At 45.6% G+C, this 434425-nt stretch overlaps 6 protein-coding genes, 3 long non-coding RNA genes and 9 pseudogenes across 38 annotated transcripts, besides 48 other annotated features; 10 read left to right on the top strand and 8 right to left on the bottom strand.

Annotated features, from left to right (window-relative positions):
• ALPK3 (alpha kinase 3) lies at nt 1417-57540 on the bottom strand. The gene is made up of 14 exons (NM_020778.5): nt 57301-57540; nt 51528-51566; nt 47291-47412; nt 35799-35916; nt 33964-35194; nt 16341-18504; nt 15506-15653; nt 14993-15120; nt 14824-14859; nt 11981-12261; nt 11256-11344; nt 10231-10454; nt 7531-7579; nt 1417-6785 (listed from the first exon to the last, which is right to left on the bottom strand). Exons 1-14 carry the CDS (start codon nt 57441-57443, stop codon nt 6440-6442), a joined length of 5118 nt encoding a protein of 1705 aa, NP_065829.4. The 5' UTR covers nt 57444-57540; the 3' UTR covers nt 1417-6439.
• Nucleotides 10707-11206: an enhancer, noted in NCBI's record as "H3K4me1 hESC enhancer chr15:85406921-85407420 (GRCh37/hg19 assembly coordinates)". NCBI's record gives its function as "activates a minimal SCP1, AML or CMV promoter by ChIP-STARR-seq in naive H9 embryonic stem cells {active_cell/tissue: H9 hESC(naive)}" and the evidence as "EXISTENCE:reporter gene assay evidence [ECO:0000049][PMID:30033119]".
• Nucleotides 11207-11708: an enhancer, noted in NCBI's record as "H3K4me1 hESC enhancer chr15:85406419-85406920 (GRCh37/hg19 assembly coordinates)". NCBI's record gives its function as "activates a minimal SCP1, AML or CMV promoter by ChIP-STARR-seq in naive H9 embryonic stem cells {active_cell/tissue: H9 hESC(naive)}" and the evidence as "EXISTENCE:reporter gene assay evidence [ECO:0000049][PMID:30033119]".
• Nucleotides 12277-12778: an enhancer, noted in NCBI's record as "H3K27ac hESC enhancer chr15:85405349-85405850 (GRCh37/hg19 assembly coordinates)". NCBI's record gives its function as "activates a minimal SCP1, AML or CMV promoter by ChIP-STARR-seq in primed H9 embryonic stem cells {active_cell/tissue: H9 hESC(primed)}" and the evidence as "EXISTENCE:reporter gene assay evidence [ECO:0000049][PMID:30033119]".
• Nucleotides 22281-22398, top strand: LOC124900361 (uncharacterized; annotated as a pseudogene).
• Nucleotides 33640-34133: an enhancer, noted in NCBI's record as "ENSG00000136383_15:83184998-83185491 (NCBI36/hg18 genome assembly) insert fragment". NCBI's record gives its function as "drives selective reporter gene expression in differentiated C2C12 myotubes {active_cell/tissue: C2C12}" and the evidence as "EXISTENCE:reporter gene assay evidence [ECO:0000049][PMID:22144875]".
• Nucleotides 47435-47935: an enhancer, noted in NCBI's record as "H3K4me1 hESC enhancer chr15:85370192-85370692 (GRCh37/hg19 assembly coordinates)". NCBI's record gives its function as "activates a minimal SCP1, AML or CMV promoter by ChIP-STARR-seq in naive H9 embryonic stem cells {active_cell/tissue: H9 hESC(naive)}" and the evidence as "EXISTENCE:reporter gene assay evidence [ECO:0000049][PMID:30033119]".
• Nucleotides 54723-55252: an enhancer, noted in NCBI's record as "H3K27ac hESC enhancer chr15:85362875-85363404 (GRCh37/hg19 assembly coordinates)". NCBI's record gives its function as "activates a minimal SCP1, AML or CMV promoter by ChIP-STARR-seq in naive and primed H9 embryonic stem cells {active_cell/tissue: H9 hESC(naive and primed)}" and the evidence as "EXISTENCE:reporter gene assay evidence [ECO:0000049][PMID:30033119]".
• Nucleotides 55253-55784: an enhancer, noted in NCBI's record as "H3K27ac hESC enhancer chr15:85362343-85362874 (GRCh37/hg19 assembly coordinates)". NCBI's record gives its function as "activates a minimal SCP1, AML or CMV promoter by ChIP-STARR-seq in primed H9 embryonic stem cells {active_cell/tissue: H9 hESC(primed)}" and the evidence as "EXISTENCE:reporter gene assay evidence [ECO:0000049][PMID:30033119]".
• Nucleotides 57912-58442: an enhancer, noted in NCBI's record as "H3K27ac-H3K4me1 hESC enhancer chr15:85359685-85360215 (GRCh37/hg19 assembly coordinates)". NCBI's record gives its function as "activates a minimal SCP1, AML or CMV promoter by ChIP-STARR-seq in primed H9 embryonic stem cells {active_cell/tissue: H9 hESC(primed)}" and the evidence as "EXISTENCE:reporter gene assay evidence [ECO:0000049][PMID:30033119]".
• On the bottom strand, nt 68451-126304 carry ZNF592 (zinc finger protein 592). Of its 4 annotated transcripts, none has more exons than NM_014630.3 (11): nt 126232-126304; nt 110081-110189; nt 96584-96713; nt 90001-92239; nt 84013-84191; nt 76851-77027; nt 76422-76581; nt 76021-76308; nt 75686-75798; nt 74919-75054; nt 68451-73033 (listed from the first exon to the last, which is right to left on the bottom strand). In NM_014630.3, the coding sequence occupies exons 4-11, from the start codon at nt 92218-92220 to the stop codon at nt 72503-72505; spliced, it is 3804 nt and encodes a 1267-aa protein (NP_055445.2). In that variant the 5' UTR covers nt 92221-92239; nt 96584-96713; nt 110081-110189; nt 126232-126304; the 3' UTR covers nt 68451-72502. The 4 variants fall into 4 exon arrangements, with proteins under 4 accessions (NP_055445.2, XP_011520548.1, XP_005255053.1 ...); XM_011522246.3 differs by lacking the exon at nt 126232-126304 and adding an exon at nt 125696-125993; XM_005254996.4 differs by lacking the exon at nt 96584-96713.
• Nucleotides 70253-70752: an enhancer, noted in NCBI's record as "H3K27ac hESC enhancer chr15:85347375-85347874 (GRCh37/hg19 assembly coordinates)". NCBI's record gives its function as "activates a minimal SCP1, AML or CMV promoter by ChIP-STARR-seq in primed H9 embryonic stem cells {active_cell/tissue: H9 hESC(primed)}" and the evidence as "EXISTENCE:reporter gene assay evidence [ECO:0000049][PMID:30033119]".
• Nucleotides 70753-71254: an enhancer, noted in NCBI's record as "H3K27ac hESC enhancer chr15:85346873-85347374 (GRCh37/hg19 assembly coordinates)". NCBI's record gives its function as "activates a minimal SCP1, AML or CMV promoter by ChIP-STARR-seq in primed H9 embryonic stem cells {active_cell/tissue: H9 hESC(primed)}" and the evidence as "EXISTENCE:reporter gene assay evidence [ECO:0000049][PMID:30033119]".
• Nucleotides 86550-86719: an enhancer, noted in NCBI's record as "experimental_41909 CRE fragment used in MPRA reporter constructs". NCBI's record gives its function as "activates a minimal promoter by MPRAs in K562 erythroleukemia cells, with activity observed for both the introgressed and non-introgressed 15:85331493 variant alleles {active_cell/tissue: K562}" and the evidence as "EXISTENCE:reporter gene assay evidence [ECO:0000049][PMID:34662402]".
• Nucleotides 91221-91808: an enhancer, noted in NCBI's record as "H3K27ac-H3K4me1 hESC enhancer chr15:85326319-85326906 (GRCh37/hg19 assembly coordinates)". NCBI's record gives its function as "activates a minimal SCP1, AML or CMV promoter by ChIP-STARR-seq in primed H9 embryonic stem cells {active_cell/tissue: H9 hESC(primed)}" and the evidence as "EXISTENCE:reporter gene assay evidence [ECO:0000049][PMID:30033119]".
• Nucleotides 91809-92396: an enhancer, noted in NCBI's record as "H3K27ac hESC enhancer chr15:85325731-85326318 (GRCh37/hg19 assembly coordinates)". NCBI's record gives its function as "activates a minimal SCP1, AML or CMV promoter by ChIP-STARR-seq in primed H9 embryonic stem cells {active_cell/tissue: H9 hESC(primed)}" and the evidence as "EXISTENCE:reporter gene assay evidence [ECO:0000049][PMID:30033119]".
• Nucleotides 100846-100925: an enhancer, noted in NCBI's record as "active region_9993". NCBI's record gives its function as "activates an Ori minimal core promoter by ATAC-STARR-seq in GM12878 lymphoblastoid cells {active_cell/tissue: GM12878}" and the evidence as "EXISTENCE:reporter gene assay evidence [ECO:0000049][PMID:35858748]".
• Nucleotides 107807-108306: an enhancer, noted in NCBI's record as "H3K27ac hESC enhancer chr15:85309821-85310320 (GRCh37/hg19 assembly coordinates)". NCBI's record gives its function as "activates a minimal SCP1, AML or CMV promoter by ChIP-STARR-seq in primed H9 embryonic stem cells {active_cell/tissue: H9 hESC(primed)}" and the evidence as "EXISTENCE:reporter gene assay evidence [ECO:0000049][PMID:30033119]".
• Nucleotides 108307-108808: an enhancer, noted in NCBI's record as "H3K27ac hESC enhancer chr15:85309319-85309820 (GRCh37/hg19 assembly coordinates)". NCBI's record gives its function as "activates a minimal SCP1, AML or CMV promoter by ChIP-STARR-seq in primed H9 embryonic stem cells {active_cell/tissue: H9 hESC(primed)}" and the evidence as "EXISTENCE:reporter gene assay evidence [ECO:0000049][PMID:30033119]".
• Nucleotides 113781-114282: an enhancer, noted in NCBI's record as "H3K27ac hESC enhancer chr15:85303845-85304346 (GRCh37/hg19 assembly coordinates)". NCBI's record gives its function as "activates a minimal SCP1, AML or CMV promoter by ChIP-STARR-seq in primed H9 embryonic stem cells {active_cell/tissue: H9 hESC(primed)}" and the evidence as "EXISTENCE:reporter gene assay evidence [ECO:0000049][PMID:30033119]".
• Nucleotides 119381-119550: an enhancer, noted in NCBI's record as "experimental_41887 CRE fragment used in MPRA reporter constructs". NCBI's record gives its function as "activates a minimal promoter by MPRAs in K562 erythroleukemia cells, with activity observed for the introgressed 15:85298662 variant allele {active_cell/tissue: K562}" and the evidence as "EXISTENCE:reporter gene assay evidence [ECO:0000049][PMID:34662402]".
• Nucleotides 125333-125412: an enhancer, noted in NCBI's record as "active region_9992". NCBI's record gives its function as "activates an Ori minimal core promoter by ATAC-STARR-seq in GM12878 lymphoblastoid cells {active_cell/tissue: GM12878}" and the evidence as "EXISTENCE:reporter gene assay evidence [ECO:0000049][PMID:35858748]".
• Nucleotides 125813-126302: a silencer, noted in NCBI's record as "silent region_6773". NCBI's record gives its function as "represses an Ori minimal core promoter by ATAC-STARR-seq in GM12878 lymphoblastoid cells {active_cell/tissue: GM12878}" and the evidence as "EXISTENCE:reporter gene assay evidence [ECO:0000049][PMID:35858748]".
• Nucleotides 125813-126782: a biological region, named in NCBI's record as "H3K27ac hESC enhancer GRCh37_chr15:85291347-85292186".
• Nucleotides 125941-126780: an enhancer, noted in NCBI's record as "H3K27ac hESC enhancer chr15:85291347-85292186 (GRCh37/hg19 assembly coordinates)". NCBI's record gives its function as "activates a minimal SCP1, AML or CMV promoter by ChIP-STARR-seq in naive H9 embryonic stem cells {active_cell/tissue: H9 hESC(naive)}" and the evidence as "EXISTENCE:reporter gene assay evidence [ECO:0000049][PMID:30033119]".
• Nucleotides 126363-126782: a silencer, noted in NCBI's record as "silent region_6772". NCBI's record gives its function as "represses an Ori minimal core promoter by ATAC-STARR-seq in GM12878 lymphoblastoid cells {active_cell/tissue: GM12878}" and the evidence as "EXISTENCE:reporter gene assay evidence [ECO:0000049][PMID:35858748]".
• Nucleotides 126853-127152: an enhancer, noted in NCBI's record as "active region_9991". NCBI's record gives its function as "activates an Ori minimal core promoter by ATAC-STARR-seq in GM12878 lymphoblastoid cells {active_cell/tissue: GM12878}" and the evidence as "EXISTENCE:reporter gene assay evidence [ECO:0000049][PMID:35858748]".
• Nucleotides 138351-138410: an enhancer, noted in NCBI's record as "active region_9990". NCBI's record gives its function as "activates an Ori minimal core promoter by ATAC-STARR-seq in GM12878 lymphoblastoid cells {active_cell/tissue: GM12878}" and the evidence as "EXISTENCE:reporter gene assay evidence [ECO:0000049][PMID:35858748]".
• Nucleotides 139691-139780: an enhancer, noted in NCBI's record as "active region_9989". NCBI's record gives its function as "activates an Ori minimal core promoter by ATAC-STARR-seq in GM12878 lymphoblastoid cells {active_cell/tissue: GM12878}" and the evidence as "EXISTENCE:reporter gene assay evidence [ECO:0000049][PMID:35858748]".
• Nucleotides 139801-139860: an enhancer, noted in NCBI's record as "active region_9988". NCBI's record gives its function as "activates an Ori minimal core promoter by ATAC-STARR-seq in GM12878 lymphoblastoid cells {active_cell/tissue: GM12878}" and the evidence as "EXISTENCE:reporter gene assay evidence [ECO:0000049][PMID:35858748]".
• Nucleotides 140367-141270: an enhancer, noted in NCBI's record as "NANOG-H3K27ac hESC enhancer chr15:85276857-85277760 (GRCh37/hg19 assembly coordinates)". NCBI's record gives its function as "activates a minimal SCP1, AML or CMV promoter by ChIP-STARR-seq in naive H9 embryonic stem cells {active_cell/tissue: H9 hESC(naive)}" and the evidence as "EXISTENCE:reporter gene assay evidence [ECO:0000049][PMID:30033119]".
• Nucleotides 157409-157972: an enhancer, noted in NCBI's record as "H3K27ac-H3K4me1 hESC enhancer chr15:85260155-85260718 (GRCh37/hg19 assembly coordinates)". NCBI's record gives its function as "activates a minimal SCP1, AML or CMV promoter by ChIP-STARR-seq in naive and primed H9 embryonic stem cells {active_cell/tissue: H9 hESC(naive and primed)}" and the evidence as "EXISTENCE:reporter gene assay evidence [ECO:0000049][PMID:30033119]".
• Nucleotides 157973-158538: an enhancer, noted in NCBI's record as "H3K27ac-H3K4me1 hESC enhancer chr15:85259589-85260154 (GRCh37/hg19 assembly coordinates)". NCBI's record gives its function as "activates a minimal SCP1, AML or CMV promoter by ChIP-STARR-seq in primed H9 embryonic stem cells {active_cell/tissue: H9 hESC(primed)}" and the evidence as "EXISTENCE:reporter gene assay evidence [ECO:0000049][PMID:30033119]".
• Nucleotides 158094-158203: an enhancer, noted in NCBI's record as "active region_9987". NCBI's record gives its function as "activates an Ori minimal core promoter by ATAC-STARR-seq in GM12878 lymphoblastoid cells {active_cell/tissue: GM12878}" and the evidence as "EXISTENCE:reporter gene assay evidence [ECO:0000049][PMID:35858748]".
• Nucleotides 158224-158343: an enhancer, noted in NCBI's record as "active region_9986". NCBI's record gives its function as "activates an Ori minimal core promoter by ATAC-STARR-seq in GM12878 lymphoblastoid cells {active_cell/tissue: GM12878}" and the evidence as "EXISTENCE:reporter gene assay evidence [ECO:0000049][PMID:35858748]".
• Nucleotides 158539-159104: an enhancer, noted in NCBI's record as "H3K27ac hESC enhancer chr15:85259023-85259588 (GRCh37/hg19 assembly coordinates)". NCBI's record gives its function as "activates a minimal SCP1, AML or CMV promoter by ChIP-STARR-seq in primed H9 embryonic stem cells {active_cell/tissue: H9 hESC(primed)}" and the evidence as "EXISTENCE:reporter gene assay evidence [ECO:0000049][PMID:30033119]".
• Nucleotides 158757-205352, top strand: SEC11A (SEC11 homolog A, signal peptidase complex subunit). 7 transcript variants are annotated; one of them, NR_073518.2, is made up of 7 exons: nt 158757-158871; nt 183252-183361; nt 187122-187271; nt 194064-194183; nt 195609-195670; nt 204114-204171; nt 204827-205352. NR_073518.2 is itself a non-coding variant. In NM_001271920.2 (7 exons), exons 1-6 carry the CDS (start codon nt 158821-158823, stop codon nt 204137-204139), a joined length of 495 nt encoding a protein of 164 aa, NP_001258849.1. In that variant the 5' UTR covers nt 158757-158820; the 3' UTR covers nt 204140-204171; nt 204827-205352. The 7 variants fall into 7 exon arrangements, 6 of the variants coding, with proteins under 6 accessions (NP_001258849.1, NP_001258847.1, NP_055115.1 ...); NM_001271920.2 differs by lacking the exon at nt 195609-195670 and adding an exon at nt 194927-194964; NM_001271918.2 differs by lacking the exon at nt 195609-195670 and adding an exon at nt 160030-160165.
• Nucleotides 159014-159083: an enhancer, noted in NCBI's record as "active region_9985". NCBI's record gives its function as "activates an Ori minimal core promoter by ATAC-STARR-seq in GM12878 lymphoblastoid cells {active_cell/tissue: GM12878}" and the evidence as "EXISTENCE:reporter gene assay evidence [ECO:0000049][PMID:35858748]".
• Nucleotides 187909-188408: an enhancer, noted in NCBI's record as "H3K27ac hESC enhancer chr15:85229719-85230218 (GRCh37/hg19 assembly coordinates)". NCBI's record gives its function as "activates a minimal SCP1, AML or CMV promoter by ChIP-STARR-seq in primed H9 embryonic stem cells {active_cell/tissue: H9 hESC(primed)}" and the evidence as "EXISTENCE:reporter gene assay evidence [ECO:0000049][PMID:30033119]".
• Nucleotides 216582-216741: a silencer, noted in NCBI's record as "silent region_6771". NCBI's record gives its function as "represses an Ori minimal core promoter by ATAC-STARR-seq in GM12878 lymphoblastoid cells {active_cell/tissue: GM12878}" and the evidence as "EXISTENCE:reporter gene assay evidence [ECO:0000049][PMID:35858748]".
• On the top strand, nt 216697-219764 carry NMB (neuromedin B). Of its 3 annotated transcripts, none has more exons than NM_205858.2 (3): nt 216697-216900; nt 217548-217720; nt 219492-219764. In NM_205858.2, exons 1-3 carry the CDS (start codon nt 216744-216746, stop codon nt 219624-219626), a joined length of 465 nt encoding a protein of 154 aa, NP_995580.1. In that variant the 5' UTR covers nt 216697-216743; the 3' UTR covers nt 219627-219764. The 3 variants fall into 3 exon arrangements, with proteins under 3 accessions (NP_995580.1, NP_066563.2, XP_016877728.1); NM_021077.4 differs by having other exon boundaries at nt 219487-219764; XM_017022239.2 differs by lacking the exons at nt 217548-217720; nt 219492-219764 and adding an exon at nt 217216-217496.
• Nucleotides 220293-221260: an enhancer, noted in NCBI's record as "H3K27ac-H3K4me1 hESC enhancer chr15:85196867-85197834 (GRCh37/hg19 assembly coordinates)". NCBI's record gives its function as "activates a minimal SCP1, AML or CMV promoter by ChIP-STARR-seq in naive H9 embryonic stem cells {active_cell/tissue: H9 hESC(naive)}" and the evidence as "EXISTENCE:reporter gene assay evidence [ECO:0000049][PMID:30033119]".
• WDR73 (WD repeat domain 73) lies at nt 220613-235611 on the top strand. 5 transcript variants are annotated; one of them, NR_130945.2, is made up of 9 exons: nt 220613-220662; nt 221197-221264; nt 222094-222182; nt 226271-226359; nt 226942-227006; nt 228548-228712; nt 228811-228923; nt 229060-229425; nt 231173-235611. NR_130945.2 is itself a non-coding variant. In NM_032856.5 (8 exons), the coding sequence occupies exons 1-8, from the start codon at nt 220622-220624 to the stop codon at nt 231424-231426; spliced, it is 1137 nt and encodes a 378-aa protein (NP_116245.2). In that variant the 5' UTR covers nt 220613-220621; the 3' UTR covers nt 231427-235611. The 5 variants fall into 5 exon arrangements, 1 of the variants encoding a protein (NP_116245.2); NR_130946.2 differs by lacking the exon at nt 228811-228923 and having other exon boundaries at nt 220613-220669; NM_032856.5 differs by lacking the exon at nt 228811-228923.
• Nucleotides 220627-220866: an enhancer, noted in NCBI's record as "active region_9984". NCBI's record gives its function as "activates an Ori minimal core promoter by ATAC-STARR-seq in GM12878 lymphoblastoid cells {active_cell/tissue: GM12878}" and the evidence as "EXISTENCE:reporter gene assay evidence [ECO:0000049][PMID:35858748]".
• Nucleotides 232433-243436, bottom strand: SCAND2P (SCAN domain containing 2 pseudogene; annotated as a pseudogene). Of its 2 annotated transcripts, NR_004859.1 has the most exons (5): nt 242598-243436; nt 240515-241072; nt 237476-237549; nt 236419-236500; nt 232433-235388 (listed from the first exon to the last, which is right to left on the bottom strand). The product of NR_004859.1 is annotated as an SCAN domain containing 2 pseudogene, transcript variant 1 (transcript). The 2 variants fall into 2 exon arrangements; NR_003654.2 differs by lacking the exon at nt 240515-241072.
• EGLN1P1 (egl-9 family hypoxia inducible factor 1 pseudogene 1) lies at nt 238851-241396 on the bottom strand (annotated as a pseudogene).
• Nucleotides 240609-240688: a silencer, noted in NCBI's record as "silent region_6770". NCBI's record gives its function as "represses an Ori minimal core promoter by ATAC-STARR-seq in GM12878 lymphoblastoid cells {active_cell/tissue: GM12878}" and the evidence as "EXISTENCE:reporter gene assay evidence [ECO:0000049][PMID:35858748]".
• Nucleotides 241159-241508: a silencer, noted in NCBI's record as "silent region_6769". NCBI's record gives its function as "represses an Ori minimal core promoter by ATAC-STARR-seq in GM12878 lymphoblastoid cells {active_cell/tissue: GM12878}" and the evidence as "EXISTENCE:reporter gene assay evidence [ECO:0000049][PMID:35858748]".
• Nucleotides 243003-243052: an enhancer, noted in NCBI's record as "active region_9983". NCBI's record gives its function as "activates an Ori minimal core promoter by ATAC-STARR-seq in GM12878 lymphoblastoid cells {active_cell/tissue: GM12878}" and the evidence as "EXISTENCE:reporter gene assay evidence [ECO:0000049][PMID:35858748]".
• On the bottom strand, nt 251180-273887 carry ZSCAN2 (zinc finger and SCAN domain containing 2). Of its 9 annotated transcripts, none has more exons than XM_024449978.2 (4): nt 273761-273887; nt 270563-271076; nt 270336-270428; nt 251180-254294 (listed from the first exon to the last, which is right to left on the bottom strand). In XM_024449978.2, the coding sequence occupies exons 2-4, from the start codon at nt 270966-270968 to the stop codon at nt 252856-252858; spliced, it is 1938 nt and encodes a 645-aa protein (XP_024305746.1). In that variant the 5' UTR covers nt 270969-271076; nt 273761-273887; the 3' UTR covers nt 251180-252855. The 9 variants fall into 9 exon arrangements, with proteins under 9 accessions (XP_024305746.1, XP_047288737.1, XP_024305743.1 ...); XM_017022393.3 differs by lacking the exon at nt 251180-254294 and adding an exon at nt 258285-258587; XM_047432782.1 differs by lacking the exon at nt 251180-254294 and adding an exon at nt 268011-268367.
• LOC105370947 (uncharacterized) lies at nt 258484-275462 on the top strand. The gene is made up of 4 exons (NR_186225.1): nt 258484-258637; nt 268433-268534; nt 270911-271036; nt 275093-275462. It is a non-coding gene; the product is annotated as an uncharacterized LOC105370947 (long non-coding RNA).
• Nucleotides 264880-265405: an enhancer, noted in NCBI's record as "H3K4me1 hESC enhancer chr15:85152722-85153247 (GRCh37/hg19 assembly coordinates)". NCBI's record gives its function as "activates a minimal SCP1, AML or CMV promoter by ChIP-STARR-seq in primed H9 embryonic stem cells {active_cell/tissue: H9 hESC(primed)}" and the evidence as "EXISTENCE:reporter gene assay evidence [ECO:0000049][PMID:30033119]".
• Nucleotides 270844-271472: an enhancer, noted in NCBI's record as "OCT4-NANOG-H3K27ac-H3K4me1 hESC enhancer chr15:85146655-85147283 (GRCh37/hg19 assembly coordinates)". NCBI's record gives its function as "activates a minimal SCP1, AML or CMV promoter by ChIP-STARR-seq in naive and primed H9 embryonic stem cells {active_cell/tissue: H9 hESC(naive and primed)}" and the evidence as "EXISTENCE:reporter gene assay evidence [ECO:0000049][PMID:30033119]".
• Nucleotides 273520-273669: a silencer, noted in NCBI's record as "silent region_6768". NCBI's record gives its function as "represses an Ori minimal core promoter by ATAC-STARR-seq in GM12878 lymphoblastoid cells {active_cell/tissue: GM12878}" and the evidence as "EXISTENCE:reporter gene assay evidence [ECO:0000049][PMID:35858748]".
• Nucleotides 273990-274039: an enhancer, noted in NCBI's record as "active region_9982". NCBI's record gives its function as "activates an Ori minimal core promoter by ATAC-STARR-seq in GM12878 lymphoblastoid cells {active_cell/tissue: GM12878}" and the evidence as "EXISTENCE:reporter gene assay evidence [ECO:0000049][PMID:35858748]".
• Nucleotides 286725-286774: a silencer, noted in NCBI's record as "silent region_6767". NCBI's record gives its function as "represses an Ori minimal core promoter by ATAC-STARR-seq in GM12878 lymphoblastoid cells {active_cell/tissue: GM12878}" and the evidence as "EXISTENCE:reporter gene assay evidence [ECO:0000049][PMID:35858748]".
• Nucleotides 286805-286874: a silencer, noted in NCBI's record as "silent region_6766". NCBI's record gives its function as "represses an Ori minimal core promoter by ATAC-STARR-seq in GM12878 lymphoblastoid cells {active_cell/tissue: GM12878}" and the evidence as "EXISTENCE:reporter gene assay evidence [ECO:0000049][PMID:35858748]".
• On the bottom strand, nt 294715-304247 carry LINC00933 (long intergenic non-protein coding RNA 933). 2 transcript variants are annotated; one of them, NR_038274.1, is made up of 4 exons: nt 304162-304247; nt 302552-302681; nt 301645-301874; nt 294715-296948 (listed from the first exon to the last, which is right to left on the bottom strand). It is a non-coding gene; the product is annotated as a long intergenic non-protein coding RNA 933 (long non-coding RNA). The 2 variants fall into 2 exon arrangements; NR_038273.1 differs by lacking the exon at nt 304162-304247 and adding an exon at nt 303668-303762.
• Nucleotides 304101-347700, top strand: UBE2Q2P1 (UBE2Q2 pseudogene 1; annotated as a pseudogene). Its single transcript, NR_003661.2, has 6 exons — nt 304101-305391; nt 319826-319930; nt 328619-328675; nt 332612-332751; nt 336280-336364; nt 347229-347700. The product of NR_003661.2 is annotated as a UBE2Q2 pseudogene 1 (transcript).
• A 10348-nt stretch (nt 347701-358048) lies between these two features.
• GOLGA6L5P (golgin A6 family like 5, pseudogene) lies at nt 358049-368728 on the top strand (annotated as a pseudogene). The gene is made up of 10 exons (NR_003246.4): nt 358049-358194; nt 359862-359981; nt 360604-360663; nt 360849-360929; nt 361594-361681; nt 362063-362796; nt 362974-363162; nt 363429-363489; nt 364527-364629; nt 364840-368728. The product of NR_003246.4 is annotated as a golgin A6 family like 5, pseudogene (transcript).
• DNM1P40 (dynamin 1 pseudogene 40) lies at nt 369309-370576 on the bottom strand (annotated as a pseudogene).
• Nucleotides 374233-375099: an enhancer, noted in NCBI's record as "H3K4me1 hESC enhancer chr15:85043028-85043894 (GRCh37/hg19 assembly coordinates)". NCBI's record gives its function as "activates a minimal SCP1, AML or CMV promoter by ChIP-STARR-seq in naive H9 embryonic stem cells {active_cell/tissue: H9 hESC(naive)}" and the evidence as "EXISTENCE:reporter gene assay evidence [ECO:0000049][PMID:30033119]".
• UBE2Q2P12 (UBE2Q2 pseudogene 12) lies at nt 375359-383422 on the top strand (annotated as a pseudogene).
• LOC102724191 (chondroitin sulfate proteoglycan 4-like) lies at nt 387782-398418 on the top strand (annotated as a pseudogene).
• Nucleotides 398419-400650: 2232 nt separating this feature from the next.
• Nucleotides 400651-431450, bottom strand: LOC102724135 (uncharacterized; annotated as a pseudogene). Its single transcript, NR_158192.1, has 6 exons — nt 431166-431450; nt 406526-406614; nt 406119-406270; nt 405509-405848; nt 404202-404352; nt 400651-402208 (listed from the first exon to the last, which is right to left on the bottom strand). The product of NR_158192.1 is annotated as an uncharacterized LOC102724135 (transcript).
• On the top strand, nt 416406-422202 carry LOC105370946 (uncharacterized). Its single transcript, XR_932551.2, has 2 exons — nt 416406-416711; nt 421917-422202. It is a non-coding gene; the product is annotated as an uncharacterized LOC105370946 (long non-coding RNA).
• Nucleotides 431451-434425: the final 2975 nt, after the last annotated feature.

The raw sequence follows: 434425 nt of genomic DNA, 5'->3' as shown, positions 1-434425 counted from the left end.
TCAGGGATGGGAAAGTAGCAGCCTTTGTACATCACTGGATACTTTTTAAAGCTAGACGATGGGGTGGGCACAGTGGCTCACGCCTGTAATCCCAGGACTTTGGGAGGCTGAGGCAAGCGGATCATTTGAGGCCAGGAGTTTGAGACCAGCCTGGCCAACATAGCGAAGCCCTGTCTCTACTAAAAATACAAAAAAAAATTTAGCAGGGCGTGGTGGTGGATGCCTGTAGTCCCAGCTACTCAGAGGCTGAGGCATGAGAATCACTTGAACGCAGAGGCAGAGGTTGCAGTGAGCCCAAGAGTGCGCTACTGCACTCCAGCCTGGGTGACACCCTGTCACACATGCAAAAAACGAAGCTAGAGGATGATCATTAAAATCCTCCCACCTCAAGGCATGGAACGAAATTCAGGACCTTTCTATTACTGGGTAGAAATTCCCTTATGGCTTGGAGCCATTGAGTTTGTTTAAAAACAAACCCAGAGTCTGATTCTGCAAAACTGCTAGATTCACCACCAATCGAATTCATAACCTCATTCGGTTTCAAAAAAAGGTGGCATCCTGTCAGCTGGATTAATGACATCTGGGAGTATTCAAAGGACATAAAAAGGACAACCCTCCAGAAATATTTCCTTCCTACCTCCACTACCAGGAAAGGTGTACCTCTCTCTTGCAGAAGAAAGCAAACACTTTCCCCATCATTCTCAGCAAAATATCACAAGGACAGAAAACCAAACACCGCGTGTTCTCACTCATAAGAGAGAGTTGAGCAATGAGAACACATGGACACAGGGAGGGGAACATCACACACCGGGGCCCGTCAGGGGGTGGGGGGCTGGGGGAGGGAGAGCATTAGGAGAAATATCTAATGTAGATGACGGGTTGGTGGGTGCAGCAAACCACCATGGCACATGTATACCTATGTAACAAACCTGCACGTTGTGCACATGTATCCCAGAACTTAAAGTATAATGATAATAATAAAAGAAAGCAAACAGTTTCCCTCCTGCCCCACACCACATGTTATACCACTAACCAGAACCCACACTTAGCATAAGCCAGGGGATGAGAGTCTTAATCAGATCAGGAAAGAGAAGAGTGATATTCTGAAGAAACTGCATGAACTGGCAAATATATTGTCAAAAAATATAGGGTACATTGGTGGACTTTTTTTGTTTTTTGAGACAGGGTCTCACTGTGTTGCCCAGGCGGGAGTGCAGTGGCGTGATCTCAGCTCACTGCAGCCTCCGTCTCCTGGCCCAAACAGTCCTCCCACCTCAGCCCCCTAAATAGCTGAGACCACAGGCATGAACCCCCACGCCTGGTTAATTTTTTTTTTTTTAATTTTGTAGAGATGGAGTCTCCCTATGTTGCGCAGTCTGTGGTGGACCTTTTAAAGGCTGTATGACCAAGATATAATTTTGGTTCAGGTTGTCTTTATTGATATGTTCACTCACCAGAGATTCTACATTCTACGTAAAAGCTCAAATCGCCAGATACTGTTATTACTATTTTAGGAGGGCTTGGCTAATACAAATCTGGACCAAATGTTGGCCCATGCTAAATTATATCAAAAGACCAAACATCCAAGAAAGGCAGGAATTCAAAGATTTCAGAAGATAAAAATGCTTGATTGGGTCCCTGGCATGCACCCAGCCCATCAACCCCCTCACTGCCCTCTGGCAGGACCCAGAAGATGAGCTCCCTTCTTGCCACGAGAAATACATTCACGAGGCTCTGCTGATTTTCCTCTCTAGGCCTGGGAGGCTGCTTGAAAGAGCTGCTGTGAACGTGGGCTCCCTGATCTCAGCAACAGAGATAGACAGAAGGAACAAAATAGGGCGCTCATCGTAAGGGATAGGGCATGGAAACCAGACCTCGAGCTGTGGGTCCCAGGAATGAAAAAGGCCAGACGCCCCTAAGATATGGCCTAGTAATGACCTTAACTAAAGACTTCTGGGCCAACAGTTCTGTCTCAAGTGCCAAGGTAAAGTCAAGATCTCCCACTTGATTTCCAGACCTTAAATGGAGAGGAAGTCAAATGTATTTTTGAAGGAAAAACTTATTTTAACACTTAGATGCATGTTGTGAACCTTCCTTGCAGCCTTCCCCAAAGAGGTCTGTATCCATTCATCTGGGACTACAGAAGGGACGGGAAATTGGCAGCTGCCCAGTGCCTTGGTCAAACATATGTGAATCAGAGTGGGAGATAAATCATGTGAAAATGCCAAGGTCTGCCCCTTCTATAAAGTTCTGGGGTTGAGGGATCTGTTTGAGGTCAGAATGTTTCCTTCACAATGTAGGACAAATGACTGTATGTCGAATCCCTCGCCACTAAGGCCTAATTCCATGCAATTTATGCCACTTTGGGGCATCTTGTTCTAACCCATTTACCAACTGACCTAGAAGACTGCCAGCTTTGGGGTGGGCCTAGAGCAGGCGAAGGCATTGCAGCTGGGAAAGTCTTTTGTGCAGCCGACGCTGCCATCAGGCCACGTGACCTGGCAGGTCAATGGTGCATGAGGTGTCTTTCCATGGGTGGCATACCGCGGAGCCATACATAGCTTGCGGTAAGTCCTGACAAGAAAATATGATACGGGAACCCAGGATTTGGAGCCAAGTGATGCTCTGGCCAAAAAGTAACCATTATCCTTGTACAAAATGCCCTTCTGGCTCACCACTGGGCTCTGGGAGAGCCTGAACACTTGGCCCTGGCACACTTGGTGGCCATGCTGCCCCTCGTAGTGTTATCTGACCGCCTAGCCATAAAGTCTGGCATGGCCAGTGCGTTCCATTATCAACGGTACACTGTCGCTCCAGGCTAAGGCTCTGAAGGCACCAGTGGGTCGTGTGTGGGTAGCTCACTCACTGTCCAGTGTTTTCACCTGTCTACACCTGTGGCTCTGAGAGGGGCAGTAATTTGTCTTGGCCCTTTTGGGCCCTTGTTCTGGATTTGGATTTGCTTTTCTAACCCATCATGCCTCTCCTGCCATCAATATCCATGGAATTCTCAAATGCCATAAACATCATGTGACCTCCTCACATACTGCACCCAACCAGAGAATTCACTTTACAGCTAAAAGAATAGTAACGGGTTGATGGGCAGGCATTCACTCATCTTGTCAGGAACCCACAAACCAGCAGCAGCTGTCTTGAGAGGGTGGTGAAATGGTTTGTTGAAAATTCAACTATGGCACCAGAAACAACACCCCGAGAGGCTGGGTCAGGCCTGCAGGAGGCAGCATGCGCTTGGAGCCGGCAACCATACCTGGCGCTGTTTCTCCTTCAGGGATAGGACGCAGTGTGGACATGGCCCTGCTATTGCTAGATCTCAATGCTTTTCTCATACCCGAGGTTTAGGTTTGGGACTGGGCTGGCGTGGAGAGTTTAGTCCCCCAGCAAGGAGCACATCCTCAAAGACGTAGTAGCTATTCAACTGAACTGGAAGCTGAGGCAGCCACCAGGCCACTTCAGGCTCATTATAAAGAAGTCATCGGAGTATCTAGAATGATGAACCCTATCAAGGGAAAATATGATTGCTGCTACGTAAAAGAGGGCAGGAGTAGAGATGGACATGGGGGGATTCCTGGAGTTTGTCCTGGGACTGCCAGTCCAATAGTAAATGCCTGTCACACAGGTAGGACCACTAATGAGCTTCAGAACTGAAGGTTTGGGTCCCTCCACCAGATCAAAAGTCCATCATCATAAACATGAGTTCTCATGACCAGTTCTAGAAATGGACTGTAGACTTTACCCATTCTTCCATTCTTGCTGGGTTATACAATTTTGGTTGAATATGGTTAATTTTACCAGTTAATCTACAGGTTGTAGAATTTCAAAATGGAATTGTGATAAAACTGAAAGAGGGAGATTATCCCTAATGACACTGGACTTTGGAGAATAGAAGCCGTGTCATTACCCCTGGAATTCGAAGTTAGATATGATCTTGAATTCCCTAAGCAGAGAGAAATGTGGTTTTGGTTACCTGTGGGAGAGTCGTCATACGTGAGATGGGAGAACAGCACGTGTGTTAGAAGCATCTTCAGGGTTTACCTACCAAACCCTTTCCACCCTTCCGTACTCCACCATTCCATGTGGCAAGAGTCCGCATCTTTTGGAAGACTGCCCCCCTCCCACTCTATGAAGCCCTGAGCTCCAGGCCAGGTTCTTTCACTTGGAATTTGAATCTTGAGTGGAAGGGGACCCACTAGAACCAATGGCAAGTTGGTGTTGATCTGCCAACCGCAGCAGCTCCTGGGAGGCAAGCCTCGTAGTTGCCCCAGCTCCCACCCTTCCCAGGGCCAATTAATTGTTCAGCTATTCTTTTGGTTTTGTGAGCTATCCCAGCATCCTTCCCATGAACGCTTTTTCCTTGCTTAAGTTGGTCCAAGTTCATTTCTGTTGGTCAAAACTCAAGAATCCTAACAAGTAGTCTCTCCTGAGATGGCCTCATACATCTTTGCCTCCAAACAGCTGCCAGCCCAGGGTCTGGCATAAAGTAGCACTCAGTATATGTCTGCTGAATGAGTGGGTGAATGAATAAATGAATGAACAGTACTCCAGCTCTCAGTTCACCAAAGTAATCTGGGTATACAGGCTGGGAGAGGTGGGGACACACTGGGGCAGAAGATGTGGAGTCACCTGAGCACAGAGGAGGTAGAGAAGTCAGAGATGTTACCATAGAGGGGAAATGTTAGGCAAGGGGAGGTTCCGGGTGGGGGTGGGAATGAAAAGCTTCTCTGCAGCTTGAGAAGCAGGAAATGGTCAGCAAGTAGCTGAGAGGCAGGTGCTGGTGGGCTCCTGGGCTGGTCTTGCTGTAGCCAGAGACACAGGGCGTTTCCAGAGCCCCCAGCTCTGTGCTTCCTTCCTGGGTGGCTTCCTTTGTGTTCCTCTTCTGAATGAAGAGCAATTCCAAAGGCGTAAGTCCCCAGACACCCTGCTAAGGGGTACACACCAGCAGCTCAGTTGTGCAAGCAGCACAAGCTGTCTTTCTGTGGCCACAGAAGGCTGCGACTGAACTTCGGTCCAGGAACCAAAATATAGATTCATTTTTCCAGTGGGCCTGGGACTACAGAATGCCCTCAGAGAGCCTGCCTGGGAGAGGGGGACCTTGACTCCACAGACCTCCAACCACACCAGATGAGGGCAAGCAGGGCACACAATGCTGCCTTTATTGCATTCCAAAGGGAGTAGGCTAGCTGCAGACCTACCCCATCCCAGGCCTCCAGGAGGGATGCTCTGGAAGGATCCAGGCTGCTGGGTCCTTGGGAGCCCATACATGAGGACCCAGAGCTGGGGCCCCAGGATCAAGAGCGATGGTTGGAGCAGGGGTCCTAATTCCCAGGCACAGAGACTCCCCTCCACCCAAGTGCATGGATAGACTGCATCCCTCCTAGAACACCCAAGTGTACTCCCCATGGGGAAGGGACCTAGCCCTCCACTCCTGGTTGAGAGGGGATGTGAAATTCACTGTGACCCCACCTCCTTTCAGTATGGAGTGCAAGGTCTCTCAGAGTCAACACCTCTCTCTGGCTACAGCTGCTGACACAACCCTCACACCAGCTCTCACCTCATGAGCAAAGAGCCCGAGAGAAGTTGGGGAAGAGAGCACTGAAGTGGGGTGAGAGGCCAGAGGGTCTGTTCCTCACCTGGGTATTGGTGGGCAGGGAGTGGGGAGCCCTCAAGCAAAGGGCCATGTGCAGAGCCATGAAGGGCAGGCAGCAGGCTGCAGCTGGGCCCCAAGACAGGGATGTGGCGAGGGGGTACAAGGGAGCATGGGAAGCAGGCGAGTGAGTGAAGGGGGAAGAGCGTGAACACACATCAAAGGCCACTGCACAAGGACATGACAGGCTCTGGAAGGGCCCTGAGCCCCATCTGGGCTCAAGGATGGTTAGTTGCAGGATAAGCTGAGATCAGTGAGCGAAAGTAGCTGGAAGGAGAAGATACCCTGAGAGTCACCAGGCCAGACCAGCAGAGGAAGTCTGGATCCCTGAGGACAGGCGAGATCAGGGCCAGGCAAATGCAGGAGGGTAAAAGTTGGCCTGCATGTCCTCACTCAGATTGTAACATCTGCTGCTGGACTGGGCTGGGGCAAGGGCTTGGGGTGCAGAACTCATGCAGAGGACTCAGGGGAGCCTCCAGCAGTGGCAAAGTGTAAACTTCAAGGAGGGCCTAGGTTGCCAGGCACTTGGAGGTGGGGACTGCTTGAGGCCCGGGAGCCCTGGGTGACAGTGGCACCAGAAGAGGCCAGTGGGCTATGTGCCATGCACCAAAGCCATCTGATGACGAGCTGATTCACGAGAGCCTGCTCAGAGAGGTCCCCAAGTGGTGTCTCCTTCGTGCACCTTCTCCAGTTAGTTCCATATTTGGAAAGTCTCCATCCAGTTCAAGCTGCTTCCTGGTTGGTCTGCTGCTGGGTGGAGGCCCCCAGCCTCTGCGGAGGCTACCGCATGCCCTGGGCCTTGGAGCCCTCCTCTTGGGTGGGAGGCTGTCCCAACAACTGAGTGGTGACTGGCTCTGAGGCCTGAGGGGTGGCCTTGGAACTTGGAGCACTCTTCCGGGTGCCCTGAGGACTAGGGAGGCCTTTCTTCTGGGGCTGAGGACTCAGCTGGGAGCCTTTCCTGCCAGCAGATGGACTCTTAGAGCCTTTGGCTTTGGCTTGGGGGTGGGCCGCCTCCGGGCCCTTGAGAGGTGTCAGCCCCAGCAGCTCACAGTAGGCATTGCACTGGTGGGAGGAGGCGAACCGGTCCAGCAGGGCAGGGAAGCAGCTTTCCTTGAGGCCCTGGTATCTGCAGCCAGACAGGAAGAGCTGAGTGGGGGTCCCAACCAGAGACACAGTTCCTTGGGGGGCGGACTCTGGGGTGGCCATCATCAGGATGTCGTGCTCAGGGTACATCCTACCTTATCTGAGGGTGATGGGGACTCTCCCTTGGTGCTACCTCAGGTGGCAGCAGCCAAAACCTCAGTTTTTCTTTTTAAAAAAATAGAGACAGAGTCTCTCTACTTGGCCCAGGCTGGTCTCAAACTCCTGGGCTCAAGAAATCCTCCCTCCCCAGCCTCCCAAAGTGCTAGGGTTAGAGGCGTGAGCCACCATGCCTGGCCCAAGGCCTCAGTTTTAAAACTGTGGTCTCATTACACCCTGACACATGGAATCCATCACGCAGGACTTTAAATGGCATAAGAATGGCTTAGCTTCTGAACATAAATTGGAGCAGACTCGAGGTCCGCACTCTCATCACAGGACCCTTACTCATCGGCACCTTGGCAACCATCCTCAAGCGAGAGGGGAGGAGTATGTGAGAGCTCTGGATTGCAGGGGACCCCATGTGTGGCATCAGTAATAGCTGCCACACCAGGCCAGAGATAAGGGGTGGGGACCAGTAGCCCCTAGGATGTTACCACATGGCCATGGGTGTGTCTGGGACCACTTGGCCCCAGGCCCAGCACCTCAGGGATGGAGAACCAGAAGGGCTTAGGACATTTTACACCCTGAGAAGACGCCCAGAGGGCATTCTGTCCCCAAGAACCACTCACCCTCGGAGTTTGGTAGCAATCTGCACATCAGTCATCTTCCAGTCAACCCCTGAAAAGAGAGAAAGTTGGGAGTTGATGCCAGTCTGGGCTGGCTCTAAGCCCCCACATCTCCAGCAGGAAGATATACTGGGTGGCTTAGAACCATGTCTCTTCCTGCTGGAGACATGGGGGCTTAGAACCAGCCCAGGCTGGCATCAACTTCCTGGGTGTCAGTGCAGGTGTGTCTTCAAGCATCTTCTCATGGGTCATCACCACCAGCCTGTCTCACAGCATGCAGGTCTCTGGATTATTACTAGGAATAATATTCATATTTTTACAAGTGAGGAGGATAGGCTCAGAGTTAAATGGCTTGAGCAAAGTCATACTCACTCATTCAATAATTGAGCTCTGGCCATGTGCAATGGCCATTTGACTTAAAATAAGGGTTCCGTTTTTTTGGATTCCTAGAGCCAAAACTCTTCCAGCTATGCAATCCTGCCTCTACTGGATCAGACCAGGTCACAACCTGGACCAGCCTCTAGCTTTGAGCTAAAACCTTCATCCTCTGAACAGATCAGTAGTCTGTCCAGACAAAAGAGAGGGATGGGAATGAGAGGATAAATCAGGGGTAGACCAGCAGAAATGCAACACTACAGAAGACTGGCTTCTGCACTACTTACAAAGGCAGCAAGCAAGCAAGAAGCCAAGATGGTCTTCCAGGTTAAGCCTTGGAAGGGCAGAGCCAGGCAAAATGATGATAGAGAAAAAACGTTTTCACTGTGCTCAGGCCACCCAGGTATCTTAGTATTCACACATTAGGTTTAGGATGCTCTTTCCCCCATTTTCAATCTGTCCAGAGCATTTTGCTAGGAACCTGCCTTTCACTAACAGGGCTGAGTACCATCATATGATAGACAATAACAAATGTGGCCTCTGGAGTCAGACAGACCTGGATTTACATTTCAGCTCTACCACTTCTGAGCTGTGGGTACTCGACAAGTCACTTCATATCTCTAATCTTCAAGTGTAAAGGTGAGGATAGTAATGACCATCTTACAGAGTATTGAGAAAATCATAATATGTGTAGGACTCTAACTTAGTGTCTGAAACATAGGACTAATGTGATAAATATTGATTTATTTGTCATTTCTCTTTTGGCATTCATAGCATTCCATTTTGTGTAAAAATGATGATCTCTCTCATTTGCACAGAATTTTAGTTTGCAGCAGGTTTTCACAAATATGGTCTCACTTAATCCTCATGAAAAATCTGAGTGCTAGGTAGGAAAGACATTATTCCTAGAAAGGGAAAGGAAACTGAAGCTCAGAGAGATTGAATGACCTAACCAGGGTGAGCTTCAGTTTTCTTCTTTGTAAAACAGACTCAGCTAGAAGAGAATGGGGCTTTGACTTAAATCAAATTTATTTTTTTCTTTATTATTTTTTTGAGATGGAGTCTCACTCTGTTGCCCAGGCTGGAGTGCAGTAGTGCAATCTTGGCTCACTGCAACCTCTGCCTCCCGGGTTCAAGCAATTCTCAAGCCCTGCCCTCCCAAATAGCTGGAATTACAGACAGAATTTTTGTATTTTTAGCAGAGATGGGGTTTTGCTGTGTTGGCCAGGCTGGTTTCGAACTCCTGGCCTCAAGTGGTCCACCTGCCTCGGCCTCCCAAAGTGCTGGGATTACAGGCGTGAGCCTCCGCGCCCAGCCGACTTTAAAGCCTTTCTACTATGCCACGTTATCGTCTCACAGTAGAAACTGGTCTACTCATCACAGCTTCTTGAGGACGATGACATTCCTAATTCAACTTTTTATTTTTTCAATATTTAGTAATGGTTGGATGGAAAAAGGATGGAAGCATGAGTTTATAAGTTAACAAATAGGTTGACTGATAATGGCTTAATGTTACCTAGCCCGCCCTCCCCCCAGTATATGGAGCTATATATATAATAATTATCGTACAATTTAACCCCAGTGAAACACACATTTGAGTCCGTTTTATATCTCTGGTCTCTAGTTTTCTCACTTATTTACCACAGAGACAAGATTTAATGATGTGTGATATTCCCAGCAACCTCTCCTTCCCCTGAGCATTTTCTCTGTTCCTCTCCTCTGTCCAGTTCTGCTTAATGACAGTAGGCCTGCAGAGAGCTGGTTGAAGAAGGAAGGAGGGTTCATGCCTGCTGGCCTTCCTTTGTTGGGGAGTTCTGGGTAATGGGGGGCGTAGGAATAAAACTAAAAAGAAGCTAGACTAAGTTGCTTTACATAACGAAAAGCTAACAAAGATGGAGGAGGAGGAGAGACAGTAAAGCTACTGGGCTAAAATGGAAGGGAGAGTTTGGGAAGCTTGGAGAGTGAGAAAGTCTAGAGCAAAGCTGCAGGGAAGGGAAGAAGGGAGGTTTTTGAAAAGGGTGGTTGTGGGTTTTGAATTAGACCCCATGTAATGGTCTTTGAAATAAATTCCTTTTTACTTTTAATTGAGCCTGGACTGTGCTCCTTTAAATGCAGCTGCAGTGATAGACTGGGCTACATGAGGTATGTATTAGGGTTGCGAGCAAAATGTTCCGTGTCCAATCTACTTTACAAGATTATTGTGAAAAGCAAAAAAGAATAAAGACAAAGGTGCTTTGTAAACGATCAGCCAAGCACTATGGCTTTGCCTCCTCTGCATGCTTTCACATCCATGCACATGCGTACCCGTGCACCCTCACACCCTCGTACCTGCCAAGTCTGTGACAAGGAAGCTGCCATTTGTCCACTGATACAGCCAGTGTTGGAAGGTCTGGCATTTCTGCATGGCCTCAGAGCTGCCAGATGCTGTCGGAGCCTCAGCACAGCCCCATTCCCGAGAACAGTAAGACTCCAGGGGCTTGCCCAGGTCTTCCTCCAGGGTAGCATATGGGATATTGTTTGCAGGCCGGTAGATCAGATACAGTGGGATGATCCTAAACATAGTTTCACCCTGCAGTAAGCAGGAAGTATGGCCCAGAGAGCTCCTCCCTCCCACCCAATTCTGTATTCTTGGACCTAAAAGAAGGGCCCTTCCAAGAATGTAATTCTCAGCTCCGAGCCCAAAGGACAGCAAAGGAAAGCAGCTCCACCCTGAGTTTGGGAAAGGAAATGGATATTTTTGGCTTCAGAGTCCTGTCCATTCTCTTGGTCAGTGGGATTAGAACCAAACCCTGCTATGGGCATAGGCAGACTGTGTGGCTTGGGTGAGGGATTGAGGCATGTATGTGTCAAACAGAAGGAGCACCTTTAGAGAGGATTCAACCAGATTGTGGCTCTCTGCCAGTGGGACCCCAGGTATGCAAAGGTCAGAGTTCAAGTCTCAAAATGCAAACAATTGCCATTTATAGCTGACTCCTACAAAAATCCACACTGACCCTGCCTGCATACCACGGAAGTGTCCTGATCAGTCTGCCTAGCTTAACCCACCCCATCACCTTCATGGAGTCCCAGAAATTGCTGTGTCCAAACTCTGCAATCAGCAACATCTGCACTAAAGAATGAGGAACCGGGGTGGGCGGGACTCAAGTCCAGAGCAGAGGCTTTTCTCAAGTGGAGAGTAAATGAGGTCTCTATTTCTACATTTTGTGAGGCCACTGAGCTGAGCATGGGGCTGTGAGCCTATTTGCACATGGGCATAACGCAGGATGCCCCTGGGAGGCTGTGAAATCACTGTCTTTGCAGAAGCCCAAGGCAACAGTGCTGCACACTGCACGTCCTCCTCGCTGCGTACTTACTCAGGCACCTCCCCAAAGCCAGGCGCGGCCCGGGCTTCTGCTGCGAAGATTTTGCAGTACTCCCGACTCATGTTCTGGATCTTGCACCCCTGTGGATGAGGGAACCAAATGTGGTGAGCAAAGAAATTCCTCAGTCCTCCACTGTGTCTACCCCTAAGTGAGTGGGCTACCTATTCTGTTAGGGGACTGAGAGGAGGATTCCAGCCCTGGGGGAGGAAGGGCTTACTCCTCCCTGCTCCCCACTCTGCATCTCATTTTCCTCTTTTGTATAACAAGCGGCTTTGGACTTCTTTTCAAACTGAGGTTTTCGAAGTGATTTCTGAACTATTTTTGGGAGTCCTTATGGTATGTGACAGTGTCCCAGAGACCACTCTGTGTAGAGCCAGGAAGACTGCCCACCCCACCCACAGCACCCCCCTTTTATCTCACATATAAACAAGGCTTCCATGAGAGATTATGTATGGGGCAGGGGGAAGGTTTCTGCTGCAAACATAGAGTTTGAAAACTATGGCCCAAGTCGTTTTGAAGCTCTCAAGCTCTCTGAGGCCAAGCATCTGAATTCTGGGCTGCATCTCAGGCTTTCCACAAGGTCCTCCTAGGAGCCTCATAAGGTTGAGACTGAGATGCCTTCTGCCTCGATACTGGGCATCCTAACAGGACCTGGGCTGGGAAAGGGGAGGGGGTGAGAGAATAAAAGAATGGGGTGTGAAGATGGGACATAGTACCTGGATGGTGACGTCGTAGTTTCTGCCCACAAGAGAAGTCTCACTGCTGGGCCCAAACACAAGCAGGCTGGACACCTTGATGATGCACGTGCGGCCCGACTCGAAGATGGGTTCCAGCCCGTAGATGACCTTGGCCTGGGAGGCCTTCCGAAGGCCACACCCATATCCACCCCCTCGGAGCTCCTCGCTTACCAGTCGCCCAAAGAGCTTGTCCCCCCAGCAGCCAGAGTCAGCCAGACCCTTAGCAAACACCATAGGGGTCATCTCAATCTCTTCTCCAACTGAAGGGGAACAGGAGAAATGTGGGAGACCAGGAGCTCCTGTCTCACCAATGTGGGGCTCACAGGGAAGGAAAAGGCCAGAAGAGCCTCCCACCCTGCCAACCTGCTGGGCTCACTTTCCGTCCACGCCTGCTCTTTGGGCACATTAAGTCCCCACCAGACTATGAGCTCCTTGGGGCAGAAACTCTATTTGATTCAACCCCTGCCATCTAGCGGTACCCATGTGGTATCCATCACATAACCCCTGCCTTCCACAAATGCGTCCTAAGCACTGTCCAAACACAGTGCTCAGGATGTGTTTGTGGAAGGCAGGGGTTTTCTGTGGCAACAATAATCAATACAGAATACCAGAATTACTTTGTTTTGGAATTCGTTGTTTTGATCAGATGAATACATGACTCCATTTCAACCAACACGTTTGACTGAAACAAAAAGTTTGCAGGACCAATCCAGCAGCAATGAGCACCCCTAATGCTCAAATTGTGACCGCTAAATATAATTTCCCATTAAAGGGAAACCAGAGCTTTCTAAAGAAATGGTTGATTCCAGGTCTAGGCAGAAAGTGTACAGCAAGGACCTGAAATATCGTGTGAATCCAGAAAGCAAGAGAGCTAGCAAAAGCTATTAGAGACTTGGCAGAAGGACACAGGGGCCAACCTGAAGGGGCTCCCTTGGGCCAAAAAGGAAACAATCTTGGCAACAAAAATAATTACTGCAACATATTGAACATATCAAATATGTTAAAAATCCATGTATTCATAGTTGCAACAACAAAAAAAAGAATCCAATCTCCTCCCTCAAAAAATAAACCTCACTGGTCACCTATGGAAAACGGTAGGGTAGGGCACCAACTCGTTATTCTAAATTCTAGTAACTAAAGGGAAAAGAGCAAGTATTTATCCTTCATTTCCTGTTGGAACTTAACGTATTGGGATAACCAAATAATCATCCCTTTTTTACAGAAAAAAATCAGCTAATGAATGAAGAAGAAAAGACCAAATTAAACTATCTCCATGTTGCAACTGCTAATGAAATAATAGATTTAGGCAATAATCAGTGACTGCCAAAACCCCTAGATAACAATAGGGTTTGTATCAGATTGTTTTTAACTTTAAAAGGGGATGGATCACACAGATGCACCTGAATGAACCCAGTGACCAACCTTAACATTACTAAAAGTGAAACAATCTGACAGTATGTGCCTCCAGATAGGATGCAAAAGGTATACACAGCACCTGTGAGTTATTCTTGCCCCTCCTCCAAAAAAAAAAATCACACCTGAATCTGACCAAACCTCTAAATCTGATTACCAATTTGGAAGAAGCATTTAACATGTTAAATGGGAACACAATCAACAAAATCCAGAATGTTAGAAATTCTATACCAGTGACTTTAACAAACATATGGCAAAGGAAGAAAACAAATAAAGTAGGAGGAACTGTTAAATATTAAGAGAGACTTGGGAGCTGCATCAGCCAAAAGCAATGAGTGGTTCCTGATTCAAATAAACCAACGCATATGAGACAGTTGGGGAAATCTGACTGGATGTTTGATGATATTAAATAATTATTACTTAGTTTTGAGGTTGAGGTTTTATTTGATATTGATTAAATTTTATTTGATTACTAAACAAAAGTCACTAATTGGCACTTTGGGAGGCCAAGGCAGGTGGATCCCTTGAGGTCAGGAGGTCGAGACCAGACCTGCCAACATAGTGAAACCCATCTCTACTAAAAATACAAAAACGAGCTGGGCATGGTGGTGCATGCCTGTAATCCCAGGTACTGGGGAGGCTGAGGCACGAGAATTGCTTGAACCCAGGAAGCGGAGGTTGCAGTGAGCCAAGATCACACCACTGCACTCCAGCCTGGGCAACAGAGTGAGACTCCATCTCAAAACAAAGTCACTAGTTGGATGAATGAGTGATTGAAAGAGTGAGAGAATGAAGGAATTAATGCATTTGTTAGCAAATACAGCTCCAAACATCTTTTTATCACTGGCTGCCTTCACAGTCCCAAGCCTTAGCCTGTCTCTTGTAGGAGCAGTACGTGCCCATCCCTATTTGAGCCCTTCAAATGTGTATCAAACTTTGAAGGTATTTCATGATCACCAGGGGGCCTGCTGAAAACGCAATATTCCTAGGTCCCTCCTAGGTCATTAAAGATGTCTGCAGTGCAGCAGGGACCAGGAAACTGCATTTCTAGCAGGTTCCCTGTGTGAATCTAATACCAGGGTCCACAGAGCACTGTGAGAAACCCTGGGTAGGAGCTGGCAGGATAAGACATGCCCTGGTGGCCGGTTCTGCCCTGGATCAAAGACTCTGACATGGGCAAAGGGCACAAGGGTGAACTAACTCCTGTGCAGTGGCCCCCTTGGTCACTTCTTCCCCCATAATCTTCTGATACAGCAGTCCTCCTCCATCATCTCCCAAGCCATATCCTAAACTAAGAGGCAAAGAGGAGCAGTATGTGGATTGGGACCAGATTCCAAGCCCTTAAAGAGGGTCCTCCCTGCAGATGGCAGGGGTAGGACCACCCCGCCTTCCCCAGGGGGGAACCATACCTTCACCTTCTTCTCTGGAGATGAATCCTGACAACACTAGATACAGAAAAAGAAGAAAGCAGTGCCTTCAGGCTGCTGTGCCAAGAGAGTGCCTTCTCTCAAAGATGACTGCTGCCCACCCACCAGGAGCCAGGCCAGGCTGAGACCCCGGGCCGCGGGGCACACTCACCCTCAGGGCTGAGGCAGAAGTCGGTGGAGGCCGAGCCGTGCTCATTGTGGATGGTGCACCGATACACACCGCAGTCTACGGGGGAGGCCTGCACGATGGCCAAGGCCGCCGGCCCCTCATCCCCTGCGCTGCAGAGTGGAGACCCTACTCGTGAGGGCCATGGCATGGGGGCAGACTGTGGTCCTAAGCGTCCTTGGACCCCACTCTCAGAGGCTGCTGTGAACCCCAGCTCTGAGAGCTTTGGGGAAGCAGCGCGATTCCAGGGCCAAGAGCTGGTCCTGAAGCCCACAGGTCTGGTTTGCAGTCCTGACAATTACTAGCTGTGTGGCTTTGGACAAGTGGCTTAAAGAATGCTGAGCCTCCATTTTCTCATCTCTACTATGGGAATAAAAGGACCTCCCCTGGTTATTGTGAGGATTAATGAGGCGATAGGTTCAAAGCACTAGGACAGTGCCCAACGGTATTACTGCAATCAGGGAGCCAGGTCAGGTGGCAGTGGTGTCGTTGGCTTACCTCCTGCCCACCTCGCCCACTGGGCGCTGATCCTTGGCCCATGTCAAGACTGAGTCACTAAGAATGTTGAAAAACTGGCACCACAGCTTCAGGCTACCGGAGGCATCAGGAAACTGCTCCACCCGAATCTTCCGGATCACCTGTGGGGCTGAGAGCAGGGCCCAGTCAAGAGGGGAACACCACCTCTCCTCTGGCCATATCCTTGCTCTCCTGGGTGTCCTTGGTGGAAAAGGCTGGGAGAAAACAGGATTCAAGTCTCCACACAGACCTACCACTCACAGCCCCCCGGTGCCTCCTGCCTATATCTCAGGCTTCTGCCCTGACCCCCAAAGCACACATCTCAGCTAGAGAGAAGCCCCTACTCCACCTTGACCCCAGGCTGGGAGGGGCTCCCAGCTGAGGACGCAGACAGCAGTTGAGACAGGAACTTCAGTTTGCATTCTAGGTCCCTAACTCTGGAAGCCTGCATTTGAATCCTGTCCCCACCACTCTGTAATCATGCGACATCTCTGTAAAGGGGGACTGAATGGTGATGATGGAGAGCTAGAACGCTACTAAAGCCAGGCCCTGTGCTAAGCACTTCATCTATTCCATCCCATTTAAGCCTCATGCCATTGCAAAGGCGGTACTGTTATCTCCACTCTGTGGAGTGGCAGAATCAAAACAAGAACCAGGCCTTAAAGGCTGTGAGAGAAGGGTACCTTTACCAAGGTAATTTATGAATCCCGAGGAGGGATATGCTATCTGTCATGGGGTAGTGCTGTTAGCAGCAGCAGCAGTGTGCTTTCTGTGGCCCTGTCCTGTGAAGCCATCCCTCTCCCTCCCCACTGCTCACCTTTCAGCAGGTCTTTGGCTTTCCTGGGCTTGGCCAGTGTCTCCTGCTTGCCTTCATCCAGGGCCACCTCTGTGTCCAGACCGCCGGCCTTGGGGCTGGGGCCCAGGTCTCCTGCCGCCAGCTCCTCCTCTGCCCGAGGCACCTCCAGCATGCTCGCCTTTCTGCCCTGCGTAGGGGAGCGTCTCTCCCGCCCTGGAGTCCCTGGGGACCCAGGCACCAGGCTTTTCCTGGGCCCCCGGGGGGAAACCGTGGGGCTCTCCCTTTCTTCAGGTGTGGTTGCCTCCCCGTCTCCTGCTGCTCTGACCTTAGGGAGAAATCTCTTCCTCCGGGCCCCTAGAGCCAGTTCCTCAGGTGTAGCTGCCGGGAGACCTGTCAGAGCCTCCCCTGGGAACTTCTCCTCTTGGGAGGGCTCCTGGGCTATGCTCTCTGCTGAGGGCCCCTGTCCAGGGGCTGCCTGCCCACCCGCCTCCCCCAGTCGACCAGCCATGCTGCTCTCCTGAGAGGCCCCCAGGAGGCCAGGCCCCTCAGGGGAAACCTCTCCTTCACCCTCACTGGCTCCTTCTGAGGCCAGCCCAGGGTCCTCCTCGTCTACCACAATGGCAGGGACAGTGAGGGAGCTGGGACCAGGACCCCAGGAGCCTCGGGCAGCAGCAAGGGCCTGGCGGCCAGCCTGCACCTCACGGTCCAGGAGGCCGGTGAGGCGGCGGGAGGTACAGGGGCTCAGCAGCAGGGTCTGTGCACTCTGCACCAGGTGGTTGTTCTCCACACGCTCCAGGATGCGCCTCGATGTCCGGGGACTAAGCCCAGCCACTTCCACAGTGGGTGTCAGAGTGGCTGAGGGCACCAGACCTCCGGTGGCTGCCCCCACCTGGGACTCTCCCCCTGCTCCACTTGTCTCTGTGCTGGACAGCTTCAGCAGCAGAAGCAGGTAGTTCTTCAGGGAATCTATGAGGCCAGGGTCACAGCTCCGGGGACCTGGGGTCCGCCCCTCCACATCTGGTACCTGGGCGCAGGCCCCCTCACTGCTGGTGGCCATGGTTTCTGGTGGGTGACTCTGAGTGGGGGTCCCCAGCCCCAGGTGCAGTGTTGGGGCAGAACTCATCAGGACCTGATCCTCAGAGGGCAGGAAGGTGGCTGTGCTCCCGTGCTGAGAAGTCGGGGTGCTACACGGCCCCGCCTTTGGGCTAGCTGTCAGCCCAGTTCCAGGAAGAGAAGGCATCGTGGGTACCTCCTGGCTCAGGCCAGCTAGAGGACAGCCACCCTGATCCATACACGGCACTCCCCCTGGCCGCTCCTCCTTGGGGCACTGGAACGGGCTGTCCTCCTGCTTGGCCTCGACTGGGCCTGATGACTGTGGCCCTCGGCATCTCTCTCCTCCCACCTGCTCCACACTCCCCTCATGGGGCGGCTGTGCTGGGAGCATGAGGTTCCCTGACAGGGGACCCAGCACAGTTTGCTCATGGTTCCTGGAGGCTGTTACTACTGCCTCCTCAGATCTGGGCAGGCAACCAGGTTTTTTTGGGAAACAAGACCCTTCTGGGGTCTGTACAAAACATTCAATATTCAGAGGAGCTCTAGGACCCGCTGTAGGTGGGAGTTTGGGGGTTCTGGATGGTGGGCCGAGGCTGGTTGCCACCTCTTGCTCAGACTGACCTTCCATGGCTGTGGGCGCGCTCCCCTCTGACTGCGTCCCCTTCTCTCCCTGCATCCCCTTCTCTCCCTGCATCCTTCTGTCTTCCTGTGTGCCCTTATCTGCCTGGGCCTTCCTGTCTTCCTGTATCTTCTCACCTGCCTGTGTTGTTTCTAGCTGTGTCTCTGCCCTTCCCTGTGTCATCATGCCCTTCTGTGCACTCCTGTCTGACTGTGGCCTCTTGCTTTCTTGTGTCCCAGCATCCACCTGCGTCTTCCTATCTGCACGTGTCCTCTGGGCTGTCTGTGTTCCATCTCCCCTGGTCCTTCCATCCACTTGTATCTTCCCATCTGCCTGCACATTCTTCTTGCTTCCAGTTCTCTGGTTAGCAGATGTTCTCCCATCCTCCTGGGTTTCCATATCCATGGGTTCAATGATACCTTGACTTCCGGAAGTGCTAACCCCAATGGAGGCTACATCAGAGCTGCTGCTGGCCGACATGGTAGGAGCCGTGGTTGTCTGGCATTCCAGGACCTGAAAACAGAGGGACAAAAGCAAGGATTTAACTACATGGACATTCAGATCTCTTTCCAGTCTGGCATCCCAGTCTCCTCGGACCTCATCTACAACTGCTCTGATGGGAATCTTGCCTCCTGGTTTCTCAGGCCTGCTGGAAGTTGGGAGGCAAAGACATGTGACAAATGCCCAAAGCCCCATCCATGCCCACTCACCCTAATCTCTGATCTCAGAATCTGGACTGGGGAATATCTAGCACCCAGACCCAGCTCTGGCCCTTTCCACCTCTTCCTGAAGAAATCCTGCCTTTCCTGAAAGACCTTGCTCATGGGTTATTCCACCCCTCACCCCTACCATATGAAGGAGACTGTCCTCTCCCCAGGGCTCCCAGAGCAGTCCTTCTCCTGTGGCACTAATTGCCTTGGATAGAATTATGGGTGAAGTGAGAGAGTGCCAAAGGGTGTCCCAATAATGGCCTCAGTGACAGCATCCACCAGTAACATTGAGTGAGTGATAATAATGGATGCCATCCAAGCAGAGAGGATTAAAGTAATTCTGAATGGCATCTATGCCAGGAAATTAATGAAACATTATAATGTTACCCTTTTGAACATCTACTTGCAAAGCACTATGCTAGGCCCCTGTATATGATATTACCCCACTTACTCCTCATACAGTATGAATACTTAGGAGAATCAGCCCCATTCTAGAGATAACAATGACAAGAAGGCATGTGATCTGTCCACCGTCAGGTAGTCAGTAAGTGGCAGAGTTCAGATTCGCAGCCGGGTGTATCTCACTCCAAATCCCATGCTCTTTGTTGTTATACCATAACGCCACCTACTTTTAAAGGACTTCCTGTCAAACATGGTGGCGTACAACAGTGATTTCCCTTTTTTCCTCCAAGATATCATCAAAACCAACAAAGTAAACATGAAATAAACAAAGCAAACTCCTTTGTTAGTGAAACTGGAGGCAAATAAAACCTACAGTCTCAAAAAACAAACAAAAGGATAACAGCTGCCAAAAGCCAACAGATGCAGACACTGGGAAGCTGAGGAGGAGCAAAGTGATATGGGGAAATAAACAGGGCCACAGCTCAGCGGGAGGAGAGTGGAGCTGTTCAGCAGGTCTCAAGACGCCGGCAAAATCACGGCTACTGTAGACAAAGGTCACCCCAAGGTTATAAACCCGTAAGTCCACGTGCAACAAGAGCTGCAGGGTCATGGAGGCCTGGGTGGAAACTGGCCGAAGACACGGCAGATGAGCAGAGCAGACAAGGAGAGGAGATGGAATGGAGGCAGATCTCAGAAAACGCTGGCAGCTACACTCCTGAAGAAACCTCCGGAAAATTGCTAAGCCGAGAACATTGTGTTTTAGCATACAAAGACTAAAGGAATATTGTTCCCACAAGCCCTGCTTGAGGAAATCACCAGGGAACAAATGTAGTCAACCAAAAGATGATTGAGAAAACAACAGCAAAAGAGCTGACGGTAAGCACTGAACATATTTCACTTACATTAACATATATATTAATGCATATTAACATATAACTGTAGAAGCAAGACTAAAATCAAGTGGGGTTTAGAATGGCAAATCAGAATGTCAATGTTCTATGCCCTGACGATACAGAAACAACACAGCCAGCACGAAAGTGGAAAGGGGAAGAAACTTCCTTGACTGTGTCACCTGTAAGAGCCAGGCACCAAAGACATTACTCAAAGCTGAAAAACCAAGTAACAGAAATAGAGGATATTTACCTAAATAAAGATAATCACTTAGAAATCAAACTTTAGGCCAATATGAGATAGAAAATGAATGAAGGCCAGGCACAGTGGCTCAAACCTGTAATCTCAGCACTTTGGGAGGCCGAGGCAGGCAGATCATCTGAGGTCAGGAGTTTGAGACCACTCTGGCTAACATAGTAAAACCCCATTTCTACTAAAAATACAAAAAATTAGCCAGGCGTGGTGGTGCGCATCTGTAATCTTAGCTACTCTGAGGCTGAGGCAAGAGAATCGCTTGAACCCGGGGGCGGAGGTTGCAGTGAGCCAAGATCGTGCCAGTGGACTCCAGCTTGGGCAACAAGAGTGAAACTCTGGCTCAAAAAAAGATGAATGAAGAAAATGCAGAGAAGAAGTGAAAACACTGTATCATTTTTCATCATTAAAAATTAGTAGAAACTGAGTGAACAGATGAAATAATTAATGGTATTATATAAAACTGAAATTATAACATATAAATATTTTTAAATATCAGAACCACACACAAAATCAAAGGAATAAGATCACAAAATGAAAGACTTTTAAATATACATAATTAAAATATATGTAAATTAAGTGTAGAATTTAAAGTTACTTTACTAAATTAGGAATTTTCTGTTTTTCAAATTTTAAATTTTTAAATTTATTTTATATTTTAAAATTAGAGATGGGGTCTTGCCATGTTGGCCAGGGTAGTCTCAAACTCCTGGCCTCAAGCAATGCTCCCACCTCAGCCTCCTAAAGAGCTAGGATTATAGGTGTGAGCTACTGCACCCAGCCTAAATTCAGAATTTTGAATGAATGTTATCGATGTGGGAAACATTAGAGTTTGGCGAATATCAGGAATAAGTCTGACTGAAGGATTTTTTTTTTTTTTGAGACAGGTTCTTGCCATCTTGCCCAGACTGGCATGCAGTGGCTATTTATAGGCAAGATCATAGCCTCAACCTATTGGGCTCAAGTGATCCTCCCACCTCAGCCTCCCAAATAGCTGGGACTACAGGCTGACTGAAGAATCTTTTTTTTTTCTTTTGAGACGGAGTCTCGCTCTGTCACCCAGGCTGGAGCGCACTGGCATGATCTTGGCTGACTGGAACCTCTACCTCTCAGGTTCAAGCAATTCTCCTGCCTTAGCCTCCCGAGTAGCTGGGATTACAGGCATGTGCCACCACGCCCAGCTAATTTTTGTATTTTTTAGTAGAGATGGGGTTTCACTATGTTGGCCAGGCTGGTCTTGAACTCCTGGCCTCAAATGATCTACCCACCTCGGCCTCCAGAAGTGCTGGAATTATAGGCATGAGTCACTGCACCCGGCCTAACTGAAGAATCTTAATAAAAATGCTCTTCCAACTTCTCTGACAACCGGATATTAACAGACAAAACTGCCTTGGTGCCAAGAAACAGCAATTAGTAATATATTAGAGCCTCTTTTTTATCTTTTGATATTCTAGGATTAGAAAATGTTAATAAAGACATAAGATCTATAAATCTACAAAGAAGGTGCAGACTGTGCATACAAGACTGTTGCTGTTCACAAGACTCACGGAACTAGAACTTCTTGATTAAAGCTACCTTCACTCCTAACGCACTCTCAGCCAGATCAATCCCTCAGTTCTATTGAAACTACTTCTTCATTATCTCAATATCCATTTCCTTCATCTCCACTGCCAACTGCCTAATCGGATCTGCCAACAATTCTGTCTTGCCTGGACTACTGTAAAGCCTCCTAATTGGTATCCATGACTCTAGTCTTTGCCTCTGCTAAACTCTTTTCCTCACTGCAGCCCAAATGACCTTTCCAAAACACAAACCTGACTGAAACACTCCCCTCTTAAAAAACCTTTCAATGGCTTATCATCACTGACAGGATAAAGCCTAAAAGACCTAGCTTCAAAGAGCAAAAAGTTTAATCACACAGTAGCCCCTTCTTATTCACGGTTTCGCTTTCCGTGGTTTCAGTTAACTGTGGCCAATCTTGGTCTGAAAATATTAAATGAAAAATTCCAGAAATAAACAATTGATAAATTTTATAGGTCATTTCAAAGAGGCTGCAAAACCAAGAGCTCTTAACGCTGTGAGCAAAGATGGAAGTTCTCTCTAGGATGCCATGGCACTCGATGGTGGTATGTTTTCCTGGGGAGATATAAGACATAGGTGTTATATGACATAGTAATCTATGATTGTTGCCATGGGAGAGTTTTAAAGATTAACCAAAGTAAAAAGAAAAAACAAATTGTAAACTTTGCACTGTTCTGAGCAGCATGATAAAATCTCATGCCACCCCACCTGGGATGTGAAACAGCCCTTCGTGCAGCATAGCCACCAGGTATACACTAGGTTGCCCGTTACCCATTAAGTAGCTGTCTTGGTTACCAGATCAACTGTCCTGGTATCTCAGGGCTTGCGTGCAAGTAACCATTATTTTACTTAATAAATGGCCCCAAAGCACAAGAGTAGTGATACTGGCATATTACTATAGTTGTTCTATTTTATGATTATTGTTGTTAATCTCTTACGGTGCCTAATTTATAAACTAAACTTCATAATAGGTGTGTATGTATAGGACAAAACACAATATATATAGGGTTTGGTACTATCTGCAGTGTCAGGCATCCGCTGGGGATCTGGGAAAGTATCTTCTGTGGATAAGGGGGACTGCTGTACTCTCTTGGCCAGGGTTACAGGCATCGCACAGCCTCTACAGACGGCAATTTGGCATTATCTATTAAAACTAAAAATATTTATACTCTTTAACCCAAAAATTCCATTCCTAGGAATTAATCGTACAGGTATACTTTCATGTGCAGATGGACTTATATACAAGGATATATACTGCAGCACTGTTTAAATTGCAATAGACTAGAAATCACCTAAATTCCAACAATACAGGATTGATCCAATGAATTATGGTATATCCATATTCCAAATAAATAAAACAAACATCCAAATAAAAAAGCAAGGTAAAGGATAGAAAGTATAATATGCAACCTTTGTGTGGAAAATACACAGACACACACACACGTATTTTCAAATGTAAAGAAAATAGCTCTGGAAGGATGCCCAAAGAACCTGCTTTGGTAACTGCCTTCAGGGAGAGGACCTGAGCAGTGGGGATAGGGAAGTGGGGAGACTTAATATTCTCTATGTATCTTTTGTACTTTTTGAATTTTATACCTTGTGCATGTGACATACAGTTAACAAAAATACAATTAAAAATGAAAATATATAAGGAAATCAACCCTTGTGTGATCAGTGAGGCCCGTCCCTCAGCAAGAATCCCAGATCTGTTTCTCCAGGTTCATCTCTTGGGTCCCTCCGCCCAACACTAACTTAACTGTACTGACAACTGTGCTATTTAGTAACTCTTTTATGTACTTTTTTCTGTACCAGACATTCTCACCTACTCCTTGACCACCTGAAGGACTCCTTCTCATCCTTGAAGACCTCACTCAAGTTTCTTTTCTTCTTTAAAGACTTCCTGAGTTCCCTCCTCTACCCCAAAAAAGTTAGTGGCCCCCATAGCAAATTTACTAATTCCATCATTATACCCCCATTCTGTGTGGTATTTATTTCATGCATATGTCATCTGCTAATCTGTGAATTCTTCCCCTTTGAAGAGGGCCCAGTACAGGCCTGGGAGTTGGAAATCAATAAATACATGGTGGATGACTGAATATTCTCTGTACACTTCTACAAGGGCTGACCCCTCTAACTAAACATTATGACAGAGGGTGTGTGTGTGTGTGTGTGTGTGTGTGTGTGTGTGTATATCTGGAACTGTGTAAAGATATGAGAAGGAATGTCATATGTTTCTTAAAAATAAAAATGGTGTGAGCAGAATGAACCTAGTTGGCTCTATGTAAGCTTTTTTACTACAAGGGATATTAGGAGGTTTAATTTGCCATGCTGTCTTTTTCCCTCTTCCCTCATAAATTCTCAGATATTAAGGACTCAGTGTATGGCCAGATATGGTTGCTCATGTCTAGAATCCCAGTGCTTTGGGAAGCCATTGTAGGAGAATTGCTTGAGGCCCAAAGTTCAAAACCAGCCTGGCAACACAGCAAGACCCTGTCTCTACAAAAAAAAAACAAAATATTTAGCCAGGTGTGGTGGCATATGCCTGTAGTCCTAGCTACTCTGGAGGCTGAGGTGGGAGAATTGCTTGAGCCCAGGAGTTCGAGGCTGCAGTAAGCTATGATTATGACACTTGCACTCCAGCCTGGGCAATAGAGTAAGACCCTGTCTCTTAAAATAAAAACATAAAAATAAAAATAAAAAGTTTTATTCACCTTTGCATTCTTCACAGTACCAAACACATAAGGGGTTCACAGGAATGAACAACTGAATGAAAAATAGTATGGTTTATAACCCTCTAAGGGGGCATGGCCCTGGAATGCTGGTTTGGAAGAGCAAGGGACAAAACCAGGACCTTAACAGGGATGGGGCAGGGCAGTCATTTTTGCATAAGTTTTGGTAGTTTATAATTTTTAAATAACTGCTCTATTTCATCTAAGTTGTTAAATTTATGTGCAGTTTTTCATAGTAGTCTTTTTTTTTTTTCACCCTGTCAATCCTTACAGGGTCTGTAGTGATATCCCCTCTTTCATTCTTAATACTTGTATTTTGTGTCTTCTTTTTTTTTTTTTTCTAAGTCTTGCCAGAAGTTTATTGATATTATTGATCTTTTCAAATAACTAGCTTTGGGTTTATTTTCTCCATAATTTTCCTGTTTTTGGTTTCATTATTTTCTGTTCTTTTCTATCTGTTTGCTTTGGATTTATTTTTCTCTTCTTTTTCTAGTTTTCTAAGGTGGGAACTTAGGTTATTGATATTTCAGATCCTTTTTCTTTTCTAATATAAACATTTTAATGCTATACATTTTCTTCAAGGCACTGATTTAGCAGCATCCAACATTTTGGTATGTTGTATTTTCACTTTCATTCAATTTAAAATGTTTTCTAATTGGCCTTAGGACTTCTTCCTTGGCCCATAAAAGTATGTTCTTTAATTTAAAAGTGTTTAGAAATTTTTCTATTATCTTTCTGTCATTGATTTCTAGTTTAATTTCATTTTGGTCAGAGTACATACTTTGTATTATTTCAATTACTTCACATTTGTTAAGATTTATATTATGGTCCAGGATATAATCTATTTTGGTGAATATTTTATATGCACTTGAAAAGAATGAGTATTCTGTTGTTACACAGAGTATTCTATATATGTCTATTAGATAGTTGGTTGCTGGTGCTGTTCAGTTCTTTTATATCCTTACTGATTTTCTGTCTACTAGTTCTATTGATTACTGAGAGAGAGGAGTGTTAAAGTCTCCAACTATAATTATTGTTTTCTGTATATTTCTACTTTCAGTTCTGTCAGGTTTTGCTTCATGTATTTTGAAGGTATGTTGTTAGGTGCATACACATTTTTTATTGTTATGTCTTCTTGAATTGACCCTTTTATCACTAGATAGTTCACTATTTTTCTCTTAGTAATTTTTTTTTTTTGAGACAGAGTTTTACTCTTGTTGCCCAGGCTGGAGTGCAATGGCGTGATCTCGACTCAACGCAACCTCCACCTCCCGGGTTCAAGTGATTCTCCTGCTTCAGCCTCCCAAGTAGCTGGGATTACAGGCATGCACCACCATGCCTGGCTAATTTTTGTATTTTTAGTAGAGATGGGTTTTCTCCATGTTGGTCAGGCTGGTCTCGAACTCCCGACCTCAGGTGATCTGCCTGCCTTGTCCTCCCAAAGTGCTGGGATTACAGGTGTGAGCCACTGCACCCAGCCAGTAATTTTCTTTCCTCAGAAATCTACTCTGTCTGATATTAATATTGCCATTCCAGCTTTCATCTGATTAGTGTTTGCATGGTATATATTTTTCTATTATTTTACTTGTAACTGACCTATATCACTATATTTGAAATGGATTTCTTATTGACAGCATCAAGTTGGGAAAGTTTTTCTGGTCCTGTCTCACAATCTGTCATTTAATTGATATGCTCAGACCATTTATAGTTAATATAATTATTTATAGGTTTAGATTTTACTCAATAATTTTACTATTTGTTTTCTATTTGTTTCCTGTTTTTCCTTCCTGTGTTTCCCTATTCTTGCCTCCTTTTAGATTAGAACATCTTTTAGTATTCCACTTTAACTTACGTAGTGTGATTTTTACTATATCTCTTTGTATAGTATTTCTGTTGTTGCTCTAGGGCTTACAATATACATACTTAACTCTCCACAGTCTACTTAGAGTCAATATTTTACCACTTCAAGTGCCATACAGTAATCTCACCATCATATAGGTCTCTTTACCCTATGCCCCTTTATGTTGTATTTGTCTTATATATTATATTTGCATACATTAAAAAAACTCCAGCAATGTAATTTTTTTTTTTTACTTTTTACCTTCAAACATATTTTAAAGAAATCAAGATGAAATAATCTATTATATTTACCAGGATATTTACCATTTCCATTGCCCTTCTTTCATTCTTGATGTTTCAAGTTTCCTTCTGGTATTATTTCCTTTCTCTATGAAAAATTTACTTTAGCAATTCTTTTTCTTTTTATTTTTTTTTTTTTGAGATCAAGTCTGGCTTTGTCACCCAGGCTGGAGTACAGTGGTGCAATCTCAGTTCACCACAACCTCTGCCTCCTAGGTTCAAGTGATTCTCTTGCCTCAGCCTCCCCAGTAGCTGGGATTACAGGTGCCCCCCACCACCCCTGGCTAATTTTTTTTGTATTTTTAGTAGAGACAAGGTTTCACCATGTTGGTCAGGCTGGTCTCGAACTCATGACCTCAGGTGATCCACCTGCCTCAGCCTCCCACAGTGCTGGGATTACAGGCGTGAGCCACAGCTCCCAGCCTAGCAATTCTTCTAGAACAGGTCTGCTGACAATGTAGTGTCTTGTTTTTTCCATTATCTGAGAATGTCTTTATTTCACTTTCAATACTTAAAGATATTTTTGCTAAATGTAGAATTATAGGTTGAAAGTTCTTTTTTTTAGCATTAAAAAAAAATGTTGTTCCACTTCCTTTTGGCCTCCATTGTTTCTGATGAGAAATCTATAGTCATTCAAATCATTGCTTCCCTATAAATAATGTATTATGTTTCTCTGGCTACTTCCAAGAGTTTTTCATTGTCTTTACTTTCCAACAGTTTGGCTATGAGGTTTCTGGATGTGGAATTCTATGGGCTTTTCCTGTTTAGGGTTTGCTGAACTTCTTGACTTTTGCCAAATTTTGAAAGTTTTCAGCCATTATTCCTTCAGATATTTTTTTCTGCATCACTGTCTTTCTCTTTCTCCTTCTGATTATCCAGTGACACAAATGTTAGACTTTTTGATACAGCACTCCAAGTCTCTGAGGCTCTGTTCATTGATTTTTCTGATTCCTCTCTCTCTCTCTCTCTCTCTCTCTCTCTCTCTCTCTCTCCCCGTTTCTCCCTCCCTTCCTCTCTCTCTGTGCGTGTATGGGCGTATGTGTTCAGATTGAATAATTTCTATTGCTTTAACTTCAAGTTCACTGTCTTCTCCCTGTCACCTATCACTCTGTTGTTGGGCTCAACCAGTAAGTCTTTTTATTCAGTTATTGTAAATTTCAATTCTAAAATTGATATTTGGGGCTGAGGTGAGTGGATCACCTGAGGTCAGGAGTTCAAGACCAGGCTGGCCAACACAGTGAAACCCCTGTACTAAAAATACAAAATTAGCCAAGTGTAGCGGCACACGTCTGTAATCCCAGCTACTCCCTCAGGAGGCTGAGGCAGGAGAATCTCTTGAACCCAGGAGGTGAAGGTTGCAGTGAACCGAGATCATGCCACTGCAGCGTGCCAGGCAATCCAGCCTGGGCAACAAGTGCAAAACTCTGTCTCAAAAAAATAAAAAATAAAAAATGAATAAAATTGATATTTGGTTCTTCATATCTTTTACCTCTTTTTGTTTGTTTGTTTGTTTGTTTTGAGACAGGGTCTCCCTTTGTCCAGGCTGGAGTTCAGTGGCGTGATCTCAGCTCACTGCACCCTCAACATCCTGGGTTCAAGTGTTCTTCCCACCTCAGCCCTGCAAATAGCTCAGACTACAGACACACACCACTATGCCCAGCTAACTTTTTTGTATTTTTTGTAAAGACAGGGTTTTGCCATGTTCCCCAGCCTAGTCTTTTACCTCTTTGCTGAGACTTTCTATCTTTCCATTTGTTTCCAGAGTATTCACCCTTACTTGCCACATTTTTATAGTAAAGTCAGATGATTTTAAAGTCAGATGATTCTAACATCTGTGTCACTGTGGCATTGGCACTCTTTGATTGTCTTTCCATGCAAGTGGAGATTTTCATGATTTTTCATATGCCATGTAACTTTTATTGTATTTGGACATTTTAAATATTACAAGACTCTGATTCTTGTTTAAATCTTATGGAGAGTATTAACATCTTTGTCTTGGAAGGCAATCTACCTAGTTGTGTTCAGGCTACAAATTCCATTCAGGCCTCTGAGGTTATAGTTTCAATCTCGGTTCCATTTTCCAAGCATTTCCAATGCTGTTTGGGGTTTTTTTATTGTTGTTGTTTTATTTTTGAGACGAAGCTTTACTCTGTCACCCAGGCTGGAGTGCAATGGCATGATCTCAGCTCACTGCAACCTCTGCCTCCCAGGTTCCCGGGTTCAAGCAATTCTCCCACCTCAGCCTCCCGAGTAGGTGGGACTACAGGCATGTGCCACTATGCCTGGCTAATTTTTTCTATTTTTAGTAGAGAAAGTGTTTCACTATTTTGGCCACGCTGGTCTCGAACTCCTGACCTCAAGTGATCTGCCTGCTTCGGCTTCCCAAAGTGCTGGGATTACAGGCATGAGCCACCACACCCGGCCTGCAGTGCTATTTGGATCTGCCCTGTGTGTGTGCCACCCAGTGGCCAGTGTGGGACTTACATGATGGTTCATTAGTGTTTTTATTCTCGAAGTTTTTTATTCTCCCAAGTATTTCATTCTCAAAGTTTTTTATATGCTCTTCAGAATCAGATCCATGCAGGAACAATCTGGGGATGAGCCCAGAAATTTATAAAGAGTTTATAAACCCAGAGGTCATTAATGATTCTCAGAGGTCATTTTCCCAAGCTTTTCCCTTTCCACGGTTTCCCCCATAGGGCCCCCTTTTTCAGTCTTCTGGCCAAATAGCTGGAGCTTCCTTTACCCCTCTCTGCCACATTGTTTCACACATGAGCCTGTGATCTGGACCAAGGAAGAGACCCAGGAGAAAAAAAAAGGAACAGGGACTTGTCCCACTCTTAGGATCACAGCTCCTCTGAATAGAGGGGAAGATTCTCTTCTCTCAAAGTTTTAGGCACCTGTGGCCTCTGTTGCTACCACTGTCACTGCCAAGAAATCTCTTTTCCATTCCTGAAGGCTGATCTAGAGGGCTTCTGGAACTCTCTCTGCCCAAGTTAATGTTTACATCTGGGTTTCAAACAGCATTAAGACCAGGCCAGGAAATGCCAGAAGGGAAAAAAAAAAAAAGTAAACACCGTAGGTTCAGTGGTACTTTGAGTTCTGGTCTTCATCCCCAATCTGTCTGCGACTATTTGCTTTTCAAAGTTGTCAAGTAGGTGTATTATACATTTTGCCTAAATTTTAGGCTGCATTCAGTGGGAGATACAGAATCAAGTGTATTTACTCCATCTTATCCAGAAATAAAACTGCCATAACCAGAATAAATAATATTAGTTATTGTATTTTTCAGCTCTGGAATTCTAGTTGGTTCATTTTCAAGTCTTTTCCACCTTTTTTTTTTTGAGACGGAGTCTCGCTCTGTTGCCCAGGCTGGAGCGCGGTGGCGTGATCCTAGCTCACTGCAACCTCCACCTCTCGGGTTCAAGCGATTCTCCTGCCTCAGCCTACTGAGTAGCTGGGATTACAGATGTGCATCACCACACCCAGCTAAGTTTTGTATTTTTAGTAGAGATGGGGTTTCACCATGTTGGCCAGGCTAGTCTCGAACTCCTGACCTCAGGTGATCCATCTGCCTCAGCCTCCCAAAGTGCTGGGATTACAGGCGTGAACCACTGCGCTCGGCCTTTTCCACTTTTTATAGTTTCTAGGTATTTGGTGAAATTTGCAATCTTGTCTTCTTATCTCCTTCGATATATGAAGGAGGTAAACTAATTTTAATTTTATAATTCATGTCTAATAATTCCAAAAGTTGGAAACCTGTGGGCCAATTTCTTTCTTTTCTTTTGTTTTTTGAGACAGAATCTCACTCTGTCACCGAGGCTGGAGTGCAGTAGCACAATCTCAGTTCACTGCAACCTCTGCTTCCCAGGTTTAAGTGATTCTCGTGCCTCAGCCTCCCAAGTAGTTGAAATTACAGGCATGCACCACCACACCTGGCTAATTTTTGTTTTTTGTTTTTTTGGGTTTTTTTGAGATGGAGCCTCACTCTGTCACCCAGGCTGGAGTGCAGTGGTGCAATCTCAGCTCACCACAACCTCCGCCTCCCAGGTTCAAGCAATTATCTGCCTCAGCCTCCCGAATAGCTGGGATTACAGGCATCCGCCACCACGCCCAGGTAATTTTTGTATTGTTAGTAGAGACAGGGTTTCACCATCTTGGCCACGCTGGTCTTGAACTCCTGAGCTTGTTATCCACCCACCTTAGCTTCCCAAAGTGCTGGGATTACAGGCATGAGCCACCATGCCTGGCCTAATTCTTATATTTTTAGTAGAGACAGGGTTTCACCACATTGGCCAGGCTGGTCTTGAACTCCTGGCTTCAAGTGATCTGCCCACCTCAGCCTCCTAAAGTACTGCGATTACAAGCGTGAGCCACTGTGCCCGGCAACCTGTGGGCCAATTTCTATCTTCTGTGGACTTATCTTCATTTCATGCTGAATATTATATTTGAAATACTTTTTAAAAATAATTTCAGGCTTAAGATGATGCTGTCATCCTCCAGATATGATTTTTGTTTGCTTCTGCCAGGTGCCTGAGGGCACTAGGTATCTTGAACCACCTAATTCTAATTTCAGGGATTGAGATATTTCTTAGTTATCCATGTAACTTGGAGCTCGTCAGTAACTCAATACCGTGAGACTAATTTACTTGATTCCCCTTTCTCCTAGGGTACAAACCTTCAGAGTCCCAACCCAAAACCCAGGGGGCTTACAAGGGCTCCCACTCTTGAGACCATGGGCTCTAATTTTTGTCTCCTTAGTCTCATGAGACTATCTAAACTATTGCTCACTGCAACCTCCACCTCCCAGGTTCTAGCAATTCTCCTGCCTCAGCCACCCAAGTGGTCAGAATTACAGGCACGTGCCACCACACCCGGCTAATTTTTTGTATTTTTAGTAAAGATGGGGTTTCACCATGTTGGCCAAGCTGGTCTCAAACTCCTAACCTCAAGTGAGCCACCTGCTTCGGCCTTCCAAAGTGCTGGGATTACAGGCATGAGCCACTGTACCCAGCCTAACCATGAGGTTTTTGTTGGAGCAGTGGAACCAACACAGACAACTTCTCAGGTACCACACTGCCTGAGCCCCTCCTCCTACCTTTGGGAGGCAAGGAAGAGGGGGCTGGTACTTCCTCCTCTGGCCCTACCAGGAGGATGCCACCATCTGGTATTGGGTTCCTCACCATTTAGGCAGAGAAGCCAGATTTGCACACTCACTTGGCCACCAGCCTGGTCCCTTCCTAAATGAGCTATGAGGGCCTATGAGAGCCATCTCTTCCAAAAGTCCCTGCTGTCCAGCCTGTGGGCTGTCAGGCATGTGCAGCAGCCCCACAAAGCCTTCCCCGGGCCACTGTGAACTTACCATTCCAGTGGCCAAAACTACAGGAGACCAGGCATGAGGGGGACAAGAGTCAGGAACAGGTTCCAGAAAGTCTGGTTTTAGGTCCTTGAGGTTTGTTCCACTCCAAAGCCCTCTGAACTACTGTTCCTACAGTCTAACCTTAGCACCCATGAAATAAAACCATTTCCCATGGTCACCCTTAAAACTAGTCTTTCCCTCCTTCCCACCATGAAAGTTCTCTCCATGGGAAAGCCCCTCCTGTTCTCCACAAAGCATCCTTTCCCCTTTGCCCTCTGCCAGGTGCTGTATCAGCTTGTCCCTCATGTGCTTCCCTTCACTGCTCCGAGAAACCACCTGTCCTCTGTCCCTACCCCTGGGAAACACTGCTTTCCTCCTGTTCCCCCATGAAGCCATTCCCGATCTATAACTGCTTCCTCTATCCTAAGAAACAGTCTCATCTTAGTTCTCACCAAAACCAGAGGATGTCTCCACTTAAGGTTATCAGATTTAGCAAAAAGAAATACTGGGCTGGGCACGGCGGCTCACGCCTGTAATCCCAACATTTTGGGAGGCTGAGGTGGACAGATCACTTGAGGTCAAGAGTTCAAGATCAGCCTGGTCAACACAGCAAAACCCTGTCTCTACTAAAAATACAAAAATTAGCTGAGCATGGTGCCTCACACCTGTAATTCCAACTACTTTGGAGGCTGAGACACAAGAACTGCTTGAACCCGGGAGCCGGAGGCTGCAGTGAGCTGAGATCGCACCACTGTACTGCACTCCAGCCTGGGCAACTCCATCTCAAAAAACAAACAAACAAATAAACAAACCAAAGAAAGAAAGAAATACCGACACCCAGTTAAATTGGGACTTCAAATAAATAACCAGTATTTGTCTCAGTGTAAATATGTTCTATCTATTTTATCCACCCCAGCCCCACTCTTGAAATACTTTTCCTTCTGCCACTCATAAGAAACACTGTCTTCTTTCTGTCCCACTATAAAACACTCTGTCTCCCAAAACCACTGTGAAATAATGCCCCCCAAGCCCCTGAAACATAAAGAAATAACCAAAAGGGACGAATTGTTTCCTTCCTGCCCTCTCAATCCCACCCCTCAAGCTCCTTAACGCTGCCACCCATCTGCCTCTTTGGGGAGTGGACACTCCACTACCCCTGTCTCCACACAAAACATAATCTTTTCTCTGTCAGCTACCTGTTCCCTAGAAGATGATGGCACTCCTGTTACCAAGTAAAAACACTTTGCCTCTGTTTCCCACCATAGTCATATCTGATCCCAACTGCCACTTACTTAGTTCTTAGAGGGCACCAGATTCTTACAACAGCCCTACGAAGTAGGTATTGTTATGATTATTCTTCCAGTTTTACAACTTGCTCTAGATCACGCCATGTTAAGGCAGTCAGATTTGCATATAGGTATGCCTGACTCCAGAACCTTAGATAAACCCAGATTTAACCAGCATTTCCTGGACATTCAGCTTTGTTAAAAATCGAATGAGTAGCCAAGTTGCCACCTGCTGTACACTACAGCGCACACCTGCTCCTCCGTCTCCCCCATGAAACACTGTTGCCTCAGCAAAGCCCACAGAAAGCTCTCCACTGGCCCCCTTTCCCACCCCAGAGAACATTATCTTCTTCCATCTCCCTCCGGGGCACAGTCCCCTTGGCTGTGAACTCCTACACTCCCAGAAGAGGGTCACAGTCAGGCTGTGCTGCCCACATGCCTGGCATCTGGAAACTGGCTGGGGCAAAGGGCATGCCTGTGGTCCCTGTAGCTGGCACTCCAGTCCCTCCCCACCCCTTTCTATAAATAGCCCACTGCTCACTGGCTGCCCAGCAGTTGCAGCAAGAGTTTCCATGAGGTCAGCTTCCCAGAGCGGCCTCCAGGCACCCAACACCCACACTTACCTCTCCTGGAGTCCTGTGGCCTGCTTGCCCCTGCAACGTGCTGTCCCGGGTGCCATGTCTCCGCCGGGCAGGGGGCGTCGGCACCTGCACAGAGGCCTGAGGTGGGGCCTTTCCTAAGCTCTGGGCCCCGCATTCTGGAGCTTGACTCAGAGAAGAAATGGGCTTGCTGTCAGTGGTGGCCTCTCCTTTGGGCTTTGGAGGGGCAAATCTCTTTCTGTTGAAAGGCCTAGTCGGCTGGGGGGTCAAGGAGTGTGTGGGCTGGCCAGGAGCGCCAGGCACCCCCTCGCTTCTAGCCCTGAGGGGTGCCTTCCCCTTGGGACTCTCCCCAGGCGCCCGGACACTCAGGGTCTGGGGTCCCTCTTCCCCAAGAGGCCTGACTGCCTGGGTGTTCTCCAGGTACATGTCCTTCAAGGAGAAATACACTTCCTGGCCTGGGCCTGGGCCAGGGGCCTTCTGGGCCTTGTCTGGAGTGCCCACAGCAGAGGCTGGCTTCCTGGTACTATCTGTGCCAGAGGACCCAGGCCCCCGTGCAGCCCTGCCTCTGGGCTGGGTCTGAACCTGCTCCACGCCCACGGGCCCCTGAGTCCCACAGGAGTCAGGCTCGTCTGAGCTGGGGATGCAGTTTTCTGAAGAACGGCGGCTTTGGGCTGCCTTCTCTAACTCTGGCTTCCGCAGGCCTTGCTTGGATTCCTCATCTTTCTTTTTCTTCTTGGCCCCACTCTCCTCTTTGAGGGCTCTCTGAGGCCCCAGCTCCATGGCGTCACAGATGTATGTCAGCAAGCCATGCTCTCCGTCCTCTCCATTCTCGGGGGCAGCCTCCCCGTTGGTGGTCACTTCTCCAGAAGCAAAACTGTTGATCAGGCCCAAACCTGAGTGCTGAGCAGTCTCAGTCTCTCCCTCCTGCCAAGCCGCCAGGGTCCCACCCTCAGGCTCCCTGGTAGGGACCGAGGGGCCCGGCGCTTGAGCCCCGCTCAATCGCCGCTTTCGCTGGAAGCGGTCGGGGCTGAGCTTGCGCAGAGTGTCGACCTCCCCAGGCACCGCCTTCTCGTGCTTCCAGCTCTGCTCGATCTCGCGCAGCTTTGCCGCAGCCTTGCGCTTCAACTTGGCGAACCAGCGCTGGTGGATCTTGTACTCAGTCATGGTGCCCACCTCCAGGACCCCTGAGCAGGACACAATGCCCTTGCTGTTCTGGGCAGAGGCCTGGTAGATGGCGGCATCTTCTTCTCGACACCTAGAGGTAGGAGCGGGAGGTGCCACCTCTCCCCTCCTGGGAGGTGAGAGCCCCCACACCCCCCAGCCAGAGCCGTTCAGAGCCGGGCACACTTCCCCCTCCCTACAGCAAGCCCTGCCGTGTGCTACGCCCCATCTCACACGTCACAACATACAACACCCTCCATTACAGCTGAGGGAACTGAGGCTGGCAAAAAGGTGGCGGCTGACCAAGGCCATACTGTCCCAGGAGGGATTAGACTTGGGGCCCAGGAGAGCTCCCTTCAGAAGCAGGTGACCAACACAGCCCCTCGTGAAGTCATGATGATACAGTTGCTTTTTTTGGCCGCTGACCTCATGGAAAATATTTCTGTAGGTCAGGACCTCTGCTGGCTGCACCAGCTCTTTGACTGTCAGGAATACTCCCACTCTGGCCTTAGGAGCTCCCAGACACCGGAAGGCAGATGTGGTTCACCAGGTGGTTCAACCACACAGCAGAATCCTGCCCTCCATCCCCAGAGAGTGCCTGGGCATCTCCATCCAGACTGCTCCATTTCTGAGGGCAGGACCCCAGCCAGAGGGCCCTCGGGAGGGCAGAGAGAGCAAAACAGGCCCTTCTCCCTCACCTGTACAGCTGCAGTGTGTGGCGGTTGCCCTGATGAGTGATCTCATATTTTGGCAAGCCACAGTAGCGGTCCAGCTCCGTATCATCCTTGTACCAGGTCACCTCTGGCTCTGGGTATCCTGAGAAAGAAGCAGGAGACTGGGTTACAGCAAGGCCAGTTCCAAAATAATGGGAAGAGGCCGGGCACGGTGGCTCACGCCTGTAATCCCAGCACTTTGGGAGGCTGAGGCAGGCAGATCACCTGAGGTCAGGAGTTTAAGACCAGCCTGGTCAACATGGTAAAACCCAGTCTCTACTAAAACTACAAAAAAATTACCCGGACGTGGTGGCGGGCTCCTGTAATCCCAGCTGCTTGAGAGGCTGAGGCAGGAGAATCGCTTGAACCCAGGAGTCCGAGGTTGCAGTGAGCCAAGATCTTGCCACTGCACTCTAGCCTAGGCGATAGTGAGACTCCATCTCAATAATAATAATAATAATAATAATAATAATAATAATAATGGGAGGAGAGAACACGAGGCCGTGGCTTCCCAGACCACCTGAAGAGACTGGACAGGACCACCTGCCCCAGGCTTGCTGGAAGAACCGAGCCACTGTATGATAGCTCAGCTTATTTTTAGAAGCTGGTCCCTGTCAAAGCTGAAAACAATTCCCCTTCAGCAATAGGAAGGAAAATATGGAGGAGAAACTTTCTAGCTTCCTAATGGGAAGGGAGACAAGGAGTTTCCAGAAATCCTTGGCTACTGGGAATAAGCTTCCTTCTATAGTGGCCCATTCTACTTCCTCAACTGCAGTAAGGGCTCTATCCTCAGGGGTCTCCTCCCTTATGTCCCACCATGATCATCCCTTCTAAGAGCCCTCCTCCTTTCATTTCAGGTTCCTGAGCTGTTAGGATTATTTGAAAACATGGCTAAAGCATCTATCTGTCCACCCGTTCATTCATTTACCTATTATCCATCTGTCCACACATCTACACCTTCCTACCCACCCTGTCACTGCAGTGACACCGACTGAGGTGTCTGCCCAGCCCCTTCTCTGGGCACTTCCAGCCCACCCACAGGAGGAGCTCCCAGCTGTTACTGTCACGTGTCCCTTACCTCTCTGGCCATAGTGGATTGGTCCAGTAACGGACACCAGATCAGCTAATCTAGCTAATTCTTTGACCAGGTATTTGGGAATTAGGACCTAGAGACAGTCTACCATTGTATCTGAAAAATTTAGCTTCAAAAGAGTAGAGCAGCCATGTTCTGCCACATGGACTGAGAAGCAAACACTACAGTGAGAGATGGAAAAAGGAAGTTGATGTTCAGGATTGAATAAGAGGTGGAAGACAGAGAGAGTTGCAAGATGCTTCCAAGTACTAGTTCCATTCCTTGCCTGGGCACAGCTGCCCTCCTCTTGTCAATTCCATAAGAAGCCCCTCTGGACTTACCAATGAATCCTGCTTCATTTCTTAAGCTGACTGATCTGCGTTACTTGCTTGATATGAGACTGCTAACATACATTCACTCAAAGATATATATTAAGTACATATGACTGGCAAGTTAGGGTTATGAGGACACAGAAGCACATAAGACACGGTCTCTGCTCTCCAGGAGCTTACTGTGTGATAGAAAAGGTGAGACATGGCATGCACCCGCACAAGGCAGCAATGCACCTAGCATCTGCACAGGCGCTCTGCCTTTCCTACTGCCTACGGATGCACCACGCTCCTAAGTAAAGCGGCCCCTCACTGGATCCCACCTGCTCGTGCCTAATCAAGGACATTTCTCCAGCAATTATTCCTGCTCGCTCCTGCATCATCAGACTTTTCCTCTCTGTTACATCTTTCTCATCAGCGTACAAGCCTGCTCTACTGTGTCCTTCTTTAAAAAGAAATTCCTTTGACCCCACAGCCTCCTCCAGCCCCTGCTCTCATTTCTCTGCTCTCTGCTTTACAGAAAAATTCTTTGAAAGAGCTGCCTGTACTCACTATCTTCATTTTCCTTCCTCAAATCAGACTTTATAGCCTCTCTTGCACCAGAATTGCTCTTGTCAGTCACCCATGACTTGTACATTGCCAAATCCAATTCCTATGCCCATCTGCCTAACCCATCAGCATCACCAACCCCACTTCCTGAAACCTTTGCTTCACTTGCTTCTAGGACACCGCTCTTTCTGGCTGCTCCTCCTACTTCACTGGCCACTTTTCCTGAGCTCTTCATCAGTCCTCCCCTCCCACCTAGACTTGCCCCAAAGCTCAGGCCCCAGAACCATTTTCCATTCTCTATCCATACTCACAACCCAGGAGGTCCTAATTCTGTCCTGTGGCTTTCAAATATATGTATGCTCATGGACTCCCAAATTTCTATCTCCAGCCCAGTCTTCTACCCTGGACGTTATTTCTGACTGCATATCTGGCATTTCCACTTGAAGGTCCAAGAGGTATCAAGCTTACCATGTCCCATCCAAGCTCCTTAGTCCGCCCTCCAAGCCAGTTCCCACAAATCTCAGTAAATAGCAACTTCATCCCTATATTTGGCTCAGGCCAAAACCTAGAGGCAATGCTGTATTCCTTTACTTGCCTCACCTCTACTCCATCAGGCAATCTTGCTGGCCCTCCCTTAGAATATATCTAGAATCTGATCACTCCTTGCCATTCCCCACCAACAGCCTGGTCCACATTCCCATCATCTCACACCTCAATTTCTTTAATAACCTCCTCACTGATCTTGCTGCTTGGCTCTATTCAGCCCATTCTCAGCAGAAAAGACAGAGTGATCCTTTTAAAATAATGTCAGATCATGGTACCCCTTTGTTCAAAACACCCCAATTAGCTCCATTTCACGCAGCCCTCATGATCTGGGCCCTGTGACCATGCTGGCCCCACCTCCCTCCACTCTCCCCCAGCTTGATGCACCCACCCATGTGGTCCTGCTGGCTTGCCTCACACACCACAGGAGCACCAGGCTTTGACTCTTGCAGGGCTCTGTTACTTCCCTAGAGAGGCCTTCCCTTCCACCCCGTGTAAAGCAGCAATGCTGTCTCCCAGGCACTTGCTATTCCTCTTACTACATTTATTTTTCTTCATAGAACACATTGCTACCTGACATATTATACACTTAGGAGTGTGTTGGTTTACGTCCATCCTTTCCATGACAAATATCAGCTCCATGACAGCAGGGACTTATCTGTGTTATTCACTGCTGTGTCCCCAGTTCCTAGAATAGTCCCTGGTATGGAATCAACACTCATCAAATATTTATAGATGAATAAATGAAGCAATGCACTAAGTGCTTAGGGCTGCAGAGAAGGGAGCAATCACCTCTGGCTAGGGACTCAGGAAAGCTTTTGTAGTGAGTGGCACCTGAACTCAACTTGGAGGGTGGGCAGGATTTCAGGAAAGATGGGTTCAGTCCCTCTGATCTCCCGCTTCCCCTCAGCTCTAACGTCACCTGCACTTCCCCTTCACAGCACTAATCACAATACTGTCATTGACTATTTCCTTGCCTATCTCTCCTGCTAGACTTAGGTCCCATGTGGGTAGAAACTGTATCTTGTTCACTGCTATATCCCCACCACCTAAGACAGTGCCTGACACTGTGGTGTGGTAATTACTTAAAAGAAATCTGTGGGACGATAAGTAAATGAGTAAGTAGGGTGAACACACAAGGTGGATGGGAAGGGCATGCCTGACAAGGGAACCCCAACATGAGAGGGGGAGGGTGACAAGCAAAGGGCATGCTGGGGAACTGTGTACAGGAGCAGGGAGCAGGGGAGGCGAGGCTGCAGCAGCGTCGGCCAGGAACAAACTCTGGGCAGCCCTGGCTGTAAAGCGAGCCCCATGTTTCCACTGTGAGCTAAACCCCCTGGTTACATCACTGTGTGTGTGACCAGAGCCAGCACAGGTGTCCTCACCATCCTGTGAGATGATCTCATCCCTACAAGGACCCAGCTCAGAGCCTCCCTGCCCCATGACCTGCCCAGCACAGCCTCAGTCTCCAGGGCATCTGAGTCCAGTCAAATGCTTGGGCAAGAGGGCAGGGGTGGGGCAAGGAGGGAGGAGCTGAATGGACCCCACAGCCCCAGGGCTGGGGCCTCAGCCTCCATGCCACCCTCTGGTGCTGCCTCTACACAGTGGGGGCCAACCCGACAGCTTAGGGCTTCATAGCCACAATGAGCTTTGGAAGCAAATTTATTTGGGAGAACACATTGCCTTGAGCCCTGAATAATGTGAACTATATCCTAAAATGCATAAAAGCAGGAGGGCTCCGGGTCCTTCACTCCCAGCTGTGCATTTGTGCATGTCCACAGGCAGGTGTGCACACACTTCTGGCCCTGGCCAGGACAGCCCATGGCGGCACTTGAGCCTGTGGCCTTCCCTCAGCCCCTTCACACCCTGTGGCCTCTGTTTCACAGCCAGCAGACCTGACTCAAGAACCCAGCTTGGAAACTTGCAGCCTTGTCCCAACCATTCCCAGTTCACAGAAGCTCCGATTCAAAAGAATAATGAATGGAAATTTAAAGTTTTCAAAAAGCTTTCAAATACATAGAATTTCATTTGACCCTCAGAACACTCCTGTGCAAATGATTGCCAACATTAATGAAGACTTACTATGTGCCAGATACTAAGCTGAATACTTCTCATGTATTATCTCATCTAATCCTCACAAAAATCCTATGAGGAATGTACTCTGCTACTAATCTCCAATTTAAGGACGAGGAAATCCCAGCTCATGAAATTAAAGCTCTTGTCCAAAGTTATCTAGCTAGCAAGTAGAGAGCCAGAATTCAAATCTCTCTCTTTTATAACACAGGCTGGTATTTTAATTCCTATTTTATACAAAAGGAAAATGAGGCTCAAAGAAGCTAAGTAACACCCAGGGTCACACAGCTGGCAAATGGCAAAGCCCTAGGTTTCCTTTTCCTTTCTCCAGTACTCTTTCCACTGGGGTTTCTGGGACCAATATATAAGTTTTTGCTTCCAACAGTCATTATATTAGACTTACTTCTCTAAAAAAAGTTTCTTCAGGAACATGGTCCTGTTTCAGAAGACTCAATCCCTTTGTGCAACTTGCCCACTGTTGATGCTTCCTCCTTCCATCCCAATATGAACATGTGCACCCACATGCAAACACACACACACACACACACACACACACACAACACAGAATCTACAACAGAGCTGAGGAGAGTGGAGGAGGGAAGCCCCTGTGCTGGAGACAGTAGGCTGCCTCAAGGAAGACAGTAGCACTCTGGCCAGAGGGGTCCCTGGGGGAGACAGGAGCTAGCGGAGGCCCACTATCTTCCCACAAGCCTACTGTGAGTTGGAAGAACCCCAGGGCCTTGCCTGTCTTCTCTGTGACCCCAAGGGCTTCCATCACAGGTCAGCCAGCAGGAGCACTGGCGCAGATGACTCTCCCTCACCTGGACTAAGTTCTGACCACCAGGAAAGCATCACCTCTGCCTGACAGGGCCCTGGTGGGCTGACTCATCCTAGCCTTGTTTAGGAAATGCTATCAGCAGTGAGGAAGGAAGAGTGCACGTATGGTCACTCTGGAGACAAGCCAAGAGCAGAACAGCAGCCTCACAGAGAGGCCAGTCTCAGCCAGAGATCCATCCACCTTCCACCTCTCCAGACTAGAGAGCTCCCGTGTCTAACCCTGACTCTTTAGTTTGCAGAACCTTCTGCATTGCCCCTCCTCTCCTTCCTTTCCCTCTCCTACAGCCTGCATTTTCTCCTTGCTAATTAGAAAAGGCTTGTTTGAGGTGTACTATGGTGATCATAGAGACCTCTTTCCTAATGTGCTACACAAAACTCAGGTAAGCTGAGATTCTGAATGTATGTGAGGATGAGTGGGGGCAGGAAAGGAGAAGATCAACAATGGACTAAGGTATGGATATCAGAGATAGCCAGAGCCCCAGAAACCTTACAGACTCCATTGGTGGCGTTGTAGGTCTCAGCACAGTAAGTGCTATGATATACACAGTAGGTAGGTTGTGTGATATACAACCATATATCATAAAATAAATGTCTGAGCAGCCCTGCCTGGTCATCATGAGATGTGGCAGAAAAGCTTGCTCCTTTGGATTGGGCTTGAAACAGGGAACAGCTTACTTCCTTGATGACACTGGGAGTATTTGATAAAATACCCCATGATTCTATAAGCCAGACTCATGTCTGACATCTCCACATTGCTCTTAAACTCCATGGCTACAAAGAACAGAATGGAAAAGGAGAGGAGGGAGAGCCATCCCTGACACCTGCCTCTCTCAAGTGGTCCCAGGTCCCCACTGCAGCCGCTGTTACCAAGGTACCAAAGCTGTGGCTGAAATGAACAGGCAATATGGCAAGTGGAAAAGGTACTGGTTTTGTCATCAGCACAGTCAAGCTTCACTGTGGTCATTTGATATGTACTGAGCATCTTTGTGCCAGCTCTGGAGAGGCATGATGTGTCAGGTGTATGCCCTGTGCTTGTAGATGTCACGATCTTGTTGGAGAGAGAGAGATGTGTAAACAAAAAAACTATGTGGTGGAGGATGGAGCAAGAGCTCTCCTGGAAACACTGGAGATGACCTCCCAGAGGGCAAGCCCCTTGAAAGATGAGAAGGAATTTGCCAGGCAGAAAAAGAGTAGGCTTCTAGGTAAAAAGGCAGAATGAACATGCCATCTATCTTCATACCCTCCCTCAAACTCACTAAACTGCCCTGAAAAGACTTTTTAATCAACATATGTAAAAGCACAAAGATGAAGTGAACAGGCAAGGAGAGTAATAGGAGCAACAAAATTTTGAAAGTTAGAAAGCAGATGGACAAGTGGAAACTGACTTAGCAGACTCAAGACAGCTCAACCCTAAGCTAGCAGTGGAGAAAACTGAGAACTATCCTTTCGACACCAGAAAATCCCCAAAGGGCCTAAGAATTGGCAATTTGGTACCTCTGGAACTGGGAGAAAGAGGAAGGAGGAAAGGTTCAAAGATGCTTAAAAAATAAATCTTTGGAACCCTTCAACCATTCTATCTCACTGGATGACTGCTCCTTCCCCACCACAGCCAAAGATGAAGTTTATTATTTGGAAATGTAAAAATCTGCCCTGAGAGTAAGCCAGCATAACTGAGGGCATGACTATTCTATGAAAAATAGAAAAATGTAATAACCATATATCATAAAATAAATGTCTTATGCTGAGAGCCCACCCAACCCTCTGATCTGCATAACTCCCAGAAAACCTTTCGCTAGGAAACCTAGCAAGTTCAAGAGGAAGGAACTAAAGAAACTTACTTGGCAGTTCCCAACAGTGGCTACCTAGGTCACCCTACAGTAAACAGCCAAGTTTTCAGGCCCCTCCTCCTTGCTCAGAACTTCTGATCAGCTTTTAAGTCTCCTACTCTTGCTCATTATCTGACAGCCAAAGATTTCTAGATATGGGAGGAAAGCCTACAATCGAAGATTAATGACAAAATTAAATTAAACAGAGAAAAAGCAAGACAGAAGAAAAACTATGCAAGGAAAAGGAAGCTTTTAGAAAACTATCATTAATAAGCATCTCAGAGAGCTAAGAAAAGATACTACATTCATGAAAAGTGCAGGATGCTACAGAAAATGACAAAAATTAAAACCCTTGGAAATTAAAATTCAGTAGAAGAGTTGAAAGATAAAACTAAGGAAATCTCCCAGAAAGTAGAGCAAAAGACAAATAGATGAAAGGGGAATAAAGGATAAGAAAATAAAAGTCCACGACCAGGGGAACAGCTATCCAAACAGGAGTTTGTAAAGTAAGACGACAGAAAACAGGAGGATAAAATCAAATTTCCCAGAACTAAAGGCTCTCCGTTTCCAACTGAAAGCATCTAAGCATGTTCCAGGGTGAAGAGACCCATATCGAAATACATCATTATGAAATACCAGAACACTCTTACAAGCTTCCAGAGAGAAAAACTGGTCACATGCAAGGAATTAGGATCAAACTGTCTTCTCACTCTGAAAAGCAACACTGGAAGCAAAAAGATAATGGAACAATGTCTAAAATTCTGAAGGGAAATTATTTTCAGCTTATAATTCTATACCCAGCCAAATTCGCAAGAAAAAGTAAAGTAGAAAAAAAGAGGCCGGGCACAGTGACTCATGCCTACTATAATCCCAGCACTTTGGGAGGCCAAGGTGGGAGGATTGCTTGAGCCCAGGAGTTTGAGACCAGCCTGGCAACATAGTAGGACTTAGTCTCTATCACACACACACACATACACACACACACAAAATAAGTTGGGTGTGGTGGCACATGCCTGTGGTCCCAGCTACTCAGGAGGCTGAGGCAGGAGGATCACCTGAGCCGGGGCGGTTGAGGCTGCAGTGATCTGTGATCATGCCACTGCACTCCAGCCGGGGTGACAGAGGAAATCTTGCCTCAAAAAACAAACCAACCAAACCAACAAACAAACAAAAACATTTTCAGACACAAGGAATCCAACATCTACTTCCCATGTACTCTTTCTAGAAAGCTGCCAAAATAAGAATGTAAATCAAGAAAGAAAAAAATGTAGAATACAAAAAGCAGAAAGTTACCACAGAAGAGAGGTAAACCAAATCTAGAGGATGGTAACTGTGTACCAGATGCAGAGAAACGAAGGCACATTAGACCAGAGGGACTCAAGGGAGAGCAAGGTCCAGACCTTGCCATCACTATGCCCTCTGCACCATCTTCAGGACCTGATGAAACCACTGGGGCAGTATTCAATAACGCAAAAAAATAAACCAAGAAAGGAAGACATGAGATCCAGGAAGCTGAATTAAATCCACAGAAAAGCAAAGGGAAGAGCCAGGATAACAGCTGTGTATCAGGCCCTAAAAGCCTAGCAGTTCAGATAAAAGAAGAATGGAGAGCTCCAAGAGGAATATCTCCAAGGAAAGTAACTGCCAGATTACTGATGTCATTGACCTTGCAGAATATCGTATTAAGAGGCTATTAGGAGGTATAAGAAAAATTAGCAACAGATACAAAAAAAAGAAACAAATGAAAAACTATGGAAAGTACTAACCTCAGGAAAAACAAAAGAAAAAATACAAGCATAGTATGCTACAATGTTCAGTTATGAATAATATTGTATAGGCATAATAAGGTAAACAGTAAATGTTGATTAAAGCAAAAATTATGATATAACTGAAGCAGGATAGTTTTAGAAAACTATCATTAATAAGAGTCAAGGAAGTAACCATGTCCTCAGGACACAGCAACCATCCGGACTATACAGTCAACACAATAAGCCCCAGCATGAGCATTCTAAAGTTCTTTCAAGCAAAGCTATCTCCAGTAGGGAATTCCCATGTAGAGAGCAGGAGCATTTTGATTTTACCTGTCCTCAAACTCACCCTTTGCTCATTGTAATAGTAAAAAGCACACCCCTGGGTGGAGATTTAAGATGCATGTCTCATTAGCATGGGTGTGGTGGCACGCGCCTGTAGTCCCAGATACTCACGATGTATAAACAGCATGTACAGCTACTGCGCATGTGCACCCAGAGGACCACCCAGAACATGCTTAGGAGCAACACCGCTTCCTACCTCCTCATGAATAATCATGTAAGACTTACAGAAACGGAGTCGCCCTAGGTACCAGTCTTTGCTGTCTCATCCTCACGAGAAGCCCATGCTGAATCTTCTCTCTCTCAGGGTGTCCTGTCTATTCTGCACCTAACTTTTACAGTATTCTTTTTCCTTTGCAATAAATTGTTCTATCTCCTTTGCTGTGTGTCTTTTGTTTCAAGTTTTTAAAACTAAGAAGATAAGAACCAAAGTTCCACAACTGCTGTCAACATAATTATATGAAGAAGATAAGTTCAGGGAAACAGAGAAAATGATGGTATAAAAGAGCTAATTCCTTATCTACCATAACAGGAAGACAATAGAGAACATCTAAAACTGAAGAATTTCACGTAGTACTCAGCATGATGGAAATGTATACATGCCAGAAGAAACAGCTAAAAGCTGAAAACAGTTGCTTCTGGGAAGACAAATTGAGAGGGGTGAACTGCTGTATTTTGAAATATGCCTTTTAGTATAATTTGAAGTCTTAATTATGTGCATATATTTATTTGACAAAGTAAAATTTAATTTTCTTTAAAAAGAAGGATTAAGGACTTTCTAAATAGAGAAAATGAGATGTGCAAAAGCATGAAGCTGTGAAAGAACCGGGTTTTTCTAGGAAACTGTAAGTGCCACAGTAACACAGGAGATGCAGGCGGGAAGCAGCATCAGATGCCGGAGAGCAAAAGCAGTGTCTCCCTCACTAGTGCTGCGGACTTTGGCAACGCATCAGCCTCTCTCAGCTTCCTCCTTGGTAAAATTTGACTAAAAATAGCACTTACTTCATAGGGATTTGTAAGAATGCAATGACAATGGAAACAGACAACTTGCGAAATTCACCATACGCCATACAAAGGTATGGGATGCACACCTATGTCGCTCGGAGCAGAGAGTGTTCTCAGTCTGCAGCTCAGAGGGTTGAGTAAGGGTGAGAACTGCCCAAGTGAGAAGCTGTTTACTGGCTGGGGTAATCAAGTCCGCCAGAATTCACAGCTGGAAACCACGAATGACCTTGACTTACAGAAACAACAGGCTCTCCAGAGGGAGCCTGGGCCTGGGATCTAATAGCTGCACAGCTGGGAGGGGTGGGTACCCATTTGTGGGTCCTGCGGGCCCTGAGGCTGGTCAGGTTGGAGTCTCTACTGGGTGATCTGGGGGAGAGGCAATGTCTGGAACCACCCTCCCAGCACTCCCACCCATTATCTTCCCCTTCCAAGGAGTATCACTCTGCTTCCTATTCTGCCAAACGGTTGCTTCAAATTCCATCACGAAGCTCAGTGAAATGCAAGTAACAGTCAGTTTCTAACTCTTATGTGGTACTTACTGTACATAAGGTACTACTCCAAACACTTTGCATGTATTAACTCATTCAGTCTCAAATAACCCTATGAAGTGCATCCTATCATTATCCCCACTTTACAGATGAGGCAGCTGAGAGGTTATATAACGTGCTCAGTAACATCATTGGAAAGGGGATGAGCCAGGACTCCAAGCCAGGCAGTCTGCCTCCAGGGTCTGTAGTCAGAATCACCACATGCAATTCTCCTCTCAGGCTTGAGACTCCCAACCTTCAAATTACTCAACTATAACATGGGGATACTCAGGGAGATGGCCTCAAAGATCTCTTTCCATTGGAGTACTTCTTTTCTTGCAACAAATAAGGCCATTAGTCATGGATGTATCCCTGAGGGTCAGGAACCTTCACTGAGGACAGGTTCTGAAGAAGAGTAGGGTATATATGTGGCTCCAGAATGGGGGAAGCAAGGGGCACCAGCCCACACAGGGATGTTAAACTAGAGAGAAAGCTCAGAAAGTAAATGTCACCTCACGTAGTTTTGTGCACACAGCCCGCCACCCCACCATTCCTGTCCTCACAGCCTCCTTGGACCCTGCTCTGTGCAGAGGCCCTGGCATGGAGCATACAGACAGCATCCTTACCTGTGACGATGCAGGTGAACCTGACGTCGCTGTCCTCGGACACAGACCGGGACTTGAGCGTGGTCTCAAATAGCGGCTGGGTCTCCTCTGTGAGCTGAGCAATGATGGAGCAGAAGGTGCTCCTAAGAGAGGCAAAGAGCTATTCAGAGCTGGCCTTCCCCACAACAAACAGCACAGCCTGGCCTGTCCAAGGCAGCTTCCGTCTTACCATGCCTGCCCATCTTCCTGTGGCCAGAGCTGCAGCACCCCGGCAAGTCTTTCTTCAAGGCAGCTTGTGCCTCTTGGCCAGGCTGGGGCCAGGTATCAAGGGGTTGAATGGAATCCTGGCCCAGACCCATTACAATAGGCAAGCTACTGACCATGGGCCAGGCTCCTGAGCATGCCAGTCTACAAGCCCAGGTGTCCCATCCCATCATTGTTTGAGGGGCCTTACTTCACCCTGCACCTTTCATCTCCAGGGACACTGGTGCATGAGGGAGACACACAGATAAGTAGGTCAAGCCTCAGAGATGGAGCCCCCAGCATAGCAGAGCCTTCATTCATGCCAAGAGGGGAAGGCCAGCCAACCCTCAGTGATTCAAGGGTCCTAAGAGCACAGGAGCCTCTCCTAGAGCTTGGGCTCAGAAAAAAAGCTCCTACATTTGTGAGTGCAGACCCACAATGGACAAAGAATAAGCTGGCCAATGCTAGGGGTCTAGACCCAAGGGGGGACTCTAATTCATAAGGGTATCAGAAAGGAGAGACCCAGCCGAAATGGGGCTGGGAAGCAGCCTTGGAAAGCCAGCTGTGGCTCCCCTGCTCCATCCCTGGATACCACATGCTGAAGTGAAACATGGTTGGCTGCTCCAGGACCAACCAGCAGGAGTGCCAAACCACAAACGGATCCACCCCTGCAAAAGCCAGAACTTTTAGTTCCCTTCTCCAGTCCATCTCCCAGATTTCAGGGGCATCAGTAAGCACTGAGTCCAGTACAAACTCACCAACAATGCTCAGGCTTACAGTCTTCTCCTTCCTGGGCCCAGGAAGCAAACTACCATGCCAAACCCTTTCAAGGGCCAGCAGAGACACAGTGCGTTCCTAGGTGTGAAGCGCCACCTGAAGGCAGGTTGTGTGGTGCACAAGCCGTGCCCGGCCCTCCCTCCCCAGGCACACATCCCATTGTGAGCGGCAGAGAGGACTGTGAGGGGGCAAAGGGAAGAGAAGCAGGAGAAACTGTAGTGAGAAAGACACATCATTCAAAGGTGCCTTTCCCTGTGCCTTAGAGGAAGGGATGGTCACCCAAGGGCAATGTTTGTCTGTCCATGGCCTCTCTGCCAGGGGCTAAGAGAGTCTGTGGAAGCAGAAGCAAACAGGATCTAGAACCCTCCACTTTGTGGGGAGGGATTCCACATTCGATGTATCTTTTCTGTGAATATTATTCTAGACTTGAGTTTGAGGAGAAGGGTTGTACCCCAGAGAATATCTGGAATCAAGTAAGACTTCTGAACTGATGGGGTTCCTGCTGTGGTTTCACCACAGGAATGTAGATACCTGGGCATTCATGGAGTTGACAAGGGCCCTCCCCCACAAAGATCACCCATAAAGGGGATCCCAATCTCACATACCTGAACATTTGAGCTGGGTCTGCAGTTAGACATGTTCTGTAACACTCCCTACAACCTTCCCTTGCCTACAACTCATCTGTGCAATAAGCTTCTTTTCCTTTTCTTCTTAAGCCACTCAGAAATAGAGGGTCCTCAGGGCCTAGGCTATTAACTCCCTGAACACTCAGGAAGTGTTAATATCTGAAAACGTTTCTTGCTGCTATCATACTAACAGCAATTTCTGATTTGGGGAAATATCAAATCTCAATCAACACTTTCCAGAAACCACCAGGCTAAACATAATCCTACTTCCATGAGTCTGCAATTAATTCAAACCATCCCTAATTATGTCCTCCCTGCATAATTTGAATCCTATCTCATCCATGACCTTGAGCCTGGATCCAATATTCAGCTTAAGCTCCTAGGTATGAAGCCGCCTGGACAAGTCTAAGGAAATCATTTCAGCTACTGGATAAGTGAGACAACAGGGAAACTATGTTTTAAGAAAATTTGCAGAGACAAATGCTCATGCTAGATAATGAAAAACAGGCCAGGTGCAGTGGGTCACGCCTGTAATCCCAGCACTTTGGGAGGCTGAGGCTGGCGGATCACGAGGTCAAGAGATCGAGACCAGCCTGGCCAATGTGGTGAAACCCCGTCTCTACTAAAAATACAAAAATTAGCCAGGCGTGGTGGCAGGCGCCTGTAGTCCCAGCTACTCGGGAGGCTGAGGCAGGAGAATCACTTGAACCTGGCAGGCAGAGGTTGCAGTGAGCCGAGATCACGCCACTGCACTCCAGCCTGGTGACAGAGAGAGATGCCTCAAAAAAAAAATAATAATAAAATAAAAACAAGTAGTTATTTTACTTCACCATTCTTTTTGAATGGAAAAGAACATATCTTCTCAAACTTTCCACATTAGGTCCTAAGCTGTATTATAAAAAAATGTTTACATTAGAAAATAAGTAACAGCTGAAAGGGTGGCTAGCTGAAAGCCTTCTCTTTCAGGGAAGTGGGTTTGGGGTACATTTGGAGGCACAGGGAGAGTCACTGTATATACTGTCATGTTCTGCTGAATGTCATACAGCTTCTCGTTGCCACAAGCTTTCTGTCCCCGTCCTCCAAACCATTCGAATGTGGGATGGACTCTGAGTGTGCTGCACCCTATACCCTGGAAAGCCAGGAAGTCCACACATCTGGAAATGGTCTTGTCCAACCCTGACAAGTCCTTCCAACTCCATGACTTCACAAGGATATCACAGACTAATCATATGTCTCTAAAGAACACCAGAATCATTGGTTTTCATGATGTTCAGTGGAACCTAACCTCGCCCTTAGGTAAGGTTTGGTTTGCCCAGGTCGTCTCCTGTCAACGCTTACCACACTCCACTTGGAATTAGTTGTGATATCCTCAGTTCCACCCATGAGCCACACAGAACAAAGTCTCCTCAGTGTTCATCCCCATCAAGGACCATGGACATAGTAGTTGCTAATCATGTCTGTAAACATTAGCTATTTAGAAACCAGTTAGCTATTCTGAAATCTTTTTCTGTGTGAAGAAACTGTAGCTAGCTCTCCCCAAAACTATCAGAGTCTGGGATGAGGCCCAAGTGGTGGGAAGTAGCCAGGAAATGTTCCCATTTTGATTGTAACAGTCAGTTCAGCCAAGGGTAAAGAGCTGTCCTCAGTTCAGGAGGCAAGAAGACAGTCATTCACCCAGCAAACCTGGACCATGAGCCTGCCCAGACCTTGCCCTGACTCTGCAGCAGATTCAGAGAATAAGCTATGCAGGAATACATTAACGTGGTATTCTCTGATCTCACAGAGTTCACAGTCTTCAGGGATGGGGAGGAACCAAAGGAAAGGAAAATTCAGAGAAAGAGGAGGTAAAAGGAGAACTTAAATGACTGCAGAAAAAAATTTTAAAAGGCAGTTACCATGGTTAGAAGAAGATAGACAATAAGGTATCACACCTAGGTATGTGGTTACAAAAAACATGAAAACCTAGAATTGGGGCCAGGCACAGTGGCTTACGCCTGTAATCCCAGCACTTTAGGAAGCCAAGGCAGGAGGATCCCTTGGAGCCAGGAGTTCAAGACCAGGGAACACAGTGAGACTCTGTCTCTACAAGAAAATTTTTAAAAATTAGCCAGGCATCATGGTGCATGCCTGTAGTCCCCGCTACTCAGAAGGCTGAGGCAGGAGGATCCCTTGAGGCCAGGAGTTCAAGGCTACAGGGAGCCATTGCACTCCAGCCTGGGCAACATGACAGAGCAAGACCCTGTCCCTAAGAAATAAAAAACCTAGGATGGGGAAGAGGTGGGTCATGTGACATGACTCATGGCTCTCTGTTCTGTTCCCATGGTGTCTCCTAGGGACACAGAGATGTCATTGCAGGCATCTCAGAGACCCCTGCCCATATTTCTATTCCTGAGATCCTGTGCCCATCTCAAATGGCCCATGCAAGCATCAACTCTGGCCCCCTGTGAGAGCCATGTTCACCTGAGTACCTTCTTGCACTCTCCCCACCCACCCTCCAGCTCTCCCCTCACCCCATGCAGCCTGGTTAGTGCACGAGCAGACACTCAGTGGCCCCTCAATGCCCAGACCCAAGGAAAAAGCAGTCAGAGAAATGTAGTGCAATATGCATTTACCTTCCAGAGCTGGGGTGAGACAACCGGTTGCTTGATAAGCTAAGCAAAAACAGCAAATGGAATCATTAGGCCAAAAAAGCAAGAAGGAAGTAGGCGAAATCAACAGTCGCAAACTATTAATCGGCCACCATCTGGGGCCCAGAAGCCTTTCTATTAAAAGGGACCAGCTGTCTTAGTTGGCCTGCTCCATTTAGCAACTGGCCTGACCACCGGACACCAATGTATCTGAAACCAAGAGCTCATTAAATGCAGCAGAGTCCAGGAAAATGGTTAGGCAGGAAGGAGGCCCTTTGGGGCTGTGCTTTGAGAAAGGTGTGTCCCAGGCATTTGGGTCACTGCCCCCAAGAGGGAGGCTTACAGCTGCCTGGCATGTTTCCCCACCCCACAGCACACCAGCCTGGGGGCAAGCTCCTGCTTCAATTCTTGGCCTTTGGGAGAAAAGAGCCCCATTCCTGGAAATCCCCTGAGAGGCTAGGAGAGACAGGTGGCTTGGAGAACACCCATCATTAATATGTTAAAGTATGGTTAAAGAGGCCACACAAGGCAAACCAGCTGGGAGAGTGAAAAAGAGAAAAACAAGGCAGTTAATTCAGCAGGAGCTGGGAGGCACCCAGCTCCATGGTCCACACAAGGCCCATTCTGCCTGAGGCCCCAATCATCTCTCTTGCCTGGGGCAGCTAGGAAAGGCCACTGTGTAGGGCACTAGGATGAGGACCCACACAGGACCGCCCCTTAGTGGAGTCTAGCCCACTTACTATGAGCCAACTGTTCCCTCTCCCTCCTCCTTTCCTGATACAAAAATCTCCAGTGGGGACCTGGATCCCAGCTCCTTGAGAGATGTCAGAGGTCACCCCATCCACACTCCCTTCGGCTGTCCCTATCATGAGAAGAGCTCTCCCTTCCTTCCCAGCAGCCCAGCCTGTTCAATGGTGCTCACGGTCTATGTCTCTAACCATAAGAAAGCTCTATGAGGATCCCATCTCTTTATAACCACAACACCAAACCCATCCTTTTCCCTAAAACCTGGCTTCACCCCTAACCCCGGGCTCCTGGGTTGGTAGATACCTCCAGCATTCTCCCAAACTCCTAAGCTCAAAACCTGCCATCTTGGACTACTTCTTCTCCAACCCCAAATCCAGTCCGCACAATTCTTGGCCCTTGTTTCTCCCTTCCTCTCTGCTCTTGTTGTTGCACTACAGTCTAGACCCTCATGGCTCCACATTTGATGACCACCTCAGCCCCCTCTCCTTAACCCCTCATATAACCCACTTCTCTAACAAAATGCTGCAGTCCCCCAGTGTAGAGGACGCTGAGTCTCCACTCCTTAACTGGGTTGGTAGGGCCCTCCCTGATCTACTCACACTCCCGCTGCAACCAGATTCCCTCTACTTCCCAATGCTCCGGCGCCACCACAGCCAGGCCTGTCCCTTATCAGCATGAACAGTCCTTCCTGACCCCTGAGCCTTCCCTTTTGTCCTCCCTGTTTGGAAAGTCCTTCCTCCCTCCTACTGCTCAACTAAATCCTGCCCATCCAGCCTTCAAACCTAGTTCTTGTAGCTTCTGTGGCTCCTAGTGCAGTGCTGCACAGACGATGGGTATTTAACTGCTGTTCTATAGAAGGGAGAGAGAGAGAGAGGAAGAAAAAGAAAGAGGAGGAAAGTACAGTGGGGGACCTGGGGGAGGGAGAGAGGTCAGGGGAGAGAAAGGCATTTTTCAAGCAGGAAGGGTGCTGCCCCCGAGAGGGAGCTGCTGCTCCAGAAAAGATGGAAAGGAGCGTGCTAGAGTGCAGCTGCCTCTGCTCAGAGCTTTAAAAATCCTCTGGAGGCCGCGTGGGCAGAACCTCCCATGGTTCCAAGGCACTGGCCAACTCCATCCTTTCCTGACCATAAATTTCATTTGTCCCTCTCTTTCAGGATTGGGAGATTTCTTCTTCTTTGGGTCTGGACTTCTTCCCTGGGAAGGAGAGGGGGAGAGTTAGCTTTCTAATTCAGAGAGGAAAATGACAAGTTCCACCTGCATGTTGGTCAAGAAGTGAGCTGGGACAGAGGACCCCTCCCCCAGCTCTGCTGCTCCTGGACCAACCGCCCTGCCCTCTCTAGGCCTCGCCCTTACATTGTTAGTCAGGTCAGGAGAAACCCTGAACTAATGGAGGCACCTGGTCTTCAGAAGGTGGGAGACCTGCCTGTGCCCTGCTGGCTGGGCCACAGCTAGGCTCAGGGCTGTCACCCAGGCAGGGGAGCTCCCCATTTACTGCCTCTGAGGGGGAGCTGAATGAGAGGCATCAAACATTGGGGCAGAAAAGCTTTAAAGAGTTCTTCGTGCCACCTTCATCTCACAAAATGGGAATTCATACATAAGCAGAATAGAAGAAAAAAAAAGGGTTGGAGGTGGGTTGGAATTCAGGGCCCAGAAAGGAAAGGTCTCCTCATAAAGGAGTGAAGTTAGGACTGAGCACAGTGGCTCATGCCTATAATCCCAACACTTTGTGGGGCTGAGGTAAGAGGATCGCTGGAGCCCAGGAGTTCAAGATCAACCTCGGTGATATAGCAAGACCCCATCTTTATAAAAAATAAATAATTAAAATCTAAACCGGGCATGGTGGCTCATGCCTGTAATCCCAGCACTTTGGGAGGCCGAGGCAGGCAGTTCACCTGAGGTCAGGAGTTCAAGACCAGCCTGGCCAACAGGATGAAATCCCGTCTCTGCTAAAAATACAAAAATTAGCCGGGTGCGGTGGCAGGCGTCTGTAATCTCAGACTACTCGGGAGGTTGAGGCAGGAAGATCACTTGAACCTGGGAGGCGGAGGTTGCAGTGAACAGAGATCACGCCACTGCACTCCAGCCTGGGTGTCAGAGCAAGACTCCATCTCAAAAAAAAAACACACTAAAATAATAAATACATAAAAGAGTGAAGTAGGCTACGGAAAACTAGAACTGACCACGAAAGCTGGGGGCCTCCATCCCTCCTGGCTTTCATCTAGTCTGGGACATAAAAGGCCTTTGGACAGTCCTGGCCTGATACCTCAGGTTCCCTAAAAGCCCTAGACAGCCTGGCTGACCCATGCTGAACAGCAGAGCTTGTTTCAAAGCTGTCTGTAGTAACATCATAGGTTCTGTGACTTCTCTGAGCCCACCTGGACCAGGGCCTCCAAGAATCCAGGGGGCAGGGGTTTCTGGAACTTCTGAGTGTCCCATAAAAGCTAATTAATCATAACTGCTTCAAAAAAAAAATCAAAACTGCTTCTACTCAATTTTGGCCCCTTAACTTCTCTAGCCTACCCACATCTCACTGTTCTATGGGGGTGAGGTCCTAGATGCCGGGTGACCTGGGGGCTGGGCCTACAGTTTGGTGGGACTATCTGCATGTGAGACCTCTGACCCCAGTGGGCATTGGAAATATTCTTGCACCGACATGGACTGGAAACCCTTTCAGAGCTGTGGGACAGAGAGAGGTGCATAGGGAGATAGGTTCTGGGCCATCCACCAAGGCCTCTGGTGTCCATCAGCTCAGCTGTCCATCAGTTCCCAGGGGTAGCCCCTCCTCACAAGGGTCCATGAGAATGATGCCTGGAGAGCTCCATGACACATCTTTGTGAAGGTAGACCCAGAAGATGTTGGAGCCAAGAGTGAGTGGGGACAGAACTTGCCTCTCAGTCAGGACTCTGGCATAGTCAGGGCTCAGCTGGGCTGGAGCCAACATAGCTGGCAAAATTCTCGAGGGACTGTCTTTCTCCCTATCTCTAGGGAGCTCTCCCCACCCCCACAGGCAGTGAGGCTGTTCTGAGGGACAGCAGACAGTACGGTGGCTCCCTCCAACACAGGTCAGGCCTTACTAGAGAAGCAGGAACTGCCTCGCCTCCTCCACTCCCCACTGCAGCCCCAGTCACATTCTCCCCACTTTGGCCAAAGGCTTTTCCAGATGCCTGATAAATCTGGCTGTCCTTGTCTCTCAGAACCTCTAGGGGTCTGTGGCTAGCCAGCAGGAGCAGTAAAAAACTCTGCAGGGGCAAAACACAGCCCAAAGTCCAAAGCTTTCTCCCACTCCTGCTGTCCTGCCCCCTCCAGATACTTGATGAAAGAGACTCCTTTTAAGAACATTCCCATTTAGGTCCAAAGGGACTTAAGCCAGCCACTTCTATCCTGCCTCTAGCTCTCAGGCTGGCACAAGCTTTGTGCTCATGAGGTGTACAATTAACATTTATCTATCATACAACTGCTCAGCCAGGCAGCAGCACTATGTCCATTCTCCAGCCCTTTTCCTAAAAGCCCAGATCCCCTGCCCTCCCCATTCTGCCTGGTTTTCAAGGCACTCTTTCCTCCCTTCCTTCATTGCTGCTGTCTCCAAGAAGGACCCTGGTTCCGCCTCTTCTGTTTGTTCCACTGGTATTGACAAAGGCCAAACACAGGAGGCAAAGCCCAGACAAGTCACTGTGACAAATGTGAGGCTCCCACAAGGGAGTCAGCTTCTCTAAGGACTGGAATAAATGTCCAAATTTCATTCTGGTTTATCTGTAGAGCCAGGAGTAAGAAAAAGGGGTATTCTTTCCTGGCAGCCAGGGGCCTTGTTGAGTCTGACTCAGTCACTAACATCAGTCCTCAGCCCTGCCCCAGACATGTGACACCATTTGACGAGTTTTATGCAGAAACCGGTTCCGGTTACATTTGAACTTTCCCAACTCCAAGGTCAGTAGGACTCAGCCAATTCACGAGGAAGTGCCCAGGACTTTTCCTGAATGTCCTCGATGCCTGTTTTTATGCTGTTTTAGGAATGGAGAACAAGAGGTCTCTGGACAGCCTCTTGGAGGAATGGCCGTTTTCTGCATAATACACAAGTCAAGTTCTCAGGCTATGAAACAACCACTATCTCAACACATTTCCCTTTGGAAAACAGACTCCAGAAGTGAAGGGAAACTGAGCTGCCCACAGGGGGCAGGAAGTGTCTGTCTCCATGGCAATGCGCCTGTCCACGTGTGCCTGTGTGCCTTTGATTTCCTGGATGCCTGTCTATTGTCTTTGTGTCTTTATATCTGTGGGTGGCCTAGCTGCTAAAACAAAGCTTCCACACCTCTTGAACTCTTGGAAGACCAGTGAAGGGCTCATCAGTTCCACACCTCCCTTGGCATTTCACTTCCCCAAACTGGACAGGGCACTTGGCTCCCTCAGAGCTGCAAGTCCTTAATTCCCAACATCTCCAGACAGTACCTCATCCCACCCCCTATCTCACCAGCCCCCACTCAGGTCCTGGGGAGGACCCAAGTCCTCGGCCCAGTAGAGGAACCTTATTTACAAAGGTTTATTTCTTCCTGGAGAACCTCCCCACCCTGAGCTAAGCAGCTCCTACTCTGGGCAGCCCCCCAGCACCCTCTCCCTGTCCCCACCAGTGCTCTCCCCCTCCCTTCCTGCCAGGGAGGAATTTCAGCCACTCTGGCTTTCCTTATCGCTAGCTGTGGAATCCCAAGCCAGGGAGTAGCAGGGTAGGGGGCAGGGGAGATAAGGAAAGCCTTCAGACCCCATGAAATCACTCCAAAGTGGAGCCTTTGTCCTCTCTTGAGCCTCGAATTGCCAGAGGCCTGAGGCGCATGGATCAGGAGGGGTCACAAGGGGCTATGAAAGCCATTCCAGCCCGGCCATGTCCCCAGGCCCTGGGCCTTGGGGCTGAGAGGGCTCGAGGGCGCAGGCCCAGCCCAGGCCTCCAGGGGCCAGGCCGCCCTCACAGGGACTGATCCCAGGGCATCGCCGGCCCGACGCCGCCCTGCCCCTTGGTGCCACTTACCTGGTCTCGGGCCGCACGCTGAGCAGGTAGCTCCGGCTGGCTGGGCTGGGGATCCACACGGGGCCGTCGTCCTCACCGTCGCCCCCCGCCCCCGACCGCCCACCCGCGCCCCAGCCCCGGCTGGGGGCCCTCCGCGACCCCATGGCACCGCCCTCCCCGACCGCCGGCCCCGCACTCGCCGCTGCCTCGCCTGTCCTCCAGGCCCCGGCCCCCGGGCCCCTGCCCGCCGCCGCCGCTCCCGCCCGCGGCTGACGCGCGCCCCTATTTATAGCCGGTGGCCGGGCCGTCGTCACCTGCTGCTGTCCCTCCCCTGGCCTGGCCCGACCCGGGCAGCGCGGCTTGGAGACGCCGGGGGGCGCCGGGGCCCATGTGCCCGCCCCAGGGCCGGCTCCGAGTCCGCTCCCTTGGCGGCCCTGGTGTCTGCAGTAGCGCCGCGTCTGGAGAGGCCCGGGAGGCCTCGGGAGGAAGGCGCAGCGGGTGTCCTGGTCATGGAGGACAGGCCCCTTCGTGGAGCTCCCGGGACCCGGCTCCCGGCCGGCCTGCTCATGTCCCGTGTGGCATATGAGGGGTCCACGAGGCCTGGCCGGGGCCAGGGGAGCCAGGTCAACCGCTGGCCAGCTTGGGCTAGACCGCGGGAGACCAGGGAGCCAAAGAACCAGCCCTCTTCCTGGCACCAGCCGTGACTGACCCTCGCCTTGCCTCGCCAGTGGCTGTTGGCCCAGCACATAGACAAGCCAAGCCACCTCCATTAGTGACCTGAGTCCCTGGGAGGCCGGAACCCCGTGGGATCTCTCTCCTGTCTCCCCCAACACCCCCAGTAACTAGCATAGATTAGGGGCTCAATTAACACTTCTAGATCACTCCTTCGGCCTCCATTTCTCAGCACCAGAGGGGGAAATGGGCTGAGTCCTGATACCCAGAAAAATAATCAAATCATGCAACAATTTCCAAGAACTAGTGCCAAGCACTGCCGAAACCTGGTCTAAATATTGGAAGTCCCCACAGACTTTTTTTTTTTTTGAGACAGAGTCTGGCTCTGTCGCCCAGGCTGGAGTGCAGTGGCGCTATCTCGGCTCACCGCAACCTCCGCCTCCCGGGTTCATGCCATTCTCCTGCCTCAGCCTCCCGAGTAGCTGGGACTACAGGCGCCCCACACCACGCCCGGCTAATTTTTTTCTTTGTATTTTTTAGTAGAGACGGGGTTTCACCGTGTTAGCCAGGATGGTCTCGATCTCCTGACCTCGTGATTCGCCCGCCTGGGCCTCCCAAAGTGCTGGGATTACAGGCGTGAGCCACCGCGCCCGGCCGGAAGTGCCCACAGACTTTTTTATCCATCCTTCTTTCTCCTATTTTCCTGAGAGCATCCAGAAAGTACCTGAAGCTAAATGGCTGTAATTGTTAGAAAGTGGGAGCAAAGGAGTCCAACCCTTCTGTTTTCGAAGCTGCACCCATCCCTACTCCTTTTGGAAATGGCTTTCCCCTACTCCGTGTGGTTCCAATGGCAACTACCTTGTTCCCACATGATCCCACTCCTGGCCTCAGCTGACTGCCATCAAACTCAAGCCAGGCTATTCACGGTACCCAATCTCCCTGACTATAGACCCTGGCTGTGCCAATAAAGTTCTTCTCTAAAACATTTTTAACTGGAATTGGGAAAGAAAACCAGACCCTCTGTGGTGGAAAACTGAGCTGTGAGGCCACAGCTGTCAGCAGCCATGTTTCCTGCCCTGTAGAGTAAGCCAGTTTACAGTGAGGAATAAGGAAGCTAGCACAGAGAGAAGCAGAGGCAAAGGACACAGGGTCCTGGTGGCTTTCAGGTGCCCTCGTTCAGGTGTTCCTGGGTTCCAGCTTTGTCCCTGGCCTTCCTGCAGGTTGGCAGTTCAAACTTTCCTTGGAATCTGTGTACCAAAAAAGTTCTCCCTTTGCTATTTCCAATTTAGGCTTCTGTTGGTAGAAGTATCCTGACCAATACTAATGTGTTCTCTCCTAGTGATCCCAAATTCATCTCTTGATCACATGTCCCCATTCATTCTTGCTCTTGGCTCTCTGGAGGTGCACAGAATCTTCAGTCATCTACAGGGTAGTCTTTCAAATATTTGAAAACCCACTTGGAGTTCTGGTTCATTTGTTTAAATCGTGTATGCTGGTTCAAGCAGCAGAGAAAAAAAGGGGGTGGGTGGGAAAGCATGTGAACACTCATGGGTCAGGTTAGGGCACAGGTGCTAGAGGCCGGGGTCACAGGGTCTCTGCCTGCAAGAAGCTCACAGTCTAATAGGTGGGACAGGCAACATACGATGCAGGGGAAAACATACAATTCTAAAACTATGTATAGGGAAGCACCAAAGTACAGAGAAAACAGTGGTTAGTTCTGCCTGTATTAGGACAGTTTTACAAGGAAGGAAGTAAAACTTGAGAAGGATTTTGTAAATTACGTAGGTCCTCGCCAAGTAGACTGTTATGGGTGGGGAGCAGGAGGAACCGAATATTCCAGATAGAGGGAACAGTACGTATAAAGATATGGAGGACTGACACAGCCCGGTATGCACGTCACTTGAGTATGAAGTCGACAGGAAAGTAGAGAGAGGATGACGAGGCAGGGGCTAGAGCCTTGAGACCTTGCCTAGCACAATGGGGACTCTGGACTTCCCTTCCAGGCCATTTCTCATACGACAATGGATATGGTGCCACTAGTTACCCATTCCAAATTACCAATTTCCTCTGGAAAATGTGGCCCCTGCAGAGGTTAGACCATAGCAACCTACAACTAAATTCGCACCTATATTAAGGGTGGGTCTGGGCTCCAGACATTAACAACTTCCCTGACAGACAGCCAAATTATTTCACTGACTCAATTTTTCATTGAGCCTGTGAGTTTTCAACAAAAACCACTGTTCATCAAAGTCTTCCCCACTCCTAAAGTCTCTTTTATCCTAAGTATACAATCTTACCTGTTTTTGGGGTTTTTTTTTAAGTTAAATCTCATCTTCCTACTCTTATACTTCCTTTCCTTCTTGTCTGTATCTTTTTTAATTCTGCCCATCATCCAGTGCTAACCTATAGGAGAATCTATCCTTCCCATTTTTTTTTTTTATGAGACAGGGTCTCACTATATTGCCCAGGCTGGTCTTGAACTCCTGGGCTCAAGCGATCCTCCTGCCTCAGCCTCCCAAAGTGATGGGATTACAGGCATGAGCCACCACATCTGGCCAAGATTTGGAACCCAGCTTCCTGCTATCTGCAAATTTAACAAGAACACTTTCTCTGTCTTCAACCAAGTTCAAGATAGGGGTCAAGCTGAGTAAGGAATGTCAAGGAACTCAGGGATGGAGAAGTCAATAATGCCTTTCCTTTCCAAGTTTACAGTCTAACAAGAGAAAGAGGACATGGAAAGTGGTGTTGTCTAACAAGGACTAGGCTAGGAGTCCAGAGACTAATCCTACTCTTCCACTGAGCAGCTGTGTGACCTTGGCCGAGTGGCTTGCCATCCCTGAGCTTTAGCTTTCTCCTTTGTAAAATGGAGTGGGGCATTCCATTTATGATCCTGAAGGTCATAGCCATTCATTCAGCAAGTATTAACTATTACATGTGAGGCATTATGCCAGGTGCTGAGGGTACAGAAATGAATAAGTTATAGTCTCTGTCCTCAAGAACCTCTCAAGCCTGAAGAGAGAACAATTAAAACAGAATCATTACAAATCCTGTGATAGAGGTTTGTACATGGTGCTAAAAGAGCACAGAAGAGTGCATGCCTTGGTTCTGCATTAGGAAATAATACAGGCCAGGCACAGTGGCTCACATCTGTAATCCCAGCACTTTGGGAGGCCAAGGCATGAGGATTGCTTGAGTCTGGGAGTTTGAGACCAGCCTGGGCAAGAAAGTGAGATCCCATCTCTACAAAAAAATTAAAAAATTAGCTGGCCATACATCTGTAGTCCTAGCTACTCAGGAGGCTGAGGTGGGAGGACCACGTGAGCCTAGGAGTTGGAGGCTGCAGTAAGCTGTGATTGCACCACTGAACCCCAGTCTGGGTAACAGAGAGAGAACCTGTCTCAAACAAACAAAGTAAGCAACACAGTACAAGGCAGTCAGTGTTTGCCATGTACTGAGGAAGCACTGTAGGAATTTGTTATTGGTGCCAGGATCCCATCTTCCAGTTATTTTGAACTTCCTGGGGCCCCAGAATAAACTGGGTACCTATAGTAGGAAAATCTTGGGCCTGTTTTTGTGTTAGTGAACATATTCAGTGCAATAAAGGAAGCTGCTCCCTGTTAGAGAATGGCGGAATCTCCCAGGACGCTTAGATCCTACTACATCAGTCCCTCTGAACAAGGTCTGAATGAGTTTGAACATGCCTTTTATTTTAATTTAGTTCCATCCCTTCCCCTTCCTACCCAGCCCCCTCTCTTCCAATGCTAACAAAACTCAAAGGGGACAATCCATCCTCCTTTGAAGCATTGCCCATGGCATGCATTACCCAATCCTTAACCCCAATATTATTAGCCATCACATTCCTCATGACCATTCACCTGAACTGATGAAAAACAACAGTCACCTCACATTGAGTGCAACCATGGCAGGCTGTGGTCCGTTACCATCATCCTAGCCTCTCTGATGACAGCCAACACCCTGGCAGAGGTCCAGTGACCTTGTCTTCACAAAGAACTTCACCCTCACTTACCTTTCACATCTCAATCAAATGCCCACCACTTGAACCTTGTCACCAGAAATTTCTCGATTTTTTTTTTTTTTTTTTTTTGAGACGGAGTCTTGTTCTGTCGCCCAGGCTGGAGTGCAGTGGCGCAATCTCGACTCGCTGCAAGCTCCGCCTCCCGGGTTCTCGTCATTCTCCTGCCTCAGCCTCCTCAGTAGCTGGGATTACAGGTGCCCACCACCACGCCCGGCTAATTTTTTTGTATTTTTTAGTAGAGACGGGGTTTCACCTTGTTAGCCAGGATGGTCTCGATCTCCTGACCTCATGATCCACCCGCCTGCGCCTCCCAAAGTGCTGGTATTACAGGCACGAGCCACCGCGCCCGGCAGAAATTTCTCTACCTCTAAAATGTCAGCTCCCCTGTAGCCTCTATGATCTTGAGCTCCTTCCTGGGTGACTTCTCTTATCCACCCCCACCTCATCCCCATACACACAAGAACACAGTGCAAAGTGGACAATAACGTCAACTACACCTTCCTTAGGGAACTCATTGCACTTGCCCTTCACCTTCTACTAAATTTACCCAGCAGGTTCCTAACCTGGGATTAGGTTGTGGGCTTCTTCTTGCTCCAGGGTTGGCCAACATTTCTGGTTTCCAGCCTAAGTCCAATCTCAGGCAGCGTGGCAATCCTTTTACATTCTCCCAAACTGACCTTTTCCTTTCCCTACAGCAACTGTTCCAAATAAGATTACAATCTCCCCTTTGCCTTCCTCACTTGTGATGGTCAACTGTTCCTTCAAAATACAGGGGAAAGTGAGACCATTGGGCAAGAACATCAACTTTAAAGGAGGACAGGCTGTCTATATCATCCCTGTGTCACACTAACCTCTGCTTCCTATATTTGCTTCCCTTCCAAGGCTCTCAAACTTCTGGCCTTCTCAGCAGCCCTACTGTAACAGCTCTCTGCTTCCCCTGCCTGGCCTCCTTCCCTCCTTCCCCACAGCCTATGAGGACAATCAAATGTTTGCTTCTAAAGTATTTACCCATTTTTTTTTTTTTTTGAGACAGGGTCACTCTGTCACCCAGACTGGAGTGCAGTGGTGTGATCATAGCTCACTGCAGCTTTGACCTCCTGGGCTCAAGTGATCCTCCTGCCTCAGCCTCTCAAAGGGCTAGGACTACAGGCACACACCACAACACCCAGTTAATATATATATTTTTAATTTTTTGAAAAGACAGTGTCTCTCGATATTGCTCAATCTGGTCTCAAACTCCTGGGCTCAAGCGATCACACTGCCTCAGCCTCCCAAAGTGCTGGGATTACAGGTATAAGCCACCATACCCTGCCAACCCCATCTTTCAGTTCACTACCAAACTTCTCAAAAGAGCCCAAGGGGAGCCAGTCACAATATCAAGCAATAATGGGTTAACAGAATTGGGTTATGAAGTTGCAAACATTGGCCTCCTGAACAAGGTAGAAGCAACCCAATGAGTAGAGCTGAAACATAAGGTCAGAGCCAGGCCCACCCAATGACAGTGGCCAGATGCCAGTCCCTGAGGGTTAACGTGGAGCTCCTGGGGACCACAGCTGGTCCTCAGGCTTGGGACAGAGAGAGACTAAGGGGAGACACATGTGGTCCCATCTGTGTGGAGGAGAGGAAACGGGGGGCGGGGAGCAGGGACTGATCACGGTTGGCAGGAAGGGCCATCATTAAGTAATCCCTACACCTCTAGCCTCTCCCTGCCACTGCAGGGCCTCAGCACTGTCTAGACAACCCTGGTGGAGGGGCCCTAGCCTGTGCCTGCACATCTCCAGGGCGTGAGAATGTGCTACTCCTCCAAGCAGCCCATTTCATTTTCAGGCAGATTTTCCTTTTATTCTGAGTCAAATTTTGCTCTGGAGCCACACAGATGTCTAGACTCCTTTTTGATATGATAGCTCCGCAAAGACGTGAAAATACTGGTCATGAAATACCTCTTTTCTTGATGAAACATCAAATTCCTTCAACAGCTCCTTGAACAAAATGGCACTGAGAGCCTCAGGCCATGCAAGATGTTCCTCTCTGGATGCATCTACTTTGCCAATGTTCACCTCAAACTCCTGTGCCATGAATGGTCATAGTTCACACGAGCTTTTTAGAGCAAAGTACATTATAATGATCATCAACTTCATTCTGGTCAGAAGACTTTCCAGGTCTTATTTTGCTTCTTTGGCACCCATGTGGACTCATGCTGAGGTGGCCTTCTCCACAAGCTGTGGCACAGGTCTGAGGTCAGGGGTCATTGAAAACTTCCTTATGAAGCATCATTGGCTTCCACTCCAGTCCTCAACGCTCCTCAAACCACATCTCAATGCGAGTCATTAATAGCATGGTAAATTAATCAAATACCTATCCAATCCCTCCAGTTTCCTCTATTTTTCCTTCGCTTGATTCCACTCATTCTAAAGTCTCAGCTCTGAGTTCAACAAAGCCCAGTTCTTTCTGCTGATCCTGCCCTCCCGTGGGAACTTACTGCCTTGTGCTACAAGCTGCCCTTCCTGCCAGCTGGTCTGCAGGGCTCTTTGCTGCTTGTCTGACCTCCCTCCAAGAGCTGCCACAGCTCCCAGCTCAGGCAGCTGAGCCTCTATTCCAAGAGGGTGGACACTCCAGGTCCTACCGCTCTGGGATGAGCTGGCCACTCTGGCATGCTTCTATCCAGGGACTGGATAGCTGTGTGGCCACAGCTGTGCTTGGGTAAATGGACACCAATTAAAGGATTACTGGCAATGAGAAGTCAGTCCTGATTCTCATTTGATTGGAAAGGGAATTTGGGACTCAATGATAGAGCTGCCACAGCCACGTGTCTTCCCCAATCCACCTGCTCTGATTCCATCCAGGACTGCCACAAATCTAGGCATGTCCCAAAATAAAGCAATCATTAGATAAGAGGATAAGTGTGTGGTCAGGGGCCAGCAATTAGTCAGTTGGGCCCAGTATATAAACTCCCTATCTTCAACTGAACCTAGAAAAGGCTCTTCCCAGCCCAGGCTTCTCCTGGTCTTCTTGCAAGGTAAACTAGTCTTTTTCCTCCCTTTCAAGTCTTTGTCTTTTTCTAAGAAAGTCTTTGAATCTCAGCTCTCCTTTTCCTCAACAGCTATATCTTCTCATTCTTTAAAAAACTTTTAATACCGGCTGGGCGTGGTGGCTCATGCCTGTAATCCTAGCACTTTGGGAGCCTGAGGCGGGTGGATCACCTGACGTCAGGAGTTCGAGACCAGCCTGGCCAACATGGCAAAACCCCGTCTCTACTAAAAATATGAAAATTAGCCAGGCGTGGTGGTGGGTGCCTGTAATCCCAGCTACTGGGGAGGCTGAGGCAAGAGAATCGCTTGAACCTGGGGGACAAACGTTGCAGTGAGCCAAAGATAGCACCACTTCACTCCAACCTGGGTGACAGAGTGAGACTCTGTCTCAAAAAAAAAAATTAATTCCTCCCAGCAACTGCTGCCACAGTTACTGCTCACCCAAGTGCTGCCGTTGACGAATCAAGCCACTACCTCCCTTTTGAGCTCACCAGCACCATTTCTATCACTGTCTTAAAAAATGCAGTTTCCAGGTTCTAAACTCTCCATCTGTTCAAATTCTTCTGCCTGCCCCTCCACAAATTTCTATCCCTTTTCCCACCATCACCTCCCCTGACAACCCCCACTTTCCATCTTCTCCTTTTCCCCACTTTTAAATCATATCAAAACCCCTCCTCCATAGGCAAAGAGCTTCTTAGAAAGCAGCACCTACTTTCTTGTTCAGATACCAAGAATATTCAGCTCTGTTATGCACAATGGATCTTAGGGGAAAATTCTAAGCAAATTGTTCTACAGACTAAAAAACCCCACAGAAAAGGAGGGATTATGTGTGTGCCCTGTGCTATAATTGAAAGGGGAGACCTAGAATCAGTGGGGTTCCAAGTTTAATGAATGCCAGATTGAAGAGGAGCTTAATCACTCTCTCCAAATATCAAATGCATCATCTACCATCCCCATTTTCATATAGAATAGAGGCAAAGCTTACAGGATTAAGTCTGAGAAGATCTGGTAGGTCTGTACTTGATCTCAGCCAAAAGGCCAAGAAGCGAAGCGATTTAGCAGATCTGGACGAACACTCTATGTATGATCCCACGTCCTTTCATGAAACACCCTGGTGCTGCAGATCCACTGTCACTTGGGGACTCATTGTGATGGAAGCTTCTCCTAGTTAGAATGGATTTACATGTCTTTATCACATCCTTCTGCACCCCTTTTCCTTATGGTCAATTAAATATTTGTTGATTTTAGTATTCATGCACTGAAAACTCAATTTAAATCTGTAAATGGGTATATATAGATATATATATAAAATAAGAGCTTTTTTTTTTTTTGAGACGGAGTCTCGCTCTGTCGCCCAGCGTGGAGTATGATGGTGTGTTCTCAGCTCACTGCAGCCTCCACCTCCCAGGTTCAAGCAATTCTCCTGCCTCAGCCTCCTGAGTAGCCGGGACTTCAGGCACCTGCCACCACGCCGGGCTAATTTTTGTATTTTTAGTAGAGACAGGGTTTCACCATATTGGCCAGGCTGGTCTCAAACTCCTAACCACATCATCTGCCCGCCTCAGCCTCCCAAAGTGCTGGGATTACAGGCGTGGGCCAAAATAAGAGCATTATTAAAGGCCAATACATGACACAACGAACCAACTCAAGAATTCACCTGGACCTAGAACCCTAATGAAAAATGCCTGGTGACAGAAGGATTTGAAGATGCTTGGAAGTTATGAAGTAGACAAAGTTCAAACTTCAAAAGGCTTGACAAAAGCCAAAAAAAAAATTGCGAGGTACCGTGGCTCACACGTGTAATCCCAGCATTTTGGGAGGCTGAGGCAGGAGGATCCCTTGAACCCAGGAGTTCAAGACCAGCCTGGACAATACAGCCAGACCCCATCTCTAAAAAGATAATAACAAAATTAGCCAGGCATGATGGCACACACCTGTAGTCCCAGCTACTTGGGAGGCTGAGGTGGGAGGATCACTTGAGCCCAGGAGTTTGAGGTTGCAATGAGCTATGATTGTGCCATTGCACTCCAACCTGGGTGACAGGGCCAGACCCTGTCTCTAAAAAAAAAAAAAAGTAATAAAATTTAAAAAGCTGCAAAACTTAGGATGATTAACAATGAGACTTTTTTTAAAAAAAATAGGTACTCATAAAGAGCTAGAACTCTATCTGAGAAAGCATAAATCTAATGCAAACTGAAAAACAAATAAATGCAAATAAAAGTGATATTGCCTTGGAAGGGCTGAGTAAGAGGGATCTTTTCCATTTTTGTATGCATCTAGGTCAAAAGTAAACAAATAAAAAAATAAGCAAAAGAGGAAATACAAGTTCTTGCCTTTGGGAAGGTCTATTTTGACATGAACGTATACAGACTGAGAAGATAAAAATCAAGGTCCCCAGAGATATATAAACCAACCCCTTCATTTGATAGATAAGAGAACTAAGGCCAGGAAAGACCAAATGACTGTCACTTACAGAAATGAGACTGCACCCTAGGGCGTCTGATTACTATTATGACAATGAACTTCTCCATTCTATCACTCGCCAGTTTACTCAAGAAAAAAATAGGGCTAAACTCCCAAGGAAATAATTCTGCAGAAGCAAGAAGCTATATGCTCAGGACTCTTCATTGCACTGATGAAGTAGGGAATTTACATGTTAAACAGGAAATGGTCAATTGTATTGATTTGGCATGATGAACGTGATTACAATTATGGAAAATGATGATTTAGGCTGGGCATGGTGGCTCACGCCTGTAATCCCAGCATTTTGTGAGGCCCAGGCGGGCAGATCACAAGGTCAGGAGATCGAGACCATCCTGGCTAACACGGTGAAACCCCGTCTCTACTAAAAATACAAAAAAAAAAAAAGAAAGAAAATTAGCTGGGCATGGTGGCAGGCGCCTGTAGTCCCAGCTACTCAGGAGGTTGAGGCAGGAGAATGGCGTGAACCTGGGACGTGGAGCTTGCAGTGAGCCGAGATCACGCCACTGCACTCCAGCCTGGGCGACAGAGACAGACTCCGTCTCAAAAAAAAAAAAAGAAAAGAAAATGATGATTTAAAGGCTATGTAGAAACATGTACTGGACATTTTCTGCGTTAAGTGGAGAAAAGTAGAGTACAAAATCAGAGACAGTATAGTGTCAGTCACCCCTGAGTGTGAATTCCAGCTCTGCCCCTTATTAGCTCCATGGCCTTAAGGAAGTCATTCAACTACTCTGAACCTCAATTTTATTGTCTCCAAAAGAATAGTAGTAGTATGTATCTTACAGGATTGTTGTGAAGCTAAATAAAAATGAATGTGAGAATAATGTCTGCCATATAGAAATGTTCAATGTTAACCACTGCTGCTATCATAATTATACCATAAATTCAATTACAAATGTGCTGAACAAGGATTGGAAAGTGATAGGCAAAAATGAAAACAACTACAATGGTAAGAGGAAGAGATTATAAATATGTGTGCTTTTTAATTTCTCTAAAATGTTACATCATTTTCCAATAAAGAAAAAAGCATTTTAAGTAGGAACCCAAAAAAATCCCATACTTGGGACCTGCGTCCTAGTCTCAACTTTTTCCTCCAGGGGCCCAAGGCTTCCTGTGCCCAGTTCCTAAGGCTCCGGTGGCATCTGTTGGAGAAGGTGAACAGTATCCTGAACCCCTTAGTCAGGAGGACACATTCTAGAATCTAGAAGGTGCTGTCTTGGTCAGATCAGACCCTGAGAGAACAGCTGTAGCTACCAATTGAATCAGATTCATTCATTCATGCAGCATTCACTCATTCATCCATATACTTTTTGAATCACTGTTATATGCAAGGAACTTTTAAAGAATTACTCTGACCCAATGTATGAATTTGGAATAATCTCCAAAATACTATATAAGAAAGCAAGCTTCAGAACACTGTGTATAGAATTCTACTATTTGTATTAAAAATAGATATATAAATATACATATTTATAAACTTGTAAATGCATAGAATTGCTATGAAAGGATACACAACATATAGATAACAGTGATTAACTCTGGAGAGGGGACTAGAGGCTGACCTCCATGGGGAAGCTTACCATTTATTGTATACCCTTTTGTATTGTGGAATGTCTTACCATGTATATGTATTAATTTTTCAAAACAAAAAAACAAACAAACAAAAAAAGAAACTGCCTGGTGCTGAATATACAGTGGTGAACAGGACAGAGGTTCCCCAGTCTTGGGGAAGGCAAAGTGTTGAGCTTACTGGGCCACAATTATCAAATTTTTTAAAACCAGACTGTTTACATAAGTTAAGGGGAAAGTTCTTTCTACAACAATTAGCTTATAATAATTCAGCATATCATTTTACAGAGATAAAGCAGTTGGAAAATAAATACTAAGTAATTTGTCAAGTCTTAGACTGTATTAAGTTGTAGTTTCTACAAGGGAAGGGATCTTATCTGTTTAACTTGATCAGTAGAGCATTCACTGCAGCATAATGTGCAGATAAACGCTTGTTACAGCAAGCATTTTCTGATGATGACAAATGATAGCACAACCATTTAAAAAAATCTTGAAAAAGAAAAGACCAGAAGATGCTGGACTCTGAGGGAACTGTGTGTTCCCTGTGAGGGTTAGGCAACCTTTTCTAGACAGTCCTCAAAAAATGATGGTGTTCAAATGGCAAGGTAAATCCCAATGAGAATGAAAGGTTGTAGAGATACCACGTTTCGAAATGTCAACGGTGTGATGCTCGAGGCCCTCCTTGGGGTGACAAGGCACAGATGGACTCCAAAGAGAACCTGGCACTTGGCAGGGCACCCCAACTGCATGGGAAGTAGGAAAGCAAATGTCTGGGGGGCTGCAAACCACTGACAAGCTGGCAGCCTGTCAAAGCAGCCTTGGTCACTAACGAGCACAGTGGTTGACAGGCTTGACTCAGCACCATCACTACAGGTAGCCTCTGCACATCGTTTAACCTCTCGGAGCCTCGGTTTCTTCTCCGTAAAATGGAGGACAACTGTGAGATCTTTGTGAGGATTAAAGGAGAGAATCACCAGAAAGTGTTCAGTAAGATGCTAGGCACACAAGGAGGGCTTAAAATGCTATCTTCACTCTTACTAAAGAATGGCTAGGTGTCTGGGCCACTTCATAACTGCTAATCAGCATCCAAGTCCAAACAGCAGACAAAATGTGCTCCACCCTCCATGCCCTAAGGTCAAGTAAAGATTTCCCCACATTCATATAGTGTTTTATAAACTAGAAAATACTTTCACATTCATAAGCTCACAAAAGCCTGTGAAGCCAGTTGGATGGGAATTACTAACTCTATTGTGAAGGAGAGGAGACAGTGAGGTTAAGGGATTTGTTAAGAGCTGGCTAAGGACAGAATCCAGGCCAGGACCCAGGTTTTCCAGGGACTGGCTCAGCATTTTTCCAACTCACGTTCTTCCCAGGAAGGAGATGTATATCTGGGGTCACGACAGGTGGTCAAACCTGCAATTCTACCATCTCTGCCTGCTCTCCAGCTACCACTGTGTCTGAGCAGGAAGGGATCCAGCCAGTCATTTCAAACCCTTCTATCAGCCTCCTCTGGAACCCATTCCTGTGAATGGACCCAGGGTACAGGGATGGCTTCCTGTAACTAGAATTAGGCATGGGACAACAGCTACGGCAGGTCTAGGTCTGGCTTTGCAGGTAGCTGGAAACAGGCCTGGGTTGCCCCACTGCCAGCTGGGGAGGCAGGGAAGTGGCAGCCTTGCCAGGAAGAGCAATTATTAAAAGGGTGCAGACAGCGAGAGTCTCTCTGAAAGTGAGGCAACCTTTCCCACTGCCATTAGCATTTCCACTAAAAACTTGGCATTTGATAGAGGGGAAAAAATGTATTTTTTCAACTGTGAAAAGGTCAGGCATATTTATCTGACTTAATAATTTATAATTGATATTTAATGCCTCCTTGAAAGATGACCTCTAAGCACCCGGCCAGCACCCTCTTCCCTTTACTCCACTACATCCTGCTGGGCGCAACCCCATGCCACCTGGGTTAGAGGTCAGACGACACCTCCACACAGCCTGCTCCTCGTGCTTGGGTGGGCCCTGACTCCACCATCAGTGAAAAGACAGCCAGTCTCCCAAGTCTAATCCCAGTTCTGCCACATTTGAGTTCTCTGTGGCAGTAGCGATGCTGTAAGAAATAAGAAACCTCTTGAATGCTATAAGAAAATTATAAAATTCCTCTTCTCCACCCCCTTTTCCCTTTTTACCAGTAAGGGGTTCTCTTATGTTGAAAATCAACTGAAGGAAAGATGAAGGTGCCTAGAAAATTTCGATACGCCCTAAAGCCAATGTCACTAGCCTGGAGATCTTGGAGGTGACTTGACCATTGTGGAGCCGCTCCCCTCACCCCTTCAGAAGGTCTCTAGAGAACTAAGTAGTACAGGGCTCCCGGTTTCCTAACCACAAGCTCCAGAATCTAGAGAAGGCCTTCCTTAGACAGTAGGAAGTATTGTTCTCCCTCAGAGATGGGACAAACAGGGGAAGTCTGGGAAAGACCCTTGGGTGGAATAGGGTGGGGCCAGGCTCACTTGGAGAGGAATACAAGAGCCTACCTGCATGGTGAGAAGATTTTTTATTTGAAATATAGTCTGAGCAACATGAGTGTAGCCAAGAGGAGTAGGGGCTGGCCTGCCTGGGGCAGCAGCCTCTCAAATGGCACGAGAGCAGTACAAATATTCCAATGTCTGTGTGCCCCAACCCCACCTGTCAGGAAAGGCAGAACAGCAGAACAAAGACCCACCCACAGCGCCTTCTCAAGGGGTCTGGTTCTTGGTGCCTGCCTGCCTTTGCCTTACCTCCTGCTCTGCCCAGGTTCCAAACAGAGGTGTGCAGCAGAGGTTTCTCCCACCCCACCCACAGAGACATGATGAGCCAGTGTGACAATTAGTTCTCAGGACTATTTTGAGGGAAAAGAATCAGAGAAGACAGGGAGGAGGGGCAAGGTGATCAAGGGCCCTCGCCAAACCAGACTAGGCAGAGCTCTCCCAGAGGGACTGTGTCAGCACCCCTCATTTCCCTCCTTCTCAGGATCTAAAGGCAGGAAGGAGAGCTGGTGTCTGCAGGAAAATAGAGCTCTGAGGAGCGCCCTGGCTGAAGGCAGCAAGCGGGAACCTCCCAGAAGAGCACAGCCGCTGTGGGGTTCAAGCCTAGTTGACAGCAGTGGGGTTGGGCCACATAAGCAGCTTGGGGTTGGAAGGACACAGACAAGAGATGGGGCACCAAGAAGCAGCGAAAAGCCATAAATAACAGAAGCAAATTCAGAGCTGTGAGGGTCCTGGCCGACCCCACATTTCCTGGGGCTGGGGGATACCCAGCACTGGCAGCTCAGGGCAGACACTACTCCAGGGTACAACCGGTCACACTCACACTGGGGGCAGAGCCTTTTATTTTCCACGGTCCGCAGGGCAGGTGGAAGACACTTCGGCACCACCCCTGACCATGCACACTGCAAAGTCTCCGGTCACACCTGAGGGGACAGTGTGTGGCTGTCCTGGTCCTGAGAGGCCTGTGGTTGACTGTGATCATTGTGGCCACCATCGTCCTCAGGGGCCGGGCCCAGCAATCTCCTCGCCTCTGGGTCAGCTGACAAAGGCTCACCGGCACATTCTTCCAGTCCATTCTCTCTAGTCTCCATGGGCACCTCCTCCCCGGAGCCCTCCTCTGGCTCTGCCACCTCCACTGCCATCTCCGCTGCCGCCGCCTCCTCTTCCTCCTCCTCCTCCTGGTCTCTCACCTTGTGGACAATGAAGAGGTGGCGGCTGAGGGAGCTGGCAGAGGTGTAGCACAAACCACAGAGGAGACATTGGGCTGTGGAGCTGTCCACCTGGTGCTGAGGTATGTGGCTCTGAAACTCGAGCCCCGAGTCTGTGGCAAAACTACATTTCGCGCACTGAAAAAGGGACTTGTGCCTTTTGGTGGAAGAGACAGTTGCGCCATTGCTGGTGCCTGGAGCGTCCCCCACTCCACTGACTGGTCTTTTCAGATGGTTCACCTAAAAGGAGAGACAGCATGAGCAAAGTCCAGGCCAAGCCCTGGACATGAGCCCCTAGACATAACCATGAGCCCAAGGACTCAAAGAAAGCACCACCCAGGCCAGGGTCACCCCAGCCCTGAACGCTGGTTTACGTTTGGTTTGTTTCAATTCTTTGTTTTGTAATGTAACATATGCATGTGTCACAATACTCCAAAGGCACGGGAAGGGTATAGAGACTACCCCACTCCCCAGACCTGCTCTCCAAAGAACATATTACCTGGGTTTGTGGCTCCTCCAAGAGGTATCCTATGCCTATACAAAAACAAAACTATTGTCTTTTACAAAATATGGCATGCCATGCATACTTTTCTTTTTCTTTTTGAGGCAGGGTCTTACTCTGTTGCCCAGGCTGGAGTGCAGAGGCACAATCACAGCTCACTGCATCCTTGACCTACCGGGCTTAAGCGATCCTCCCACCTCAGCCTCATGAGTAGCTGGGACTACAAGTGAACATCACCAAACCCAGCTAATTATTTTATTTTATTTCATTTCATTTTTGAGACAGGGTCTCATTTTGTTACCCAGGCTGGAGTGCAGTGGCGTGATCACAGCTCACTGCAGTCTTACCTCAGAGCTTAAGCGATCCTCCCACCTCAGCCTCCTGAATAGATGGAACTATAGGTGCACACCACCACACCCAGCTAATTTATTTACTTATTTATTGTAGAGACAGAGTCTCCCAATGTTGCCTAGGCTGGTCTCAAACTCCTAGGCTCAAGTGATCCTTCCACCTTGGCCTCCCAAAGTGATGGGATTACAGGCATGAGCCACCGCACCCAGTATATGCATGCTTTTCTTCACCCTGTGTTTTTCTTGTTTTTGTTTTTGTTTTACTTAACAACATACATTGGAGCATGTTTCCATGGGAGAACATACAGAGGCTTCATTCTTCTAAAGGCAGCACACTAACCCAATGTGGGGATGAGAAGTCCCCAACGGCAGACATTTAGCTGAGTTCCGTCTTTGTTACTGCACACAGTGCTGCAGCAAACATCCTTTAGCAGACTTCTTTATGCCCAAGGCAAAAGATCTCTCTAATAGACAAATCCTAGAAGCAGAATTGCTGGATCAAAGGGTATGTGCATTTTGGGGGAAGGGAGGATGTACATTTTACAATTGGACAGGTGTTGCCAAAAACATCAATCGATACCCCCAGCTACTACGCATGAAAGGTGCTTTGCCAACTACTGACACCATCTGATTAGGCAAGAACGTTTTTAAGAATGCCTTGAAACTCCAGGCAGCTCTTAGGACTTCCCAGACACACCTGACCCTTCTGTGGAACAGCACCCCCCTACCATGGTATGGAGAGAGGCTGGAGTGAGGAGGAAAAACCAGGCTGCTCCAAAGTTCACCAGAAATCAGAATAGGGCATGGAACAGGGATGAGGTCATAGGGCAAGGGGCCAGGATAGAAGGTTCTAGGCCTGGCTCTTCCTATAACTAGTGAGAAGGTTGGGGGGTGAGTTGGCCAAACATCATTATCCTCATCTGACAAGGTAGTCCTGTGTGCTCCCGCCTCAGGACTGCTGTGAAGCAGAAAGAGAATGGTATGTGTGAAAATGCACCAATGTCCACAGAGCACAGCACACCCCTACAGAGGGGGCCGTGGTGACAGGGAAGCAACAGTAACAAAAGGCTGACAGGCCACCTTATGGGTCTTTGTCCTTATCCCCTACTTGTGTCCAGTGCCAGGCGGGTCACACAGGACTAGAGAGTGACCCACATTGAGGGAAGCTGTCACTCTGGTTGTTCCATGGCCACAACAGTAGCCTTCCTAATGCCCTTCCAGCTCCAAGCCTCACTGAGCAGCCAGCTCCAATAGGCAGGGAGCCCACACTCACCTGAGGGGAATGTCCACCCGGAGGTTTCACTTTGGACGTCTGGCTCAAATCAGGGTTTCTGATGCCATGCATAAGGCTGATGTGGCTCTCCAGAAGGGAGGGCCGAGGAAAGCTGGGGCTGTCCTCTGTGCAGTACCTGCAGAAGCACAGCGGAGAGGTCAGGTAAGTGCCCGGGCCGCAGGCTCCCTCAGTGCTATTCACACCAAGGCCAGGAAGGAGGGAGTCTGGAGCAGACTCCTGGGCTGGCTAGTGCTGGGAACCCCAGAGAGATCCAGCCAGCAGGCCAGCCAAGGTAGCAGACAATAGCACGTCAGAATACTTGCACTCTTGACACCTGGCACTCAGCCACAATCTCACTGAACACTACCTGATGTCACCGCCCAGAGACCCAAGTGCTAGGCTAGTAGTCACAGTGAAAGGGCCTGGGGCCACCCCAAGGCACAGGCAGATGGTGCAGAAGCCTCTCGGCCCCAGGGGTGCATGCTCACATCACCACCCCTCCTCTTAAACCTCAGGATGCTTCGTGACTGATGGGCTGTGCAGTCCTGGGCTAGAGAGTGACGAGAGAGGGCTCAGGAGCTACCAGGTTCTGGAAGCTGATTTTTGACCTGCCCCTGATTTCTGACTTAGCCGCAATTTCTTCCAGTTGGAAATCACTTGTCTCTTGTCTTAGACACCTGATCTTGCAGCACAGAAAAGCCCCAGTGGTGCCACGGACAGAGTCTTTTGAACCTCAGGCCTCCTCACTACTATCCCCAGGGACTCACCCGCAGGTGTAGAACTTCTTTACTGTGTCATGGTTGTTGCGGATGTGTTTGCGCAGGCTGTTGGGGGTGTGGAAGGACTGTTCACACTGCCGGCATGGGTACCGCTTCAATGTCTAAGGAAGGAGGTGGCAACACACAAAGCATCAGAACTGTAAGATAGTTCTGGGTGCATTTTTCTTCTCAGATGCCATGGGCAGAAAGGAGGATACTCCCGAAGACCTCAAGATCTGTGGTACCCACCCTGCCCTAAGCACCAGGAACCCTAGGGGTTCTGGCTTCACAGAAGGAAGTCCAGAGGACTGGGCTCTGCATTATGACTGTGTGGCTGCACTTACCCGACCGTGGCTCTTTTTCATGTGGGACACGTAGCTCTCCCGATCTGGAACCCACTCCTGGCACTCCTGGCAGGTCCAGCCAGTGTTCCTCAGCCGCGGCCTGGCTTCCACCCTGCGGTGGGCTTCAGGCCTACCCCAGCGGCCAGAAGGCAGGGAGCTGCTCCGAGCAGCCACACTAGTGGCTGGTGGCTCAGTGGGAACTCGAGAGCCAGGGCGGCTTGAGGATGTGTCCGCTGAAGACTGGAGGCTTGACAGCTCGTCCACATTTCGGGGAACACCGTGGGTGCTCTGGGGATGGGGAGAGCGATTACTGACTGGGCAAGGGGAAAGATGCACAGAGTCAGACCCCCAGCCTGAGGCATGTGCCCTCCTCCCCGGCCTCCTCCCGCAAGGCATCCCACCTTGACGTGTTGCATCAACTCCGGCTTCTGCACGAACAAGAGTGGGCACTCAGGGCACTTGAAGACGCCCACCTGCGTCTTGCTGACATTCTGGTAAAAATGCTGCTGAATGTGCCTCTTCTTGTTGAAGACCATTTCACAGGAGCACTTATAAATGAGCCTGATGAGACAAGCCCTAGGGGGTGAGGTGGCCAAGGCACCATGCAGCCCCTCCACCCATCTCTGCTCTCTCTGAACCAGGGTCAAGTTTGGGAAAGCACTACCCTGAGCCAATGTGGATGCTCCCCTGCCTCAGGACATCCTTAGTACGACCCCAGGCACCTCTGCCACTAACCCCAGCTCCCTCACCCATCCCTATGCCACCCCCTACAGCACCCAGGCTACTCCTCTCTGCTCCACAGGGCCTGCTGGCCCTGGAGCTGCACTCACTGGGAGGGTCTGTGGGGCTGGGTGGGGTGCTGGGTGGCACTGTGGTCTGCAGTGCTGCTGGCAGTCTTGAAGGCCATGGGGCAGAATGCACATTTGTGGAAAACCTGGCAGTGTCGCTCCTGGATGTGGCTTTTCAGCAAGGCCAAGGTCAGGTGGACGACACCACAGTGGATGCACCTAGACAGAAGTGGGGTAGTGTGAGTGTGGGTGGAGTATAGGGAGTACTGGACCCAGAGGTGGTGCTGCAAGAGGAGGGATGGAGAAGAGGAACAGAACTATCCAGGCACCTTCTCCCTCCCTCAATCACTTGGACTTCCACCCTTGACAAGTACGTCCTGAGGGTCTGCTTGCTACAGTCTAGCACAATGTGGCCACACAGTGGCCCCCAAGCCCAAGGCCACGCCTTGTACAGAAGGGAGAAACCCCAACCTTCCCTGCACTGGCCAGAGGATATTCTGCAAACCAAAAACCTGAGCCTACCTAAGAGAAGTTGGTGGAAGTGGAGAGGGAAGAAAATGGTTCAATAATGGCATAAACAGTATTTAAGTGTGAGGCAACTGTAGAAGTCCAAGAATTTCCGAAGGAGGCTGCACAAAGCCCATGCCTTCCCACAGGCTGGTATGAGTAAGTAGGGATGACCACTTAACAAAACATACAGTCAGGCAATGCTATGGTCACCAAAACAACAACTACATTAAAAAAACCCTTAAAGCCCAGGAAGAAATACTCTATAGTGTTGTCCAGTGGAACTTGCTGTGATGAAGGAATGGTCAATAGTTCCACTGGGGCGGGCACGATAGGTCACGCCTGTAATCCCAGCACTTGGGGAGGCCAAGGAGGGTGGATCACACGAGGCCAGGAATTCAAGATGAGACATGGCCGACATAGCAAAACCCTGTTTCTACTAAAAATACAAAAATTAGTGGGCATGGTGGCACGTGCCTGTAATCCCAGCTACTCAGGTGGCTGAGGCAGAATTGCTTGAACCCGGGAGGCAGAGGTTGCAGTAAGCCGAGTTTGTGCCACCGCATTCCAGCCTGGGTGACAGAGTGAGAACCTGTCTCTTGGGGGGGAGCGGGGGAAGCTCCACTGTTCATGTGGCCACGTGGCTATTTAAATAACAAAAAAATAAAAATAAAAATTCAGTTCCTTAGTTGCACTGGCCACATTTCAAGCACCCGGTAGCCACAAATGGCTGGTACTATACTATACTCTACTGGACCATGCAGCTCAAAAGTGCTGTGATGTCTTCCTGGTGGAACTATGGGGATAACTTTTCATTTTTTTTTCTCCCTACCAATTTGTATTTTCTGAGTTTATTTGGTGGATTTTTTTTTTACAATGCATAAATAAGATAAACAATTGTCTTAAACCATTTTTCTGAAATTGAGGCCGTATGGAACTTGTTTCAACTTCACAACATCTCTCTATAAATACTGCCTTTCCTTTTATCGATATCAGAGAATAATATGACCTTCCTCCATGCCAACCTGCATCCATAAGATTACTAGTCCCTCTCCTGTGTTCAGTCTTTCCTCCTGCCCAAGAACACACATAGGTCTCCCCTACATGACAAAACATCTTTTCCCTCTCTGCTCTTCCTTTTTATCTTCCTTTTGTTGCAATACTGTCTGCCCTCATATTATTGACATCCCCATAGGCACTAAAGAGAGGCAGGTGCTTTGCTAAAATAAAAGGCGTGCCTTCATTTAAGAATTATTTGACTCCTGAATGTTACCCTTCGTTTTTTTATATATATATATATATATATATATATAAAATATATATATATATATATATATATATTTTTTTTTTTTTTTTTTTGAGACAGAGTCTTGCTTTGTCACCCAGATTGGAGTGCAGTGGTGCAATCTTGGCTCACTGCAACCTCCACCTCCTGGGTTCAAGCGATTCTCCTGTCTCAGCCTCCCAAGTAGCTGGGATTACAGGTGCCTGCAACCACACCCGGCTTACTTTTGTATTTTTAGTAGAGACGGGGTTTCACCATGTTGGCCGCGCTGGTCTTGAACGCCTGACCTCAGGTGATCCACTGACCTCGGCCTCCCAAATTGCTGGGATTACAGGCGTGATACATTTTCACGGCCCACATAAATCCCCACAGAATCCTGAACAATCTTTTTTCTTCCTTGTGTGTATTGGAAGGGAGGGGTAGAGAATCACCTTCGAAAATTTAATTAGCAATGAAGAGCAGCCCACGGAACCAGAAAGCTTTTTGTGATAAACTCCACAGAGCATTCATTACTACATTTGTATATGCTTTAAATTAGGGTTTCTATTCAAGTTACTTACTTAATTTTCCTTTCTCTCCTGCTAAACAGAAGAGTGAAACCAACTTCTAGCACACAGAAGTATTTCCACACTACAAAGTATTATGAGGAGAAAAAAGCACATAATTCCACATTCATCCAAAGTGGCCAAGTACATCTGATATGTGTAAAGAATCTCTTAAGTGGCTTTATTTGTGCCATTTGACCAAACTCCTGCAGAAATAGTAGAAATACATTCTTTTCGAATGCTACTGAAAACTCCTTCTATGTATCTGGTAGACATTTCTTTGAGAAACCTCATTGAAAGTAAGAACACATGCAAAGTATCCTCAATGAAGGACTGAATCCAATGGTGTTTACAAGTTGATGAGAAAGTATGCAGAAAAGAGTGCCAACCATATGACACCGCACTTGACCACAGTTTTTTAAGACGAGATAGACAATTATGGAATCATATGTTGTGAAATATGTAGTTTTAGAAAAGATAATAAACAACATATTTAACTTTAATAATCACAAATAAGAAAATAACATTAAAACAGTCTAAACTTGCATCCTTATGACATCATTAGCCATTCTCCAAATTATTAATAAAGAACAGAATAATTTATGAAATTCTGAAATATATGTGTATGCATATTTTACATAAAATACATATAAATTTTATATACTTATATATTATATAAATAACCATATATAGGCTTTTTACATTATCAAGTAAAAGCAAAAATAATACAAAACATAAAATAATATTGTAAAACTCTGTAGTAGAGTTCAATAAAATGGAACATAGGTATCTTGAGAATTTACTAAAAAAATTAACATCCACAGAATGGGAGAAAATATTTGCAAATCTGACAAGTAACTTGTATTCAGAAGATATAAAAAACTCTTACAACTCAATTATAAGATGTCAAATAACCCAATTCAGAAGTGGGCAAATTATCTGAACAGACATTTCTCCAAAGAAGATGGAGTCCAGGCCGGGAGCAGTGGCTCACGTCTGTAATCCCAGCACTTTGGGAGGCTGAGGTCGGTGGATCACCTGAGGTCAGGAGTTCAAGACCAGCCTGACCAAAATGGTGAAACCCCGTCTCTACTAAAAATACAAAAATTAGCCAGGAATGGTGGTGGGCGTCTGTAATCCCAGCTATTCAGGAGGCTGAGGTGGGAGAAGTGCTTGAACCCGGGGTGGCGGAGGTTGCAGTGAGCTGAGATAGCGCCACTGCACTCCAGCCTGGTCAACAGAGTAAGACTGTCTCAAAAAAAAAAAAAAGTTGGAGTCCAATAAGCACATGATCAACACCGTTAACCATCAGGGAAACAAGATACCATTTCACACCCATAAGGATGGTTACAATCAAAAAGACAATAACAAGTGTTGGCAAGGGTGTACAGAAATCAAAACCTAGATACACTGCTGGTGGGGATGTAAAAACGCTGCAGTCACTTTGGAAAATAGTCTGACAGTTTCTCAAAAAGTTAATCAGAGTTACTACTTTTTTTCCTCTTTTAAAATTATATTTTAAGTTTGGGGATACATGTGCAGAATGTGCAGGTTTGTTACATAGGTATACACGTGCCATGGTGGTTTGCTGCACCCATCAACCCGTCTTCTACATTAGGTATTTCTCCTAATGCTATCCCTCCCCTAGCCCCCCACCCGCTGACAGGCCCCAGTGTGTGATGTTCCCCTCCCTACAGAGTTACTATTTGACCCAGCTATTCTACTCCTAGGTATCCAAAGCAACTGAAAACATGTCCACATGATAACTTGTACATGAATGTTCTTCAGCAGCATTATTCATATTATTCATTATTCATGAAGCCAAAAGGGGAAACCAACCCAAAGGTCCATCAGCTGACAAATGGATAAACAAAACATGGTGTATCCCCGCAATGGAATCTCAGCCATAATAAGGAATGAAATACTGATATATGCTACAACATGGATGAACCTTGCAAATATGCTAATAATATTACATAATTCCACTTATATGACATGTCCAGAAGAGCTATGAGACAGAAAGTAAATTAGCGATTGCCTAGGGCTAGGGGGGAAGAAAGAAGTGGTGGATATGAGGTTTCTTCTTGGATAGTAAAAATGCTCTAAAATTGTTTGTAGTGATTGCACAACTCTGTTATGAACACTGTAGTGTTGTGTATGTCTTCTGACTTCAACCGCAGATCACTGAAAATTTTAATATCGCTATCTTCAGTAATCCCTTTCGCTGAGTCACAATTCATTTGGTCTGGCATTCCTTACAAAAAGGTTTGATAAACTGAACTGCTTTTGAGACATTTCTTTTTACTTGTACATAAGAAAATATGTAATTAAAAATGAAAAGTATTAATCCATCCGTACAATTAAACATTTCTTGGGCCAGGTGCAGTGGCTCATGCCTGTAGTCCCAGCACTTTGGGAGGCCAAGCCAGGTGGATCACCTGAGGTCAGGAGTTTGAGACCAGCCTGGCCATCATGGTGAAACCCCATCTCTACTAAAAATACAAAAATTAGCCAAGCGTGGTGGCACATGCCTATAATCCCAGCTACTCAGGAAGCTGAGGCAGGAGAATTGCTTGAACTCGAGAGGTGGAGATTGCAGTAAGCCAAGATGCTGCCACTGCACTCCAGCCTGGGTGACACAGCGAGACTCCATCTTTAAAAAAAAAAAAATTTTTTTTCTTGGATTCAAGATTCAAAGATAAATATTTAAGTGTTGATTGTATTACTATTGGATTGGATTTGATCTTAGAACAAGCAGCATACACTTAAATCAAGGCTAGAAAGGTATTTTTAAGTGTTACAGGATACTGTAAAAACATATTCAGATGTTTGGTTTAAAATATAGCCTGGGATGCTGCCAAGCAATGCTCCTCAGCAACTTGGTGGTAAGTGCTTTGTATAATCCTGTCTTAGGTTTGTCTTGTTTTTAATGTACTTTAGATACTCCATCCTCCATAAGATGAAAAAGAAATCAGTCTACATTTTTAAATGTTTATAATGCCAGGCACGGTGGCTCACGCCTGTAATCCCAACACTTCGGGGAGTTGAGGTGGGAGGATCGCTTGAGCCCAGGAGTTATGTGACCAGCCTGGGCAACATGGTGAAACCCTCTCTCTACAAAAAGCACAAAAAGTTAGCCAGGCATGGCAGTGCATGCCTGTAGTCCCAGCTACCTGGGAGGCCGAGATGGGAGGATCACCTGAGCTCGGGAGGTCAAGGCTGCAGTGAGCCACGATCACACCACTGCCCTCCAGCCTGGGTGACAGTGAGACACTGTCTCAAAAAAATATACAAATAAAATGTTTACCCCAAGACAGAAATGTGGGAGTCATTGCAAAACTTTAATATACGTGTTAGCTTCCCAGAATGATCTTTCTAAAACATACTAGCCAGATTACTGCCCTGCTGCAAATCCTTCTGTAGCTCCTCAATGTCCGCTGGAAAATGTCCAAATGCCTGCCAAGAAATATAAGGTCTTGCATGGCCTAGCCTCGCCTCTGCCAAACTCCTCATCCCTCATTCCATATAAAAGCTATTGTCAAATCTTGATGCTTCTTCCTAAACCCCTGTCAAATCTACCTTCTCTCCATTCCCACGATCATGCCTTCAGTGAAGCCCTCAGCATCTCATCTGGACCATCATACTTGCCTTTCAAGAAGTCTTCAGTCTCTCTCCTCACTAATATATGTGTTCGCTTCCCAGAATGATCTTTCTAAAATATACTAGCCAAATCACTCCCCTGCTGCAAATATTTCTGTAGCTCCTCACTGTCCATTGGATAAAGTCCAAATGTCTGCCAAGAAATACAAGGTCTTGCATGGTCTGACCTCTGCCAACTCCCTAGTCTCATTTCTCCCCACTCCCACAATTCATCCTGACATTCCTCTATACAACCATACTCATCATTCCTGACACCTCTTTTGTGTATGCTGTTATTCCTGGTCAGGCCCTTGCCAGGTATGGTTTCCCCTTCTTTTGTCTGAAAATCTCCTAATATCTCCTTTAGGAAGCTTTCCTGACCATTTCTCTATTGTGGGACTTAGCACTCTGGGTTATAATTACCTATGTTCTTATGTTTGTAACCTACCAGGGCAAGGGCTGTGTCTTAATCATTTTTGTATCCTGAGTGTCTAACACAATGCCGAAGACAATAATAAGTACACACAAAAAAGTCAAATGAACTAAAACCAAAAAAAAAAATTTAATGCCAAAGAGCAGAAAACAACTTACAGATCAATGAGCTCTAGAGGGAAGTTTTTTCCCTCACTTTGATCTTTTCCCTGAAAATGACTTCTTGCTTATGTTTGACACAAAGGAGGAAATTCCATTGAAAATAAGAGTTTTCTTGGTTTTACCAAGAGGCTGATCCTTTTTTCCAGTCTCAGGTTTTGCCCATTTTGCCACAAACTGACAAAAATTAACAAAAAGAAAGATACTAAAGCCCTTTGAGTTTGGCATCTTGCAGCCCCATTTGTTAAAACCTGCAAACATTTCCAAGTACTGTAATTAGTACATTCATTATTGAAACAGCACTTTACATTTAATGTGCCAAACATAACTTGGTGAGCAAATTAAACTTACATACGTTTTAAAACCAAATAGACAAAGTATTATATGTCTAATCTCCCCAAAACTTCAAAGCTAATTTTCTAATATTTAAGTTTTTAAAACTCCTTATTCTTCTCTCTCTTGTTCTTCCTGTCTGCTACCAAATAAAAAATGTCTGTCCACATACCATCCAATGCTCTTGTCCTGTGTAGACTGGAACCCAAGCCTCTTAAGACCAAAACTATCTGAAATGAGTTCTGGCTTAGGAAAAGGACCAGCCATTGGGCAATACCAGGACAGCAAGCCAGGCAGCACCCACCTGTAGCCCACCTTGCGGGCATAGTGCAGGCAATTCTCCTTTACATGGGTCTGGAAGTAGGCAGAGCGGCAGAGGACCCCACACTCCGGGCAGCAGTAGGGGGACTTGTGTGCATGAATCCGCTGGTGGGCACAGAAACTGCACTGGTTGGGCAGCAGCATTTGGCATACCTGGCAGGTCTAGGAAAGAACACCAAGAAAGCAGATCATGCAGGGGCCATAGGCCTGTGGCTCTCCAATCAGGGCTGTCTGGTTTGCTAGTACATGGGTCAGAATAACCCCTTCCCCCAACCACTCTCTCTTCCAACTCTCCTGGACACTTCTGACACCCCTAGACCTCATTTCCAGTGCTGATACTGATACCCAAGCAAGCTTTGTCTGACACCCTATTAATCAGAGACAGACCTGACCCTATTCTCTCAAAGACCAGTTCCGCCCCAGGACTGTGTTTCTTTCCTGTGGCTTAGCAGAGGACCAGCTTTTCCTTTGCAGAGGCCTAAAGCACATCTTGAATTCTAAGACCTCACTGCACTGCTAGACCCACCAGGGTCTCTGTCACAGCTCAGTAGAGGCAGTTCTTGCCATCTACCCCCAACATTGGCCTGGTAGAGACCTGCTCAGCACCTCGAGTCAGGTGGATCAGTGACTTCCAAAGTGGATCTGAGACCACCCTGATTGGTACTCAGAAGGCTCTCAATAAAGACTGACTGAGTGGTCTTGTCAGTTTCCATTGCTCTAGCCCTGTTTGCCCACTCTGCAGGTTAGGAGAGTTGCGGGGGTGGGGGTTGGGGGGTGGGATGGGTGGCGGGGGTTCCCTGAGCCACAGCTAAGCAAACATACCCACAGACAAGGGCAGATTAGGTAGCAGCTCCTTTGTTCCCAGCCCCAGGAGAAAACCAGGGGAAGTACAAGTACTACAACCAGACTAATTACGCTCTGATGGGCAGAGCTCTGACAAGCAGCCAGCCCAGAGGGAAAAAGTAAAAGACTTCGCTGGTGCCTGCATGCTGGAGAGGCCCTTCTTAACTTCTTAGTAAAGGGGACACCTGTCCTACTCACAGAGGTGGCCACTGATGTGGGGTCAGAGGAGCTGACTAGAGGGATATAGAAGCCAGCTCGAAGGGGCTTGCCACTGACCAAAGATAGGATAACATGAGCATTAAAAAGAATGACTGAATATGTAAATATACTGAATATATAAAAATCAATGAGCCATGACAACATTTAAACTAATAGAGGAGGTCACCTCAAACCCACTAGGATGGCTACTATTTGAAAGAACAGAAAATAAGTGCTGGTGAGGATATGGAGAAACTGGAACACTTGGGCACTGTTGGTGGGAATATAAAATGGTGCATCTACTGTGGAAAATAGTACAGTGGTATCTCAGAAAATTAAACACAGAAGTACCATATGATCTAGCAATGCCACTTCTGGGTGTGTACCAAAAAGACTTAAAAGCAAGGTCTCAAAGAGATACACTTTTATGCTTATGTTCATAGCAACATTATTCACAATAGCTAAGAAGTGGAAATAACCCAAGTATCCATCAATGGATGAAAGGATAAATAAAATGTGGTATGTACACACAATGGAATATTATTCAGCCTTAAAAAAAGAAGGGACTTTTTTTTTTTTTTTGAGACAGGGTCTCTGATGCCCAGACTAGAGCGCAGTGGCATGATCTTGGCTCACCGCAGCCTCCACCTCCCAGGCTCAAGCAATTCTCCTGCCTCAGCCTCCTGAGTAGCTGGGATTATAGGCACGCACCACTACCACCTGGCTAATTTTTGTTTTTTGGTTTTCTGTTTTGTTTTTTTTGTTTTTTTTTTTTTAAATAGAGACAGGGTTTCACCATGATGGCCAGGCTGGTCTCGAACTCGTGACCTCAAATGATCCACCCACCTTAGCCACCCAAAGTGCTGGGCTTACAGGTGTGAGCCACCATGCCCGGCCAAAAAAGAAGGAGATTCTGACATATGCTACAACATAAATGAATCTTGAGGACATGCTAAATGGAAAAGCCAGTCACAAAAAGATAAATGCTGTGTGATTCCACTTGTATGAGATACCTAGAATAGTCAAACTCCTAGAGACAGAAAACATAAGGGTGGTTGCCAGGGCTTGGGAGGAGGAAGATAAATGGGAATTGTTTTTTGTTTGTTTCTTTTTTAAAACGAGTACAGGGTTTCAGTTTTGCAACATGAAGAGTTCTGGAGACTGGTTTCACAACAGTGTGAATATACTTAACATTAACACTACTGAACTGTACACATCAAAATGATTGTGATGGGAAATTTTACATTACGTGTATTTTACCACAATTTTTAAAAAATAGAAGAGGGACTCTTAGAACACCAATTGAGATTGTCAGGGTATCAACTCACAACTCTGAGAACTGTTAATTAAAAGAAACAAATTATCCCATTTTCCAACGTAAACTATATTTCAGAGTAACCAAATAGCCCTCACGGAAGCAAAAAATATACTTTATACAGAATTCTAGCTAATAAATGAGAAAGAAACAATAGAATTAGAAAAATATCCTTTGAAACTCAATAAAATTAGACTCAAGCAGTGATTACTGATGGATAATTAGGTAAAAGGTGGGGAGCTTTACAATGAAGGGATCAGAATATTATCACCTAAATTCACTCTCATTAATTCAGCATCATTAAAAGTGAAGACAATCAGGCACTTTGTGCCTCCTTAAGTTATGAAACAGGAAGAACGCAGCACCCTCCACCCCCACCCTCCATCAAAACTGACCTGAATCTAATCAAGTTTTTATTGCTTACTTCCAGTCTACAGGAAAAAATATGGGATATGGAGGAAAAAATTCCCTGCATGAGGAAGTAATCAGTAAAACTCAAAGTTCTGGAAAACTTAGGAAGCAATCAGTTAAACCCAGAATTGTTCTGGAAAATGCTCAGAACACATGACCCAATTTCTTCAACAAGTCAATGGCATGAAAAGAGGGTGCCTACTAGGATGGAGTGGGAAGAGGTACTGTTCCAGACTGAGATATTTATGAAACATAAACAAACGTGATGTATAGCCCCATGTTCAGATCCTGACTCAAAATAATCCCAACTGTAAAAAGACATTTTTTGACATAACTGGAAAAATCTGAATATGAACTTGTAGTAGGTAATACTAAGGGACTGTTATTAATTGTGTTGGGTGGAATGACAATATCCATCTGGCTGACATCCTGCCCCAACAGCGTGGCTTGGAAAGCAAGAGGAAGGATGAAAGAACTCCCTGGGTCACTGCAGAGGGAGGCATGCTCCATTCAGGGGCAGACTCCCAGGAAGAAGATGGAAATCCCAAACCGATGCTGTTCCCACAGTCCCTGCTGTGGTGTGGAGCCCAACTATCTGTCCACCCCCTGCCCTGGACACATGGGCTGAAGCTAGATACTGTCCTGTGGAAAACCCAAGCCCAGCAGCCATCAAGCCTAGTTTTTAATCCCATAGCTCAGGGCTCACCCTTTCCCTGAGACTCAGAAGCCACAATGAGTGGCATGAGATTTTGTGAGGGATTTGGAGCTGGCTGAGAGAGGCCTGATAGCCTTCTGTGCACTCCTTCCCTTCCTGTCGGCGGGTGCTCTTCTCCAGCTCCCACTAGGGCAGAATGACACAGAGAGGATGTAAGATGAGAAAGGTGCCATGCCAGCCTGGGATCCTACACCCAGACCTCTGCCTACTCAAATTTTAGAAGATGCACAAGGAGGCGGGTGTGATGGCTCATGCCTGTAATCCCAGCACTTTGGGAGGCCGAGGCAGGTGGATCACTTGAGGTCCGAAGTTCAAGACCGGCCTGGGCAAACATGGCAAAACTCCATCTCTACTAAAAATACAAAAATTAGCCAGGCATGGTGGCGCACACCTGTAGTCGCAGCTACTCAGGAAGCTGAGGCAGGAGAATCACTTGAACCCAGGAGGCAGAGGCTGCAGTGGGCCGAGATCGCACCACTGCACTCCATCCTGGGCAACAAAGCAAGACTCCGTCTCACAAAAAAAAAAAAAAAAAAAAAAAAAGATACGTAAGGACCAGTGTGAAAAAATCCCAGGCCCAGGCATCAGACCTCCACTGCCATGGGGCCTCCTCATGGCCCCTTGACTCAGATAAAGTAAACCTGGCCCAACTCAACCATGCTGGGGCAGCAAGAACACTGAAGCCCCAGGGGAAGAGACCCAGAGTGCCCACACCCCATCTGACGCATCAGAAGAAAAATGCAAACTGAAACAGAGCAGGAGGAGATGAGAGGCCACAGTGGGATCCTATAGCACCTTCTGGCCCCTTTGGGGGGCTGAGTCCTCTGCAGAAGCCCTACAGGCCCGCCAAACTCAACCTCTGACCTCTACCCTAATATTTCCAAGACCAGCCTCATGCATAACAATGTCCTCTTCTTCAAACCCACTCTGCACTCTCATATTCCTTTGCTCCCTATACTCAAAACACCCTTGCCCCTCCTACTCCTCCAAACTCATCCTTGCAAGCCCAACTTAAATTTCACCTCCACACAGCATCTTCCTTACGCATGGAGTCATCGTGAATTAGTCCCTCTGGGGCACTCTGCGCAACTAAGTTTATAACCTTGGTTTAGCCCCACTCTCAGTTGGCCATATACTGTAGCTGTTTGGGTGGTGACCACTGCCCTTGCTAGGCCACTGTAAGCTCCTGAAGGTTAGACTCCCTTCTGCCGGCATCCCCTGGTTGGCATAGACCCCCAGCCCATGCACAGTGGGCACTCAGGGAACACATGCAAAGCTCAACAGCTACCAACACATGCACAGAACCCTGGCTGAACTGAAGCAAAAAGAGCTGTTTTACTTTCCTCCCAGGCCTCTGTAGCACCAGCTTAGGGAAGCACCATGAGGGGTGGGTCTGGCTATGTCATGAAGAGAACCACCTTCTGGAGGCCTCTTTCTTCAGAGAAACCACTAACACATAACATAGACACAGAAGGTGCCAAAGGGTATTCTCAGCGCAGAAGGCTTTTTTTTTTTTTTTAAATGAATCTCATCAAGCATAACCAAGAATCAAAACAAGCAGACAAGCACAGTTGCTTTCCTGGAGTGGTGAGAACGCAGTTGAAAGAAGGAGGCTCCATAAACCTCTGCCACAGGCCCCACATGTCTGTCCACTCTCCTTCCTCCTATCCCAGCCCTGCCATTGGCCCTACTGCAGTTTCCACAAAAGGACTCTGCAAGAACAGCTGTGTCACTGCAGGGCAGAACAACAACTTATTAAAGACACAGTTCTTTGGCTGGGGACAGTGGCTCACGCCTGTAATCCCAGCACTCTGGGAGGCTGAGGTGGGCAGATCACTTGAAGCCAGGAGTTCAAGAACAGCCTGGGCAACATGGTGAAACCCTGTCTCTACTAAAAATACAAAAATTAGCTAGGCGTGGTGGCACATGCCTGGAGTCCTAGCTACTTGGGAGGCTGAGGCATAAGAATCACTTGAACCCCAGAGGCAGAGGTTGTAGTGAACTGAGATCCCACCAGTGCACTCCAGCCTGGGTGACAGAGTGAGACTCCGTCTCAAGAAAAAAAAAAAAAAGACAAAGTTCTTAGAACAGACTGAGGTGCAGGGGCAGTGACTCAGCTATCTCTGTCCCCAAGTTCCTTGGTCACATGCTAAGACTGTGCTGACACCTGCCAGAGACCAGAGGGAGATCATCCAGTAAAGACCTATCTCGGGCCTGACACTGGGCCTTGACAGACCCTTTGAGGGGAAGTTGAGTGGAACACGGGACACGTCCGTAAATACACTTGCTAAATTAGGGTCTCACCTCAGTATGGGCAGGACACCTTTTCCAACAAACACCAAACACTAAATATTCAGGCAGACATCCTCTTCTAAGACTCATAAGATTCCACCACTGCCCCCATATCAATGAGCTTTCCTCTCCATGCCCAGTCATGGAACCTGTGTGAGCCAGGGGCCCGATACCCGTAACAGTGAGGGTCTGCTTACCAGCCCCTCTGTCTCCTCTGTTGTCCTCTGGAAATGTGCAGCCAGGACCATGTAGTCCCGCATCTGCTTGTGACATTCAAGACACTTGATTGAGTACCGGATGAGCCTCACAGGGTCTGGGTAGAGTGGCAAGGCTGGAGGAGGGGGACTGGCACTGCCCGAAGTGAGGCCATGTTTGGGAGAGGATGAAGGGGCTGGGGCTGCTGGTGCCGTGGAGTTCACAGGGGCCGACACGAACATTTGGTCCGCAGAGATAGGCTTCACCAGCAGCTGGGAACACTGCATGACGAGCCCCTTGCTCTTGTGGTCACGGGCGTGCCGGAGCAGGCTGCACTTGTTGAAGAAGAGCAGCGTCTTGGAGCACAGTGTGCACAGTACCTCAATGTGGACGCTCCGCCGGCCATAGTGCTGGCTCAGGCTCTTCTCTAAGGCAAATGCGTCTCCACACTCCAGGCAGCAGTACCCACTGGCCGGCACGTGGATCCTGCTGTCCGCAGGCGGGCTGAGATTTGGCGCATAGAGGGGCACGGGGTTGGAGCTGTGAAGGACCTTGTTGAAGACCTCTACAATCAGTGGGGCAGCCTTTTTCACCTGGTGGACCAGGGGCACCGACATTTGTGTAAGCTGTGGCTGGCTCCGTCTTTGCACTGAAGACTTGGCTGTCACTGATGCAGCAACACTGTGGGGGACGAGGTTCAGGTTGGCCAAGTGCACGGCTTTGGGCAGGAGGTTGGCAGGGGCCAGGGTGGATGCCTGCAGTGCTGTGCTCTGTTGCTTCTTGCCTGTCTGTGAGCCTGGGGCAGCCCCCTTTGGGACCCGGGGCCCAGAACTGCAGCTGGGAGATGACGAGTCACTGGCCTTTGTCATGCTCTCGTCCCCTTTCCTGGCCCCCTGGGGGCTCCCTGAATTTGTGCCTGCCTCAGGAAAGTGCTCTTCCACAGGCACCTCATCCCCTGGCATCTCGCTGGGGGCCTCTGCAATGGCGCTCCCTAGAGGTGACCCAACAGGGGACTTACTTGGATCATCAGGATCTGGCAGGATCCTTGTGACAGTCCGTTTGATTTCCCCTGATGATGTCTTAATGGTTTTGATTCTCACTTTGGGAATTGCTGGTGGGGAGCTGGCAGCCACAGACGGTGAGCCTTTGCTGCTGCTGTCACTGCAGATGCTACGAGGGCTGTCCGATGGCTTGATACTTTTTCTAGTGGCCTCCAGAGGGCTCCGGGGACTCTTTGGTGACTTGGGCATTTTGGGGCTACCTTTAGAACTCTCTTTAGTGGGCCCTGAGAGATCCTTTGTGTGGCCAGGCTGATCCTCCTTAGTGACACTAGCCACTCTTTTGGCCTGCAAGGCCACCAAGGCTGCCACACAAGAGGACAGCTTGGAATGAGCTGGCTTTAGACGCTGCCTAGGGGGGACTGATGAGCAGGTACCAAGCTCCCGGGCAAGCCCCTTGGACTCTCCAATACTGTTGCTAGGATGGCTGTTGAACTCCAAAGCTTCCCCGAAGAATCGAGTGGCATCCGGATCCTTGTGAGGTTCCACTGTGTTCTGCCCACTTTGCTCGTGTTCCTGCTGGCTCCCCAAGGGCAGGGGTTCTGGCTTGGGTTCTTTCTTACAAAAATGATCAAACATATGCAGCTCTGGAACCGGAAACTTAGCCAGAGCCTCCAGGACTGGGCCTCCCACAGCCCCGCACCCAAGAGGGGGTGGGAAATAACTGTCAGAGTGTTTGGGCTTTATCCCAAATCCGTTATCTTTGATGGGATCCTCAGGTTCTGGGCTGGAGATTGGACTGAACTGGTTGAAGGTGGGTAATGGCTCTGACTTGGGAGGCTCCAGTTTGCCAGGGAAACTCCTGGCACTGTCTCCATTCATAAAAGTAGAATCAAATTTCCCACAGTTGTGGGGATCTGGAGGCAGATCTGAGCCCCGGAATCCATTGTGTAGGAGACTGGGAGTAATGTGGTCTTTCTCCGCTTCAAATGACTCCTGGCGGCTGGTGTTCTTGACAATGACACTCACGGCCGGCACATCGGGGGCTGATCCTGAGTGAGACAAGGACACACTTTCATCCATACATATGCCTGGAGGTTTGAGGGGACTCTCATTCTCCTCACTGGGTGTCTGGATGGCCTCCTTGGCATCAAGGCTGGTGGGGTCTGGGATGTCAAAGGCAGCCAGAAGGTCATCAAAATCTGGGGTTTTCATATCCCCCATGGCTGGATGCTGGCAAGGGCTGTAACAGAAACAGAAAACAGAATCAGTGACCACCAGGGTCCCACTGGACCATCTTCACTACACACCCATCAAACTAATGCACACACAGCCAGCACACCCATGCAGAACCCCACATACTATGACAGGAAGCCACACACCTCAGTTTTACCCCAACAGGTTTCTAAAATGCTGGAGAGGTGGGGGCAGAGATGGAAAGAGTAGTGAAATGTAGCAACAAGCCTGCCTGGATGATCTTAAACCTCAGTACCTGGAAATTGGTGGCTGGTTATTACAAAGCCACAGAGAGTATACTCCTACCATACTCCCTCAGCTTCTCAGGGAATATCATCCCTCCACGATCATGTGCACTAGCAAAAAGCCACTTAGCACTTCCAGCCTTTAGAAAACTACTGATTAATACATGAAACCTGGCTATAACTTCTGCTAATTTACTCTTAGTAATTACTCACTAACTTTATATAACTTTGGGGTTTCTTTCTGCATAAATTCAATCAAATCCAAAATGATTTGCTATTTGTGTTGTCTCATGAATAAACTCTAGAAAATTATATCATCCCTAGGTATTTTTTCTCTGTTCAGCAGACACACTTGATTCCTTTTCACCCTAAAACTGTTATCAGTTGGTGAATGCTCCTCCATTAAACCTGAGGAACAGGGTGACTTGCAAAGTACCAACAGTTATCAAATTGGCCAAGTGACAGTTTGGGGGAAGCCTAAATTCTATTTTGACTAATATACAAAGAATAGGATAATAATTCTATTTTAAATTAATATACTTGTCTCCTTCATGATCTGGGAAAGCAGAGCTACAGAACTACTGCAACAGAGGAAACACAAGGCCCTAGAGAGACCTTCCATTAGGAAATTCTTATAAAACTCACACTTCAGATGAAACATGAAACTGGCTGGCTCAAACCTGCTGGAGGGAGAAGAAAAACCTCACCATCTCCCTTTAAGTCCTGCATCTGCTTCAGCATTCCAGGGCCTTTACTGGCTTAAGTGTTTCTTACGTCACATTTATGTTGAAAACCTTTCTGGATGCAGATTGGCACAATTCTTTCAGAAAGCAGTATGGTAGCTTCATAGAACCAGAAAAGTGGCAAACTTTAGGTCCAGGAACCCCACTTCCAGAAATTTATCCTAAGAACAAAAATTCTCAAAAACTACATGCAAAAGTATATGTTACAGCATTATTTAAAAAGCACAAAAGGGAGACATACACACAAAAATAATTTAAATGTCTAAGACCAAAAAAAAAAAAAAATACTTGATAGACTATAACGCAGTCATTAAAAATTCTCATTAAGGGCCCGTCGCAGTGGCTCTTGCCTATAATCCCAGCACTTTGGAAGGCCAAGGTGAGTGGATAGCTTGAGGTCAGGAGTTCAAGACCAGCCTGGCCAACATGATGAAACCCCATCTCTACTAAAAATACAAAAATCAGCCAGGCGTGGTGGTGGGCGCCTTAATCCCAGCTACTCCGGAGGCTGAGGCAGGAGAATCACTTGATCCCAGGAGGTGGAGGTTGCCATGAGTAGAGATCGCACCACTGCCCCCAGCCTGGGCGACAGAGTGAGCAACTCCATCTCAAAATAAATAAATAAATAAATAAATAATAAAAATTCTCATTATGAAATCTATATAGCAACAAGGAAAATTATTTATAATGTCAAGTTTAAAAAGACTAATACAAAAATGTTGTCAGACTATAACAATGTAAAACTACGCGTGCATTTGAGCCAAGATTTTTTAAAAAATGAAAATGATTACGCAGACTAGTGGAATTACTGTTGGGTTATTTTTTCAAAACTTTTTTAGGGGGCTGATAGATTGCTTTTATAATTTTTAAAGGAAAAATAACAACAACAACAACAACAACAACAAAACCCACTCAGAACCACAAGGCAGCAGGTGGCATAGCAGAGGTATATCTCTTACCACCCCGTGGGATCAACAGGTTTCCAGGTTTGGTTTCTTGCCCCACTCCCAACTCCCAGCAAAACACATCTGCCTGCATATGAGTTCTCACAGAAAATGAAAACTCACTCCCTCCCATTGGGAAGATATCTAATTATGGTAATAATAAAGTACAATACCAATTACCTAAACATGGGTTGGCAGAATACCCCACTGGAATGAGATACAAAGTTTTGAACAGAACGAATGTTTGTCTCTTGGAACAGGAGGTGTTGGAACCCATAAACAAGGGGAACATACTGGATGTCACTGAAAACAGTGGGCACTCAATACCAAGTGACCTACTAGGCAGGGTGATCATAACTATAAGGAAACTCCTGCATGATATTTGCTTTATAAGCTTCTTTTTAATTTCTTTTTTGTTCTTTCTTTCTTCTAAATGTCTAGGAAAGGCCAAGCGCAGTGGCTCACTCCTGTAATCCCAGCACTTTGGGAGGCTGAGGTAGGTGGATCACCTGAGGTCAGGAGTTTGAGACCAGCCTGGCCAACATAGTGAAATCTCATCTCTACTAAAAATACAAAAATTAGTTGGGTGTGGTGGCACACGCCTGTAGTACCATCTACTTGGGAGGCTGAAGCAGGAGAATCACTTGAACCCAGGAGGAGGAGGTTGCAGTGAGTCGAGATCTTGCCACTGCACTCCAGCCTGGGCAATAGACCAAGACTCCAACTCAAAAAAAAAAAAAAACAAAACTGTCTAGGAAAAAAAGATTGAGGGGAAAGGGCAGAATAGATTTTCCAGCTCTCATTAAGGAGCTGGAAAAAGCATGTGGGAGAAGAGGAGGAGAAGTTGATTGTGTGTCTAAGGATTAGCTGGGAGCCTGCTATTATCTAATATGAAGTTGCAGAGGCTTGAAGCAGAGAAAGATTAGATCAGAAGTAAAGCTCTCCTCATAGAGAAATCTCAGGGATTGACTGAGAATGGTCAGAAGTAAAGTAAGTATCTTTTGCTGGAAAATCAGAGCTAGTAAATAGTGTGAGAGCTCAATATTAGCAGCAGAAAAAAAAACTTTTATAGAGATTTTAGGTCAGGCACAGTAGCTCACACCTGTAATCTTAGCACTTTGGGAGGCCAAGGGAGGAGGATCACTTGAGCCCAGGAGTTTGAGAGTAGCCTGGGAAACATAGTAAGACTCTCTCTATTTTTAAAAAGAATAAGAAACATTAATAATAATAATAAATGTTTTAAATGCCAAAGCTGAAAGCCTTTAAAAGCCAAAGATCACATCCTGTTTTCTATTTAGCCCCAGTAAGAAAAACCAAAAACAGCAGCAATCAATAACTGTGAATAAGGTACTCTACCATGTACCTACATGTTTATATTTACTTGAACCTTGCTCTAAAGCATCACATTGTTTTTAAATAGAAATTAATCAAAATGTACCGTTATAAAAGCAAAAGAAGAAACTGTAAAGAAAAAGACAACCAATAAAAAAGTTCTATTTACCGAAAACCTGCCAGCACAAAGTTAAAAGGCAAACAACAAATCAAAAGGAATATTTGCAACATATAGTTATTATCATTAATATCTTAATTAAAACATAAAAAGCCCTTATAGAGGGACCTCCTCTTTCGGCTTTGGAGCCCCCCTCCCTCTGTCTCTCTACAAGGGAGTTTCTTCCTTCTGTCTTCTCCCTTCCTTCTTGCCTATTAAATGCTCCACTCCTTAAAACCACTCCACGTGTGTCCCTGTTGTTTTCTCTAAACCGGCATGAGGACCAAGAACCCTGGTGTTCCTCCACTCATCAGAGCCGTATCATTTTGGTTCATGGGCCAGGAAAAGAAATTCAATCATCAGACTGCAATCAAACTCCAAATGATGCTATAAACTGAACCACACATGCACACGCCATTCTTCCGAGGACCCTTAGATCAACCCCAGGAAGAGCCCTAGCTGCTGTTCTCCATTTGACGCCCCTTTTCAGCAGGAAGTAGCCAGAAAGAGTCATCGCCCAAAACCCCCTAACAGCAGTTAGTGTAGCATCTCCACAGGGGGAAATGTTGTAGGAAAAGGGGTCATTGGGAAGCCTTAAAGCATCTCAGGAAAAGTTTCTTGTAAAGCCCCGGCTCTTAGAGCCAGGCCAGCAACCTTTGATATGCAAGTCGGCCATTAGAAACTGGGTCCACCCAAACATGGAGATTCCCACGGCCTTCTTGCCCTTTCCCTACATGTTCCTGGCAACATGGCCAACCCCATATAACCTCACGAGTGTAGAACGTCGTGTCAACCTGCATTTGCATATTAAAAAGCTAGGGTGGGAGGGCCAGCTTTTTCTCGGGCTACGTGAATTACATGCCTAGTCAAACCAATCCCCTGAGCCCTATGCAAATCAAACACCGCCTCCTCCAGCCTCTGCATGTGTACCTGACTGGTATCCGTGGCAGGTAGGGACCTCCTCTTTCGGCTTTGGAGCCCCCCCTCCCTCTGTCTCCGTACGGGGGAGCGTCTTCCTTCTGTCTTCTCCCTTCCTTCTTGCCTATTAAACTCTCCGCTCCTTAAAACAAAAACAAAAACAAAAAGCCCTTACAAAGCAATAAGTAAAATATAAGCAACCCATTAGAAAAATGAGTGAGGGTGATGAGCAGGCAATTAAAAGAAGAAAGACAAATGGACAGACTAGAAAAAATACTCCAGAATGGAGTTACATTACAAGAATATTCCAAATGTTAAAAGTATCTAGGCCGGGCACGGTGGCTCACGCCTGTAATCCCAGCACTTTGGGAGGCCGAGGCGGGCGGATCACCAGGTCACGAGTTGGAGACTCCTGGCTAACACGGTGAAACCCCGTCTCTACTAAAAATACAAAAAAATTAGCCGGGCGTGGTGGTGGGCGCCTATAGTCCCAGCTACTCGGGAGGCTGAAGCAGGGGAATGGCGTAAACCCGGGAGGCGGAGCGTGCAGTGAGCTGAGATCGTGCCACCGCACTCCAGCCTGGGAGACAGAGCTAGACTCCATCTCAAAAAAAAAAAAAAAAAAAAAAAGTATCTCAACAGACGAAATTATTTTCTCTTTTGTTTATCTTCATTTTAAAATTATTCAAACTATGTTTCAAATTGTATTATTTACATAACTTCATTATTTTTAGCACTTTGGTGGTTATTATTTTCCCACAAGGTGGGATGACCGCTTGAGCCTAGGAGTTCAAGACCAACATAGTGAGACCCCATGCCTTTCTTTTTTTTTTCTTTTTTTTTTTTTTTGAGACGGAGTCTTGCCCTGTCACCCAGTCTGGAATGCAGTGGCGTGATCTCGGCTCACTGCAACCTCCACTTCCCGGGTTCCAGCAACTCTCCTGCTCAGCCTCCCAAGTAGTGGGGACTACAGACATGCATCACCACGCCCGTCTAATTTTTGTATTTTTAGTAGAGACGGGGTTTTGCCATGTTGGCCAGGCAGGTCTCAAACTCCTGACCTCAACTGATCCACCCACCTCAGCCTCCCAAAGTGCTGGGATTACAGGCGTGAGCAACTGCGCCCAGCCCCTCTTTTTTTTAAATGTAAAAATTTTTTTGATTATATTTTTAATATACAAAAAGGAAAAAAAATAGAAGAAACTAGGCAGGCCAAAAAATTTAAGGAGCTTCTTACAAAAGACTCTAAAAATAATATAACATTCTTTTCTTTCTTTTTTTTTCTCGCACTGTCTCCTGGGCTGGAGTGCAATGGCGTGATCTCAGCTCACTGCAACCTCCGCCTCCCAGGTTCAAGCGACTCTTCCAACCCAGTCTCCCGAGTAGCTGGGATTATAGGCACGCACCACCACACCCAGCTAATTTTTCTGTATTTTTAATAGAGACAGGGTTTCACCATGTTAGCCAGGGTGGCCTTGATCTCCTGACCTCGTATTCCACCGGCCTTGGCCGCCCAAAGTGCTGAGATTACAGGCGTGAGCTACCAGGTGTTTTGTTTTGTTTTGTTTTGAAACAGAGTCTTGCTCTGTCACCCAGGCTGGAGTGCAGTGGCATGATCTTGGCTCACTGCAACCTCCACCTCCCGGGTTAAAGGGATTCTTGTGCCTCAGCCTCCTGAGCAGCTGGGATTACAGATGTGTGCCACCATGCCCGGCTAATTTTTGTATCTCTAATAGAGATGGGGTTTCGCCATGTTGGCCAAGATGGTCTCAAACTTCTAGCCTCATGTGATCCACCCACCTTGGCCTCCCAAAGTGCTGGGGTTACAGGCATGAGCCACTGCACCCAGCCAAAAATCATTAATGTAAAATTCTTAAAGCACATCTGACATGGATCACCAGGGAAATGCTAGTTAGAAAATCAACAGAATAACTTAGTTAAAATAAAAGGTATAGTCAAAATAAAAAGTTTCAGCATACACCAGTATCTATAACCTGTTGGAAGCAGCAAGCCAAAGTTGAGAAGAGCAAACCACAGGCAGCTGCCTACCTTGCCTGGGGGCAGTCACTCAGGGACCAGAGCCATGTCCATGAACACCAGCCCAGGAACCATGGCCTGGCCTACAGAGCCTTTGTCAGAGGCTCACCCTGAAGCATCTGAACGAGCTAGATAGATCCAGACCTGGTAAGCTCACTGAGTGATCTAGAACAGCCTAGTCAAGAGGCAAGGCAGGATCACTGGTTTGGTGGCCTAGGCTGAGAGTAAATTTCACTCAAAGGTGAGATAGTGGAATTATGTAACAATATGAACAGTCCCCTTGGGGGTAAAGAACAACTCTAAGACTGGCAGATTGACAACTATACCCTCTCTCAGAATAAGTTTCTACCTAGGGAATATCTGGAAATATTTTTTAAAGATGAATATAAATTCATATTGTTTATTACAGAGTCTACTACTTTGCCCAGAAAATTTTACCAAACATTTAAGTAAACATATCAACTAGATGTGGGTAAGGAGCATCTTAGTTTTGAAAGGGCCTCAGCATGCCGAATCACCCTATTGGAATTATTTGAGGGTATAAAAACAATATGATTCGGCCGGGCGCAGTGGCTCATGCCTGTAATCCCAGCACTTCGGGAGGCCGAGGTGGGCAGATCACTTGAGGTCAGTTTGAGACCAGACTGGCCAATATAGCAAAACCTCATCTCTACTAAAAATACAAAAATTAACCAGGCATGGTGGTGTGCACCTGCAAACCCAGCTACTCAGGAGGCCGACGCAGGAGAATCTCTTGAATTCGGGAGGTGGAGGTTGCAGTGAGCTGAGATCGCGTCACTGCACTCCAGCCTGGGCAACAGAGCGAGACTCTGTCTCAAAAAAACAAAACAGAACAACAACAACAACAACAACAACAACACCCAGTATGATTAGCTGGATGCGGTGGCTCATGACTGTAATCCCAGTACTTTGGGAGGTTGAGGTGGGCAGATCGCTTGAGGTCAGGAGTTCGACACTAGCCTGGCCAACACAGTGAAACCCTGTCTCTACCAAAAATACAAAAATTAGCCAGGTATGGTGGCAGATGTCTGTAGTCTCAGCTACTTAGGAGGCTGAGACCGGAGAATCGCTTGAACCAGGGAGGCAGAGGTTGCAGTGAGCCAAGATTGCACCACTGTACTCCAGCCCAGGTGACAGAGCGAGACCCTATCTTAGGAAAAAAAAAGAAAAAGAAAAAGAAAACAGTGGCCAGGTGCTGGGACTCATGCCTGTAATCTCAGCACTTTGGGAGGCCAAGGCAGGTGGATCACCTGAGGTCAGGAGTTCAAGACCAGCCTGACCAACATGGCAAAACCCTGTCCCTACTAAAAATACAAAAACTAGCTGGGCGTGGTGGTGTACACCTGTAATCTCAGCTACTTGGGAGGCTGGGGCAGGAGAATTGCTTGAACCTGGGAGGCAGAGGTTACAGTGAGCCGAGATCACGCCATTGTACTCCAGCCTGAGCAACAGAGTGGACTCTGTCTCAAAAAACAAACAAACAAACAAACAAAAACCAGTATGATTATATATAATTATGGCAGAACTAGTAGACTAGTAGACAGAATTTCTACAGACTTTAAATGCTAAGATCCCACCAAAAAAAAAACAGAACAAAATAACAACTGACTTCCATAAAACTTGGGTGAATGTATGTTGTCTGTGTGCATCCGTATATATGTCTTCATGTAATTCCCATTCATGGGGAAATATAAACAGAGCTTTTAACCCATTGACTAATTTTGGACTAGTGATTTATGCTTTCATAAATTACCTAGAATGGTGGTTTCCAACCCATAAGGGAACCCAGCTTCACCTCCAGATATGTGTGCTCAAGGACCAGCCATTAGACACACCACTGCTGAATAAGGACTCATGAAAAATTTATTTTAAAAAGGAAGTCTTCATAATTATATAAATGCTTTGGGACCCAATAATCTAGCAGAAGAATGTTAGGATGTAAGTTTCATGAAGGAAGAGGCTTATCTATTTCATTCATCACTGGATTCCCCATTAGGTACTCAATAAGTATTTGTAGAAGCAATAAAGTAAAACCTTCATTTGCAAATGGCCTTAAAGCTGTTCCTAATCAAAAAGCAAAATTAAAAGACAGGTTCTCATGAGGCTGCATAAATAGGCAAAATTATAGCAAGTGACCATCAGTGAAGGCAAATGTGAAGGAACATTCAGGGAAAAGCAATACCAATTATACTTTTAGAATAATGGATTTTAAGCTACACTGTTCAATCAGCTTAGACTGTTCCCTTAAGATACCACATCGCATGTTTCATCACAAAAGGCCCAGAAAATGCTAGGCATTATCAGAAAGAACACTCTAAGCAAAGCAGAACTTGTGATCCTGCCCTTATTCAAAACCACTGTGTGTCCATAGCTACGTGTGCTGTGCAGTTTTGGTTCCCCATACCTCAAGAAAAACATACCAGAGTTGGAAGAGGTCCTGCGAAATCTCAGAGATTGAAGTTGTAAAGTAAATGAAAGGGCTTTCTAATGAGACCCTAAAAATTAGAGCTCTATTTTTTTTTTTCTGGAGAGATGAAAATTTAGGAGAAAGGGGAAAGTATAACTAACTTATAGGTTTGTTCATCAAACCTCATAATACTAGAGAGAAGAGGGCAGTATTTTGAAGTTTGAAATAAAATATGTACTGGGCTTGGACATTCCCAGGGTGCTCTGTAGATCTTCTCCCCTGGATGGGGACAAGACAGGGCCCCTCTCTGAACTGGCCTTTTTACTAAGAGAATTAAACCCCTGGTGGGGGCCGGGCGCGATGGCTCACGCCTGTAATCCCAGCACTTTGGGAGGTCGAGGCGGGTGGATCACGAGGTCAGGAGATCGAGACCATCCTGGCTAAAATGGTGAAACCCCGTCTCTACTAAAAATACAAAAAATTAGCTGGGCTTGGTGGCGGGCACCTGTAATCCCAGCTACTCGGGAGGCTGAGGCAGGAGAATGGCGTGAACCCGGGAGGCGGAGCTTGCAGTGAGCCGAGATCGCATCACTGCACTCCAGCCTGGCCGACAGAGCGAGACTCCGTCTCAAAAAAAAAAAAAAACCCTGGTGGGTGGTGACTTGTTAAAAAAAGAAATAAAAGATGTAGACAAAAGATGATTTTATCTATTGTCAGAAAATATCCTGAATTATCACTTTAAAAAAATATATAAATGTAGTAACATTCACATATTCAAATCTAAAAATAAAAAAGGCTCTGAGGAACTAAGAACAAGGACTTAACACTGAACCCATGAGGTTTTCCCCCCTGCATAAAGCCTTCAAATTTCAAATAACATTAAACTTTGCCATCTGTTACCTCAGCAATGCTAAGTTCAGTAATAGTAGATTAATAAAAGTTCAGTAACAGGACATTAAGGAGGCAGAGGGACTCCAAAAAGCATTAAGAAAAATTTGATCTCTAGTTAATATATTCTGTTTAATAAGACAAGGAAGCAAATAAAAGCTTGCATATTTATAAAATGAAAGTTAAAGGCAGCATGATTTAAGGAACGCTGAACTGTGAGAGAGAAAAAAAAAAGTTTTCTTGAATTTGCCATTGTTCGTTGTATTAGGACTGGAAGGAAGGAAGGATGGATGTTTCACAACCTGTGGGTGAACTCTCAACCCTGCTCCCCCACATGACTGACTATGGCTTAAATACTGATATCATTTGTGTTGCATTATTGCTTGTAATTAAGAGTTTTTATTTATTTATTTGTTTGCTTTGAGACAGGGTCTCACTCTGTTGCCCAGGCTGGAGTGCAATGGTGTGATCATAGCTCACTTCAGCCTCCACCTCCTGGACTCAAGTGATCCTCTCGCCTCAGGCTCCTGAGTAGCTGGGGATGCAGGTGTGCACCACCACGCCTGGCCAGTTTTTTTATTTTTGTAGAGACAGGGTCTCCCTATGTTATACCAGGAATGGAAGCAGACAAGGGGAAAGTCAGAATGAGCAAACAAGTTCAAGAGTAAGCTGCTGCTCCCAAGACGTGCAGGAGCCTCGCCTGAACTCAAGCAGGAACATTAATCATCGAGACACCACTTCCATGGGTTACGGTAGTGAAGGGAACTTAGTGAAACTTCAGTAGGATCAGAGGAAACAGAAAAAAGAGGCTCATGTTCCTGGACCCAGAACAAAGCCCCAGATTGGGAATGGTATAGCTAAAAGAATAAGGAATTGTGACCACATGGAATTGGCTTTCACTCCTATGGTATCAATAGTTACTTGTGTGAAGACCTTAGGTAGGCATTGGTTTAGTATGTAAAATTAAACTAACTTTAAGGATCTCTGAGTCCTTGAACAGGTTAGGCTGCAACAGCTGGGCAAATTAATCTAGATCTTAGGGATTTCTACATAAAAATTAACTGCTAAAGTGGACAAGCAGACTCCATGGCGTATATATCTCACTGGCCTCTTGAATACACATCTGAGGCCTGCTTATAGGTCTATATCACTCCAAGTCTCAGATGTTCTGAATCAGTCAATGGCCAATGTTTCATTTCATGAGGCACCTGCTATTCAAGCCAGTGGCAAAAAAAATGGCCCAAAGAGATTCTCAGCAGTACGTAAGAAACAGCTGCCCCAGTGGGCTCAGGCAAAAACAAACAAACAAAAAAAACGTTTTTTACTTGTCTTTCCTCCACTTAGTGTAGCCCCTCTAATGCACATGTTGCCATAAAATTTGCTGTGAAACATACATCTGATCACCAAGATGTCCCTTCAGCCTCTCATGGAGGATGCATTCCAATGTGGTCTCTGCCCCTCTCCAGCCACTTGCCAGGATACCTTTCATTCTGACCCCAGTGGTGGTTCTCTCACACTTTCTCGTGCCTCTCTGCCAGGGTTTGAGCTATCCCCCTGACTAGAGAATACCTGATACCCCAACCCACCAGGGCCTCAAACACAAACCTAAGAACTCCTCATCCCCAAGTTTCAGCTCCAGGGTCCCCTTCTGATGCCTTCTCTGAGTACTGCAACTCCAGTGCTCTGCCCTCCTCCTGCTCCACTTTTCTCCTGACACCCAAGCCTCTCTTCCTCTATGGCAGCACTTCTCACAGGGGGCTGGAATCATTCGTTTTCTCATCAGTCCTTCCCATCAGTATGTGAGCCTCTCCTGTGTGGGGGTCATGTCTTTCCCCTCTATTTCCGTGACCTAACACACCTGGCTCCCCATGGCAGGTGAGTTGTCACTGCTCCCACTGCTCCCGGAGCCATTCCTGGATGTCTCTTCAACCCCCTGGCTGATGTACCTGCCCCTGCTTGCCCTGTGCAAGGTGTCCTTCACCCAAAGGCAGCTTCTCCTCTCCCCCTGCCATGCCTTTTCCACGCCAACCAAAGATTTCAAGGACAGAATTATACTGCGAACATTCTAACAAGACTCATAAGATGTTAAAGCTGAAGGGGCCCTTGGAAACTATCTGGTCCAGGGGCTTCCAAATGCCTGTCTGAAGGCCGCTGCTGGACAGACTGCAAAAGAGTAACATGGGGAATGACTTAAAAATACAGATACACAGGCTCCACCATGAAAATTCTGATTCAATATGTCTAGGATGGATTCCTGCTTTTTGGTTGTTTTTTTTTTAAAGCTTCCCAGGTGATTCCACTGCACCGGTCTAGTCCAAACTCTTCATTTTTTATACATGGAGAACTGAGGCTCAGAGAGGGGAACAGTCACCAAATGCTAAGACTTATGACTGGCACTGAGGGCACAAAGCTGAAGGCCCAGACCCTGCTCTTGAGCACCTACACATACATAATCCACTGGAAACATCTGTGGGCACCACTGAGGCTCATCAAGGGCACAGAATTCCTACAGAAGTCACCTCACTCTCCCTTTTGCTCCCTTTTGCTTTATTTATTCTTCCTCACATCATAATTTTCTACCTGTACTGTAGTTTACTGAACATTTCAGTAAAGTGTTCTCTTTCCTGCTATTTTATAAGCCCCTCAGTAGACATTCACTAAATTATTGTTATTTCTAGATTTGGATCTCTACTTGGATATCTAATAGGCACCTCAGATCTACTATGTCTAAAATCTAGCTCTTGATTTCCTCCTACAGCCTTCCGCATTTCAGTAAATGACAATGCCATTCTTCCAGCTGCTTAGGCCTAAACCTCTCTTTCTTTCACACCCTTCATCCAATCCACAAGCACATCCTGTCAACTCAACCTTCAAAATATATTCAAGTCCAGCCATTTCTCACCACCTCTACCATCATCTCTCTCCTGTGTTCCCACAAAAGCCTGCCAACTGATCTTCTTGCTTCCACCCTTGCCTCTACTAGTCATTCCCAACACAGCAGCCAGAGTATTGCTTTTGAAACATACGTTGCCACTGGGCACAGTGGCCCATGCCTGTAGTACCAGCTACTCAGGAGGCTGAGGTAGGAGGATCACTTGAGCCCAGGAATTTGAGGCTGCAGTGAGCCAGGAATGCACCTGAGGATAGCCACTGCACTCCAGCCTAGGCAACACAGTGAGACCCCATCTCAAAAAATAATAAGATAATTTAAAAATCTTAAAGCACACATCACATCATGTCCCTACTCTCTTCAAAACCCTTCAACACCATCCCATCTCCCTCAGAGTGAAATCCCATCTTTCCCACAGCCTCCACAGCCGGGATGATCTCACTGCCCCCATCTCCTATGCCTCTCTCTCACCCAGTCTGTCCAGGCACACAAAGGCCTCCTTACGTTCCTCAGGCATGCTGGTCATGCTCCATTCTGAGCCTCTGCAGTCACCACTCCCTCTGCTTGAAACATTCTCCCACCAGATCTCGGTGGGCTCACTTCCTCACTTCTTCAGGCCTTTAATCCAATGTCACTTTGTCAGGAGCCTTCCATGACCGTTCTACATGAGACACCAATCCCCAACCCAACCATCAATCTTTATCCCTTTACACTGCTTTATTTTCTTCCCAGCACTTATCACCACCTAGCATATATTATGTAATTGTTCATTACCTTCTTGTCTTTCTGTAAATTCCAGTGTGTTTACAGGAAGGTAATCCACCATTAGAAAGAAGGAACAGGCCAGGCACAGTGGCTCATGCCTATAATTCCAGCACTTTGGGAGGCAGAGGTGGGCTGATCACCTGAGGTCAGGAGTTCAAGACCAGCCTCACCAACATGGTGAAACCCTGTCTCTACTAAAAATACAAAAATTAGCCAGGCATGGTGGTGGACACCTGTAATCCCAGCTACTCAGGAGGCTGAGGCAGGAGAATTGCTTGAACTCAGGAAGTGGAGGTTGCAGTGAGCCACGATCGTGCTATTGCACTCCAGTCTGGGCAACAGATGGACACCATGTCTCAAAAAAAAATAAAAGAAAGGAGGAAGAACAATTTGACAAGCTCATTTGTCCAGAATTAAGATTGTTCAAGATAATCACAGATTCCCAAGTGGGCTTATTATGAATCAAACATTTTGCAAATATGCAAATTTTTGTTTCACTTTTTAAAATTTTAGAGAGACCTTCAGTGGTTATGGGACCTCGCCAGTGGGAAGGGGTCTACCTAAAGTACCCTTGTCTATGAATCCTGGATCCCTGTAATGGCTGATTAAATTAAATATTTTATCAGTGGGGGGTGCCTATTGGCCGATGTCCCATAAGGTCATTTGTTTTGAGGATGGGATCAGTGTGACACCAGAGGAAAGAAAAGGCTAGCTCTGAGAACCATAGGGAAGAGGTAGGTACAGGGTGGGAATGAGTCTTAAGAAAAAAAGACACAAAAGGCTGGGCACGGTGGCTCATGCCTGTAATCCCAGCACTTTGGGAAGCTGAGACAGGTGGATGACTTGAGGTCAGGAGTTCAAGACCAGCCTGGTCCACATGATGAAACCTTGTCTCTACTAAAAATACAAAAATTAGCCAGGTGTGGTGGTGCACACCTGTAATCCTAGCTACTTGGGAGGCTAAGGCAGGAGAATCGCTTGAACCCAGGAGGCAGAGGTTGTAGTGAGCTGGGATCGCGCCACTGCACTCCAGTCTCCAGCCTGGGCGACAGAGCACAACTGTCTCAAAAAAAAAAAAAAAAAAAAGAAAGAAAGAAAGAAAGAAAAGGAAAGAAGATAAGAAGATACTGGCTAGGCACTATGGCTCGTGGCTGTAATCCCAAGCGTGAGGCCAAGGCAGGTAGATCATTTGAGGCCAGGAGTTCAATACCAGCTGGGCAACATGGCAAAACCCCATCTCTACAAAAAAAAAAAATTAAAATTAAAATTAAAATTAGCTGGGCGTGGTGGCACATGTCTGTAGTCCCAGCTACTCAAAAGGCTGAGGTGGGAGGATTGCTTGAGCCTGGGAGGTTGAGGCTGCAGTGAGCTGTGATTGCACCATTGCACTCCAGGGTAGGTGACACAGCAAAACCCTGTCTCAAAAAAAAGAAAAGAAAAGAAAAGAAACAAATAAAAAAAAAGAAAATACAAGTCCGTGAACAAACTGAAATACCATTGAATTGTGCACTTTAAATGGGTAAATTGTATGGCATGTGAATTATATCTCAATAAAGCTGCTATATTTTTTAAAAGATAGAAAAAGACAGAACTGGAGGGAGCTGGGATTATACAAGACAATAAAACTGACTGGGACAAGCAGAAACTAGGCATAGGCAGCAAGCACAGTTTACACAGAGCTGACAATTTAGATACAAACTGATACTTTGTAACCCGTACCCCCTTTACCTTTCCTTCTTTGCAAACAGATCTCAGCAATAACCTAGCACCACACTTTGTTAGAAGGAAACAGGACCCAGAGATTTGAGAAAAAGGGGGACAGGACTCCTCTTGTTCACACACCATCCTGGTGTGTTCCTCCCAGTAAACTTTGTAAATGCATCATCTCTTGGTAGTGGGGACCCCTAAATTTAAGCAAGAAGCCAGCAGCCTCAGACCTGCTGGGAACCAAGCCTCAACTTCCGACGCAAAGGACCCTAGAAAACAGTGTTGGCCGGGTACGGTGGCTCACATCTGTAATTCCAGCACTTTCGGAGGCCGAGGCGGGCGGATCGCCTGAGCTCAGGAGTTCGAGACCACCCAGGCAACATGGTGAAACTAAAAATACAAAAAATCTCTACAAAAATACAAAAAAATTACTAAAAATACAAAAAAATTAACCGGGTGTGGTGGTGTACGCCTCTAGTCCCAGCTACTTGGGAGGCTGAGGCAGAAGAATCACTTGAGCCCCAGAGGCGAAGGCTGTAGTGAGCCGAGATCACGCCACTGCATTCCAGCTTGGGCTACGGAATGAGACTCCATCTCGGAAAAACAAAAAGAAAACAGAAAGTGGCCATTTCACAGGATCACTCTTTCTTTGGTGGTTTTGAGGGTGCCACCAGTCTTATCTACCACAGACAACCTACAGTTCCAAAGCTTCCTAAACTGACAGGTCTGGAGGGACACGAGGAGCATGCTATTACTCTTAGAGGCATCCCTATGGTTGCCTTAGATCACCACAGGAGTTTACGAGCTGGTGAGTCAAAGGGCTGGTAAAGTTTCTCTCCCAAGTGTTCTGTTCTTATTCCCCTTTTCTTACACACACACACACACACACACACACACACACACTCTTTCTCATCCTCTCTCCCTCTATTCCTTCCTCCACGGTACACTTTCTCTCCCTCTCTTCTCTTCCCCTGTCCTCTCTCTCTCTGTCTCTCTATCCGCCCCCCAACTCTCCAGCTCCTGCTCTCTCCCTCATGCCTCTCTTCCTCCCTCTTCTCTCCTTCCCCTCTCAACAGAGATCTGGGTGTGCTCTTTCACCATGACTGCTCAGACCTGAGGGAAGCCAGCCTTCAGCAAGAAAGTAGGGCCCCAGCCAAAGCAGCCTTTCACCAACAATCCAGCATGGCAACGGATCCAATATCCAGGTGTTCTGTATGTGCCTATTGTATGTCCCTGGTGATCCAAGGGAATGATAACCTAACATGTCCCTATGTGCCTTCCTATGATTAGACAAATGGACTATTAAGAGCCTTCACATAGTGAAATGTTTACAGATAAAATGATGTGACATTTGGAATTGGCCTCAAAATAACACAGGGCAAGAGGAAGACAGCAAGGAGGGGACACATAAATGAAACAAGATTGACCATGTAGCCAGGCACGGTGGTGTGTGCTGTAGTCCCAGCTACTCGGGAGGCTGAGGTGGGAGGACTGCTTGAACCCAGGGGGTAAAGGCTGCAGTGAGTCTTGATCACACCACTGCACTCCAGCTTGGGTGACAGAGTGAGACCCTGTCTCAAAAAAACAAAACATAAAAAAAAAAAAAGGACCATGAATTGATAACTACCGAATCTGAGTGAGTACACAGAGGTTTATCATATTTTTTTTCTATATGTGTACATTTCAACACAATAGGGACCCACCCCTTGGCTAGTAGACTTTATGGGTCCAATCACACACTCATCAGGATGGCTATTATTTAAAAACAAAACAAGTCTGGGTGCGGTGGCTCATGCCTGTAATCCCTACACTTTAGGAGGCCGAGGCAGGCAGATCACAGGTCAAGAGATGGAGACCATCCTGGCCAACATGGTGAAACCCCGTCTCTACTGAAAATATAAAATTTAGCTGGGCATGGTGGCATGCACCTGTAGTCCCAGCTACTCAGGAGGCTGAGGCAGGAGAATGGCATGAACCCGGGAGGTGGAGGTTTCAGTGAGCCAAGATCACATCACTGCACTCCAGTCTGGCAACAGAGCAAGACTCTGTCTCAAAAAAAAAAAAAAAAAAAAAACAATAATAACAAGTGCTAGTGAGGATGTGGAGAAATCAGATTCCTTGTGCATCGCTGGTAGGAATGTAAAATGGTGCAGCTGCTATAGAAAGCAGTTGGCAGTTCCTTAAAAAATTAAACAGAATTACCATATGATCCAGCAATTCCACTTCTGGGTATATACTCAAAAGAATTAAGAGCGGGAGGACACAAGATACTTGTACACCCATGTTCATAGCAGGATTATTCATAACACTCAAAGGTGGAAGTAACCCAAGTATCTATCAACAGATGAAAGGATAAACAAAATGTGGTATATACACACAATGGAATATCATTCAACTTTAAAAAGGAAGGAAATTCTGACACATGCTACAACAGACAAATACTGAATGATTCCACTTACATGAGGTCCCTAGAGTAGGCAAATTCATAGAGACAAGAAGTAGAATTGGTTGCCAGGGGTTAGCAGGAGAGAGAGAGGGAGTTACTGTTTAATAGGTACAGAGTTTTAGTATGAGATGATATCAGGTTCTGGAGATGGACAGTGGTGATGCTTGTACAACTGTGAATGTATTTAATGCCACTGAGCTGCACACTTAAAAATGGTAACTTTTGTTATATGTATTTTATCATCAAAAAAAAACAAAACAAAACAAAACAAAATCCAGGGAACAAAAAAATCTCATGTTCAAACTCTTGGCTTTTCAAGGCCAGTTCAGGTCAGCCTAGACATCATACCTTAGAGAGGATCTCAAAACAAGGGTGTGGCGAGCGTTGCTAGGGGAGCAGAGCTGCGGAGAAAGGAAAAACTTCTACCTAGGCACATGGTCTAGAGTCCAAACACCACCTAAGGAAAGAAGAAAAACAAAATTTTTTTTAAGTGGGTCTGAAGGTAAGTGTTAGAGTAAGGAAAGATAGTTTAAAAAAACTAATAATAATAATCCAAGTGTAAGTAAGACCCTGAGAAAAATCCCCAAATGTAAATTCAAGCAGGCCACAAATGTAGTCAAAGACAAAACTTTTCCCAGCTCCACGTCTGCTCCCCTCCCTCTATTACAGGCTGGTGCTTCAGAGCACAGACTCCATCCGGGTTCAAATCCTAGTTCTACTACTTACTAGCCTTGAGACCTGGGGGAAGATTCTTCATCTCTGTCTGTTTCCCCATATGTAAAATGGGCTATTATAGGGATCAAATGAGTTAATATTTATAAAGCTCTTAAAACACTGTCTTTCACATAGCAAATACATGTTTGTTAAGCATTATGCCACCAACCTCAGTGGCCACCAAGCTTTCCCTCCTAAGTTTTCAGAGTGCCCCAGAAATTGCATGCAGAGAGGACAGAAAGACAAGGGAAGTAAAGCCGGGTTTAGTTTACCCCTCCACACAACTCCTCCTCCAGTGCTCGGGATGCCCGCTGAAGCTGAAGAAGCAGAGGGCCAAGCAGGGGCCAGGGGGGCAGGTGAGCTGCAGAAATCATGGCGGGGGCAGATAGCAGTGTAGGAAGAGGTCAGCACAGAGCAGGTGATGAGAATGAGGGTCAAAAAGAGGAAAGTCGGCAGAACTCTTTTTTAAAAACTAGGTGATCCCTAACTGTAGCCAAACATGAGAATCACCTTGAGAACTTTGGAAGCTACTAATACTTGGCCACTACCCCTCTAAGATTCAGATTTAATTGACTAGCGTTGAGAAACACTGGTTAACGGCCCATCAACTACATATACCCACAAGTTACCTAATAAAAGGACTCATTCCCTGAATTTCTCGTTCTGCCCATTCTCACTCTAATCCTGCATTCCCTCGCTTGACTTCATTTTTGTCCAGTTTTGACAGACCAACATTTAGTTTGGATTCTAAATAGTAATACAGACAATATTAATGTAAAAATGTAGAAGGGAAGGGAAAGAAACTAATTATCTCAATTCTACAGAAAGAAACTAGAGAAAACTTTCCTGAAGTTTTTCCTTTTCTTATTTGGGCTTTCACATTTCAAAACATAAACTAACAAGCAGACACTGTGCTGTCCAAATGAGGACAAAAGTTAGAGATCAGGGGCCAAGGGGTGTCTTAGGTCTGCTGTCCAATAGTAAATAAATTGGGAGGTGCTCCAATGAGTATACTAGGTTATTTACTCCAGATTAACCTTGGTTCCTCTGGCCACCAGTTTCTGTTGGGTTATCCAGACAGTCTCTCTCACATGCGCAATCATGCAGTTTGGATGCAGAATGGCTAACAAACCTGAGTGTCAGGCTTCACTTCCAGGCTGGCTGCTTCTCCCAGGTCACCCTAATCACACACGCATGCTTGGATGTGTAGGAATCTTACAGTTTATAACACACTCTTCACACTGCACAAGGAACTCACCAGTGAGTGAACTAAGACTGGCACTCAGGCTCCTGCCTGCCCCCAAGGACCAAGCTGCCCCTGTACTTTGGACTCCAAACCAGCAGGTCAGTTTTCACATTTCAAGTTTCCCAACACACTCATCTTCCCAAGGTGCTACTGAATAGGGCACAAATTTTCCTTCAATTTGGTATTGAGACATTCACCACAGCCCTTGCCATAATGATGACACAACTTAGAGTGTTATAAGACCAAGATTAGACAACATTGCTCTAGAACACTGTTCTAGATTAGAGCTTCTTCCAACACTAGAAAGATTCAGGACTATCGGAGCCAAAGAGATTCTAGAAAACCATTAAATTTAAACCACTTACTCTACAAGCAAGGAAACTGAGGCCCAGAGAGGTGAGGTAATCAAATAAGAAAAGGGACATAAACTGAAGAGTTTTTATTACTGTGGAAGATTCCTGTTATTCCTGGCAAGGTCAGGGGGCCCTTGCTTGCCCTTCCCATCAGAGCAGCTGAAGTCTCCTACTCACAGTTACCCTTCAAATCTCTCCACCAAATACAGGGGATAAGGCTTATTTAACCCTCAGACCAGTGCTTCTTAGACCTGGAGCGATCCTAATGCCTAACCCCAGCTCAGACCAATTAAACCAGAAATTACAGAGGTGGAGCCACCATAGGATCCCCAAAATCCGTACCTTCCCCCATGGGTTCCTTAAACCCTCCCCAGCCTGAAGGGCTTTTGCACTTGCTCTTTTCTCCAATCTGATTGCTCTTTTCTCAGATATCTGCGTGGCTCCCTCTCTCACTTCCTTCAGACCTCCGCTCAAAGGCCATTTAATCCATGAGATTTCTCTGACTTCTCAATTTAAAATAGAAGACCTTCCTCCCCACCAAACCCCTCATCCACCAAGCCTGCTTCATTTTTCTCCATAACACTTTTCACCATCTCTTATATTTTATCTTACTTATTATCTATAAATGCATACAAACCAGAATGAGCCCTATAAGAGTAAGATTTGTGTTTATTTTGTTCCTTGTTATATTCCCAGTGCCTAGAATAGTGCCTGGCACATAGCAGACCATCACATATATACTCTAAATGAACACATCAGGAACACAAATCTCAAAATATGACTCATACCAAAAGATCATAAAGAAGCAGCCGTTTGGTTGATTATACCAAAAACACTTCTTCACTGATCTCATCTTGGCACAACCCTTATCAAAAACAGGATAGAAGCCTAATGAAACAGAAACCATTCAGAAATACTTTCAGAAATAAGTATTTCTAGACAATTAATCCAATCCAATGGGTTTGTTCGTCAAAGACAATTTGTTCTGAGAAATAAACATACGGAAACAGAAAATGAACTTGAAAGGTGATGGAACAAATGGCTTTCAGATATCATCTTAGCATATGTGCAGATTCAGAAGAAAGCCTGAGAGCACTGACAGCTGTACTCAGACAGGAAGAGTTTTCAGCAGACCAGAAAGAACAGACAGGCTCCTCTCCTGGGATTACAGCCCGTGAGGTGAAGGTGCCATCTGGGATACTATTGCCTGCTTACCCCCAGACCCCTCAACCTGATGAACACCTTCAGCAACCTGAGGATGACCCTTCCTTTTCCTTTCTCCTACTTACACCCCACCTGCTTCCAAAACTCACTTGAAACCACTGACAACACTTTAAACTCTACCACATTGGAAGCACTGGAAGCCTTTGTCAAGGCAGCCACACAGCAGTTGGGGAGCATCCCGCCATTACCAAGTCTCACTGATGTCATCTGCTCCATCCCATGTCTGCCGACCCCCTGGTCCTTGCTCTTTCCTTGCCCTCTCTGGTCTTTCCCTACTTGGTCATCCTGCAAATTTCTTTAAGACTAATCCTTCCCAAACACCATTTTTATCAGGTCACTTACTCTGCTCAAAAACTCCCTGGGCCGGGCATGGTGGTTCATGCCTGTAATCTCAGCACTTTGGGAGGCCAAGGTGGGTGGATCACCTGAGGTCAGGAGTTTGAGACTGGCCTGGCCAACATGGCGAAACCCCATCTCTACTAAAAATACAAAAAAATTAGCCAGGTGTGGTGACGCATGCCTGTAATCTCAGCTACTTAGGAGGCTGAGGCAAGAGAATTGCTTGAATCCGGGAGATGGAGGTTGCAGTGAGCCAAGATTGTGCCATTGCACCCCAATCTGGGCAACAAGAGGGAAACTCTGTCCTAAAAAAAAAAAAACTTCTTCCTGTAGCCTACCATATTAGGTCCAAGCCCTGGGCCAGGCTTTCAAAAACCTCCATAATCTAGGCCTAAGACCAGGGCTACTGTGTTTTTCAGCAGCTGCCCCTCACTGGTCTTGCAGCACCAACTCACTGCCTCCCTGCTGAACAGCACCAGTAAGAGATGGGGTATAGAGACTGGAACAGACTGGACCATGTCTCTGAACTCCGTTCCTACTGAGAGCATCCTCTTCATCCTCCTCTCTTCCACCCAACCACACTCCTTCTCTCCTACTCCAGCTGCTAGCTACACTGCCCTTTGCTACCCTATCTCTACACCACACACACACCGCAGACATGCACGCATGTACTTTCATTCATTCAATAATATTGAGCACCATTACTGTGTGCCAGGCCTTGTTCTAGTCACTGTGGATACCACAGTGGACACCACAGTGAACAGAACAAATGAAATTCCTGCCCATGTAGAGCTGATAATCCACTGGAAGGAGACAGACATACAGAGACAGATTCATAAAAGTCATACTTATTCTCTTTCTCAACCAGGGCTCCTCATATGACATCAGAAGAGTGAATATATTCTCAGTTCTGAAGTGAGAGAGCAAGCCATGAGAATATGGGGGAGAAGAGGTTTTAGGCGGAGGGATGAACAAGAAGGAAGAGAAAGGCCCTGAAGCAGAAGGAGTAGGAGATATGGCTGGGAAGCAGATGATGGCAGGCCATTGCTAGGTCTTTGACTTTGACTCTAAGACGAAAGAGTACAGGAGGATTTGGAGTAGAAGAATGATGTGCTCAGACCAATATTTTATTTGTTGTAGGTGGTTCTTTTTTTTTTTAACCACTTATCCTCAAATTCTATCAGACTGACATTTTAAAAGGATCACTCCCCTCTGCCTATCCATCTCAACTGTCTATCATTAGGAAGAATTACCAGAATTTCTTCCTGATTGTTCCCAAATTTTCTAAACTAAGCACATATTACTTTTTAAATGGCAGGGTGGGGGGGGGGGGAATCTCCCCAATCCTTAAAGACTTGGCTCAAATTCCAACTCTGCCTCAAAACCCCTGTACAAGGCAGGGCTAGCCCACGCTGTACCCTATGTCCCAGCCAGCAGGACCACCAAGGTGGGCCCAGAGTCAGCAATGAGGTGGTACAACAACATTCACTGCAGGAACTGATATGAATGAATGTTTCTTTTGCTGCCCTCACTTCTCTCCTCCCATGCAGAAGTGTGTCCCTTCAGACACTCTTGCCCCCAAGTGCCTGCCTGGGTCCCAGTCTTTCTCTCAGTTGACTTAATTAATTCCTGGTAATTAAACCTACTGTTTGGTGATGATGTACTAAAGAGTATGACCTCTCCCAGGGGGTATAAATAATTTAAAACAGGACTCTAAGATGGAAATGCAAAAGCCTTAGACTCAGAGGAATGGAGCTATAATGATGGAATGACAGACACTGGGGTTCATACTTTGTGGATAGGAGGCCAGCTTCTCCTAAAGGGCACAGCACTTAGGAAGCAGCGTCAAGGGGAGACAAGTAATGAAAGATCAGAATACTTCATGGCCACCACCTCTCTCCTCCCAAATGGCCATTCAGTACATTTTGGGTACTAGAGAATGTTCCCTAGAGGTAATCCCAGCCATCTCAGAGGGTGACCTGTGTGCCAATAACCACCACCCTCAGAAAGAAAAGCCCCCTTAAGACACTTCTGGTCTGAAAGCAAATTGTTCTCTAATTGCTTTCAGTGGGGGAAATCCTGGAGGGCGAAGTTCATCTCACATGATTCTTTTATGCTCTACAGAGCACCAACTCTGGATTGGGTCCACAGTTGCTTTTATAAGCAACTGTGGAATACTGTTCTTAATTAGAATGTTTACTTATATTTAAAATCTTGAGGTTGTTCCTTTAGCAAGGCAAAGGGCATAGGGAGACCATAAGAAGAGGCTTTAAGGTAGGTATCTACTGTAACTGAATTGGCAAAAAAGAGTAGAATGCTGTTGCAAAAAGGTTCCAGAAAATTTTACTTATTTAGTTAGTTAGAGACAAAGTCCCACTCTGTCACCTAGACTGGAGTGCAGAGGCATAATCACGGCTCACTACATCCTAGACTTCCCAGCCTTGGGTGATTCTCCCACCTCAGCCTCCCAAGTAGCTGGGACTGAATACGGGTCTGTGCCACTATGCCCAGCTTTTTTTTTTTTTTTTTTGGATTTTCAGTAGCGATGGGGTTTTGCTATGTTACCTAGGCTAGTCTCAAACTCCTGGGCTCAAGCAATCCACCCACCTCAGCCCCCAAAAGTGCTGGGATTACAGGTGTGAGCCACCTTACCTGGCCTCCCCAAGACTTTAAATACAAGTACACATGCTAATTAAGAATAATAGGCCAGGCGCCATGGCTCTCACCTGTAAGCCCAGCATTTTGGGATGCCAAGAGGGGCCGATTGCCTAGCTCAGGAGTTCAAGACCAGCCTGGGCAACATGGCAAAACCCCATCTCTACAAAAAAATACAAAAAAATTAGTTGGTGTGGTGGTGCACGCCTGTAGTCCCAGCTACTTGGGTGACTGAGGTGGGAGGATCACCTAAGCCTGGTTGGTCAAAGCTGCAGTAAGCCATGATCACGCCACTGCACTACAGTCTAGACAACAGAGCGAGACGGTCTCAAAAAAAAATTTTTTTTAAAGGATTAACGGGGCCGGGCGCTGTGGCTCATGCCTGTAATCCCAGCACTTTGGGAGGCCGAGGCGGGTGGATCACAAGGTCAGAAGTTCGAGACCAGCCTGGCCAAGATGGTGAAACCCCATCTCTACTAAAAAAAATAAAAAATTAGCCGGGTGTGGTGGCAGGCGCCTGTAGTCCCAGCTACTCGGGAGGCTGAGGCAGGAGAATTCCTTTAACCTGGGAGGCGGAGGTGGCAGTGAGCCGAGATCTTGCCACTGCACTCTAGCCTGGGCGACAGAGCAAGACTCCATTTCAAAAAAAAAGAAAAAAAAAAAGGATTAACGGCTGGGCACAGTGGCTCACGCCTGTAATCCTAGCACTTTGGGAGGCCGAGGTGGGCGGACTGCCTGAGCTCAGGAGTTTGAGACCAGCCTGGGCAACATGGTGCAACCCCATCTCTACTGAAATACAAAAAAGAAAAAGCCAGACATGGCAGCGTGTGCCTGTAGTCCCAGCTACTTGGGAGGCTGAGGCAGGAGAATTGCTTGAACCTGGGAGGTGAAGGTTGCAGTGAGCTGAGATCATGCCACTGCACTCTAGCCTGGGGGACAGAGTGAGACTCCATCTCAAAAAAAAAAAAAAGATTAATGGCAGCCAGGCACAGTGACTCACACCTGTAATCCCACATTTTGGGAGGCCGAGGTGGAAGGATCGCTTCAAGCCAGGAGTTTGAAACCAGCCTGGTCAACACAGCGAGATCCTGTCTCTACAAAATAAATAAAAAAATAAAACTAATTAACCAGGCATTGTGGCCCATGCCTGTAGTTCCCACTCTGGAGGCTGAGGTGTAAGGATTGTTTGAGCCCAGGAGGTCAAGACTGTAATGAGCTATGATTGCACCACTGCACTCCAACTCCAGCCTGGGTAACAGTGCTGGACCCTATCTCTCAAAAAAAAAAAAAAAAGGAAAGAAAGAAAGAAAAGAAAAGAAAAGAATAATGATCAGGGACAGTGGTACACCTGTAGTCCCAGATACTTGGGAAGGTGAGGGCCAGATGCTGTGGCTCATGCCTGTAATCCCAGCACTTTGTGAAGCTAAGGTGGAAGGATTATTTGAAGCCAGGAGTTTGAGACTGGCTTGGTCAATATAGCAAGACCCCATCATCACTACAAAAATAATTTTTTTTTTTAATTGAGACAGTCTCACTCTGTCACCCATGCCAGAGTACACTGGCGTAATGTCGACTCACTGCAACCTCTACCTCCCAGGTTCAAGCGATTCTCCCACCTCAGCCTCCCAAGTAGTTGGGACTACAGGCGCGCACCACCATGGCCAGCTACGTTATTGTATTTTTAGTAGAGACGGGGTTTCACCATGTTGACCAGGCTGGTCTCGAACTCCTGACCTCAAGTGATCCACCCACCTCGGCCTCCCAAAGTACTGGGATTACAGGAGTGAGCCACTGTGCCTAGCAAAAAAAAATTTTTAAAGGGAGGATCGTTTGAGCCTAGGATTTCGAATCCAGCCAGGGCAATGTAGCAAGACTCCTATCTCTTAAAAAATATATATAATATTTTTAAGGGCCTAAAGATTTATAGCCTTAATAAAGTATTAAATGGTGATAGTTTTTATAATCTCAGCCAGTTAAGTTCAAGTCTGGGGAGGATAACAGCACAAAGGCAGATAGCAGCCCAGCCACATAGACCAGAGCTTTGGCTGGGCCAAGCCCAGAAAAATCTGAACTGCTCAGTGCCCACCCCTGGGCCCCCTTCTCTGAAAATGCCAAAGCTCTGCCTCAAATGTGTCATCAGGCCCTACAATGTCCCTGAGATGGCTTGCAGTTACAATGGACACCTACCTTCAAAACCTCTCTGTGTAGTCTCACTCTGCCCTTTGGCTTGTAAAGGAATACCCTCAATTTCAGGAACTGAACTGACAAAAAAGTAGAATGTTGTAAACTACAGCAAACCAGGGGAATAAAAGCGGAGCCAGAGTCCACTCTGCTGGCTCACATTGGCTCTAGCTTGCCAAGGGCAATGTGGGTAAAATGTTCCTGTATCCAAAGACTAGCTGTAAGGAGCAGCCCTCCACCTTGCCCCTAGTATGAGCTAAACCCCTAAAAGGGGGGAAATCCCAGGAATGCATGTGAGGGTTACAAATGGGAACTCTCTCTCTTAACAGTCCCTTGATCCCCAGGTTGTAACATCAAGGCCTCTAGAATCCCCATGCTGTTGTGTGAGAGACTGAGCCCAATGGTCCATAGGAGTCAGCCCAGAGCCACACCAGAAAAGGAATGATTTCTTTAGAAACACCCCTAAAGAAAGCAACCAACTAATGAAGCTAGAAGCCAAGTCACACTCTACTCATCAGCTCCTCCCAGATAGGTGCAGCCCTGCCTCTCTGAATTCAGGGACTATCCCAATCAGAGGTGCTAGCCTAATCCACCTGTTTGAATGCATATCTAACAAAAGCATCTTACCCTGAGAGTGACAGAGGAGGCCAACTCCAACATCATACATCTCTATAGGGACATAGTTCTAGGCAGTTTTTGAGTTTTTGCTTTAGGGCATTCAATGTTTGTCTCCAAAATGAAATTCGGCTTATAGGATGCTTGTTTGTTTTTGTAAAGATGATATATGTGTCTGTATAAAATTCAAATGATAGGAAGAAAATATTAAGAATAAAGTAAAAACCACCCCAATCCCTCCACTCAGAGGTAAGATCTTACTGTAAACTCTGTCCTTACAGAGAAGCAAGTCTATTCTGAGTTAGCCCTGGGATGTAGGTCTCGTGTTCTCTGGATGAGCCTGTGGATTTATTTTTATGGAGGAAGACCCTTAACGCCACCTCTGGACTACTCAAAAAAGTTTCAAGCTGGGCACAGTGGTGCATGTCTATAGTCCCAGCTACTCAAGAGGCTAAGGCAGGAGGATTGCTTGAGCCCAGGAGTTTGAGGCTAGCCTAGGCAATATAGAGACCTCATCTCTTAAAAAAATAAAAAAAAATTAAAAAAAACTTCTTTAAAGTTTTCAAATCTCAGCCAGGTGCAGTGACTCATGCCTGTAATCCCAGCACTTTGGGAGGCAGAGGCAGGAGGATCACTTGAAGTTAACAGTTTGAGACCAGCTTGGCCAACATGGTGAAACACCAACTCTACTAAAAAAAAAAAAAAAAAAAAATTAGCTGGGTGTGGTGATGGACGCCTGTAGTCCCAGCTACTCCGGAGGCTGAGATCACCTGAACCTGGGAGGCAGAGGTTGCAGTGAGCTGAGATCGCACCACTGCACTCCAGCCTGGGCAACAGAGTGACACTCTGCCATGAAAAAAAAAAAAAAAAAAACAACTCAGGGGATTGCAATAATCCTAGACCTCTCAAAAATAAAAAGTTAAAGTCATGCAGTCCCCCTACGCCACCACACATACTGATTGGAGACCAGAAGTTAATCTGTTCAGCAGACATACTCCTTTTCTTCACTCAACACAGTGGCAGTCGTTCTACAATCTATCACACACATAGACATTATCATCCTTTTCATCCCCCAGAGTGTGTTGATGAGAGAAAGGGAGCCACCATTACCTCTCTTTTTTTTTTTTTTTTTAAGAGACGGGGTCTTTCAATGTTGCCCAGGCTGGTCTCGAACTCCTGGGATCAAGCAATTCTCCCACCTCAGCACTCCCAAAGTGCTGGGATTACAGGTGTAAACCACCATGCCGGGCCCCACCATCATCACCTTTTTTTTTTGAAATGGAATCTAGCTCTGTCGCCTAGGCTGGAGTGCAGTGGCACAATCTTGGCTCACTGCAACGTCAGCCTCCTGGGCTCAAGCAATTCTCCTGCCTCAGCCTCCCAAGTAGCTGGGACTACAGGCGTGTGCCACCACAATCAGCTTGTTTTTGTATTTTTAGTAGAGATGGGATTTTACCATATTGGCCAGGCTGGTCTCGAACTCCTGACCTCAAGTGATCCGCCCACCTCATCCTCCCAAAGTACTGCTGGGATTACAAGCACGAGCCACCGTGCCCAGCTGCCCATTATTACCTCTGGATTTAACACTTTCAGAATCTGAAATGGAAAAGGTAAGGAACTTAACCAAAGTCACGCAGTGACCAGGGGACGACAGCCCATAAGTGCTGACAGCTTTGAGGAATGACTGCCGTGGCACCAAACTCGAAAGGTATTCATTAACTTTTCTCTGAGCCATAAAAAGGATCAAATGTGTCATTTCAACAAACACACACACACACAATTCCCCTGCTGTTAAACAAAAGCAAATGGTTGGCTGAAGTAGCACTCTGATCCTCTGAAAACATTTCCCAAAAGTAATTAGCTAATGGATAACACATCCTACACCCTTGGAGCAAGCAAAGGGAGGCCGCTGGACCAGATGCCCACAAATGAAAACACACAGATTTTGGGTACATGCAATTGCTCTACCTCAAGGACATCAAACATTCAGAACTCTCTCCTATTCAGGATGTTCCTATTTTTTAAGAAAAGTTTAAACAAACTTACATGTAAAGATAGGAATAAGGCCAGGCATAGGGGCTCATGCCTGTAATCCCAGCACTTTAGGAGGCCAAGGCAGGCGGATCATTTGAGGTCAGGAGTTCAAGACCAGGCTGGCCAACATGGTGAAACCCCGTCTCTACTAAAAATACAAAAATTAGCTGGGTGTGGTGGCGCACGCCTGTAGTCCCAGCTACTCAGGAGGCTGAGGCAGGAGAATCGCTGGAATCCGGGAGGTGGAGGTTGCAGGGAGCCAAGATGGCACCATTGAACTCCAGCCTGGGCAACAGAGTGAGACTCCATCTCAAAAATAAAATAACAAAATAAATTAAATTAAATTAAAACTCACCATGATCTGGCTGAGTTGAGGGTGGGAATTGTTTTCTTTTCTGTCTCCAATGTGTAGGGAAGATAAAGATCCTAAATCAGTGTTTCCTTCACATGCAGCCAAAAGCCCCCTACCTCCTCCAAGAGTTCACAGACCTCTGTTCCCAGAACAACTTCCGACGCATCTGCCCACAACCACTGCTAGCCACAAATTTACGCACACTACTTAGAATCTGCATACCTTCTCCATTAACCTAACTCTATGGAACGCTCCTTTCTGATATTTTATTTCTATTACTCGTCCCATTCCTTAAGTTTCACAAATACAGGATCCCACATAAACAATACAGAATTATTCATTCTATCAATTAATAATCATTGTTGACTATACTAAATAGTGCTTGAGGAAAGATTATGTTAACAGAAAGGGTTCGTTTTCATGGAGCCTGAGAAAAACAAACAGGAATTGAGGAGCAAGTGTTTGTTAGTATGTCCCAGCCCTGGCCAGAAAGTGAGGAGCAATGGCCAGAGGACAGAAACATCTGTCACTCTGCAGTTTCATTTCTCATGGTCAGTTAATATCCTAAGTTTATTCAGGAGTCTCTTCCAAGTTTGGTTAGTGAGTCAGTCTCTCTGGATCCAATCAGCTCTGAGCACCCTACAAAACTAAATTTCTGGTCTACGAAGCAGAGAAACAGATCCTGAAGCACAGTGATGCCCCCCAAATAAAGCTGCCCCACGATAACATCTATCTCCACTCTCTAACTGCAACGTCTATCATGGGATGTATGTGATGTATCTAAGACTCTCTGGTAGCTCCCCATGGCTTACAGAATAAAATCCAAACTCCTTGACCTGCCTTTCACAGCCCCAACTTAGCTTTCCAGCCTCATCCCCAAACACTGGGGGCTACCATGGCTCCATGCTTTCATACCTATGATTCTATCTACCTAGAATGTTCTTTGCTCAATCTTATTTGCCTGTAAAACTCCTACTCTTCCTCCAAAGCCTAGTTCAAAAGTCACCTCCTCCCTGAAGCCTATTTACCCAGGGATTTCATTCTTACTGTTTCAAATAGCTCTTTAACCGCAACTGTGCTAGAGAACTTAAGTACACTGTAACTCATCCTTTAAAATATCTGAGCTCCACTGGATACTCTAAGCTCCAGGAAGAAACTCACTATGTATCCCACAAGTTCTTATACAGTGTCAAGCCTGAAATGGGAGCTTGATGTTGAATGACTGATCACATGGAACATGGCATTAAGTTATTAAGAGAAGATGAGAGGAAAAAAAAGTCACACGAAATTCAAGAAATAAATTATCTATACATTTAATCTCATTCAAAATGACCACAGTATGACTGAGATGCAACGTGGATATTTCAAACATTTAAATAATAAAACCAAAGGCCTGACTGGTGGCTCATGTCTGCAATCCCAGCACTTTGGGAGGTGGAGGTGGGAGGATCACTTGAGGCCAGGAGTTCAAGGCCAGCCTGGGCAGCATAGTGAGACACTGTCTCTAGTTTTTTTTGTTGTTGTTGTTTTCGTTTGTTTGTTTTTTGAGATGGAGTCTCGCTCTGTCACCCAGGCTAGAGTGCAGTGGCTCAATCTTAGCTCACTGCAACCTTCACCTCCCAGGTTAAAGCAATTCTCCTGCCTCAGCCTCCTGAGAAGCTGGGACTACAGGCGCGTGCCACCATGCCCAGCTAATTTTTATATTTTTAGTAGAGACAGGGTTTCGCCATGTTGGCCAGGATGGCCTCGAACTCCTGACCTTAGGTGATCCACCCGCCTCAGTGTCCCACAGTGCTGGGATTACAGACATGAGCCACCGCATCCAGCTTGTCTCCAGTTTAAAAAAAAAAAAAAAGTAATAAAAATTTTTAAAATAATAAAAGCAACTAATATTTGAACCCAGTGCTCAACTGTTTACATGACTTAATCTGTACAACAACTGTATGAGGGAGTTTTATCTGCACTTAAAATGTGAGCAAACTGAGGCACAAGAGAGGCTAAATAACTCAAGATCATTGGTTAGCAAGTGACAGGAGCAAAATGCAAACTTCAGTGGTCTGGCTCCAGAGCCAGTGGGCTCTGAATTCAGGCAGACGTGCTTTGAATCCAGGCTATGTTACAAATGTGGCTTTGAATAAGTCATCTATCCCCTCTGCATTTATTTCTTTGTAAAATGGGTATGATAACCTCTTTTTCTTAGGGTGTAGAGAGGACTAAGTTAAATACAATAATGTATGCAGAAGTCTTTAAAATTGGTTCTCCCACCTGGCAGGTACTCCATAAATGTTAATTCATTTTTGCCTTCCCTTCCTAAAAGCTGGATGAAGCAGACTCACAGAGGCAAAGGATCTCCCCCAGACTGCTTGAGGCTTTTCCAAACAGATCAGGTAGTTAAGCCACTCAACCCAGAAAGCCTTGCCTTACCTGCTTATCTCAAAAGTCCATTCCCTGCACAGGGGCTAGACACCTTTTAAAATGTAAATATCATGTCATTCCCTTAAACCCTTCAAAGGTTCCTAATTACACTGGAGATACAAACCAAACTAAGGAGGGAGGCATTCTGCCCCCAAGGCCCCATTGCTCTAATTTGGCCCTAGTCTCCAGACTAATCTCCCCTCTCCCTTTCCCCCTCCAGCCCCACAGGCCTCTTTCACTTCCTCCTTGCTACAGTCAGCTCCACACATGGTTAACTCTTAACCCTCCTTCAGATCTTGGCCTAAACATCACTTCCCCAGGGAAGGCTTCCCTGAGCCCCCAACTCAAATCGGTCTCTTACCCCTCTCTTCAGCTTTCTCTTCTTATATTCACTATAGTTTGAATTATTAGTTTACCACTTCCAAGTTTTACTCGAAAGACACCTTCTTAGGAAGCCTTCCCAGGCCACCGTATAATATAAATTCAACTACCACCCCTGATACCTCAGATTCTCCTTCCCTGCTTCCTTCTTCTCCTTAGCATTTCACACTTTTTAACAGACTATATTTTTGTTATATATTTTATTTATTGTCTTCTCCCCCACTCCCAGGAAAGCACCACAAGGGCAATCATTTTTGCTTTCTTTGTTCACTGCATCTAGAACAATGCCTAACACGTATTTGTTGACAAATATTTGTTGTTGAATAAATTTCCACGACTATTTATTTATTTTGAGATGGAGTCTCACTCTGTAGCCCAAGCTAGAGTGCAACGGCACGATCTCAGGTCACTGCAACCTCCGCCTCCCGGGTTCAAGCAATTATCGTGCCTCAGCCTCCCAAGTAGCTGGGATTACAGGCATGCACCACCACACCCGGCTAATTTTGTATTTTTTTAGTGGAGACGGGGTTTCACCATGTTGGTCAGGCTGGTCTCGAACTCCTGATCTCAGGCGATCCACCCGCCTCGGCCTCCCAAAGTGCTGGGATTACAGGCGCGAGCCACCGCGCCCGGCCACGACTATTAATTATTAGACTTTCCCAATGGCTAAGAACTAAAACATGGTATCTTTCTGGCTTACCAATGTACTCCCAACACCTAGCTCAGTGCCTGGCACAGAGTAAGTGCTCAGTAAAAATTTATTTAATGAATCAAAGCCACAACTAGTTGAAAAATTGGAAAATGATCAAAATGGACGCACTAGCACCACACTTCTGCCCCTTTCACTGTGTAACGTAACAGTGAGGTTGAGGAAACAGACTACTAAAATACCACCAAGCATCCACCAGGCCAGGAATCTGTCTGTCCACATCCTCCGCACTCTGCCACACTGTGCACCACACTGCACCCGCGACAGAAGCACCCTACAGGCCCTCCATGAGCACAGGCCTGAACTCAAGTGGGCAAACCATAAGCCAAATACCGTCTTACTCCCCAAGTCCCATTCTTCTACTGCCAGTCCTATTCTAGACTAGTCCTGGATGCCAAACATGCTTCCCTGGGTGGGCCTGTGGACTTATTCCAATCCAGGACCTTTAATGCCACCTTTGGCCTACTCAAAAAATGGTTTAAAATCCCTAAACAGCTTCAATAATCCTGCAGTACTCAGGAGCAGGCATACCTAAGGTCATACGGACCCCTCCCCCTCACAAACGCTGATCCAAGGCCAGGAGGCCATCTGTCCAGCAGACGCTCTCCTGTCCTCCCTCAGGTCACACTGAGCCTCCCGCCAACCCCCTCGTTGGCAGGAAGAGCCCTTGCAGAGAGACAATTTTCACCCTGATCAACAGGCCTGGTCACCCCTGAGGACCCCAACTCTGGAGCTCTAGGAATACCTGTCTGCTCCGGGAGAAACCTTCCTCAGGGTCAGAACTTGGGCTCAGGGGAGGGGAGTACTGAGGAGCGCCAAAGAGGGTCGTTCCCCGAAGTGTCTGCCCTGTGACGGCGACAGCTCTTCGGGCGGCGGGGACGGTCGGGCTGACAGGCCGTCCCAGAGGGAGAAAGTGGCACCGTTATCCGTGCCCGGGCTGGGGGCCGCCGGCTATCGCCGAGGGCGGCCGCACGTCCCGCCCAGCGCGGAGGACAGCAGCGTGCCCGGCCTGCCAAGGAGCGGCGGTCGCAGCGGCGGTCGCAGCGGCGGAAGGGGCCGGCGCCCGACGGCCGGGGGCGGGGTGGGGTGGCGGCCCGGGCCCGCCAGGCGGCGGTCGGGGGAAGTGGCTGCCGCCTCTGGCGGCGGCCAGGGTCCGCCAGGCTGCAGGGCCGGGCCCCGGCTCGGGCTCGGACTCGGTCCCGGCTGCGATCCTCCCGGGCCCAGGCTGGGGCTGCCCCGGCCCGCAGGCCCCGCTCGGCCCGGCCCGCGGGGGGCGCTTACCTGGCGGCGGCGGCGGCGACTGCAGGCCAGAGTCTCGGCCGCGCGCGTCCCCAGCGCCGGCTGCGGGAGCCACAACATGGCGACGGCGATGGCGGGCGGGGCTGCGGCTCCGGGGGCGGAGCGGGGGCGGGAGCCGGCCTGGCGGCGGGACCTGGCTGGGGCTGCCGCGGCGGGGGATTGGGGGGGGGGGGGGGCAGGCGGAAGGCGACTCGGACCTGGGCACCGGCCCAGGACGGTGCGGTGGAGGGGCTGCCCCGGCCTGGGCCCGGCCTCCCGCCTCCCGCCTCCCGCCCGAGGCGGGCTGCGCGGCGCAGGCCCGGCGACGGCGACGACGGCGGCGGCGGGTAGGGCGGGGCGGGACGCGACGGGACGGGGCGGGGCGGGGACGGCGCCGCTCAGGGCTGGACCCCCGACCCCGGCCGGCCCCCGCCCGGCTCCAGTCCCCGCCACCCGTGCTAGGCACCCTGTGCGGTCGGGCAGGCAGCCGCTGCCAGCGACCTGGGCCTCTTGTCCTCTGACGCGCCTCGGGGCAGGGGCAGGGGCCGAGGCCGCCCACTAGAGGAACAGGATCTGCCTACGCAGCTGTCTCGCCCGGCAAAGAGCGCCCAGGACCCGGGACTGCGTCCTCTTCACTGAGACCTGGCGCATAGGGGGCCTAGTCGAGGCTGTTAAGTGAAAGCAAGCAGGGGTGGCGTGGGCCTGGCGCTCAGGTGCGCCCTAAATGTTTGGTCATAGCTGGCTACAAGGACATTCGCGCAGGCTTGGAGGTGCGGGGCAGCCTGACGTGTTGCCTCTGGGGTAACCGAGGGACGCGCGGCAAACAGAGATGGAGGACTGGCAACGGGTGCCTCGAAGAGGTAGACTGGGAGATCTCTCAGGGTTACTGGGGAAACGATGACTGTGCAGGGTGAGAACTCAGTGAGTCTGGCAGAAGGCTGGGAGGGTGACCGGCAGGACCTTCCAAGAACCCGGCGTACCTGGAAACTGGGTCCGCAGCATTAGGGCGGCAGCAAGGTCAGGGTGTGGGAACACGGAGATGAGGCCCTGGTGACTAGGAGTGAGCACACACTGCTAACCATGGAGAAATTCCTTCTCCAGGAAGGAGATGCAAATGTGCAAGATGGCTGGAACTAACATGCAGCCGGAGCCTGCTGTGCACCAGGCACAGAACTGAGTTGAAGAGCTTGTCTAAAGAGTATGTTAGCCAATGAAGCAATGGAGTTAATAAAGGGTGATGATTTCAAATGTTTGGCAGTGAGAGAGAGAAAAGTAGGCCTGGAGCTCAAGAAGTACCAAGAGTAAAGGAGAAAGTTGGGTCCTACTGTGGAAGCTGAGGCAAAAGCATCCCTTAAGCCGAGAAGTTTGAGTTCAGCCTGGGCAACATAGCGAGACCCTCCCTCTCTGCAAAAGAGTAAAGGGAAAAGTTGATTGTTTTTTGTTTTTTTTTTTTGTCTTTGGAGACGGAGTTTCGGTCTCGCAGCCCAGGCTGTAGTGCAATTGCGTGGTCTCGGCTCACTGCAACCTCTACCTCCAGAGTTCCAGTGATAATCCAGCCTCAGCCTTCAAAGTAGCTGGAATTACAGGCGCACGCCACCATGCCTGGCTTTTTTTTTTTTTTTTTTTTTTTTTTTTTTTGAGAGAGAGTTTCGCTCTTGTTGCCCAGGCTGCAGTGCAATGGCACAATCTCGGCTCACTGCAACCTCTGCCTCCTGGGTTCAACCGATTCTCCTGCCTCAGCCTCCCGAGTAGCTGGGATTACAGGCATGCGCCACCATGCCTGACTAATTTTGTATTTTTAGTGGAAATGGGGTTTCAACATGTTGGTCAGGCTGGTCTCAAACTCCTGAACTCAGGTCATCCACCCGCCTCGGCCTCCGAAAGTGCTGGGATTACATGCATGAGCCACCGCACCCGGCCCTAATTTTTGTATTTTTAGTAGAGATGGGGGTTCGCCATGTTGGCCAGGCTGGTCTCGAACTCCTGACCTAAGGTGATCCACCTGCCTTAGCCTCCCAAAGTGTTGGAATTACAGGCATGAGCCACCATGCCTGGCCGGTGATTTTTTTTTTTTTTTTCCTAACTTGAGTGGGGAGACCTTAACTAAAGGAGCTGAGAGGGGAGAATGGCAGATAGATGTAGGATAATTGATGGTGCAAGAAACCAGAAAAGGAAAAGTAGATGGGAAGGGGGAAAGGGGTGAGCAAAAAGTCAGAGAAGTCCGCCTCTTCCTACAAGATTTAAAGAGTGCATAAAGATTGAAATATTTTGAGGTAGGGAGGCATGCATGCTTCCATGGATCAGCTGCCTGGATTACCCTCTACAATCATCCTTAGGGCAGCTGGGGTCACTGTCCTTTAAAATTTAAGTACAATTGACTCCAAACCTGTGTACCACTTAAGAAACCCAGCATACCTGCCAATATCTCCAGAGTTTCATTGGGAACTTACATTTCTCCTAATTATCTCAGGCCCTAATTTCTTGTTTGCAAAAAATATTGTGCTCTTTGGAAGATTTGTCACCATATCCCAGATATTAGTCCATTTATATTACCTCAAAATATTGCACCCTACCTATAAGCAGGAAAAATGCCCAATATTATATTATTATATTATAGTTATATGATTGTTAAATAAACTAGAGTTTGTGGCCATTAAAAATCATGGTAAATAAAAAGATTTAATGATGTGGGAAATCTTTATAATTAAAAGCACATTATAAGGTGATATAGCAGATGGTAATATATAAATATACATAAATAAGTATAATGCGTAGATTTTAAAATGAGACTTTTCTTCTGTGACATCTATATTTTCTTATTTTTATAGTGCATGTATATTTCTCCTGGAAGCAGGGAAATGGTATCTTTAAGTAGCTTTTAAAAGTATTTTTAAGAAAGGTGTTTTTTAAAAGATATTTATGGGGTTCGAAAGAAAAAAATATTAGGGCTGGGCATGATGGCTCATGCCTGTAATTCCAGCTACTTGGGAGGCCGAGGCTGGTGGATCACCTGAGGTCAGGAGTATGGGACCAGCCTGGCCAACATGGTGAAACCCCATCTCTACTAAAAGTACAGGCGTGGTGGCACGCCTGTAGTCCCAGCTACTTGGGTGGCTGAAGCATGAGAATCACTTGAACCCAGGAGGTGGAGGTTGCAGTGAGCTGAGATTGCACCACTGCACTCCAGTCTGGGCAACAGAGTGAGAATCTGTCTCAAAAGAAAAAGAAAAATATATTAGGACTCTGGAAAGGAATTTGGAAATGAATCTTTGAAGTGTAGATGGGACTTTAGCAAATAGAGATGGGCTGAGTAAGGAGACTGTCCCAGGCAGAAGGAACAGTACAACCAAGAACCCACAGTGGGAAATAGATGGAGTGTTCAGAGGGGAGCACCAAGAAATCCATTTGGCTGGAGCACAGGACTGGTGTAGAAGAAAAGTAGGGGAATCAATGTGGAAAGGTAAGGTAGGAAATGGGGTTTCATGGACTAAAATAAAAGGAAAAATAATGACTATATCAAAAATGGTCCTGAATGCCAAGCTGAACCCTGTGTCTTTTGCATGTCAGGAAGAACCACTGAGGCTTGAACAGTGCAGGTAATAAATTTGCAAATAAATTGTCCTGTAACTTCTTACTCAATGAGGTTTGAGGTCTCAACCCATCAGTCCTAATATTTGGACATCTAATTGACTCAGAGCAATGAGTTAGGGGCAGCAGTCTTTGCATTACAGCTGTTTACAGACTGAAAGTTGGGCCTTGCTTCTCTGGCTATTAATGACTACAATTTCTATTCACCAGCACAGTTTCAGAGCGAGAACAAATTAGCAAAGAGTAAAATGGAAAGGAAAAAGAAATGTGCACCTTAAACTAGTACTTTGAAAACTTTTTTGACTGCAATCCTCCATAAGAAATGTATTTTACACCTCAACCCAGAACATACGCATGCCTGCGCGCACACACACACACACACACACACACACACACACACACCCCGTAAGACGAAAGTTTCATGAAATACTACCCTTATTTTATGAAATGCACTCTGATATTTTCAACTGATTAATCTTATTCTTTTTAAATGCTGATCAGGACCTACTACATTGATTCCATAACCCACTGCTGGGTCACAAAGGACATTGAAAAGAGGCTCAACTATAGCCAGATAGCCTGCACCCTTAAGCTTGCCATGTTTACATGTCCCAGAAATCAACAGGACAGACGAGACTCTTCTAAGATGCTGTGGAGGGGTGGGATGGAAGGATTGACAGGAGCCATGTTTGGGTTTCTCTTCCCTTCTCAGTATATATTTCCTAATATCAATATTTCTCAGGGGCTATAAACATTTTCTTCTTTGTCCAGCTCAAGATACAGATTGAACTTCAAACAAGGTAGACCAGAGACAATTTTTTATTTGAATGAATAGAATGGTGGACTAAAATAAAAGGAAAAATAATGTCTTGATTGTAACTGTTATCTTAGTTGTGACAATACATTGAGGCCATCTTATCTAACACTGTTGGAGTATTATAAGGGCAATAAGTTTAATCTCTTCCTTATAAGTTTGGAAGCAATGGAAAGGTGAAAATATCAGCTTTATTACCAATAAAGCTGAACTGAAGAATGTGGCTTAGATGGTGGCCAATAAGCTTTTTAATATTTTTCCCTGAATTAAAATTATTTCCAGCCAGGCATGGTTGCTCACACCTGTAATTCCAGCACTTAGGGAGGCAGAGGTGGGAGGATTGCTTGAATCCAGGAGTTAAAGACCAGCCTGGGCAACATAGCAAGACCCTGTTCTCCATAAAAAGGAAAAAATAAAAAATAAAATTATTTTCCCAAAACCTCCATTCTCCCCTTTGCAGAGGCCTAACCATATTAACCGTGTCTAATTAGAGAAGATTGCACCCTCTCTTAGGTCAGGCAGGTCTGAATTCAGCAGTTAGGTAAGTCTCTGCTGGAAGAATCAGAACAACTTCACTCCTACCTGCCCTTCTATGGAAACAAAAGGATTTAGAGGATAAGGATAAGGATTTACATCCCCTTCCCTACTCCTGATGCCCAAAAAATTAGACCTGGCCCAATAGTTCATCCTTTAATTGGAAAAGAATATTTAAGCAGTGAATAACAACAAATGGCAAATATACACCCTAATATTTCATTTTAACTTCAAAACTATAAAGAACACCCACTTGCCTTGCCAATCTTTAGACCTAGGACCAAACCTTTTTTGATTATTGTTCTTGAGCTGCCTTTCTTACATCAATCATATCCACGATGCATTTTCTATGCTTTCCTATCCTTTTTTTTTTTTTTTTTTTTGTCAGTCACCTAGGCTAGAGTGTTAAGAGTACAGTGGTGTGATAATGACTCACTGCAGCCTCAACCTCCTGGGTACAAATGATCCTCCCACCTCAGCCTCCTGAGTAGCTGGGACTGCAGGCGTTCACCACCATGCTTGGCTATTTACAAATACATATATATATATAAAACCTGGCTTCCAAGTTGACTGTGTACTTAAAACTTCTTACAAAGCAGTATAAGTAGAGGCTTTAAAAAAAAACCTTTTGTAGTTCTCTTGCTCACATCTGGTTTAGTAGTAATTTCAACTGGTCTTTAGCTAATATTTTCAAAGCATGCAACTGATATGTCATAGAGACAGCTCTTTTCATGCTTATGTTTAATCTATGTAATTTTAATAAACTGATGGATAATTCATCAGTTTATTAAACTCTGGCATATAGCTACCATAAATAGGTTTAGGACCAAACACAGCAGACTGTTATTAGGCATGTAGCTCAACTGGCAGGAATGAGTATGTAGGTATTCCAGAAAGTAACCCACTAGTCCAAAGCATTTAACTGTCCTTGAGCATTAGCAATATATTTATTAGAAGGGAATGAAAAGTGTTGGTTCTGGAGAGTCCACTAGAAGGAGAGCAGTTAATGCACAGTTAATGCTCATATGCTAGGATGACCAACACTGTGCATATTTCATAACTTTCTTCTTCCATCATTTATCCATTTCATAAATGTTTATTGATATTCTGGACAGTGCCAGACACTATGCTAGGCCCTGAAGAGGCATAGCTTAATGAAGAGGAGGAAACTGATGTATAAACAAGGTGAAGAGTCTGGAAGAAAGAAGGAAGAAAGTAGGAGAGCAAATCCTTCTAACCTTCTCTCCACCCCACGCCCTCAAAATCACTGACCCTCCAGTCCCATTTAGCTAAAAACAGCTTTAAATGGCTTAGAATTGGTATGGCTATCAAAGAAGTTCAAATGTTAAGACTACTTACTACATTAGCAAAGTATACATACCTTATGTACTTTCAATGCTAAAGAGATAATGCAATTGGTACAGTCAAGAGAAAACCGTGGCAGGGTACATTGCTATCCTTTAAAAAAGCAATTTGAGGCCGGGCGCGGTGGCTCATGCCTATAATCCCAGCACTTTGGGAGGCTGAGGCGGGTGGATCACCTGAGGTCAGGAGTGCAAGACCAGCCTGGCCAACATGGTGAAATCCTGTTTCTACCAAAAAATAAAAAATAAAAAAATTAGCTGGGCATGGTGGCGCATGTCTGTAATCCCAGCTACTAGGGAGGCTGAGGCAGGAGAATCATTTGATCCTGTGAGGCAGAGGTTGCAGTGAGCTGAGATCATGCCACTGCACTCCAGCCCGGGCGACAGAGAGAGACTCCCCTCAAAAATAAAATAAAAAAAAAAGAGAAATACTACTCCCCAAAAGAAAACAGCCACACACACAACAATATTTACCATAGTACTTATTGAATGATAGTGAAAATTTAGAAACATTATGAATGGTTAAGTAACTGGTGATGTGAAACGTATAACTTATTGACACGAAGAAACATTTGATTACATATGAAATGAAAAAAGATACAGTTTGCTGGCACATGCTAAGAACCACTAAATTGTATGCTTTAAAGGGGTGAGTTTTGTGAATCAATTTTCTTAAAAAGATACTATTGTATATTTTTGCTTTTGTATCAACTAAGATCAGCAGGGAACAGATGAACCGCTCAAAATGTGTATCCGAGGAGAGTTAGTAAAGGGACAGTGTACAGAAATGTAAGCAGGGTTGAGGGAAACCAAAAAGGGACAGTGAAGCACCCCAGGTCTAGCATCTACTGGGAAGCCATTATCAACCACTGGCCCGAAGGGGCAAAGAGATGGAACAGTTACCAGTCCTTATGTAGGAGAAGGACAGCCAACAGGAGCTTGGAGGAAAGAAGAGCCATACTTCTCTTCTTTCTCTCAGGTCTCCTTCAGTACCTCCCACTGGCTGAGCCAGCAGGAAGCCTACAAGCAAGGAACCCAGATGGTGCTGCTTTCAAAGTCCACCTCTGCAGGTAAAGAGCAGAGTGCAAAAGGGTGAAGGGTGGATCGGTAGGAGCAAAGGCAAGAATACCTAGCAGGTGTGTGATCATCTGACAGTGTGGAAACTGCCAAAGCATGTAGCCAAGGGCCTTAAGGGAACCTGGAAAACCAAGGCTTCTAGAGATAAAAAGCTAAGGTAGCAAGAGGGCAAGTAAGACAGGTGGAAGGGGCAGAAAAGAGTAACTGATGAGGACGAGGGCCAGAAATGGGCCAGAAATGAGACCATTTTATTGTTTGGTTAAATACTGAGCTGGAGTCTGAGCTAGGGAAGAAATTAAGAGGACATATGTCTGAGTTGAGTTGAACTGGAGCATTAAAAATTCTTCCACAATTGGCTCTTAGCCTATATTTCTTCTTCCTAGCTAAATTACATGCATTACACAAATAAATGTTTGGTGCCTATCATGTGCCAGGAACTGTTAGGCCCTGGGGATTTAGGAGGGAACAAAATTAACCTCCTTGGCCAGGCACAGTGGCTAATGCCTGTAATCTCTGCACTTCGGGACACCGAGGCAGGAGGATTGCTGGCGGCCAGGAGTTTGAGACCAGGCTGGGCAACATAGAGACCCTGTCTCTACAAAAAACAAACAAACAAACAAACAAAAAACCTAGGCATAGGGGCACATGCCTGTGGTCCTTGGGAGGATGAAGCAGGAGGATTGCTTGAGCCCAGGAGTTCAAGGCTGCAGTGGCTGAATTGACTACTTATACATATCCCCCTACCCAGTGCCTAATCTTGTGTTTATCATTTTCTTGTTCTTAATGTATTTATACGTACGTGTGTGTGTGTGTGTGTGTGTGTGTATTTATGTATTTAGAGACAATGTCTTGCTCTGTCACCCAGGCTGGAGTGCAATGGTGCAATCATGGCTTACTGCAGCCTCAACCTCCCGGGCTCAGGTGATCCTCCCACCTCAGTCTCCTGAGTAGCTGGAACCACTGGCTTGCACCACCATGCACAGCTAATTCTTGTTTGTTTGTCTTTAAATTTATTCATTTTAAATTTTATTTTTGTAGAGACAGTTCTCTCTACAAAAATGTTGCCCAGGCTGGTCTCAAATTCCTGGCCTCAAACAATCCTCCTGCCTTGGCCTCTCAAAGTGCTGGGATTATAGGTGTGAGCTTACTGTACCCAGCAAAAATACTTTTATTTAAAAAATTTATTAAAAATTGTAAAATAGGCCAGGTGCGATGGCTCACACCTGTAATCCCAGCTCTTTGGGAGGCCAAGGCAGGCGGATCACCTGAAGTCAGGAGTTTGAGCCCAGCCTGACCAACAAGGAGAAACCCCATCTCTACTAAAAATACAAAATTAGCCGGGTGTGGTGGCACATATCTGTAATACCAGCTACTCGGTATTACAGGCTGAGGAAGGAGAATCGCTTGAGCCCGGGAGGCAGAGGTTGTGGTGAGCCGAGATCGCGCCATTGCACTTCAGCCTGGGCAACAAGAGAGAAACTCCATCTCAAAAAATAAAAAATAAAATAAATAAAATAAAAATAAAAAATTGTAAAATGGGGAATAGGCACAGTGGCTCATGCCTGTAATCCCAGCACTTTGGGAGGCCCAAGCAGGTGGATCACCTGAGGTCAGGAGTTTGAAACCAGCCTAGCCAATGTGATCTTTACTAAAAATACAAAAATTAGCTGGGCATGGTGGTGCACACCTGTAATCCCAGCTTCATGGGAGGCTGAGGCAGGAGAATTGCTTGAACCCAGGAGACGGAGGTTGCCATGAGCCGAGATCGCGCCACTGTACTCCAGCCTGGATGACAGAGCTAGACTCTGTCCCAGAAAAAAAAAAAAAAATTAAAATGGGCACAGTGGCATATGCCTATAATCTCCGTTACTTGGAAAGCTGAGACAGGAGAATCACTTGAGACCAAGAGTTCAAGTCCAGCCTGGGCAACAAAGTGTGACCCCCTCCATCTCTTAAAAAAAAATTAAAAGGCCTGTGAGCACACCATTGCATTCCAGCAGAATTTGTATACGTGTGTATATATACATACACACACATAAATTTTTGAAAACTAAAAAACCAGTTGGGTACAGTAAGTCATATATATTTGTATACATACATACACACACACACACACACACACACACACAGATACATGCATACATGTTCCCAAAACATATATCGTTAATTTTAGTTCTTGTTTTCTTTACTAAAACAGTGTCATTTCCTATGTAATATCCTGGGATTTCTTTTTCACTTTTTGTGTTATATTGTTAAAATTCATCTCAGGCTTGATGCATATAGTTGCATTTATTTCTCGCGGCTGCTATAGACAATTCTAATGTGTGACTATACTAACTTTCATTTTTCCCATGCAACAGAAACTCTTGGTGGCCTGTATTCTTATCCTTGGCCTCTTAGCCCTGAATATATGGTGGCCAGTTTCATGGGAGCCTTCGCTTACAATTTCCGCTGCAAGTGTCAGGTCTTGGGCCTCTCCAATTTCTGTTTCAAGGCCTTTTCAAAGCCATAAGAGCCTACTCAGCCCTCTCACAGGCGTAGTCTGAAAGTAAAGAGAATTAACACAACCTTCAACCAGTGGCAGGTATGAGCCAAGGAATAAATGCCCCAGTCTCCTATCCTTCAGATGGACAATTCTAGGAGGCATTTTTTACACTTTTCAGAGGACTCCAAAAATCAATCACGCCCCCTGCGCTGGCTTTCCCTCCTACCCTACCTCACTCGTTCCTCTCCGTTAGACCTGTTGTCCTCCACACACATCATCAATTCCCAAATACACAACCTGCACCCAAGTCCTTGTCTCAGGCTCTGCTTTTGGGGAACCCAAACTAATACACCCGATTTCCCAATATTGAGCATTGGGTTGTTGCAGATTTCTGTTATTGCAAAAGTGCTACCAAAAACTTTCATGTAAAACCCAACGCTGCTCAAATGCGAGAATTTCTTTTTTTTTTTTTTTTTTTTTGAGACGGAGTCTCGCTCTGTCGCCCAGGCTGGAGTGCAGTGGCGCAATCTCAGCTCACTGCAAGCTCCGCCTCCCGGGTTCACGCCATTCTCCTGCCTCAGCCTCCCGAGTAGCTGGGACTACAGGCGCCCGCCACCACGCCCAGCTAATTTTTTGTATTTTTAGTAGAGACAGGGTTTCACCATGTTAGCCAGGATGGTCTGGATCTCCTGACCTCGTGATCCGCCCGCCTCGGCCTCCCAAAGTGCTGGGATTACAGGCGTGAGCCACCGCGCCCGGCCAATGCGAGAATTTCTTTTTCTTATTTACATAGAAATAGAATTGGTGGTCACAATTCTATTGTGAATGTTCAGCTTCACAAGATAATTTCCAGTTGTTTACCAAAGTGGTTTTGGGGTTTTGTTTTGTTCTGGTTTGATTTTTTTAAACCAATTTACACTTCTAACAACATTGTATATGAGATTCTCTTGATCCACATCCTCTCCAATGCAAGCTATTGTCAGATTTCTTCATTTTTGCCACTCAAATAGACATCAAATGGAATCTCACTGTGGTTTTGACTTGTACCTCTCTGATGATTAATGAAGTTGAATATATCTTTATATGTTTATTGACCATAAATGTTTCATATTCTGAGAAATGCCTTCTCATAGCTTTGTCCACTTTTTTCTATTGGTTCATTGTCCTTTCTTCCTTAATTTTACTATGTTTTTGACAGTTATGGGCTTTTTCTTTGAACTCAAGTGTTCAGAATTGAATTAATCATAATTTTCATGTAATGTGATTTTTTTCCCCTGGTTACAAAAGTAAAGCATGCATGTTATAAAAGAAACAGGTAAAGAGTGCAGACATGTTGAACATAGAAAGAAAAGTCTCCTTTACTCTCAGCTCCACCCCACCTCCAGGCAAGAATAACTCCCATGGACAATTTGTCATTCCATGTCTTTAGATTTTTGTTTTCACATCTCTCTCCCAAATTAGATTGATAGTCTCTCGAGGGTAAAGACTGTATTGTATTCATTTGTGTATTCCCACCCCTAGCATAATGCCTGGTTCAGATCAGGAATGAAATACATTATTGTTGAATGAACTGCTGAAAGACGAGTTAGAACATAGGCTTTGAAGTTAGAAGACTTTGGTTTGCCTGGGGCAGAGAATTCAAGCAGGAGAAAAATGGGAGTACTAGTAAAGTGTGTTGGGCTTTGATTACTGAAAGCCTTGGCTATTGGGCCAGAGTGTTTGATTTTTATGTTGGAGGCAGTGGGGTGAGGGCATTCAAGACTTTTTAGGTAGAGAAAATTATTTATTCATATATGTATGAATTATTCATATTTATATATATATATATTTGTTTGTTTGTTTGTTTGTTTGTTTTAGACAGAGTCTCACTCTGTTGCCCAGGCTGGAGTGCAGTGATGTGATTTTGGCCCACTGAAACCTCTGCCTCCCAGCTTCAAGTGATCCTCCCACCCGAGCCTTCCTACCAGCTGGGATTACAAGTGAGTGCAACTGCACCTGGCTAATTTTTGTATTTTTAGTAGAGATAGGGTTTCACCATGTTGGTCAGGCTGGTCTTGAACTCCTGACTGCAGGTGATCTGCCCGCCTCAGCCTACCAAAGTGCTGGGATTACAGGCATGAGCCACTGTGCCACCTGGCCTATTCTTATGTTTTTACCAGCAACAGAATTAAAATGAGACATTGACAATCTAGTCATCTACTGGCATTGTACAGGATGTGAGGCGGAGGAGAAGGGGGAAAATGAAACTGGAGACAGAAAAATGAATGAATCAAGCAGTTGTGGCCGAATGCGGTGGCTCACACCTGTAGTCCTAGCACTTTGAGAAACCAAAACAGGCAGATCACTTGAGGCCAGGAGTTCAAGACCAGGTTGGGCAACATGGCAAAACCGCATCTCTACAAAAAAATACAAAAAAAAAAAAAAATTAGCCAGGTGTGGTGGCGCACAGCTGTAGTCCCAGCTACTTGGGAGAATCCTTTGAGCCCAGGAGGTTGACCGAGTGAGACCCTGTCTCAAAAGAAAAAAAAAAAAAGTTATTAACTTGGTATGGACACAGACTCCTATGACAAACTCATGAGAACTGTGGCTTCTTTCAGAAAAGTAGCTATAAACCTAAGCCCCTACATTTTTTGAGAATCCCTGGATTAGTGTCTTTTTTTTTTTTTTTTTTTTTTAAGACAGAGTTTTGCTCTGTCGCCAGGCTACAGTGCAGTGGCATGATAGCTCACTGCAACCTCCACTTCTTGGGTTCAAGCGATTCTCATGCCTCAGCCTCCCGAGTAGTTGGGATTACAGGCACGTGCCACCACACCCAGCTAATTTTTGCATTTTTAGTAGAGGCAGGGTTTCACCATGTTGGCCGGGAAGGTCTCAATCTCCTGACCTCATGATCCGCCCGCCTCAGCCTCCCAAAGTACTGGGATTACAGGCGTGAGCCACTGTGCCCAGCCTAGTGAGTCATTCTAAGAGTGAAAGAATAAGAACTTGCAGCATGTATTTATTTAGTCAGACATATTTATTAATCCCCTACTATGTATGTGCAAGGCACTGAGCTGAGTGCTGGGAACAGACACCATCCAGTATGAGGCATGCATTATGGTATGACATAGTGGTCAAGGGCACAGACCCTAAGCCCAGTTCTCTGCCTTCAAACCCCTGCCGGGTGACCTTGTTTAATAAAGCAACTGTACTCCACTTCTGTTTTATAGGGACAATACTGACACCATCCTCATGGGCTGCTGTGAAGATTAAATGAATGCTTCATGAGAGCTTGGGCTTGATGGCAGAAATGAGGGAGGAGAGAGAGGGCAGTAACTATGCGGAGGGCGGATGAGGGCAAGGAAGAATTTTAAAGGATGACAAGATTTTAAAGTAAAGCAGGAGAGGCTGAAGGTGCATCAGTCATGATCTGTTCTGTCCCCTAAGGGGGGCCAAATGGTGGGAGGGGAGAGATCGAGAGCAAACGCAGAGAGGCTGGCTTTAGCTAGGAAGATACTTCCGCTTGTGAGCTGGAGGGGAGGAGTCAAGTGTGGGTGCAGGTGCTGACTCTGAAGTAACCGCAGGCAAGAGGGAAGGAATGTCACCAAGGGGGGAGGGGTGAGGAAAAAGGAAAAGTTGTAACACACTGTCTCAAAGAGGGGATCTAGGAAGATGCAAATGTCAGGGATTATTCAGGACTGGTGAGCTGATAAGGGATACTGATCTGCCTGGTTGGGTAACTTCTGGTGGTCATGGGAGCTACAGGAGAAAAGCATTAAAAAAAAAAAAAAGGTGGGGTGGGGGAAGTGGTGAGTGCAGAATGTCACAGTGGTGAAATCCGGAAGAATAGAGACAGGGGAGGCTGGCCATTGTGGCTCACGCCTGTAATCCAAACACTTTGGGAGGTCAAGGCAGGTGGATTGCTGGAGCCCAGGAGTTCAAGACCAGCCTGGGCAACATGGAGAAACCCAGTCTCAATAAAAAAATTAGCTGGGCATTGTGGCACATGCCTGTAGTCCCAGCTATTTGAGAGGCTGAGGTGGGAGGATTGCTTGAGCCCAGCAGGTGAAGGCTGCAGTGAACCATAATCGTGCCACTGCACTCCTGCCTGGGCGACAAAGTGAGACCCTATCTCAAATAAAAAAAGAAAAGAAAGAGTTGGCCGGGCACGGTAGCTCACACCTGTAATCCCACTGCTTTGGGAAGCCAAGGCAGGCGATCACCTGAGGTCAGGAGTTCAAGACCAGCCTGGCCAACGTGGTGAAACCCTATCTCTACTAAAAAATACAAAAATTAGCCGGGCATGGTGGTAGGCACCTATAATCCCAGCTATTTAGGAAGCTGAGGCAGGGAGAATTGCTTGAACCTGGGAGGCAGAGGTTGCAGTGAGCCAAGATCACGCCACTGCACTCCAGACTGGGCAACAGAGTGAGACTCTCTCTCAGAAAAAAAAAAAGCGGGGGGGGGATTTGCTGGATTTGCCAACCCACTGGTCTTTACTGAAGTATCTTAAGGGTCACTAAAGTGTCACAGCAGGTGACTCATGGCAGAGAAGAAAAGGGAGAAAGAACAGTGAGGCAGTAAACCACATGCAATCTGAGAACACTGACTTTGCAATGAAAGGGAAAAGTAAGACATTAACCAGAAAGAATAACAGAGTGAAATGAGGTATATTTCTTTCTAAAGGTCAGAAAAGCTGTACTACTGCTATTTCTTCTTCTTCTTCTTCTTCTTCTTCTTCTTCTTCTTCTTCTTCTTCTTCTTCTTCTTCTTCTTCTTTTCTTCTTCTTTTTTCTCCTTCTCCTTCTCCTTCCCCTTCTCCTCCTCCTTTTCCTTCTCTTCTTCCTTCTTCCTTCTTCTAAGGTAAAGGCAGCAGTTGTAGAGCTGGCAGGAGAGGGAGGAATAGGGCTTCAAAAACTTAGCTGGAGGCCATGAGCAGTGGCTCACACCTATAATTCCAGCACTTTGGGAGGCCGAGGTGAGCTGATCACTTGAGGCCAGGAGTTCAAGACCAGCCTGGCCAACATGGCAAAACTGCATCTACTAAAAATACAAAAAACAAAACAAAACAAAACAAAAATTAGCTGGGCACTGGACTCCAGACTGGGTGACAGAGCAAGACGCTATCTCAAAAAAAAAAAAAAAAAAGTCAACTGGAGTATGATGCCAGCATAATACTATTGTAATTAGCTTCTGTGGGCCAGACATTTTCCATAAGAATATGTTATTCCCAATTTACAGAGGAGGAAACTGAGGCTCAGAGAAGCTAAGTCATTCGCCCAAGATCACACTGCTAGTCAATGGCAGAGTTAGGATTTGAGCCCAGGTCATATGACTCCAAAACACCAAAGCTTGCCTGCCTAATACCAGAGACAAGCAGAAATGTTAGCACTTTGAGGGAGAGGGGATACTTCTGTCCGCACCGAGGAAGGAAGAAAGGATTGGAAGAAACATATATACTAATGATTTATGTTCATTTATTATTTAGAATTATTCTCCTTCCCACACGAATATATAAGCATATAGATTTTTAAAAATTTCTTTTGATTTATTTGTTTTTGGTTTTGTTTTTGAGATGGAGTCTTACTCTGTTGCCCAGGCTGGAGTGCAATGGCACGATCTCAGCTCACCGCAACCTCTGCCTCCCAGGTTCAAGCGATTCTCATTCCTCAGCCTCCCGAAAAGCTGGGATTACAGACACCCGTCACCATGAGCGGCTAATTTTTTTGCATTTTTAATAGAGACGGGGTTTCACCATGTTGGCTAGGCTGGTCACGAACTCCTGACCTCAAGTGGTCCACCCACCTTGGCCTCCCAAAGTGCTGAGATTATATGGGTGAGCCACCACGCCTGGCCAATTTTTTAAATTTCTTTTGAGACAGGGTCTTGCTCTGTCACCCAGGCTGGAGTGCAGTGGTGCAAACACAGCTCACTGCCACCTCAGACTACTGGGCTCCAGTGATCCTCCTGCCTCAGCCTCCCAAGTAGCTGCGACTACCAATGTGTACCACCACACCAAGCTAATTTTTGACATTTTTAGTAGAGATGGGTTCTCACTATGTTGCTCAGGAGAGTCTTGAACTCCTGAGCTCAAAAGATCTTCCCACCTCAGCCTCCCAAAGTGCTGGGATTACAGGCGTGAGCCACCATGCTTGGCTGAAAGCATATAGATTTTTTTTAAGTTGGCATGATCGGTTTACATGACCAAGCACCTTTAAAAAAAAAAAAAAAGGCAGGCTGGGGATGATGGCTCATGCCTGTAATCCCAGCACTTTTGGAGGCTGAGGTGGATGGATCACTTTGAGGTCAAGAGTTCAAGACTAGCCTGCTCAACGTAGTGAAACCTCTGTCACTACTAAAAATAAAAAAATTTAAAAAATTAGCTGGGTGTGGTGGCAGGTGCCTGTAATCCCAGCTACTTGGGAGGCTGAGGCAGAAGAATCACTTGAACCCAGTAGGCAGAGGTTGCACTGAGCCGAGACCATGACATTGCACTCCAGCCTGGGCAACAAGAGTGAAACTCCATTTCAAGGAATATATGTATATATGTACAAAAAAATAGCCAGGCGTGGTGGCAGATGCCTGTAATCCCAGCTATGTGGGAGGCTGAGGCAGGAGAATTGCTTGAGCCCGGGAGGGAGAGGTTGCAGTGAGCTGAGATTGTGCCACTGCACTCCAGTCTGGGCAATAAAGTGAGACTCTGTCTCCAAAAAAAAAAGAAAAAAAAAAACCCAATGCAAAAAATTGGCATGATACAGGAAGTCTGACTTTACATAGAAGAAAATTCAGGCAAAGAACCAAGCTGAACTTTTGTGGTCAGAGAATGAACTGGACATGGCCAAGAATGTTAAAGCTGAGTATTTAGAACAGTGGTGTGGCTAATTGATTCACCCAGTCCTCTATCCAAATGGTTGCTTCATAGGAGAATCAATCCTCCCTTAAATACTCCCTTAATTCAAGAGAATGGAGGGGAAAATAGTTTGCATATATTGGCAAGTTGTTTATTGCAACTACAAGGATTTTTGTGATGTATGTCTCATCTATCAATATTTTCTGATGAGTGATTTCAAAATATCTGTCTAAAGAACAGACCTAGGCCAGGCGCGGTGGCTCACGCCTGTAATCCCAGCACTTTGGGAGGCCGACGCGGGCGGATCACGAGGTCAGGAGATCAAGACCATCCTGGCTAACACGGTGAAACCCCGTCTCTACTAAAAATACCAAAAATTAGCTGGGCGTGGTGGCGGGTGCCTGTAGTCCCAGCTATTCAGGAGGCTGAAGCAGGAGAATGGCGTGAACCCGGGAGGCAGAGTTTGCAGTGAGCTGAGATTGCGCCACTGCCCTCAAGCCTGGGCGACAAAGCAAGACTCCGTCTCACAAAAAAAAAAAAAAAAAAAAAAAAGAACAGACCTCATTTATATTTGCCAAACTCTCACATGCAAAAAATGCAGAAAAAACCAAAACCAAATCATAAAGCAAAGGGAACTGTACAGTTTCGTGGGCAGGTCACAGGCTAGAACCAGAGACATAAAAACTGACAGCCATGGTGAGCAAATTGGACAAACAGGACCCAAGGACTAGGACATGGTGAGGGGTCACTCCTGCTGCTATACCAATGCTCTAACCCCAGCGGTGACACCAAAAGGTGTTGAAAAAATGCCAAGGTTCAAGGGCATCTAGTAGACCAGGAAAGTACTGGAAAAGCAGATCTGAGCAAAAAGGAGGTCGCCATCTGACTCAGCTTGCAAATCAACCTCTACATGCCAAGCCCACCTATTTCTCAGGAAAATCCTGTTTATCACAACATACTTGGTATAAAAATATGATGAAAGTGAGGCCAGGTGCCGTGACTCACGCCTGTAATCCCAGCACTTTGGGAGGCCAAGGCGGGCAGATCACCTGAGGGGAGGAGTTCGAGACCAGCCTGGCCAAGATGGGAAACTCCATCTCTACCAAAAGTACAAAAAATTAGCCAGATATGGTGGGGCATGCCTGTAGTCCCAGCTACTCAAGAGGCTGAAGCAGGAGAGTTGCTTGAACCTGGGAGGCAGAGGTTGCAGTGAGCCGAGATCATATCACTGCACTCCAACCTGGGCAACAGAATGAGACTCCATCTTTAAAAAAAAAAAAAATTGGCCGGGCATGGCTCATGGCTGTAATCCCAGCACTTTGGGAGGCCAAGGCGGGTGGATCACCTGAGATCAGGAGTTCAAGAACAGCCTGACCAACATGGTGAAACCCTGTCTCTACTAAAAATACAAAAATTAGCCCATGTGGTGGCACATGTCTGTAATCCCAGCTACTCAAGAGGCTGAGCCAGAAGAATCACTTGAACCCAGGAGGCTGAGACCGCACCATTGCACTCCAGCCTGGGCAACAAGAGCAAAACTCTGTCTCAAAAAAAAAAAAATTAAATTAAATTAAATTAAAATTAAAAATTAGGTCAGGCATAATGGTTCACACCTGTAATTCCGCCACTTTTTGAGGCCAAGGCAGGTGGATTAACTGAGCTCAGGAGTTCAAAAGCAGCCTGGGCAACATGGGGAAAACCCATCTCTACAAAAAATACAAAAAATTACTTAGGTGTGGTGGTGCGCACCTGTAGTCCCAGCTACTTGGGATTTCTTGAGCCCGGGAGATTGACTGCAGTGAGCTGTGATTGCACCACTGCACTCCAGCCTATGCAATAGAGCAAGACCCTGTCTAAAAAAAAAAAAAATTTTTTTTAACTCGTTGGACCTGGTGGCATGTGCCTGTAGACCCAGCTATTTGGGAGGCTGGGCCTGAGGCTGCAATGAGCTTTAATCACATCACTGCACTTCAGCCTGGGCAACAGAGTTAGACTCTGTCTCTAAAAAATAAATAAATATGTAATATAAAAAACAAATGAAGTTAATTTTGATAATATACTTTTCTCAATATATCAAAAGTATTACCTGCACAGCAAAAGAAATAATCAACAGAGCAAACAAACAACCTACAAAATGGGAGAAAATATTTGCAAATTATTCATCTGACAAAGGACTAATATCCAGAGACTATAAGGAACTCAAACAACTCAACGACAAAAACAAATAACCTCCTTAAAAAGTAGGCAAAGAACACAAACAAACATTTCTCAAAAGAAGACACACAAGCAACCAACAACATATGAAAAAATACTCTACATCACCAATCATCAGAAAAATGCTAATTAAAACCACAATGAGATACCATCTTACACCAGTCAGAATGGATATTATTAAGCCAGGCATGGTGGCTCATGCCTGTAATCCCAGCACTTTGGGAGGCTGAGGTGAGAGGATTGCTTAAGCCCAGGAGTTTGAGATCATCCTGGGCAACACAGGGAGACCCCATCTCAACAAAAAATAAATTTAATTGGCTGGGTACAGTGGCTCACACCTGTAATCCCAGCACTTTGGGAGGATTATACTAAGTGAAATAACTCAGAAACAGAAAATCAAATAGTAAATGTTCTCATTTACAAGTGGGAACTGAACAATGGGCATACACGGATAGAAAGATGGAAATAATAGACAATGGAGCCTCTAAAAGCGGGGAGAGATGAGAAAAATGAGGAAGGGAGATGAGAGTTGAAAAACTACCTACTGGGACCATGTTTACTATTTGGGCAATGGGTACACTAGCATCCTAAACCTCTCCATTATGCAATATATCCATGTAACAAACCCATACATGTATTCCTTGAATCTATAGTAAAAGAAGAGGAACAGAGTTGTACTTGAGAATAGTAGTTAATGAGCATTGTTTTTCTAAATTGATGGTTTTAGAGCAGTCCACTAGCATAAGCCCATGTCATGTGACCAATGCCATGTGTTCTTTTTGTTTTGTATTTAAAAAACAAAAAAGTACTGCTGGGCACAGTGGCTCGCGCCTATAGTCCTTGCACTTTAGGAGGCCAGGGCAGGAGGACTGCTTGAGGCCATGAGTTCAAGACCTGCTTGGGCAACATACCAAGACCTTGTCTATAAATTAGCCAGGTGTGATGGCTAATATTGAGCGTCAACTTGATTGGATTGAAGGATGCAAAGTATCATTCCTTGGTGTGTCTGTGAGGGCGTTGCCAAAGGAGGTTAACACTTGAGTCAGTGGACTGGGAGAGGAAGACCCACCCTTAATCTGAGTGGGCACCATCACCTTGGCTGCCAGCACAGCTAGAAAAAGCAGAAGAGGGCCGGATGCAGTGGCTGACACCTGTAATCCTAGCACTTAGAGAGGCCGAGACGAGCAGATCACAAAGTCAGGAGTTTGAGACAAGCCTGGCCAATATGGTGAAACCCTCGTGTCTACTAAAAATACAAAAATCAGCCAGGCGTGGTGGTGGGCGTCTGCAGTCCCAGCTACTCTGGAGGCTGAGGCAGGAGAATCGCTTGAACCCGGGAAGCAGAGGTTGCAGTGAGCCGAGATCATGCCACTGCACTCCAGCCTGAGCAACAGAGCAAGATTCTGTCAAAAAAAGAAAGAAAGAGGAGAGGAGAAGAGAAAAGAAAAAGAAAAAGAAAAAGCGGAAGAAAGTGGAATGAACAGACTTGCTGAGTCTCCTGACCTTCATCTTTCTCCAGTGCTGAATGCTTCCTGCCCTCGGACACCTCAGCTTTTGGACTCCTGGACTTACGTCAGTGGTTTGCCAGGGGCTCTTGTGCCTTCTGCCACAGACTGAAGCTGCAGCTTTTCTACTTTTGAGGTTTTGGGACTCAGGATGGTTTTCTTGCTCCTCAGCTTGCAGGCGGCCTGTTATGGGACTTCACCTTGTGATCGTGTGAGCCAATACTCCTTTTTTTTTTTTTTTGAGCTGGAGTTTCGCTCTTGTCACCTAGGCTGGAGTGCAATGGCACAATCTCGGCTCACTGCAATCTCCACCTCCCGGGTTCAGGCAATTCTCCTACCTCAGCTTCCCAAGTAGCTGGGACTGCAGGCATGCACCACCATGTCCGACTAATCTTGTATTTTTAGTAGAGACGAGTTTTCACCATGTTGGCCAGACTGGTCTCAAACCCCTGACTTCAGGTAATCAGCCTACCTCAGTCTCCCAAACTGCTGGGATTATAGGCATGAGCCACCGCGCCTGGCCCAGTACTCCTTAATAAACTCCCTTTCATATATACATCTATGCTATTAGTACTGTCCATCTAGAGAACCCTGACTAATACACCAGGCATGATGGCATGCGCCTGTAGTCCTGGCTACTCTGCAGGCTGAGGTGGGAGGATCGCTAGAGCCCAAGAGTTGGAGTTTGAGGCTGCGGTGAGCTATGATCCAGCCACGGCACTCCAGCCTAGTCAAGAGAGATCTTGCTTCAAAAAAAAAAAAAAAAGTATGATCATCCCTTCTTGAAATCAGTGTAATTGGTAGTTTATATTCTTTTTTCATACCAAGTCTTCCATATCTAGGATGTATTTATCAATTGCAGTACATCTCAATTTGGACTAAGCCTCATTTCAAGTACTCACGAGCCCCATGTGGTGAGTGGCTATTGTGTTGGACAGTTCAGACATAGAAACCACTCTTAGCATTTCAGCATTAGAGTATTTTCTTTGTACTTTTTTTCTCTTTTCTTCCTTCCTTCTTTTTTTCTTTGAAAACATGTTTAATTGGGTAAGCTGGATTTTGAAGGAAGTGAGGAAAATTCATATTCTGAGAGTCTCTAGTTTTAAATTTTAAGTGTTTCCAGTACAGCTCTCCATTGTTTGTTTTTAAGTGTTTTTGTTTGTTTGTTTGTTTTTTGTGACAGAGTTCTGCTCTGTCACCCAGGCTGGAGTGCAGTGGCACAGTCTCATCTCACTGCAACCTCTGCCTCCCAGGTTCAGGCAATTCTCCTGCCTCCGCCTCCTGAGTAGCTGGGATTACAGGTGCACGCCACCATGTCCGGCTAATTTTTGTATTTTGTAGAGACGGGGTTTCACCATGTTGGCCAGGCTGGTCTTGAGCTCCTGACCTCAGGTGATCCGCCTGCCTCAGCCTCCCAAAGTGCTGGGATTACAGGCATGAGCCACCATGCCTGGCCCTATTTTTACTTTTTTAAGATGGGGTCGGGCTCTGTCACCCAGGCCGGAGTGCAGTGGTGCAATCTTGGCTCACTGCAGCCTTGACCTCCTGGCTCAAGCGATCCTCCCACCTCAGCCTCCCAAATATCTGGGACTACATATGTGTGCCACCACACCCGGCTAATTTTTGTATTTTTTGTAGATACGGCATTTCACTATGTTGCCCAGGCTGGTTTCAAACTCTTGAGCTCAAGTGATCTGCCCATGTTGGCCTACCAAAGTGCTGGGATTCCAGGCGTGAGCCACCGTGCCCTGCTGTTTGTTTGTTTTTAAAAACTCAGGTGTGGCCGGGTGCTGGTGGCTCACGCCTGGAATCCCAGCACTTTGGGAGGCCGAGGTGGGCGGATCATGAGGTCAAGAGATGGAGACCATCCTGGCCAACACTGTGAAACCCCTTCTCTACTAAAGATACAAAAATTAGCTGGCCGTAGTGGCACACGCCTGTACTCCCAGCTACTTGGGAGGCTGAGGCAGGAGAATCGCTTGAACTCGGGAGGCAGAAGTTGCAGTGAGCTGAGATCGCACTACTGCACTCCAGCCTGGGCAATAGTGAGAGACTCCATCTCGATAAAACAAAACAAAACAAAACTAGGTGCACAGATTCTTTTGGGAAGATAAAAAGGCAGGAGAAGCCAGACGTGGTGGCTCATGCCTGTAATCCCAGCACTTTGGGATCACAAGTTCAAGAGATCGAGACCATCCTGGCCAACATGGTAAAACCTTGCCTCTACTAAAAATACAAAACTTAACTTGGTGTGCTGGCGCGCGCCTGTAGTCCCAGCTACTCGGGAGGCTGGGGCAGGAGAATTGCTTGAACTTGGGAGGCGGATGTTGCAGTGAGCCGAGATTACACCACAGCACTCCAGCCTGGGCCGCAGAGCGAGACTCCATCTCAAAAAAAAAGAAAAAACGCAGGAGAATGTGTTGCAGGTGCTGCTGATGAACACTCATTTCCTTTTATTCATTTGTTCATTTCTTTTCTCTCTCTTTTTATTTTTTATTTTTTGAGACAGGGTCTCACTCTGTTGCCCAGGCTTTAGTACACGTAGCTATTTTTTTTCTCATTTTTTGTAGAGATGGGCCTCCCTATGTTGTCCAGGCTGGTCTTGAACTCCTGGGCTCCAGCAATCCTCCTGCCTCAGCCTCCCAAAGTGCTGGGATTACAGGCATGAGCCATTACACCTGACCCATTTTTTCTCCTAGCAGCAGTTACTGGACATCAACTATGGGCCAGGGACTGCAACTTGGGATAGCTTTACAGACATGTTGCCTGGCTTGTGAAGCCTACAATTTACCAGAAGAGCCAGACAAGTAATGACAATAAAATGTGATAAGTGTTGTGATAGGGGAAGAATGAAGGGCTCAGTGGCTGCCTGGGAGAATAATTTAAGCCATTTTGGGAGATAAGAGAAGGCTTTGGTTGTTGGGGGTGGAGGGAATGATGTCTAAGATGGAACCTAAAGATTAAGTAAAGAATGGCTAAGCAAAGGGGAGAAATAAGGGCTAGAGAATGCCAGAAAGAGTGGCTTTAAGGAATGCCCAGAGCCTTTTGGGGAACTGAAAGAAGTTATGTGTGGTTAGGGCCTCCAGGGTGAGGGGTGAGGCTGGTATTGTGCATTATTCTCTGGGCAGCCTAGTTAACAGTGGGAGTTGGGAGGCAGGATGTTGACAAATCTGGACTAGGCAGGCCCAACACAGGAAGTACTCCACCCCAAAAATATTCGTTCACCAGTTCAGTTTGAGTTCACCAGTTATAGACCCAAATGTGTTAATGAGCTTTTCTTTAGGACAGCAAGAATCTCTGGTGAGGCACTGACACCTTATTTTAGATTCAGAAGATTGAACATGATAGAAGTTCCATGTAATAAGGGACATATAAAAATACTGGCCGGGCGCGGTGGCTTATACCTGTAATCCTAGCACTTTGGGAGGCCAAGACGGGTGGATCACGAGGTCAGGAGATCGAGACCATCCTGGCTAACACGGTGAAATCCTGTCTTTACTAAAAATACAAAAAATTAGCTGGCCTGGTGGCGGGTGCCTGTAGTCCCAGCTACTGGGAAGGCTGAGGCAGGAGAATGGCGTGAACCCGGGAGGTGGAGCTTGCAGTGAGCCGAGATGGCGCCACTGCACTCCAGCCTGGGCGACAGAGCGAGACTCCGTCTAAAAAAAAAATACGTATAGGCCGGGTGCGGTGGCTCATGCCTGTAATCCCAGCACTTTGGGAGGCCGAGGCAGGCAGATCACCTGAGGTCAGGAGTTCAAGACCAGCCTGGCCAACATGGTGAAACCCCGTCTTTACTAAAAATACAAAAATTAGCCAGGCATGGTGGCAGGTGCCTGTAATCCCAGCTACTCGGGAGGCTGAGGCAGGAGAATTGCTTAGAATCCAGGGGGAGGAGGTTGCAGTGAGCCGGGATCGAGCCACTGCACCCCAGCCTAAGTGACAGAGTGAGACTCTGTCTCAAAAAAAAAAAAAAAAAAAAGTACATATAAAATATAGGTATGGGGGCCAGGCGCGGTGCCTCACGCCTGTAATCCCAGCACCTTGGGAGGTCGAAGCGGGTGGATCACCTGAGGTCAGGAGTTTGAGACCAGCCTGGCCAACATGATGAAACCCCATCTCTACTAAAAATATAAAAAATTAGCCGGATGTGGTGGCTGGCGCCTGTAATCCCAGCTCAGGAGGCTGAGGCAGGAAAATCGCTTGAACCCGGGAGGCAGAGGTTGCAGCGAGCCAAGATCAAGTCACTGCACTCTAGCCTGGGCAACAAGAGTGAAAACTCCATCTCAAAAAAAAAAAAAAATAGATAGATAGAAAGATATGGCCGGGCACAATGGCTCACACTTATAATCCCAACACCTTGGGATGCTGAGGTGGGAGGATTGCTTGAACCCAGGAGCTCAAGATCAGTCTGGGCAACATAGCAAGAACCCATCTCTACAAAAAATAAAAACATTAACCAGGTGCCGTGGCACCTGCCTCTAGTGTCAGCTATTCAGGAGGCTGAGGTGAGAGGATTGCTTGAACCCAGGAGGTAGAGGCTGCAATGAGCTGTAATCACACCACTGCACTCCAGCCTGGGTGACAGAGGGAGACCCTGTCTCAAAAAAAAAAAGAAAAAAGAAAAAAAAGAAACAGGTGAGGAACTAATGAAAAGGCAATTAACTCTGACTTGGGGCGGTCTGGACAGGCTTCACGTAGGATATGACACCTAGACAGGGTCTGGAAGAGAAGCAGGAGTTTGTCAGCCCTCTAAGTGGGAGGACATTCTGATAATAACCATGATTTACTGATTTACTAAGTGTCAGGCACTGTTCTGGTGGTATATTGTTTTGTTTTGTTTCGTTTTTTTGAGATGGAGTCTCGCTCTGTTGCCCAGGCTGGAGTGCAATGGCACGATCTCGGCTTACTTCAACCTCTGCCTCCCAAGTTCAAATGACTTTCCTGCCTCAGCCTCCCAAGTAGCTGGGATTACAGGTGCATACCACCATGCCCGACTAATTTTTTTTTTTTTTGTATTTTTAGTAGAGACGAGGTTTCACCATATTGGCCAGGCTGGTCTTGAACTCCTGACCTTGTGATCTGCTCACCTCAGCCTCCCAAAGTGCTGGGATTACAGGTGTGAGCCACCACACCCGCTGTTTGGTTTGTTTTTAGAGAGACAGGGGTCTTGTTCTGTCACCCAGGCTGGAATGCAGTGGTTGGATCATAGCTCACTGTGGCTTTGCACTCCTGGGCTTAACTGATCCTCCTGCCAGGGCCTCTCAAAGTGCTGGGATTACAGGTGTAAGACACTGCACCTGGCTCTAGTGGGTTTTATTCATTAGCTCACTTAATCCTTTTTTTTTTTTTTTTTTTTGAGACAGGGTCTTGCTCTGTCTCCCAGGCTGGAGTGCAGTAGTGCAACCATGGCTCACTGTAGCCTCAACCTCCCGGGCTCAATGGATCTTCCCACCTCAGCTTCCTGAGTAGTTGGGACTTCAGGCATGTGCCAACATGCCTAACTAATTTTTGCGTTTTTTGTAGAGACAGGGTTTCACCATGTTGCCCAGGCTGGTCTCAAACTCCTGGCCTCAGCAATCCACCTACCTTGACCTCCCAAAGTGCTAGGATTGTAGGCATCAGCCACTGCACCCAGACTAGCTCACTTAATTCTAATAATAATAATTTAAAAAACCCTGGGTGCTAAAATATCTGTTTACAGATGAAGAAATGGAGGCATATAGAGGTAAAGTAACTCATCTAGAGTCACACAGTAAGGGTTAGAGCAGTTTGGCTCCAGAGATCACTTCTTTAATTCCTATGACATATGCTGGAGTATAGATGGTTGAGTATGTCTGGACTATAGGGTAACAAGTTGGCAAGGAACGTCAGATATCAAGTTGATGAAAGAGGCAGTAGCCTGCTGGGAGCAGTGGCTCACGCCTGTAATCCCCAGCACTCTGAGAGGCCAAGACAGGTGGATCACCTGAGGTCAGGGGTTTGAGACCAGCCTTACCAACATGGTGAAACCCTATCTCTACTAAAAATACAAAAATTAGCTAGGTATGGTGGTGCACATCTGTAATCCCAGCCACTCGGGAGGCTGAGGCACAAGAATCGCTTGAACCTGGGAGGGGGAGGTTGCAGTGAGCTGAGATCATGCCACTGCCCTCCAGCCTGGGTGACTAAAAGAAAAGGAGAGGAGGCAGTAGCCAAATCACACAGATTCAGCGTGAGTACCTTGAAGAGAGGCTCTTAGGAGACTTTAGGTAAATATTTTAAAGTACTTGAATGTATATATAAATGATTGCTAATGAATGTGATTGTATTCTGGATATCCATATCCAGATTTACACAAGCCACATTTCCAGTGGTGATTAACTGCCTCAACAGATTCCTATAGGATCCCTTAACCTATCAAGAGGGATATCAAGAGCCAATTCCCTGTCATTAACTATGAGATCCAAGAGCTCAAAAGGCAACTTTTCCAAGAGGGAGGAGGTGCAGGCCCAGTTAGAGGGAAGAGGCTAAGGGTGTCCCCACTCTTGATCCTCTACCCACACGACATCCACATTCACAACAGGGATCTCTCCTCTCTAAGGACTCACAAAACAAACATCAAGGCCCCTTTCTTCTTCAGCTAAAGCAGTATAGCCAAGCAGGAAATTGATGGGTCCTCCCCAACCCCCATCACATATACGCACATACCAACCCAGAAGGCTGGTGCTTCCCTCTTACAGCTGTCCCTGCAGCTGTCTGGGACTTTTTAAAGAGAGCTTTCCAAAAATCTTCCAGGGAGACTTGGGTGACTCCAGTAATCTCTCTGCACAGAAGGTGCCTTTGATTTTTGAGAATGACATTTCTGTCATCCCATCCTATACAGAGCTGCTACATCTTTTAAAACCTTGGTCTCTGATGTCCATAGCCACTGGGTTGGTAGGCAGAAAGTTCCCATCTCTGCATCCACCTGACCTGACCTCAGGCAGCCCCCAGCAAACTGAGATAGATCCTTGTGGGAGATGGCACCAGGGAAGAGCCACATCTCCAGTGTGGCCTATGCACCAGCTTGCTGTGATATGCCTGGGCCACTTCCTTTTCTGGCAGGGTCATAGAGGACCTTCTGCTTCTACCCACCACTTCCTACATTGAGAAGGTGAAGGAGAAACTGGTAAGATTATAATTATTTTTAATAGAGTTTTAAAAACATGAAGTCAGGCCGGGTGCGGTGGCTCATGCTTGTAATTCCAGCACTTTGGGAGGCCGAGGGGGGCAGATCACCTGATGTTGGGAGTTCGAGACCAGCCTGACTAACATGCCGAAACCCTGTCTCTACTAAAAATAAAAAATAAATAAATAAATAAATAAATAGCCAGGCGTGGTTGCGCATGCCTGTAATTCCAGCTACTTGGGAGGCTGAGGCAGGAGAATCACTTGAGCCCAGGAGGCAGAAGTTGCGGTGAGCCGAGATTACACCATTGCACTCCACTCCAGCCTGGGCAACAATAACAACAACAAAAAAACCCACATGACGTCTACTTTGCTTCTGCTGGTAGAGACCCTTGATTTGTACAGAAGTGGTTAACCAGGGCTCAACCATAATGACAGACCTTCCTAGCCTAGAATTTGTGTATCAGTTTGAACCCACTTCTTGTTTTGAATAATTATTAAATTCTTTGTCCACTTACCATTTGTCATCCATTGTGACAACAGCTTTATTTATTTATTTATTTATTTTATTTATTTTTTGAGATAGAGTCTCTCTTTGTCGCCAAGACTGGAGTGCAGTAGCACAATTATGGCTCACTAAGGGATCAACTTTCAGGACTCAATCGATCCTCCTGACTCAGCCTCCCGAGTAGCTGGAACTACAGGCATGTGTCCCCACACCTGGCTAATTTTTAAAATTTTCTGTAGAGATGAGGCTTCCACTATGTTGCCCAGGTTGGTCTCGAACTCCTGGGCTCGAGTAATCTGCCCACCTTGGCCTCTCAAAGTATTGGGATTACAGGCGTCAGCCACCATGCCCAGCCCCCAACAGCCTTATTTACATGTACTATTTTGTTAAATCCTCAAATGACATAAATTCTTTTCTATTCCTACTTTACACACCAGAAAACTAGGGATTAAAAAATTGCTAACTGAGTTGGGCATGGTGGCATGCGCCTGCAGTCCCAGCTACTTGGGAGGCTGAGTGGGAGGATTGCTTGAGCAATCTAGGCTTCAGTGGTCTAGGCTTCAGTGAAGGGTGATCACATCACTGCACTCCAGCCTGGGTGACAGAGTGAGACTCTGTCTGTAGAAACATTAAATTAAATAAATTTTTTTGGAAAAAGAGTTAACTAATTGGTCCAAGATCAAACAGCTGGCAATTGATCTGTGATTCAAAGCCAAGTGGGTCTAACTTAACTTCTATACTAAGATGCTTCCTTCAGGGGGGCCAGCAGGCTCTCTGTAAAGGAAAATGCCAGACATAACACTGTGATTGACAGGGCCCAAAAGACTTATGTGTCAGAAAGATTGCCATCCCAGTCGGCAGAGAAAATAGCATGTCAGAGTCCCACATTTGGAAAATTGAATTCCTTAGGCTTTATATCAAGTCTGGGATCACCTGTCCTAAATATCTGAATTATTTTCATAAGAGACACCGAGCAGTATAAGAAACCTCATTAAGCCTTTGCAGATCCTCCTAGTTTATATCACTCTCCCCTGGTCCCGTTCCTTTCTCATGCATTCTTTTTTTTTTTAAGACAGAGTCTCACTCCATTGCTCAGGCTGGAATGCAATGGTGTGATCTTGGCTCACTGCAACCTCTGCCCCCCGGGATCAAGCGATTTTCCTGCCTCAGCCTCCGAGTAGCTGGGACTACAGGCACCTGCCACCATGCCTGGCTAAGTTTTGTATTTTTAGTAGAGACGGGGTTTCACCATGTTGGCCAGGCTGGTCTCAAACTCGACCTCAGGTGATCCATCTGCCTCGGCCTCCCAAAGTGCTGGGATTACAGACATGAGCCACCGTGCCTGGCCTAATTTTTAGTTTTAGTAGAGCAGAGGTCTCACTTTGTTGTCCAGGCTGGTCTTGAACTCCTGGGCCAAAGGGATCTTTCCCCCTTGGCTTCTCAAAGTGCTGGGATTACAGGCGTGAGCCACCGTGCCTGGCCTGACACCCTTTTTAAGCTCCCCACAAGCCTCCCCAACTGAACTGACTTTTGCCACATCTGAAACTCCACAGGACTTTACGCCTCTCTTAGGGCTCTTTTCTACACATTACAAGATTGATACTCATTTAAATAGTTGCTGGCGCTCACTTTTAGATTTGAATTCAACATTAATAGGCATAGGCCAAGGGTTCTACTAGCGAGAATTTAGACTAGAACCCATATTTAACATTTATTAACAAATACTTATTGAGTGTCTGCTACATGTCTGGTACTCTTATGGAAGCTGGAGATAAAGGGGTGGACAAGACAATGTCCCTGTCCTCATGGAGTTCACATGTATTTTCTTCCACAAGTCTTCCTAAATTGGATAAATTAGGAATTTTTTTTCAACTCAATAAGTGTGGGGTGCCTAGAGGCAGCAGTTTTTGGAGGTGACAAAAATACACACACACACACACACACACTTTTAAATTCAACAAGTATTTATTGGGTATAACATGTGCTAGGCTATGTGTTCACCACTAGGAATTTAACAGTGAGCCAGACACCAGTGGTTTCTTTTTCTTTCTCATAATAGCTTTATTGTGATATAATACACATACCATACAATTCACCAGTGTAAAGTGTACAATTTAATGGTTTTGAGTATATTCACATAGTTGTAGAACTAGCATCCCCTAAAAGAAACTCCATACCCATTAGCAGCCACTCCCCATTTTCCCCAACTCTCCCAGCCCTAGGCAACCACTGATTTCCATCTCTGTGGATTTGTCTATTCTAGATATTTCACCTAAATGGAATCATGCAATGCTTTGTCTTTTGTGACTGGATCCTTTCACTAAATCTGTTTCAAGGGTCATTCATGTTGTAGTATTTCCTTTTGTTGCCAGATTAATATTCCATTGTACCAGCGGAATTATTAGTACATTATTCCAATATACCACATTTATTTATCCCTTCATTAGTTGATAAACATTTCAGTTATTTCCACTTTTTAGCTATTATGAATAATGCTGCTGTGAACATTCATGTACAAGTTTTTGTGTGGACAAACGTTTTCAATTTTCTTGGGTATATACCTAGCAGTGGAATTGCTGGTTAATATGGTGATTCCATCTTTAACCTTTTTTTGTTTGTGTGTTTTGAGATAGGGTCTCACTTTGTCGCCCAGGTTGGAGTGCAGTGGCACGATCTCGGCTCACCGCAAACTCTGCCTCCTGGGTTCAAGCGATTCTCCTGCCTCAGCCTCCCCAGTAGCTGAGATTACAGGTGCCCACCACCACACCCGCCTAATTTTTGTATCTTTAGTAAAGACGGGTTTTCACCATGTTGGCCAGGCTAGTCTGGAACTCCTGACCTCAGGTGATCTGCCTGCCTCAGCCTCCCAAAGTGCTGGGATTACAGGCATGAGCCACTGCAGACGGCACATCTTTAACCTTTTGAGCAACTGCAGCTATTTCCCAAAGTGGCTGCACCATTTTACATTCCCACCAGCAGTATATGAGGGTTCCAATTTCTTCACATCTTCCCCTAAACTTATTATTATTTGTCTTTTTTATTACAGCCATCCTCCAATAAATTCAAGTTTTTATTTTGGAATGACTTTCCATTTAAAGAATTTCGAGGATACTACAAAGAGTTCCAGTATATCCTTCATTCATCTTTCCCTAATGGGAGAGAAGGATTATTTTGAAAAAAAAAAAAAAAAAAAAAAAAGAGAGAGAAATGATACCAAGTAATCCAGCTTTAGTCTTTGTTGACTGAAGTGCGTATTAGGAGCTTTGGCCAGTCAAAGCAAAAGGTAGCGAAAAGATAGTCACTTCAAGGTGTCCAAGTTAAGAAAACCAGGAGGTAGAATTCAAGGAGACCATGTCAAATCCTGTCAGCAAAGTCAAGGTCAGAAAGGAAGCCACTTCCTAACGACCCACACCACTGGTGGTCTCATCACGCTGTTGCACCATTTGGATGTTTTCTAATTCTCCCGGGCTGTTTTCTCTCCAATTGGACTGTAAACTCCTGGCAGGCTCAGGCAGTGCTCGGAAGGTCTCTCACACGGTCCAACCTTACGCGAAAAGCACTTATTGAAAGCACCTCGATGGCCGGGCGCGGTGGCTCACGACTGTAATCCCAGCACTTTGGGACGCCAAGGCGGGCGGATCACCTGAGCTCAAGAGTTCGAGACCAGCCTGGCCAACATAGTGAAACCCTGTCTCTACTAAAAATACAAAAATTAGCCAGGTTTGGTGGCGCGCGCCTGTAGTCCCAGCTACTTGGGAGCCTGAGGCAGGAGAATCGCCTGAACCCGCGAGGCGGAGGTTGCAGTGAGCTGAGATTGCGCCACTGCACTCCAGCCTGGGCGACACAGTGAGAAAGAAAGGAAAGAGAGAAAGAGAAAGAAAAAGAGAAAGAGACAGACAGACAGAAAGTAAGCAAGCAAGCAAGCAAGCACCTCAACAGAGACAGAGACGTAAAGAAAGAGAGACAGAGACAGAAAGAAAGAAAGCACCTCCTCAGCTTCCCATAGCGCAGGAGACTTGCTCGACCAGAGAACCTACGGTCAGACGACACATCCACTGCCACACCCATACCCAAGCCGGGACGCGGAACCGCTTCTACCCGCCCACACCGGAGAGGTTGCTCGCGATTGGCCGGGCGGGCACAGAGGCCCGCCTTCCGAAGGTGGCAGAGCAGCCTCCCCAACTAAGCCTGGGTCGCCGCCTCGGTGAAGGGCCGCGGGGCCGAGCGCGGGAAGTGGCGTCCAGTCGGTTTTTGGCAGGCGAGAGCCAGAGCGTGAGAACCCTCCCACGGCGAGGCCAAGCCCTGAGACTGGACTAGCAAGGTCGTGAGTCTCTCTGTCAGCTCTCCGCAGCGAAGGGGCGCGGGGGGCGGGGACCGTGCCCGACCGTGCCAGCTCCCGCCCCGGAAGCGGAAGTGCAAGCACTGCGGGGTCCTGTCCAGTGTGAGCCCGACCCGAGCTCCAGTAGTTCCGCCCGCTGGTCATCGCGCCCTTTCCCCTGCCGGTGTCCTGCTCGCCGTCCCCGCCATGCTGTCTCTAGACTTTTTGGACGATGTGCGGCGGATGAACAAGCGGCAGGTGAGCTTGTCCGTCCTCTTTTTCTCCTGGCTCTTCTTGTCCCTTCGAGGCTGCTGCTGCGGGGCCCGGCGGACCCCAGGGTTCTGGTGTGAGGGTCTGAGCTGGTCTGATACCCGGGTCATTCGCTTTCTTTGGAGACTGTGGCCAGAGGCCGCCTTGTCCGCCTCATTATTTTTAACCCCGAACTGATTCAGGGCCTACCGGGGGCGGGGCGGGAAGCGGTGTCTTCACGTTCCATTCCTCCCACTGAGGCAGGGGAGCAAATGGAAACCGTACGCGCTTGAAGTGGGAGTTGGGGTTGCTTATTGTTTTAGTCATTTTAAGGCGGCGGACTCTTGATTTCTCCAGTCGGAGCGACTCCAGGTGGTTTCGGGAGAGACGAGGTTTAGCCGGTTTCTGGGGCGCTCAGGAAGGCGATTGGAGGCCCCACAAAAACCGTTTTGCTGCTTTCAGCTCCTTGCAACCCTTTAGTAGAGCTGAACCGTAGCGGGCTGCACCGACTTTGACTTGGACCACTCTGGGCTCCGAGTTGGAACAGTTACACTACTTGCCCTTGCGTCCGCTTAGCACTAAGGCGGCAGCCCTCGGAATCTATGGTTTTACAGTCCAATATCAGTGCCACGGGGATCTGGAAATGTAGGTCTCCTGATTTTGTCCTTACACTTTACTTTGATCTTCTAGATCGTATGCCAAATAGTACTGAGAATATTGTTGTAATTATTTAGTCCTTAGAAAAGGTTGTTCTGTTTTATCTTTTGCGCCTAGTGTGTCTGTAGAGCCTAGTTTTGCTGCATCGGACTTTTTTTTTGTTTTAAACAGTATTTTACTGTTATGATTATCCTGATGTCACCATTAAGGATTTTTTTTCCTTGGACTTGCATTTTTTGTACTTATAACTGCCACTTAGGGAAGTAGATACACAACCTTTCCTTACTCCCCTTCAGGCCTTAGCTAGCTCAGTGTCAATTCTGTCAGTCAGAATTGAGCATTCTATAAAAATTGCGCAAACGTTACTTTATGTCTTTATGACAACACTTCAAATTTTTACTTGTATAGTGTTGTCTTTTTTTAATCCATATTTGGATTTCTAGATGCCACAGATATTTCTCTGAGGAAAGTATTTATTTTGAGTCTGATATTTATTGTACTCTATGCTAGGTACAATGAGAGAAATGCAAAGATAGTTAAGAAAGACTCGGCCTTCAAGGAGCCTAAATGTGTAGAAAAGGACTAAGGCAAAACAATAACTTTTTTGAGCTCTTGCCATGTGTGAAGCACTTTATACACCTGTAAGGTAGGTAACGTTGTTCTTATTAAACATGAAGAAAATGAGACTTTGTGAGAAGCAATACAGTATAGAAGTTAAGAATATGGACTCTAAAGCTAGATTTCAGAGGTTTGAAGTAGCTCTGCTACTTACTGGCTGTGTGACTTTGAGCAGATTACTTAACCTGTCTGTGCCTATGTTTACTTTTATTGTTGTAAAAAGATATGCAACATAAAATATTCCATTTCAACCGTTTTTACGTGTATACTTCACTGACATTAGTTGCATTCACTATGTTGTGCAAACGTAGGGTCGCTATGAAGATTAAATGAGTTAATTCATATAAAGCCCTCAGAAGAGTGTCTGGCACATGGTGAGTATTGGCTGTACTGTGGTCGATGTCATTGTTAGAGAGCTTTAGTGATTTGCTTAAGACAGAAGGTAGACTGGGTGCGGTGGCTCACGCCTGTAATCCCAGCACTTTGGGAGGCTGAGGCAGGCGGATCACAATGTCAAGAGATTGAGACCATCCTGGCCAACATGGTGAAACCCCCTCTCTACTAAAAATACAGATACTAGCTGGGCCTGTTGGCGCACGCCTGTAGTTCCAGCTACTCAGGAGGCTGAGGCAGGGGAATCGCCTGGGAGGTGGAGATTGCAGTGAGCTGAGATCGTGCCACCGCACTCCAGCCTGGTGACAGAGTGAGACTCCGTCTCAAAAAAAAAAAAAAAAAAAAAAGAAGGTATATGGCAGGATGTGGATTTGATCTCAGGTCTTACTTTAAAGCCTGAACACTTGGATAAAGAAGGATATGACCTGTTCTAGCAGTGGTAGGAAAATTTTGAGAGGTTCCAGTCAGGGCATTACGAACAGCTTCAAGGAGAAACTAGCATTTAAGTTGGATCTTGAAAGACCTTAATAGCTTCATCTTTAACCTGGGTTGGTTAGCATTCCAATAATCAAAAGGGAAGGAATTCACTCAGCACTTGCAAACCTGCTAGATAGGCTCTAAAGCATAGAGATATATAAGGTACTCTTCCTGCTCTAATAAAATGGACAGGAAGAAAGAACAGAAACATGAAGATACAATGAATAGGCTACTCTGCCCTGTGTTTCTCTAATATGGAGTGATTGTGGTTCAGAATTCATTGCATCTAGGACATTCAGGGTTAGTGGAAGTTTAAATGGTAAAATTATCCTCCCTGGCCTCCCAGAGGTTGTTAGGAATGGATAGGAGGGATTGGATAACATGGGGTGAGGGAGAGTTATGAAATGAGATCTTTATCTGTACATAATATCTAGGAGGAAGAATTGACAATACATGTAGATACTGAGAATCAGACGAAAGAGGGAAACTAGAATTTTGTTTTATTCCTCTAAAAGTTGCTATTATTTGCATAACTTCTCTGCTTATACCTAATTACATATTACATATATGTTAAATGTCTGATTGCTTTGAGTTTTTGTTTTTTTTTTCTTATCAGATCCACAGAGGAATACTTTAGTAAATGAACTCCATCCATTTAAAGTGTACCATTTGATAAGTGTTTTTTTTTTTTTTTTGAGACGGAGTCTCACTCTGTTGCCCAGGCTGGAGTGCAGTAGTGCAATCTTGACTCACTGCAAGCTCCACCTCCCAGGTTCACGCCATTCTCCTGCCTCAGCCTCCCAAGTAGCTGGGACTACAGGCACCCGCCACCACACCCGGCTAATTTTTTGTATTTTTAGTAGAGACAGGGTTTCACCATGGTCTTGATCTCCTGACCTTGTGATCCGCCTGCCTCGGCCTTCCAAAATGCTAGGATTACAGGCGTGAGCCACTGCTCCCGGCCGGCCGATAAGTTTTTATACTTACGTATACTGATCACAATCAAGATATAGAACGTATATATCACCTACAAGACCCGTTCTGTCCCACCTCTAATGTGCTTTTTGTCAGTATAGAGGGGTATGCATTTTATATAAATGGAATCATAGAGTATGTATTCTTTGGAGTTTTAATCAGTTTTTAGGCTGGACGCAGTGGCTCATGCCTGTAATCCAGCACTTTGGGAGGCCGAGCAGGTGGATTGCCTGAGCTCAGGAGTTCAAGACCAGCCTGGCCAACATGGTGAAACCCTGTCTCTACTAAAAATACAAAAATTAGCCGAGCATGGTGGTGCGCACCTGTAATCCCAGCTACTCAGGAGGCTGAGGCAGGAGAATTGCTTCAACCTGGGAGGCAGAGGTTGCAGTGAGCCCAGATCGCACCACTGCACTCCAGCCTGGGCGACAGAGCAAGGCTCTATCTCAAAAAAAAAAAAAAAAGAAAAAAAAGAAAAGAGTATGTTTCAGTTTTGTAAGAAACCATAAAACACTTTCAGAATGGCTGTACTGTTTTGCCTTTCACCAGCAATGAATGAGAGTTCCTGTTGCTCCACATCCTCCCCAGTATTTCATGTTGTCAGTGTACTGGATTCTGGGCTTTGTAATAGAGGTAGAGGTATGTTGGGTTTCTTAGAATTTTTTTTTTTTTAAGACAAGGTCTCTCTCTGTTGCCCAGGCTGGAGTGCAGTAGCATAATCACAGCTTACTGCAGCCTTGAACTCCTGGGGCTCAGGCAATCCTCCCACCTTAGCCTCCTGAGTAGTTGGGACTATGGATGTGTGCCACCATGCCTGGCTAATTTTTGTATTTTTTGTAGAGATGGAGTCTCGCTATTCTGCCCAAGCTGGTCTCAAATTCCTGGGCTCGAGTGATCCTCCCACCTCGGATCCTCAAACTGCTGGAATTACAGATGTGAGCCACCACACCCAGCCAAGTTGTTTAAATTAATTGATTTTTAACAGTGCTGCTTGTATTCTTTCTTAGTCTCTGGGTACCACCCTAGAATATTAGGTGATCTTTAAGGTCCTTTTAGCTAATAGTCATATACTATTTTATTTGTATTCTTACCTTTGTTTGGAGTACGGCTTCTTTTTTTTTTTTTTTTTTTTGAGATAGAGTCTCGCTCTATTCTGTCACCCAGGCTGGAATGCAGTGACGTGATCTCGGCTCACCGCAACCAAGTAGCTGGGATTACAGGTGTGCGCCACCACGTCTGGCTAATTTTTGTATTTTTAGTAGAGATGGGGGTTTCACCATGTTGGCCAGGCTTGTCTTGAACTCCTGACCTCAAGTGATCTGATCGCCTCAGGCTGCTAAAGTGCTGGGGTTACAGGCATGAGCCACTGTGCCTGGCCTTTAATATAATTTATTATTCTAGTTTTTTAACAGCACTGTGTTTAACAACCAGCTTGCAGAATTGCTGAAAATTTAGGAAGCTTGTTCCAGCACACCACTGATTAGTATGAGAGGTTTGTTTTTTTTTTTAATTTTTGTTTGTTTGTTTGTTTTGAGACAGGGTCTCACTCTGTTGACCAGGCTGGAGTACAGCGGCAGGATCTTGGCTCCCTGCAACCTCCTCCTTCCGGGATCAAGTGATTCTCCCACCTCAGCCTCTGGAGTAGCTGGGACTACGGGCCAGTGACACCACACCTGGCTAATTTTTGTGTTTTTTGTAGAGTCTGGGTTTCACCAGGTTGCCCAGGCTGGTTGTGAACCCCTGAGCTCAGCCATCTGCCCACCTCAGCCTCCCAAAGAGCTGGGATTGAATATAGGTGTGAGTCACTGCGCCCAGCCTTAATATGAGCATTTTTTTTTTTTTTTGAGATGGAGTCTTGCTCTGTTTTGCAGGCTAGAGTGCAATGGCTCGACCTCGGCTCACTAGAACCTCCGCCCCCCGGGTTCAAGCGATTCTCCTGCCTCAGCTTCCCAAGTAGCTGGGACTATAGGTGCGTGTGATCACACGCTAATTTTTTGTATTTTTAGTAGAGACGGGGTTTCACTGTGTTAGCCAGGATGGTCTTGATCTCCTGACCTCGTGATCTGCCCACCTCGGCCTCCCAAAGATATGTGTGTTTTTCAATGCACATTGAGGTGGTTTTTGTGTGCAGAAAAACCTATTTAGAGTTATCTTTAGTTCTAATAATTATAAAACCTAAAATTTTAAAACTAAATTCTTTCTTAAACTTGTAGAATTTGTTTACAAATCTTATCCTATTTAAAGTGTAGCAAATTTTAACAATCACTTTTTTATTTGAGACAGAATCTTGCTCTGTCGCCCAGGCTGGAGTGTGGTGGCACCATCTAGGCTCAACTGCAACCTCTGCCTCCTAGGTTCACACAATTCCCCTGCCACAGCCTCCAGAGTAGCTGGGATTATAGGCGTGCACCACCACTCCCGGCTAATTTTTGTATTTTTTTTAGTAGAGACGAGGTTTCACCATGTTGACCAGGCTGGTCTCGAACTCCTGACCTCAAGTGATCCGCCTGCCTTGGCCTCCCAAAGTGTTGGGATTACAGGTGTGAGCCACTGCACTCAGCCAACAATCACCTTTAAGAGCCTATGTTTGGTTTAATTTCAAAGTTAAACATCTTAAAATAATTAAACTTTATAAATTAAAAAAATATTTTAAAGAACTTTGATTATTCAACAAACATGGACTACTTATATAATTTTTATAGATCTGAGACTTCTTAAGTTCTCTTAAAATGTTTCAGCACTGTATATAAATAGGAAACTTTCTGATTCACATAATCTAAAACAACTGATTACACATTTTAAACTGAATTTTTAAGGCTGACTTATTACTTCACTAGGCCAAATTCTCTTAAATTTTACAAAAGTTAAAATACCAAATATAGCTGGGTGCAGTGGCTCACGCCTGTAATGGTGGAGGCCGAGATGGATGAATCGCTTGAGCCCAGGAGTTTGAGACCAGTCTGGGCAACATAGCGAAACCCCATTTCTACTAAAAATACAAAAATTAGCCAGGTGTGGTGGCACACGCCTGTAATCCCAGCTACTCAGGTGGCTGAGGCACAAGAATCACTTGAACCTGGAAGGCGGAGGTTGCAGTGAATCAAGATTGTGCCACTGCACTCCAGCCTGGGTGACAGTGTGAGACCCTGTCTCAAAAAAATGAACAGAAGAGGCCAGGTGCAGTGGCTCACGCTTGTAATCCCAGCACTTTGGGAGGCTGAGGCCGGCAGATCACTTGAGGTCAGGAGTTCGAAACCAGCCTGGCCAACGTAGTGAAGCCCCGTCTCTACTAAAAATAAAAAAATTAGTGGGGTGTGGTGGTGTGCACCTGTAATCCCAGCTACTTGGGAGGCTGAGGCAGAAGAATCGCTTGAACCCAGGAGACGGTGGTCGTAGTGAGCCAAGATCACACCACTGCACTCCAGTCTGGGTGACAGAGCGAGACTCCATCTCAAAAAACAAAACAATACCAAAAACAAAAACAAATACAAACAGAGTTCTTAACATAAGAATATTAACACTATGCACGCTTTCCCTTAAACATTCTATTTTTAATTATAAATCATTCTGGGGATAAAAATGATAGCTAGGTGCGGTGGTGCACCTGTAGTACCAGCTGCTCAGGGAGGCTGAGGCAGGATGATTGCTTGAGCCCAAGGAGTTCAAGTCTAGCCTGGTCAACATAGTGAGGCCCCATCTCTTAAAACAAAAAAAAAAGATATTTACTCACTAATAAAATAAGTATGTTATGCCAAATTATTTTTATGTTACATGTATGTCACATGTAATTTTTAGAATTGACTTCTCTGCTTGCTGAGATTTTTTTTATTGGCCAGGATGTGACTAGATCCCTGTCTGAGCCCTGAAGGGACTAAGCAGACTCCCATAAATGTGTGCTTAGCTCCCCGCAGGCCACTTATATTGCTTGATTGAATTTGCATTTCTCTGGGTTTTAATTATCTGTATGCCTTCCTGCCTAAATGTAAAGTCCTTGAGACTTAATAGGATCCTTCATTCTTTTTATATCTTCCTATCTCTTAGTATCACCCAACTCTTAACTGTTATTGCAGTGATATCTTAACGATTTCTAGATAGCTTTTTCTTTTCTTTTCATTTTTTTTTTCCTGAGATAAGGTCTCGCTCTGTCACCTAGGCTGGAGTCCAGTGATGCGATTACAGCTCACTGCAGTCTCAACCTCCTGGGTCCAAGCTATCCCCCCACCTCAGCCTCCCAAGTAGCTGGGACTACAGGTGTACACCAGGTACCATAGTGAGACTCCATTTCATACCTGGTTAATTTTTGTATTTTTTGTAGAGTTGAGATTTCGCCCTGTTGCCTAGGTATCTTTGATACTTTTTTTTTTAAACGAGTTGTCGCTCTAGTGAAACATACAGAAACCTAGGAAATTTTTCTTAGATATAGACCTAATAGGAATAAATGTGAAGCAAATAGGAGGTGTATCCAACACAGAGGATAAAGCCACTACTTTTTTTGATTATGGAAAAGTAATCTGGTCTTATTTAGGTTCAGGAAAATCTTTATTACTGGCAGGGTATCAACATTTATTAATGAATTGCCAAGTTTCAATGTAGAAATATTGATATCAGTCCCCATTACATACACAAGAACATCACAAGTAAAATTTTATTGTAAACTGCAATTAACATCAACAGGTATATTCTTTTTTTTTTTTTTTTTTTTTTTTTTGAGACAGAGCCTCACTCTGTCACCCAGGCTGAAGTGCAGTGGTGCCATCTCACTGCAACCTCTGCCTCCTGGGTTCAAGCAATTATCTTGCCTCAGTCTCCTGATTAACTGGGATTACAGGCGTGTGCCACCACGCCTGGCTAATTTTTTGTATTTTTTTAGTAAAGACGGGGTTTCACCATGTTGGCCAGGCTGGTCTTGAACTCCTGACCTCAAGTGATTCACCAGCCTTGGCCTCCCAAAGTGCTGGGATTACAGATGTGAGCCACTATGCCCGGCTGGTATATTCTTTTGAACAGCCAGAAATTATTCTTTATTCCATGTAACTGAGCAAAATCCAGAATATAGTACCATAGTAACAAAGATATTTTCTTGCTACCATTCCTTGATATTTTACATCTGTTATTTTTTTTATAACATTCTCTCCACAAATGACGTAAAGACAAGGATGATTATTCTTTTCCACAGCCAGATGGCACAAGCCTATAACAGTAAAGATGAGCTCCCCTTAGGAGAAACTGTGGTTTTAACTCTTCTTCAGAAGGGTTATCTTTTCTGCTCAAGGAAGAAAGTGAGCTGTAGAATCCAAACACTTAAGGTGTCTACTCCTTAACTGGAAAATTTTGTCCAAAAAACATGGTTTATCAGCCAGGGTTTAGTCTGGGAAGAAGAACTACTATGAATATTATTGAATAATGGATTTATTATAGTAATAAAACCTCAGCCGGGCACGGTGGTTCACGCCTATAATCCCAGCACTTTGGGAGGCCGAGGTGGGTGGATCATGAGGCCAAGAGATCGAGACCATCCTGGCCAACATGGTGAAACCCTTTCTCTACTAAAAATACAAAAATTAGCTGAGCCTGGTGGCGCATGCCTGTAGTCCCAGCTACTCGGGAGGCTGAGGCAGGAGAATTGCTTGAACCTGGGAGGCAGAGGTCACAGTGAGCCGAGATTGCGCCACTGCACTCCAGGCTGGCGACAGAGCAAGACTCCATCTCAAAAAAAAAAAAAAAAAAAAAAAGTCTCACACAATTGTAGGAGAAGCTGGATAAGTAAGAGTCTAAAAGTGGGTTAGAGACCCAGAGGAATGTCACTAAGCAGCTCTTCTGAAGCACTGGTTTGGGTGGACAGATCTAAGCTTGCCATGGAGTGTGGGACAGGATTCCACATCCAGCTGCTGGAGTGAGACTGCAAAGGAGAGCAGATGGAAGGATCCGCGGGAGGCCACTGACTGTCTGTCTAGTCTCTGAGTCAGCCAGAAGAGCTGAATTCTGCTAGCCTGTCAGTGTCTGTCTTACCATCTCTAACTACAGTGACCTTCTGCGTAATTGCAGCTACTGCACTTTCACCTTCCAAATCTTGGGCAGATTTCTTTTTGGCTAACTCTAACCCAGAACCATACAGGGAAGGGCATTTGGGGAAACCTACTTCTAGCTTAACCAAGTTGATAAAGTACAAAACTGTTAGATTCTACCCTTTGTCAACTTGGCATCTATACACACCTGTTTTTATCATGTTAGCTTTCGAATAAAGATAAAACAAAAGTTACGTTTCTGTTATAACTATCCTTTGTTTCTGTAATTGGTCACATGATCATAGCTGTTTTCTTTCTCTGCTCTCAGCAAGAACCTAAATTGGTCATAATTTCTTGCCTGATGGGGTGACCTACCCTTCTTTATTGAAGGGTTGTCATAAGAAGTCCTACCTGAATTGGGTTGTTGGAGTTTTCACTGACTTTTAGATGGGAGTACTGAGGGGCCCCAGAGATCCCCTATATTCCAGTTATATTTGCTTCCCTCATGGTGTAGTAGCAACCCTATTTCTCTCTGATGGTCAGGATCAATCACCCTAGCCAATTATAACCCTGCTGCATTTTGGTTCTCTAGAATGAGGAGCCCGAAGTGACCAAGTAGCAGTCTTAACATTCAGTTTAATGGAACCATTATGTCCCTTAATGGATGGATTAAAACCTTTGTGAATTAAAACCTTTAAATCAGGCCAGGTATGGTGGCTCATGCCTGTAATCCTAGTACTTTGGGAGGCTGAGGCAGGTGGATCACCTGAGGTCAGGAGTTCGAGACCAGCCTAGCCAACAAGGTGAAACCCCGTCTCCACTAAAAATAAAAAAATTTTTGGACATTGTGGCGGGCACCTGTATTCCCAGCTACTCAGTAGAGGCAGGAGAATCGCATGAACCCAGGAAGCAGAGGTTGCAGTGAGCTGAGATCGTGCCACTGCACTCCAGCCTGGGTGACAAGAGCAAGACTCCATCTCAAAATAAATAAATAAATAAAACCTTTAAATCAGCAGATTTAAAAGTTGTAAGGATGGGAAGCATAATTTTTTTTTTGATGGAATCTCGCTCTCTTGCCCAGGCTGGAGTGCAGTGGTGCGATCTCGGCTCACTGCAACTTCTGCCTCCTGGGTTCAAGCGGTTCTCCTGCCTCAGTCTCCTGAGTAGCTGGGACTACAGATGCACACCACCACGCCTGGCTAATTTTTGTATTTTTAGTAGAGGCGGGGTTTCACCATGTTGACCAGGCTAGTCTCGAACTCATGACCTCAGGTAATCCACCTGCCTCGGCCTCCCAAAGTGCTGGGATTACAGGTGTGAGCCACTGCGCCTGGTCTGGAAGCAGAAATTTCGCTACCAGATCATTAGGGGTAATAATGAGAGGAGTCACACCCATTCCTATCCTTTAATTCCTGGACTAGTGAATCCTAGCTATAGAAAAAACAGCACCAAATGTTGGTTGTCAGTTCAGATCATATACAACATACTGGAGAACATTAGACATTACCCCAGCCCCACAAAGTGTTGCCACCTAGCTGGTGCCATAACTGCATTCTGAAAAGGCCATTTCTGTCACGCAGAAGACAGTAACTGTAGCAGTAATTGAACAGGGAAAATCTAATATAAGTAACTGTTAACTACTAAAAGATGCTAAACTACTAAAAAGGGATAAAAGAGGACTCTTGGCTGGGCTCAGTGGCTCAGGCCTATAATCCCAGCACTTTGGGAAGCCTGGACAGGAGGATCACTTGAGGCCAGGAGTTCAAGACCAGCCTGGGCAATATAGTGAGACCCCGTCTCTACAAGAAATTAAAGTATTAGCCAGGCGTGGTGGTACTCACCTGTAGTCCTAGCTACTCGGTAGGCTGAGGTGGGAGAATCACTTGAGCCCAGAAGTTTGAGCCTGCAGTGAGCTATGATCATACTACTGTACTCCAGCCTGGGCAACAGAATGAGACCCTTTCTCTTTAAAAAGAGAAAAAAAAAAAGACTCCAGAAGTAGCATATGCAGAAAACAGCTACTATCCTCCAGGATGAGGAAGAGTGAACAAAGAAAGAACTAAGAAAGCACCTTACCCCAAACCCCTCCCAAGCCTGAGATTCAGACCTTTTGGTGAGGGTTTGGCTGCCACAGGAACATGCAACCTATCATGGCAATACCATTTGCCAGAGTACTGACCTGGAGCTGGTTTATAGTCGTGAATTACTGGAAGGTTAAGAAATTTGGCAGAGAGTGAGTGTGGGCTGGAGTCAACCTTGATGGTCCCTGAGGTGAGCACTATCAGGCTTCCAACACACAGACCCACTGGGTATCAGGTGGAATAAAATCATGTTGAAACCAGGAAGGGAAGCCCTCTGTTGCTTTGCAGTGGTCTTTCAATACCCTTTATTAATTAAACCTAACATTAAGCTAGCTGGCGGAGGATTTGTGTTTATAGGATTCAGCTTGAGTAACACAAGGAAGGAGGGTGGATTTGGAGTTGAGAGACAATAAATCGAAAACTGGCCTACTATTCTATTATTTCAGGCCAGCTACTTCAAGGTGATGAGGGACATAGTAAGACTAGTGAATTCCATGACTGCTTGTCCACTGCTGTGTTTTAGTTGCTATAAAGTAAGTCCCCCTGTCAGAAGCAATGTTGTATGGGATACCACAATGAGGAATAAGGCATTCTGTAAGATCATGGATGGTGCTTTTTGACAGAAATACTAAGGACAAGGAAGACCAATCTATATCCGGAGTTTACTCTAGCAAGAAGAAATTGCTGTTCCTTTCATGATTGAAATGATCCAGTATGATCAGCGTGCCATCAGGATTGGTGGCAGTGTTGGTTTTTTGCGGTTGGCAGGGTAGTCACTCAGTGTTGGCTAGAACCTAATAGGTCTTGGTGAGTGGAAGTCCATGTTGCTAACCTTTATCTTGGCTGCTGCAGCCACTTTGGTCATGAGTCCGTTGGGTAAGACAGGTGGCTGGGGAAATAGGCTGACTGACATCCACAGAAGAAGTCATTTTTGTTCACCTGATTATTAAGAGCTTCTGCTGAGGTAATTCTGTGATGAGCACTTATATGGCACACAATTATCTTCATATTCTATATACGTATTTGGAGTGCTCCATCCACATATCTCTTCCTCAGACTTCTTGTCTCAACTTTCCAGTGATGTCCCCTCCAAGTCGCTGTCCATCCAGCCAAACTGCTAGTCATTTTTGAATCAATGTAAATCTACATCTGTAGTCATCTCTCCATCCAGGCAAAATGAACAACTGCTGTATCGCTTGAAGCTGCCCATTGGGAGGATTTCTCTTCCTCACAATCCTTCATGATCAACCCTGCATGAGATTGTAATGCTATAGCTGTCTGCTTTCAGTTAGTGCTAGAGGGTTTATGTTGAACCATCACAAATCAGGCCTAAAGTGTTCCTTAGTCAGCTGTCAGAGGGAGCTCCTCATGAGGCAGTAAATGCAAGATGAGAGAGGAAGCAGGGTAGCATCGTTAGGAGCCATGGGTATCTGAGTCACTTGCTCATATTTACTTGTGTCTTCAAGACATGCTTGAGCCCAGTCTTCTGTATACCACTTACACTTAATGATGGAGTACTTACTGCTGTGCATGCCCTATTTTTTGGCTTGGTGAATCTGACAGCGTCCAGGCATCCGGTGCATGTCAGGGAGTTCAGGTCACATGGTAACTTGGCCCATGGTCAAGTTGTTAGTCTCTACAAGAACTCAGTAGCAAACAAAAAGCTGTTACTCAAGAGGAGAATAATTCTCCAAAGGACAGTATAGCTTTGTCCCCAATCCCAAAGGTCTTGCCTGTCATTTACTTATAAAGGACTGCTGATGGCTCCATATAGCATCCCTATCCATTACAGACACACCAGTCATCATGAAATCTTCTGAGTCACGTGGGTACTACTGTAATCCCAGGTACTAGTACAGCTTTCAAAGCTTGGACCTGTTGCGGAACCTTACTTAAAACTGGCTTAAAATGGGCTTACTAAATAAATAGAGTAAGTTGGGGAGTATTCACTTTTCTGCAATTTTCTGGAAGAGTTAGTGTGTAGAATTGTTAGAATTGTTTTCCTTAAATGTCTGGTGGAATTTGCCAGTGAATACCATCTGAGCCTGGAGTTTTCTTTGTGGGAAGATTTTAAATCCATAAATTCAAATTATATGTAGGTCTATTCAGGTTGTCTATTTCTTCTTGAGTGAATTTTGGTAGTTGGTATCAAGGAATTGACTTACTTCATCAAAGTTGTCTAATATGTAAAGTTGTGTAATATATTGGTATAAATATATTTATAAACTGGGCACTGTTGCTTGTGTCTATAATCTCAGCTGCTCAGGAGGCTGAGGCAGGACGATTGTTGAGCCCAGGAGTTTGAAACCAGCCTGGGCAACATAGCAAGACCTCATCTCTAAAATTTTTTTTTTTTTTTTTGAGACGGAGTTTCGCTTTTGCTGCCCAGGCTGGAGTGCAGTGGTGCATGCGATCTTGGCTCACTGTTGCAGTGAGCCTCCCGGGTTCAAGTGATTCTCCTGCCTCAGCCTCCCGAGTAGCTGGGATTACGGGTGCCCGCCACCACGCCCAGCTAATTTTTGTATTTTTAGTAGAGATGGGGTTTCACCATGTTGGCCAGGCTGGTCTCAAACTCCTGATCTCAGGTGATCCGCCTACCTCGGCCTCCCAAAGTGCTGGGATTACAGGTGTGAGCCACTGCGCCCAGCCAAAAATTTTTGAAAAAATTAGCCGGGTTATTAGTTGCAGAAATGTTTAGAATTTTTACATTCTCATGATGAACTTACCTCCCTATTATTATTATTATTATTATCATTGTTATTGAGACAGACTCTCGCTGTGTCTCCAGGCTGGAGTGCAGTGGCACGATCTCGGTTCACTGCCACCTCCGCCTCCCGGGTTCAAGCAATTCTCCTGCCTCAGCCTCCCAAGTAGCTGGGACTACAGCCGCACGCCACCACACCCAGCTAATTTGTGTATTTTTAGTGAAGATGGGGTTTCACCATGTTGGCCAGGATGGTCTCGATCTCTTGACCTGTGATCCGCCCACCTTGGCCTCCCAATGTGCTGGGATTACAGGTGTGAGCCACTGTGCCCGGCCAAAATCTACTTTGTATGATATTAATGCAACCACTCCAGCTTGCTTTTTTTTTCTTCAATTTTCTTTTGATTAATGTAAGCATGATATGTGTTTTTCTCTTTTTTTCTTTCACAATATTTGTGTCTTTATATTTAAAGTGCATTTTTTGTAGGCAGCATATAATTGAACGTTGTTTTATTTATCCAAGTGGACAATATTTAACTTCTAAGTATAGTATTTAGATCATTTACATTTTTTTTTCTTGAAACGGAGTCTTGCTTTGTTGCCCAGGCTGGAGTGCAGTGGCATGATCTCAATAAGTATAAAATATAAGTATCTATTATGCCTGTAATCCCAGCTACTTGGGAGGCTGAGGCAGGAGAATTGCTTGAACCCGGGAGGTGGAGGTTGCAGTGAGCTGGGATCATGCCATTGCACTCCACCCTAGGCAACAAGAGCAAAACTCCATCTCAAAAAAAAAATTATTATTATTATTGTTATTGAGATGGAGTCTTGCTATGTTGCCCAGGCTGGTCTCAAACTCATAGGCTCAAGTGATCCTCCCACTACAGCCTCTTGCTGAGTAGCTGGGACTATAAGTGCATGCCACCATGCCTGGCTCAGTCTTTTTTTTTTTTTTTTTCCTATTTGCTTTTTCATTTGAGATAATTTCTATTGTTATGACTTCAAGTTTGCTAAACTTTTCTTCTGAGGTGCCTAGTCAGCTGTTATTTTCACCTGTCTGCTGTTTATTTCAGACATTGTTATTTTTTGTCTCTAGAAGTTTGATTTAGGTCTTGGATTTTTTTTTTTTTTTTTTTTTTGATATGGAGTTTCGCTCTTGTTGCCCAGGTAGGAGTACATGCAATGGCGTGATGTCGGCTTACTGCAACCTCTGCCTTCCGGGTTCAAGTGACTCTGCTACCTCAGCCTCCCTAGTAGCTGGGATTACAGGCATGCGCCACCACGCCTGGCTAATTTTGTATTTTTAGTAGAGACAGAGTTTCTCCATGTTGGTCAGGCTGGTCTCAAATTCCCAACCTCAGGTTATCTGCCTGCCTCGGCTTCCCAAAGTGCTGGGATTACAGGTGTGAGCCACCGCGCCTGGCCTCTGGATATTTTTTCTATCATCCACATCTCTACTTAATGTGCTAACTTTTCCCCTACCTTTTTTTTTTTTTTTTTTTTTTTTTTTTTTTTTTTTTTTTTTTTTTTGAGACAGAGTCTTCCTCTGTCACCCAGGCTCGAATGCAGTGGTGTGATCTCGGCTCACTGCAACCTCCACCTCCTGGGTTCAAGCAATTCTCCTGCCTCAGCCTCCTGATTAGCTAGGACTACAGGCATGCGCCACCATGCCCGGCTAATTTTTGTATTTTTAGTAGAGATGGGATTTTACCATGTTGGCCAGGCCAGTCTAGAACTCCTGACCATGTGATCTGCCCGCCTTGGCCTCCTAAAGTTCTGGGATTACAGGCATAAGCCACCTCGCCCAGCAAATATCCCTTTCTACTAATCCTATAATTTCTGCCATTTCTGGGTCTGTTTCTGTTTATTGATTTTTCTCATTATAGGTCATATTTTCTTGCCTCTTTGCATGTCTGGTAGTTTTTTATTGGTTGCCAGACTTTGTGAATTTTACCTTTTTGGGTGCTGGATATGTTTGGATTTGCATAAATATTCTTGAGCTTTATTCTGGGTTACAGGCAAGTTAGTTGGAAACAGTTTGGTCTTCTCAAGCTCTTGTGAAGCTTTGTTAGATGGATCCAGAGCGGCCTTTAGTCTGTGGCTAATTTTGCACTACAAGTGAGTAATACCTTTCTGAGTACTCTAATCCAAAGCCCCGTGAAGATTTCCACTCTGTCTGGTGGAAACAAACTATTCTTACGCCATAAGAGCTGTGAGAATTGTTCCATCCGCTGCTTTTAGATGGTTGTTTTTCCATCCTCAGGAGTCCCCTCACATGCATGCACTGATCATTGCTTTTGCCTCCCTGAACTCCCAGTTCTTTTTTTTGTGTGTGTGTGTCTTTGTTTTTTTCTTTTTCCGTGGAGAACGGGGATCTTGCTGTATTGCCCAGGCAGGTCTTGAACTCCTGGGCTCAAGCTATCCTCCTGCCTCTGCCTCCCTAAGAGCTGGGATTACAGGCATGAGCCACCGTGCCTGGCTGAACTCCCCAGTTCTTTATCCTCAAGTCAGGGAGACTGCTAGGCTCTGTCTGCATTTCTCCTTTGCCCTGTGGTCTGGAAATTCTCCGATCTATAAGTTGAGGCAGTTGTAGGTCTCACCTTCTTTGTTTCCCCTTTCTAAGTAATCACAGTCCTTACTACCTGAACACAGTCATATAGCCAATGTCCGAAAACCCTTGTTTCATATATTTTGTCCAGTGTTTTAGTTATTTCAGGCAGGAAGGTAAATTTGGTCTCTTTAACTCATTTTGGCTAGAACAGCATATTTTGTTTTTTTTGTTTCCTGGTTTTTTTTTTTTTTTTTTTGGAGACAAGAGTCTTGCTCTGTTGCCCAGGCTGGAGTGCAGTGGTGTGATCTCAGCTCACTGCAACCTCTGCCTCCCAGGTTCAAGTCATCCTCCCACCTCAACCTCCCGAGCAGCTGGGACCACAGGCACGTGCCACCACGCCTGGCTAAATTTTGTATTTTTGGTAGAGATGGGGTTTCGCCATGTTGGCCAGGCTGGTCTCAAACTCCTGGCCTCAAGTGATCTGCCCTCCTTGGCCTCGCAAAGTGCTGGGAGTATAGGCATGAGCCACCACTCCTGGCCAGGACAGCATATTTTGGAAATTCACCTATGTTGCATGTGTCAATAGTTAATTCCTTTGTATTCCTGAGTAGTATTCCATTTTGTGGAAATACTACGATTTATGTACGGGTTGAGTATCTGTTATCTGAAATGCTTGGGGCCAGAAGTATTTTGGACTTTTTTTTTATTTTGGAATACTTCTATTTGCATTTTACCGGTTGAACATCCCAAATCTGAAATATCCAAAATCCAAAATGTTCCAGTGAGCCTGAATTCATCTGTTGATGGGCATTTGAGTTATTTCCGGTTTGAGGCTATTATGAGGGAAGCTGCTGTACATGTGTTTGTATATGTTAAATGTGTTTTCACTTGTCAGATTTTAAAAGATTTAACAGATTTTTAAAGTGAAAATTGTTTTAATGATGGTATGCTTATTTAGACTATTAGGAATTTAAAAAATTATCATTTAAGATTCATTCCAGGTCCTGCATTGATTTTATTGGGTCACAATAATAGTGTCCATTTGAAGATATTTCAATTTTTTCAGCACCGTCAATTTCACTTCTAGCTGCTATCAGTATACCTTCTGTAATATCTAGCTTCTGATTTCTCCTTTCATGAGTTAGAAAGCAGGAGAATTGTGATTATGGATTAATGAGTCCCTTAATTTGAGGTCTTAAGATAAATGGAATTTAAGACTTAGGCCAACTGCTATTTTGTAGCTCTAAGACACATTTTTGCTTCTGATTTCTATGAACATATCTTATATGTTGAACTTCAAATATCTCTTACAAGAATAGGAAGCACAATGGTGTATTTGATCATTGTGATCAGTAAATACACAGGATGTAGCTTCTAGATGGTAGCCCATTAAATTATAGTATTTAAAATTATTATCAACTTTTATCTTGCTGAATTTTCTGTGTTAGGTTTTTCTTAATTTCTTATTATATATTACTTAGAGTGGATTATAAATTGTCTTGTGGCTTATTCTAGTCACAGGAGTTTGGGGGAAGGCTCTACACAATACTTCCTAAAAAGAAAAAAAAGAATAGTAAACACAAATCCCTATATCACAGCTGCTGAGAGATATTATATAGAACTTTGATATCATTCTTTTCTAGTTTCACCTTGAGCATTGAAGAAATATTGTTCTGGTCATTTCTTAGAAAAAATAATAAGGCTATTCAATTCTGTGGTTATTATTCTACATATGTTGCAATGTCTTTATTAATAGTTAGCTTGATGTGGTCAGATATGAGGTTAGGTAGCTGCCACCTTATTTCTGCCAATACAGAAAGAGGCAACACTTTTTTTCCAATTATATACATTCCTAAGCATTCAGACATAGTGATAAAGAAAGTAGGGGCTAGGGAGGCAATATGTTTGACGTTTGAGTAAAGACTGTTGGCAGGAAAAGAGAGGGTAAAAAGAAAGGGAGAAGAGTATGACACTTTTCAATCTTTTGCTCAGATACAATGTTTGTTTTAGCAAATAGTGTGCTTCTGTCTAGGTTTTGGCTTGCAGATTGACTTAGCAGTATACAAATAGGTACCTTTTAAGGAACATACCAGTTATACATAATCAGGAACTTTAACCTCTTTCTCTAATAAAAATGAGGAAGATGATCTTGATGATTAGCTACATTTCACAATAATAATTCCATAATAAAAGTATTATATGTCTGAGAAAAAGGAGAAGGATAATTATGGCTGGGATAGTGACCTTTCTTGCAAGAACATAGGAAATTATATATTTTAACTTGTTCATTTTTATTGTATTATTATTTTTTGAGACAAGATCTCACACTGTTACCCATGCTAGAATGCAGTGGTGCTGTCACAGCTCACTACAGCCTCAACCTCCTGGGCTCAAGCAATCCTCCTACCTCAGCTTCTTAAGTAGTTGGGACTACAGGTGTGTGCCACCACACTCAGCTAATTAATTTTTTTTTTTTAAGAGACAGGGTCTTGCTATGTTGCCTTGGCTGGCACTTTTTTTTTTCTTAATTTTTAAATTTTGTTATTTTTTTTTTAGAGATAGGGATCTCACTATGTTGCCCAGGCTGAACTCGAACTCCTGGGCTCAAGCAGTCCTCCCACCTTGACCTCCCAAAGTGCTGGGATTATAGGCATAAGCCATTGCACCCGGTGGGCATTTTTCTTTTAAATAGCAGTTATCTTATTAAATGTCTAATTAGGTAACTTCTGCAACTCTATAACCGAGCCCTTTTGAAAATGGAAATTTTTTTTCCCCAACAAAATAGACGTGAACTGTGGGTTTTTGTTTTGTTTTGTTTTTAGTTTTTATTTACTTCAGTGTGAATTTTTGTTTTGCTGCCAAAATCTTAATGTGTTTGATATTGGGATATTGCCATAAACCCTGCTAAGAGTATATGTAACATAGGGTACATGCAAGTATTACCTTTTCAAAATCACACCCATTCTGAATCCTGGAACACATCTGACCCCCAAGGGTTTTGAGTAAGGGATTATGGAGCTATATACATTGTAGAATCCTACAACCCCTTCCTCAGAGGTTCTGAATTAGGGCCCAGAATCTATTGTCCTAACCAGTACTGTAGGTGATATTTTTAGTGCAGAAAGTTGGAAATTTGAGTCTTAACTGAATTCCTCACTGTTTATCTTCTGGTTGACATAATTGTGTCTTAGAAGCTAGTTTTCCTACTTCTATCATGTCCCACTCCACGTCTTCAATTCAGCCTTCAGAATAAGAAGACCCATTTTGTCTTTTAAAAAGCCACCATCTTGAAAACATAGAATTTAGGAGGCCAGAGTTCTAATAGTGCTACTCTGCCAGCCAGTAGACAAGCAGCCATGAGCATGTCGCTTAGCTTCTCTGTGCCTCAGTTTCCTTACCTGTAAATGTGAGTGTCAAAGTAGGTTTCAGATTATCCATGTGCTCACATCACTCTATTACTGAAAGAACAGCAAATATTTCTAATTGTCTCGGCGAAAATGTTCATATTTCCTTTTGTGGAAATTGATTAATTACATTGATTGAGTACACCGTGCTTCATTGGAATGCTAGAAGAATAGTGTTCTGGCCATTAGCGTGGACTTAAAAAAATAAACCAAAACAGTTTAGTTTTGAACAGGTGATACTTGCATATAGTAAAAACTGTAAAAACATGAAGTATGTATATCAGAAAATATTTTTCTTCCACCTTGACTCCTGGTTCCTTTTCTCCAGTTTCTTGTCTGTCTTTTCAGAGATTAACTGTGCATTTATAAGAATATGAAACTTGATCGCTTCTCGGCCTTTTGGCTAAGATCAAGTGTGAAGAATATGAAACTTGAAATGTTTTTAAAAAGTATGCAGGAAAAACAGGTTAATTGTAGGGAGAAAATAGAAAATGGTACAAGAGAGCTGGATTCCTCATCACAATTGTATTTATTTTTTGAGACACAGTCTTGCTCTGGCACCTGGGCTAGAATGCAGTGGGGCAATCATAGCTCACTGCAGCCTTTACGTCCTGGGTTCAAGTGATTCTCCTGCCTCAGCCTCCAAGGAGCTGGGACTACAGGCATGCACCACCACACCCAGCTAATTTTTCTTTTTTTTTTTTTGAGACGGAGTTTCGCCCTTGTTGCCCAGGCTGGAGTGCAATGGTGCGATCTCGGCCCACTGCAACCTCCGCCTCCCAGGTTCAAGCGATTCTCCCACCTCAGCCTCCCGAGTATCTGAGATTACAGGCATGTGCCACCAAGCCCAGCTAATTTTGTATTTTTAGTAGACATGGGGGTTTCTCCATGTTGGGCAGGCTAGTCTCGAACTCCCAACCTCAGGTGATCTGCTCGCCTTGGCCTCCCAAAGTGCTGGGATTACATGCGTGAGCCACCGAGCCCAGCCTCTGGATATTTTTTTTTAATCATCCGCATCTCTATTTAGTGTGCTAAATTTTCCTCTACCTTCTTTTTTTTTTTTTTTTTTTTTTTTTTTTTAGATGGAGTCTTGCTGTGTCGCCCAGGCTGGAATGCAATGGTGCGATCTCAGCTCACTGCAACCTCTACCTCCCGGGTTCAAGCAATTCTCCTGCCTCAGCCTCCCGAGTAGCTGGAATTACAGGCACACGCCACTGCGCCTGGCTAATTTTTGTATTTTTAGTAGAGATGGGGTTTCACCATGTTGGCCAGGCTGGTCTTAAACTCCTGACCTCGTGATCCGCCTGCCTCGGCCTCTCAAAGTGCTGGGATTACAGGCGTGAGCCACTGCACTCGGCCTTTTTTTGTATTTTTTTTTGTAGAGATAAAGGTCTTGCTTTCTGGTCTCGAACTCCTAGGCTCAAGTGATCCTCCCACCTCAGCCTCCCAAAGTGTTGGGATTACAGGCATGAGTCTCTGTGCCTAGCCCCTCATTGTACATTTTGAACATCATGCATTAACACCCTAGTATGAAAGTAAACAAACAGTTTTTAGAGTGGTTGGGGTAAACACCAGAATGAATAGCTAGAAGAGATGAAAATGGTTGATGTAGGTGGCCTGCCATGGCTAGGATATTGCTTTTTTTTACATATTCTTGTATGTATGTGTGTATACTGTTTTGATTAAAAATAACAATTGATTTAAAAAGGGAAGTAGAAAATGTAGATGATCAAAATGAAATAAATAAGAATTGCCTAGTATTACACCCCCAAATATAACAACTAACATTTATTTTATTTTCTTCCTTTTTTTTTTTGAGAGAGTCTTGCTCAGTTGCCCAGGCTGGAGTGCAGTGGTGCGATCTCAGCTTACTGCAACCCCCGCCTCCTGGGTTCAAGTGATTCTTGTGCTTCAGCCTTTTGAGTAGCTGGGATTACAGGCATGTCCCACCACACCCAGCTAATTTTTGTGTTTTTAGTAGAGATGGGGTTTCGCCATGTTGGCCAGGCTGGTCTCCTACTTCTGGCCTCAAGTGATCCACCCACCTCAGCCTCCCAAATTGCTGGGATTACAGATGTGAGCCACTGCACCTGGCTTCTTCCATATTTTCTATGCATTTTTTGGAATTTTTCAGAAAAAATTGAAAAAACAGTACAGGGAACACCTGTAATCTGTCACACAGATCCAACAATTATTAGCATTTTGGCCATATTTGTTCTATGTATACTTATGTGTGTGTGCATATATAGAATTTTCTTTTGCTGAATCACTTGAAAATGAGTTGCAGATATGAGAATTCACCCCTAACTACAACTACTAGCTAACTACTACTAATATGCATCTCCTGTGATAAGGATAGTATTCCACATAACCACAACACCATTATCACATAATTTAAGAAAATTAGAGGCCGGGTACAGTGGCTCACATCTGTCATCCCAGCACTTTGGGACGTCAAGGCGGGTGGATTGCTTGAGGCCAGGAGTTTGAGACCAGTCTGGCCAGCATGGTGAAACCCCGTCTCTACTAAAAATACAAAAATTGGCCGGGCGTGATGATGCATGCCCATTGTAATCCCAGCTACTTGGGAGGCTATGGCACGAGAATCACTTGAACTTGGGAGGTAGAGGTTGCAGTGAGCTGAGATCATGTCACTGCACTCCAGCCTGTGTGATAGAGCAAGACCCTGTCTCAAAAAAAAAAAAGAAGAGAAAAAAAGAAAACATGAATTTCCTAATGTCATTTAATATTCAAATCATATTTTGAGTTTCCCCAGTTCACCCCAAAATATTCAGATTTTTTCTTATGCTTTTTTTTTTTTGAACCAAGATCCAGCCAAAGTTTGTGCATTATTAGAACTGAATGAGAAGAAAAAAACAACAAAGAAACCAAAGTTTGTGCGTTACATTTGGTTGTTATATCTCTTTAGTACTTTTTAATCTAGAACAGTCTTCCACCTTTTTTTCCATGACATTGAATGACATTGGATTTTTGAAGAGACTAGGACAGTTGTGTAGAATGTCCACAAGCAAATATTAACAAAAGTGACCAGGCATGGTGGCTCATACCTGTAATCCCAGCCCTTTGGGAGGCTGAAGTAGGCGGATTGCTTGAGCCCAGGAGTTCAAGATCAGCCTGGGCAATATGGCGAAACCTCATCCCTACAAAACATACAAAAATTACCACGTCTGGCTACTCGGGAGGCTGAAGTGGGAGGATTGCTTGAGCCCAGGAGTTGGAGGCTGCAGTGAGCTGTGATTGTGCCACTGCACTCCAGCCTGGGCAACAGAGTAAGACCTTTTGAAACTTCTGTTTTTTCACTTTATATTACTAATATTTTGTTAGATCCACAGTTTCAGTCCTGTGTTTAAGTTTCTTCATAGTTGGACCTTAATATATGCTTTTTCAGATTTCTCCCAGTACTTTCCAGTACCAGCTTTTTCCTTGAACTATTTGCCATGGTGTCTAGTCATCCTCTCTATACTTTTTCCAGCCTTGGCCCAAAACAGTTAGCTCACATTATTTATCTTATCTGATTTTGTAATATTTTTTGCCTTTTTCCACGTGTTCTGAATTTTCTTTATTTGAAATTGAAATGCCGTCTGGTGTTTTATCTGTTTATTCAAGTCACAGAATTTTAGAGTTTGTTGGAGTACTGGAAATTTAGTAAGAAGGCTGACCTTCAAGTCTTGACTATGTGACTGATAAGCTTAGGACTTGGTGAAGTCTCCTCTTTTCGAGACAGTTTCCTTAACTGTAAAATGAGAAGGTAGAGTTAAATGTCATTAACTATTCCCATGATTATCAAGGGATAAGTATAGTAGAAAAGTAATAGAGGGCCGGGTGTGGTGACTCACGCCTGTAATCCCAGCCCTTTAGGAGGTGGAGGTGGGCAGATCATTTGAGGTCAAGAGTTCGAGACCAGCCTGATCAACATGGTGAAACCCAGTTTCTACTAAAAATTCAAAAAAATTAGCTGGGCGTGATGACGCATGCCTGTAGTCCCAGCGACTCGGGAGGCTGAGGCAGGAGAATTTCTTGAACCCAGGAGACAGAGGTTGCAGTGAGCTGAGATGGCACCACTGTACTCCAGCCTGGGTGACTGAGCAAGAGCGAGGCTCCATCTCAAAAAAAAAAAAAAAAAGAAAAAGAAAAAGTAATAGAGGAGTTCAGAAGCAGAGACAGATTACTCTTGGCTGGTAAGTAGCATGAGTGATAAATTTAAGCTGAATGATTATGGAGCCCAAATGAAATAACTTGTGTGAAATGTTCTTAAAATAATATGGTGTTATATAAATGTAACTGATGTTTTACCAAACAAAATGGAGCAGGGTGCTTTGGGTGAAAGAAGGGGGGCCTGTTTTGATCTGCTGATGGCATAATTATTATAATGTATTAAAGAATGTCTCAGAACTGTAGTTGTCCTAATAGTACTGCTTGAAACTTTCAAATTGTTACTGCTTTCAGTTGCTTTCCGAAGTGGGGATAATGGTGGATCTGATCTCTTCTGTTTTGTTCTTGCAGCTCTATTATCAAGTCCTAAATTTTGGAATGATTGTCTCATCGGCACTAATGATCTGGAAGGGGTTAATGGTAATAACTGGAAGTGAAAGTCCGATTGTAGTGGTGCTCAGGTAACAGTTTTTCCTTTCAAGGCATGGAATTGCATGGCATTACTTGGGAGAAAAATTGAGATATGAAATAACTGGCATATCATTCTCTTAGAAACTACTCTTTTCCAGAAAAGGGCCTGGAAGAAAATTAGTCACTACTTATCAGTTGTAAGAAATTCTCAGGCTGGGCACGGTGGCTTATGCCTGTAATCCCACCAATTTGGGATGCTGAGGCCGGTGGATTACTTGAGCTATGGAATTTGAGACTAGCTTGGGCAACGTGGTGAAACCCTGTCTCCACAAAAAATACAAAAATTAGCGGGTGTGGTGGCATGGACCTGTAGTCTCAGCTACTCGGGAGGCTGAGGTGGGAGGATCACCTAAGCCCTAGAGGTTGAGGCCTGCAGTGAGTTGTGATTGCACCACTGCACTTCAGCCTGGGTGACAGAGCGAGACCCTGTCTCCAAAAAAAAAAAAAAAAAGAGAGAAAAGAAATTCTTACTTTGTTAGGCATTTCCATTCAGAACTCCAAAGGGCTCATGACCTTTCTACAAAAAAGTTACCATGTTAAGGTTTGTTTTTGTCACATCCCTTAATAAAGTGTCTCGTTGTACTTTATTTTCCTGAAATTCTTCTGTCTTTTTATATTCCTCATTTTGATACACCAGGCCTGATATTTAGTTGTTAGTTCATTAGATGTTATAGTACTTCCACAAATTAAGAGTTTTTCTGTAGCATGTTCTCAATGTCAGGATAGAATCATCACTAATTATTTCCAAGTTTCCTGCTGACCTTTAAATATCACTTCTAAACTAGACTCCAGGAATTTTGAAGGCATTAATACCATCTCTTATGGTGACAAATAGTACTGAATTTTTTTTCTCCACTCTGCTTCCTTCCCTATCTTTGCACTCATACTCTTAGTGAATATTTTTTTTAAAGATGGGGTCTCGCTCTGTTACCCAGGATAGAGTGCAGTGGCGCCGTCATAACTCACTGCAGACTCCACCTACCGGTCTCAAGGGATCCTTCCATTTTAGCCTCCTGAGCAGGTGGGACTGCAGGCCTGCCCCACCATGCCTGGTTAATTTTTTAATTTTTTTGTAGAGACGGTGTATTAGTCCATTTTCATGCTGCTGATAAAGACGTACCCAAGACTGGGCAATTTACGAAAGAAAGAGGTTTACTGGACTTACAGTTCCACGTGACTGGGGAGGCCCCACAATCATGGCAGAAGGTGAAAGGCAGGTCTCACATGGCGGCAGACAAGAGAAGAGAGCTTTTGCAGGGGAACTCCCCTTTTTAAAACCATCAGATCTCGTGAGACTTATTCACTGTTACTAGAACAGCACAGGAAAAACCTGCCCCATGATTCAGTTACCTCCTGCTGGGTCCCTCCCAAAACACGTGGGAATTCAAGATGAGATTTGGGTGGGGACACAGCCAAACCGTAGCAGATAGGATCTCACTGTGTTGCCCAGTCTGGTCTTGAACTCCTGGGTTCAAGGATCCTCCCACCTTGGCCTCCCAACATGCTGGGATTACAAGCATGAGCCACCATGCGCAACCACTCTTAGTGATTTTAAAACCTAATTTAGTAACTCATTTTTAGAGAATTACCACTTGGTTGTTTGACTGAAACATTATAGGCTGGGTGTGGTGGCTCACACCTGTAATCCCAGCACTTTGGAAGGCCAAGGCGGGCAGATCACTTGAGGCTAGGAGTTCGAGACCAGCCTGGCCAGCATGTTGAAACCCCATCTCTACTAAAAATACAAAAATTAGCTGGGCGTGGTGGCAGGCGCCTGTAGTCCCAGCTACTCAGGAGGCTGAGGCAGGAGAATTGCTTGAACCTAGGAGGCGGAGATTGCAGTGAGCGGAGATCGCTCCATTGCACTCCAGCCTGGGTGACAATTGAAATTTTGTCTCAAAAAAAAAAAAAAAAAGAAAGAAAAGAAACATTACAGTTTTGTCATATTTTGGGCTTAATTTTGTAAGCCCAGATCTTTTCTGGAGATAATGGAGTGCATATTTAAAATAAATGGAATTATTAATATTATCTAGAATCTAAATAATAGTGCATTAACATTATCTAGAACCTAAGTAATAGTACTTAGATTACTCTTTTTTAACCAAATTATCGAGATATGATTGACATACAAAAAGCTGTACATATTTAATGTATACAACTTGATCAATTTGCAGGTAAGTATATTCCTGTGAAACCATCATCACAATCAAGCAAGTGAATATATTCATCACTTTCAAAAGTTTCTTCCCTTTCTATTTTTTTGTGATAAGAACATTTAACACAGGGCCTCCCTCCATCGCCCAGACTGGAGTGTGCCATCACACTTGGCTAATTTTTTTTTTACAGAGACTGAGTCTTGAACTCCTGATCTCAAGTGATCCTCCCCCCTCAACCTCCCAAGTGCTGGGATGATAGGCTTGAACCATCGTGCCTGGCCCCCAGTTTCTTTTCTTTTCTTTTTTTTCTTTTCTTCTTCTTCTTTTTTTTTTTTTTTTGAGACAGAGTCTCACTGTATTGCCCAGGCTGGAGTGCAATGGCGCAATCTCAGCCCATTCAACCTCCACCTCCTGGGTTCAAGTGATTCTTCTGCGTCAGCCTCCTGAGTAGCTGGGATTACAGGCGTGCGCCACCATGCTCACCTAATTTTTGTATTTTTAGTTGAGACTGGGTTTCACTGTGTTGATCAGGCTGGTCACGAACTCCTGACCTCAGGTCACCTGCCCACCTCGGCCTCCCGAAGTGCTGGAATTACAGGTGTGAGCCACCGCACCTGGCTGAGATTTTTTAAAAGTCCCTCAGGTCATTCCAATGTGCAGCAAAATTTGAGACCCACTGCCATATCCCTTTACATAGAGGGAAGAGAGTCTTTAAACAAAAGTGTTTGGAGTTTGTACTTATTCCTGCGTTGAACTTTATTTCTTGTCTTTCTATTCTTACTTAAGCTGTTGTTATAGAAAACCGGAGCTTGAGTTTCTGAAAAAGACTGATGGGCTACTTCTTTATAGATAAAAAGGGGTTCATAAATTAGTGCAAATATCTTAGGACCTTTTCAGCACTTGGCGTAGGATGGAAGAGGTAAGAGGTAAGAAGATACTCTGTAGAAGTTAGTCTTACTTGTTACCATGGAATTGAATCTTTTCCTGGCTTCGGAAATTCTTAGGCAAAAATCTCTGCTTATTCCTTGGTTTTCTTTTTTTCTCTTTTTAAAATAAGTAAATTGATAACACAAGCTTTATCTCTGTAGCTGGCTGTTCCTTGACTTGATGAGCCATTTTTCCTTCTAAATGAGTTGAACATATAAGGTCATCTTGGCTGTTATCTTTATAAATGGCAGAGGAAGATGATCCAGTTCTCATTTGCATATCTGAATATGTTTAGTGTTTTCAGATGAAGTGAGAATAAGGGCATTGTTTTAAAGTTCATTCTTTTATATTCTGTTTGTCATTTGAAATTTTAAAAGGTTAAGGAATTAGTAACACTGACCTTTTCAAGATTTAAGCTTCTTTGACTAGTGATACTTGAAATGGAACTAGTTAGTGAAGGTTAATAACTAAAAAAAAATCCTTTGGCGTAACTTTTTAGTCTGAGGAAACCATATTTTGAGAACAATACACATTTCTGTTGATATAGTTGTTAGGGTATTGAGTATACTCCCAAAGTGATATTTTTTATTTTGTTGAATATCTAATTTTGAAAGTACATTTAATCTCATACTTTCTTTTTGCTGTTATATTCTTCTTTCCCTTCCAGTGGCAGCATGGAACCTGCATTTCATAGAGGAGATCTTCTCTTTCTAACAAATCGAGTTGAAGATCCCATACGAGTGGGAGAAATTGTTGTTTTTAGGATAGAAGGAAGAGAGATTCCTATAGTTCACCGAGTCTTGAAGATTCATGAAAAGTATGTGCAAAGTATAGCATCTTTGTTTCTAAGTGCTTTTGTTTAAGTGTTTGTGGTATTTAGTTTTGATAGCCTAAAGATTGTAAAACAGTGAGGAACCTCTAGGCCTTCTTCCAGTCCATTTTTATGAATGCTGGAAAGTTTAGTGAACATTTTGAAAACTGTAAATAATTATTTATTAGTTCATTTCTTTCCCTGAAGGTTTTTCCAGAGGTTTTTCTTTGTTCCCTTTTACTTCCCAACCTGTCAGTGACTCTGTATATAATTCCAAAAAACTATGACATAAAGATAGATCCTAAATAGAATCTTCTGGTTGGGCACAGTGGCTCACGCCTACAATCCCAGTACTTTGGGAGGCCAAGGTGAGAGAATGGCTTGAGCTCAGGAGTTTGAGGTCAGCCTGGGCAACATGGTGAGACTCCTTCTCTATTAAAACAAAACAAAACCAAAAAAGGCCAGGCATGGTAGCTCACGCCTGTAATCCCAGCACTTTGGGAGGCCGAGGTGGGTGGATCACCTGAGGTCAGGAGTTCGAGACCAGCCTGGCTAACATCGTGAAACCCTGTCTCTACTAAAATATAAAAATTAGCCAGGTGTGGTGGTGGGCGCCTGTAATCCCAGCTACTTGGGAGGCTGAGGCAGGCGAATTGCATGAACCTGGGAGGTGGAGGTTGCAGTGAGCCAAGATTGCAGCACTGCACTCCAGCCTGGGCGACAGAGCCAGACTCCATCTCAAAAAATAAATAAATAAATAAATAATTAGCTGGGCGTAGTGGCATGTGCCTGTAGTCCCAGCTAATTGGAGGACTGAGGTGGGAGGATTGTGTGAGCCCAGGAGTTTGAGGCTGCAGTGAGTCGTGTTTGTGCCACTGCACTCCAGCCTGGGCGACCGAGTGAGACCCTGTCTCAAAAAAGAAAAAAGAAAGAAATGAAAGAAAAGGGAGGCATCCTGTATGACACACAGACGAGAAGTGAAAGAGTAGGCATGATTTCGGTTCTTTTTTTGTTTGTTTTTTGAGACAGTTTCCCTCTGTTACCCAGGCTGGAATGCAGTGGCGCTATCTCGGCTCACTGCAACCTCCACCTCCCAGGCTCAAGTGATTCTCATGCCTCAGCCTTCTGAGTAGCTGGGATTACAGGCATGTGCCACCATGCCCAGCTAATTTTTGTATTTTTAGTAGAGACAGGGTTTCACCTTGTTGGCTAGGCTAGTCTCGAACCCCTGGCCTCAAGTGATCCGCCTGCCTTGGCCTCCCAAAGTGCTGGGATTACAGGCATGAGCCATTGCACCTGGTGGATTTCAGTTCTTGAAAGAAGAGGAAACTGTCAACCATTGCTTTTTGAAATTCCTATAAACATTCTAGTTTAGAAGAGTTCTTTCTTCATTGGTGAAATAAAGATATGACTGCTTATTTTTTTTTAATAAAATCAGATATCAGTATGTATGTGGAAATACTATAATTTAAAGTGACATTATATTATTGACTGGGAAGGAATAACTTAAATTTTTAGAAATTGTTTGGGGCCGGGAGCAGTGGCTCATGCCTGTAATCTCAGCACTTTGGGAGGCTGAGGCGGGCAGATCACCTGAGCTCAGGAGTTCAAGACCAGCCTTGCCAACATGGCAAAACCCATCTCTACTAGAAGTATAAAAATTAGCCAGGCGTGGTGGTGGGCACCTGTAACTCCAGCTACTCAGGAGGCTAAGGCAGGAGAATCACTTGAACCTGGGAGGCTAAGGTTGCAGTGAGCTGAGATCACGCCACTGCATTCCAGCCTGAATGACAGAGTGAGACTCCATCTCAAAAAAAAAAAAAAAAAAAAAAAGAAATTTATTTTGGAATTACAGAGGTTTATTCAGCATGGATAGTGTTTTCCAGATTCTGAAAGTGGATTTGTGTTGTTCATTCTCAGCAATGCCTGTTGTGAACAAAGCTGAACCAACTTTCCCCTAAATATATCAGAGAGAATCAAATTAAGCTCAGGCCTTGTTTAAGCTGGAGGAAAATTTCTCCATTTTAATTTGTGATCCTTTGAAATTGAGTGAGTTTGGCTGGGTGTGGTGACTCATGCCTGTAATCCCAGCCCTTTGGGAGGCTGAGGCGGGTGGAGTGCTTGAGCGCAGGAGCTCTAGACCAGCCTGGGCGTCTAGACCAGATGGTGAAACCCTGTCTCTACAAATAAAAAAAAAAAAAAAAAATGAGTCAGGCACGGTGGTGTGCACTTGTAGTCCCAGCTGCTCAAGAGGCTGAGGTAGGAGGATCACTTGAGCCCAGGAGGTTGAGGCTGCAGTGAGCCGAGATCATGCCACTTTATTCTATCCTGGGCAACAGAGTGAGACTGTATCTCAAAAAAAGAAAAAAGAAAAGAAAAAGAAATTGAATGAGTCATAGACTTAAGTTTAAAACTGCTTCTGGGCAGATTCATAGACAGAGAATATATTAATTGGAAAATCCTTAAATTTTTAAAATAATTTTGTACAGAATTCTGATGATTTTAAATATGGTACTTGTAATCTGGGGTTTTTGGTGATTTATTTCAGACTCTTGAGATACCTTCAACTTGCAGGCCTGTGTAGATAACAGACCCTGTTAATATTCAGAAATTTTCAATTTTCTTTTTTTCTTTTGGGGAGACTGAAATATCTGGTCAGGATTACCATTTGGGTTTTTTTTGTTTTTTGTTTTTTCTTTTGAGACGGAGTCTCGCTCTTTCGCCCAGGCTGGAGTTCATGGTGCGAGTTTGGCTCACTGCAACCTCTGCCTTCTGGGTTCAAGCAATTCTCCTGCCTCAGCCTCCCAAGTAGCTGGGACTACAGGCGCCTGCCACCACGCCCAGCTAATTTTTGTATTTTTAGTAGAGGCAGGGTTTCACCATGTTGGCCAGACTGGTCTTGAACTCCGGACCTCAAATGATTCACCCACCTCTGCCTCCCAAAGTGCAGAGATTACAGGCATGACCCACTGCACCCAGCCCCATTTGGTTTAATAGTATTAACATTGTTCTTAAATATGGGGACAAATAATATTCAAAATGTATGTATTTAGTAGGTTCATCCTATAGGAGGTATATTAGTCTGTTCTCATGCTGCTAATAAAGACATACCTGAGACTGGGTAATTTATAAAGGAAAGAGGTTTAATGGACTCACAGTTCCACATGGCTGGGGAGGCCTCACAATCAGAAGGCAAAGAAGAAGCAAATCCATGTTGTACATGTCGGCAGGCAAGAGGTCATGTGCAGGGGATCTCCCATTTATAAAACCATTGGATCTCATGAGACTTATTCACTATCATGAGAACAGCTTGGGAAAGACCTGCCCCCATGACTCAATTACCTCCCACTGGGTACCTCCCATGACCTGTGGTAATTATGGGAACTACAGTTCAAGATGAGATTTGGGTAGGGACCACAGCCAAACCATATCAGGAGATATTATAATTGGATGATACTGAACACTGGCATGTGATTAAGTATTTGGAAAGAGAAATTTTACCATTGGGTGACTTAATCCTTAGCTTTGCTTTTCCCATGCAGATGGATACATTATTCTGTACCCATTTAGCTTTTGGGGTCTTATTTTTTTCTCATCTGTAAAGTGGTTATTTCCTTCTTCCTAATTTCACAGTATTGTGATGGGTGAATTAAATTCTAAACTCTTTGATCTCCCTAGAAGTAGATAATATTAAATATTTGGTCCTTGTTCCAGCAAGGGAAAAATCCTATGTAAATATGCCTTCACTCAGTATTTTGAGCCTATGACTTGTGAAATGCTGGAGTAGGACTTAATAGGTCTAGTAAGATCAGGTGCGGTGGCTCAGGCCTGTTATCCCAGCACTTTGGGAGGCCGAGGAGGGCGGATCACCTGAGGTCAGGAGTTCCAGACCAGCCTGACCAACATGGTGAAACCCTGTCTCTACTAATAATACAAAAATTAACTGGGCATGGTGGTGCACGCCTTTAATCCCAGCTGCTCGGGAGGCTGAGGTTGCAGTGAGCCAAGATCGCGTCATTGCACTCCAGCCTGGGTGACAAGTGCGAAACTCCGTCTCAAAAAAAAAAAATAGGTCTAATAAGAGCCGGTTGCCACCAGAGAATATTTGTTTCACTAAGTAGATGAAGAATATCTATGCTTTTTCAAAAAAACTATAGTGATAACTCCTGATTACATCCCAGAAGGGGAAATTGGGTGTGTTAGTTAGTTTGTTTGTTTGTTTGTTTGTTTGTTTGTTTGTTTGTTTTGCCAGCAAATCAAGTCTTTGGTAATAGTCCAGATCTCTCTAGCACCCTTTCCTTTTTCTGGGGAGTTCCCCTTTTCCTGGATTTTTATCTCCTCATATCTGATTTGCCTTTTCTGCATGTGTGGAGTTGATATTGTTTTCTGGGTTGAATTCAGTTTTCCTTCCTGCTGTTCCTGACTTTCACTCTTGCAGTGAGCCCCTCCTAGCACCTGTCCTCTTTTACCCTTCAGAATTTTTCCTTTTTTCACTTACTGAATTGTCAGCTACAGATTATTTTTCTCTGTATATATTTGCATTTTTTCTAACTGGCATCTTATTTTTAATGTGACTGTTTGCACTTAACCATCTTTGGTGTTTGCAACACCTCCCAATTTAGTTTCCTCTGCAGATTTAACATCTAGTGAGCCAGTTTCCGGCTTAGAATCTAAGTGGATATTAGCCCATAGAAACCTGAAGCTAATTTTCTTCTTTCTACTACAGTGGTCAATCCAAATGCACTTTGAATTAATTTTCAGCTAGTCTTTATCAACTGTAAAATATACTTTGCTTTCAATTAAATTTTAAAATTACTAGAAACTTCATGGTTCTTTAGTAGAATTAAGCTAATAATTTTCTGATCAACAAAATGCTGTTCCTGGCTGGGCACGGTGGCTCACGCCTGTAATCCTAGCACTTTGGGAGGCCGAGGTGGGCAGATCATGAGGTCAGGAGTTCCAGACCAGCCTGGCCAACATGGTGAAACCCTGTCTCTACTAAAAATACAAAAAAAATAGCTGGGTGTGGTGGCGGGCGCTTGTAATCCTAGCTACTTGGGAGGCTGAGGCAGGAGAATCGCTTGAACCCAGGAAGCAGAGGTTGCAGTGAGCCGAGATCATGCCATTGCACTCCAGCCTGGGCGACAGTGTGAGACTCTGTCTCAAAACAAAACAAAACAAAACAAAAAAACAAAATACTGTTCCTGTAAACCCTGGCATATCTGAAGAATTGAGGTATTTCTTCTTTGAAAGCTAACATTTTTTCCTAATATAAAAGTAATTCATGTTTGTTAGAGAAAAAAGAAGATAAAGGTAATCTAAAGAAAGCCATAGATAGCCACTGTTTATCCATTGGTCTGTTTATCCATTGGTCTGTATTATTTTAGATCTTGTCTAATACCTTTTTTTTGCTTTTATTTTCTGAATTTGGGGAGTTTCTGACATGTACAGAAGGGTATGAGGAACCCCCATGTATCTATCATCCCTGTCCCAGTGATGATTAATATATAGCCAATTCTGCTCCATCTCTACTCCCACCTCTTCCCCTTCCTGTTATTATTATTTGTTATTCAAGACAGTGTCTCACTCTGTCTCCAAGGCTAGAGTGCAGTGACGCAATCACAGCTCACCGCAGCCTCAATCTCCCTGGGCTTAGGTGATCCTCTTAACTCAGCTGGAACCACAGGCGCACACCATCATGCTTGGCTAATTTTTTTGTATTTTTTGCTTTGCCATGTTGCCCAGGTTGGTCTTGAACTCCTGGGCTCAAGTGATCCACCCACCCACCTTGGCCTCTTAAAATGCTAGGATTACAGGAGTGAGCCACTGCCCCTGGCCAAACAATTCTTTAGTATCATCAAGTTTTTGATATTTGTTCAAATCCCCAATTGTGTCATAACTTTCTTAAACAATTTGTTTGAATCTGGACCCAGATAAAGTTCTCAGCTGCAATTAGTTGATGTGGCTTTATACTCTCTTGTTTTTTTGTTTTTTTCGTTTTGGGATGGAGTCTCGCTCTGTCGCCCAGGCTTGAGTGCAGTGGCGTGATCTCGGCTCACTGCAACCTCCGCCTCCTGGGTTCAAGTGATTCTCCTGCCTCAGCCTCCTGAGTAGCTGGGACTACAGGCACCCACCACCATGCCCAGCTTATTTTTGTATTTTTAGTAAAGACAGGGTTTCGCCATGTTGGCCAGGCTGGTCTCGAACTTCTGACCTCAGGTGATCCGCCCACCTTGGCCTCCCAAAGTGCTGGGATTACAGGCGTGAGCCACCGCGCCTGGCCGTCTCTTGTTTAATCTGTAGGTTACTTCCCTAACTTTCTTTGTTCCTTGCAAGTCATTAGTTGGAGAAACTGGGTTATTCTGTAGTTTCCCATAGTCTGTATCTTGCCAATTATATCCTGTGAGATAGTTTATTGTGTTCCTTTGTTCTTTGTGTTTCCAGAAAATTGGTAGTGTGTATTTATTTTAATATAAAAATGAGATTGTACTGTACATGCTATTTTGTATTCTTTTCTTCACTTAATAAAATTTGTACAATCTTGTCATTCTTCTATACCATTATTTTAATGTTTACATAATATTTGAGCTCCTTAATATTGGATCTTTAGTTTGTTTTTAGTCGTTTATGAACAACACAGCTATTAACATTCTTGTAGCTCCATAAATAATTATTTCGACACTAGAATGGTGAAAAGATACCCCAGTGCCACAAACATGTTTGGTTAACAAGAACAGATTTTGTGCTTTAAATGCCATGAAGGTATTTGATGACTTGGGTTTCCTTTACTCTTTTAAGGCAAAATGGGCATATCAAGTTTTTGACCAAAGGAGATAATAATGCGGTTGATGACCGAGGCCTCTATAAACAAGGACAACATTGGCTAGAGAAAAAAGATGTTGTGGGGAGAGCCAGGGGGTAAGTATAGAGGGGAGCATCTCAAACTTTTTATATCACTTGAAGTGTGGCCCTCTCAATCATATTATTTGATCATACACAGTTGAATATAGAGATTTGGTTCTGGTTCCACCAAATCACCCTTGTGTCCTTTGAAAATTTTGCTTCTTAAAAAGTGTCTAAAATTTCAGGTATACTACTCCAAAGGTGAGGAACTGGGTGGGGTGCAATAAAAGAATAGAATACTAGTGATGAGATGGTGAATTGGATGTGACAATTTTAAAAAATGTGTTCACTTATTTGGTTCACTCAAGAAATAGTGGGCACCTTCCATGTGCTCTTACGTCCACACTATGCTAGCCTCTGGGGGTCTAGAGCACTATTAATCCTGCCTCATGAAAGTTACATTTCTTTTTTTTTTTTTCTTTTTTTTGAGATGGAGTCTTGCTCTGTCACCCAGGCTGGAGTGCAATAGCGCGATCTCAGCTCACTGCAGCCTCCGCCTCCTGAGTTCAAGCGATTCTCCTGCCTCAGCCTCCCGAGTAGCTGGGATTACAGGCGCCCGCCACCATGCCCGGCTAATTTTTTTTTTTTTTAGTAGAGATGGCGTTATATTTATATTTCTTAAGAAGTACTAAGTCAATAACTCAAAAGTGTTCATCCAAATTAGTTTTATCATGTTAATTTAATCCATAATATTTCTAGTCTTGAAATTGATGAGGTTGAATGAAATTAAAAAGTTATATTAAGCCTGTTTGTTTCAGATTTTATCAGGAGAACAGTTCAGTGGAGGACAGGAATTGTAAGTTGTTGGTATTAAGGAAGTATGGCATTGTTGCTCCCTTAATGTAATTAATAGTATTAACAATAACTCACGTTTATTAGGGCTTATTGTGTACCAGAGACTCATTCTAAGTGCTTTACAAGTATTACCACATTTTAACCTCAGAACAACCCTAATATTCCCATTCTACAGATGAGGAAACATAAATGAGTTAGGTTATGTATCTAAGATTATACTGATGGTCGTAAGTGGCTGGCTGCATAGTCCACCTTACCATCATACAAAAATTACTAGCGTAACATTTCTGAAATGGATAGTTGCTAATTCTCACTAGTTAGATGCCACATGGCACTTTTGCCACTGTCAGAACCTCTGCTCCTTTTGACCTAGAACAGACTGTATGGATACAGAGTTATTACACCAGTAAGCAGGTCTGAGATACGCAGTTCCCATAGAGAAGGAAGTATGAGTTGCTAAGTGAAAGCTTCCTCAGTTACAGCACGAGAGATGCTCAGTTTGGGGCCAAAGAGATCAGATCAGAACAGGTATCATTGTGCTTTGCCTGCTGCAGAGCTGTGGTTGTTATTGTTGTTTTAATATGTCCCCGCTTTAAGGAACTTTTCCTTTGATGGAGCTAAAAATACTTTTATAATCCAAATTAGGTCATCAGTGCTTCTGAGAAATACTAGTCCCCATCTTCCTCAGTTCCCAAGATGCTGCTAATGTGATTATTTAAACTCTCCAATCTCTTTGAGTCTTTGTTTTTCCTCAAATTATAAATGTACAGATTCATGTAGAAACATAAGAAAATATCAATAATCAAAAAGCAAAGTCACTTCTTGTCTCCTTTTTCTTGATCTCCATAAATATTTACTATTAACTTTTTGGTTTATATTAGCCTTTGTGTGTAGAGATAAAAATATTAATGAGTACTTTTTTTTGCCTTTTTTTTTTTTGGAGACAGTCTTGCTCTGTCACCCAGGCTAGAGTGTGGGTGGCATGATCTCAGCTCACTGCAACCTCTGCCTCCTGGGCTTAAAAGATTCTTGTGCCTCAGCCTCCCGAGTAGCTGGGATTACAGGTGTGTGTCACCACACCCAGCTAATTTTTTGTATTTTTAGTAGAGATGGGGTCTCGATATGTTGCCCAGGCTGGTCTCAAACTCCCAGCTTCAAATGATCCACCTGTCTTGGCCTCTCAAAGTGCTGAGATTACAGGCATGAGCCACGGCACCCAGCCCTAGTATGTACATATTTATACAAACATAAAACGCATTTTGTGTGTGAAAGGAGAATGGTCACACTATCTTATAACCCCTTTTTTACCCAAAAAATTACTAGCGTATTTACAAATCAATATATTTATCATCATATCATCATTTTCAAAGCTGTATGCTATTCCACTGTATGGAAAGACCATATACTCTATCCTATGGATAGAACATATAGATTTTATTCAGTCAGTCTCCTGTTGTTAGGTATTCTGATTGTTTCCAGCTTTTTTATTGCGAACAATGTTATGATAAATATCCTTATTATGTATATCTCAGCATTTCTGCCCAATCATTCTTCAGAGTAAATTCCTAGAAGTGGAATTACTGGGTGAAGCATACTCATATGTTAAGGCTTTTGACAAATTTTGCCAAGCCTGTTTCATTTATACTCCTGCTAGTACAACTGAGTGTTCCTTTATCTGGGCCTTCTTTTTTTTTTCTTTTCTTTTTTTTGAGGCAGAGTCTTGCTCTTTTGCCCAGGCTGGAGAGTCTTGCTCTGTTGCCCAGGCTGGAGTGCAGTGGAGCAATCTCAGCTTATTGCAACCTCTGCCTCTCAGGTTCAAATGATTCTCATGTCTCAGCCACCCAAGTAGTTGGGATTACAGGTGTGTGCCACAATTCCTGGCTAATTTTTTATATTTTTAGTAGAGATGGGTTTTCGCCATGTTGGCCAGGCTGGTCTGGAACCCCTGGCTTCAAGTGACCTGCCTACCATGGTCTCCTAAAGTGCTGGGACCACAGGCATGAGCCACCACATCTGGCCTGGGTCTTGATTCTTAAGTGTTTATTACAGCTCTGTCTGCTCACTCTGGCCCATTGGTTGGGTAAAAGATGCATCATCCTACGAAAGGTTAGGGGAGCTTTCACTCAACTTGTCTTCTGGACAATTTTTGAAAAAATTCTGGGCTGGGTGCGGTGGCTAACGCCTGCAATCCCAGCACTTTGGGCGGCTGAGGCGGGCGGATCACAAGGTCAGGAGATCGAGACCATCCTGGCTAACACAGTGAAACTCCGTCTCTACTAAAAATACAAAAAAATTAGCTGGGCGTGGTGGCGGGTGCCTGTAGTCCCAGTGACTCTGGAGGCTGAGGCAGGAGAATGGCATGAACCCGGGAGGTGGAGCTTGCAGTGAGCCGAGATCACGCCACTGCACTCCAGCCTGAGTGACAGAGCGGCACTCTGTCTAAAAAAAAAAAAAAAAGAAAAAGAAAAGAAAAAATTCCACACTATTTAATGCTATTTTTAAAATCCCAACATAGAAACTATAGACCATTTTGAGCTGTTACTTAAAAAAATGTAATAGTCTAGTACTCTCTGCATTAAGGAAGTTTCTGTAGAAAAAAAAAACCTAAGACATGAACAGCAGAAGCACAGAATCTTAACTATATAAATTTACTTTCCATTGATTGTACCTCTACTGAGCTTGACACGTAATGGAACATAACACTTTCTTTTGTGGAAATTGTGTTTATAAAACACTAAACTGGTATTTCAAAGTCAGGATGTACACAAATCTTAAGAATAGAGCTTTTCCACAGGCAAGTCTGTTACTGTAGTACATACGTCTTCATGCTTTTTTTTTTCTTGAGACAGAGTCTCACTCTATCACCCAGGCTGGAGTGCAGTGGCAGAATCATGGCTCACTGCAACCTCCACCTCCCAGGCCCAAGCAATCCTCCCACCTCAGCCTTCTCAGTAGCTAGGATCACAGGTGCATGCTATCACACCTGGCTAATTTTTTTAATTTTTGTAGAGATTGGCTCTCCTTGTGTTGCCCAGGCTGGTCTTGAACTCCTGGGCTCAAGCAGTCCTCCACCTTGGCCTCCCAAAGTCCTGGGGTTACAGGTGTGAGCCACTGTGCCTGGCTTCCTTTATGCTTTTTTTTTTTTTGAGATGGAGTTTTGCTCTTGTTGCCCAAGCTGGAGTGCAATGGTGCTATCTTAGCTCACTGCAACCTCTGCCTCCCAGGTTCAAGGGATTCTCCTGCCTCAGCTTCCTGAGTAGCTGGGATTACAGCTTCCTGAGTAGCTGGGATTAGCCATGCCCAGCTAATTTTTTGTATTTTCAGTAGAAACAGGGTTTCACCATGTTAGCCAGGCGGTCTCGAACTCCTGACATCAGGTGATCTGCCCGCCTCGGCCTCCCAAAGTGCTGGGATTACAGATGTGAGCCACTGCACTCCGCCTCCTTTATGCATTAAAAAAAAAAAAAATTTTTTTTTTTTTGAGACAGAGTTTCACTCTTGTTGCCCATGCAACAGCATGATCACGGCAACCCCCACCTCCCAGGTTCAAACAATTCTCCTGCCTCAGCCTCCCAATTAGCTGGGATTACAGGCATGTGCCACCATGCCCACCTAATTTTTTGTATTTTTAGTAGAGATGGAGTTTCACCATGTTGGCCAGGCTGGTCTCTCTCTTTTTTTTTAACAGCTGCACACTAAAAAAATTTTATGTTGAGGCCTAAGGCTCTAAATTAAAATAATTTAAAAAAACTTTTATTGAGATATAATTCACATATATTAGAATATAAAATTCACCATCTTAAAGAGTACAATTCAGTGGGTTTCAGTATATTCACAAGATTGTGCAACCATCACCACTATCTAATTCCAGAACATTTCTATCACCCCAAAAATAAAACTCAGTACTCATTAGCAGTCACTCCCCATCCTCTACTTCCTGTAGCCTCGGACAGCCACTAATCTGCTTTCTGTCTTTGTGCATTTCCCTATTCTGGACTTTTCATATAAGCAGAATCATACAATGCGTAGTCTTTTGTGTCCAGCTTCTTTCACCTAGCATAATGTTTTTAAGGCTTATTCATGTCGTAGCATGTAATAAAAACAATTTTAGAAAATGAAACTAATACTGAACCAATTAAGTATTAATAAAGGTGATTTCTTTCTAAACTCAGGAAGTTGAAAAATTCAAGAGCACCCATTAGTTAAGAAGGAATAGAAAGCAGCAGGTGAAAAGGGTGAAAGATTGGCAGAGGATCGGGGAACAGAAATGTTGAAAATGGAAAGAAGAATTAAAAATATATAAGGAAGGAGTAGAGTAATTGAGCTCTCTGTTAACTGAAATCAGTTTTATGGATAAGACTTTTTGAATGTACTTCTTACTTGAAACAAGTCATTCTAGAAACAAGATGATCCTTTTCTGGTCATCGCATATTCTCTTACTCTCTCATTTAGTTGCTGCTGGATTTCAGACTTCCCAGATATAGACCCCTTTTGATATTTGACAGAATTGTGCTGGGGTCTCTTCTTAATTTTTGTGGCATCTTTTCTTTACTGTTTGTTTGGCCTTTTGTCTAATGATCTCTATGAGCATCAGGAGACAGTGCTTTCTTCTGAGGCTACTTCCTCAGCAGTACCTTTGATCCCAAGAATTCCCACGGAAATGTATTTAACTATATGAAATGCATTTTACCTTCTAGATATTAACTTGGCACAGGCTAGTGTTGGAGTTGGCTTTGTGGATGGCATTCATTTTACTTACTTTAAACCTCCTGCTTATTAGCAACTCTGCTTTAGCACATGAGTTTATCTGAGCAAAATAGGCAAAAAGTGCAAATGGTTTGAATTTAAGATGACTGATGATAGCAGCATTATACACTTGATTATCAGCTCTTTGCTTATCTCTGTCCATGGAGGGTAACAGTGGTACAGACAATTAAATCTTTTGTTTGACTTTGAACTGCCTCGTCATATTCTGGGATCCTTAGATCTTGCTTATATTACTCCTAAAGACCAAGTTGCTTTCATTTCACTTACAGTGGGCAAAGAAAAGCCAACCTTTAAAAAAAAGTTTCAGGTTGTGTGTGGTGGCTCACGCTTGTAATCTCAGCACTTTAAGAGGCCAAGATGGGAGAACCGCTGGAGCCCAGGAGTTTGAGACCAGCCTGAGCAAGGTAGTGAGATGCTGTCTCTACAAAAAAATTTAAAAATTAGCCAGGCATGGTGGCGTGCACTTGTAGTCCCAGCTCCTTGGGAGGCTGAGGTGGGAGGATTGCTTGAGCCCAGGAGTTCAAGGCTGTAGTGAGCTATGATCACACCACTGCATTCTAGCCTGGGTGCCAGAGTAAGATCATGTATCAAAAAAAAAATTTTTTTTTTTAAATTCCATGGATTATTCACAAGCAGGCTATGTGATTGCTGGGAGCTGAGGATTGTGGTTCTTTGGGCATAGATATCATTGCATGGAGGTAACAGAGTCTCTGTGTATTAGAATGGCTGCTTATTGATCATCAGATCAGAATTAGCAGCTTAATGTTTTAGTAGAAATCACAGATGCTTTTATAGCTCTTAATCTGTACTTTACTGTGAGGCATTTGCCTTTATGTTCTTAAATTAGGTGATTTACTGAAAGCTATTGCTTTTATGGAAGTGTTAAAAATGAGACAAAAGAAATAACAGTTACTGCATTAAAAAGGAAAAATAATATATATATATAAATATATATAAAATGTAGAAAACCTCTATCCATCCTCTTAGAGCTTAGCCGTGCCATTCTTTAACGACTGTTACTTTTCAGCTCTTGGAGATCCCAGGGGTTGAGATGAAAGCATGAACCCTAAGAAGGGATATTATTTGCCATCACACACCTATATGTGCATCTCACACTAAAATTGTACTTCTTGAATTTTGATGTACAGGAGCGTTATTTGGGCCCCACCTTTCAGAAATTCCCTGGCTTAGTTGGTCTGGGAAAGATACAAGAATCTGCATTTTTATTTATTTTTTTTATTTTTTATTTTTATTTTTTGAGACAGAGTCTCACCCTGTCGCCAGGCTGGCATGTAGTGGCACAATCTCGGCTCAGTGCAACCTCCACCTCCCGGGTTCAAGCGATTCTGCTGCCACAACCTCCTGAGTAGCTGGGATTACAGGCGTGCACCACCATGCCCAGCTAATTTTTATATTTTTAGTAGTGACAGGGTTTCACCATGTTGGTCAGGATGGTCTCGATCTCCTGACCTCATGATCCACCCGCCTCAGCCTCCCAAAGTGCTGGGATTACAGGCGTGAGCCACCGTGCCCAGCCAAGAATCTGCATTTTTAACAAGCCATCAAGCGGTTGTGACAGAGGAGGTCTAGGCTTTAAGAAACACCAGTGTATGGAATGGGAGTTTGGGGATGGGGCAAGAGAGACAGGTCTCAGTGATCCTGCTAGAAGGGAGAGGACAGAGAGGGGTGAAGACAAGAGACAGGAAGTGAGGGGAGTTCTTTTTTTTTTTTTTTTCCCAAGGCAGAAGAATTTTTCTTAGTACAGAACAAAATGAAAAGTCTCCCATGTCTACTTCTTTCTACACAGACACGGCAACCATCCGATTTCTCAATCTTTTCCCCACCTTTCCGCCCTTTCTATTCCACAAAACCGCCATTGTCATCATGGCCCGTTCTCAATGAGCTGTTGGGTACTCCTCCCAGACCGGGTGGTGGCCGGGCAGAGGGGCTCCTCACTTCCCAGTAGGGGCGGCCGGGCAGAGGCGCCCCTCACCTCCCGGACGGGGCGGCTGGCCTGGCGGGGGCTGACCCCCACCTCCCTCCCGGACGGGGTGGCTGCTGGGCGGAGACGCTCCTCACTTCCCAGACGGGGTGGCTGCCGGACGGAGGGGCTCCTCACTTCTCAGATGGGGTGGCTGCCGGGCGGAGGGACTCCTCACTTCTCAGAGGGGGCGGTTGCCAGGCAGAGGGTCTCCTCACTTCTCAGACGGGGCGGCCGGGCAGAGACGCTCCTCACCTCCCAGACAGGGTCGCGGCCGGGCAGAGGCGCTCCTCACATCCCAGACGGGGCGGCGGGGCAGAGGCGCTTCCCACATCTCAGACGATGGGCGGCCAGGCAGAGACGCTCCTCATTTCCTAGATGGGATGGCGGCCGGGCAGAGACGGTCCTCACTTTCCAGACTGGGCAGCCAGGCAGAGGGGCTCCTCACATCCCAGACGATGGGCAGCCAGGCAGAGACGCTCCTCACTTCCCAGACGGGGTGGCGGCCGGGCAGAGGCTGCAATCTCGGCTCTTTGGGAGGCCAAGGCAGGCGGCTGGGAGGTGGTTGTAGCGAGCCGAGATCATGCCACTGCATTCCAGCCTGGGCACCATTGAGCACTGAGTGAACGAGACTCCGTCTGCAATCCCGGCACCTCGGGAGGCCGAGGCTGGCGGACCACTCGCGGTTAGGAGCTGGAGACCAGCCCGGCCAACACAGCGAAACCCCGTCTCCACCAAAAAAATACGAAAACCAGTCAGGCGTGGCGGCGCGCGCCTGCAATCGCAGGCACCGGGCAGGCTGAGGCAGGAGAATCAGGCAGGGAGGTTGCAGTGAGCCGAGATGGCAGCAGCACAGTCCAGCTTCGACTCGGCATCAGAGGGAGACCGTGGAAAGAGAGGGAGAGGGAGACCGTGGGGAGAGGCAGAGGCAGGGGCAGGGGCATGGTCAGGGGCAGAGGCAGAGGCAGAGGCGAGTTCTTAAAGGGAAGTGAAATGTGTCAAAAACAAAATGTGTGTTCTTCAAGTTTGCCTGAGGCTTTGATGGTGTAGATATTATGTGGGAGGTAATTTCTGTTTGTGCTGTCTTTGGCATGGTCTGGGCTGTTTTAAAGTGTGCAAAGGTCAGCCTCCACTTCAGCTCAGCGTCCCTATGACAGGCTCTAGCTTAGTACAATATTGCCAGTCCGCTCTGGAGTCCAGCGATAGAAGAGGAGGATAAAGAAGAAAGTTTTACATTTGCTAACCACCTATTCCGCCCACATCGATGGTACCCTGCTAATTTTCTCTTTCTGCCGTGAATGCTTATGATGTCAAAGTAGTCTTTTGCATGGAGAGGAATTTAAGCCCTGGGAGAAAATAGGATTTCCCCAAGAGAAAGCAAAAAGAAAAGGCCCGGACATTCAGACATTCAATCAGGCAGGATGTACTGGATATCTCCTATGTGTAAGGCACTATGTTGACCTTGAGGATACAGGGGGAACAAGATAGGCATCATTGTTGCCTTTATAGAGCTTCTAGTTTGGTAGGGGAGACACACATGTATCGAATCTGTTGTACAACTAATTATTTAAGTAAAAGTATGATAATTATTATAAAGACCTCAAAGGAAATGTATCAGGTGCTGTAAGATAATTTAACAGGTGGTTTTGCTTAGTTTGAGGGGAAAAACTTTAGGGGCATGAGGAATTAGAAAGAGCTAGTGAAAAGAAAGTGTAGCAGCCAAAGAGTTAGGTGAAGAAACAAATCTGTGGTACATTAAGAAACCAAGAAGGAGGAATTTCCAGAGCATATTTGTGGTCATGAAAGTCAAATGCTGCCAAGATGGAAAGGAAGATGGGAGTTGAGACTGGTTTGCTACATATGGTGATGAAAACTGTTCTAGAAAAGTTTCAAGTTAATAGGACCAAACACAGCTTACAGGTGATTAAAAAATGAGAAGGTGGTGAAATCCTAAGTACTATAATGAGCTCTTACACTCACTTTTTGGCCACTTAACATGAAGTACTTTGTAATATTCTGGCTGTGCTTGCTTTGTCTCCCCAGCTAGATTGACAGCTTCCTGAAGGTTATGATGATAAACCTAGCCCCTAGCACTGTATCAACATGTAGCATTAGAGTCACCACCTGGAGATCTAAGACCTTGGCTCTATCTGGTGCTGGTTCTGCCACACAGAAACCATGTACCTTGGGCATGATCATCTGTTTCCTCATCTCTAAAATGGTGATATTCCTAACTTTCCTATCACTTGGGCTTTTGCAAGGATCAAATAGGGCAGTATATAGAAATGGACTTTGTGAATTGAAAATTAGTATTCTATAGAAGATATTGATAATATTCAGTGAGTGACAACAGCTGCTTTACATCGGAAATTCTGTGATAATCAGTTTTTTGTTTGTTTTAGATTTGTTCCTTATATTGGAATTGTGACGATCCTCATGAATGACTATCCTAAATTTAAGGTAAGAGTCTGTATTATTTGTTTTATTAAAAAATGTAATCTTTTGGGCCAGGCACAGTGGCTCAAGCCTGTAATCCCAGCACTCTGGGAGGCCGAGGTGAGTGGATCGCTTGAGCCCAGGAGTTCAAGACCAGCCTGGGCAACATAGCGAAACCCCGTCTCTATTAAAAAAAAAAAAAAATTATTAGCCTGGGCGCAGTGGCTCACGCCTGTAATCCCAGCACTTTGGGAGGCTGAGGCAGGCAGATCACCTGAGGTCAGGAGTTCGAGAACAGCCTGGTCAATATGACAAAACCCTGTCTTTACTAAAAATACAAAAAAATTAGCCAGGAATGGTGGTACACACCTGTAATCCCAGCTACTGGGGAGGCTGAGGCACGAGAATTGCTTGAATATGATAGGTGGAGGTTGCTGCTGCACTCCAGCCTGGGTGACAAAGTGAGACTGTCTCAAAAAAAAAAAAAAAAGAAAATTATTTAAAGAAATGTGATATTTTGCTTAGTATTGGAAACTTTTAAATGGATTATAGTTAAAAGATGAAAGAATAATTGGGTAGTTTAGCGATATATTCACAAAGACCAATTTGTTAATTAACTCTTAGAACCTCTGAACTTTTCAACGCTTCTCTGACTTGTGGTTCTGTGTTTATTTTCTAGTATGCAGTTCTCTTTTTGCTGGGTTTATTCGTGCTGGTTCATCGTGAGTAAGAAGCCTGCCTTGCTGTTCCTGGGAAGATGCCATAGTTTTCGTTACTGGATGTTTGGAGTAGATACTGGTCTGTGATTGGTGGAATGGAGAACACACGTGTTGGTGCTTCTGGGTAGCACTGGTTTGCATTAGTTTATGTTTCCATGCCAGAGTTTGTGTGGGCGGGCGCATGTGCACCACAGAGTGCACTCGAGGGGACTTTCAGTCACAGGATTTCATAATTGTCATTGTCACACTTTCAAATTTTTGTACATCAGTGAATTTTTTTATATTAAAAGGTTGAGCCAAAGCCCCCAGTGTTTGTATTTTGAAGCCAAGCTTCACTTCTAAAGTGCCTACAGAGACTTGTAAATGAAAATGCAGCTCTGCACGAGTTTGAAACCGTCATACCTCCTTCTATTAGGAATGGCATATACTGAGGTGGTCGTAAGTCTTAACTTCTAAAATTTTAAATAAAAGACTTTGCACATTGAACCCCTTATCCCTGAATTGTGTTTGTCGGGAAAGCTTCTGAAATTTGCCTTCCTTGGCTGGTTCTTAGTACCCCTGGGGGATATAAAGGCTTGGTGTGAACAGTCCTTCAGCTAAGAAGGTTGCTCTGATACTAACAACTAGTTTTTTTGTTTGTCTGTTTTGCGTGTGTGTGTGTGTGTGTGTGTGTGTGTGTGTGTGTGAAGCAAAAGTAGCCACTGACAGTCATAGGAAATCTCTTAGTCATAAAATTGATTCTTCCCATGACTCAGATGTGTATAAAACCCAGCTAGTGTTGCTGAGAGGTTCAGAAAATCTCACTTGGTTATAAAAAGTCATAACCCTTTCTACACTTGAGACATTTCAGTCCTTTCTACACCAAGGCAGTGTGCATTAGCATCTAGAGGCAGAGGAAAGGGCTGGAGGACAAGCATTCTGCTTGGCGTCTTTAAAGTCTCATTTGTCTGAACCTGTTCTCTCAAGTGCCTGACTTTGCATTTCTCTAATGCAGACTTAAAGCAAGCAGTTTAAAGTAGTGAGTGCACAACCCAATTGTATGTTTTCTTTTAATATCAAGGCAGTGAGGGAAATAGGGAGTATAGAGTAAACCAATATCTTTTGAGCACAAAATACACTTAATTCTATCTGTTCTCTTGTTGTATTAATGTGAAATCTTAAAGTGAGTTTTCTGTGTTAGGCTACTTGAACAGTTTCTATTATTTGTTCAACTGCAGTGGAAATCAGTCTATGCCGTAATGCTAATGGCATGAGAACAGGGACAATTACTCTTCTGAAGCCCTCCCCTGTGGAGAATAGTACCTTCCTAAACCCATTAACCAGGCTTTAGCCTTCCAACTTTGGATATGGGCTCTTAATATTCTCAACAGAGTATGAAACTTGGCAAATCACTGCTAACAAATGCTTTTTTGAACCTGTCTGTGAGGCGTATATAGTACTTATATTTTCTCATGAACCAGAAGCTGAACATTCCCTGTGTGGAATAGCAGGAAATTGCCATTTATTCCATTTTTTCCCCCCTCATCACCTGTGGAAGATGCAGTTCACTGCTCAGCCTAATCAGTACACTGGTTTTTGTACCAGCCTTTCTAGGACTACTCTAGGGGAGAAGCAGTGTGCTTTGCTGGCCAAGGTTGGGATCCTAGGGTTCTCTGTGATCCTAGCTTGCCTGAATGTAAACATCCTTGTACTTGTATCTTCATCTACTCCAGATTTCTCCTTATAAATGTATTGGGAAGAAAACATTAATACTTTTTTCCCTTGCATATATTCGCAACCAGTTTTATATAAGTATTATTTTTCCTCCTTTCCTGGATGCTGTAGTTGCAAGCAACAACTAAGTTTCTCTGAAAAGGTAATCAAATCATTTAATAATATTTGAATCACTCCATTAGCCAAAAATAAAAAGATTACTTGTGGGGAGGGGTATTATATTCCCAATTTTTATCTTGTCTAGTTTAGTGCTAAACATAAGACTTAAAATGGGAGATTTTATTAGCAAATATATCCTAAAAGCTCTTTGCAAATGTAAGAAATGCCAGAGAGGTTTTATTTGCTAATTGAATGGCGTGATAAGCTCTTTGAGATTTGGCAGGGCAAGTGGAGAATTGGGAGGGCTCAACCATTGTGAGTGAAAGGAATTGAACAAGAGTATGAAAATTGATCAAACTTCAAATGAGAAATTGATAATGGGATTATCTCTTTGGCTGTTACTTGTCTGCTCTTATACCGCCTGCTAATCAATCTTTTTAAATTATTTCCAATGTCTGTCCTCAGTTCTAGTTCCATGTCTCCCTTTCCTCTGGACACTTCCACTTGATTGTCCCGTCTTTAAACTCAAGTTCCTGAAAACTTCCCCTCCATATTTCATGTTTTCTGTGAAGGAATATTCACCTAGATTTGTCATTTCCCTACCATATCTAGCCACGTACTAAGTCCTCCATTTACCCCATCATTCCATTCTCATTGCCATCACCTGAATCCAGAAATACTTATTCAGTGGCTCCCTGTTGCTTGTGTACTGGTCACCCTGCAGTGTGCCAGTCTGTGCCTGTTTTGGATAATTACCACCTGTTATTAATACTTAGTTTTAGCCTGCCTTTTACTTTCAGAAATGCTTCTTGTTTGGACCATAAATTTTGTGTTCATACTACCCTTTCCCTACATTGAATTCAAACTTTGAATTCCACCAACAGTAAGCATCCTTATGAGTGCAAACATCCTTGTACTTATGTCCTCATCTATCCAATCCCTCCTCCTTATACACTTATTGGGAGGAAGACATTAATACTTTACTCACTCGGGCTGGGCGTGGTGGGTCATGCCTGTAATCCCAGCGCTTTGGGAGGCCGAGGTGGGTGGATCACTTGATGTCAGGAGTTTGAGACCAGCCTGGCCAACATGGTGAAACCCTGTCTCTACTAAAAATACAAAAATTAGCTGGCCCTGATGGCATGTGCCTGTAATCCCAGCTACTTGGGAGGTGGAGGCAGGGGAATGGCTTGAACCTGGAAGGCAGAGGTTGCAGATTGTGCCACTGCATTCCACCCTGGGTGACAGAGACTCTATCTCAGAAAAAAAAAAAAAAAAAAATTTCATTCACAACCAGTTGTGTAAAAGTATTATTTTTCCTCCTTTGCTGAGTGTTTCCACTTGTATTATGTCATCTTATTTCTGTTTATCTGAGTCTTACCGTCTTCACAAGTTCTGCTGTCACTCAGCATTTGCACCCTCACACTGTTTGTTTAAATTTGTGGATATGGCCTCGAGGTCCTTGGCAGATTGTAAGCTCCTCCAGGACAGGAGCCCCATTTCATAGACACTGTTCTGTCTTTCCTCAGTAGCCTGAAACAGCATCTATTAAATGTTCAGTACGATCATGCATTGTAGTCAGAGGCAGTAGCTTCAGTTAGCATTGTTGTTGAGCTGTTATTTGGAGGCAGAGCATATGAATCATTAAAGTGATCTGTACTTTCCTGTTATTTAGTAAGTACATTTTCTTGGTCTTGCCAAATTTGAATCTGAAAACTTTCTCTCTCCATGGTTCCATTTAAACAGCATGTACCCTTCCCAGATTTTTAACTGTTAATCCTGCTTCCTTCTTTTTTGTGTGTGTCCTTAGGCTTAGGCTGTTGTGTCTTCTTTCTTGATGGGAGAAGTATTGGCATGTATCATTTTTCTTAAGGAATCACAGGCTTCCTTCTTAGAGACCCAGGGCTTGGAATAGAGAAATTCTCTGTTATCCTGAGTACATTTCTTAGTATTTGCATAAGCCTTTTACCAAGTCTAGCTAACCTCTCAGAACGTGGCATGGAGGCTGATTTCAGAATCTGAGGGCTGGGCCTCTTCTTATGACATTTTCCACTGTTAAACTTCAGAGATGACCCAGCTGGTTCTAGCTAGGTAAATGGATGTCTACCTTCATCAAGCAGCTCTTTCACTCAGGATGGCCTGTTCAGGTTGTTTTGTAGCCAGGTATATCTTCACCACTACTGTCTCTTGCTAGAACAGTAAGTAATACAAGGTAGGCTTTCAGAAGTAAAATAGCAAATATGACCCTTCACACACAACTATGGTGGGTGTGAAGCCACCATAGTTATTGCCATTCAATTAGCAAATAAAACCTCTCTGGATATAGAAAGAATGCTGTGTAACCAAAAAGCATTATCAAAACTAGAATGCGCAGGGCTTACCAAAAAATGGTGAAGATGTTGCCTTCCATGTGTCATTCTAGGTCCTAAGGATTTTTCCAGCTGCACTCTCACCAGACATCACATTCTTGCACCCTGGACGTTGGTCTTACGGTACAGACATTCTGTCTTTGTTTATGCTGGTCACTCTGCCTGGAGTGCCTGGTCACTTCCCTACCTACTGAAAGCTTTCTCATTCATTTAGCAGACATTTATTGAGCATCTGCTCTGTGCCAGATTTTGGGCTAGGCCCTGGGGATACCAAGATGATGGATAAGACTATGTCCCTCCTGGTCAGTACCTTAACAGGGGCAATGGACATTAACAGATTTTTCCACATAGGATCTTAAGTATAATTATATTCTTCCCACAATCACAAAAAAATAAGTAAATAAATAAAAATAAGTGCAATGATAGAGATGCTCAGGGAGCTCCAGAGAGGAGTGTTTCTTACTCCGGATGGAGCTTCTGAGCCCATGTCATGCTTCCTGCTCTGCACTGTCCCGTACTTTGTTCGTGCTCCTCTCGAACATTGCCCTCAGAGTGGTTTGCCTTATGTGTGTCTCTCTCCCCCACCAGAGGGTCGGCTCCTGGAGGGCATTAAGACAGAGTCAGTCTCTGATTCATCCTTTGATATCTGCTAGTCCCTATTGCAGTGCTTTGCATATTTTAAACTTATTTATACTCTCTTGTTCATAAAGATACCTCCAGTACTATGTGATGAAATAGAAAATAATTGAAGAATTCAGGTTGAGAGAAATGTGGGAGGAGAAAAGGATGAAATCAGAGGTGAGGAGGCCGGGCACAGTGGCTCACGCCTGTAATCCCAGCACTTTGGGAGGTTGAGGCAGGCAGAACACTTGAGGTCAGGAGTTCAAGACCATCCTGGGCAACATAGTGAAATGCCGTTTCTACTAAAAATACAAAAATTAGCCAGGCGTAGTAGCCATCACTTGTAATCCCAGCTACTTGGGAGGCTGAGGCAGGAGAATCTTTTGAACCTGGGAGGCGGAAGTTGCAGTGAGCCAAGATCGCACCACTGCACTCCAGTGTGGGCGACAGAGCAAGAGTCCATCTCAAAAAAAAAAAAGAAAAAGAAAGTAAAGAAAGAAATCAGAGGTGAGGTTAGTACCTACAGGACATATCAAAAGATTCTGTTGTCTACTGGAATAGATCCATAGCTTTGGCTCTCAGTCCTTAGCTGCTAATGCAAAGAGGTTCGGAACTAGTCATTTATGTGCTTTATGGAATGGGTATAAAATGAAATTAAAAGAAAAAACTTATAATGTATCTGAAAACCAAGAAATTTCTTAACTGTGCTGCGTGACTTTTTTTTTTTACAATAACCCCTGTACTAATTAGTCTAATGATAGAGCTATTTCAGCGAATGTTCCAGTGTAGGTATAGTTCGGCAACTTTTGCAGAAAAGGTACTTCACAAAAGACCATCTACCCATCTAAACCAGGAATCTTCAACTTTCCTGTAGAACAGCGTTCCTTAATCTTAAAACTCATGGCCTCTTTTGGGAAACAAAAATCTCATACCTCCTCTTCATTCTGAGAAACACCCTTCCACCGCGCCAGTCTATAATATCCAACCTCTTATCCTCATCAGCCAAGAGTATTTGATCTTGCGTTCTCTTAAGTTTGTATTATAGAAACGATAATAACTTCTTTCCCATATACAGTTATTATTATATTGAATATGACTTTCAAACTGTATATTCTATCCTTGTTCTACCAATCTTAGGCATTTCTGAAATTCCACCTACTCTTTTTTTTTTTTTTTGACACGGAGTTTCACTCTTGTCGCCCAGGCTGGAGTGCAATGGAGCAATCTTGGCTTACTGTAACCTCTGTCTCCTGGGTTCGAGTGATTCTCCTGCCTCAGCCTCCCAAGTAGCTGGGAATACAGGCATCTGCCACCACACCCAGCTAGGTTTTTGGTATTTTTAGTAGAGACAGGGTTTCACCATGTTGGCCACGCTGGTCTCAAACTCCTGAGCTCAGGTGATCCACCCGCCTAGGCCTCCCAAAGTGTGAGGATTACAGGTATGGGCCACTGTGCCCAAATTCCACCTACTCTTTTTTTTTTTTTTTTTTTTGTTTGTTTGTGAGACTCCGCACTTTGCCTAGGCTGGAGTGCCATGGAGCAATCTCCACTCACTGCAACCTCCGCTTCCTGGGTTAAAGCAGTTCTCCTGTCTCAGCCTCCCAAGTAGCTGGGATTCAGATGCTCACCACCATGCCCAGCTAATTTTTGTTATTTTTACTAGAGACGGGGTTTCACCATGTTGGCCAGGGTGGTCTTGAACTCCTGACCTCAGGTGATCCGCCCACCTCGGCCTCCCAAAGTGCTGGGATTACAGGCGTGAGCCACTGTGCCCGGCCCCAACCTACTCTTATTAAGAATCATTTCTCTAAAACTGTTACTTTAATTGGCCTGTCTACTTAGATTGGTAAGCTGTATTCCAGATTTAATTCAAGGAGTCTAGTTAGAAGAATTTATACTAGACTTAATGTCAGGCAAGTAAGTAAATTGGCTAGCATCAAGCTTTGATCAAAGCTCTCAGCCTGACAACTTATTTAAGCCAAAATAGAATGCTGTGTAGAATCCTTTTTCTTGGAATTGGTCAAGAGTTGAGGTAGATGGGCTGACATTTTAGTTTATCAATTTTTGATGTAATAGGCATTTTTGCCAGAGCCAGGCACTGTTGTGTCAACACCATGGCTGTTATCCAGGGAACTTTTTCCCCCTCTGAGATGGGCTTCATATTTAAAGCAGGCTTTGCTTTTCCCAGGTCGAGCTAATAATAGTGAGTATTTAGAATATGCCAGGGGCTCTTCTAAGTGCTTTATAGTTTATAACAAACTTTTACCTTCTCTATTTAATGAACCTTCTAAATGACCTTCATTTTATAAAAGAGAGAAACCAGGAGAAGTTCAGGGATTTGTCCAGAGTTTTCTGGTCCATGCATGGCAGAGCCAGATTTCAAGTCTGTTGCTTTTACCATGTCACAATGCTGGATGTCATAACCCAGTCCTTTTACCTTTGTAAAGTCTATTGAAATTATTTTATTTGCAATAAATTCCACAATTGCAAAGCCCTTGGGAATTCTTCTTTAGAGGCTCTAGGTTTTTCTTGTGCAGAATTGCTCAGATTATTAGTCTCTTAGAAATAGTGAGATTCTGTGGCAGATTTCCAAGCATTTAAACCTCTTTGGAGATTAAAGAGTATTCATTCCAGTTACAGAAATGTCCCCTAACATATGTGAATATTACTCCCAAATAATTAAGAATGCTGGGCCTGGGGCTTCTCACTTCCTTAGGTTTTCATAGCTTTCCTGAGTACTGCATCAGTTAGCTGATCAGCAGCCTTTGTTTTTTAGCCACCATTGGAGTCATGATCACGTTCTCATTAGGTGTAGGTATTTTCTTTTTTTCAAATATTGCCTTTAAGAAAACATTTTGTTAGCCGGGCGCAGTGGAAGCTGAGACAGGAGAATTGCTTGAGCCTGAGAGGTAGAGGTTGCAGTGAGCTGAAATCATGCCATTGCACTCCAGCCTGGGCAACAGAGCAAGACCTTGTCTCAAAAAAAAATAAATAAATAAAAATTAAAAAAAAAAACTTTTGTATTTTGGCAATTTTGATTTACTAAAGATTTCCTTCTTGAGGTTACTGTTCTGATTTTATAGGTAATCCCTATGCGTTCCCTCTGAGTTTAAGAAATTGTATCCAATATCCCTGATTTTCCCTTAAAGATTCTGCTGTTTTCCTGGTTCTCTGGTCCCTTCTTCACTCTGAAAGTAAAGAGTAGGGCCTGAGATATCCCAGGATGTTTCTCTTCATCTCCCCAGCCCATACAGTTGGAGATTGTGCTCAAAGATTTGCCAAAATAGAGATTTTACACCAAGCCTGTCCAACCCGCGGCCCTCGGGCCACATGCGGCCCAGTAGGTTTTTTTTTTTTTTTTTTTTTTTTTTTTTTTTTTTTTTTTTGAGACGGAGTTTCTCTCTTTTTGCCCAGGTTGGAGTGCAATGGCACGATCTCGGCTCACTGCAATCTCCGCCTCCTGGGTTCAAGAGATTCTCCTGCCTCAGCCTCCCGAGTAGCTGGGACTACAGGCACCCGCCACCACACCCGGCTAATTTTTTGTATTTTTAGTAGAGACGGGGTTTCACCATGTTAGCCAGGATGGTCTCGGTCTCCTGACCTCGTGATCCATCCGCCTCAGCCTCCCAAAGTGCTGAGATTACAGGCGTGAGCCACCACGTCCGGCCACGGCCCAGTAGCTTTGGATGTAGCCCAACACACATTCGTAAGCTTTCCTAAAGCAGTAAGAGATTATTTTGTGTGTGACTTTTTTTTTTTTTTAAGCTCATCGGCTATCATTAATGTTAGTGTATTTTATGTGTGGCCCAAGACAATTCCTCTTCCAATGTGGCCCAGGGAAGCCAAAAGATTGAACACCCCTGTTTTACACATCCTGTTGTGACAACTCTAGGTTTCCTGTCATTTATTTTCTTTTTCTTTCTTTCTTTCTTTCTTTTTTTTTTTTTTTGTGGCGGAGTTTTGCACTTGTTGCCCAGGCTGGAGTGCAGTAGTGCGATCTTGGCTCACTGCCGCCCTGACCTCCCAGGTTCAAGTGATTCTCCTTCCTCGGCCTCCTGAGTACCTGGGATTACAGGTGCGTTGCCATCACGCCCGGTTAATTTTTGTATTTTTAGTAGAGATGAGGTTTCACCATGTTGGCCAGGTTGGTCTCGAACTCCTGCCTCAGGTGATCCGCCCATCTCAGCCTCCCAAAGTGCTAAGATTATAGGTGCGAGCCCTGGCTCCCGGCTGTAATATCCATTCTTAATCGCTATTTTTGATGAAGCAATTTTTTTATTAAAAAACTTGGTGTACTTTAAATATTTTCCTGGTGTTAGCTATGATAGGATTTGCCATGTATCTTTCACCCTTTTAGTTACCCCATGGGTTGTTTTGTGAACCTGCCTCACATTTTCTGTGCATGTCCTTGAATGTTGTAGAATCCTAGGAGGGTCGAGAGTGGGTTCTGAAGAGCTTCCCCACGTACCTCCATTCAATTCAATGCTAGCCTTTCCCCATGGAGTGGAGGCCTTTGGACTTCTCTTGCCACCAGAGTGGACTTAGGGAACAGGCAGTTGGCATTTGAGGTCCTCATGCTAAACTTAGAGCCTAGCACTCCCTTGAGCAAGCCACCTTCTCCCCTGTGCCTCCCATTTTTTTCCCTAAGGTGAGTGCTCCTAAGTCTGTGGAGGTGCTCCCCTGCTGTTTTCTCCAGGGTCCTCAGAGGCCCCCCCCCTTTTTTTTCTATAGTAGGCTGACAGAGCAAATGGTTCCAAGGGTGCCTGGGGCCAGCCTCAGAGCTGTGGCTGCAGCTGTGAACCCAGGCTGTGTCAGAGGAAGCTTGGCTTAAGTATAAATAACCTTAGCAGAACTCAAGGTCCAGTCACCTGTGGAAGAGAGGTGAAACTCGAAATGCAGTGCCCACTCCCTCTCCCTCCTGAGATACATAAACACAACTTGGTGTTGAAATTTGAGATGGTACAATGGGAGTGGGTGTGGTTTAGGGAGAGTTGTATCTGCCCTGCATAGATTTGGGGGCCTGATGCAGTGGTCCAGACAGACCTGAAATCTGATTCCAGTGGGACTTCTGGGAAAGTGGCTAAACCTCTTAGCCTGTTCCCACCTATAAAAATGAGGAGACAGAAACCTACCAAATAAGATTCCTTCAAGCATTTAAGTGATGCAGCACTCAATCAATACCAGCTTCTGTGTGTTCACGCTAATTTCTATTATCCATGGACTAGAGAAGATAGGATGGGGGTTTGATGGATGCAGAGGAGAGGGAGGGGGGTCACAAAGGAATGATTACCGGAAGGTGATAAGAGCTATATCTGTACACCATGGCTAAGCTGTGACAAGAAAGCAGAGAGGTGTAAATGCCAGGGTGGGAGGTGAGAAGCAAGGAGATTGGGGGGAAAGCCAGGGCCAGAAATGAAACGTCCCTGTCCTGTGTGTCATGCTCCTGGAAGCTGGGCCTCCAGCTGGGTATGACAGCCAGTTTTTCATGTGAGCTTCCCCTTCTAGGATGAGGATCCACAGAGCTAGCAACCTTGCTGAGCTAGATACTAAGCAAGAGTCCTAGAAGCAGGTCCCATTATCAAGCCAGATGGGAGTAGGTTCTGGTACGGCCACTCTGTTCCGTGTTCCAGAGGTATCCAGAGTCCAAGGGGTGGTCTGCACCCCCGCTCCTCCATCACTCTCTCCTTTGTGTACTTGTCTCTCCAATGAGATGGTTAACTCCCTTGGGAGCAAGGAATTATCTGTCGCCCCTCTTCTTGTGTCTAGTGTAGTGCTCTGAACAATGGGTTTCAGTTAATTAAGCAAACATAAATGTATTCTTCTGGAGCACAGTGTTTTCCTCTGCTCATTATATGATACCACTTATCCAGAAGTTCTTTCCAAGAAAGTCCAGACAGCTCCTGGGGAGAACAAAGTGCCAGGTGTGAGAGGGCAGGTCCTACAGAATTGTTGCTTCCGGCCACAGAGTACTTATGCTAAAACATGTAAAAGTATTAAAATTAGGGCAGTGTGGTTATTACCATTTTACAGTTGAAGAAAGTGAGGTTCAGCCGGGTCACAGCTTGTACATGGACTCCTGGGTGCAGTGCAGTCCTGGGTGCAGTGCTCTTTCCACTTTCTTGACCCAGAGGTCTGCTTCCTGCCCATAAGCCAGGCCCTCCAGCTGGATGCCCGTTCCTCAGAAGCGGCCCTTTGTCCCACCCTCCATCATTCTGCATTCCCATTCTGAGCACCTACTGTGTGCCAGAACATTTCCAGACTGTGATGCTGGCTGTGAGAGGGCAGAGAGCAAGGTGAACACGGGTCAGATTCCCCCAAAGGGCGGAGGTGATGGGGATTAGTTTATGGAAGTCCTTTGGTGCCTAGCACTTGGCTGGACACTGTAAAAATGCCTCTGTTAGCCTGGGAAACCTAGCGACATCCAGTCTCTTGGAAAGAAAAAAAAAAAAAGCCAGGCATGAAGGCGTGTGCCTGTGGTCCCAGCTTCTGGGGAGGCTGAGGCTTGAGCCCAGCCCTGGAGGTTGAGTTTGCAGTGAGCCGTGATCGCGCCACCGCACTCCAACCTGCGCGATACTGCCAGATCCTGTCTCAGAAAAAAAAAAAAAAAAAAAAAAAAAAGCCTGTTACCCGGGAGGAGAGCTCCTCGCCCGACCTCTACCCTCATGAAGAGAGGCTCAGAGGGCTGAAGTGCCTATTTGGCCGAAAGCCGTGGCAGAGTGGCAAGGCAGGGCCAGGGGAAGCGGCTCCGCCGCCGGGGCCGGGCCCCTGTTTGGCCGGTGCCCGGTCCTTAGCCTGAAGGTGGCGGGCTTCCGCCAGAAGCCCCTGGCGGAAGCGGTGCCCGCGTGCGGGCCAGAGTGTGGGTGTGCAGGTCTCTGGGCGGCCCAAAGGGGGTGCCCCTGCCTGGTAACCTAGCGGGAGGGTGGGGACGGCGGGGAGGGCGGCGGGCGCGGGGCACGGCTCCGCTGCTCAGGGCAGGCTCCGCCCCCAGGGGCGCGGATTTAAAAGGATCGAAGGCAGCCCCGGAGCCCAGCGGCCGGGAAGCGCGCCCGAACGAAGCCGCGGCCCGGGCACAGCCATGGCCCGGCGGGCGGGGGGCGCTCGGATGTTCGGCAGCCTCCTGCTCTTCGCCCTGCTCGCTGCCGGCGTCGCCCCGCTCAGCTGGGATCTCCCGGAGCCCCGCAGCCGAGCCAGCAAGATCCGAGTGCACTCGCGAGGCAACCTCTGGGCCACCGGTAAGTCTTTGGGGACGGAGCAAGCAAGCGCCCCTCATCCAGTTCAGACCCCATTTCCTTCTCAACCCTCTGGCCGCTCCTCAGCCACGGACACTAGTGTCGGAGCAGGTGGAAAACCCTGGGGCTCATCTAATTTAATAGATATGTACTTGAGACCCGGACAGGTCAGTGACTTGGCTAAGGTCGCGCAGCCAGTTTAAGACAGGGCTGGGCTAGATCCTAAATCCCACTGCCAGCCGGTGCCCCTTACCTTAGGCGAGACTTAACCGAATCTTCTAACCGCTGGTGTGTTTTTGCTGCACCTCCACTTTCCAGGCGCCTCTTCACTCTCCACTTCCTACCCTGCCCTTTTTCGTCCCTTGTCCAAGCAGCCCACACAACTAGCAGAGTTTCTCCCTGGCCCTGGACCATCCCACCTTCCTGCCAGCTGTGCCATCCTCTCTACCTGTTCAGGAAAAGCTGAGGGAGCAGGCTTTGCCACCACCCAGACACCTTTGTGGCTCCTTGGTGAGGTGGAAGCACCAAGAGGAGGAAGGTTAAGTGTCTTCCCGCTACAAGAACGGAAACGTGGGAGAGATGAGGAACTTTTCCTCTGAGGTAGGATCCTGGCTGCTTGACTTCCTTGTGCCTGGACACCTCCTTTCCAGGTCACTTCATGGGCAAGAAGAGTCTGGAGCCTTCCAGCCCATCCCCATTGGGGACAGCTCCCCACACCTCCCTGAGGGACCAGCGACTGCAGCTGAGTCATGATCTGCTCGGAATCCTCCTGCTAAAGAAGGCTCTGGGCGTGAGCCTCAGCCGCCCCGCACCCCAAATCCAGGTGAGCCGGGCCCCTGCTCCAATGTCAGGAGGGCCCAGCTGGGGCCATCCCCGGATCCTGCATGGGAGGAATTACCACCCAGTACTGTATTAGGGTGTGACTGTCTGACTAGGACATTATGGGTGTGGACCCCAGAAAGCCAGGTTTCCAGGCTTTTCCCTCTTGAGGCAGAGCTCAAAGGAGGAACAGTCCAAAGAAAGGAAGCTGACCTTCCCAGTAGACCCCATGGGGCAAGAAGTAGGGAAAGAAGTTCCCCTGACTCATCACCCAGTCTAAAGTAACAGACTGGGATCATCAGCCTTTTGGAGCAGGACCTTTCTCCCCCAGTCTACACAGTCTTGTCCCACCCATGCTGTTCCCTGCTGCATTAGTCAAGTCCACCTTTGCTGTGTCCTGTGTATGCTTGTGGCCGGAATGGGACCCTGAGGCCCAGAGAGGGAAAGAGAAGTCAGCAGCCAAGACAGAGTCTGGACCTTGTTCACCTGGACTGGAGCTCTTCCCATTCTCTCATCTGCCTCAGTATCCAGTGGTAGGGTTTAGCAACTTCAGTACATTTGACGTTCTAGGCTGAATCACTGTTTCTTGTGAGGGCTGACGTGTGCATCATGGGATGTTTGGCAGCATCCCTGGTCTCTACATACTAGATGCCAGTAGCATCTTTCCCCCCCATCAAGTTGTGACAACTGAAAAGACCTCCAGACATCACCAGATGTCTGCTGGGGGAGAGGGCCCCAAATCATTATTGGTTGTCAGTCACTGATCTATGGGATTCAAGACTCCAAAGCTGGAGCCAAGCTAGCCTCAAGGTATAGCCCCGCTGAGTGGCAACTCCTTCATTCCCTGCTCCTGGTGCTGTCCTTACTGCACACCACCCTCCCTGGTCCTGCTGCTGTGTGCAGAAGGCAGTGTGATGTGGTAGAATGTGGGTTTTGACTACAACGTGCTGGGCTCATAACCTAGCTACTTAGTAGCTGTATGACCTTAGAAATGTCCCTTAACTTCTCTAAAGCCTCAATATTCTTCACCCATAAAATGAAGATAATAAGGCCCATCTCCCATTAAATGAGACCATTTATGTCAAATGCTCAGCATGGTGCCTGGCTCATAGACAGCCCTTAGTAGATGCGAGCTCTTATCAGTCTGTGAGCTCCCTGGCGGCACCTGTTGTAGACTCGCCTTCATATCCCCCAGTGTGCCTAGCATATAGTGTGTGCATTTTGAAGGGAGAGGCATTCCCTAGAAAAGGTCCAACCCAGCCTCAACCAACATCCCTGACTTCCTGAGGCACAGAACCAGCAGCCCCTGAGGACCTCAGATGTAAGGCCTAGGAGCTTGGGCTGGCTGAGTCTGAAGGGAAACAATGTCACCTCTAATGCCCTTGGTTTTGAAGCTCTGACACATGCAGACCAACTAGAGAATCTCAGAAGCAGCAGTGCCTACGTCTGGGGCTTCAGAGTGAGGTCTGGGGCAGAGCTGGGGTGGGGGAGTGAGGACGCTGACACTAGCCCAGCACCAAGCACTGTATTTGGATTTTCTTCCACGATCTTCTTTGACTGTCATGACCACCCTGGGTGGTTGGGGCTGTGTTCTGAGAAAACTACTGCCCCGACCCCTCCAAGGCAATTCAGGGTGCTCTGGGGCCTGCCTCAGCTGACAGCCTGCTGGTGCCCACCTCTGCAGACATCTGGCACTTAGGAATGGCAGGATGCCCCTATCTTTATCAGGAGCCCCTCCCTGGCTCAATTCTTCTGTATGTTTCTCTTCAGTACAGGAGGCTGCTGGTACAAATACTGCAGAAATGACACCAATAATGGGGCAGACACAACAGCGTGGCTTAGATTGTGCCCACCCAGGGAAGGTGCTGAATGGGACCCTGTTGATGGCCCCATCTGGATGTAAATCCTGAGCTCAAATCTCTGTTACTCCATTACTGTGATTTCTGGCTGGGTCACCAGAAATATCGCTGATGCAGACACAGATTATGTTCCTGCTGTATTTCCTGCTTCCCTGTTGAATTGGTGAATAAAACCTTGCTCTTTACATACAATGCCTGGTCCTCTCCTTTCACCCGTCTTTTAGGGGATGGGAGGAAAAGGGGGCTGGAGGGCAGAGTGTTCAGTGAGATGGGGCTGGCTCAAAAAGTCCAGAATACCCCATGCCATGGCACCAGCCTGGCACTGACTCTGGCCTCCTACCCATTCATTCAGCAAGCAAATAACGCCTGTTGCATGCCAGGCTTCGTGCCAGGCGCGGGGTTCTACTCTCATCTCTGCCACCTACTGGCGCAGGCAAGTGTCACTAGTTTCCTCGCTAGTAAAAGGGGGCTGCAGACACTACACTGCCGGGCTTTACTCAATACCCCCGCCGGACTTGGAGGGGAGCGCCGAGTTGGGATCCAGACCCTGCCGGCCGCTTCCTCTCTTCTCTGGCCGTCAGAAGGGTTGCCAGCGTTAGCAAATAAAAATACTGGACACCCAGTTAAATTCGAATTTCAGATAAACAATAATTTTATCTAATAAAATGTACCAAATATTGCATGAACATACTCGTAAGAAAGAAATTATTCACCGTTTTTCTGAAATTCGAATTTAACCGGGCGGTCCTGTATTATTTCTGGCCTTGGAGCATTCATTGCCCCTCTCTTGGGCTGCAAACACCTGGCCCTAAAACGGGCGATCATTTGGTCCTCAGGTCCTGCTTGGAGCTGACAGCGGGAAAGTCCCGATTTCAGGTCACTTTTCCCGGAGCTTTCGCGGAGAAAACCCGTAACCCACCCATGCCGGGCCGCAGCTCAGCCTGTTAACCCCGCCCCTAACGGGAGGCCCTGCCCACATCTCGCGAGAGCCGCGCGGCCCCCGAAGGCTCGCAGGCGGAAGTGAGACGCCGGAAGCGGTCGTTGCCATGGATCCTGGGGACGACTGGCTGGTGGAATCCTTGCGCTTGTAAATCGTACGGGGCTGGGACATGGGAGCTGGGCCTGGAGCTTGCCTGGCGGGCGGATGGGTGTGGGTGGAGGCACGTTGGGGATCCTGGTGCAGAGTGGGCCAGCTGTGGCCTCGGGGCTCGCCACCGTGGAGGACTCCGCCTGGGCCTAGGCCCCCATCTCTAGGAAATGGCTCCTTCCTGCGTGCGCGCGTTGTGAGATTACTAGTAAGAGCCGCGCTTGTGAAGACGCAGTGCCCAGTTAGTTTGCGCCAGCCTCTGAGTTCAGCTCAGAACACAGATGATCTCATTGATTCCTCACGTCAACCTTGGGAAATCTGGGTACCCTGGGACGTCCACACATGAGGACCGAGGCTCAGGGACATCAAGGGACTGGCCTGGTCCCAGAAACAGGGAGTAAAATGGGAAGTAAACTCAGTCCCACGTCTGCCTGACTCCAGAGTTTGGGCCACTGAACCATGCGGCTGCCATCTTGGAGTTCTTTGAGCTGTGAAGTGCTGTGCATCGTGTGATTCTGTGTCCCTTTTGTGCAGGTACCAGGATTTCTATGCATTCGACCTGTCAGGAGCCACTCGAGTCCTTGAATGGATTGATGACAAAGGTGGTATACCTTTCTAGCCCTGAAGGAGAGGGAATCTCACTCCTGAGCTGGGTTTCAGGAGCTAAGCCTAGAGGGACCCAACCCACTCTTCTGGGCACCTGAGAGTCACTTGTAGCAATTTGATGCCCCATCAGCACTAATATTCCTCTTATTAAGATCTCTGACCGGGAGCAGTGGTTCACGCCTGTAATCCCAGCACTTTGGGAGGCCGAGGCAGGCGGATCACCTGAGGTCAGGAGTTCGAGACCAGTCTGGCCAACATGGTGAAACCCCGTCTCTACTGAAAATACAAAAATTAGCCGGACGAGGTGGTGCACACCTGTGTACCAGCAGCTACTGGGGAGGCTGAGGCAGGAGAATCACTTGAACCCAGGAGGTGGAGGTTGCAGTGAGCTGAGATCACGACACTGTATTCCAGCGTGGCTAACAAAAAAAGTCTTCAGGCTGGGCACTTCAGGAGGCTGAGGCAGCGGGCAGATTGCTTGATCCCAGGAATTTGAGACTAACCTAAGCAAGGAAACCCTGTCTCTACAAAAAATACAAAAATTAGCCGAGCATGGTGGCTCACGCCTATAATCCCAGCTACTCTGAAGGCTGTGGTGGGAGGATCACTTGAGCCTGGCAGGTTGAGGCTGCAGTGAGCTGTGATCGGACCACTGCACTCCAGCCTGGCTGACACAGCGAGACCTTGTCTGAAAAAGACACAACCAGGTACTCAATTCCTCCATACAAGGCTGCACAGTGAAGGAATGTATCCTTACTTCGGGGGATTGCATGGTCTGCAATCTTTCTAACAATTTGTGACAGCTACCTCTGCTTCTTTTTCCAGGAGTCTTTGTTGCTGGCTATGAAAGCCTGAAAAAGAATGAAATTCTTCATCTGAAATTACCTCTCAGACTTTCTGTAAAGGAAAACAAGGTAACTTAAAATATAAATGCTGAGTATGTCAACTTTTATTTATTTATTAAACATTTGTGGAGCTCCTGTTATCTACCAGGTATTGTCCTGGATACTAGAAAGAGAGAAAGCGCTAGGCCTGCCCTTCTAGTCTAACAGAGGGAGGCACATATGCACAGAGATAAATGCTGTAGAATGTCTCGTGGTTTACAGAGGGCTATCAGAGGAGGAGGTCAGTTATACTTTATCAGAAATAGATTTAGGGAGCGATTAAGGATATAGAGGGCGGTCGAAATGCGTAGAGTGATTAAAGTCACCTAGTGAATGTGTGGTATATAAGGAGTGAGGAGAATATAGTGAGGACGGAACCTCAGGGAACACATTTAAGGGATGAGTACAGGAAGATGCACCCCCCCTCCCCAAAGAATACTAAGAAAGAACAGCCTCTGAGGTAAGAGGAATCTCAGAAAAGGTCAATGTTTCTGAAGCCAAGAGAAGAGAACTTCTCAAGAAAAAAAGAGTTAGTAGCTGTCTAGAGTTCCAATAAAATCATTGAGAGAAGAATTGAAGGCCAGGTGCAGTGGCTTACGCCTGTAATCCCAGCACTTTGGGAGGCCGAGTTGGGCGGATCATGAGGTCAGGAGTTCGGGACCATCCTGACCAACATGGTGAAACCCCGTCTCTACTAAAAATACAAAAATTAGCCAGGCATGGTGGCGCACACCTGTAATCCCAGCTACTCAGGAGGCTGAGGCAGGAGAATTGCTTGAACCCGGGAGGCGGAGGTTGTAGTGAGCTGAGATCGTGCCACTGCACTCCAGCCTGGGCAACAGCAAGACTGCATCTCAAAAAAAAAAATCATTCAGATGAGGAATTGAGTTCATTCATAAGACTGGCAATTGGGAAACTCTTGGTGACCTCTGCTACAGGATTTTTGCTGGTGGTGGTCAGGCCCAAAGACTAAAAATGAAGAGGAAGCAGAGTCACGAAATGTAGGGAGGGAAGAAGCTAAAGCAGCAACTAGTCGGAAACACAGATCTGAGGGAAGGTTTCCTAAACACAGAGGCTTGAGCAGAGTTAGAAGCTATGGGAAAGTAACCCTTGAAGAGGGAGAGGGTGAAAATGAGGGAATATCACAGGGAACACGCTCCTGCTTCCAGGAATAGAAGGTGAGGATAGATCAGGAGTCCAGGGGATGGTATTAGTCATCAGAGGACAAGGGAGGAGTGAGGCATGCAGGCAGATGACCTTGAAGGGCCATGTGGGGGCAGGAATTTGAGTGTTTGCTCCTGAATTCCTTTTTGTTTTGAGACAAGGGCTTGCTCTGTCACCCAGGCTGGAGTGCAGTGGCGCGATCCCTGGCTCACTACAGTCTAAACCTCCCAGGCTCAAGTGATCCTCCCGCCTCAGCCTCCCAAGTAGCTGGGACTACAGGCATGTGCCACCATGCTTGGCTAATTGTTAAATTTTTTTGTAGAGATGAGGTTTCACTGTGTTGGCCAGGCTGGTCTCGAACGCTTGGCTTCAAGTGATCCGCCTGCTTCGGCCTCCCAAAGTGCTGGGATTACTGGCATGAGCCATCACTCCTGGCCCCAAACTTCTTAAAAAAATTTTTTTTTTTTTTTGAGGTCTCACTCTGTCACCTAGGCTGGAGTGCAGTGGCGCGATCTCAGCTCACTGCAACCTCTGCCTCCTGGGCTCAAGCCATCCTCCCACTTCAGCATCCCGAGTAGTTGGGACCACAGGCATGTGCCACCACACCTGGTTAATTTTTGTATTTTTTGGTAGGGACGGGGTCTTGCCAAGCTGTTCTCAAACTCCTGAGCTCAAGCAATCCTCCTGCCTCCCAAAGTGCTGGGATTCCAGGTGTGAACCACCGCACTTGGCCTTTTTTATTTTGTTTTGTTTTAAATTATTTAATGAAATAGGAAACAATCCGAGTGCGGTGACTCATGCCTGTAATCCCAGCACCTTGGGAGCGGGAGACCAACGTGGGCAGATCACTAGAGGCCAGAAGTTCAAGACCAGCCTGGCCAACATGGTGAAACCCCATCTCTACTAAAAATAAAACAAATTTGGCCAGGCGCGTGGCTCACACCTGTAATCCCAGCACTTTGGGAGGCTGAGGTGGGCGGATCACAAGGTCAGGAGTTCGAGACCAGTCTGGCCAATATGGTGAAACCCCATCTCTACTAATAATACAAAAATTAGCCGGGTGTGGTGGCATGCGCCTGTAGTACCAGCTACTCAGGAGGCTGAGGCAGAAGAATTGCTTGAACCTGGGAGGTGGAGCTTGCAGTGAGCCAACATCAAGCCACTGCATCCAGCCTGGGTGACAGAGTGAGACTCCGTCTCAAAAAAAAGAAAAAGAAAAAGAAAATTAGCCGGGTGTGGTGGTATATGCCTTTAATCCCAGCTACTCAGGGGAGGCTGAGGCACCAGAGAATCCCTTAAACCCAGGAGGCAGAGGTTGCAGTGACCTGAGATGGCACCACTGCACTTCCAGCCTAGGTAACAGCATGACACTCCGTCTCACAAAAATAAGTAAATAAATTTATCTTAGGGCCTCACCATGTTATGGAGTTGAGTCTAATTGTTTAGAAGAGAAGAGGCTAAGAGGCTAGACAAGGACATAGAAAAACATTGTTCAGCCTGGGAGAGGCTAGATCCCATGCAGATGTGGCCCAGTTTTTATCAAAGTAGCCTGAGGACCACCCTACCAGGGCCATTAGGAGTGCTGGCTAAAATGCATATTCCTAGCATACTTCCCAAACATACTGAATTATAATCTCAAGAGGGAAAGCTTAGGAAAAATGCCAAGTTTGTAGACTGACATGGTGACTCACACCTGTAATCCCAGCACTTTTTGAAGCTGAGGCGGTGGACTGCTTGAGCCTAGGAGTTCAAGTCCAGCCTGGACAACATGGCAAGCCCATCTCTTCACAAAATTTAAAAAGTTAAAAAAGACCAGGTGTGGTGGCTTATGTCTGTAATCCCAGCACTTTGGGAGGCTGAGGCAGGCGGATCACCTGAGGTTGGGAGTTCGAGACCAGCCTGGGCAACATGGCAAAACCCTGTCTCTACTAAAAATACAAAAATTAACTGGGTGTGGTGGTGCACACCTGTAGTCCCAGCTACTCAGGAGGCTGAGGCAGGAGAATAGCTTAAACTGGGGAGACAGAGGTTGCAGTGAGCCAAGATCACGCCACTGCCCTCCAGCCTGGGCTACAGAGTGAGACTCTGTCTCAAAAAAAAGTTAAAAAAAAAAAAAAAGCCAAATTTGTACTCATAAAACCCAGAGGCTACAGAAGCTATAGGGTAGCACCTAGTGTTCTTCATCTTCCCCATCTCCAGTCAGGCTTGAGTCAGGGGTTCACCCAGACTGAGCCTAGCTGTGAGAACTGATTTAACCTCCCCGCTCACCACCAGCTTTGCCTTGTTTCTTCTATGGCCACCTCCTTTTCCCTTGCCTCTGGTTCCTTACATGGAGATAGTAGAGCCTAGTGGCTAACAGTGTGGACTTGGGTTAGACAGACTTTGGTTCAAATTCACAACTTAATACTTGTATGACCTTATATAAGTGGCTGAAGCTCCTTGTGCCTTAGTTGTGTCATTTGTAGAATAGGGATAATTATAGTACCTATATCATAGGAGGTTGTAAGAATTAAATGTGATAAAGCCCTAAACACTGCGCCTGACACAGTGAATACTGATAAGTTGTAATTGTTAATTTTTATCGTTAGAGGAACCCACCTGACTTCCAGCGGGAGAATGGAGGGAGAAATGGGGATGTGTTCATTGCTCTCTTTGATGAAGCTGTTAAGCTTCTCTGGCTTCTCTAGGAAGGCCTGGAGTATAATGCTTGTGCTGTAGTAAAAGGGGCTAGTGAAAGGCTAGGAGAAGGGTTTTGGATGTGCAAAGGAAAAAGGAAGCTGTACGTGTAGGCAGCTGAGACCAACATTGCCAAATACCAGGACACCAACGCCCTTTCACCAGCTGAGTGGCTTCCATGGCCTCCTGCCAGGCTAGGACCTGACTCCTCACTTAGAGTTCCTCTGAAATGTTCATTTGAAGAGCTGGCTCTGATTGGCTACTCCTTTGTATTTTAGGGCTTATTCCCAGAAAGAGATTTCAAAGTGCGCCATGGAGGATTTTCAGACAGGTCTATCTTTGATCTAAAGCATGTGCCACATACCAGGTATGGTCAATTTTGTGATCCAGCCATCCACACAGGATGGGATGGGATGGCTGCAAATGCCTGGGGGTATTCTGCCTCCTCATCTCCATTCCCACCCCCTCAGCACACAGGCACATGTGAGTGCACAAGTGTGTGCACACAGATACACACAGATTTAGAATACAAAGAAACCACTGCTGTGGCTTCATAGCCCCCCAGAGCCCTTGGACTAATGTAAGTAACAGTTCTACCGGAGTTGCTCCAGGGAATAGATACGGGACAGAAAGATGCTCTTCTATTGCTCTTGGGTGATAATTGCTCAGTTGGGAGAGGCCAAGAGTCTCTGGGTCAGGTTGTGTTTGGCCCCATACTTGTGTCCTCTGTAGGTGACCATCATGACACATGGAAGCTTGGGCTCAGTCTCCCTAAAGTTGATTGAGCCTGCTCCTTATCTGTGAAATGAGGGTGGTTGGCCTTGATGATCTTGCAGTAAGATGTCCTGATATGGGAAGTGGAGTCCCAAGCTAAGTGTGCTGGAAAGGGGAAGGGACCTGTGTGGATAAGCTCCCCATGGTCTGGACTGATTTTGTCTTTTCTGAATAGATTGCTGGTTACCAGTGGCCTTCCAGGTTGTTATCTGCAGGTGTGGCAGGTTGCAGAGGACAGTGGTGAGTGAATTTGACTTGATGGGGTTTGGGGTTCTAGGAAAGTGTGACTCATACACCCCTGTCCCCTAATCTGAGCCAGTTAAGAAGGAGACTCAGGCTGGGGACAGTCTCATGCCTGTAATTGTAGCACTTTGGGAGGCTGAGCTGGGTGGATCACTTGAATTCAGGAGTTGAAGACCACCTTGTACAACATGGTGAAACCTGTCTCTATTAAAAATACAAAAAATTAGCCGGGCATGGTGGTAGGCACCTGTAATCCCTGCTACTGGGGAGACTGAGGCAGGAGAATTGCTTGAACCTGGGAGGCGGAGGTTACAGTGAGCCGAGATCATGCCACTGCACTCCAGCCTGGGCAACAAGAGCAAAACTCCGTCTCCAAAAAAAAAAGTAGTAGTAGACTCAGAGCCAGGTGGGAATTAATCTACTTTAATGCAGACAAGGTGAATTAGCAACCATAGCATGGCATCCAAGCCCCAAATGGAGCTTCCTGTAACCTGCTCCTGGAATTGAGTTCATCCAGAGAACTACTCTCCCTAGGCAGGGGCAGTGGCAACAGCAGAGCTTAGGCTGCTCAGGTGAGCTCACCTCTTTGGCAGCATTAAGCATATATTAAGAGAAGCCTCAGATGTAGAATACAGAGAGGAGAACCTCCCTGCTAACCAAGCAGGTGGAGACAACCAAATAAAAACTAAAACTTGGCTGGGCGCAGTGGCTCATGCCTGTAATCCCAGCACTTTGGGAGGCCAAGGTAGGTGGGTCACCTGACCAGGAGTTTGAGCCCAGCCCGAGCAACATGGCGAAACCCCGTCTCTACTAAAAATACAAAAAAATTAGCTGGGCATGAGGGTGCACATCTGTAATTCCAGCTACTCAGGAGGCTGAGGCAGAAGAATTTCTTGAACCTGAGAGGCGGAGGCTGCAGTGAGCTGAGATTGTGCCACTGGACTCCAGCCTGGGCAACAGAGTGAGACTCTGTCTCAAAAAAACAAAAGAACCAAAACAAAACTTGACTCAAAGCCAAGGATGTTCCATTCAGTGTAAAAAAGATGTGGACTTTCTTGTCCACCTTACAAGACAATGACATCTGTAATGTGACCTGTACTTGCTAGGCTTTAGCAAGTCACTCGAGGTCATGGAACATGTTTTTGAAGAAATAATATCAGTTCATGAATTCTGTACCTGTTTCTTGTCGCTGAAGGGGTAAGTGACATCAGCAGCATGTTCATTCCTTTTCTTGTCTTCTACCTGTTCTCCACAAAAGTATAAAAAGCCAGAATTGCTTTTTGGGTTTTGAGATGGCATTGTCTTCCATTTGCAAAAAACAGTTTATAAGACAAATAATAAAGAAATTGAAATGTTTCTGATGGTTTCAAAAATGTAAACATAAGCCAGAGTAGTTATGTCTCAACATCATCTCTTGCCAGCCGGCAGCTCCTTTTCTTCCTTGATCTTCTAAATGTACAGGGGAAGACAGCTGGCAGCCTGTCATGTTTCAAACCTTCATTAAAGTTCTGGATTTTGGCCTCTTCGTTTTCCCCTAGATGTCATTAAAGCTGTCAGCACCATTGCTGTGCATGAGAAAGAGGAGAGTCTCTGGCCTAGGGTGGCCGTCTTCTCCACATTGGCACCCGGAGTCCTCCATGGGGCGAGGCTCCGAAGTCTGCAGGTCGTTGATCTGGAGTCCCGGAAGACCACGTACACCTCAGGTACCGTGGTACTTTGTCCCTTGCTTGCTGCTCCAGCCGGCATCACCCCCCAGCCCAACTCAGCCACTATAAAAACTGAGTTCAACTCTCTGTGCCAGGTGTTGGGGATACACAGTGAATAAGAGGTAAGCCCTGGCCTCTAAGGGCTCCTATGCTGGGGCAGGATTAGGCAGTCCCAGGGACCAGCACCCAACCAGCTGAGCAGACAATGGTGAGATGAGTGGGAAGGGAGATGTGATTTATTCTGCCTGGGACTGGTGGGAAGGGACCTGTGACCAGCCAGCCCTGCCAAATTGCCAGACCCATCTGCCTCCAGCCGCTTGTCTCCTTTGCTGTCGGTCTTCCAGATGTCAGTGACAGTGAGGAGCTGAGTAGCCTGCAGGTCCTAGATGCAGACACCTTTGCCTTCTGCTGTGCTTCAGGCCGGCTGGGGCTTGTTGACACCCGGCAGAAGTGGGCACCGTTGGAGAATCGCAGCCCTGGCCCTGGGTCTGGTGGAGAGAGATGGTGTGCTGAAGTTGGGAGCTGGGGCCAGGGCCCTGGGCCCAGCATTGCCAGCCTTGGCTCAGATGGGCGTCTTTGTCTTCTTGACCCCCGGGATCTCTGCCATCCTGTGAGCTCAGTCCAGTGCCCAGTATCCGTACCTAGCCCTGACCCAGAGCTGCTGCGAGTGACTTGGGCCCCAGGCCTGAAGAATTGCTTGGCCATCTCAGGTACTGCCGAGCAGGATTTCGTCTTGTTATCTGATCTCTTTCTTCCAGGAGACTGTTGGGTGCTCAGGAAGGAGCCTCCAGCACCATGATAAACCTGGCTCCAGGAGTTAAAGTTGCTCACAGAGAAATTCGAACTCTCCAGGTTCTTCAGTGGCAGGCCTTTTCCTACCCTGGCTACTAAACTTCCACACATTGGCAGCAGGCCTTTCCTAGCCTAGCAGGAATTCAGGTCTCAGGTTGGTGGAGGGGCCTGCAGACAGTAAGACACTGGGACAGACATCGGGCTGGGTCAGAAAGAAAAGGGGACAGTGGCTAACACGGTGAAACCCCGTCCCTACTAAAAATACAAAAAATTAGCCAGGCATGGTGGCAGGCGCCTGTAGTCCCAGCTACTTAGGAGGCTGAGGCAGAAGAATGGCGTGAACCTGGGAGGCGGAGCTTGCAGTGAGCTGAGATTGCACCACTGCACTCCAGCCTGGGCAACAGAGCGAGACTGTCTCAAAAAGAAAAAAAAAGAAAAAAAAAAAAAAAGCAGCAGGGACAGCACCTCAAGGGTACTTCTCAGCCTACTTGCCTTTTGAAATGTAGCAAGTTGGCCGGGTGCGGTGGCTCACACCTATAATCCCAGCACTTTGGGAGGTCGAGGCGGGTGGATCACAAGGTCAGGAGATCGAGACCATCGTGGCCAACATGGTGAAACCCCGTCTCTATGAAAATAAAAAAAATTAGCCGGGTGTTTTGGTGCACGCCTGTAGTCCCACCTACTTGGGAGGCTGAGGCAGGGGAATCGCTTGAACCCGGGAGTCAGAGGTTGCAGTGAGCTGAGATGACGCCACTGCACTCCAGACTGGCGACAGAGCAAGACTCTGTCTCAAAAAAAAAAAAAAAAAAAAAAGTAGCAAGCCAGCTAGGTCAGCAGGCCCCTGGTTCTGGTCTGGTGGTAGCTAGTTGCTTGCGGCACTTAATGTGGGTATCTAAAAGCCAACAGGAAGGATCCGTCGAGGCAGGTGGGGGTTGAAAAAAATCATTAAGAGAGCAAGAAAGGATGATTGGAAATGCCAGGATCCAGAAAGAACAGAAGAGCCAAGCTCAGGTAGAGGGGCTGGCTCTTCAGTACCAGGAAGATGGCAGGATGGAATGAGTGTGTGTGCAGCTAGATCGTGCAGGGACGTGAAGGTATTTCTCTCCAAAGGCTTCTGTTTCCCCCATCGAGTAGGAGACAAGGCCATCTGCTGAAAGGGACCCAGAGGTAGGGGACTGGACTCTGGGGCAACTTGAAAAGGTTTGAAGAAGTCTCTTAAGCCTCAGTTTCCTGGGTAAAATAACAGTATCTGTGTCATACAGTTCTGAGGATTAAAAGAGCTAATACTTGTCCAGAATTAGCCTTCGAGCCTCACGCATAACAGGTGCACAACGGATGCTCATGGTTACATGCCCCACGGAGTCATCAGCTGCCAACACTGAGGGCAGATGCTACTTGCCCGTGGTTAGCCTTTTAAGTGCCTTGATTCCTCATCCAATAGCCTGTTTTGGTACCATAGAACAAATTATAAAAAGTATTTTAGGGGCTGGGTGCCTGTAATCCCAGCATTTTGGGAGGCTGAGATGGGAGGATCGCTTGAGGCTAGGAGTTCAAGACCATCCTGGTCAACATGGTGAAACCCCATCTCTATTAAAAATAGAAAGAAAATTATTTTAAAATAAAATTAGGGACTCATTGTCAAGCCTCTCTTTTCTGTATTCTCAGGTTTTGATGGTACAGTCCAGGTCTATGATGCCACATCTTGGGATGGAACACGGAGCCAAGATGGAACACGGAGCCAAGTAGAACCTCTCTTCACTCACAGAGGTCACATCTTCCTAGATGGAAATGGGATGGACCCTGCTCCTTTGGTCACCACCCACACCTGGCATCCCTGCAGACCAAGGACTTTGTTATCAGCAACAAATGATGCCTCTCTGCATGTGTGGGACTGGGTGGACCTTTGTGCCCCCCGCTGACACCAGCATCTTTCCATCTAGGCCTCTAGAAAGGGGAGGAGCTGCTGTAGTAGCAAGGGTGCTCATGTAGGACTCAAGTGACTACCAGTCCCTGTTACCAGCTGTGTGGCCTTGGGCAAGTCTGCCAGCGTCACTTAGCCTCAGTTTCCTTATCTGTAAAATGAGGATAGTAAGAACTACCTCGTAGTGATATTGCGAAGGTTAGAAGAAACGCATGGCATAATTACTTGGTAGCTATTGTTAGATCTGGGAGTGTGAAATGGTAGCGTTTTGTCCCTGTCTTCACACTATCATAGGGAGAATCAAAAGAGCTAACAAATATAAACATGCTTTGTGAATTTTTTTAAAGAAAAAAATGTAGAGGGGCCAATAAACATGAAAAAATCCCAGCCCTAGTAGCAATTAAGGAAATAGCAAAACAGGATTTCTGCTCCTCTTGAGTGGGTCTCATGGGAACACAGGTGCACTTTCCCACACTTGTCCCCCCAGGTGACTAGGTTCAAGAGACATTTGCTTTTGGTGGCCCCACAAACATTTCCTTTTGAGGGCCCATAGTGAATATTAAAGTGTGCTGGACATGGTGGCTCATGCCTGTAATCCCAGCACTTTCAGAGGCTGAGGTGGGCAGATTGCTTGAGCTGAGGAGTTTGAGACCAGCCTGGGCAACATAGCAAGATCCCTTCCCTTAAAAAAAAAAAAAAATTTGGCTGGGCATGGTGGCTCATGCCTGTAATCCCAGCAATGTAGGCAGCCAAGACAGGTGGATCACTTGAGTCCAGGAGTTCGAGACTAGCCTGAGCAACATGGCGAAACCTTGTCTCTACTAAAAATACAAGTTAGCTGGTTGTGGTGGTATGAGCCTGCAGTCCCAGCTATTCAAGAGGCTGAGGTGGGAGGGTTGCCTGAGCCTGGCAGTTGAAGTTTGCAGTGAGCTGTGATCATGCCACTGTATTCCAGCCTGGGCAACAGAATGAGACCCTGTTACACACACACACACAAAATAGATAAGTTGTTCACTCTGTCAGCATCTATTAGCCCTTCCCATGTGCAACACTAATTACATGCTAGAAATACATAAATGAGAGGCTTCCTAAGGTGGTTGAATTTTTTTTTTTTTTTTTTTTGTAGTAGAGATGGAGTCTTGCTCTGTCACCCAGGCTTGAGTGCAGTGGCGTGATCTCGGCTCACTGCAACCTCCACCTCATGGGTTCAAGCAATGCTCCTGCCTCAGCCTGCCAAGTAGCTGGGATTACAGGCACGTACCACCATGCCCAGGTAATTTTTGTATTTTTGGTACAGACGGAGTTTCACCATGTTGGCCAGAATGGTCTTGATCTCTTGACCTTGTGATCTACCCACCTCGGCCTCCCGAAGAGCTGGGATTACAGGTGTGAGCCACCGCGCCCGGCCAGGGGATTTCTCCTGTGTGAATTCGCTGGTTAAGTGATAATTAACTGCAGTTAAAATTCAGGTCAAGCATGTGGCTCATGTCTGTAATCCCAGTACTTTGGGAGGCTGAGGTGGGAGGATAGCTTGAGTCCAGGAGGAGTTCGAGATCAGCCTGGGCACCATGGTGAACCCCTGTCTCTAAAAAAAAAGAAAGATTTTTATTTAAAAAACCTAAACAAATTCAGATAGGAATTTAAAGATAGACCAGGCACAGTGGCTCACGCCTGTAATCCCAGCACTTTGTGGGGGGCCAAGGTGGGTGGATCACTTGAGGTCAGGAGTTCAAGACCAGCCTGGCCAACATGGTGAAACCCCGTCTCTACTAAAAATATAAAAATTAGAGACGGGCATGGTGGTGGCACACCTGTAATCCCCACTACTCAGGAGGGTGAGGCAGGAGAATTGCTTGAACCTGAGAGGTAGAGGCTGCAGTGAACCGAGATTGTGCCACTGCATTCCAGCCTGGGTGACAGGGTGAGACTCCATCTCAAAAAAAATAAAATAAAGATAAAATCATAAACACTCATAATTCAGTTATACCTTTTTTCAAGTAACTAAAGTTCAAACTTACTTAGGGGAACAGGCTTTCCTGGGTGCCACCTGCTTCTCAAGTCCTGTGCTTTCCACACCACAGAATAGTAAACTGGGTGCACTGAGTGCCTGGTTCCCCTCAGCCCTTAACCAGTGCTGGCTTGTCCGAGTTTAGAATCCCAGGGCTGACTTTGTTGGTGGAATGCTAGCTCCCATTCATTTCCCACCTGCACTGGACGTTTTCTGAATCTCCTTGAAGTCCGGGAGATCTTCATTCCAAAGCTCTTCACTTTTCTGCAGCATTGTGACCCCATCTGGCTGGGGAACTGGAAGTCCTGCTCAGAGAAAAGCAGGAGGGGACATGGAGTTCTGAAATTCACTTTCTGCTCCCATGTCTGGAAGTGACAGGTGAAATGAGAATGATAGTGCCTCTCAAGAAGGTCTAGTTCCCAGAAGAGAAAGTTTAATGACTCATTTTCCCCCTTTTACTCCTTTGAGGGTACAGGATAATGCCCTTATCTATTTTCATAATAATTATAATGATGATGATAATGAAAACTAACGTTTGCCAAGTGCTAATACTGTGTCAGGATCCTCATAACAGCCCAGGGAGGTAGAAACCATCACAATGTCCACTGTCCAGATGAGAAAATGGAGGCTAAGGGTATTTAAAGAGGTTGCCCAAGAACAACAAACCTTTTAAATGGCAGACTGGTGTGTATAATCTACGCAGGGTTCACATCTATGGAACACTTTATTTTAAATTCTTTTAATAATATTATTATTTTTCAGCTGAGTCTGGGTCTCACTCTGTCGCCCAGGCTGGAATGCAGTGGCATGATCACAGCTCACTGCGGCCTCCAACTCCTGGGCTCAAGTGATTCTCCTGCCCCAGCCTCCCGAGTAGCTGGGACTACAGGCTTGCGCCACCATGCCCGGCTTATAGGGCACTTTAGATGGAAACAAATGACTGGATCTTTAACTCCTACCTTTCTCTCCTCTCTTCCTGTAATGTTGTTACTGAAGGCAGGAAGGGAGACTCCTTGGCTAAAGAGCAGAGCAAGAGCCTCAAAGTGGTCTTTGTGAGCCACCCTGGACTACTGGTTCAGTAGAGGGTTGAGTCAAGCAATATTTGAGGACGGGATATAAACAGTATTTCTTAAAGTTGTCACCAATTTTTCCCCCGATGAGGCCATTCCAGACCCAAATTAGTCATAACAGAGCCAGGACAATAATCACATCTCCTGATTCTGAGCCTGAATGCTTCCCACAGGACTGCGTCGCTCCCACTGCTCTGAGGTCCATTGTGGGGGAGAGTTGCCACTGGGATTCCACCTCAAGGCCTGGGGACCAAGCCTCCAGGATTCCTCTTGAGACTCCTCCACTATTTCATTACCATCCCGCCACATCTTCTAGTGCTATGCCCTGGTTCCCTTTGGAATCCTCTCAATCCCAAAGAAGGCCTCCTACCACCTCTAAGGCATCAAAGGTGTTAGAAAGTGCCCCAAGACTCAACAGGGCATCCATCTCATCATAGAAGACACTGGTGCCTGGTGTGTAGGTGCTCCTGGCTTTGCAGTAGTCGGTCAGGAGGTTTTTGAACCGATAGCAACATTGCTCCAGGGTCCACAGGAAGCCATGTTCTCACAGCTGCTCAGCCATAATCCGGTACACCTGGTGGTTTCGATGGCAGGTGCGGAGTTTTTCGTGGATCCAGGCCTCTGAGAATTCCCAGAAAAATCTTGGTTTCTTTGTATCCCCAGTGCACTCCTGCCACCTTCTCATCCTCCAGGGCCTGCCACTCCAGCTCGCTCCAGGTCTTGGCTTTTCTCCAGATTAGCACCTGGCCAGACTTGACTCTCACCCCAGCCACTGAGCAGTCTTTCACACTCTCTTTTTCTCCAGAATTTGAAGATCTAGATGCTGTGGGTTTTCATCCTACTCCACGTGGGAGTTCACTTTGGGCCTATGGATTGGAAAATCTGTTTGCAGGCAGACAAAAGGGAGATGTAATGGTTTGGTAAATCTAATCCCAACCATTTTATATGCCAGGGAGAGGAGATAGTAATTTTTTTTTTTTAATTCTGGGGGGATTCTTGGGAAAGCTCAGTGAAAAGAACAACTAGAAAAAAAAATTCAGGCCCAAATGCATAACTATATATCCACGTTCATCTATCTTAAATAAAATTCAGACACATACCTAAACTGACCATCTCCCTAAAATGAGCTTTCCTTTCTGGGTCAAGAAATTCATCCTTGGTGAAACTGACTATGGTATTGGATTTCCTTTGAGTAAGATTTAAGGAAGAAATAGATTTGAAATATTCAACCCAGGGGGAAAGGGTGGGAGCAGGGGGGTGAGGGATAAAAGACTACACACTGGGTACAGACTGAGGGGATAAAAGACTGCACACTGGGGCCCCGTGGTGGCTCAGGCCTGTAATCCCAGCACTTTGGGAGGCCGAGGCAGGCAGATTACTTAAGGTCAGGAGTTCAAGACCAGCCTGGCCAACATGGTGAAACCCCATCTCTGCCAAAAAAAAAAAAAAAAAATACAAAAATTAGCTGGGCGTGGTGGCACATCTCTGTAATCCCAGCGACTCAGGAGGCTGAGGCAGGAGAATCACTTGAACCCGGGAGGCAGATGTTGCAGTGAGTCAAGATCATACCACTCCACTCCAGCCTGGGTGATAGAATGAGACTCAGTCTCAAAAAAAAAAAAAAGAAAAAAACAAAGACTACACATTGGGTACAGACTTGATGGATAAAAAAGACTACCCTTGGGTGATGGGTGCACCAAAATCTCAGAAATCACCACTGAAGAACTTTTCCATGCAACCAAACACTACTTGTTCCCCAAACACTACTGAAATAAAAGTTTAAAAAAAATACGTAAGAACAGACATAGGGAAAAAGAAAAAAAATTCAACTTGAAAAAGGTCTGGAGTAGTGAATACTACAGAAACTCCATAGCTAACTTTGACTATGAAAAAAAAAAAAAGGCATTCTTACCCAGCGTGACCTCATTTTCAGAATTCTGCTGAGTTATTTCTAGGTGGTTCTTCAGTCCAGGTTCTGGATCCCTCCATGCCTCCTAGGAGATATACACAGCCGAATCACCAGGTGTCACTAGCTCCTGAGGAAACAACACCCCTTCTCAAAACACATGGCCTCAGAACAAAATGCCTCTCTAATGCCTGAGTCAGGGCAAGTGACACAACAGAAGAAATGAAACAGTGATTATTTTGGCTTTTAAATGCAATCAAGCGGGCAGGAGGAGACAGAAAAGAAACAAGCTGACATTATGCACTGAGCCAGAAGCTTCTCAGACTTGCCCAGAGTTACACAGCAAGTCCAGGGTATGGCTGGGAATTCAACTCAAGGCTGTTGGACTCTGAAGCTTTTGGTTTTTGTTTTTTTTCCTCCACTACACAGTACTGCATGCCATGTGAGCAAGATCCCGACACAGAATGAAGTAACCAGTATCTTTAAGGCAAACAAGCAGATCAGTAGAATCTGATGATTTCAGGGTCAAAGAAAAGAATAATTTTAATGCAATCCCTCATTACCACAGCCATGGCACTGGCCTCATATGGGTAAGGAGATTTGGGCAACCTTTTGCAGGCTGATGAAATTTTGGAGCCTAAATTGTAAAGTTACTGGGCCTCCCTGCTGGGTAAAATTCTTTTGGAATTTCTGAGCGGCAAGAGAGTTGGTTGCAGGAGCCCCACTTGGGTAGTAAAAGGTGACCTGAGGGGGATTGGGGGCTAGGGGAGGGAGAGCATTAGGAGAAATACCTAATGTAGACGATGGGTTGGTGGGTGCAGCAAACCACCATGGCACGTGTGTACCTATGTAACAAACCTGCATGTTCTGCACATGTACCCCAGAACTTAAAGTATAATAAAAAGAGAAAATTTAAAAAAAAAGAAATATAATCTGTAAAGACAAATGACTTAATCGTTTTCCCAAAAGGAGAAAACTGAGCTGTGCCTCAAGAGTTATATTTCTATTAAAAAAAAAAGAGAGAGAGAAAAGGTGATCTATATAAGAGAAATGGCTGACTCACCTGGGAGCTGCTCACTATCTCCTGGCCACCCCTGCTCTTCTCTGCAGGAATTCCCAGAGCCACATCAGGCAGGGCTGGGGGAAGAAAAGGGAGGCATTAGAGTACATGGCTCTCAGCTCCTCTTGGGGACTAGCCCAACTGGGTTCAGACACAGAACAGCCTTTCCTCCCCCTCTTAGTATCTGCTTTGTCCTATCAAAGGAAGGTTGGTGAAAAACCAAAATGAAACATTTCTTTTTTTTTTTTTTTTTGAGACGGAGTCTCACTCTGTCGCCCAGGCTGGAGTGCAGTGGCACAATCTCAGCTCACTGCAAGCTCCGCCTCCCAGGTTCAGGCCATTCTCCTGCCTCAGCCTCCTGAGTAGCTGGGACTACAGGTGCCCACCACCACACCCGGCTAATTTTTTGTATTTTTAGTAGAGACGGGGTTTCACTGTGTTAGCCAGGATGGTCTCGATCTCCTGACCTCATGATCCGCCCGCCTCTGCCTCCCAAAGTGCTGGGATTACAGGCGTGAGCCACCATGCCCAGCCAAAATGAAACGTTTCTAAAATGAAAGTTTTAGGTTTTCCCCTCCATATCCATCTAGGTACTGACTGTCAGGGTTTTATGATTTTGTTTTTCAGGTTTTTTGTTTGCTTTTTGTTTTTTTGAGACAGGGCCTCGATCTGTCGCCCAGGCTGGAGTGCAGTGGCGTGACCTTGGCTTACCGCAGCCTTAACCTCCTGGGCTCAGGTGATCCTCCCACCTCAGCCTTCTGAGTAGCTGGGACTACAGGTGCCTGCCACCATGCCCGGCTAATTTTTTTTTTTTTTTTTTTTGTATTTTTAGAGGAGACGGAGTTTCACCATATTGCCCAGGCTCATCTCTGAACTCCTGGGCTCAAGCAATCCACCCACCTCAGCCTCCAAAGTACTGGAATTACAGGCATGAGCCACCATAACTGGCCTTGTTTTTCAGTTTTGATAACACACCTGAGTCATCTAAATTGGTCTGGGGACACTTAACTGTTTTAAGGATTACTGCACCTTAGTTTAACCCTACCCTTTTGCCCTTCCCACCAACCAGACCTAAAATCTGTCTCCAACTGTAACCTATTGGGACCGGTAATCTCTGACTCACATAAGGAAAGGTGCTACAGGCTCCCCTATGTTGTTTTACAAAACATGCCAACCGAGGTCCTTCTTCACTTTGGAGGTGCCCATTTAGGATCCCAGAAATTCATGCGGTCAGCCTGAGGTCAACACACCAATCTTCTAAGTAGAAGGGAGCTGTACCTTCTACCCCACTTTCTGCACTCACAGAGTACTTCTATGCCCTCCCCACAGAAGGGTACTTCCTTCCTCCCCACACTGCTGCTACTTTTTTTTTTTTTAAATCTGATTTTGCACTTTTTTTTTTTTCTAAGCTAAACATCTTTCAGTACAGGTAAGAAGACTGGCATCACATCTGGGAAGTGCCTTAACAGATATCTGAGGAGTTACTGCACATTAAGTCGGTAACAACACACTTCGGTTTCAAGGCGTATGTAATCTTCCCTTGATGCTCTTCAACAGAGACAAGGTTCCTGTCTGTAGATCAAATAAATCACAGTATTAGGAAAAAAAATAACAGCAAATTTGGAAGTACAATCAACTTAAGGAGAAGCAAAGGAAAAGACTTAGAAATGGGACATTATTGTCTACATCTAGAGGATACATGTATCTGAAAGCTTAAGAAAGCCCTTATCTTAGGAACTTGAAGCTGAGGATAATCTCAAGTTCACTTAGTGCCAGTCACTTTAGTTTTTAAAAAAATTTAACTTAAACCCCAGCCTAGGCAACATGGTGAAACCCAGTCTCTACTAAAAATACAAAAATTAGCCAGGCATGGTGGTATGTGCCTGTAGTCCCAGCTAGTTGTGAGGCTGAGGCGGGAGGATTGCTTGAACCTGGGAGACAGTGGGGTTGCAGTGAGCTGAGAATGCACCACTGCACTCCAGCCTGGGTAACAGAGCAAGACTCAAAAAAAAAAAAAAAATTAAACTCTTCTTATTGTGTCTTTTTCCTTGTAAGACATTAACTAAAAGTTACTGGTAGTAAATGGTGACTGTTTTACAATTGGGTTTCATTATTGACAATATCAAAAAAAAGCAGCAATCTTTAAGAGTTCAAATTAGTGTAAGATAGGAAGGACTGCAAAACAATCTGATTTTTCAGTTGTAATTAAAGTGCTCCTTTTCTTATTTTAAGTAAAATAAAATTAATCAGTCACTGGCAACAATCATTATTAAGAGGTCTTTTAGGGCAAAATTTAATAGTATGAAGAGGTTTACAAAAATAGATTGACGTTATTTTGAGAAATACTGTAATTTTTTCTCAATTCAGTTTTGATAAATTGTACCTAATCATAGAAAAATTATTCCAATTCAAACTTGACATATATTAAAAAAGTAGAGATGAAATTAACTCAGCTACGTAACAGATCTGGCAAAATATAAGAATGAAAAAAATTCTACACAGGGCACTTATTTCATATCCAGAGGTAAAAACATTTTCTATTAGTAGCTTATCTTCTTCCTGTAAGCAATCACAGATTCTAAGTTGATCATGCGGTACAAAGTCACAGCAGTCAGAATCTTCTGTTTGATGCAACACACAAAGTTGTTTGTTTCCTTACTAAAATGCGAACTGGTTGTCTATTTTTCTTTATCCCATTTATTCGTATTCACAAATTAACAAATAGCGTCAACAATTATTGTAGGTGAAGTGGGGTATTGCTGGATCAAAGGCTCTATAAGACGTCTTTACTGACTGAATCTGAAGGTTTATTGAGTTCAATCCTCACACCTTTTTCACCTGTTAGATATTTTACTTTAGCTCGTGCTCTCTCATCTGCATCAAATACCAAACAGTTATTGCGTACTTTGTAGCATATGCTGGTTGTACTTCATGAGGGTTGCGATGGTCAGACCAGAAAAACAGCAGTCTATCAAATTTGGGTTCAATGTCAGCAAACTAGGCTTTACCTTCTAGAAAAATTCGAAGTATACCTCCACTTACCTTGGCATCCCGTTCTTTAACGTAATGTAATACATTTCACACGTCTTCCGTCTCCATTTGGATTATCAACATGACGTACATAACCCGTTCCATTGACCGGATAACAAGCAGCCATGGCTTTTGTCCGGCCCGGGGACGCGCGAGGCGGGGACGCGGCCGCCGCGGGGTCGGCCGCGGACTTGGCCTTTGCCTTGGCTGCGTCCCCGGAGGCGCTGTCCCGGCGCCTCGCTGCCTTCCTGGCCTCCAGGGCCCGGTCCCTGGACGGCGGCGCTGCAGCGGGCGGCGCGGGGCCGGAGTCCTGGTGAGGGCCCCCTCCGTGGCCGAGGGCGCCCTCGCTGCCCTGGCACACGAGCTTGTGCTTCTTCCAGTCCTGGCGCTGGCGCTCCTTGCAGCAGAAGGAGCTGCGGCTGCAGCGCAGCAGGTTCTCCATCTTCCCGCACAGCTCGCAGTACTGCCGGTCTCGCTCGCTCGAGCTCGGCTCGCCGGGCCCGCAGCTGTCATTGGCCATGGCGACCGCAGCTGAGCAGGAGGGGTGCGGCCGGACGGCCTCGCCCGAGGCTGGGGAGCGGAGAGAGAGATAGGGGCCGTCACTGCGCCATGCACCCGCTACCCTTGACTCAAGGAGGCTGGCACCCAGGGCCCTCGGCCGGGTCGCTTCCGAGTCCTAGGCTCCGGCGCAGCGCAGGCGGCCGCCTCAGCGCCTAATCGCCGCCGTGGGCTGAGAGAACGCGGCCTGTGCGGCGAACGGCAACCCGGGCTCGGGCGCGCGAGCCTGCGGAGCGCAAGACCGGCCCCCTCGGCTGCCGCCACCGCCTCAGCGTCCCGGGCGGCCCGGCCCAGGCTGCGGAGGAGCGCAGGGTAAGCGGGTGCCGCTCGCTCTGCGCATTCTGCACGTACACCACGGTACGGCGGCGACCCGGCCGTGCGGCGCGCGTGGGCCCACACTGCGATTTCTTATCACTCTTGCGGACGGGCTAGAGTTCGTTCTATTTTGGGGCTGTGCTTCAACTGTTCCTCTGGTTCTGCTGTGAACTTCACCATTGCCTGGAACAGACAGATTCTGTCTGTGCTTGCTTCGGATGGATGTTTAGAGAACTCAGTACTGATCCTGAGGGCTCCTTCTTTGAGAGCACATCCTGTCCCTCTTCAAGGACTGGAAGTGGTCAAAATTCTGTAGGGACTAAAACTTAAACATCCCAAACATAAAAAAGCAGAGGAAAGGTTGGGTGCAGTGGCTCACGCCTGTAATCCCAACACTTTGGGAGGCCGAGGTGGGTGGATCACAAGGTCAGGAGTTCGAGGCCAGCCTGGCCAATATGGTGAAACCCAGTCTCTACTAAAAATACAAAAATTAGCCGGGCGTGGTGGTGGGCGCCTGTAGTCCCAGCTACTAGGGAGGCTGAGGCAGGAGACTCGCTTGAACCCGGTTGGCGGAGGTTGCAATGACCCGAGATGGCACCACTGCACTCCAGCCTGGGTGACAGAGCGAGACTCCCTTTCCAAAAAAAAAAAAAAAAAAAAAAAAGCAGAGGAAAAAGCCAGTCTTATGCAAAAGCCTGCAACAGCAGTAAAGACGGCAGACATGTGGAAGGCTTTATGGAGATAAGGCCATGGACCACTGCATCCTGGCCACCCAGCTCTCTGGGGACTGCTCCTACCTGCCTTGCCAAACCCTAGGCAAAAAGACATAGGATAATTCAGGTGTTTTGCAATAGGCTCAATAATGTCGACAAAGACCACCGAAGCCGCTTGCCTCTGGCTGGCTGCTACAGAGTGAGAGCTGTTCTCCAAAAAGACATCCCTGTCACATGTGCTCCTCCCTGATCACAGTGAGGCTCATACCATTTTAAGCAATTTTCTTATTTAATGGCAGGGACGGACACTCAGAGCAGCCAATGTTGTGCATTCTCTGAAGAGTCAGCCTGAACTTGGAAGGAAAGTTGCAGATACCATGACCACGAAATAAGCAAATTCCAGTTTAACATCAATAGTGAAGTATGCCCACACTGCTAGTAACCCAAGGCAGCTCTGTCTCTCACATACCTCTATTTTAACTGTTCGGAACTATGTTTTTATAGCTCACCTCCAGCCTCTGTCTTCCAGGTTCTTTCTGCAAGTCTTCCACCAGGGCCACTGCCTCCTCTCCACTCTCCGGATGCTGCTGTCTGACCCAGATCTGGATCTCCTGGAGAAGGACAGTCGGGAACTGTTCTAGGACCAGCAACTCCAGGATCTGCTCTTTTGTACACTTCTCTGGCCTTAGCCACTGACAACAGAGCTTCTGGAGCTGGAGGAGGGCCTCTCGGGGTCGTGATGCTTCTTGGTAACGGAAATGCCAAAAGCTCTGGCAGGATGTCTCTGGTCCAGGGTAATTCCCTTGAAGGGAAATTTCCTGCTCCCAGTGGGAATCTTCTTCCAGTTTAACTATTTGGAGATCTTGTACTGAAGGAGTCTGGATTTGTTGGTCCACAGCTACAGCCATTGTTCAGGTCAGAGAAGAGCTTTGCAACCGCACTCTAAAGCTCAAACCTCTTCATCACCTCACTGGGAAGCCATCTTAGAACTTCCACTTAGGAGTCACTAAGTGGAACTTCTCTTGAAATTCTAGAGTCAGAGACATACATTACAAAGTTAACTCTAGTAAAAATCGCAAGTGTTAGCCCAGCAGGCTTGAGGTGAAGAAGAGAGCCTTCCTGTCCCAGCCCTGTTGCATGCCCTGGTGCCTGTGGAGTCACTGGTGGGGTGGCAGTTCCGGAAGTTTGATAAGAGGAGTCAAGGGCTAGTGACCTGGTTGAAAAGTAGAGGAGCTTGAAGCTGAGAGAATACGGACGATTCGGCCCCGTGACATGTTCTTAGCGGGGACGCAAGAAGCCCGAGCCCAGGTCCCAAACACGGCTATTCGGCTAGCCACTGAGCACCGGAAGCGGAAAACCTAGCCCCAGAAGGACTCCGTGTTCTCCGGAACTACATTTCCCAGAGGCCGCCGCCCGAAGACAGACAGCAGCGTTAGCCCATAAAATGGGAGAATATCTCAGGCGCCTATTCGTTTCAGACGAATCATTGATGACTTTTCTACCAGCTGGGTAAGTGGGGCGGGGTCGCGAACCGCAGCCACAACTCGCGCACCTGGGAGGGTGTGGGTCTTGCCTCCCAGGGGAGGTGGAGATCTCTCGCCCTGCGCGGCCCTGGTGGTATGAGCGAGAGGGGTCTTTACAAAAATTTTTTGTTTTGTTTTGTTTTTTATTTTTTATTTATTTATTTATTTTGAAGCGGAGTCTCGCTCTGTCGCCCAGGCTGGAGTGCAGTGGCGCGATCTCGGCTCACTGCAACTTCCGCCTCCCGGGTGCGAGCAGTTCTCTGCCTCAGCCTCCCGAGTAGCTGGGATTACAAGGCACCCACCACCACTCCCGGCTGATTTTTTTTTTTTTTTTTGTATTTTTAGTAGCGACGGCGTTTCACCATTTTGGCCAGGCTGGTCTTGAGCTCCTGACCTCATGATCCACCTGCCTTGGCCTCCCAAAGTGCTGGGATTACAGGCGCGAGCCACCGCGCCCGGCCTTTGTTTTGTTTTTAATAGAGACGAGGTCTAACTATGTTGCCCAGGCTGGTTTTGAACTCGTGGGCCTCTCAAAGTGCTGGGATTATAGGCATGAGCTGCCACGCCAGTTTATAAAGTATTTTCACTTAGGGCCGAGGGCAGCTGTTTAACCCTGTTAGTCCCTATTTATCCTTACTATGCAGATGAATATATCGAGACAGCTTGGGACTGAGGTCTCTGCCCTTACGAAGCTGGGACTCCAGTTAAGGTTTTCTGCCACTTAAAGTGCTTTTCTCTGGCATGGTTGGTAGCTGTGGTAATGCTTTACCACTCTGTTCCTCCCCCCCTCACTTACCACTCACACAATTCCTCATTTCCTGCTTGCACAGTCCTGGGTCATTCGAGATTAATACCATTGACTTTCATTCAACAGTTGGGGAGCAATTCGGGCCAAGCACCAGGCAGCGAGTGTGCTGTGGTGGGAGAAAAAAAAAGGAGACACTCCTTCCTCTTAAGGAATGCAATGCAGCGGAGGGTGCATTTTCTAAAACGCTGCCACGGAGTTATGTGCAACCCAAATAACTACAATGCAGTGCTATTAAATGCTTTGCGAAATGCTACGTGCTAAATGGAGGTGTGTTCAAAGGAAATGACTTGATAGAAATACCAGGGACGGACCGGTGCAGTGGCTCACGCCTGTAATCCCAGCACTTTGGGATGCCAAGGCGGGCCGGTCACTTGAGGTCAGGAGTTCGAGACCAGCCTGGCCAACATGGTGAAACCCCAAATCTAGTAAAAATACAAAAAAATTAGCTTGGTGTGGTGGTAATCCCAGCTACTCAGGAGGCTGAAGCAGGAGAATCGCTTGAACCGGGGAGGCAGAGATTGTAGTGAGCTGAAATCATGCCACTGAACTCCAGCCTGGGTGACAGAGGGAGACTGTTTCAAAAAAAAAAAAAAAAAAAAACCAAGGAAGGGCTGGGAGAGCCCAGAATCGTGCAGCCTCAGGGAAAGGACCTACTTTACACATTTTATCTGGTTTGGTTCTGAGAAGGAAACCTGGAACCCTGCATTGTAGGTTTCACTTCTTATTTAACAGATGAAAGGTTCAAATTCAATGAAGGTGGGGAGAGCTGTGCTTGCCCCCACAGTAGGAGCAGCCTGTGGTTAGGTGAGGGAAGGACAGGATAACAGAAAGGGCTTTCTAGAGAATCAGTTGCGAAGCAGGGCCATGGAAATTCCTTCTATCCCTCTTAACTTAGTGTCAACAAAAAGTCTCAGTGCAGACAAACCCACTGAACTTAATTTGGGAGAAAAAGCCATGGAGAAGACCCTTTAGAATGCACTTCCAAACTAGAAACCAAACGGGGTGCCTGCAAGGGGGTCGTTCTCCTTGTCTTTAGAAAAAGGGAATCGAGAAGAACCTTTAGAATGAACCTCCGAACTACAATTAGGATCCTAAACAACCTCTTCCTAGGAGAAAAAAAAAAAAAAGCAACAGCTCACAATAAACCAAGGACCATCAACCAAACGAGAGGTCCAGGGCTCAGGAGGACTTACTAGGAGGAGAAGCTGAAAGTCGGTGAGGCCTTTATTTATTTATTTATTTATTTATTTATTTATTTATTTATTTTTGAGACAGGGTCTCTCTCTGTTGCCCGGCTGGATTCTGGGCCTGATCATCGCTCACTGCAGCCCTGGCCTCCCTGAACTCAGGCAATCTTCCTGCCTCAACCTCCGAAGAGCTGGGACTATAGGCCCGCACCACCATGCCAGGCTAATTTTTGTACGTTTTGTAGAGATGAGGTTTGGCCATGTTGCCAAGGCTGGTCTTGAACTCCTGGGCTCAAGTAATCTGCAGGGGGGGCTTTCAAGGACCCCTACTGGTACCGTAGCTCCAAATTCAGGCAACTACTTCAGGGTTCTCAGTCCTCTCTGAGGCCCCATGTGTTCAGATGCCAAATTATTGTCAATGAAGAGAGAAGACTAAACATTGTAGCTAATATATCTTTTTTTTTTTTTTTTGAGATGGAGTCTTTGCTCTGTTGCCCGGGCTGGAGTGCAGTGGCACCATCTCAGGTCACTACAACCTCTGCCTCCCGAGTTCAAGTGATCCTCCTGCCTCAGCTTCCTGAGTAGCTGGGACTACAGGTGCACACCACCATGCTCAGCTATTTTTTTGTATTTTTAGTAGAGATGGGGTTTCCCTATGTTGGTCAGGCTGCTCTCAAACTCCTCACCTCAAGTGACCCACCCACTTTGGCCTCCCAAAGTTCTGAGATTACAGGAGTGAGCCCACCGTGCCTGGCCACTAATGTATCATTTTTATCTTAATGTTTTGTTCTTTTATCCATTTGTTCCTATTAGGTATTTCTCATGGCTTTAACAGTGGACTTCAGGAGTCATGGTTAAGTAACAGGTGTGGGGCAGGTAACTGACCAAACCTCTCCTCTGAGCCTCCATTTTCTTACCTGTAGAGTGAGGATACTTACCTCCCTCCTAGGGCTGTCAGGATTAAATGAGATGGCAGGTAAAGACCTTAGCACAGTGCCTGGCGCATGGTAACTGCTCTGTCCATTTTGTCACTATAAGCTCTTCTGGTTTATTGTAAAGTATATAATGCAACCCAAGTGAAGCAAAATTCCATGAATAAAAAAAGTCATCTCATTATAGCTTGCCTCAAATTATAAAATCTCTAATAAAAATGAAGGTATGTAGTTAGTGGCAGAAGTTTGTCTACAACTAGATCTGTCCAGTGCTCAATACTCTCTACTATGTCACAAACTTCAGGACAGGGTTAAGAGGGAGACAAGGTACTGCCTGGAAGGGGAATACCTTCTGGGGTCCTGGTAAGCGATTTTTTTTTTTTTTTTTTTTTGAGATAGAGTCTTGTTCTGTTGTCCAGGCTGGAGTACAGTGGCGCCATCTCAGCTCACTGCAAGCTCCACCTCCTGGGTTCAAGTGATTGTCTTGCCTCAGCCTCTTGAGTAGCTGAGACAACAGGTAGGCGCCACCACACCTGGCTAATTTTTTTATTTTTAGTAGAGGTGGGGTTTCACCATGTTGGCCAGGCTGGTCTTGAACTTCTGACCTCAAGTGATCCACCCACCTCGGCCTCCCAAAGAGTTAGGATTATAGGCAGGAGCGCCTGGCCCTGGTAAGTAGTTTCTTGATCTGGGTGCTGGTTACACAAGTGTGTGCAGTTTGTAAAAACTCAATGAGCTGTACATTTGTGTACACTTGTCTGCTATATATTAATAACAATTTATGTATTTATTTTTGAGACCAAGTCTTGCTCTGTCACCCAGGCTGGAGTGCAGTGGTGCGATCTTGGCTCACTGCAACCTCGACCTCCCGGATTCAAGTGATTCTCTTGCCTCAGCCTCCCAAGTATCTGGGACTACAGGTGCCCGCCACCATGCCCAGCTAATTTTTGTATTTTTAGTAGAGATGGGGTTTCACTGTGTTGGCCAGGCTGCTCTCGAACTCCCGACCTCAAATGATCTGCCCACCTTGGCCTCCTAAAGTGCTGGGTTTACAGGTGTGAGCCGCCATGCCCGGCCCAATAACAATTTAAAACAAAGGGAACTGTCTCTGGATATAGTTATATAGATTCACTGTATTAAAGGATAAGAGTAAGATAAAGTCTCTGAGGGTTCACCGCTTGTCCAAACAGAAAAAACAGAAAAAAAAAATTGTGAGCCGAGTGGTGGCTCATGCCTGTTATCCCAGCACTTTGGGAGGCCAAGGTGAGAGGATCGCTTGAGCCCAGAAGTTTGAGACAAGCCTGAGCAACACAGTAAGAGACCCTGTCTCTATTAAAAAAAAAAAAAAAAAAAAAGACCGGGTGCAGTGGCTCACACCTGTGATCTCAGCACTTTGGGAGTCTGAGGCGAGTGGATTGCCTGAGCCCAGGAGTTCAAGACCAGCCTGGGCAACATAGTGAGATCCTGTCTCTATTAAAAAAAATAAATTGTGTACTACAGATTTGGCTACAATATGCATGGTTTTCCATGGGCTTTTGATTATCTGTGACATTTCAAAACTATAAGTTGTTTCATTAGAATATTGGTGGGTTGGTTTTTACAAATGTCTTCATCTGTGTGCATAACTTACATAGGTAAATACTAAGAGGGCACTGAAGTAAAAACTAACATTTATCATCTGACCAAGGAACGCGCAGGAAACCTAATCCACTATCCAGGCCAGAATCATGGGCTTCATCTGTCTCTTGCATTTCTTTTTTTTTTAGACAGAGTTTCGCTCTTGTTGCCCAGGCTGGAGTGCAATGGCAGCGTGATCTTGGCTCACTGCAACCTCTGCCTCCTGGGTTTGAGCAATTCTCCTGCCTCAGCCTCTCGAGTAGCTGGGATTACAGGCATGTGCCACCATGCCTAGCTAATTTTGTATTTTTAGTAGAGACGGGGTTTTGTCATGTTGGCCAGGCTGGTCTTGAACTCCTGACCTCAGCTGATCCGCCTGCTTTGGCCTCCCAAAATGCTGGGATTACAGGTGTGAGCCACCACGCCCAGACTGCTTCTTGCATTTCTATGAAGAGAACCAACTGGCAAATATTTCCTGAGTTCCCATCACAAGCACTGAGCTGGGTACTAGAGCTGGAGGTTCCTGGAGCTGGGAACCTCAGGATGGGTATGAACATAAAAAATGGAAGGGAGGGAGGGGGCAGGATGAAGTAGGGAGGACGTGTAACAGATCAACGTAACGAGAGTCATGGCACTGAGCTGGAGAGTGCAAGGGCCCACAGGCAGGGTCAAGTCTGCCAGGGAAGTGCAGGGAGGAGGCCTCCTGGAGGAGGTGGTGCCCAAGCTGCATCTTCAAAAATGGGCAGGCGGGCCCCGGCAAACAGGGAGGCCCGGCGTTCCAGAAAAGGGAGCAGGGTGAACAGGGGCACTGAGGCAAGGCTCAGCTGTGCATAGTGATCGGGAGCTGGCTGGGGATAAGAATGGTCAAGGGCACAGAGGTGTGATGACCAGGGCAAGGCAAGGAATGAATGTGATGAGTTTCCACAGAGGTTCCCTATGGGAAGGCCTCATCTGCTGTTGAGCAGTATGGCCTTTCTGTAGGTGATGGGGAGCCCCTCAGGGCTTAAGCTAGGTGGTAGCCGGCTCAGTTCTGCTGTGAAAGAATGCTCACTCTAGCTGCAACATGGAGAGGCAGGCATAGGGAGGTGGAGGTTACAATGAAGCTGAAAGACAGGAGGATCGCTTGAACCCAGGAGGCGGAGGTCGCAGTGACCTGAGATGGTGCCACTACACTCCAGCCTGGGCAACAGAGCACCAGCTCAAAAAAAAAAAAAAAGAAAGATATATTAGCTACAATGTTTAGTCTTCTCTCTAGCTAGTGTCAGGACAATCCACAACTGTAACTGGTCATTCCTTACATGTGACTTGTGATTGTCCTTCCTGGCCCTTTATCCCTGAAGGGTGTCCTGTCTCATAACCAGAAAGTTCAGCAGGGGCCCCATGTCCTGGGTTTGCTGTACCCATAGTCTCCATAGTCTCTCACAGATGGCCTTGGAGATTACCAAATGGAGGGCGGTTCTAGCCTCCCTGCTCCCTGGCCCAGTTAAGCTATTTCAGATCTTTGGACAAAATCTCACTTTTGTCCTTTTTCCTTTTTCACCCTCTTGATAAAATATCCCACAGCCATATGGGAAATGGAAGTAGAATTGCCGGGAAGCAACCAGGAAGGAAGTAGTGGTGGCGCATGCCTGTAATCCCAGATACTCAAGAGGCTGAGGCAGGAAACGGAAGTAAAATTGCCGGGAAGCAACCAGGAAGGGCTGTGGCAGCTGCCAGGCAAAGGTCTGAACTCTGCCAGGGGCTTTGAGGCTGGGAATGCTGAGTAGGGAGGCAGAATGTGCACGCTGTGGTTCCCGAATGAATGGCTCTGAGGGAGGAAGGCATCTTGGATGATCCCAGGTTTTGGGATTGGGTGAGGCAGGATAGGTGGCGGTGCTACTCACAAAGAGGAAAGGCAAGGAGAGGCAGTCAGGGGACATGCTGAGTTTGAGATTCCAGGAACAACTTCAGCAGGTGAGTAGGTGGCAGGAAGAAGCCAAGAGAGACTTGAAATCAAGACAGGAAAGAGCTGATGGGGCAAGGTCCTGATCCTGGAGAAGTGGAGGGGAAGCTCCGGGTGGAGGTTACTATGAAGCTGAAAGCATAGCTCCAGGCTGAGCGTAGAGGTGAGAGGCTGAGGGAGCGCAGAGAGTTTGTTGGCCTGGAGGTGGGAAACAGCGGGAGTTCACACCTGACGGGTTCAGGGTTCTCAGATGTGAGCTGAGCCTGGGAGCTGACATTCTGAGAATGGCCAAAGGGTACACAGCCATTGTGGGGACTGGGAAAGGGAAGTGACGAAAGTCAGGTAAAAGACTTGCAGAGGTGGACCAGAGGGCCACGTTGAGGGTGAAGCAATTGTGTTTTTGGTTATGTTTTGCTTTTTTTTTTTTTCTCTTTTTCTTTTCCTTTTGAAGACAGAATCTTGCTCTCTCACCCAGGTTGGAGTGCAGCGGGGCGACCTCGGCTCACTGCAACCCCTGCCTCCCGGGTTCAAGCGATTCTCCTGTCTCAGCCTCCAGAGTAGCTGGAACTACAGGCGCCTGCCACCACGCCCAGCTACTTTTTGTATTTTTTGTAGAGATGAGGTTTTGCCATGTTGCCCAGGGAGGTCTCGAACTCCTGAGCTCAGGCAAGCCACCCACCTCGGCCTCCCAAAGTGTTGGGATTGCAGGTGTGAGCCACTGTGCCAGCTCTTTTTACCATTTATTGTAGACTTTTTTTTTTTTGAGATGGAGTCTTGCTCTGTCACCCAGGCTGCAGTGCAGTGGTGCGATCTCGGCTCACTGCAAGCTCCGCCTCCTGGGTTCATGCCATTCTCCTGCCTGAGCCTCCCAAGTAGCTGGGACTACAGGTGCCCGCCACCACACCCGGCTAATTTTTTGTATTTTTAGTAGACGGGGTTTCACCGTGTTAGCCAGGATGGTCTCGATCTCCTGACCTCGTGATCCACCCGCCTCAGCCTCCCAAAGTGTTGGGATTACAGGTGTGAGCCACCACGCCCAGCCTAGTTCAGGTTTTTAACACAGTAAAAGACAGACTCAGGAAAAGAATGGAACTCTACTTTATTAAGGAATACTGAGCATCCATCCTATAAGAACTAAGCCCATTCTGAGCACAGGCCCCATGTGTAGGAGGAGGCAGTTTCCCATTTCCTGGAAATGCCTTATCTCCTCTTCCTTCACAGCAAACCCCTTCACCTGCCGTCATGCCCGTCTTCACTCTCCAGGTGCGAGGATCCCGAGAACAAAGCCCTGGTAGCATCCTGAGATCAAGGGCGACACCTGTAGGACAAACTCCTGATTCAAGCCCAAATATCTCCAGGGAACAGATATGTCCTCAAAGTTAACACTTCTTTAAAAATAATGTTCTTGGCCGGGTGCGCTGGCTCACGCCTGTAATCCCAGCACTTCGGGAGGCCAAGGCGGGCAGATCACGAGGACAGGAGATCGAAACCATCCTGGCTAACGCGGTGAAACCCCGTCTCTACTAAAAATACAAAAAAAGAAATTAGCTGGGTGTGGTGGTGGGCACCTGTAGTCCCAGCTACTCGGGAGGCTGAGGCAGGAGAATGGCGTGAACCCGGGAGGCGGAGCTTGCAGTGAGCTGAGATGGCACCACTGCACTCCAGCCTGGGTGACAGAGTGAGACTCCGTCTCAAAAATAATAATAATAATAATGTTCTTAGTATACAAAAGCTACCCGACAGGATTCTAGCTCGGCATATATCAAATAAAAAATAAAAGAAGAGGGAAACAAGTGCATAGAATAATTCAGAAATTATGGGGCTATGTACCTGTTGGGCCAAAGGCACAAACCCACCCTGCTGTGTGCAGGACTGTTTTACTCTTGATGAGACAGAAGTTACCATCCACCATGGGTTGGCAGCTAGGGCTCTCGGACTTCACTACACTCTCCAGGACAAAACCCCACGAGAACAAATGTGTTCCCCTGGTAGCTGATCTACCACAGGACAGTAGGCAGAGACAAAAGCAAGCACTGAAATGTCCTCGGTTTACCCCTTTCCTGAAGGCCCTGTCCAACTCTTACCAATGGAAAGGACACTGGGACACTGGCTCCAGGCTGTACTTCCTCAAGTTTCTGTGCTCCTGACACTTTCTGGAAATAGAAAGGGTCTTTACCTTCACGTGGGTGACTCAGAACTGGAGAAGCCCCTCCATCTTGACCTGAAATCAAAGCCCAAGACACCAAAGCCAGAAGAGCAGATTCTAACTGACAGCTTGGGGTGCCCTGGAACACTAACAGCTTGGGGTGAAGGCACCTTAGCCCAACAACGTGGCAGCAAAACAACAAAACAACCAGAACCACACCAATGATTTCCAGTATTTCTCTGAGGACTCGGCCCACGTTGTGGGCCATGCTGTCTTCCATTCCACATGGAGAAACATTTCCCCCCATTTTACCAAAGAGGAAACTGAGGCACAGAGGAATCATGAGAGGGGGCCAATCAAGTCACCCAATGTAAGGGAAAAAGACCCAACTTTCCAGACCTTCCACGCCTATGCCCTGTTCTTGAATGTATACGGGACTTGACTCAGACCACTAAAATGACAGTGTCCTGGAAATGAGGATGAGCAAGGGGAAGACTCTGGCAAAACCCCCCAGAATGTTTAGGAAGCACAGCTCTTTGAAAGGGAATCACTGTTGGGGCAGTGTGGCAACTCCCACTCCAGGCCAGTCCCTCACTTTCACTCTTTGCCACTTCAATAAAGTTTCTCTTTCATGTGAGTTCTCTGATGTGTGATAAAGTTAGAGCTGTTGCTGAAGCCTTTGCCACACTCGGGGCATTTGTAGGGCTTCTCCCCAGTGTGGATTCGCTGATGTATAATGAGGACTGAGTTCCAGCTAAAGCCTTTCCCACACTCAGGGCACCTGTAGGGCTTGTCTCCCAAATGGGCTCTCTGGTGCATGACCAGAATGGAGCCCCGGCTGAAGCTCTTGCCGCACATGAGGCATTTGTAGGGCTTCTCGCCCGTGTGGGTCCGCTGGTGCACTACGAGCTGGGAGCGCTGGCTGAAGCATTTCCCACACTCGCTGCATTTGTAGGGTTTCTCTCCCGTGTGGATCCTCTGGTGCTTGAGGAGGTTGGAGCTCCAGCTGAAGCTCTCCCCACATGTCAGGCACTCGTAGGGTTTCTCCCCTGTGTGCATGCCCTGGTGTGCAATCAGACTGGAGCTCTGGCTGAAGCTCTTCCCACACACCCCACACTTATAGGGCTTCTCCACCATGTGGGTTCTCCGGTGTGTGGCCAGGTTAGAGCTGCGGCTGAAGCTTTTCCCACACTCGCTGCACTGGTAGGGTTTCTCTCCTGTGTGGGTTCTCCGGTGGGTGATGAGGGCTGAACTCTGGCTGAACCTCTGCCCACAGTCGGTACATTTGTAGGGTTTCTCTCCTGTGTGGATTCTCTGGTGTCTGATTAGATTGGAGTTGTAACTAAAGCTTTCGCCGCATTCTTTACATTCGTAGGGCTTTTCTCCAGTGTGGATCCCCTGATGCGTGTTAAGGCTGGATCGGTTGCCAAAGCTCTTTCCACACTCGGGGCACGAGTAGGGTTTCTCTCCTGTGTGGGTGCGCTGATGTGCAATGAGGTTGGGACTCCTGCTGAAGCTCTTGCCACACTCGGCACACTGGAAGGGCTTTTCCCCCGTGTGGATCCTCTGGTGGGTTATGAGGTTGGCACTCCGGCTAAAGCTCTTCCCACAGTCTCTGCATTTGTAGGGCTTCTCCCCGGTGTGAGTGGTTTGGTGTCTACTAAAATTTGAACCATCACTAAAGCTTTTTCCACATTCATCACATTTGTAGTATTTCTCTCCTGTGTGGGTCCTCTCGTGTGTGATGAGGTGGGATTTCCGGCTGAAGGTCTTCCCACACTGGGGACATTCGTAGGGCTTCTCCCCTAGGTAGGTGCCCTGCAGGCCTATGAGCTGGCCAACTTCCCTGTCCTGAGAAACCACCTCCCCGTGGTCCTCACCTGGGCTGTGTCCCTGGAGCCTCTGGATGCCAGCATCTCTCTCAAAGTCACTTTCCCCATCGGAGTGCTGAGCACTTTCACCTTCAGGCATTTCCGAGAATATCTTACGTGATTCATTCTCAAACATGTCTTGATTACAGTTCTCCCCATTTTCACTCTGTATCTCAAAATCTGAAACAATGAAGAAAAACATACAATGTCTACTCAACTCCCTGTCATGATGACAAAAGAAAACGAAGGGGGAAATTTATAAAAATTAAACTTCCAGTGAACACAAAGAGGCTAGAAAATCCTCAAAGCCTTTAATAATCAGGTTTAATATACCCAAAGGAATATAAATCATTCTATTATAAAGATACATGCACACACATGTTCAATGCTGCACTATTCACAATAGCAAAGACATAGAATCAACCCAAATGCCCATCAATGATAGATTGGATGAAGAAAATGTAGTACATATACACCATGGTATACTATGCAGCCAAAAAAAAGAATGAGATCATATCTTTTGCAGGGACATGAATGGAATTGGAAGCCATTATCCTCAGCAAACTAACATAGGAACAGAAAACCAAACACTGCATCTTTTCTCTTATAAGCAGGAGCTGAATGAAGAGAACACATGAGCACATGGAGGGAAATAACACACCCTGGGGCCTGTGGGGGAGGGGGAGGGAGAGCATCAGGAAGAATAGCTAATGGATGCTGGGCTTAATACCTAGGTGGTGGGATGACCTGTGCAGTAAACCACCATGGCACGCATTTACCTTTGTAGCAAACCTGCACATCCTGCACATGTACCCCTGAACCTAAAAGCTGATGGAAAAAAAAAAAAAAAAAAACCAACCCAGGCTTATTTCATTCTGACTGGTTGTCAGGCCTCATAATCTTTGTGGCAATCACCCAGAATTTCAAAGCCTTAAAGATTTGGGTTCCATGTCCCCACTACCTGTGTCTTCATCTGAAAATGAGGTCAGGTGGGAATTTTAAAGGACATAAACAGGGTACCTACCCAATTACCCCCACACTCACCATAATGCCTGGTGCTTGATTCAATGTAATGAGTGCATGAATGAGTTTTTTTATTGGTACCATAGACATTTCCCTAAAGCTCAGTCTCCTTTCAAAAGGAGCTTATATAATAATTTCTTGTATTGACATGTATCTGGTGTTTATGACCGCATTACTTTGTATTTAGACACAGGAAAGATGACAGAGCCCGTGCAATAAGGACCCTAGGTGTGTATACCAATGACTAGAAGCAAGTTAACTGGATTGTTAAAAGAGCCCTCAAATTTGTCTGCAGTGGGAGCTTATGAATAGATTTTTTTTTTTTTTTTGAGACGGAGTCTCGCTGTGTGGCCCAGGCTGGAGTGCAATGGCGCGATCTCGGCTCACTGCAAGCTCCGCCTCCCCAGTTCACGCCATTCTCTTGCCTCAGCCTCCCGAGTAGCTGGGACTACAGGCGCCCACCACCACACCCGGCTAATTTTTTGTATTTTTAGAGAGACGGGGTTTCACCATGTTAGCCAGGATGGTCTCGATCTCCTGACCTTGTGATCCGCCCGCCTCGGCCTCCCAAAGTGCTGGGATTACAGGCGTGAGCCACCGCGCCCAGCCATGAATAGATCTTTAATTGGTAATATGTCTTCCAGGAACTTGTTAAACCTTCCAGTGCCCAAATATTTGAGTAAAAGAAATCATTAGGGAGGACTGCTAGAAGAACATAGCCCCTTCCTTAGATGAGGGACTGTAAAATCTACCCGAGGATGAGGCCAAAGCAGCAGAGAGCTGAGCCTGGATCACACTGTTCTGACCCCCGGCAGAACTGTGTTTACTGAATAGTGTGTTGGCTTCATAGCCCTGGCTGACACTCTAAGAAGTGTCATTAGAAATTAATGACTGACACCGGGCATGGTGGCTCACGCCTGTAATCCTAGCACTTTGGGAGGCCAAGGTGGGTAGATTATCTGAGATCAGGAGTTTGAGACCAGCCTGACCAACATGGTGAAACCCCGTCTCTAATAAAAATACAAAAAAATTAGCTGGGCATGGTGGTAGGCACCTGTAATCCCAGCTACTTGGGAGGCTGAGGCAGGAGAATCACTAGAACCCAGGAGGTGGACGCTTTGGTGAGCCAAGATCACGCCACTGCACTCCGGCCTGGGCAACAGAGCCAAGACTCTGTCTCGAAAAAAAAAAAAAAAATTAATGGCTGTTGGGAACATTAATGCTGCCAGGAAGTTGTTGATGACATTGTTTATACCACACAATGTCCTCTTGATGAGCCTGAGGAGGAAATTTCCCTCTTGACCTCAATCCTAAAAAAAGCTGCACTTTTTTCTATTTTTTAAGACAGAGTCTCACTTGGTCACCCAGCCTGGACTGCAGTGGCGAGATCTAGGCTCACTGCAACCTCAGCCTCCCGAGTTCAAGAGATTCTCCTGCCTCAGCCTCCAGAGTAGCTGGGACTACAGGCGCACACCACCACGCCCAGCTAATTTTTGTATTTTTAGTAGAGATGGGGTTTCACTATGTTGGCCAGGCTGGTCTCAAACTCCTGACCTCAGGTGATCCGCCCGCCTGGGCCTCTTATAGTGCTGGGATTACAGGTGTGAGCTATCGCGCTCGAACTCCTAGTGACATTTCTATTATTAAAGCTAAAAAACTTTATTTAAGGTTAGATGCTCAATTAATTTTCTGTAAGTTAATATAAACTCTTACATATGAACATGATAAAATTGGACATGCCCCTCTCAGGCAGGACCTGGGCTCCACTCTTGCCTTCAGTCAATTTAAGATCACATTTATTTTTATTTTTTATTTTTTTGAGACAAGGTCTTAGTCTGTCACCGAGGCGGTAGTACAGTAGCGAGATCGCAGCTCACTGTAGCCTCAACTTCCTGGGCTCAGGTGACGCTCCCACCTTAGCCTTGCAGGTAGCTGGGATTACACAGGTGTATGCCACCACACCCAGCTAATTTTTTTGTATTTTTGTAGAGATGGGGTTTTGCTATGTTGCCCAGGCTAGTCTCAAAGTCCTGGGCTTGAGTGATCCTCCTGCCTTGGCCTCCCAAAGTGCTGGGATGATAGGCATAAGCCACCATGCCTGGCCATAAGATCACCTTTAAAGTTGAAAACAGGCATATAATTAAACTCCATGCTTACACTGACACATGCTGCTGGTAATCTGTGGGTTCACAGAATTGCCCTCCAGCCCCACCCCTCATATCACTAGGGGACAGATACAGGCACAAGGGGCACAAGGTATACTCTGACTCGGCAGAACCAGGAATTCTGTGTTTCCTCAACTTCCTGCAAGACAGTCTTTTTTTTTTTGGAGTCTCACTCTGTCACCCAGGCTGGAGTGCAGTGGCGCGATCCTGGCTCAGGGCAAGCTCCGCCTCCCAGGTTCAAGCAATTCTCCTGCCTCAGCCTCCTGAGTAGCTGGTACTACAGGCGCACGCCAACACGCCTGGCTAATTTTTGTATTTTTAGTAGAGATAGGGTTTCACCACGTTGGCCAGGCTGGTCTCAAACTCCTGACCTCAAGTGAGCCGCCCGCCTTGGCCTCCCAAAGTGCTGGGATTAGAGGCGTGAGCCACTGCGCCTGGCCATGGAAGACAGTTTTTTTTTTTTTCTTTTTTGAGACAGAGTTTCGCTCTTGTTGCCCAGGCTGGAGTGCAGTGGCGCGATCCTGGCTCCCCGCAACCTCTGTTCCCCGGGTTCAAGCAATTCTCCTGCTTCAGCCTCCCAATTAACTGGGATTACAGGCATGTGCCACCATGGCTGGCTAATTTTGTATTTTTAGTAGAGACAGGGTTTCTCCATGTTGGTCAGGCAGGTCTCGAACTTCCAACCTCAGGTGATTTGCCCACTTCCGCCTCCTAGAGTGCTGGGATTATAGGCGTGAGCTGCCATGTCTGGCCGGAAGACAGTTTTTTGGCAAGTTTTGAGCACAGAGCCCTGCCAGCATCTCTCTTCTAGAAGAACCTGCAGGCCAAGACCCTGATTAATTTTTAGCAAACTAACATGACCAAAAACATTTTTTTGGGTGATTTTAGTAATTGAATAGGTAACATTAGCTAATAAGGCTGTTTTTGCTGTTTTAAAATCAGAACTGGTTAGCTCTCCAATGAGCTCGGAAGCAACAAGGAAAACAAGTAAAATCCAATTTTATTTTCAGTGAGATCAGAAGATAAAATATGTAGGCACCAAAATACATGTCAGGGCTTCCCAAAACAGCAGACTGGGTAAAAGCAATGAGGAAGGAAATGCAATGAATAAGCATGGAGAGCCCTGGGGTGGGAGGGAACAGAACTCAGAAAGCTCAGGCAGAAAATCACTTCCTGTGTTTGGGAACTGGGGTAAGCAGGGCTGGCTTCTTTGGTTCAGAGAGGCAAAGGAGGTGAGGCTGCAACTGGAATCACACAGGGCAGCCATGTACGCAGGAAGCTGTTTCTGGAAAGCAGAGAAGGAAAGAGCCTTTGACCCACGCACATTAATCCAAGGTATTTATTTATTTATTTTTTTGAGATGAAGTCTCACTCTGTCACCCAGGCTGGAGTGCAGTGGCACTATCTTGGCTCACTGCAACCTCTGCGTCCCAGGTTCAAGCGATTCTCCTGCCTCAGCCTCCTGACAAGCTGGAATTACAGGTGCACACCACCACCCCCGGCTCATTGTTTTTGTATTTTTAATAGAGATGGGGTGTCGCCATGTTGGCCAGGCTGGTCTCGAACTCCTGACCTCAAATGATCCAACTGCCTCGGCCTCCCAAAGTGTTGGGATTATAGGCTGGAGCCCGGCCCAAGGAATTACTATTACTGAGAAAAGTGATCATTTCCATCCATAAAAATAATTAAATGAGGCAACTGCCTTTATAAAGGAATACCACAGAGAAGAGCTTGAAGAAGGGATGGTGAGACAACAGGAAGAGATTAAATGTACACTAGAAGAACTCAGGAAAGGAGGGAAAATCAGCCAGAGAAATGAAGACAACAGGAAAAGGAGCGCAATGGGAATAGGCATCTTGGAAAGCACCATTCCAAGAATGGGAAAAAGAGGACCAAAATAAGAAAGCAATGACAGGAAATGGAAACAAAGGAATAGGTTAAAAGGATTAAAAAGAATGACAGAGGGCCAGGCGCGTTGGCTCAGGTCTGTAATCCCAGCACTTTGGGAGGCCAAGACAGGTGGATTGCTTGAGCCCAGCAGTTTGGGACAACTTAGGAAACATGGCAACACCCCATCTCTACAAAAAATACAAAAATTAGCCAGGTGTGGCTGTACACACTTGTAGACCCAGCTACTTAAGAGGCCAAGGCAGGACGATTGCTTGAGGCCAGGAGGCAGAGGCTGCAGTGAGCCATATTTGCACCACTGGACTCCAGCCCGGGTGACAGAGTGAGACCCTATCTTAAACAAAAAGATAGAAACAGAAGTTAGGCAAAAGGAGAATCAGTAAACATAACTGGAGTTCTCAAAAAAACAAAGCAATAGAACTAGTACTTAAAGGCCAGGCGTGGTGGCTCACGCCTGTAATCCCAGGACTTTGGGGGGCTGAGGCAGGCGGATCACAAGGTCAGCAGTTCACGATCAGCCTGGCCAATATGGTGAAACCCCGTCTCTACTAAAAAAATACAAAAATTGGCTGGGTGTGGTGACAGATGCCTGTAGTCCCAGCTACCCAGGAGGCTGAGGCAGGAGAATCGCTTGAACCCGGGAGGCGGAGGTTACAGTGAGCTGAGATCACACCACTGCACTCCAGCCTGGGCGACACAGTGAGACTCCGTCTCAAAAAAAAAAAGAACTAATACTTAAAGATAAAACCTGTAAGGATATAAGAACATGTGAAAGTTACACCATGGGCCAACAAAAACTAACCCAGGGTGGCTAACAGTAAGACCAGTGGACAACAGCAAAAGGATCAAATCACTTACAAGGGGAAAGAAAATCAACTGGTTTCAGATTTCTCTATATTCAGGCTGGGTGTGGTGGCACGTGACTGTAATCCCAACTACTCCGGAGGCTGAGGCAGGAGAACTGCTTGAACCCAGGAGGTGGAGGTCGTGGTGAGCTGAGATCGCGCCACTGCACTCCAGCCTGGGCGACTCTATCTCAGGAAAAAAAAAAGATTTCTCTATATTCGACAAAACTGTCCTTCAAGTATAAACCTATAGGCAAACAGCTTTGAACATACACAAATTAATGGACTGCTAGAGGGGTGAACACCTAATAAATTTAACTTTAGAATGAAGACTAAAACTACCATGGCAACTGGGGTGATTAAAGAGCTTGTGAATGTTATGCGGCAGTGTAGAAATGACATTCTAACCAAAACTGGGGTTGGGAGAAATAAGGTGGTTTATAGGATATGTTCGTTGATTGCCTCATCTGTAATAACCTGGGAGTTCAAAGAATTCACATTTAAAACTGGTAAAGCATGCAGCTAAGTAGAGGTTTGCAAAAATAAACACTAAAAAAGATAAGATTATTGCTTGCAATCCCAGCACTTTGGATGGCTGAGGTGAGAGGACTGCATGAGGCCAGGAGTTCAAGACCAGCCTGAGCAACACAGCCAAGACCTCATCTCTACAAAAAAAAACAGAATTAGCCGGGTGTGTTGGCACTTGCCTGTAGTCCCAGCTACTCAGGAACCTGAGGTGGGAGGATTGCTTGAGGCCAGGAGTTTGAGATTATAGTAAACTATGATCATGCTACTGCATTCCAGCCTGGGTGACAGAGTGAGACTCTGTCTCTGAAAAAAAAAAAAAAAAAAAAAAAAAGAGGCCAAGAGCAGTGGCTCACACCTGTAATCTCAGCACTTTGGGAGGCAGAGGTGGGCGGATCGCAAGCTCAGGAGTTCAAGACCAGCCTGGCCAACATGGTGAAACCCCATCTCTACTAAAAATACAAAAATGAGCTGGGCATGGTGGTACATGCCTGTAATCCCAGCTAGTTGGGAGGCTAAGGCAGGAGAATCGTTGAATCGTTGAACCCAGGAGGTGGAGGTTGCAGTGAGCAGAGATCGTGCCACTGCACTCCAGCCTGGGTGACAGACTGAGATTCTATCTCAAAAAAAAAAAAAAGAAAGATTACTGACTAAAATTGGAGGGGAGAGGGACTATCTCTGTCAGATGTTAAAACATTATGAAATCTCGGCCGGGTGCAGTGGCTCACGCCTGTAATCCCAAAACTTTGGGAGGCCGAGGCGAGTGAATCACCTGAGGTCAGGAGTTCTAGACTACCCTGGCCAACATGGTGAAACCCCATACAAAAATTAGCTGGGTGTGGTGGCGGGCGCCTGTAATCCCACCTACTTGGGAGGCTGAGGCAGGAGAATTGCTTGAACCCAGGAGGCAGAGGTTGCAGTGTACCGAGATTGTGCCACTGCATTCCAGCCTGGGCAACAGAGCGAGACTCCGTCTCAAAAACAAAAACAAAAACATTATGAAATCTCAATAATTAAAACATTAATAGACAATCAGACCAAATAAACAAAATAAAAACTCCAGAAATAGATTCAATAGATATGTAAGTTCAGAATTTAATACAAGTGGAACAGAAATAGACAGGCCAAGAGAAGAGAAAAGATAATCTGTATAATGACTATGAAAATTTAGCATACAATACGGTTGGCCTCTTAAATCCATGGAGAAGAGACACAACATACAATAAATGATGCTGGAAGAACTAGTTACGGAAAACTGGAAAAATTCAATTCAAATGGAAAAATTCAAGCTGGACCCAGAAACGGACAAATCCCAAATGGATCTAAGATTTAAATGTTAAAACAAAAAACCCAAATAGCAGCATCAAACTATTAGATGAACATATGAAAGAATTTCTTTAAAATCTGGCAGCCTTTAAGTGCGATACTTAATTTATGGGGCTATCTTCTTTTAAATGTCAAGTCTTTGAACTCCCAGGTATTACATACAAGACAATCAAAGAACATATCCTATAAAACCACCTTATTCCTCCCAACCCCAATTTTGGTTACAATGTCATTTCCCCCTTTTTTTTTTCTTTTGAGACGCAGTCTCACTCTGTCTTCCAGGCCGGAGTACAGTGGCATGATCTCGGCTCACTGCAAGCTCCGCCTACCGGGTTCACGCCATTCTCCTGCCTCAGCCTCCCGAGTAGCTGGGACTACAGGCGCCGGACACCACGTCCGGCTAATTTTTTTGTATTTTTAGTAGAGACAGGGTTTCACCGTGTTAGCCAGGATAGTCTCGATCTCCTGACCTCGTGATCCACCTGCCTCGGCCTCCCAAAGTGCTCGGATTACAGGCATGAGCTACCGCTCCTGGCCTTTAGAAGGTCATTTCTACATTGCTGTATAACATAAATATCATAAACCTCACTAAGGAGGTCCCTCTGAGTAGAATCCAGGCCCAATAACCCCTTCACTGTACTGCTCAAAGACCAGTCCTATCTTTACAAACACCGCTGCTATCCAGCGAAGACCAAAGGAAGGTTGGCAGTTCTTCACAAGTTGCCCTCTAAGACCAGAGAGACACAGGAGTCATTCTACAGGACAGAAAAGAGTGGCCCTTCAGGTGATCTGACTGACAAGGGCCTCCAAAATGGGAAAAAGTCACTGAGCTGGGAAGAATAAGGGATCCCTGGCCCCCTCCAGGCTCCCTGAGAAAGGCTGGCCCCTATGAGATCCAGAGCACACAGCAGAGCACGTTCAAGGGCAGGTGAGTCCCTCCTTTATTTATTGGTGGCCAATTAAGAAAATGAAAACTCAGAAACTGGTTTTGGTCAGATACAAAAATAATATTCTTACCACGTTGTGAATGGAGATGAGAGGAGATGGTGGCAGCTGGGAATTAAAAAAAAATTTTTTTACTGATAGCAATGGCTTTGGCTACTCCAGGATGCCAAGAGGAGCACATTCTGTGGATATGAGTAGATGTAGGGAGGCGGCTTCTAAGGAAGCAGGCTTATGAGTAAGAGGCTGGATGGCCCAGACATCCACTTTTTTGTTGTTCTTGCTTTTCTGTTTTGTTTTGTGTTTTTTGAGACAGTCTCGCTCTGTCGCCTAGGCTGGAGTGCAGTGGCGCGATCTTGGCAACCTCTGCCTCCCAGGTTCAAGCGAATCTCCTGCCTCAGCCTCCTGAGTAGCTGGGATTACAGGCGCCTGCCATCACTCCCAGCTAATTTTTTTATTTTTAGTAGAGATGAGGTTTCACCACGTTGGCCAGGTTGGTCTCAAACTCCTGACCTCAGGTGATCCACCCACCTCAGCCTCCCAAAGTGCTGGGATGACAGTGTGAGCCACCACGACTGGCCTGTTGTTGTTTTTTGAGACAGTATATCACTGTCTCCCAGGCTGGAGTGCAGTGGTGGGATCTTGGCTCACTTAAGTCTTGACCTCCCAGGCTCAAGTGATCCTCCCACCTCAGCCCCCAAGTAGTTGGGACTATAGGTGTGTGCCACCATGCCTGGCTAATTAAAAAGAAAAAAATTTTTTTTTTGGAGACGGAGTCTTGCTCTGTCACCCAGGCTGGAGTGCAGTGGCGTGATCTCTGTCTCCTGGGTTCAAGCAATTCTCCTAACTTAGCCTCCCCAGTAGCTGGGATTACAGGTGCACACCACCACATGCCCGGCTAATTTTTTTTGTATTTTTCGTAGAGATGGGGTTTCACCATGTTGGCCAGGCTGGTCTTGAACTCCTGACCTCGTGATCCACCCACCTTGGCCTCCCAAAGTGCTGGGATAACAGGCGTGAGCCACCACACCTGGCCAGAACATATTTTCATAATTTTTAGTTCTTCATTTCTAAATTGTTTATATCTTTTACCTTTTATTCTATTTGGTTGACTTTTCTTATGAATTTGCAGAGGCTCTTGTAGATCAAGGATTTTGACTCATGATCTGCTACATTAGACTTGGATGCAAATATTTCCTCCTAATGTGTATGCTGTCTTTTGATTCACAGTATCGTTTTTTATATGAAACACTTCTGTTTTGGCTGGGTGCAGTGGCTCACGCCTGTAATCCCTGCACCTTGGGAGGCAGAGGCGGGCGAATTGCCTGAGTTCAGGAGATTGAGACCAGCCTGACCAACATGGTGAAACCCCATCTCTTCTAAAAATACAAAAATTAGCCGGGAGTGGTGGTGGGTGCCTGTAGTCCCACCTACTCGGGAGGCTGAGGCAGGAGAATCACTTGAACCCTGGAGGTGGAGGTTGCAGTGCCGAGATGGCGCCACTGCACTCCAGCCTGGGCGACAGGGTGAGACTCCATCTCAAAAAAAAAAAAAAAAAAGAAAGAAAGAAAGAAAGAAAGACTTCTGTTTTGAGTCCAATCTAGCTTTGATGACTTCTGTATTGCTTATTCACACTTCATACTTGAATTGTGAGTGCCTAGAGGTTCCTGTCAAACAAACATGAAAGTCCTTCCCGCATGCTAAGATTACAAAAATATTCTCTCACATGTCATTTCAGATCCTGTCTATTACAGATCTGTAATCCATCTGGGACCTATTTTTGTGTAACTTGTAAAGCAGGGATCTATTTCTTTGTAAGCTGCAAAGTAGGTATCCAATTTTAGTTTTTTCAAAATGATTTGACCACTGTCCAAAAATCATTCACTGGAACAGTCCCTGAAGGGCCACAGGACCTCTCCCCTTATCTGTCAGTGGACAAAAGCTGCCACCGTAGCTCAATCTCAGCCAACGGTCCTTGTATTTCTCGCACTTGCCACGTGAGCTCTGGCCTCACGTGCACAGCACAAATTCCCGTGGCCGTTCACAGGGCCCTGCGTGTCCTCGCCTGGCCACAGGCCTCCTCTTTCTCTCCCGCACCATAGAGCATACCAGAATGAACATGGGGAAGACTCATGTCAATAGGGGATAGACCTGACTTTGCTGTAACAATGAAATAAACTGGTCACAGTCTTTGGTGCTTTGGTGTGTGTTTGGCTCAAAATTCTTCTCCAGCCCCTTCCTGCCTGATTGTGTCCTACCCCTGTGTCTCAGCCACTGGTCTAAAATAGAGAAGTGGTTCTGATATAGGGTATGCCCAGCTCCATTCTCACTAGGGCTCTCCCCATTAGAGCGCTGCCCTGGCAAGCCCAGTGGGACTGGGAGCATTGTTCCCCCTGAACTCTGGCTGCTTGAAAGACTAACTGCTGATAAAAACAGCAATGGACTGTTATCAGGTGAAATACATGAATGCTAAACATTTCATAGGTATAACGTTACCGCTCCCTAAGAATTCTGTCCGGTATACTTTTCAAACATTTGAGTAAATTAAAGGTAATTTTTGGGCTGGGCACAGTGGCTCATTCCTGTTATCGCAGTGCTTTGGGTGGCTGAAACAGGAGGACCACTTGAGGCCAAGAGTTCGAGGTTATAGTGAGCTATGATCACACCAGTGCACTCCAGCCTGGGTTGACAGAGTGAGACTTTGTCTCTCTCTCATATATATATCATATGAGATATATCATATATCTCATATATCATATATGATATATATCATAGATATATATGTGTATATATATATATAAAAGTAATTTTGTTTTGAAGCTAAGAATTGTAGCTTTAAAAAGACATAAGCTGTAACACTCTCCACTCCCTTTCTGGCTGAGACAAATGAATGTATGTGTTCATTTGTGGTCATTAAGGGAGCATTTTGCTGGGGCAGCAAGCTCAAAACAAATCACCTGTTGCCTCTGATGGCTGAAAGCCAGATGATGCTGAGGATGGCTGGAGAGGTCAGCTGTGACTCTTTCACTCAACTGTTGGACAAGAGTAGGCTTGAAGTTGATAACCTCTATTCCTCTCCTGGGTAGTGCTTTTCAAACTTCAAAGAGCATAGGAATCACCTGGAGATCTTGTCAAATGCAAATTTGCTTCAGCGGGGCTTGGTGAGACTGACAGTCCTAGTCTAACAAACTCCCAGGTGAGCTGATGCTGCTGGCCCACTGACCACCCCCTGAAGAACAAAGCTCTATGGCAGTGCTCTTTACACTTTGCAGCATAATAGAACTACCTGGGCACTTTCAAAACTCCCTTGCCCAGGCCATACCCCATACCAATTAAATCAGAAAATTAGAATCCCTGGAGTAGGCTCCAGGCCCCCAGGTAATTCTAATGTGCGGCTGAGTTTGAGAACCAGAGGTCTACAGAGGTCTAGTGCAGAGGTTCTCAAATTGGAGTTTGAATCAGGATCACTTAGAATGCTGGGCATCGCCCTCAGTTTCTTTTTTTTTTTTTTTTTTTTGAGACAGAGTCTTGCTGTCACCCAGGCTGGAGTGCAATGGCGCAATCTCAGCTCACTACAACCTCCGCCTCCCAGGTTCAAGCGATTCTCCTGCCTCAGCCTCCCAAGTAGCTGGGATTACAGGCACATGCCACCATGCCTGGCTGATTTTTTTTGTATTTTTAGCAGAGACAGGGTTTCACTATGTTGGCCAGGCTGGTCTCGAACTCCTGGCCTCGAGTGATCCACCCGCCTCGGCCTCACCAAGTGCTGGGATTACAGCCGTGAGCCATTGCGCCCAGCCACCCTCAAAGTGTCTGATTCAGGAGTTCTAGGGTGGGGCTCCGAGGTTCATGATACTGAAGGGAGAGGGAAAGGAAGAGGGAGTAGGGTGGAAGAGAGGGAAGAGGGGGAATGAAAGAGAAAGGAAAAAGACAGGTTCCTTGTCTTCTAGGATTTTACAGGTTCCTAGAAGAAATAAGACAAGTATTCATATAAACAGAAAAGAAGGTGAACTATGATAAAAAGCCAAGAGAGAGAATCCAAATGTTCTGGGGGAGACGACTTCTAGCAGAGGTGATTAGAGGTGCTCCCAGGTGTGTGGAACTGGGGATGGGGAAAAGGGACAGGGTTTAAGAGCAGCTTTATGAAGAGGGTCTCCACGGGTGGGCACTCAAAGAACAACTGGGATTTTATCACAGAGATGGGACAAGGCTATTCCAAGCCAAAAATCCAGGAGCAAGGGCCAGGCGTGGTGGCTCACGCCTGTAATCCCAGCACTTTGGGAAGCCAAGGTGGGTGGATCACCTGAGGTCAGGAGTTCGAGACCAGTCTGACCAACGTGGTGAAACTCTGTCTCTACTAAAAATACAAAAATTAGCTGGGCACGGTAGCACGCACCTGTAATCCCAGCTACTTGGGAGGCTGAGGCAGGAGAATCACTTGAACCCAGGAGGTGGAGGTTGCAGTGAGCCCAGATGGCACCACTGCACTCCAGCCTGGGGAACGTAGAAAGACCGTCTCAAAAAAACAAAAACAAAAACAAAAGCACAGGCTGTGTTCAAGAAAGAGCAAGATCTGGTCTGAATGGAGTGGGGATAGAGCATGGGGGGTCAGGGGTGGGAAAAGACTGCAGGGGAGGTTTGGGCCAGGTCCCACAGAGCCACGGATTCCAAGCAGAACAAGGAGGTCATGCTTGATTTGGTAGATACTGGGAAGCTCATGAAGGTTTTTAAGCAGGAGTGCCCCATCACTCTGGTAGAAGTGGAAGAGCTGGGATGAAGGGGCAGAAGCTGAAGACAGGTTCAGTTTGGCAGCTGCTCCAAGAATTCAGGTGAGAAACTCCACGCATCTGGATTAGGGCTGGGTATGGAGAGTAAAATGTCCTCTGGAAACAGTCACAGAGAGACATAAGCTCTGCCACTTAATCTATTAATATAGGTCCGATCTTCATTAGAATTAGAAGGTACTTGAATTTTGAGTGCCCAGAGGTTCCTGTCAGAAAAACATTAAACCGCCACTGACTAACCAGGCCTGGAAATATCCTGTGCTGGGTGAATGTGTCCAAAGGTCATAAGCTGGACAAACAGAATAGAGGTCACGCGGCCTTATGTCGAGTAAATGTTTGAGAAGGGATGAAGACAAACGCAGGGACTCCTGTGAGCAATCATGAGGAAGGTCGGGGCGTTTATTAAACAAAGACCAACAAAGACAATCTCAGAGGCAGAAGTCAGGGACAGACAAACCCATGTGTCTGGGATGGTCCCCATTGGTTCCCATCTCAGGTGCCCAGTTAAAGATGAAAGGCACAAAGCCCCTGCTGCAAGGTGGATGGGAAGGGCTGTAATCACCTCTGACACCTGCTGAGACCTGAACCTCTGCTCTGTGCCTCCCCAACCAAATAACAACCTGAGGCCTCTCCTCAGCCCTCCATCACTCTCTCCTCCATAGTATCTGACTGGAGATCCAGAAGTTCATTACAAACTGGTCACCTCCACCGGAAGGGAAGCAACGACAGCTACAGCTGTAAAATAGGGAGACAGGTTTGCTTATTTTAATAGAAGGAATAAAATGCAGTTATTTTTTCAGGGCCAAAGAAAATCAAGCACTTTGCTTCAAGCAAAACTGAGATCTCCATGCAGAAAGAGACAGGTCTGGGTTTGAATCCTGGCTCCACCACTCAACAGCCATGTGAGTTTCCTGCACTTATATTTCCTATCTGTGAAATGACAATGCCAGCCACTCACAGGATTCTTAGTGAGACAAGCATGAAGGTGCCCAGGGCAGGGCTGGGTCACTGCAGACCTTCGGCGTCAGTCCCTTTCTCCAGAGGACAGCTCTACTCATTCACCCAGTCCCTGGAGTTTGTGATAGTCTCTGCCCCAAATCCCCTTCAGTTTCCTTCTCTTCTCTTCCCAGTCCTCTGAATCCTCCAGGCCAGATGCTCTGTAGTCACTGTCTTAATTCCATCTGCATCCCCAACTTCCAACACCCACTAGGAAGTGTCTCTTAGAATCATACATATGACAACGCTTAAAAACATGGGCTATGTCCTCACACACATAAGTTCAAATCTTGGTTCTGCCTGGTACAAAGGCACATGATCTTAAGGGATCTCTGGTGATGATAATCCTGCTTATCTTCCAGGGTGGTGAAGATTACATGAGTTTTCCATATTAGATGCTAAGCATATTTCCTGGCTTGCAGAAAGAGCTTGGAAAGTGCTAGCCATGGTGACTATCAGTTCTTTCTCACACGTGCCCCATCTGGGGCAGACCCCCATCACTGCACACCTGAAGACAAGGGAGCTTCCTGGCTGCTCTCCTGCCCCTAGCCTCTCACTACCCTAATCAAACCTACATCCTGTTGCCAAACTCCGCTTCCTTCCATGCCCCTTGGGGGTCTAGTTCAAGAACCCACTGAGGCAAAACATTCAGTCCAAGCCCTCACCCACCCTTCCCCCAAACTCTACTTCCTACCACTTCCTAAAAACACACTTGCCACTCCAATCTGCCAGCTCTCCTGTCACCCAAAGGTATAAACCACCGTGGCTCTGCCCTTCCAAGCCTCTGCTCAGCACAGCTCCTCTCAGCTGCCACACCCTACTCCCTTCTACAACCTCCTGCTTAGGTGTCACCTCCTCCAGGAAGCCTTCTCTGACCTGACCTTTCCTCTCCACGCTCCCTTCTCTGAACTTCCGTAGTTTTCATCAGCACAAAGGCAGCCATATCCTTCGAGCCCTGAGACAGCCCTCAAGGCACATCTGAAGTAAACATTTGGTCATCAAGTGAGTCTACTTTACAATGGAAAACCAGGAGGGAGACAGCGGTTAAACGGCAAGCCAGAATCCCAATACTTATTAGTAACACCGGAAAAAAATAGAGTAACTATTGCAAAGAGCTCAAGTTTGAAATTACGATTTTAAGAGCCCAGGATTACTTTATACCACAGAAAGTCCCTAGTTATTAGCTGGTTTACTTGTCATTTCTCTTGGTTTCATAAAAATAACCACTTTGGGGCCAGGCGTGGTGACTCACGCCTGTAATCCCAGCACTTTCGGGGGCTGAGGTGGGCGGATCACGAGGTTAGGAGCTTGAGACCAGTCTGGCGAACATGGTGAAGCCCCATCTCTACGAAAAATAAAAAAATTAGCCGGGCGTGGTGGCGCACGCCTGTAATTCCAGCTACTCAAAAGGCTGAGGCAGGAGAACTGCTTGAACCCAGAAGACGGAGGTTGCAGTGAGCCAAGATTGTGCCACTGCACCCCAGCCTGGGTGACAGAGCGAGACTCCGTTTCAAAAAAAAAAAAAAAAAGAAAAAAGAAAAAAAAGTCATGTTGAAAATATCAGATTGTTTTCTCTAATTGCAAGAACCATTTGGATGTTTCTTGCACAACCACGTGAAGGTGCCAGGGGTCTCCATCTCCTCCCGTTTAACTTCCATCACCTTCCCAACCACTCCAAATAAACACAGAAGTAAAAACTGTGCTTACAATTCAAATGTAGCTCTAAGGCCCTCCTAGCACTTCTGGAGCTGACTTTGCACACAGTGAGGACACTAAAAGGCTGATGAACACGCTGACTGCCTGCAGACAGAGCAGAGGGATGGCGCTAGCCCCCCACTCTGCCTTGGACACCACCTTCTCCTCCTCCGAAACACCACACTCCTCTACCTTGGAAGGGTGCTCCCGCCCTCTCCCTATGAGGTTCTGCGTCTCACCACTGTCCTGAAGGGTCTGGGTCAAGTCTTCCACCAGGGCCGCTGCCTCCTCACTGCTTTCAGGCCGATGCTCTTGCAGCCAAGCCTGAATTTCCTTTGGCAGCATGGTTAACATCTGCTCCTTGGTGTGTACCTCTGGTCTCAGCCAGCGCCGGCAGAGCTCTCGGAGGCGGCCGAGTGCACCCTGTGGTCCCCTGGTCACCTCCTCCTGGGGGCCGCCCTTGCCAGCACTCTGGGGAAAGGGCTCAGACTCAGGGCCATCCTCCTGCAGCACAGCTTCTTGCACCCAGGAGTCATCCTCCAGGATCATGGTGGTGACCTCCTCCTCCTGTCTATCTTCCTCTTGAGGCACCTGGACCAAGGAGCTCAGCGGAGTGGTCACTCTCGGGATGTCTGCAGCCATCATCCACAGTCCTGGGGCAATCACTTAGGCTTCAAGCCTTGGACCTCAGTCTTCTCCAGCCAGGCTCTCAGGTAAGACACTTCCCTCCTCAAATATCAACAAGTAGTCCCGCTGAGAAACAAAAAAGAGAACCATAATCCATAGGTAGACTGTCCTAAAGCAATCTAACTCACAAAAGCCCAGGTCAGACCACCAAGTGGCCCTTACATATGCAAACCAACAGACGTTTCCTGTTCTTCTTAAAGAAAAAATGGCTTATTCCTGAAAACATCTCTCTGTGGTAAAAGAAGGCTGGGTGCAGTGTCTCATGCCTGTAATCCCAGCACTTTGGGAGGCCGAGGTGGGCGGATCACCTGAGGTATGGTGAAACCCCATTTCTATTAAAAATACAAAAATTAGCCGGGCGTGGTGGCGGGGGCCTGTAGTTCCTGCTACTTGGGAGGCTGAGGCAGGAGAATCTCTTGAACCCAGGAGGCGGAGGTTGCAGTGAGCACAGATCTCGCCACTGCACTCCAGCCCAGGCAACAGAGTGAGACTCCGTCTCAAAAAAAAAAAAAAAAAAGTATCCCAAGCACAAAAAATACAGCATTGTTCCTTCCAAAACACCAAAGAATGAGTATCAGAAATGCAAAGTCCCCGGGAAAAACCCATGACTGAAATACTGAGGACTCTCCTAAGTCAGTTTCGACTTGCACTGTGTGACCTTGACCTAACATACAACTTAGTCACCAAACTCGGTGACCACCTAATAAAGATAATAACACTCATGTTTCTGTTTTTATGGGGGCATCTTAAGGATCAGCAATGGATCAGATGTCAAAGCACTCTGAGCTTCTTTGGAAGAAAGGCAATATCTCAACTGCATTATTACCATACTTTAAGTATGAAGTTTAAAACATGCATATACTCTCCAATCCAGCCTCGGCCCCTCAGTACTTTATCTTAAAAAAATAACCAAAAAATCGAGTCCTTAAAAATCCAGCAGCAGGGAATGGCTAATAAACTATGACACACCCATATAGCAGCATGTATTAGAAACTGTGCTATAGGCTTGGCGTGGTTGCCTGTAATCCCAGCACTTTGGGAGGCCTCGGCAGGCGGATCACTTGAGGTCAGGAGTTCGAGACCAGCCTGGCCAATATAGTGAAACCCCGTCTCTACCAAAAATACAAAAATTAGCCAGGCATGGTGACGGGCGCCTGTAATCCCAGCTACTCAGGAGGCTGAGGCAGGAGAATTGCCCGAACCTGGGAGGAGGAGGTTGCAGTGAGCCGAGATCGTGCCACTGCACTCCAGTCTGGGCGAAAGAGCCAGACTCTGTCTCAAAAAAAAAAAAAAAAAAAGAAAAGAAAAGGAAAAAAAAGAAAAGAAACTGTGCTATAATAATGGCTACCTTTAGGTGGTAATGACAGGAAAGGGGCTCAAAGGAGCCTTCTGGGATGATGGAAATTTTCAATATCTTCATTTGGCAATGGCGGCACAAGAGCAAACATATGAAATTTAAGATCTGCACATTACGCTGTATGTTTTTAATATTTTAAAAATTATATTGACAAAGATTAATCATTAATGATTTAAGATAATCCTTCTGATAGGAAAATAATGGATAAACACAAAATCAGCAGGGCAGAAAAACCATAGACACAGTAAGTCCTCAATTCCCTTTAAAAATGAACTCACAGCCGGGCGCGGTGGCTCAGACCTGTAATCCTAGCACTTTGGCAGGTTGAGGCGGGCGGATCACCTGAGGTCGGAAGATCGAGACCAGCCTGACCAACACGGAGAAACCTCGTCTCTACTAAAAACAAAATTAGCCAGGCGTGGTGGCGCATGCCCGTAATCCCAGCTACTCCGGAGGCTGAGGCAGGAGAATCGCTTGAACCCGGGAGGCAGAGGATGCGGTGAGCGGAGATCAGGCCATTGCACTCCAGCCTGGGCAACAAAAGCAAAACTCCGTCTCAAAAAAAAAAAAAAAAAAAAATGAACTCACAGGAAAAAAGAACGGGACGGCACCTACAAAATATTGAAAGCAGTGGAATTGCAAACGACTTAAAATATTATAAAAGCAATACAAAATTATTTTTAGCCCAAGCGCTGTAGCTCACGCCTGTAATTCCAGCACTTTGGGAGGCCGAGGAGGGAAGATGGCTTGAGGCCGGGAGTTCATGACCAACCTGGGCAACAGAGTGAGACCCAGTCTCTACAAAAATAAAAAAATTTTTTAAAAAATCATTACTACATCATAAAGACTCAACTAACAACCCTCCCTCAATGAAAAGGGGAGAAAAGCTGACAAAAGCTTAAAAAAAAAAGGACAAAAAATAAAAGCTAGTGGGAAAACCGAAGCTCTCAACGTGTATTTACTCAAATGACTAGAAGAAATACTGGCATATGGTGTAAGAGAACTCTTCCTACTTGGGAGCCTGGGAAAAGTGTGCCAGGTCAGCTAATTTGCGGTCTGACTTGGGGCACGACACGCCCCCTCTGAACCTCAGTTTCCCCATCTGTAAAACGTGTACGCTGCGCGGGATGTCGTCGAATGCCCCTTCCCGTCCAAAGCCTGCGCTTCTCGGTAGGAGAGGCAAGGAGCTCTCCGCCAGGGAGACGCGTCCGGGACGGTTCGCTGAGCGGAGCCGGCGCGTAAATCGGGGCTGCAGGGCCCGCAGGATACGGAGCGCGACCCCGACGCCCCTCCCCCAGCAGAGCTGCCGGCAGCTGGCTCCAGGCCCACTATTCCCTCACCTCGGGCTACTGCCCGGGGTCCGCGTGGCTCCAGGCCTGCCTCTCCGGCTCACCTCTCGGGAGACCAGGTCCTGCTCTAGCGGTTGCTTCGCGTGCGAAAGCGCCCCCGGGCTCGGCCCGGCCCCTCCAGATTCACCCCGGCTCAAGCCCGTGGGGCACCGAGAACAATGGACGGGAGAGGCCCGCCCACCGCCGCGCTCATTGGCTGCCGAGAACGGCCCTGGAAATTCTGCCTTTCTGTTGGTGGAGACGGCACCCAGCCGGGCGGCAGGAGGGAGGCTGGGCCCAAGGCATTGTGGGAGATGTAGTCCGCCCGGAGACGAACCTGACCGCGGTCCCCGGAGTAGGGTTTGGGGCTGACAGCCTGGGCAGTGCCTGCGGACCAGAGGCAGGAAAATCCGCAGACTGACCGTCAGAAACCCTGTGTTGGCTAGAGCTGTAACCCGAGACAAGCCGTTTCACTTATCTAAGGCCTCTGTATATTTGTCTATAAAAAGTGAAAGTTGGATGGCCGGACTTGAAGGACCTTTTCGGCTGCGAACCTTGTGGCAAGGAGTATTGTTAGGCACCCTCGACCGGCGAGAGCGGACCCTGGGCAGGAAGGGAATCCATGGGGGAACAAATCCTCATCGCCCAAGCCTGGCGCCTTTCCCCCAGTTTGCAGCTGTACACATGCACCCGGTCTTCGCACACCCCTTTGTTTTCGCACGTGGTATTCCTGTGTTTGGAGGAACGCCCTGCCCCGCCTCCTCTGCCGCGGAACTCCCATTCTTCCAGCTTCTCCTGGGTGGAGCCTGCCCTGTCATCACCACCTCCCCAGGCAGAGACACCGCCCCTAGTACACGTGTTGGACGTCCCCATTTTATTTTTTAAATATATATATGTATGTATTTGTATATATATATATATATTTATTTATACACACACACTCACAGACAGGATCTACATTTCATAGAGACAGGGTTTCCATATGTTGCCCAGGCTGACCTCGAACCCCTGGGCTCAAGCGATCCTTCCTCCTCAGCCTCCCAAAGTGCTGGAATTACAGGTGTGAGCCACCGCACCTGGCTGACGTCTCCATTTTAGTACTGATCACCGGGTTGCTTACTTGTCAATCTCAGTATGGGGGAAGGGAGGGTGCCCGGGTGTGGGAGGTTGGCCTCCATCTTTGTGTTTTACGGCTGGCGCTGTTGAAGAAACGGCTGCCCCAACCCTGCTTGAAAACAGGTGAGAAACTACCTGGAAACTCAAGCGGAAAATCTAAAAATGGAGAGAGACACCCTTAATGGTCTGTGATAGAATAGTTATGTATGTTTGCACTGAGCAATTACTGGAGGCACCTGCAATGAAATGACTGCTTTTTTTTTTCCTCCTCTGTCGCCCAGGCTGGAGTGCAGTGACACGATCTCGGATCAAGTGATTCTCCTGCCTCAGCCTCCCAAGTAGCTGGGATTACCGGCGTGCGCCACCACACCTGGCTAATTTTGCGTGTTTTTAGTAGAGACAGAGATTTCACCATGTTGATCAGGCTGGTCTTGAATTCCTGACCTCAGGTGATCCAGCCGTCTTGGCCTCCCAAAGTGCTGAGATTACAGGCATGAGCCACGTGCCCGGTCCTTTTCCCATTTTTAAATTGGATTTATTTGTAAGAGCTCTTTGTATATTAAGAAAATTATCCCTTTGTCACAGCAGTTGCTACTCTTTCTCAGTTTGCTGTTTGTTTTCTGCTGGTTTATTAAATATAGAAATTTGAAATTTTTTTGCAGTCAAATTTGTTAATCTTATCTTTTTATAGCCTGTGAGTTTTGTGTTAGAAAGTCCTCTGCACCACTCCAAAGATTATGTGAAATTCACCTGTTTTTCACTAATTAACCTCTTGAATCCAATTACAGAGATGCAAAGTGAAGTTCAGCTAGTGATTCTTATCCAATACCCTGGTAGCATCTTTATTATCCCAGACTGACCACATGCAAATAGCACCACCTCCAGGCCAGCCTGAGAAGTCTGCACTAAGCCCCTGGATGCAGAATTCTGGGCCACCACCCCTCCAAGTGATTTTTTTTGGGATGACATTGTATTAAAAAAGATGGGTTTCTCCATGTGTCCATCCTTACCAGGAATGGAAATTTACACAAAAAGGAAAAGATGCAGGGGAGGCTGGGGATGCACAGATGGAACTTTCCAGCAGCTCAAGCGTTTATTTACCTCTGTTCCTAACCCATGTCAACCCTTGACCACAGAACTGGCACTAGCTTGTCACTGGAGAGTCCTAAAGAAGCTGTCTCCTCTGTGTCTGATTCTGGGAAGCTGGTCCTTGCCAGTGTCAACTATCCTACATGAGACAGAGAGAAAGTCACATTTAAGACCAATTCATGGCATAATGATCCTACTGAGAAGGGCCCTGGTAGCCAAGCCAGTACCCTAAGACCAGCCTGCTACATCGAAGCAAGCCTGGAAACACAGCCAAGTTCAAGGTTGCTCCCCCAAGAGAGTCCTTTCTCCATTGGCCAAACCACAAGGGTGAGAGAGGCTCTGTTCCACCAGAAAGCATTCTTGGTTAAAAGCTTAAGAACTAATCTGGCTAACTTAAGTAAAAGGGACTTACTGAAAGACTGTCAGGGAACTGACAGAGTAGAAGGGAGCTGACGAATCAGGCTTGAGAACAGTTAGGAGCCAAGAGACAAAGAGGAAGTCCCCAAAAACCACAATAACAGTCTCTGAGCAGAAAAAGTTCAGCTTGCCTATCCCATGACCTCTGGTGGTACTACAGCCATCTCTGTTTCTCCGCCTTTCTCACACAAATTCTCCCATGCAAGGAAAGAGCATTTGGTTGGTTGAGTCTAAGTCACATGCACATTCCCTGGATGCAGCAGGGTGAGAGAGGATTGGATGTGGCTCCTAGATTTTCTTACTAATACCCCACACAAAGGCAGATTCTCCACTCTGGAGACTGAAGGCCTGTTAGGAAACACTGGACAGGCAGAAACAATATCACTACTTGTCTTTAGGCTCTGAGCAAGAAGGGACCTCACCCCAAGGAATGCTCAGCCTAAGGCATTTGGGGGCCCTTAGCTCATCTAGAGTTGATGAAAAATGATGTGGGTGGGAATGGGGAGAACTGCTCCATAACAGTTCTTTCCATAACAGTTTTGATTGGAGAGTTTAGTCCATTAACATTCAATGTTAGTATTGACTTATTCTTGCCATTTTGTTTTCTGGTTGCTGTGGTCTTCTCTTTCTTCTTTTCTTTCTGTCTTCCTTATTGTGAAGGTGATTTTCTCTGGTAGTATGATTTAATTTCTTGCTTTTTGTGTTTTGTGTATTTATTGCATATTTTTAAATTTGAGATTACCATGAGGCTTGGAAATACCATCTTATAACCCATTATTTAAACTGATGACAACTTTGCACTGCTTGCACAAAGGAACAAACAAATAAACAATGAAACAAATAAAAAGAAAACTAATAAAAACTCTATTTTAATTTGTCCTGCTTTTTAACTTTTTGCTATTTCTACTTACATCTTATTGCACTGTCTATGTCTTGAGAAGTTGTTGTACTTATTACTATTTTTGTTTGGTTCATCTTTTAGTCGTTCTACTTAAGAGTTGTTTGCACAATTGCCGTGTTATAATACTCTGTGTTTTTCTGTGTACTTACTATTACCAGTGAGTTTTGTAACTTCACATGATGTCTTATTGCTCATTAATGTCCTTTCGTTTCTGATTGAAGATGTCCCTTTAGCATTTCCTGTAGGATAGGTCTGGTGTTGATGAAATCCCTCAGCTTTTGTTTGTCTGGGAAAGTCTATTTCTCCTTCATGTTCAAAGGACATTTTCACTGGATATGTTATTCTAGGGTAAAAGTTTTTTCCTTCAGCTCTTAAAATATGTCATGCTGCTCTCTCCTGGCATGTAAGGTTTTCACAGAAAGTCTGCTGCCAGGCGTATTGGAGTCCCATTGTATGTTATTTGTTTCTTTTCTCTTGCTGCTTTAGGATCCTTTCTTTATCCTTGACCTTTGGGAGTTTGAGTATTAAATGTCTTCAGGTAGTCTTCTTTGGGTTAAATCTGCTTGGTGTTCTATAATCTTCTTGTACTTGAATATTTATAGCTTTCTCTAGGTTTGGAAAGTTCTCTGTTATTATCCCTTTGAATAAACTTTCTATTTCTCTGTTTCCTCTTTAAGGCCAATAACTCTTGGCTTTGCCCTTCTGAGGCTGTTTTCTAGATTTCGTGGGCATGCTTCATTAAAAAAAAATTTTTTTTGTCTTCTCTAACTGTATATTTTCAAATAGCTTGTCTTCAAGCTCACTAATTTTTTCTTCTGCTTGATCAATTCCACAATTAAGAGACTGATGCATTCTTCATTATGTCAATTGCATTTTTCAACTCCAGAATTTCTGCTTGATTCTTTTTATTTCAATCTCATTGTTAAATTTATCTTATAGAATTCTGAATCCTTTCTGTGTTATCTTTAATTTCTCTGAGTTTCCCCAAAACTGCTATTTTAAATTATCTGTCTGGAGGTCACTTATCTCTGCTTCTCTAGGATTCGCCCCTCTAGTTTGTTTGGTGAGGTCATGTTTTCCTGGATGGTCTTGATGGTTGCAGTTGTTTGTCAGTGCCTTAGCATTCAAGATTTATGTATTTATTGTAGTCTTCTCAGTCTGGGGTTGTTTGTACCCATCCTTGGGAAGGCTCTCCAGGTATTTGAAGGATGTGGGTCTTGTGATCTAAACTGTATCTGCATTAGGGGACACGCCAAACCCAGTAATGCTATGGTTCTTGCAGACTCATAGAGGTACTGCCTTGGTGGTCTTGGGTAAGATCTAGAATTCTCTGGACTACCAGGCAGAGATTCTTATCCTCTACCTGTCATTTCTCCCAAACAAACAGTCTCAGTCTCTCTCTCTCTGCTGAGCCACTTGGAGCTAGGGGTGGGCTGACACAACATCCCTATGGCCACCACCACTGGGACTGCAATGGATCAGACCTAAAGCCAGCAAAGCACTGGGTCTCACTCAAAGCCTGCTGTAAACACTACCTGGCTATCCCCTATGTTCACTCAAGGCCTAGGGCTCTACAGTCAGCAGGTGGCAAAGCCAGCCATGTTTGTGTCCTTCCCTTCAGGCCAATGAGTTCCCTCAGGCCCTGGCGGGTCCAGAGATGCTGTCTGGGAGCCAGGGACTGGAGTCAAAAACCTCAGAAATTTACCTGGTGCTTTAGTCTATGGTGGCTGAACTGGCACTGAAACCATGTGAAAAAGTCCTTCCCATTCTTCCTTCCCCTTTCCACAGGCAGAGGAGCCTCACCCTGTGGCCACCCCCACAGGCCCACAGCGAGTACTGCCAAGCTACTGGCTATGTTCACTTAGGGCCCAAGGGCTCTTCAGTTGCTTGTGGTGAATGCTTCCAGGCCTGGGACTCACCCTTCAGGGTGAGGTCAGAGCAGGTCCAGAAATGCTGTCTAAGAGCCAAGGCCTAGAATCAGTGACCACAAGAGCCCATTTGATGCTCTACCACATTGTGGCCAGGCAGGTACCTAAGCTGCAAGACAGAGTCCCTTGTGCATTTCTCTCTGCTTTTCTCAAGCAGAAGAAGTCTCTCACCACAGCCACCATAGCTGGGAATATGCTGGGTCTCACCCGAAGCCAGCATGCCTCAGAGTCTTACTCCAGGCCCATAGCATACTACCTGGGTATCACTGCAGGTTATTTGGGTCAAAAGGGCTCTAGAGTCAGCAGATGATGAATCCTGCCAGGACTGGGTTCTTTCCTTCAAGGCAGCAGGTTCCCTTCTGGCCCAGGGTGTATCTAGAAATGTAATTCAGGAGCTACGTCCTGGAATGGAGGCCTCTCAACTCTGACTAGTGCTCTATCCTACTGTGGCTGAGCTGGTATCCAAGATGTAAGATAAAGTCCTCTTTACTCTTCCCCCTCCTCTCCTCAAGCAAAAGGAAGAAGTCACTTTTGTTGCTGCAAGCTGTGCTGCCTGGGGTTGGGGGAGGGGTGGTGCAAACCCTCCCTTGGCTCCCTTGCCTGGTGTCTCTCTAGGTTGTGTGCCCCGAGTCCACTGGCTCTGAGCCCAGCATGGCATTAGGAATTGCCTAGGAGTTGAAGTCCTTATGGTCTAGACTGGCTTGAAAGTTTATTTAGGGCCCCAGAGCATGATAGCCTGCCATGCCAAGGCTTGTCAAAACCCAAGCCTCAAGCCTCCTAACTACTGGGATGGGTGAAGTCCTCTGGGTAGGGCTGGTCTAAATGCTCCCTCCATGGGCAGGTGTCATGAGAGTTCCACCTGGTTTTGCTTTCTGCTGTGACAGGGCAGCACTGAGTTCAGTGCAAAGTCCCACAGTTGCTGCATTCTCCCTCTCCCAAGTGCACAGATTCTCTCAGCACCACAGCGGCCACTGCTGAGGGATGGGGGAGGGGTGACATCAGTGTTTCAAGACTGTCTTTCCCACCCTCCTCAGTGCCTCTTTCAGCGATATGAAGTTAAAGCCAGGTACTTTGAGTCCTCACCTGATTTTTGGTTCTTATGAAGATGCTTTTTTGCTGTGGACAGTTGTTAAATTTGATTTTCCTGCAAGGAGAATCATTGGTGGAGGCTGCTATTCAGCCATCTTGATCTGCTCCTCCTCCCTCACCGAACTTTAATTATCTCCTAAGAGCTCTATTTCCAAATACAATCACATAGCAGATCAGAGCTCCAATGTATGAATTTTGGGGAGACCCAATTCAGTCTATAGCATTTGGACTGGGGGAGAGGGAGGAAGAGAACATTCAGAGGAAGGACACAGTATAAGCAACAATTTGGAGGTGGGAAAGTTCACAGCTCATGGATAGAAAAAAAATGATCCAGTTTGGCAGGGCCCACAGGGAGATGTGGTGGAGTGGTGAGAGGTGGGCCACATCAGAAAGAACCTTGAATACCAGGCTGAGGTTGGAGACATTTCCTGTTGTGTTGAAGGTGCCATGAGGTGGTAGGGAGGTAACATGATGAAAGGATATTTGGGAGGATGGATCTGGTATCAGTGATGGGCGGGGTAAGGAGTGAACTAAGCTGGAGGCCAGGAAACTGGACACACAGCCCAGAGTTTAGGCTTAGGCTGTTCAAAGGCACTGTTTCCACACTGAGTTCCAGTATGGATCAAAGCATGCAGAGGGTGGATGATTTGGAAAAGCAAAACCATTCTCTTCCCATTACCACACAGTTTCCCAGCTGAGCTCATCACCAGAGTCCTACAAATCAGACAGTCAACCTGCCCCAAACTCTGTCCCTAGAGGCTGTGACCCAGAGGGAGCCCTTGTCCAGCTGTAGCCCAGGGACACTGCAGCCTGAGCAGGACTGCACCTGTTCCCTCCCAGGAGCCTCATCTCTGTGTAGCCTGGCTTTGGCTTCAAATGCCCTCAGCTTTGGCTTCAAAATCTGTTGGGTCAGATTCATGAGAACTCTGGCCTTCTTTGGTTTAGGGATTTTAAAATAGTTTTTTCAACAAGCAGTAGATGAGCTCTGTTTGCTTACCTCTAAGAACTGGCCAGAACTCACAGAAAACTGTTATACTCACAGTTATGGTTTGATTACAGGGGAAGGATATAGACTAAAATCAGCCAGGGGAAGAAAGGTATAGGGCTGAGTCCAGGAGGGCACCAGACATGGAGTGTCCATTATCCCTTCCCCATGCAGTCAGAGTGCATTACCCTCCTGACTTTGCTATGTGCCAATACACATGGAGTATTCCCAGCCAGTGAGGCTCCCTCAAGCCTCAGTGTTCAGGGTTTTTACTGGAACTTCATCACAGAGGCATGCTTGATTGTCCACGTGGTTGCTCTTAGTTTCGAGTCTCCCATGATTCCAGGGGTGACATAAAGCCTGGACTCTAAATCACATAGTTGGTTTTCCTGGACTGGCTGGTCCCCACCCTAAATCTTTCTACTAGACTATCCATCAAGACCCGAGATCCACAGGCAAAGATATTCCTGTCAGGCATTACATGTTGGAGATTACCTCCTAGGAGTCGAGGACAAAGGCCAGAACTCTTTTGGGTCAAGATTAATTTTTTTTTAGCTATACAACATACCATCATTCTGTTATCCTTCCTTTCTGTTTTATCTTCAAAATAACCCTAATTGGTGGGTAAGGATGTTTATTATTATAAACAATATGTCGAAAGGAAAGACACTTGAGCAAAGTTGCACAGTTGATTCTTGACTCATGGTATAATGCTCTTTCCACTCTCTGAGAACCCTGAGTCTTGAGAAGAAGATGGAAGATGTGTACATATGTGTGTGCACATGTGTGTTTGTGTTTGTAAATGTATATCTAATAAGTACATGTAGATATGTGTATGTTTCTGTGTGTGTGTTTGTGTATACATGTGGATGTGTGGGTATCTATATTTATGTTTGTGTGTATGTGTACACATGCTCAGGGGGAAGGTTAAAGAGAAAATCAGCAGGGCGCAATGGTGCACACCTGTAATGCCAGCTACACGGGAGGCAGACGGGGGAGGATCACTCGAGCCTGGGAGTTTGACAGAGAAAATTTCAATAATCTTCTTGGTGTTAGAAGGAAAAACCTGGGGCTGGGCATAAAGAGACATAAAACAGCATAAAGAGGAAAAGAAATGCCTAATGAAAAACAAGTGACCAATAATTAATTAGTTCATTTATAAAGAAATACAGCACTGGCCGGGTGTGGTGGCTCATGTCTGTAATCCCAGCACTTTGGGAGGCCGAGGGAGGCAGATCACGAGGTCGGGAGATCAAGACCATCCTGGTCAACATGGTGAAACCCCATCTCTACTAAAATACAAAAAATTAGCTGGGTGTGGTGGCGCACCTGTAGTCCCAGCTACTCGGGAGGCTGAGGCAGGGGAATCACTTGAACCCGGGAGGTGGAGGTTGCAGTGAGCCAAGGTTGCTCCACAGCACTCCAGCCTGGCGACAGAGCAAGATTCTGTCAAAAAAAAAAAAAAAAAAAGAAAGGAAAAGAAAAGAAATATAGCACTTTAGCAGCAGAATAAAACTGGAAGATAATTTCCTCTAGAACCCTGATAATCTTTGTGAGAAAACTGTTGGTCACATATGTTAACTGCCAAAACTTGCAGGACCCTGTGCAACAGAACTGGCAAGTAAAACCATCTTTCTTTCTTAGACTTGCTATGCTACAAGTGGCATTCAACTAGTTCTCAATCCAGATTTCATGAACCTGTCTCCAGCTTCCAGATGGTGAGGGAAAGTGTGATGAGACTTTAGGATAAATTGTGCCTGTCTCTGAGTCCATCTCCTCCTATTGAAGAGAAGGAAAATGAGGCTAGCGCATTACAGCCCTGTGTGACAAAAGTCACAAGATAAGCAAATAATTATTATTTAAAACCAGAGAGTCCTATAACTTATTCACGAATGCCACACATTCTATATTAGATCTTCCATTTCAATTTACTCGTATTCTTTCAAGGAAATTTATAAGATTTGTATTATTCAGAAAATGCTCCCAAGCTAATAGAAGAAAATACTGTAACTACAGGAAGCATCAGGCTACACAATATGGTATGGTGGTGAAGTGTGTAGCTTCTAAAACCAGAAAACACAGGTTCAAGCCCTGGCTCTACCACCTTGGGAAAGTTACATGGTCTCTCTCTGCCTGAATTTCCCCATTTAAAATGTGGGGATGACAATAATAGTGTCTATTTCACAGAGGTGTTGTGAGGAAAATAATATATGTGAAGCCACTTTGAACAGCAGTTAGTGGTATGTAAGTGTGTGCTATTGTTATTTTAACATTTCAGGTTATAAATATCTACCCTGTTATTCAGATGACAAGTGTCTGTAAGCTGATAACATGATGAAGAGCTTCTGTGTTCCTTGGTTTTCCATCAGCTTTGTAAGGAAAAAAATACCACACAAAGAAGAGCAACTGATGCAGTCATGAGAAGGAAAGTTGGCTTAAGATTGGGGGGCTTGGGTTTATTAGGCTTTCATCTTCTAAAAATTTCCTAAGCTCCATCGATAAGAAGATTTTTAATATCAATCCAGCTAAAAAGTACCAATAGACCCCACAAGACACTGAGTTAGACATAAAAATGGAAGGGTAATAAATAGCCAGGTACGGTGGCTCATGCCTGTAATCCCAGCACTTTGGGAGGCCGAGGCGGGCAGATCACGAGGTCTGGAGTTCGAGACCAGCCTGGCCAGCATGGTGAAACCCCATCTCTACTAAAAACACAAAAATTAGCTGGGCATGCTGGTGCGTGCCTGTAATCCCAGCTATTCAGGAGGCCGAGGCAGGAGAACTGCTTGAACCCAGGAGGTGGAGGTTGCAGTGAGCCGAGATCATGCCACTGCACTCCTGCCTGGGTAACAGAGCGAGACTCTGTCTCAAAAAACAAAAAAACAAAAAAAGGAAGGGTAATAAATAAAATATGGGAAACCACACAAGCAGAAAAATAAACAACTACCAGTACCCAGAACATGGCTAAATCTCATAGGATGATGTTGAATGAAAGAAGCCAGCCACAAATGTGCACATACTGTATGATTCCATTTATATGATGTTCAAGAACAGGCAAAACTATTCCATGGTGACAGAGGTCAGTATCGTGGTTAACTTTGAGAAGAATAGCAACTGAGAAGGGGCAAGAGGGAGTCCTCTGTGGTGATGCAAGCATTCTGTATCTTGAACTGAATGATGGTCACGTGAGTGTGCACATATGTAAATAGTATGGAGTTGTAACTTAAGGTATATGCACCTCACTGTATGTAAGATACTGTCTTAGTCCATTTGTGCTGCTGTAACAAAATAGCTGAAACTGGGTAATGTATAAAAACAAAAATGTATTTCTCACAGTTCTGGTGGCTGGGAAGTCCAAGATCAAGGTACCAGCAGGTTTGTAGTCTAGTGAGGGCTGCTCTCTGCTTCGAAGAAGGCACGTTGAATGCTGAGTCCTCCAGGGATGAGGAAGGCTGTGTCTAACATGGTGGAAAGGACAGAAAAGCAAAAGACCAAAACTGAGCTGGGTAGCTCCCTCAAGCCCTTTCATAAGGTCACTAATCCCATTCATGAGGGGGCTTCTCCCTCACTACTTAGTCATCTCCTAAACACTCCACCTCTTAATACTATCACATTGGGTCTTAAATTCCAGCATGAATTTTGGAGGAGACACAATCATTCCAACCATAGCAAATATACTTTACTAAAAAAGAAGAAAAAAAGGAAAATCTTGCCTCTAAACATAATATTTTAAGAGTTTAGGCCAGGCATGGTGGCTCATGCCTGTAATCCTAGCACTCTGGGAGGCCGAGGCGGGCAGATAACTTGAGGTCAGGAGTTTAAAACCAGCCTGGCCAACATGGTGAAACCCCATCTCTACTAAAAATACAAAAAAATTTTCCGGATGTGGTGGCGGATGCCTGTAATCCCAGCTACTCAGGAGGCTGAGGCAGGAGAATTGCTTGAACCTGGGAGGCGGAGGTTGCAGTGAGCCGAGGTCGCACCACTGCACTCCAGCCTGGGTGACACAGTGAGGCTCCATTTCAAAAAAAGAGTTTATATATTTACAGCCCAATTTTCTGCTTGCTTGCATACATATTTGTGACCATGAGTGTCATTCTTAGCTGAGAAAAGTTTCAGTAAATTAAATTTTTTTTCACATTATCTATTAATATCCTATTCAGATAAAACCAAATTTCTAACCTAGATTTTAGGTTAAGACAGAAACCCACAGTCGTTGGTTGCAATGTGAGAATGACAGAGAGATTAACTAGCAGCATCCAACTATAAAAATACATTTAAGGGCACAATTCTCTACTAATGACTCCCCCAGACAAATCATTACTTGGATAAATAAAAATGGAAGTGAGCAAAGTTTGAGTCCGTTTTGCAATGGATGTTTCCGAGACTACTAAGTGAAGAGGGTTCAGAAACAAGGGGATAAATGGCATGCTAATTTGGGGTTGAATGGCGTAATGGGATGATCTTGGAAATATAAAAATCCTGCTTAATGGGGCTTGTCTACTTGCAATTCAATAAATCAATATACGTAAATTCAAAGAGACAAAGGACATGAGCACTCAGAACAAAATTACAGGAACAGGGCCAAGCGCGGTGGCTCACGCCTGTAATCCCAGCAATTTGGGAGGCTGAGGCGGGCGGACCACCGGAGGTCAGGAGTTTCTGACAAGCCTGGCCAAGGTGGTGAAACCCCGTCTCTACTAAAAATACAAAAAGTAGCTGGGCATGGGGGTGGGCGCCTATAGTACCAGCTACTTGGGAGGCTGAGGGAGGAGAATCACTTGAACCCGGGAGGCGGAGGTTACAGTGAGCTGAGATCGCGCCACTGCACTGGATCCTGGGCGAAAGAGTGAGACTCCATCTCAGAAAAAAAAAAAAAAAAAAAATTCAGGAACAAATTTAGCAAAGAGGCACCAAAGTTGAGATAAGGCCCACTGTTCCACGTCTGACATCTTTAATTCCTGAGTCATGGGGATAGTAAGCCAGGAACAGAGTCTTCTGACTGGAAGTTAAAACCAGCCTTTGGAGTGGGTTCAGAGAGACTGTTCAGACTCAAGATGCGGAAGCCGATGTTGCATGGTCGGAAATATCCTGATTGCAAGGGCATTTTAAAAGACAATGGCGCTCGGGGAAAAAGAATGCTGTGTGTTTAAGAAGAAAAAAATAAAAATAAAAAGAATGGAAACAAGGAAGAAAAAGTGACCAGAGGGTAGGGCAACCATATGTTCGTTCTGGTTTGCAAGGTACAGCTAAGGTTATGTCTGCTGTCCCGGTGCAATTATTAGTGTCCCCTTTCACTCTCCGAAGTGTCTGGATTTGGATGATAAAGCATATGATCACCCTATTAAAGAGAGGAAATTAGCCAGAAGACCTATGTGTCTATTTCAAACGGTGTGGATCCATCCGCAGCCGCGCTGGTGGCGCTGCCCAGCTGAGCGGTGTGCACCACCTCTGCCTAGCCCTACCCCGCCCTGCCCGGGTCTCCAGGAACGCTGGAGCGGAACCCTTGGCTCTTGCGCTGCTCTGGTGCCACCTACAGGTTATGTGTGGGAACTGCTTCTCCCCACCCCGCTACCCACCACCCCGCCTCCCCACCCCGACCCTGGACAGCCTTGGACTTGCCCAAAAGACATTCAGAGCACGCGAAGCTCCGGCTGGGGAGTGGGCTGGATCCGACAGTGAAGTCCACGTTACAGAATCAGACGGGCCCAGCTTAAACCAACAAAGCCCAGCTCCTCCTCTTCCTACCCACTCCTGTCCTGTCTCATTTTTTAGATGGGAAACTGAAGCCTAATTCAGATTTTTCTTCGGTAGTATTATGAAGCATACAGCTGGAGCCTCCCAGGTGCCATTCCCCACATCTCTGTCTTTCCCCTAACACACTAGGATAGTGGGGAAGCAAGATAAGCGTACTAAGCTCCTACTGTGTACTGGTCACAGAGTGGGCACTTTTCTCTCCAGCCTTGCAATTGATGGGAAATAGGTGATTATACAACTGGGATACAGGATTAGAGTGGGCTAGTGATGTGCTCACAGTCTCTCAGCTGAAACTGGAACCCAGGGGTCTTTGACTCTAAAGCTAGTGCTCTTTTTGGGTCTCCAGCTTGAGCAATAGTTGCAAAATGCAAAGAGCGCCATGAAAATCTAATATTGATCCGTATAAGATTGTATTGCAAACAGAAAGATGGAGTGTCTTCGTGGGGGTGACGGGGAGGGGGGAGATTATCTCAATTCTATGTAACCTGGGAACTCTCCAGGGAACATGAATGAAGCATGACTGAGTGCAATTTGTCTGATAAACAAAATCTGTCAGAACGTGGGGCCTTGTGGGTCCTGAGTGAAGGTAAAAAACCATGGTGCTGGACATTTCCTAAGGTGTTGTTTATGAAATTACTCAGGACCTCAGTGCCTCCACATTCTTCATGACCCTAGGCAGTTTCCCCATCTGTCTTCATTCTACTGCCTGGCATCCTATCCGTCAAACTGTTTTTAGATTTATGTCTCAATAAAATAAAAATCATGGTGGGAGCCATTTATACCCTAGTGAGAGTCATCTAAGATTCCCTTTTCTTCTCAGTCCTTTTTGCTGAAGTTGATTATGAGAGAGGATGGGGAGGGGAAAAGGGTCGGGGGAGCACTCTTGGAGTTTGCACTGTTTCCGGCTGACGCCCTGGCACAGTGTGATTATGTTAATCTAAATGGAGAACGCCATGCATGTTTCTCTCTATTCCCTTTGTCACCAATACCAATTCCCCAAGCAGAGCCCCGGGAGGGCTGGACTGAAGGAGCTGGAGGTATTAGAAAATGCTTGGCTTTGGATTTCAGGCCAAGTTCTGCCGGTGACTTGCTGTGTAAGATCAGACAAGTCAGTTCAGCTCTCTGCACTTCAGTGACCTCATCTGTAAAAGGCTGGTCTGAACTAGCTTATTAATTTTCTTTAGGTTTTGCTATTGTTTTTGTTTTAACATCATATTCAATTCTTCCCCCATCTTTATTAAAGTATATTTGGCAAATAAAAATTGTGTACATTTACAGCGTTCAGTGTGATGTTTTGATATATGCATACATTGTGAAATGATTAAATCAAGTTAATTAACATTTTAATCACCTCACATACTTTTATTATTATTTTTGTGGTAAGAACATTTAAGATCTCTTTGCTTAGAATAGTGTTTACTAGAGGTGAGGAAGAGTAAGGGGGAGGGGGTAACCAAGGGTTGGCTAACAGGTTAACAGATACATGAGTACATGGCTGAGTGCAGTGGCTCACGCCTGTAATCCTAGCACTTTGGGAGGCTCACTTGAGCCAGGAGTTTGAGACCAGGCTGGGCAACATAGGGAGATCCACTCTCTACAAAAAATTTAAAAATTAGCCAGGCATGGTGGTGCACGCCTGTGGTCCCAGCTACTTGGGCAGCTGCGGTGGAAGGATCACTTGGGTCCAAGAGGTTAAGGCTACAGTGAGTTGTGACTGCATCACTGCATTCCAGCCTTAGGGACAGAATGAGACCCTGTCTGGGGGACAAACAAAAACAAAAACAAAAACAAAGAGTACAGCTAGATAGGAAGAATAGTTCTAGTGTCTTTAGCACTATAGGGTGACTGTAATTAATGACAATTTATTATATAGTTTTGAATAGCTAGAAGAGTGGATTTTGAATGCTACCAGAACAAAGAAATGATAAATGTTTGAGGTGGTGGAGATGCTAATTACGATTTGATCATTACACATTGTATACATGTATAAAATATTATACCCCATAAATATATACAACTATGTGTTGATTAAAAATAATAAAAGCAGGCTGGGCACAGCGGCTCATTCCTGTAATCTCAGCACTTTGGGAGGCTGAGGCGGGTGGATCACAAGGTCAGGAGATGGAGACCATCCCAGCTAACATGGTGAAACCCCGTCTCTACTAAAAATACCAAAAATTAGCCAGGTGTGGTGGCATGGGCCTGTAGTCCCAGCTACTCAGGAGGCTGAGGCAGGAGAATCACTTGAACCCAGGAGGCAGAGGTTGCAGTGAGCTGAGATCGTGCCACTGCACTCTAGCCTGTGTGAAAAAGTGAGACTCCGTGTCAAAAAAAATAGTAAATAAAATAAAAATAGCCGGGCGTGGTGGCTCACACCTATAATGCCAGCACTTTGGGAGGCTGAGGCAGGTGGATCATGAGGTCAGGAATTCAGGACCAGCCTGGCCAAAATGGTGAAAACCCGTCTCTACTAAAAATACAAAAATTGGCCAGGCCTGCTGGCAGATGCCTGTAATCCCAGCTACTTGGGAGGCTGAGGCAGAGACTTGCTTGAACCCGGGAGGCGGAGGTTGCAGTGAGCCGAAATTGTACCACTGCACGCCAGCCTGGGTGACAGAGCGAGACTCCGTCTCAAAAAAAAAAAGAAAAAAATAATAATAAAAGCGAAAAATCTACTTTCTTAGCAATTTTCAAGCATACGTTATTATTAACTATAGTCATCATGCTGTACAACAGGTCTCCAGAACTAATAACATTATATTTAATTCTGATCAAAGTACTAGATACACAGAGTTAAGAACAAAATGGTATCTGGATCAAGAAATCCTCAGTAAAACAAGAAAAGAAGAAAAAAGAACAAAATGATAATAAAAGGCTTATATCAAAAACCATTTACTCTTCCCTTTCCTTTCTTGCCTTTGAGTTCTAATTCCCAGAGGCCATCTCTTTAAGCTGATTTTGCTACTTCCTCTGGTATTTATCTTTTTTTTTTTTTTTTTTTTTTTTTTTGAGATGGAGATTTGCTCTTGTTGCCCAGGCTGGAGTGCAATGGTGTGATTTCCACTCACCACAACCTCCACCTCCCAGGTTCAAGCGATTCTCCTGCCTCAGTCTCCTGAGTAGCTGGGATTACAGGCATGCACCACTACACCTGGCTAATTTTGTATTTTTAGTAGAGATGGGTTTTTTCCATGGTCAGGCTGGCCTTGAACTCCCGACCTCAGGTGATCCGCCCACCTTGGCCTCCCAAAATGCTGGGATTACAGGTGTGAGCCAAAATGCCCGGACTATCATTGTATTTCTAAAGAATGTTTATGTTGCTATTTCTTGATTTGTTTTCTTCAGTATCTGTCAATTCCTGGCATAGCACAGTATAGGGCTTACCTTCCTTATGAGGTCTTACTTTCCTTGCCTCCATTACACCAATTTGACTGGATCACAATTTTATGAAATCAAAAGCATTTACATTCTTATAGCTATGTAAATATTGTTCCCTAACCCAAGTTCCACACTGAAATTGTTTCATTTCTTTCCTTTATTCCCCCAGAGTTAATAATTGCTGTAGACTTTTTCCCTTCATTTGTTTATGTTTTTCTTTATTTTTATTTTTATTTTTTACCAATTACCTACCAATTTTTTCAGATGCTTCAACCAATCTATCAAATGCCTAGTGATAATTATCCAAAAACTAAGATACACTGGATACTCTATCAGCCCCATTATTTTCCTGGAGGCTTCTCTCTCTCCCTTGAACTCCATCCTTCTGCTCCAAACTGGACTCGGCTCTCAGCCCATGGCACAGCTGGCATCCTGGCATGTCTCTGCACCATCGTGTGAATTTCCTGCTGCCTCTTCTGTGTGCATCTCCTGTTCCCTGGCCCCAGATCTTCTTTTTCCTTGGTTTATCCTCTCACCGTGTTGCAGCACATCTTCCAGTGGCTTCCTGAGACAGAGTGAATGGAAGCCAAGTTTCCGACCCCACATATTTTAAAATGTCATTGTTCTACTCCAACTCCTGATTAATAGTTTGGCTGGAAATAATGCTCTAATTTAAACATAACTTCTCCTCACATTGGGAAATATTGCTCTATTATTTTCTAGTTCCCAGTGTTGTTGGGAAGAAGTCAGTGTCATGCTGAGTCTTGGCTCTTTATATATGACCTCTTTTCTCTCTATAAGATTTTAGGATTTTCTCTCTATCCTTGCTTTTCTGGAATTTCCCAATGATGTGCCTTGTTGTAGGTCTTTCTTCATTCACTATGCTAGTCACTCGGTAGACTCTTTGAACTGGAAAATTATATCCTTCTATTGTGGAAAGCCACCAGCAGGTTCATGTGAGCTGGGTAATCTCATTCTTTTCTTCCAAGGACAGAGGTATCAAGGCCCTGGGTACCTTATAAGTGGATGGGGAAAGGGCGCCTGAGGTGAATCCAACAAAGCTGCAGCACCCACTGAGCTCATGTCCCAGGGCTAGGCTCTGCCTGAGGACAGGAGACATGGGTAAGACCCACTTCCTGCCCAGTCCCATGGTGGGGCTCAGGACACACATGGTCCAGGAGGCCCCCAGTTCCGGGCTGCATTTACATGCACCTACCTGCATGCAGCATTCAGTGAGCCACAGGACAACTTAGGGGAAGGGGCAGCTCCAGAGAGCAGGACAGGAGGGAGGTAAATAATCACGGGGTGGGGAGTGGCCTTGTGGGGAAGGGGCAAAGGCAGGGGTGTGTGTGTGTGTGTATTGTGTATTGGGGGAAATGGGGAGACCATCTGTAGTTTTGTCTCCCCTTTTCTGGCTACTGCACCCGTTTTTTCATGAATAGTTTTTCTTTCCATCATGGACTGAATGTCTCTGTCTCTTCCAAATCCAGCCCTAACCCTCTCTGTGGCTGCATTTGGAGATGAGGCATCTCAGGAAGTCATTAAGGTTAAATGAGGTCCTAAGGGTGGGGCCCTGATTCAGTAGGATTAGTGTCCTTATAAGATGAGACACCAGAGAGTTCACTCACTCTCTCTCTCCTCACAAATACAAAGAAGAGGTCATGTAAGCATACAATATGGCAGCCACCTACAGGTCAAGAGGAGAGGCCACAGAATGAAACCTACCTTGCTGGCACTTTGGTCTTGGATTTCCCAGCCTCTAGAACTGTGAGAAATAAATGTTTGTGGCTTAAGCCACCCAGTCTGTGGTATTGTGGCATGGCACCCTGAACTGACTAATACATCTCCCCGCCCTACTTCAACCACATGACACTAGAGGGCTTGGCAGTTCTAGTGTCCCAGCTACCCAGCCAATCCAGACCAGACCAAGCAGTAACTTTCTTCTGGAATTTTCTGAATAGGAACTAATGGAGAGGAGCCCCATCCTTTCTTAGGGGCAAAGCCAGGAAGATGGAAGCCTCATGCTGCCAACAGCCTGATTCCAACCTTGTGAAGAAAGTTGCTCTGAGAGCACAAAACTGATCTGCGGACTGAGGTGGAGACAGAGACAAGGGAAGGAGCCTGCAAATCTTGACAGTGCTGGTGACTCTGAGTCCAGGTATTCCTGAGGCCCAGCTGTTCCCTGCCCTGCCCGTGGCTAACTTACTGAGCAATGAACTTCCCTTCTTGCCTAAGCCAACTCGAGTGAATTTTCTGTCACTCACACCCAAAGAGCCCTGACTGCAATGGCAGGGCATGGCAGGGCTGGGCTGGCCAGGGCAGAGGACAGTGTGGGTGGAATCAGCTGTAACAGGCACACGGGAAGTGCAGTTATCACATAAACTCCATGAGGTCTTCCTTCAGCCCTGACTGTGAGCAGGGCTGGGTCCATATGCTCAGTAGGTCAGAGTAAGGGATTTGGTCAGAGGTGCCATGCTCAAGGCCATCTTTCTATGGGCCAGACTCTTCAGCATCAAAGGCTTTGCCATCAGAGAGTTTTAGTCATATCTTGGGTTCACTTGATCAATTGCTGTTCTCCTACTTTCAGGATCTTTACACTAGGCTGCCCCACATGGGTGTTAGGAAGCCATAGACATCCTGGCCAGAAGCCCAGACCACAAAAAGCGTTCCTGCCCGCCTGCCCGGGGTTCCAGAGGGCAGGACCGATGGGTGGTGGGAGGAGCCCAGCCTGGGCAGTTGTGACATGTACACCACTCTTGATCTGTCTCCTGGAACTTTTCACCCCTCAAGTTTGGGCCCCAGTGGGGCACACATGGGAAAGACAATGAATGCCCATGTCTCCAACTAGTTTCCCCATCAGAAGTGGTTATTGCACCAAGCTCCCCACTCTATTAAAATTGCACAGACCAAGGGCCACTTTCCTAATGGATGGGTCTTCTTGGTCCATCTCTTGCTCCCAACAGAGCTCCCTCCCTGGGATGGGAATGTGCCATTCCAGGAGAGGCCTTTTGACCCAGCCTCCAGCCAAAGCCAGTCTCCCTGCCATGCAGGCCCTAGAGTTACACTGGAGGGTGACAGGCCTCACCTGGAAATTTCTTGCTGAAAATTGTCAGTTTCCCACACAAGTACGGCCTGGCAGTTTAATTCAAATTAAATTCAGAAGGAGACTGCTGCTTCAATCTCAACTGCTTGAAAATTAGGCCATATAGAGTTTTTGTTTGCTGGAAACTGTGGAGTCAGACATTGTGCAGATTGACCCAGTAGCTATAGCAAGTACACACATAGGGCGTCAACCAATGACAAGGGTGCACACACACACATGCACACAGCAGGAAATCGAGAAATAAACTATTTTAATGTCAGGTGTCATGGAAGTTTTGTGTCATTTCCCCAAAAACACACATTTTATTTTATGATTTAGTCTTGTTTTTATTTAGAATTACTTAAGGAAAAGGAGAGCTAAGTGCAGTGGCTCATACCTGTAATCCCAGCACTTTGGGAGGCTGAGGCAGGAGGATCACTTGAGCCCGGGAGTTTGAGACCAGCCTGGGCAACATGGTGAAACCCCATCTCTATAAAAAATACAAAAATTAGCCAGATGTTGTAGCGTCTGCCTGTGTCCCAGCTACCCAGGAGACTGAGGTGGGAGGATCGCCTGAGCCCAGGAGGCACAGATTGCAGTGAACTGAGATCACGTCACTGCACTGCAGCCTGGGCGACAGAATGAGATCCCATCACAAAAAGAAAGAAAGAGAGAAAGGAAGAGAGAAAAAGAAAAAGAGAAAAGAAAATAAAGGGGAGGGGAGGGGAAGGGAGGGGAAGTGAGGGGAGGGGAGGAGACAAGACGAGAGGAATAGGATCCTGATAGCTGGTATGGGGAAACTTAAGTGGATACATCTGAGAACTTTGAGCCTCCAGTTTCCACGGAATGCTCTGGGCTAAAAGAAGTAGCCCTCTTTCCTTGCTAAGAGAAGGGCAGCTGCCCCTTGCCTGGAGACTAGGCAAAGAGCCTCCAACAAGGCCTTACAGCAGGATGAGGTGTGTCATTATTGCTGCCCCACATTGACACCAGACTATGGCCTCATCATGGCCCAAAGTCACAAGCACAATCTGCTATGGGAGAATGATTTTTTTGCCAAAAATGTTGCAGGGGCTGCCTGGTGATAAAAATAAAAAATCCGTACTTAAAAGCAACACACCAATAGAGGCAAGCAAAACATGTTTTGCAAAAAACAACTATCAATGGTGATGGCACATGGATCTCCCCTTTCAGAACCCTGAGATTCTCAGTGCCGTTACCCTAATGGCTTTCTGCAGAGGAGGTAACTATCAGAATCACATGGAGAAGATCAGAGCCTGGAAGGAAACTTGAGATTTTTTTTATTACAACCTTCTTCATTTACACAGAGACAAAACTGAAATTCAGAGAGTTCTGGTTTCTCAAGGCACACCACTGGTCAATAAACACACAGAGCCAGAAGCTAGATCTAGCTCAGCGTTCTTTTAAAGCTTTAAAATTTCCTCTCTGCTAGTAAAGCTTACAGCCTGGCAAGAATATAATATATACACACAAATACAGTTATAATGGTGAAAACTTGGAAACAACTTAAATGTCCAACAATACAGGCATTAATTCTCTATAAAGTGAATATCAAATAGCCATAGAAAAGACATTAAAGACCCAGAAGTGTTGCTAATTGAGCAAAAATACATCCTTTCCGGTCAGATGCAGTGGCTCACACCTGTAATCCCAGCACTTGGGGGCTGAAGCGGGCAGATCACTTGAGTTCAGGAGTTTGAGACCAGCCTGGCCAACATACAAAACCACATAGTAAGGTACATAGATGTGCTTTGGTCAAGGAATAGGCCGAGGTGGATATCTAGGCCTGTGTGACTCACGAGTTTGGCGTGCAAGCACACAGCTCCACTTGTAATATAACCTGTTTGTGTAAGTTCATTCCTGGCTTTATGCCACTATTGTCTGTAAAAGGTATAACTGCCCTGTTGATGCCGTGCATAAGAGACATGGCTCTTCGGGGCTTGGCTCAGTTTGGCTTAACATGGCTTGACATGATGAGCACACTGGCACCCAGAGAAAGAGAGAGCCAAAGCTGTCCATCTTGCAGGCAGATGGGAGGGAGCCAGGACACAGCTGGGCTTGCTCATGCCCAGAGAGAGAAGGAGTTAAGCTGCTGACCCTGAAGGCAAGAGAGAGCTGGCTGCGCAGCTATGTGTAGGGGCAGCTGGCTCAAGCTGCTGAGACAGGCGAACAGTGGAAGAGTAAGCTGCTAATAAGAGAGCTAGTGTAAGAAAGCTGTTAATGAGAGCTGCCGCTGAATAAAACTATCTTTCACCTGCCTATGGCCCCCCGATTGTTCTTTCTGCTCACCCACCCACTCCCCTCAGACTTCACCATGGGCTGGACCTGGACCCTGGGATCTGACACACATCTCTGCTAAAAATACAAAAATTAGCCAGTGTGGTGGCCCATGTAATTCCAACTACTAGGGTGGCTGAGGCACGATGATCACTTGAACCCAGGAGGCACGGTTGCAGTGAGCCAGGATCATACCACTGCACTCCAGCCTGTGCAACAGAGCCTGACCCTGTCTCTAAATAAATAAATAAATAAATAAAGTGAAAGACCATTTGTCCAGTATAAACTCTTTCAAAATATATACTCAAGCACAGGAAAGTCTAGAAATGTCATCAATGGTAATTTCAGGAAAGAATTCTAAGGTGACTTTTTTTGGTTATCTGCATTTTTTGTTTTGTTTTGTTTTTTTGAGATAGGGTCTTACTCTGTCACCCAGGCTGGAACATAGTGATATGATCAGGGCTCACTGCAACCTTGACCTCCCAGGCTTAAGCAATTCTCCCACCTCTGTCTCCTGAGTAGCTGGGACTAGAGGCGCATGCCACCACACCTGGCTAATTTTTGTATTCTTGTATTTTTTGCAAAGATGGGGTTTTGCTGCATTGCCCAAGCTGGTCTCAAGCGATCTACCCATCTCGGCCTGCCAGAGTGCTGGGATTACAAGTGTGAGCCAAGTGTGCCAGGCCTACTTTTTTTTCTATAATGACCACGACCATGGGTTTCATGTACCAACTTTTTTTTTTAACAATAAGAGATACAAAGCATATTATGAAAAATGTTCAGGGAAAAAGAAGAATACAAAATTGTAAAAATCATATATAACTAGTTTTTTTTTTTTAAGGCAAGAAAGAAACAAAATAGATTGTCCAGGAAGATGGTTACTTCCACTTTGTATTTCTCTGGTGAACTCATTAGGAACTCTAAAAAGTTCCAGGAGTAGAATCACGGGGTCAAAGTACCCTGGCTATAACTTCCGATTCAGAGAATCCTAACAACTTACATTGTCACCAGCAAGGTCTTTGACTACATGAGCAACTCTCACCTTAAAGCATTTCTCATCTGACATTAGCTGCTTGGCTTTCTGTGGATACGTTGACTCCAGGAGGCTTCTTGAGTTCTGTGTGTTCGGCTGGCCTCCGGTGGCCCCATTATTATTTTCTGCCAGGTAAAGGTCAGTCACCTGTACACAGATCTCATCACTCATGATATGCTGCAGCTGGAATCAAACAACGGCAAGCTGTCAGTGAACACAGAAAACATTTCTCCATTACACAGTCAATGTTCCTTTGACTGATCCAGTCACTCAACTCAAAAGAGGTTTTGGTTTTATTTGGCTGGCAATTTTAGAAAATTCACCAGACAAACCACTGTATCATTTTCTTGGAGAATAATCAAGCTAAGTTTTTCAACCATATCAGTGGTTCATTGTAAAACTTTCATATCTATTTAAAATAAAAACCATAGAGAACTCAGGTTAATGTACTGTTTATTTAAAATTCTAAGGATCTTTAAATAATTTTCCATAGGTCATATTTTATTGCATTTTAAAATCATTTAGAATTTGCTTTCATACATATTCTCTCTCATTTGATCCTCACAACTTCCCTGGGAAGCAGGTTGGAGAGAGAGTTGGGACCTGTTAGGAGACAAATTTACACAATGCATAAGAAAGCTCACTGTGAGTTGGGGTGAGGAGGGGAGCCTTGGAGAATCATGAAAGCAATATCTATATCTTTATTCCCAGCCCAACTACAAAGCCTGAAACTCATTAGGTATTTAAGAAATAGCTGCTGAATTATTGCCTAGGGGTGCTCAGCTGAAGAAGGAGGGTTGGGACTAACAGTCAAGCTTCCTGACTCCTAGCCCAATACTTTTCCAAACACACCACCTATTTTTCTATATCTGATAGAAAGTACAGTGCTTAAGTTGTACATGATGTTATCTCACTTTTAATACAGGCCAATCATGATTGACTATATGTGGCTTTCATGACAATCTTAGGAAACTAATGACTAGAAAGTTGAACCTTTCAGAGTTCCCATTCTCATGTTATATGCTATTTCTATTTTGAAATAAAAATCCTTCCAAATGAAACTTTATCCATCAAAATGTCAGAGAAGTGAAAAATAGATGCAAGAAGAAAGCAAAACGTTAATTTCAATATCAGCCGGGTGTGGTAGCTCATGCCTGTAATCCCAGCACTTCGGGAGGCTGAGGTGGGCAGATCACAAGGTCAGGAGATCAAGACTACCTTGGCTAACACGGTGAAACCCCGACTCTACTAAAAATACAAAAAATTAGCTGGGCGTGGTGGCAGGCACCTGTAGTCCCAGCTACTCAGAAGGCTGAGGCAAAAGAATGGCATGAACCTGGAAGGCGGAGCTTGCAGTGAGCTGAGATCCCACCACTGCATTCCAGCCTGGGCAACAGAGTGAGACTCCATCTCAAAAAAAAAAATTGGGGGCCTGGTAGTTAAAAATCAACCCCTGACCTAACTGCTTGTGTTATCTATAGATTCCAGACATTGTATGGAAAAGCATTGTGAAAATCCCTGTCCTGTTCTGTTCCATTCCAATTACTGGTGCATGCAGCCCCCAGTCACATACCCCCTGCTTCCTCAATTGATCACGACCCTCTCACACAGACCCCCTTAGAGTTGTAAGCCCTTAAAAGGGACAGTCATTGCTTACTTGGGGAGCTTGGCTTTTGAGATGCAAGTCTGCAGAAGCTCCCAGCTGAATAAAGCTCCTTCCTTTTTTAACCTGGTGTCTGAGGAGTTTTGTCTGCAGCTCATCCTGCTACAATATGTCATGGACCAACCTCAAAAACATTAGCTAAGTAAAAAAGCCAGACACGAGACCACATATTGTATAATTCCATTGATTTGAAATGTCCAAAAAAGGCAAATTTATAGAGAAAGAAATGGGCTGATTTATCTCAAGAGGCAGGGATTCAAGCTTTCTAGACTATATGTGATACATAGATGAGAAAAAATAAGGAAAAGAAAATAAATTTAAATAGAAATAAATGAAAATAATACTTCTCCCTGATTATAAAGAAAATCATATTCTTTTTCTAATAATTTGGAAGACAAAATATGAAGAAAAGTCTTTAATTTTGCCACTCAAAACATTCTGCCTTGTTGCTTTTTATACTTTTTTATGCATATACACATTTTAAAAAGTAGAATCATTATATAGTCTTTTGTCACTATGTTTTAGGCATATTTCTATGGCAGTAAATCTATCCTTAGCATCATCATTTTTAATAGCTCGATGTATATTAACTTAATCATTGCCACCCCAGAAATAAATTTTCTTATATGTATATTTTTAGTGGATTAGAGCAAGCATTTTTGGATTTAATTCATAGAAGTAGAATTTCTGGAGGAAAATAACGTACAACAGTTTTAGGGTTTTTAATATAAATTTTCAAATTATCCTGCAGAAAAATTGGTTCAGTTTATACTCCCACCAACAGGGGCAGAGCTCCAGTTTCCCCCTCCCATTTGTCCTCTTCGCTGGTCTTTAAGCAGAAAATCTGATTGTTTTCATTACATTTATTTGGTTTCTAACGCTTTTGAATCTTTTTTTTTTTTTTTTTTTGAGATGGAGTCTTGCTCTGTCATCCAGGCTGGAGTGCAGTGGTGCAGTCTCAGCTCACTGCAATGTCTGCCTCTTGGGTTCAAGCTATTCTCTTGCCTCAGCCTCCAGAGTAGCTGGGATTACAGGTATCCACCACCACACCTGGCTAATGTTTGTATTTTTAGTAAAGACAGGGTTTCACCATGTTGGCCTGGCTGGTCTCACATTCCTGATCTTAGGTGATCCTCCTGCCTTGGCCTCCCTGAGTTTTGGGATTATAGGCATGAGCCACTGCACCCAGCCACCACAGCTAACTTCTTCTTTTTTTTTTTTGAGATGGAGTCTCACTGTGTTGCCCAGGCTGGAGTGCAGTGGCCCGATCTTGGCTCATTGCAAGCTCTGCCTCCCGGGTTCACGCCATTCTCCTGCCTCAGCCTCCCAAGTAGCTGGGACTACAGGCGCCTGCCACCATGCCCGGCTAATTTTTTTTTGTATTTTCAGTAGAGATGGGGTTTCACTGTGTTAGCCAGGATGGTCTCGATCTCCTGACCTCATGATCCGCCCGCCTCAGCCTTCCAAAGTGCTGGGATTACAGGTGTGAGCCACTGCGCCTGGCCGCAGCTAACTTCTAATGAGGCCACCTTAGACAAGTTACTTACTGTCTCTGAGTGCAGTGGTGCAGTAATGGCTCACTGTAACCTTGATCACCTAGACTCAAGAGATCCTCCCACCTCAGCCTCATGAGTAGCTGGGACTACAAGCCTGCACCACCACACCCAGTTAATTTTTCTAGTTTTTGTAGAGACAGAGTTTTGCTATGTTGCCTAGGCTGGTCTTGAATTCCTGGCCTAAAGCAATCCTCCTGCCTTGGCCTCCCAAAGTGCTGGGATTACAGGCATGAGCCACCATGCCCACATTTTCTTTTCCAAGCTATATAGAGGATGCTGTATGCATCCTTCTGGAACTTGTTTTTTTTCACTTAATATTATATTGCTAAGATTCATCCTTATTGTTGTTTATAGCTGGCATTCATTCTTTTTGTATGTTGTGACATCACCAGAAGATAGAGATCCTGAGATCTCTTAAGAACTGCTGCTGGGAGTATACACTGGTATAACCACTTTGGAAAACAATTTGGCTCCATCTCATAAGGCTGAATATTCATACTCCTCCCAGCTCAGCAATTCTACTCTACATCCAAAAGAAATTCTTGCCTATATAAAACAATATAAAACAGGGGATGTGGACAAGGAATGTTCCTAACAGCTCTGTTCAAAATAGCAAAAACCTATTTCCCATCAGCTGGAGAGTGAGCGACTAAATTGTGCTTTTTATTCCCTTTAATTTCCAGTAGTCTTAGGATGCAAGTGGCTTTCCCATGGCTAGCTTGGGGAGGGGGATACTCTTGGCAATGGAGTCTGGGGTGGCAGTCCTGATTAGCCCTAGGGCAATCAGTGCTGCCCAAAACAAGAGAAAATAGAACAAGGTGCCCCACTGAGCCAATGCCCTGGGTCCCTGGAGGTACAGGTTTGTACCTGGAGGAAATAGCCATCATACAAATCAGTCTTTTCAAATGCTTCTGTCACTGGGCTGAGTCCAAAGGACACCCTTTCCCAAAACATTACAAAGCTTATTGGGGCTACCATTTATTGAGCATTTATCATGTGCCTGATCATGTACTAGTGTAGTAATTGTGTGCATTATTTCATTTATTTATTTATTTACTTACTTATTCATTGATTTGAGATAGGGTCTCTCTCTGTTGCCTGAGCTGGAGTGCAGTGGCGTGATCATGGCTCACTGCAGCCTCAAACTCCTGGGCTCAAATGATCTCACCTCAGCCTCCCGAGTAGCTGGGAATACAGGCATAAACCATCAAGTCCAGCTAATTTTTTAAAAAACATTTTCGGGCCGGGCAGGTGGCTCATGCCTGTAATCCCAGCACTTTGGGAGGCCGAGGCAGGTGGATCACAAGGTGAGGATATCGAGACCATCCTGGCTAACATGGTGAAACCCCGTTTCTACTAAAAATGCAAAAAATTAGCTGGGTGTGGTGGCGGGCGCCTGTAGTCCCAGCTACTCCAGAGGCTGACGCAGGAGAATGGCATGAACCCAGGAGGCAGAGCTTGCAGTGAGCTGAGATCATGCCACTGCACTCCAGCCTGGGCAACAGAGCGAGACTCCATCTCAAAAAGCAAAACAAAAGAAAACAAAAAACATTTTCATAGAAATGAGGTCTGGCTTTGTTGCCCAGGCTAGTCTCAAACTCCTGGCTTCAAGTGATCCTCCCCCTTGAGCCGTATTATTTCATTTAATCTTCACCATCACCTTATAAGAGTGCTTGGGGGTAGGTGCTCCACACAGTAGCAACGTAGCAACCTCCACTCATAGTGACAACGAGACTCAGTGTAGTCAAGCAACTTCTCAAAGTTCACACAGCTGGAGGGTGGCTGAGCCAGGATGAAGACCTAGGACTCTAAAGCTGGTGTGCCAGTAAATGAGAAAAGTCTCTAAGCGTTCAGGATAGCTTCCTCCCAAGAAATCTTTCTCCAAAAGTTCTAAAAACAATGACAGATCCATCTTTTATAAAGCAGACAAAACTAGCAGTCCGTTCCTTTTAGAGTGGGGTGTAAAGGTTAGCTAAGCTCCAGGGCATCCCATTTTAATCCTATATATTTATAAGGCAACTGCCAGCAGAGCACCCCAAACCTAAAGAACCCTGCACAGCTGTCTCTGTGGGGCATGGCGTGTCCATGGATGTAAAGATTTTCCAATGTGTGCTTACGGGCCTGTGGCATCACCCTCAGTCACTGTCAAAGGGTAGCTAGGCCCTGCCCGCTAGGCACCATCCTGAGAATCTGCTGAGCTTTCTAACTAGTTTATCTGTTGTTTGCAGTGAAAGATGCCCTGAAAAGAAGGGGTGTGGGTGGGAAGAGTTCTGATTTGAGGTCCCCTGATCCAGGCATGCTCTTCTTCCCCAGTTGCAGGAATCAGGGGACTCTATCTGTAAATGCGGGCTCAAGCCATGCCCCCCAGCTCCCTCTTTCAACCAGGTGCCACCCTCTGCTTCTCTTCCATAGACAGCCTAGAGCTGCCAGCAGTCCCTTAGGATCTGTGGCCTCAGGCCTGGCTTAATTTTTTCCTCTCCAAAGAGCCATCTGTAGGGCCAGAGGCCGTCAAAGCCTGACTCATTACTGGATGCCAGTTCCTTTGCCTGACCTTCAGTGATTCCTACCTTACCCTGCGGTTTTATGTTTCTTGTCTCAACACTATTATTTCTTATTTCTCCACAAGTTGAATTGCTCACTCCAGCCCCTCGAAGCATGCTCTTTTTGACACAGTTAGCTTTAGGCACATGGTTGGTGCTAAAAAAAAAAAAAAAAAAAAAGAGCATTATGTCGTTTTCATTGATTAACAAACGTGATGGCTTCACTGCAAAGTAAAGTTGATACTGCCTGGACCCCTGAGTTCAAGAGTCTTTTAGACAAATGGCTCTGAGCTAAAACATGAGCATGCAAACATATGCATCTGTTTCGGTCTGATGAGATAATTTGGATACTTGGTTGTTATCCTTGAGCATTTTCCTGCCTCATTAATGCATGTGTAGCCAGCACAATAATAATCATAGCTAATAATGGCTAAAGCTGAGGGCTTTCCTGAGCCAGGCAGTGGCTTTAAAACTTTAAAGTGGCTTTTAAAACTTTAACAGCTAAAGCTGAGGACTTTCCTGAGCCAGAAAGTGGCTTTAAAACTTTAAAGTTTTCACATGGACTCTCATTGAATAATTTCTGTTTTTCAGATCAAGAAACTGAGACTTACTATCACATTTGGGATTAAGTTAAAAAAAAAAAAAGAAACTGAGGCTTAAAGCTGTCAAGCATTTCACAGCCAGCAAGCAGCTAAATCGGAACTTGAACCCAGGCAGTCTAGCCCTGGGATCCTGTGCCCTTCCTTACCCATTATCCAGTGTTGGCTACACAAAACTAATGAGTACATATTTTCAACTATAGTTTAAGTGGGTGACATATTTTTCACTATATTTTATGTAGGTGACTTTCAGTTTGGGGGTATTCTACTTACACAATCTATTGAGCTGGATATTACTGAGAACAAAAAGAAACTAATGAACTCTGAAAAACATAAAACATGAGCAACATGACATCACTGCAAAAGACAAAACAGCACATAGCCTTCTTGTGACTGTATTTTGCTGACAGTCCATGAGCTGATAGCCTGAACTCAGCAGTGCTGTTCCCTTGGGAGACACACACACACACACACACACACACACACACACACACACACGAGTTGGTGGTTTTGTACCTCCCCCCGCCCCTAAATACACACACACCAGTTGGTGGTTGTGCAGCCTGGAGCTTCCAGTCCGCGAGTGTGAGGAACGGACTAGATGGGTCCAGCAGTGCTGGGTCAAAGCCAGGAGGGGGCAGCCGGAAGCGCGCACATGCTCTGGACTCGTGCACCCGCCGAAACGGGTGCGCACCGGGCGCGCGGGGGTGAGAGGTGAGGGGTGAGGGGTGAGGGACGAGAGGGACGGGAGCGGGGTAGGGGCAGCCCTTTCCCAGGCGGTAGCGGGGGCGGTGGTGCTGTTGTCCTTTTAAGCTGTGGCTTGACAGGAGGAGCGCCTCCTGTCGGTGGAGTCTGTTACAAGGGGAGCAGCCGCCCAGGCCGCCACACAGCTCCCCGCAGAGGCCTCGGTGCCCCTTGCCATTTTCCAGCCCTACTCCGACTAGAGTTGAGGCAGCGGGGAGAGGCGGAGCCGCGAGAGCGCCGCCGAGAGGTCCCGCGGGTGGTCGCGGCCATGACAGCGGCTCCCGACCGGCTCACCTTCCGCGCCCCTCCCGCCAGAGGTGAGAGTAAAATGTCCGTGTCAGGGTTCAAGGCCAAGCTGAAGTTGTTGTCCTCTATTTTCCACAAGAACCAGGAGCCGCCGCGGCAGCTCAGGCTCCACTGCAACATCACGGTGAGGCGCCCAGCGGCGGCTTCACACGGCAGGGCGAGGGCGGAGAGGAAGAGCCCGGAGTCCCGGGACAAAGGGGAACCTGCCCAGGAGAGGCCCCGGTTCCCCGGGCCGGGTGAGCGCGCACCTTTCTCCCGCGACTGGCCTGGCCCCGATCGCCGGGACTGCGGGAGGCTTGGGTGGGAGGAGGGGGAGGGCGCGTCTCTCTGGCTCCTTGCTGCGGGGCTGGCTTGGGGGCTGCCGGCACCTCTCGCCCCAGTCACCGCGCCCCGAGGTGGGAGCCCGCGTCGCCCGCAGCCCTTTCGGGGCCCATGGTCGCCCTCAGTCAGCCAGCCTGCTCCCCGGGACCGCGACGGGGCGTGGCAGGGCGTCTCCGGCTGTTGTTTGAGCCCGGGCGGGGAAGGGGAAAGGCCTTCAAGATTTTCGGGGTTTTGGCCGGGCGCAGTGCTCGTTCCTGTAATCCCAGTACTTTGGGAGGCTGACGCAGCTGGATCGCCTGAGGTCAGGAGTTCTAGACTAGCCCGGCCAACATGGTAAAACCCTGTCTCTACTAAAAATACAAAAATTAGCCGGGCATGGTGGCAGGCACTTGTTGAGATGGAGTCTCACTCTGTCGCCCAGGCTGGAGTGCAGTGGGGTGATCTCGGCTTACTGCAGCCTCCGTCTCTTGACAGTCCATGGGTTCAAGCGATTCTCCTGCCTCAGCCTCCCGAGTAGCTAGGATTACAGGCTCCTGACACCACGCCTGGCTAACTTTTGTGTTGTTTAGTAGAGACAGGGTTTCACCATGTTGGCCAGGCTGGTCTCGAACTCCTGACCTCAAATGACCCATCTCTGCCTCCCAGAGTTCTGGGATTACAGGCCTGAGCCACCGCGCCCAGATCCAAGGCCCTTAAGCTTAAATGCCTCGTTCTTCAGTCAGGTTTTCCTTGTTCCCGCATGTTCAGCCAATCGTGTTTAAGGAGAAACTAACAATGAAAACGGGCTTGTTGATGGAGGAAAAGTTGGAATGCAGCCTCTGGTGCTGTTTGAGCGATCCCTCTATCCCGGGTCGCTGCTGTGTTCTGGAAAGGCACATTGTACCCTGGATGCAGCAGGTAAGAGTCCTGTCCAGGTGCTCTGCCCGCTTTCCTTTCAGGCTTCTGTATCATCTATTTTTCCCCTGTAGAATGTGCCCCTGACAGCCACCCCCTAACCCTACCCAATTTGTCTTTACATGTCTGACCATCAAGGCTCTTCTGGGTCATATTCAGTTCATGCTGATATTTCCCCTTCCTCCCCTCTTTAGTCCTCACTATTTTTGCTTTGGTCATGTTATGCTGTATTCTGTAAGGCTTTTTAATTTTTTTTTTATGATGGCAGGGGAGAATAGTTTATAATTATGCTTTGTGCTTTTTATCTTCTACTCAATAAATGCTTGGTAAATATTTGTTTTATTGAATGTATGACCCTATTCTAGCTATATTGTGCTTGAACAAAAACCTTAACTGCCTTGTAAGTTAACTGCTAAGAATTTGTCAGAAGTGCAGACATAACATCAAGAACTTGTCATGGATAGTACAAAAAGGTCTCTAAGGGCTTGATGGAGGCCTGTAAATTGACTTCCTATGAAAGAGAGTGTAAGAAGTGAAAATGTAAAGCATGACTGGAGAGCCAGAGTGATGAAGCCAGGGTCCCTTTCTCCAGATCCTTTGTAACAGTGTTATGTGATCTCTTCTAGAAGATCGTTCTGAAAGATAATGCCAACTTGGAACCTAGGAAACCATCCAGTGGGTTTCTGCAGCTTAGGTGGTTCAAATCCTCATCAGCACCTTTGTTTTCTCTGCCTCAGTTTGCTAACAATGATGTTCTCAGTAGCTGTAATTGCTGTCTTTGAATACGTAAGCATTTTTTTTTAGATGACAGGGATATATGTGCATTTTTATTTTACCAAGTGTTAGAATTTTTACTCTGCTTTTGTGGGCTCTGGGTTAGCTACTTGGTTGTTTAGATGTAAAATGATTAGCAGGGAAAACTCTGTGTGTGTGTGTGTGTGTGTGTGTGTGTGTGTGTGTGTGTGTGTGTTATAAGTTTCTTTTGTTGTCAGAGGACTTAGAATTTTATTTTATATGGTAATTCTGTCAATTTACTTTATTCTCCACCCCACATTTATTGAACAGCAAAGTATGAAAGTAACGTGTCCCATAACCAGCCTTCAGAAAAATTACAACTGCTGTATATCTGAAATTCTTTTTTTCTTTTTTTAATTTTGAGAAGGAGTCTCACTCTATCACCCAGGCTGGAGTGCAGTGGCACAATCTCGGCTTACTGGAAACTCTGCCGCCCACGTTCAATCGATTCTCCTGCCTCAGCCTCCTTAGTAGCTGGGATTACAGGCATCTGCCACTGCACCTGTCTAATTTTTGTAATTTTAGTAGAGTCGGGTTTCACCATGTTGGCCAGGTTGGTCTTGAACTCCTGACCTCATAATCTGCCTGCCTTGGCCTCCCAAAGTGCTGGGATTACAGGCATGAGCTACCGTGCCTGGCTGAACTTGCAAGAAAAATATGTGCATCAGTTTTCAAAAAATTATATCAAAAGATAGCTGTGCCCTACATTTGGAAAGATACAAAAACCTAACATACCGGCAGGCAGTTTTGCTTGCTGGTGCTTGAGATAGAGCCACACATTGGTCTCAGTGGATTTATGGAGAAAAATAGATACAGAATATTGTTTCTAATTAAGACCAAAAAATCCTTTTCTTAAGCAGTGACAGGTAAAGAGGTTGTCTTGGCTAACCTTGAATTGTGTTGCCCTTGATTGAGACAGTTTTATGGTGGGGTTGGTAGTGGTGATAAACTTGTTTGAAATTTGTCTGCTTATAGTAAGCTTTGTGGTAGCTGTCACAGAGAACTTCATCCTCACAGGCCCTAAAATTACTATAAAACTAATAGAATGGAGGAGAAACAAAGGACCTGAATAATTAGATGCTTAGATAATTGTTCTGTGTTTTCATAACCGGTGAAAAAGAGCAGTGTTAGAAGTACTTAAACATTCCATGTAGGGAACACTGCCTGAATTTATATTGTGATTTTTGAGCATCATTCACTGTTTAAAAACAGGCATATTGTGGGTCGTATTTTAAAGACAAATAGAAAACTTATCTTTTCAAGATGGATCTAAAGCTTAACCTTATCAAAATTACAAAATGTAAAGGATATGATTGAAAAATATTAATGCATAGGTTTAAATATTGGTCATCATTTTAGATTTCTTTCAAAATAGGTTGTCTCTTAAATATTAAACTGAACAAACATTGAACATGTTGTAGAGTTTGTGCTCAAGGTTAAGTTTCCTGGGGTGATGGATATTTTATAATATGGGTAACAAAAAGTTCTTATTTTAAGAAATTTAGAAAATTTTTAGGCAAAACTAGAAAGTAATACCAATAATTCTACCACTCAGAATGTACCACTATCAGAATTTTGTATCTTTCAGTCATCTGCTCATCTCTTTTCTCCTTTGCTTGTATGTGTTCCCTCTCCCTTAAAAAATCAGATTTTTTTTTGTAATCTGCATGTTCACTCAACAATATTGTAGATTTGTGTCATAAGTTACTCCTCTACAGTGCCTTCAGTTATTGTGTGCTTTGTGTTGGATGACTGTACCATCTAGTCTTTCATGTTTCCTGGTACTGACTACATAGGGGTGAGAGAGAGAGAGAGAGAGAGAGAGAGAGTGTGTGTGTGTGTGTGTGTGTGTGTGTGTGTGTATTTTTTTTCTACCTTAACTAATGCTTTGGACATCAACAGGTAGAGCTAAATCCTTGAAACCTTCCAAGTGGTGGCTTTCAGTTATTGCTGCATTGGTTTCTAGAGATGGAACAAATTATATTGTATGGAAACTTTTTTTTTTTTGAGACAAAGTCTCACCTTGTCACCCAGGCTGGAGGGCAATGGCATGATCTTGGCTCACTACAACCTCCACCTCCCAGGTTCAAGTGATTCTCTTGCCTCAGCCTCCTGAGTAGTTGGGATTACAGGTGCCTGCCACCATGCCTGGCTAATTTTTGTGTTTTTACTAGAGATGGGGTTTCATTATGTTGGCCAGGCTTGTCTCGAACTCCTGACCTCAGCTGATCCACTCACCTTGGCCTCCCAAAGTACTGGGATTATTGGCATGAGCCACCACACCCAGCCTTTTTTTCTTCTAGGTACCAGCTTTTATTTATCAGATTGGTAAAAATGTTAGAAAGTATGCAATGAAATGGGCATTCTCACAGTCGTGGCAGAAAGTATAATTATCTTGACTTTCTAGAAAGCATTTTGGCTTTCTAGAAACTTGCCTAACCTCTTCCCATTTAGGCAAGATGGATTCTGACTACCCCTAGGTGGCCAACCTTGTCCCTGTGATTCCATCTCTCCCAAAAGGAGAGGTCTAGTCTCAGTGAAAACCCAGGTTTTCTTGGCTTAGCCCACCTGACAGCTAATCACTGGAAATGGGGTGGGCCAGTAGAGTCCTTTGGTTAGGTTTTGTGTCAAGAGAGGGATGTGGAAAGACGGGAGAGAGTTAGCAAAACTGGCCTCAATGGAACTATGTAAGTTAACATAGAATGGTAAAGGAATGTTTCTTCCAAGGAAGAAATTCTAGGGAAGGAAGAAAGTGGAGGGGAAGGCAGCAGTTCTCAAAGTTTTGGGGTCAGGATTCTTTTACACTCTTAAAAGTATATTGAGGGCCCAAGGAGCTTTTGTGTATGTAGGTTATATCTATTGGTATTTATCACTAGAAATTAAATCAGAAATACTTAAAATATTCTTTAAAAGCTCACCAAATATTGTTATAAATGCTTTTATGAAAAGAAAATTTCTAAACTCAAAGTAGTACAATCTTACATCTTTTGCAAATTTCTTTGATGTTTGATATGTCATTTGTACCTGCATTCAATTTATTGAGTGATATTTGCTTGAGAAAATGTGAACAAAGGCTAATCTCATACAGATAGGCATTTTAGATCATTGTGGATACTTCTTTTTCTTTTTCTTTTTTTTGAGATGGGGTCTTTCTCTGTCTCCCAGGCTGGAATGCAGTGCTATGATCACGGCTCACTGGACCCTCAGTATCTGGGGACTCAGGTGCTCCTCCCACCTCAGCCTCCAGAGTAGCTGGGACTACAGGTGTATACTACCCCACCTAGCTCATTGTTTGTATTTTTTGTAGAGACAGGGTTTTGCCATGTTGCCTTGGCTTCTTTTTTGATACTCCATCAAAACTTGATTTTTCTTGAACTTTGGATCTTTTACCCTTGCATGATATTATAACATCATGCATTGTTCAGTTCAAAAATAATGGTTCACTGAGATCTTCTATATATTGATATGTTTGATTATATGATATCAAAATACACTCATCAATATCACCATCAATCTCATCAGAATACTTCTGGAAAGTGATGGTGGATATAAGTTTTCTAAAATTCTAATTTTTTTGTTCAAAAGCTTGAGTTTTAGTATTAGCAATTTTATTGTTGAATTTTATTATGGCCTGTCTGTTGTTTTCCTTGAAATAACAGAATCTCCTTTTTTTTGAGAAAATGTCTCCCAAAACCCAAGCTGAAATAAAATTTTTTCAGTCATCATTTGAAGTAAAAATGATATTCCATTAAAGTGGTTAATTCACTTCATAACTTAGTCACATGAGGGTTTTTTCTCAGGCAGTCTGTAGGAATGCTCATGTATACTTCCCATTTCATCACTTGAAATATTAAAAAGATATATTCAAGGATTAAGATGTAAAATTTTCACTGCTTCATCATAGACATTCTTTTTATTTTTGAGACAGGGCCTTGTTCTGTCACCCAGGCTGGAGTGCAGTAGCATGATCACAGCTCACTGTAGCCTCAACTTTCTGGGCTCAATCAATCCTCCTGCCTCAGCCTGCCAAGTAGCTGGGACTACAAGCATGCAACCACCATGTCCGGCTAAGTTTTATATTTTTAGTAGAGACGGGATTTCACCGTGTTGGCCAGGCTGCTCTCAAACTCTTGACCTCAGGTGATCTGCCCACCTTGGCCTTCCAAAGTGCTGGGATTACAGGCATGAGACACCATGCCCGGCCCTCCCTTCCTTTTTACACCTTTAAACCTTTCCCGTGCACAGTAGTCATACCATGACTACTAGTAGTTTGGTGTTACTGCCTTTATTTATGCTAAAGTACCAGCATTTTTACCCACCATTGTATCTGCACCCTTACAGCAAATGTCACCATGTTAGTATTCCTGTCAAAATAGTTTGGACCTGGGGGTCTGAGGGCCAGACTTTGTGAACCATTGAAATAGGTACTTAAACCTACTATATATCATATCTTTTCATCTACAAGATTTTTAAAAACTTGATTTCAGTTAATGTTTTTGTAATTTTTAAAATTTGGTTTTGAGGGGTTTCACTCCAGAGCAACAACATGTATTTTATTTTGCTTATGCTGAAGTTTAGTAGACAGATACTAACCTAATAGAATGAGGTCCTAAATCTAGTTGCAGTTTCTTTAGCCAAAACAAACAAACAAACAAACAAAAACCCCCAAAACTAAAAATGTGAAAATGGTCCATATGTTGTATTCCCAATGTATGCTGAAGAATTTGGAGATGAAAATGCAATAGTCAGTAAGTGGTATTCTTTAAGAATAGGATTGTCACAGGCATGGAGGCTCACACCTGTAATCCCAGCACTTTGGGAGGCCGAGGTGGGCGGATCACGAGATCAGGAGATCGAGACCACCCTGGCTAACATGGTGAAACCTCATCTCTACTAAAAATACAAAAACTTAGCCAGGCATGGTGGTGGGTGCCTAAAGTCCCATCTACTCCAGAGGCTGATGCAGGAGAATGGCGTGAACCCGGGAGGCGGAGCTTGCAGTGAGCTGAGATCGCACTACTGCATCCAGCCTCTGGGTGACAGAGCAAGACTCCGTTTCAAAAAAAAAAAAAAAAAAGAATAGGATTAACTCTGAAGAGTTTCTTTTAGACTGTAAAGAGATTTGGGACACTATAAGAGAGGAATGAGAAGAATGAGAATAGTAAAATCATTATTGAATAGATATACTGTTAATGATATGCTCCTTCAATACAACTTGTTTTTCTTTTCTTTCTTTCTTTTTTTTTTTTTTTTTTTGAGATGGAGTCTTGCTCTGTCACCAGGCTGGAGTGCAGTGGCGCTTCTCAGCTCACTGAAACCTGGGTTCAAGCTCTTACCCTGCCTCAGCCTCCTGAGTAGTTGGAACTACTGGCACATGCCACCACACCTGGCTAATTGTTATTATTTGAGTAGAGACGGGGTTTCACCATGTTGGCTGGGATGTCTCGATCTCCTGACCTCGTGATCTGCCCACCTCGGCCTCCCAAAGTGCCGGGATTACAGGTGTGAGCCACCGCACCCGGCCAACTTGGTTTTCTTAAAAGAACCTTTGGTAAATATTTGGTTTCTGTGGCTTCAGCTATCATTCAGATTACAGTTTTTAAAGCAATATTTCCTAAAGTAGTTTGTGCGAAATGGTTTTGCATGACTTGAACCTAGTTCTTCTGAAGCTAATATATAATAATAATGACTTTTCCCCAATTTATAATGGAAAATCCTAGAACAGAGTAAATGTCTATTAGTGGGTGAAAGCACATAATGCTTACTTCATTAGCTTTTAAAAAAAATCACATGTAATTGTGTTCTGAAAATACATGTATAGTAATGGCATTTTTGGTATTACTTGGTTTGTGTGATAGAATAAAATATTAGAATTTTATGCTGTTTGAATTAGTTATCTATTGCTCTGTAACAAATTTAGCAGCTTAAAACAACAAACATTATCTCACAGTTTCTGTGGGTCAGAATTCTGTGCAGTTTATCTTGGGTTCACTGGCTTGGTCTCTCACCAGGCAGTGAAGGTGTTGATGGCGGCTGTGATCATCCCAAGGCAGGATAGGGAGAGAATCTGTCTCCAAGCTCACACTGGCAGGATTCACCTCAGAGGCTGCTGGACTGGGCCTCCGTTTCTAGATGGCTATTGGTCAGAGGCCTTTTACAATACCTTGCCATGTGGGCCTCTCCATAGGGCACCTCATCACATGGCAACTGGCTTCCATCAGAGGGAGCAATGGAAAGAGCAGGAGAAGGGTGACCAAAGCAGGCATCGTAGTCTCCTTGTAGCCTCATCTCAGAAGTGATGTTATTACTTTTGCTGTATTCTCTTTGTTAGAAGTGAGTCACTAGGTCCAGGGGTGGAATTTTACAAGGGTGTGAATGGCAGGAGGTGAGGGTGATCAGGGCCATTTAGAGGCTGCCTACCAGTGTTGAAGAAAATTGTTGACTTCTATGAGCTGTAGCAGCAGACAGTGCTATGCAAGGAGAATGGCTGTTTCAGAAGTCCAGCTCCTCACATGAATTTAATGTGTTGCCTTTTCCCCCATACATTTTGTTTAAATCCATGGTCATCTTGCCATTTAGTGGTGTGGTTTAATTGCATATTTGGGTTAGTCTGTATGTAATGTTTAACATAGGTGTCTCTGTGTTAAACAGGAATCCTCTTCATTTTCTTTACCAATATGGTTTGTGGACTATGATGAGCCAAATCTGACATCAGTTCTGGAATGTCTAGAAGATGCTAAGAAAAACAATTCAGTGAGGAAAGAAGCCAAGCTATTTTCTCTTTTCCTCATGAACATTATATTTAGAAATTAAATATTAAGATATGATAAAAACAAAAGCATGATTAATGACTATAATATTAGAGGAATTAAAGTCTGGGTATTTTAAGTCCTTCCAATCTTACTTACTACCTGGATTCTCTTTATTATTTCCCACATGTATAACCTTAGTTTAGATTAGGAATTCAGGATCTCTTTTTCCCTGAATTCTAACCATTAAGCCAAGCAAGCATTTTGGGTAGTGACCACTAGCCAAGGTGGGAAGTAGAAAAAAGACCAAGGTGGAAGTGAAAGGAGAGAAGGGGAGAATGACACCAGAACTAGTGGGAGGGGATTGCCTTTTCTTTCAAGGGTCTGTAAGTCTGCAGTAAAAGTCAAAGGTATTCAAATAGGAAGTTTTGTTCTTGTTTTAGTATATAAAGAAGTACAACTTTCCATGTTGGAAAAATTTTAAAAACCTTTTTTAAATTATAAAACTCATAAGCAACCATTGTTGAGAAAATTAGTAAAGTACAGAAAAGAGAAAAGAAAAAAATTAAAGTCTCCCATAATTTATCTACCTAATATAACCACTATTGACAGTTGACATGATGGCCATTTTCTGCCAGTATATATTTTTTCTTTGCTAGTAAAATACATAACCCTTATACATATGTTTAAATAGTTGAGGTCATATTCTCTATAGTTTTATATTCTTTTTCTTTTTTTTTTGTGACAGAGTCTCACTCTGTCACCCAGGCTGGAGTGCAGTGGCATGATCTCAGCTCACTGCAAGCTCTACCTCCTGGGTTCCCACCATTCTCCTGCCTCAGCCTCCCCAGTAGCTGGGACTACAGGTGCCCACCACCATGCCCGGCTAATTTTTTGTATTTTTTAGTAGAGATGGGGTTTCACCATGTTAGCCAGGATGGTCTCGATCTCCTGACCTCGTGATCTGCCCACCTTGGCCTCCCAAAATGCTGGGATTACAGGCATGAGCCACTGTGCCCAGCCATTTTATATTCTTTTAAAAAGTATTTACTGTATTTTCCCAGGATGTCATAGTCTTTATAGAAAAATAACAATCATTATTTTCAGTTGACATGATTGTTTACCTAAAAATATCCAAAGGAACCAACTGAAAAAAAAATTTTAAGATTACTGGTTAAAAGTTCTTTTATATAAAAATCAATAGCCTTCCCCAATGTTAGCTATAATCACATAGAAGATATAGTGATGAAGTATTTTTTCAGGTATTTCAGCAAAAATTAAATACCTAGGAATAAACTTAGATGTGCAGGGCTTTTATCAAGGACAGGACAAAATTTTGCTGAGTGGAATGAAAGATTTGCATTCTATGTTCCTGGATGAGCAGATTTCATGTTATAAATATGTTAGTTATCACCATGTCTTCATATTAATTTATAAATGTAATTTCTGCTGGGCACAGTGGCTCATACCTGTAATCCAAACAGTTTGGGAAGCTGAGGCGGGTAGATGACAATTAGCTGGGTGTCTGTGGCACACACTTGTAGTTCCAACTACTCATTAGGCTGAGGAGGGAGGATCACTTGAGCCTGGGAGGCAGAGGTTGCAGTGAGCCGAGATCATGCCTGTGAACTCCAGCCTAGGTGACAGAGTGAGACCCTGTCTCAAAAAAAAAGAAAAAAGAAAAAAAAGTGTGTGTATATATACACATTTTGTATTTTATATATATAAATTGTGTATGTATGTGTATATATACAAATTTCAGTAGAAATTCCAGCAGATTTATTTTTGGCACTTGACAAAATGACTCTAAAATTTGTTTAGAAGAGTAAATAATAAAAAATAATAAAGTATAAACTCTTTCAACCAGATATTAAATAAAATATTGTGGACTAGCCCTGGGCCAGACAGATAAAGGTAATGGAAGTTTAAAACCAGAGTCATGCAAATGAGAATTTAGTATAAGGAAAAGGTGGTGTTTTAACTTACTAGTGAAAAGATAGATTATTCTATAAATAGTTTTAGGAGAACTGGCCATTTGAGGAAGTTTGAGTCTTAACTTCAATTTTTGTCAAAATAAGTTGTAGTAGGTTAAAACACATCTATTCTTAAAAATTAGAACGGAACAACATTGGTTTGAAGATGTTTTAAGAGTTAAGGCTGAGGCTGGGCACAGTGGTTCACACCTGTAATCCCAGCACTTTCAAGGCCAAGGTGAGAAGATTGCTTGAGCTCAGGAGTTTGAGATCAGCCTGGGCAACATAACAAGACTCTCTCTCTCTCTCTTTCTAGACATAGATATACATATAAACACACATACACATACAAAATAGAGTTAAGTTTTGTATGGAGAGCCATGAAGATAAGAGGTAAAAATTAAAGGCTTGATGGACACATGTTTACATCTCCAGCAAGGGGGTTGATAGAAAGAATGATAGACATAGCTCCATTACTGCTACCTCCTTTTAGGAAGCTGCTTCTGAATATCTAAAGATAACAGTTTTATAATAGCAGAAATGAGGTTTTTTTCAGTGTCTAAAATATTACATAACATACATACAACATAAACATGTTCAAAACTTAAATGAAGTAGGATATAAATTTGGGCCTAGTGTTTAAAAAAGTAAATGTATTTACATGAAGGAGAAAACAACTCACCTCCCACTCTTAGAGCCTCTGCCAGTTTATCATAACCTAGTTTCTTGAGAGAATAAGCTACATGTCTTCACCTTTTTTCACTGAGCTCATTATACTCTGGATTCTGCCTTCATCGTTGCGCTAAAATTTATCTCCTAGTTGCCAAATCCAGTGGCTCCCCTCTTAGTCCCCAAATTGACCCCTCTGCAGTATTTTGTTAATGTTGATTGTTCCCTTGTTGAAACATTCCTCCGTTCTTAATGTCCACCAATAAAGAGTTGGTTAAATAAAAATTATAGTGTACAGTTTTATAATAGAATATTCTGTTGTAGACCAAAAAAAATGCAGCCAGTCTTTCCATAAGAGCATGTGCAAACTTCTAAGATATATTAAGTAAAAAAGTAAGGCATAAAATATTATATATAATCTGACCCCTTTAGTATACAGTGTAAAAACATCTATGTCTGTGCTAGTTTATACTTGCTTTTTTCTCCCCTGTTGGATACAGGGAACTGTGAATAGTAGAACACAATTAAAAAAGACTGTGTGGCTTCTGTGCCAGGACCTGTGATAATTGGGTATAAAAGACAAAAAAGGTATTTCCCTATCCTCTGGGAAGGGACGTGATAATCAACTGGGACTTTTATCAGATTATTTTCTCCTGTTTTGATCTTATCACCCTGCCTTGGTCTCCTCCGAGCTCTTCTTCCTTGGCCTACTTCTTTCTTCTCTTCTCATTCTGTGCTTTCTCTGAGTAGTCTTTGACTCCCATTACTTAAGTCATGACCTGTGTTCCAGGGATTCCTAAATCTGTATTCATCTCCAGAGTTTCATACCCATATTTCTGTCTGTATATCATATATGTTAGGGAATCTCACTTGGCATGACGTGGGTGTTCAAGATGATATTTAAATTTTCATGTATCCACCTCCTAGCACCCTATCAGCCCCATCATGTGTTCCATCAATAATTCTCCTTGTCATTGTGAGTGGGACAAAATGAAATAATCAAAGTAGTCACCCATGCCTAAACCTGGGAACTGTCTTAGCGTTCTTTTATATGCTACTGTTCTCTTATCCCCCCAAACTAGTAAATTTCTAAGACCTGTCCTTCTGAATGTTCTTACTATTTTCCCTGTGATCTCAGTTTCTTCTTCCCATCCCTCAAATGCTTTTTGTGTGTGTGCGTGGTGGCGAAGAGAGTAAAATTGAAATTCATGGAAAATGTACTACCCTGTCTTTCTTTCTTTCTTTCTCTCTTTCTCTCTCTCTCTCTCTCTCTCTTCTTTCTTTCTTTTCTTGCAATGAAGTCTCGCCTCGCTCTGGTCACCCAGGCTGGAGTACAATGGCACAATCTTGGCTCACTGCAACCTCCACCTCCTGGGTTCAAGTGATTCTCGTGCCTCAACCTCCTGAGTAGCTGGGATTACAGGCATCTGCCACCATGCCCAGCTAATTTTTGTATTTTTAGTAGAGATGAGGTTTCATCATGTTGGCCAGGCTGGTCTCAAACTCCTGACCTCAGGTCATCCACCCACCTCGGCCTCCCAAATTGCTGGGATTACAGGTGTGAGCCACTGTGCCTGGCCACTACCCTGTCTTTCTTGTTGCTTGGTATGACTCACTAACCTGCTGCCTCTCTCCCACTGCAGTGGGATAATTTAGGAATCCGAGAGACTGAGGGGTTGAGGAGGATATATATTATTATTTAGGTGCACCGGCCCAGTCAAATTAACATCTAAAGGACTGAGCCCTGAACAAAGAGTCAGGTTACCTTTTAAGCATTTTGTGGGTTCGGGGGAGATCTGTGCAAGGGGAAGCATATTACAGAAGCAAGAAACAAAGACAGTTATTCAGTTGAGACATGCATTACATTATTTCTTACTTTTCAAGGAAAAACATGTTTTACAACTTGAGTTTATCTGTCTAGTGACCTTGCAGCTGCACAGCTAGAGAAACAGGGTCTTCACAATGCCTGGGAGAGGAGGAGAGATGAGGTTCACTAGCCTCAGAAAAACAGGCAGTTAATTTTTAAAGGACTCCACCTCTTTTTCTTTCTTAGGGGGAATTCGGTTTTTTTTTTTTTAACAAACAGTGTTTGCTTACACATTCTTTTTTATTATTATTTTTATACTTTAAGTTCTGGGATACATGTGCATAATGTGGAGGTTTTTTACATATGTATACATGTGCCATGTTGGTATGCTGTACCCATTAACTCATCATTTACATTAGGTATACCTCTCCCCTCCCCCCACCCCACAACAGGCCCCAGTGCGTGATGTTCCCCATCCTGTGTCCAAGTGTTTTCATTGTTCAATTCCCACCTATGAGTGAGAACATGTGGTGTTTGGTTTTCTGTCCTTGCGATAGTTTGCTGAGAATGATGGTTTCCAGCTTCATCCATGTCCCTACAAAGGACATGAACTCATCCTTTTTTATGGCTGCATAGTATTCCATGGTGTGTATGTGCCACATTTTCTTAATCCAGTCTATCATTGATGGACATTTGGGTTGGTTCCAAGTCTTTGCTATTGTGAATAGTGCCGCACTAAACATATGTGTGCATGTGTCTTTATAGCAGCATGATTTATAATCCTTTGGGTATATACCCAGTAATGGGATGGCTGGGTCAAATGGTATTTCTAGTTCTAGATCCTTGAGGAATTGCCACACTGTCTTCCACAATGGTTGAACTAGTTTACAGTTCCACCAACAGTGTAAAAGTGTTCCTATTTCTCCACATCCTCTCCAGCGCCTGTTGTTTCCTGACTTTTTAATGGTTGCCATTCTAACTGGTGTGAGATGGTATCTCATTGTGGTTTTGATTTGCATTGCTCTGATGGCCAATGATGATGGGTGTTTTTTCATGTGTCTGTTGGCTGCATAAATGTTTTCTTTTGAGAAGTCTCTGTTGATGGGGTTGTTTGATTTTTTTCTTGTAAATTTGTTTAAGTTCTTTGTAGATTCTGGATATTAGTCCTTTGTCAGAGGGGAAGATTGCAAAAATTTTCTCCCATTCTGTAGGTTGCCTGTTCACTCTGATGGTAGTTTCACATTCTTTAATTTCTTTTAATTCCTGTTTCACCCCAGCACTCCTGTAGCCCCTTCTGTGCCAGAGGTCAGAGTGTGCAGGTCTGTGTCCAGATCACCCTGCCTCATCTTCATTATATACTTAGCACAAAACAGAGCACATTGCGTGCATAATGAATCCACACTGGGGCTTGGCTTCCTTTTAAGCATGAGGATTTTTGGTGTATCCTAATTTACGGTTCAACCTTCCTGTTTCCACTTGCTTCATTGTTCACTTTGGGAAGGCTTATTCTTTGCTTTGTTAACCCATTCTAATCCTGTGTCTTCTTACTTTGTCATTTGTAAACCTGCTTCTTTCTCTTCATCTCTTTTCTTGGTCAGAGACACCCAGAAAATTGTTCCTGACCAAGTGAAGTGAGTGCTTATTAGATCCCATATGAGTCACCTTATACATTAAAAAACATTTTAAACAATGAAAACCACACTTGTGCACATAGTTTACCTTGCTTATTTCCTTAAAGTAAACAATCTTACAATACAATTTGGACTTAAACATGGAAACTTACAGTTATTTTTTGCAGTTTCCTAGTGAATGATTATTTTTTAGACAGACACTTAAGAGCCTACTAAGTATCAAGTGTTTTACAGGTTTCATTTAATCTTTACTATTCCGGGGAAGTTTTCATTTCCTTGTTTTACAGATGAGTACACTGAAACTCAAGGAATTAGATATGATATCCAAGGTCATCTAGATTTCCAGGCTCTGTCTGCTGGATCACATTTGCTTTTGTACTTTTAACTATGACTGGAATATATAATTTTATAATCCATGTGTAACAATACTGCCTGTGTGTGGTTTTTTTTCTTTTTCCTTTTTGGGTCACCTCATTAATGCAGTAATGTTCTCTTGTTTGAAGTTGTAAGTTTCTAAGAAAACAAGGTAGCAATGAGAAATTGGACAATGTCTGGAACTTCCTTCCTCTGCCTTTATTGTTGTCATTCCATTAGGTATCAGTTGTAGTGATTATACACCAAGCCATAGTAACTTTCTTAAACTAGAGGCTCCTGAAAATATTTCAAAGAGTTTTTTAAAATATCTGTAAGCTGCAGTTGAGCAGTAACAAACTTTTTTATTTCCTACTGGATTGATTGCAGTAGTCATACCATTATTGATGTCTTCTCAGTGCTCTTTAACATAATGCTTATTTACTGAAATGTGTTTTGTAGCTTCATCAGCAATGGAAGTGGCTGATATGTGGACTCTGCAGATTATATAACCTTCCTAAGCACCCGAATGTTGAGATGCCAGATCAACCACTACCCATGGGTCAGGTAAAGTAAAAATTCTGTAGTGTTCAAGAGCTAAAATAAATTGTCTCAAACAAAAGTCAAACTAGGATGATTTTTTAAAAATTATTCAACTTATTTAGAAGTTAGTTTTTCTGTTCCTATTGAATTGTTTGTTCTGTTTTAGATACTAAAAATAACATTTTCATTCTTTGGAACTGCTGGTATTTAGTATGGCAGGCAAACAATTGCCCTTTTCCCTAACACCAGCTTTTTGTTGTGAATATTCCTGGGGTCCATAAATGTTCTTGCTTCTTTCATTGTTTGTCTTTGCTTATTGACTTGCCTTCACCTAGAAATGCCATCTCCTTAAATCTGTCTATGCTTCTTAAGGACTCACCCAAATATTATCTCCTACAAGCAACAGAAATCTCCACTAGCTCACCACTACCCCTAACTTCTTCCTGGATTTACCTATTTAGGCATCAGCTATTGACTTTTTAGTATAATACATGAGAATTTAGCTCTTATACCACCCACTTTGCCTTCCTCAGATATTATCTTTAGTGATATAAGTAATCACTAATTATCATTAGGACTTCGAGAAGCCAAATTTTCTAGAATATTTAGGATAGAATATTTCTTTTCTTGGTGCTGCTTTTTGTTTTGCAATGTCTTCTCATAACAGTAATTTTTAATTTAAAAAATTCTGTTGTAGCCCTTTCTGTGAGATCTCCTTCTCTTCCAAAGCCTTTGGCTCCTGTGTGCCCATTTTGGCAGGTTGTTCTTCGGGTTGGCTGTGCACATGTCATCTTGAGGTTTTTCTCATCTGCTCTCCTAGAGTACATCCATTGTTTCCTGGATCCCATGTCATCTTTCTTGGCTTTCCCTTTGTCATTTTACCTGACTATGTCCTCAAGTAAAACCCTAAGAAAGCATGGAGTGGTATATTTTCTGATCTCTGGCTTCTGAAAAAATACAATGCAGTGTTTGGGTTTTGGAGCCAGTCTGAGATAGGTTTGAATCTTGGTTCTATTACTTCTTAGCTGTATGCCCTTGGGCTGATTCCATAATTGCTCTATGCATCAATTTCCATTTGCAAAATGGGGGAACCGGTAATAGTATTAGTACCTATGTTTCTAGGGAGCTATGAGGATTAAATGAGTTGGTACATGTAAACCATTTAGAACAGTGCCTGGTACTTAGCCCATCTCCATCACTATTCACTTTTGTCATAGTCTACCCTCACACTTGATTGATAGTTTGGTTGATTATGTACTTCTAGGTTGAGGATAATTTTACCTTAGAATTTCAAAGTCTGTGCTGTTGTCTTCTAACCAGTCATGGTGGTGAAGCCTCATGTCACCCTGAGTTTCACTCATTTATGCATGACTTTCTCTCTGGAAGCTTTTAGGAGTTTGTCTTTCCCTTGGTGAGCTGAAATAGCACAACATTGTACTTAGTGTGTGTCTTTTTTCATTCACTGTGCTGGGCACACTGAATCGATAGGCCTATGGATAGGCTCTTTCAATGTTGGAATCTTGAATCTTGTCATATTTTTGTTAACTTTCTCCTTTCCATTTTATTTGTTCATTTTGAAGTGTCTGTTAATTGGATTTTAGTCCTCTTGTTTGAGTCTTGTATCTCAGGTCGTTTCTAATTTTTTTTAATTTTAAGTTCTGGAATATTTTTCTTATTTTTTGACTTTTAGGAAATTTTATTTGGACAGTCTTAACTTTAAGTTTTGTTTTGGTTATTTATTGTTGCTTAACCAATTTTCCCAAAACTTAATGGCATAAAACTACACATTTGCCTATCTGTCACTACTGTATCAGTTAACTGGGGATAGCTGGACAGTTTTTCTGCTGGTCTCATTTGGCATCTCTCACTGTGTGGTTAGATGGTGTCAGGGACTGGTCATTTGGATTCTCAGCTGCAGTGGAATGTCTGAGACGGCTACTTCACCCACAGGTCTGCTGCCTTGGTGTTTCTTCATGTGGCCTTCCTCTCTGCATAGCATCTCATCCTTTCAGGCCTCTTCAAGTGGTTTCTCTTTCTCCAAGAGGATAGTTGGTACTTATTTTGGCTACTAGAAGCACAGAAGTGGAGCTGCCAGTGTTCTTAAGGCTTAGACCTGGAACAGGTCCAGTGTCATTTCTACCAAATTCTATAGGTTAAAGTGAGTCTTGAGGCCAACCCAGATTCACTGTGGGATGGGCCTGTCCAAGAACATGATAACAGGAGGTATGGCTCATTGGGGACCAACTCCCAAGATGAACCCTGAGTTCTAAGAACTTTTTCTTCTCTGATTATTCCTTATTCATATTCTATTTTTGTTTTATTCTTGTAATATATTCACAAGTGTCTTTATGAAGTGATTTTGATACTCTTTTGTCTTCACCCTAGCATCTCTTTGTTCTTTAATAAATTTTTTTCTTAGTTCATTTTGGTCTTATTTTTCTTCTTAAAACCTTTCCTTAAGTATCTATTCTATGTTGCTTATCATTTGTAGTCTTTTTTGAGACGGAGTTTCACACTTGTTGCCCAGGATAGAGTGCAATGGTGTGATCTTGGCTCACCACAACCTTTGCCTCCTGGGGTCAAGCGATTCTCCTGCCTCAGCCTCCTGAGTAGCTGGGATTACAGGCATGTGCCACCATGCCTGGCTAATTTTTGTATTTTTAGTAGAGAAGGGGTTTCTCCATGTTGGTCAGGCTGGTTTCGAATTCCTGACCTCATGTGATCTGTCCACCTTGGCCTCCCAAAGTGCTGGGATTAAAGACGTGAGCCACTGTGCCTGGCATGTACTCTTTGTTTTTTAATTCTCTTTTTTGTTCATTCATATTTGAGAGAGGTACTAAAAGACTGGGAGGCTGGGAGTGGTGGCTCATACCTACAATCTCAGTGCTTTGGGAGACTGACATGAGAGGATCACTTGAGCCCAGGAGCTCAAGACTAGTTTGGGCAATATTGTGAGACCCCATCTTTAAAAAAATAAATTAAAAAAAATAGCCAGGTGTGGTGACCTGTAGTCCCAACTACTTGGGAGGCTGAGGCAGGAGGATCGCTTGAGCCCAGGATGTTGAGGCTAAAGTGAGTTGTGATCATGCTGCTGCATTCCTGCATTCCAGCCTGGGTGAAAGAGCAAGATCCTTTCTCAAATAAATAAATAAATAAATAAATAAATAAATAAATAAATTAAATTAAATAAAAATTAAAAATAAAAAATTGATTGGGAGTTCTTCATGGCCAAGACTTGGCAACTGATAGCTTTTAGGGGGGAACATATGCTGATTCCTAATTGTCATCCTCTACCCCTCTATCTTATCTCCCGGTGCAATCATAAATGATGGCTGGAACTACTCCATTTCTCTGGAGGTGAAATCTACATTCTCTTGTCTGAGGTAGATATGTTTGCTTGGATTCTGCTTAAGGAGATGGAGGAGAGCAGTGTGTTTCAGGGCCTGGAAAATGTTCTCTATATAGGCTTTTGATTGATGTCTGTTTTCAGTCTTGCCTATCAGTCGACTCTCGGGGGTACCTGGTGTCTGAGTCTAGAACCTTTCCAGGTTGCTGTGGGACAAATTAGCTTCCTTCTTATTGGTATCCCCCTGACCTCCACTTTTGTTTGCTTGCTCCATTAATTAACCATTTTCCATTTACTGTCATTTTCTAATGGAGGTGAATTCTCTTCTGTGGGTAACCCCATTTCTTTTTTTTGTAATTGTGTGTTTATATAATGTTTATTCTTCACTGTATTTCTAGTGGAGCCTCAGGACAAAGAGCAGATGGTGGAAATATGTGTTCAGTGTTCAGTTTTTTTTCTGTAAGACATCTGCAACTTGTGTTTTTCACTGAATATCACATGGACTTAATGCATATAGAGCTACCTTGTTTTTCATGATTGTGCCTACAATTCTATGGTGAAATATAATTTGTGAATTACCTGATGAGATTTTCCTAATGTTGAATCATCCTTGCATTCCTATAATAAACACTGTTAGAATGGCTATGTTAATATTTTATTTTTGCATTTTTACTTCTGTATAAAATAAGATTATAGTTTTGTTTGTTTCTTTTAAGGCTCTTATTTCATTTCAGTATCAAGGGCATGCAGGGCTAACTTGGGAAGCTTTACATCTTTTTTCTAAGACCTAGGATGTAGATCTAGTTTACACAGTAATTTTCAACTGCAGGAATATTTTGCCTCCCATGGGACATTTGGAAATATCTGGAGACATTTTTGTGGTCACAACTGGTCACGGTCGGGAGGTCTTATTGGCATTCTGTGGGTAGAGGGGATGTTACTAAATGTCCCACAACACACCAGGAGAACCCTCACAAAGAATTGTCTGGCCCAAGATATCAGTATTGCTGAGGCTGACAAACCCTGGTTTAAATAAATGTCCAATTTGGAGGATGAGTCTTTGTCTTTTTCCTTCTTCTGCGTATTGGTCTCCAGATTTTCCGTTTCTTCAGTTAGTTTTCGTAAGTGTAGATTCTTTAAAGAAATGAACACTTCATCCATACTTCTAAGGTGTTGTAAAGATGTGTAAAGTTTTCACTTTTTGCATCATATTCACATGTGGCTATATGCCCTTTTGTCTTCAAAGTTTTCTTTATCTTGATCACTTATCAGAGGCGTGACTGTTTTATTATCTTAGGCTTTTGAAAGAATCCTCCTTTAGTTTTATTTTTTAAATTTAGTGGGTTGTTTTCACATTTTCCTTATGTCTTAATTATTTCCCCTTTTTGTTTATTTTGCTTTTTCTAGTTTAGTGGATCAATGTAATTTAACCTGCTTTTTAAACAAACATGTAAGGGTATACATTTTCTTTGGGTGCTGTTTGACTTCATTGCACAAGTTTTAAAATCTATTTTCTAAATAGTTTGTATTTTCCAAGTCATTTTATTGCATCCTCTGTTCACATTGCTCTTACTATTAAAACTTTTTATTTGCCTGGCATGGTGGCTTATGCCTGTAATCCCAGCACTTTGGGAGGCCAAGGCAGGTGGATGACCTGAGGTTGGGAGTTCGAGACCAGCCTGATCAACATGGAGAGAGCCCGTCTCTACTAAAAGTACAAAAATTAGCTGGGCATGGTGGTGCATGCCTGTAATCCCAGCTACTTGGGAGGCTGAGGCAGGAGAATCGCTTGAACCCAGGAGACAGAGGTTGCAGTGAGCTGAGATCACGCCACTGCACTCCAGCCTGGGCAACAAGAGTGAAATTCCACCTCAAAAAAAAAAAAAAAAAAAAAAAGACATGTATTGAAATTATGTAAAACATAAGCTTAGTGTAACATATAGTTAGAGCGAGTACTTGGGAACTAATACCTAGCCAGCACCAAGGTGAAGAGAAGGCACATTGCTTGCACTACAGAAACCTTCTGCAGGCTGCTTCCTGATCACCATGCCTCTGTACGCTCATCTTGCCTTATGTTTCTCTAGTGTTATCACTCATATATGCATCCTTCAACAATACAGTGTAGTGTTGCCTATTATTTGGGCTTTTGAAAATCATAGTATATGTATTTTTTCATATCTTTGTTGTGCTCAACGTTGTGTGTGAAATTTGTTCCTATTGTGTGTAGCTATAGTTCTTTTGCATTGCTGTATTTACTCCATTGTTTGAATACACCATACCATTTATCCCCTTGACTAGATACAGACATGTGGGTGGTTTCCAGTGTTATTAGGAACAGCGATTGCTGCTATGGTCATTCTTGTCTGTATTTCATGGTACCCTTGTGCCAGCATTTCTCTGGGGCTCATACTTAGGAGTTGGATGACTGAGGCATGAGGATCAATTTCTTCTTTTACCCAAGAGTTATCTAGAACAAAAAAATTTAAAAAGCATTTTCAGGTGGCTTTTGAGGTATTTTTAGTGCATCAATATGGTCAGAGAATATGGCCTGTGACCTTTCAGTGAGATTTTCAGCAATCATTTAGACTTCACTATTGGTGTTACTGTTGCCTTTGCTTATTGCTCTTCTTGTATTATGTCTCCTGCTCCCTGCCCCTCAAGTATATCCCTGAATAATATCCTGGGTTTTTTTTTTCCTAGAAAGGGTTTGTGGGGATGTGTATGGAGTGTGTTCTGTGCACTTGCTGTCTGTTATCATTTGTTCAACAAATATTTGACTCTGTATAAAGTACTCCATCCATATCGGTGTGGAGAATCCAGAGGCAAACATACACAGATATGCTTCCTGTCTTGAGGGAGCTAGATATAGAATTCTGAGATCATAATTGAGTTTCTTTCCAGGTCTTTATACTTTTATGTTCTGATATTGTTGTAGATGAAAAGTCTGATGCCTATCTGATTCTTAGTTCTTTCTGATAGTTAGTATGATTTTCTGTGTAACTGTAAAGTGTGGGGGTTTTACTTTTTTTTTTTTTTTTGAAACAGAGTCTCACTCTGTCACCCAGGCTGGAGTGCAGTGGTGCTATCTTGGATCACTGCAACCTTCACCTCTCAGGTTCAAATGATACTCCTGCCTCAGCCTCCTGAGTAGCTGGGACTACAGGCATGTACCACCATGCCCAGCTAAATTTTGTATTATTAGTAGAGATAGGGTTTCACCATGTTAGCCAGGATGGTCTCGATCTGCTGACCTTGTGATCTGCCTGCCTTGATCTCTCAAAGTGCTGGGATTACAGATGTGAGCCACCTTAATGTTTTGCTGAGTCATGTCCATTGTGTCCTGGCCCTTCTGCAACTGGTGTTTTGTTTTGTTTTCTTTTTTGGTTTAGAGGTCTTATTTTTACCTCCTAGAATTGTCTTTTGCATAGTAATCTGTTTTGTATTTTGTGGATACAGTATCTTCTCAATTACTGCTAAAGATTCCAATTAGGTTTTAAAATTCTGCTTATTTCCTTCATTAGCAGTGCTTCAGGTCATTCGTGCTTCTTTGACTTGGCACCTTCCTTTCAGGTTGCTAATTTTCTTCAACTCTCTGATGATACATGGTTATCTGTTCATTTATAGGTGAGGTATACCTTTGATCAGTATGAGTTGTTATGAGTGTCTTCAGAATTGTCACTCTTTTCTGCTGTGGCCTCCCCCTCCTTGTTGGCAGACCTGTGCTCTTCCTGTGGCATGAGGGTGGGGAGGTGCTGGTTGGTGAGCTTTCCAGATTTTGAGCTTAAAGGAAGAGGCAGAGCCTGTTATAAGATTTTGATGCTGCATTGAGTTACATTGAAAAAGCATTCTGTCTTTTCTCTCTGGTTTTGACACTGATAGTGAGAGACCATCAAGACAGGCTTCCTATTACCAGAGTGATCCTTACCAACTATAGTTGGGACAGTACAGTGAAGAATGTTTGATCCTTCAAACAGAAGTGGCCCCTCCATTATTTGGATTGTGTTTGTGGCTTTCTCGCGCCCAGCAGTCTGATTTCATCTGCTTTGTATCTTCTAGCATGTCCTTATAGTTTTGGTTCACTAAGGGTATTCTTTTTGTATTTGTTGTTTTGCTGCTGCTGCAGCCGACTTACTCTCTTTTATAAAGTTCTGTCATTTCAGTGGGGTTTTAGAAAGAGGACCAGGTCACATCTTGAAATGAAATTAATCTTAGGATTTCACAGCCCTAACTCACTTTTTGTTTTGATTAAATTACTTCCCCTTTTTGATGGGGTAGGGGCTCAGCTATCTCGTGTAAAATTAAGGCTAGTAACTGGGCTAGTGGTGACAGACCCAGATGCATGTGAGAATCACCTCAGAGAGCTTTTGCAAAACAGATTCTTCTGCAAAAATGCTCTTTCAACCACTGATGCAACCAAATTCTTTGGGACTTTGAGGCTAGGTATATATTCTTTAGATACCCAGAATAATTGGCTTTGGAATATAAGAATTTAGGGAAATGAAGAAGGGGTGAATTACATTTTGGAAGCTGCTGCTTAGATACTGCTGAGACCTTTGTTGGTCTTCATTTCTGGATCCTAGTTTCTTGATCTTTTACATATTCTGGGTTCTAACCTGAACTGGCCTTTATGGTTAAAGATGTATTTATATACTGTGTCCTGGCCAGGAAGCTTGCCTTTTGACCTTTGCCCAAACTGGGTACGAAGGCCCCTCCTAAAAATTCATTAGATTAATTTCTGAACTTGATAATTGTAATTTGTGTTAATTGGTAAATTGTGTCTTGTAGAGAGATATTTGATAGTAAATTACATGTTTTTAAAAAGACAATTTGCTTTATAGTGAGGTGGTAATCAATTCATACTCTTAGTTTTGGGAAGTGTCTATTATAAGTAACACATCTGACCTCTTAAAATGTAAGGAAATTGAATTTATGTAATGATTCAGGCTTTTCAAAGTTAAAAATGTAGCTGTTTTGAGGAATTGATAGTTTGGTGTATTTATTTTAAACAAAATAATCCTTTGATCTTATGCACATAGCCGTACAAATAAAATGTTTTCTTATTTTAAATTAGATTATGTTTTAAAATTTTTTTCAGTTTTGCTTTATATTTGACTGATTGCTTTTCTTTATTCCTAAGGCATTCATTAAGTTGAATTGTTCAAAATTGTTTCATTTTTAAAAGCTGAGAACTGTTGTTTGTCAAATCAAAGTTGGATTTAAAAATGCACATTTTAACTTTAATAAGCTCTCTGGTAGTGGGACTGCAGTGACAGATGGTTGGGAGTTTGTCACTAAAGCTATGACACCAGTCTTCTAAGGTGCATATTTGTTCTGTGTAGTTCTGGCAGATTCTTTCTCTATTTCAGAATGGGACAACAGAAGAAGTGACTTCAAAAGAAGAGGAAGAAGAAGAGATGGATGAAGTGGGTATTTTATATAAGAATAACATTTTGGCCAGGTGAGGTGACTCATGCCTGTAACCCCAGCACTATGGGAGGCCATGGCGGGTGGATCACCTGAGGACAGGAGTTTGAGACCAGCCTGGCCAACATGGCGAAACTCTGTCTCTACTAAAAGTACAAAAATTAGCCGGGCATGGTGGTAGGCACATGTAATCTCAGCTACTCAGGAGGCTGAGGCAGGAGAATTGCTTGAATCCGGGAGGTGGAGGTTGCAGTGAGCCAAGGTCGTGCCACTGCACTCCTGCCTGAGTGACGAGCAAGACTCTGTCTCAAAAAATATATATATATATATATCATAAATATCTTCTGTTTTGGACATTTGAGTAATTCTCTAATCTCCTTTATAAAGAACTATTAATATGGAATAATTGAAAGCACATCGTATTTGGAATGGAATGTAATTTATAAATTCTGGCTTTACCTCTAACTCATGATATGCCTTTGAGCAAATTGTTTTATCTGAATTCTTGGATTTTATTTTCTGGAAAACAAAAGCTCTTAAGTTTTAACACTAAAATTATATTTAATACTAATCAGTACTTAACCTGTATTTGGTTATTTTTTGGAAGAGAAACTACTGAGTTTAAAAAATTTTATGTTTGCATAAAAGGAGAATTTCAGAATATTTTAGAGACTACCTGTCAGAAGTAGTGAAACTGTCTCTTGCTGAAAAATCATTCAAAGAAATTTGTCTTAGTCTGTTTTATAGTATTGTGACAGAATAACAGAGAGTGAGTAATTTATGAAGAGCAGTCATTTATTTTCTGACAGTTCTGGAGTCTGGGAAATCCAAGATGAAAATATCAACATTTGGTGTCTCAGGACCTTCTTGTTTTATCCTCACATGGTAGCAGGCAGAAGGGCAGGAGAGCAAGCTGGTCCAATGTGTGAAGCCTCATTCATAAGGGCCTTAATCCCATGAAGGAGAAAGGAGCCCTCTTGGCCTAATCACCTCTTAAAAGTCCTACCTCTTAATATCATCACATTGGCAACAGTTGAATTTTGGAGGGAATACATTCAAACAGTAGCAAATTTAGTAGAGCAAATTCCAAAGACATTGAGCCTAGGCCAGTTGTCAGTCATGGGTATAATTTTAGATGTTTTCTGGCTCTGAAGCCTTGCATTTAAATTTGAACTTCAGAACAAAGATCTATGTCTCTGCATTGACCAAATAGAATGTATGTGAATTCCATGGTATTGATTGTTTTAAAAGATTTTTTTCTGTTTGAGGTCTTATAATTAATTTAGGCTTTCATTTTCTTGGTTTGGAAATTATTAATCTAAAATGTACTTTAGAGTGCTTCAGAACTAAAAAAGTAGTGTTGTAGGCTTGCTTTTGTTTGTTTTTTGAGACAGGGTTTCACTGTCACCCAGGCTGGAGTGCAGTAGCGCCGGCATGGCTCACTGTAACCTTGAACTCCTGGGTTCAAGCGATCCTCCTGAGTAGCTGGGACTACAGGCCGGTGCCCCACGTCCAGCTAATTTTTATTTTATTTTATTTTATTTTATTTTATTTTTATTTTTTATTTTAGCGTTTGAGTCTCACTCTGTTGCCCAGGCTGGTCTTGAACTCCTGACCTCAAGTGATCCACCACCTCAGCCTCCCAAAGTGCTGGGATTACAGGTGTGTGCCACTGTGCCTGGCTGTAGGCTTGTTTTATGAGTCTGGGAGTAAAATACTTCTTAAAATTGTCCAATTAGAATGAAAGTCTGTTTTAATGTTTTTATGCAGTTTAGCTTAGGTGGAATAAACTGCATGAAAACATTAAACCTTTTCCATAGGTCAGGCAGCCATTGTACTAAAGTTCATGAACCCTTTCATTTTCCCTTCACAAGATAAAAAACAAGGGACCGCAACTTTGAGGGAAATCTAGAAAGGTAGGAGACTGGACTTTGGAGTTGTCAGATTAGGACAGGTGAAAAGCAGATATTCTAGGCTCCTAAAATAATGTGGGAACAGGCCCAGAGCAACTTTGGACATGGTGTGTTTGGGTGCACTGGATGCTTTTCTTTTGAGAAGGAAGGTTGATGTGTTGAAGTCATGGAAAGCAAGATTGTCCAGAAAAGACAGATGGACAGAAGTCTTGAATTTGAGACAGGCATGTTTCTATTTGGTGTGTTTGTTGATAAGAAGGCCTTAAGCAGGGAATCGTGTGCTGAGAATATTGTTTTAGAAAGATATGTTGAATTCTGTTTGGGATGTGCTGATTAATACTTAGGTGGAGAAGTTTTGTGGATGGGAACATGACTGAGGTTGAAGGTACAGGTGGAAATACAGGCCAAAGGCATTTGTGAGCATTGTGGGGAAAACAAATGTGGATAGAAGATCAGGGCTGAAAGGTGCACACAGGGAGAAGGGAGCTCCATGAAGTACAGACTCATGGGCAGAGTTTGAGTGAAGGTAGTCGGTAGTCTGGTCTAGAAGTCGGTGAATTAGCTGGCTTGGGAAAAAAAATCGAGATAAATATAAACTACCCCTTTAGAGATTTTGGCAATTGAAGTAGAAATATAAGGTAATTGAAAAAAGTTAGGATTTAAACAATTCTGCATATGTTTGTATATATGTAAGAACAGATAGTATGGGAAGGGAGGGAGCAGAATGATGTGAATAAAGATGTTATTCTGTGGGGTATTATTCAAATTCTTTTGAAATTATTATTAGTTTTTGAGATAGGGTCGCTGTCACCCAGGGTGGAGTGCAGTGGCATGATCATAGCTTACTGCAGCCTCGAACTCCCGGGCCCAAACAATGCTTCTATTTCAGCCTCCTGAGCACCTGACATCAAATTCTTTTTCTAACTTATTTTTAAGTTATTAGCATCAATAGGTGCTTACTACATAAAACCATAAACTTGGAAATTAGGGGAAAGCACCAAATGTCTCCAGAGATAACAACTAAAATTAATTGAAATTAACATTTCAATGTAAGTTGTTCTGGTCTTTTTCTGTGCTTATTTCAGCATAATTTAAATTCTTTCTATTCCTTTGTGTAATCCATTTTTCATTTCAAAGTTTTTCGATACAGGAGAAATTATGCCGTGTTGATATTTCAGTGGCTTCTTAATAGTTCATGGAATTGAGTTAACTGTTTTGCTATTTTTTCACATGCAGATTTTGTGTTTGTTTTTGTGGTTGCAAGGTTGAAATAGGTATCCTTATGCCTAAATTTGTGTTTACCTCTTAGACTAGTTTCTTGTAATACAGTTCTAGAGGTCGAGTGTCTGGAACAAACTATGAACACTTAAGGTTCTTGACACCTGCTGCTAAACTGTTTCAAAGGTTCCTCTTAAGAGGAGATTTAAAAGATGGCTTGGCTGGGCGTGGTGTCTGATGCCAGTAATCCCAGCACTTTGGGAGGCTGAGGTGGGCAGATCACTTGACGTCATAAGTTTGAGACCAGCCTGGCCAACATGTTGAAACCCTGTCTCTATTAAACATACAAAGAAATTAGCTGGGTGTGGCGGTGTACGTCTGTAATCCCAGCTACTCAGGAGACTGAGGCATGAGAATCACTTGAACCTGGGAGGCAGAGGTTGCAGTGAGCAGAGATTGCCCCACTATACTCCTGCCTAAATGACAGACTGAGACTCTATCGTACAAAAAAAAAATAAAATAAATTAAAGAAGTAAATAAATAAATGATGGCTTATTTCATAATAGTTGTGACTTTGTAAAGCTTTTAAATCTGCTTTCCCCAGAGTCTAGCTTTTAAATAAAATACAGGATATAAAAGGTGGGAGCCTCTTGAATGGAATGTGGGGGCTTTTTCTCTCTCCCCATAGGATAGATATATTCTGTTTCCTGTCCCCCACCGAGTCAAGAATAATTTAAGTTTTGGCATAAGAAACTGCTGAAGGAAAGTGGGTTGAATCGGCTAATATTTTTCTTCTTTTTGCAGGATATAGAAGACTTAGATCACTGTGAGATGAAAGAAGAGCCTACTAGTGAGAAGAAGTTGGAGGATGAAGGAACTGAAAAAGAAAACTGGGCAATATTAGAGAAAATTAGGAAGACTGAAAGGCAAGGCCATTTAAATGTGTAAGTGTGTATAAATATCTGTACTTTTTGGTGAAGTAATCATAGTTAATACCAGGAAATTCATGAACATGCTGATCTCAGCTGCTCTCCTCCTCCATTCCTGCCTTAGTGGTGGATTCAGTCATATGTTTATTGGTTTTGAGATAGGGTCTTGCTCTGTCACCTGGGCTAGTGTGCAGTGGCACAATCATAGTTCACTGTAGCCTTTATCTCCCAGGCTCCAGTGGTCCTCCTACCTCAGCCTCCCAAGTGTCTCAGACTATAGTCATGTCCCACCACACCAGGCTAATTTTTTTGATTTTTAGTAGAGATGAGGCCTCACTATGTTGACCATGCTGGTCTTGAACACCTGAGTTCAAGCAGTCCTACTACCTTGGCCTGCCCAAGTGCTGGGATTACAGACATGAGCCACCATGCCTAGCCACACTCATATGCTTTGTTGCCCAAGGTTATCTTTCTCATCCATGAATAGCCACTTTTTACCCTGTTGATCTGCTCTTCACATCCTGGAACCACCTGCTGATCCCTGTATATGCCCCTTTCCAGCTTGTCTATGCTGTGTTCTCTGCTTACCTTCCTTCTGTGGCATCTGTATATTCAAGTTCATTCTCTCCTACAAAACACAACTCAAATTATTTCTCCTTCATGAAGCTGACTTTGATCCATCCTGCTCTGACCAAACCAAAAGTAGGGTTTCTCTTTTGACTTAACATCTCTTTTATGTGAAGCGGCAGGATGGGAAAGGAACACAGAGTTTGGTGACAAACACACCTTTTATGGTTTCACTTTGCGCAACTCTAAAATATGGATAGACAGTACATATCTTTTGGATGGTTGCTATGAAAAATAAATTAAAATGATGCATGTTACACATAAAATGCTTAGACAGAGCAGGGAAACATCAAATGATTGTCTGAACACTTACTGCTTCCTGCCTTGTATTAGAGCTATTTACCAACTCCACAATATCCGAGGACCAGTTACTTTGTCTTGGGCACAGGTTCTCCAAAACAGGGAATGAATTGTTAGGCAAGCAGATGTCAAGTGTTGCAATCAGATAGATAACTCTCCCCCCTTCAATCTTATTTGTATATTAATTTAATTGGTAATTTTTCATACAGCAAAGAAATTTAGTTAATCCCCATATCTTGATTATTTAAAAAACTAAGATTGTAGCATTTGAATTAATGTTACTGTACTTTCTGTGTCTTGTGATCAAGTCCACTTTGAGTTATCTTCAAAACAAGTAAAAATTATTGAATAATTTTGTATGACAGATACTATGCTAAATACTTTATACTTAATACTTTATAGATCTTTTCATTTAGTCATCATAGCCACTGTGTGAAATAGGTGCTGTTTATACTTTAGAGATAGGAAAAACTCATATTTTATAGATATGAAATTAGTTCAGGATTATATAGCTAGGAGGTAATATTTTTATAAACTTGATTTTTTTTCCCCTTCAAAGTCTAGTGCAGTCTTTAAAAGCTTTAGTTTCACATGACCAAAAAGTAGTTCCATTTTTATTTAGTCTTAGGATAAGATATCGATGTGTTTTCATCTTTAGAGAAGTCCCTGCACTGAAAAACTGAAACCAGTTGCATGTAGGCACACATGGTTCTCAGTGTCTTCATGTGTGAACTAGACCATCTGTGTAATATTCTTGCTTGTAGTCTTATGAATGGAAGCCTATTTTACTTAATATTGTGTCACCTTGAGTATTTTCAAATATTGCTGGGGTTTGAAATAGACTCATACTGAATTCTGTGCTATCGTGGAGTCCATGGTGGTATGAACATGTTGGCTAGAGTTTTTTAGGTGATAGGAAAATGGAAATGAACCAGACTTGTGTCTAGTTTTATATTCCCTTGAAACTTCATAATGCTTCATTTAATTGGACTTTTTTCTTTTACTTCTTAAATTGTTGAATGGTGATCCATTTTTGTTGTAATCTTTTTCTTTTCTTTTTTTTTCTTTTGAGATGGAGTCTCGCTCTGTGGCCCAGGCCAGAGTGCAGTGGCACCATCTCAACTCATTACTATCTCCACCTCCCAGGTTCAAGTAATTATCTTGCCTCAGCTTCTCCAGTAGCTGGGACTACAGGCACGTGCAACCATGCCCGGCCAACTTTTGTATTTTTTTAGTGGAGATGGGGTTTCATCCTGATGGCCAGGCTGGTTTCAAACTCTTGGCCTCAAATGATCCGCGCCCCTCAACCTCCCAAAGTGCTGGGATTACAGGTGTGAGCCACCGTGCCTGGCTACTGTAATCTTTTAGAGCAGGTTGAAATACCTTAAATCTTTAAATTAGTTGGCTCAGTAGACCCTGGTAAACAGCAGCTTTTGTGTTTCAGGCTGCAGTGTCTGGGTCAGTGCAAGCTTCAGATAGACTTAAGAAAGAGTTCAGGGACTTATACAGATCACAGAGTTATAAGACAGGTAAGGATCTCCAAATCCCTGCTCTTCTTATCATTCTTTTGTTCTTTTCTGTTGTCAGATTATAAATGTCGTTTCTTAAAACTGGACAGAAATGGAAATGTTTACTAGCTTTATTTTGTGAAACTCAAATGTAATCAAGTTCCAAAAGATGTAGGGAGTAAGATAGGATGAGTTTGCTTGTTTTTTGGAATTAAAGAAATTGTTTTTATAGGTCCATTGGAATTTTATTTTGCCATCTTCCTGATAGAGTGAATATTTGCATGATTTTTATCTTCTGGCAAAAAGCTTGAGCAATATTGCTTGATAATTTAATACAAATAATACATTTCAATATACAGAGAATGATTGCCAAGTTGATTTTGTGATTTTTTCCCCCAGTTTTGAAAGCAACATAATCAACTCTTATTGTGGAGGTAGTTATGTTATTACTTTTAAAATATATAGGTGGAGTACACTTATAGTCCCAGCTACTAGGGTGGTAGGAGACTGAGGCAGGAAGATCTTTTGAGCTTGGAAAAGTCAAGGCTGCAATGAGCCGTGATTGCACCATTATATTCCAGCCTGGGTGACAGAGTGAGACACCCTGTGTCATAAAACAAAAAAAAGGGAGAGTGGGAGGTGGGATACATATTTATATATGTATATATAGGACAGTTGTAGAAAAATACCAATTTTTTGGTGATTTAACTTTTTTGACAGCTCTGTCCATGGCAAATTTTTCTCCTTGAACAGCTTGGCTAGTAATACAAGTTTAGGAAAGCATATTAAACTTTTTTTGAATTCTTGAGAAAATTATATACATGTGACTGTTTTCCTTTAGAATGACTGCAAACTCTGAACCCCCTTATTCGATTAGATTTAGGCTATTATAATCTCTTTGGGACATTTATTCTAAAGGAGCTGGAAGCTATAGTGGCCTCTAGTTTTCCTGGGGATATAAAGCAGCTTAAGGTCTCCTCTTTCTGGAAATTACCCTAGGTGCTGTATTTTAGCTTTCAGATTGGTTCATTTTTGAGTTAGTAAAATTAATACAAATAATAATAATAATCTTTTTGTTTGAATTGTTTTTTGTTTTGGAATTCTCAAGGTTGACCCTGATAGTTCTTTGCACAGTGATCTTCAGATCTTAAAAGAAAAAGAAGAGATAGGAGACATTTTGCTTATGTTTTAAGGTAAGAAAATTTTTATGAGACTCTATATCCTATGAATGGGGGTATATATTTGTACAAGTGTTTTGGAAAACAGTTTGGTAAAGTGGAAGATACTCATACCCTATGGTTCAGGAATCTCGTGGATATATACTCCACAAGAAATGAGTACATATGTGCCAGGAGACACAGGAATGTTCAGAGCAGCATCGTTTATAATAACCCCAAACAGAAAATAACCCAAATGTTCATTCCAATAAAATGGAGAATTGTGGTATTCATAAAATGGCTTACAGTCATGTGGGACAAGATGAGCGAATCTTGAACACTATGTTAAGCAAAAGAGACCAGACCCCCAAAACCTATTTTGTACAATTTCCTCTATATAGAGTTCAAAAATAGGCAAAACTAATGTTGGTTAGGGCATACATTCTTAGCGGAGGCAATATCGCCTGCAGTGGAGTGAAAATTGGTCCTCAGAGTGAAAGAAAATCTGACCTATTATAATGGTCTGCTGCCCTCCAAACAGCCATAGAACATAAAAGAAAACTGAGGAACACTTCTTTATGGATTCATACTTGGGCAGTAAAACTATCAAGAAAAAAGAGGCGATTACACACAGGGTAGGGTAAGGAGTCCATCTAGGTGGGAGGTAGGGAGGTGTGAACTGAAAGGTACATCTGTGGGCTTCTTGGATACTGGCTGTAATATATTTCTGGACCAGGTTGGTGGTTACATGGGCAAATAATTTAGAATAACTTGTTAAGGTCTACCTTAAGGTATACTTTGTGTACTTTTCTGAATGTGTTATATTTAATAAAGTACTTTTAAGATACTAAAAGGTTACAAAAGAATAAGAATGGAATCTAGAAAAAATGTTAATGATCTAATATGGAATCTAGATAAGATGTAATGTTTTAAAATCTATGGCTATATGAAGTATTTTGATGAAGCACACAGACATAAAAGAATACTTTGTTGTACTTTAAGGATGGTAGTAGTTTTCTAAAAGCTTCTTACTTAGCTTTTTCATGTGTGTATTTTTGCTTGGGGATATATCTTATGATTGAACTTTCTTGAAATGACCCTAATGTTAGTATTTTCTCTCAATTTTGTTATCATAGAAACTGTTGTGGTTGTCAACTGAGTTGTCTTCCTGAAGTATGAATCCAGTGTATATTGACTGAAGTTGCTAATGGCTACTTCTTTACGGATTCATATGGGTGAACGAATGAAGCACACGGGCCTACAACAAAAAAAACACACACACACACTAAACAGGAAGATACCATTTTTTAAAAAAAACATTAAATCATATGAACATATGCGCAACACCAAACTTCAGAAATAGAACCTTTGGCTGGGCGTGGTGGCTCACTCACGTCCATAATCCCAGCTCTTTGGGAGGCCGAGGCAGGTGGATCACCTGAGGACAGGAGTTTGAGACCAGCCCAGCCAGCATGGCGAAGCCCCATCTCTACTAAAAATACAAAAATCAGCCAGGCGTGGTGGCAGGTGCCTGTAATCCCAGCTACTTGGGAGGCTGAGGTGGGAGAATCACTTGAACCTAGGAGGCAGAGGTTGCAGTGAGCCAAGATTGCACCATTGCACTCCAGCCTGGGTGAGAGGAGTGAAACGCCATCTCAAAAAATAAAAATAAAAAAGAAATAGAACCTTATCAGTACCTGTAGCACCCTCTGTGCCCCTCCCTTGTCATGTCCTCTTTGGGAGGTATCTTGAAGGGAATATGAAATCTTGGCCAGGAAACTGGAGGATTTGTGACTGCAGGTGGTGTTTTCATTATTTTTTCCTGCTCTAGTTAGAACTTCAGGGAGGGGATGATCTGGGAGGTAAATGGCTGAAATGCTATTGGATTTGTGTTTGTGGCCCATGGCTCCTGATACCAGACAGAAGGGCCTTTTCTGGGGTTGGAGTATTTCTTAAGAGGCCTGGGAAGAATGTGATTGCCTTGAGCTAACTGACCTTCTGAAGAGGACCTTAAACTGAATTGCCAAGTTATTAGTATTGGGATTCACAGACTTTGGAGATTAGCAGGTATGACTCAGAAAGATTTACAGGAAAGAGCCAGAACAATATGTTTATGGCCTCTGATGTCCACAGTGACAACTTGAGAGTCGTGAATAATAAGCAAAATTGAACTTGAGATAAAGTATAACACAAAGATGGGAGTGACTGCAGGAGGGAATGTGCCCTGGTCAGCAACTTGGTAAATCCAACTTGCTGTACTTTTAAGGAAGTCGTTTTCTGATGTTACAGGCAACATCAGAATTACCGAATTGAATTCTGAGGTAGCACTTTAAGAAAGGTCTACTTAGATAAGGTTAGGTTCATTTAGAGAATAATAGCCAGGATTGGGAAGAGATTCTTTTCCATGTCCTAGGATAGCTGGTGAAATTGTGGATTTGGAGAGGAAAACATGGGGGTTCTGGTTCATGATAGATTGTCTTCAACTATTTGAAAGAGTATGTATATGGAAGCATTAGTTTTTATTTTTTTTGGTGAAGGCAGGGCATAAAACTAGAACTAATAAGTCAAATTACAAAGAGGTGATTTTCAACTCAATGTAAGGAAGTGACTTGTAACTATTTAGACCCATCTGGTGATGTAGTCTTTGAAAACTAGAATGTTCTTCATCTTTAAGAATAACTTAGAAGGCTGAGATGTCAAATGGGAAATCAGATAACTTCATGAGATCCTTGTAGAGCCTGAGAGTCTGGTTCTGAGTTAAAATATACTAAGGTAACTCAAACTTAATTTTACCAGTCACCCTCAACCTTTATTTTCCCCTCCCTGAAGAACTCTTTTTATTTCTGTAAAATCTTGATTCCTGAGTTCCAGGGTACAGAGCTTATGGAATAGAGTCCCCAGGTTTTGATGTAGAGGATCCTCTTTCTCCTGTCTGAAAATATCCTTTAGTATTTCCTTTAGTGTGAGTCTGCAGATAGAAAAAATCCTTGCTTTTTATTTCATCATTGAAGAGTATCTTCATTGAGCGTAAGTCTCTAGATGGGCAGTTTCCTTCTTTCAGCACTTGGCAGATATCATTCTCTTATGCCAGCTTCCATTGTTTCTCTTGAAGTGTTTATGGTGGTTAAATCTTGTGAAGTCTTTGATCAGTTTTGGGAAATTCTCCACAACCATATCTTCAGCTCTTGCTTCTGTCCCATTCTTGTTTTTCTTCCAGTGCTCTACGTATGTGATAAACTTTTCAATATGTTGTCTTTTATTTTCTCAATTTTCCACCTTTTTGTCTTTCTGACCTTTTTGCAGTTTACTGAATCTGTCTTCTGCTAGGTTACTGATGTGGTTAAGCTTATCCATTATGTTATTAATTTCAGTTTTGGTAGTTCTAAATTGCAGAATTTCATATGGTTCATTTTATAATTTGCGTTTCTCTGCCAGGTTTTCAGTCTTGTCCCATCTTTCCTTGCTCATGTTCGGCAGTTATTTTGAAGTGTGTCTGCTAACTCTGTTATCTCGATCCCTTGTGGTTTTGTGTCTGTTGTTTGCTTCTCTTGTTTTCTGTTATGTCATCTTTAAGTCTCATGTGGCTTTCTATTTTTAGTGATAGACATTATATATGGAAAAATTGTAGAGCTAATTTGAAGCCTTGGATGATATTCTTCTCCAGAGAGGATTTACATTTCCCCTGCCAGGGGCTTGGAAATTAACAATCAGGGATTGAGATGATTAAAGCTGGCCATCATTCCCTGTTGGGGCATTTTGCAGTTTGCTCTTCAGATTCCCAACCTAAGGAGTGGGAGACTTAGCAGGGCCTCTCCTCGGTGGATGCTGAGCTCCAATGTTTATCTCCCTGTGAGCTCTGTGAGGCTGTGAGTTCTAGCTCAGCTTGTTAACCTCTTCTTCTCTGCTGTCATTGGAAGAAAACCCAAGGTGTAAAAAAGAAGACCCTGTTCTCTGGTATTCCCTTTTCTCAGCCCTGTAATCATTACATTTTGTCCACCTTTCTAGTTCTCAGTGAGAGGATTGATCTAAGTTACCTACTCTATCATTATTGCAATGGTTCCTTTATATAGTTCTATTGAAGTGAAACCCCTTCATATGTTACATAAGTTTACCATAACACTGTTCTGTTTGGGCCTGATTTTAACTTCATTTTTATTTGCTTTGGTTTTCATTTCATTTTTTCTGTACTAATTTTACCTTTATGACTCTCACCCATTATCTGATAATAAATGTACATATTCTTTTATAGATTCTTTTAAAATCTTCTAAATAGTATATAGTATTAACGATGTTCTTAAAATTAATTAAACTTGCTTATTTGCTTTTTAGGATAACTTTCCATTTGATCCTCCATTTGTTTGAGTGGTGTTACCTGTTCTCTCAGGAGCATAAGTTTAAGTGATTAAGTGATTACTTGAAATGCTTTTTTTTTTTTTTTTAGTTTAAAAAATTTTTTTGTAGAGATGAGGTCTCACTATGTTGTTCTGGCTGTTCTTGAACTCCTGGGCTCAAGTGATCCTCCCACCTTGCTCTCCCAAGGTGCTGGGATGACAGGCATGAGCTGCTGTGCCTGGGCTACATTTTTTTTTTTAATATAGTGTGCACCAGAATCATTTGGAGAGCTAGTCCCAGGGTTTCAGATTCAGTAGGTCTGTGGTGTTGCCTGAGCATTTACGTTTTTAAGAAGTTCCCAGGTGAAACTGATACTGTTGTTCTGGGGCCTACATCTGGAACCACTGGTTATAAAGCATTATGTTGTTGATAGGTAGAGATTTTAGTGTTATATATATGCATATATACACATATATATACACACACACGCACATATTTACACATACACACACACATATATATATATATTCATACATACTTTTTTTATCATAAAAACCAAAGATTTTTCAAATGTAAATTGTGATTGAAGGTTTAGAGAACGTTATGATTACAGAGTGGTCCCCCACATACCTATGATCCTAATTAGTACTTCTAGGAATAATCATGGGAAATCTCATGGACCTATGGAGCTGGCTGATTACTTCTAGAGGTGATAGTTGCAGTGTAGTAGAATCAAATGGTAATTGTCATGCAGTTTTACTGAAATTTGTATTGCTTCTTTTTTGTGATTGGAAGTCTTACAGAAGTGGGGAAAAGTCACAGTTTGCTAGGTTAGTTATGAAATGTTCTGTAGACCCTTAAAGTATGAGCAATTTAAAGTAACTTGAGGATTTTCAAATACTCAGCTGACTAATTCCATTACGTGACATAATCCACCTTATGGTGATTAAAATCTAAATATCTCCAGCCCTTACTTTGATCATTTCTATGGTTGAGATAGTAATAGTTGCATTTAGGGTAAAAATATGAGTGACTACTTCAGACTTCAGAACTTTTCTCCAGAAGAGCTTTGTTGCTACAGTTATTTTTAGTTGTATTTGCTTTACATACTTATGCATGTGTTTTGGGGGCTAAGATCCTGTTAAGAATCATTTTGCATAATCAGAATACATATTAACTGTGGTGCTGATACTACGGAATAGTTGTCTGGACATGATATCCGTGTGTAAAAGTTCAGAGAAACAAGAAGTGTGGGTTTAAAAAAAAAAAACCTTAGTATTACATGTGGATGTGCTGAGCTCATTTTGAGTTTCCCCACACAGTAAAGGAATATTGGTTTTATTATTTAATTACTTAATTTTATTGAGACAGGGTCTTTCTCTGTTGCCCCAAGCTGGAGTGAGTGGTGCAATCACAGCTCACTGCAACCTCTGCCTCCCAGGCTCAAGCCATCCTGCCACCTCAGCCTCCTGAGAAGCTGGGACTGCAGTCGTATGCCAGCATACCAAGCTAATTTTTGTATTTTTGATAGAGACAGGGTTTCACCATGTTGCTCATGTTGGTCTCGAACTCCCAGGCTAAAGCGATCCACCCTGCTGAGCCTGACAAAGTATTAGGATTATGGGTCTGAGCCACTTTGCCCAGCCCAATGTTGTTTGTTAAAATTTTTTATTTATTTACTTATCTTTTGCTTTTCTGTTTTAATTTTTAAATTTCTATTTTTTTCAATATTGTGTTTTAAGAGTTTACTTACCTGACGCCTGCAGCCTAATCTTTGCCATATCTCCCCAAATGTTCTGTGAGTGCTAATATAGTGGTATGGTAATAGATATTTGTTTTGTGGGGATTGCAAGGTTTTGGGGAAGGCAGCTTCAAAATGTCTTTTACCAAAGGACTTCTTGGAGCCTTAATGCCATTTTCTATTTTTCCCAAATTTGTTTATTAGTGTTCCTGACAACATCTCAGAGGATGGTGTCTTCTGGCTTACTCTGGGAAATGCTGCTCTGTTGGAAATCTGGAGTTCTGAGTGATCCCCATGCGTTTTCTGGTACAGAGCAGGACATGCTGAAGTGATTCCTTCCTGAGCAGATGTCAGAGGTCTCCCTTTGACAGCTTGTTACAAAGTTGATCACAAATATACTATTACGGGGAGTGGAAGTCCCAGGTTGGGTGTGAAGCAGAGTTGTTTAGAATTGTGTACTATTTTGTTACCTTTAAATCTTTTCTAGGCTGTTTTGGTTTTGGCAGTAAAATTGCTATAAAAAGTACTTCTCTTGGCATACAACCTAATGGTCAGCTTTGGAAGTTCAGTGTTAGGTAACCCAGCCAAATACTTACGTATACAAAATAAACACAAGACTGAAAAATAGTAAATGTTTAACCTTTGTGTCTCTTGCTCACTACAGCAGCCTTTAACTAGCCACCAAGCCATAGTTCTTTTGTTTGTCATAGTTGAATTTCAAAATGTCTTTTTAATGAAGCCCTTCCTGATTGGGGAGAAAGGACATAAGTATTGTGCTTTAGTTTTATGTGCTGGTTTATAAAATTGTGTATGTTGACTCAATATCCCCATAAGCATAGGGAAAGGAAAACAGGTCATTTTTTGTTCAGAATCTTATTTGAGAAAAAAAAAAATGATCAAAGAAAAGATTTGCATAAAAATCTGCAAATTCAGGATAAATGTATGAAAACATTTTAAAATGTGATTATAAAATAGACCAGTATAGCTTTTCAACATTTGGTTGTAAGAATCCCAAGAATGTAAGTTTATGATCTTAGTATACCACCTAGAATCGAGACAAATACATGAGGTTATGAATCATGCCATTTTCAGTTTTAAAATCTGTTACATAGTTTCTTCATTGATTCTTTTTTGCCACAGTGTGTTATGGTCCTCATTATTTGGATGAATAATTTGAATAATAAGTCAGCTTGTGACTTACCTAAATAAATCTTCTGATTCCTAGTAAAGTGTTTTTCATTATATGAAATGCCAGCTATATAAGAGGAGATTAAAAGTACTAAGAACTATAAGTTCCGCATGGATTATCATATGCTAACCATGGGCCAGGCACGGTGGCACACACCTATAATCCCAGCACTTTGGGAAGCTGAGGCGGGTGGATCACTTGAGGTCAGGGGTTCAAGACCAGCCTGGCCAAGATGGTGAAACCCCATCTCTACCAAAAATACAAAAAAATTGCCAGATGTGGTGGTGCATACTGGTAATCCCAGCTACTCAGGAGGCTGAGTCAGGAGAATCGCTTGAACTCGGGAGGTAGAGATTGCAGTGAGCTGAGATTGTGCCACTGCGCTCCAGCCTGGGTGACAAAGATAAACTGCATCTGAACAAAAAAGAAAAAGAAAAGCTAAGCATGGACTTAATTTCTCTGAGGTTTAAAGCTGCAAAGAGTTGCTCTTCATGAAGTAGGTGGGATCTCAGCTGGGCAGTGAAATGTGAGTGGGGTTTGGTCAGCTGGTGGAGGCTGCAGGAAAATTATTTACGTAGGTGAAGAGTAAACACAATCAGGTATCTAGGAAAGAGAATGAGGAATTCAGAGTATACGAAACCAATTTGAGCTATAACGCAAGGAGGGTAGGATTCATGTAGAAGAGTTGTAGGAAATATTGCGGATGTAATATTTTGTACTCAAACAGTTCTGTGGATTGGTGACAGATTTTTTTTTTTCAGGTAAGTAAACTATTACCCCTGGATATTCATCTTTCTATGTAACTGGTTGAGAAATGGGAGTAAGAGTAAAGAAACTGTTTTCGAATAAATCTGGTGACAGCAGAAGAGAATATGAGACACATTGTGCTCACAGAGCCTAGAAGAGTGTGACAGTAGTTGAGGGCCATGCTGTTGTCTTAGAGTGAAGTGAGGAGAACTTACATAGGTGTGGTAGTCATGGGAGTGGAAGGAGGAATGAAATGTGAAAGCCCATTGGAGGCAGAATCAAAATGGCTTGGTCTTCATAGTCAAATATTAAGTAAGGAGGAGGAATTATTGGCTGACTTAGGAAGAAGTAAAAAATGTGAAATACCAATAAAACACCAGGCTTGCAATTTTAGTCAGGGTAAAGCTTAAGTGTTGTGTGATTCTAGATAGATTATTGAGCAGTTTTGTTCCATATATTTTATATCCCATATCTTTGAGCTATGATCCTATTGTTTATTTCTTGACATACCCAAACATTTTTAAACTATTGTGATACAGCTTTTATATGATAAGCCTCACCCTTTGAAGTGTACAGTTCAGTGGTTTTTAGTATATTCAGAGTTATGCAGCCATTACCATTAGCTAATTTCAGAACCCTTTCTTCTCCCCAAAAAGAAACCCCATACCCATTAGCAGTCGCTCTGTGTGCTCGTCTCCCCCACCGTTCATCCTGGCAACCTCTGATCTAATTTCTGTCTCTGTAGATTTGCCTATCCGGGATATTTCATATAAATAGAATCAAACAAAATGTGGCATTTTGTGACTGACTTTTCTTTGAAGTGATTATAAAACAAATGCCTGAAGAGGCAAAGCTTAGGATAGTTTGCTGTACAGCTTTGATAACTGAATTTTTTTTAAGTTGAAAATATTACTGTGTCTGTATATGTGGCATATTATCCTTAGATGACCCTTACTTCAATTATTAGAATTTTTTTCCCTAGTATTCTTGAACTGTCTCAATATTCAGTAGGAACCCCCCTTTGGAGACAAAGAGCAGTAAGAATTTGGAACACATATTGACAAAATGAATGTCATTTAATACAGTAGTGGAGTCGACCACTTTTAGGCGTCAACGCTGCTGAAAGTGTATATTAAGGAAAAGTTTACTTATCTTACTTATCTAGTGAAGGTACTAGAACTACTTCTGTCTTCTGTTTAGATTTCAACAAACATTTGCATAGGTATTATGCGGTTGTACAAATGTACTGTCTTTTGACCTGAAAATGCAAAAACTTCCTTTCTTCCCACTTTCTGAGACTCTGCAACCTTAAAGGAAGAGTGGGGTACTTTAAAGGAAAGGTGGTGATGGTTGGATAATGGGTGACAATGTCTACAATATACTTCCTTTTCCCAAAACAAGTTCCTGTCTACCATCAGCATCTCCAAAATTTGAAGATCAAGTGTGGTGTTAACCCATTAACTAATGACTAGACTTTGAGCAGTTGTGGAACCAAAATCTGAGTGAGTGCCTGGATGTTCTAATTCTGTTAAATCAGTGAGTGCACATTATATACAATACTCTTTTAGCTCAGTGGCAGATTTAAGGAGTGAGAGATAGATTTCTATGTTTCAGAAATCAAATACACAAAGAATAAAAATTTTTAATCCCATGATTCTTTACCTGAGTTTAATTTTTTGGAGAGTTTTTCTTTTAGATTTTCTTTTCCTTCCATTAAACTTTCACTTTGAAAGTTCCCAGGGTTTGGGCAAAGCAAGTGGGAAAGACACTTGCTTGGATTCTCCAGGGCAAGGGAGTTAAAGAAGACTTCTTTCCCTCATTTTATTATTGAATAATGTCATGAAAACAATTATTAAGGTGAATGGTCTACAGTAGAAGTTTTTAGATGCCTTCTCTGCAAAATAATTTGGTTTAGTCAATGCAAGGATGCCTTTGGTTAGCTGGAATGGAAGATGTGCAGGCTAGAGTGGTCTTGGCGAGTCTTCTTGGGGGAAATACGGCATTTGGAAGGGTAGGAAGCAGAAGGAATCTCAAGCAAGGGAAAGGTGTGGGCAGAGCCCCGGAGGACAGAACAGTTTGTGATGGACTTGGTGTCCACATAGATCTAATCAGTGGTCTTAGCTTTTGTGTTTTCAAAATTACCACAGTTTTTGTTCTAAAACTATCATTCCCTTGATTTTACTTTAGGCATGCTATCTGTGTATTTTGAAATTTAAAATAACGTTAGAGGAGAAATGAAATTATTTTGTTTGAGAAGGAGTTAAAAGGTTAAAGCATCTTGAGCTAAATAATTTTCTAATGGGAGATTTGGTACATCCCCAGAAGTTGTCTTTGGTTCAGAGAACAGTCTTCAGACCTAGAAAGGACTTGAGGAGTCCCAGAGAGGAGCCGCATGGTGTGAACCATTCGATTCTCACAACAGAATGGATAAAAACAATTTGAACCATGAAACCATGCAGATGTTCATATTTTGGATAGGGTAGGGTCAGTGCCATTGTCAGAGGAAAAACTCTTGGCAATCACAGGATGGGAGAGAAAGTTTCCATTGTAAAGAATACTCAAATGCCATTTAAGGAAATGGGTTCTTCTGCCCCTATTCTTTGGAATATTTAGGGCCAAGTTCTTAGTTTTTGACATAAAAATTTTAAAGTATTCTGTTCTGATTGCCGTTTCAAACAATTGACTAGAATTTCAGAGCAATTACATGAGAGTAATACCATTAGAATTTTTAAATTACCCATAGTCCTATATGCCTAACAAGTATGTTCATGCTTACGTGTTCTCTTCTTATCTTTACTGTGTGCATACTTTCTTAATAATGCCACATGGAAATTGTTTAAGCAGGAATACTCCTCAAGATAATTTTGTATGTTTCCTTTTTTCTTTTTAAGGTATGTATTGGGTAGAGGAGCATTATATATGGAACCTCTCACAAAACAGGTGATTATTTTCTTATTATACTCAATTTTCACCCTGAATAGAGTGTTTTGATTATGTAAGTTAGATCGTAAGTAGATGGCTCTCTTAAAGACATTTTAGTGGTTTTTTGTTTGTTTTGTTTTGTTTTGCTTTTTTCCGTAGCTCCTACTTTCAAGAATGAAAAAGGTATCCCAGCAGTTTGGGAGGCTGAGGCGGGCGGATCACGAGGTCAGGAGATTGAGACCATCCTGGCTAACACGGTGAAACCCCGTCTTTACTAAAAAATACAAAAAAATTAGCCAGGCGTGATGGCAGGCGACTGTAGTCCCAGCTACTCGGGAGGCTGAGGCAGGAGAATGGCGTGAACCCGGGAGGCAGAGCTTGCAGTGAGCTGAGATGGTGCCACTGCACTCCAGCCTGGGTGACAGAGTGAGACTCCATCTCAAAAAAAAAAAAAAAAAAAGAATGAGAAAGGTAAACCAGTAAAATAACATTGTGCTTGGTGCTGAACCTATGCTAGTATTGGCATTAACACTGACCTTTATTTAAGGTTCTAATTTGTTCATGTTGGGCACTTAGAACATCGGTTTGTTGTTTTTTTTTTGTGAGATTCTGGAAACATTCCAATTTTACCTTTTCCCCTTGACTCCAGACTTTTTAACACTGGTCTGCTACTGTTAAGTTGTATGCCATTTTGTTAGGCCTTCTCAAGTGGGAATCAGGAACGCTGCTGTGCTCTAGAGATGTTTTGTTCTTCCTGTAGGGCTGAAGCAGTGCCTACTCGATAGAATCAGTCATCATGCAAATAAAAGCCACCTGAGTCAAAGGCAAAGCCAGAGTGCAGCTTGGAGCAAAGAAGGTACTTTTATTAAGAATTTTACATAAACCATAAGATATATTTTATGCTACTTTGTGAGCCTTCTTCCTATCTTAATTCTTTTTGAGAGAATTCATTTCATTTTCATTTGGTTTGTTTTCTTTTTGTTAAAAAGATGATCTATAGAAAATATAGAAGTGTAAGAAAATTAAAGTTACTAACTGATAATCACTTAATGATTTAGTATCTGATTGTTTAGTCTTTGTTATATTTACTGTAGAGAAACATGTCTACAGTTGTAAATTTATTATTGTTATGTATACCATAGTAAAAGTTATATGTACTTTGAAGTTTTGCAAAATTGAGTTCATGTTATAAAATTAATTCCTGATGAACTTTTATGTGCTAGGCACTAGTCTTTTTATTTACTTATTTTTACTTTTTTTGTTTCCCTCTGTGCCTATGCTTACCAAGTCTTTTTATTTTTTACTTTTTATTAGCTCTTTCAATCCTCTTAATAACTTTAAAAGAGGGTATTATTAATATCTGCATTTTACAGATGAGGCAACTGAAGGTAGGTAACTTGTCCAAAGTCACAGGTGGCAGAGCAAGGATTGGAACCAGACAGTCTGACTGCCCTAGGCCCAACCAAGAGGAGCTGAGAGCAAGCCACGGGGCAGAAGGATGTTGGAGGCTGGTTTTCTGTTCAGTTAACATGAAATGCAGGCTGTAACCTTAATTCCAGGACATTACTGAGAAAGTCTTCCAAAGCCAGAGGGGTTTTTTTTGTTTTGTTTTGTTTTGTTTTCCATGACCATGACTTTTGAGCAAAAATTTGGTTTTGTTTAAAGGCAATATGGTGCTCTAAGAAACTTCCACTCACACTTATGGAGGGAATGGTAGTTGAGCTAAATAGTGAAATGCTGTAGCACACAGCCTTTAGGGCAGCTTCTGACCTATTTCTATGGTCAGGAAAGACACCTATCTTTGCCTGCTGCCCACAGCCTCTAGTTATTCACCTTCAGAATTTCCTAGTCTGTGATCACATTCAGATGAGAGATCCGTTTTGTTTTTTCCAGGGTAGCAGGAAGTGAGTCACCACCTATACTAAGCAGTCTAGTCTTCTGTGTATAAATGAGCAAGGGTGGGGAGCCAGATCTGAGAACCTTGTGTAATGCTGAGATGCTCCAAGAGAATCCAAGAGGATGTCAGGATTATGCATGGTGGTAAAGTGGTCTCATGTTAGTTGTACCCACAGCTCTCATCAGAAGCAGACACAGATACTTTTTGTAGGAAAACATCTCTAACTTAAGCCTGTAGGATTCCCAAAGATTAAAAGCAGGCAAATATGATTTCAGTCAAATCATAGCATTCAAGTAGTCTCAACCCAACATATTTGAGAATTGTTAGAAACAATGAATATGTTTCCCAAAGACTAGGTTTTGGAATTATCAGATACAGAACACAGACTTCAAATATTAGAATTGTGAGAAAATAGTTACATGTCAAACCTAATATAAAAGAAAGATGGACTCATTAAATTGAGCAACAGAAAGGCCACCAGGAATGAGGAGGAGGACCTGAAAAGAAAATGGATGAACTAGAACTTACAGAAATAAAATATATAGCTGGGTCTGGTGGCTCACACCTGTAATCCCAGCACTGTTTGGGAGGCCGAGGTGGGAGGATGGTATGAGCCCAGGAGTTGGGGAGACAAGCCTGGGCAACATGGTGAGAACTCGTTTCTGTAAAAAATACCCCAACACCACCAAAAAAAAAAAAAAAAAAAAAGTAGCTGGGTATGGGGCACGTGTCTGTAGTCACAGCTAGTCAGGAGGCTGAGGAGGGAGGATCACTTGAGCTCAGGAGGCAAGGGCTGCACGTGCATGCCACTGCAGTCCAGCCTGGGTGACAGAGTGAGACTCCGTCTCAGAATAAAATGAAATAAAGAAATAAAAAATGTAATTGTTGAAATAAAAAACTCAGTGGATGGATTAGACATCAGAAGAAAGAATTAGTTGGTTAGACAATTATCTCCCAAAAGTGAGTCAGTATGTTACACAGAGAGACATGAGGATAGATGATAGGGCAGAAGTTGGTGGGGTTGTAGGGGGAGGGAGACCAGAATGAGGTCTAAAATATGTCTTAGTGGAATCCCAGGAGGAGATATTAAAATTATATTAGAAAGTGAGAGAAATAGAAGTTCTAAAGGCAATAGAAGGAAGTCCACATAAATCAGTCACAACAAATGTAAATGGACTAAAGTTACCAGTTAGGTGGAACTAATAAAAGAATATCCAGCTGTTTTAATCCATCATATTTAAAATATAAGGATATGAGAAGATTGAAAGTTTTTATAAAGGAGAGAGAGTAATGAAGATATGGCAGTATACATTAACCAAAAACAAGTGATGGAGCTTCAGTATCAAAAAAGGATTTTGGAACAGAAAGCATTAGTAAGAAACTTGATGCTGACTGTTAATTAGGAGGATGTAGCAATTTTCATATTTTATGTACCTGTCAAAATAGCCTCAAAATGCAGGAGAAAAACTGATAAAACCACAGGGAGAAATTGACAAGTCTGCCAGCATATTTGGAGATTTCACCATACCCTGCTTACCATAAGTAAGTTACACAGAATGCCCATATGTAGATTTGAATAACCAGTGAATGGACATGGTGTAATGGACAAATATAGGCCTTTGTACCCAATAATTAGATATTCTATATTCTTCTCAAGCATATGTGGACTGTGGGAGAAACATTAATTATATATTAATTCGTAAAGCAAGTCAGAAGATTTAAAAACAATTGGTACCATCCACACCATATAATTTATAATTTAAATATGAAGCAATTAAGGTTAGAAGGCAATAATGAAGAGATTAACAAAAAGCTACATGAATTTGGAAATTAAACACCCTTGTAATTCATGGTATAAAAAACTCAATACAATTTTAGAATGCTTAGAATTGAACCATAGTTAAAATATGAAACTTCTCTCTGTTCCTGTCTCTCTCCCTCTCCCTCTCTCTTCCTATCTGGAACATTCAAGAAGCTAATCTTTTTCAATGAAGAACACCCCAAATACTGAAAAGTAGGAAAAAGACAGATGGCATTTCATGGTAATCCCTTCCCCCAAGAGTGTAGAATGTTTCTTTAGCTTCTTTGATAGTTTGTTTACTTATTTATTAAGTACTTACTATAAACCAGACTCTGCTTTAATTTGTGATGAACAACCTAGAGATTAAGTCCTGCCCTATGGATTTTATATTAGAGTGAGAAAAACAGATAGCTAAGTCTGGAGCTCAGGGGTGAGGCCCAGGTTGGAATTATAGATTCACTTGACCAAGGTGAAACCTGGTGTGCCCCCTCCTACTTCACATCCCCAGACATACTTCTGGAACATTTCTGTTCTATTCTTGTGTATAAACTCTTCCTTTTGAGCCTCTCTCCATTAATGCATGTCAACCTCTACTTGTCTTTTGTTGATTTTGAGGCCACTTGCCCATATAACTTGGAGGATATTGAAGAAGAATCATACCGACCTGGTTCTGCTACCTACCAGCTGAGTTACTTTGGTCAAGCTCTTGGACTTCTGAGGCTGTTTCCTAATTTCAAAAGTGGGTATATGATGTGTTAGGCCCTGGTGGGTTGCAAGGAAGAGGTACACACATACCACCTTTGATGATGAGGGCCGAATGTTAACTTGGATGGAAAGTCATCCAAACAGCGATATTGTCTCTGGCCCTAGTAATTTCAAAACCTCACAGAATATTAATTTAGCAGTATTTAGGATAGGGTTTGAGCTCTGAAGACCTACAGTATGGTTATTTGTTCATATGGCTGTTTTCCATACTAGACCATGAACTCCATGAGGGCAGGGTCTACAGTTTCATCTTTGTCTCCTAGGCACTCAGTTCAGTGCCTGATACATAATAATAGAGGCACAAATGTTTTAAGAGTTGAGGAATTTTCAACTCTTTCTGAAAGAATAGGAAGATATAAAGGCTTCTCAGAGACGGTATTATTTAAGCTGATTTTGTTTTTGTTTTTGAGATGAAGTCTTGCTCTCTCGCCCAAGATGGAGTGCAATGGCGTGATCTCAGCTCACTGCAACCTCTGCTTACCAGGTTCAAGTGATTCTTCTGCCTCAGTCTCCCGAGTAGCTGGGATTACAGGCATCCACCACCACACCCAGCTATTTTTTGTATTTTTAGTAAAGACGAGGTTTCACGATGTTGGCCAGGCTAGTCTCAAACTACTGATCTGAGGTGATCCGCCCACCTTGGCCTCCCAGAGTGCTGGGATTACAGGCATGAGCCACCATGCCCGGCTTATTTAAGCTGATTCTTTAAGGGTAAGTAGAAATTTTTTCCAGGTGAATAAAACCTTGAGCTATTATTCCAAGCAGAGACCAGTAGGTGCAAAGACACAGGGATATAGAGATGCTGAAGTTTACCAAACACTGCTAGATTAAAAAAACAAAAAGGAAACTATCAAAATCAAAAATTAAAATTAAAAATCACCTATAATACAAGCTATGAATGGGCTTGGCCAGAGGTCAGATCGCAACTGAGTTAACTATGACCGTAGACACTCAGTAATGGATGGAAGTTTTAGGGAAAACACATAACATTCTCAGGTTGTTGGCAGAGTATCTGGAACAATTTACAAATACGGGCATTGAATTCTGGGAATAATTACACTGTAGTGATATCATTTCCTTCTCTGCGTATGAAGCATGTATGTATTGCACACTGTTCAAGGTGCTGAAAATCAGACTCTTCTCGAGCAATCAAGGGAGATGGATGGGTGAGCAACTGATTATCATGTGACAAGTGAGGTAACAGAGATATGACTAAGATGGTATCTAAACAAGAAGAAAGGAATTATTCATAATATATGGAGTTCTGGGGAAATATTTCTCAAATGAAGCCGGCCGGGCCGGATGGCTCCCACTTGTAATACCGGCACTTTGGGAGGTGGAAGTGGGAGGATCCAGGAGGATCTAGGAGTTCAAGACCAGCCTGGTCAACAGAGCAAAGCCCTGCCTGTTTCTATATTTGAAAAAAAATAAGTAAATTTTTTTAATGAAATGATATTTGAGCACTCTGGAGCACCATACAAATATAGGACAGACTGAAGGAATGTATCTGGCTTGAGTTAACATTTATTGAAATTTTATATTGCAAAAATAGTACATATTCACTGTTTTGAAACTAGAAAGAATTGATAGGCAAGGAGGGCTGTCTACAAAGCACTCCATAGATCCACCATACTGAGACAATGCTTAATGCTTTGATGGATTTATTGTATACTATCTATGCATATGCATGTATTATATACATACATGTGCATGGTTAAATAGAAATATTTCTCCTTGGTGTTAATCCATTTATTGTTATGCAGTAAATCCCCAAAGAGCACATTTGCTTTGCCCAAGGGAGTCTTTTGCTACATACTGCTGTACATAATGAAAACTAAAAAATTGGCTAACTTTTCAGCCTTGTGACCTTGTGGTGATTCAAATAGAGGCTTCATCAAAGGCAGATTCAGAAATGAACTTGGTATGTGGGTGGTTATGCTTGGCATTATTGTTTGTAATAGTATGATAGGGATGACTTCAGTGTCCACCAACAGGGAACTGGTTAAGTAAACTGTGGTACATCCAAACGATGAATACTGTGCGGTTGTAAAGAAGAATGACAAAGACCTCTGTACTCATGTAGAAGAACTCACATATATTGTGTGTGTTTTAAGAGGAACAAGGAATGGTATAGTATGTATGGTATGCTACTTTTTGTGTTGAGAGAGAAGAGTAGAATAAGAATATACGTGTGTATTTGCAAACATAAATTCCTAAATGATATATAAGAAACCAATTAAAAGTGTTTGGCTGTAGAAGGAGAATAAGACTGTGAATGGGATTTGGCCACATACTTTTATAGGTAGTTATATTTAAAAATTTTCTGAACCATGTGTTTGTACACATGACCTTTTTAAAAATAAGTGAATGAAGGAATGAAGTAGGATTATGAGAAAGAGATAAGAACAAATGATCTAAGGGGCTGCCCATCTTTTTAGTACCCAGTGAATATTAATATATAACAATAGCAGCAAAAATTGGAAGAGTAGCCCCAGGAGGGTAGGGAGTCAGCCTTTCCTTTGTCTTTTCCTCAATTTCATATATTAAACAAAATAATCTGAGAACGATAAAACAATTTGAAATAAAAAATGTCTCCAGATCTCTTAAAAGGAAGCTGGGGCAGCTTTCTGTAGCGCACTTCCCAAAAATGGGCTGATTTACCTCAAGAGGCAGGGATTCTAGCCTACATGGGATACATACAGGAGAAAACAAAATCAGAAAAAGAAAAGAGATTTAAATATAAATAAATGAAAATAACAATTCTCCCTCATTATAAAGGAAATCATTCTTTTTGTAATAATTTGGATGACAAATATTAAGAAAAATCTTTAATTTGCCACTCAAAACATTGTGGTTTGTTGCTTTTTATACGTTTTTATGCACATAAACCTTTTAAAAAGTAGAATCGTAGTATGTAGTCTTTTGTCACTTACTATATTTTGGGCATATTTCTGTGGCAGTAAATATATCCTGGCATCATCATTTTTAATAGCTGGATGTATATTAAGTTAATCACTGCCACCCCAGAGGTGAATTTTCTTATACACACATTTTAATGGGCTCGAGCAAACATTTTTGGACTGAATTCATAGAAGTAGAATTTCTGGAGGAAAATAATTTTTAGGGTTTTTAATAGAAATTTTCAAATCATTCTCCAGGAAAAGTGACTCAGGTTATACTCCCACCAACAAGGACAGAGCTCCAGGTTCCCCTTTCCATTTGTCATCTTTCCTGCCTTTATACAGAAAATCTCATTGTTTTCATGACATTTCTTTGATTTCTTGTGCTTTTGAATCTTTGTATATGCCACTGGCCATTTTTATTCTTGTGAGAAGTGCCAGTTTCTCCATTGCCCATTTTCGGTTGAAAATCATTTGTTTTTTTTTCTCAGTAATTTTAAAGATTTCTTTATAGTCTAAGGATGCAAGCCTTTTATCTGTCATTGAGGTGACAAAACTTTCTCCCAGTAAGTAATTTGTCATTTCATTTTTTCTTCTTTTCTTTTTCCTTTCCTTTCCCTTTCTTTCTTTTCCTTGTTTCTTTCTTTCTTCTTCTTCCTTCCTTGCTTTCCTTTTCTTTCTTGCTTTCCATTCTTACTTTCTTTTCTTTTCCCTCCCTCCCTCCCTCTCTTTCTTTCCTCTTTCTTTTTCTTTCTCTTTCTTTCTTCTTTCCCTCTCTCTCTTTCTTCCTTTCCTTTCTTTTTCTTTATTCCCTCCCTCCCTCCTTCTTCCCTTTTTTTCTTTCTTTCTTTCACTAGCCAAGCTCCAAAGTCACATTTCACTTAATTTTTATCCTGCCAAATTTGAAAGCCTTTTAACTTCGTGATTTTAGTGTAAACAGGAGCAGGAGAAAATGTAATTATCTAAGTCTCGCTGTGTCACCCAGACTGGAGTGCAGTGCCATAATCATAGCTACTGCAGCCTTGAACTCCTCGCCTCAAGCAATTTTCCCACCTCAGCCTGCCAAGTAGCTAGGACTACAGCTATGTGCCACCACACCCAGCTAATGTTCAAAAATTTTTGTGGAGATGTGAATTCTTTATGCTGCCCAGGCTAGTCTTGAACTCCTGACTTCAAGTAATCCTCCCACCTCGGCTTGCCAAAGTGCTGGGATTACAGGTGTCAGCTACTGCTCCTGACCGAGAGTTTAGTTTTGTTTGCTAGTGGTGTTCTTGGTATCTTTTCATATTTGAGGTTTTGGGCTAGTGCTGAAGTATTACACTCACCATTCGAGGTCTACAGGACTTTTGGTTTAATATTGAACAGATGGAACTGTTTAGTTCTGCATCTTTGCAGGTATACAGAATGTGCCTACCAGGAATCTGCTTTATATCCATTGAAAGCAAGAAATAATACAGTAAAACTTTGCCTGGCTAGAGGCTTTGAAAGAATGGCGTATTCTGGTTTAATTCTATTACTTTGGAAGTATAAAGGTGAAAAAAATTCAAAACTTAAATTTCCTGTTGAATGCAATTTGAAAATATAGCCAATGATTCCACTTTTCTTCTCTAGTAAGGTTGGACATTCTGATCTACTTGGTGTTTTATTATAGAACTGCTAGTGTGCGTGAGTCTTACATTGTGAAGATACTTTTTTAAAACTTGAGATGTAAGAGGATGTAAATGGTTTTGTAGGAGATCAGGCTGGATGAGAACGGACACTTGTAAACATACTTTTTAGACTAAATCTCTGATTGCCGCTTGTTTTTCTTATGGAACTCATACAAATAAAACACATTGGATGGAGGGTGCGAGTAGGAAGGAGATTCTTGTCTTTTAATTGCATGTCATTGTTTCATAACAAGGCAGAACATATGGTAACCCTGGCTTTGGACCTACAGAAGGAAACACATTTTTCTACCTGCTGTATGCCAGAGGTTCTTGAACACTTGGAGGGATTACTGCAGCACAGATTGCTGAACCCTACTCCAGAGTTTCTGATTCACCAGGTCCAGGGTGGGGCCTGAGAATTTGCACTTATAAAAAGGTCTCAGGTGCTGCTGGTGCTGCTAGTCCATAGACTACATTTTGAGAACCACTCTTGTCTATTAAGTGTAAATTGTAGAACTCTAGAAAAAAGCTTAGTTCAGTCTGGGATAAGAAGCACACAGGTTATGGAGAAAATCATGAAAGATTCAACCCTTGATCCCAGCCTAGTGTGGATTTCAGGTAACAAGCAGTACACAGTGACATAACACAATTCTTGGTTTTCATGACTGCAAGTCATAGCCAGGTATCAAGTGAGAAATTCAGTTTCATTTGCAAGGCCTAGAGAGGCCTGGTGATTCTAGAAAAGTGGGCCTTGTATTTGTTTTAAACCAATAAAGAGCTTTAAGTGCTTATTAAATTGGAAGTTTTGTGTTCCTACTTATTTTGTATCTTATTTTATTTTATTTTATTTCTTTTGAGATGGAGTCTTGCTCTGTCACCCAGGCTGGAGTGCAGTGGCATGAGCTTGGCTCACTGCAACCTCCATCTCCTGGGTTCAAGTGATTCTCCTGCCTCAGCCTCCCAAATAGCTGGGATTACAAGCACCCACCACCACACCTGGTTAGTTTTTGTATTTTTAGTAGAGACAGGGTTTCTTCATGTTGGCCAGGCTGGTCTCGAACTCCTGACCTCAGGCGATCCACCCACCTCGGCCTCCCAAAGTGATGGCATTACAGGGGTGAGCCACCGCACCTGGCCCAAAAGCTTTGTGTTTTTAAAGATATTAGACATGTTTCTTGTTTTTAAAAGAAATCTTAACAATAATGTAGGAGAATAAGACAAACATTTTTCCAAAAAAGAGAAATCATTGTGATTATATTCTGTTATTGGAATGTCGGATACTATAGTCGGCTTCATTAATCATCAAGAATGCTATGGATTTTCCATTTTTATAGGATCTATATCTCAGTTAAGGTAATACTTGTAATTCTTGTGCTCCATTTGAAGATGAAAAATATAGGCCAAAATCATAGACTTTGCATAGAAGCTGGATAATGAAGACAGCTCTGGAGGAACACATAGATACACACAGACACACATATATAAAGTATACACACATATATTTTTTAAAGTTTATTTTTAACAGTTTTAAAGCTTTTAAAGCAAAAGCCAGCCCTTCCCCTCTCCCAGAGTGGGTGGCCCCTCCCCTCTTAGTGGGCGGGGACAGCAGTTGCATGGGCAGCTTTCCTTATGATGCCACAGGTCCCTCTGGACATGCTGCTGCCTGGCCACGCCTCCTTTCCCTTTCATCTTTCTCACTGACCAATGGGCTTGGAGCCTTAAGGCCACGCCCCTATTCTGCGTTCCATTGGTGCCCTGGTTACGCCACCTGTGGCTCAGTTGCACAGCTGCCTGGTAGGTGACTGGAGGCATTGAGCAGTGCTCACTGGTATTTCGCTGATGTGGCCCCAACCCCGCCTCCCTCCCCACCCCGCGATGTCAGAAAAAACACAACAGGGGAAATTGGCCGCAGCCAAGAAAAAGGTAAAACACACCAGGTCATGGCCCCCAACCCAGCCACAGATCCCCTCCGATGACAAGACCGGTGCCAGAGTCCATACCACTCCTGAGGCATACCAGATGGGGCCCCCCAACCCCAGCCCCTCTGGGCTCCCCCAACCAAAGCCTAGTCAGTCAGCCCCACCCCTTCAGCAAGCAGCCCAGTCCCTGCCCTTGCCAATCACCCCAGGGTGACTTTGGGCAGGTGACTCCTGGGGCTCCCTGCTCCATAATCAGCCCTCACCTCCTGCCACCCCAAGCCCAACCTCCCTGGGCTCTTTGGGCTTGCGTCTCCCAGGACCTGGGTCCCCCAGCCCCAGGCCCTGCCCTCACCAGTCATCCCTGGGTGGCTTTGGGCTGGTGACTCCCGGGGCTCCCTACTGCAGACTCTGCCCTCCCCTCCTGCTGCCCCAAGCTCGACCTCCCTAGGCTTCTTGGGCTGGCGTCTCTGAGGACCTGGGTCGAAACCGTGTGTTTCCCTCCCCCATCGTGGAGCAGCGACTCGGGCATCGCGCTGATGTGGTCCCCTCCCCTGGGAGGAGTGGAATGCAATGATGTCACAGTGCCCCTAGGAACTGTCATTACTGCTGCAAGACCGGCCTTTGATCTTACAACCCAGTCCCCTAAGTTTTCTCACCCCATTTCTGGTTCCTCTGGTTGCAGCACAAATTTCCAGCTGGAAGGGGAGTGGAGACTATGGGACCTAGGAGCAAGAGGTTTCAGGCTGCCTTACTCCCTTAACATAGACATTGACAGTGGGAAAAGCCTACACTTCCCCTGTGAGCTCAAAATGTTCACAGTATCTCTGGGTGGCAATGGGAGAATGGGTTTGGTTTGGTTTTTTCCCAGGCTTCTACTTTCCAGAGAGACTTTAACATTTTTTTCTGAGTTCTCCACGGTTCTGGGACCAGACTGCCCTTCAGTCAGTGGCCTCTGAAGTGAGATTTGCTCATCTTCTGTGGAATAGATCTTGGGAAACTGAACTTGACAGCTTGAATCTTCCTCATATCGTCTCAACCTGGGGTACTTTGAGTGCCACAGGATAAATGTGGGACATCTTTCTGAAGCATCATTTTCCCTTGATTCTCTTGAGAAAATGCATTAATGTACTTAGGGATGACAGACACATAGGTTTCCAAGCGTATACCAGACTTCGCTCTGAAATGAGGCTTGGGTTGTCCTCTTTCTGATAAATTCCCAGATTTAATAGAAAAGCTGCCTTCTGCCATGAGGACACATTGATATGAAAGTGTGAGAGGTACTGGTACGCTTCTTCACGCTAGCAGACCTGTGAGGATGTATGACTCTAAACCACACGGCCTACAGTTCCTGCCTGCTTAATGTTTACTTTTCTACCTCTGCCCCTGGTTTTGGTCCCTGGAAGCTGCTGATTCATGGCAAAACCCCAGAGCTTGGAGTCAGAGGACTGAGTTTAAGTTCCAGTATTGCCTTTTTTGATCTTTCTTTTTTTTTTTTTTCTATCCATGATATCAATCCCTCTCAGTCACTAAGTGATTGTGACAACACCTTGTACAGTTGTTGGTGGCATTACATCAGATGGTATATAAGGGTATTTTGTCAAAACTGTAAAGGAGGATGTGGCTGTAGGGGCTGATCATTCTCATGAGTGTTACCGCTCTTCTTTCCCACAGTTAAAAGCATATTGGCAGAGGAAGAGCCCTGGCATTCCAGCAGGAGCTAACAGGAAAAAGAAAATCAATGGCAGTAGCCCTGACACAGCCACTTCTGGTGGTTACCACTCACCTGGGGATGTGAGTCTCGGCGGGCCAGGGTCCTGGGGACAGGGGGCCCAAGGGGCAGTAGAGGGTAATTGTTAAGATTGTAGATGGACTGTTGGGTACTGGTTAAGAATTCTGGATTTGAATCCTGCCTCTCCATCTGCTAAGAATTGATTAGGGATTGATTAGCATATGATTTAGGGCAAGTTGCTTGAGGTCTTTGGGCCTCTCTTTTCACATCTGTATAATAGAGGTGGTATTTTTTGACTTCCATTTGTGAAGTTTAAATGAGATTCGTTATTGTTGCTTTTATGTGAATCCTTAGTACATGGCCTGCTGCAAACACCCAGGACACCGAGGAAATGGTCGTTGCTGTTTGATTTTCCTCATCCCCAGTCTCAAGGGGAAGCCAGGCCAATGAGAAGAGCCACTTGCCATCAGGCTGTCCCTTTAGGAGTCACTGAAAGGGCCCCAGGGTGGGATGGTGGGGAGATAAGAACCACGAGAGAAGTTGGCACAAAGGAGTTATGGGAAAAAGGGTCCAAGATAGGCAGAAAAGAAGCTTTTGCCAGTTGATGGGGGAAGAAAGGAAGTCAGAGGGCTTAGACAGTGAGGGGGGACAGAACATCTCCATGTGCACTCTCATCTCTTGCAGTCAGCAACAGGTATCTACGGGGAGGGCCGTGCATCCTCTACTACCCTGGAGGATCTGGAGGTAAGAGGCCCTGGGCCGAGGTGCAGTGACCCTGCAGGCCAGCCCTCCAACCTCCTCCCACAGCAGGGGCTTGTTGCCCCTCTGCCAGCTGAGGCAGCCCACACACCCCCACCAGCCCTAATGATTATTCTCTCTACCCCTCCCCACAATCTTCCTCCAACTCCTTCTCTCTGCATGCACCTCAGAGCCAGTACCAAGAACTAGCAGTGGCCCTGGATTCAAGCTCCGCAATAATCAGTCAACTCACTGAAAACATCAATTCACTGGTAAGAGTCCAGTGGGGTCCCCTGATTACAGCTGGTCAATCCTGGACTCCAGTTTCCTCTTGGGGCCCTGAAGAAAGGAGCTAGGGGCCCCTGATGCCAAGGGCAAATGGGGAGCTGGGCACCCAGGTCTCACCTGGAGGGACCCCAGAGCACAGAACATGCAGCATGGGTCTTCTGCACTGCCCTCTTTGCTGACTCTCTCTTCTCCAGACACCCCTGCTCTAGTCCTTGCCACACATGCCCTGGGGTTGTCACCTCTCTGGGAAGCACTAGCCTGACTGGTTGTCAGGGGTCCATATTTCTGCCCTGCCTCAGTCCCTAATTTGCTTTTTGAGTCTGGACAAGCCATCTCTCCTCTTTATGCTCGTGTTTCTGGAGGAGGTAGAGAGTATCAAAGGTCTCGGTTAGCTCTGAAAGTCAGAGATTTAAAGGCCCCTAGAATGGAAACCTCAGGGCCAAGGGCTCCTGTCTGTCCTTTGCTGTTTTATATCTCTGCTATGAAGAACTGTACCTGGCCTGTACATGCTCAGTAAATGTTTGTTGAATGAATGCACGTTTCTAAATCACAAACTGGCAGAAGGGGGGTGGGCCCTTCTCAAACTCTGTCTCTAGAGGTTCACCAGCCCCTCCCTCCAGGGCCCTTTTCCCCCTTTGCTTTGGGCAGGTTCGCACATCTAAGGAGGAGAAGAAGCATGAGATACATCTGGTACAGAAGCTTGGGAGGAGCTTGTTCAAACTCAAAAACCAGACGGGTAAGATGGGGCTGGCATGACCTGGCAGCTGGACTGGCATTAGAGGGCTGTGGGGGTGACTTAGAATGCCCCAGGGAGGTGGGTGGATGGAAGGGCTTTGAGGCAGAGGGAAAGAGGTCTGTGCCAGGGGAGGACAAGTCTTGTCATCTCCATGAGCCTCAGTGTCCCCATCAGTAAAGAGGGAGGAGTGCCCATTGTCAGCCACCCACAGTGCTCTCTATCTGAAAGTGACTTGGAAGACTGGCTACCATCCGGGTGTGAGGAGTCATTAGCAGTGAGGCCAAGTTTGGGAAGCCTGAGAGGAGGAGCTGTGCACCGAAGGGAGGATTTTTTTTTTTTTTTGAGAATCCAGAGGCCCTTATTGTCTGCTTCCTTTCTCAGCTGAACCCCTGGCCCCAGAGCCCCCAGCAGGGCCATCTAAGGTAGAGCAGCTACAAGATGAGACCAACCACCTAAGGAAGGAGCTAGAGAGTGTGGGAAGACAGCTCCAGGCTGAGGTGGAAAACAATCAGATGTTGAGTCTCCTGAACAGGAGACAGGAGGAGAGGCTACGTGAACAGGAGGAGAGGCTACGTGAACAGGAGGAGAGGCAACGTGAACAGGAGGATAGGCTACATGAACAGGAGGAGAGGCTACGTGAACAGGAGGAGAGGCTGTGTGAACAGGAGGAGAGGCTGTGTGAACAGGAGGAGAGGCTACGTGAACATGAGGAGAGGCTGTGTGAACAGGAGGAGAGGCTATGTGAACAGGAGGAGAGGCTACGTGAACAGGAGGAGAGGCTACATGAACAGGAGGAGAGGCTACGTGAACAGGAGGAGAGGCTGTGTGAACAGGAGGAGAGGCTACGTGAACATGAGGAGAGGCTGTGTGAACAGGAGGAGAGGCTACGTGAACAGGAGGAGAGGCTGTGTGAACAGGAGGAGAGGCTACGTGAACAGGAGGAGAGGCTGTGTGAACAGGAGGAGAGGCTACGTGAACAGGAGGAGAGGCTGTGTGAACAGGAGAAGCTGCCAGGGCAGGAGAGGCTGCTGGAAGAGGTGGAGAAGCTGTTAGAACAGGAGAGGCGGCAGGAGGAGCAGGAGAGGCTGCTGGAGAGGGAGAGGCTGCTGGAAGAGGTGGAGAAGCTGTTAGAACAGGAGAGGCAGCAGGAGGAGCAGGAGAGGCTGCTGGAGAGGGAGAGGCTGCTGGAAGAGGTGGAGAAGCTGTTAGAACAGGAGAGGCGGCAGGAGGAGCAGGAGAGGCTGCTGGAGAGGGAGAGGCTGCTGGACGAGGTGGAGGAGCTCCTGGACGAGGTGGAGGAGCTCCTGGAGCAGGAGAGGCTTCGGCAACAGGATGAGAGGCTGTGGCAGCAGTAGACTCTGCAGGAGCTGGAGAGGCTGCGGGAGCTGGAGAGGCTGCGGGAGCTGGAGAGGATGCTGGAGCTGGGGTGGGAAGCCCTGTACGAGCAGCGGGCCGAGCCACGCAGCGGCTTCGAGGAGCTGGTGCGTTGCCCCACCTGGGGAGGCTGCCCTCTTCCCTAGCCCTCAAGGCCTTTGTTTCCCCACCTGTAAAATGGGGCATTGTAGCCTTCACATGAAATGGTACTTCTAAAGGCATCTGTGAGCCAGAGCCCTGCTCTGATGGCTGTGGGAGAGAGGGGATATTTTTCTAACCTGCCTCCACCCTTCCCGGTGCCATGGGAGGCAGACACTAAGTTCTGGGGTCTCCAGTTTTAGTGGGTGGCCACTGATTGCTTCTCTCTGTCCAGAACAACGAGAACAAGAGCACACTGCAGTTGGAGCAGCAAGTAAAGGAGCTGAAGAAGTCGGGTGAGCTGAAAGAGACTGTAACCTCCGACCCATCCAAGAAGATGTGGGAGGTGGGCACCAGCCTCTGGGGAGGGGAGGTGCCAGGCCACAGGCAGCTGCAGCCTGGGGACAGGTGACCCCAGCACCCTCCGGGGCAGTCCTATGACTGTTTCTTGCTTCCTGCCCTCTGACTTTTAGAGGTGGGTAGCCCTGGGGTCCTCCCAGGTCTGGACATCATCATCCCAGCTAGAGGCATGGAGCCCCCCAATCACAGAGGAAGAGACAGTGGTATAAGAGGCTCCTTATGTCGGGTGTGGTGGCTCACGCCTGCAATCCCAGCACTTTGGGAGGCTGAGGCAGGACAATCACTTGAGGTCAGGAGTTTGAGACCAACATGGCCAACATGGTGAAAGCTCATCTCTACTAAAATTAAAAAAAATAATAATAATTAGCCGGGCCTGGTGGTGCATGCCTGTAATCCCAGCTACTCAGGAGGCTGAGACACGAGAATCACTTGAGCCCGGGAGATGAAGGTTGCAGTGAGCTGAGATTGCACCACTGCACTGCAGCCTGGGACACAGAGTGACACTCTCTCAAAACAAAACAAAACAGACAAACAAAAAAGACTCCTTAGATTCAAACTGGATTCCGGCCTCGGTTCCACTGGTCATAATTCAACTACTTTGCATCTCTAAGTCTCTGTTTCTTTAACTTCAAAAGGAAGTTAGCCTTTTCCTTGCAGAGGTGCTGAGGATTAAATGAGATAATACGTGGAAACATTAGGCATGTAGCACACTTAGCAGATGGTGGTTGGCTCCGCCTGCTTTTCCACCAGTCTGTGGCCTACAGTTTAAATGCTGGGAAAAAGGACGTGAGATTTGATGCTAGGGAAGGAGGCATGGGGTTCTAGGCAAGGGAGACAGTCTCTTAGGCCTGGAGCAAGGGGCCAGGGGCCTGGGCAGGCCACAGAGCCCCACAGTGTCCTCGCTACCCTATTAATGGGCCAGGAATCTGGAAGCCAGCCACCACATGTCCTCATGCCCAGGGTCTTCCGGCAGGTGGAGCTGAAGAGCCAAGAGGCTCCGAGTCTGCAGCAGCAGCCAGACCAGTAGCTGGAGCCCCAGTCCCACAAGGAGCTTGGATGTGCGGACAAGCAGGGTGGTGAGTAGAGCCCTCAGGCGGGGTGGGCAGGCAGGAGCAGGGGAGGCTCGCACTGTGCCCAGATTCCCACCCCCCTCCCTCTCTCTGAAGATCTTAGTGGGCTGAGCCTCACTGATAGCATGGAGGCTGCACCGGGAGAGGACAGGGAGGGTTCTCCCCCATGACAACCCCACTGCACAGCAGATCCAGCAGCTGCTTCCTCTAATGCAGGACTCCCCAGGAGCACCCAGGCTTGAGTGGAGAAGCTGTTGGTACAGGAGAGGCGGCAGGAGGAGCAGGAGAGGCTGCATGCCATTCTTTTCGGGCTGCGGAGAACAGGGAGCTAAACATCACCATCATCTAAGAGCGGGTCAAGGAATTGAAAAAAAAAAAACAAAACATTTAAGGGGTTAATATCCTACACAATTCATTTACTTCATTTGAATGTTAGAGCCACTTATGTTTATTTGTGTTTCTAATTTATAGTTTAAATTTATTTGTGTTTCTAATTTATAGTTTAAATTTATTTGTGTTTCTAATTTATAGTTTAAATTTATTTGTGTTTCTAATTTATAGTTTAAATTTATTTGTGTTTCTAATTTATAATTTAAATTTATTTGTAAAAAGTTAAATGAGAGTGGGTGTTTCTCTCATGTTCACTCTGGCATCTTTTAGCATTTTTTTAATTTGATAATTATAGGACGTTAGCATGCATATCGAGTTTGCCCTTATGTGGTGGGAGTTCAAACACACAAAGACCCACTGTATGCACACAACTGTTCTTGCTGGTTTGGGATAGGCTGCCATGCTTTTTTAATGTTAGTACAGCCTGTATATTCATTACGGAATTCAGATAAAATTTCCTTATGTTCTGCTGTTATGTTTGATCGAATCCTAATCACAGTGAGCTCTTCATTAGCTCAATATGCAGTTTGCCCTCAAGTGCGCGGTCTATTACTTTGTAATATGCCACTGTGAGTACTGACATTTACAGTTGTTTAAAGGTGGAGCACTGGAAACAGCCTTTCCCCCTTTTTCTGTGTATTGGGGATGGGAGTAATAACATTTTGGGGAGGTTTTTAAATCTCCCAGAAGAGGAAAGTGGCCTGCTTTGGCAGGTGTGTGCAGGATAGAATATGTTTCATTTGTTTCAGTGCCAAGAATGAGTGCTGTACTACAGTAGTTCCCTTAGGATTTGTATGTGCTCTGGGCTCATGAAGATACTGCCTCATGAGCTGTGGCAGTTGTACTCTTTTTTGATGACCTGAAAAGGGATTATTTCTGAGGAATGAAAGGCTCCCATCATGACTGTGGATGTGGAAAACCTTTTCTAGCTGAGAGCATTTATATCTACAATACATTTTAAAGTCAGAGTTCATGTTCCCTGTTTTAATCACATGACTACATGTCCCAGTACACAAAAGGGCACTGGTTGGCGTTCTCCTTAATGTATTTAGTAAAGATCAGAAGAAATCCTTTAAGAGTTTAAATGCCCCTGGAACAGGCATATACAGGCTCTAGTCAAGAATGAATTCGAGTGAAGGAAAGCTGTGTGACACCTGGCATTCCTCTGTGTTCATGGAGCTTATTTGAGGCTAGAAGATGGATTTTACCATCTAGACCTCTCTGGCTAATAGCTAGTCTTCAACCATCTGACATAGGAATTTACTTCTTTTCCTTGAATGGAGAACACTTTAAAAATAATAACAAACATTATTATAAACTAATATATGTGAGAGTACTTAGTTGAAACAAAAAGGAGTTTTAGTAGACAGTATTATACTACATTTGAAAATCAAGGAGCAGTTTATGCAACGTAAAATGTTTACAAACTGCAGCGCAATCTACTGTTTGTGACTGTCAAAGTGTCATGAGGAAAGTGTCTATACAATCACAGAGTTATATTTCCTCACAAAGTTCTTTACGAAGAGTGAAATATGTTTTTATACCTCTCAGTTTCAGTTAGAGGCATATTTTGTGTAATATTTATGGCTTAAAATGGACTAAAGGTCCTGTTCTTGCCTTTTCTGAACTTGCCGCTTTTGCATTCTTTGAGTTCAGTTTAAAGACACTTACTTTAACTCCATTTTAAACCCTCGGGCTAGAAATCGTACCACTGTTAATTAGCCACGTTATTTGGTCTAACAGTTTTTGTTTATCATTCTGAAACTGAGCTTATCTAATACATTGATAAATTATTTCAAAGGTATTTTTATAGTTCAAATCGCTTCACTTTTACCCTGACACGTATAAATGAATAGGAATGACCTTCAGATAGCGTTTAGCAACTGTAACCAATCTGACAATAATGTGTTCATCAGGTACCTGTGGATTAAATCACATACTGGCATATTTAAGATGAATGTCAGTCTGAAAAATAAATATACTATATTAATTCAAATACGACTCTGTGTAGGTATTTTGTCATATGTTTAAGAAAAAGCTAAAGAGAATGGAAATCCTATGACAATAACTCAAGTCTTTCTTCAAAGTGCATGCAGTCTTTTGCAGTACCTCATTCAGCCAAGTATTTGTTCTCTACCTCATTCAGTATAAGGCAGCCTTTAATTTGCTTAGAAGGCAACATTAGAAGGTTAGAGTTCAGCAGGAACATAGAATTTTAAAATGTGACTTCAACTGAATAAATTTGAATTTCTGTAGGGAGTAAAGAATCAAAACACCTATTTAAAGACTGCAAAATATGATAATTATTTTTAAAGTAATTGATTAAACCTGGTAGGTTTTCCCAAAATGAAAAACAATCAGTTCTAAAACCAAAGCTGATTTTTAGAAAATGTGAAAATGTAAATCAACCCTATCCATAATAGATTCTCTAAAACTTTATCTTACAGTCACTTTCAAATAACTATTCAAAAATGTAACTGCTATATTAACGTCTTAAAATAATTTAAAACATTTTAAAATATGAATACTGTAGTTTAAAACAAAGAATCTAGGGGAAGGAAAAGTAGACAAAGAAATGCCAATTCCAGTCCAAAGCTGTATTTGCCAAGTTTTCTTAGAATGACTTTTACCGATTTATGAATTCTTATACACAGAATGCATAATGGAAATACTGATTTTTGTCTAAAGTGGCATTATTGACTGCTGCTGTGATGCTACTGTAATGTAATACATTATTAAATTGTTTCAAGGTGCTGTTTTGCCTAAAAATTTTGTGTGTCTTGAAAACTATAGTATTGGGTATTGAGACTCTGCAAATTCTCGGCATGCTTGGCATGAGGTAATCGGTTTTTATTCTTACAAAATTGTAACTATGTAAGTGTGTTTATTAAAAGAACACAAACTAAAAAAGTTAACAGGAATTAAAGTTGTGGGATGAAAAAGTTACAGGATAAAAAAATACTGTGGAAAAGTGGCAAAAAAAAGTTGTGGAAAAAAAGTAAAAAAAAAGTTTTATGAAAAGTTATTTTAAAAAGTTATGAAAAATTAGTTACAGGATTTAAAAAAAGTCATGGGATAAAAATAAAAATAAATAAAAGCAGGCCCCTGTCAGCATAAGCCTGGAGAAGTGGGTCTGGAGTCTTCACCCCCACCATGTCCCTACAACCCCTCCCCAGTCAGCCCTTTACCATTAGGGTAGCAAGACAAGACCCTTGTCTAATGGAGGGAGACAAACAGACCCTTTACCACCTTGACCAAGGCTGAGTCCTTACATTTCTGGATGATGATGTTTGTTATTTAAGAGCCAGAGGTTGGTGGAGTTGGTTTGTTTGGAGGAGGTCTGACGGCCTTCTTACTCTCACCAAAGCAACTTTTCCCTCAGGGGGGCTCCCATCTTCTTACTCAGAGAGGCAGCTGAGGCGGGACAGTGGAGTTAACTGTAGACCAGGCCAGGGCACAGGCTGCTGGGGGTGGCCCCCCTTCCCCCGTGTACATACTGTAGCTGTGTAACATTCTGTATCGTACCTAGCGGAGGTTGCAGCTGGCATATGAGGAAGAGGTTCTTATAATTATTCGCGGCTGGGAAACTTATTTATTGCTAGCATAGGAGCGAGGAAGCAGGCGGGGATGGGGTCATGGCTGCCTGGTGATGGGACTCCTGTTTTTTGTTTTTTGTTTTTTGCTTTTGATTTTGGAATAAATGGATTTAGCCATACTGCTCGGCCTGGTATGTTCCCATTTCCCTCACTGGGTCCTGCAGTTTGTCCCACTGAATGAGGAGCCCCAGAGTGTCTCAGCATGTCCAGCTGGGCTGTTGGGGACCTTCCAGGCCTGTTACCTGTATGCTGCCTGGTGACACCTGGTGGATTTCATGGGGACTGCCATGGCGCCTACGGAGTACACTCTGGCCCTGACAGCCAACTGGTTGAGAAGCCTGATCTAGCTGTGGCAGGGAAGACAGATACCAGTGCCCAAGGGCACTGACTTCCATCCACCCCAGGTGTCTTCCGTTCTGTCCCCCTGCCTCCCTCTCCTGTCTGCACCGGGTGGCCTGTCTGTCCCTCCAGAGTGCCGGCTGCCCCGCAGGTTCCCTCCAGGCTGAGTTCAGGGCCCTGTCCCCTAGTGGCCAGAGCTGGCTTCACAGGGTAAGAGCCAGCTAAGCTCCAGGGACTTTCCAGGAAAAGTGTCCCTTGAAAAGGGTGTGACCTTTTCACTGCTCCCAACAGCACCCTAAAAATGGCTTGGCCTTTTCCATCCCCTGAGCTCCATAGAGAACACAGCCAGCAGAGGACACATTCTCTGTCATCCAGAAATGGGTTTCTCAGCCAAGGGACAGCAGGACTGGTAGAGACTGTCAGGCCACACAGCTGCCTGCACAGCACCGCCATGCTTGGCCAGAAGGGCGGGAGGGATGGCGGGGGCTGGCTGTCCACAGGCCGCGCATGTCCCGGAAGCTCACTGGAGGTGGTGCACTTTGGAGGGGCGATGTCAGGAGACAGCTTCCTCTTGCTGGGCTACAAGATTCCACAAGCACAGCACGGGACTGATTCCCAGTGCTAGAGGTGAGGCAGTTGGCCACGTATATATATGTATATATGTGTGTGTGTGTGTGTGTGTGTGTGTGTGTGTGAGAGAGAGAATTTATAGCTATTTATAGAACAGGGCAGGGGCATACCACAGAGGGGGCACAAGTTTTCAGCAACGGTCACACCTGGACGTGTCAGCTCACCACTACAACAGACTAAGTCACAGAAGAAGGGGGCTGGCTTTGGGGCTGGGGGAGCCACTGTCAAGTCACAGGACACCCGCCCAGGCAGGCTTGGAAAGGGAGGTCTCTGAGAAGAGGAGGGATGTGTTTAGAGGTCGAAGTGGGGCCTGGGGCTCTCAGGACGGGATGGACTTGCCTGACCCGATCAGCTGGCAGTTGGAGAGAAAGCAGAGAGAAAACGGGTTAGAGAAAAGCCAGAGCTGGTGAGGCAAGTGCAGAGTATGGGTGCGCTGCAGCAGCTGTGGAGGGCCGGGGAGGGGAGGGCGTAGGTGTGGGCGTGGCAAGGTTCCTGGAAAAGAGGGGCTGGAAGGGAAAGGGGAGGGAGATGGAGGGAGAAGCTGGAGCTTCATAGGTAGTGCCTGGGGACTGCGGCGGCCCTCCCTACCCCACACACGCTGGCCTGTCTCATGGAACCCAGGCAATCCACCCATCCACCCACAGTTCAGACCAATGCCAGCTCCCTCGGGCTTCCCTCTTCTGTGGTCCCCATGTCTTCCAACGCACTGGCCCAGGGCCACCTCTTGCTTGGAGAGCCCCATCCAACAGCCACCAGACCTGATAGAGAAGGAACACTGATTGAACCAAAATGGTGGAGCTATAAGGGATGGCTGGCTGGAGTGAATGCCAGAGGCCCCTCTGGGCCATCAGAAAGCCCAGGGTCCTCTGAGGAACCCTGGGGAAGGCAGGGAGGGCAGGTAGCCGGATGCCATTGGCCATAGACTTCTAAGTCTAAGAGGGGAGCCTTAACTGGTTGGCGGGGGGCTGCAGGTTACATAGGTGAGGCTGGGCCCTTCCTGCTGGGAAAAGCAGAAGAGGGAGACTCCGTGGCAGGAAAGGGAAGTGAGCTCTCTAGGCGGCGCTCAGCTGGGCCAGCAGCACTATTGGCTGAATAGCACAGGCAACCCCTAGAAGCAACAGGCCAAGGTGCGTGAGCCTGCTGGCCAGCAGTAGTGCTTCAGCAGGGGCCAGGGACCCTGCCTTCAGTCGCACGCTAGCAGCTATCATGGTACCTGGGAGGGAGGGAAGGGGGCTGTGTGTCCTTCCATGGCCTATGAAGTGTGTTGTGGGATGACCGCGTGTATAGGACTCTCAGGCTTTTATCCTAGATCACCACTGGATTGCTGACAGATAGAGGACGTGGGACCGTGACTATCACCCCTAATCTGCCGTGGATTTGGCTCTTGGCACTCCCAGGCTGGGAGCTGGATACCTGCCCTGGCAGCATGACTCAGACTGCGTGACAGGTACGGCGTGCCCAGGATGATGTTCCCAGGCCTCTGGCCGCCTGAGTCCAGCCCCCCACACAACCCCCTCCAAGCTCCCAGCCCCTACACCATAAACCATGAGCTCTGTGCCCTCTCTGATGGTTCCACAACTGCCACCTTGGGCATGGAGCCTGTTGTAAGAGCCCCCAGGCTCAGCCATGGAGACCTTGAGCAGTGGCACTGAGTCCCATGGCTCACAGGGAGCAAAGTGAGACAGCCAGCAGCACAAGGACAGAAAGAGGAAAGAGCAAGTCTGCAGCTCCAGAAGGGAGGGGCAGGGAGCCTGGCTCTGAGGCTCCAGGTATGCCCCCTGTGTGGAGCTGGGGCAGCGGGGCAGGCAGACCATTCATGCAGCAGGCAGTGAGGCATGTACCTACCATGGCTGACGCTCCTCAGGGGCCACTGATAGTGATTCTGAAAGACAGCTTCAAATCACATGGCAGGTCACATGCATGGGTGGGGCAGGCCTGGGGGTGGGGGACACACACACGCACATGCCGGAGTGTGCACACACATGCTGTGAGGCCCCACGGCCCACATGCACACACTCACACACATGCCCACAAACAACACGCATACGTCGCCCTCCCCGCCACCTCCCAATGCCCAGCACCCTCACCGGCCGGCACGTGCCGCATGGATCTGGGGCGTGCAGCCACTCGGCACGCTGAAGCACATGCGTGGGCAGAGTCACAACACAGATGCTCACCTGCACACAGAGGCATTTGCACCAGCTCCCTGCACACTCGTGCCTGGCGTGCTCAGAGGACCACCCATGCTGCTCAGGGAGACAGGGCTTGCTCACTAATGTCCGGCTGTCATTTCTCCACCTAAGAGCCTTCCATGGCTCCCTACTGCCTACAGCGTTGAATCCCAACAAGTCATACTCTTTGGACTTTGAAGGTTCTCCACCCTGTGCCCCACCCTCCCCACAGAGCTCTTCCTCATTCTGTCTCTGTTCCCTGCTTTGGCCAGTGGCTATCCGCGATGTGACCCACACTACACCTCTGCCCACACTGCAGCTCTTTACCCAGTTGCCCTCCAGTTCCTCACCACGTATGCCTATCTCAGTCATGCCCCAGACTGCATTGAAGCCAGGCTGCCTTGAAGAAGCTCTCCCAGACTGCCCTTTTCCCCAAGGCAGGGTCATGATTTACCAAAGGTTTCGTGTGTGTTAGCAAGACTGGAGTCGGAGCAGGCATCAAACTTTACATCCCATATGTCACACCTCACCATAGATCTGGGTGCCAAATAGCCTGAAGAGTCTGAACTCACGTTGGAAGTTAGCAAAGTGCTCCTACAGCCGCATCTGCAGTTAACATAGTATCCCTATGGCCACTGTCTCCCTTGATCCCCACAGCCATCCTAGGAGAAAGGCAGAACGTCATTTGCTAGAAGGGATGCTGAGGCTCTGGGAGGGAAAGGGACTTGCCTAAAGCCCCAGGGTGAAGCAGCATCTCTGGACTCTCATAGACAGCCTAGAGCTGCCAGCATTCCCTTAGGATCTGTGCCCTCGGGCCTGGCTTAATTTTTTCCTCTGCAAAGAGCCATCTGTAGGGCCAGAGGCTGGCAAAGCCTGACTCATTACTGGACGCCAGTTCCTTTGCCTGACTTTCAGTGATTTCTACCTTACCCTGGGGTTTTATGTTGCTTGTCTCAACACTGTCACTTCTCATTCCTCCACAAGTTGAATTGCTCACTCCAGCCACTTGAAGCATGCTCTTCTTAACACAGTTAGCTCTAGGCACATGGTTGGTGCTAAAAAGGAAAAAAAAGAGAAGAGCATTATGTCAATTTCATTGATTAACAAAAGCGATGGCTCCACTGCAAAGCAAAGTTGATACTCCTGGGCCTCTGAGTTCAAGAGCCTTTTAGACAAATGGCTCTGAGCTAAAACATGATCATGCATGCATATGCATCTGTCTTGGTCTGATGAGATAATCTGGATACTTGCTTGTTATCCTTGAGCATTTTCCTGCCTCATTAATGTATGTGTAGCCACCACAATAATAATCATAGCTAATAATGGCTACAGCTGAGGGCTTTCCTGAACCAGGCAGTGGTTTTAAAAACTTTAACCCCTAAAGCTGAGGACTTTCCTAAGCTAGATAGTGGCTTTGAAAACTTTAAAGTTTTCACATAGACTGTCATTGAATAATTTCTGTTTTTCAGATCAAGAAACTGAGACTTACTATCATATTTGGGATTAAGCTAAAAAAAAAAAAAAAGAAAAGAAACAGAGGCTGAACGCTGTCAAGTATTTCACAGCCAGCAGGAAATCGGAACTTGAACCCAGGCAGTCTAGCCCTGGGATCCTTTCCCCTTACCCATTATCCAGTGTTGGCTACACAAAACTAATGAGTACATATTTTCAACTATAGTTTAAGTGGGTGACATATTTTTCACTATATTTTATGTAGGTGACTTTCAGTTTGGGGGTATTCTACTTACACAATCTATTGAGCTGGATATTAACTGAGAGCAAACAGAAACTAATGAACTCTGAAAAACATAAAACATGAGCAACATGACGTCACTGCAAGAGACAAAACAGCACATAGCCTTCTTGTGACTGTATTTTGCTGACAGTCCATGAGCTGATAGCCTGAACTCAGCAGTGCTGTTCCCTTGGGAGACACACACACACACACACACACACACACACACACACACACACGAGTTGGTGGTTTTCTGCCCCCCACCCCCACCCCAACACACACACGAGTTGGTGGTTGTGCTGCCCGGAGCCTCCAGTCCGCGAGTGTGAAGAACGGACCAGATGGGTCCAGCAGTGCTGGGTCAAGGCCAGGAGGGGCAGCCGGAAGCGCGCGCATGCTCTGGACTCCTGCAGCCGCCGAAACGGGTGCGCAGGGGGCGCGCGGGTTGAGGGGTGAGGGGCGACGGGTGTGAGGGGCGAGAGGGACGGGAGCGGGGTAGGGGCAGCCCTTTCCCAGGCGGTAGCGGGGACTGTGGTGCTGTTGCCCTTTTAAGCTGCGGCTTGACAGGAGCAGCGCCTCCTGTCGGTGGAGTCTGTTACAAGGGGAGCAGCCGCCCAGGCCGCCACACAGCTCCCCGCAGAGGCCTCGGTGCCCCTTGCCATTTTCCAGCCCTACTCCGACTAGAGTTGAGGCATCAGGGAGAGGCGGAGCTGGGAGAGCGCCGCCGAGAGGTCCCGCGGGTGGTTGCGGCCGTGACAGCGGCTCCCGACGGGCTCACCTTCCGCGCCCCTCCCGCCAGAGGTGAGAGTAAAATGTCCGTGTGAGGGTTCAAGGCCAAGCTGAAGTTGTTGGCCTCTATCTTCCACAAGAACCAGGAGCCGCCGCCGCAGCTCACGCTCCACTGCAACATCACGGTGAGGCGCCCAGTGGCGGCCTCACGGGGCAGGGCGAGGGCGGAGAGGAGGCGCCCAGAGTCCCGGGACAAAGGCGAGCCTGCCCGGGAGAGGCCCCGGTTCCCCAGGCGGGGCGAGCGCGCCCCTTTCTCCCGCTACTGGCCCGCCCCGCTGTGTGAGGCTTGCGTGGGAGGAGGGGGAGGGCGCGTCTCTCTGGCTCCTTGCCGCGGGGCTGGCTTGGGGGCTGCCGGCACCTCTCGCCCCAGTCGCTGCGCCCTGAGGTGGGAGCCCGCGTCGCCCGCAGACCTTTTGGGGCCCATGATCGCCCTCAGTCAGCTAGCCTGCTCCCCTGGACCGCGACGGGGCGTGGCAGGGCGGCTCCCGCTGTTGTTTGAGCCCAGTGAGGGAAGGGGAAAGGCCTTTAAGATTTTCGGTTTTTTGGCCGGGCGCAGTGCTCATTCCTGTAATCCCAGCACTATGGGAGACTGAGGCAGCTGGATCTCCTGAGGTCAGGAGTTCTAGACCAGCCTGGCCAACATGGTAAAACCCTGTCTCTACTAAAAATACAAAAATTAGCCGGGCATGGTGGCAGGCGCTTCTTGAGATGGAGTCTCACTCTGTCGCCCAGGCTGGAGTGCAGTGGAGCGATCTCGGCATACTGCAGCCTCCATCTCTTGACAGTCTGTGGGTTCAAGCGATTCTCCTGCCTCAGCCTCCCGAGTAGCTGGGATTACGGGAGCCCGCCACCACGCCTGGCTAACTTTTGTGTTGTTTAGTAGAGACGGGGTTTCATCATGTTGGCCAGGCTGGTCTCGAACTCCTGACCTCAAATGACCCATCTCTGCCTCCCAGAGTTCTGGGATTACAGGCCTGAGCCACCGCGCCCAGATCCAAGGCCCTTAAGCTTAAATGCCTCGTTCTTCAGTCAGGTTTTCCTTGTTCCCGCATGTTCAGCCAATCGTGTTTAAGGAGAAACTAACAATGAAAACGGACTCGTTGATGGAGGAAAAGTTGGAATGCAGCCTCTGGTGCTGTTTGAGCAATCCCTCTATCCCGGGTCGCTGCTGTGTTCTGGAAAGGCGCATTGTACCCTGGATGCAGCAGGTAAGAGTCCTGTCCAGGTGCTCTGCCCGCTTTTTCTTTCAGGCTTCTGTATCAGCTGTTTTTCCCCTGTAGAATGTGCCCCTGACAGCCACCCCCTAACCCTACCCAATTTGTCTTTACGTGTCTGACCATCAAGGCTCTTCTGGGTCATATTTAATTCATGCTGATATTTCCCCTTCCTCCCCTCTTTAGTCCTCACTATTTTTGCTTTGGTTATGTTATGCTGTATTCTGTAAGGCTTTAAAAAAAATTTTTATGGTGGCAGGGGAGAATGTTTTATAATTATGCTTTGTGCTTTTTATCTTCCACTCAATAAATGCTTGGTAAATATTTGTTTTATTGAATGTATGACCCTATTCTAGCTATATTGTGCTTGAACAAAAACCTTAACTGCCTTGTAAGTTAACTGCTAAGAATTTGTCAGAAGTGCAGACATAACATCAAGAACTTGTCATGGATAGTACAAAAAGGTCTCTAAGGGCTTGATGGAGGCCTGTAAATTGACTTCCTATGAAAGAGAGTGTAAGAAGTGAAAATGTAAAGCATGACTGGAGAGCCAGAGTGATGAAGCCAGGGTCCCTTTCTCCAGATCCTTTGTAACAGTGTTATGTGATCTCTTCTAGAAGATCGTTCTGAAAGATAATGCTAACTCGGAACCTAGGAAACCATCCAGTGGGTTTCTGCAGCTTAGGTGTTTCAAATCCTCATCAGCACGTTTGTTTTCTCTGCCTCAGTTTGCTTACAATGATGTTCTCAGTAGCTACAATTGCTGTCTTTGAATATGTAAGCATTTTTTTTTAGATGACAGGGATATATGTGCATTTTTATTTTACCAAGTGTTAGAATTTTTACTCTGCTTTTGTGGGCTCTGGGTTAGCTACTTGGTTGTTGTAAAATGATTAGCAGGGAAAGCTGTGTGTGTGTGTGTGTGTGTGTGTGTGTGTGTGTGTGTGTGTGTGTGTGTGTGTGTGTGGTTTCTTTTGTTGTCAGAGGACTTAGAATTTTATTTTATATGGTAATTCTGTCAATTTACTTTATTCTCCACCCCACATTTATTGAACAGCAAATTATGAAAGTAATGTGTCCCATAAGCAGCCTTCAGAAGAATTACAGCTGCTGTATATCTGAAATTCTTTTTTTTATTTTTTATTTTGAGATGGAGTCTCACTCTATCACCCAAGCTGGAGTACAGTGGTGCAATCTTGGCTCACTGGAACCTCTGCTGCCCAGGTTCAAGCAATTCTCCTGCCTCAGCCTCCTGAGTAGCTGGGATTACAGGCACCTGCCACCGCACCTGGCTAATTTTTGTAGCTTTAGTAGAGACAGGTTTCACCATGTTGGCCAGGCTGGTCTTGAATTCCTGACCTCGTGATCAGCCTGCCTCAGCCTCCCAAAGTGCTGGGATTACAGGTGTGAGCTACCGCACCTGGCTGAACTTTCAAGAAGAAGTTTGTGCATCAGTTTTCAAAAAATTATGATATCAAAAGATAGCTGTGCCCTACATTTGGAAAGATACAAAAACTGAACATACTGGCAGGCAGTTTTGCTTGCTGGTGCTTGAGATAGAGGCACACATTGGTCTCAGTGGAATTATGGAGAAAAATAGATAAAGTTATTTCTAAATAAGACCAAAAAATCCTTTTCTTAAGCAGTGACAGGTAAAGAGGTTGTCTTGACTAACCTTGAATTGTGTTGCCCTTGATTGAGACAGTTTTATGGTGGGATGGTAGTGGTGATAAACTTGCTGGAAATTTGTCTGCTTATAGTAACCTTTGTGGTAGCTGTCACAGACAACTTCATCTTCACAGGCCTTGAAATTAGTATAAAACTAACAGAATGGAGGAGAAACAAAGGACCTGAATAATTAGATGCTTAGATAATTGTTCCGTGTTTTCATAACTGGTGAAAAAGAGCAGTATTAGAAGCACTTACACATTCTATAGAAGGAACACTGCCTGAATTTATATTGTGATTTTTGAGCACCATTAACTGTATAAAAACAGGCATATTGTAGGTAATATTTTAAAGACAAACAGAAAATTTATCTTTTCAAGATGGATCTAAAACTTATCAAAATTACAAAATTTAAAACGTGATTGAAAAATATTAATGCATAGGTTTAAATATTGGTCATTTTAAATGTCTTTCAAAATAGATTGTCTCTTAAATATTCAACTGAACAAACTTTGAACATGTAGAGTTTGTGCCGAAGGTTAAATTTCCTGGGGTGATGGATATTTTGTAATATGGAAAACAAAACCTTCTTATTTTAAGAAATTTAGAAAACTTTTAGGCAAAACTAGAAAATATTACCTATGTAATTCTACCACTCAGAAGGTGCCACTGTCAGAAATTTGTATCTTTCCAGTCATCTGCTCACCTCTTTTCTCCTGTGCTTATATATGTTTCCTCTCCCTTAAAAATCAGATATTTGTTTGTAATCTGCTTTTTCACTCAACAGTATTGTAGATCCATGTTATAACTTACTCCTCTACATTGCCTTCAGTTATTGTGTGCTTTCTGTTGGATGACTTTACCATGTAGTCAGTCATGTTTTCTGGTACTGAATACATACGGGTATGTGTGTGTGTGCGTGCGTGTGTGTGTGCGTATTTTTTTGTAACTTAACTAATGCTTTAGACATCAGTAGGTAGACGTAAATCCTTGAAACCTTCCACGTGGTGACTTTCAGTTCTCATTGCTGAATTTGTTTCCAGAGATGGAAGAAATTATATTGTATGGGAACTTTTTTTTTCTTTTTTTTTGAGATGAAGTCTTGTTCTTGTCGCCCAGGCTGGAGTGCAATGGCGTGATCTCACTGCAACCTCCACCTCCTGGGTTCAAGCAATTCTCCTGCCTCAGCCTCCCGAGTAGCTGAGATTACAGGCGCATGCCACCATGCCTGGCTAATTTTTGTATTTTTAGTAGAGACGGAGTTTCACCATGTTGGCCAGGCTGGTCTTGAACTCCTGACCTCAGGTGATTTGCCCACTTCAGCCTCCCAAAGTGTTGGAAATACAGGTGTGAGCCACTGTGCCCAGCCTTTTTTTCATCTCAGTACCAGCTTTTATTTATCAGATTGGTAAAAATGTTAGAAAGTGTGCAATGAAATGGGCATTCTTACAGTCATGGCAAAAAATATAATTATCTTTGACTTTCTAGAAAGTAGTTTGGCTTTCTAGAAACTTGTTTGAATTCTCCCTGTTTAGGCAGGATGAATTCTCACTACCCCAAGGTGGCCAACCTTGTCCCTGTGATTCCATCTCTCCCAGAAAGAGAGGTCTAGTCTCAGGGAAAACCCAGATTTGTTTGGCTTAGCCCACCTGACAGCTAATCACTGGAAATGGGGTGGGCTGGTAGAATCCTTTGGTCAGGCTTTGTGTTGAGAGAGAGGTGGAAAGATGGGAGGGAGGTAGCAAAACTTGCCTCAGTGGAACTATGTAAGTTAATATAGAATGGCAAAAGGATGTTTCTTCCAAGGAAGAAATTCTAGGGAAGCAAGAAAGTGGAGGGGAAGGCAGCAGTTCTCCAAGTTTTGGGGTCAGGATTCCTTTACACTCTTAAAAATACATTGAGGGCCCAAGGAGCTTTGGTTTATGTAGGGTATATCTATTGGTATTTATCACTAGAAATTAAATCAGAAATATTTAAAATATTCTTTAAAAGCTCACCACATATTGTTATAAATGCTTTTATGAAAAGAAAATTTCTAAACCCAAAGTAGTACAATCTTACATCTTTTGCAAATTTTTTTGATGTTTGATATGTCATTTGCATGATGTTTGACATGTCATTAGCAAATTGATATGTCAGTTTGCTTCTGCATTCAATTTATTGTGTGATATTTTCTTGAAAAAATGTGAACAAAGACCAATCTCATACAGATAACATTTTAGATCATTGTGGATATATATATATTTTTTGAGATGAGGTCTTGCCCTGTTGCCCAGGCTGGAAGGTAGTGGTGTGATCACAGCTCACTGCAGCCTCAGTCTCCGGGGACTCAGGTGATCCTCCCACCTCAGCCTCCGGAGTAGCTGGGACTACAGGTGTGTACCACCACATTTGGCTAACTTTTTGTATTTTTTGTAGAGACAGGGTTTTGCCATGTTGCCTAGGCTTCTTTTTTGATACTCCATCAAATCTTGGTTTTTCTTGAACTTTGGATCTTCCACCCTTGCATGATATTACAACATCGTGCATTGGTCACTTATAAAATAGTGGTTCACTAGGATCTTCTACATGTTGATACATTTGATTGTACAGTATCAAAATACATTCATCAATACCACCATCAATCTCATCAGAATACTTTTGGAAAGTGATGGTGGACATAAGTTTTCTAAAATTCTAATTTTTTGTTCAAAAGCTTGAATTTTATTAGTAATTTTGTTATTGAATTTTATTATAGCCTGTCTGTTGTTTTCCTTGAAATGACAGAATCTCATGTTTTGAGAAAATATCTGCCAGAAATGCGAGTTAAAATAACATTTTTTGTCAGTCAGCCTTTCAAGTAAAAATGGTATTCCATTAAAGTGGTTAATTCACTTCATGACTTAGTCACTCAAGGGTTTTTTTCTCAGGCAGCCTGTAGGAATGCTCATGTATACTTCCCATTTCATCACTTGAAATATTAAAAAGATATATTCAAGGATTTAGATATAGTAAAATATTCACTGCTTCATCATAGACATTTTTTTTTTTTTTAATTTTTGAGATATGGCCTTGTTCTGTCGCTGAGGCTGGAGTGCAGTAGCGTAATCACAGCTCACTGCAGCCTCAACTTTCTGGGTTCAGTCAATCCTCCTGCCTCAGCCTTCCAAGACGCTGGGACTACAGGCATGCAGCCACTGTGTTCAGCTAATTTTTGTATTTTTTGTAGAGATGAGGTTTCACCAGGTTGCCCATGCAGGTCTTGAACTCCCGGGCTCAAGGGATCCCCCTGCCTGGGCCTTCCAAAGTGCTGGAATTACAGACATGAGCCAAAATTCCCAACCTTATCATAGACATTCTTAAATGAAACTAACCTTTTGTTGCCCTTCCTTTTTATTTTTATTTTTGAAGACGGAGTTTTGCTCTGTTGCCCAGTCTGGAGTTACATAGGTGCAATTTCAGCTCAAGGCAACCTCTGCCTCCCAGGTTCAAGTGATTCTCCTGCCTCAGCCTCCTAAGTATTTGGGAATACAGGCATGCACCACCACACCGAGCTAATTTTTGTATTTTTAGTAGAGATGGGGTTTCACCATGTTGGCCAAGCTGGTCTCAAACTCCTGACCTTAGGTGATCCGTCGACCTCAGCCTCCCGAAGCACTGGGATTACAGGCGTAGGCCACCATGCCCCACCCACCCTTCCTTTTTAAACCTTTCCTGTTCATAGTGAAGAATACCATGACTACTAGTAGTAGTTTGGTGTTACTGCCTTTGTTTGTGCTAAAGTACCAGCATTTTTACCCACCATTGTATTTGCACACTTACAGCAAATGTCACCATGTTAATATTCCTGTCAAAATAGTTTGGACTTGGGGGTCTGAGGGCCGCACTTTGGGAACCATTGAAATAGGTACTTAGACGTACTAGATATCATATCTTTTCATCTACAAGGTTTTTAAAAACTTGATTTCAGTTAATTTTTTTTTTGTAATTTTTAAAATATGGTTTTGAGGGGTTTCAGTCCAGAGCAACAACACATATTTTATTTTGCTTACGCTGAAGTTTACTAGAAAATACTAACCTAACAGAATGAAGTCCTAAATCTAATTGCAATTTCCTTAGCCAAAATAAAAAAAACCCAAAATTAAAAGCGTAAAAATAGTCCATATGGTGTATTCTCAGTGTATGCTGAAGAATTTATAGAAGAAAATGCAATACTCAGTAAGTGGTGTTCTTTAAGAATAGGATTGGCTGGGCGCAGTGGCTCACGCCTGTAATTCCAACACTTTGGGAGGCCGAGGTGGGCGGATCATCTGAGATCAGGGGTTCGAGACCAGCCTGACCAACATGGAGAAACCCCGTCTCTACTAAAAATACAAAATTAGTGGGGCATGATGGCACGTGCCTGTAATCCCAGCTACTCAGGAAGGCTGAGGCAGGAGAATTGCTTGAACCCGGGAGGTGGAGGTTGTGATGAGCTGAGATCGTGCCACTGCATTCCAGCCTGGGCAACAGGAGCGAAACTCGGTCTCAAAAAAAAAAACAAAAAAAGAAAAAAAAGAATAGGAGTAATTCTGGAGTTTCTTTTAGCCTGTAGGAGTAATTCTGAAGAGTTTCTTTTAGCCTGTAAAGAGATTTGGAACACAGTAAGAGAGGAATGAGAAGAATGAGAATAGTAAAATAAACCATTATTGAAGAGATATACTGTTAATGATGTCCTCCATCAATACAACTTGTTTTTCTTTTTTTTTTTTTTTTTGTTTTTTGAGATGGAGTCTTGCTCTATCGCCAGCCTGGAGTGCAGTGGACATCTCAGCCCACTGAAACCTCTGCCTCCCGGGTTCAAGTGATTCCCCTGCCTCAGCCTCCTGAGTAGCTGGGACTACAGGCACCCGCCAGCGCGCCCAGCTAATTTTTTTGTATTTTTTTAGTAGAGATGGGGTTTCTCCGTGTTAGCCAGGACGGTCTCGATCTCCTGACCTCGTGATCCGCCCACCTCGGCCTCCCAAAGTGCTGAGATTAGAGGCGCGAGCCACCGTGCCCGGCCCATCTTGTTTTTCTTAAAAAGGAACCTTCAGTAAATATTTGGTTTCTGTGGCTTCAGCTTTAATTCAGATTACAGTTTTCAAAGCAGTGTTGCCTAAAGTTGTTTGTGCAAAATTGTTTTCTGTGACTTCAACCTAGTTATTCTGAAGCTAATATATAATAATAATGGTTTTTCCCCAATTTATAATAGAGAACAGTACAAAGTAACAGCAGAAATGTCTGTTAGTGGGTGAAAGCACATAATGCATAGTTCATTAGCTTTTTTAAAAAATCACATGTAATTGTGTTACAAAAATATATGTATAGTAATGGCATTTACTTGGTATTACCTGGTTTGTGTGATAGAATAAAATATTAGAATTTTATGGTGTTTGAGTTAGTTATCTATTGCTCTGTAACAAACTGAGCAGCTTAAAATAACAAACATTATCTCAGTTTCTGTGGGTCAGGATTCTGTCCAGTTTACCTTGGGTTCACTGGCTTGGCCTCTCACCAGGCAGTGAAGGTGTTGGTGGTGGCTGTGATCATCCCAAGGCAGGATAGGGAGAGAATCTGTCTCCAAGATCAGGTTGGCAGGATTCATCTCAGAGGCTGCTGGACTGGGCCTCCGTTTCTAGATGGCCATTGGTCAGAGGCCTTTTACAATACCTTGTCACGTGGGCCTCTCCATAGGGCACCTCATCACATGGCAACTGGCTTCCATCAGAGGGAGCAATGGAAAGAGCAGGAGAAGGGTGACCAAGGCAGGCATCGTAGTCTCCTTGTAGCCTCACCTCAGAAGCGATGTTACTTTTGCTGTATTCTCTTTGTTAGAAGTGAGTCACTAGGTCCAGGGGTGGAATTTTACAAGGGTGTGAATGGCAGGAGGTGAGGGTGATCAGGGCCATTTAAAGGCTGCCTACCAGTGTTGAAGAAAGTTGTTGACTTCTATGAGCTGTAGCAGCAGACAGTGCTATGCAAGGAGAATGGCTGTCTCAGAAGTCCAGCTCCTCACATGGGTTTAAACGTGTTGCCTTTTCCCCCTGATACATTTTGTTTAAATCCATGGTCATCTTGCCATTTAGTGGTGTGGTTTAATTGCATATTTGGGTTAGTCTGTATGTAAACATTTAACATAGGTGTCTCTGGGTTAAACAGGAATCCTATTCATCTTCTTCACCGATATGGTCTGTGGACTCTGATGAGCCAAATCTGACATCAGTTCTGGAACGTCTAGAAGATACTAAGGAGAACAGTTCGGTGAGGAAAGAAACCAAGCTATTTTCTCTTTTCCTCATGAACATTATATTTAGAAATTAAATGGTAAGTGATAATATTATATAAAAACATGATTAACAACTGTAATCTTAGAGGAATTAAAGTCTGGGTATTTTAAGTCCTCCAAATCTTATTTACTACCTGGTTTCTCTTTATTATTTCCCACATGTATAATCTTAGTTTAGATTAGCAATTCGGGATCTCTTTTTCCCTGAATTCTAACCATTAAGCCAAGCAAGCATTTTGGGTGGAGACCACTAGCCAAGGTGGGAAGTAGAAAGAAGACCAAGGTGGAAGTGAAGGGAGAGATGGGGAGAATGACACCAAAACTAGTGGGAGGGGATTGCCTTTTCTTTCAAGGGTCTGTAAGTCTGCAGTAAAAGTCAAAGGTATTCAAATAGGAAGTTTGTTTTTGTCTTTAGTATATAAAGAAGCATAACTTTCCATTTTGCAAAAACTTTAGAAACCTTTTTTTCTTGATTATAAAACTTATAAGCAACCATTATTGAGAAGATTAGTAAAATATAAAAAAATAAAAATCTCACATAATTTCTCTACCTAATATAACTACTGTTGACATGATAGCTAGTTTCTATCAGTATGTATTGCTTCTTTGTTATCAAAGTACTTATACCCTTACAGATATGTTTAAATAGTTGAGGTCATATTCTATAAATATCTATAAATAGCTGGGTGCTGTGGCTCACACCTGTAATCCCAGCACTTTGGGAGGCCGAGGCAGGCAGATCACAAGGTCAGGAGTTTGAGACCAGCCTGGCCAATATGGTGAAACCTCATCTCTACTAAAAATACAAAAATTAGCCCGGTGTGGTGGCAGGTGACTGTAGTCCCAGCTACTCGGCAGGCTGAGGCAGGAGAATTGCTTGAACCCAGGAGGCAGAGGTTTCAGTGAGTCGAGATCGCACCACTGAGGTCCAGCCTGGGTGGCAGAGCAAGACTCCATCTAAATAAATAAATTATGTATACACACACATACACACACCCTCATATATATATACACACATATGTGTGTGTATACACACACACACACACACACACACACACACACACCTACACATGACCGATTGCCTCGCCTCTAGCATTGGGAATCAGTCACCGTGCTGTCCTTGTGGAGTCTTGTGGCCCAACAAGAGGAAGCTCTTCCCTGACATTGCCCCTCCAAAGTGCGCCACTTCCAGTGCGCCCCACTGTCATGCCCGGCCTGTGGACAGCCAGACCCTGCCATCCCTCCCACCCCCGACCAAGCATGGGGGTGCTCTGTAGGTAGCTGTGTGGCCTGACAGTCTCTACCAGTCCTGCTGTCCCTCAGCTGAGAATCAAACCCATTTCTGGATGACAGGGAATGTGTCTTCTGCTGGCTGTGTTCTCTGTGGAGCTCAGGGGAGGGAAAAGGCCAAGCTATTTCTAGGGTGCTGTCAGGACCGATGAAAAGGTCACACCCTTTCCAAGAGACACTTTTCCTGGAAAGCCCCTGGAGCTTAGCTGGCTTTTATCCTGTGATAAGCCAGAGGCTCTGGGGGGTGAGGGAGCAGAAACCCTCCTCACCCCAGCCAACGGGGACCTGTATACCTCTGCCAGTCTCTCACTTGGCCTTGCTGCTGTCCTCTGAGACTGCCTGTTCCTCCCTCTCTGTGACTCTACACCACCATCACCTCCTCCAGGAAGTCCTCTGGATTGACTCCTAGCTTATTACATCTTTATTGTGCAGACCCTCTCCATTCAAAGCCCCTCTTCAACTGCCCCCCCCCCACTACCTCCAAGACAGAGATTCTGGATTCTTGCAACTGCAGCCCCTCAGAGAGTGTAAGAGGGGCAGAAAAAGGAGATCAGGAGGTGAGGGAAGCAGCGCTGTCAGAGTTTCCAAAGCCCCGGCCAGCAAGGCCTCAGAGGCCTCTGTTGGAGTGGGGGCCTCCCTGGCTATGCGCTCCAGCTGCACAAGGCAGCCTCTGTGAGCCTCTCCCACTCAGCCCTACAGGAAGCAGCAGGGCCCAGCCTCAATGGACCCATTCAGACCCCAGCGCTCCGGAAAGTACCTCTGCTTCCTGCCACCATTCCACTCTGGCCAAACAGGCTCTACTCTCTTCTGATGGGAGGAGGCCGCAGGCAGGTGGTTCAGTGGTTAGGGCCAACCATCTACTTCAGTTCCTGTCTGGCCCAGATCTCTGACGTTGACCATGCCCTAGTGGGTGTATGTATACCTTTAGTGCAAGGGTGGTGTGACAGTTAATACTGAGTGTCAACTTGATTGGGGTGAAGGCTGCAAAGTATTGACCTACTGGAAGTGTCTGTGAGGGCATTGTAAAAGGAGATAAACATTTGAGTCAGTGGGCTGGGGAAGGCAGACCCACCTTTAATACTGGTGGGTACCATCTTTCTAATCAGCTGCTAGCGAATATAAAGCAGGCAGAAAAACATGAAAAGGTAAGATTGGCCTAGCTTCCCAGCCTACATCTTTCTCCCATGCTGGACACTTCCTGCCCTCTAACATCGGACTCCAGGTTCTTCAGTTTTGAGACTCGGATTGGCTCTCCTTGCTCCTCAAACTTGCAGACAGCCTATTGTGGGACCTTGTGATTGTGTAAGTTAATACTTCATAAACTCCCCTTTATATATCTATCTATATCTATATCTATATCTATTATCTATATCTATATCTATTATCTATATCTATATCTGTCTATATCTCCTATTAGTTCTGTCCCTCTAGGGAACCCTGATTAACACAGGTGGGTAGGCACAGGGAGATGTGCCCCCTTCCCCGTGGGTGCTGGGTAGGTAAATGTTTCGCAAAGGGCTTTCTTGGGGAGAGGGAACCCTGATTTTCAGTATTTGCCTCTTTTCCTGGTATAAATATTCCCACTGTGGGCAGTATCACCTGCCTCTCAAAATTCCTGAAAATTCAACAGTTGGCTCCTGGCAGCTGCTGTGAGCCGTTCCAGCCGGTGACTGTGGTGGCTCCATCCTGCAGGGCCATGTGCCCCCACCCCTTGTGCTATGGCCACCCTCACTTTAGTGTGCTGTGTTTTGCTCTTAGGAATCAATGTCTTTGCAGATAAGGCACCCCAGTAGCTGGCCACCACCTGCAGTTCCCTGGTCTGTCTCTTGCTGGCACCAAGCTGTGCTGTGCCTGCTGAGACTGCTGGGCCACCCCAGCGCATATGGTCTGCGGGGCTTACTTGATTCCCTTAGCTTCCCAGCCAAGGTGCTGGTGTTGCCAGCAGTGCTGGCAGGAGGAGGGGATAACTAGAGGGGATTTAACTCAACCCGAGGGGCTCTTACGGGATCTTTCCTGGATATCCCTCCAGGTGGGGCTGGCTGCCCTGAGGGTGTACAAACTTCCAACTCCTCCAATGGCTGAAGCTACTTCCTCGAGCAGATGGCAGCTGGCTCAGGCTGGCTAGGGACCAGTGCATGTGAGGTCGGTGCTGGATCACCCCATCAAGGCCATCAGCCTGTGCTTGTTCTTGGGGTTTGAGGGAAACCCAACAGGGATGAATCACAGTTTTTAACCTGTGTTTGTCTGCCCCCCAGCCCTGGACATCTGCAGGCAAAGTTAAAGTTATATTTGGCTCTTATCACCACAAAAGGCATAGACCAGAAATTATGGCATCGGGTTGGAAGTCAGGGAGGCTAATTTGGGGAAACTGCCTGGAGGAAGCAGCAACTCAAAAGAGGAGGAGTCCCACTGTGGGACAGAACAGGCCCTGCATAAGAACCACTAACCCCAGGCAAGCCCAGACATGGCCTTCTGCCTGGGGAGGCCCTCTTTGGCCTGCTCAGCAGACCATCAGCCCCTTCTAGGCCCTGTCTTCAGCCTCAGACTGAGTGGTGGCCTGGGGAGGTTGGGAGCTGAGCTGTTCTCATCCCTGGTTCCTTGGCCACGGTGGAAACAATGGGGCCGGATCTGACTGCTCAGCGGGGACTGTGAATAGCTCTCTAGCAGGAAGCAACAGCAGGGGTAGTGGAGGAAGTGTGGGCCCACTTTGGTTTGACACTGCATATGGTCCCCATCTGGCCTGAGAGCCTTTACTCCTTGGCAAACTCAGGCCAATAAGCTCCTGCCCCCACCCTCAATGGCAGCTGGAAGAATGGCCTGAGGGAGAAGCAGGGATAGGTGGGCTGCAGTGACATCACCCCCAGATCCCAGCCGTGGCCCCAGCCAACCCATGGAGGTGGGGCATGGCACAGCAGGTGCTGCACAGGAGCCCAAGCACAAGGGCACTTAGGAGAAGGAATCTGAGCAGGGATCGATCTGGCCTGGGGGTGATTCTCCAGAAACTCCATTCCTCGGGGCTGTGACCACCAAGCCAGGTGATCAGGCCAGTGATGTTTCCCTTTGGGCCAGGTCGGGGAGCCAGACCTGGGAGGGAGACTCCTCTGGGGCCCAGGGGAGGTGAGTCAGAGCTGGCAGAGGCCTCTGGCTCCAGGAACCTCCAAGGAGGAGACCTGAGTTGCTGGGAATTTCTGGGTCTGACCTCCTGCCAAGTCAAGGTCTGGGCTGGACACAAGGTGAGGCTGTGCCTTCTGGTGCCAGGACCAAGGAAATGCTGGGATCTGGGCAGTGCTCAGAGGCAGCACCGTATGGCAGAACCATGAGGGTGCACCAGCACGGACCCCTTTCTGCAACCCACCCATCCCTCCCTGCAGCACCTCGCCTCCTCCAGGCAAGAATCTGAGCCTTGACCACAGCTCCCTCTCTCACACAGCTTCCTTCTTTGGTTAGAACCACCCGGAGGTGACTGTGGCCATGGCTCTGACTGACATAGACCTGCAGCTGCAGTTCTCCATGTCCCAACCCGAAGCCCTCCTTCTCCTGGCAGCAGGCCCAGCTGACCACCTCCTGCTGCAGCTCTACTCTGGACACCTGCAGGTGAGTGACGTCCCCCTGGGATTGGGGCGAGATTCCTTGTCTAGCTTTGAGTGAACCCCAGCTGGCTGTTGACCTTGTGTAAGTCACTTTTCTTGGGGTCTCAAGTTCTCCACTGTGGGATGGGCAGCAGCAGCTCAGAAATGGTAAATCCTTCATGAACTGGCTCTGCCCACCGGCTCCTTCCAACCATGTTTCCCACCACAAGCCCTCACTGGCCCTTTGTGCTCTGACTACACTGAACTGCTTTCAGTTCCTGGCCATCTTATGGTCACTTGCAGCCAGGCCTTTGGTCATCACACTCCTCCTGCCAGGTGTGTGACCCACCCATTCCCTGTACCTGCCGAACTCTAGTCTCTCCTTGAAGTTTCAGTGTGGGCATCCCCTCCTCCTCGGCGAGACCCCCTCCTGGGCCCCCATGACCCCTGCGCATCCTGGTGGCACTGCACCAATTTATCTGCAGCACCACTGTCTGTCCATGAGAGTAACAGCACCAGTACTGCCTCAGCTTCATTTTTCCATTTCATCCTTCAAGACACCACAAGCTTTATTATCAAGGAGTCTTGTGGCTCCTACTTGAGTCTTACCCCATACCAGGAAGAGTTTAAGAACCCAGGGTCTTAGTCCAAATTTGGGGCAGGCTGGGTGCAGTGGCTTATGCCTATAATCCCACCACTTTGGGAGACCAAGGTGGAAAGATCACTTGAGCCTAGGAGTTCAAGACTGGCCTGAGCCACACAATGAGACCCCATCTCTATTTTAGAAGGAAAAAAAAAAACAAATTAACAAATTTGGGGCAGCCATCTCTTTCCACACCCCAGTGGGAAGAGGACTAGGGCTTGGTCAGTCTGCTGCTGTCATTGCTGCTCATTGCCACAAGGTGTCACTGTTGAACACCTATGTGGTGCAGTCTGGTGCTGATGGCTGCTGAGCTGTGCAGGTAGTGATGCCACATCCCTACAGAGATGCACCATACCAGGACTCCAAGATCATGGTTCTTAGTGTTCTGGTTCTGCAGTTCCCATACTCTGCCATCACCTATTCTAGCATCTGGGAGCACCATACCAGAGCCATTTCATGTGTCAATGTCATGGTGACAGAACTATGTCCTTCATCTCTCCTTGAGATATTCCTCCACCACAGGTCAGGCAGCTTTTTTTTTTTTTTTTTTTTCCAGAACACAGAGCATCTGCCTGGGCTCCCTGTCCCTGAACAGTTAGCCTGGCTTCCTTCAGTGACCTCGAGAAACTTTGCCAAACTTAGGGGGACTGATCAACGGATTCTCAGTTACCCATTATTCCAGGGGTGAAATCTAGATTCCAAGACAATATTTCTGGTGCTTCTCACTCAAGGAAAGAGGAGGAGAATTTAAAAATACAGGTTGGGTTTCTAGAAGAGCATCTTGCTATATGTCAGTTCCTTGTGGGCAAGGACCACATCTGATTCACACCAGGGTCCCCAGAGCCCATCCAGGCCTGGCCCAGAGTTTCCTTTGGTGAGTGTTTGGAGGATGAATAAAGAGATGGCAGGAAGGCAAGAGGAGTGGCACCAGAGGCCCTTGTCCTAGGTTTTCTGCTCTGGGGCCCCCTGTGGGGAACCCACTGTGCTTTTATAAGGGAAATGATGGATTCAAAGTGCTGCCCCCCATCTCCCATTCCCCGTCTCTCCTCAGGTCAGGCTTGTCCTGGGCCAGGAGGAGCTGAGGCTGCAGACCCCAGCAGAAATTCTACTGAGTGACTCCGTCCCCCACACCACAGTTCTGACTGTCTCAGAGGACTGGCCCACATTGTCAGTCAATGGGTTTCTGAATGCCTCCTCTGTAGTCCTGGGAGCCCCCCTAGAAGTCCCCTATGGGCTCTTTGTTGGGAACACTGGGAGACTTGGCCTGCCCTACCTGAGGGGAACCAGCCATCCCCTGAGGGGTTGCCTCCATGCAGCCGCTCTCAATGGCCGCAGACTCCTCCAGCCTCTGACCCCCAATAAGCATGAGGGCTGTGCTGAAGAGTTTTCTGCCAATGACGATGTGGCCCTGGGCTTCTCTAGGTCCCACTCTCTGGCTGCCTTGCCTGCCTGGGGCACTCAGGATGAAGGAACCCTGGAGTTTACACTCACCACACAGAGCTGGCAGGCACCCTTGGCCTTCCAGGCAGCAGGCTGGCATGGGGACTTCATCCATGTGGACATATTTGAGGGCCACCTGTGGTCCATGGTTGAGAAGGGCCAGGGTACTGTATTGCTCCTCAACAGTGTGCCTGTGACTGACGCACAGCCCCACAAGGTCAGCATCCACATCAACATTCACCAGCTAGAAATCTCCATGGACCAGTACCCCACATGTACTTTGAACCGAGGAGTCCTCAGCTACCTGGAGCCACGTGACAGTCTCCTTCTTGGGGAGCTGGTGCAGAGGCCTCTCGTCACCTCCAGGAACACCGCTCAGGCCTGACACCAGGGGCTGCCAATGCCTCCCTGCTGGGCTGGCTGCATGGAAGACCTCAGTGTCAATGGCTAGAGGCGGGGGCTGTGGGAAGCCTTGCTGACGCACAACATGGTGGCTGGCTGCAGACTGGAGGAGGTGGAGGAGTATGAGGACAATGCCTATGGCCATTATGAAGCTTTCTCCACCCTGGCTCCCGAGGCTTGGCTGTCCGTGGAGCTAGCTGAGCCATGCGTGCCTGAGCCAGGGCTACCTCCTGTCTTTGCCAATTTCATCCAGCTGCTATCAGTGCAGTGGTGGTGACCGAGGGTGGCACAGCCTGGCTTGAGTGGTGGCATGTGCAGCCCATGCTGGCACTGATGGAGGCTGAACTGCGTAAATCCCAGGTGCTGTTCAGCGTGACCTGAGGGGCACACTACAGCGAGCTCGAGCTGGATGTCCTGGGTGCCCAGGCATGAAAAATGTTCACCCTTCTGGACGTGGTGAACTGCAAGGCCCGCTTCATCCACGATGGCCCTGAGGACACCTCTGACCAGCTGGTGCTGGAGGTGTCAGTGATGGCTTGGGTGCCTATGCCCTCATGCCTGCGGAGGGGCCAAACAGACCTCCTGCCCATCCAGGTCAACCCTGTCAATGACCCACCCCACATCATCTTCCCACATGGCAGCCTTATGGTGATCCTGGAACACACACACAAGCCTCTGGGGCCTGAGGTTCTCCAGGCCTATGACCTGGACTCTACCTGTGAGGGCCTCACCTTCCAGCTCCTTGGCACCCCCTCTGGCCTCCCCGTGGAGCACCGAGACCAGCCTGGGGAGCCGGTGACTGAGTTCTCCTGCTGGGAGTTGGAGGCCGGCAGCCTAGTCTATGTCCACTGCGGTGGCCCTACACAGGACTTGACATTCCGGGTCAGCAATGGACTGCAGGCCAGCCCCCCGGCCATGCTGAAGGTGGTGGCTGTCCAGCTGGCCATACAAATCCACCGCAGCACAGGGCTGCATCTGGCCCAGGGCTCTGCCATGCCCATCTTGCCTACCAACCTGTTGGTGGAGACCAGCGCCGTGGGGCAGGATGTGACCGTGCTGTTCCATGTCACCGGAGGCCTGCCGTTCAGGGAGCTGCAGAAGCAGGGGGCTGGTGGGGTGGAGGATGCTGAGTGGTGGGTCACACAGGCGTTCCACCAGCAGGATGTGGAGCAGGGCCACGTGAGATACCTGAGCACTGACCCACAGCACTACACCGAGGACACCGTGGAGAACCTGGATCTGCAGGTGCAGGTGAGCTGGGAAATCCTGAGCAATCTGTCCTTCCTAGTGACCATCCAGAGAGCCACTGTGTGGATGCTGCAGCTGGAGCCACTGCACACTCAGAACACCCAGCAGGAGGCCCTCACCACAGCCCACCTGGAGGCCACCCTGGAGGAGGCAGGCCCAAGCCCCCCAACCTTCCACTGTGAGGTGGTTCAGGCTCCCAGGAAAGGCAACCTTCAACTACAGGGCACGATGATGTCAGACGGTCAGGGCTTCACCCAGGATGACGTACAGGCTGCAGAGGTGACCTATGGGGCCATGGCACGTGCCTCAGTGGCAGTGGAGGACACCTTCTGTTTCCATGTCACAGCTCCACCATATTTCTCCCCACTCTGTACCTTCTCCATCCATATTGGCGGTGACCCAGACATGCCTGTCCTCATGGTGCCCGAGGGTGGTGAGTGTGTCCTCTCTGCTGACCAGCTCTTCATCAAGAGTCTCAACAGTGCCAGGTACCTCTATGAGGTCATGGAGCAGCCCCGCCATGGGAGGTTGACTTGGCGTGGGACACAGGACAAGATCACTATGGTGACATCCTTCACCAATGGAGACCTGATGCATGGCCAGCTGGTCTAGCAGCATGATGACTCCGAGATCACAGAAGATGATATCCCATTTCCTGCTGCCACCAGGACCAGAGCAGTGGTGACGTGGCCTGGGAGGAGGTATGGGGTGTCTTCTGAGTGGCCATCCAGCCTGTGAATGACCACGCCCCTATGCAGACCATCAGCTGCGTCTTCCATGTGGCCTGGGGTAGGTGGCGGCTGCTGACTACAGACAACATGGCCTTCAGCAATGCTGATTCGGGCTTTGCTGAGGCCCAGCTGGTGCTGACCCACCAGGACCTCCTCTCTGGCAGTATCATGGCCACGGATGAGCCCATGCAGCCCATCTGCCGCTTCATCCAGGAGGGGCCTCAGGAAGAGGCGAGTCCTGTTCACACACTCAGGCTGACCACGGCTGGATCCCGCTGCAGGTGTCCGATGGGCAGCACCAGGCCATCACGGTGCTGGAGGTGCAGGCCTTGGAGCCTTACCTCTGTGTGGCCAATGGCTCCGGCCTCATGGTTCCTCAAGGAGGCCAGGGTACCATCAACATGGCCGAGCTCCACCTGGGCACCAACCTCAACATCTGCAGTAGGGATGAGGCCCACTACCACGTCACAGACAGCCCTCACTGGGGACAGTTGCTCCAAGCCACTCAGCCAGCCACAGCCTTCTCTCAGCAGGACCTGCTGGTTGGGGCTGTTCCCTATGGCCACAATGGCAGCCTCAGCTCCTGCAACACCCTGGCCTTCTCAATGGATGTGGGACCAGTGCACACAGATGCCACCCTACAAGTGACCATTGCCCTAGAGGGCCCAGTAGCCCCACTGAAGCTGGCCCAGCACAAGAAGATCTACATCTTCCAGGGAGAGGCAGCTGAGATCAGAAGGGACCAGCTGGAGGTGAGGAGCTGGAGGTGGTGAGCGGGGTGTGGACCAGGTAGAGGGCCTTCCTCCCAGCCTCCATGCCGGGAACACATGTGACTTGGGCTGTACCTGTGGTGGTCCCAGCTTGCGTGTGTGCACGTGCCTCAGATATGCTCCCATATATGTTGTGTTCCCAAGAGTTTCTGGGGAGCTTGCTGTACACCCATCCTCCTGGGAGTGGTGTGTGCCTCTAGAGCTGGTGCCCACTCATGTCCATGGCATGGCTGAGCATGCAGATTCCTGGACGCCACCCAGCCCTACAGAATCTCTGAAGTGGAGCCCGAGAATCTGCATTGCAGTCAGTTCCCTGGGAGGGCATCACGGGTCCTGAACTTTTGGGATTGCTGGCCGTGGAGACAGGCCGCTGCCTCTCAGACCCCTGTGTACCCCGCTCTCTTCTCAGAGCCCAGACCAGGACCAGGAGGGTCTGTCAAGGGCTTCTGCTTACCCAGGAACCTCACAGAGCAGCCACGGGCCTTCCAGAGATCTGACATGCCCTGTGACCTCAGGCCAGTCCTTGCCCGCTCTCAGCCTTACTCTTCCACACTGCTTATTTCGGAGACCCTTCTGGTCTGCATCTGGAGCTTGGGGCCCATGGTGAGCCAGCAGATCTGGCATCAGGAAGGCCTCATGGGAGGAGGCAGTGTTTGGGCCGGGCTCTGAAGAGTACAGGCCATTAGGAGCAGAGAATGGGGAGTGGTATTCCATGCAAAAGGAACATTCCGGCCGAAGGCACAAAACAGGAATGTGAGTTTGGAGGCAGTTTAGCCTCTTGTGGATGGCCCATCAGGTGAGGGAGCCCATGTGGCCTTTGGGGTGTGAGCTCTGTAGGGCCTGTGCTGGGGGTGCCTGTGCCTCTAGGAGGGGTGGGGTGGGGTGGGGCAGGGCACCCTCTGATGGTCCTGGGTGGTAATAGCAGGGGTTGGGGAGGATGCTGCCAGCAAACCAGCCACAGGCCTGAACAGATCCTGAGCAGGGGGCCTGTGTGCGTGTGCACACACGCATGTGTACCTGTACCTGTGTGACTGCATCGGCATCTGATGAACTCATATGTCTGTGTCACTGAGTCTGGGGACATGTGATTATGCACTTCCCTGAGGGAGTGCATCTCAAGCTGTGTGACCGACACCCCGTAACCATGTGTGGGGTGGGTATTAACATGTGACCAGCTGGGGCAACCCAGTGAAACCCCATCTCTACACAAAACATTTAAAAATTAGCCAGGCATGGTGGCACATGACTGTGGTCCCAGCTACTTGGGAGGCTGAGCCCTTGAGCCTAGGACGTTGAGGCTGCAGGGAGCTGTGATCACACCACAGCACTCCAGCCTGGGTGACAGAGTGAGACCCTGTCTCAAAAAAACAAAAAATATGACCAGCTGCATGTCTGGCTGCTGTGTGTGTGAACCCACATGTGTGTGTGTCACTAAATGAGCAGTGGTATCTGGGGAAATAAGTGGAGCAAGATCAAGGCTGTTCTGGCTGCTTAGGGCCACAGTGGGCCCCTCTGAGACCCCTCTGCGCATTCCCTTGTGAGTCCTCATGACCTCTGTTAACCAGGTAGCCCAGGAGGCAGTGCCGCCAGCAGACATCGTTTTCTCAGTGAAGAGCCCACCGAGTGCCGGCTACCTGGTGATGGTGCTGCGTGGCATCTTGGCAGATGAGCCACCCAGCCTGGACCCCGTGCAGAGCTTCTCCCAAGAGGCAGTGGACACAGGCAGGATCCTCTACCTGCACTCCCGCCCTGAGGCCCGGAGCCATGCCTTCTCGCTGGATGTGGCCTCGGCCTGGGTGCTACCCTTGAGGACGTCACGTGGAGCTGGAGGTGCTGCCTGCTGTCATCCCCACTGGGGGCACAAAACTTCAGCAGTAGAGGGGGCACAGTCGCAGCTGCACCCTGGCCCCTCCACTGCTCCGCGTTGCCAGGTCCTACTTCCCCACTCTCCCGGGCCTTGGCCTGCAGGTGCTGGAGCCACCCCGGCATGGGGCCCTGCAGAAGGAGGATGGGCCTCAAGCCAGGACCCTCAGCACCTTCTGCTGGAGAGAGGTACGGCTGTGAGAGAGGCCCAGGGGCTGCAGCCCAGCTCTGGGGGCAGAGTGGAGGGAGCCCCGGGGACTCCCAGTCCAGGGGTTATACAGAGAGGAGACAGGGAGTCACATTTCAGAAAGACCTATGCTTTAGATGCTGTATCTCGGGCTGGGCGCTGTGGCTCATGCCTGTAATTCCAGGACTTTGGGAGGCCGAGGTGGGCAGATCAGGAGGTCAGGAGATCAAGACCATCCTGGCTAACACGGTGAAACCCTGTTTCTACTAAAAATACAAAAAATTAGCCGGGTGTGGTGGCCCGCACCTGTAGTCCCAGCTACTCAGGAGGCTGAGGCAGGAGAATCGCTTGAATCTGGGAGGCAGAGGTTGCAGTGAGCCGAGATCACACCACTGCACTCCAGCCTGGGCAACAGAGCGAGAGACTCTGTCTCAAAATAAAATAAAATATCCCCTTTCTTCCTCACAACTCCTCTGGGAACCAGAACTTATGGTCCCCATTTTCCACCAATGGAAGCTGAGGCCCTAAAAGGGTCAGTCTCTTCCTGCACCCAAAGGCAGAACATGAAGGGTGCTGCTGGGGTCTGACTGCCAGCCCTGGGCCTGCCCCTAGGTGGAAGAGCATCTGATCCAGTACCTGCACGATGGGAGCAAGACACTGACGGTTTTGTCCTGATGGCTAATGCCTCTGAGATGGACCGCCAGAGCCATCCTGTGGCCTTCACTGTCACCATCCTGCCTGTCAATGGCCAACCCCCGACCTCATACAAACTCAGGCCTGCAGGTGAGCATATTCCTGGGACCACCCCCAATGTCTGCTTTGAGAAAGAGGCCAATGTCCCCTACTTCCCGGCACAGATCTCCCCCCCTCTGAGCCTCAGTTTCCTCCTCTGCAAAATGAGGACACTACTGTGTGCCTCACGCAGTTGTTGGAAGGAGAGATGTGAGATTGTGCTGAAATAGAACACAGGCGGGAGGTTTTGTTATTGGACATTTGCAAGTACGGCAGGCAGACTTCTGAGCAGCCAAGGGTGGCTCTGCTGTTCCTTCTCCTGTGGCTTAGGACCAGAACACCTGAAAGAATCACTTACAAGCCCTTAAGGGCTGGCGTCAGGGTGGGACCGTTAAGCTTCCCACCTTCACCCCAGCAAGTGAAGGCCTCAGCTTGGCTTCCCAAACTCCTGCCCCTTGTCCACAGCAGAGCAGGGCCCCCATTTGGCAAAGGTGGAAGTTGAGGCCCAGACATGGGATGGAACTTCTCCATGATTGCAAAAGTAGTTCTGGTGGAACAGAAAGGGCATGGCTTTACTAAGCCCAAGTGGCAGGGCTTTGAACCCCAGCTTCTGGGGCGCGTCCTCCCCAGTCAGCAGAAGCCACTGAAGGTTCCGCAAGAGGGCTGACTTGGGCTGTCTCTGACATGGGGCACCGGGGGGCTTTGGTGGTCTAGGATGTGCCTGTAGGGGGTGGCCTCATGGTGCGGAGGCCACAGAAGAGTGGGACACAGCACCCTGGAACCACAGGCTGGGATGGCTCTGTGGCAGTGCGGCCACCAGGTGGTGCCATCTACCCGTGTTTGTTCCGGGAGCCCAGTGATGGGGCCCTGCCTCCCACAGTATGGCCCCTCTTGCCAAGGCTCGGCCTGAGGGCTCCCTGCGGCCAGGGGAGGAAGCCCAGGAATGCCAGAGGGCTGTTTTCTGGGCATGTGAGTCCCACTGCAGCACTGCCCACAAGTAATTGACCCAGCAAGACTGGTACCAGGACCTCAGGAACGGGTGCCTGTTCTGCTTGCTAGTGGGAGGCCTGAAAAGGGGCCCCCTTTGCCCAACACGAGGAGGGCCCGTAACTGCTCTGGAAGCACCTGGGCCCATCCCAGCACTGCTTCTGTGCTGCAGGACAGTGCCAACCATCAGGCTTCAGCTCTCTGCGCCTCCCACCCCTCCCTTAGCTGGAAGGAGTGCTCGTTTCTAAAATCACTGTTCCCACCTGTGCCCAGCCCCTGCCAGGCACACATGGAGGGTCTGAAAGGAGACTGCTGCCCCACCAGTGAGACAGATTAAGGAGCACTGTTGGTCAGCGCTGGGGGTTTCTGGGGGTGAGAACTTGGTGAGGGTAAGAGCTAGGGCCTTCCTGGGTTGGGTACACAAGCTGGTCTTGAGGGACACACAGGACTAGGACAGATGAAGAGCAGGGATGCTGGGCCTGGAGGGTGGCCTTCCCTGGGGTGACAGGGAAGGTGAATGCAGGGAGGCCATTTGTGCAGGGGAGCCACAGCAGCGCCAGCCTTGATGCCACCTGAGGGCCTGAGCCTCAGTGGGGTTGGAGCCCTGGTGGCAGCCCAGGGCCGGGGAGGAAGGGGTGGGTAAGTGTGGCAGGGCAGAACCTTCACAGGCCTGTGTCCCCAGACGTGGGAGGGGGCCACCGTGCCCATCCCTACAGAGGCTCTGAGGAGCATGGATGGTTACTCTGGGCCCAAGGACCTGGTGTACACCATTAAGCAGCCCAGCAATGGGTGGGTAGTGCGGTGGGCGGTGCCGGGCACTGAGGTGCGCAGCTTCATGCAGACCCAGCTGGATGGTGGGCTCGTGCTGTTCTCACACAGAGGTGGGTGCTGAGGGCCGAGCCCCAGGTTTCTGCTGCCCACGGGGGCACCCTGAGGTGGGGAGCCAGTTCAGGCCAGCTGGACCCAACACCCTTGTCCCCAGGGGCCCTGGACAGAGGCATCCACTTTGGCCTCTCTGACGGTGAACATACTTCCTCCAGACACTTAGCTTCTGAGTGACGGCCCAGAAGCAAGTGCTTCACTCGCTGGAGGGCAGCCAGACACTGACTGCCCAGGTGGGTGTGCTGATTGTGGGCATTCCTGGGTGCAGGGGGCTGGGGCAGAGCTGAGGGTGGCATGCCAGGGTCACACTGCCTCTCTGCAGCCACAGGCCTCGGCCTGGATCACAAAGGCTGATGGCCCCTTTTGCCTCTGGCAGAGTCCGTCCAGCCACTCAGCAGCCAGAGCCTCAGAGCCAGCAGGCACCGACCCCCAGCTCCTGCTCTACCATGTGGTGCGGGGCCTCCAGCTAGGCCGGCTCTTCCACGCCCAGCATGACAGCACAGGGGAGGACCTGGTGAACTTCACTCAGGCAGAGGTAAGGGCCCCACTCTGCAGCCACCACTCAGATGCGCCCAGCCTCAGGTGGCCACTGTGCCATGGACATCATGTGGACATGGGCACCAGCTCCAGCATCACCGGCAGCAGACACTCCCAGGCCTGCCATGGTCCAGGACCTGGTGTCCTGCCCTCTAGGCGTCATCAGGCTGGCAGGGCAAGTTCATGTTCCCAGAAGGAGGGAGAAGAATGCAGGAAGTCGGGGATACAGGGCCCTAGAGCAGGGCTGGGGTCTTGGGGTGTGGCTTCCCAAAGGAAGCTAGAGCTGGACCCAAGGGTCTGGAGAGGGAGAACCATGTAGGGGCACTAGTGGCACCCCAGTAGCTGGTGAGGGGCAGTGCTTGGTGGGGGATGGAGTCGGAGGTGAAGCAGCTGCTGGGGCCTGTGGGCAGAGGTGTGAGCCTCGGGCTCAGATCAGGTGCCAGCCAGAGGAAGAGTGGATCCTAGGAGCAGATGAGCTGATGAAAGGCAGCTGAGTCGGCCAAAAGGGGGAAGCCACTGTTCATCTGTCCTGGTGGCTTCAGAGAAGAACTAGAGCTCTCAGCCATGGGTAGTGGCAGACTCTCTGTGGTAATTGTGCCATGGGGGCCAGCCCAGTCATGGTTTAAATGAACACCTCTCCCCAAAGGCAGAATGGGAGTTGTTCCATAGCAGGGCAGGGCAGGGCAGACTCTTGTGGGCCGTCCTGGGCAGGCAGCACACCTGATGCCCCCATCAGGAGGCTGCGTGAGCATCTGGACCCAGCACATGATCACAGTGAGTTCTGGGCAGGGAGCGGTCTTGTGGGGCGCAGAGCTGACTCTGTCACTCAGGAGCCACGGCCCGCAGCACTGCCCCAAGTACCTCCAGAGGGGACCCCTGTCAGCCCTTGAAAATGGCAGAGCCCACCCCAGCCCCCTTTTCAAGCTCCCTTGCTTCGGCAAGGACCTCCTGAGCCCGGCGCTCTCCCTCCTGAGAGGTGCAGATGGTACTCAGCAAGTGCAAAGCCGAGGTTTCTTGGGCCTCTCACATCAGCACCTCCCAGACCTGGGTTCTGTATTTCCCTGGAGCTCCACTCCTGCTATGGTGCCCTTCCCACAATGAGATATTCATCAGGTTGGTGTCTACAGCTGCTGCGTACCCTCACTTGCTGGGAGCCTTTGTCAAGAATGCCCAGGAATGAGGAGGGCACAGGACGCAGACCATCAGCAACCCTCTTGCACTCTATAGTCCCATGTTACTCAGAGCTTCCCCATGCTCCAGCAAGATGAAGGACTAGATTGAATGGGCACCAAGCTGACAGTGCCACCCAGGAAAGCCGGGAAGAGGCTACATGGGCTACCTGGCCCACTCAGGGAGGAGGGCAGGACTGGGTATTGTCTTGACAGCAACCCTGTCCCACAACACTGAACTGGGTAGGGAAGGGGTCAGGTGTCCTCATTTTTCAGATAAGAAAACTGAAGCTCCCAGAGGGCAGGTAAATGTATTCAGAGCACAGGGCAAGTAAGAGGCAAAACTTCTGCCAGCAAGTCCAGGATTTTTTTCACCAGAGGACATTGCTTGGTCCCCAGACCTCAGGACCCTGTGTTTTGCCTCACTCCCACCCACAGAGCTCCTGTATCCAGGTATCAACTCCAACTCCCACTCCTGGAGGCCGAGGCAGGAGGATCACTTGAGCCCAGGAGTTCGAGACCAGCCTGGGCCACATAGTGAGACCTTGTCTCCACACAAAAATTTTAAAAATAGCTGGGCTTGGTGGTGGCATGTGCCTGTAGTCCTAGCTACTCGAGAGGCTGACGTTGGAGGATCACTTTGAGCCCAGGAGGTGGAGGCTGCAGTGAGCAGTCATCACTGTACTCCAGCCTGGTGACAGAGCGAGACCCTATCACCGCCCCCCCGCCCCACCAAAAAAAAACTGAGTAGACAGGTGTCCTCTTGGCATGATAGGTCTTAAGTCCCCTCCCAGATCTGTGACATTTGACAGGTGTCTTTTCCTCTGGACCTCGGTGTCCCCATCTGAGTGAGAAAAGGCAGTGGGGAGGTGGATCTTCCAGTCGAAGCGGTATAGAAGCCCGTGTGAAAAGCCATACTCCAAGGGGCTCCAAGTCCAGCGCACAGTCCCAGAAGGGCCCAGCAAGGCAGCCAGGGCGGCACAGGCACCAGGTCCCAACCTTCTTCCCTGTTTGCCCACTCTCAGACCCCGGAGTTCATCATCTCGGAGCCGCTGGCCAATATGTACTCATGTGGGAACCAGAACACACTGATGGAGGAGTTGGCAGAGCAGGCACAGCAGCACGACGAGATGCTGCACATGCACCACGCGCTGAAGGAGGCGCTCAGCATCATCGGTGACATCAACAGGACCACTGTTACCATGCCCCCGCCCGTGGACGACACCTGGTTGCAGGTGCAGAGCATCCCTGACGCACACAGGTACCAGAGACTGCCCCCCACGGCCCCAAAATCCCCCACCCGGGATGCCCAGAGGAGTGCCCTGGGGACAAGTGGCACACCCCCTCACCGGGGTGGCTCCCACCTGGAGTGACGGGGGGAGCTTGACAAGGAGCACTGGCTGCAGGGGGGGGGGGGTGGGATGTTCTCGCTGCTGGGGGCGGGGCTTAAGCTCCGGCAACCGCCTTGGGGTGTGGCAGGGAGGAGCTTCGGTGCATGGGTGTGGCCGGCACTGCGCTGGGGCGGGGCCGCCCATCTCTCCCCTCCCTGTGCCTCCCAGGTCGCCCAAGTCCAGCGCCAGGATGCCCAGGCCCTGCCATGTCCCTAGCCCGGCCTGGGTGGCAGGGCCCAGCTCCTGGGCGGCAGGACCCAGCTCCTGGGCTTCCTCCTGCTGGGTCCGCCCTTGGGGAAGTGTGCCCCATACCCTCCAGGCCAGAGGCTTCCCCTGATCCCTTTGGGCCCTACCCCCCTGGTGCTCTTGTGCCCCAGCCGGGGTCCCCAGGTAAGTAGGGGCTGAATGCAGCCAAAGAGGCCGCTGGACAGGCGTGGCCAGGAAGGAAATGGGACTGGATTCCAGAGCACCACATCTGGCCGCCAGAACTGGCCGTCTCCATCCAAGGCACTGGGACCATGGGTGCCGGAGCCACGTGTGGCCGAGGGCTGGCAGAGCCTGCCCCCCAGGGATCACTGAGTCCTGGAGGTGGTCGTTTTTGAGGAGGGGGCTGTGGGGCTCGTCCCACCTGCCGCCTTCTGTCCAGCACTTGCATGACACTTCCCTCTATTTTCACTCTTGGCGGCTGCCCACACTTTGCATTTCTCTTCCTTTCTTCTCGCTGTCCTCCATCCTCCATTCCGTCCAACTCCTAGCCCAGTCCCGGGGGCGCCTACTTCAGGTCTGAGAGTCTGAACTCCGAGATGCTCTGGGTGTGTGGATTTCCTTCAGCTACCCTGATGTCCCCACTTCCAAGTCCTGACTCCTTTGAGCCATCCCAGGGGGTGTCCGGCCACTGGACCACAGGAGCAGAGGCGAGTCTGTGACTGTGTGACCAGCAAGGTGTGTGATGTGTGCGTGAGCGAGCACACGAGTGTAAAGAATGGCACCCAGACCTGAGCTAGGACAGAGGGAGCCTGGGGGCCACAGGCAAGCTCATTTCTTCTCCACACCCCTCCCCGCCCGACCCTGTCTAAACTAATGGGGTAGTGGTAGCCGCAAGGGCAGGGATGGGAGTGGCTGAAGCCTACTTCACTCCCAAAGATTTCTAAGGAAAATGGTTCTACTGCATCCTTTGGCTGGGCCTTGTTGACCCGTGACCCTCTTTCAAGAACATTCACTCTGATTTCCAGTGTGCCGTCTCCACTGGCCACGTTCTCTAAGGAAGAACAATAGCATCTGTTTTTGTTTCCAAATGGCTGGAGAGTGGGGCTGTGGGACCAGCGCCCATATATAAAAATGAAGCAGGGATTGGGGCTTGCCCTGTGATGTGCTGTTGACCAAGTTAGAGGGGTATAGGCAAGCAGCAAAGTATTGGGCAAGATCACTGGACTGGGAGTCCAGAGATGCTGCTTCACCCTGGGGCTTTAGGCAAGTCCCTTTCCCTCCCAGAGCCTCAGCATCCCTTTTAGCAAATTATGACATTCTGCCTTTCTCCTAGAATGGCTGTGGGGATCAAGGGAGACAGTGGCCATAGGGATGCTATGTTAACCGTAGATGCGTCTGTAGGAGCACTTTCCTAACTGCCAACGTGAGTTCAGACTGTTCAGGCTATTTGGCACCCAGGTCTATGGTGAGGTGTGACATATGGGATGTAAAGTTTGATGCCTGCTCTGACTCCAGTCTTGCTAACACACACACGAAACCTTTGGCAAATCATGACCCTGCCTTGGGGAAAAGGGCAGTCTGGGAGAGCTTCTTCAAGGCAGCCTGGCTTCAATGCAGTCTGGGGCATGACGGAGATAGGCATACGTTGTGAGGAACTGGAGGGTAACTGGGTAAAGAGCTGCAGTGTGGGCAGAGGTGTAGTGTGGGTCACAATGAGGATAGCCACTGGCCAAAGCAGGGAACAGAGACAGAATGAAGAGCTCTGTGGGGAGGGTGGGGCACAGGGTGGAGAACCTTCAAAGTCCAAAGAGTATGACTTGTTGGGATTCAATGCTGTAGGCAGTAGGGAGCCATGGAAGGCTCTTAGGTGGAGAAATGACAGCCGGACATTAGTGAGCAAGCCCTGTCTCCCTGAGCAGCATGGGTGGTCCTCTGAGCACGCCAGGCACGAGTGTGCAGGGAGCTGGTGCAAATGCCTCTGTGTGCGGGTGAGCATCTGTGTTGTGACTCTGCCCACGCATGTGCTTCAGTGTGCCGAGTGGCTGCACGCCCCAGATCCATGCGGCACGTGCCGGCCGGTGAGGGTGCTGGGCACCGGGAGGTGGCGGAGAGGGCGACGTATGCGTGTTGTTTGTGGGCATGTGTTAGAGTGTGCATGCGGGCCGTGGGGCCTCACAGCATGTGTGTGCACAATCTGGCGTGTGCGTGTGTCCGCCACCCCCAGGCCTGCCCCACCCATGCATGGGACCTGCCATGTGATTTGATGCTGTCTTTCAGAATCACTATCAGTGGCCCCTGAGGAGCATCAGCCATGGTAGGTACATGCCTCACTGCCTGCTGCATGAATGGTCTGCCTGCCCCGCTGCCCCAGCTCCACACAGGGGGCATACCTGGAGCCTCAGAGCCAGGCTGCCTGCCCCTCCCTTCTAGAGCTGCAGACTTGCTCTTTCCTCTTTCTGTCCTTGTGCTGCTGGCTGTCTCACTTCCCTCCCTGCCAGCCACAGGACTCAGTGCCACTGCTCAAGGTCTCCATGGCTGAGCCTGGGGGCTCTTACAACAGGCTCCATGCCGAAGGTGGCAGATGTGGAACCATCAGAGAGGGCACAGAGCTCATGGTTTATGGTGTAGGGGCTGGGAGCTTGGAGGGGGTTGTGTGGGGGGCTGGACTCAGGCGGCCAGAGGCCTGGGCACATCATCCTGGGCACGCCGTACCTGTCATGCAGTCTGAGCCATGCTGCCAGGGCAGGTATCCAGCTCCCAGCCTGGGAGTGCCGAGAGCCAAATCCACTGCAGATTAGGGGTGATAGTCAGGGTCCCACCTCCTCTATCTGTCAGCAATCCAGTGGTGATCTAGGATAAAAGCCTGAGAGTCCAATACACACGGTTATCCCACAACACACTTCATAGGCCATGCAAGGACACACAGCCCCCTTCCCTCCCTCCCAGGTACCATCACAGCTGCTAGCGTGTGACTGAAGGCTGGGTCCCTGGCCAGCGCTACTGAAGCACTACTGCCAGCCAGCAGACTCACGGACCTTGGCCTGTTGCTCCTAGGGGTCACCTGTGCTATTCAGCCAAGGAGACCACAGTGCTTGCTGGCCCAGCTGAGCTCCGCCTAGCGAGCCCACCTGCCTTTCCTGCCACGGAGTCTCCCTCTTCTGCTTTTCCCAGCAGGAAGGGCCCAGCCTCACCTATGCAACCTGCAGCCCCCCGCCAACCAGTTGAGGCTCCCCTCTTAGACTTATAAGTCTACGGGCAGTGGCATCTAGCTACCTGCCCTCCCTGCCTTCCCCAGGGTCCCTTCAGTGGACCCTGGGCTTTCTGACTGCCCAGAGAGGGGCCTCTGGCGCTCACTCCAGCCCGCCATCCCTTATAGCTTCACCATTTTGGTTCAAGCAGTGTTCCTTCTGTCAGGCTTGGTGGCTGTTGGGTGGGGCTCCCCAAGCAAGAGGTGGCCCTGGGCCAGTGGGTTGGAAGATGGGGTGACCACAGAAGAGGGAAGCCGGGGGAGTTGAGCATTGGTCTGAACTGTGGGTGGACTGCCTGGGTGCCATGAGAGAGGCCAGTGTGTGTGGGGTGGGGAGGGCTGCCACAGCCCCCAGGCACTACCTATGAAGCTCTAGCTTCTCCCTCCATCTTCCTCCCCTTTCCCTTCCAGCCCCTCTTTTCCAGGAACCTTGCCACGCCCACACCTACGCCTTCCCCTTCCCGGCTCTCAGATGATGGTGGTGTTTATCTCCCTGTTCTCGGGAGCCCAAAAAGAATGGCATGCAGGGGTTGCTGCCCATGCCTGGGTGCTCCTGGGGAGTCCTGCATTACAGGAAGCAGCTGCTGGATCTGCTGTGCAGTGGGGTTGTCGTGGGGAGAACCCTCCCTGTCCTCTCCTGGTGCAGCCTCCACGCTATCAGTGAGGCTCACCTCACAAAGATCTTCAGAGAGAGGGAGGGGGGTGGGAATCTGAGCACAGTGCGAGCCTCCCCTGCTCCTGCCTGCCCACCCCACCTGAGGGCTCTACTCACCACCCTGCTCGTCAGCACACCCAAGCTCCTGGGCTACTGGGGCTCCTAGAGTGGGCTCATCAGCAGGGTTCTGGGCAATGGTCAAAATTTGCCATGCCCCTCCTTGTGGTCGCCCACAAGCTGCAACACCTGCCCCGCAGCTCCTGCAGGTTCACCTGGAGGAAGGGGTGTTAGCTGCCATGCCGGTGCCGGCACGCACGTTCACCCCCACCTCCACCCCCACCCCCACCGAGATGTTGCACACCCTACCTTCATCTCCTCCTGGTCCTGGGCCAGCCTGACGATGTCCTCCTCTCCCAGTGCTGCGTCTCTGACACTGCCCCCTGGCTGATGTACTTTCCTGCAGGAGGACATGGCTCAGATGCTGGGGCCCCTCGGATGGCCTGGCAGCTCCCCCCAGCGGTGCCCTAGCCTCTCGCTCACTATGGTGTCTGTCTGTCCTGAGAGGTGGATGAATTGAAGCTCTAGTTTCTCTACCCGCTCCTTCAGGTCCACCTTCTCCTTCCATAAAGTCGCTGTGGAGCCAAAATAATGGGGTCACATGTCAGGAGTCACCTGCCTTGTCCTGCCCCCCCGCCCCCCTTGTTGGCCCATGCCAGGACCTACTCACCTGCAGCTTCTCCATGGCCCCCTGCAGGGCCCGGTGGGTCTCCCCAAACACAGACTCACCCCCACTCTCTGGGGCTGGGGCCGCTACCTCTGGCTTCTTCTGGGACTTTGTTCCTCCTGGGCACTGGCTCCAGCGGAGTTGAAAAATGCCACCTGAAGACAAGAGGTGAGTATTCTTGTAGGGGTATACACATAACAACTGGGGCAGGCAGATGGAGCATAGCCCCTTCCTTTCGGGCCTCACAGAGTGCACCTGTTGGTCACAGGTGAAATGGTGTCTGACCACTGGCTCCCAGGAGGAGTGAAAGTCCACAGAAGTCAGAAGGCGGGGAAACCAAGAACATAAGGGGGTTTCGGAGGGACCACAGAGGAAGGTGGCAAAGTAGGGGCAGGGAAAGTCAGGCTCACCATGGCCTCCCGGCTCTCCAGGTCCCCTGGGATGTTCGGCATGGGCCGAGGCGCCTCCTGCTCACTGTCCAGATGTCCTCCTCCATCTCCTGTGGGGGGTGGCCAGAGGGGTCCTCAGACAACCCAACAAGGGAGGTACAGTGGGCCCGCCTCTGCCCCCACACTCACTGTGTAACCTTGAGCCAGCCCCTCCCCAGAGGGGAATGAGCTGTTCTTTATTTTGAATTTTAAGAACCAAGATCTTGCTATATTGCCCAGGCACAGTCCCACTACCGATTGGCGCAGGAATTCTGACCTGCTCCCCTTCTGACCTGAGCCAGTTCTCCCATCCTTAGGCAACCCGATGGCCCCCTGTTCCCAGGAGGTCACCATACTGATACTGAACTTAGTGCGGACACCTTGTCGGCATAATGACCGACACAAAATGCTTAAAAGGTAACCTGACTCTTTGTTCAGGGCTCAGTCCTTTAGATGTTAATCTGACTGGGCCAGTGCACCTAATAATATATATCCTCCTCAGTCTCTCTGATTCCTAAATTATGCTGCTGTACGGGGAGAGAGGCAGCAGGGTAGTGGAGTCATACCAAGCAACAAGACAGGGTAGTGGCCAGGCATGGTGGCTCACACCTGTAATCCCAGCAATTTGGGAGGCCAAGGCGGGTGGATCACCTGAGGTCAGGAGTTCGAGACCAGCCTGGCCAACATGATGAAACCCCATCTCTACTAAAAACACAAAAATTAGCTGGGCATGGTGGCAGGTGCCTGTAATCCCAGCTACTCAGGAGGCTGAGGCAGGAGAATTGCTTGAACCCAGGAGATGGAGGTTGCAGTAAGCCAAGATTGTGCCATTGCACTCCAGCCAGGGGGACAAGAGGGAGACTTCACCTCGAAAGACAGACAGACAGGCTAGTACGTTTTCCACAAATTTCAATTTTACTCTCTTCCCCCACCACACACACACACAAAGCATTTGAGGGATGGGAGGAAGAAACTGAGATCACAGGAAAAATTGTAAGAGACATTCAGAAGGACAGGTCTTAGAAATTTACTAGTTTTGGGGGGAGGTCAGAACAGGTGTATATAAAAGAATATTAAGACAGTTCCCAGGTTTAGGCATATGTGACTAGATAGAGTGCTAGGAGATGGATACGTGAAAATTTAAATATCATCATTTTGAACACCCATGTCACTCCAAGTGAGATTCCCTAAATATATGATATACAGACAGATATATGGGTTTGAAACTCTGGAGATGAATACAAATTTAGGAGTCCCTGGAACACAGGTCATGACTTAAGTAATGGGAGTCAAAGATTACTCAGAGAAAGCACAGAATGAGAAGAGAAGAAGTAGGACAAGGAAGAAGAGATCGGAGGAGACCAAGAAAGGGTGATAAGATCAAAACAGGAGAAAAGAATCCGACAGAAGTCTCATTTGATTATCATGTCCCTTCCCAGAGGACAGGGACATGTCTTTTTTGTCTTTTATACCCAATTATCACAGGTCCTGGTGCAGCAGACACACAGTTTTTTTTTTTTTAATTGTGTTGTACTATTCACAGTTTCCTGTATTCACCAGGGGAGAAAAAAGTAAGTATAAAGAAGCACAGACACAGATGTTTTTACACTGTGTACTAAAGGGGTCAGATTATACACAATATTTTATGCCTTACTTTTTTACTTAATATATCTTAGAAGTTTGCACGTGCTCTTATGGAAAGACTGGCTGCATTTTTTGGTCCACAACAGAACAACAGAATATTCTATTATAAAACGGTACACTATAATTTTTATTTAACCAACTCTTTATTGGTGGACATTAAGAATGGAGGAATGTTTCAACAAAGGAACAATCAACAGTATCAAAATACTGCAGAGGGGTCAATTTGGGGACTAAGAGGGGAGCCACTGGATTTGACAACTAGGAGATAAATTTTAGTGCAACGATGAAGGCAGAATCCAGAGTATAATGAGCTCAGTGAAAAAAGGTGAAGACATGTAGCTTATTCTCTCAAGAAACTAGGCTATGATAAACTGGCAGAGGCTCTAAGAGTGGGAGGTGAGTTGTTTTCTCCTTCATGTAAATATATTTACCTTTTAAACACTAGGCCCAATTTTATATCCTATTTCATTTAACTTTATGAACATATTTATGTATGTATGCATGTATGTATGTATCTCATGTGATGTTTTAGACACTGAAAAATAACTCATTTCTATTATAAAACTGATATCTTTAGATGTTCAGAAGCAACTTCCTAAAAGGAGGTAGCAGTAATGGAGCTATGTCTATCATTCTTTCCCATCAACCCCCTTGATGGAGATGTAAACATGTGTCCATCAAGCCTTTAATTTTTACCTCTTATCTTCATGGCTCTCCATACAAAACTTAACTCTTTTTTTTTTCTATTTGTATACGTATATTTATATGTATATCTATATCGAGAGAGAGAGAGAGAGAAAGAGTCTTGCTGTGTTGCCCAGGCTGATCTCAAACTCCTGGGCTCAAGCAATCCTCCCACCTTGGCCTCGCAAAGTGCTGGGATTACAGGCGTGAACCACTGTGCCCAGCCTCAGCCTTAACTCTTAAAATATCTTCAAACCAATATTCTTCTGTTCTAATTTTTAAGAATAGATGTGTTTAAACCAACTAACTTATTTTGACAAAAATTGGAGTTAAGACTCAGACTTCCTCAAATAGTTCTCCTAAAACCATTTACAGAATAATCTATCTTTTCAGTATTAAGTTAAAATACCACCTTTTCCTTATACTAAATTCTCGTTTGCATGACTCTGGTTCTAAACTTCCATTGCCTTTATCTGTCTGGCCCAGGGATAGTCCACAATATTTTATTTACTATCTGGTTGAAAGAGTCTATACTTTATTACTTTTTATTACTTATTCTTCTAAACAAATTTTAGAGTCGTTTTGTCAAGTGTCAAAAATAAATCTGCCAGAATTTGTACTGAAATTTGTGTGTGTGTATATATATAATACACACACACTATATATAAAATATAAAATGTATATATACAATTTATATATATAAATATTTATAAAATATGAAATATATATATATATACACACACACTTTTCTAGTTCTTTTTTTTTTTTTTTTTGAGACAGGGTCTCACTCTGTCACCTAGGCTGGAGTTCAGAGGCATGATCTCGGCTCACTGCAACCTCTGCCTCCCAGGCTCAAGTGCTCCTCCCACCTCAGCCTCAGAAGTAGTTGGAAATACAAGTGTGTGCCACAGACACCCAGCTAATTGTCATCTACCCGCCTCAGCTTCCCAAACTGTTTGGATTACAGGTATGAGCCACTGTGCCCAGCAGAAATTACATTTACAAATTAATATGAAGACATGGTGATAACTAACATATTTATAACATGAAATCTGCTCATCCAGGAACATAGAATGCAAATCTTTCATTCCACTCAGCAAAATTTTGTCCTGTCCTTGATAAAAGTCCTGCACATCTAAGTTTATTCCTAGGTATTTAATTTTTGCTGAAATACCTGAAAAAATACTTCATCACTATATCTTCTACGTGATTATAGCTAACACTGGGGAAGGCTATTGATTTTTATATAAAAGAACTTTTAACCACTAATCTTAAAAATTGTTTTTCTCAGTTGGTTCCTTTGGATATTTTTAGGTAAACAATCATGTCAACTGAAAATAATGATAAATTTTCTATAAAGACTATGACATCACAGGAAAATACAGTAAATACTTTTTAAAAGAATATAAAAGGGCCAGGCACAGTGGCTCACGCCTGTAATCCCAGCACTTTGGGAGGCCAAGGTGGGCAGACCATGAGGTCAGGAGATCGAGACCATCCTGGCTAACACGGTGAAACCCCATCTCTACTAAAAAATACAAAAAATTAGCCGGGAATGGTGGCGGGCGCCTGTAGTCCCAGCTACTGGGGAGGCTGAGGCAGGAGAATGGTGGGAACCCAGGAGGTGGAGCTTGCAGTGAGCCGAGATCACGGCACTGCACTCCAGCCTGGGTGACAGAGCAAGACTCTGTCTCAAAAAAAAAAAAAAAAAAAAAAAAAAAAAGAATATAAAACTATAGAGAATATGACCTCAACTATTAAGCATATGTGTAAGGGTTATGTATTTTAATAGCAAAGAAAAACTATATACTGGTAGAAAATGACCATCATGTCAACAGTCAATAGTGGTTATATTAGATAGAGAAATTATGGGAGACTTTAATTTTTTTCTTTTATCTTTTCTGTACTTTACCAATTTTCTCAACAATGGTTGCTTATGAGTTTTAAAATTAAAAAAAGGTTTTAAAAATTTTTCCAACATGGAAAGTTATATTTCTTTATATACTAAAACAAAAACAAAACTTTCTATTTGAATACCTATGGCAAAACCCTATCTCTACAAAAAATACAAAAAATTAGCAAGGTGGGGTAGTACACACCTGTAGTCCCAGCTACTCTGGAGGCTGAGGTGGGAGGATCACCTGAGTCCCCAGAGAATGAGGCTCCAGTGAGCCGTGATCATAGCACTGCATTCCAGCCTGGGAGACAGAGAAAGACCCCATCTCAAAAAAAAAAAAAAGAAAGAAAGCAAAAAGAAATATCCATAATGATCTGAAATGCCTATCTGTATGAGACTGTCCTTTGTTCACATTTTTTCAAGCAAATATCACACAATAAATTGAATGCAGGTACAAATGACATATCAAACATCAAAGAAATTTGCAAAGGACGTAAGACTGTACTACCTTGGGTTTAGAAATTTTCTTATCATAAAAGCATTTATAACAATATTTTGTGAGCTTTTAAGGAATATTTTAAGTATTTCTGATTTAATTTCTAGTGATAAATACCAATAGATATAACCTACATACACAAAAGCTCCTTGGGCCCTCAATATACTTTTAAGAGTGTAAAGGAATCCTGACCCCAAAACTTTGAGAACTGCTGCCTTCCCCTCCACTTTATTCCTTCCCTAGAATTTCTTCCTTGGAAGAAACATTCCTTTGCCATTCTATGTTAACTTACATAGTTCCATTGAGGCCAGTTTTGCTACCTCTCTCCCATCTTTCCACATCCCTCTCTTGACACAAAACCTGACCAAAGGACTCTACCGGCCCACCCCATTTCCAGTGATTAGCTGTCAGGTGGGCTAAGCCAAGAAAATCTGGGTTTTCCCTGACACTAGACCTCTCTTTCTGGGAGATACGGAATCACAGGGACAAGGCTGGCCCTGTCAGAACTCATCTTGTCTAAATGGGAAGAGGTTAGGCAAGTTTCTAGAATGCCAGACTGCTTTCTAGAAAGTCAAAGATAATTATACTTTCTGCCACGACTGTGAAAATGCCCATTTCATTGCACGCTTTCTAACATTTATACCAATCTGATAAATAAAAGCTGGTACCTAGAAGAAAAAAAGGCTGGGTATGGTGGCTCATGCCTGTAATCCCAGTACTTTGGGAGACCAAGGTGAGTGGATCACCTGAGGTCAGGAGTTCGAGACAAGCCTGGCCAACATGATGAAACCCCATCTCTAGTAAAAACACAAACATTAGCCGGGCATGGTGGCAGGCCCCTGTAATCCCAACTACTCGGGAGGCTGAGGCAAGAGAATCACTTGAACCTGGGAGGTGGAGGTTTTAGTGAGCCAAGATCATGCCATTGCCCTCCAGCCTGGGTGACAAGGTGAGACTTTGTCTCAAAAAAAAAAAAAAAGTTTCCATACAATATAATTTGTTCCATCTCTAAAAACCAATTCAGCAATAACTGAAAGCCACCACTTGGAAGGTTTCAAGGATTTAGCTCTACCTGTTGATGATGTCCAAAGCATTAGTTAAGGTAGAAAAAAAATATACACACACACACACACACACACACACACTCACCCCTATGTAGTCAGTACCAGGAAACACGAAAGACTAGATGGTACAGTCATCCAACACAAAGCACACAATAACTGAAGGCACTGTAGAGGAGTAACTTATGACACAGATCTACAATATTGAGTGAAAATGCAGATTACAAAAAAAAATCTGATTTTTTAAGGGAGAGGGAACACATACAAGCAAAGGAGAAAAGAGATGAGCAGATGACTGAAAGATACAAAATTCTGATAGTGGTACATTCTGAGTGGTAGAATTATCAGTATTATTTTCTAGTTTTGCCTAAAAATTTTCTAAATTTCTTAAGAACTTTTTGTTATCCATATTATCAAATATCCATCACCCCAGGAAACTTAACCTTGAGCACAAACTCTACAACAAGTTCAATGTTTGTTCAGTTTAATATTTAAGAGACAACCTATTTTGAAAGACATCTAAAATGATGACCAATATTTAAACCTATGCATTAATATTTTTCAATCATATCCTTCACATTTTGTAATTTTGATAAGGTTAAGCTTTAGATCCATCTTGAAAAGATAAGTTTTCTGTTTGTCTTTAAAATATGACCCACAATATGCCTGTTTTTAAACAGTGAATGATGCTCTAAAATCACAATATAAATTCAGGCAGTGCTCCTTACATGGAAAGTTTAAGTACTTCTAACACTGCTCTTTTTCACTTGTTATGAAAACACAGAACAATTATCTAAGCATCTAATTATTCAGGTCCTTTGTTTCTCCTCCAATCTATTAGTTTTATAGTAATTTTAGGGCCTGTGAGGATGAAGCTGTCTGTGACAGCTACCACAAAGGTTACTATAGGTGGACAAATTTCAAACAAGTTTATCACCACTACCATCCCCACCATAAAACTGTCTCAATCAAGGGCAACACAATTCAATATTAGCCAAGACAACCTCTTTACCTGTCACTGCTTAAGAAAAGGATTTTTGGTCTTATTTAGAAATAACTTTCTGTACCTATTTTTCTCCATAAATCCACTGAGACCAATGTGTGGCTCTATCTCAAGCACCAGCAAGCAAAACTGCCTGCTAGAAGGTTCAGTTTTTGTATCTTTCCAAATGTAGAACACAGCTATCTTCAAGGATTTCATAATTTTTTGAAAATTGATGCACAAACTTCTTGAAAGTTCAGAGACACAGCAGCTGTAATTCTTCTGAAGGCTGGTTATGGGACACATTACCTTCATACTTTGCTGTTTAAGAAATGTGGGGTGGAGAATCAAGTAAACTGATAGAATTTCCATATAAAATTCTAAGTGCTCTGAGAACAAAAGAAACTTAAAATACACACACACACACACACACACACACACACACACACACACACACACACGGTTTTCCCTACTAATCATTTTACAACTAAACAACCAAGTTGCTAAACCAGAGCCCACAAAAGCAGAGTCAAAGTTCTAACACTTGGTAAAAGAAAAATGCACACATACCCCTGTGAGCTAAAAAAAAATGCTTAAGTATTCAAAGACAGCAATTACAGCTACTGAGAACATCACTGTAAGCAAACTGAGGCAGAGAAAACAAACGTGCTGATGAGGATTTGAACCACCTAAGCTGCAGAAACCCACTGGATGGTTTCCTAGGTTCCGAGTTGGCATTATCTTTCAGAACAATCTTCTAGAAGAGATCACATAACACTGTTACAAAGGATCTGGAGAAAGGGACCCTGGCTTCATCACTGTGGCTCTCCAGTCATGCTTTACATTTGGCAGTGACTATCTCCATTCAACTCAATTCCCTAACCCTAAACTAGCTGACATTTATCAAATACTGCCCTTTACCAGGTCTAAGTAAGTTTAACTCCCCCCACCCCCACCAAAAAAAATTCAAGATACTAAGGGATATACTATTCACAAAAGGGAAACCTGTCTCCTCTTCATATACCTGTTCCTTTCAAGGAAGGGTATAAAAATGGGGATGAGGGAGGATAACCACTAGGAATTTGACCCTATATTATAAATTGGTCAGATAAATGAAAATAATTCCTCTGGACTCAAAGTGATATGGCTCTGAAAACGGGAGAAACATCGGGGTCCTTTGTCTCACGCCAGTTAAACGACATGGACACACAGGAGTGGTTTTAAGGAGCAGAAAGTTTAATAGACAAGAAAGAAGAAAGGCTCCCTGCGGTACAGAAAAAGGGGGTCTGAACAGAGAAAAAGCCCCGTGTGTGGCAGAACAGTACTCGGTTATATTGGGAGGCTGGAGGAGGTGGTGTCTGATTTGCACAGGGCCCAGGGCATTGGTTTGACCAGGCAGGTCATTCATGTAGCCCGAGAAAAACGTGGCCCTCCCACCCTAGCCTTTTAATATGCAAATGTAGGTCACCATGTTGTCCTGCACACATGGGGTCATCTGGAGGTGTCACCTTGAGGTGGTGACTAGAAGAAGAGGGTGGGAATCTCCATGTTGAATGGACACAGTTTCTAAGCGCTGGCATTTGCATATCAAAGCTTGGCAGCCTGTAGTCCCAGCTACTCAGGAGGCTGAGGCAGGAGATTCACTTGAACCTGGGAGGCAGAGGCTGCAGTGAGCTGAGATCACACCACTGCACTCCAGCCTGGGTGACAGAGCGAGATTCCGTCTCCAAAAAAAAGATAAAAAGAAAAGAAAAAGAAATGTTTCTGGAGTTGTTTCTATTAAAAGGGAAAGCCTTACTGAGGCCTCCTTACCCTCTCTATCTGCCTAGTATAATTTCTGAATAACTCCTCTATTAAAAGTACCACTGAGGTGCTTAATATGACATTTCTGATATTTCCCAATGCTCCTCCACAAATTCAATTTGGAAAGGTAATCTGTTCCAGGAGGGCAAACCAAAGAAAAAGTCCTAGGCTCCTGAGTCAAGGCTTGTTTCTTTCCTTTGTACAAGCTGACTACTTTTTAATCATAGTAAAAATGAGAAAAATGCAAGATGAAGTTAACAGCATTGCTTTATTTCCCATGAAAAGCTGTTATAAAGCATTCTCAAAATAAACTGTTATTCAGCCACAAATGACACCATCACTTTTTTATTCATAGGGCACAGTATCGCTGCCAAAGAGCTTTCCTCTATATGCTCTCTTGCAGGGCAAAAAATATTATCTATGTTATACAGAAACACAGTAAAAAAAGTGATTTACTTAAGGTCCTAACTACTAAATAAAAGCTAAACTACTCACTTCCTCCTAGATTCAGAGAGAGCTCCAACATTTTCTAAAATTTGGTATCTTGTTGTTGGGGTAGGCACTTTTTGGCAATAATGAATAGACATTTAATTAGCCAATCAAAAAAACTTATTAGGTACAGTAAGTTCCTCTTCAAAGGTTTAACCTGTTCAACTTCCTTGTTCTTTGTTCCTAAGAACAATTTCCCTGTACCTTCTCACCCCTATTTACCTGCTTAGTTATCTGCTCAGTTACCTGCCTTGTAAACAACTCTTCCCATCAGTCCCAACCTGTAACTCACATTCCCTCTCCCTTCCTTATTAGGGAGAATATTCGCGATAGCAAATCAAGTCTGCTTAGATTGTGTAGTCCGACTCCAGCCCATGTGGGAATGACAGAGAGGTAGGGACTGCGTTAGGGATATAAACTCCTGCTCTATCCCGCTCGGTGTGCTCTTGCATTCGTGACTAATGCAAACAGCACTCTTTTGCAGAAGTAAGTTGTCTTGCTGAGAAAACTTTTTTTCCTGAGTGCTGGTTCTTCCTTGCAGCACTGATCATTTGTTTCTTTTTTCTTTCTTTTTTTTTTTTTTTTTTGAGACAGAGTTTCGCTCTGTTGCCCAGGGTGGAGCACAGTGGCTTGATCTCAGCTCACTGCAAGCTCCACCTCCCAGGTTCACGCCATTCTCCTGCCTCAGCCTCCTGAGTAGCTGGGACTACAGGCACCCACCACTGCGCCCAGCTAATTTTTTTGTATTTTTTTTTTTTTAGTAGAGACGGCATTTCACCATGTTAGCCAGGATGGTCTCGATCTCCTGACTTCATGATCCGCCCACCTCGGCCTCCCAAAGTGCTGGGATTACAGGGGCGAGCCACTGCGCCCAGCCTGATCATTTGTTTCTAACAATCTGGGGGCTCGTCCGGAATTCCCATTCTCCTCTGAGAAAAGGGTCTCCAGTCACCAATAGTGAGGAGAAGCATCCCACTGCCTCATTGAGGTGGCCTCATGGTGAGGGATCAGGACCCACCCAGTGTGATGAATAAACCCGGACTCTCAGCAGTCTGGAAAGGAACAGACCAACAACTTAAGAGAAAAGGATCCTCACATACCATGGTGACCAGGTAACTATGTGCACAGACCAACGTAAGAAACATCACAAGAGCGACAAAGTATTTTCTTGGTGGTTGGGATATCTTGGAGATTGAAAGTGTGTGTTGAGACTCACAATTGAGTGCAAAGCAAGTGTTCAGTCCAGATCTGCAGTTCTGTGGTCACCTTATACAGCTTAAGGTAGCCCTTCTGTAAAGGAGTCTGGGTCAGGGGTTTCTACTGAAACAGCCATTGCTAAGAGGAAACCAACGTTCCCGTGAGGGAAGCAGCCAGAGAAGGATGAAGCGAAAGGAGAAAAGTGCAAGAAACCTCCAGCAGGGGGGTTGAGCCTCTAGGAAAGGAAAGGAAAGGAAAGGAAAGGAAAGGTGAGAAATCTCCAGTAGGAGAGGTTGAGCCTTATACAAACCTCTCGTAACTGGGAAGAAATTTCTAGTAGGGGAAATTGAGCCTCACCCCAATCCCTTTTCAAGATGGGAAATACCTCAAGTAATGCAGGGGAGAAAAAGGATAAAGCTAGCAACAATAACATTCCTCCTGATAGTCCCCTAGGGCTTATGCTAAAATATTGGAAAGAGAGTGAAAGGACTAAATACAAGAAAAAGCAGCAAATGATAAAATATTGTTGTTTCATTTGGACTCAGGAATCAATCCTGAAAAGCAAGTCAGAAATTAACTCCTCTGAGAAAGATAAGGTCCCTGTTCCTAGACAGCTCACCAACACATGGAACTTCCTCCACCACCTTCCCCCGTCCAATACCCCTAACCTCCCTCCCCCTCAAGCAGAGGCAGTTGTCCCAGACCCTTCTCCTACCCACATTGTTCCCCCTCTTTATAACCCTGCCTCTTGGGAATTGTCCCAACAGCCTGCTCACTATCACCCTAAGTACTCTTCCCTGAAAGGACTTCAATGTGAGATAGAGCAATGTAAAAGGGATATTCAGAACTTCCCCTTCCCCTCTACCTCGGGAGAATTAGCTCCACCTCTCTTCCCCTGAAGAGAGGTGTCCCTACGAGGAGGAGGTATTCACTTTGTAAATGCTCCTTTAACCAGCTCGGAGGTCCAAAACCTAAAAACAGAGTTCAAGCCACACTATTAGACAACTCCAGTGGAATAGCAGATCGAATTAACCAATTTCTAGGACCACAGTTATATATACTTGGGCTGAGTTAATGTCCATCCTAGGCATCCTTTTCTCAGGGGAAGAAAGAAGCATCATCTGTAGAGCTGCTATGGTAGCCTGGGAACATGAACACCCTCCTGGCCAAAACATTCATGCAGCGGATCAAAAATTCCCCAACCAAGACCCCTGCTGGGACAATAATAACGCAGCCCACTGAAGAGGATACGCAAGAACTTAGGGAAATGATAATAAAAGGGATTCGGGAGTCAGTACTCCGAACCCAAAATCTTACTCGAGCATTCGACATACAACAAAGGAAAGATGAAGGGCCTATCGAACTTTTAGACAGGTTGAAAGAACAAATGAGAAAATATGCTGGCCTAGATTTAGAAGATCCTCTTAGGCAGTGAATGTTAAAGCTTCATTTTGTTACTAACAGCCAGATATCACAAGGAAATTACAAAAGATAGGAAATTGGAAGGACCATCCCACGAACGAGCTTCTTAGAGAAGCTCAGAAAGTGTGTGTAAGGAGGGATGAGGAGAAGCAAAAAGAAAAAATGAAAATTATGTTATCCACCTTCCAACAGGGGGCCCCAAAGGATAAAACACACCAGTATTACTCTCTGTTACCCAGAGACCCACACACTCCCAAACAAAGCCTCCCGAGAGCCAAAACCTATAAAGATCCTAGGCCCCCACTTCCTAAGCCATATAAAGAACATAAGGAGGCAAAGCCGAGAAACCCAAAAATAGAGAGAAGAGACAGAATCAATGCTTCAATTGTGAGAAAGTAGGCCACTTCAAGAGGTATTGTCCCAAATTAAAATCAGAAAGAGAAGTCGTCCCACTTACGACCTTTGAGGAGGAATAGGGGGGTTAGGGGCTCTGTCTCTTTTACCTTGAATCCCACCAAGAGCCCTTGATAAATTTAGAAGTGGAACCCAAATCTGAGCTTATGACCTTTTTAGTAGACTCAGGAGCAGCCTGCTCCTCTGTTTGTTACCTTCCCCCACAATATAACCTGGTCCTCAGAGGAGCTTGTAGTCTCAGGGGTAAAAGGAGAGGGAATCAAACTAAAAATTTTAAAAGAAACAGAAATTAGATGTAAAAACTGCTCAGCTAATGTTGAATTTTTGTTAATTTCAGAGGCAGGAACTAATCTATTAGGAAGAAACTTAATGTTAAAATTAGGTATAGGTTTACGTATTGGCTCAGAAGGATTCTACACTTCATTAAACCTGCTCACCACTGCAGAAGAAACATACATTCATCCTGATGTTTGGGCAAGGGAAGGAAATTGGGGAAAACTCCAAATTCCCCCTATACATATAAAGTTAAAAACCCCTGGAGAAATAGTAAGAAGAAAGCAATATCCTATTCCTTTAGAAGGCAGAATAGGCCTGAAACCTGTAATTGAAAGCCTCATCAAGGATGGGCTCCTTGAACCCTGTATGTCCCCTTATAACACCCCAATACTGCCTGTGAAGAAACCAGATAGGTCATGTCGACTAGCATAAGACCTCTGGGCCATCAACCAGACAGTCTAGACTACCCATCCTGTTGTCCCTAATCCTTAAACCATTCTCAGTAAAATTCCATATGAACATCAATGGTTTACAGTAATAGGTTTAAAAGATGCCTTTTGAGCATGCTCCTTGGATGAGGACAGCTGAGACATTTTTGCTTTCGAATGGGAAGATCCCCATTCTGGATGACAGCAACAGTATCGATAGACAGCTCTACCCCCGGGCTTCACAGATTCCCCTAATCTCTTTGGTCAAATTCTAGAACAAGTGTTAGAACAAGTTTATACCCCAAAATGTATATGTCTGCTCCAGTACGTAGATGACTTATTAATATCCGGTTAGGCTATAGAAAAGGTATCTGCTTTCTCCATCCATATCCTTAACCATTTGTAAGGAGAGGGGCTATGGGTTTCAAAGAGAAAGCTTCAATTCATAGAGCCTGAAGTTAAATACCTAGGACACTTAATAAGTAACGGCAAACGAAGGATAGGGCCTGAGAGGGTTGAAGGGATTGTATCCATACCTTTGCCTAAGACTAAACAAGAACTCAGAAAATTCCTAGGGATAGCCGGATATTGCCGCTTATGGATTGACTCATATGCCCTTGTCATAAAGCCTCTCTACCTAAAAATCACCCAAGAAAAGCCTGACCCTCTCCTCTGGACTTCTGAAGAACTCCACCAGGTTGAGGAGCTAAAACATCTGCTTATAACTGCCTCTGTTTTAGCTTTGCCTTCCCTAGAAAAGCCATTTCACCTTTCTGTTAACATAAATAAGGGGGTAGCTTTAGGGGTCCTTACCCAAGAACACGGAGGTCACCAGCAACCCATGGATCTCCTATCAAAAGTTTTAGATCCAGTAACCTGTGGATGGCCTGAATGTTTCAATCCATTGCAGCTACCGCCTTGTTAACTAAAGAAAGCAGAAAACTAACCTTTGGGGGAAAGTTAGTTGTAAACATGCCCCATCAGGTTAGAGCCATCTTAAATTAAAAGGCAGGAAGGTGGCTTACTGACTTGAGAATTTTAAAGTATGAAGCTATCCTGTTAGAAAGAGATGATTTAACACTAACCACTGATAATTCACTTAACCCAGAGGTTTCCTGACTGGAGATTCAAATCTAAAGAGACCTGAGCATGAGTGTTTAGATTTAATGATCATACAAAAGTTAGGCCTGATTTAAGAGAGACCCCTTACAAAACGGGGCAGGGCTTCTTTATAGATGGCTCTTCCCAAGTAATTGAAGGAAAAAGGCGTAATAGGTACTCAGTAGTAGATGGGGAGGCACTTGAAGAAGTAGAGTCAGGAAGCCTGCCAAATAATTGGTCTGCCCAAACATGTGAATGAATTGTTTGCATTAAATCAAGCCTTAAAGCACTTGCAAAACCAAGAACGGACTATTTATACTGATTCCAAGTATGCCTTTGGGGCAGCTCACACCTTTGGAAAAATTTGGACTGAACGAGATCTTATTAATAGCAAAGGCCAAGACCTGGGCCACAAAGAATTAATCACCCAAGTATTAGATAACCTGCAGCTGCCAGAATAGCTATTGTCCATGTTCCAGGACATCAGAAAGGTCTTTCTTTTCAAAGCGGAAGGAATAACCTAGCAGATCAAATAGCCAAACACACTGCCGTTTCCTCTGAAAATGCCTGTTTTTCACTTAGCCCCTTGCCTTCCTCCCTCGACTGCAGTCCCCATCTTTTCTCCCGCTGAAAAGGAAAAATTAATAAAAATAGGAGCCAAAGAAAATTCAGAAGGGAAATGGGTGTCACCAGACCAAAGAGAAATGTTATCCAAACCCCTCATGAGGGAAATCCTCTTTCATCTGCATCAAGGGACTCATTAGGGACCTCAAGCTAAGTGTGATGCAGTCCTCGGGGTCTACAGATGTATAGGAATTTACATTTTGGCAAGACAAGTTACAGATAGTTGCCTAGTATGTAAGAAGACTAATAAGCAGATCCTCAGAAAACCACCTGTTGGAGGGAGAAATCCAGGATTAAGGCTGTTCCAAATTGTCCAAATTGATTATGCCGAAATGCCCCCAATTGGTCACTTAAAATATTTATTAGTGATAGATCACCTTACTCATTGGGTAGAAGCTATTCCCTTTTCAAGTGCAACTGCTAGTAATGTACTCAAGGCATTAGTTGAAAATATTATACCCAGGTTTGGATTAATAGAAAATGCTGATTCAGACAACAGGACTCATTTCACTGCACATGTTCTTAAGAAACTAGCCCAAGTACTAGATATAACATGGGACTACCATAACCCCTGGCACCCACCTTCATCAGGAAGAGTAGAAAGAATGAATCAGACTCTGAAAAACCACCTAACCAAATTAGTCCTAGAGACTCGGTTGCCATGGACTAAATGCCTCCCCATGGTCTTGTGAAGATTCCAAACTGCCCCTAGGAAAGATGTCGGCTCACCTCCTTATGAAATGCTGTATGAGTTGCCTTATCTACACTCCACTGCTGACATTCCTCGTTCGAAACAAAAGATCTGTTTCTCAAGAACTATATACTTGGTCTATCCTCCACTTTCTCTTTCCTTAGGACTAAAGGCCTCTTGGCACATACACCACCCCTTGAATTTCCAGTTCACCACCACCAGCCCGGACAGTGACCACATTCTCATCAAAGGTCAGAAAGAAAGGAAGCTCAAGCCCACCTGGGAGGGACATTATCTAGTGTTTCTAATGACTGAGACAGCCGTCCACACCACTGAAAAAGAATGGACTCACCATACCTGAGTCAAAAGAGCACCACCCACTCCAGAATCATGGACAGCTATTTCAGGGCCAATTCCAACCAAGTTAAAGCTAAAACGGGTTTGATCCTCTTATGCTATATTTCTTTTCCCCTTCTATTGCTAGTCCTCTCGTTATTAATGTAACTAGGTCGAGCTCACCCCAAACTATTACCTTTGATGCTTGCCTTGTTATATCCTGTGGAGCTCTCCAAAGTCAAAAGCAACTCTCAGCCTCAGAGAAGTATCTCCGTCCCTTTCAGACAAAAGCCTCCCCCATTACGACTCTTGTTCCTTAAGAAATGTAGGGAAACAGGCCTGCCACAGCTGGAATGATATTATGTGGACAACTGAACATCAGGGCTTTGTCAACAGGCAGTTGTAAGTCTCTAAAACCATGTTTGCTTTGTTAAAGGAAACATTCCCCACCCCCTGACTGCCAGTATAACCAATGTAATCCAGTGCAAATTTCTATTCTTATCCCCACTTCTGCCAACCCTAAACCTACTTTAAGTCGCTTATACGGCATAGGAGCCAAAATAGCAGGGACACATCTTATAGAATCCTTTGAAATGCATTTCATTACTTTCTCACCTCCTCCACCTCCTTCTACACTCTCTCTCAACGAAACCGCTGTTCTTCCTTCAACCAAGGATAAAATCAAGGTAAGCCATTGTAGAAGTTAAAAATTTGAAACAAACCATAGCAACTGAGACAGGGTACCAAGATGCAAATGCTTGGTTAGAATGGATTAAATATTCTGTCCGCACTCTAAACAAAAGCAACTGTTACACTTGTGCGCACAGTAGGCCAGAGGCCCAGGTTGTCCCCTTTCCACTCGGATGGTCTTCCAGCCAACTGGGCATGAGCTGTATGGTAGCTCTTCTCCAAGACCCCACAGCCTGGGGTAATGAATCTTGCCAAGCTCTCTCTCTGCTATTCCCTAAAGTCCAACACCCTGCAGGTCAGTCCCTGAGGGCCATCCAGCCTCCATCTATTGACACCAATTTTTACCTCGGGTCTCTCACAACAAGGGGAAAACTTGGCATTTCATGAAGACCTAAAGGGATGCGGTGAACTTAAACTCTCCCAAGAGCTTACCAGTCAGTCTGCCCTTGTTCATCCTCGAGCATACGTATGGTGGTATTGTGGTGGACCCTTACTGGACACTCTGCCAAGTAACTGGAGTGGTACTTGTGCTCTAGTCCAACTGGCCATCCCTTTCACCCTAGCATTCCATTAACATAATAGAAGAGAAAATCAGAAGAGAAGAAGTGACCTTCATGGGTCCTTTGACTCCCACGTTTATAAAGATGCTACTGGAGTTCCACGAGGGGTACCAGATAAATTTAAGGCCCGAAATCAAACAGCTTCAGGATTTGAATCTGTGCTGTTTTGGTGGTCAACTGTAAATAAAAATGTAGATCGGATAAACTACATTTATTACAACCAACAAAGGTTTGTTAACTACACAAGACATGCCATTAAGGGAACAGCCTCCCAATTAGGTCCCATTAACTAAATAGTCTGGGAAAACAGGATAGCCCTAGATACGATGCTAGCAGAAAAAGGTGGTGTCTGTGTCATGATTGGAGTCCAATGATGTACTTTTATTCCTAATAACACAGCCCCTGACGGAACAGTAACAAAAGCTTTGCAGGACCTAACCTCCTTATCCAATGAGTTAGCAAGCAATTCTGGAATAAATGATCCCTTTACAAGTTTAATGGAGAAATGGTCTGGAAAATGGAAAGGCTTAATGTCCTCAATATTTACTTCTCTTGCAATCGTTATAGGTGTGCTTATTCTTGTTGGATGCTGTATCATACCATACATTTGTGGACTACTGCAAAGACTCATAGACACAGAACTTACCAAAACCTCTCTTAGCTCTCCTCCACCCTATTCAGATAAGCTTTTCCTTCTAGAAAACCAAGCAGAACAGCAAAGCAAAGACATGCTAAAAAAGTTTGAAGAGGAAGAATTACAAAAATTAAGAGGGGGGAATTGTTAGGTACAGTAAGTTCCTCTTCAAAGGTTTAACTTGTTCAACTTCCTTGTTCTCTGTTCCTAAGAACAATTTCCCTGTACCTTCTCGACCCTACTTACCAGCTTAGTTACCTGCTTAGTAACCTGCCTTGTAAACAACTCTTCCTACCAGCCCCAATCTGTAACTCACATTCCCCCTCCCTTTCTTATTAGAGAAAATATTCACAATATCCAGCTGAGTCAGCTAAGATTGTGCAGTCCTACCCCAGCCCATGTTGGAATGACACAGAGGTAGGGAGTGCATTAGGGATAAGAACCCCTGCTCCACCCCGTTTGGTGTGCTCTTGCAATCATGACTAATGCAAGCAGCATACTTGCAGAAGCAAATTGTCTTGCTGAGAAAACTTTTTTGCCTGAGTGCTGCTTCTTCCTCACAGCACCAATCATTTGTTTCTAACAATCTCGCTAAAAGCAGCCTAGAAAGCAGCCACTTATGCAGAAAGAGTAATAATTTATGCTCTACAAGTCATATAAAAAATGAAGTTTCATTTGTTTACCGGCTAATTTACTTCCTGGGAGACATTTTTCATTCTAAAACAGTGATTCCCTACCAAGAGTTCATAGATGCCAAGAAGTCCATAAAAGGCGTAATGGAATTGCCAAATTATGTTAAATACTTCAAAAGGACTCAAAGCCATATACTAGTTCCCAATAGGCCTGCACAAGTTATTAGAACAAGCTGCTTTGCATTCTTGTGTGATCAGAACCAGTAACTAGATGGCAATCAGGTCTGTTACTGAAGATGGAAAAACTATACTTAAGTTTGTATAACAATCTTTCATAACATGGCTTCACAGAAAAGAAGTATAAAAAGGATTCCTTGGTTGAAAAAGAGTGCTCTTTTCCCTTCATTATTTAAGATTAGGACAAATTTATAAAACAGGAAAAAAATAGCACAAATCCCTTGGCAAACAGAGTAAAACATCTACTCTGTTTTGCTTTTTTTCACTTCTTACACTCTCTTTCATAGGAAGTCAATTTACAGACTTCCATCAAGCCCTTAGAGACCTTTTTGTACTATCCATGACAAGCTCTTGATGTTATCTCTGCACTTTTGACAAATTCTTAGCAGTTAACTTACAAGGCAGTTAAGATTTTTGTTCAAGCACAATATAGCTAGAATAGGCTCATACATTCAATAAAACAAATATTTACCAAGCATTTATTGAGTGGAAGATAAAAAGCACAAAGCATAATTATAAAATATTTTCCCCTGCCACCATAAAAAAATTAAACAGGCTTACAGAATACAGTGTAAGAAAACATGACCAAAGCAAAAATAGTAAGGACTAAAGAAGGGAGGAAGGGGAAATATCAACATGGACTGAATATGACCCAAAAGAGCCTTGATGGATGGTCAGACATGTAAAGGCAAATTGGTTAGGGTTAAGGGGTGGAGGTCAGGGCACGTTCTATAGGGAAACGGCAGCTGATACAGAAGCCTGAAAGGAAAAGCGGGCAGAGCACCTGGACAGGACTCTTCAGGAACGAGCACGCACGTGCGTGAAAAACAACTTAGTGAGGTACCGTTCACCCAAACATTAGAGAAACCGCGTAAAAATGCTTCTTGGTAAGCATGAAGAAGGCAGGGCTCGCCCTGTAGAAGAACTCAATAAACATTTGAACTGTCTAAAGAGTAAAAGTTAATGAATAGGCCAAACTCACTCCTTTCTTTGTTTTAAGAGCTACAACTTTAGAGAATAACAAATCACAAACCCAGTAGACAGGTCCTGGCATTTCAAATCCAACCCCATTTTTCCCTTAATCTTTCCCCTCTGAGCAAATGGTATCGACATGAACAAGCCATGTTGATTTGATCAAGACACTCATCCATGGTTAAAAGAGTCTTTACTTTCAAGAGATACAAACAGAAATATTTACATGGGCTAATTTACTGGGCAACAAGAGAGAAACTCCGTCTCAAAAAAAAAAAAGGAAATAAAAGCATACAAAGTGAAAACAAAGAAATTAAACTGCCCTTATTTGCCAGTGACATTACTGTCTATGCACAAAATTCCAAAAATCTACAAAAAAGCTTCTAGTACTAAAAATGAGTTTAGCAAGGTTGTAGAATCCAAGGTCAGCATATAACATAAAATCACCTTCCTATATACTAGCAATCACCAACTGGAAATTGAGAAGTATCATTCACAACAGTACCACAAACATGAAATAAATGTGTAAGATTACAAAATACAAGCAAGATCCAACTGCTAAAAACTACAAAACACTGACAAAAAATCTAAGAAGGTCTAAATAAATAGATATACCATGTTCATGGCTCATTATTAAAATGTCAGTTGCCTCCTAACTGATTTCCAGTTTCAATGCAATGTCAATCAAAAACCCCAGCAGGCTCTCACGCCTGTAAGCCCTACACTTTGGGAGACCATGGTGGGAGGATTGCTTCATCCCGGGAGTTTGAGACCAGGCTGGGCAACATAGAGAGACCCTGTCTCTACAAAAATAAAAAAATTAGCCAGGCATGGCGGTGCATGCATGTGATCCCAGCTACTTGGGAGGCTGAGGTGGGATAATCGCTTGGTTCAAGGCTGCAGTGAGCAGTGATCCTGCCACTGCGTTTCAGCCTGGGCAACTGAGTGGGACACTTTTTTTTTTTTTTTTGAGACAAGGTCTCGCTCTGTCGACCAGGCTGGAGTGAAGTGGTGCAATCTCGGCTCACTGCAACCTCCATCTCCTGGGTTCAAGTGATTCTCCTGCCTCAGCCTCCCAAGTAGCTGGGATTACAGGTGCCCGCCACCATGCCCAGCTAATTTTTCTGTTTTTAGTAGAAACGGGGTTTCACCATGTTGGCCAGGCTGGTCTTGAACTCCTGAACTCAAGTGATCCACCCGCCTCGGCCTCCCAAAGTGCTGGGATTACAGGCATGAGCCACCGCACCAGGCCATGAAACACTTTCTTCCACCCACGGCTTTCTCTTCTCTCCCCATTTACAGCAATAAGACAGCCTAACCTGGGAAAGAGAGAGAGAGGGAAGCTACTTCCAAATGGATGCCTGTCCCCATCAGTAATAACCAAGTCTATTCAAGTGCTAGATGTTAACTTTAAAAGAAGGAAACATCAAAAGTCCAAGTTTCAGCCGGGTGCAGTGGCTCATGCCTGTAATCCCAGCACTTTAGGAGGCTGAGGTGGGTGGATCACGAGGTCAGGAGTTCAAGACCAGCCTGGTCAATATGGTGAAACCCCGTCTCTACTAAAAATACAAAAATTAGTCAGGCATGGTGGCGTGTGCCTGTAGTCCCAGCTACTCGGGAGAGGCAGAAGATTCGCTTCAACCGGGGAAGCAGAGGTTGCAGTGAGCCAAGATCGTGCTACTGCACTCCAGCCTGGGTGACAGAGCGAGACTCCGTCTCAAAAAAAAAAAAAAAGTCCAAGTGTCTTCGCCTAGCTTTGTCAGGAATGTTTTTACCCTCAGTCTGTAAGTGTGACCAAATATATTTTTTAAAGGTTTACCCTCTCAATCTGTTAAGTTCAAAGGTTAACTATAATCTCTTCATAAGAAAACTATTGGAAAGATGGAATAAAATACACAGAAATGTCCTTAACAGGTAAATATTTATTTTTCTTTCTTATTATTATACTTTAAGTTCTGGGGTATATGTGCAGAACGTGCAGGTTTGTTGCATAGGTACACACGTGCCATGGTGGTTTGCTGCACCCATCAACTCGTCATCTACACTAGGTATTTCTCCTAATGCTATCCCTCCCCTAGCCCCCCAACCCCCAACAGGCCCCAGTGTGTGATGTTCCCCACTCCCTGTGTCCATGTGTTCTCACTGTTCAACTCCCACTACAGGTAAATATTTCTAGAATGTATCTACTCCATCAGCTAGTGTAAGTATTCTAAACTGTGCTAGTATAGCTGCTTTAAATCACTGCTTTCTTCTGCAAATGGTGGCACCTTTAAAGTGTTATCTTGAAGGGGAAGTGAGTGATTTGCTCATGTCTCTGCTGAACTAACACTGTTAACACCCAGTCCAGTTCTACCTTAAACAAGTCTGAGAAATACAGACATAATCCATACTTGTTATTTGTCAAGACTAAGGTAAAATAAGGAAAGTTGGAACTCACTCATATCCTCTTATGACTGATGTACTGAAAACAATCCATCTCTCACCATTTCCTAAATAGCATAGTCACAAAGAGCTCTACCCTACCAAGTACTCTGCAAGTCCCACTCTCAAAGGAAGACTCACAGGTGACTGAGAAGATAAATTTGCTATTGTTTCCATTATCCTTCAGTTCATCTGACACCTTTGAAGAAACGCATTTGGATAAGACTCACAAGTCTCAGGGCCCCTTCTTTATGAAAGAAATAGCTAAGCCTCCATACTCAGAAGCATCAGACTTTTCAGAATGCTTAAGTCATGTAAAAACGTATCAAAATTATTATCATTACAGCTACCAGGAAATAGCTACCTACTCCATGTTAGATACTGCAGTTAAGTATCTCACACAGTTTCACTGATTCCTAACAACACTGCAAAGCATGTTACTAACCCTTAAGGAGTAGGAAGCTGAAGCTCTGAGAGGCTATGCAACTACTCAATGGAAATGTGGGGATCTGAACTCTACCTAGCTCCAAAGGGCGTACTTTTTTCTAAAATTTCTAATTTTTTTCCAATTTCACAATGGAGGCAGAGTTTTCACTACAATTTTAATAATTTCACCAGCTGGGTGGGGTGGCTCACGCCTGTAATTCCAGTACTGTGGGAGGCTGAGGTGGGAGGACGGCTTGGGTCCCAGGAAGACAACTGGGCAACAGTGAAGATTCTGACTCTAAAAAAAATAAGAATTTCACCAAAAGGGGGAACAGATTTCTAAATCGGAATCTCTTGTTAAAATCCTTAGAGCACTAGTTAAGCCCCACTTCTTTTCAAAAAATAACCGACAGATTAAAAAAAAGGTTAGAAGTCCTTTTAAAGTAAATTTCATCAGAGATCTGCAAGTGAATTGTCATTTTGGACAAGTCCCCAGAGTTGGTGGCCCTCTCCTGTGTACACCAGCTACCACTAGGCAGTAAAAGTAATTTACCCAATTCAAACACATACCGTGCCTGCACTATGTTAAAACCACTGGCAAAGAGGGTACAAAGTTAAATAAGGTCTATCACAGCCCTCAAGGAGTTAAAGGACTAGAGGAGGAGTCCATTTATAGTATAGTATGTGTGCAGTTACCATTTAGTCAAGGCAAACGAACTGTGAGAAATCCTACAACAATAGTACCTACAGTATAACATGCCATCACCGCCCACAGAAGGAAAGCAACTGGTGCCCTCGTCACGTTATGTTGTTAGTACTTGCTTACATGATGTCCCTCCCTGACAATCCCTTCCAACCTCTGTCAGCCTCCTTCCCCACAATCACACACACACACAAAACCACACTGCCAGGAAGGGAAGCCATTGAGTGAGTATTGTGAATCCTACAAGTGGCTCTGTAGTTTAAAAGGGCAATGCCTGTGCCTGAAGAAAATTTGTCTTTAGCTTCATCAGGTGAAGAAAATTGGTTTTATAACACAAGGCCCACCAAACCAGAAAAGCCCAGGAACGCTTCTCCAAAGGACTCACTTAGCACGAGAAATCACTCAGAGCAAACTGACGCACACAGTATTTGTCAAATTTTTCTTTTTCATTTAGCAGAAGGTAAGGTAAAGGACTACAACTGAAGTTAATAAATGACACTCTAGCCATTTTGATCATTTGTCACTATAAATGATAGACATTTAAGCTAGTTCCATCTGGGGAAGTGAAACAGAATCATGTTCATATAATAAGCCAGACGAACCAAATTCAGTGGAATACGTGCACCCAAAACTGGACCAGACTTGTACTTAATGCAGCCTGCAAATCCCCAAGAGTCCACGACAGAATACAAGAACAGTAACACTGGTTTATCTCAACTCATCTTAGCTCCCTCACAAACTTGCCAATAATGACCTTTCAAGAACTGCACCGTTGGTCCTCATCTGGGCAATCCCGTGGCTTAGAAAAACTGAATAAAGTGCTTCTTCGAAAAATAAAACAATGCGGGGAGGGGGGAGTAGTAACAAAAAAAAAGGCACACTGGTTTTTACTGTACTGAAGCAATAAATTCTCCAACGAACTTCATTAATGAGTATCAGCAAAGAATGAACACCAAAATACCGCTCAATCCAACTTTCATCGTGAATTCTTGAATTCACAGTAGGATCATTAAATGTGACGGTATCACTCTGCTATAAAAACTATTTCCAAAACAAAACAAACCTATCTACCCCCTTTCTTGATTTAAAAAAAAAAAAAAAAGAAGAAAGAAGGAAAATTTGAGGGTTTTTGCTTTTTTCAACTTCACATACCGGTTTGCCTTTGCAAAAAAAAAAAAAAAAAATGTTTAGTCTCAAAGTATAGCTGCAAGGTGGACCGGCTGCACGGGTCCCAGAGGGCCGCTCGCCTCCGACGGTCGCAGTTTCAGCCGGGCCGCGCCCGCGAGAAACAGCGGAGAGGCCCCAGCAGGCGGGCGCCGCCGGACAGGTTTACCGTCCGCGTCGGCCCCGGGGAACCGCTCCCTCGCGCCCGCAGCACTTGTTCGCGGCGCGGACTCCACACCGCGGCCGCCCGCCCCAGGGGAGGAGTGAGTCCGCCCCAGCGGCGCCAACCCGGGGACCCGGGGCAAGGGTTCGGGGCCATCCGCCGCCGGGCGCGCCCCCCATCCGGAAAGCGGCGACGGCCCCCAAGTTGGGCTGCGGAGTGGGAGGCGCGCCGAGCCCCAAGCAGACAATGCGGGAGAAGGGTGATGCGCAGGGAGGAGGGGTCCGCAAAGCTGAGGTCCCCGCGCCGCCCGGCTACCCATCCGTGCCGCCCGCCCCTGAAGCCCCGCGCAGCCCCCGACCCTCCTCTGGGGCCCGCCCCACCGAGCGGCCGCAGGGGACGGGCCGCGCTCCGCACCCCGACCCCTCCTCAAATCACAAAACTTCCCCCAACTCCGCCAACTAAGTTGCGCTCTCACCGTGCGGCTCCCGGGGCTCCCCCGCGGGCCGAGCCGAGACAGCTCCTCACCTTCGCCGCGGAGAAAGACAATAGGCTGCCTCTCCCCCGGCGGCGGCAGCAGCGGCTGCGGCTAAAGCGGCGGCAACCGAGGCGAGCAATGGGCACGGCGGTCTCGGCCGAGCCGAGGGGCTTCACCGCTGCTGTTCCGGCTCCGCGACAGCTCTGCACGTAGCCCCAGCCACCCCGCGCACCGGCTACAAGCCGCCCGGGGGTGGCCGGGGCACGCAAGAGGGCAGTAACGTCTGCGAGTCCTCCCGTGAGTACACGCGGAGCAAGGGCTGCGAGCTGGGATTGCACGGCAGAGCTGCCCATCCCGCTCCACGAGACCAATAGTAAGGCACCTGGGCGGGGCGCTCAGGTTGCTAAGGGAGGCTGAGGTTGACCGCCGGGGCTGCTCTGTGGCAAAGTGATCACAGCAGGGTGGCTGGCAGAGACTGCTCTGGGAAATGCCCACTCACGGTCTCCTCTCCGCCCTGTTTCTAGAAACTGCCCTTTCTCTGTGTGCTCGTGGTTACCTGAGCTGTAGCATTTAACCACACATCGTGAAATGATTTACTCCTCTATTTCCCCCACTTCAACTCAGGAAGTGGGGTTTAGTCTTCTGTGTCCACAGCCTAGGACAGTCTAAGGTATTAGGTATTAAATATAGGTATTAAACAAGTGTTGGATGGATGCACGGCGCTATGGCGGAATCACAATTGTGACAGTGCATTCCGTGAACTTTTGGCTACTCGATCACCACAGTCGTTCCGTGTTCAAGCTGCAAAGGACCTCAGAAATCATCGGATTGCTTTGAGAAACAAAATGTGGTCCGTGTACCAACGGCGGCCGAGGAGAATATATTAGCTGGTACACAGAGAAACTTCTTTTTTCAAATAGTTAAGTGTTTTAGTGCTCATTAGGAGGGAAATGCCTATCACGTCAAATCATTGTTTCATTAATGTTACTTCTTAGGTCAAATAAAAAGTGGCAAAAAACAAGTGTATTTCAAGAAAAGTGTTAAGTGAAACTTGAGACACTTTATATGCAGTTCAAGAATGTAAAATACTAGTTGACAGTGATTGAAGTAAGAACAGTTGGTTAGGTAGGAGGAGAAGATTATTGGCTGGGAAGGAGGAGGAGGGAACCCTCTGTGGTGCTGATTCTGTATTTTGACCTGGGTGATGGATAACAAAAGTATGTACATCAATAAAAAATACATCCAGTGCACTTTAGATTAGTGCACTTTACACATTTTATACATGTATTTTTAATGTCAATTTTTAAAAAATCTGGTATGGTATATACCCCCACAACCCCCCCCCCCAAAAAAATGCAAAGATGCAAATGACTGCCATTTGGGAAACACTGATCCAGGCAGGCTCACTAGCAGTGACCAAACACCTGAGAAAGGGTATTGTGAATACCTGATGTATGTGCCAGGAACTTCCATGGTTGAATAGCTCCAAATCTCAGAAATGCTCCTAACCTAGTGTTGAGCTCTGGTGCATAGATATATTTTCTTTTCTTTCTTTCTTTTTTTTTTTTTTTTTTTTGAGGCAGAGTTTCACTCTTGTTGCCCAGGCTGGAGTGCAATGGCACGATATCAGCTCACTGCAACCTCCGCCTCCCAGGTTCAAGCGATTCTCCTGCCTCAGCTGCCCGAGTAGCTGGAATTACAGGCACATGCCACCAATTCCAGCTAATTTTTTGTATTTTTAGTAGAGACAGGGTTTCACCATGTTGGCCAGGCTGGTCTCAAACTCCTGACTTCAGGTGATCCACCCACCTCGGCCTCCCAAAGTGCTGGGATTACAGGCTTACAGGTGTGAGCCTCAGCATCCAACCCAGAATAGCTTAAAAAAAAAAAAAAGCCAGGCATGCCCAGTTCTTCATGTGAAATTATTTCTGTATCACCTCATCATGCTGCTCACCCTCTTCCACTGTTCTCTAATTTGTCCTTGTTGATATTTAAAAGCTGGCACAAGGCCGGGCGCAGTGGCTCACACCTGTAATCCCAGCACTTTGGGAGGCTGAGGAGGGTAGATCACTAGAGCCCAGGAGTTCGAGACCAGCCTGGGCTACAGGTGAAACCCCATCTGTACTAAAAGATACAAAAATTAGCCAAACGTGGTAGCCCAAATCCCAGCTACTTGGGAGACCGATGTAGAAGGATCACTTGAGCCCAGGAGGAGAGGTTGCATGAGCCAAATCAGCAGGGCAGCTGCAGAGTGGGGTGCAAGGTCCTCAACCCAGAGGTTCCCTAGGCCCCACTTGCCCCAGCTCATGAGAGCCTGGTTCTGAGCTCTGCCAGGACCGGGGCTCAGCACTGCCCATGAAAACAGGCGTGGCAGGGAAGAAAATCATAACCAAATATTTGTAGTCATTCCAGAACCTCCCTTCTGGAAAGGGAGGTTCCCAGGTTTGTGGGCTCTTTGCCTCCTGGACATTATTGTGTAGTGAAGGGAGAAAGGTTGAGATGCAGAGTTGGAGAAACTAAGAGAGGCCGAACTGGTCCATTTGAGGAAAGATGACTGATCCCAGAAGGGGAGGAGGGGACACCCTGGGGAAGCAGGGGGCTTCCCAGATGGTCCAAGAAGGGGAGGGCAGGATATAGAAAGTCAGAGCATGGTTTTGAGTTTTGGAGACAACAAGAGAAAAGAGGGAGGGATTTGGACAACTATGGAGAGGACTGGGCTGTGGAGAGAAATGTTTAGAGATTTGGAAGATGGTGTGTCATGCGATGTATTGTGAAAACCCCTTCTTCATATCCCTAAAAGACCACCGCTGATGGTGATTCATGGTACAATTGATGATTGTATCATGATATAATTCAGTGCTTTTGCAGAGGGATTGGTGCCTTTTTAAAATAATAATGATGCTTTGGCTTGGCTCCATCTGAATTAGTAGAGACAGACATCTTGAGCAGGTTTTATCAGAGTTCCATTAGCTAAATATTGGGTTTCCTATTTTGTGGCTTGCTTTAAACCACTTTGTAGGCCCTTCCGCACTGAAAGCCACTACAGAAATCACCTCTTTGGTCTGCAGCTCCACGTCCCCAAGCTCTGGGCTTTCCTGAATGAGTGGCCTCATTCAGAAGATAATACAGCATCCCTCATCCGAAAATCCAAAATCTGAAATGCTTCAAAATCCAAAACTGTTTGAGTGCCGACATGATGTTCGAAGGCCAGATTCAAAGGAAATGCTCATTGGAGCATTTTGGATTTCAGATTTTCGAAT

Source organism: Homo sapiens, chromosome 15, assembly GCF_000001405.40.
Source record: "Homo sapiens chromosome 15, GRCh38.p14 Primary Assembly".
NCBI lineage: Eukaryota > Metazoa > Chordata > Mammalia > Primates > Hominidae > Homo > Homo sapiens.
Note: the sequence above shows the minus strand (reverse complement) of the source record. Positions and strands in the feature narration are given on the sequence as shown.

What these genes read in the sequence shown, in the direction of transcription:
- ALPK3 (NM_020778.5), bottom strand. Translation starts at nt 57,443, where the DNA reads ATGGGGTCGCGGAGGGCCCCCAGCCGGGGCTGGGGCGCGGGTGGGCGG. An exon ending in CTTCTGCCTCAGCCCTGAGG is followed by an intron (nt 14,860 to 14,992) that starts GTGAGTGTGCCC and finishes TTCTGTATCTAG; the next exon opens with TGTTGTCAGGATTCATCTCC. An exon ending in GGCTTTGGGGAGGTGCCTGA is followed by an intron (nt 10,455 to 11,255) that starts GTAAGTACGCAG and finishes AACTATGTTTAG; the next exon opens with GATCATCCCACTGTATCTGA.
- ZNF592 (NM_014630.3), bottom strand. Translation starts at nt 92,220, where the DNA reads ATGGGGGATATGAAAACCCCAGATTTTGATGACCTTCTGGCTGCCTTT. An exon ending in CAGAGGAGACAGAGGGGCTG is followed by an intron (nt 84,192 to 90,000) that starts GTAAGCAGACCC and finishes GTTCTTTCCTAG; the next exon opens with ACCTGCCAGGTATGCCAAAT. An exon ending in AAGAAGTTCTACACCTGCGG is followed by an intron (nt 75,055 to 75,685) that starts GTGAGTCCCTGG and finishes GTGCTTCTGCAG; the next exon opens with GTACTGCACAGAGGACAGCC.
- SEC11A (NM_001271922.2), top strand. Translation starts at nt 158,821, where the DNA reads ATGCTGTCTCTAGACTTTTTGGACGATGTGCGGCGGATGAACAAGCGG. An exon ending in GGCGGATGAACAAGCGGCAG is followed by an intron (nt 158,872 to 183,251) that starts GTGAGCTTGTCC and finishes TTGTTCTTGCAG; the next exon opens with CTCTATTATCAAGTCCTAAA. An exon ending in GTTGTGGGGAGAGCCAGGGG is followed by an intron (nt 194,184 to 204,826) that starts GTAAGTATAGAG and finishes TTTATTTTCTAG; the next exon opens with TATGCAGTTCTCTTTTTGCT.
- NMB (NM_205858.2), top strand. Translation starts at nt 216,744, where the DNA reads ATGGCCCGGCGGGCGGGGGGCGCTCGGATGTTCGGCAGCCTCCTGCTC. An exon ending in AGGCAACCTCTGGGCCACCG is followed by an intron (nt 216,901 to 217,547) that starts GTAAGTCTTTGG and finishes CCTCCTTTCCAG; the next exon opens with GTCACTTCATGGGCAAGAAG. An exon ending in GCCCCGCACCCCAAATCCAG is followed by an intron (nt 217,721 to 219,491) that starts GTGAGCCGGGCC and finishes TCTTCAGTACAG; the next exon opens with GAGGCTGCTGGTACAAATAC.
- WDR73 (NM_032856.5), top strand. Translation starts at nt 220,622, where the DNA reads ATGGATCCTGGGGACGACTGGCTGGTGGAATCCTTGCGCTT. An exon ending in GAAGACCACGTACACCTCAG is followed by an intron (nt 228,713 to 229,059) that starts GTACCGTGGTAC and finishes TCGGTCTTCCAG; the next exon opens with ATGTCAGTGACAGTGAGGAG. An exon ending in GAATTGCTTGGCCATCTCAG is followed by an intron (nt 229,426 to 231,172) that starts GTACTGCCGAGC and finishes CTGTATTCTCAG; the next exon opens with GTTTTGATGGTACAGTCCAG.
- ZSCAN2 (XM_024449978.2), bottom strand. Translation starts at nt 270,968, where the DNA reads ATGATGGCTGCAGACATCCCGAGAGTGACCACTCCGCTGAGCTCCTTG. An exon ending in CCAGACCCTTCAGGACAGTG is followed by an intron (nt 270,429 to 270,562) that starts GTGAGACGCAGA and finishes CTCTGTCTGCAG; the next exon opens with GCAGTCAGCGTGTTCATCAG. An exon ending in CTTAGAGCTACATTTGAATT is followed by an intron (nt 254,295 to 270,335) that starts GTAAGCACAGTT and finishes TCATTGTTTCAG; the next exon opens with ATTTTGAGATACAGAGTGAA.